The sequence below is a fragment of the Patiria miniata genome, unplaced genomic scaffold (genome assembly GCF_015706575.1).
Source record: "Patiria miniata isolate m_02_andy unplaced genomic scaffold, ASM1570657v1 HiC_scaffold_3, whole genome shotgun sequence".
In the NCBI taxonomy this organism is placed as follows: domain Eukaryota; kingdom Metazoa; phylum Echinodermata; class Asteroidea; order Valvatida; family Asterinidae; genus Patiria; species Patiria miniata.
The window spans coordinates 1668141-2219660 of NW_024037069.1; the positions used below are offsets into that span (position 1 = coordinate 1668141).

The window sequence follows — 551520 nt, forward strand, 5'->3', positions numbered from 1 at the left end:
AATAAAGATACGTTGTTTTTTTTCTGCAAGTACCTTTGAGAGAGAGGGCTTAAGCATTAGATGAGGAATTTCACATGGACCGTAGGCATGTAATCCATTATGTTGTTGTGTTGTCAGTTTATGAATCAAGAAGGCAATCTTGTAATGGACAACATGGAGTAAAAAACATTAAATTAGCAGAATTGAAAGATGTGAAGGATGGTAAAGATAATGCTGAATACAAAAAAAACCCAATCAACCGTGGGAAAATAAAGTACCGTCGTAATGCTAACTATGGAGAAAAGCTAATCCATTGGGGAAAACAAAGTACCGTCGTAACTGAAGATAATCACATGCAGATAAGAATGGAAACTATCAATCACATGTTGCAAATGGAGATACATTCAATGGTTTTCTACGACAAGTTTTTTTAACATGGAGGAATATGTCATGAGGCAAAAACAAAATGTTTGGCTCTGGAAAGTGGACTGCAGAGGTTGAAATCATGGCGATGGCACACATGCTGCTAACAGACATACTTATATACATTTGAAGATGGAAACAACTAGTATGTGTGTGTGTTTGTGCACGAACCTTCAGAGAGGCTGTAATATTAGATAGGGCAGTTTACGTGTACCGTAGACATGAAATTCACTATTTTGTTGTGTTATCAGTTCATGAATAAAAAAGTCAATCTCGTTATGGATAACAAGTAGTAAAAAGCAATAATCAAGCAGAATTAAAATATGTGAAGGATGGTAATCGATAATGCTGAATACCAAGAAAAACCTAATCAGCAGCTGAAAAAAAGTCATTGCGTAATGTTCAATGGGTGGGGTGTGGGGGGGGGGGCAGAGTACCGTCGTAATGCTGAACATAACATAAATAGGGGGAAACAAAGTATTACTTGTAATAATCCCGCAAACAAATAGGTGCAAAAAAGAGATGAAATATCATTGTACTGTTAACTATAGGCGACAGCCCCCCCCCCCATGAAACCTTATCGCCCCCAGTCGCCCCCCCCCATGAGATTTTGAGTTTCTAAAAAAAATATCATTGATCTACATGACGCCCCCTTGAAATGTTCCAGCCCCCCCCCCCCCAGCGCCCCCGCACCCCCCCCCCCCCCCCCCCCCCCCCACTGAAAAATTCCTGGCTACGCCACTGGAACTGGAAAAGACCAGATTTTACCAAGCGATAATATTCTTCCCATTTCACAATTTAAAGCCACTCAATATTTGTTTCATATAACTGACATGTAGATCCTTGTCATTTGATATATTTGAACTTTTTTTTTCAATACTAAACTGGAGGAAAATGTATTTCTCTCCTCCAAACCACCCTTTCACAAAAATGTTTGAACCCAACGCTGTAGCGCTGGCTCTTTTGGAACAATACGCGCTACGCGCAACGCTGAACGTGCACACCAGCAAGCATTTGCACACAAATACCGCAACATGATCCTAACTGTTGAATAGTATTTCCCATTTCCCATGGGCGGATAGTATACAAATAATGAATGTTTGTTAGTGCAATGGTAAGAATAATTTCATGAGGTGACAGATGAAATGTTCCATTCCACGAGGCGAAGCCGAGTGGAATGGAACATTTCATCTGTCACTCAATGAAATTATTCTTTCTATTGCACGAACGTGAAACATTCAATAGTTGTTTTATATAGCACCTGAATAAATCATTGTCATCTGATTGGTTGACTTGTAATAGCCAATTTATTCAAGTTAAAAATTGTTTACAAGTTTGACTAGTTCAGAGTTTATGCAAACTCTTCAACAGGTTGAGAACTATCATATTCAATTTATCTCAATTTTTATCAAAAACTTTTCCATAAGTTTAGAACTTAAACAGTTCAATAAGTCCAGAACTTTTATGGCAAATTTAAACACCACAGCGCCACCTTCAGCAACATGTGCAGTGACAGTGCAATGGTACTCCTAATAGTGGAATAGTACTTCCATTGCGAGAGCGCTGCACGCCACGCGCGCGCCGTGCATTGGTAGGAATAATTCAATGACATGTGATCAACGATCCACCAATCAGTTGACGGGGATTTATTCAGGTGGTGTATAATATACAAATATAACATGGTTTGAGGGTGGACAGTCGATATCCCCCCCCCCCCCCAGTTTGTCAACTTCCAATACCGAGGGGAGCTAATATCGACTGTCCACCCGAAATAAACCATGTTATACTTGTTTTACTATACTTCATACATATTCAGTTTGCCGATTTTGCTTTGTATATGCACCTAAAACAAAATTCGGGAAACTTGTCTTGTACAGCTCACCACAAGAATGTTGTTATTCAACTTTAATTACTAGTTCGGTTCGTTTGCAATATAATACAATAACTACAGTTGTAAATACAGTTGTTTGTGTACAACTTTCCTTTTCTACATGAGACATTTTTACTCGGTCCAAAAATTTCTCCAGTACGGCATCATTAAGCTCTGCAAATCCACATTTACGCGAACCGTGCAACCATGCATCTCTCTTGGGCAATGTTCGCGCGTGCGTACTGCACCCGTGTGACAGTTCCTCGATTGCTCCGTAAAGCGCATGCGTAGTAGACTGTCGCACGGGAAACTCATGCGACAGTTTACTACGCATGCGTATTTACCCTGTGCGTGAACAGCAAGAATAACATCTGGCACGTGGCACGTGATGGTGAATTGACAAGTGAGGGTTCGGCTCTCGATCATGAATATGAATGAGGGGGGTCCGCTCATAAGTCCGACGCCTCATAGGTCCGACGCCTCATAGTCCGACGCCTCATTAGTCCAATTAGTCCGGACTTATGAGGCGTCGGACCATGAGGCGTCGGACGTATGATACGGCCACGTATGAGGTATAGTAATACTTTTCGAGCCGCGGCATGAATGGGAGCAATAACGAATGCCACGTGATGTGAGTTTCTCCAATTAAATGACAAGAATCTGTATGTCGGTTATATAATTTAAACCTTTACTCTTTGCTACCTGGGTGTAACTACGACGATAATAAGACGATCGTAATTAGTCGCGCTCCAAAAAAGTGAACAGTCGCAAGAGTAGAACAATTTAAACTTCTACTACGCGTCGACAAGTGCCGACGACATCGCTATCGTGCACGCATCAAGACATCCTTTTTCAATTGTGTAGCCAATCAGCACACTACATACCAGCGCTCTGCGTTCCGCGAAACATCACGCAGTACGCACCACGCGCACGTCAATCACCATATAAGGAGATTGTTTACTACTACTTGAGAGAGGATATTCGATATTATATAACCGACATACAGATCCTTGTCATTTGATTGGTGGAACTCACATCACGTGGCATTTGTTATTGCTCCCATTCATGCCGCGGCTCAAAAAGTACTATCCGCCCATGGGGAATGGGAAATACTATTCAACAGTTAGGATCATGACGCGGTATTTGTGTGCAAGTGCATGCAGGTGTGCGCGTTCAGCGCGTTGCACGTAGCGCGTGTTGTTCCAAAGAGCCAGCGCTACAGCGTTGGGTTCAAACATTTTCGTGAAAGGGTGGTTTGGAAGAGAGAAATACATTTTCCTCCAGTTTTGTATTGAAAAAAGTTCAAATATATCACATGACAAGGATCTTTATGTCAGTTATATAAAACAAATATTGAGTGGCTTTAAATTGTGAAATGGGAGGAATATTATCGCTCGGTAAAATCTTGACTTTTCCAGTTCACTCGGCTTCGCCTCGTGATATGGAAAAGTCCAGATTTTACCTTGCGATAATATTCCTCCCGTTCAACGGTAAGCCACTCAATATTTGTAAACCATAACTAGAGGGGTGTTTATAAAGGCAATGAAGTAAAACTGTTCAACAAAATCATTGGAAATGTATATTTTTTGACTTGTGTCAACTTTTGAACTCAAAAAGTATTTGTGATGAGAATACAAGCGCATTTAAGACCGTATCAGAGGAATGCACGCTGATAGTGGCTCGAGTAAAAAAGGCCAAGCACATAATTATTCCCTTGATGTCAAAGAAGCCAAATGGCTGTCGATGTTGGGGAATCGTGGTGGATCGTCGCGTCTTGGGTGACTAAAGCATGGTTGAGGATATATTTTGCATCGGGATGCCGCTTGTTTCAAGAGAATCACACGATTTCTCAGTTTTGTGACCTTAGTATCATTTTTCTGCTTGCTGCCGACGGTTCCGTCGTGGCGCAAGCAAATCCCAGGTCGACCTGAGGCCGGCTTAAGTGCCATGTTTTAAAGCAAAGTAGTGAAAGAAAACTCGACATAAAAAATGGTAAGTTTTGTCAATTTCCTTAATCAATTGGTTTAAGTCATACCTAAGTGGCGGTCGTCTACATTCCGAGCCCGTACTAGCACTTTTCTGCCGACTGTAAATGGTATCTTCTTTTGAACAAATCATGTGGGAATTGTTTTTTTTTTGGGGGGGGGGAATTTGGGGAGTTGGGTTGTTTTTAATGTTTAACAGAAGCATTTGCTATCGTTCTTCTCTTATGGAGCAAAGCCAGATTGTTCCGTCTTTTAAGCTTTTTGTTAAATGATCCCCGCTTTATTTCGCTCATTGGAGCAGGAGCGTTAATCTGCCTGTTTTTTTACACTAGATCTCCTCCCAAATGTCATTTAGTTTTTTTCATAAATACATGCCAGATCTTTCTGCTACGGTGCCCAGCTTGTTTCTAATAATTACGCAATACACAGTTAAAATGTAGTCTTACGCAAATTAATTTCAAATAAATCAGATCAGAATCTAAATTGCGGAACGGAAACATCGCGAGCGGCCTTTCTAATACCTGCCAGTCGTGCTACACTTGCTGCGTCATAAGCAGGAACAAAAGTACTAAGTTGTGCACATTCTCTTGTCTCAAGCAACGTCTTGTATTTTTAAAAACCATCACATTTGATTTTACATCTCAACAGAATTTCAAGTGGTAACCAGACAAATAAGGGAAGTCGGCGGTACATGAGCTCCGACATCGGACATTATTTTAACATCGATATCTTGAATCTTGAGTCTTGACATCGTTAGAGTTTGTAAAAAGCGACCTGCGTCGTTCTGAAGTAAATGGTCAACTCCGTTCGACTATCCATCGTCTCAAAAACATGAGCATTGAAAAGCAATTGAGGCCGGCTACACTTACCTGGTTTTGTTTTCTTTTCCTGCCACTTCTGTCCCCGTTAATTGGGTAAATCTCTCAGCCTCGTGGTTGGTGGAGAGAACAAACAGTAATGACTCCTTAATACTTACAGGAATCAGCGACGAAATGTGATAACGTGGCACAGCGGCCGTCCCCGATATCCGAAGCTCAATGCGGCAATGCGCTAAGTGAACTGAGTGAGAAAGGACTCAGATTAGTTTTTTTTAATCGTTACACAAGTTGTTGCCCGTTTCCATGGTGCCATGACGCAGATGACGAAGTCAAGTTGGTACGTGCCATGAAATATTACACTCGTGAATCGATCGGCTGATTCAAACTTTGTTTCCCTCTTTTTTAAAGGTCGATTTAGTAGTCAGTCGGGGAAGTACATGAAACTGAATTATTCTCAAACCAGAAACACTTCATAATAACAAACATAAATGTTTAGAATAGAAACAGAAATGGCCGGTTTAATTCTGACAGGTACCGAGTGTATTTTCTGAGGCACTGCTCTTAACCTTACGCAGTTCGTTTGACATTGCACCAGAATGCACTTTTTCTCAAAGTTTTCTTGAGAAAATATCATGTTATGGACATCGAAACACCAACTCTAAATGAACATAATCAGAAAGGTTTACCAAATGCAACAAGTGGAACGGATTGTATCATTGCAATATGAAGATAAGTGTTTTTTTGAAAATGGGGAAAAAAAGCGAAACCAAAAAGTATCTTAGGCTTAAAAAAAAAGGTGTGTGGTGTATCTGTATAACATGTGACCATGCTATGACAATATGAGATACACGAATATAAAGCCACTTTGTAATAAAGAATAGACAACTGGACGCATATAAGGCCAAAAATAAAAGTCTCCGGTTTCTGGTATGCGCGCGCGTCGCCGTAGCCATGCGCGTCGGCAAAATGAAAACGTTTTTTTTTTCAATGAAAGATGATGTCTCAAAACCGCCAAACTCACTGGTTTGACTGGAATCCTGCTGCTTCACAATTTTAACGTGTATTTAGATGGAGTTATGATCGAGAATAAGCTTTTTGTGGCCTCTCTGGACTCCCATATATTTGCACTAAGTCTAGTCGGGCACTATTTGCAGTCATCAGCCTACATTTTGAGGCAAAAAAATCAGGTAAAAAAAAAAAAAGCGCGTTGCCGCACCACTTTTTGGGCAAGCTCCATACCAGAAACCGGAGACTTTTTTTTTGGACTATAGGTTTTCCCGGCCAATTTCCTAAAATGTTCATTCACTTCTGAAAATCAGTCATTCGTTTTCGTCTGAATTTGAATGCACGTCTTTAATCCCATTTCAATTCAACAAAAGTTCAATCGTTTTCATTGTCCATGCATTCGGTTTTGAGAAACAGACGGCCTATTACATTACCTGTGCATTCATTTACGCGAGCATACCTTTTCGCGCAGAGTTCTGGAATACAATTTGGTGAATGTGCAATATCATGGTCGAGAATAAGCTTGATGTGGCTTCTCTGGACTCCTAATCCCATATAGGCCTATTTGTACTATAGGCCTATTTGTCATCAGCCGACATTTGAAGCAAAAAAGTCGGGTACAAAAAAAAAGCCGCGTCGCCGCACCACTTTTTGGGCAAGCTCCATACCAGAAACCGGAGACTTTTTTTGGCCTAAAAAGAGCAAGAATGTTGGATTAATAGTAAAAATACACATGTACATGGAGTAGCATCTATTGTTTTTTGAGATGAATTAATACAAATTGTATGATCTGTCTCTTGTATACTCTTTTTTTCATAAGTGGTGGGAACTATTTGAGTTGAAATGACAAGACTGGAAAGCAAACTGGCATGCAATAGAATGAATATTCCTTTGGGGTAAAGAATATAATATATTTCCATTTCCAACAAATATGTTCACCTCGTAGTCAAGAGAAACATCCGGGAAAAAAACGGTTTCGTCAGACCATACAGCGACATTGTGAATGTGCTGCCCGGCTGGTCATTACCCTTACATATTGCCATTAAGCGTCCTCCCCACTCTTTCGGTTAATTTCTATTTCAGACTCTTAATTTGCGTAATTTGCGTTTCAAAAATATTGTTCGTAGTCATTTCAAAACAACGAAGCAATCTACATAATTGAAGAGGCATATTAAAGAAAGAATCCGCAATGTCAAAAAAACTTACATTTTTGTGCAATGTATTGGCATGTGTAAGGACGGCAGTTCAACCGGTGTTAAGATTCATGCGTGGAACACAGCTCTGACGCATGTTCTTTTATATGGGTGTCAGTGTGTGAATTTCAATGCAAGATATTTTCAAAATCTTTAAAAAAGCACAGGGAAAGCTTGCAAAAGCTACCATGGGTTTTCAAAAGTACTCTTAGGCTACGCCTCTCTTACATGGTTTGAATTTATGTAAGATCGATGATATTATGTCAACATTTCAATTTAATTTGGTTTGTCAGATTTTTAACAACAACAAGGTATTTCCATGCTCACCTCCTGAATTGTGAAGCCAATGATAGTTTTGCATACAAGAACACTTTCATTGACAGAGTAAAAAATAGTTTCAGCATGCATGATGATTTCTCACTATTAAATTGCATTGTTAGTCCATCATTCAGACGAAAATACATTTCTTCCATTTAGAATATAGCCTGTATCAAGCATGGTATTTGTGATAGTGTCAAGGCAGTTTTGTATCGTAACCAATTTCTTGATTATGATGATCTTGGCACTCTTGGCGGACTGCTCAGGTAGTTTTGACAATCTTTAATTTCTGACGTTGTCTGGATTATCTTGGGGTCGTCCTTGAGTGTCGGGGTTATCCTGTTTGTGAACATGTTGTTATGTATATAATAAATTTGTATTTATTGTAGGTTTTGTTGGAACTAAAAAAACATTATATAACAGAATAACATGAAACCATCAAAAGCGAGATAAGCGTCTATTTCTAAACATCGATTACATTTATTGAATACCATGCACTAACATTAATCGATCGAAAGGCAAATATCAATACATAGTTTAATATGTGTACAAACTGTAAGTGTATCAATTGTTGTACCCACCCCTCCCACCTCTGGCTGCCTGAGGTCTCATGTAGAGATTTAGTCAAATATTCGCACATTGGAGGTAGGAATCATGGTCCCACTCTCTTAAGAAATGCACCTGCAAGATGCCAGTTGAGGGCGGATCAACCTTTTGCAAGGGTTAGGGTAAGCTGTCTGGGGTGGGGGAGAGGTTCAAGACGGCCTATTACTTCTGCCCCCCCCCCCCTCCACAAATCTGCTCATGCAGTGAATGAATATGTATTGTCCCTGGACTATTGTGGATATGATTCTGCTGCTTTGAAATGTATTTCGGCTCAAGAACTAGCAGGGTGGTTGCAATATTCTGGTTAACTTTAAAAAAATAATATAATAATAATTGCTTGAAAAAGCGTCATCAGTGAGTTTAAATAAAATGTTTGGACCCTATCCTTTATTGCCATGGGGTGTAGCAGTGTGCCTCAAGAGGAGAGATGGTCAACTGGAATGTGACGATCACCGGTTCTGATAGGGGGGTGCCTGGGTAGGAGAGTGGGGAACAACAATCGATAGAAAACAGGCGCACCAATATTGAACAGTTCAACGAACTGTAGCCTTGGTTAAGGCGTTCATCGTTATCCGTTCGTACGGCATTCGGCGGCGTATCCTCGCCGCGCGCTGACTGCTGACAGCTGGCGCTGTTTTGCAGCAGTGCATGTTGGTAGGCCAGCCGAACGTGGTAAAGTATCCTGGAGAATAATTTCAGGGCATTTTTTGGTAATAGTTGGCATCCATGCTAGATTATTTCTTTGAACCATAACGAACAACATGTGGGTGGATGCCACCGTTAATTGTGACCCTAAATATACCTAATTTGCATAAATCTTTAATACCTACCATGAAGTATATTTTTGCCCTTGTTTGGGTATATCTTTTATTTTTTGATTTTTTGAAATGTTTTAATGATTCTACTTAACATCCTTACTTCAATAATATTTTCTAACGCATGTAAGCGACTGAATAATTATTAGTACATAGTAACGATCCAAAATGGCTCCTATTATACTCGACAGCTGGGCGCATTTCACCTTGGCTCCAGATGTCTTCAAGGAGTCTTGCCAAACATCAGTATTGACGAGCTTCAAATTCACCAAGTTGCTTACTGGCACAGTGACCCTATTAAAACCCTACAGAAAATCATGTGAACAATGATATCATGGTGACATTAAGCCCAGCAAACAAACACGGGAAAACGAGGTGTCTGTTAATTAGCCTAATTAGTGAAGGGTAACCTAACGTGAGAGACTTGAAAAAGTTCAAGGACATTCTCTTTATGATTAGACAGAAAATTAATGGGAAAGAAAACATTTTGACACTGACATAATCATTACAAACATTTTTTTTTTTTTTTTTGGTGGGGTGTTTCCTTTGGGGGTGTTTCCTTATTCAAGGATCCAACGTTAGGCGACCCTTCTCCTAATTTAAGCGCAGTTTACGAACAGCAAGCTCCTTTTCCCCTGTTTTTGTTTGCCGAGCTTAATACCACAATGTTATCGTGTTCACACGATTTCCCATCAGGGTTTTATTAGGAACTCTGTGCCAGTAAGCAACTTGGTGAATTTGAAGCTCATCAATACTGAGGTTTGCACTACTTGATGATATCTGGAGACAAAGTAAATGTGCGAATTTGTTGGTATAATAGTAGCCATTTTGGATCGTTACTATATCCTCGTGATTATTATGTCACTAACATGCTTAAGAAAATGTAAGTAAGGGGGTGTAACTAGAATCACCAAAATAAACTTTTCAAAAAAATTTAAAAAAACGAAGAATATACCCAAATATGAGAATAAATATAATACACTGCAGGGATTAACAATTTATGCAAATTAGGTATATTGTGGGTCAAAATTAATCCACCGACATTTTCTTCTCCATCCTTTCACTGATTGATCTGACGTGGTTGCCTGCTATTACCACAAAATGCCGTCGAAAATGTAATATTTCAATTTGGCTGGTCCAAAAACTACAGCACCAACAGCGACTGCATGTGAAAAGTAATTATAGCGACAACGTGAGCACACACGTTGTGTGTCTCACATTACAAACAGCACCGATAACACAAATATGTGGTTTCTGACACGTCCGCAAAAGGCGAATAGATGCAAATAATTGGATAATGTTGGGATTTGCCAAGTTGTGATTGCACATTCCCCATATTAGCCCCGCCTACAATAATTGTATTGAGGTCTTGCGCTAGAAATCTAAAATAAAGACAAACATTTAAGCTTTCGCCGCGGATTGGACCAAGGCGTTTGATCGGATCCAAACGATTTTCATATAAAAAGTGGCCGCACGAGGTCGCTGTTCGCGCTGCATTTTTACATGCATTGGCGAGGATATGCCGCCGCTTACCGTACGGACGGATAATAAATGACGAACGCCTTGACCAAGGCTAAGTGAACTGATGAAAACTGGCTAACTGGTTTTTGCATGACATCTTAAAAGGAAATGTTCATAAAACTGTATGCAAAACTACTCCTTATGTAGGACAATGTTCTTCCAATTTGTTAAAAACATAAATACTTCAGGATATAACAGAGGGTATCGTGCAGTTTTTGTCGTCATAGATGATGTATTTACCCGGAAAATAAACGTCAAATTTTGAGGAGAACACCGTTTATCCCAATTTCGTTTTTATTAGGCTTTTATTAAAAACGTTTTAGAGAGATAGGATGCCGAACCGATGAGACGAAAGCGACATTTCATTGTTCATCTTAAAGCTAAAGATATTGTGCTCGGCATTTTCATGGCCTTACCTGGAGTCAGTGTGATAAACTGACTTCCACATTTCTTTGTTTTTTATTGTCCCAGCCACGTGGTAGCCATGCCAAGGTCATCTGTCACTAGATCCTAGTATGACCATGGTACATCCACTAGAGGGGGTGTAAGTCTTGTGATCCTACTGGAAGGGTTGGAAATTGGCGGGAAAACCTAGTGTGCTTGTGCGCAATTACATAGGCTTGTGTACAAATGCATTGTTCACATAGGGATTACCTCGATCACCCCTGTGGCCAAAATGGAACTGTCAAATGGCATTGAGGAGGGTAGTGTCTGGTTTCATTGACTGTTTATAGGGCCGGAGTGATACCAGGGTTAATCTGGGTGAATGGTGGACTTTGAGGGGCCGGGTAGCTCAAATTACATTGTGTCAATGAATGGTTCCATGCAGCCGTCTAATATCACAGCGCCAAAAATTGCCCAGCCACGTGGTAGCCATGCCAAGGTCATCTGTCACTAGATCCTAGTATGGACCATGGTACATCCACTAGAGGGGGTGTAAGTCTTGTGATCCTACTGGAGGGGTTGGAAATTGGCGGGAAAACCTAGTGTGCTTGTGCGCAATTACATAGGCTTGTGTACAAATGCATTGTTCACATAGGGATTACCTCGATCACCCCTGTGGCCAAAATGGAACTGTCAAATGGCATTGAGGAGGGTAGTGTCTGGTTTCATTGACTGTTTATAGGGCCGGAGTGATACCAGGGGTTAATCTGGGTGAATGGTGGACTTTGAGGGGCCGGGTAGCTCAAATTACATTGTGTCAATGATTGGTTCCATGCAGCCGTCTAATATCACAGCGCCAAAAATTAGCACGCGAAGGGTAAGTAGTTATCACTTATCAGACTTCAATAATAAAGACCAAAAACATAGACTCAAGAATATTCAAAAATATAATTTGCTGGCTTGACAGACTTCGAGGCCAGATCGGGCGAAGAGCCTTGCAAATCTGAAAGGACCGCGCGCAATTGTTTTTGAATACCATGTATACTTTTCAACAAAGACCACTTGCCATTGACATTTGCAAGATATTGCCATTGTGCAAGATTTTTCAAAGGGCTTGTTTCCCAACGTAGCTCATGTGATTAACCTTGTGACTCGATTTGATGAGTAAGATACCATATATATAATGTGAATTTTACAATATATTATATACTTTATAGTGAAAACATTAAACACTGTGATAGTTTAAGAAGTATTACTACTATTAATCAAAACTTCAAATAACATTGTAAGCGTTGTACGCTACTGATTAGGATAATTTAGGACCTTGTAATCTACAGAGTGGTCCTACACACATTCTACTTTTCTATCAGGGGCAGTTTTACAAAAAAATGGGGACAGATATTGACACCATTTGTAAGATGATCAAGGTGAACATTTGCACGGTTATGAAACCTTAAGCAATAAAACAGTACAACAGCTCTTTTTAAACTTCAGTTGATGCTTTATTGTATTTGTCAGTTGCGTTGTAGTATATAATAACAGCCGTCGAAAGTGATGTTGGGCAGCAAGGAGAGAGAGATAAAGAAAAAATCTCTTCAGATATTCGACACTACAAGATATTGGTGCTCTCTTAATTCCAAAGAGTTTAAATTCACTCCATTCGAGTGAAAAATTCACCCCTACAGTCAAAAACTAGGGACTAGACGTTTTAGAGTGAAATTTCTTCACTCGTAAAGATATAGTTTTCACTCGAGCTTCGTCGGAAGTGGTTCTTTCTTTAGACTTTTTCAAGAAAACATGAGAGTGATGGGTTGAAAGTTGATATGTACTTAGACCGGAATGTCTTATAGGTGAAAATTAACTTGCCGTCATGATGACGTCATCACGTGACATATGATGTCATATAAAATGAACATATTTCGAAGGCCTATACTCCTGAACTACAGGTCCGATGGGGTTGAAAGTTGGTATGTCCCTGGACCGGGATGTCTTATACATGAAAATTAACTTGACGTAATGATGACGTCATCACGTGACATATGACTTCATATAGAATAAACATATTTTGAAGGCCCATATTTACAGACTACATGTCCGATTGGGTTTAAAGTTGGTATACACCTAGACCGGGATGTGTTATAGATGAAAAATAAAATGACGTCATCATGACATCATTATGAGTCACGTGACGTCACGTTAAATGTTATCTTTGAAAATCAATATAAAATCAACCATGAGAGACCTGAAATTGATGCTTGCGAAAATTGATAATAATCCAGGGTCTTCAATTTTTAAATAACGTGCGAAATAACGTGACCCTTTCTTCCGGTTGACACTGGAAGTGCCTTGTAATTTAAAATTGGTAAAAGATGCGAACTTGATTTCAACATTCTGGAAGGAACTTATACTTGAAATTTTACATGCGACATATGTCACAAAAAGTTACCGGAACGGCCTTGTGTTTGTCCACAAACATAAATCTAGTTGTTTCTTGCTTACAATACCGCAAACCCCCTTCCCCCGCCAACATTTTTCGGAATTATGTATTTTTTTTGCAGAAATACAAATGCTTGCAACCCTCTATTCGCCTGGTTTCAATGTTGTCTGTCAATATGAATCCTTTCCATCATAGTTACGCTTACTATTTGCGTCGTGTCATCATTTCACACCCTTTTAGAGAGACCTGTTTACCCTTCCAGGTGACCCACTGTATCCCCATGTAATCATCGACTGTTGCGTTGCTGTAGAACAAGCCGTTTAGGTTGCTCTGGAACCAGTTACTGATGACGTCACTACCGCAGTAATTGTACCACCAGCCTCCGTGGAATTTCTCAGCGCAGTTGTCCCCGTCAAAGTCATTGTCTTTATCTGGAGTTGAGAAGTACCAATGATTTTGAAGGCGGAGCGAATCATCTGTGTGCAATCAGAAAGGAAGGATCGTCAGACCTTGTATAAGTATATCAATAGATGGCGAATGCTGCACGGACATTTGCAGGAAGGGATCCAGACTACTTACAAAATGACATTTCTTTTTAGGTACGGTCTCCTTTCTTTAGTTTGTTTTCAACGCTGCTCGTAACCCGATTGGTGGGTTTTCAATTTTTGTTACGCTACTAATTTAAATATAATCCATTGCATGTTAATTTGTGTGTTATGTTTATGGGCAAGCAGCCGAAGGAAGCATTTATTTGGGATGTGAGCAGAAACATATTATCGCCTACATATTCAAACACTCAGTAAAATTAATGTTTTTATGTCAGTCTTTTTCTCTGTAACAATGTTAGGGCTCGCCTAGTTGTACGCTCCCTGGTGAAGTGTGAGCGTGTGATTACAAACTGGGGTACGGTGTGTACCCTAATGATTCATTGGCAGTCGGTTCCAAATAATGTGATCCGGTGACTCGATTATTGCAGCTCACATTTATTTATTGGTAATTATTCAGTTATGAGTGGAAATCCGTCGATGTCAAGAGGCTCTTTGATAATCCCAGTTAGAAATGTGATCTGGTAACTCGAATATTGCAGCTCACAATTTATTTATTGGTCATTAATCAGTTTTGAGTAAAAATCCGTCGATGTCAAGAGGCTCTTTGATAATCCCAGTTAGAAATAGAAATGATCAAATTATCACTCAAAATAGTTTCTTAATACAAATTGGATCCTGGCACAGTCGATATAAAATAATTGAAAATAATCCTAATCTCAAATCTAAAGATGATTCAAATCTCGAGATATATCTCTGCAGAAACTTCAGTATCAATCTTCGTTGAAATCCTGGAAACTCTCCCTGTAAAAATCTCTCTACAAATCCTAGAAGAAATCTCTAGATCCAAATCCTCAGTATAAACTCCCCAGACCGGATCAAAAACCATGCGTTACCCTCTCTCACTCTTAAATTCCACAATGCTAACGGACCAGCGGACCCTATATATCAACGGTACAACCTGAATCAAATGCGGACAGGTGACATTCACGAACGACGATCTTGGAAGGAGATAAACTTCTCAATAACGCTAATGTTGAGCTTGATCTTTCTCAACCTTAGTCCAAAAACAACGTGGAGAGAAAGAGAGAGATGGGGGGGGGGGGCAGAGAGGGGGTGGGGGAGGAGGGGCGGGAGAGAGGGAGAGAGAGAATTAACGCGCATGCGCGACTGGCGACATCAAAATACTTCAATATTATCATGCACGATAAACTCTCAAAAAGTGTCTATAATACATAACAACAATGCAGTCATGAATCCAATATCCACAATTTTATTAATACAATCAGATAGGACTCCAGGATTATGACATCTGATAAATCACATACCGCTACAAATAGATGAGAATAGCGCAGTAAAGCCAGAATTTTCTCGTAGACAACTGTGCATGAAGAGAGGTCCCAAAGGAAAAGTACGGAAAGCAAAAGGGTATTATGTACCTGCATCTCCACTCTCGGCATTAAAGTCACCGACATAGAGCTCATAATTGCGCTCAGATGATGGGTGTATCTTGAATTTCCCATAACGAACACGGGCTTCCTCCCCATCGTACGCCCTCAGAGTGATGACCAGCTCCCACCCCCAGTTACGAGTCAGACTATGCAGCTTCTGGTTGCCCAGCCAGAACTCTCCGGTCAGATCCCCGAATCCCTCGGCGTACCCCTGCCAGGTTCGATCGAAGCTCACCGAGCCGTCCAGGCGTCTCTGAAAAACCTGTGAGAAAAGATACAAACAAGGGTATTTAGCGGCGGCGGAACAGTTTTTCAAACTGGCGGCATCTCCAAACAGGGGCACTTGCTAATGCATCTTCCATGGATACAGCAGCGTACGAGCATTCCCCCCCCCCTTTTTTTTGGGGGGGGGTACATCCATGCTGAATGTGGACATATTTTTTTTTGTACTGGACACTACTTGGCCTCCGTAAAATCCAATAGTGTGGGGTCGGGATGGGGAACATCTTCCAAAATCGGGGCGCTCATCAAAGCGACCATTATTCAAACAACGCATTATCTGCCATTTTCCGGGCGCATCGTAAGGGCTCTGGGGCACGGACTTCCCACTATTGCTTAGTGGTTACATAGCTTATCTCAGAACTGCTATGACCAAAGAAAACCTATTTTTAAATGTTCTATTCCTCTCAGAGCTTAATTTACAATCCATCCACCACATTTGACATGTGGCATAGAGCATGGCTTTTAAATAAAATAAGGAACTGTTGACTCACTATGTATCCTTTCCCCGACTCCGGCTCCATGTGGCAGTAGACCTGCATATTCTGGCATGCGTGCTGGATGGTATACACACCACTAGTGTTCTGGCCAGCATCCAAGATCTCTTGACAATCTGCAGGTGGCTCCGTTATGGACCAATTGCTTGATATTAAAAAGAATGAAATGTACTAATGCATATCTAAAAAAAAGTGAAAAAGGGGACAGATTCCACTAAGCTGACGTATGGTGAATAATGATAATTGAAAGCACGCTGTTAAACCATCAGACACACTACAGAGGCAAATTGAAGGACTGTCCCCCAAAACCTTGTTTTGAGTAATCGACGACTGAAGTCGGATATAGTTGAAAAATCATGTCCAAATTGATATTGGTTGTTTTGTATTTTTGAGTAGTCAATGCATCCAAGATTCACACTTTGCATTTTTTTTTATGGGAAAACATACCCTTGAAGAACGTTACATCACTGCCGTTGCAATGGCGTCGCAATAGGTTTTTTGTTCAAAGCCGTTTTCTCAATGAGGTTGGCAAAGATTTATGAGACACTGTTGAAGTTCTTGCGGTATATCTTTGAAATAAACTCGGCTACAAAAATAAATTGGAAGGCCAATGATTTGCGCTTAAACATTATGTACTAAAAATAATCACCAAGATAACATTTTTCCCAACAAAATCAAGAAAAATTATACCAATTATACATGTTTATCGCTACATGGTGAAAAAAAAGCGTACGGAAGCCCTTTAGGGTCAGGCTCCTCTTTCTCTTCCACGGCGGTGTGTTTCTCTTTCACGGCGGTGCGTTTCTCTTTCACGGTGGTGCGTTTCTTTGTTATGGTAGCTGGCCTCGCTTTCATGAAGGGTTACTCGCGGCCTTGACTTATTTATCTCGCGGCTGCGACTCGCAGATCCATTGGAACCATGTAGATGCATCGGATTCTGTAATCCCTTAAGTTCTAAACGACACCTATGTGGAAGGATTCTAATATATGTATTGCTTATAATTACGGAAGACGGATAGTGCCATTCAATAAGGAATTTCCTGTGATCATCACAGAGCGGCTCATGTTTTGCCATGAACACTAATATTTGCATCGGTAAAATGGCGTTAAAAATGTATGTAGCATCGTTATTAATTATGGTGGTGGTAATTTGTTTTTTTCTTTTATTGATAATGGATCAAGGTATTATAGCCATGTATTTCCATTTAGGCTCAGCTAAGAGGACATTCTGTATGCACTTGCTGTAAACCATCTAATCGTCATAATGCGCCTATCAAATGTCCCCCCCCCCCCGCTGTTCCAGGTCCGATGTTAAGATTTTGTCACGTTTTTTGTATGTCCAAGGATGGGGATTTTGGTCACTCAAATTACATTGTTAACATTGGCGTAATCATAGAAAGGCTATCACTAGTGCGCCCCGCGTAAGTATGTCGGGACATGGTCGGTGATTGTCACTTAAATTTTGCCTGAGGGGTGGGGATTTTGTCACTTCAAAAATGACAATCCCCACGTCTTGGACGGGGCAGCCCAGGGGAGGGGTGGGGAAAACAATTGATAGGCGCATAAGTCTTAGGAAACTGAAAAGACGCTAGCGTCAGCAACGTCTGTTTCCACGCAAACACTTGACAGACAGTCTGGATGTCGCTGCCTTCACCTTTGATCCGGTTATGTGCCACTTCCTTAAAACTTTATAACTATTGTATTAAACCAAACGAGCAAATAAGAACAATATTTTTTTGGGGGGGGGGGGGTTGAAATCAACATTTTTGTATAACTCCGGTTGGTGATGCTTGAATATTTCATATTTTATATAAACTATATCATAATTTTTTTCTCATCTCCCTCCAACAATTTTTGGAATTATGTTTTTTTAATTTGCAGAAAAACACAAATACTTTAGGTTAATTTGTCTGTCAATATGAATCCCACCAATTACGGTTACGCTTACCATTTGGATCGTGTCATCATTTCACACCCTTTAAGAGAGACCTGTTTACCCTTCCAGGTGACCCACTGTATTCCCATGTAATCATCGACCGTTGCGTTGTTGTAGTACAAGCCGTTCAGATTGCTCAGGAACCAGTCACTGATGTCGCTACCGCAGCCGTCGTACCACCAGCCTCCGTGGAATTTCTCAGCGCAGTTTTCCCCGTCGTTGTCATGGTCTTCATCTCGAGTTGAGAAGCGTATAATTGTTCCACTCCCGAGTGAATCACCTGGGTGCAATCAGAAAGGGTAACAGATGCTGCATGAACATTGTCATGAAGGGACTGTTTATTAATATTACATTTGAATGGATTTCTTTCTTGTTATTTTAATGTTTGGACATGATCTGCTTTCTTTATTTATCATGGTTAGGCCAAAAAAAAATACTCGCTCTCTGGGCAGTTCGCGCGTCGATTTTAATCATGCGCGTGAACCTCCCCCCCCCCCCAAATTAACACGGAAGCTACAACAGCGCCCTCTCTTGCCGCGCCTCCTCAAATGTGTGTACCAAGGACCCCCAAGAATGGGAAAATTGTACCAAGGCAAATGATAAAGGTCACCAAGGCAAATTATGGAGGACAACAATGTATAATGAGGACACAAAAAACCAAAATAGTACACACCTTGTCTGTACAAATACAAGCTTGAATAAAAAAACACCAAAAAAACAAAACGCGTCGCCGCATCAATTCAGGAACTTCGGTCTGACCAGAGACTGACTCTTTTTTCTTGGCCTGATCTAGCTTCATCTGTTCATGATTCCAATACTGGTGAAATGCTGCATAGGCATCAAACAGACTAATCAACAATTTCAACGCTGCTTTCAGCCTGCTTTATGCTTTTTCTATCGGCCGGAAATTTTCAAAATCTTCCCGTAAACCTCCCTAACTTAAAGAACGTTATGGATTTGTAACATAATCCATTGCATGTACAGCCGTGTTTATATTTGTTTGTTTATAGACAAGTGGCCGGATGAAGTATTCATCTGATATTGACGCAGTCCTAGGAACAGATTATTGTCTACAGATTCAGACATTCGTAATAATGTTTTGGGATCATTTTGATTGTAATTGGATGAAAGAAGCGCAGTTCAACCAGAATTATATCGCAGACAACAGTGCAAGACATGATGTGTGAAAGAAGTCTGAAAGTGAAGGACAATGTAAGTAGTATACCTGCATCTCCACTCTCTTCACTAAAGCCATCGACAATAAGCTTGTATGTGTACTCAGATGCAAATACGTGAAAGTATTCATAACGAATACGGGCTTCTTCCCCAGCGAACGCCCTCAGAGTGATGACCAGCTCCCGTCCCCAGTTACGAGTCAGACTGCTCAGCTTCTGGTTGCCCAGCCAGAACTCTCCGGTCAGATTCCCAAATCCATCGGCGTACTCCTGCCAGGTTCGGTTGAAGCTCACCGAGCCGTCCAGGCGTCTCTGAAACACCTGTCAGAAACGATATGAGTTACGGTAAATTTGGGACACGTTTACCACCACCGCTTTATGATTGTTTTGTGGTTGAACGTTTATAGCGAGTCAACGCTGCGCTGAACAAAATCCAAAAGTTTTCTCAACTGACGTACCTGCAGTCCAGATACACGTCGAAGCATTTTTGTGGAGTATGAAAAAGACCCCCCAAAAAAAACCCACCAAAAATAAGTACACCTAAGAAAAATACTGGCCATTTCAGACATCAACCAGACTAACAGGTATCAGAGTCTTTCCGTAGTTAAATCTTTCATTTCTATTTTGGGAAGGACATCAGGGTGAACATTTTAGTTGCTTTAATCGCTTTGTTGTTCCGAAAAACCTATGGTTATGTTCAACTTACAGGAACGGATAAACCATTTTTAGTTTGTATGGTGCAACTTCCGGTTTCCCGTTAGCTTTAGCGCGTGTTTGTTAATTAATGTCACTGGCTCAGTATTCAACAGCACACGTATGCACGGGCGTTCCATTATTGTATAGCCATTGGATTGCTTTTCATGAGCACCAACCCCTTACAAAACAGTTCTATAGAATTCTTAAAAAAAAGTTTTATACAGTTCTATAGAATTCTACAGGCTCGCCAATTCTCTGTAGACTTTATATAGTCTATAGAAATTGTTAACTCTATAGAATTCTATAGATTTCTATAACATTTTTTTTTCTATAGACCCCAAATTTCTTTAGAAAGGTATAATTTTTATAGAGAAAAATAATTTCTATACGGAAGCATACATTTTATAGAGAAGTACATTTTTTTATGGAGAAGTACATGTATATCATTTAAGAGTCATTTCGTGTAAATACTTCATATAAGTGTCCACGCTCAAAAAATCGAATTTTTTTATACTTTGTGGGATGAAAGGACTTTAGGGGCAAGTAACCAAAAGAGATTTTTTATCCGATATTTTGCCCGTTGCCATGGTTACGGGCCATTATGTGTTTTGGCAATTTTTCGGCAATTTTGAGGCTGCAAAAACCCTCATTTTTTTGCATTATTTTCAAAGGTCATCAAGCCAAACTGCAAAGTAATGTCACAAAAGTAACTATATCACGACAAAGTATCAACCTTACCCTTACAAGAAAAAAATAAAAACACTTCTGAAAAATCTCCTTTATATTATTTTTAGGCCCTATAATACAGCATGTTTTTACAACTAGCAAAATTGCATTTCTTACCCCATTTTTATCCCTCCAAAATGGCACTTGCCAGGGCCATAATTTCCCTTCGGCTATGGTTAGTGCAGACATTGGTCTTTTCATATCTGGTGAGACAATTTTGGGTTATTGTATAGCCTTTGTGCAGTAGCGCTCCAAAATTGTAAATTTCACAAAAACCTTACAAAGTGTATTTTCAGTGTTTTCCTTTGTTTTGGGTATATAAACTTGTATAATTGGTATTGTTCATGAATCTAGCACATTTTCACAAACAGAATTAGACTGTGTATCATTTTTAGACCATTGGATGAATAGTAGGTAGTGTACTTCCCCCACACCTGGCTAGGCCCCGCCCACTCCCCATGTGCCACCGAATTTTGAACGTGTATGTTGCATAACGAAACAAATGTAAATAAATAATATGCAAGTGAACACTTTAGAAATAACATAGAGTTCCTTTTCACAGCCTCCCTTTCCCCTACCCCCGGGGGCATTGCTTGGGGTTGATGGTGGGGTGTGACCACCCACCAATAACTTTGCAATGCCGGTACAATCATTGTCACAAGGGCAAAACTCATGTGATTGCAAGCCGCAATGAATAATAATGGCCATATCCATTGTTCTCTGATTGAAGTGCACCATTATTCAAATAATGTCCAGTCCTTCCCCTCCCAGCTAGGCTCCGCCCTTACTTTGCCACCAAATTCAGATTGTGATTTCTGCATGTTTTTGCCTAAAGTAAATTGTAAATACCAGATATCAATTTGAAGTGAACTTTTTACGATCTACACCAACAGCCGTCTCACAGATATATAGCCCCTTCCCCTGCCACCCCCACTCCCAAAGCTCAAAGAGAACCACGCCCTCCCCAACAAGTCAACAAGTACAATTGTGTTGAGATTACATACATGCATATGGCCTTGGGGAAAGTGTAAATTGAGGAGAAGAAGGGGTGTGTATGTCGCAGGGGTGGGGGGGGGGTGGGAAGGGTGATTTGGACACATGCATGTACGCTGTACACATTTGTTTATATTGCAAGCTACTCTGGAATTACAGTAAAAGGTGTGGTGAACAAAATGACGTTTATTTTATAATTTTCAAAACGGAAAAGATCTGTCTATTTAGAGAGCAACTAACTCTTATTTGTTTATATTGAAATACATGTACTTTAGAACAACGATCACTCCAGTGAAAGCTCAGAGAGAACACAGCATCAATTTGATTGCATGAATTTCACTCTGACTTGACTTGGCTATATTACATGTAGTAAGGGTCTGAAGTATTGTTTTAGTGGGATTGTCCTCCAAATTTGTATTTGCCTGATCAACATGAAGTTTTGTGGCACCAAATACACCCCTGTAGTGTGCTTATTATTACCATGGCAACGGTTGTAAAGACATCAGTGCTCATAAACTAAAGTCAAACATACTTCCATTTTCAAGCCTATCACGGAAGTATTATTCTATGACTGTAATTCATGGCTATATAATTAACAACAATACATGCTCAGTATGTAACGTGGCCGCCATTGGTGCGAGAAGCGCATGTTATTTTCACCTTTCAATCTGTACCATTTTCTTTGTTTTGAAGTACGTTTTTGATAGTTGTTACATGAATGAAATGCAGAGCATTAAATAACATCACCACAATTTTGTATATTTACATTAGTTTTGCCAATTCGGGTTGAAAACCCACACATTTGTGGAATAAAATCAGTAATTATAAGTCCCTATGGCAGCAACAATGGATGCATACAGTTGCTTGACAGGAGATGAATGTTTACACAAAAATACAGAAATTATGCCCAAAATGTTATCTAGACAAGGGTTTGGAAAATATATAAAAAAGCTCCAGTGGTAACGGCAATAGAACCAAGAATGTCATATTATAGAGTAATTGTCAACCAATATTTTCCTGCCAAATCGGTTGTAGGAAAATCGGTCAAAGTATATGCAAATCAACATGGGATCACAGTGTGCTGTACCCCTCCCTTTCAGAAAAAAAACCCAAATACCTGCCAGAAAGGGTTAAAATCTGTAAGCACTTGTGGTTCGGTGGGGAAGTTGATTTTTTTTAAATTAACACATTAACAAGACATTCCATGCTTGAATACAAAAAAACCCTGTAATTAATAAGCACCAATACATTTAGATAGCTTGCCATGTAACAATGGATGCACCACAGATGTGGCCATGTTCACTGCTGATGACAGTTTGGAAGAGACTCAAAATGTCACGCTGATTACGAAATTACGATTTTAGAGGGCATAGCAGCACCCATAACGGTACTATATCCGACTTTATATGTGCTTGATCTGACCATATTTACACGTTCAATTCAATCAATCAATATAGAGGCCATTTTGAGTTTTCACTAGAGTGATAGTTGTTTTAAAGTACATGTATTTTAATATAAAAATATGAGTTATTTGCTCTCGTAATCGCAATATCACTTCTTTGTATTTAAAATAATAAGATAAATGCAATTTTGTTAAAACAAATTTCAGCATCATGTACATTTTCCATGTACATGTACCCATATTACACCCCCCCCCGCGCTTTCCAGATATTCCAAACCACTCCCACGTTGACAAAAAATAGCGAAACCTACATAGTGTATGTAAATATGTGGACTTTCCGGAAGGCAATATGTAACCCTTACAATAATACATAAGCTGTACAATTCTTTGGGAGGGGAGGGATAGTTGCTCATAATGAGCACTGGAGTAGGAAGAGGGATGGCAGGGGGTGGGCTGTAAGACGGGTACGCCAGTTGGTGTAGATTATGAAAGCTTCACTGGCAAATTGACATCTATTTACAATATTAATTTAGGCAAATACATGCAGAAATCAAAATCTGAATTTGGTGGCAAGGGAAGGGCGGGGCCTAGCTGGGAGGGGAGGACTGGACATCATTGGAATGATGGTGCACTTCAATCAGAGGACAGTGGACATGGCCATTATTCATTGCGGCTTGCAAACACATGAGTTTTGCCCATGTGACAATGATTGTACCGACAATGCCAAGTTATTGGTGGGTGGTCACACCCCACCCTCAACCCCAAGCAATGCTTCCGGGGTGGGGGAAGGGGAGGCTGTGAAAAGGAATTCTATGTTATTTCTAAAGTGTTCACTTGCATATTTACATTTGTTTCGTTGTGCAACATACACGCTCAAAATTCGGTGGCACAGGGGGAGTGGGCGGGGTCTAGCCTGGTGTGGGGGGAAGTACACTACCTACTATTCATCCAATGGTCTAAAAATGATACACAGTATTATTATGTTTGTAAAAATGTGCTAGATTCATGAACAATACCAATTATACAAGTTATTACTCAAAACAAAGGAAAACACTGAAAATACACTTTTAAGGTTTTTGCGAAATTTTAAATTTTTGGAGCACTACTGCACAAAGGCTTTACAATAACCCAAAATTTTCTCACCAAAGATGAAAATACGAATGTCTGAACTACCCATAAACGAAGTGAAATTATTCTGTGTGCCCTGGCAAGTGTCATATTGGAGGGTTAAAAATGGGGTAAACATGCAGATTTGCTAGTTGTAAAAACATACTGTATTATAGGGCCAAAAGATAGTATAAATGAGATTTTTCAGAAGTGTTTCTATTTTTTTCTTGCAAGGGTAAGGATGATACTTTGTCGTAATATAGTTACTTTAGTGACATTACTTTGCAGTTTGGCTGGATGACCTTTGAAAATAACGCGAAAATGAATTTTTGCAGCCTCAAAATTGCCGAAAAAGGGCCAAAACACAGTTACTACGCAGGGAATTTTTCTTTTCACAACTACAACTATTCATGCAAATATAACTATTTAGTTTGAGAATGTGGAAGGAGAAACGTGCAGTTATGTGCCATCTGCATTTTAATTGTAATTAGTCTTTCAAGAGAGACCATACATCATGATATAGTATGATATGTAATTAGATATCATACTTTATATACATATAGCAATACAATCATCAAATCAGGATACCCCTACCTATATGCAGCTCGCCCAACTCCCTGTTTATCTGGTGCTTCTAGAAGCACCAGATAAATAAGAAGTTAGAATAAACAAAAGGCTATACCGAATCCAATTAACCCCCAGCTTAGGCGTAGCCAGTTGGGGGGGGGGGGGGGGGGGGAGGGGGTAAGGTGGTATTTAACCCCCCCCCCACCCACCCACCCCCCGCCAATATTTTGTAAAGACTGCCTTTTCCATTCAAAGGGCCTTTTTCAACAGGCTTCCCCTCCCAATAATTTGAAAAGAGTGCCCTTTTTTATGAAGTGCCCTTTTCAAAAAGAACTTGGTGCCCTTCATCTGCCGTTTTGGGTGCCTTTTTTAGAATTTGGCACATGTAGCGCCCTGAAAAGCACACCATATTTTGGCCCTTTGTGTGCATAATTGTCGTTTTGAAAAGCGCCCACATCGACAGATACTATCTATCTTCCCCCCCCTCGCTTTTTAATTTTACGGAGGCCAAAAAAAACCTGTCTACATTTCACAACGGATGTGCAAGACCCTTTTCAAAAAGAAATACCCCCCCCAATAAAATGACCATGCTACGCCCCTGCCCATGCCTATGGCCAGCCCCATACAACCCGGATACAGAATGAGTAGTGACCACCAGCTAAGACAGGTCAGGCTACAACCACTTGTATTGCCTTCCGCTGATAACCCAGTCTCACCTAACATGTTTTATAGTTCCATGCATGTGGCATGTACACACAACCTTGCATACCAGTCAGTACCAGAAACTGCCTGTGTGGCAGATTCGAATTCAGTCAGTTGGACCATGAAGGTATGGCGAAAGGATCTAGGAATGGATTTACTGGAAACAATAAATTCATGAAGTTTGAGACCAAATTGCTCAAATCATGAATGATGGCAGTAACGTGCATGCCTATGAAACTTTCAAGAATTAATTGCTGTTCTTGCGAACACATATGATTGAGATTTTACTGTGTGTGCCTACATCTCGGGATGATCACAATTTTCACGATGCTGTACTACTCTGCTAGAAAGAATAACGGAGGACTTGATAAGGGTGAAAACGATGGTGACTGGTGAGTTGAGAAGATTTAATTTAAAACCAACTGATACCTATGTTGCAGAAAAGAATGGTGACATACATGTTATATTAATAAGGGAATAACAGTGTGAGGAGCCGGTCTTTACTGCGTGATAATGACCGGGATTTGGGGTGACTGCTGTTAATGGACCGATACCTTTTTAACGAAATAAACAGTTAAAATGCTCCAATTGTGTGACTTTTTACCGGCGATATTTTTTAGACTTTTTTGTGTTCATGTTCATGGACCATATTTTAGCTTATGCATGGTACCCTGTCTCGTCCATAAGCGTTGTTATATACACCACAGCCGGGCCCAGGCTGCGTTGGACAATTGCAACGTCTTCATTGCGTACGCGTATGACTTCTGCTGCCGTAGCCAAACAAATTACACCAATGTTTTCATATTTTACACATTCCTTGTGTCCAGAATTACAAAGATGCTTGATTTAGGAAAGGTAAATATGTCGATGGGCGAAGTATTTACAGAAAATAAATCGTAGATCTACGTTTTCGTCGTAACATCCTCAGTATAGTGCACTGCCACTGTACGATGTCGTTTCAAAACTTCCTTACGTGCGCGCACCCATAGCAACTGTGTTGCGTACGCGCGCGTCAGTCTCACGCGAAGGTGGTTGAGCGCATGTGCAGTGCTGTATTGTTACAAGCTGCCGTATGACTGTTGTAAATTTGGCCAATCATTGCTTTCCATGGGGCTGGATCAATGCTGGTTCAGGGGCCATTTATTCGCTTGTTCCTTGAAGACGGTCTTTCTATCACCGTTAATGCCCGGCCACGTGATCGAGTCTCGACCAATCAGAAACCATCAATGTGTGGTTTTACAAACTTGGCCTGGATCGTTCTCACCACAAATCTAATTCTTTCTTGCAATATCTTTCTCATGATGAAATTTGGGTTTTTTTCCCACCTGAATTTATACATGTGTTATTATGAGACATTTACAAGTTTCAAACATTTTCACTTGTACAACATTTTTAAAAATGTGTCGTTTATTTATCTGCCATTGTTTAACACAGGAACATTATTATCCGTGTAAGTTTTAAGTTACTACTTAGTTTTATTCATAATAAGCTAGGCGTCATGAACTTTTATGTGTCTTTCATTAAGTGAATATTTGTTTTCACCACATTATTCGTGTACAGACTGTATTCATTATTGGTGCCTTTGATTGTAATACACTGCCCAGGAAAGATATCTGCTCATCCTCTACATGCACAAATTTGTAACTTCAGAAGAAAAAACAAATAAAACGAAAAGAATATTATGTCTGTCCAACTATAATTGTGTCATATTTGTTTTCGTTATTCTTTTTAGTAAAGAGTAACACCATTGTAATGTCACATTTTAAAATTAATCGAAATCTTGATAAATTTTTAATCAACTTTTTTCTCTATAGAAATGTGTCAAAATTTCTGTAAGAAATGTATTGAATGTTTCTAAAGAATTCTATTAAGCGAAGCTTATAGAAAAGGGCCTAACTTCTATAGAATTGTATAGAGTTCTATAGTCTATACAATGCTGCAAAACAAGCTCCACATTTTCTATAGAGTTCTATAAAATGTATTTATAGAAATTTGAGAAACCCTCTATAAAATTCTTAAGAGTTTTATAAAATAGTTCTATAGAAAAGGCCTAATTTCTATAAAATTCTACACATCACTGTATAGAATTATTGCTCATTTTTTTTAATAAAATATCTATAAAATTCCTATAAAACCTTATGGAAGACTTCTAAACAAACTGTATGAAATGTCTATAGACAAAATTCTATAGAATGCTCTATAGAATTCTTTCTTATAGAATTTTAAAGAACAATATTCTACATTAAACTAGCTTAATTCTATACGATTTTGTTCATTGCTCTATAGAAAAGGCCTAATTTCTATACAATTCTACACACCGCTGTATAGAGTTATGGCCCATTTTTTTTAAATATAATATCTATAAAATCCCTATAAAGCCTTATAGAAGACTTCTTAACAAACTGTTTAAAATGTCCATAGACAAAATTCTATAGAATGCTCTATAGAATTCTTTCTTATAGAAAGGACAACAGTTCTCGGTACAAGTTGAAAACACAATTGCCACAAGAATATGTTTCTCAATGTCAAATACATCAGGGGGCCAAATTGGCAAAACACCTTCCAACCATGTTATTGTGAAATACAGCATTTTCGTCTGAGACAATAAGGAACTTTTCTCACCGTGTATCCTTTCCCCGACTCCATGCGACAGTAGACCTGCATATTCTGGTGTTTGTGTCGGATGGTATACACACCGCTAGTGTTCTGACCAGCATCCACGATGCCTTGACAATCTGCAGGCAGCATCGACGGCTCAGGGGTGGTGCTGACAACTGGTATTGTATCGGTAAGAGTCGATGTGACAGGTGTCGACCAGGGGGAAACTGTAGGAGTCAACTCTGGGGCAGTTTCAGTGACTCCGAGCGTCGACTCCTCCAGTTTGTTCTCAGTGCAGTTGAACCAACGGCTGATGACCTCAGCAGTCACCTCCGGCAGCATGTCCATATACAACGGTGGATCCTGTCCCTGCATCTCAGGTGCGTAGCGGTGGTAATGACCGCCCAGTCTGACCCCTGTACAAGTGCAAGGATCGCCCGGCGGCAGGACAAATCTCCCAATGCGCTGGCCGCAACCGCGTGAGTCTAGGTCGATCATCGGGGTACAGATTTGGGCTGAGACCGAGCTGACTACTGCATTATTTAGTGAGAAAAATAAAGTAAAAGTAAATGAATGAAAACGTCGTGTGGAACCACGGTTACAGCCCGATAGTCCGAAGGTTTGATAGGCCGAAGGTTTTGTAGTCCAAAGGGTCGTAAGTCCAAAGGTTCGCTAGTCGGGAGGTTCAATAGTCCGAATGTTCGATAGTCTGAAGGTTCGATACTCCGAAGAGCCCATTAGACAAAAAAATAGAATAAGGTTAATTAATCCGAAGGTTCATAGTCAGAAGAGACAATAGGGTGCCATAGTACGAATCGACAATAAGGTTCGATAGTCCGAATACAGTTCGTCAGTCTGATACTTCGGACTATCGGACCTCACTGTTGATTCGGGCTACTGGACCTTATTGTCGATTTGGACTATCGGACCTTATTGTCGATTGGGACTATTGGACCTTAAAGTCTTTCGGACTTTCCACCCTTGTTGTCAGTTCGGAATAATTCACCTTCTGACTACTGAGCCTCATTTTCGTTTCGGACTGTTAAACCTCCGGACTATATTGTTGATGTACCCTAACGTGGCGCGGCCCCTAACGTCGTGCACTTTTATTTTTCGCTTGTAGCGCCTAGCTAGAGCAAAAGTTTTAACTGAAATTTCTCAGAAAGTGAAATTTCATCACGTTCTAAACACTCCCGTTCATAAATCGCGAGTTTATTTACCCGTTACAAAGTTAAAGGGAAAATACAACATTTGCAAACATCAAAAAATAAAACTACCAAATCATTTTGAAATACCTTGCTGGACTTTTGGTGAATGACAGTGTAAAGCAGCCTGTAAAATCATGGCACCTGGTATACTGTCATTTTCAAGAAAAGTGGTATTTTTGTATCAATTTCCAACGCTGATCGGCCGATCAGCGTTGGAAAAAAAACTTGCTTTTTATTTCAAATACTGGCCCCAATTGACCATCGCACTTGTTTGCAATCGATTACAAACCTATGAACGGGAACGAGCCAGCTAGACTGTTTCCCTGACCTTACAATTCCCCAATGTATGTAAACTGCTCTGTTTCTTCTTATATGGAGTCAGGGAACCAGACTACAGGAAAATGATTGTTTTTCTTGGTTTTTATAGCATTTTCGAACCCAAAACCTCAAAAAAGTTGGTGTAACTATATTTGCTATATATTTCCAAACCCCCAATTCCATCCATTTCTTAAAATTACAGCAAAAGCAAATGATGTGTATTCCCTTTAAAAGAAAAAACATATTTTGGCGTGATTTTTCGATTTTATTTTTAAGTGCAAAGTAAACCCTTTGAAAATGCCCCGAAAAATAAGAAAATAATTTTCTGACAAACATATGGCTGGGTTTGTAAGTAAAGATAATAATGATTTATCAGAATTTGTCAAGTTTACAGAAATTCTTAAATGTTGATATAGAATTTTCTGAGATTTATTCAAGTGCGCCACGTTAGGGAACACCCCGCCAATTTGTGCCCAATTTCCGGACGCAACCGTTTTTTGCATTTCGGATTAAATTTTATGAAACCGAAATTGTTCACAGAGGTTAAATAGCAAGCAGTGAAAAGGTAAAAGTACCAGTATTTCACTGCATGAATTTGAGGTTTATCAACAAAGAGGTTTTGCAACACTACACGAGGAAAGTTGGGTAAGCTTCGAAGTGCGCCACATTAGGGAACACACTATATAACCTTATTTTAAATTCGGACTATCGAGCCTTCGGTCACCGTTACTACGAACTGATACTCACGAGCGCGTCAGTGCGCTGCACGCGCGCGTATTTACAGAACCGGGATATTTTGGGTTTCACGAACTGACATCCTCCACAGTGCTAGTGCTGCACTGTTAGAGCACACCTGCTACATTTTCTTTTTCACGAACTGGCACCCAAGCATGATGCGGCAATCCAGAACGAAAAAAAAACGGTTTAAAAGGTTCGACACGTATTTAATCTTTCCGTGTACTGGTGCGATTATACGCATTTTTTTCATTAATAAGCGTTTTAATTGGTAAAAATAAGCTCATTGTCAGTTTGTGAAACCGAAAATGCACGGGGGCGCTCTAAAAGTGACGCACTGTTGCGAAAACCCAAAATATCACGGTTCTGTAAATACGCGCGCGTGCAGCGCACTCACGCGCACAGTTCGTGATGACGGTGACAAAATGAACCCTTGGACTAATAACCCATCGGATTAATGAACCCTCGGACTATTGCATCAAATGTTCGGTATACGAACCTCATTTCATTTTAGGACTAACAAACCACCTCTTATGGGAATTTTGTGCATTCGGAGTATACCTCCGGACTAAAGAACCTTCGGACTATCTGACCTTTGGACTATCGGGCGGCCCCAAGAACGTTGAATGGTGTACCGTCAAGAAACGACTTTTTCTTGAGCAGTTTTATTCGTGTCGAACAGAATGACATATATGAACTACTGAGGCAAAATAAGGAATGTCCCCAAAAACCTTGTTTTGAGTAATCGACGTCTAAAGTTGGATATATACTGGACAAATCAAGTTAAAATCGAAATTGATTATTTTGTGCTTTTGAGTAGCCACCGTATTCAAGATTCACACTACGCATTTTAGTTGAGACGAAAATTACCCACAAAAGTGGAAAAATCTGAAGAACTCTTTTCACTGCCGTTGGAGGCGCAATGCGTGCTTTTTTTTTTAAAGCCGTTTTTTTTTTCGAAATGAGGTTACCGAAACTTGGCAGGACACTGTTAAAATTTCTGCGTCAAATTTTTGGAATAAATTAAGCTACACAAATATATTTGGTATCATTGGAAAGCAGATGATTTGTACTTTTACCTGATAAACATCACGTGAAAAGTCAACGTTGGGGGGTATTCCTCATTACGCTATGGCAGGTCACATTTACATTTTCACCGAAATTGTAAGATGAAAAAAAAAAGAATCTGGTTCAGTCAAACTGTGTCGTAAATCGTAAATAACCAAAATCCCAATATTGAACGCCGTGGAAATTCGAAAAGCTGGGGAAGGGGGGGGGGGTGGGCTGCCGGAGCTGTTCGCGAATTTGTTTCCCAAAACGACATAAGCAATTGAGAACAAAATTTCTCTTTAAAAAAAAAATGGAAAATGGGTTTCAAACTCACACCCTCCAAACTCAAAACCATGCCATTATCCAGCCGAGCCATCGCAGAGCGCGACAGCAAACCGCGTAATTCGTGGCATTATATACCTGCGTACGTATAATAAAAGTATCATAGAGGGCGCTCAACAACCATTCAAACGATGATGTTTGGAAAAAAAATAATTCGCGGCCTGGACACCACATTTCACTAGGTGGCGCTCTTCAGGATATATCAATATGTATGATCGCACTTACATGAAAAGAGAGCATTTCAAAAGCTATTGTACTTTGTTTCTCCATTTTTCGGTGCTAGAAAATAATTTGGGTTGTTTGGATGTTCGAAAATTACCTGTATAATCATCTGTTTTCCTCATCACGCACAAGTGGAGGTGAGATTCAACAGCCCATCCCCCGTCTAAACGTTGGAGGAGGGGGTTATATACCCCCTCCACCCCCTAACACACACACGCATAGAAGTGGGGTAGTTCCTTCCTTTCCTTTTTTCTCGTGTATTACAATTTTGCAACGTCGCACACTTAATGTCGAAATGCTCTTATTTTAACCATAGTTTTTTTTCCTGGGCTGAAACTCGGACTTAATATCCCTTTTCTAAAACTTTTCCATTTGCGACGGATCAACCAACCTTGGAAAGTCGTAGTTTTTGAGTAAAATCCATATATCTATTTCGCGAAAAACCACCTCTGCTCTCACAGTTACCCATTTATTCCTGCGCGGTGACAAGCAATAAGTGACAAAGTGCCTTGTTCAAGGACACACGCATCGCAAACCCAGGCTGGACTCGAACCCACAACCTGAACAGTTATTACCGTGCCCCATTTTGTTGGTTTGATGTTCCAGATTACGCCACTACGCTCATTAATTACCGGTACATGCCACAGACCCATTGTAGATACATGCAGAATATTGTAATCGAAAGAAGTTGATGGTTACTGACGTACCTATAGCAATTAGTGCTGTCAGCAATGCTGATGAAATCCAGCCAAATCCCATGGCCTGATGGCCCTTTCTCGTGGTAAACATCTGTGGGGAAAAAGTCAAACATGACAGGTCGTTGGATGCAAAAATAAATTCCAAATTGATCGAGGGTTGCAGAGGTCAAAATGACAATAAAGTATTGTCGTCGTTCAAATATGACCAAAAATCCCGCAGGGGATAGCAGTTTAATGAAGATATTAAGAATGTTCCGATTTTCAGAAAAGGTTTAACTTTTAAGACATTCAGGTAAAAATTCCAATATATTGTTAATCTCTTGTAGGATCTTCTACATGTCTCTTGGTGGTCGGTCGGTCAGACGGTCGGTAGGGCTGTCTGTCTGTCTGGCGGTCTGTCTGTCGGGCTGTCGGTCTGTCTGTCTATATGTCAGTTTATCCCGAACATTAACCAAAGGTTTGGTGTAAGTTCTATATGTGCCATCGGCATCGCATTTTTTCGGCATCGTGTTATAAACTCTAGCCGGGACCATTTCATGCAAGACTGTCATGCAAGACGTCTTGCAACACAGCCAGAGCTTATTGTGCACTCGCACTTTTGTCTATCCTTCTAGGGAATACAAATTGTCACTGCCTATATTCTATCAGCTTAGAGGTTCCTGATAACTATTTTCTATCTTTCTAAGGGGTTTCATGACACCTGTTTTTCATTCTCCTAGGGAGTTCTTCTCAACAGGGGATTTCAGGGGCTAACTACTTCCTATTTTTAAGCTCTGGCAGAAGTTTCTGCAAGTCGCGTGCTGGTCGGTCGCTCAATCGGTCGGATGGTCTGTCTTTCGGTCCAAACAATTGACCAAAAGTATGGTGATTCATTCTTGCAATCGGCGTCGCATTTTTGGGCATCGCATTTCAAAGGTCTGGCAGGGATCATTTTGTTTATCGAGTTCATGCAAGACTCTCATGCAAGACTTATTGTACCACGGCCAGAACTTATTGTCAATCGCACTTGTTTTTTAATCGTTCTGTTCGTTCTCTTTTTGAATCGTTCTTTTCTTTGTCCTATTGACATGCTTTTTAATAATATTAAAATGAACAATGTCTATGCAATTATCATTATTGATGAGGGTCAATTCATTCGTTACCGTCACAAAATCAATTGACATTTTTTGAGACCGCGAGGTCAGCAGCAGGCGGGTTTTGTTTTTATTTTTATTTTTATTTTATTTTTTCGTGCACATTCCAACGTAATAAACAATTAAGTAATACTAAATTGCTCATAACAATGATTTCTAAGGCAAAATGATTCGAATACGTAAATTAAAAACAACCAAGCCGAGAGCGAGCTCTGTGCACAAAACAAGTGGACATCGACTAAACGCTGACGCTTTTTCAGTAGAAATATGCGACAATTGTGTGCAAGCAAAAATTTGGATGAAAACTAAGATTTTAAATGTGCCCCAAAATGTTATTTGTTACGCCTTTTCGTGTTTTCATTCTTGACGAGATAAAAACAAACAGGCTCAATCGAACACTAATCTCAAATCTGAGCGGGTGTCTAGGGGGATCACACAATGTAAACATATCATATCTACATACTTGTACCAGGAAAGTTAAAGGAAAAAAAGAAAGGTAAGGTAAAACTCGACTTTCAGTACTCGAAAACTATTTGGACTTGGCCCGTACTCGATTCTCTGTATGCAAATTTTGCACGGACTCGATAATCGACCCCAGTAATCAGGAGTACATCCTTTTTTTAAATCGATTCTATACATGTAGCTCAACCTGGAACGCAACGCTCGCTCGCCTCGATGGCCAAGTTTATGCTTCCTATGTTCACTTGGCGCTTCACAGTTACCCAGTAAAGCCATTTTGGGACTGTCCATTTTATAATTTGTATATTGGACATTGGATATGCACATAGGCTCTACACCGCAAATCCATATGTGTTTAAGTCAAGGTACAGGAGGCGTATTTGAGACACAACGCGTCGACGACTCCCAAAAAAAACGAGCTGCTAATTTTCAAATAAGAAAGCACATATGTTTCAACTGCGAATGTACTTAGTTTTGGCAGTCCAGATGGAGGCGTGATTGAGATGCAGCCCTGCCGTAGATTGCGCCGATGACTCCCACGTGGAGCTGCTTAGCGAAACATCGTGAACTTTGTGAATAAAGCATCACATTTGGCATAAATATGGGGTCGAATTGGGCTAGAAACCATTTAAGGATCGGGACCAATCCTGGATCTTGCCATTATATTTTTGGTGGGGGGTAGAGCTGGATTATTAAACGCGTTACAAACAATAACAAAACCGTTTAACATCCATATTCTTTGGTTTTAAATTTTGGTTTTAAATGTTTTAAATTCACGACAGGTGTGCATCTAAATCACGTCTCCTCCCAGACATTAAAATTATGGCTGTAGAAACCTATGTGCATATCCAATGTGCAATATTCAAATAAATGGACATTCACTTTAAAAACCTATGTGCATTTTCACTGTCCGTGTATTACCAGACAACCTTATAGTGGGGCGTTTCGTTGGAACCGTTGGCGCGATTCACAGGGGGCATCTGTATGACGCCTCCCCCGGACTTTAAAATATAGATATTTGCTGCAGAAACCTATATGCATATCCAATGTTAACTATCCAAATAAAATATGGACATTTGCTGTTCAAACATATGTGCATATCCAATATCGAAAATATATGTAAAAATATGTAAAACGAAATGTGAATGTCCAATGTCGCATATCAAGTTCACTTTATTGCCTTAAGATCGGTCTTTTTGTCTAATTATCAGCAGCTTGAAAGTGTAGGTAAATGTGTGGTTAGATGATGAGGTAAAGCAAGGTGTTAATGGTAGTAGACAGAAGACGGAACATCTTGCTAGTGCGAAGGAGTGATTGTGGAAAGAGTGAAGGGTTGAAGTAGTAGTTTTGGTGTAGTTCCTGCGCTGTTGTGAATTGTCAAGTACATGAACATGATCTGGCAAATTATAAGAAGGGACATGGCAAACATAGTTTCCATTAAATGAGTTGCAATAGTTGATGATGGAAGTGATGCTGATATCAAGGAAGTGACACAACTACAAGGTTTGAAGTTTGGTTCACTGACATATGCTTGGAAGAATGGACTTTGCAGACAATATAGAATAAGCTCGAAATTGAAATATCTCTGGACTGTAATGAGATTTCAGATAAATGGGAAGAGACGGGTTAACCTGATTCAGTGAAGACATTAAAAGATGATGGTAAAGCTTTTTTTTTAACTGGGCGCTTCGATTTACTAAGGGAATAAATGTGTGCTCGAGAGGGTTTTATCACTCTGTTTAATACCGCTTAAAGTCTGGGTGCTGATAATTACCCGAGCCGGAGGCGAGGGTAATTATCAGCAAAAAATATCAAATAATTCGTTCAAAAAACCCCGATTTCGTTCAACAAGTTCACTTCATGCTTTTTGAAATATCCCTCTAGCAAAATAATGGAGTGTTCAGCTGGCGAGTAAGATGTAAACAACCCTTTTATGGAGATTGACGCGCGCGTAGCATGTTCTGCGCGATGTCACGCAGAACGCACCTGGGGCGTTGCGTTTTGAATTTAGAACTATAAAATTCTGACTCGCATGTAGTGTTGCGCATGCCTTCGTGAGGATTGTGAACGTTCAACCAATGAAACGGTAAGAGGTACTGAATTTTTAGGAGTCCACATTTTATTGTGACACTGGAAAAGTGTTTAAGACCAGCTAGCCATGTCTTTATCATCCGTTTAAGACCAGCCACGTGACGGGCTCTCGACCAATAGGAATAGCTAAACTGTCTGAGGTATTTATGAATGTGTAAGGAAATGAAGATAATCAGTCATCTGTTGAAGAATGGAGATAAATTCAATGGTTCTCTGCAACAAGGATTCGTTAATGTGGACAAACGTCATGAGGAAAAAATGTTTGACTCTGCAAAGTGGACTACAGAGGTTGAAATCATGGAGATGGCACACATGCTGCGTTCAGACACATATACACTTAAAGATGAAATAAAGATACGTTGTTTTTTTCTGCAAGTACCTTTGAGAGAGAGGCTTAAGCATTAGATGAGGAATTTCACATGGACCGTAGGCATGTAATCCATTATGTTGTTGTGTTGTCAGTTTATGAATCAAGAAGGCAATCTTGTAATGGACAACATGGAGTAAAAAACATTAAATTAGCAGAATTGAAAGATGTGAAGGATGGTAAAGATAATGCTGAATACAAAAAAAACCCAATCAACCGTGGGAAAATAAAGTACCGTCGTAATGCTAACTATGGAGAAAAGCTAATCCATTGGGGAAAACAAAGTACCGTCGTAACTGAAGATAATCACATGCAGATAAGAATGGAAACTATCAATCACATGTTGCAAATGGAGATACATTCAATGGTTTTCTACGACAAGGTTTTTTAACATGGAGGAATATGTCATGAGGCAAAAACAAAATGTTTGGCTCTGGAAAGTGGACTGCAGAGGTTGAAATCATGGCGATGGCACACATGCTGCTAACAGACATACTTATATACATTTGAAGATGGAAACAACTAGTATGTGTGTGTGTTTGTGCACGAACCTTCAGAGAGGCTGTAATATTAGATAGGGCAGTTTACGTGTACCGTAGACATGAAATTCACTATTTTGTTGTGTTATCAGTTCATGAATAAAAAAGTCAATCTCGTTATGGATAACAAGTAGTAAAAAGCAATAATCAAGCAGAATTAAAATATGTGAAGGATGGTAATCGATAATGCTGAATACCAAGAAAACCTAATCAGCAGCTGAAAAAAAGTCATTGCGTAATGTTCAATGGGTGGGGTGTGGGGGGGGGGGGGCAGAGTACCGTCGTAATGCTGAACATAACATAAATAGGGGGAAACAAAGTATTACTTGTAATAATCCCGCAAACAAATAGGTGCAAAAAAGAGATGAAATATCATTGTACTGTTAACTATAGGCGACAGCCCCCCCCCCATGAAACCTTATCGCCCCCAGTCGCCCCCCCCCATGAGATTTTGAGTTTCTAAAAAAAATATCATTGATCTACATGACGCCCCCTTGAAATGTTCCAGCCCCCCCCCCCCCAGCGCCCCCGCACCCCCCCCCCCCCCCCCCCCCCCCCCCCCCACTGAAAAATTCCTGGCTACGCCACTGGAACTGGAAAAGACCAGATTTTACCAAGCGATAATATTCTTCCCATTTCACAATTTAAAGCCACTCAATATTTGTTTCATATAACTGACATGTAGATCCTTGTCATTTGATATATTTGAACTTTTTTTTTCAATACTAAACTGGAGGAAAATGTATTTCTCTCCTCCAAACCACCCTTTCACAAAAATGTTTGAACCCAACGCTGTAGCGCTGGCTCTTTGGAACAATACGCGCTACGCGCAACGCTGAACGTGCACACCAGCAAGCATTTGCACACAAATACCGCAACATGATCCTAACTGTTGAATAGTATTTCCCATTTCCCATGGGCGGATAGTATACAAATAATGAATGTTTGTTAGTGCAATGGTAAGAATAATTTCATGAGGTGACAGATGAAATGTTCCATTCCACGAGGCGAAGCCGAGTGGAATGGAACATTTCATCTGTCACTCAATGAAATTATTCTTTCTATTGCACGAACGTGAAACATTCAATAGTTGTTTTATATAGCACCTGAATAAATCATTGTCATCTGATTGGTTGACTTGTAATAGCCAATTTATTCAAGTTAAAAATTGTTTACAAGTTTGACTAGTTCAGAGTTTATGCAAACTCTTCAACAGGTTGAGAACTATCATATTCAATTTATCTCAATTTTTATCAAAAACTTTTCCATAAGTTTAGAACTTAAACAGTTCAATAAGTCCAGAACTTTTATGGCAAATTTAAACACCACAGCGCCACCTTCAGCAACATGTGCAGTGACAGTGCAATGGTACTCCTAATAGTGGAATAGTACTTCCATTGCGAGAGCGCTGCACGCCACGCGCGCGCCGTGCATTGGTAGGAATAATTCAATGACATGTGATCAACGATCCACCAATCAGTTGACGGGGATTTATTCAGGTGGTGTATAATATACAAATATAACATGGTTTGAGGGTGGACAGTCGATATCCCCCCCCCCCCAGTTTGTCAACTTCCAATACCGAGGGGAGCTAATATCGACTGTCCACCCGAAATAAACCATGTTATACTTGTTTTACTATACTTCATACATATTCAGTTGCCGATTTTGCTTTGTATATGCACCTAAAACAAAATTCGGGAAACTTGTCTTGTACAGCTCACCACAAGAATGTTGTTATTCAACTTTAATTACTAGTTCGGTTCGTTTGCAATATAATACAATAACTACAGTTGTAAATACAGTTGTTTGTGTACAACTTTCCTTTTCTACATGAGACATTTTTACTCGGTCCAAAAATTTCTCCAGTACGGCATCATTAAGCTCTGCAAATCCACATTTACGCGAACCGTGCAACCATGCATCTCTCTTGGGCAATGTTCGCGCGTGCGTACTGCACCCGTGTGACAGTTCCTCGATTGCTCCGTAAAGCGCATGCGTAGTAGACTGTCGCACGGGAAACTCATGCGACAGTTTACTACGCATGCGTATTTACCCTGTGCGTGAACAGCAAGAATAACATCTGGCACGTGATGGTGAATTGACAAGTGAGGGTTCGGCTCTCGATCATGAATATGAATGAGGGGGGTCCGCTCATAAGTCCGACGCCTCATAGGTCCGACGCCTCATAAGTCCGACGCCTCATTAGTCCAATTAGTCCGGACTTATGAGGCGTCGGACCTATGAGGCGTCGGACGTATGATACGGCCACGTATGAGGTATAGTAATACTTTTCGAGCCGCGGCATGAATGGGAGCAATAACGAATGCCACGTGATGTGAGTTTCTCCAATTAAATGACAAGAATCTGTATGTCGGTTATATAATTTAAACCTTTACTCTTTGCTACCTGGGTGTAACTACGACGATAATAAGACGATCGTAATTAGTCGCGCTCCAAAAAAGTGAACAGTCGCAAGAGTAGAACAATTTAAACTTCTACTACGCGTCGACAAGTGCCGACGACATCGCTATCGTGCACGCATCAAGACATCCTTTTTCAATTGTGTAGCCAATCAGCACACTACATACCAGCGCTCTGCGTTCCGCGAAACATCACGCAGTACGCACCACGCGCACGTCAATCACCATATAAGGAGATTGTTTACTACTACTTGAGAGAGGATATTCGATATTATATAACCGACATACAGATCCTTGTCATTTGATTGGTGGAACTCACATCACGTGGCATTTGTTATTGCTCCCATTCATGCCGCGGCTCAAAAAGTACTATCCGCCCATGGGGAATGGGAAATACTATTCAACAGTTAGGATCATGACGCGGTATTTGTGTGCAAGTGCATGCAGGTGTGCGCGTTCAGCGCGTTGCACGTAGCGCGTGTTGTTCCAAAGAGCCAGCGCTACAGCGTTGGGTTCAAACATTTTCGTGAAAGGGTGGTTTGGAAGAGAGAAATACATTTTCCTCCAGTTTTGTATTGAAAAAAAGTTCAAATATATCACATGACAAGGATCTTTATGTCAGTTATATAAAACAAATATTGAGTGGCTTTAAATTGTGAAATGGGAGGAATATTATCGCTCGGTAAAATCTTGACTTTTCCAGTTCACTCGGCTTCGCCTCGTGATATGGAAAAGTCCAGATTTTACCTTGCGATAATATTCCTCCCGTTCAACGGTAAGCCACTCAATATTTGTAAACCATAACTAGAGGGGTGTTTATAAAGGCAATGAAGTAAAACTGTTCAACAAAATCATTGGAAATGTATATTTTTTGACTTGTGTCAACTTTTGAACTCAAAAAGTATTTGTGATGAGAATACAAGCGCATTTAAGACCGTATCAGAGGAATGCACGCTGATAGTGGCTCGAGTAAAAAAGGCCAAGCACATAATTATTCCCTTGATGTCAAAGAAGCCAAATGGCTGTCGATGTTGGGGAATCGTGGTGGATCGTCGCGTCTTGGGTGACTAAAGCATGGTTGAGGATATATTTTGCATCGGGATGCCGCTTGTTTCAAGAGAATCACACGATTTCTCAGTTTTGTGACCTTAGTATCATTTTTCTGCTTGCTGCCGACGGTTCCGTCGTGGCGCAAGCAAATCCCAGGTCGACCTGAGGCCGGCTTAAGTGCCATGTTTTAAAGCAAAGTAGTGAAAGAAAACTCGACATAAAAAATGGTAAGTTTTGTCAATTTCCTTAATCAATTGGTTTAAGTCATACCTAAGTGGCGGTCGTCTACATTCCGAGCCCGTACTAGCACTTTTCTGCCGACTGTAAATGGTATCTTCTTTTGAACAAATCATGTGGGAATTGTTTTTTTTTTTGGGGGGGGGGAATTTGGGGAGTTGGGTTGTTTTTAATGTTTAACAGAAGCATTTGCTATCGTTCTTCTCTTATGGAGCAAAGCCAGATTGTTCCGTCTTTTAAGCTTTTTGTTAAATGATCCCCGCTTTATTTCGCTCATTGGAGCAGGAGCGTTAATCTGCCTGTTTTTTTACACTAGATCTCCTCCCAAATGTCATTTAGTTTTTTTCATAAATACATGCCAGATCTTTCTGCTACGGTGCCCAGCTTGTTTCTAATAATTACGCAATACACAGTTAAAATGTAGTCTTACGCAAATTAATTTCAAATAAATCAGATCAGAATCTAAATTGCGGAACGGAAACATCGCGAGCGGCCTTTCTAATACCTGCCAGTCGTGCTACACTTGCTGCGTCATAAGCAGGAACAAAAGTACTAAGTTGTGCACATTCTCTTGTCTCAAGCAACGTCTTGTATTTTTAAAAACCATCACATTTGATTTTACATCTCAACAGAATTTCAAGTGGTAACCAGACAAATAAGGGAAGTCGGCGGTACATGAGCTCCGACATCGGACATTATTTTAACATCGATATCTTGAATCTTGAGTCTTGACATCGTTAGAGTTTGTAAAAAGCGACCTGCGTCGTTCTGAAGTAAATGGTCAACTCCGTTCGACTATCCATCGTCTCAAAAACATGAGCATTGAAAAGCAATTGAGGCCGGCTACACTTACCTGGTTTTGTTTTCTTTTCCTGCCACTTCTGTCCCCGTTAATTGGGTAAATCTCTCAGCCTCGTGGTTGGTGGAGAGAACAAACAGTAATGACTCCTTAATACTTACAGGAATCAGCGACGAAATGTGATAACGTGGCACAGCGGCCGTCCCCGATATCCGAAGCTCAATGCGGCAATGCGCTAAGTGAACTGAGTGAGAAAGGACTCAGATTAGTTTTTTTTAATCGTTACACAAGTTGTTGCCCGTTTCCATGGTGCCATGACGCAGATGACGAAGTCAAGTTGGTACGTGCCATGAAATATTACACTCGTGAATCGATCGGCTGATTCAAACTTTGTTTCCCTCTTTTTTAAAGGTCGATTTAGTAGTCAGTCGGGGAAGTACATGAAACTGAATTATTCTCAAACCAGAAACACTTCATAATAACAAACATAAATGTTTAGAATAGAAACAGAAATGGCCGGTTTAATTCTGACAGGTACCGAGTGTATTTTCTGAGGCACTGCTCTTAACCTTACGCAGTTCGTTTGACATTGCACCAGAATGCACTTTTTCTCAAAGTTTTCTTGAGAAAATATCATGTTATGGACATCGAAACACCAACTCTAAATGAACATAATCAGAAAGGTTTACCAAATGCAACAAGTGGAACGGATTGTATCATTGCAATATGAAGATAAGTGTTTTTTTTGAAAATGGGGAAAAAAAGCGAAACCAAAAAGTATCTTAGGCTTAAAAAAAAAGGTGTGTGGGTGTATCTGTATAACATGTGACCATGCTATGACAATATGAGATACACGAATATAAAGCCACTTTGTAATAAAGAATAGACAACTGGACGCATATAAGGCCAAAAATAAAAGTCTCCGGTTTCTGGTATGCGCGCGCGTCGCCGTAGCCATGCGCGTCGGCAAAATGAAAACGTTTTTTTTTTCAATGAAAGATGATGTCTCAAAACCGCCAAACTCACTGGTTTGACTGGAATCCTGCTGCTTCACAATTTTAACGTGTATTTAGATGGAGTTATGATCGAGAATAAGCTTTTTGTGGCCTCTCTGGACTCCCATATATTTGCACTAAGTCTAGTCGGGCACTATTTGCAGTCATCAGCCTACATTTTGAGGCAAAAAAATCAGGTAAAAAAAAAAAAGGCGCGTTGCCGCACCACTTTTTGGGCAAGCTCCATACCAGAAACCGGAGACTTTTTTTTTGGACTATAGGTTTTCCCGGCCAATTTCCTAAAATGTTCATTCACTTCTGAAAATCAGTCATTCGTTTTCGTCTGAATTTGAATGCACGTCTTTAATCCCATTTCAATTCAACAAAAGTTCAATCGTTTTCATTGTCCATGCATTCGGTTTTGAGAAACAGACGGCCTATTACATTACCTGTGCATTCATTTACGCGAGCATACCTTTTCGCGCAGAGTTCTGGAATACAATTTGGTGAATGTGCAATATCATGGTCGAGAATAAGCTTGATGTGGCTTCTCTGGACTCCTAATCCCATATAGGCCTATTTGTACTATAGGCCTATTTGTCATCAGCCGACATTTGAAGCAAAAAAGTCGGGTACAAAAAAAAAGCCGCGTCGCCGCACCACTTTTTGGGCAAGCTCCATACCAGAAACCGGAGACTTTTTTTGGCCTAAAAAGAGCAAGAATGTTGGATTAATAGTAAAAATACACATGTACATGGAGTAGCATCTATTGTTTTTTGAGATGAATTAATACAAATTGTATGATCTGTCTCTTGTATACTCTTTTTTTCATAAGTCAAAATGGGGAACTATTTGAGTTGAAATGACAAGACTGGAAAGCAAACTGGCATGCAATAGAATGAATATTCCTTTGGGGTAAAGAATATAATATATTTCCATTTCCAACAAATATGTTCACCTCGTAGTCAAGAGAAACATCCGGGAAAAAAACGGTTTCGTCAGACCATACAGCGACATTGTGAATGTGCTGCCCGGCTGGTCATTACCCTTACATATTGCCATTAAGCGTCCTCCCCACTCTTTCGGTTAATTTCTATTTCAGACTCTTAATTTGCGTAATTTGCGTTTCAAAAATATTGTTCGTAGTCATTTCAAAACAACGAAGCAATCTACATAATTGAAGAGGCATATTAAAGAAAGAATCCGCAATGTCAAAAAACCTTACATTTTTGTGCAATGTATTGGCATGTGTAAGGACGGCAGTTCAACCGGTGTTAAGATTCATGCGTGGAACACAGCTCTGACGCATGTTCTTTTATATGGGTGTCAGTGTGTGAATTTCAATGCAAGATATTTTCAAAATCTTTAAAAAAGCACAGGGAAAGCTTGCAAAAGCTACCATGGGTCTTCAAAAGTACTCTTAGGCTACGCCTCTCTTACATGGTTTGAATTTATGTAAGATCGATGATATTATGTCAACATTTCAATTTAATTTGGTTTGTCAGATTTTTAACAACAACAAGGTATTTCCATGCTCACCTCCTGAATTGTGAAGCCAATGATAGTTTTGCATACAAGAACACTTTCATTGACAGAGTAAAAAATAGTTTCAGCATGCATGATGATTTCTCACTATTAAATTGCATTGTTAGTCCATCATTCAGACGAAAATACATTTCTTCCATTTAGAATATAGCCTGTATCAAGCATGGTTTTTGTGATAGTGTCAAGGCAGTTTTGTATCGTAACCAATTTCTTGATTATGATGATCTTGGCACTCTTGGCGGACTGCTCAGGTAGTTTTGACAATCTTTAATTTCTGACGTTGTCTGGATTATCTTGGGGTCGTCCTTGAGTGTCGGGGTTATCCTGTTTGTGAACATGTTGTTATGTATATAATAAATTTGTATTTATTGTAGGTTTTGTTGGAACTAAAAAAACATTATATAACAGAATAACATGAAACCATCAAAAGCGAGATAAGCGTCTATTTCTAAACATCGATTACATTTATTGAATACCATGCACTAACATTAATCGATCGAAAGGCAAATATCAATACATAGTTTAATATGTGTACAAACTGTAAGTGTATCAATTGTTGTACCCACCCCTCCCACCTCTGGCTGCCTGAGGTCTCATGTAGAGATTTAGTCAAATATTCGCACATTGGAGGTAGGAATCATGGTCCCACTCTCTTAAGAAATGCACCTGCAAGATGCCAGTTGAGGGCGGATCAACCTTTTGCAAGGGTTAGGGTAAGCTGTCTGGGGTGGGGGAGAGGTTCAAGACGGCCTATTACTTCTGCCCCCCCCCCCCTCCACAAATCTGCTCATGCAGTGAATGAATATGTATTGTCCCTGGACTATTGTGGATATGATTCTGCTGCTTTGAAATGTATTTCGGCTCAAGAACTAGCAGGGCGGTTGCAATATTCTGGTTAACTTTAAAAAATAATAATAATAATAATTGCTTGAAAAAGCGTCATCAGTGAGTTTAAATAAAATGTTTGGACCCTATCCTTTATTGCCATGGGGTGTAGCAGTGTGCCTCAAGAGGAGAGATGGTCAACTGGAATGTGACGATCACCGGTTCTGATAGGGGGGTGCCTGGGTAGGAGAGTGGGGAACAACAATCGATAGAAAACAGGCGCACCAATATTGAACAGTTCAACGAACTGTAGCCTTGGTTAAGGCGTTCATCGTTATCCGTTCGTACGGCATTCGGCGGCGTATCCTCGCCGCGCGCTGACTGCTGACAGCTGGCGCTGTTTTGCAGCAGTGCATGTTGGTAGGCCAGCCGAACGTGGTAAAGTATCCTGGAGAATAATTTCAGGGCATTTTTTGGTAATAGTTGGCATCCATGCTAGATTATTTCTTTGAACCATAACGAACAACATGTGGGTGGATGCCACCGTTAATTGTGACCCTAAATATACCTAATTTGCATAAATCTTTAATACCTACCATGAAGTATATTTTTGCCCTTGTTTGGGTATATCTTTTATTTTTTGATTTTTTGAAATGTTTTAATGATTCTACTTAACATCCTTACTTCAATAATATTTTCTAACGCATGTAAGCGACTGAATAATTATTAGTACATAGTAACGATCCAAAATGGCTCCTATTATACTCGACAGCTGGGCGCATTTCACCTTGGCTCCAGATGTCTTCAAGGAGTCTTGCCAAACATCAGTATTGACGAGCTTCAAATTCACCAAGTTGCTTACTGGCACAGTGACCCTATTAAAACCCTACAGAAAATCATGTGAACAATGATATCATGGTGACATTAAGCCCAGCAAACAAACACGGGAAAACGAGGTGTCTGTTAATTAGCCTAATTAGTGAAGGGTAACCTAACGTGAGAGACTTGAAAAAGTTCAAGGACATTCTCTTTATGATTAGACAGAAAATTAATGGGAAAGAAAACATTTTGACACTGACATAATCATTACAAACATTTTTTTTTTTTTTTTTTGGTGGGGTGTTTCCTTTGGGGGTGTTTCCTTATTCAAGGATCCAACGTTAGGCGACCCTTCTCCTAATTTAAGCGCAGTTTACGAACAGCAAGCTCCTTTTCCCCTGTTTTTGTTTGCCGAGCTTAATACCACAATGTTATCGTGTTCACACGATTTCCCATCAGGGTTTTATTAGGAACTCTGTGCCAGTAAGCAACTTGGTGAATTTGAAGCTCATCAATACTGAGGTTTGCACTACTTGATGATATCTGGAGACAAAGTAAATGTGCGAATTTGTTGGTATAATAGTAGCCATTTTGGATCGTTACTATATCCTCGTGATTATTATGTCACTAACATGCTTAAGAAAATGTAAGTAAGGGGGTGTAACTAGAATCACCAAAATAAACTTTTCAAAAAAATTTAAAAAAACGAAGAATATACCCAAATATGAGAATAAATATAATACACTGCAGGGATTAACAATTTATGCAAATTAGGTATATTGTGGGTCAAAATTAATCCACCGACATTTTCTTCTCCATCCTTTCACTGATTGATCTGACGTGGTTGCCTGCTATTACCACAAAATGCCGTCGAAAATGTAATATTTCAATTTGGCTGGTCCAAAAACTACAGCACCAACAGCGACTGCATGTGAAAAGTAATTATAGCGACAACGTGAGCACACACGTTGTGTGTCTCACATTACAAACAGCACCGATAACACAAATATGTGGTTTCTGACACGTCCGCAAAAGGCGAATAGATGCAAATAATTGGATAATGTTGGGATTTGCCAAGTTGTGATTGCACATTCCCCATATTAGCCCCGCCTACAATAATTGTATTGAGGTCTTGCGCTAGAAATCTAAAATAAAGACAAACATTTAAGCTTTCGCCGCGGATTGGACCAAGGCGTTTGATCGGATCCAAACGATTTTCATATAAAAAGTGGCCGCACGAGGTCGCTGTTTTACATGCATTTTTACATGCATTGGCGAGGATATGCCGCCGCTTACCGTACGGACGGATAATAAATGACGAACGCCTTGACCAAGGCTAAGTGAACTGATGAAAACTGGCTAAAGGAATAATACCTACAATTATTGTTCACATATTTTTTTTCTAACCATTGGCTTTTGCCACCTTGAATCCACTTGAGCCACCACTTCACACGGCAAAATGAATACACGACCAGCTGCAGTATATACACAATTTTTCCCCCCTCAAACAAGATCGGACAATATAAAAAAGGCGCCCTTTCTGCGTAATGCATATTCATGATGTCCAGGCTTTGGAAAATAATTTATATAACAAGGAATGGTTGTGTTTAAATCACCGACGATTGGCAGCTCATACGTGGACTGGTTGGAACGCGGATCCTACAGACAAGGATAAATGACTATTCTGAGCTGAGTGGACATGCCTTAATTGGTTAGACGCGTGATAACGGGCATTAATACCCATTGGCTTGCAATCACGAATTTTCCAGGTGTGCCAATGCCATTGTGTCGGTTTTTGCATGACATCTTAAAAGGAAATGTTCATAAAACTGTATGCAAAACTACTCCTTATGTAGGACAATGTTCTTCCAATTTGTTAAAAACATAAATACTTCAGGATATAACAGATGGTATCGTGCAGTTTTTGTCGTCATAGATGATGTATTTACCCGGAAAATAAACGTCAAATTTTGAGGAGAACACCGTTTATCCCAATTTCGTTTTTAATTAGGCTTTTATTAAAAACGTTTTAGAGAGATAGGATGCCGAACCGATGAGACGAAAGCGACATTTCATTGTTCATCTTAAAGCTAAAGATATTGTGCTCGGCATTTTCATGGCCTTACCTGGAGTCAGTGTGAATAAACTGACTTCCACATTTCTTTGTTTTTTTATTGTCCCAGCCACGTGGTAGCCATGCCAAGGTCATCTGTCACTAGATCCTAGTATGGACCATGGTACATCCACTAGAGGGGGTGTAAGTCTTGTGATCCTACTGGAAGGGTTGGAAATTGGCGGGAAAACCTAGTGTGCTTGTGCGCAATTACATAGGCTTGTGTACAAATGCATTGTTCACATAGGGATTACCTCGATCACCCCTGTGGCCAAAATGGAACTGTCAAATGGCATTGAGGAGGGTAGTGTCTGGTTTCATTGACTGTTTATAGGGCCGGAGTGATACCAGGGGTTAATCTGGGTGAATGGTGGACTTTGAGGGGCCGGGTAGCTCAAATTACATTGTGTCAATGATTGGTTCCATGCAGCCGTCTAATATCACAGCGCCAAAAATTAGCACGCGAAGGGTTAAAAGTAGTTATCACTTATCAGACTTCAATAATAAAGACCAAAAACATAGACTCAAGAATATTCAAAAATATAATTTGCTGGCTTGACAGACTTCGAGGCCAGATCGGGCGAAGAGCCTTGCAAATCTGAAAGGACCGCGCGCAATTGTTTTTGAATACCATGTATACTTTTCAACAAAGACCACTTGCCATTGACATTTGCAAGATATTGCCATTGTGCAAGATTTTTCAAAGGGCTTGTTTCCCAACGTAGCTCATGTGATTAACCTTGTGACTCGATTTGATGAGTAAGATACCATATATATAATGTGAATTTTACAATATATTATATACTTTATATTGAAAACATTAAACACTGTGATAGTTTAAGAAGTATTACTACTATTAATCAAAACTTCAAATAACATTGTAAGCGTTGTACGCTACTGATTAGGATAATTTAGGACCTTGTAATCTACAGAGTGGTCCTACACACATTCTACTTTTCTATCAGGGGCAGTTTTACAAAAAAAATGGGGACAGATATTGACACCATTTGTAAGATGATCAAGGTGAACATTTGCACGGTTATGAAACCTTAAGCAATAAAACAGTACAACAGCTCTTTTTAAACTTCAGTTGATGCTTTATTGTATTTGTCAGTTGCGTTGTAGTATATAATAACAGCCGTCGAAAGTGATGTTGGGCAGCAAGGAGAGAGAGATAAAGAAAAAATCTCTTCAGATATTCGACACTACAAGATATTGGTGCTCTCTTAATTCCAAAGAGTTTAAATTCACTCCATTCGAGTGAAAAATTCACCCCTACAGTCAAAAACTAGGGACTAGACGTTTTAGAGTGAAATTTCTTCACTCGTAAAGATATAGTTTTCACTCGAGCTTCGTCGGAAGTGGTTCTTTCTTTAGACTTTTTCAAGAAAACATGAGAGTGATGGGTTGAAAGTTGATATGTACTTAGACCGGAATGTCTTATAGGTGAAAATTAACTTGCCGTCATGATGACGTCATCACGTGACATATGATGTCATATAAAATGAACATATTTCGAAGGCCTATACTCCTGAACTACAGGTCCGATGGGGTTGAAAGTTGGTATGTCCCTGGACCGGGATGTCTTATACATGAAAATTAACTTGACGTAATGATGACGTCATCACGTGACATATGACTTCATATAAAATAAACATATTTTGAAGGCCCATATTTACAGACTACATGTCCGATTGGGTTTAAAGTTGGTATACACCTAGACCGGGATGTGTTATAGATGAAAAATAAAATGACGTCATCATGACATCATTATGAGTCACGTGACGTCACGTTAAATGTTATCTTTGAAAATCAATATAAAATCAACCATGAGAGACCTGAAATTGATGCTTGCGAAAATTGATAATAATCCAGGGTCTTCAATTTTTAAATAACGTGCGAAATAACGTGACCCTTTCTTCCGGTTGACACCGGAAGTGCCTTGTAATTTAAAATTGGTAAAAGATGCGAACTTGATTTCAACATTCTGGAAGGAACTTATACTTGAAATTTTACATGCGACATATGTCACAAAAAGTTACCGGAACGGCCTTGTGTTTGTCCACAAACATAAATCTAGTTGTTTCTTGCTTACAATACCGCAAACCCCCTTCCCCCGCCAACATTTTTCGGAATTATGTATTTTTTTTGCAGAAATACAAATGCTTGCAACCCTCTATTCGCCTGGTTTCAATGTTGTCTGTCAATATGAATCCTTTCCATCATAGTTACGCTTACTATTTGCGTCGTGTCATCATTTCACACCCTTTTAGAGAGACCTGTTTACCCTTCCAGGTGACCCACTGTATCCCCATGTAATCATCGACTGTTGCGTTGCTGTAGTACAAGCCGTTTAGGTTGCTCTGGAACCAGTTACTGATGTCACTACCGCAGTAATTGTACCACCAGCCTCCGTGGAATTTCTCAGCGCAGTTGTCCCCGTCAAAGTCATTGTCTTTATCTGGAGTTGAGAAGTACCAATGATTTTGAAGGCGGAGCGAATCATCTGTGTGCAATCAGAAAGGAAGGATCGTCAGACCTTGTATAAGTATATCAATAGATGGCGAATGCTGCACGGACATTTGCAGGAAGGGATCCAGACTACTTACAAAATGACATTTCTTTTTAGGTACGGTCTCCTTTCTTTAGTTTGTTTTCAACGCTGCTTGTAACCCGATTGGTGGGTTTTCAATTTTTGTTACGCTACTAATTTAAATATAATCCATTGCATGTTAATTTGTGTGTTATGTTTATGGGCAAGCAGCCGAAGGAAGCATTTATTTGGGATGTGAGCAGAAACATATTATCGCCTACATATTCAAACACTCAGTAAAATTAATGTTTTTATGTCAGTCTTTTTCTCTGTAACAATGTTAGGGCTCGCCTAGTTGTACGCTCCCTGGTGAAGTGTGAGCGTGTGATTACAAACTGGGGTACGGTGTGTACCCTAATGATTCATTGGCAGTCGGTTCCAAATAATGTGATCCGGTGACTCGATTATTGCAGCTCACATTTATTTATTGGTAATTATTCAGTTATGAGTGGAAATCCGTCGATGTCAAGAGGCTCTTTGATAATCCCAGTTAGAAATGTGATCTGGTAACTCGAATATTGCAGCTCACAATTTATTTATTGGTCATTAATCAGTTTTGAGTAAAAATCCGTCGATGTCAAGAGGCTCTTTGATAATCCCAGTTAGAAATAGAAATGATCAAATTATCACTCAAAATAGTTTCTTAATACAAATTGGATCCTGGCACAGTCGATATAAAATAATTGAAAATAATCCTAATCTCAAATCTAAAGATGATTCAAATCTCGAGATATATCTCTGCAGAAACTTCAGTATCAATCTTCGTTGAAATCCTGGAAACTCTCCCTGTAAAAATCTCTCTACAAATCCTAGAAGAAATCTCTAGATCCAAATCCTCAGTATAAACTCCCCAGACCGGATCAAAAACCATGCGTTACCCTCTCTCACTCTTAAATTCCACAATGCTAACGGACCAGCGGACCCTATATATCAACGGTACAACCTGAATCAAATGCGGACAGGTGACATTCACGAACGACGATCTTGGAAGGAGATAAACTTCTCAATAACGCTAATGTTGAGCTTGATCTTTCTCAACCTTAGTCCAAAAACAACGTGGAGAGAAAGAGAGAGATGGGGGGGGGGGGCAGAGAGGGGGTGGGGGAGGAGGGGCGGGAGAGAGGGAGAGAGAGAATTAACGCGCATGCGCGACTGGCGACATCAAAATACTTCAATATTATCATGCACGATAAACTCTCAAAAAGTGTCTATAATACATAACAACAATGCAGTCATGAATCCAATATCCACAATTTTATTAATACAATCAGATAGGACTCCAGGATTATGACATCTGATAAATCACATACCGCTACAAATAGATGAGAATAGCGCAGTAAAGCCAGAATTTTCTCGTAGACAACTGTGCATGAAGAGAGGTCCCAAAGGAAAAGTACGGAAAGCAAAAGGGTATTATGTACCTGCATCTCCACTCTTGGCATTAAAGTCACCGACATAGAGCTCATAATTGCGCTCAGATGATGGGTGTATCTTGAATTTCCCATAACGAACACGGGCTTCCTCCCCATCGTACGCCCTCAGAGTGATGACCAGCTCCCACCCCCAGTTACGAGTCAGACTATGCAGCTTCTGGTTGCCCAGCCAGAACTCTCCGGTCAGATCCCCGAATCCCTCGGCGTACCCCTGCCAGGTTCGATCGAAGCTCACCGAGCCGTCCAGGCGTCTCTGAAAAACCTGTGAGAAAAGATACAAACAAGGGTATTTAGCGGCGGCGGAACAGTTTTTCAAACTGGCGGCATCTCCAAACAGGGGCATTTGCTAATGCATCTTCCATGGATACAGCAGCGTACGAGCATTCCCCCCCCCCCTTTTTTAGGGGGGGGGGGGTACATTTATGCTGAATGTGGACATATTTTTTTTTGTACTGGACACTACTTGGCCTCCGTAAAATCCAATAGTGTGGGGTCGGAATGGGGAACATCTTCCAAAATCGGGGCGCTCATCAAAGCGACCATTATTCAAACAACGCATTATCTGCCATTTTCCGGGCGCATCGTAAGGGCTCTGGGGCACGGACTTCCTACTATTGCTTAGTGGTTACATAGCTTATCTCAGAACTGCTATGATCAAAGAAAACCTATTTTTAAATGTTCTATTCCTCTCAGAGCTTAATTTACAATCCATCCACCACATTTGACATGTGGCATAGAGCATGGCTTTTAAATAAAATTAGGAACTGTTGACTCACTATGTATCCTTTCCCCGACTCCGGCTCCATGTGGCAGTAGACCTGCATATTCTGGCATGCGTGCTGGATGGTATACACACCACTAGTGTTCTGACCAGCATCCAAGATCTCTTGACAATCTGCAGGTGGCTCCGTTATGGACCAATTGCTTGATATTAAAAAGAATGAAATGAACTAATGCATATCTAAAAAAAAGTGAAAAAGGGGACAGATTCCACTAAGCTGACGTATGGTGAATAATGATAATTGAAAGCACGCTGTTAAACCATCAGACACACTACAGAGGCAAATTGAAGGACTGTCCCCCAAAACCTTGTTTTGAGTAATCGACGACTGAAGTCGGATATAGTTGAAAAATCATGTCCAAATTGATATTGGTTGTTTTGTATTTTTGAGTAGTCAATGCATCCAAGATTCACACTTTGCATTTTTTTTTATGGGAAAACATACCCTTGAAGAACGTTACATCACTGCCGTTGCAATGGCGTCGCAATAGATTTTTTTGTTCAAAATAAATTCGGTATCATTGGAAGGCCAATGATTTGCGCTTAAACATTATGTACTAAAAATAATCACCAAGATAACATTTTTCCCAACAAAATCAAGAAAAATTATACCAATTATACATGTTTTTCGCTACATGGTGAAAAAAAAGCGTACGGAAGCCCTTTAGGGTCAGGCTCCTCTTTCTCTTCCACGGCGGTGTGTTTCTCTTTCACGGCGGTGCGTTTCTCTTTCACGGTGGTGCGTTTCTTTGTTATGGTAGCTGGCCTCGCTTTCATGAAGGGTTACTCGCGGCCTTGACTTATTTATCTCGCGGCTGCGACTCGCAGATCCATTGGAACCATGTAGATGCATCGGATTCTGTAATCCCTTAAGTTCTAAACGACACCTATGTGGAAGGATTCTAATATATGTATTGCTTATAATTACGGAAGACGGATAGTGCCATTCAATAAGGAATTTCCTGTGATCATCACAGAGCGGCTCATGTTTTGCCATGAACACTAATATTTGCATCGGTAAAATGGCGTTAAAAATGTATGTAGCATCGTTATTAATTATGGTGGTGGTAATTTGTTTTTTTCTTTTATTGATAATGGATCAAGGTATTATAGCCATGTATTTCCATTTAGGCTCAGCTAAGAGGACATTCTGTATGCACTTGCTGTAAACCATCTAATCGTCATAATGCGCCTATCAAATGTCCCCCCCCCCCGCTGTTCCTGGTCCGATGTTAAGATTTTGTCACGTTTTTTGTATGTCCAAGGAAGGGGAATTTTGGTCACTCAAATTACATTGTTAACATTGGCGTAATCATAGAAAGGCTATCACTAGTGCGCCCCGCGTAAGTATGTCGGGACATGGTCGGTGATTGTCACTTAAATTTTGCCTGAGGGGTGGGGATTTTGTCACTTCAAAAATGACAATCCCCACGTCTTGGACGGGGCAGCCCAGGGGAGGGGTGGGGAAAACAATTGATAGGCGCATAAGTCTTAGGAAACTGAAAAGACGCTAGCGTCAGCAACGTCTGTTTCCACGCAAACACTTGACAGACAGTCTGGATGTCGCTGCCTTCACCTTTGATCCGGTTTGTGCCACTTCCTTAAAACTTTATAACTATTGTATTAAACCAAACGAGCAAATAAGAACAATATTTTTTTGGGGGGGGGGGGTTGAAATCAACATTTTTGTATAACTCCGGTTGGTGATGCTTGAATATTTCATATTTTATATAAACTATATCATAATTTTTTTCTCATCTCCCTCCAACAATTTTTGGAATTATGTTTTTTTAATTTGCAGAAAAACACAAATACTTTAGGTTAATTTGTCTGTCAATATGAATCCCACCAATTACGGTTACGCTTACCATTTGGATCGTGTCATCATTTCACACCCTTTAAGAGAGACCTGTTTACCCTTCCAGGTGACCCACTGTATTCCCATGTAATCATCGACCGTTGCGTTGTTGTAGTACAAGCCGTTCAGATTGCTCAGGAACCAGTCACTGATGTCGCTACCGCAGCCGTCGTACCACCAGCCTCCGTGGAATTTCTCAGCGCAGTTTTCCCCGTCGTTGTCATGGTCTTCATCTCGAGTTGAGAAGCGTATAATTGTTCCACTCCCGAGTGAATCACCTGGGTGCAATCAGAAAGGGTAACAGATGCTGCATGAACATTGTCATGAAGGGACTGTTTATTAATATTACATTTGAATGGATTTCTTTCTTGTTATTTTAATGTTTGGACATGATCTGCTTTCTTTATTTATCATGGTTAGGCCAAAAAAAAATACTCGCTCTCTGGGCAGTTCGCGCGTCGATTTTAATCATGCGCGTGAACCTCCCCCCCCCCCCAAATTAACACGGAAGCTACAACAGCGCCCTCTCTTGCCGCGCCTTCTCAAATGTGTGTACCAAGGACCCCCAAGAATGGGAAAATTGTACCAAGGCAAATGATAAAGGTCACCAAGGCAAATTATGGAGGACAACAATGTATAATGAGGACACAAAAAACCAAAATAGTACACACCTTGTCTGTACAAATACAAGCTTGAATAAAAAAACACCAAAAAAACAAAACGCGTCGCCGCATCAATTCAGGAACTTCGGTCTGACCAGAGACTGACTCTTTTTTCTTGGCCTGATCTAGCTTCATCTGTTCATGATTCCAATACTGGTGAAATGCTGCATAGGCATCAAACAGACTAATCAACAATTTCAACGCTGCTTTCAGCCTGCTTTATGCTTTTTCTATCGGCCGGAAATTTTCAAAATCTTCCCGTAAACCTCCCTAACTTAAAGAACGTTATGGATTTGTAACATAATCCATTGCATGTACAGCCGTGTTTATATTTGTTTGTTTATAGACAAGTGGCCGGATGAAGTATTCATCTGATATTGACGCAGTCCTAGGAACAGATTATTGTCTACAGATTCAGACATTCGTAATAATGTTTTGGGATCATTTTGATTGTAATTGGATGAAAGAAGCGCAGTTCAACCAGAATTATATCGCAGACAACAGTGCAAGACATGATGTGTGAAAGAAGTCTGAAAGTGAAGGACAATGTAAGTAGTATACCTGCATCTCCACTCTCTTCACTAAAGCCATCGACAATAAGCTTGTATGTGTACTCAGATGCAAATACGTGAAAGTATTCATAACGAATACGGGCTTCTTCCCCAGCGAACGCCCTCAGAGTGATGACCAGCTCCCGCCCCCAGTTACGAGTCAGACTGCTCAGCTTCTGGTTGCCCAGCCAGAACTCTCCGGTCAGATTCCCAAATCCATCGGCGTACTCCTGCCAGGTTCGGTTGAAGCTCACCGAGCCGTCCAGGCGTCTCTGAAACACCTGTCAGAAACGATATGAGTTACGGTAAATTTGGGACACGTTTACCACCACCGCTTTATGATTGTTTTGTGGTTGAACGTTTATAGCGAGTCAACGCTGCGCTGAACAAAATCCAAAAGTTTTCTCAACTGACGTACCTGCAGTCCAGATACACGTCGAAGCATTTTTGTGGAGTATGAAAAAGACCCAAAAAAAAACCCACCAAAAATAAGTACACCTAAGAAAAATACTGGCCATTTCAGACATCAACCAGACTAACAGGTATCAGAGTCGTTCCGTAGTTAAATCTTTCATTTCTATTTTGGGAAGGACATCAGGGTGAACATTTTAGTTGCTTTAATCGCTTTGTTGTTCCGAAAAACCTATGGTTATGTTCAACTTACAGGAACGGATAAACCATTTTTAGTTTGTATGGTGCAACTTCCGGTTTCCCGTTAGCTTTAGCGCGTGTTTGTTAATTAATGTCACTGGCTCAGTATTCAACAGCACACGTATGCACGGGCGTTCCATTATTGTATAGCCATTGGATTGCTTTTCATGAGCACCAACCCCTTACAAAACAGTTCTATAGAATTCTTAAAAAAAAGTTTTATACAGTTCTATAGAATTCTACAGGCTCGCCAATTCTCTGTAGACTTTATATAGTCTATAGAAATTGTTAACTCTATAGAATTCTATAGATTTCTATAACATTTTTTTTTCTATAGACCCCAAATTTCTTTAGAAAGGTATAATTTTTATAGAGAAAAATAATTTCTATACGGAAGCATACATTTTATAGAGAAGTACATTTTTTATGGAGAAGTACATGTATATCATTTAAGAGTCATTTCGTGTAAATACTTCATATAAGTGTCCACGCTCAAAAAATCGAATTTTTTTATACTTTGTGGGATGAAAGGACTTTAGGGGCAAGTAACCAAAAGAGATTTTTTATCCGATATTTTGCCCGTTGCCATGGTTACGGGCCATTATGTGTTTTGGCAATTTTTCGGCAATTTTGAGGCTGCAAAAACCCTCATTTTTTTGCATTATTTTCAAAGGTCATCAAGCCAAACTGCAAAGTAATGTCACAAAAGTAACTATATCACGACAAAGTATCAACCTTACCCTTACAAGAAAAAAATAAAAACACTTCTGAAAAATCTCCTTTATATTATTTTTAGGCCCTATAATACAGCATGTTTTTACAACTAGCAAAATTGCATTTCTTACCCCATTTTTATCCCTCCAAAATGGCACTTGCCAGGGCCATAATTTCCCTTCGGCTATGGTTAGTGCAGACATTGGTCTTTTCATATCTGGTGAGACAATTTTGGGTTATTGTATAGCCTTTGTGCAGTAGCGCTCCAAAATTGTAAATTTCACAAAAACCTTACAAAGTGTATTTTCAGTGTTTTCCTTTGTTTTGGGTATATAAACTTGTATAATTGGTATTGTTCATGAATCTAGCACATTTTCACAAACAGAATTAGACTGTGTATCATTTTTAGACCATTGGATGAATAGTAGGTAGTGTACTTCCCCACACCTGGCTAGGCCCCGCCCACTCCCCATGTGCCACCGAATTTTGAACGTGTATGTTGCATAACGAAACAAATGTAAATAAATAATATGCAAGTGAACACTTTAGAAATAACATAGAGTTCCTTTTCACAGCCTCCCTTTCCCCTACCCCGGGGGCATTGCTTGGGGTTGATGGTGGGGTGTGACCACCCACCAATAACTTTGCAATGCCGGTACAATCATTGTCACAAGGGCAAAACTCATGTGATTGCAAGCCGCAATGAATAATAATGGCCATATCCATTGTCCTCTGATTGAAGTGCACCATTATTCAAATAATGTCCAGTCCTTCCCCTCCCAGCTAGGCTCCGCCCTTACTTTGCCACCAAATTCAGATTGTGATTTCTGCATGTTTTTGCCTAAAGTAAATTGTAAATACCAGATATCAATTTGAAGTGAACTTTTTACGATCTACACCAACAGCCGTCTCACAGATATATAGCCCCTTCCCCTGCCACCCCCACTCCCAAAGCTCAAAGAGAACCACGCCCTCCCCAACAAGTCAACAAGTACAATTGTGTTGAGATTACATACATGCATATGGCCTTGGGGAAAGTGTAAATTGAGGAGAAGAAGGGGTGTGTATGTCGCAGGGGTGGGGGGGGGGGTGGGTGGGAAGGGTGATTTGGACACATGCATGTACGCTGTACACATTTGTTTATATTGCAAGCTACTCTGGAATTACAGTAAAAGGTGTGGTGAACAAAATGACGTTTATTTTATAATTTTCAAAACGGAAAAGATCTGTCTATTTAGAGAGCAACTAACTCTTATTTGTTTATATTGAAATACATGTACTTTAGAACAACGATCACTCCAGTGAAAGCTCAGAGAGAACACAGCATCAATTTGATTGCATGAATTTCACTCTGACTTGACTTGGCTATATTACATGTAGTAAGGGTCTGAAGTATTGTTTTAGTGGGATTGTCCTCCAAATTTGTATTTGCCTGATCAACATGAAGTTTTGTGGCACCAAATACACCCCTGTAGTGTGCTTATTATTACCATGGCAACGGTTGTAAAGACATCAGTGCTCATAAACTAAAGTCAAACATACTTCCATTTTCAAGCCTATCACGGAAGTATTATTCTATGACTGTAATTCATGGCTATATAATTAACAACAATACATGCTCAGTATGTAACGTGGCCGCCATTGGTGCGAGAAGCGCATGTTATTTTCACCTTTCAATCTGTACCATTTTCTTTGTTTTGAAGTACGTTTTTGATAGTTGTTACATGAATGAAATGCAGAGCATTAAATAACATCACCACAATTTTGTATATTTACATTAGTTTTGCCAATTCGGGTTGAAAACCCACACATTTGTGGAATAAAATCAGTAATTATAAGTCCCTATGGCAGCAACAATGGATGCATACAGTTGCTTGACAGGAGATGAATGTTTACACAAAAATACAGAAATTATGCCCAAAATGTTATCTAGACAAGGGTTTGGAAAATATATAAAAAAGCTCCAGTGGTAACGGCAATAGAACCAAGAATGTCATATTATAGAGTAATTGTCAACCAATATTTTCCTGCCAAATCGGTTGTAGGAAAATCGGTCAAAGTATATGCAAATCAACATGGGATCACAGTGTGCTGTACCCCTCCCTTTCAGAAAAAAAACCCAAATACCTGCCAGAAAGGGTTAAAATCTGTAAGCACTTGTGGTTCGGTGGGGAAGTTGATTTTTTTTAAATTAACACATTAACAAGACATTCCATGCTTGAATACAAAAAAACCCTGTAATTAATAAGCACCAATACATTTAGATAGCTTGCCATGTAACAATGGATGCACCACAGATGTGGCCATGTTCACTGCTGATGACAGTTTGGAAGAGACTCAAAATGTCACGCTGATTACGAAATTACGATTTTAGAGGGCATAGCAGCACCCATAACGGTACTATATCCGACTTTATATGTGCTTGATCTGACCATATTTACACGTTCAATTCAATCAATCAATATAGAGGCCATTTTGAGTTTTCACTAGAGTGATAGTTGTTTTAAAGTACATGTATTTTAATATAAACATATGAGTTATTTGCTCTCGTAATCGCAATATCACTTCTTTGTATTTAAAATAATAAGATAAATGCAATTTTGTTAAAACAAATTTCAGCATCATGTACATTTTCCATGTACATGTACCCATATTACACCCCCCCCCCCGCGCTTTCCAGATATTCCAAACCACTCCCACGTTGACAAAAAATAGCGAAACCTACATAGTGTATGTAAATATGTGGACTTTCCGGAAGGCAATATGTAACCCTTACAATAATACATAAGCTGTAAATTCTTTGGGAGGGGAGGGATAGTTGCTCATAATGAGCACTGGAGTAGGAAGAGGGATGGCAGGGGGTGGGCTGTAAGACGGGTACGCCAGTTGGTGTAGATTATGAAAGCTTCACTGGCAAATTGACATCTATTTACAATATTAATTTAGGCAAATACATGCAGAAATCAAAATCTGAATTTGGTGGCAAGGGAAGGGCGGGGCCTAGCTGGGAGGGGAGGACTGGACATCATTGGAATGATGGTGCACTTCAATCAGAGGACAGTGGACATGGCCATTATTCATTGCGGCTTGCAAACACATGAGTTTTGCCCATGTGACAATGATTGTACCGACAATGCCAAGTTATTGGTGGGTGGTCACACCCCACCCTCAACCCCAAGCAATGCTTCCGGGGTGGGGGAAGGGGAGGCTGTGAAAAGGAATTCTATGTTATTTCTAAAGTGTTCACTTGCATATTTACATTTGTTTCGTTGTGCAACATACACGCTCAAAATTCGGTGGCACAGGGGGAGTGGGCGGGGCCTAGCCTGGTGTGGGGGGAAGTACACTACCTACTATTCATCCAATGGTCTAAAAATGATACACAGTATTATTATGTTTGTAAAAATGTGCTAGATTCATGAACAATACCAATTATACAAGTTATTACTCAAAACAAAGGAAAACACTGAAAATACACTTTTAAGGTTTTTGCGAAATTTTAAATTTTTGGAGCACTACTGCACAAAGGCTTTACAATAACCCAAAATTTTCTCACCAAAGATGAAAATACCAATGTCTGAACTACCCATAAACGAAGTGAAATTATTCTGTGTGCCCTGGCAAGTGTCATATTGGAGGGTTAAAAATGGGGTAAACATGCAGATTTGCTAGTTGTAAAAACATACTGTATTATAGGGCCAAAAAATAGTATAAATGAGATTTTTCAGAAGTGTTTCTATTTTTTTCTTGCAAGGGTAAGGATGATACTTTGTCGTAATATAGTTACTTTAGTGACATTACTTTGCAGTTTGGCTGGATGACCTTTGAAAATAACGCGAAAATGAATTTTTGCAGCCTCAAAATTGCCGAAAAAGGGCCAAAACACAGTTACTACGCAGGGAATGTTTCTTTTCACAACTACAACTATTCATGCAAATATAACTATTTAGTTTGAGAATGTGGAAGGAGAAACGTGCAGTTATGTGCCATCTGCATTTTAATTGTAATTAGTCTTTCAAGAGAGACCATACATCATGATATAGTATGATATGTAATTAGATATCATACTTTATATACATATAGCAATACAATCATCAAATCAGGATACCCCTACCTATATGCAGCTCGCCCAACTCCCTGTTTATCTGGTGCTTCTAGAAGCACCAGATAAATAAGAAGTTAGAATAAACAAAAGGCTATACCGAATCCAATTAACCCCCAGCTTAGGCGTAGCCAGTTGGGGGGGGGGGGGGGGAGGGGGTAAGGTGGTATTTAACCCCCCCCCACCCACCCACCCCCCGCCAATATTTTGTAAAGACTGCCTTTTCCATTCAAAGGGCCTTTTTTAACAGGCTTCCCCTCCCAATAATTTGAAAAGAGTGCCCTTTTTTATGAAGTGCCCTTTTCAAAAAGAACTTGGTGCCCTTCATCTGCCGTTTTGGGTGCCTTTTTTAGAATTTGGCACATGTAGCGCCCTGAAAAGCACACCATATTTTGGCCCTTTGTGTGCATAATTGTCGTTTTGAAAAGCGCCCACATCGACAGATACTATCTATCTCCCCCCCCTCGCTTTTTAATTTTACGGAGGCCAAAAAAAACCTGTCTACATTCCACAACGGATGTGCAAGACCCTTTTCAAAAAGAAATACCCCCCCCCCCAATAAAATGACCATGCTACGCCCCTGCCCATGCCTATGGCCAGCCCCATACAACCCGGATACAGAATGAGTAGTGACCACCAGCTAAGACAGGTCAGGCTACAACCACTTGTATTGCCTTCCGCTGATAACCCAGTCTCACCTAACATGTTTTATAGTTCCATGCATGTGGCATGTACACACAACCTTGCATACCAGTCAGTACCAGAAACTGCCTGTGTGGCAGATTCGAATTCAGTCAGTTGGACCATGGAGGTATGGCGAAAGGATCTAGGAATGGATTTACTGGAAACAATAAATTCATGAAGTTTGAGACCAAATTGCTCAAATCATGAATGATGGCAGTAACGTGCATGCCTATGAAACTTTCAAGAATTAATTGCTGTTCTTGCGAACACATATGATTGAGATTTTACTGTGTGTGCCTACATCTCGGGATGATCACAATTTTCACGATGCTGTACTACTCTGCTAGAAAGAATAACGGAGGACTTGATAAGGGTGAAAACGATGGTGACTGGTGAGTTGAGAAGATTTAATTTAAAACCAACTGATACCTATGTTGCAGAAAAGAATGGTGACATACATGTTATATTAATAAGGGAATAACAGTGTGAGGAGCCGGTCTTTACTGCGTGATAATGACCGGGATTTGGGGTGACTGCTGTTAATGGACCGATACCTTTTTAACGAAATAAACAGTTAAAATGCTCCAATTGTGTGACTTTTTTCCGGCGATATTTTCAGACTTTTTTGTGTTCATGTTCATGGGCCATATTTTAGCTTATGCATGGTACCCTGTCTCGTCCATAAGCGTTGTTATATACACCACAGCCGGGCCCAGGCTGCGTTGGACAATTGCAACGTCTTCATTGCGTACGCGTATGACTTCTGCTGCCGTAGCCAAACAAATTACACAATGTTTTCATATTTTACACATTCCTTGTGTCCAGAATTACAAAGATGCTTGATTTAGGAAAGGTAAATATGTCGATGGGCGAAGTATTTACAGAAAATAAATCGTAGATCTACGTTTTCGTCGTAACATCCTCAGTATAGTGCACTGCCACTGTACGATGTCGTTTCAAAACTTCCTTACGTGCGCGCACCCATAGCAACTGTGTTGCGTACGCGCGCGTCAGTCTCACGCGAAGGTGGTTGAGCGCATGTGCAGTGCTGTATTGTTACAAGCTGCCGTATGACTGTTGTAAATTTGGCCAATCATTGCCTTCCATGGGGCTGGATCAATGCTGGTTCAGAGGCCATTTATTCGCTTGTTCCTTGAAGACGGTCTTTCTATCACCGTTAATGCCCGGCCACGTGATCGAGTCTCGACCAATCAGAAACCATCAATGTGTGGTTTTACAAACTTGGCCTGGATCGTTCTCACCACAAATCTAATTCTTTCTTGCAATATCTTTCTCATGATGAAATTTGGGTTTTTTTCCCACCTGAATTTATACATGTGTTATTATGAGACATTTACAAGTTTCAAACATTTTCACTTGTACAACATTTTTAAAAATGTGTCGTTTATTTATCTGCCATTGTTTAACACAGGAACATTATTATCCGTGTAAGTTTTAAGTTACTACTTAGTTTTATTCATAATAAGCTAGGCGTCATGAATTTTTATGTGTCTTTCATTAAGTGAATATTTTTTTCACCACATTCATCGTGTACAGACTGTATTCATTATTGGTGCCTTTGATTGTAATACACTGCCCAGGAAAGATATCTGCTCATCCTCTACTTGCACAAATTTGTAACTTCAGAAGGAAAAACAAATAAAACGAAAAGAATATTATGTCTGTCCAACTATAATTGTGTCATATTTGTTTTCATTATTCTTTTTAGTAAAGAGTAACACCATTGTAATGTCACATTTTGAAATTAATCGAGATCTTGATAAGTTTTCAATAAACTTTTTTCTCTATAGAAATGTGTCAAAATTTCTGTAAGAATTGTATTGAATATTTCTAAAGAATTCTATTCAGCAAAGCTTATAGAAAAGGGCCAAACTTCTATAGAATTTTATAGAGTTCTATAGTCTATACAATGTTGCAAAACAAGCTCCACATTTTCTATAGAGTTCTATAAAATGTATTTATAGAAATTTGAGAAAACCTCTACAAAATTCTAAAGAGTTCTATAAAATAGTTCTATCGAAAAGGCCTAATTTCTATAAAATTATACACATCACTGTATAGAATTATTGCTCATTTTTTTTTATAGAATATCTATAAAATTCCTTTAAAACCTTATGGAAGACTTCTAAACAAACTGTATGAAATGTCTATAGACAAAATTCTAAAGAATGCTCTATAGAATTCTTTCTTATAGAATTTTAAAGAACAATATTCTACATTAAACTAGCTTAATTCTATACGATTTTGTTCATTGCTCTATAGAAAAGGCCTAATTTCTATACAATTCTACACACCGCTGTATAGAGTTATGGCCCATTTTTTTTTATATGATATCTATAAAATCCCTATGAAGCCTTATAGAAGACTTCTTAACAAACTGTTTGAAATTTCCATAGACAAAATTCTTTAGAATGCTCTATAGAATTCTTTCTTATAGAATGTTATAGAATTTTTTTTTGCAAAGGACAACAGTTCTCGGTACAAGTTGAAAACACAATTGCTACAAGAATATGTTTCTCAATGTCAAACACATCTGGGGGTCAAATTGGCAAAACACCTTCCAAGCATGTTATTGTGAAATACAGCATTTTCGTCTGAGAAAATAAGGAACTTTCCTCACCGTGTATCCTTTCCCCGACTCCATGCGACAGTAGACCTGCATATTCTGGTGTTTGTGCCGGATGGTATACACACCGCTAGTGTTCTGACCAACATCCAAGATGCTTTGACAATCTGCTGGCAGCATCGACGGCTCAGGGGTGGTGCTGACAACTGGTATCGTATCGGTAAGAGTCGATGCGACAGGTGTCGACCAGGGGGAAACTGTAGGAGTCAACTCTGGGGCAGTTTCAGTGACTCCGAGCGTCGACTCCTCCAGTTTGTTCTCAGTGCAGTTGAACCAACGGCCGATAACCTCAGCAGTCACCTCCGGCAGCATGTCCATATACAACGGTGGATCCTGTCCCTGCATCTCAGGCGCGTAGCGGTGGTAATGACCGCCTAGTCTTACCCCTGTACGGGTGCAAGGATCGCCCGGCGGCAGGACAAATCTCCCCATGCGCTGGCCGCAACCGCGTGAGTCTAGGTCGATCATCAGGGTACAGATTTGGGCTGAGACCGAACTGACTACTGTATTATTCAGTGAGAAAAATAAGGAAAAAGTAAATGAGTGAAAACGTCGTGTGAAACCACGGTTACAGCCCGATAGTCAGAAGGTTCAAAAGTCCGAATGTCGATAGTCCGAAGGTTCGATAGTCCGAAGAGCCCATTAGACACAAAATAGAATAAGGTTAATTAATCCGAAGGTTCATGGTCAGAATAGACGATACGGTGCCATAGTACGAATGGACAATACGGTTCGATAGTCCGAATGGACAATACAGTTCGTCAGTCTGATACTTAGGATTATCGGACCTCACTGTTGATTCGGACTATTGGACCTTATTGTTGATTTGGACTATCAGACCTTATTGTTGATTTGGACTATCAGACCTTATTGTCGATTCTGACTATCGGACCTTATTGTCGATTCGGACACTTGGACCTTATAGTCTTTTTGGACTTCCCACCCCTGTTGTCAGTTCGGAAAAATACACCTTCTGACTATTGAGCCTCATTTTCGTTTCGAACTGTTAAACCTCCGGACTATTCGCTCTGTTCACAAGCACCCCCTCACCGGCAAAGGAAGTACAGTTGGGGTGACAGACCGACGCCATTGCCTGACTGCAATGCGTTTGAGCCGAAGCGCGGCCACTGCGGGCGTGTAAATAGAACAAATCCCCCGTTGTGCGTGCGTTATACAAAAGGAACGCGTTCAAACGGTGCGAGTCAACAAGCGAAATGTCCCGCCCATGGGAGTCGTTGCTAAGGTGAAAGGGCGCCCTCCTTTGGTATCGCACGGAGCTCATATAACCTTATTCTAAATTCGGACTGTCACTGCAGCAGCTGTGCAGTGAGTTTGTCTTAAGTTTATTAATTTTCTGAACAGTTTTTATAGTTTAAATTTAGAATTCCATTTTTAGAGTATTACTTCATATTTAGTGAAAGAGCCTACTGTTAACTTTCACCTCATAAAAGTGAAAGAGCCTACTTATGTGTTGCATTAAGAAGCCTCCTTCCCACCACCAGAGTGACCTTGTGCACTTGCTGTGTGCATACAGAGACCCTGTGTGGGTACAAGTACCACATAATCTTGCCACATAAACAATAGGCAGCCATATTTACTGACACTGTGATTTCAGAGACGAGTGTTTTCATACTCATTGCGATTTAGTTCTTCAAGTTTCATCACTTTATTCACTCTTTGTGGACCTTGAAAGACCCCATTTTGGTAAGAAGCATTTTCCTTGATTTTATGAGTTACTTTTAATAAGTTTAGAGACAGAATTCAGTGGATTTTCTGAGATTTTACAGTTGATTTTTCATTCAGCAAAAAACAGATTGAACTGCAAATAGTGTTTAGATTTGACAAATCAGACTTCACATTTTTGGACTCAACTTGCCATGTTTAATAGATTAGACTTTTCCATGTACATTTATTATAGTTTTCTTATTAGTGTTTTTTCTGCTTTATTAAATTGCAGATTGTTATCTCAATCTCAATCTACTATCAGCAATCACCACCGTGTTGTCAAGTGGCTTCATTGTGTTTAGTGTGTGGTTCCTGGATTGATTGCGAATACCAGTCACTTGGGAGTCCTTTTCTCATAAGTTTGAGAACTATAGTCCGAAACTCCTCTGGGCACAAGTGAGCCCCGAGGCAGCCACAATAACAATCAAAGGACAATCAAAGTCACAACCAAAGTCCAGTCGTTCCAGAGCATGCAGAGTGAATAAACCCACGTCATGTCGTTACCAATCCAGTCGTCTTCTAGTCATAAGTTTGACAAGTCAAAGAAGAGTAACGCCGGTCGAGCAGCAAGTCACGCTGGTCATGTGTCTTCTTACAAGTCAAGTAAAGGTTCCAGTCGAGCCAGTCATGCCGTGTCCGTTACATCATCAGATGCACGGCATCAGGAAGAAAAGCTGGAACTAGCGAAAACAGCGGCTGCTCTGCAGGTCCAGCTAGACTTTGCAGAGAAAGAAAAACAGCTGAAACTCCTGGAGTTGGTGGCGGCAAAGAAAGTGGGAAAATGAAAACGAGAGAGACAAAAAGTTAGAACAACTTGAGATAGAGAGGAAATTGGCCGAAACCCGAGCTGTGATGCAGGTGTACTCATCGCTGGAGCGGGATGACAACAGTTCAATATCATCAGAGCTGTCCGGCATCCCCGCCGACAAACATGAACATATGCAGAGATTCCTCAACTCGCATCAAAGTGATTACCCCCCTCCATTGTGTCCATCTGTGCCCCAAAGTGAAAGCGCATATGTGGACAATGCGTCACTCCAACCAGTTGCCATGGTTACATCAGCCAATCAGAACAGATCTGATGAACAGTCCAGTGTACATCATTCTCATCACCAAAGTGAAGGAGGACGGATGACGATGTCGTCGGCACTTGAGAAGTGCATTACACAGTTGGCCGAGTCCAGTAGACAACAGCATGATGTAAACAAACGCCTTGTTGCATCTAGTCAGCTACCAAAGATAGCCGTCCCCCAATTCAATGGTGATCCACTCCAGTACCCCCTGTGGCGGAACTCCTTCAATTCCCTTATCGACAGCCAACCCCTTGACGCCGACACCAAGCTTAACTACCTCAATCAATATGTGACGGGGAAACCAAAGCACCTAGTGGAGCACTACATGCTCATCGGCACTGAAGAGGCCTACACGCAGGCAAGAAAAGTATTGAACGAGAGGTACGGAAACAGTAGTGTAGTGAGCACTGCTTTCATAAGCAAACTCCGTCAGTGGCCGAGGTTAACGCCGAGGGATGCAGCAGGCTTGAGAGATTTCTCTGATTTTCTGGGGAAAGTAGAGGCAGCACGAGCAACCACAGCAAGCCTTGGAGTGCTGGACTACGCCAGTGAGAATGCTCGTCTAGTCGAGAAACTGCCATTCAACCTTGAGACAAAGTGGCGGGACAAGATTGACTATTGGAGACAGATCCGTGGTCAGGATTCCTTCCCCCCATTCAGCGAGTTTGTCAAACTTGTGAAGATTGCAGCAGACAGGGCAAACATTCCTGAGTTGCAGAGCGTGGTTCGAAGTCAGGACAAACAACGTTCAAATGCAGGAAGTGCTCCGAAAAAGAACACCAGTGTTTTTGCGACTAGTACCAGTCGAGGTGAACCAACAAGCAGAGTGCAGTTGTCCAGTGACAAGAGTTGTCTCTTCTGCAATAAGCGTCATCTCCTGGACGACTGTGAGCGCTTTCTGCGCAAGCCTTTCGCTGAGCGAAAGGGCTGTGCACGTTCCAGTGATCATCAAGTGAGAGAGTGTAATGACAAAACAGTTTGTCGGATCTGCGCTGGTGCCCATTTGACCTGCCTCCATCGCAACTTCCAACAGAGACGGCCAGAAGAAACTGCTTCAAGTAACCCCCAGTCAGCAGCGGCAAGTAAACAACCAGCTGACAAAGTCCCAAACAATTCATCCCCACCCAAAGAAGTCATTGCTGTGCACCCCAAACGAGATGAGGGAATGTCCAACTGTATTCAAGTGTGTTCCCAACCAGACCAAGAAGGAGAAGGTGACCACTCCATGATTATACCAGTGTTGGTTCGTAGTGAGAGTGATCCAGCGAGGGAGTTCCTCGAATACGCCATCTTGGACGAACAATCCAACAGTTGCTTCGTGTCAAAGAGTTTGTGTGAAAGGATGAACCTGCAGGGACCAGAGACGCAGTTACTACTCAGCACAATGCAAGAGCAAACTGTGCAAATCACCAGCAGTCGCATATCCGGGCTTGAAGTGCTTGATGTCAATAGAGAGCACACTGTTAAACTTCCAGTCTGCTTCAAGCGGGACAGCGTTCCAGCCAAGAAATCCCAGATACCGAAACCTGCTGTCGTGCATCATTGGCCCCACCTGAAGTCTCTGGCAGATAAACTCATGCCCTATGATCCAACCCTGCACATCTCTCTTCTCATCGGAAGCAATTGCCCAAGAGTGGTTAGACCCAGAGAAATCATCGCCGGTGGAGAGGATGACCCCTACGGCCAGAGGTCACTACTAGGCTGGGGAGTAATGGGAACGTTTGCAAGGCTGCACGACAAACCGATGACCAACCTGCAGTATGCAACAAAGTGGTTGCTGCTGAACCACAAAGCTACCAACACTTCGTCTATGGTACGAGGGTGAAAGAAGTCTTAAACCCAGAGAAAGTTCTCAAGGTGTTGGAGTCCGACTTTGTCCAGAATCATCAGGGGAAACCATACTCAGTAGAAGACGAGAAGTTCCTGAGCGTGATGGAAAAAGGAATAAAGAAAGCATCCGATGGCCACTACGAAATGCCACTACCACTGAAGTCTGACGCTGCGACCCTGCCTAACAACCGCCAACTTGCAGTCAAGAGATGGAATTAGCTGTCCGCCAGATTCCGAAAGAATGTGAAGTTTCGTGAAGACTAAAGGGAGTTCATGAAAGATGTAATCCCAAAGTGTGCAGAGAGAGTCCCCCTAGACCAACTGGAAGTTGATGAGGGAAAGGTAAACTATGTGCCGCACACCGGAGTCTATCACCCCAAAAAGCCGGACAAGATAAGAGTGGTGTTCGACTGTTCAGCCAAATATGGAGGCGTTTCACTCAACGACCATCTCCTTCAAGGTCCTGACTTGACTAATGGTCTTCTCGGTGTTCTGTGTAGATTCAGGAAAGAGGAAGTGGCCTTTATGGTTGACGTGAAGAGCATGTTCCATCAGTTCTATGTAGAAGAGAAGTACCGTGACCTGCTGCGATTCCTATGGTGGGAAAATGGTGATCCAGAGAAGCCAGTGGTCGAATACAGAATGAAAGTTCACGTGTTTGGGGCCGCTAGCTCACCAGGCTGTGCCAACTTCGGGCTGAAGAGAGCAGCAGATGATGGAGAGGATGAGTTTGGAGCAGAGGCAGCTCACTTCATTCGTAATGATTTCTACGTAGACGATGGACTGAAGTCACTACCCACAGTGGAAAGAGCATCATTACTGATCAAAGCCAGTCAGAATCTGTGTGGAAAAGCTGGGTTGAAACTGCACAAAATCATCTCCAACAAAAGAGAGCTGTTGGAAAAATTCCCTGCAGAAGAGCGAGCCAGTGGTACAAGGGAACTAGATCTGAAGGTTGATGTACTACCAATGGAAAGAGCCCTGGGCGTCACTTGGTGTGTCGAGAGTGACACCTTTCAGTTCCATATTGAGTTGAAAGATAGACCATTCACAAGACGAGGCATACTTTCAACTGTAAGTTCGATCTATGACCCAAATGGCTTTGTGGCTCCAGTAACCCTCAGAGGGAAGAGAATTTTGCAGCAGATGTGTCGCGACAAACTTGATTGGGACAATCCAGTGCCAGAGATGCTACAACCTGAGTGGGAGAAGTGGCGTTTAGAGGTTCTCGGCTTAGAGAAGATCCAAATCCAGCGATGTTTTAAGCCCAAGGATTTTGGAACTGTGACAGCAGTTGAATTGCATCATTTTTCCGATGCAAGCCAAGATGGTTATGGTCAGTGTTCCTACCTACGACTAGTCGATGAGAACAATAAGGCACATTGTTCCTTTGTAGTCGGTAAGTCCAGAGTGGCCCCTCTGAAGCTTGTCACCATCCCCCGGCTAGAACTTGCAGCAGCAACTGTCTCAGCAACTGTGAGTGAATTCCTGCGACGAGAGCTATGTTACGAGATGCTCCACGAATATTACTGGACAGACAGCAAGATTGTTTTGGGATACATAAACAATGAAGCAAGACGATTCCATGTCTATGTTGCTAACAGAGTGCAGCAAATCAGAAGTCTGACTAACCCAGAGAGATGGATGTACGTAGACACCAAAGAAAATCCTGCTGACGAAGCATCACGTGGTCTGACAGCAAAGGAACTTATAGAGAAGTCCTGCTGGTTATCCGGTCCAGATTTCTTGCAGAAGGATGGCCCCTTTCAACCCCAGCCAGCCGTAGTTGCACCACTGAGTGAATCAGACCCAGATGTGAAAAGAGTCTCAGCTTTCGTGACAACAGCTGAGAACAACGCACGACATCATCACTTCGAAGTGAGCCGACTTGATTGCTTTTCATCCTGGAATAGAGCTTGCAGGGCAGTCGCTCTTTGTCTGAGGTTGAAGACAAAGTTGAGGAACAGAGTAGTGAAGAGACCTTGTGAAGGGAAAGTTTGTTCCACTCCTGCGAAGCAAGCAATCACTGTGGCAGAACTACAGAATGGAGAGATGGAAATCATCAAAAATGTTCAGCATGAACATTTCAGTGTCGAGTTACAGGCCCTAGAAGAACTTGGTGTAATCGGGCAAGTCACCGATGGAAAGACTGCAAGAGTGAGAAATGACTACCTGAAGAAGACGAGTTGTCTGTACCGGCTAGATCCCTTTCTAGATGTCGATGGCATCATCCGAGTGGGTGGCCGTATTGCCAGATCTGATCTTCCAATTGAAGCTAAGCATCCAGCCGTTCTCCCTTACAAAGGTCATGTCACCCAGTTGTTGATTCGCCATATTCATGAGAAGGTGAATCACATGGGCAGAGGAATGACACACAACGAGCTACGTCAGAGAGGGTACTGGGTGATTGGTGGTTCATCAGCTGTGTCCAACTACATCTCAAGATGTGTGACCTGCCGCAAACTGCGTGGATCGCTGCAGCGACAGAAGATGTCTGACCTACCCGTAGATCGACTAGAGCCAGCGCTCCCATTTTCCTATTGTGCTGTGGACTACTTCGGTCCATTTTTGGTGAAAGAGCGTAGGAGTCAAGTCTAGAGGTGTTCATCTAGAGACAGCAAATTCCTTAACGGCAAGTTCTTTCATCAATGCCCTTACAAGATTCCAGAGCAGGAGAGGACCTGTACGTCAACTGCGTTCAGACCTAGGTACAACATTCATCGGTGCTCGGAGTGAGCTGAGAGAGGCGCTAGCTGAGATGGAGCAGGACAGAGTCCACCAGTACCTGTTAGAGAGCAACTGTGACTGGATTCCCTTCAAGCTGAACACACCGCATGCCAGTCACATGGGAGGCGTGTGGGAGAGACAGATAGGTACAGTACGCCGTGCACTAGAGGGTCTTCTTCTTAAAACCACAACACAATTGGATGATGAATGTTTCAGGACCTTCATGACTGAGGTAGAAGGCATCATCAATTCACGACCTCTCACGACAGACTATCTCTGCTCATCAGACGCACCAGAGCCATTGACACCCAATCATCTGTTCACCATGAAACCCAAGGTGGTTCTGCCTCCGCCTGGAAAGTTCCAGAAGGAAGAAGTCTATGCCCGCAAATGGTGGAGACGTGTCCAGTTCTTGACCAATGAGTTTTGGGTGAGATGGAGAAAGGAGTTTCTGCACCATCTTCAAGAGCGCAAGAAGTGGGTCAATCCAGTAAGAGATCTACAAGTAGGTGATGTCGTGATCTCAAAGGAAGATGAGCAGACCAGGAACCAGTGGCCACTAGGACGCGTAGTGGAGACCTACCCGAGCAATGACGGAAGAGTCAGGTCAGTGAAGCTCTTGATGGCCGATGGCACACGAGACAACCTTGGCAGACGGCAACACTCTCCATCACTCCTTGACAGACCAGTACACAAGCTTGTCCTGTTGGTACCCGCAGAGAAGCCTGAAGCTCAAGAGACCAGAGAAGTCCCCACCGAAGAGCCAAACTGAAGATCCTGCCAGAAGAGACCCACTGCTGACGACAATCTATTTAGTTTATGAACTTTACATTTTAACTGTTCTTGTTACTCATTAGTAGGTAGATACCAATTTAACGAGCCAACACTAGTCTGCATCTGAGGAGCAGTGCGTGCGAGACAAGATGACCACCAAGATGAAGGAACATTTTCATGGACATTAATCTTTGAAGTTCAGGTTTGATTTTAGTTTGTTAACTGCGAGATGCAGTTAGAGGAGCCATGTCACTGCAGCAGCTGTGCAGTGAGTTTGTCTTAAGTTTATTAATTTTCTGAACAGTTTTTATAGTTTAAATTTAGAATTCCATTTTTAGAGTATTACTTCATATTTAGTGAAAGAGCCTACTGTTAACTTTCACCTCATAAAAGTGAAAGAGCCTACTTATGTGTTGCATTAAGAAGCCTCCTTCCCACCACCAGAGTGACCTTGTGCACTTGCTGTGTGCATACAGAGACCCTGTGTGGGTACAAGTACCACATAATCTTGCCACATAAACAATAGGCAGCCATATTTACTGACCATGTGATTTCAGAGACGAGTGTTTTCATACTCATTGCGATTTAGTTCTTCAAGTTTCATCACTTTATTCACTCTTTGTGGACCTTGAAAGACCCCATTTTGGTAAGAAGCATTTTCCTTGATTTTATGAGTTACTTTTAATAAGTTTAGAGACAGAATTCAGTGGATTTTCTGAGATTTTACAGTTGATTTTTCATTCAGCAAAAAACAGATTGAACTGCAAATAGTGTTTAGATTTGACAAATCAGACTTCACATTTTTGGACTCAACTTGCCATGTTTAATAGATTAGACTTTTCCATGTACATTTATTATAGTTTTCTTATTAGTGTTTTTTCTGCTTTATTAAATTGCAGATTGTTATCTCAATCTCAATCTACTATCAGCAATCACCACCATGTTGTCAAGTGGCTTCATTGTGTTTAGTGTGTGGTTCCTGGATTGATTGCGAATACCAGTCACTTGGGAGTCCTTTTCTCATAAGTTTGAGAACTATAGTCCGAAACTCCTCTGGGCACAAGTGAGCCCCGAGGCAGCCACACGGACTATTGAACCTTCGGTCACCGTTACCACTAACTGATACTCAAGCGCGCTGCACGTGCGCGTATTTACAGAACCAGGATATTTTGGGTTTCACGAACTGACATCCTCCACAGTTTTAGTGCCGCACTAAATGTGTGAGATAAACATGTATACATCGCATTGTAGACGCGTGCGGATTGTTCAAGATGGAGGACGTACGCGAATTTTTGACGTCGTGGGGATTGGCAGAACTCGTCCCCATTTTGAAGGAAAATTTGAACTACGAGAGTTTTAGCTCACGACATGCAGCCTTCTACACAATGTCGACTATTTTGATGTGGTAAACGTGCGATCATCAATTTTTTTTCATGCTAATTACGGTTTTCATTTTCTCATTAGTCCATGCTCTCACAGAGTCGGGGTGCGTGCGTGTGTGTTTGCATTATATGTATGTAACACAGGTACCGAAGGCATCCAACGTCGTACACGTACAGCGACACCGATGTGTTGTGGAGTCGCGTATATTATTATACCATTCATCAATCAAATTTTGTGTGGAAAACAAATCTTTACGGCAATAAACTGGCTATAGTCTTTGCAAACAGAAGGATAACAGCGCGACTCCACGACACAACGGTTTCGCTGTACGTGTTGGATGCCTTCGGTACCTGAGTTGCATTATGCACAGTACCGACAGACTGACTCTGTGAGAGCATGAACAAGAGCATGCAATGAAAATGAAAACATGGGTAATTAGCATGAAAAATACATGATGGTCACAGGTTTACCACACTAGAATAGTCTACGTAGTCTGTAGAAGGCTGCATGTAGTGAGCTAAAACTCTCGAAGTTCCAACTTTCCTTCAAAAATGGGGACGAGTTCTGCCAATCCCCACGACGTCAAAGTCTATTTTTGTCCCTCAGCAAAATTAGAAATAGCAGCGAAAAAACATAAACAGTAAAGGGGAAAATATTGTTTTGCTTAATTTGAGAAACATTTGAGTAAAATGTAACGCAACATATGTTTGAAGTTTTACTCCATATGGAGTGGGCAAGGCTTAATCAACATGATGGGTAAACGAAAATATTACTCATTTTGGGTGTACTTTTTTTAAACATGTTTTTGGAGTAAAAGTTAACGTCTTTTCTGCGTAAAATTGTTACACAGTGCAGAATTACAATTTGACACAACAGAAGCTGTGTGAAGTTTACCCCCATAACGACCATGTTCCCTTTTTACTGACATAAAGAGTACGATTTTACACAATATTGCCTATTTTTTTCTTAGAGTGTGTACTTTGTTTCTCCATTTTTCAGTGCTAGTAAATAATTTGGGTTGTTTGGATGTTCGAAAATTACCTTTTAATTATCTGTTTTCGTCATTACAAACAAGTGGAGGGGAGATTCAACAGCCCATCCCCGTCTAAAACGTTGGAGGAGGGGGTTATATACACCCTCCACCCCCCCCCCCCCACACACACGCAACGTCGCACACTTATAAGAAATGCTCTTATTTTAACCATAGTTTTTTTCCTGGGCTGAAATTCGGACTTAATATCCCTTTTCTCAATTTTTTTTTAGACGAATCAACCCGCCAAGGAAATAACTAGTTTTTGAGTAAAATCCATATTTCTATTTCGTGAAAAACTTGTGGGGTACCAAAACGGTACCCCGCAAGTCGGTGGGCATTCCTTGTGGGGTACCTCCCATTGTTTGTACACGCACCCCGATTTATGCCGATTTATTATAAAATCGTAGTACGATTTGAATTGAACGACGGCCACGACGGCCAGTGCCGTCGTTGCCTTTTTACTGGCCGAGGTGCCCCACAAAAAATCCCTGTCTTCACGGCCAGTTTTGCCTTGCCCCATAATTACCTTGGCCGCCGTGCCCTTTTTGCAAAAACATGCATCAGCCTATTAAAACCACTACAATCCTTGATTCCAGTTGTTTTTTCCACAAATTGACAATGTATTTCGATGCCATGCCAGCCCAATCAGTTGTCTTAATATCTCGCTGAATCAATCACACGCGTGCAGTACGGCCGTGGCCGTCCCGCCGTCGATTCCCCACTGTACGATGTACACACACGTACAGTTGTACGTTCAACACAGCGTCAACACACCGTCAACACATCCAAAATGCATAAAATTGACAAAAGCAGTATGTAACCCATACAGTATGGACAGAAACAAGATTTTGGCTTAAAATTAATAGGTTAAACGTCTGAAAATTGCGATTTTCAGTTCAAGAAAATTGGCTCTCCGTGCCGCTCCGAAATCGGCTGCCATGTTGCCTCAGTGGCAGTGCGGACCATACCATTATGCTAAAGGGTGATAGCGTTGTACAATAAACCAACAGAGAGGGCGCGGCCGGCCAATACCAAAAGATGTCCATTTCAATAAAGTAAATGACACATAAACACAACTCACAAAATAATGATCCACTCCGATACTCAGTCCTCAAAGATCTGGTATCCCTCTGTTGTTTATGACAAGCTAATGTCATTACCTACACACCCCTACTTGAAATGGTGTAGTCCAAGCTTTGTGCGAAGTCAAGATGGCGGACAACGGCCGTGCGAGTGAAAGGTCATTTTTTTCGCGTGAAAATACGATATTTTTAACAATGAAATGGAAACTCAATCCAATGGAAATTCTCTTTTATTGTATGTTTCACAATTATATGCCCTTTTTGTCAATTCAGAATGTGTTTTGGATGTGTTGACGGTGTGTTGACGCTTCTGTCATGTGTTGACGCTTTGTTGACGCTGTTTAGTGCGACCCGTACATGTACACTGCACTGACAACTGAATCTCCAGTTCCTGTATGTGCCGATACTTCAAGTAGCGACACCCCCGCCGCAAAAATATATGTCAGTATTCGCACACACACATACCAGCAGGAGTACGTACGGCAGATCTTACGTGCAGTCAACCGACTTTCTTTTTCCCAGTGCTTGCATTCGCGGGTACAGAACGCATTGATGTTCGTGTACGAGGCAAACGAGCTTGGGGCATAGTCAAAACACGCGTGCACATGGCGTTCCGAATTCCGATTGTCAAAAGCGGACATTGTAAATGGCGATCGTGTATTAATTATGGGCCTGATTCCCGTAAGAGAACAAAATCAACTTTTAATCCACTTTAAGAACATGCAGGTAGGTTATAGATAGAGGGAAGGGTTTCGAATTTTGAGGGGAATTTGGAGGGAAAACGACAACGAAAAAACGCAACACGAAAATAGAGATGGCGATCGCACGTCACCAACCATAAACTGCTTTAAAAAACGTAATTTCTATCCCCAAAAAGTGTTCAAAATTACAAAACAGGTGCAATATAAGCTGAGAGAAGTCTGCTTTAGGTTGAAAAGGTACTTTTTTGAATGATAAAAATACCTTTGGCTCAAATTTGATCGAAACTAAACCTAAACTACATGATCGCTAATATAAATGCGCATTTCTTTTACTTTTTTTTTTAGCCAGCCTCTGTGCCCCTTCTGCAGATATTAGTTTGGCCTTGGTGCCCTCCCGACTGGCCGTGGTGCCCTCTATAATTTTGCTCCATTCAAGGCCAAAGTGGCCTTGCCCTAAAAATTCCCAAATTCAATGCCTGTCGTACGATGTCGTGAAATAATATATTTGTTGGTAGCGCAACCAGATGGACTCTCAAAGCGCTTAACATGATATTACCCATGCTCGTAGTATCATACAACATCCATCTCAGCTCCAGCCCTCTGACTGTATACAATTCAATGCTGCCAGGGTGCAAAAGCAACCAAAATCAATCACCAAAACCACCTCTGCTCTCACAGTTACCCATTTATTCCTGCGCGGTGACAAGCAATAAGTGACAAAGTGCCTTGTTCAAGGACACACGCATCGCAAACCCAGGCTGGACTCGAACCCACAAGCTGAACAGTTATTACCGTGCCCCATTATGTTGGTTTGATGTTCCAGATTACGCCACTACGCTCATTAATTACCGGTACATGCCACAGACCCATTATAGATACATGAAGAATATTGTAATTGAAAAAGTTGCTGACGTACCTATAGCAATTAGTGCTGTCAGGAATGCCGATGAAATCCAGCCAAATCCCATGGCTTGATGGCCCTTTCTCGTGTCAAACATCTGTGGAAAAAAAAGTCACAGATGACAGGTCGTTGGATGCAAAAATAAATTCCAAATTGATCGAGGGTTGCAGACGCCAAAATGACAATACATTATTGTCGTCGTTCAAATAAGACTAAAAACGCAGGGAATAGCAGTTTATTGAAGATATTGTGGATGTTCCGATTTTAAGAAAAGGTTTTACTTTTAAGACATTGTGGTAAAATTCCAATGTATATTTTTAATCTCTTGTAGGAGCTTCTACATGTCTCTTGGTGGTCGGACGGTTGGTAGGTCTTTCTGTCTGTCTGTCGGTCAGTTGGTCTGTTTGCCTGCATGTCAGTTTATCCCGAACATCGACCAACGATTTGGTGTAAGCTCTATATGTGCCATCGGCGTCGCATATTTCGGCGTCGTATTATAAACTCTATAGCCGGGACCATTTTGATCGATTTCATGCGAGACTGTCATGCAAGACGTCTTGCAACACAGCCAGAGCTTATTGTGCACTCGCACGTTTGTCTACCCTTCTAGGGAATACAAATTGTCACTGCCTATTTTCTATCAGCTTAGAGGTTCCTGATAACTATTTTCTATCTTTCTAAGGGGTTTCATGACACCTGTTTTTCATTCTCTTAGGGAGTTCTTCTCAACAGGGGATTTCAGGGGCTAACCACTTCCTATTTTTAAGCTGTGGCAGAGGTTTCTGCAAGTCGCTTGCTGGTCGGTCGCTCAATCGGTCGGATGGTCTGTTTGTCGGTCCAAACAATTGACCAAAAGTATGTTGATTCATTCTTGCAATCGGAGTCGCAGTTTAGGGCATCGCATTTCAAAGGTCTGGCAGGGATCATTTCGTTTATCGAGTTCATGCAAGACTCTAATGCAAGACTTATTGTACCACGGCCAGAACTTATTGTCAATCGCATTTGTTTTTTAATCGTTCTGTTCCTTTCGTGTGTCCTGTTGACATGCTTTTTAATAATATGAAATTGAACAATGTCTATGCAGTTATCATTATTGATGAGGATCAATTCATTCGTTACTGTCACAAAATCAATTGACATTTTTTGAGACCGCGAGGTCAGCAACAGGCAGGTTTTGTTTTTGTTTTTATTTTATTTTTATTTCTTCGTGCATATTCCCACGTAATAAACAATTTGGTAATACTAAATTGCTTATTACAATGATTTTCTAAGGTAAAATGATTCGAATACGTAAATTACAAACAACAAAGCCGCGAGCGAGCTCTGTGCGCAAAACAAGTGGACATCGACTAAACGCTGACGCTTTGTCAGTATAAATATGCGACAGTTGTGTACAAGCAAACATTTGGATAAAAACTATGATTTTAAATGTGCCCCAAAATGTTATTTGTTACGCTTTTTCGTTTTTCCATTCTTGATGAGATACAAACAAACAGGTTCAATTGAATACTAATCTCAAATCTGAGCGGGTGTCTATGGGAATCACACAATGTGAACATATCATATCTACATACTTATACCAGGAAAGTTGCAGAAAAAAAATGAAAGGTAAGGTAAAACTCGACTTTCAGTACTCGAAAACTATTTGGACTTGGCCCGTACTCGATTCTCTGTATGCAAATTTTGCATGGACTCGATACTCGAACCGAGGTAATCAGGAGTACATACTGTTTTTTAATCGATTCTATACAATGTAGCTCAACCTGGAACGCAACGCTCGCTCGCCTCGATGGCCAAGTTTATGCTTCCTATGTTCGCTTGGCGCTTCACAGTTACCCAGTAAAGCCATTTTGGGATTGTCCATTTTATAATTTGGATATTGGACATTAGATGTGCACATATGTTGCTACACAGAAAGTCCGTATGTGTTTAAGTCAAGGTACAGGAGGCGTATTTGAGACGCAACGCGTCGACGACTCCCAAAAAAACGAGCTGCTAAATTTCAAATAAGAAGGCACATAATGTTTCAACTGCGGATGTACTTAGTTTTGACAGTCCAGATGGAGGCGTGATTGAGATGCAGCCCTGCCGTAGATAGCACCGATGACTCCCACGTGGAGCTGCTTAGCGAAACATCGTGAACTTTGTGAATAAAGCATCACATTTGGCATAAATATGGGGTCGAAATTGGCTAGAAACAATTTAAGGATCGGGACCAATCCTGGATCTTGCCATTTTATTTTTGGTGGGGGTGGAGCTGGATTATTAAACGCGTTACAAACAATAACAAAACCGTTTAACATCGGTTTTCTTTGTTTTTTTATGTTTTAAATTCACGACAGGTGTGCATCTCAATCACGTCTCCTCCCAGGCTTTAAAAATATGGTTGTAGAAACCTATGTGCATACCCAATGTGCAATATTCAAATAAATGGAAATTCACTTTAAAAACCTATGTGCATTTCCACTGTCCGTGTATTACCGGACAACCTTATAGTGGGGCGTTTCCTTAGAATCGTTGGCGCGATTCACGGCAGGGGGCATCTGAATGACGCCTCCCCCGGACATTAAAATATAGAAATTTGCTGTAGAAACCTATATGCATATCCAATGTCAACTATCCAAATAAAATGTGGACATTTGCTTTGAAAACATATGTGCATATCCAATATCGAAACAACGAAATCGACCTTCCCTGTAAAAAGAAATGTGAATGTCGAATATCAAGTTCATTTTATTGTCTTATCAGCAGCTTGAAAGTGTAGGTAAATGTGTGTGGTTAGATGATGAGGTAAGGCAAGATGTAATGGTAGTAGACATGCAGGAGACGGAACATCTTGCTAGTGCGAAGGCGTGATGAAGGGTTGAAGAAGTGGTTCTGGTGTAGTTCCTGCGCTGTTGTGAATTGTCAAGTACATGAACATGATCCGGCAAATTATGAGAAGGGCCATGGCAATTATAGTTTCCATTAAATGAGTTGCAATAGTTGATGATGGAAGTGATGTTGAAATCAAGGAAGTGAGACAACTACAAGGTTTGAAGTTTGACATATGCTTGGAAGAATTTATTTTTGCAGACAATAAGGAATAAGCTCGAAATCGAAATATCTCTGGACTGTTATGAGGTTTCAGATAAATGTGAAGAGACGGGATAACCTTATTCAGTGAAGACAATAAAAGATGATGGTAAAGCTTTTTTTTTAACTGGGCGCTTTGATTTACTGTGTAATGAAATGAAGATAATCAAATGCAGATAAGAATGGAAAATGTCAGTCATCTGTTGAAGAATGGAGATAAATTCAATGGTTTTTCTGCGACAAGGGTTGGTTAATGTGGACAAACGTCATGAGGAAAAGAATGTTTGACTCTGCAAAGTGGACTACAGAGGTTGAAATCATGGTGATGGCACACATGCTACGTTCAGACATATATACATCTAAAGATGAAATAAAGAAACGTTTTTTTTCTGCAAGTACCTTTGAGAGAGAGGCTTTAGCATTAGATGAGGAATTTTACATGGACCGTAGACATGTAATCCATTATGTTGTTATGTTGTCAGTTTATGTTTTAGAAGGCAATCTCGTAATGGACAACATAAAGTAAAAAGCAATAAATAAACAGAATTGAAAGATGTGAAGGATGGTAAAGATAATGCTGAATACAAAAAAACCCAATCAACCGTGGGAAAATAAAGTACCGTCGTAATGCTAACTATGGAGAAAAGCTAATCCATTGGGGAAAAGAAAGTACCGTCGTAACTGAAGATAATCACATGCCGATAAGAATGGAAACTATCAATCACATGTTCAAAATGGAGATAAATTCAATGGTTTTCTACGACAAGGTTTGTTAACATGGAGGAATATGTCATGAGGCAAAAACAAAATGTTTGGCTCTGGAAAGTGGACTGCAGAGGTTGAAATCATGGCGATGGCACACATGCTGCTAACAGACATACTTATATACATTTGAAGATGGAAACAACTAATAAGTATTTGAGTGTGTTTTTGCACGAACCTTCAGAGAGGCTGTAACATTAGATAGGGCAGTTTACTTGTACACTAGTGTAACGGCAGTGCCGGGTCGCCGGCAGAGGGCGCCAGCACGGACCCACGGTACAACCGTAGCGTTGGGACCCCTGCTGTTGGGCCAGGGAGACCCGTTGCCAGACTGCGCCGACTCAGTAGTGTGACTTTTGTATAGCGTTCCTTTTTGTTGTGAGTTGTATAAAGAGAGAGCCTCGTGTAAAGAAAGTGGCAAGAATAAATGGCCATAGAGCACCAAAACCCTGAAGAATAGTGTCTGTGGTTTTCTTCGTCTGGCGTGTGAGAGCCCCAGATTCGTTTTACGTTACAATAGGCATGAAATTCACTATTTTGTTGTGTTATCAGTTCATGAATAAAAAAGTCAATCTCGAAATGGATAACAAGAAGTAAAAGGCAATAATCAAGCAAAATTAAAATATGTGAAGGATGGTAATGATAATGCTGAATACCAAGAAAACCTAATCAGCAGCTGAAAAAAAAAGTAATTGCGTAATGTTCAATGGGTGGGGGGGGGGCAGATACCGTCGTAAAGCTGAACATAACATTAATAGGGGAAAACAAAGTATTACTTGTAATAATTCTGCAAACAGAGAGATGAAAAAACAGAGAGTGCAAAAAAGAGATGAAATATCTTTGTACTGTTAACTATAGGCGACAGCCCCCCCCCCCGAAGAAAACTTGTCGCACCCCCAGTCGCCCCCCCCCCCCGCCCAACTGAGATTCTGAGTTTCTAAAAAAAATATCATTGATCTACATGATGCCCCCTTGAAATGTTCCAGCCCCCCCCCCCAGCCCCCCCCCCCCCCCCCACTGAAAAATTCCTGGCTACGCCACTGGAACTGGAAAAGACCAGATTTTACCGCGCGATAATATTCCTCCCATTTCCCATTTCACAATTTAAGGCACTCAATTTTTGTTTTATATAACTGACATATAGATCCTTGTCATTTGATATATTTGAACTTTTTTTCCATACAAAACTTGAGGAAAATGTATTTCTCTCTTCCAAACCACCCTTTCACGAAAATGTTTGAACCCAACGCTGTAGCGCTGGCTCTTAGGAACAATACACGCTACGCGCAACGCTGAACGCGCACACCAGCAAGCATTTGCACACAAATACCGCGTCATGATCCTAACTGTTGAATAGTATTTCCCATTCCCCATGGGCGGATAGTATACAAATATATCATGGTTTGAGGGTGGACAGTCGATATTCGCTCCCCTAGGTATTGGAAATTGACAAACTAGCTTCCGTCGAGAAGCCGAAGGAACTAGGTTGTCAACTTCCAATACCGAGGGGGGCTAATATCGACTGCCCACCCGAAATAAACCATGTTATATTTGTTTTACTATACTTCATACATATTCAGTTGCCGATTTTGTTTTGTATATGCACCTAAAACAAAATTCGGGGATACTTGTCTTGTACAGCTCACCACAAGAATATTGTTGCTCAACTTCAATTACTAGTTCAGTTCGTTTGCAATATAATTCAGTAACTACAGTTGTAAATACAGTTGATGTGTACAACTTTCCTTTTGTACAGGAGACATCTTTACTCGGTCCATAAATTTCCCCAATACGGCATCATTGAGCTCTGGAAATTTAGTTTTATTCGGTCGATTGAATTCAATGCAATTGCAACATTCCCTGGGCCAGAAGACTTCTGGCTTCGATATGCAAGGAATTCTTTCAATGATTCGGAATGAGAAAAGGCATTCAACCGTAGACCCTTAAACGCACGCAGTGCCACGCCTTTCTTCACTTCAGGCATACGTATCACTGCTGAACACGTTGCTTAGATCTCTGTGTATCACGTTATATTCCAGTTGCTTTGGTTTTTTCCTTATATTTCTTTCTTTCCAGGCATGCCAAATGATATGTGCTTCACATGCAAAATGGTCGGACACTGGTCCAGAGACTGTCCTTTCAACGTCGGACTCGCGCCCTCTTCCCGAGTCAAACCAAGAGCCCAAGCGGCTATGCCGGTCGGATATCACACTTTCCACTCATGAAATGCACTCATCCCCTGGCAAGCTCCACAGCTACCCCGAGCCATCACAGCATTCCCCTCGTCTGCCATCGGACAAGCCTCCACTAGCGCAGCAATCCCATCCGGAGCCTCAGTTGGAAACCCTACAGTCTAATACGCAGGCTTCACCACAGGTGTTCAATCTCTCTCGCAAATTTAGCGACGTTATAGAGGTTATTTCCGGCCAGCAATTCTGGTCAGAATTTCCCCCCAGTCTTCAAGCATATCGAGATCGCATATTTCATGATGTTTTAAAGGCCAAAGCAGAAGGTACCACGCAATCTTACCTGTATAAGTGCAGAGTGTTTTTCGCCTGGCTGAGAAAGCATAACATTCCACTCCAATTTCCAGTTACCGATAAAATTATTGCATCCTTTTTGTCTGATAGAGGTCAATTCGTCAATTCAGATAGCTCCATAATAACACTAGCATCTGCCATCAAATGGCTGCATTCCTTACTCAATATTCGTCCGAATCCCGTTGATTCGCCAGTAGTGCAACAGGTATTTACTAGTTTACGGAGAACCTTGCATCATCCTCCACAACAGAAAGAACCATTGTCAATTCAGCAAGTACATGATATTATTGATCATTTTGGCAATCAGAATTGTAGTTTGCTGCAGTTGCGAACCGCTTGTTATGTATCATTAAAGTTTTCGCTTCTCTTCAGGCACGACGAGATGGTACAGTTAAAGGCAAGCCACATTACTGAGCTTTTCCAGATTATTCACATTCCCAGATCAAAAACAGACGTTTATCGTGAAGGTAATTTCACCTTCTTATCTCAAATTGATAGTCAGTATTGCCCAGCAAAGATACTCAGACGATATTTGACACAATGTAACATTCACATAGGAGATGATGTTTATATATTCACAGCCTTGTCTTTTCTATCCAGTTCGAATTCGTATAGACCATTACAAAACAAACCCCTGAGTTATTCTAGGTGCCGAGAGCTCTTTTTAGAAGCACTAAAGCAAGTTGGCGTAGAAAACCCTAAAAAATACGGCCTACATAGCATGCGTTCAGGAGGGGCCTCTCATTTGGCAAATAAGGATATATCTGAAGAGCTTATCATGGAGCATGGGCGATGGAAAACACCTCAAGCCAAAAACAGATACATTAAACGAGACATAGATCGTCGTCTCAGTCTTACAGTTACGTTAAGTAAACAGTAATTAAAATTAGATAACCAATTTTCTAGGGTCTTCTACTTAATTTTGTATAAACATAAACTTGATCTAATGCGAGTTTTCATGTAGTATAATTATATATGTATCTTCAGATACCGGACAAATAATCCGAGGAGCTGAGATTATTGATGTGTTATATAAAACATTTCACGCAACTGTAAAGATAGAATATTTTGTTTAGTTTTGATTATAGACAGTAGTAGATTCCGGACAGATAATCCGAAGAGCCAAAAGGGCTGAGGCTCCAAGGTGGAGCTGGGATTAATTGATGTATTATATAAATTTCATTCTAAATTGACGATGTAATATATTTAAGAAATTGTTTTGTTTTTGGTAAAAAAAAAAAAAAAAAAAAAAAAATATATATATATATTCCGGACAGATAATCCGAAGAGCCAAAAGGGCTGAGGCTCCAAAGTGGAGCCGAGATTGTTTTTGATGTTTAAATTACATCGTATTGTGAAGACGAAAATGAAATGATGATGCTATTTTATGTAACGATTCGTATATTTTGTGACGCGTAAAGAATAATTACCACATGCAAAACACCTGATATATATGTTTTTTCCCTCAATATTTTTCCCTGTACGTATTCAGCAACTGACACTAGGCACGCCCCATGCTTTACAATAAAATATCTGAATTGATATGCTGTTTCAGTGTAATTTATTGAAGTCTTCGTTAGAGTGAAACTGTTTTTCATGCGTATGAGCGAAGCGAAGGAGCATGAAAATTAACATTTACGCGAACTTTGCAACCATGCATCTCTCTTGGGCGATGTTCGAGCGTACATACTGCACCCGTGTGACAGTTCTCGATTGCTCTGTAAAGCGCATGCGTAGTGGACTGTCGCACGGGTAACCCATGCGACAGTCTACTACGCCTGCGTATTTACACTGTGCGTGAATCCTCGTGCGCGTTTGGTGAACAGCAAGAATAACATCTGGCACGTGATGGTGAATTGACCAGTGAGGGTTCGGCTCTCGATCATGAGTATGTATGAGGTATAGTGATCCTTTTTGAGCCGCGGCATGAATGGGAGCAATAACGAATGCCATGTGATGTGAGTTCCTCCAATTATTGACAAGGATCTGTATGTCGGTTATATAATTTAAACCTTTACTCAGTGCAACCTGGGTGTAACTACGACGATAATAAGACGATCGTAATTAGTCGGCGCTCAAAAAAGTCAACAGTCGCAAGAGTAGAAAAAAATTCAACTTCTACTACGCGTCGACAAGTGCCGACGACATTGTTATCGTGCACGCATCAAGACATCATTTTTCAATTCCGTAGCCAATCAGCACCTACATACCGGCGCTCCGCGTTCCGCGCAACATCACGCAGTACGCACCACGTGCACGTCAATCACCATATAAGGAGATTGTTTACTACTAATTGAGAGAGGCGCTCCGCGTTCCGCGCAACATTACGCGGTACGCACCACGCGCACGTCAATCACCATATAAGGAAATTGTTAAAGGGAAAATACAACATTTGCAAACATCAAAAAATAAAACTACCAAATCATTTTGAAATACCTGGCTGGACTGTTGGTGAATGACAGTGTAAAGCATCCTGTAAAATCATGGCACCTGGTATACTGTCATTTTCAAGAAAAGTGGTATTTTTGTATCAATTTCCAACGCTGATCGGCCGATCAGCGTTGGAAAAAAACTTGGTTTTTGTTCAAATACTGGCCCCAGTTGGCCATCGTACTTGTTTGCAATCGATTACACACCTATGAACGGGTACAAGCCAGCTAGACTGGTTCCCTGACCTTACAATTCCCCAATATATGTAAACTGCTCTGTTTCTTCTTAAAAGGAGTCAGGGAACCAGACTACAGGAAAATGATTGTTTTTCTTGGTTTTTATAGCATTTTCGAACCCAAAACCTAAAAAAAAAGTCAGTGTAACTATATTTGCTACATATTTCCAACCCCCTAATTCCATCCATTTCTGAAAATTACAGCAAAAGCAAATGATGTATATTCCCTTTAACTACTACTTGAGAGAGGATATTCCATATTATATAACCGACATACAGATTCTTGTCATTTGATGGTGGAACTCACATCACGTGGCATTTGTTATTGCTCCCATTTATGCCGCGGCTCAAAAAGTACTATCCGCCCATGGGGAATGGGAAATATTATAACACCTCACTCGCAGATTCTGTGTCTTGATTGGCCGAGAGCGAGTCACAGGATACTTTCTATTTTTGCTATCTTTCTGTGCACGGCCAAAAGTACTATACCCGTAGCAACCAAAGTACTATACCATTAGCAACCGAAGTACTATTTCCACTGCGCGGCATTTGTTTGCAAATGCATGCTGGTGTGCACATTGCGCGTTGCACGCAGCGCGTTTTGTTCCAAAGAGAGCGAGCCACAGAGTTGGGTTCAAACATTTCGTGAAGGGGTAGTTTGTAAGAGAGAAATACATTTTCCACCAATATATAAAACATTACAACCAAGCAGAATCTGTGGGTGAAGTATTATAAAACAAATATTGAATGCTTTATCTCGTGGTGAAGTAAAACTAGCCTCCCTCGGTAATCCATGGAGCATTCTATTTTCCCTTGGCTTCGCCTCGGGAAAAAGAATGTCCATGGATCCCCTCGGGAGGCTAGTTTTACTACACCACTCGAAGCATTCAATATTTGTATATTATATAACTGACATACAGACCCTAGTCATTTGATTGGTGGAACTCCCATCACATGATATTTGTTATTGCTCCCATTCACGCCGCGGCTCAAAAAGTACCATCCGCCCATGGGGAATGGGAAATACTATTCAACAGTTAGGATCATGACGCTTTATTTGTGTGCAAATGAATGCTGGTGTGCGCGTTCAGCGTTGCGCGTAGCGCGTATTGTTCCACGAGCCGGCGCTACAGCGTTAGGTTCAAACATCTTCGTGATGGGGTGGTTTTGAAGAGAGAAATAGCCTTTCCTTCAGTTTTGTATTGAAAAAAAGTGCAAATATATCAAATGACAAGGATCTTTATGTCAGTTATATAAAACAAATATTGAGTGGCTTTAAATTGTGAAATGGGAGGAATATTATCGCTCGGTAAAATCTGGACTTTTCCAGTTCACTCGGCTTCGCCTCGTGAAATGGAAAAGTCCAGATTTTACCTCGCTATAATATTTCTCCCATTCCACGCTGAGCCACTCAATATTTGTATACTATTCAACAGTTAGGATCATGACGCGGTATTTGTGTGCAAATGCATGCAGGTGTGCGCGTTCAGCGCGTTGTGCGTAGCGCGTATTGTTCCAAAGAGCCGGTGCTACAGCGTTGGGTTCAAACATTTTCGTGAAAGAGTGGTTTGGAAGAGCGAAATACATTTTCCTCCAGTTTTGTATTGAAAAAAAGTTCAAATATATCAAATAACAAGGATCTATTATATAAAACAAATATTGAGTTGCTTTTAATTATGAAATGGAAGGAATGTTATCGCTCGGTAAAAACTGGACTTTTCCAGTTCACTCGGCTTCGCCTCTTGAAATGGAAAAGTCCAGATTTAACCTTTCCACGCTGAGCCACTCAATATTTGTATACCATAGCTAGAGGGGTGTTTAAAAAGGCAATGAAGTAAAACGTTCAACAAAATCATTGGAAATAGTTGGTATAGTTTTTGACTTGTACGTGTCAACTTTTGAACTAAAAAGAGTATTTGTGATGGGACACAAGCGTATTTAAGACCGTATCAGAGGAATGCACGCTAATAGTGGCTCGAGCAGAAACGGCCAAGCACATATTCATTCCCTTGATGTCAAAGAAGCCACATGATTGTATATGTTGTGGAATCGTGGTGGATCGTCGCATTTGCTATCGTTCTTCTCTTATGTAGCAAAGCCGGATTGTTCCGTCTTTTAAGCTTGCTGTTAAATGATCCCAGCTTTATTTCGCTCATTGGAGCAGAATCGTTAATCTGCCTTTTTTCACGCTAGATCTTCTCCCAAATGTCATTTAGTTTTTTCATAAATACCTGCCAGATCTTTCTGCTACGGTGCCCAGCTTGTTTCCAATAATTACGTAATACACAGTAAAAATGTAGTCTTACGCAAATTAATTTCAAATTAATCAGATCAGAATTTGAATGGCGGAACGGAAACATCGCGAGCGGCCTTTCTAATACCAGTCCTGCTACACGTGCTGCGTCATCAGCAGGAACAAAGTTGTGCACATTCTCTTGTCTCAAGTAACGTCTTGCATTTTTAAAAACCATCACATTTGATTCTACATCTCAACAGAACTTCAAGTGGTAACCAGACACATGAGGGAAGTCGGTGGTACATGAGCTCCGACATCGGACATTATTTTAACACCGATATCTTGAATCTTGAGTCTTGACATCGGTAGAGTTTGTAAAAAGCGACCTGCGTCGTTCTGAAGTAAATGGTCAACTCCGTTCGACTATCCATCGTCTCAAAAACATAAGCATTGAAAAGCAATTGAAGCCGGCTACACTTACCCGGTTTTGTTTTCTTTTCCTGCCACTTCTGTTCCCGTTAATTGGGTAAATCTCTCAGCCTCGTGGTTGGTGGAAAGAACAAACAGTAATGGCTCAGTGATAACGTGGCACAGCGGCCGTCCCCGATATCCGAAGCTCAATGCGGCAATGCGCTAAGTGAACTGAGTGAGAAAGGACTCAGATTTTTGATTTTTATTCCTCTCACAAGATGTTGCCCGTTTCCATGGTGCCATGACGCAGATGACGAAGTCAAGTTGGTACGTGCGGGCTTTCAGAGTATGCAGCCATGAAATACTACATTTGTGAATCGAGTGGCTGATTCAAACTTTGTTTCGCTCTTTTTCAAAGGTCGATTTAGTAGTCAGTTGGGGAAATAAATTAAACTGAATTATTCTTTTTCAAATGTCGATTTAAAAGGTTTAAAACTGATTTAAACTGATTTAAAACTTAATTATTCTTTTTCAAAGGTTGATTAAGTAGTCAGTCGGGAAAAACATTAAGCTGAATTATTCTCAACCAGAAACACTTCATAATAACAAATATAAATGTTTAGAATAGAAACTAAAATTGCCGGTTTAATTCTGACAGGTACCGAGTGTATTTTCGGAGGCACTGCTCTTAACCTTACGCAGTTCGTTTGACATTGCACCGGAATGCACTTTTTCCCTAAAGTTGTCTTGAGAAAATATTATTTTATGGACATCGAAACACCAACTCTAAATGAACATGATCAGTCAGGTTTACCAAATGCAACAAGTGGAACGGATTGTATCATTGCAATATGAAGATAAGGGTTGTTTGAAAATGGGGGAAAAAAACGAAATAAAAAAGTATCTTAGGCTTAAAAAAAAAGGTGTGTGGGTGCATCTATATTACATGTGACCTTGCTATGACAGTATAAGATACACGAATAAGCCACTTTGTAATAATGAATAGACAACTGGACGCATATAAAAAGAGCAATAACGTTGGATTAATAGTGAAAATACACATGTAAATGGAGTAGCATCTATTGTTTGTTGACATGGACTAATACAAATTGCCAAAGTATGATCTGTCTCTTGTATACTCTTTATTTCATGAGTCAAAATGGGGAACTATTTGAGTTGAAATGACAAGACTGGAAAGCAAACTGGCATGCAATAGAAGGAATATTCCTATGGGGTAAAGAATATAATATATTTCCATTTCCAACAAATTGTTCACCTCGTAGTCAAGAGAAACATCCGAAAAAACAAACGGTTTCGTCAGACCATACAGCGACATCGTGAATGTGCTGCCATGCTGGTCGTTACCCTTACATATTGCCCTTAAGCGTCCTCCCCACTCTTTCGGTTAATTTCTATTTCAGACTCTTACTTTGTGTAATTTGCGTTTGAAAGATATTGTTCGTAGTCATTTCGGAACAACGAAGCAATCTTCATAATTGAAGAGGCATATTAAAGCAAGAATCCGTAATGTCAAAAAACCTTACATTCTTTGCAATGTATTGGCATGTGTAAGGACGGCAGTTCAACCGTTGTTAAGATTCATGCGTGGAAAAAAGCACAGGGAAGGCTTGCAAAAGCTACCATGGGTCTTCATAAGTACTGTAAAACTACGCCTCTCTTACATGGTTTGAATGTATGTATGATCAATGATATTTTGTCCACATTTGAACTTAATTTGGTTTGTCAGATTTTTAACAACAGCAAGGTATTTCCATGCTCACCTCCTGAATTGTGAAGCCAATGATAGTTTTGCATACAAGAACACTTTCATTGACAGAGTAAAACATAGTTTTAGCATGCATGATGATTTCTCATTACTAAATTGCATTGTTAGTCCATCATTCAGACGAAAATACATTTCTTCCATTAAGAATGTAGACTGTATCAAGCATGGTATTTGTGATAGTGTCAAGGCAGTTTTGTATCGTAACCAATTTCTTGATTATGATGATCTTGGCACTCTTGGCGGACTGCTCAGGTCGTGTTGACAATCTTTAATTTCTGACGTTGTCTGGATTATCTTGGGGTCGTCCTTGAGTGTCGGGGGTTATCCTGTTTGTGAACACGCTGTATATATATATAATTGTATGTATTTATTGTATTTTTTATCTTCTTCTTTGATGGAGGCTTTGTTGGAAATAAAAAAAAAACACATTATATATATAAAATAACATGAAACCATTACGAGAGATAAGTGTATATTTCTAAACATAGATTTCATTTATTGAATTCAACGCACTAACATTAATCGATCAAAAGGCAAATATCAGTACATAGTTTAATATGTGTACAAACTGTAAGTGTATCAATTGTTGTACCCACCCATCCCAGCCCTGGCTTCCTGAGGGCTCATGTAGAGATTTAGTCACATATTCGCACATAGGAGGTAGGAATCATGGTCCCATTCGTTCAAGAAATGCACCTACAAGATGCCAGTGGAGGGCGGATCAACCTTTTGCAAGGGTTAAAGCTGTCTTGGGGTGGGGGAGAGGCTCAAGACGGCCTACCACTTCTGCCCCCGCTCTTCACAGATCCGCTCATGCGGTGAATATGTAATGTCCCTGGACTATTGTGGATATGATTCTGCTGCTTTGACATGTATTTCGGCTAAAGAACTAGCAGGGCGGTTGCAATATTCTGGTTAACTTTTAAACATAAATAATAATAGTTGTTTGAAAATCGTCATCGGTGAGTGTAAATAAAATGTTTGGACCCCATCCTTTATTGCCATGGGGTGTAGCAGTGTGCCTCAAGGGTGGAGAGATGGTCAAGTGGAATGTGACAATCACCGGTTCTGATAGGGGGGTGCCTGGGTGGGAGAGTGGGGAACAACAATAAATAGAATACAGGCGCACTGTTATTGAACTGTTCAATGAACTGTAGCCTTGGTCAAGGCGTTCGTCTTTATCCGTTCGTACGGCATTCGGCGGCGCATCCTCGCCGCGCGCTGACTGCGGAAAGCTGGCGCTGTTTTGGAGCAGTGCATGTAAAAATAAAGCGCCAACAGCGACTGCATGCGGCCACTGCTTTTATGCAAATAACTTGGATTTACACCTAACGCCATGCTCCAATCGCCCGCGTGAGGTTTTGGCGGTGGTGCTCGTAATGCTAATAAGGCGTTTTCTTCTTGGTCGATTGTTGCATGGAAATTCGCCTAATAATTAGCGCGCCGTGAAAGGTCATATAGCGACAACGTGTGCACACACGTTGTGTGTCTCACATTACACAAAGCACCGATTACACAAATATGTGGTTTCTGACACGTCCGCAAAAGGCAAATGGCTGCAAATAATTGGATGATGTCAGGATTTACTAAGTTGTGATTGGACATTCCCCATATTGACCCCGCCTACATGTATTGAGGTCGTGGGCTAGAAATCTAGCGCAAAATAAAGACAATCATTTAAGCTTTCGCCGCGCGTAGGACCAAGGCGTTTGATCGGATCCAAATGATTTTCATATCAAAAGTGGCCGCATGAGGTCGCTGTTCGCGCTGCATTTTTACATGCATTGGCGAGGATATGCCGCCGCTACCCACATGGACGGATAATAAATGACGAACGCCTTGACCAAGGCTAAGTAAACTGATGAAGACTGGCTTAAGGAATAATATTGCTAAAGGAATAATACCTACAATTATTGTTCACATATTTTTTTTTAACCATTGGCTTATGCCACCTTGAATCCACTTAGAGCCACTACTTTACACGGTGAAATGAATACACGACCAGCTGCAGCATATACACACGCCATGGGGCAGAACAGACTAATCGGGGCCTCGATTTTTTTTCCCTAAAACAAGATCGAATAATATCAAAAAAGGGCGCCCTTTCTGCGTGCGTGATGCATATTCATGATGTTCAGGCTTTGGAAAATAAGTTATATAACAAGGAATGATTGTGTTTAAATCACCAACGATTGGCAGCTCATACGTGGACTGGTTGGAACACGGATCCTACAGACAAGGATAAATGACTGTTCTGAGCTGAGCGGATTTGCCTTAATTGATTAGACGCGTGATAACGGGCATTAATACCCTTGCAATTGGCCTGCAATCGCGAATTTTCCAGATGTGCCATTGTGTCGTTTTTTTGCATGACATCTTAAACGAAAGTTTTCATAAAACTGTATGCAAAACTACTCCTTATGTAGGACAATGTTCTTCCAATTTGTTAAAAACATAAATACTTCAGGATATAACAGATGGTATCGTGCAGTTTTTGTCGTCATAGATGAAGTATTTACCCGGGAAATGAACGTCAAATTTCGAGGAAAACACCGTTTACCCAAATTTTGTTTTTAATTAGGCTTTTTTTAAAAAGTTTTAGAGAGATAGGATGCCGAACCGATGACAAAAATCGACATTTCATTGTTCATCTTAAAGCTAAAGATATTGTGCTCGGCATTACCATGGTTATATGTAGTTATCACTTTTCAGACTTCAATAATAAAGACCAAAAACGTAGACTTATGAATATTCGAAAATATAATTCGCTGGCTTGACAGACTTCGAGGCAAGATCGGGCGAAGAGCCTTGCAAATCTGAAAGCACCGCGCGCAATTGTCTTTGAATACCATGAATACTTTTCAACAAAGACCACTTCATAATAATTATAATGAAGGTAAAACAAGTATGTAACTAATTTAAAAGTGCATAACTTCTGAAAGCGGGTGAAGCTACAAAAAAAATGTTTTGGAAACCTCACTGTATTGATTCTGATCACATAAATGCATATGGAATATCTAACATTATATATTATACCATGGGTATATCAAATGTGCTGTCTACTATTTGTTTAATTACTACCAATACAATTATTTCACAATATCCAATAAAATTTCATATATTGCTACAAAATACAAGTTCAGACCATTGATGATTTGACAATTAATTTACGTATATTGTGACCATATCAAAAAAGAAGAGTCTCTTGGACTTTGTGTCCCACTACATTTTAGTGTCCCCATCAGAAAGCAAAAAACCGCAGCGCTCATTTTGATATATCTCGACATCACAGTGCCATAACGAGGCTAGAAGCGCTGAAAGTAATTGTTCAAGTGCAAGTTACTCAAATAAATATCTCTGGCAACGTCATACTGTTTTTAAATATTTACAATGAAAAATTAACACGCTGTCCATTATGCCGTATAGTTACCAATCATACTAGTATTATCACAATATCAAATAACTTTTAATACATTGCTAAGAAATAGCAATATTTTTGGTCGATATTTTTACAAATCCGTTTCAAATGATGGCCGTAGCAGAGCCCACGTGATTGATATGATAGCACGTTTGTTTTAAAGATCACTCAGTTAAACATTTGGAGTGAATTTCGAAATTGAAGCCATTGACATTTGCAAGATATTGCCATTGTGCAAGATTTTTCAAAGGGCTTGTTTCCCAACGTAGCTCGTGTGATTAATCTTGTGACTCGATTTGATGAGTAAGATCCCATATATAATGTGAATTTTACAATATATTATATACTTTATAGTATTACTACTATTACTCACAACTTCAAATAACATTTTAAGCGTTGTACGCTACTGATTAGGATAATTTAGGACCTTGTAATCTACAGAGTGGTCCTACACACATTCTACTTTTTTTATCAGAGGCAGTTTTACAAAAAAAATGGGGACAGATATTGACACCATTTGTAAGATTAAAAAGGTGAACATTTTGCACGGTTATGAAACCTTAAGCAATAAAACAGTACAACAGCAGTTTTTAAACTTCAATTGATGCTTTATTGTATTTGTCAGTTGCGTTGTAGTATATAATAACAGCCATCGAAAGTGATGTTGGGCAGCAAGGAGAGAGAGATAAAGAAAGAATCTCTTCAGATATTCGACACTACAAGATATTGGTGCTCTCTTAATTCCAAAGAGTTTACATTTACTCCATTCGAGTGAAAAATTCCTTCAATCGTAAAGATGTAGTTTTCACTCGAGCTTTGTCGGAAGTGGTTCTTTCTTTAGACTTTTTCAAGCAAACATGAGAATGATTTTCAACCTATTTCACACCTTGGAATTTAAACAGTGATGCATGGTGAAAATGGCGTTGAAAATACAGCTCAAGTTAATAATTATAGGGCATTTTTATTCAAAAAGGAGTTAGTTCAAACATACGTCTACTGAAGATTAGTGGACCAAATTCCATTATTTAGTCAGACAGCTTAGTTCAGATTTCGGAATGGATGTGGACATTCCGGAAAAAGGCGACAGCTTTTTCCCAAATGCTAATCATTACCTTCAGGGTTAATGTTTGGTAGGAACCACTTCATCAAAATATATATATATTGTTACTGTTGTAATTAATAAGGGACGAGAGCCAGCATTGTTTTCTTCAATTTACGGTTACTGCTAAACATCAAGGTTTGCCCGAACACACTCGGCAAAAAACGCAGTTTTTTTTACATAATGGCAAGGTCTTTAAGTTCAAATTGCAATATTTGGCAATACTTTTCTACTCTATAAATACATATTTTTCTAGTCTCCCTTTTCTGAAGTAACATTTTTTATTTTGCTATTAAAGTATTGAGAACGAGACGATTCCATACATAGAAACCTAACTTCGACCTCGCAGACCAACCTCCGAGGGACGACAGTCGAGAAAACTACTGTCGGCACTGGCAAATCTTGAGGAAGTTCGTCTCAGCCAAACGCATCAGTCGAAATTGTGTAAAGGTAATGATTGTTTTGATCAAATCTCGGTGCTTATACTGTTGAGCAATCAGTGGACCATACCATGAATCGTCGGGTGCAAGGCAGAAGTGCATAATAAAGGTATGAGCTTTACGACGCCAAAAATATAATCACTTTTTAATTGCATAAAACGGCTACAATGTTGTCCCGTGCGTATTATAAATCGTAGAAATTGTAAATTTGACTCGCGTATAAATCATAATTTGTGGAACAACTTGTGTGAATTTCCGATGAAAGTTATGTAATTTTCATAAAACACTAGCAGTTTTCTGCATATGCTATTTTGCCGGAAAGAGTTTGGTGATTATTCGTTCTTGCGTATAAGGGGGTAAGTGCCCGTACACCCTTCGGACAGGGAATTGTATTGTTCGATAAGTAATAGTCTATTTCCAATTTTACCAAAATATTTCCAAACCGTATTGCGTAAGTCCAGACTTGTTTGTCTTTGATAAAACCGTATATTAAATTAGTGGTACATTGCCCGGTTCGTAAGTAAAATCGTCAAACACGCGCGCTCACCACGGATTACTAGCGCCCATTGGATAAACGCTTGGGGTGCGTTAACTTCCGGTTCCATTCGTGCTATGCTATACACCGTGTGAAGTACACATGGTTGAAATGAGATGACGCCACACCAACGAACAGGAATTTGGACTAGAGGTTCCAAAGAGCTTAACAATACACTTATACACTATTGTAGATATTTTCTTTTACCTGAAAATGTCCGAGTTTTTTGGTCAGTGCCACTGAAACCAAAAGTATTTCTGAAGTCGAACCAGTTTGTGCCACTTCTTTAAAACTTCAGAATATTTTTTTTTATTTGGGGTTGATTTCAACAGTTCATCATTTTTTTGTATCACTCCCATTGCTGATGCTGGAATATGTTATATTTGTTTTTTGCTTTCAATACCGCAAACCCTCTTCCCCCACCAACAATTTTCGGAATTATGTATTATTTTTTTGTAGAAATACAAATACTTGCGACCCTCTATTCGCCTGGTTTCACTGTTGTCTGTCAATGTGAATCCTTTCCATCACAGTTACGCTTACCATTCGGGTCGTGTCATCATTTCACACCCTTTTAGAGAGACCTGTTTACCCTTCCAGGTGACCCACTGTATCCCCATGTAATCATCGACTGTTGCGTTGTTGTAGTAAAAGCCGTTCAGGTTGCTCTTGAAGTAATCGCCGATGGTGCTACCGCAGTAGCTGTACCACCAGCCTCCCTGGAATTTCTCAGCGCAGTTTTCCCCGTCGCGGTCATTGTCTTTATCTGGAGTTGAGAAGTACCTATAATTATGAAGGCGGAGTGAATCACCTGTGTGCATAAGAAAGGAAGGATCGTCAGACCTTGTGTAAGTATATTAATGGATGGCGAATGCTGCACGGACATTTGCAGGAAGGGATCCAGACTACTAACAAAATGACATTTCTTTTTAGGTATGGTCTCCTTTCTTTATTTTGTTTTCAACGCTGCTTGTAACCCGATTTGTGGGTTTTCTATTTTTGTTACGCTACTTATTTAAATATAGTCCATTGCATGTTAATTTGTGTGTTATGTTAATGGGCAAGCAGCCGAAGGAAGCATTTATTTGGGATGTGAGCAGAAATATATTATTGCCTACATATTCAAACAATCAGTAAAATTAATATCTTTTTTGTGTCAGTCTTTTTCTCTGTAACAATGTTAGGGCACGCCTAGTTGTACGCTCCCTGGGGAAGTTTGAGCGTGTGATTACAAACTGGGGTACGGGTGTGTAGCCTGATGATTAATTGGCAATTGGTTCCAAATAAAGTGATCCAGGGACTCGAATGCTGCAGCTCACGATTTATTTATTGGTAATTAATCGGTTATGAGTGGAAATCCGTCGATGTCAAGAGGCTCTTTGATAATCCCAGTTAGAAATAGAAATGATCAAATTATCACTCAAAATAGTATCTAAATACAAATTGGATACTGGCACAGTCAATATAAAATAATTGAAAATAATCCTGATCTCAAATCTTGAGATGATTCAAATCTCGATATATATATCTCTGTAGAAACTTCAGCATCAATCTTTGTAGTAATCATGGAAACTCTCCCTGTAAAAACTCCTCTTCAAATCCCAGAAGAAATCTCTCCAAAAATGCAGATCCAAATCCTCAGTATAAATCCCCCAGACCGGATCAAAAACCATGCGCTGCCCTCTCTCACTCTTAAAGTCCGCAATGCTAACGGACCAGCGGACCCTATATATCAACGGTACAACCTGAATCAAATGCGGACAGTTGACATTCACGAACGACGATTTTGGAAGGAGATAAACTTCTCAACAACGCTAACTTTGAGCTCGAACTTTCTCAACTTGAGTCCAAAAACAACGTGGAGAAGGAGAGAGAGAGGGGGAATTAACGCGCATGCGCGACTGGCCACATCAAAATACTGCAATGTTATCATGCACGATGAACTCTCAAAAAGTGTCTATAATACATAACAACATTGCAGTCATGAATCCAATATCCTCAATACTATTAATACAATCTTATATAGGACTCCAGGATTATGACATCTGATAAATCACATACCGCTACAAATAGATGAGAATAGCGCAGTAAAGCCAGAATTTTCTCGTAGACAACTGTGCCAGAAGAGAGGTTCAAAAGGAAAAATTCTGAATGCAAAAGGGTATTATGTACCTGCATCTCGACTCTCCGCATTAAAGTCGCTGACATATAGCTCGTACTTGCGCTCAGATGATGGGTGTATCTTAAATTTCCCATAACGAACACGGGCTTCATCCCCATCGAACGCCCTCAGAGTAATGACCAGCTCCCATCCCCAGTTATGAGTCAGACTATACAGCTTCTGGTTGCCTAGCCAGAACTCTCTGGTCATATCCCCGAACCCTTCGGCGTACTCCTGCCAGGTTCGATTGAAGCTCACCGAGCCGTCCAGGCGTCTCTGAAAAACCTGTAAAAAAAGATACAAACAAATATAATTAGCGGCGGCGGAACGGTTTTCAAACTGGGGGCATCAGCAAACGTATATAGCATTTTTTCTCTTTTCGCTTTTCCGCTTGGAAAAGCATTTTTTCTGTTCTGTTTTTTTTTCTATTGTTTCTGTTCTCAATGTTTTTCCTTTTTCTTTTTTTTGTTGCTTTTTTGCCATCAGCGAAAAAGCCATTGTTTTTGTTCTGATTTTTGGCTTTTCCGCATAGTTGCGGAAAGCCTTTCTTTTTGTTCTGGTTTTCTTTTGGCTTTCCCGCAAAAGCGGAAAAGCCTTTCTTTTTGTTCTAATTTATTCTCTTTTTTCCTCTTCTTCCTCTTCTCTTCTTCTCCTTCTGCTTCTTCTGCTTCTTCTTCTTCTTCGTCTTTTTGTCGCCTAAATCCCATAGACTTTGTACACGTTTTTCTCAGTGCCACTTTTGACATTTATCTTTGTCATACATCATTCAAAGTTAGCATAGTCAAAGTCCTTATAGCAGAGATGTGCCCCGAAGAGTGACGTTATGATGACGTCATCATGAGTCACGTGACGTCATCACAAACGTGCATATTTTGAAGTCATATATCTACAGAACTGTAAGTCCGATTGGGTTGAAACTCGGTATGTTGATAGACCGGGATGTGATATAGATAAACATTGAGGTGACGTCATCATGACGTCATGGTGCGATTCTATAAGATTTTTTGAATTGTTGGACCTTTAAGCCATATCTCACGAACGCAACATGCAAAATTCAAAATTCTTTTTGTATTTTGTTTGTAAGGTAATATGTTTTCGCACAAAATTTTGAAAAACGTGTGATGTCATGATGTCGCTATCAAAATTGCGATTTTTGAAAACACAAATAAGGGATAGTCCGATCGTCATAAAACTTGGTGGATAGCTACATAATGGTACTGGTAAGCAAAATCTAAAATGACGTCACCATGACGTCATCGCATTTTTTTAATGATTTGTTTTAATATCTACAATTTCATTCCGCTTCCATATTTTAACACTTCCTTTCATTGGATTAACTTTAAGCTTGGTACAAACCAAGACCACAATGCAAAAATGTGCATTGACAAGTGTTATTAAGATGACGTCATCATAAGGCGTGTGGCGTTATCATAAAGATGCATTTTTTTAAGTCTCTTATTTATTAAGCTATCAGTCCATATGGGTCAAAATTGCGTACGAAAGTAGCTCGACACGTCTGATTTAATGTGGATTTATTTCCTTTTGACGATAATATATATCTTACAGGCACTACATGCTAAATTTAAAAATTCTTGTACCGTATACTTTAAAACGTTGTACATGTATAGTCTGTGGCGTGTTATAGATAAAAAATAATCATAATGCGCAAAAGCCCTATGTTCTGTTGCAAACAGACATAGATCTCTAGTTGGCTGTTTAAACGGCCTTTGTTTCGTTAACATTTTTATTTTTGGCTTTTTCGCGATTTTGCGAAAAAGCCTTTCTTTCTGTTCTCATTTTTTTTTTCATCTTTCTTCTTTTTGTCGCCTAAACCCCATAGACTTTGTGCACTTTTTTTTCTGGCCTCCACTTTTGGCATTAATCTTTGTCATACATCGTTCTAAGTTTGTTTAAGCAGAGTCATCATCTACCAATGACGTCATGCAATCTTCGAGCGCCCTCTAGCGACAGGTTGAACATTTGCAAAAATGTATTTTGAATAGATGTCTGTGGCGAAGTTTGTCGGAATCGCCTAAATATTGGTGTATATGATGACCTTGACCCACTTAAGATGTGTGCGAAGTTTTAGGCCATGACGTCATCAGACCGGAAGTTCCGTTGAAAAGACCTTTTCTTTTTCAAAAATTGCTAACAAATCAATCCGTACAGATATAATATTGAATTGCCCATTAAATGATACCGTAAACATTTGCCAAGACATTGCCAAGTTCCAAGCTTGTAAAATTGTCCACACAGTTGACGCGACGTCGGCAAAAATACCCTTACGCAAGTTGCGATAGAGAGCTGTAAAACATGCACAGGACTTCCACAATATGTATAGCACCTGCACGGACGTTGTACATACGCACATACATCGTATGTCAGTCAGCCCGCAGCGAACGTGTTGCTGAGGTCAAATCCTGTCCACAGTGACCGTTTTAGCCGATTTTCGGCTAACTTTGACAGATTTTATGTTCATGCATAGTCAGGGACGTATTACTGATAAAAAAATCATAATGCAGATAAGCCCTATGTTCTGTTGCAAAAAGACATAGATCTCTAGTTTTTTTTCTTCTTTTTCAGCCATTCCCCATAGCATTTGTACACGTTTTTACAGTGGAAGGCACTTTTGGCATAAAAAACAATCCGATTGACTTTATACTCGGAACACACTTATACCAGCATCTGAAGATGTGCCCCAAACATTGACGCAATTATGACGTCATCACGAGTCACGTGATGTAACTTTATATGCGATTTTTCTATTTTGACCATTTTCTAGCAGAATTTGGCTAGATCTGACAGATTGGGCTATATCTCCAGAACTACAGGTCCGATTCGGTTGAAAGTTGGTATATACCTAGACCGGGATGTCTAATAGATGAACATTAATTTGACGTCATGATGACGTCATCACGTGACATATGACGTCATATTAAATAAACATATTGTGAAGGCGTATATCTCCAGAACTGCAAGTCAGATTGGGTTGAAACTTAGCATGTACCTAAACCGGGAAGTTTTACAGATGAAAAATAAAGTGACGTCACGATGACGTCATCACGTGACATGTGACGTTATATTGAAAGAGCGTATTTTGAAGGCATATATGTACAGAACTGCAGGTCTGATTGGGTTGAAACTTGGTATGTACCTAAACCGGTATGTGTTATAGATGAACATTTAAGTGACGTCACGATGACGTAATCACATGACATGTGACGTCATATTAAATGTTGATATTTTAAAGCCCAATATCTTCAGAACCACAGGTCTGATTGGGTTGAAACTTGGTATGTACGTATTAGGTTCGACAGGCCATAGATATATGCACAAAATTTCGAAAAAGTGTGACGTCATAATGACGTCATAAAAAGTCCTTCATGACAGTTCTTGATAAAACTGTTGCCGAAACAGCTACGGGATTGTCCACAATCACAGGTATAGTTTTTCTTTCTTCTTCTTCTTCTTTTTGTTCCACTTCAAATGCCATTGACTTTGTGCACGTCTTTTCTGGCCTCCACTTTTGGCATTAATCTTTGTCACACATCATTCAAAGCTAGCATAATCATAGAATGTATAGCAAAGATGTGTCCCAAAGATTGACGTCATAGTGACGCCATCGACTTATTTATTATACATTTTTGAATATTTAATTTTTCCCACAGACTTTGTACACAGAATTTTTTTTAAAAATGTCGATTTTCAAATGGCATTTTTGACTCTTTGCCAGTAATTCATTTACACAAATCTTTGTCCAAGCAAAGACCCTAATTCAAACAACATTGTGTAATGATGACGTCATGATGACGTCATCCGGTGTTTATTGATGGGCAATTAAATTGTGACACTTTTAATATTTAAAAATGCATACGAAAAACAATCGTACGCGTCCGCAGCATTCTGTTGCTGACAAGTGGGAGAATAGGTTGAGGTCTTTATTTCATTCAGTGTGCGTGAAATCACGTGACCCTTGCCCCCGGTCCCAAAGCCAAAACCGGAAGTGGCTTATTATTTAAAAGTGGTAATAGATATTAACTTGCTTTTAACGGTGTTAGTCACTTGGCTAATAGTATTCTTCAAATCATTTACCGATGACGTCATGCAATCTTCGAGCGCCCTCTATCGACAGGTTGAAAATTTTCAAAAATGTATTTTGAATAGATGTCTATGGCGAAGTTTGTCGGAATCGCCTAAATATTAGTGAATATGATGACCTTGACCCCCTTAAAACGTGCGCAAAGTTTTAGGCGTAGGACGTCATCAGACCGGAAGTTATAATGAAAAGGTCCTTTTTCCTTTGAAAATTCCTGAAAAATCAACCATGGCAGTTTTTATATTAGTTTTTACTTTAATTGTCGACTTAAGGGTAGGTCTAAAACATTTCAAAGCTTCGAGGCAATAAGCGAACTCGGACATGCAATGCGCACGCTTAACACTTCAGGTTGACAATACCTCTGGTTTAAAACATGCACAGGACATCCTAAATGTACATGTACATACACGTAAGTTGTACATATCGTATGTCAGTCAGCCCGCAGCGCACGTGTTGCCAAGGTCAAATCCTCCCCACAGTGACCGTTTCAGCCGATTTTCGGCTAACTTTGACATATTTTATGTTCATGCATAGTCAGGGACGTATTATTGATAAAAAACAAATCATAATGCGGAAAAGCCCAATATTCTGTTGCAAACAGACATAGATCTCTGGTTTTTCTTACCTCTTGTTCTTGTCCTTCTATCTCAAATCCCCTTCTTTGCACATGTTTCATTTTAGACCCCACTTTTGACCCTTAACATACTTCGATCTTTATGAAACTTGGCACAGAGTCAGAATTTACAGTGAACTCGTGCATCGAAAGGTGACGTCATCATGACGTTATTATCGGTCACGTGATGTCATCTTAAATGTGCAAATGTTAAGACCCTAAATCTAAAGAACTATGAGTTGGATTGGGTTGAAACTCGGTATGTTGGTAGGCCGTGGAGTGTTATAGATAAAAAATTGAGGTGACGACATCATGACGTCATCGTGTGATTTTATATATTTATTTTTAAAGTTTTTGACATTTAAGCCATTTCTCACGAACGCAAATGCTAAATTCGATATTCTTTATGTTTGTTAAGCGATAGGTATATGCACAAAATTTTGAGAATGTGTGAGGTCACGATGACGTCATCAAAAATTCGATTTTGTAAAACACATATAAGGGAATGTCCGATCGTACTGAAACTTAGTGGGTTGGTAGATAAATGAACCAGTGCACATAGTCTGAAATGACGTCATCGACATTTTTTTTTACGATTTTTAAAATATTCACAATTTTATTTTGCTTGCAAAATTTAACACTTTTATTCTATTCGCTTCAAACTTGGCACAGACTAAATCCACAAAAGAATAATGAGCACCGCCGAGTACTGTTTTAATGACGTCATCATGGGTCACATGACTTCATCTTAAAAATTCAGCACGGTAAGTCTGATTGGGTTGAAACTCGGTATGTAGGTAGACCGGGATGTGTTATAGGAAAACATTGAAATGACGTTGAAATGACGTCATAATGACGTCATCATACGATTTTATATGAATTTCGAATTGTTGGACCTTTAAGCCATATCTTACGAACGCAACATGCAAAATTCAAAATTATTCTCGTATTTGGTTTGTTAGGAAATAGGTATCGACACACAATTTTGAAAGCTTGTGACGTCATCATGACGTCATCAAAAATTTTCGCAAATCCCGATAATCATAACAACAATCACCATCAGCTAATCAAGTAATCAACAATCAACATAAAAAATCAACATCTACAACAACATCAACAATCACAGTCAACTAATCATTAATCAACATCAGCATCAACATCAACAATTAACAATCAAAATCAACAATCAACATCAAGCAACATCATTAATAATCGAATCAATAATCAACATCAACAATCAACGTCAAAAATCAACAATCAACAATAAATATCAACAATAAACAACAATAATCATCAATCAACAATGCGAAAAAGCCATATGTTCTGTTAATTAAACAGACATAAACCTCTAGTTTCTTTTTGTTCTTGCCCAAATTCAATAGACTATGTACACGTTGTGTTCCCCGGGCATTTTGGACCTAAAACAAAGTTGTATTCTTATGAACTTGTCCAATGTAAAGACCCCATAGTGACATTGTGTAGCAAAGAGTGACATCACGATGACGTCATCATGGATCACGTGACGATATCTTCAATTTGCAAATTTTAACACCCTATATCTAGAGAACTGTGAGTCCGATTGGGTTGAATCTCGGTAGATATGTAGACCGGGATGTGTTATAGACAAAAAATGAAGTGACGTCATAATGACGTCATCGTATTATTTGATAACGATTTTTGAGCCATATCTCACGAACGCAATATGCTAAATTCAAAATTCTGTCGGTATTGTCTTTGCTAGTCAACAGGTACATAACAGAAAATTTTGAAAATTGTGTGACGTCATTAAGTTTCACCAAAAATGCGATTTTATTAAACACATATAAGGGAATGTCCGATCGTACTGAATCTTGGTGGGTGGGTAGATGATTCTACTTGTTAACAAATCTGAAATAACGTCACGATGATGTCATAGGTAGATTTTTACGATTTTTTTTATATTGAACATTCTATTCTGCTTCCAAATTTAACACTTTAAATCATCCGACTGGCTTCAAACTACAGACTAAAACCACAATAAAATAATGAGCAATGCCAAGTATTGTTACGATGACTATCAATTTGAATTATAATGAACCTTAAATGAAATCTAGTTGTGGCTTTTTGAAATTCAAATGGAGAATTAAGCTTGGCTATGTTCGGGACGAAATTTAAGTATCGCTGTAGGGAATTCGTGTGATTCAAGTGTTAAAACAGCCGTGAAAACCTATATTAACAAAAAATTCGGAAAAGCATATGTCCTTTGCATCGAACAGGCATAGCTCTAGTTTTGTTTTTTATCTTTTTTGGGGGGGGGGGGAGGGAGCACATCTATGCTGAAATGTCGACATATTTTTTTTTTTTTTCACTAGACACTTGGCCTCCGTAAAATCCAATAGTGTTGGGTGGGGAGTGGGGACCATCTTCCAAAATCGGGGCGCTCATCAAAACGACATAATGAAAACTGCGCATTAAATGCCCATTTTTCCGGGTGCATCGTAAGGGCTCTGAGGCACGGACTTCCCACTATTGCTTAGTGGTTACATTGCTTATCTCAGAACCCCTGTGACAAACCTTGGCCTCAAAAACCTATTTCTAAATTGTCCATTCCTCTGAGAGTTTAATTTACAATTCATCCACCACATTTGACATGTGACATAGAGCATGGTTTTAAAATAAAATAAGGAGCTTTACGCACTATGTATCCTTTCCCCGACTCCGGCTCCATGCGGCAGTAGACCTGCATATTCTGGCAGGCGTGCTGGATGGTATACACACCGCTAGTGTTATGACCAGCATCCAATATCTCTTGACAATCTCCAGGTGGCTCCGTTATGGACCAATTGCTTGATATAAAAAGAACGAAATGTACTGATGTATATCTCCAAAAAAAAAATGAAAAGGGGACAGATTCCGTTAAGCTGTCTTATGGTGAATAATGATAATTGAAAGCACAATGTTAAACCATCAGACACACTACTGAGGCAAATTGAAGGACTGTCCCCCTAAACCTTGCTTTGAGTAATGGACGACTGAAGTCGGATGCAGTTGAAAAATCATGTCAAAATTGATAGTAGTTGTTTTGTATTTTGGAGTAGTCAGGGTATCCAAGATTCACACTAAACATTTTTGTTAGGAAAAAATACCCCCAAAGTGGAAAACTGAAGAACGTTATATCACTGCCGTTGGTGGCGCAATGTGTATTTTTTTTTTCAAAGCCATGTTTTTTTCCGAAATGAGGTTTGCAAAGATTGGTAGGACACTGTTGGAGTTCTTGCGGCATATCTTTGGAATACACCCAGCTACTGAAATACATTTGGTATCATTGGAAGGCCTATGATTTGCGCTTTAACTAGAAATAATCACCAAGACAACATTTTCCCCCACAAAATCAAGAAACATTGTACCAATTATAAATGTTTATCGCTACGAAGCGTACGGAAGCCCTTTAGGGCCAGGTTCCTCTTTCTCTTTCACGGCGGTGTGTTTCTCTTTCACGGCGTTGTGTTTCTCTTTCACGACGGTGTGTTTCTCTTTCACGGCAGTGCGTTTCTCTTTCACGGTGGTGCGTTTCTTTTTCATGGTAGCTGGCCTCGTTTTCATAACGGGTAACTCGCGGCCACTACTTATTTATTTTGTAGATCCATCAAATTGTGTAATCCCTTTAGTTCTAAACGACACCTATGTGAAAGGATTCTTAATGTATTGCTTATAATTACGGAAGACGGGGAGTGTCATTCAATAAGGGATGCATATATATTTTTTTTAAAAGCGCCAACATTATTGTGTACAATAATCTGGCTGGCGGTCGCCACATAACATGTGGCAGCCGCCACTTAATATCTTGCGGCCGCCACTTTATATATGCTTGTTGGTGTATGCTGCGTAAATAATGTACACAATACTGGATGGGTGCTCTGACATTGAAGGATGTTGGCGATTACACAGGAGACCCTCTAGACAGGCCAGTTTTCTGTAGATTCCTTGTTTTTGTCAGTTACTTGCCGCGGAAACCTAAACTATTTCTGAAGTCAAACCGGTTTGTGCCACTTCTTTAAAACATAATACCTATGTATTAAACAAAACGCGCAATTATAAGAACAAAATTTTTTTTCGGGGGGGGGGGGTGATTTGTTTGCAGAAAACACAAATACCTTAAGTTCATTTGTCTGTCAATGTGAATTACCTCCATTACGGTTACGCTTACCATTTGGATCGTGTCATCATTTCACACCCTTTTAGAGAGACCTGTTTACCCTTCCATGTGACCCACTGTATGCCCATGTAATCATCGACTGTTGCGTTGTTGTAGTACAAGCCGTTCAGGTTGCTCTGGAACCAGTCACTGATGTCGCTACCGCAGCCGTCGAGCCACCAGCCTCCGTGGAATTTCTCAGCGCAGTTTTCCCGATCGTTGTCATGGTCTTTATCTCGAGTTGAGAAGCGTTTAAATGTTTGACGCCCGAGTGAGTCACCTGTGTGCAATCAGAAAGGGTGACGGATGCTGCATGAACATTGTCATGAAGGGACTGCTTATCAATATCGCATTTAAATGGATTCCTTTCTTCTTATTTAAAATTAATGTTCAGACATGGTCTGCTTTCCTTATTTATCATGGTTATCTAGCTATATCTGTTCATAATTCCAATACTGGTGAAATGCTGCATGGGCATCGAACAAACTAATCGACAGCTTCAACGCTGCTTCTAGCCTGTCTTGTGCTTTTCTATCGGCCGGGTATTTTCAAAATCTTCCCGTAAACCTCCCCAACTAAAAGATTGCTACGGATCTTTAACATATTCCATTGAATGTACAGTCGTCTTAGACAAGCGGCCGGATTAATTTGAGTATTAATTTGAGATGGACGCAGGAACAGATTATTGTCTGCAGATTCAGACATGCATAATCATTTTTATTTTTTTTGTTTGGGGGGGGGATCATTTTGATAGTAATTGGATGAGAGCAGCGCAGTTAAACCAGAATTGTATCAAAGACAGCAGTGCAAGACATGATGTGTGAAAGGAGAAGTCTCAAAGTGAAGGATAATGAAATTAGGATGATTCTGCATACCTGCATCTCCACTCTCTTCACTAAAGCCATCGACAATAAGCGTGTATGTGTACTCCGGTGCGAATACGTGGAAGTATTTATAACGAATATGGGCTTCTTCCCCACTGAACGCCCTGAGAGTGATGACCAACTCCCGCCCTCCGTTACGAGTCAGACTGCGCAGCTTCTGGTTACCCAGCCAGAACTCTCCGGTCAGATTCCCGAATCCCTCAGCGTACTCCTGCCAGGTTCGGTTGAAGCTCACCGAGCCGTCCAGGCGTCTCTGAAACACCTGTCAGAAACGATATGAGTGACGGTAAAACTGGGACACGTTTACCACCACCGCGTTACCATGGCAATGTTTGGGTCGAACATTTGTAGCGAATCAACGCTGTGCTCAGCAAAACCCAAAAGGTTTTCTTTACTGACGTACCTGTGTTTCAGAACACACGTCCAAGAATTTTGGTGGAGTACATACTGGCCATTTCAGACATCAACGAGACAAACAGGTATCAGAGTCTTTCCGTAGTGAAATCTTTCATTTTTATTTTTTGGAAGGATATCAGGATGAACATTCTAGTTGCTTTAATCGCTTTGTCGTTTAGTAAAACTTATGGTTATGTTCAACTTACAGGAACGGATAAACCATTTAGGGGCGGATCAAGGAATTTTCGCGGGGGGGGGTCATCAGCAAAAAAATCAGAAAATGTACACAGGTATTTTTCCTCCTGACACTTGGCGGGGGGGGGGGGGGGGGGGCTGGTAACATATTTCAATAGGGGGCGCTGTTCAAATTCGACGATAATTAGCACTAGATTACAGAATGGTGTACTGTATTTTGAACAGGCAGACATTATACCAGTATAAATGTTTTTTTTGGGTGTCACAGAGGGGGGGGGGGTTCGACTTATTTTTTTGAAATTTGTATGGAAAAAAAAATTGACGGATCAGGGGGGGGTTAACCCCCCCCCCCCCCCCCCCCCTCTGGATCCGCGCACGCCATTTTTAGTTTGTACGGTGCAACTTCCGGTTTCCCGTCAGCTTAAGCGCGTGTTGGTTAATTAATCTCACTGGTTCAGTAATCATCAGTACGCGTATGCACGGTGGTTCCATTATTTTATAGCGATTGGATTGTTTTTCATTAGCACCAACAACATGACTCGGTACAATTTGGAAACACAACTGCCACAAGAATATGTTTCTTAACGTCAAATACATCTGGGGGCCAAATTGGCAAAACACCTTCCAACCATGTTTTTGTGAAATACAGCATTTTCGTCTGAGAAAAAAAAGAACTGACTTTACTCACTGTGTATCCTTTCCCCGACTCCATGCGACAGTAGACTTGCATATTCTGGCGTTTGTGCTGAATGGTATAAACACCGCTAGTGTTCTGACCAGCATCCAGGATGCCTTGACAATCTGCAGGCAGCATCGACGGCTCAGGAATGGTGCTGGCAACAAGTATCGTAGCGGTAGGAGTAGATGCGACAGGTGTCGACCAGGGATGAACTGTAGGAGTCAACTCTGGGGCGGTTTCAGTGGCTCGGAGCGTTGACTCCTCCAGTTTGCTCTCAGTGCAGTTGAACCAACCGCCGATGACCTCAGCAGTCACCTCCGGCAGCATGTCCATATACAACGGTGGATCCTGTCCCTGCATCTCAGGTGCGTAGCGGTGGTAATGACCGCCCAGTCTGACCCCTGTACAGGTGCAAGGATCACCCGGCGGCAGGACAAATCTCCCCATGCGCTGGCCGCAACCGCGTGAGTCTAGGTCGATCATTAGGGTACAGATTTGGGCTGAAACCGAACTGACTACTGCATTATTCAGTGAGAAAAATGAAGACAAAATAAACGAGTGAAAACGTCACGTGAAACCATGGTTACAGCATGGTTATTGTAGTCAGAAGGCTCATAAGTCCGAAGGCTCTTCAGTCCGAAGGTTCGAAAGTCCGAAGAGCCCATTAGTCCAAAAATAGAATAAGACTTATTAATCCAAAGGTTCGATATTCCAAATAGACGATAGGATGCGATAGTCCGAATCGACCATAAGGTTCGATAGTCCGAATGGACAATACGGTTCGTCAGTCTGACACTTCGGATTATCGGACCTCACTGTTAATTCGGACTATCGGACCTTATTGTCGATTCGGACTATTGGACCTTATAGTCTTTTCGGACTTTCCACCCTTATTGTCAGTTCGGAATGTGAGTGCGCTGCACGCGCGTATTAACCGGGATATTTTGGATTTCACGAACTGACATCCTCCAAAGTGCCGCACTTTTTAGAGCACACCCCGTACATTTTCGTTTTTACGAATTGACACCCAAGCATAATGCCGCACCGCGAAAGGGTGTCAGTTCGCGAAACACAACATATCACGGTTCTGTAAATACGCGCGCGGGAGTGTCAGTTCGTGGTGACGGTGACAAAATGAGCCCTCGGACTAATAAACCATCGGATTAATAAACCTTAGGACTATTGCATCAAATGTTCGGATTAACGAACCTTATTTCATTTTAGGACTAACGAACCCTCCTCTTAATGGAGTTTATTTGTGCATTCGGACTTTCGAACCTTCGGATTAAAGAACCTTTGGACTAATGGACCTTCGGACTATCGGGCGGCCCCGAGACCGCATACAGGGCAAGACGTGTGAGCAAGAAGTGTGAGCGGAACATGGCGGATAAGGTGCACCCAAGCCTGCTAGGAAATAGAGTTGTTGCCATGCCAAGTTTGTTTACATGTATGAGGCACAAACGTTAAAAGAAATAGTAGTCAAAGTCTGAAAACCATGCGGTAATTGAGCGTTTACGAATGCAAATTCATGACAAAAATGGGTAGATGTAGTGAAGAATGTTGCCCTTGTGAAATACTGACTCAATGGTTGTACTGCGCGTCTCTTTCCACCTAAAGAGATCTTCACGTACATCATGTGGTCGGACGTACGTTGGATTTTACGGAGTTGCCAAACAATCAAAATCTGATATTACAAGGGCATAACACACACGGCAGTAAAGCACATGTCTGCCAATACATTAGAATTATAATACTTCACCATGTCGTGAAATATTATCGTTCTTTGTTTTTAGCGCAACCAGATGGACTCTGAAAGCGCTTAACAATTAAGCTTGCTGCAATTAAGGTGCAAAGCAAACAAAATTAATCACAAGAACCACCTGTACTCTCACAGTTACCAATTTATTCCTGCTTGGTGACAAGCAATCAGGACAAAATGTCTTGCCCAAGGACACACGCATCACAAATCCAGCCCTGACTCGAACCCACAACCTGAACAATAATTACCGTGCGCCATTATGTTGGTTTGATGTTCCAGACCACGCTACTCCGCTAATTACTTACATGCCACAGACCGATATAAATACGAAATTTTATCTCGTAAATGATAAAATCCATTATACTCAACGGAAAACATTGGTTTGGTGCCGTGTTCACCAATTCAATTATTATTATCATTGAGTCCTTTGTGAGTTTGGCTGTAACGTTTTTGTTTCCGGTTTGCCCTACCTTTCGGGGTATTCCGGTAATCTTGTATTGGTATCACTACCGGAACACATGTACATGTAGCCTGTATATATCATTATTCATTGATGATTTAAAATGGTCAGGAACATCAAGCCGCCTAATGCTTCCGGTTTGCCCAACGTTTCGATATTCAGGTGAATTTTCTTAAATTAAACTTGAAGCTGTGGCACACACACACACACACACACACATACTTGTTTCACATGACTAGTGTGGACTTTCCATTGCTTTCGTGTAGTTAAGAAAAACCAGTGAAAAAACTCATTTTTCTCAAACTGTGAAAACTCTTTCAACCCAATTTTTTTTCTATGATTCCCTTTAGTGTTTCTCTTCATTCTGCTACCGATAAACCTAACCCAAAAATGCCTCTAAACCTGTTTTCCAGAAATGGGGAAACACTGTGTGGACGTGGGCAAGTCCACACAACGTCGGTGCTACCTACATTATGTGGACGTCTTTTGTTCGGAAGTCCACACTGCGTATGTAAGACAAGCTCACCCCCACCCACACCCACACCCATTCTCAAATTTGTATCCTTGTGGAGACATTCCTTTGTTCTCGTGTAGTGAAGTGTTCAATTTTTAAAGTGAAGTTTCAAAATGCTCTTATTTTAACCAGAATTAGTTTCCTTGGCTGAAATTTGGACTTAATATCCCTTTTCTAAAACTCTTCCATTTGCGACGGATCAACCCACCTTGGAAATTCCTAGTTTTTGAGTAAAACCCATATATCTATCTCGTGAAATCCTTGTGGAGACGTATTCATCTATAGAAATTGCCCTGTGGATACCTTTACAATGTTTTGTTCCCTATTGTGTGTGTGTCTCCACAAGGATACGAATTTGTAGTCACGCTTACATAGGCGTAGAAGTGGGATACTTCCTTTGTTCTCGTGTACTAAAATTTTGCAACGTCGCACACTTATGTCGAAATGCTGTTATTTTAACCATCGTTAATTTCGTGGGCTGTAATTCGGACTTAATATCCCTTTTCTAAAACTCTTCCATTTGCGACGAATCAACCCACCTTAGAAATTCCTAGTTTTTGAGTAAAATCCGTATATCTATTTCGTGAAAAACTTGTGGGATACCAAACCGGTACCCGCAAGTCGGTGGACATTCCTTGTGGGGTACTTCCCATTGTTCCGGTGCCCCACAAGGCAGTGTCTGTACACGCACACACACAACGTGGGTGTCTGTCTAGTTTTTATTATTGGACTCTGAGTATAAATGTAGAATATTGTAAATGAACGAATTTGATGGTTACTTACGTACCTATTGCAATTAGTGCTGTCGGCAATGCAGATAAAATCCAGCTTAATCTCATGGCTCGATGGCCCTTACTCATGTTAAACATCTGTGGGAAAATGTGGAAAACATGACAGTTGGTTGGATGCAGAAACATTTCCTAAGTGATAGACGGTTGCAGACGCCGAATGACAATAAATCAATGTTGTTCAAATAAGACAAACTTTGTTTGTTAATAAAAGAAGCAGGAGGTAGCGGCTTAATCAAGATTTTGTGGATGTTCCAATTTTCACAAAAAGGTTTTACGTTTAAGATATTGACAGAAATTCCAATATATGTTAAGCTCTTGCATGAGCTTCTACATGCCTCGTGGTGGTCGGTCGGTCTGTCTGTCTGTCTATATGACAGTCTATCCTGAAAATTAACCAAAGACTTCTGCAAGTCGTTTGCTGGTTGGTCGCATTTTTGGGCGTCGCATTTTAAAGGTCTGGCAGTGATAATTTTTGTTATCGAGTACATCCACGACTTTTATGCAAGACTTATTTTACCACGGCCAGAGCTTAGTGTGAACGCGCATTTGTTTTTGAATCGTTCCTTCTTTTGTCTCTTGACATGCTCTTTAATAATGTCCTCGCCACTCTAAAAACAAAAATAGTCGATTTGTTTACCAGATTTCATTGCTTTATCTGTAAAGTTCTTGTAATATGAAATAAAAAAATATCTATGCTGTCATCGTCATTGATGAGAGTCAATTCATTCGTTGCCGTAACAAAAATCAATTGACATTTGTTTAGACTGCGAGGTCACCAGCAGGCGTGTACCGGTATTTTTTGCCACACGTGACATTTTTCGTTCTCACGAAGTAACACTTACGTTCTATATACCATTGCAATGCATGGCGTGCACTTTGCTCAAATATGAGCAAAAACCTTTTTCACGAGGTAACACTCTCCTTAGTGGTCCGGCAAAGGGACAGAATTGTGCATTTTGTGATAAAAGCATAAAACCTGGTTTGTGATGACTTCATACCATTACAAAAAATTCAGATATGGAGGCATTTCATATCTGCCTCTTGGTGACCTTTTGAGGGGTCGATGATCGTTGAATACTCTATTAATTCCTTTTGTTCTTAAAAGCATCACTTTCCTATGACCTTAGTCAATGTTCAGTCTTCATACAGTGTAAATAACGTCTAAATGCAAAAAAAAATCACATTGACCTTAAATGACCTTCCAGAGGTCAATGACCTTTGTAATAACTGCACTATACTATTCATAGTTATTTAAACGATATACCCTTTAAACCCCATTTTTGTTTTACTAAAGTCATAATGTTAAGTGGTTCATGCTATGAAAAGAATTTCGTATGAAGGGAATCTCATATTGGACCTCTGATGGCCTTCAATGGGTCAAGGAACTTTGCGTATCCAATTTATAGATAATAAGAGGATTAACTATTCAAAACACCACTTGTTATTACCCATATCTAAATATTGGGTATTCTTGCCATGATATGAATTTTCAGATATATAGACATTTCATATTAGACCTCTGATGACCTTTACGAGGTCAATGAACTTTGTATACTCTGATTGCCGATATTTATCATGTCTTATCTTCCAAATGCCATGTATTCATGACCGACGTCTAATCAGAGCAAAAGGAGTGTATTTTAATAATTATTCTACAACATGTCATAAAGTTAGACCCAAAGAATTGTTTTTCATGACCTCTGATCTCAATTTTCATATTTCTAAGGGCAGACGCAAACGTGAAAGAATAAGCGACACATCAGACAAGCATTACTCTCTTACAGTGACCATTGGTCTCGGTAAAAAGGTTAAAAACGTGGCTATCCAAGTCCAACTGGATACAGCAGGGTGTAATAAGTACACAAGAGTGAATATTGCTTGACATAATTATGTACATTGTCCATTACAAAACAGACCCACAGATTTATATTCCAATCTCATCATATTGCGTCTGCCAATAAAACATGAAGAAACGAGGTCAGAGGTAACTTCAACATTGTTTGTGGGTCACTTATACCGTTCTTTGGCACTATTGACGCTTGGGTCACAAAATATGGCGTTTTAGCGAATAAATGAGATAAATAACGACAACTAAGATGTGCAAAGTCCATTGACCCCTTCAAGGGTATCTATACGTCAAATATGATGTACCAACATCTGAAAATTCGTTTCATGGCATCAAGAGTCACGCTTTGTACTTTGGTCATGAAAATAGTGGCATTTACAATTATGAAAATATTATTAATATCCATAAGTAGGCTATTATTTTACAAAGGTCATGACCTCTCGTAAGGTGACCAGATGTTGAATATGTATTAAATGACCTATATATGAACATTCTCTATATAGCATGAACACCTTTCATTTAGACATGGAATCGTGAAAAGGAGATGCAGTTTAGAGAATAAATCTTATAAATAGTTATAACCAGGTTTTCAAAAGTCATTTACCTCTCAAAGGTCACCAGAGGTCAGATATGAATTTTTCCACATCTGATCATTATTTTCATTGTATAAAGACATATGGCATAGACTTGGGTCATAGGCAAGTGCACTTTTGAAGAACAAAAGTTATAAACAGAATATGCAAAGTTCATTGACCTATAAAGGTCACCAGAGGTCAAATATGAAATGCCTTTATATCTGAAAATGTTTTTCATGGCATGAAAACCAAAATGCGAAGTATATACTTAAGCATATTGGGGCTATGCCGCACCACTATTGAGCGCGCGCGCGCTGACCTGAGTTGCGCGTTATTATACATTGAAGCATGGATCCTACACACAAGGATTAACGACTCGGCCCAACTCCTGGTTAGACGCGTGATAACGGCCAGTACTGGTGGCAAATACCATGAATACTTTTCAACAAAGACCACTGCGCGCGGTTGCTTTCAGATTTGCAAGGCTCTTCGCCCGATCTGGCCTCGAAGTCTGTCAAGCCAGCGAATTATATTTTTGAATATACATGAGTCTACGTTTTGGGTCTTTATTATTGAATTCTGATAAGTGATAACTACAAAACCATGGTAATGCCGAGCACAATATCTTTAGCTTTAAGATGAACAATGAAATGTCGCTTTTGTTTCATCGGTTCGGCATCCTCTCTCTCTAAAACTTTTTAATAAAAGCCTAATTAAAAACGAAATTTGTCTCTACGGAGCAAACATGCTCCGTAGAGACATATGTACATTTGAAGAACGAAACATCTGGTTTATTTGATTCTGCAAGAGATCTCCCCCCTCTCCCCCCCCCCTCTCTCTCTCTCTCTCTCTCTCTCTCTCTCTCTCTATCTGGAGAGAAGGGGAGAGAGAGGCTGTAATATTAGATAGGGCAATTTACTTAAAATGCAATAGGCATACAATTCACAGTGACGTTGTTTTGTCGGTTTATGGATCTAGAAGGCAATATCTTAATGGACAACAAGAAGTAAAAGGGTAAAAGGCAGTAAACGAGCAGGATTAACAGATGTGAAGTACAGTAATAATGCTGAATTCAAGAAGACCTTATCAACAGTGGACAAACAGCGGACATAGTACCATCGTTATTCTGAATATAGAGAGAAGTTGATCATAAGGGGTAACAAAGTATATGTACTGTGATAATCGTGCATACGGATAAAATGCAAAATAAGAGAGAAAATCATTGTAATGTTTATTATAGACAAAATAAAATTAACAGAGTTAAATGTTATTACCATGTCATTGCTTCATATAGAAGTAAGCTCATTCCAAGAATCAAAAAGAAATACCAATGTCGTACAGTATGGAAGGGGAAACTATAAGACGGATCGTGACCGGATATCTGGGGGGGGGGGATTTCAAAGATGAATTACAAACGTGTTCTTATTAACAGAACATCAGGAATGACGTAACATGTGTTTTGTTGCAAAATCTTGCACTAGAGAACACTCTTCATCAATACTTTTGCATGTTTCATAACTTTCCGTGAAAATGTATTTGTTGTAATTGCTCAAGATAATTTATATGTCTTGTATATCTGTGATTCTCACTCTAGACACCAGCAAGGTTGCCAGGTCAGTGGAGAACTAAGCCTTTTGAAACGAGTGGTTGCATGAGAAGATACTGATGTGACAAGATTGATGTGCTTGTCTAATAATGAGAAGTTTGAAATTACAGGTGTGTCTGTGTGGTTAGATGACGATGTAAGGCTGGATGGTAATGGTAGTACACAGGAGACAGAACACTTACTATTGCGAAGGAGCGATCACAGTAATACGGTTTCAGATAAATGTGAAAGGCTGGATCAACCTGATTCATTGAAGACAATTAAAGGTTATGGAAACTGACATAGGAGTGTCGGAATTTAGAGCAGTCACCCAATGACACACATGCTGTGTACAGACATGACGCCCACATGATATACATTGTAAAGCGTCAGTTGTTGAAATCAAACATTTGAGAGACCCTATTTATTTTTAAACTTTTGTAAAAACTGTTCTTTGCGTGAGTGTGTGTTGGTAGACCTATAGTGTGCTCAACACACGCTGTGCTATTTTCTTAGGCCCCTAAGTTTTCGGAGGCCCCGAATTTTCTGTAGGACCAAGGCACACAGTGCTTATTGGGTAATTATTGGGTAATTCTTACTGTGCTTATTGGGTAATTCAGGCCTGACTAGATAAGGAAATGTACGTGTACAATATGCATAGCATTCACTATGGCATTGTGTTGTCAGTTTAGGAATCAAGAAGGCAATCTCGTAATGGACAATTTTTAAAGCTTTCGCAGAAAAAGTTGAGGGGGGGGCCGGATTCCTCCCCTACCCTTTTAGGTTTAAAAGGAAATAAACTTGCAGAATTAAAAGATGAAAATGATGGTAATGCTGAATACAAGGTAACCATAATCAGCGTAGACAAACAAAGTACCGTCGTAATGTTGAATATAGAAGAAAGCTGTCACTGCTATCTCAATGTCATTGTACAATTTGTTGTTATCCGTAGTGATTATTATCCATATTAATACTGACAGTAGCCGTTTTACGACAATTTCCTCTTCAACTAGACTCGGACCATCTGATTATCATTTTCAGGCCTTGGTACTGCTTTTACTGTGTCTGCTATATTTGAAGGTGCACATGTAACTAGACCTCCTTGCTGTCTTCCATAGGCTATCCAGCATTTTCATAAATGACACATTCGTTTTAATTATAGGGAAGTCGAAAACAGTTAACACAAGTTAAACAATTAACACTTGCTGCAGCAGTTACAATGTTAACAAGTAATGTCGTCACATCACATACATCGACATACTGAAACAGAACACGGGGCTTAAAGCTCAGGTCTGGTGACTGCCATGCAGGACAGAGGATACTGGTGCAATGTCGTGACTCAGGAGGACTACCCGAAATAAGCAATGCCCTGTGACATTTATAACATATCCTTAAACATGACCTGCTTGACTTTGAAATGAGCACGCTGTCCTTCATAGGTAATGCAATCATTTTCATAAATGGCACTTTTTTGCAATTCGATGTTTTTTTCCAACGTATTTAAACAGGCTTATTCCTCAGAGATGTCAAGTAGAGTTAAATAAAGCAGGTACTTTAATAACGAATAATTTTATTTGACAGGTATAGCATATCCATTAACATGAACTTCTTGACTACTAAATAATACAATTGGTTGCACACAATTAACTACAAGTATGGAGATTTGGAGATTAACTTCATACTTCAGCCAGAATCACACAATTTCATGTTGAAATGATGATTCAGGAGATGTAACTCATTTGGCAATTCAGTCACCAACATAATGTAGAACTCTGAGATAAATTACTATTTAACTCATTTCCAGTATTCAGTGCAGCATCCATGTCATAAGAGGTCCAGTTTTTTTGTATTTCTCCAACTTACTCAAGATAACAGCTTGCAGGAACAGAGGATGATCTTTTACGTGCCATTGCAAGAGACACTACTCCTCATCAGTCAAGGAATATGGGACAGGAAATTCTAGAACAGTATTTTGATGATGCGATATATGTTGCTCCTTGTGAAAGAAACAGTCCCAGTCAAGGTGTTAATGGAAAATGACGAAAGTTGACACTTTGTAGATATTTGCATGTATGTTGTTAATGGACATGCCCTCCCTTCTTGAAAACGATAACGATATATACAATATCCGGGGTCCGGGGTTCGAATCCAGCCGCTGGCCATATATTCTGTCCTTGGGCAAGCAAGGGCAGATCCAGAACACAATTTTTGGGGGGCCAAAAAAAGTTTTGGTCCCCCCAAAAAGTGGGTCAAAAAATTACGGCGTGGGGTTCGGGGCCCGCTTAAAGGCCCCGAACATTTTTGAGATTCTAGATGCTCTGTGGTGCGATCTGAGGCAATTTCTGACCACTTTAACCAATGTTTTTTGAGGAAAAGATGGTGGTGTACTCATTGCCTGCCTTTATTGCGACGTCACATAAAAACAAAAATTGGTTTCGTTTTTTTTTTTTTGGGGGGGGGGGGGGCCATGGCCCCCTTTGCCCCCCCCCCGATCCGCCCTTGTGGGCAAGGCACTTCACCCCCACTTGCCCCTCTCCACCTAGGAGTATAAATGGGTACCGGCATTAGCTCGGGAGTAATCCTGCGATGGACTGGCATCCCAATCAGGGGGAGTAGAAATATTCTCAGTCGTTTCATGCCAAGTAAACCGGAGATAAACACCGGTCTGATGAGCCACATTGGCTCGGGACAGACTTTACTTTACTTTTCTACCATAATCAGTTCATTTAAGTCATACTTAAATGGCGGTCGTCTACATTCCGAGCCCGTATCAGCACTAGTCTGCCAACTGTAAATGGTATCTTCTTTTAGACGAATCAAGTGGGATGTTGGTAATTTTTTAGGGGTATTTTTTGTTGTTAAAATGTTCTACAAAATCATTTGCTGTTGCTCTTTTGATATTGATCAAAGCGGGATTGCTCCGTATTTTAAACTTGTTCTTAAATTATTCAAGCTTTATTCCTGTCATTGGAGCAAGATCATTGATTTTCCTGTTCTGTTTATGTTTGTGTGTGTGTTTTTTTATGCTAGATCTACTCCGAAACGTCATTTGGTTTTTCGAAAAGAGCTGCTAGATTGTTCTGCTACGGTGCCCAACTTGTTTCTGTCAATTACCTAATACCCAGTGAAAATGTAATTTTTATGCAATTTCATTTCAAATAAATCTGAACGGAATCAAAAAGCAGAAAAGAAACATAACGAACGGCCTTTCTAATACCAGTCCTGCTACACGTGCTACGTCACAAGCAGGAACATTTCTGCTAAATTGTGCACATTCCCTTGTCTCAAGTCACATTTTGCAGAAGGGAAGTCGGCGGTACATGAGCTCCGACATCGGACATTATTTTACCACCCACATCTCGAGTCTTGGGTGTTGACATGGCAAACTCTGTTAGTCTATCTGTCAATCGTCTAAAAAAACATGACCATTGAAAAGCAATTTAGATAATCTTTACTTACCTCGTTTTGTTTTCTTTTCCCGCCACTTCTGTCCCCGTCACTTGGGTAAATCGCTTAGCCTTGTGGTTGGTGGAGAGAACAAACAGTAATGGTTCCTTGGTACCAGAAAGAATCGGCGACGAAATCCTCGATATCCGCCGCTCAGTGCGGCAATGCGCTAAGTGAACTGAGCAAGAAAGGACTCAGATGGTTTGTTTTTATTCGTTTCATTTGTTGTCCGTTCCCAGGGTGACATGGCGCAGATGACGAAATCACGTTGGACATATAATTTTATGGACATCAGTCAGGTTTACCCAATGCAACAAGTGGAACGGATTGTATCATTGCAATATGAAGATAAATGATGATTGAAAGTGGAGAAAAAAGATCAAAAAGTATCTAAAGCCAAAAAATAAATGTCCTGTTTCTGGTATGGAGCTTTCCCCAATTATTGTGCGGAGACGCTTTTTTGTCTGTTTTTTTTTTCTTCTTCAGTCTATATAACATGTGACCCTGCTATGACAGTATGAGAGGCGCGAATAAGCTACTTTGCGATAATGAATAGACAACTGGGGGCATATAAAACGAGCAAGAAAGTGGAATTAATAGTGAAAATACACAGGTACATGTAATGGCATCTATTGTTTGTTGAGATGAATAAAACAAATTGCCAAAGTATGATCTGTCTCTTGTATACTCTTTATTTCAAAAGTCAAAATGAGAAACTTTTCGAGTTGAAATGCCAAGACTGGCAAACAAACAGACATGCAATAGAACGGATATTGCTATAGGGTAAAGAATAAAATATATTTCCATTTCCAACGATTTTTCACCTCATAATAATTTGGATAGTCAAGAGAAAAAAAAGGGAAAAGCCGGTAACATCAGATCATACAGCGACGTTGGGAATATTCCGCCAGGCTGGTCATTAGTATGCTCCCTTTATTGCGCTTATTAAAACAACGTTTACAGATTCCAGATTTATGACCATTGCTCCCTCAGTCTGGCTAATTCCAGAAGCTGAATTCAAAACTTAAAACCGTCGTGCAAATAGTACAAAATATATGGGAGCCATGAGAGGCCACATAAAGCGTTACCCCCTGGAAAACACGTTAAAATTGTGCAGCAGCAGGATTCCAGTAAAACCAGGGAGTTGTACGGTTTTGAGACATCATCTAACATTGAAAAAAAAAATGAAATTCTTCCGACGCGCATGGCTGGGCTACGGCGACGCTCGCGCAGGCCATAAACCGGAGACTGTGTTAAGCCTAATGTACATTAATCTAGTGACATGAGGCGATGGAAACAAAACATATATTTGTATTTACAGGGGACGAGGAAGGCAACACGATAACGTACGCATTTTGCGCTTTTTCCTTCCAGTGTGTACGGTTTACTTTATACATAAAATGGGTGTTGGAAAGCAATATCTTAGCGCTGTTCCGTGGTAGGAATAATAATATGGTGAATATTTGTACATTTTTAAAAAATGTATATGTAATGGGATAAAAGAAATTATGCGTCCTCCCCACTCTTTTTGTTAATTTCTATTTCAAACTCTTACTTTGCGCTTCACATACAGTATAACTTTATATTACAAAATGACATGAAACCATCACAGGTGAGATAGGCGTCTATTTCTAAACATACACATATATTTATTGAATTTCATGCACTAAAAATATCGACCAAAAGGCAGGTATATTACATAGATTAATACGTGTACAAACTGTAGTACATGTATCAATTGTTGTACCCACTCCTCCTCATTAAATTTAGTCTTGAATGACCATAAATGTTGGTAAAATTTAGCAGGAATTTTAACCCAAATAATTGGTTATAGAACAACCCCCAAGTTTGGGTAGTTGCAGTTTTCATCCTTTCCGAGTCTTGGGTAAAATTAACCCAGGCTCTTGTTGAAGTCCAGACCAATCCGGGCACTCTATTACTTCTATCATAGAAGCCCCCATCAATGGCCAAAGCATTGTGTTTATTGTTCAGATATTCCACAACAGGGTATATCATTCGTACAAAAGAATGAACGATGGTTCATCCACTGTTCATGTATACAGTAAAATCAGGCACGGGATTTTTTCTCTCAATCTTATCTTTTCATCAAATTTATTATAGACGGTTTTCTTCGTTTGGTATAATATAAGGATACTTTCAGATTTCATCAGATAAAAGTAGTGGTAGCAGTGCATTAAAAATACAGCGTATTTTGAGTGCGTTCGATTACGTCCCCCAGCTTACTCGCCTCTGGATCCTCGCGTGATGACAGACATGCGTAGCGGAGCTAAATAAACGAACGGTTTCGGGTAAAGTTTCGTGCAAGAGGTGGAAAGTTGAACTTTGACATGACACTGAGGCGCCCGCCAGACGTCACGTTGGCAGCCCTGTTTAGTGCATGGCCTTTTTGGGATACTTTCGCAAGTAACCGGCTAGGCGAGTCGGTTACCCAGGCTCAAGTAAGCGCGAGAAGTCACGTAAATCGAACGCTGTCTCGCTTGCACGAGTAAGCGCGGTTTAAGTAATCGAACGCAATATTAGTGGCCTCATGCGGCCACTATTTTATGCAAATCATTTGGATCCCGATGAACGCCTTGGTCCAATCGTCCTTGAAACTTTTTTTTTTTTCTTTCTTTTTTCCGCTAGATTTCCAGCGCACGACCTCATATGCAAATACTGATAAGTGTAGGCGGGGCTTATGTGTGGAGTGTCCAATTACACCTTGGTAAATCTTGACTTCATCGAATCATTTGCCGCTATTCGCCCTTTGCGGACGTGTCAGACACCACATTTTTTTGTAAAACGGTGATGTTTGTATTGTGTGAGACATCCATACAAAACGTGTGTGTATTATGTACAGTCATGTCTCGCCGTCGGTGCCGCTCGCTAACTATATGTAAAATTCCACTCAACGATCGACCAATAAGAAAACGAGTTTTAATTAAGGTCAGCTTAGGCTATTAGCACAATGAGCACCAACCCCGAAACCTCACATGGACGATTGGACCAAGGCGTTAGTCGGGATCCAAATGGAAATTTTAAAAAGTGTAACAATTTTAAAAGTGTAACATACCTGACAGGGGGATAAAGCTCCAGATTAGCTTTGGAAACTCATTGTATTGGCTCACATTGAATTTTAATGGAAATATATAACATCGATATTATACTATGAAAATATCAAACACGTTGGCTACATTTTGTTTAATCACCACAATACTAAAATTCACAATACCCGATACAATTTAATTTCATTTTTGCTACAAAGTACAATAGTTCTGCCTATTAATGTTTTGACAATTGTAATACGTTAAATGTGACCACATCCTAAAAAGAAGTCTCTGGGAGTTCTTGTCCAATAATTTGTCCTATTTTTTTTATTTTAACAAAAAACGCAGCGCTTCATTTTGATGTATCACAACATCACAGTGATAATAATGAGGGTAAAAATCATTTAAAATTCCATGTAAAATGTTTCAAGTACATATCAACTTGAGACTGTTTTTATTGGAGCTGATCACATTTTAAAAAAGAAATGGATATATGAACAAATTGAACACGCTGTCCAATACGCAGTAAAAATTAACAACAATACTATTTTTCACAATATCCAAAAACATTTAACATATTGATACCAACTACGACTTTCTCAAGCGAACACAAAACCGAAACTGAGCGGCCTCTCAAGCGCCTTGAGTGGCAATGCTTGCGCGCTCCAGAAACCTGAACAAACAACTCATTTTTCCTGATCGCGCGAAAAATGACGCAGACCAGACCTCCGAAAATACTTAATTGCCGTCAAGCGCTCGGGATTGCCTCACCCTCATATAAAACCTTTTCCGTATGAAATGGCCGCGTTGTGACCTTTCACAAAAGGGCCTGCGCTCTTTTTGAGCGCAAACCGTCATTTCTGGATATTTTTCACATCAGTCTCGAATGATGGCAGTAGCAAAGCACGACGTCTATGATATGGGAGTCTTTGTATCATTATTTCACTCTGTCATGTTCTGTTCCCTTCCATGTAACGTACGCTACCATATCCTCTGATGTCATCTATCCACCTTCTGTTTTGTCTGCCCATCCCTCTGGTATATGCTCTAGGGATCCAGAGCGTCAGCTTATAGGTCCACCTCATAGGCGTAGACAGCGGCGGGGGCAAGGGGGGGGGGGTCCCCCAGTATTTTGTGAAGATTGCCCTCTTCCATTCATATGCCTTTTTCACCATTACTTACCGCCTCAATATTTGTAAAGAATGCCCTTCTTGTGTAAACAAGTGCCCAAAAGAATTATTTACCGTTTTGTGCAAATGGCCGTTAGGCCACAAAAAAAGTCTCCGGTTTCTGGTATGCGCGCGCGTCGCCGTAGCCATGTGCGTCGGCAAAATGAAAACGTTTTTTTTTTCAATACAAGATGTTGTCTAAAAACCGCCAAACTCACTGGTTTGACTGGAATCCTGCTGCTGCACAATTTAAACGTGTTTTTAGATGATCGAGAATAAGCTTTATGTGGCCTCTCTGGACTCTCATATATTTGCACTAAGTTTAGTCGGGCACCAGTTGCAGTCATCAGCCGACATTTGAAGCAAAAAAATAAAATAAAACAGGTCAAAAAAAAAAAGCCGCGTCGCCGCACCACTTTTGGGGCAAGCTCCATACCAGAAACCGGAGACTTTTTTGTTTGGCCTTACGGGTGCCTTTTTGTGAATATCGCGCATGCATCGCCCTGAAAAGCATCATATATTTTCCGTTAGTGTTCATAATAGTCGGTTTTGAACAGCGCCCCCATTGGCAGATGGTACCCCCCCCCCCCCCTCACACTATTTGATTTTACGGAGGCTTAGTGTCGGGGGAAAAAACAAAACCTGTATACATTTCAGCACGAATGTGAAGGGCCCTTTTCAAGAAATTGTAACCCTTATAAAAATGACCTTACTAAGCCCCTGCACCTGTCATCTGGTCTCCTAGCTAGATGACCAGCCCACCTCCACTTCTTTGATTGTATTTCTCCGTTTATATCTTTCACTTCTGTTGAAAATACTTGTCACTTAAAAACTTGTAAATTAATTGTAACACTTGATAATAAGGCTATTTTAGATAAGGCAGACACAATATGAGGGCGCTGTTTGATATGGGTAAAGTCCTTATATACCCAAATCAAATAGCGCCCTCCTATTGTGTCCGCCATATCTCAAATGGGTTAATACCGCCACTATATGACTTATGCAACCACTATACATGTATATAATACATGTATACTATACATGTATATAATATATTATAGTATTGCCATCTTCAGATATCCAATGGCAATTGAATTCTGTCATGACCGTGTTGAGCTCGGGACATCATGGGAAATGCAAGACCATTCGGTCAACACGGTCATGATGTCAATATACCCCGCGACTGTTGCCGTTTTACGATCGAAATCAGTAGATGAAGAGGCCATTTTTAAAACATCGATATTCGATAGTTTAGGTAGACAGAATTTTGAAACAATGATTTAAGGGTAAACCCGTGGATTATGGTTTGCCACAATGGTTTGCGATGTTTATGGTTTAATTGCCACGATTTTTGTGTATGCCTTAAAGCCTTATACAGGGTGTATCAAAAAAATACAAACAAAATATAACGGAAAGCCAGACTTAGATTGTGTAACCAAAATCGATAACATAGGTATGGTTTGTAAGATATGCCTTTTCTCCTTAAAAATTAGACACCAAACGTCCAAATCCGATAATGTTTGACAGATTTATGAGTAATTTTCCAAGGGAGGTCAAATTGACCTTGGGACCAAGTTTTCAATTTTTGGCATTGGGACAAAGATATAGCTTAATATCCTTGTGAGGAAATTACCTGGCCTACAAGAATATGTGTTTAAAGAATAAACACAATTCTGAACACTGTCTTGCTATCAGTGTGTAAACATGATGACATGCTAAACATGTTTTTATATGAGGTGATAGCAAGAAAGTGTTTAGAATTGTGCTTACTCGCTAAAGACATTTGTGTAGGCCAGTCAAATATCCACACAGAGGCAATTAGGCTACCTTTGTCCCAATGCCTGAAATTAAAAACTTGGTCCCATGGTCAATTGGACCTCTCTTGAAAAGTTACTAACTCCGTCAATAATTATCGGATTGGATGTTTGATGTGTCATCGTTAAGTGAAAAGACGTATCTTTCAAACCATTTATAATATCTATGTTGGTTACACAAACTTCGTCTGGCATTCACTTATATTCGGTTTGAATTTTTTTTATACACACTGTATCAAGTGCATGTTTTTGCTATCAAAAATACTCCGAACTGGGACTCCTCTATCCCCCGCGTTGCTCTATTTTCTGTCAATATGTTGTGTCACCGGTTATTGTATGCGTCGCGTCATCATTTCGCAGCCTTTGAGAGAGACCTGTTTACCCTTCCAGGTGACCCACTGTATCCCCATGTAATCATCGACTGCTGCGTTGTTGTAGTACAAGCCGTTCAGGTTGCTCTTGAAGTGGTAGCTGATGTCGCTTCCGCAGCGGTAGTACCACCAGCCTCCGTGGAATTTCTCAGCGCAGTTTTCCCCGGAGGATATATCGTTGTCAGCATCTCGAGTTGAGAAATCTGCGCGTGAGTGATCGCTTAGTGAATCACCTGCAGGCACTAGAGAGGAAAAATCGTGAGAGGTGAGTGAATCACCTGTTTGCATAAGAAAGGAAGGATCATCAGACCTTGCACACAAGTTCATTAATGGGTGACGAATGCTGCATTAACACTTTCACGAAGGGACCACTAAAAATGACATTTGAACTTATTTCTTTCTTTTTGATTTATTTCTTTAGACATGGTCTGCCAGCTTTCCCCCCTTTTTTTTGACTGGGTATTTTGAATCTGTTCATGGTGACATTACTGATTAAATGCTGCATGAATAACGAAAAAAAATGATGAACAGTTTCAATGCCGCTTCCAATCCACTTTATGAGTTTCCATCGTCTGTTTTTGAAGAGTTTCACGTTTCCCTGATTTTCTTTTTCTTACGCTACATATTTTTTAACGTGTTCCGTTGTATGTTAACTCGTGTGTTATGGTATTAGACAAGCGGTGGAATGAAGCATTCATTGGGGATAGGGAAGCAATGTACCTACTTTTGCCTGCAGATAAAAAATAAATGAGGGTTTTTGTCTCCTTTTGGAATGATTAGATGAGAACAGCTCAGTTGAATTATCTCGTAGAAAACAGTGCAAGACATGATGTGTGATAGGAGAGGTTCTACAGGGAAGGATACTGAATGTACCTTCATCTTCGCAGCTCTCCTCGCTGAAGCTAAAGACATTAAGCGGGTAATTGTACTCCAATTGGAATAGGTTGAATTCCCCATAACGAACACGTGCCTCATCCCCATCAAACGCCCTCAGAGTGATGACCAGCTCCCATCTCAGTTGTCCGGGGATATACGTCAGACTTTGCAGCTTTTTGTTGCCCAGCCAGAACTCTCCAGGCAGATCCCCGAATCCCTCGGCGTACTCCTGCCAGGTTCGGTTGAAGCTCACCGAGCCGTCCAGGCGTCTCTGAAACACCTGTGAGATATGATATCAGTGACGATAAAACTGGGGCATGTTTTCCACCTCCGCTTATACCTTTGTTCGGGTTTAACAATTAGTTTGGAAAAGACTTTTTAAACTATTGAAAACCTACATTTCAGAATACAAGTCGAACACCAATAAATGACGGGCATTTCATACATCGACTAGAAAAACAAATTAACCGGACATATTTCATGTTATTCATAAGACGAATTTGCTCCGGGGTGATGTAAATCAAAATAAAGTTGGTTGCCTTTCACCGATGTATAAACACCGTATACTCAGTATGTTACCGCTCAAATGAAATTTGGAAAACAAAACTCGGGTGGGACTCGAATCCACCACCTCTTGCTTTCTAGTGTAGACGTCTTTACCACTCGACCACCGAGCTTGCGGGAACGGTTGCCTGATTCGAATCTGATGTGCATGTAGCAGCGGGTACCGCAATTAGACTATTTATAGTGGGAATATTTCATGTTATTTTGGCTGGAGAGAATGTGAAGCTGGAAAGCGCTTAATTCCCGTCGTTAGAATCGTATTTGGGGGAGGGGGATTTTAATGACAATTTACGACTGACAAGAACAGATGAAACATTTGCCTTGTACAGCTTCCCACTTCCCGTTCACTCAGTTCCATACTGTAGTGGTTAGATCGTTTTTCTTTCGCAAAACACCTGACACAGTACTCGATATTGGAAGGTTTGCCTCGGAAAATTCTCACTTTAGATATACCTCTGGGTGCGAAATTGGGAATACACCCTCAAACCATTTTACACTTCTAAAATACAGCATGGTCACATGAATATTACTCACTATGTATCCTTTCCCCGGCTCCATGCGGCAGTAGACCTGCATATTCTGGCCTCCGTGCTGGATAGTATACACACCGCTAGTGCTCTGACCAGCATCCAAGATCTCTTGACAATCTGCTGGATGCTCGGTCGGCTCTGTGGTGGCGCCGTTAACTGGTGTCGTGTCAACAGGAGTCGATACGACAGGTGTCGATCCTGGGACAGCTTTGGAAGTCGACTCTGGGGCGGTTTCAGTGACTCCGTGCGTCGACTCCTCCTGTTTGCTCGAGGTGCAGTTGAACCAACAGTGAATGACCTCAGCAGTCACCTCCGGCAGCATGTCCATATACAACGGTGGATCCTGCCCCTGCATCTCAGGTGCGAAGCGGTGGTAATGACCGCCCAGTCTGACCCCTGTACAGGTGCAAGGATCGCCCGGTGGCAGAACAAATCTCCCCATGCGCTGTCCGCAACTGCGGGAGTCTAGGTCAATCATCAGAGTGCAGACTCGGGCCGAGACCGAACTGACCACTTCAAAATCAAGACATGAGAAACAATTTGAACTGAACTTCATGACGAGTTAAAACAATTAAGTGCAGCGCAAGACGGCAGGCGTACACTCTGGAATCGAATATTTATCATGCTGCCCAGCAATGAAGCGACTTATGTTGTAAGCGGTTTTACCGTCGAACCTTTATTATTGTATATAACAAAACTCTAAAATGCTGCAGGCTTTAAAATTGAACATATCTAGACCTTTTTTGCTTAAGAAAATAACATTAATGGGTGGCGTAAATTCGAATGCGATAAAAGGAGGGCATTTAAAACGGTGACCCGTGTACGTTAGCGGGCAAGAATCGTGGAATCGCTACCGGTACCAAATTCACGTTTGGCACAGTACTATAGTGCCGCAAACGTCATATTGCCTTCACATACTTCAGGAACATGTTGACGTAAAGATGGATCATTTTGAAGCTAACACGAACAAAATTGTTTTCTACGGCCGTTTGCTTCAGGGTCGACGGAAACATCTTGCAAAATCATCATAACCACTACACCTTAAACATTGCAATTCATTCAGTATTAAAGTCTCCTCTCCGCTGTCATTTGTCATTCAAAATAATACGAATGCGTGAGATATTCAATAATTATAAAATAGCTGGCGGAAGAACCAACAACTGTGGTCAACGGCAACAAGTTGAATGACATGTGTGTGGTACACCAGGGGCGCAGCAAGGCGTGTATAATGCGAAGCGGCCAACCACCGTGGAAGAGCTTGGGACCTCACCACGTATCAATCCATAGTTTGCAATGGACCAAGAATTAAAAGAAACACGAGATGCAGGTGAAGTTGGGACCCCTGCAATAGAACTTGCTGTAAATAACCACAGGGAAGAGGTGTATCATCTGGAGAATAGGGTAGACCTTGATGACGATAGACCCCTATCCGACGGCATCTACCTGAAAACCAGACAGAAGCACCTGCGAATCGCGACTTGGAATGTGAGAAGTCTTTACAAACCAGGTAAACTTGATAATTTGATTCAAGAAGCAAAGGATATGAACATTGATGTGCTTGGAGTCTGTGAAACCAGATGGATAGAAGCAGGTTACGTCGACAAAGACAGTCACAGTTTTATCTACTCTGGTGGATCCAAACACATGCATGGAGTTGGAATGCTTCTCAAGAAGAATATCACTGAATCCCTCATGGGAAATTGGACAGTCGACGAAAGAATAATGCTGGTAAAGATACGGGCAAAACCTTTCAACATAACCATCTTACAGGCGTACGCACCAACACAAGATTATTCTGACGACGAGATCGAAGACTTCTATGGAATAATAGAGAACACCATCAGACAAGTTAAATCAAGTGATGTACTTATAGTCATGGGAGATTTCAACGCCAAAGTTGGCAGATCACACCAACCACCCACAACAGGCAAATATGGCCTAGGAGAACAAAACGACAGGGGAGAAAGACTAATACAATTCTGCGAGGAGCACAATCTAGTTATTGGGAATACCTTTTTCCAACACCCACAAAGAAGATTATACACCTGGTCAAGTCCAGGAGACATGTACCGGAACCAGATAGACTTCATCAGATCAGAGGCAGATTTAAAAACAGCTTCAAACAGGTAAAGACATACCCTGGAGCAGACATCTACTCAGACCACAACCCAGTAGTGGCGACAATTGCATTGAAAGTGAAGAAAACACAAAATCCAAGCTACGGCACAAAGAAATATGATCTATCTACTCTTCAACAACCAGACATGCGGCATTCATACGCAGTTGAGGTACAGAACAGATTTGAGACACTGCTAAAGGAAGACACCGAACAACATGAAAGCGACGTAGGCAGGATAGAGGCACAATGGAAAAACATAAAAGAAAGTATACAACATGCCAATGAGGAAACTCTTCACCGGAAGGAAAGAAAGGCCAAGCAACCGTGGATGACGGATCATATCCTAAAACTCATGACCGAAAGGAAAAAGAAGAAAAACACAGCGGAATATCACTCAATTAACAAACAGATTCAGAAAGAGTGCCGAAAGAGAAAGGAGGCATGGCTACAAAGGAAATGCAAGGAGATCGAAACCCTGGATAGAAAACATCAAACAAAAGAAATGTATGACAGGATCAAAGAGCTGACAAACACAAAACCAACAAACAAAGGAACTGGCTGCATAAGAAGTAAAGAGGGAAGCATCATCTTTGACCAACAAGAAATATCAAGCAGATGGGTTGAATATGTGACTGAGCTGTTCGGTGATGAGAGAGAACCAAAACCCACCATCAATAATAAGGATGGCTCACCGATCCTCCTACAGGAGGTCAAATATGCCATAAATCAACTCAGATGTGGAAAAGCTCCTGGACCTGACAGCATCACTGCTGAGATGCTAAAAGCACTTGAGAAAGAAAGTCTAGAAACACTTACAGAACTGTGTAATAACATCTACAATACGGGCCATATCCCTGAAGACTTTAGACAATCAATTTTTGTGACGATCCCGAAGAAAATGAAAGCCATGAATTGCACAGACTTCAGAACCATCAGTCTGATGAGTCACGTGGTCAAAATGTTACTCCGGATCATCTTGGAGCGTATTAAAAACAAGATCAACAGAGAAGTTGGGAAGGAGCAATGTGGATTTAGACATTCTAGCGGAACAAGGGAAGCAATCATCAATATGAGATCAATAAGCGAAAGACACATAGAACTAGACACTGAGGTTCATGTATGCTTCATTGACTATGCAAAAGCATTTGACAAAGTTCAACACAAAGCAATGATCGACTGCTTGCAAGCAATCGGTTTAGACGGCAAAGACGTCCGACTGATTGAAAACCTGTACTGGGATCAAGTAGCAGCAATACAGATTGGCAACACACTCTCCCCCACTGTTGAAATCAAGAACGGCGTGAGACAAGGATGTGTACTCTCACCCAGCTTATTCAATATCTACACAGAAGTGATCTTCAGAGAAATTGAAGATTACAGAGGGGTTAATGTGGGAGGATTCAATGTGAATAACCTACGATATGCAGATGACACAGTCCTCATGGCAAAAACAGAAAGGGATCTACAAAACATTGTGGACAAAATCAAAGAAGAAAGCGAAAAACTCGGGCTTAAAATGAACGTCAAGAAGACAAAAACAATGGTCATCAGTAAGAGGAAGTCTAAAACCAGCATCCAGGTTGACGGGAAAGAACTGGAACAGGTCGACTCCTTCATCTACTTAGGACAAATGATAACGGAAGATGGGCGATGCCAAGATGAAATCAAACGAAGGATAGCTATTGGCAAATCTGTGTTTAATAAAAGGAAACACATCTTCACATCAAGAAACATCAACATCAAAACACGGCTAAGACTAATCAAATGCTACATCTGATCAACAGTACTATATGGAGCAGAAACATGGACATTGACGAAAGATTCAATCAACCGACTCGAAGCATTCGAAATGTGGACATACAGAAGAATGCTGAGCATCCCCTGGATAGTTAAAATGACCAACAAACAAGTCCTTCAAATAGCACTGACAAAGAAATCCCTCATAAAAACAGTAAAATACAGGAAGACAAACTACTTTGGACACATGATGAGAAACCAAATGCTGCAGAAGACTCTTTTGGAAGGCAAAATAGAGGGGAAAAGACCAAGAGGAAGAAGAAGAACATCGTGGTTTGATAATGTGAGAGACTGGACTGGCCTTAGCTACATGGAATGTGCAAGGGCATCTCAGGACAGAGACAGATGGAAATCCATTGCAGCCAACCTTCTGCGAGAAGACGGCACCTGATTGATTGTACCAATCGCGCATAATCATTGCACAAACGCAGAGCACAAGTAACCCTACTTCCTCTCTGCACGCTGTCCGCAGCTCAACTCCCCTACAATCGTCACGTGCGTGTCGATTGGTAATCATGCACACCGTAGAGAACGCATGCATGCACTGTACCTATGGGGCTTTGTTAACCAATGTCATGCACGCAGCAGCTCACTGGCGCTAAGCTCCGCCCAGTCACGCACCCATACACAGTCTTGTGCACTAACACTACTGCAAAGCAAATGCATAGGCAATAAACTGGCCTCAAGTCCACACACTTTCCGTTACAATATTATTTTGCATTAATGTTGTGTCCTGACTGGGCCCATCCAACCCAGGGCAATAAAAGGGTATTTCGAAAAAATAAAAAAAGTATAACAATTTATAACATTGAAATTATCGTCGCAGAGCTGACATACCGGCGAATCGACCATTTTGGCGATTTCGAGATTTTGTTATTTTTTTTAGGGTTTATGAAGGTTGCTCTTTCAAGTATTTATGCCAAACTTCTTAATTTTTTGTCTAGATTTTGAGATTCGGAGCCCCCCCCCCCCCCCCGTGGCGAATCAGTCACAAAAACAAATCCTAATATGACAGAGTGACGAAAACGAAATTTTGCTGGTAACCAGCTTATGTAAGGTGTGCGTTTAAAGCACCAACGAATGTTATTCGTCAGTTTGTCGGATTGCGCGCGCGTGCGCGCGCGATCTGACAAACTGACGAACAGTATACAAACAATTCGCTGGTAAGCAGCTTGTTTAAGGTGTGCGTTCTAAGTACCAACGAATGATATTCGTCAGTTTGTCAGATTGTGCGCGCGTGAACGCGCGATCCGACAAACTGACGAATAGCATACAAACATTGTGAAGAACAACCGGCTATTGGAGATTAATGTAATTTGACAAACTGACGAGTACGTTTACGATCAAATAAAATCATATCGCACAAACTTCTCCGATTAAATAAGTGACCTGATGGATACTACGTTTCCTATTTTATTCCGAGTGTACACTAAAAGGGTTATTATTGAAACAATGAGGGTAAAATACGGCGCTTAGACAAAATGTCCAACTTCAAACGCGAATTACGCGAAACAAGGTTTTTGCTTTAATATTCGTCGGTATGTCAGCTCTGCGACGATATTGTGAATTGATGACTATCATACAATTAAAATTGTTGATCTCAACTTCTGTTTAATCGATCACATGGATAACAAGTGGGTAAATTCAAACACCTGAGTCTGTAACTAGACTAGTCACATAAAAAGTGAACGTGGACTGGTGGGACTTACAAGCTCTATCTCGGGATGAAAAACATTTGAACTGAAAGAATTTGATGATTCCGACTTACCTATAGCAATTAATGTTGTCAGCAATGCAGATAAGATCCAGCCCGATACCATGGCTTGATGGCCACTTCTAAATTGAAACATCTGAAAATGATGGGGAAAAATGCAAAATCGTTATCAAAATTATTACAAACTTGTTTTTCCTCTCTAACATTAAACTGTTGATGTCATCAACAGTCCGGAAGTTACGCCATAGATTTATCCAACAAATGCGTTTCACGGCTTGTATGTCTTCTTTCCAATGATTTCACGAAACGTGTCCTATAGCTGCTGCACGTGAATGTTTTTAACTTTTTGGCCGAGGATTTTCGTATCCTTTTCATCAGTTATTAGAGAATGATATCGTCTTAATCATTAAACAGTCAATAAACTATCTCACCATGCATTATAATAGACTTTTAATTTAGATTTCTAAATTGAGTGATGGCGGGCTTTACGACAAATGATTTAAAAACTGGCCATTTAAGATTTGTACACCAACTATGACACCAGCTGCAAAAGACGGGTAGAATATGCCAATACTATTTCTGTTTTGTGAAATCGTCTTTTTACAACTCGAGAACATTTGATAATGCAGCTGCTTATCCACACTGAGCCCAGCAAAAGGAGAATAACATTTGTTTTCATGGGGACCATTACAGTGATACTGAGCGTGTTTTGAGAGTATCGGAAGTAATGATGTGCATCGGGTCTGGTCGACCAGGCCAAACCGACCCGAAACATTAGAGATATAAACCGAATCCAAACCGAAACCGATCTTAACTTCCTCAAACCGACCCGACCCAACCCGACAAAAAATAAGGTAAAACTGACCCGAACCGACCCGACCCGAAAAAAAAACCCGGAAAAAAACGAATACCTGGCTTGGACAAAGTAATCACTTTTTTTTGTGCCTGCCCTTACCCACGTGGCATGAATTCTTTTGCAAAACCATCATCTTTCTCTGTCATACTCAGTGAGTTGATCGAGATTAACTCCGCTTATTAAACAAATGCATGGTCACCGCGCGGTATCATGAAAACTGTTACAATCTATCTATTTCACTGTCAGTCCCGATCCCACTGGAGAAATTAATACCGTGGGAACTTGATAGTGCGCTCGGTGGCCACACCATACAATGGGCTGCAGTCACAGTGACTGTCAATAACATTGCATCACCTGAATTTCTTAACTGTTTCGGTTTATTTCGGTTTATTTTGGTGGGTTTTTTTTTTCAAAAGATGGCTAAACCGACCCGACCCGACCCGAAAATGTAAATGCAAAACCGAAACCGACCCGACTTGACTGAAAAGATGGACAAACCGACCCGACCCGACCCGAAGTCGGTTTCGGGTCGAGTCGGTTTCGGTTTCGGGTCGGGTTTGCACATCATTAATCGGAACCCCCCCCCCCCCAAAAAAAAAACTCTTCAAATTGATGGCTGATTTTCGATAATATTGGCTTAATTTTGAAACCCCCTCCCATTTCGGGGGGTTGCGACTCCGAACCAGTATTAACCGATCTGGATTTTAAATCCGATTCTGGTTCGCTTGACATGACAATGGCCTTGTCTTCTCCGCCTATTACTCAACACACTTTCTTGACAAAGATGAATCCAGTTTTGTATTTCTATTTTCCCCGACTGAATCGTTTCAAACCAGACACAATACAATAATTCCTCCGCTGTCGATTAAAATATGTCTGTGCAATAGACGATTATGGACGTTAGCAATTCGCAATATAGACGGTTCATGAAAAATGATGCAGTTTGAAAAGTTGCAAATCTAAAGAGTACGCGAATGGAAATTGACACTTGTGACACTGCCCGAAACCAACGGCAGGGAATATCGATCGCACAGTGCTTGCATGCGTGGAGGCATGCGAATTGAATTACCCGCGCGTTGTTCGGGCACTTATGCAGTCGATAGGGAGGCCAATAATTACGGGCAGTGTGGCTACGCTTTTCAGCAATTTCTCCTCGCATAATCTTTAAATTTGCAACTTTTCAAACTGCATCAGTTTTCACAAACCGTTGTCAGTCTTTGACGATCTACAGTCTTTGGTAGCAAACGGGTACCAAAATAAGTGTTGATTTTCTTGTTTTGCGGTATACATTTATTATTGGTTTTCCCGGTTAGTTTAGCACTTGTATCACACAAATTCCTTGTATCGATACTTTAATTTCGTCGCCGAACATCGCCAAGCTCAATTCTGAATTTGAATTTCAGAAAATCACCACTAGATTTCATTTAAGATTCGGTATAATTCAAGTTTTTAGCATTCCGATTCGTCCTAAATTTGTAAAATTCGGCTCGTGTAGCAATCGGCGTTGAATTGCATAAGCAAATTCGTGTTTTTTTGTCATTCGTATATATGTTTTTGTCATAACATTTCGTCGATGGTGACTTGAAACGTAACAATTAAAAATGTGTCCAATCTTTTGACTTATTTAAAGAATTGTACGCATTAATTCAATTTTAGGTTTTAACAAATGTTTCCTTATGAATGAAATTAGTTAGCTGTAAGTTTTGATTTTCTTTGACAATTAACATTAGATTTTAAATCAGAAATAAACATTTAAGATCAAACACCATCGTAACGATGTTCTTTGATATATGTATATGAATAAAACAACAGAAATAAGGTATGTCTATAAAGGAGCAACATTAAGAAGGTGTTTGACCTTAATACTTAGTGCCCATGTCATTTCTTGGATGGCTATAGGCTATTCCATACACTCTAAAAAAGAAGTGTAAATTTATGTTGTGTAAAACTGTTGTGTAAAAAAATTGCGTAATTTCTGCCCAATATTGAGCAAAATGAAAATTTCGCTTGTACCTTCTACTTGTGTCAAATGTGCTACACATGAAAAGGGTAAAATAGTACCCAACATTGACTACAAGTCCCTGCAGCACAGGCAAAGAGTTCAAATCATGGTGTTATTACCCAAGTGATGGGTTAAAGAAACTGGAATTACCCCACCGCTGTGTAACAATTATTTCATTGTACACGTTGAAGAGTAGAATTTACCACGACATTAGTAAAATGTTACCACTGTGTGGGGTAAACTGACGCACGTGACAACGTTTACCCAATATTGTGCACTCGTAATCACTCATGTACAAAATGGCCGCCGCTTGTGAGACCTTCAACAATTTGGGGATTTTGATGACGTGATTTCTTTGTTCCCGGTAAGTCAGTGAAATTAATTTCAGTGTTGTTTCCTCCAAATGGGATGCTGATGTATGAGGATTAATATCGGGGAGATTGGAGAAGTGACATGCTTATTATTTAGACATTTATTTGCAACTTGGACGTCACGGCTCTGCCAACCACGATTCCATGCACATGATGCATGCGTTTCATGAACCGTATAGTGAGTGTTCTCAGATCTAGAAACACGGAGCAAACTGACCGACATTTGGGAAATTGTTTTTGAGTGAGTTGATTGAGGGAAATTCTAGCACCCCTGCCCATCATTTAGCCCACGTTCCTTGTAATAGTCCTCATGCATCAGCACCATATTTGGGGAAATATCATCTTATTCAGTTTACTGACTTTCCAACCCAGGACTCAGTTATTGAAATCCCTCGCGATTGCTGTCTCTAGCATGCAATTCACATTGCAGAGATACAAGTTGAATAAAACCGCAAGGGTCAATAACAAAGGTACACAACAACTAATTCAAAAACAACCCAAGTGATGGGTAAATTTAGAACCCAATAGTGCAGGGTAAAAATTAGAACCCAATATCTGGGTAAGAAACTGACACAACACTTGGGTAAAAGGAGGGTTGGGTAAAGTTTACCCAATAATTGAGTAAAAAGGGAACATGGTCATCACATGGGTAAACTTTTTTACCCAACTTTGTTGTGCAAACACGTAACACAATGATGGGTAAAAGTTACACTAAAATGGGTACTTTTCTGAACTTTAGCTGTTGTGTAAAAAAAAGTACACAAGTTGACGACCTTGTTCCCTTTTTACTCTCGAAAAGGTAGTAATTTTACCCAATATTGAGCAACTATTTTTTAGAGTGTAAGTAGGGGCGGCATGCAGAGAACGCCCTGTCAAATAAAATCACAGGAGAACGCCCTGTCACCAGCCTGTTTACGTGATTTGGGGATAAAAAGGGTCTCTCCCGCAGAAGAACGAAGGGAGTAAGGACGGGTGAGAAGAGAGGAGATATAATCTGGTGCAGAGTGTTTCAGTGATTTGTAAGTGTGTACCAATGTGCGGAACTGAATGCGTTGGGCGACATGGAGCTAGTGTAATTGTTTGAGCAGAGGAGAGGTGTGGGAGTGTTAGGCCGTCTGAAAGATAAGTCTAGCACATCTGTTTTGAAGTCTCTGAAGACGAGATATGTCTTTCTTAGAAACTCCGTTTAGCAGACAGCAGCAAAAGCCAGCAATAGTCGAGCTTCGATAGAATCAGGGCACGGACAGCACTTTGACAAGCATTCAGTTGAAGTCAAGAAATTTCCTGTTGCGACTAAGGTTGCGAATATGCCAGTTGAGAGAGCGACAAAGTTGTGTAATATCATCAGACATTTCCGTGTCATGGTCAAACACAACACGTAAGTTCCTGACCGAGGGGGAAGGGTGAATTTTAACACCACCAAGGTTAAAAGTGTAGTTCTGGAGATGTTTGAAGTGAGTAGGAGAAAGTTTGTCTTATCTGGATTTATCCGGAGTTTATTAGAGATCCTCCAAGATTGAAGTTCTTTGACACATTGAGAAAATCGAAACAGAGCACAGACAGCATCTCCTATCATCACCTCGATAACTCTGCACTAGTAAAAACATTCATCGGGGCCTCGCCGGACCGCGAAGATACAAAAACACACTCCTCATGAAAACACACCAGAATGTAACTTTTCTTTTGACGAGCAACTAAAAACTCAGATTTCATGGTTTTTAATCGTGCCGTGCTTAAATCATTACGAATTCACGCAAACGTCCCTTATATAAGTTGATAATGGTACGAGTGCATGCCTTTATCTCCACTCAACTCAACAGTTCGTGACAATGCTTCTTTGGACGCAATGTTTTAAGTCAGAGAATGCACTTGCGAGTGTGGATTCTTAATTTTACGAATTAACTCGTGAATTCTTACGAATCCACATGCACTTTCTCGTGTATTCTCCTGATTCTTAAAAGCTGCATTGTGACTGAAAACAGCTCCTTTGGGCGTGTTTCAAAGACAATATATGATGACTTTAACATTTGGCAAAACCGGAGACAATCAGCAAGCCAAACAATTATGATATTAGCTTCTTTGTTTAGAATTCCCGCGAATATTGCAAATTTGACGACAGACGCTGTTTGTTTGCGACATTTATCATTTAACATATAAATTGCAGGTTTCACAGCATCTGTTTTTTTTCCTTAAAAAAATAATTACTAAAATGTATTTCTTAAGTTATAATTCAATAACTAAACGTGGGCCCATTATTTCGGTGTCTCATTCAAAGGTAAATACGTTGTATTACAAGGAAATTTGACCAAAAAAACCCAGCTTTTTGGAGGGAACCAGTCGAAAATAGCATGGACAATGCATCTGTAATAAAAAAAACGCACTGGCGACAAAGTGCACGCACTTACCTTTCTTATTTGCTTTCCCGTCATCAAAGTGTCAGTCGCTCTGCCTTGAAGCTCGTGACCGGAGGACAGACGAAACAGTCTTGTTACTCACCCGAAGAAATTCAGATGAAGAGTGATACCACGGCGCCAGTGTTCACAGACCTATCGCCCTGCTAAACGCGATAAGTGAACAAAAAGCTGAAGTGGTTTGGTGCTACGACTGACTTGTCTATTCTATTAACAGTTGTTGTTCGTCGCAATGATACATTCAGTAATTATCTTAACAAAAACAAAAATCGTCACTTAGAACGCGTCATGCATCAATAGAGTGTGGAAGGGGTCCATCACAGTGTATCCATTTGTCACATCCTTCTAAAGCAAATTGTCACGATCCTCTTAAAGCAATCACATAAACAACCACGATGTCAGAGTGATACAAAGGAACGTACGATTATTTGCTGGACGTGCATTGTTTTTCGTTTGAAGCAACGAATTGCTCAAAGTAGTCGCGTTGGTTGCTGGGAAAAAAAAGCAGTTTGGGGAAAAAAACCTCTATTTCAGGAAGGGGGCGAATGAATGGCCAAAATAGCACGAAAATAGGCGTAGCAAGTGGGGGTGGGGGTAATTACCCCCCCCCCCCCCCCCAATGTGTAGAAAGACTGCCCTTTTCCTTTCAAATGCCCTTTTTTTCACCAGCGCTTACCCCCCAGTATTTGTAAAGAGTGCTCTTCTTTTGTTAACTAGTGCCCTTTATAAGAACAAGTGCCCTTTAAAAAAAAACTGTGCTCTCTTTTGTGTCATCAGCCGTTACGGGTGCCTTTTTTAAAATTTCGCGCATGTATCGCCATGAAACTCTCCATTATATTGTCCGTTAGTGAGCATTAGCGTCCGTTTTTAACAGCGCCCCCATCGACAGACGGTACTCCCCCTCCCCCAACACACTCACTATTTGATTTTATGGAGGTCAAGTGTCCGGAGAAAATAACAAACACGTGTCTACATTTCAGTACGAATGTGCAAGTGCCCTTTTTAAGAAATGTGTAACCCCACCCCAACCCCAATAAAAAAAATGACCTCGCTACGCCCATAAGCACAAAGAAAGCTTGCATCTGTAATAAAAAAAAACACACAGTAACTGTGTTGACACATTGCACACACTTACCTTGCCTTTTTGCAATAGATATGCTATATGAGCGATCCCTTCCCCGTTTTATTGATTCATGGTGCGTTCGATAAGCGACGACTCAGCTCTTCTTTAGAGATAATTACTAAATTTGTCATTGCGACAAATAACCACGTTGTCAGAGTAAGATAAAAGATGAAGGAACGGAGGATTATTTTCCTTTTGTGCATTGTTTTTCGTTTGGAGCAACTCATTGCTCAAATATTAAGTAGTTGCGTTTCAGCTCAGTGGCGTCAAGCGCTATAGCCTATACAATTTGAGAAAACATAAATAACAGGCACGGTTTTCGGCTCATTACTAGAATCTATCCCAAAACGAGGGTAGAAATACGTGACAACGCCGGCGGTATCCATTATATACTTTTATTTTAAGCCCCCTTAAATGATATTTTGTTCCAATTTAATTAAGGCGTAGGCCTATACTTTCACAAGGTAGTTGGTACCAGCCCTGTCTTCACTTCGGTCAGGGTGTTTTTCTAAAATCGGTACGGTAGGTTCGTTGCCAAGTAATTACCAATGTTCCGACGTGCCTTCCAGTTTTACAAAAATACTGATGGCTATAGACAAGGATTAGAAAAAAAACCCAAATATTGTAGAATGACATACAGTTCTAAAACATACAAGGAATTACATTGTGTCACCTTTATGTTTTTGTGGAAAAAGAAACAAATAATCCGTCGACCTTTTCGTTTTTACAAAATTACAAAAATGACCATATTTCATATTTACCTGGTAATTCCGTTTTAAGAGTACACCATTCACCATGTCCAAGAAAAATACTCCAAATATTCGAAGAAAGACGCGGCAAAACCACGACTTCGCAAACACCCGAACAACTTCAAATAGAGCAAAATTACAAAAAGTGCACACGCGCATATAGACAGACGCACAATTTTAATTTGGGAATTTACTTTTGTTAAATGCATGTTAATGCAATCAAAAGAACTCGACATACTATAGTCGAAATATAGCCCAAAGACTCAAATGTAGTGCTTCTTTCGTGTTTCAAGACCAAACAACATTTTGTTTTTTTAGTTGTTATATTTTCAAGCAATACAACAGTTATTCATGTTTGATTAAGACATCGACCGAAACAAAAAACGGTAAATGAGTTGTTATGCAATTAGTGCTTCATAAAGTTGGAATTATCTGCAGCCCGACATCAATTTCTCCTTTCTATGGTATCATCTCGTCTTGTCCCGTATATTTTAGGACATATCCACTTGTCTGTAGGAGTTATTTGTGGGGACCGAAAATTGCTGCGAGGACAGCTGAAAGTCCCCACAACTGGGTCCTAATTTGCCTAACAATAAAGCAAGTCCCCATAACGCGGTGAAGGCTAGGGCAAATAATCTATGTCTGAGTTCATTGTGTACATTGCAATATGTCCAGAAAGCTTTCATCTTAAACAAAGTTAGTCGGGACCTCCTTAATCCCAACCCCTTGCTTTCCCCCCCCCCCCCTTATTTTGTATATTTGTTTTGAAAAAATCTTAAGTCACTATTTTACAAATGAAAATACAAAATCCGAATGTAGGCTTCCTGTGTAAAGCCGAAGACAGAAGAGATAGAGATAGTTCAAGACGTTATTTGGGCTAAATGTTCACATTAGGCACCGCCGGTTGCGTTGCGCTGACATACGGACTTCTTATTGGAGGCAAAACATTGCCAATACATTTCACAGCATATGCTAGACATTATCTGTGCAGGCTTCGTGTGAAATGTTAGTTTCTTGGGGTTCAATTTCTAATATAAAAATTGGAGAATTTTGGTCTTCTGTCTCGGTACCATTTTCTCCAAATTTTTATCAAAATTACTTTGTATACTGCTCGTCATAAATTCATTAATTGCATTCCGCTAAGAGTTTAACAGCCTTTTTAGGGATTCGATGCTATTTTTAATGTAAATGACAACTGAGCCCTACCCACAAAAGGTGATTGCAATGGAAAGAGTTCATCCAGTGAAGATTGACAAATCGGTATACCTCCTTGAGCAATTTGCCATGACGGGGGAACTTGGGGTCTTCTATCGGAAACATTTTGCGGGAGGAAAAGAAGCCGGGGCAACCTTTCTTGTTCAGAGTTGGGGGAAACCGTACACCAAAAGCCGTTGGAAACCACCATCCTCGATCATTAAACGCTCCTCTCTGGCGATGGTATTTCCAGAAACATTTTTTTTTAAAATGATAATCTTGTCAATGAAAACAAATCTCCATATTTCATGGCGTGCGTTGCTACTCTTAAAATAAGGAAAGTAACGTAGTTCGCGGAAACCGTAGAAAAAAATCACCCAACCAAACTAAAAATGTATATTACAACATGCAATGAAACTATCAAAATACGAAGCAGGCGTCTGTTTCTGCACATACACATACATTTATTAAATTACATGCCTAAACAATAATCAATCACAGTACATTAATCATTGCTTCGATACATTTACAATCTGTGGGTTTATCAATTGTTGCACCCAACCCTCCAACCCTTGGCTGCCTGAGATCTTTTGTCAATACTCAGTCAATTTTTAGAACATTGGAGGTAAGAGTTTTGGTCAAATTTGCTTTAGGATAGCACCTACAAGATGTCAATGTATTAGTTCCTGTCCTCGGACTATTGTGGGTATCATTATTCTGCTTTGAGAATCATGGATTTTGGTTCCAGAACTAAACGGCCTACTGCAATAGTCGGGTTAAGAGGGGTGTTAAGAAATGTCAGTTAAACAGTTAAAGTGTGCCTCAGGTGCGGAGGAAATGGTCAACTAAACTGTGACAATCCCCGGGTCTGGTTCGTGGGTGACTAGATGGGAGAGTTGGAAACACCGATTGATAAGATACAGATCAAATGCAAGGCTGACTAAAGACCGCAGGCTTATAGAATAAAGCATTATTAATTAATCATTATCATCAGTTCGTCTGTGAAACATGTTTTAAAGATTTTTTTAAAGGGTATACAACTTTAACCACCACCACTTTACAAATCACAAAAGGAATGCGCAGGTAGATGCATCATAATGGTTACACCTCTATGTTCCGACACCCCTATGTTCCGACTGCACATATTCCTATTCCTATTCCTATTCCTAACCCTAACCCTAACCCTAACCGGGAGTAACACAATCTAGGTTGTCGGAACATAGGGGTGTCGGAACATAGAGCAGTCACCCATCATAATAGATATACACACGCCATATGCATTACAAACCAATCCGGGCACGCTGTCAATTCTATCACGGAGGCCCCATTCAATGGCGAAAGGATTCTGCCAGCTATCGTTTGGATAATCATTCACGGGCCAGTTACTTTATACTATAGTGTGCACACTGACTTAATAATAATAATAATAATAATAATCCCAATATCCTTGGGAGTGTGCAGTGATCACGTGCCCGGATTCGTCTATACCGTGCTATTTATGTTTAACGCCAAAAAAATGTTTCCCTTGAAAAAAAGCAATGCTATATTAAAGTGTTACTTCTGCATTCTCTGAATTGTCGCAATGTTTTTCTCTTCCTTTTTTTTCTAGTTCCTTAGATTGTCTGCATGGTTTTCTACCGTTCTTTTTTTTTTCAAACACCATTTCCATGTTCAACTACATTTTTGCAAATGATCGTCAAAGGAAAATGTCAGATGTTAACAGAGGCAAATGGTGAAAAAGCTAAGAATGTGAAACAGGACTTAAAACCAATTAGAAAACTCAAATAATAACAAAAACCCAGCTGGTATAATTATTATGGATCGTGTACATCCACACCGGGTCGTTTGATGTGCATTTTTCAATCGGCTAAATGACCGCCAGAGACTATCATGAAAAACTGCCATGGTGGGCCGAGATGTCTGTGATGAAAATTATAGAGAAATGTCAGCGACCATAATGCTATGCAACAACAACCAAATATTTCTGTCATGTTTGCTCTTATTTCTGTCATGTCAACATTGATTCGTGATACTGAATGGTTTTCTTTTCGATTGCGATTGATATAAGTGATTGCTGATAAATGTCAACACATTGTTCAAAAGAGGAAAAATATTTGATTTCGTGTAATGTGACTCAATCCAAAACAATGAGTCTCCTTGACACTTTTTTTTTCACTTATTTTAGTTGTTCATACGTACAAGAAATAATTGTCATTATTTATGAGGGGAACTAATTTTGTCACAATTGTTAAAATGCATAATATCTCAAAGGGGTTGAAGCTCAAAATTAGCTTTGGTAACTTAAAACTCATTGGATTGGTTCTAATCACATTCAATGTAAAAAGGAATATATATAACATAGATATTATAATCTGAACGTATCAAATACCTTTTTGTAATCAATATCAATACTATTATTCACAATATCCAATAACATTTAATATATTGCTACAGAATGCAATATCTATGTCCATTAACATTACTCCAATACTTATATCCATTGGTGTTTTGACATTAGAATATACATGTATATATGACCGCATCCTAAAAAGAGTCTCTTTGACTTGTTTCAACTTCATTTTAGTTTCTCCATTAGAAAGCGAAAACGCAGCGCTTCATTTTGATATATCTCGACATCACGGTGGCAAGGTGACTGCTCTATGTTCCGACACATCTATGTTCCGACAACCCGCATATAATATTGTGTTACTCCCTGGTAGGGTTAGGGTTAGGAAAAGAAATATGTGCTGTCTGAACATAGGTGTGTCGGAACATAGGTGTGTCGGAACATAGGTGTGTCGGAACACAGGTGTGTCGGAACATAGGTGTGTCGGAACATATGGGTAAACACGCTGAAAGTATTTTGTTCTAGTGCCACTAACTCTAAAATTATCTCTGGCAACTTCCTTTTTTGTTGTTGATCTGATCACATTGAATGTAAATGTTTACTATGACAAATTAACACGCTGTCCATTATGCAGTACAATTACCAACAATACTATTATTCACAATTTCCAATAACATTTAACATATTGCTATATACAAACCACAATAGTTTTTTTTTCTCGCTTTTAACATATGCATGGCCCAGTAGGAGAGCCCACGTGTATGATATTACAGCATGTTGATTATTATAGATCACGCTCGGTTTAACATTTCTAGTCAACTTATAGACAGTTCCAAATCATTACAATTGCGCAAGACTTTTTATCAAAGGGCTTGTAGCTTCACAATAGCTCATGTGTTTCCTCATGTGATTCGTTTTGATGAGTCGGATCCCATATAATGTAAATTAATTATCATATTATTAAATATATCCTTGAACGTTAAAACATTAAACACAATGTATGTTAAAGTAGCATTACTACTGTTACTCACAAATTACATCAAATAACTGTTTAAGCGTTATTACTGATTACTAACCTACAACCTTTTTCAAAATGATACACGCACTGTCACAACATCAAATAACCGTTTAAGCGTTATTACTGATTAATAACCTACAACTTTTTCAAAATGATTCACGCACTATCACAACATCAAATAACCATATAAGCGTTATAACTGTTTAATAACCTACAACCTTTTTCAAAATGATACACGCACTGTCACAACATCAAATAACCATATAAGCGTTGTAACTGATTACTAACCTACAACCTTATCAAAATGATACACGCACTGTCACAACATCAAATGACCATATAAGCGTTATTACTGATTAATAACCTACAACCTTTTTTTTCAAAATGATACACGCACTGTCTCATGTGTATGGTGACCGTCAGCCAAATATTCGTTTATTTGAAGAATGTCAAAGGCATGACTTGTATATCATTATCATTATCATTATCAATAAAGAGTTCCCTTCGAGAGACTTATATTCTTGCACACATTGGGAAAATGTAGAATTTTGGGATTTGAAATCACAAGCCAACTTTATTTTGTCCAAATCACCACCAAACGACGGTCCACTACACATGACAAAATTATAATGTAAATAAACTAAACTACGATGTATGTCAATACGAACAGCAAAATATTGATTTCATATCGAATGATCAACTTCATATTATAATATAGTGACACTGATAAAACTATCCTGCGCAATTTAATCCTAAAAGAGCAGTTGGGGCGAGTATTCTGTTTCAGATGCAGATTTCAGCTGTGCAATTGCAGATTTCAGTAAAATTCAATGATAGAAAAGAAGTAAAACATGTTTTTAACTATAACGTTCCTCATGTTCTACCTCAATCAAAATGATATTCTGTTATTTGTATTGTAATTTTTTTTCTTCAATGTGAGGTTACTGACTTCACCTATAAGCGGCACTCGGGCTGCGTCGACAATTTGACACTTTGCTAGAACAATGTGACCAAATTTTAAAAAGTGCTTAGCCATTCGCAAGGCTTAAAACTAGTATTGCTTGAAATGTGGAAATGCACTCTGAAATAAAATGAACAGCTGATAGATCCGTCAAGCTCTCTTCGGGTTAATGTTGATAATTGGTATTTTGCTATTAAAACATGGCAATACAGTGAATCTATGCACTGAAATCACCAAAATCACAATTTACACACAATCGAGTAACATTATTTTGTCAAATTGCTACAAAGTTTAACATGAGCTTCATGCTCTTTAAATATTTCTTACTTAACTTTAGGCGTAATCCCGAGCGGGGGGGGGGGGGGGGGGGGCTTGAGAGGATATATCCCCCCCCCCCATTTTTGGACGAGGTGGGGGATGGATCATTGGATCAGTGAACCGGTTTAAATGTATTCAATATATTCGAAAAAGGGAGAAATATCAGCACATAATGCTTTCAGTAAACTGTTTCTTTTGTGTATGGTTAAGTGTTTATATGGTCAAGGGGAGTGACTCATGATCAGAGGGTCCGGGGTTCGAATCCAGCCGCTGGCCATACATTGTGTCCTTGGGCAAGGCACTTCACCCCCACTTGCCCCTCTCCACCCAGGAGTATAAATGGGCACCAGCATTAGCTGGGGAGTAACCTGCGATGGACTGGCATCCCATCCAGGGGGAGTAGAAATATTCTCAGTCGTTTCATGCCAAGGAAACCGGAGATAAACGCCGGCCTGATGAGCCACATTGGCTCGGGACAGACTTTACTTTACTTTTAAGTGTTTAAGTGGGCCTATGAGGGCAAGTTTGCATTAGATGTATATTGTATTATGAACAGCGCCCCTTCTTGTCGTGTGGTGTCCAGCCCCCATCCCCCTTCCACAATTAGATTTTACCGTATGAACATCTTTCAGCTTAATTCTCAATTTCAATTTCAAAAAGCCATCATATTTCATTTAGGATGCAGTACAATTCACATTTCGTTGCATCCTAAGTCGTCCTAATTTCGGTACATTGATCTCATGTAGCGATCGGCTTTGAATTGAATAAGCAAATTCGCATACTAGTAACATCATAAATCTTTGTCACGTTTCTGCACTTTCGAAAACAGTTCACAAAAAAAATAAAAAAAATAATTGACTTTCATTGTTTATTCGTAATAATTTCACAGGGACATTTTATAAAGGAAAAAAAATGGTATCGCAACCAGATATAAAATAATACAAATCTGTACAAAGTTGATCGTCCAAAGTGTGATTTCAACATTGCTTTGTCTTTCCTCCAAATCTGACCCTATAATTATATCAACATCTCCGTCTGAAAATCAGAGGGCAAATCATCAAAAATTTCGAGGGCTTTCTCTGGATGAAAAATAAAAAACGAATTAATAATTCCCGTAACATTGAAACGAAATCCCGACACTTATAAGGCATTTTGCATTAAGCACTTCGAACGTTTAAATACGTTTGCTAACGGTGACCCTTACTAAAAAAAAAAGTCGAAATAGCGCCAGCAATAGTCCTCTTTCCGATTGTGAAATAATTATTGCCGTGTAGATTTTGTCCTCAATTTTCTTTATGGAATACTGTTAAACCAGTCGCTCGCGATTGCTCGGCGCACGAAAAGGCTACTTGTTTATTATTCGTGGTTAATGTAATGGGTAACCACGGTGGTTAAAACTACACTGTTAAAAATGTCCGTAAATTTACGGACTCCGTAAAGTGAAATATTCCGTATTTTCTCCTTAATTTTACAGACTTACGGAAAATGCAAATATTAATTATGCTAATTAAGGTGATTACAATCAACCACATCGGCCAAAACACCTACACTCTAAAAAAGAAGTGTAAATTTATGTTGTGTAAAACTGTTGGGTAAAAAAATTGTGTCATTTCTACTCAATATTGAGCAAAATGAAAATTTCGCTTGTACCTCCTACTTGTGTCAAAATGTTACACATGAAAAGGGTAAAATAGTACCCAACATTGACTACAAGTCCTAGCAGCACAGGCAAAAAGTTAAAATCATGGTATTATTACCCAAGTGATGGGTAAAAGAAACTGGATTTACCCCATCTCTGTGTAACAATTCTTTCATTGTTCACGTCGAAGAGTAGAATTTACCACGACATTAGTAAAATGTTACCACGGTGCGGAGTAAACTGACGCACGTGACAACGTTTACTCAATATTGTGCACGCGTCATCACTCATGTACAAGATGGCCGCCGCTTTTGAGACCTTCAACAATTTGGGGATTTTGAAGACGTGATTTCTTTGTTCCAGGTAGGTCAGTGAAATGAATTTCAGTGTTGTTTCCTCCAAATGGGATGCTGATGTATGAGGATTAATACCGGAGAGATTGGAGAAGTGACATGCTTATTATTTAGACATTATTTGCAACTTGGCCGTCACGGCTCTGCCAACCACGATTCCATGCACATGATGCATGCGTTTCATGTACCGTATAGTGAGTGTTCTCATATCTAGAAACACCGAGTAAAGTGACCGACATTTGGGGAATTGTTTTTGAATGAGTTGATTGAGGGAAATTCTAACACCCCTGCCCATCACATAGCCCACGTTCCTCGTAATAGTCCTCATGCATCAGCACCATATTTGGGGAAATATCATCTTATTCATTTTACTGACTTTCCAACCCAGGACTCAGTTATTGAAATCCCTCGAGATTGCTGTCTCTAGCATGCCATTCACATTGCAGAGTTCAAAGTTGAATAAAACCGCAAGGGTCAATAACAAAGGTACACAACAACTAATTTAAAAACAACCCAAGTGATGGGTAAATTTAGAACCCAACAATGCAGGGTAAAAATTAGAACCCAATATCTGGGTAAGAAACTGACTCAACACTTGGGTAAAAGGAGGGTTGGGTAAAGTTTACCCAACAATTGAGTAAAAAGGGAACATGGTCGTCACATGGGTAAACTTTCTTACCCAACTTTGTTGTGCAAACACGTAACACAATTATGGGTAAAAGTTACACAGAAATGGGTACTTTTCTACACTTAAGCTGTTGTGTAAAAAAAAGTACACAAGTTGACGACCATGTTCCCTTTTTACTCTCGAAAAGGTAGTAATTTTACCCAATATTGAGCAACTGTTTTTTAGAGTGTACACATAATATAGTACATATAAGTACATATTGTTATTTCACCCCCAACCGTGTACACATGTCCAAACTCATGTTAAGAGTCTGTTTATTTAATGGAATGAAATAACTTTTCCGAACATTTTGCTACCAGCAAGAAAATAGCGTTCCGTTTTCCTGCAGCAAAATTTCCGGAACATTTTTTTTTCATTCCGTAAAATAAACAGACCCTTAATATGGGTTGTGACACTGTACTATATTACGTGTAGGTGTTTGGGCCGATGTGGTTAATTGTAATTACGCTGATTAGCATAATTAATATTTGCATTTACGGAAAGTCCGTAAAATTACGGAGAAAAAAACGGAATATTTCACTTTACGGAGTCCGTAAATTTACGGGCATTTTCAACAGTGTACGTTAACGGTTCGATCAGAGTTCGTTAAACAGAGAAAACTCGATTTGTACTTGTATCAGCTACGTAGCAGTTCCGTACCAATTGAAACGTTGATTTCCCATCAAGGTTAGACATACTCTCTGCGCTCTAACAGATCGTTTTTGTTCTTCTGATTAATTTTCGAATGTTTGAATTTTACGGCAAAAGGGTCTTATTTGCGAGTAGCTTTGTACCTAGTCACATTATCGTTTCTAAAAATTTTACCAAAAAAATAAGAGCATAAAGCCCCCCCCCCCCCCCCCCCAAAAAAAAAACCCAAATAAATTCATTCAGGGTGAACTCAAGAACAGCATGGCGCATGGACAGGATCATCGTTAATTAATTTTGTTTTGAATAAGTAGAAGGAGAATTGATCAGCCCCTTTTTCTGATACTGGTAATAATTATTTTTTTATGTAGATTTTTTTTTTCAAACCAGCTTTCTTCCTACCTCTCCACTTCACGTAATTTCAAACTTTGTTGGCACCAAAACCTTATACAAAGTGCTTAGCAATCAAAACCTTATCGATCAAAAATACTCCAAGCTTTGGTCTGTGCCGGCATCTTACCACCCTCGTTCTACTGTTGTCCCATGGATCCTTTCTATTACAAGTTACGTGTACCATTTGCGTCGTGTCATCATTTCACACCCTTTAAGAGAGACACTTTTACCCTTCCAGGTGACCCACTGTATGCCCATGTAATCATCGACTGCTGCGTTGTTGTAGTACAAGCCGTTCAGGTTGCTAGTGAAGTAGTCGCTGATGTCACTACCGCAGCAGTCGTACCACCAGCCTCCGTGGAATTTCTCAGCGCAGTTTTCCCCGTCGGTGTTGTCATTGTCTTTATCTGGAGTTGAGAAGTCCTGGCGACGTTGACTCCCGAGTGAATCACCTGTGCGCATTAGAAAGTAAGGATCGTCAGACCTTGTATACGCACATTAATGAATGACCAATGTGCATAGACAATTGCAAGGACTATTCTTGTATAGTGACATTTCAACGGATTTCTCTCTCTTTTCGAATAGTCTCCTGATTTGTTTTAGACCTGGTCCTCTGCATCTATTCATGCTGACATTACTGATGAAAGTGCTGTATTGCCATTACACAATCTATTCAACATTTTCAACCGTGTCTTCATCCCATGGGCGTCGCCAGGATTTTTTCTAGAGGGGGCAAAACATATTTTTCCCCAAAATGCCTGTATTTCTCAATACATTCTAGATTGATCAGTTTTAGAGGGGGGGGGGGGGGGCAGGGACATTTTGCCCCCCCCCCCATTAAATTTACACCACTATGACTTCGTGCCTCTTTTTTTCCTTTTTTCTCTTCCCCCCCTTTTTTTTTTTTTTTTTTGCTTTTCCCCCCTCGCGACGCCCATGCTTCATCCGCTTTACGAGTTGAAGTTTTGAGGATTTTCCCGTAAACCTCCCTATTAAGAAAAATGCATTTCCATTGTGTATTACTTGGTGTGTTTGATTAACGATGTGTAGCCGAATCAACCGTTCATTGGGGATGGCGGAAGGAATGGAATATTGCCTGCAGATTAAAACAAACCGCAGTAAATAAGGTAACTGGCTCATTTTTGAGTGATTAGATGAGAGCAGCTCGGTAAACCTGAATTATCTCGTTAAAAAAATGTGCAAGACATGCATTGCGATACTTGGGTATAATGTACCTGCATCACCACTGATGTAATTGACACGAAGCTTGTAATTGTTCTCAGATGAGTCAACTTTGACGACCCCATAACGAATACGGGCTTACAATAGATGAGCAGCAAAGTTTAAACCATGCTGGGCGATAGTAGAGGTTCTACAGGAAAGGATACTCAAAACAAAAACCGAGGTATTATGTACCTGCATCTCCAAGCTCATTAGTGAAGTCACTGACGATAAGCCAGTAATTGTACGGACGTAATTCGAATTCCTCATAACGAACACGGGCCTCTTTCCCATCGAACGCCTTCAGAGTGATGACCAGCTCCCATCCCCAGTTACGAGTCAGAGTACGCAGCTTCTGGTTGCCCAGCCAGAACTCTCCGGTCAGATTCCCAAATCCCTCGGCGTACTCCTGCCAGGTTCGGTCGAAGCTCACCGAGCCGTCCAGGCGTCTCTGAAACACCTGTCAGAAACGATTTATAATTTATAATCAAACACACGAATACTGGACCCACTTTCCAAGCAATACGTTATAGACTCGTTGGGATTAAAGTTAATTAAACGTTTTGCAAAGCACAGTTCAAAACATATGTATACGACGAGAGACCTAATTTGTTCCAGAACAGTTTAAATATAATTATAGACATTTGAGAAAATATCTTTAGCAAAATGTTTTAGAAATATTTGTAAATGCCGCTGGAGAGAATATGGAGTTTGGGAGCCCATATAACTCATTTCAATAGAAACGCAGTTTTGCACAACATATAGGACTTTGCAGATGCAACGGACAAGTATACATGCAGTTTGTATGGTGCAAATTTCCAATCTCCGGGTGATTTTGTTACTCTAACAATTACTGGTTCAATATTTAACGGTACCCGTATGCACGGACTTACTACTACAAATGCAGAGTTGTAATGACTCAAGTCAATGACTCGACTCGAGTCCGACTCGAGTCACGATTTTTGGTGACTCAACTCGACTCGAGTCCTTATAAGGGCACATGACTCGACTCGACTCGAGTCACTGCGAGTAAATGACTCGACTCGACTCGAGTCCCTCATCAGAATGACTCGACTCGACTCGATGAAGGCTAGTGAGACTCGAGTCCCAAAAATAAAAGCAAAACTTTGCGAAAAAATATTTGCGAAAAATATTTGTTTTTGTTCACGTCACGTTAGAATGTTCGCGAATAATGTATACATTATACATACGTGGTTTGATCAGTGTCCCCATTAAGCCCGGTTTATACTTCATGCGAAAGCGAATGCGAAGCGAATTTGACGTCATAAAACATTCGCTGCGAAATTCGCCCGAGTTGAAATATGTTTAACTTTTACGAATTCGCAGCGCGAATACTTGCCATGACGTCACAAATTCGCGTTCGCTTTCGCTTTCGCGCAGAGTATGAACCGGACTTAAGTTGAATGACGATCAGCTGGCACCCCCTTTTTATTTTCATTAAGAGTCAAATGTGGTGTCGCCACATGTAGTAGCACGAATGTAAAATTTAAAAAAAGCCAAAAAATGACTTTCTCTTTTGTGTTTAATTATTGTATAGTGCTCAAATATTTGTGACTGAAATTGACGCGCGCCTATGGAAATACACGTTGAACAGAAAGGGCCAATATGTCGGAAACCTGAATTTGCGTTTTCACGAAGAGCTACATATCTTTACTAATTAATTTAACGAATTAACTGCTGTATTAAGCCTTATTACCGGGTTCGTGTAAAAATTCAGCTCTCGTAGAATTGTGTGATGGTTTCCTTGCTGCACAAAGTTGTTGCAAAGTTGTATTTCTTGCAGTTTTAAAATATGAGAATGCGATTATCTCGAAAACACTTTTTTTCAAAATCAACATAAAAAATATAGTATGTGGCTGTTCGTGAAAACGGTGACGACTTGTACAACGTGCTGCGCCATCAGCATCACTGGTAACTTGGCAGTACTTCGGGGATTCGTAGATGTATTTGGGAACCAGCTGAGTTCGTGTCACATCGCCTGCATTTTATCACAACTGCTAAACGACCTGCTCAGCTCTCACCGCGTACACAGTGGTCCCGGATTGGTGCACAGGCAAGCCGTCCGCCATGAATTACGCAACTCAAAACCGACATTGCATTGTATGCCATGGATAATGTATGTACGTGTATGTATTTATGCACGATTTTCTGTATGCCCCACTGCCAACGGGCCAGGCTACCTCGTACGTGCGTACTGCGTGCGGTGACATCTCTAGATCGAAACTTCAAGTGAGTGTTGTGTGTGATCGTGGTGTTGTTGTTTTTAAGAAACCCGAAGAAAACGGAATTTCCAAATTTAAGAAAACGCAAATTGATTTTAGAAAACGGCAAAATTTGGACTTTATTTAAACCCTGAGGAGGATGTCTGCGTTTTCCCACTACAATGCGTAGCCTGGGGTTCGGCCGTTAACTCCGAGACTTCACTCATAAACCCTGGTTGCTGGCAGGGTTTACGAACCCCGAAGTAACGACCGATTATTTTGTCTTAACCCGGGACAGAAAAAGAGCAGTGGAAACGCTCGCGCCGCCCCGGGGGATCTCGGGGTTTAGGTTCGCCGTTACCCCCAAGATAACCCGGAGATTCGGTAGTGGGAAAAGGGTATAACTTTACTCACTATGTATCCTTTCCCCGACTCCGGCTCCATGCGGCAGTAGACCTGCATATTCTGGCGTGCGTGCTGGATGGTATACACACCGCTAGTGTTCTGACCAGCATCCAAGATCTCTTGACAATCTGCAGGCGGTTCAGTTATCGGATAATCGCTGGATACAACGAAAGAAAATAGTGTGGTGCTGTAATACACAAAAATTAAAAAGGGAACAGATTCCACCAAGTTATCTTGGGGTTAAAATTGACAACTGATATCATGCTGCTAAGACATCAAATACACTGAATCTACTTGTCCTAAAAATTATCACAACAATCATAATTTTCGTTCACAAAATCAAGAAATATACTGCACGAAATAAAGTACCGCACATTGCTGATCAATTGCAGATCTACCCTTTCCACTTTTCAGACTTTTTTTCCACCAAAACGTTATACGAAGTAAACAGTCTGAATTTAAAGCACTCCAAGCTTAATTCTAGGCCCCCGTTATAATACCCCCTTATTGCACTGCTGTCTCGTTAAGGATCCTCTCTGTCACCGGTTACGCTTACATTTTGGGTCGCGTCATCATTTCCGATCCTTTGAGAGAGACCTGTTTACCCTTCCAGGTGGTCCACTGTATTCCCATGTAATCACCAACTGTTGCGTTGTTGTAGTACAAGCCGTTCAGGTTGCTCTGGAACCGATCATTGATGTCGCTACCGCAGCCGTCGTACCACCAGCCTCCGTGGAACTTCTCAGCGCAGTTTTCCCTGTCGTTGTTTTGGTCTTTATCTCGAGTTAAGAACCGGCTAAATTTTTGACGCCCGAGTGAATCACCTGTGTGCATAATAAAGGAAGATCGTCAGACCTGTATAGCTTAGGTAATGGATGACTAATGTGCGCGTGGATATGTTCACCCACGCTTACACAGGCATAGAAGTCCTTTGTTCTCGTGTACAAAAATTGTGCAATGTCGCACACTAATTTCAAAATGCTCTTATTTTAACCAGAATTAATTTCCTGGGATGAAATTTGGACTTAAAATCCCTTTTCTAAAACTCTTCCGTTTGCGACGGATCAACCCACCTTGAAAATTCCTAGTTTTTGCGTAAAACCCATATATCTATTTCGTGAAAGAACTTGTGGGGTACCAGGACGGTACGCCGCAAGTCGAAGGGCATTCCTTGTGGGATACCTCCCATTGCTCCGGTACCATAAGGCAGTGTTTACAAAGTCACGTACACTGACACACTACGTTTCAACTGATTTCCAAATTTGTATTCACTTTTTTAGACATATATAATCTCCTTTTTCTTTTTTTTTCAAACATGGTTAAATGAATTTGTTCAAACTTGAAATGATGCATGGTCATCAAACAAAATTAGTTACAACGGTACATTCAGCCCACTTAATAAGTTTCCATCGGCCGGACATTTTGATGATATTCTCGTGAATCTCCCCTACACTACTGATTTTAGACATATTTCATTGTACGCTATTTATTTGTGTTCGATTAATAGACAAGGGGCCGAATAGAGCATTAATTCGGGATGAAGGCAGAAATAGACTATCGCCTGCAGATTAACAAAAAATAAAGTAAATGGGGATTTTCCGCTCTTTTTTGGTTGTTGATGATTAGAATTCGATGAGCAGCTTAGTTTAAACCATGCTGGGTGATAGAAGAGGTTCTACAGGAAAGGACACTAAAAACAAAAACCGAGGTATTATGTACCTGCATCTCCAGCCTCATTAGTGAAGCCACTGACGCTAAGCCAGTAATTGTACCAATGTAATCCGAATTTCTCATAACGAACACGGGCTTCATCCCCATCGAACGCCCTCAGAGTGATGACCAGCTCCCACCCCTCGTTACGAGTCAGACTATTCAGCTTCTGGTTGCCCAGCCAGAACTCTCCGGTCAGATTCCCGAATCCCTCGGCGTACTCCTGCCAGGTTCGGTTGAAGCTCTCCGAGCCGTCCAGGCGTCTCTGAAACACCTGTCAGAAACAATATGATTGACAGTACAACAGTGACACGTTTTCCATCTCGCTTTAATATCCTCGTTAGGTTTCAATGTTTGTTTGGGATACAATAGCGAATCCAACACTTTTTTAAAGGATTTTGGGAACAGTGTTAAAAAAAAAATTACCGACATATCAGACATCAACTTGCAAAACAAATTAATCAGTGATTGTCTGTGGCAAGCTTTTATTTTATTTTGGGTGCAGCAAATGGAGCTGGAAAACCCACAAATAATTGTCTTTGCTAGAATCGCAGATATATACTTGTTAAATGAAAAGAAGGAATAAAGACAGATGCAAACATTTGCAGATGCATGGTGCAGCTTCTCATACTCAAGCGCGTTTGTAAAATGCTAGTGGTTCAGCAATTAACAGTATCAGTAGTCACATTGCTCCGTACTGGAAGTTGACAGGTTTGCCTCAGGATTTTTTTTCATTTTATACACCTTTATGAGCTAAACCGGAAACAAACTCTCAAATCTTGTTGTTCTCATGAGAAAATATGGAAATATATACTCACTATGTATCCTTTCCCTGAATCCATGCGGCAGTAGACCTGCATATCCTGGTCTTCGTGAAGGATGGTATACACACCGCTAGTTGTCTGACCATCATCATAGATCTCTTGACAATCTGCAGGAGGTTCTGTCGGCTCAGGGATGGTGCTGACAACTGGTGCCTCGTCGGCAGGAGTCGATACGACGAATGTCGATCCCGAGGAAGTCGACCCTTTGGCATTTGTGGTGCCGCTGGGAGTTGGTTCTGGGGTATCCTTGGAGACTTCAGGAGTCGACCCGGTGACATCCGTGGTGTTTTTAGGGTTCGATTTGAGAACAACTGTGGTCACCTCTTGCGTCAACACTGTTCAGGAAAATCACACGAAGCAGCTGAATGTTGGTGACCCTTTCAGCAGAATGCGCTTCAACTACACTCTTCATGATTTAAACAAAAAGTTAAAGATATGCTTTGGGGACCTGCAGGGGCCAATTTTACAGCGCTGCTAAGCAAAAAAAAGTGCTTAGCACAAACAAAGTCTGGTTTATAAAAGAAGGTTACCAGCCAAAACTCCATGTGATGAAAATCACCTGGAGTTTTGGCTGGTAAACTGCTTTTATAAGCTAGGTTTTTTTATGCTAAGCAACGTCAGGTGGTCGTGAAATTAGGCCCCGCTCTTGTCATATCCGTTAAAATTGTGATAGTAAGGCCAAAAAAGTCGGTCTCTGGTCAGACCGAAGTTCTGGAATTGATGCGGCGACGCAACATTTTTTGGGCTTGTTTTAAGCTTGAATTGTACAGACAAGGTGGGTACTATTTTGCTTTTTTGTGTCCTCATTATACATTGGTGTCCTCCATAATTTGCCTTGGTGCCCTTTATCATTTGCCTTGGTGCAATTTCCTCATTCCTTGGTGCTCCTTGGTACAAAAAATGAGGAGGTGCAGCAATAGAGGGCGCTGTTGTAGATTCCGTGTAATTTGAAGAGAAAAAAAGGCTGACGAGCATGATTAAAATCGACGCGCGCGCTTACCAGAGACCGAGTATTTTTTTGTTTGCCTAAGTAAAACAGGCCTACTTCAGAAATCTTAATTCGTCGGGAAGATTTGTTGCCCGCTCTCTAGGCCAATTAGATTCCCACCTCTCGCTAATTTTAAAACCTGACCAGCCCATATCCTCTAAATCCGAATGCCTCAATCTATTTTGGCAGAGTTTGAATTGAAGGATCAATGCCGTTAAGCTCAGACACATTTTTACCCTGCCCTTTTTTTTAAAAGTCTATCGGAAATTTCATGGTGAAATTACTTTCTTCCATATTTGTCGGAAGAGCACGCGGAACAAGACAGGTTATACCCAAACCAGTGGCGCACCAGAGGGGGGGGGGGGGGCCTCGAGGTCCCCCCAAGAGGTTGTCTTTTTTTAAATTTATTTTTAAATCCCACGATTTGACCATGGTGATATGTATGTGGCATATTTTTTTTTAGTAGTATAATGGGGGTGTAAGTGGCGCCACCACCTTCGAAATAGCTCCCCCCCCCCGGAAAAAAACTCGGCCAAAATGTAAGGTAACTTTAATGAATTTTTTTTAACCCCCACCCAATCCCAAATCCTGGGTACGCCACTTGAGTATTTGTGACTCGAATTGACTCGAGCTAAATACGTGACTCGACTCGACTCGACTCGACTACACTCTGTGACTCGACTCGACCTCTTTCACCTAATGACTCGACTCGACTTGAGTCACTTCTTTAAAATGACTCGACACGATTCGAGTCGCAGAAATCAGTGACTCGTTACAACTCTGGACAATAGGATTAAATGATTGAGTGTAAATCACCTCTCGGATTATCAGTTGAGACTCCGTCTTTCTTCGTTGCCACGCAATTGTAGAACCTGGCAAGTCCGTTTGCGATGATGTCCTTCAGGTGACAGATGTCGATGTACAGCGAGCCGTCTGGCCTCGGCGGCGCATAGGCGTTGTGACCGCCCAGTCTGACTTCCGTGCACGTACAGGGATCTATAGCCGGCAGGACGAGCTTGATCCTGCCGCCATCGGCTGGGTCTGGTTCCGTGCCGAGAACACAGACCCTGGCAGACACAGCGGTGCATGCTGGAAGACATTAAATTAAAAAAATATATAGACCCATATATGGTGCGGCATATCCCCAACATTCGAAAGGATTGTGCAAATTGTGATAAAAGCATGAAACACCGCATGTTGGTTCTTCATGCTATGAAGACAATGTTCAGATATAGAAGCATTTCACACTTGACCTCTGGTGACCTTTAGAGTTCAATTCACTTTACATACACTATTCATAACTTTTGTTCTTCAAAACCTCTTTTTTCTTATGCCCCAAGTCCATGTGATAGGTCTTCATACGATAAAAAATAATGATCAGATGTGAGAACAAATGATATCCGACCTCTGGTGACCTTTAAGAGGTCAATGACCTTTGTAAACCTGTTTATAGCTATTTGTTAAATTTATTCTTTAAACTCGGTCCATCATTTTTCACGATTCATGTTTTAATGAAAGGCGTTCATGCTGCAAAGAGAATTTTCATATATAGGCCGTTTCATATCTAACCTCTGGTGACCTTATGAGAGGTCATGACCTTTGCAAAACCATAGCCTTCCGATGGATATTAATAAGATTTACACAATTGTAAATGCCATTGTTTTCATTACCCAAGTCTTAAAATGTACTCTTTGTGCCATAAACATTGTTTTTTCTGATGTGGGTACATCATATTTGACGTACTGATACCCTTGGATAGGTCAGTGAACTTTGTATATGTTAGTTGCCGTTATTTATCATATGTATTCATCAAAACACCATTTTTTGTGACCCAAGCCTCAATATTGCCATAGAACGGTATTGCACCTTTAAGTGTACATTCATGTTATTAATTCAGACCCCACAAACAATTTGAGGTGACCTCTGATCTCGTTTCTCCTTGTTTTATTGGCAGACGCAATATGATGAGATAGGAATAGAAATCTGTTGGTCTGTTTTTTTAATGGAAAATGTACAAATATCAAGCAATATTCACTCTTGTGTACTTATTACACCCTTCTGTATCCAGTTGGACTTGAATAGGCACGTTTTTAACCTTTTTACCAAGCCCAATGGTCACTGTTAGATAGTGATGCTTGTCCGATGTGCCGCTTATATTATTTCAAGTCTGCGTCTGCCCTTATAAAATTGAAAATTGAGATCAGACGTCATGCCAAAAAAAATATCTTGGGGTCTGACTTCATGACATGTTGTAGAATAATTATTAAAAACACACTCTTTTTGCTCTTATTCGACTTCGGGTATGAACAAAAATGGCATTTGGAAGATTTAACATGATTAATAACGGCAATCAGAGTATACAAAGTCCATTGACCTCGTAAAGGTTATCAGAGGTCAATTATGAACTGTCTACATATCTGAAAATTTATATCATGACAAGAATACCCTAAATGTAGGTATGGGTAATAAAAAAGTGGTGTTTTGATTAACTAATGCTTTTATTATCTATAAATGAGATACGCTAAATTGACCTCTTGAATGCCATCAGAGGTCAGATATGAGATTCCCTACTAATGAAATTCTTTTTGTAGCATGAGCCACTTAATATTAAGACTTGGGTCTTGATGTCAATGGGGTTTAAAGGGTATAATCTTGTAAATAACTATAAATAGATTTAGTGCAGTTACTATACAAAGGTCATTGACCTCTGAAAGGTCATTAGAGGTCAAGCGTGATTTTTTTTTCGTCATTTACATTGTATGAAGACTTTATATAGACTAAATTCACATGAAATGCCTCCATATCTGAATTTTATTTGTCATGGTATGAAGACCTCACAAGTCAAGTTTCATGATTAAATTATCACAAAATGCACAATTCTGTCCCTATGCCGCACCACTAGAACTGAATTTCCTGCCAATTCATTATCAAAAGGTCCACTGGTTATCCTTCCGAAAAACAAGTTCATTGCCGTTAATTGCATTCAGATTCGGCAAAGTATGTACATAGCAGCGCATTTTAATAGTTAAAACTATTTCAACATTCACTTCGGAAAGTAACTCGCTGAGTATAAGGTGTTTATACGTCGGTGAAGGGCAATACCTAATTTGATATACATCACCCCGGCACAAAATTCCATCTTATGAAAGATGACATGTTGATCATTTTTTGTGTGTGCAGCTTTAATACATTCTGAGTTCTGAGTATTTGTAAAAAAACCAAATCAAATTATATGCATTTGCCACTAGTGTCTATGGGAATTTGAATACAAGGTTGCACCCTGAAACCCCGAAGAGACACTGTGGTCCGTCCATTCACGAGATGTACATGTATGATAGAGTCTCATAAATCCGGTTGTAAAGGGTGCTAATTCGGGGACAAATGAACCCCGTTTTCAACTTCAAATCAGTTTAAGTTTTTGCAAAATTCCAACTGCAATTACATGTACATTTGTAATTTCATTCAGTTTCGTCAGAGAGAGAAGCATGTGTTTGATCAATAAAACGTTTCGTTAGTTAAGAAACATCGTCATATTTCTGCATTCAAAGTCATGGTTCTAGCTTGGCGTACATAGACATAGATCCAATCAAAGCGGCTCAAGATGGGTCACGATGTACATCTAACAATTACAATATGTGCCTACATACCAACAACGATGACAGCTAACGCTAAGGTTGATGGATTCCATCCAGGCGGCATAATGATCGCGCCCACTTCAACTCTGAAAAGAAAATTTGAAATAAATTAAATAGGGACCATTATTTCAATTAACAAATCTGTCTACTGATAGAAAAGTGAACTCGAAGACAACCGTCATCCCAAGGCTGAATTTGACCCAGTCTAGCAAAGCCTGTAGTCTATGTAATTTCGCGTGAGCAGATTAGCTGATTAATTGGGCAAGACCCGCCTCTTGACCTCCTAGATTTTGACCAATCAGCGGGCGCTTTCTATAGCCCCAACAGTCCTGAATCTTCCAATTTGTATACGATTTTGCACACACCCTAGGGAGTTAGGGATATCGAGTCTTCGGTCATTCACCCGTTGCACGTCACATAGGCAATGGTTTAAAAAATAAACGTGTATCATGTTACGCGAGATGCGGCCGGTTGTTGTTGTATAACAAAGCACTGCATTCGATCAAACCATTAAGTCCTGATTTGGGAATGAAATGACATTATGATTTAATAAAATCGACTCCGATTGGCTGGCGCGCGGCTTGCAAACATTCGCATGTCAGCTAGGAGATGTCAGACGCAGTGTGTTGTAGTCGAGTACCCGGTACTTTTTTTTAAGAGTACCGAGTACTGCCGAGTACTTAGGTTGCCGAGTACGAGTACAAGTACGATTACATGTACTCTGAGTACAAGAACGGGTCTCCGAGTACGAGTTCTTGTACTTCCAAGTACGAGTACGAGTACGAGTACTCACATTTCCGAATACGGCCATACGGCAAATCATGGTGCATAATCGACCCAGGACCAGTCAGACTGATATACATACCCACTCACGGCTGTTAAATGTGTCTGTCCGGACGTGCACAAAGGAAAATCAGGAAATCTCGATTTCTCCGCAAACCAATCAACAATTTCAAACTGAAAGTGTCGATAAAATAAGGCCATGGTAAGTGAAGCTATATACCCCCCCCCCCCCGAGTACTGCTACTTGAGTACGAGTACTTTAATGATCGAGTACAATTTCGACATGTCGAGTACGAGTATTTTGCTGCCCGAGTACGAGTACCGTCATTTCGGGTACGAGTACTAAAAAAAAAGAACTCGTGTACGAGTACGAGTACCGAGTATTAGTACTACAACACTGGTCAGACGTTGTCCAGAATGGGGTCTACCCGATGTTCCCCAATACCGATGTTTCCACTACCGATGTTCCCCGAAATCCTTAGGATTAGAGTTAGGATTAGGGTTAGGGTTAGGATAAGGGTTAGGATTAGGGTTATAGGGTAGGGATTTCGGGGAACATCGGTATTGGTAAACATTGGTATGCAACCGTCCAAAAATTGGCTCCGTGGATAACAGGTGATACTCAGACTACCTGACGTGATGGTCAGCCGTTTTATTTTGAAATGAAATTTGAATCTGTACCAATTTGATGACGGAATTAAGCAGGAATTTTTTTGCTGAAAAACCTTAACAACGAAAACACATGTACCCTGGACGAATTTTGGGTTCTTCGTTCGACAACCATCCCCTATATTGCTATGGGCTTGTAAATTCACTTTGAAATCGTGCAATTGTCTTATTTTGGTCCTCAGTAAATCTACTTACATGTATTTTCGTCCTGCTGTAAGTGGTGTTGCTGAAAGTGATTATGCGATAAATAAACCCAGGCCGAAATTTTGGTGGATGCTCCATTCAAAAGTTCATAACTTTACAAAAAGGAATTTATTTTTGTGAAGAAGCACCAAAATAGCTCAGGAGATGCATCTGTAACATTTCTGATTCTCTTAGGAACCGACTCTCTGTAACATTCGCCTCAAAAACGTTTCTCAAGTTGACAATTTGCAAACACCAGAGCCAATAATGTCAATCATTCTTTACGTTTCCTTTTTTGATATTCAATGGTTAAGAAAATAATAACAACATTACACTGTTAAACACAGCTACAGTCGTGCCATCAGGCCTTGAATTCAGTATGAATTTGAACTTCAATTTAAACCACATTGCTTGTTTTTCTTCATGTTGTTTTTATTAAATAACATATGAAAGTAATCGTTTTAAACAAATTGACCCATACAAGATATAACTTTTATAAAGCACGATTTTCGAATTGACAAGCAACTCGGTTATTCAGACCCGAAAAAAGACTACCAACTTTATCATTGTTTGGCCATTCACGTGTTGAATACTGAGAGACAACAGAATAAATGAACCAATTGTCAGTAACTGCGTCTTGAAACAATAATCAATTCCTTGTAATTAGCCAGTAAAGCATGTGAACTAGACTCTCTGGCTGATAGGAGAAGAGAGCACTGTGTGAATTTTGCCCAAGGCTTGGTACATAACATCCGTACAGATTCAATTATGCCTCCTACCAGACAGGAGAGTCATGGGAGACCCCTTCGTAAGGCCAAACAAAAATAAGTCGGTCTCTGGTCAGCGCGCGCGTCGATTTTAATCATACCGTCAATCTTTTTTTTCCCTAAAATGTTCCGCGGTAGCTCCAACAGCGCCCTCTATTGCTGCACCTCCTCAATTTTTTTTACCAAAGAGCACCAAGGAATGGGAAATTGCACCAAGGCAAATGATCGAGAGCACCAAGGCAAATTATGGAGGACACCAGTGTACATGAGGACACCAAAAAAAAGCAAAATAGTACCCCACCTTGTCTGTACAATCCAAGCTTGAAGAAAAAAAAAAGGGGGGGGGGGGGAAGCCGCGTCCCGCGTCAATTCCGGAACTTTGGTCTGACCAGAGACCGAATATTTTTTTTTTGGCCTAATAGCCATAATTTGTCATCCTTGCCAACTCGAACTAGTCGCTTTCATAACAGCCCCATCCTCTTTTTTACTAGAATTTTAAACAATTAAGCCAGATGGATTTCACCTGTTTGGGAGGGGGGGGTGGTGGTATTTAACCTAATAATGTCTGTGTCTTCGGTTTGTATGAGTTTTGTGAATGAGTATTTCTTTACTCTTATTCTTTTTTCTTTTGTGTTACAGTTTTTTTAATGTACATGTACACTCTTAAGTTACATTTTATAGTTTTAATTGTTATGATCACATGCAATTCGACATTTGGGTCACGGTTTGTGGTTTTTAATAAAATAATAATAATAATTATTATTATTATAATTACCGGTAATTGGGTAATAGTGAGACTTTCCCATAGACTTGTGCACAAAATTTTTCCGATTTAAATGTGTCCTAACCCAATATTCCCTTGTCCCTTTTCCACAAATGTCGGTAGTTTTACTAATTAGACCACGAGCAACAAATATAACCTAATTTTGACGGCAAAATTTTGCCTCTAAAGGGGGGGGGGGGCTGCACCAGTAGGGAGACACCTAGGTTTCTCCCTATTAAGCCCGTTTTTCCCTACTATCGAAATTTCTACGCTAACGTGTCTCCCTAATAGTACATTTGTAGGAATAAAGCTTCAACTATGAAAGGTATGATGCCACGTAACCATGACAAACAAACAAAACGTAACAAATGCATCGTTAATCCATCTGCCCGGCTGCTTTCGATCATCATTCATTATTTATATTGTTTATAATAACGGTTTCCCTTCTCCAATTTCATCCAGTTTGCATTCAATTTAACGCCCGGCTCATACGATTTTGATTGAAATTGAAAGATCACGTAGATCATTTTTCGACAATCAAAAAGAATCATTCAATTTCACTATCCGAGCAATCTATCGTCTCTTAGCTTCATTCGTCCCAGTAAAAGGTGCATTCAAGTTAAAAGTTCGCGTTGATCATTCCATTTTGTCTGAACCAGCAGTACGGGGTTGATCAGACACTTGTTTGCATCAATGGGCAAACATATTTCACATTTTGTCAAGCATAAGTGTTTATAACTGTGTTTACTTGCTAAAGACATTTTGTGTGGGGTTCTACATGTAATGTTCTAACGTTCTTTTTTTAAATTTTTCCTGGTGTTCCATTTTTGCTCAACATGGGGAGCTAATAAAAGCATTAATTTGGTGATGCAATTTTTGTGACGTAAAGCACAATTCCATTCAATGATGTATAGACCGTGGTCTAGGCACAACCGTGGTTTTCATTATTGCCTGGAAATATTTATTTAAAAAAGGTGTTAGTTCCTTTATTAAATATGTTATTGCAAACTGACCCTAAAAAAGTCAAGAATAATTATGTAATTCACTAGCAGGCTTTACTAAATGTGACTTCCAAAATGTAAGCATTTTTTACTCACCAATTTGGGCCAACGAAAATCCAACGAGCTCTCCCCGGGTTGAATCCGCGTTCGTCCGGCAGTGATTCGCTCGCACTAAGCGACGCTCCGGAGATAAAAGATCGGCCCTTGAATTCGCAATGGAGATACGTACCGCCCAGCGCCTATTGTCTGAATTACCCGGATAAACACTGAAGAAGAAGGCTGGGCCTTAATTACGGCGACTCGCTTCGTATGATTCTAGTTGTTACCGCTCTGTTTATTTACAGTAATATATAAAAGAAAATTGTTTAGGATGGTTTCCATGGTTTCGAAGCAATAGTTCTATAACGAAATTAGTAATAATAATGGTAAATGAATCGTAGGGTTGGTCTTTTGTGATTGGTTTCCTGTTGCGATGCAGCTCTTTTGTGCTAAATGAATCGTCAAGCTCGCATAGACTTGGTCCAAGGTCGATAAACGCCTGAGATTTATCAGTGCATCGACGAATGCACAGCATTAAACCAAGTACCGACTTGAAATCGCTCTAACTCCTCTCTGTCTGGAGCTTACCGGAAATAGCAGAAGTCGACGCTGACAAAAAGTCAAGGTCAGGATTTTTTTCTCTGTAAATTTCTTATTTAAAATTTTTAAAAATATAAAGAACAATCCAAAGACGGTGGGGACGAAGGGGTGGGTATCGGGGAGTCCCAACCTCCTTTGTTACAATCCATGAGAATTCTGATACAACTTTTGCTCCGAAAATATTTCAATTTAATAGTCCAGAGGGCTTATCTATAAGGCACCACGACACAATTAATCAGCTAAAATTCACATATAAAGTGTAAATCATTGAATATTTTTTCATAGTATTCTTTTTGCTAGTGTTGTTTCATTACTATGCGTTTTTGACATGGATCGCTTCAATAGCATGACGAGTCTGCTTGACCTGTTGCCTGCTCATTTTTCCCCTTCTTTATTACTGAGTTTTATTACTGCACTGCTGCAGATTGCCTGCATTTCATTTATGTTACAGTTCACTTCCATGCAGTACACGTACAGGCATGTACATTGTACATTACTTGTATGGACGATCCATGATTGATGCCAGTGGTTAGAAAAAAACTGCTGGAAACGAGGCTCCTGATAATAATGAGAATATGTATTGAGTTTGGATAACCTCCAATGTGGCGAGCTATAACAATATTGCACGAGTTGTAGACGGATGCAATTTGTTGATAGCGAGAGCAATATATTCTTGTATCCCCGAAAACAAGCCATTCAATATTACTATTACAGTCAGAGAGCCCAGAGAGCTTCAACTAGAGCACCGAGCACAACAGGTTTAATGGTGGCAGTGAGTTTGTGCACGGTGTAAAAAGTAAAATCAAAATGTTATTGGGGAAAATATGCAATACATATTCTAAATAACGTCTTTGTCGGAAAATGACGCAATAGTCTTGCGAAACACTCAGGAAATTAGCAAAATTTTGCAATACGGTATACGGTGAAATAACGCAATAATATACCTACATTTTGGAAATATCACACTATCATTGTTTTGCGAATTAATGCAATAATAACAAATAACACATTATCATTACGACGTTATTGTCAGTATTATGTGCACATGTCTCAAGAGGATACCGTATAACATATCACCAATAATACCTGAAGGGAAGAATTTGTATACACGTTAAACGGCGATTTATCATAATGTCATCATTGGGGAGCGGGAGCCGGGAATGAGACGGGGCATAACAGCTTGGACAATTGGAAAAGCAGAATGGGGGAGGGGGAGGGGGGCTGGAGGGGGGGGGGGTGTTGGACACCATACGACTCCAGGAGCGCTGTTCATACATCCTGCAAGTAGTGAGGGGGAAGGGGAGAGGGAAGGGGGACGGGGGTTGTCCCCACGCACCCCCTCCCCCGGATTAACGCCGCCTGCGGTACATAGGCATTGTTGCATAATATCAGCAACATTGAATCGATAACTTCTTCATCTGACATTAACAGACATCTGGGGAAAAGATTTCAAGATTTCGTAACATTTATTGAATTGAATGAATACAATTTAATAAAACCGAACCGATTAAATTGAATGATTAAAATGATTGAATGAACAAGCACATACACATTTTATTATCACACACAATTTTTGTTAAAGCTATAGTCCATCATTTGCAGCCATCCGAAAAAGTAACTGGCGTATTATTGTTGAAAAACATACTTGTTTGAAAGATAGTAAGTGGACTAAACTCCCTTTGAAATTAATCTTTCAGGCAAGCTTTCGTTTTGAAGTAATCAACGAAAGAAGGCCTTTACCAGTGGTGTGTCTTAAGACGCACCGTAGGAAAATTTAAATTAGTAGTTCGTTTTGTTATTCGGCGCAGCGCGCACAAGCATTGGCACGACGCACAGGCGCGCGCAGTTGCTATAATTCGTCGGATCAGTGCGCGAATAACGTATAGCTGCAATTCAAAACAATTCAAAACATGATTCCGCAGCTTTTGATTTGAAAGTGAGATCCTAGAATGCTGTTTTTCTCGAAATATACAGCTGAAGCTGAGCTGAAACTTCATCAGGTTAGTTGTTCAGTATCCTTCATTAGATTTTGATCACTTTTGTTGCTTCAAACGAACAAAATGCACAAATGATGGACTTTATCTTTAAACATTCAAGAAATATATATATAATCTGAAAGATAATACCAATGCCGCATAGGCTTCTGTTCCATCGTGCTTTTCAAAGGGTTCATGAAATGATTTTTCCAAGAAACACATTTTTGGCTACTTCTTACTCTTCTTAAATGTATGAAACTATTTGACATCCCTTTTTGGTTTATTGTATTCAAAAGTGCATTTCTTCAAACATCTAAAGTTTTCTAAGCTTTTGGAACAACTGAGGGCGCTGTTGCCGTAAAGTCATTTCATGGAGACACCGTTCAGTCTAAGGGTGTTGTTTACAAATGTGAACCCCAACATCTGCTCATTGATGACATTTATGAGAAAGGTTTGCTCATTGGCTTACTGCCATGTACTAACACAACAACGAATTACCGAAGAAAAGAACATTTTCAACAGCGAAATATCCAAAATTCTGGCAACTTTGTGTGCACAAACCAATTGCAACATTAAGGGTTCTGACTGATATGACATCACGCATTTGCTCATTAAAATTTGCACTAGCATAAAAAAACAATAAGGCACCAAAATACCCTTGAAAAATGGCAAAATGAAAATTGAAAATAAGGTATAATGGGACACAAAGGTGCATTTTTAAGAGTTACATTAAACAAAAACATACATTTCATGGGCCCTTTAAAAGAGAAACAAATATTTAATTTTCGATCTTGCTTTTCACTGTATCGTAGTTAAGGGGATTTTCAAGTAAATCCAACGTGTAAATTTGATCAAAGTAACTTTGTGAAACGGGGTTTGAGCCTGCGGCCCCCAGATTACCGTTCCAGTGCTCTACCAACTGAGCTATCCAGCTCTATGTTGGCGGCTCCCAATTGTGTCACTGTCCGTGTGCAATACCCCATTTTACAAAGCCAGCAACATTAGCAATACTGCAAACCCAGAAAATAGAAAATTGGGATGACTCAGAGATGATACGGCTTTGAATTACAAAATTGATGTTCAAATAATCAACATAGCGAAACTGACTGGGTGCATTTTAATTACTTTACATTTGAACAAGAAATTAACCGAAGAGGGCTTTCAAGCTTCGACCAGTGGATTGCCATTAAGCGGATTTCGTTTTACTCCCAAAGTATGTTTTCAACACTGACAACGCATTACAACAAGTTCCGTATAAAGTGCGGTACAACTTCAAAACGGTATTTACATATTGATCGAATTCAGTCACTTATGAAAAACCCATCATCCATAAGCCAATGACAAATATAAATCCTTTCTAAATTAAACATGTAACTTAAAGGCCAACAGTGAATACTTTCTTAATAATATTGCGCTCTGAATGATTATTATTGTTAACATGATTAATACAACACTTAAAAGCAGATTAAAATCTCTTGTTCTACTCGACAATAGTCACATTTTTACGACGTCACACTTATTATGAATAAGGCTTTACTTTTTTTGCAAGACTTTGCTAACTATTTTTTTAACATTTAATATGAAATGGTAAATGTGAAAGGTAATGTACAACTTTGAATTTGGCTGTAATTTTGGGGTAAGTATTTTATAGCAAGTATCGTTCCACTGACCTGTTTAAAGATTTGTGTTTATAGATACCGGAGAAAACAAAAACAAATAAACAAAATGCTGTTCTTTCAGTCGGATTCCCTAACCCTACGCTTCAACTGAATCGGGACATATTATAGACGTCAGGGAATTATCAGGTCAAAGAACTACACTAGCTAGCATATGTCCATGAAAAGGTATCTTACTTGTGTCCGTTGCAATTGGGGTGGTGTTTAAAGAAAGTGTTTTTTTTCAACGATGGTTGGCCTAACCATTGTTGGAAAGTAATGAACAATTCCACTTTTCTTAAAAATGACAGCGTACCAGGTGCAATGATTTATTATTTACTTACAGCCTACTACGGTGATTCATAATAAATTGGTAGTTTCACTCTTTCGATGTTTGCAAATGTTGTACATTACCTTAGAATGCACGTCAACAGAAACAGCTTTACATCTCAACTAGTCGTATTTAAAGAGCTACGTGACACGATATTTAATTAATTTCATATCTATCATGAATTCAACCCTATCAGAAGCCGGGCCACATCGGCCTGTTTTCGGTCACTTGATCAACTGCGGCGCATTTGGGAATTCAAATTTATGTCCCCTATCGTTGCAAAAGCATTGTTTCATTTTCATTTTTTTTTCGCATGATTATCTTACTTTTGGGAGCTCGTTTGTTAAAGTCGTGTATTAGGAAAGCTAAATAAGTATAAATCCTCGCATCAATTTGCAATTGGAGCCACACAAATTCAGGGTCGGTTACTGACTGAGCAGATGGCGCAAGTACACAAAATGTTACTTTTTCAAAATATGTTTGACAACAAATGAGACTACCACCTTTAGTGGTAGCCACAGTTTAGCCAAATGATGCCATTCATGAGTCGCCTTAACTATTTTTTGGGGGACACTTGGGCCTACCAGCCCCAAATGTTGTCTGATGTTGTACACCCGTGTGTTTAAAGTTTGGTTATTATAGGCTTCCCGGCTATTTTAACAAATATTTTCCATTCAAATTCAACATCCCTGTCATTCAATTTCGTCCACGAAAATTTCACACGCTTTCAAAAAATCAATTTAGTCATTTTCTGTTCAATTTTAGAGTTTGGTCACCCTCTTTAGTCAACGGCTCGACAATATTCGTCATTAGATATCAAATTCGTCTAAGCTGTTACCGAATGGCAGCATGCAGAGATCAAAGTCGTCATACATAAATCAATAAGACGAATTTGATTTGTCACTAACAAGGTTTAGCGTAGACGAGACGCAATCGAAAACAAAAACTCGAGCACCTTGTTTGAATTTGCTTGAACTGAATTCAAAAGTGTCTGAAAAAAGACGAAATTAAACATCTGAAGTGCACTAAAATCGATGTTGATGGACGAATTTGAATATAAGTAACGTTGAATTTGAATGATAACGTTTTAAATAGCCAGGAAAATCTATGTATGTACTTTACACGCGCGAAATATACATGCTCTGATGGATTTCGTGAAACCTAGATGCATTGACCCAAAGGTGGGACGACACACTTTTTACTTCAAATAGTGGAGAGCAAAGCTCATGTGGGGGCCATCAAAGGTCAACTACAAATTCACCGGAAAAGTTCTTGAGTTATCCTTTGGTTGGGGTTGGGAGAATCATGATGAGAACAAAATAAAAATCCAGAATCTCTAGAAATCGTTTGGAAAATCGGCCCAGGAATGTGTTAATTACCATTCATAAATAACCAAAATAAACTGGTTCTGACAGGGCTGATAACATGTAAATGCACACAATACAATCTACAACAATTACACTCGATTAAACTAAATTAATTATATATAAGTATGTACAATGAGCGATGCTTCAAAACCCCAGGGGCGGATCCAGGAATTTTCGCGGGGGGAGGGTTCATCAGCAACAAAATCTGAAAATGTACACAGTTTTTTTTTTCCGGGCACTTGGCCTCCGTAAATTCAACAACTGGGGGGGGGGGGGGGGGGGGGGGGGGGGGGGGGGGGGGGGGGGGGGGGGGGGGGGTATCATATTTCAATAGCGGACACTGTTCAAATTCGACGATTATTAACACTAGATTACATAATGGTGTACCGTATTTTGAACAGACAGACATTATATAACTGTTGGGGAGTGTCGGGGGGGGGGGGGTTCGACTTATATTTTAGGAATTTGTATTTTATATTTTTTTTCTTTTGGACAGAGCTGGGGGATCCGCGCCTGAACCCTGGGTTTTTTTGTTCTGCAACCGTGTATTGTTCTTATCGCAAACAAACGTGTGATGAAGCAGATATAAACATGTGGTGTAAGGCCCCCCAAAAAATACTCGGTCTCTGGTCAGACCAAAGTTCCGGAATTGATGCGGCGACGCGGCTTCTTTTTTTTTTTCAAGCTTCGATTGTGCAGACAAGGTGGGGTACTATTTTTGCTTTTTTTGGTGTACTCATGTACATTGGTGTCCTCCATAATTTGCCTTGGTGCAATTTCCCATTCCTTGTTGCTCTTTGGTAAAAACATTTGAGGAGGTGCGGCAGTAGAGGGCGCTGTAGTGCGGCAGTAGAGGGCGCGAAGGTTGTCGCGCATGATTAAAATCGACGTGTGCGCTGACCAGAGACCGACTATTTTTTTTTGGCCTGAAAGGCATTGCTGAGGAAACATGACCTAAACCGAAGGCGAGGGCTATTATAGCCGCCTAATCGGGTTTAAACATCATTACTTTTTAAACCTTTTCGGTCAAAATGTACCAAAGGTTAACAAAATTGATAACTTTTCTATGGCGTGCATTCTTGACATTTAATCAAAATAGAGAGATATCTCTATTAGGAATAGAGATATCTCTGTTTCGGACGTATACAAAGTTAACATTTAATCTCTCTAATGGAGATATTTCTAAAGAGATATCTATATTTTTGGATTAAATGTCAAGAATGCTCGCCATACTCTTGAAAACAGCACGGGTATGACAGGATGCCGTTTGACAGGATGGACGTGTGACAGGATGCCGTTCGTGATCGTCACGCCTCCCCCTTATCGGTTAACAGTGCAACCCGGCCTCTTACGTTTTCTTCATTTCACTGGGCATTCACTTATGCACTACTTACGTAAGAATCTGCCGATTCTTGACGATTGAATACAATTTATATTATATTCGTTTACTTTATTTTTATTCTCACTCTGATTTTGATTGACTTTGAATCATAATAAAAGGTCGTGCACTTTCGTTTTTATGAATTGAAATCATTGTTTCCCCGCCTCTTTAAATGCTGATTGTTAACCTCCTTTTTGGCCTATCGTTTGTTCTTCCCATTTCATTCGTATTTGCTGCCGTTTGTGACGTACTGACTTTAAGTTTGGAGTGTCCACAGGTAACGACAAGTGCTTAAAGTTATTATTGCTTGATAAAAACAAGAATATATGATTTCAGAAGATTATTGCTCGCTACAATCAAGGATACCATGATGAAATCAGAAACAAAAAAATAACAGTGTAGGATTCCGCTAAGCTCTTTTTAGGGTTAATATTGATGTTATGATAGACATCAAATACATTATATATAGCCCATGCCATTAGGTACTTGTCGGTTTTTGTTTGTTCACATCTGTAAGTTAAACTTAGCTTTTGTAAGCAACATGTGCACTGAGCCCTGTTGGTATTTTTGTCTCCCAATCTCATGCCCTCTCTTTTATCTTCTTTCTGTAGGCTCAATGCACGTGTTTGCTTAATAGGGACCATTGCATACAAGCTTTGCTTCTTAATGGATCCCACTGCAGTATCACTTGTTCGTTAATTGCATCTTTATATATCCATTTATTTATTTATTTATATAATACCTTCTATGATTAATTTTTGTTGGATTAATACTGTGGAAATAAATAAACCTGAAACCTGAAAGATGAAAACACTGAATCAACATGCACCGAAAACACAATATTATTATTCACAAATTCAGGTGGAGCTATTAAGAGTCGCTACGAAGCTAAAATCCCCATTTTTAAAGTACATTTCCCGCAAAGTCGTTTAAAATAATATAGGCCTACTCCTGTTCAGCCTATATTAATATGACTGTCGGTCAGAAACTGCGCTTCATGATTTCTGTATTTTTTGCAACACTTACAAATTACTGACTTCGAATCAAAGGTTGACTGATTAACCCGTGGTTAGTGGTTAACCACAGCGATTAACGGACTTAATTTACGTTTACTTCTCTATCAGAGTTCAGCTACACAGAAAAGTTAAGCTGGATGTGAGCCTGTAACCTCGGGAAACCGTACCAGTGCCGTACCGGGTACCGATTGAAATGTTGGCTTCCCTTTCAGGTTTTATGTACTCTGCGTTCTCTCCAACAAATCTATTGCTTTCTGCTGGCAAATGTTCACCTTTGTATGTATATTCAGGGAAAATTGCCTCTTTTTTGCAAGAAGACTGGTACCCGATCCCTACATTATTATCGTTAATATAATGAAAACTAAATAAGTGTCAGCCTGCAAATATTTTGAACTTTGTGGAAAACTTATACTAGAACTGAAGTGGCTGATTTGTTTTTCAATCGATATTTTAACTCAAGTGGTTAATTATATCTATTGTAATACCCCCCCCCAAAAAAAAAATGTACTACCCCCACCCAAGCGATCGAGTTAAAGACGCAATTTATTATTAAGCGTTTAACAAAAATATCATGATATTATCTTCGTTAATTAGTGGGTTTTGGAAAAAGTTAGAAAAAATGAGCTTTCCCTATGCTGATATACTAGTACTTTTTCTTAATGTTGCACTAATGCATTTTTTAAAAACATCCTTTATCTTTCACTTTTTCATTTTTTTTGTTTGCCAAGAAAACTTTAAAGTGCATTTTCTCTATCGAAAAACTCTGAGATGAGTCCCGGCGACCCCTCTGTCCCCTTAGCTTTTTGCCTTTGTCTTTGAATGTGACTGATTTTTTTGGATCACCGGTTAATGTCCGCGGATGCGTCGTGTCATCATTTCGGTCCCTTTAAGAGAGACCTGTTTACCCTTCCAGGTGACCCACTGTATCCCCATGTAATCAGCGACTGTTGCGTCGTTGTAGTACAAGCCGTTCAGGTTGCTCTTGAATGAGTCGCCATGGCACCCCTTGTACCACCAGCCTCCGTGGAATTTCTGAGCGCAATTTTCCAGGGAGACATCGTCGTTGTCAGCATCGCGGGTTGAGAAGTGTTGGCGATAGTGAACGCTTAGTGAATCACCTGCACGCACAGTGAGGAAGAACCATTGAGAGATGAGTGAATCACCTGTGTGCATAAGAACAGCCCGTTCAATGTGGTCCATGTATGTGTGTTTTTACGGTTTTACTGTATTTGGAGAAACACTTTCATTATTTAATTTAGTGCCTTTTCATTCAATTGTTTAACACTTATACCACTGTATGTTTATATGCTCAATTTTCTGTATCATTGGTGTTTAAATTTGTATGTGTAAACCAAGAAGTAGAATTTCATGCTGGCATCATGAATGAATAAATGGAGTTGAATTGAATTGAATTGAATTGAATGCTTCATGACGAATGCTGAATGGACATTTTCACTAAGGGACTTCTTATAACAACAACATTTGAACGGGTTCCTTTGTTTATTTTTTTTTTTTTTGACTTGGGCTCCTCTCGTCATGTTATATTTTGTAAGACATGTTATCTGCATTGAATCACGACGAAATTACTGATGAGATGCTACATCGACATCAAAAACACTATTCAACAGGCCAACGGTGCTTCCAATCCGCTTCATGAGCATCCATGGGCGGAAAAATTGTAACGAGTTTCCCGTGAACCTCCCTGAATACATTTTTGTTTTACGCTACTGATGTTGGTCATTGTGTTAATTGAACACACGAGTTAACGTACAATCGATTGAATGGTTGGTTAAAGCGGGATGGGGGAGCCACAGACTATTATAAAACAATCAGTAATAAGGTAGTACGGTTTTTGTTTTGTTTTGAGTAACTGGATGAAAGCAGCGCAATTAAATTACAATTAAATCGTAGGCAACAATACAAGACATGTTGTGTTAAAGGAGAGGGCTTTAATGAAACTGAACGTGCAGCGTATGTACCTGCATGTCCGCTCTCCTCACGGAAGCCATCGACATGATTTTTATTACTTGTGTGTATTTTGTTGTGATTTACCTTTTTAATGTATCTTTCACACGATGTAATTCTCTGTAATTTCAATATATAACGATTTTTAATGTGTGTAAATTAGACTGCAATTCAGCCCTATAGCCGTGAAAGGTAATAAAATAAACCATTAATAATAATAATAATAATTGGCATCAAACAATCTATTCAACGATTTTTTGTCTTCGACAGGCTTTATGACTTTATGGATTTTTTTTCTGGGATTTTCCGGCAATCTCCATTTTATAAAAATGCGTTTCCATTGTATATTAATTGGTGTGTTCGATCAAATACATGCAGCTGAATGAAGCGAACATTCGAAATGAGGGCAGAAATAGACTGTTGCCTGCGGATACAAAAAAAAATGTGCAAGACATGCATTGCGATAGGAAAAGTCATATACTAGTAAGGATACTGGGGTATTATCTACCTGCATCTCCACCCTCCGCAATGAAGCCACTGACATCGAGCCTGTAATTGTACTCAGATGAGTCTACGAGGAAGAACCCATAACGAACACGGGCTTCATCCCCATTGAACGCCCTCAGGGTGATGACCAGCTCCCACCCCCGGTTACGAGTCAGACTATGCAGCTTCTGGTTGCCCAGCCAGAACTCTCCGGTCAGATCCCCGAATCCTTCTGTGTACTCCCGCCAGATCCGGTTGAAGCTCACCGAGCCGTCCTGGCGTCTCTGAAACACCTGATCAAAAAAATATATATTATAAACGGTAATAATTTTCCCCGCGAATAGGCCAGTTATTAGCAGAAATGGTATTATTAAGCGTGTTATATTCCGTTGTATGTAGTATACAACAGCCGGTATTTGTGCCTTTCAGCACAAAAACTGTCATTTTGTTATTCTAATTTTGTGAAAACCAAATAAAAATCATATTTGGGCTAATGCTCACACTAAAACATGGCTTCTTCTTTCTTCTTTATAATCTTGATAGGATGGGTTTAACAACGAAAAATATGATTGGACAAATTGTATCCGCACCTGTGGTTTCCGAGGGCATATTTTGCCCGAGGACACCCCAAATCTCCGCATAATTATTCTTAAGACACACACTTTCTTTGTTATTGAAAAACAAATACCTGAGACAATGTGAGTGGTTGATGAGCTTTGTGTAGTGAAAAATGGGCTCGCTTTAATGCCAAATTTGGCACAGAGATAGACCAATATTAAATAAACCAATGTAGATATTGGGGCATCGCAGATATGGCCCTTGCCGGCTGTGGGAGCCATCATTATGAAGTACTGAGTCATGCTGAGTCCGCACTATTTTGTAATTCTTTTTCTCGTGCAGGATGGAGGGGAAAAACACCTTTTGTCCCTCCCCTTTTCTACGTGCTTGGATGAAAAAGGCATAAATAATTCATTTTTTTTTCAATACCCCATTACAAAAAAATCATCTAAAATCAATGTCAGCTGTTGTTATGTTCTTCCTGTATGTACTAAACTGTACTGTATACAGATGTACATAAACACGAAGTAAAATTGGTCTTATAAATTCAAGTTCTGACTCGCCAAAAATAACGTACTGGCAATGTCTGAGACGTTCCACTAGCATAGCAGAAAAGACTCTTGCTAAAACCTTGCCCCACTTTCAAATGATACGAGTTGAGCCACAATAAATGCTAAGTCAGCTCTTTTTAAATGCAATTATGTTGCCAGATTCGGAAAAAAAAGTCATTTTTTGTAAACTTTTTGTAAACAGAATCAAACGCTGTGCTAAGCGATGTCCAACACGTATTAAAATGGATTTGTGAAACACCTTTGAACAAGTTGGACATTTCAGACATCAATTTGAAGAACAGATTGACCAGGTGTCAGGATTTTTCTGTATATAGCTATTTTTAATTTTATTTTTGGCTGGGGAGAGTACGGAACTGGAAAACCCAAATAAATCTCTTCGCTAGAAAGAATAGTTATATAAATAGTAGGAAACAGGGACAGATAATAATATTTGCAGTTGCATGGTGCATCTTCCCACTTCTCGTTAGCTCCAGCGCGTGTTTGTTAATGTTACTGGTTCACTAATTAGCAGTATACACGTTTGCACGGACGTTCAATTATTTTACAGTAGTTGCATTGCTTTTCTTTCAACACCGTGCTCCACGCTGGAAGTTGACAGAAGATTTCATTCAACAACTTTTTTGTCACTTCATATACCTGTGCGAGTTAAATTGGCAATGCACCAACGAGCCATGTTATAAATACAGCATGGTTTAGAGAAAATAAGGAACTGTACTCACTATGAATCCTTTCCCCGACTCCGGCTCCATGCGGCAGTAGACCTGCATATCCTGGTCTCCGTGCTGGATGGTATACACACCGCTAGTTGTCTGACCAGCATCCAAGATCTCTTGACAATCTGCTCGCGGCTCCATCGGCTCATGGGTAGTGCTGACAACTGGTGTCATGTCGGCAGGAGTCGATGCAACAGGTGTCGACCCCGGGGCAACTTTAGAAGTCGACTCTGGGCCGGTGTCAGTGACTCCGATCGTCGACTCCTCCGGTTTGCTCGCGGTGCAGTTGAACCAACGGCCGATAACCTCAGCAGTCACCTCCGGTAGCATGTCCATATACAACGGAGGATCCTGCCCCTGCATCTCAGGCGCGTAGCGGTGGTAATGACCGCCTAGTCTTACCCCTGTACAGGTGCAAGGATCGCCCGGTGGCAGGACAAATCTCCCCATGCGCTGGCCGCAACTGCGTGAGCCTAGATCAATCATCAGGGTACAGACTCGGGCCGAGACCGTACTGACCACTGCATTATCAGTGAGAACAATAAAGAAACTAGATTATGTTTGTGGAAAAACACATGGCTGTTTCGGCATGTCATTTTATAGACTAATGGGATGTACATGTGCAGTAGAATGTTGCAGAAATGTTAAGGACCAATAGTTCCGTAGATATCGGTATTAGAAAAATGTAACTCCAATGTGACGACATTTTTAAGGTGATGACGTCATTATGATGTCATTTCAATTTTCATCTATAACACACCGTGGCTTAGGTACATTCCCACAACCAAATTGGACAGTAGTTCTGCAGGTACATGCATAGAAAAATGAACCTGTAATGCGGCGTCACATTGCAAGGGATGACGTCATCATGAGTCACTTAACAATTTATCTGTAACACATCCCTGACTTGTACATCCCAAGTTACAACCAAATCGGACTTATAGTTCTATTGATCTAAGCCTTAGAAAAAAGCTTTTTAATGTGACGTCACATCAGATATGATGACGTCACATGACGTCACGTAAATGTCCATTTAAAACACATTCGGTTTGGGTACACACCAAGTTACAAACAAATCAGACCTATAGTTCTGCAGAAAATGCACATACATTGTGACGTCACATAAAACATGATGACGTCATCGTGACGTATTTTCAATTTTAATCTATAACGCATCCCGGTCTACACTCCTGGCCGAATCCCACTGGGCCCCCACCCTCCCCGGCCCCCGTTCAATGTTGTCTGTCATTGCGCGGTGTGTGCTCCATTAGCTGGAGAGAACAACATTGACCGGGGGAGCGGGGGAGTGGGTGACTGTTGCTAGGCTCAGGAAGTGTCCCAATCATTTTGGCCGGGATTGTAGACTGTTTCCCGGTCCCACCTAAAGATATTTTCAAGTCAATGGGGTCAGGGAACCAGACTAGCCTGTACCCTTTAAAAGCTACAGTAGCTTTAATTATGTCTTTATATATATAGGGCATGATAGGGCAGAATGCCATCCCTACTTCCTTCACAAGATTCTGTGAAGCTCATCGGCCTAGCCCTTCCCGCTATCATAAAGGAGGCACATCGGTATCGTGAACAGCTCTCCTGGTGCAATATGGTGTTCTTGTGTAATGCTGTTTTCGTGTATATTTAAGGTGTTTTTTTTCTTCTTAGAATTAAGGATGAGAACGTTTTCTTTACTTTTTTTTCCATTAAAATAATGTTTGATTACAGCCTGGTGAAGGACTGTTTGGAACAGCGAACGGAATAGGCCTAGAGGCCTGATTAACAGTGTTACCAACCAAATCTGTAAAAAGAAATTATCGTTTCCTTTTTTTTTCAAAACGTCCGTATTTTGTTGAAATAGTAGTGATTGAGTTGAGAATCTGTATCTCTCCATATACAAACAGTAAAAGTCAGGTGCGGATCCACAGGGGATTTGAACCCCCTCCCCAACCCCACCCAGCTGGACCCCCCCACCCCCCGCTGTGACACATACAAAATAGGCTAAACAATTACAAACATGATAAGATCGGATATAGAAATCAAACGGGTCTGAACCCCCCCCCCCACCCCGCCAAATTTCAAAATAGCCTACATAATAATAGTGTTCATTGTTGCGTAACGATAAGTATGTTTAGCGCACGTGTAGGCCTACTACTAACGAGACTGCCGTATACAATTGTCCAAACAAATAAAAACGGTTGACTCATTACTGCCCGAAACATCGACTTCAATTTTGCTCGTCCATGAAGCCAAAACAGATGCACACAGCAATGTTTCAGGTTTCTTCGCCTATTATTAAGACAAATTGTTTTTGAGGAGAAATTGTTCGATCAATATGACTATTCCATTATTAGTGTCGCAATTTTCAGTAGAAGTAAGAAACGCAGTATGCAATACCAGGCAAAAATAAAAATGTACATTGTAATGTGTTTATTACGTTTCAAAATAATAGCACTGTAAAACGCGAGAACATGTGGCACGTTTATAAAATAAACGCAGTGTTTTAGATTTAAACACTATGTGACAAAATTAAACGCATCATGTGTTTTTAAACAAAATAGTTAGCGTTTAATGTCAACAGTGCTATAGGGTGTTTATTATGAGATCGGTTTTAGAAAATGGTTTACCTGTTCAATTTCACTAGTTAGCATTTTGTTTATTCCCAAAGAATAACACTTTGTTTAAAAAAAGGCTTATTAACTAATTAGGACACTAATAATAACTCAAGTTATTAATTTAGCTGTTTGTGTTCAACACCTAATAAACACGGTACACGTCACGATGTTTAAATATGACCACGTGATGTTAGGTCTTAACCAATAGGATTAAATCTGATTGCGTGCTGGCGCGGCATAATCGGGCCAGTTAATTACGCGGCACTAAGACAACCGCCATTTTTCTGACAATAATCTGGGCACACTAATATAATAATGTAATGGCGAGAATTATTATCGTCATTCGTGGTAACAAAATTTGCACGGGTAATGAAACAATATACATGTATGATGTAGTCTCACAGAAGGCACTAACAGTTGGTCATGACCTAGGCTAGAGGTCAAGTTTGGTATGCATATTGCCAAGTCAGCAAGAGTACATGTACTCAGATGCAACGTATTCTGTGCATGCAGTACGACGGTTGTAGTTTGTGTAGCGATTCCCATCTAATCGATGCATTGTAGCAAGTCTAATCCATGTATCCCAGCATGCATCACTCCTAACATGGCCGCTTACATGTTCGTATGTGAACTCGTGTTGTCGTCTAATAAACCTGGAATAGTTCCCAACATATCGGAGTCTATAACTTTCTTCATGGTGTCAGTAAGTACAGGATTCGTTTCTTAATACATCATGGCTACTTTCGGCAATATTGGAGAGTTTTGTGAAAAGAAAGAGACATGGGAAATGTACACTGATCGTCTCGGCGAATATTTCGCGGCGAACAATATCTCCGACGCAGCACGCAAAAGGGCCATACTCAACTCTGTCGTTGGTTCACAAACATATAAGCTGATTAGCGATCTTCTTGCCCCTAAGAAACCAAACGAAGCTACATATCAAGAACTAGTGGACAGACTTGAGAAGCATTTCAAACCCACAAAGTCTAGCATCATTGCTCGCTTTCAATTCAACAGCCGCTGTCGGCGATCTGGTGAATCAATCGCCGAATATTTAGCAGCACTACGTGCACTGGCCAGTGACTGCAAGTTTGGCCAAAACCTTGATGAAATGCTGAGAGACAGACTTGTGTGTGGCGTGCAGAATGAACGCATCCAGAAATCCCTGCTTGCCCAACCAGAGGACAAACTTGACCTCAAGCGCACAGTGGAACTTGCACAATCAATGCAGCTCGCAGGGATCAGGCAAAGATGTTGTCAGCCTCTACCAGCACAATGGCTGAATCAAATACCACTGTCAATGCTTTCAGAAAGAAACAAGCTCAACGCCCAAACAGACCAACATGGTCAAATCAACGGCAGACATCTGCACGCAGTAGTTCTACACAGCAGCAAAAGCCCAGAAAACCTTGTGGAAATTGTGGAACTTTTCACAAGAGGCGCGAATGCCCAGCCTACGGCAAGACTTGCCACAAATGTAACAAAAAGAATCACTATGCTGATTACTGCAGAAGCAGCCGCCACGTCTACACAGTAAACCCCGATTCATACTCGGAGGAAGACGAACCTGCCGTGGATGAGCAAGAATTATTTTACGTTCGAGCCGTGGACAACACCAACTTGCACTTGAAACATGACATCCACGCTACGCTTGTGGTGAATAACACACACGTTCCTGTCCAACTTGACACTGGTGCACGTTGTAACGTCCTGCCCATGCATGTTTACAATGTCATCGCACCACCTAAGTCCATCGATAATTCAAAGTCAACCAAGCTCATCGCTTATGGAGGAACCGAGCTCCACACAGTTGGACTAGCTACACTGCCATGTCGCATTGACTCATCGCAGACTGACCATAATATTGACTTTCACATTGTTGACACACAAGTGAAAGCTATCCTCGGCTTAACCGATTGCCTCCGTCTAGGCCTGCTGTCTGTCAATAACTTAGTTTACCATGTCTCCAATGACACCACATCGCCTCAAGTCTTCAAAGACTACGAAGACCTGTTTGACAGCTCGCTCGGGTCACTACCAGTCATCTACACCATGACCATAGACCCCAATGCTACGCCGGTTGTCCGACCCCCACGTCGCATCCCTGCTGCAATGCAAGACAAGGACAAGTCCGAACTGCAGCGGATGACTACCCTAGGCGTGATCACTCCAGTCTCCGAACCGACAGACTGGGTTTCCTCCATGGTCGCGACTCATAAGAAAAACAGCGAAGAAATCCGCTTATGCATCGACCCTCGTGACCTTAACGAAGCACTGAAACGCCCACACCACCCTACCCGAACAGTAGAGGAAGTCGCTGCCAAGATGGATGGTGCGACAGTTTTCTCAGTGCTTGATGCTAAATGCTCGTTCTGGCAGATCCCCTTGGATTACGAATCATCACTGCTGACTACATTCAGCACGCCATATGGCAGATACCGCTATCTTCGCATGCCCTACGGCCTCTGTTCTGCCTCCGATGTGTACCAGAGAACCATGGAGCAGATATTCGCCGATCTGCCATGCTCCATCATCGTAGATGACATACTAGTTGGTGGACGCACTAAAGAGGAACATGATCGAAACCTCAAAACTGTCCTTGATCGGATACGCAAAATCAACATGCGCCTCAACCCCACAAAGTGCCGCTTCGGTCTTGAACAAGTCTCATATGTCGGTCACGTCTTCACCGCCAGTGGTCTTAAGCCTGACCCAGCCAAAGTCAGTGCTATCACCGACATGCCTCCACCCAACGACGTTACTGCCCTACAACGCTTTCTTGGCATGGTGACATACCTGGCCAAGTTTGTACCCAACTTGAGCGACTTAACAGCCCCACTACGCGAGCTCACACATAGTGACATCCATTGGTGCTGGCTAGAGCAACACAATGCCGCATTTCTAGCAATCAAGGACAAGATTGCTAATGCGCCGACACTCACGTACTTTGATGTCCGCAAGCCAGTCACGTTGACCTGCGATGCCTCCAAGTTTGGCCTTGGCACAGCCTGCCTACAAGAGGGTGCCCCTGTCGCGTATGCTTCACGTACCATGAGTGACACTGAACAACGCTACGCACAGATTGAAAAAGAACTGCTTGCAGTTGTGTTTGCCTGCACCAAGTTCCACGACTACATATACGGTAAAGACATCGTAGTCGAAACTGACCACCAACCATTGGTCACCATCGTCAAAAAGCCTCTGCTGAGTGCCCCTGCGCGGCTCCAACGCATGCTTCTCCGGTTACAGAGGTATAACATCACCCTTGTGTACAAGAAAGGAAAAGAATTGTTCCTTGCCGACACTTTGTCACGTGCACCCTTGACAACGACCGGTACTGAAACTGATGACCTGCAAGTCATGACTCTCCTGTCAATCTCTGACATGCGACTTGAACAGCTCAAGAAAGCAACTGCCTGTGACTCTGCCATGCAACAGCTCACTGATGTCATCAGTCGCGGATGGCCTTCGCATATCAACAATGCCCCACCAAAGGCCCACCCCTACTTCGCGTTCAGAGATGAACTGGTTCTCGACCGCGGTATCATCTTAAAGGGACATAAGGCCATCATTCCCAAGTCACTACGCGCAGAATACATCCAAATACTGCATGAAGGTCACCCAGGCATCGAGGCTACCAAACGCAGAGCCAGAGATGTAGTCTACTGGCCATCAATGTGCCTTGATATCGAGCAGTCCGTCTCTGGATGCACAGTTTGCAACGCTACCAAAGCCCATCAACAGAAAGAACCACTGAAAAGCTACCCCCCACCCAGCCTACCATGGGAACACATTGGAGTTGACCTTTTCCATTGGAACGGTATGGATTACCTAGCCCTTGGTGACTCATACTCCGGCTGGTTTGACTTCGCTTCACTCGACAACACCTGTGCCTCTACAGTCATTGAGGTACTCAAGAGACAATTTTCCATCCATGGAATCCCCCCGCATCGTTATCAGTGACAACGCACGACAATTTGATTGCTTCGCCTTCAAACAATTCGCACAGTCATGGGGCTTCCAGCATACAACCAGCAGTCCCCATTTTCCCCAGTCCAATGGCCTTGCAGAAAGCTCTGTCAAGCGCGCCAAACAACTCCTCGAGAAGACAAAACGCGACGGTTCAGACCTCTACCGAAACCTGCTGAACATTCGCAATGTCCCAACCAACCCCCAGCTTGGCTCACCTTCCCAACGTCTCATGTCACGGCGTCTTCGCACAACCATCCCTACCCCGACGCCACTCCTTAAACCCGCCATTTACACACGCGTCACAGCACAGTTACGCAAGAGGCAACAGCAACAGAAGTCTTCATACGACAAATCTGACAAGCCCCTCCGACCACTGACACCAGGGCAAGTTGTCCGTCTACAATCACCCAAAGGGCACGATCAGCTTGGAATTGTCCGAAAGCATTCCAGAAACCCCAGATCGTACATCGTCAATGCCCAAGGTACACTCTACCGCCGCAATCGGAGACACTTATTGCCAGTCCCTGAACCACCTCCACAGCAACAACACTCACCTGACTTCTACTTACCGCCACAGGATCCACTGCCTCAGCCTGCCATCCCCCACGCACCTCCACCACAGCCAGTTCTCACTCGTTCCGGTCGCATCTCGAAGCCAAATCCTAAATACACTTAACAGTTTTGTGTGACTGTTATTGCTTTGACCACACTGGATTTGTGTTGTTGATCCAAATTTCATGCTGATAACTTTGGACTGTCCTCGACTACTGGACTGTTAGTAACTACATTTGCCTACTCAACATGTGTTATGTGTTGTACACTCCAAAGATGAGGGCAGAATAATCCCTTGTACACACATCGAGTACTGAGACAGTCTATCTCAGTACTCAAGGCATTTGAGTTTTGTTTGTTGTTTTTTTACTATATTATTGGTTTAACCCTCTGTTTGTTTTTCAGAGGAAAGGATAGTAATTGTTTATCTTGGTACATTTACATAACCAGTGTGTTTTTTAAATATTCATTAAGTGTTTTCAAATCAGTGAAATACTCGGACTTTAAATTACCACACTCCAGTTTACAAATTCACTGATCAAACAAATGTTTATTACATAAAGCTGTTTTATTCAAAATGTTAAAACTAAACTTAGAAGAGAGGATGTAGCGATTCCCATCTAATCGATGCATTGTAGCAAGTCTAATCCATGTATCCCAGCATGCATCACTCCTAACATGGCCGCTTACATGTTCGTATGTGAACTCGTGTTGTCGTCTAATAAACCTGGAATAGTTCCCAACATATCGGAGTCTATAACTTTCTTCAGTTTGAACCAGTTCTGGAAGCTCCCACACAGGTGGTAAGTTTTGTCTTTTGTGTTGTTTGATTTAATTAATCCCTATATACAATATGATAGATTTAGAAATACGAGATGAGATGAATTAGTGGGAGCAATTATTGGCCAAAGGATCGTGTGATAAAACATGAATATGAAGGGGAAAAAACAACCCTGATTTTGATTTCCTCATATTATTTTTCTTGGATGACGATGTTGTTATACAGTATAACTGCTGTGCAGCTCACAATATTATGAAGGAAGTTCTGTATTTGAGCCACATTATGGGGTGGTCTATGTTGAGTGTATACTTAATATGAGGCTATAAGCCTATGGGGCGAATTACAATTGCAAACACGCAGTGTCAAAATGTTTGTAATCTTGGAAAATTCAGTGAAGTGGATTTTTGTTTTTTGAAATCGTGATTTAACTATTCAATAAAAGCATGCTAGTGTTATCACCACTGCCTAAGTTATGTAAGCTGAAGGGGACCAGCATGAATGATTTTGAAAAGAAAATTCTAGTATTTGTAAGGTCAGGTACAAATTGTTTAACCATCATTTCCATTTCACATGATGTTATGGGCGTATATTGTTTTGATATTTTCTTTCTGTATATTTTCAGGGTGTGTCTCATCCCTTGCAGATGAAGGAAGCTATTGACTTTTAAAATAAAGTAAGTGTCTTTTGGCATTGATCGTCATTTGGCAGTGCAGTGTGTGATTGTAAAGATCAGCTGTGTATACAACTTTTGAAAAACCCGCAGTGCGTGTACATAAAAGATGATCCCCAAAATTTTGGTACAATGCAGTATTTCACAGGGATTCAAAACCATTCGTTTTACAGAACATGTTTGTTTTGAATATAGGGTCCTCTGTAGACGCTCGATGTAATTGCATACATGTACGTTCAGCAGAACACCAAGTTTGAACGTGGCGAGGGTACGAAGACGAGGAGAGTGCTAACTATTCATGAGGTAATTTTGTATTGTAAAATATATTATTCAAATCTTCAATTTAATTGAATGATGATGTTTGGCTGAGATTCTATCTTGCATAAGAACCTTTCAACTTCCACTGTAAATTTACTCTGGCGGTAAAACATCATGAAATGAAAAAGTATAACACTTCTAGGTGAATACAATTTTGAAATACAATTTTAAATAGAAAGTCTCCGTAAATACCTACATGACTGCAAAGTTATTGGTACGAAACTGTGCAAAGCTTGCCTATTTTCTTCAGATTTTATTTTTAATATTTGATCCACGATCAAGCTCAAGCTGTAACTTTACAGTCTTTGTGCACATTATCTCTGATAACAAAGGTTAATATTGACGTGAGTCCCAAAAAGGCCGACAATTGTGCAATTTACTTTTGAACCCAATTTTGTAATCAGTTTTCATATTCTTCCTGGAGTAAACTTTATTAATGACTTGTCATTTTAGGGTCTCCATTATTTTTTTTTTTACTGTGAGTTTGGTTTCACTTTCAAAGTTGATCAGTTTTTGTATGGCTCACTCAGAAATCTTGTTTATGTCCACAGAATGCTGCTGAACCAGACAGAGTATCTGCATCAAAACTACAGTTTACATTACATGTGGAGACACCATCAAGAAAGTCTCGAACTACAACACGTACAATGATGCGCTTCTTCTCCAGCTTGGGGAACTATGCCTTTGATTTGGATTGTCCAAAGTATTTTCACGTGCTTTGAGTTCTCTTCAAAAAATCATAATTAGAGAAAGTTTTCCTGGCAGATTCCAGCAAATTGATGCAGTTCACTACAAGGTATTTGTGTATAAATTAATTAGATATATTGTTGAAATCTCAGCTAAAGATCAATACTTATTTTACCACTTCAAACTATAACGCAAACCTTCATAGGTTTTAAAAAACAAGTATAATTCATTTGCAGTTTTACTTCTAACTCTCATTGAATTGGAAAATAATTGATTTTAGCCCTATTTCCAGATATATTCATTTACTTTTAATTCACCCTTTTTGTGTTTGTTTATGTTTTTGTTTCTTTGTTTTGATACTTGTGAAAAATGTAATTGGCCTTAATGTTGGGGTCTTAAAAAAAGGATTGTTGGAAACATACTGATAGGCATGTGGCATATTCACATAAATGTCACATTATTTTTGCTGTCGTGATGTACAATATTCTCTAGGGGTGACCATAAAAATGCATTTGTATTTTATTGTCATTTTCATGATTCGATAGAACTGAATAGGCCTTTCACCACAATCCTATAGGTGAAAATGAAGACAGCTTTGTGAAGTGCCCTAAATGCGTTTATTTCAATGTTGTTAATATTGTGACTGAAGTTTTACTTGCAATTTTGAATACTGTTCGAAAACTAAACACACACTGTGAATATAAACACTTGAAAATAATAATAAATGGCGTCACATGTTTAAAATCTGTCACAGGCAATAAACGTGTCACATGTTTAAAATTACAACAGATTGACGTGTTTTCTTTTTGACTGTGTGTTTACTTTTTAAACGTCAGTAGTATTTAAATGTTAAACGCCTTTGATGTATATATTTTAAACACTGTTCCGTTTAAAGATTAAACACCGTCAGTGTGCTGATTTTAAACACCAAATATGTTTTCAAATTAAACATGTTCATTGGATAAACTGCGTCACATGTTTAAAAACTGTCACAGATTAGTGTTTATTTAGGTGTTCTAAACCTAAACACATGGTTTACAGTGAGGGTTTCTTTAACTGTGAACATTCCCCAAATATAAAGTTATTCGCAAAATAGGAAAACGCAAGAAAACAAAGCCCCTCACCCTTAAAAATGGAAATACAAAATAGAATAAAAACAAAGTCAAGTGGAAAACCCCAATGTACCTTAAGGATTGAATTAGAAAATTCCATAACTGCCGATGATGATGAATATAAATGACCCGCCAAAAGCTTGGAACCCAATAGGCGGCCGGGGCGGAACCAGACATTTTGGCAGGGGGAGTTCATCAGCCAGGGTGTCAGAGCGGGAGGGGGGGGGGGGGAAGTTCACATATTTTTTATATAATTTCTATGAAAACAATTGTTTCACAGAGCTGGGGGACCCCCCCCCCCTTTATAGGGGCCTGGGCGACTCTTGTACAGTGCTAGAATTTGAAGAGTATCTGCCGGCGCGACGTCTTTCCATACCTCCTGTCAAAGAAAGTCTTACTTATGATCGTAAATAACTATGTTGTTTACAATTACAAATGGAATTTAATCCCCCAAATCGACAATTTCAATGAGCTTTCAAATGAAACATTGCACGAAAAAAATCGGCCCATACCAAGCAATCAATTAATTAATTTCAACTTTCGAATGAAGAGCGGAACGCTCTTAATTCGTTTTGAATAGTGTGCGCAATTTCAGAACTGGAGCGCGTCAGTTAAAGCCAACTTTCAAATCTGAGTAAAGGCCTGCAAACTCAAACAAACAAATTTATTTGTTACAGGACATAACAGTCCTTCATATTTCGTTCGGAAAAAAAAATTCAAAATTGTTAAAAGGCACGTGGGCTCTATACACCATCTTTTAAAAATGTCATACTTTATAAAAAAAAATGTGTGTGTGACGATGCAGTATTTCGAAGATCTCTAAAAATGGATGCCGCTACTTGATATTTGTTGTTCTTCCTTTTAACGACATTCTTAGCGCCGATAATACCCACCTCAGGGCAGTGTCATAGCGGGGGGAGGGGGTGCACAGTTGCAAATTGCAACCGGCTACAGATTTTAAAAGCGAGCCGGGAGGGGGGAGCGCGAAGGGGCCGGCGACATCATCGGAAAAAGCGAGTCACATCAGTCGGCAGCGATGAAGAGCGCCACTTACTGTCCGAGGGCGTCCATATAAGGGCCCGCTTTTAACAGTGTCCCTATGGGTGCAATAAAGCCCCCAATGATAAATGGCTCCACTTCAGAAAGTCTGAAAATATACTCACAATTTACTCTCCAAGGTGTTTGAGACACCATCAAATTTATAGCTTATTTCATGGTTTTTCTTTAACTTGATGAATTTTGGGAGAAATTTCCACCCGAATATAAATCATCCCTTAAAATACAGTCCTGAAGCCCATCGCCATTTTGAAAAACGGTGCCTATACTCCATTGCAAAGGAGAGCGCTTTTAGGGCCCCAATTTTAGGGCCCCAAATTGTACAGAAATACATGTTCACGTTCCAGTGCACGCGGCTTCCATCCTTATTTTTTACGAATCCTCAAGTTCATGTCCCACAATGTGCTCAAATACTGAATAATTATAGGGGCATGTAAATCGTGATTTGGCCGGCATAGGGAATTTCGGACCGATTTACTGGCCTGCACCTACAATCCTTGCCAAATATCGCTGGGTCCCCCACCCTCTCCCGGCCCCCGTTCAATTTTGTCTCTCATTGCGTGGTGTGTACTCCGTCAGCTGGGAACAACATTGACCGGAGGAGCGGGGGAGTGGGTGACCGTGGCAGGCTCAAGAAGTGTCCCAACCATTTTGGCCGGGATTGTAGGTACAACCAACTTCAACCCAATCGTACTGCGTTTCCGTAGATACAGGCCTTCAAAATATGTACCTTGAATGTGACGTCACGTGACACGTGATGACGTCATGATGACGTAAATGTTCGGCACATATCTGCAGGTGTGTGCCAAGTATAAAGGCAATGGGATAGACTTTAGTGCCCAAAGTGCCGGGGGAAAAATCCTGTACAAATGTTAAGGGCAAAATTACTGAAAAGCAAAATAATACCCGAAGCATGACAAGCAGGGAAATATACGCTGTTGTGTAGTTTAGGATTTCTGTATAAACTGTGCTGATATTACTGTCTGGAGTATTGGATGATTTCAAAATGCCTTTTGCGACCAAAAGTTGACTTCTCTGAATCCGAATGCCACGTACTGCTTTTGTAATTTTGGAAAGTTTTTCAAAGTGGAAAATGCGATATTTTAACGCGGGTTACGTTTGGGCTGGGTCAAAACTACCCCAACCTCTATCCCGCAACCAGAAGGCAATAAAGTTAGTTTTATATTGGACATTGGACATTCACATTCGTTTGTACAGGGAATGTCCATCTTGCCGTTTGTATATTGGACATTGGATATGCACATTGGTTTGTACAGCGAAAGTCCATTTTTTTTAACTCCAGGAGGATCGCCCCCTGTCGTGAATCGCGCCGTCGGTTCCCTCGAGACGCCCTGACAAGTTTTTCCTGATAAAACACGGACATTGCAAATTTACGTATGTTTGTATGACGAATGTCCATATTTTACTTGGACATTGGACATTGGACATTGCAATATGTCCATATTTTTAAAGTCCATGAGAAGGCGTGATTGTGATGCCCCCTACCGTAAATTGCGCTGACTTTTCCCACGAGACGCCCTGACAAGTTTGTCTGGAAAGACACGGACATTGCAAATGTACGTAGGTTTGTATGGCGAATGTCCATTCCTGAACAAGGGCGGATCCGGGGGGGGGCCAAAGGGGGCCATGCCCCCCCCCCCCAAAAAAAAAACGAAACCAATTTTTTTTTTTTTTATGTGACATCGCAATAAAGGCAGGCAATGAGTACACCACCATCTTTTCCTCAAAAAAACATTGGTTAAAGTGGTCAGAAGTTGCCTCAGATCGCACCACAGAGCATCTAGAATCCAAATTTTTTTTCGGGGCCCTTAAGCGGGCCCAGAACCCCACGCCGTAATTTTTTTTGACCCACTTTTTGGAGTCCAAATTTTTTTTTGGCCCCCCCGAAAATTGTGTTCTGGATCCGCCCTTGTTCCTGAATATACTTTGTCCAGCTAAACTTTGCATATTTACCTTTTATTTGGATCAAACCTTTCATATTCATGAACATGTTTTAAGCATATCACGTTATCAAAAACGATCATCCCATTGCAAAGATTTATTTGGTGCTGAATTTGCCAGCATAACATAGTGTGAAATAAAAAAACACGCATATTAAAATTTGAATTACGATTAGTATGAATGATAATAATTACGGGAAAGGGTGCCCAAGGGAAACATTCCCCTAGTTTTGTATAGGCCTAAACGTAATTTTTTCCAACTTTTATGACCCTGACCCCGATTTTTCTTCATCCTAACCCCACGAATGTTGATATACGTTTTGGACCAAGAGCAATCGATCTAGACCAGCCAATTGGCGACGAAAATATTTTGCATCTAAATAGGAGCTGTCACATAATGTCCGGTGTCTCCTAAGGTATGACCGGCTATTTTAAAACATTTTCATTCAGATTCTAACTCTAACATTCAGTTCCGTCGGAGAAAAGTTTGGTAACCCTTTTTAGTCACCGGGTCGAGAGTATTCGTCATTACAGATCAAATCTGTCTTAGCTGTTGCCGAATGGCAGCATTCAGAGATCAAATTCGTCTTATATTACATGTAAATCAATTAGACGAAGTTGATGTCTGAATAACACGTTTCGTCGTAGACGAGACGAAATTGAATACACCGGGTAAAAAGCGTGTGCTCATTGTTTGAATTTGTTTGGACTAAATTTGAAATTGTCTGACAAAAGACGAAATTAAACATTGAAAGTGCACTAAATCGATGTTGCTGGACGAAATTGAATGTAAGAATCGGTGAATGAATTCGAACCAAAATGTTTTAAAATAGCCGGGAAAACCTGTATCATTCATGCGCCAAAACCCATGTGTTTATGTTAATATGCGAACAATTTGAGAATATTATTTTGAACTTCAGTTTTTGTTTCCACATAAACTGTGCGTACTTTGTAATGTATACATTAAATGGCAAATTGTGCCACCTTTGAGCCGTTTAATATAGGTTTTCCCGGCTATTTAAAAACATATTTCATTCAAATTCACAAACTCTAACATTCAAATTCGTCCTAGAAACATTTCACACGCTTTTAACAAATTAGTCATTTACCATTCAATTTTAAAGTTTGGTCACCCTCTTTAGTCACAGGTTTTCCCGGCTATTTTAAAACATTTTTCATTCAGATTCACCAACTCTAACATTCAGTTCCGTCCGAGAAAAAAAATTCACATGCTCTTAACAAAACCAATTTAGTCATTAGCGTCTTAGCTGTTGCCGATGGCAGCATTCAGAGATCGAATTCGTCTTGTATAAATCAATTAGACGAATTTGATGTCTGAATAACACGATTCGTCGTAGACCAGACGAAATCGAATACTCGCGGACGAAAGCGTGTGCTCATTGTTTGAAATTGCTTGACCTGATTTTAAAATTGTCAAAAGCCGAAATTAAACATTGGAAGTACTCAAAACCCGATGTTGATTGACGAATTTGATGATAGGTTTTCCTGGCCAATTTCCTGAAATGTTCATTCACTTCTGGAAATCGGACGTTCAGTTTCCATTTAACGAAACTTCAATCGTTTTCATTGTCCGTGCATTCGGTTTTGAGATACAGACGGCCAATTACGTTACCGGTGCATTCATTTACGCAAGCATACCTTTTCTAAATTGATTTCAGGTACAGCTAATTTGATTGACGGTTAATGAAAAAGAAACCCCTAACTGTATCTCATGCCTATGGCAATAAACTAAACGTGAAATAGAATGGTGAATGTTTGAAATCCCCCTCTAAAAGCGAAAAAGAAGTCTTATCAGCGAATCTGAATGGACATAAACGAAAGGTGCTGCTCAATCACTTAATTGAATGAACTGAAATGGAATCGAATGCTCTGGTAGCGAAAATGAAACGCGTGTTCAGGGGAGAGATTCTCAAATTAAGACGAAATTTAATGACCAATTTTCAGAAGTGAAATGAACATTTTAAGAAATTGGCCGGAAAAACTATATTAGAAACGGTGAATTCGAAAGATAAACTTTTAAAATAGCCGGAAAACCTATAATAAATAAAAATTAGTCAATTGTTAGTTGTTGGCTGTGAGATAAATATCTAGATAGAGCAAATATTAATAACAATAAATAATACCAGGGATTTATAAAGCGCCTTTGCCGAAGGATTCAAAGCGCTGAAAACAAATTAACAGAAGTGCCTACATACCCACAACAACGACAGCTAACGCTATAAAGGTTGATGGATTCCACCCAGGCGGCATAATGATCGCGCCCACTTCAACTCTGAAAAGAAAAATAATAAATAAAATAATTAGGGACCATTATTTCAATTAACAAATCTGTCTACAAGAACAACCGTCATCCTAAGGCCGGATTGCGCCCAAACAGGACCGTAGCCAGCCTACTGCGAGAATAGATCTTTGTTTTCTTAATGAAACGTGAACCTTTTCAACCGTGTGTCAATAATGCGGGACTTGTTCAGTGCGTGTTATATATAGGTTTCCCCAGCTATTTTAAAAAATTTCATTCAAATTCACCAACTTTAACATTCAATTTCGTTCAAGAAAATTATATATGCTTTTGCCAAACCCCGTTTAATCATTTACATTAAATTTCGAATGTTGGTCACTCTCTTAAAGCAACGGGTCGGGCATATTCGTCACTACCGATCAAATTGCTGTTTGCCGAATTGCAGCTTGCAGAGATCGAATTCGTCTGATACCAATCGAAATGTAAATTAGTCTGGTGACGGCAGTGTGCTGGAGCAGTTTCCATCTGTCATTAAGCACAGTTCGGCACATTTACTCGCACGATTTTATCGGACCAAGTATAGAGTACTGAACTCAAATAAGAGTTACCAAAACAGTGTTAAGATTACCAAGGTCGACAAAACAAAATAAACTCAATAAACAAACGAAAAGAATAAGTGTTAATATGAAAGAGAAAAATGCCAAACAAATAATATTGAGTCTAACCATTTTAAGCAGATAAAATCAATATAAACAAACGTTTAATTTGTTAAGAAACACAGAAAGAAAATAATGTAAGCATTTTTCTGAATAGCGGCTTTAATATTATCTGCCATCTTTAAGATATTGTTGCGTTCCCTAATAGCAGTTCATGAAACATTTATTAGAGTCAACAATATTAAATAAGGTGGAGGGAAACAGAGCTTTGGGGTGACAGTCACACATGACAATACACTGCTTTATTCATCACTTGCTTCACATAGCTTTGTATACATTCATCAATCTATAGGGTTTCTCCTTTTGGTAGTTTGGTAGCGTTATAGAGTTAATAGGTTGGTGTCTACAAAGTCTATACATGTACTATGGCAAAACCATGTCGACCAATACGAACCGAGTAGGCACCGGCAGGGTACGGGTTATCGACGGTCAGACCATGGTCAGACCGAAGCGGGAGCGGTCCGCTACGGTGACCAGGGAGGCAACGGCAGCTGGACGGGGGCACCGAGTGTACCAGGCCGCACTACAGTTGAAGCAACTAGTGCATGTGGCGTATCGGGTATCCAAGGTCAACCAAGGCACTAAATGCACCAAGGATAGTGTTTACGACAAGACCGGGCTAGCTTAGCTGAACTACGGGGGAAATGGATACGGGGAGCCGGCTGACCACAGTTGTGGTGACGGGGATGAACTAGCTCTGGCTGGGTTAGAACATGGAGGAATAAGATTCCTCCATGGTTAGAACACGAGACAACCGCACATGTTCAAGCTAAGACTAGCAGTCCAATGGCCATTCGAAACCGCACGGCACCATTGGGACTACACTCTAAAAAATAGTTGCTCAATATTGGGTAAAATTACTACCTTTTCGAGAGTAAAAAGGGAACATGGTCGTCAACTTGTGTACTTTTTTTTACACAACAGCTAAAGTGTAGAAAAGTACCCATTTCTGTGTAACTTTTACCCATAATTGTGTTACGTGTTTGCAAAACAAAGTTGGGTAAGAAAGTTTACCCATGTGACGACCATGTTCCCTTTTTACTCAATTATTGGGTAAACTTTACCCAACCCTCCTTTTACCCAAGTGTTGTGTCAGTTTCTTACCCAGATATTGGGTTCTAATTTTTACCCTGCATTGTTGGGTTCTAAATTTACCCATCACTTGGGTTGTTTTTAAATTAGTTGTTGTGTACCTTTGTTATTGACCCTTGCGGTTTTATTCAACTTTGAACTCTGCAATGTGAATGGCATGCTAGAGACAGCAATCTCGAGGGATTTCAATAACTGAGTCCTGGTTTGGAAAGTCAGTAAAATGAATAAGATGATATTTCCCCAAGTATGGTGCTGATGCATGAGGACTATTACGAGGAACGTGGGCTATGTGATGGGCAGGGGTGTTAGAATTTCCCTCAATCAACTCATTCAAAAACAATTCCCCCAATGTCGGTCACTTTACTCCGTGTTTCTAGATATGAGAACACTCACTATACGGTACATGAAACGCATGCATCATGTGCATGGAATCGTGGTTAGCAGAGCCGTGACGTCCAAGTTGCAAATAATGTCTAAATAATTAGCATGTCACTTCTCCAATCTCTCCGATATTAATCCTCATACATCAGCATCCCATTTGGAGGAAACAACACTGAAATTCATTTCACTGACCTACCTGGAACAAAGAAATCACGTCTTCAAAATCCCCAAATTGTTGAAGGTCTCACAAGCGGCGGCCATCTTGTACATGAGTGATGACGCGTGCACAATATTGGGTAAACGTTGTCACGTGCGTCAGTTTACCCCGCACCGTGGTAACAGTTTACTAGTGTCGTGGTAAATTCTACTCTTCGACGTGAACAATGAAAGAATTGTTACACAGTGATGGGGTAAATCCAGTTTCTTTAACCCATCACTTGGGTAATAATACCATGATTTTAACTTTTTGCCTGTGCTGCTAGGACTTGTAGTCAATGTTGGGTACTACTTTACCCTTTTCATGTTTAACATTTTGACACAAGTAGGAGGTACAAGCGAAATTTTCATTTTGCTCAATATTGAGTAGAAATGACACAATTTTTTTACACAACAGTTTTACACAACATAAATTTACACTTCATTTTTAGAGTGTAGTGTATTACTATTTCACCAGCTTCTACACACTCCTCGAGGGATCTAGGAGAAGGATGCTTCATAATAACACTAGTACTAGTGATTGCACTATTACTTCACCGCGCCTCAACCACCGAGGGAGGCCGATGCCTCGTAGTGACAAGAGTCGCACAACAATCGGTCTGTCAGAGTCGAGTTCGTCGCACATCATACGAGTTAGGCCACACACAAAATATTCGGTCTCTGGTCAGACCAAAGTTCCGGAATTGACGCGGCCACGCGGCTTTTTTTTTTCTTTCTTTCTTTTTTTTTTCTTCAAGCTTGGATTGTACAGACAAGGTGGGGTACTGTTTTGCTTTTTTTGTGTGTCCTCATGTACATTGGTGTCCTCCATAATTTGCCTTGGTGCTTTCGATCATTTGCCTTGGTGCAATTTCCCATTCCCTGGTGCTTTTTGGTAAAAAAAAATTGAGGAGGTGCGGAAATAGAGGGCGCTGTTGGAGCTACCGCAGAACATTTTGGAAAAAAAAAAGATCGACGCGCATGATTAAAATCGACGCGCGCGCTGACCAGAGACCGACTTATAATTTTTTTTGGGCCTTACAGCTCCACGTATAAGTTCGCCGCAAAACCTTGGGTTAGGGTTCATTCGCACTACATTGGTTTCGTGGTTCGCCGCACTGCCGAAAGTGAGGAAAACCTCCGGTATTTATAGACAGTAGAAGTCTCGGGATTAAATAATGCATGAGCACTGATTTAGGAATTAACCAATAGTAATCTTCCATGTCGAAGGATCACATGACTAGTCACATGGTTTACTAAGAGTGCCTAGTGCAAAAGACTAGAAACGTGTGCATTTACATAAGGGAAAACATGGAGAGAGAAGTGTGCAAATACAGAGAGAGATGTGTGCAAATAGTTTGATCAGAGTGCAAAAGTGCTTACACAACATCTCGAGCAACTTGATGGAGCGAGTGAAAAGCTAAAAGGTTACTGGGTCACAGGTTATTGACACCACAGGATGTCTTACCACGCCCAGCTACGCGACCACGCAAGGGTAACATTCTATTCCTCAAGCTAAGTACGGGACTGGAAAACTGGACCGAGAACTCCCGTTAGAGTTCATGGGTAACACACGGGGGAGAGAAATGCTCCGTGTCGCTGAGCAGTCTCTCGGAGAACGCCAAAGCACACATGCTACGGGGAAAGGAATTAGCTCGCTGGGGCGAAGGGCGGTGTGGTCAGTCGCGCACATGTACATTGCTACATGACTAATGATTGCAGTAGCGTGCGTGGTATTCAATGGGAATAGGCTACACACATTAATTCTGCTCATTTTTTTCTCAGTTCTCCTGGACTTGTCGCTATATTTCTTGAGAGAAGCCTCTAAAATCTTCACAGGTAACATAGGTTTTCCCGGCTATTTTAAAACGTTTATCATTCGAATTCACCGTTTTAATATTCAAATTCGTCCATCAACATGGATGTGGTGCACTTCCAATGTTTAATTTCGTCTTTTGTAGGACAATTTCAACTTCAGTTCAAGTAAATTCAAACAATGAGCACACGTTTTCGTCCCGGGGTATTCAATTTCGTCTCGTCTGCGCCAAACCTTGTCATTCAGAAATTATATTCGTCTAATTGAATTATAGCAGACAAATTCTATCTCTGAATGCTGCCATTCAGCAACAGCATAGACGAATTTGATCTGTAATGACGAATATTCTCGACCCGGTGACTAAAGAGGGTGACCAAACTTTAAAATTGAATGGTAAATGACTAAATTGGTTTTGTTATAAGCGTGCGATTTTTTTTTCTCGGACGAAACGAATGTTAGAATTGATGAATTTGAATGAAAAATGTTTTTAAATAGCCGGGAAAACCTATACGATCCAGCGCCGACACAATCGATGTTACCGGGCACGGACGGTAGACGTCGACCGGGTACTGGGCGTACAGGCCCGGCGGGCGCCACGCGGAAAATCACGTTGCCGCAACAATTTGCAAAATTATCGTCAATCACTACCTTTGACTTTCGATGGTATTTCAAATCCGACGTTTTAAAAAATGATCACTAGTATAGTTGTGCCGGGAATCCTTTAAACTGTTTGAAAAATTGGACTCCCTTTAGGAATAATCGTAAGTGTCAAAAAACGGGGTGTACAGGGTAAGTAAAAACAAAAACGAAACACAAAATGGCAGGACCAATATTTGAAAAAAAAAGTTTTGCCTGTAGCAATTTCAAGATCTAGGATATGAAAGCCCAGTCATTAAGCTTACAAGAACCATACAAATCGCTCATATACTTTTTCAGTTACGGAATTTTGAACACAAATACCGTTTTCAAGTTCTGTCCATGGATCACAAAAAAGTAAGTGTTCTTTCAGCAAAACGAAAACAATTCTCACAGAGATGCATGTGAATCGTGAATTGTTTTCGTTTTGCTGAATGAACACTTACCTTTTGAAAACATGAACATATAAGGGCATAGCAAGGTCAGTTTTAGCGAGACGCTCCTAATTTAAAAGTTGAAAATAATTACTTGGTTATTTATCTTGGGCCAATATTTTCGTTCAAAGTCTCCTTGGAAAGGCCAATACCAATGTACTACTAAACAATTATCAAATTCTAAAGTGAGGGCTGCCATATTAAAAAAAAACACAAATATATACCAACTTGAAATACTAGATCATCTTTGTGAGTTAGTGAGTTAGAATTAATTGACGCATAAAAGTTCTTTAACGTGTGAAAAATTATTACGACACACTAAAGCTTTAATTAGAATATATATGCAATTCGACAATGTAGATCCGGAAAAAAAACTGTATTATTATTTGAACCATTAACGTGAGGAATATCGAGAAACAACAATATATTTGAACAAATTGTCAGCAACTTTGCCATGACACAAAGTTAAACTCTTGTTATAAGCAGTAAAGCTTAACTACAAAAAAAAAGTATACAAAGGAACGATTCCTCTAATGATTTTCAATGATGTCCCGTAACCATGACAATCAAACAAATAATAACAAAAAACATCATTTACCTTTATCTGCCCGATTGCTTTGGATCATCCGGCATGAACTATAGGTTTTTCCGGCTATTTTAAAGCATTTGACGTTCGAATTCACCGTTTCTTATATTCAAATTCGTCCAGCAACATCAAGTTAGTGCACTTCCAATGTTTAATTTCGTCCTTTGTCACACAATTTCAAATTTAGTCCAAGCAAATTCAAACAATGAGCACACGTTCAATATTTTGTTTAAGGAAAATTACACGGGGATTTATTTCCTTTTTTTATTGTAAGACTTTTCTTTCATTTTGTTTATTTTAAATAACGTTGTATTGTTGATCTTGGTAATCTTTACTCGTCTTTGAGTTCAGTACTCTACTTTGGTCCAAAGATCATGAGATCAAATGTGCCAAACTGTGCTTGGGATACCAGGAAAATTCTTTAAACCACACTAGACTAATTTACTTTATACAAGTTTTAAACTGATAAAAGACGAATTTGATCTCTGAATGCGGCCAGTAATGACGAACATTTTCGACCCGGTGACTAAATAGGGTGACTAACATTTGAAATGGAATGGTACATGACTAAATTGGTTTTGGTAAAAGCGTGTGATTTTCTTTCTCGGACGAAATTGAGAGTTGCTGAATTTGAATGAAAACTGTTTTAAAATAGCCGGGAAAACCTTTATTAACTAGAGCTATCTGTAAAATGTACATTTTTCCCAAAACCACATTTTCTCTAAAAAGCTCCATGTTCTTTACTTTCAACATTGATCAACGTATTTATATATTTTTTTTTAATCAAAATCCTTTTACCATGAGAAACTTTCCACAAATCGAAGGCTTGTTTATGAATTGAATTATTTAGCATTTATCCCAAAAGGAACCTACCAAATTGTTATTAAAAAGTCCACTTGGATTAAAGATTAATCACCCCGTAAAATTATTCTCTCTGGCTTGATGTTCTTTAGGTGATTTCCAATGATCAGTCAATCGACATTTTTTTTAGTAAAGAATTATATGGAATTATATAGGTTTTCCCGGCTAGTTTATCATTCGAATTCACCGTTATTAATATTCAAATTCGTCCATCACCATCGATTTAGTGCACTTCCAATATTTAATTTTGTCTTCTGTCAGACAATTTCAAATTCAGTTTAAGCAAATTCAAACAATTTTAGAATTAGCACACATTTTAGTTCCGGAGTATTCGATTTCGTCTCGTCTACGCCAAACCTTGTTATTCAGGAATAAGATGAATTCGATCTCTGAATGCTTTCATTCGGCAACAGCTTTGACGAATTTGATCTGTGATGACGATTATCGTCGAACCGGTGACTAAAGAGAGTTACCAAACTTTGAAATTGAATGGTAAATGACTTAATTGGTTTTGTTAAAAGTGTGTGAATTTTTTCTCAGGCGAAATCAAATGTTAGAGTTGGTAAATTTGAATGAAAAAATATTTTAAAATAGCCGGGAAAACCTATATTATAATTATATTACAGTGTTTCGTGATAAAAATTTGTGCATGGTTTTCACTTTTGCTCGAAAAGAGTAATACCCGCTGAGCTGAAACTTCAACAGGTTAGGTATCGAACAGTTAATTTTTATCATTTTGTCTGGTGCAATCATTAAAAAAATATATATATATATATATATATATATATATATATATATATATATATATATTTGCCTTTAAACACTACTGTCATTTCGATCAAAACAACTCAACTGCACCTCAACATGGAGGCGCAGAGATACAGCACTGGGGAAGGGGATGGGCAGGGCTACGTTGTTGCAATCAACGCATTCAAAAACCGAACGCCCATGCAGGTTACGAACCGAGATTTGCAAAGTATGATTGGTGAAGTGATGAATAAATAGTTATCATTGGTCACCCCCCCCCCCCCCTCACACACACGCACAAAAGTCGGTCTTCAAAATACCTTTTCCTTAGCAATTTTGACGGAGCTGGCAGTCTTCCTGGCGATTCAGAACGCCAACAGAAATATGAAATATTTTTATAACTAACAATTGGCCGATTTCGTTTCGTTTAATGTCTTATGCAAAAGAGAATACATTCTTTTTACATCCAGCAAAATGACAATTGGCAATTGTAAGGCAGAAAAATGTTCCGGACGAACATTCAAGAAGTACGGACAGTACATATTTTAATCGGGGACAAAGTTCACCTAAATTTATAGTTATTTTCATTATTGCCCAGAAATATATGAAAATTAGTTCCTTTTCATGTCATTGCCAACCTATGCCCTGGAAATAGTCCAGAATAATTATGGAATTCATCAGCAGTCTTTTTACCAAAAGTGACTGCCAAAATATAAGCTTCTTGACTCACCGATTTAGTTCAGCGTGAATCCAGCGAGTCCTCCCCGGGTTGAATCCGTTTTCGACCGGCAGAGATCTGCTGACACTAACCACTAGGCTCCAGAGATAAAAGATCGGTTCTAGAATTCGCAATGGAGCTTTAACACCAATCGCCACGTTCCTCCCGCTGTCTGACTTCCCCGGATGAACGCAGAAGAATAGAAGGATGGGCATCTGCGCTTTGCTATACATGTATATGATTTCCAGCTTGCTCTTTCTGCTGATTGTATTAACTTGTTTTAGGTGGTTTCCATGGTAAAATGCCATTCACGGCAAAAAAAAATGATTCTATTATGAAAGTAATGATAATGTTAATTGAATCACATGGTGGCCCTAATAAGATTGGTTTTCTGGTGCGACGTAGCTATTTTGTGCTAAATGAATCAACATGCTCGCATAGACTTGTTCTGAAGTCGATAAACGGCTGGGGTTTGTCCGTATCAGTCGGCGCAACGCACCGCGGAGCCAAATGTACAGACTTATTAACCAAGTACCGACTTGAAATCACTCCAACTCCGCTGTAGGCCCTACTGTCTCTGGTTTACCGGAAATGGCAGAATGATTTTCATCTTTTCTAACCAATTTATACTTTGGAATATATTATTTTCAACTACCATGCAAGGGCTTTTCTTTTCGTTACTTATGCGTAGCGGCCTAGCCAGTATTGTGACGCACGCCTCCCATAAAAAAAATCGTTGATGCCCTCTCCCTTTCTCTGCATGTGTTAGTCCCTTAAATGACCATGGTTAACGGGTTTAACAGGAATTGGGAGCCCCCCCCCCCCATAACACTCCCCCCTCCCCCCCCCCCCCCCCCCCCCCCCCCACACACACACACACACACACACACACACACATGTTTACGTTACATACAAGTTTGGACATTGGTCCCTTGGTTTCGTGTATTTAAGAAAAACCAGTGAAAAAAAACCCTCATTTTCCTCAAACTGTGAAAACTCTTTCAACACAATTTATTTCTATGATCCCCCTTAGTGTTTCTCTTCATCTTGCCACAGATAAAGCTAAACCCAAAAATGCCTCTGAACCTGTTTTCCAGAAATGGGGAAACACTGTGTGGACTTGGGCAAGTCTCCTCTACCTGGTTTATGTGGATCTCTTTTGTTCGGAAGTCCACACAGTCAATGTAATGCCTACCCACACACCCACATACACCCCAACTCCCCATCCCTATCCCATTCCCTCACCCCCTCCCCATGGTGGCAACCCTGGCTCTGCCGCTGATTATGTGCACAAACAGATCCGCCCTGCGAGTAGACTATAGATCCCAATACCGATTGCGATAGGAGGCAGGAACCAGTCTGCCATGCGAAAAACTGAATGCAGCCATATGTCCAATTACTGGGCTACGGCTTTAATTACACATGTGTCTATGGCAGCTGCTGCAGCCACTGCTCATAGACATGTGTGTAATTTCAAGATGTAGCCAAGTCATTCGGACACGGCCTTATTGTTTGAATTACTGAATTCTAATTCGAAAGTCTTTGAACGCAGCCTTTTTTCACTCGGTGTCTCATTTAAAAGAATTTCTTTTTTGTATTTTACAAAAATAAGCAATTTTACAAAAATAAAAATTATTTTTTTCGGATAAAGTCCATCTCTTATTATACTGAACGTGCATTCCTTACATGGTCGGGGAAGACCGTTGATTGATGATGTACGAACAGGTTACATCTGTTTGTCCCCTTTTTCTATTTACAAGTTGCAAACGCTTACTGACAAATGTAACCTTTTGTTCAATGTTCCTGCCTAATTTCCGTCCTCATCCACATGAGAAGTGAACAAAATATGTGTCTTCCCTCTAAGAAGAAGTTAATCAATGTTAAGAAGTGAGTTGTTGTAATAAGTGATTCGATATAAGAAAAAAGAGTTCGGAGAAAAAAAGAGGTCAAATCTTCCCAACCTGCTAAATAAATGCAATGACCAAATGGTTTAGATTAAATATAAATAGAGAAAAGAGCAACCAATAATATTTGCTTTAATACAAAGCCAACCTTAACATGAGAAGAAACTGCTGAAGTTCGAGAAAATTAGAATGATACATTCTTGAATAACAGTACACTGCATATTAGGTGCAAATATAAAATTGAATTTGTCCCCCCCCCCAAAAAAAAAACACCCAACAACAACAACAACAACAACAAAAATTGGTAAAAAATTAAACTTTGATGACACATTATATTTAAACAGTGATGTAACACTTTTCAGAAGAGTAAAATGATGCCCAGAAATGTCTCTTACAGTTACAATTCATTACACCTACATGGATATTGTCATTAAAATAACACCTATGATGAAGCCGTCACAGAAACATCGCTCAGCATGCGATACGCGCGAATCATATATAGTGCAGATAGTCAAAACTATTAACTTTTGGCTTGATGACTGGTCTTCAGTAGTGACAAATGTTCATTGACATCAAATGGTTTGTTATAACCTAAAAAACATCGCCTGCTATCATATATTATGCAATGGAACTGCGGAATCTACACAAAGACAGAAAACCATTAACTGCTAGCTTGCTCAGTCATTTTTGCTACCGCTCGTTAATAGTCGTCACAGCAATATATCATGTTTGCCTCCCCCCCCCAAAAAAAGTGCAGAATTAGGAAAGGAAAAGATAGAATTCGGATCAAGTCTCTTCGCTCAAATCAAAATCCCTTGGACTATCTGTGGGAGAAAACTGTAGAAATTCTGACGTAATGAGAATGCTGAATCAGGCTTACAATTGAAACCCCTTCAAAAAAACTAATTTAATAAAGAAACATCATTTCCAAATATTTGGTTTTCACGTTAAGCAGTTTGTAATTATAAAAAAGTGGTTATGGCTGATATGATAAGCAACAATTTGAGCTGGGCTATCATACATAATGGAGTAACTGCGGGAATCTACACAAAGAAACAAAACAATTATCTGTCTGCTTGTGGCCTCATTTTCACTCTCACCAAATGTCAATGATTTTTTTTTTATGGAAACAGTGAAAAATTTCAATTAATCCATAGTGATGTCACCTTTTTCGAGTATCATTATTATTATTTTTATGTACTTTAGCCTTTCGGGTAGGTAGTTGAAAGGTGTTGAATTTTTATTGCATTTTCAATCTCTAATTAAACACAACTGTTTACACTTACAAAGGAGGGCTATTCAGGTAGATTATCGATTTTTAGATTAAATGCCCGGGCAATATGCAATGAAGTAAACATTATAAAAGAAGGGAGGGATAAATTATAGACATTATTTTTCATTAAACGGACCTGTTCGTAATTCGCATATCCGAAATTTGTTTAAAATTAAGAAGTCTCCGTGATACAAACAACTGTTGGTAAATAGTGCTCTCAATAATTACCGTAACTATGGAAGGAGCTTTTTTTGGCACGCGATGCCCACGACTTTCAATAGCGTTCCTTTACACTTAGTTTTGATATTGACTGCAAAACTGGTCTCATATCACACACGTGCGTGTAATGAAATAACTAATAAGACATTTCAAAACAAAATGTGTTGAGTGATCAGTGGTGGAATGTTGAGATGAACACTGAAAAGGTTTTAAAATCCAACTGAGGTTTAAACTTTATCTCTTTTTGCTGTTCTCGTACAAAAGTAATTACATGTGTTCTCGGTTTGATTGTTCTGGTGGGAAGGGTCCGAAGAACCACCTCGAGTTCAGCATGGAACCGTTATTGAGCTGTCCATTTTTAATCTGAAGAAATGTCCACTTTTTTGAATAGAAAAGATCAACCCCTCACACCAGGTTTGCTATGAGCTTTGGTATTTCGCCATTTTGACAGTCGATTTGCCTGATGTGAACACACCATTAAAGCACCCATCATACATAATGTAGAAACTGCAGTAATCGACACAAAGAAACAAAACAATTATCCGTCTGCTTGTGGCCTCGTTTTCAGTCTCTCCAAAAGTTAATAGCTTTCTGATGAAAACAGACCGATTAATCATTGGTGATGTCTTTTCTTTTTTTTTTTTGATTTTTTTTTTTAACCCATCTGAAGGTTTTTAATTTGCCCTTTTCTTTTTAATTCGATATTATTGTTTTTCTAAAAACACAAACTGTTTACTGCCTTTTAAAAAATGGTAAAGGATTTACCTAAACATTTATTTTGTATCATTTTTGTTAAAACAGTTGCCTGTACTATCGGTTACACTTCTATGTTCTGACACCCCTGTGTTCCGACCGCACATATTCCTAGTCCTAACCCTAACCCTAACCCTAACCGGGCGTAACACAATCTTATGTTTGGGTTGCCCAAACATGGGGATGTCGGAAGATAGGGGTGTTGGAAAATAGAACAGTCATCGTTCTATCACATTCAAGGCAAAAACAGAAGACAGGGTACATTTTTGAGGGATTATTTTCTCCTCAACTTTTAATACGTTTATCTGGAATTTAGAACATGCATTTTATTATAAATGTGTTCTTTGTAACAACGGTTTAAATTACTCATGAAGCCCGGTTCATTCATCAAAGTTAAACATATTTCAACTCGGGCGAATTTCTCAGCGAATGTTTCATGACGTCAAATTCGCTTTGCAATCGCTTTCACATGAAGTATGAACCGGGCTTTAGATGGAATTTTCGTCGGGGTGATTTTTATTATGTTAAATGTTATTAACTGTTTGGAATAACATAGGTGTTACCGGCCAATTTCCCGAAATTTTCATTCACTTTTGAAAATCTGTCATTCGTTTTCGTCTGAATTTGACTGCACGTCTTTAATCCCATTTTAATTCATCCTAAGTACAATCGTTTTTATTGTCCGTACATTCGGTCTTGAGAAACAGACGGCCAATTACGTTACCTGTGCATTCATATACGCAAGCATACATTTTTTTTGGCAGAGTTCTGGAAAACAATTTCGTGAATGTGCAATCAAAAGTACGTTTTTCTCATTTAAAATAGCAGATTTCATCACAGAACATCAATCTAAAAGTGAAATAGAATGGTCAATGTTTAAAATCGCCCTCTTAAGGCAAAAAAGAAGTATTGTAAACGAATCTGAATGAACATAAACGAAATGTGCTGCTCAATCACTTAATTGATTGAACTGAAATGGAATTGAATGCTCTGATAGCGAAAATGAAACGCGTGTTCAGAGCGATTCTCAAATCAGACGAATAGGAGTGCGATTTTCAGAAGTGAATGAACATTTTAGGAAATTGGCCAGGAAAACCTTCAATATTGTTTGGTGAGTATACTACATTAACAGGGAGCGCGTAAAGTGATAGCTAATACGAATGTTATATACAAATATAATTACATGTAAAGCAATGTGATTGGACCCAAGACGATCAGTCCGAAGTCATCAAAGCTATTTGAGTTACCTGCCAAATGTATTATTACCATGAATCTGTGATATATTGCAATAAAGAGCAGTGTTTTCTCTTTCAAGACATATCAAAAACTAAAACTAGTGAAACATAGTGTCCCGGTGATAAGTTTATTTGGATCTGATCACATTCTATGAATTTGCTTTGACTTCTTTACAGCGTGTAAGTTGTACAGTCCATCATTTGTAATTTGTGTATTTTGTTCGTTTAAAGCAACAAACGTGCTCAAAATCTAAAGAAGGGTGCTGAACAACTATGAAGTTCAGCTCAGCTTCAGCTGTATATTTCGAGAAAGACAGCATTCTAGGATCTCGATTTCAAATCAAAAGTTGCTGAATCAGGTTTTCAATTGAGCCTGAATTCAGCGTCCGAGACACGTTCTCACTGAGCTGACTGCAGCTACGCAATGTCGCGCAATGATCCGACGAATTATAGCCATCGCCGAATAAAAAAAACCGAACTACTAACGGAAATTTCCAACGGTGCGTCTCAAGACGCACAATTGAAAAAGCCTTCTTTCGTTGATTTCTTCAAAATGACAGCTTTCCAGAAAGAATGATTTCACAGGGAGTTTATTCTTTTACTATCTTTCAACCAAGTTTGTTTTTCAAACAATAATTACGTCAGTTACTTTTTGGATAGCTGCAAATGATGGACTGTAGCTTTAATAAGGGAATAAATGTACGTGCTTGGCCGGTTTTAAACAGGTACGTGTAAAGCTGACGTTAAACGTCCTTTAATATCGGCCAATTCATTAGAATATACGTCGGGGTGCATGTAAATACAATATTGGGTTTTGGCCTTGCCCTTTTTTTTTATAAACACTGTATCCTCAGTGTTGTCCCGAGTGATTGTGAGAAGCAATTAACAAACTACTTGTGCGTGACTCGAATCCACATCCTCTGGCGTACTAGTGCAGACGTTTTACCACTCGACCACCCAGCTTCCCGGGATCAATTGGCTGGTTCGAATCTAATGTAGCAGCAGGTACCGCAATGAAAGTATTCATAAGATGGAATTTGCATCGGGGTGATGTAAGTTCAATGTTAGTTGTGCCCTTCACCGACGTGTCTTTATACACTGAGTATACAGTGTTTAAGAACCTGCACTCTTAGACCTGCACCTCCCCCTTCCAACTCCCCCCCCCCCCCCCTCACATTCATGATTTTTTTTTTAATTTCTTTAAAAGCCTTCGTGGAGATATAATCACGCCTGCGTAATATTTTTTTCTAATCACAAAGTCGTTACCATGAAACCCATTACTTTTCCAATAATGCCTTTCTACCTTCGATGGTTGATTACATAATCGGATGTCTTGAAATAAGCTAAGTATATAATTGTAAGCTATTCCGAGAAAACACTTCAGTATTCTACAAACTAGTTAAAATTTTAACACATTTCCATTTTTATTGAATATTGATTTGCATGCATAAAGACACTTATGACGAATTCAAAAGTAATACATATCCATACACTCTAATTAACTGCAAATGCATGCATGGAACTTTTAAAAAGTGATAATTGATTGGTAAAATAAGACCATTATCCGCTTTGAACAACTGTTTATTCACGGTAATAAATACAATTCAAGATGTACTCTTCATGATTATATTTCTACTTTTGTCCCGAAAAATATTTACATTATAATTATTAAGTTGCTTTTTAAAATATTGCAAAGGTCATTCACTTTTAGCTTTCATTCACGAAAAAAGAGCAAAAAAAAAAGGGTGAGAGGGCAGGTAATAATAATATAATAATAATAATACTTACCGGCAATGGGGTAATAGGGAGACTTTCCCATAGACTTGTGCAAAAACAATTTCCGAATTAAATGTGCCCTAACCCAATATTCCCTTGTCCTTTTTCCACGAATTTCGGTATTTTTACTAATTAGGCCACGAACAACAAATATAACCTAATTTCGACAGCAAATTTTTCCTCTAAAGGGGGGCTGCGCCAATAGGTGTCTCCCTATTAAGCCCGTGTCTCCCTACTATCGAAGTTTCTACGCTAACGTGTCTCCCTAATGGTACATTTGTAGGGATAATAATAATAAAAATAATGATAATTTAAAATTAACATTGAGCTGTTTCCATTGATCAAATGATCAAAAGCACATAACATTAAACTGCTTAAACAAAAGAGAAGAAGTGGGAGCGTACTGCTCGGTACCCTGAAAAGGGTGTATTAAGAAAACCATTTTTTTGGGGGGGGCCAAAAACAAATTTGGTTCCCCAAAAAGTGGGTCAAAACAATTACGGCGTGTGGTTCCGAAAAGGGCCCCCGACAAAAAATCGATTCTAGATGCTTGGTGGTGCGATCTGAGGCAATTTTTGACCACTTTAACCTCTGGTGGTTTTTTTTAGGAAAAGATGGTGGTGTACCCATTGCCTGAGTTTATTGCGATTGGGTTTAGGTGTGGGGTTTTTTTTTTTTTGGTGGTTTTTTTTTTTGGGGGGGGATGGCCCCCTTTGGGTCCCCCCCCCCCGATCCGCCCTTGCACCCTGGGAACGAGGTTGGGGCTAATGACCATGAATTTGCAAGCTATTTGCTACTGTTTAGTGGTTTGCAAAGGATGCCCCTTTTTCTGAGTGCCCTACTTGTATTGTAAACATGGAGATAATTATTAAGTCACACATGCATTCCTATGGGAGTTGAAGCCCCATGCAAAAAAAAAAAAAAATCGAAAAACACGACCAAACATTCTATACATCGAGCAGGCGTTCTTGTGAGGCAATAAATCTTATCAATCGGGAGATTCAGGGCCCTGGAATGTTGTTAGAGGCGGTCTTTGGAATAGAAAAAAAGTTTTATATGTACTATAATCATTATATGCATATGAACTAATTAACTACATGGTAAATATTTTAATAAACAACTCAGCTTCACACTCATGCAAATTAGTTTAAAAAGAAGTCAGTTAATATAATGTCTCAAGAATGTATCAGAAAATGTATCGACATTGTTTGCTCTTTAATTAACTAATTAAAAGTCGAACCCGCAAATTGAATCACAGATTGGACACAATGAGCATAAAGAACAACTGAACCATCTGAGTTTTTAAAAAGGCTATTTCAGGGCATTGAGTGAGTTTTCGATCTTCGCTTAAACGAATCGCAAAAGTTGAAAATTTGGCAGAGGAACGAAATTGATTTATTGAAGAGGACGGTCAGCGTAGGCCTACTATATCTCTAATATGAGTAACATCATTTTGATAACTTGAGTTTCTTTATCACAGAGTACTATTACTAAACATGTACTTTTATTCCCCTCGAACAAAAATCAGCCTCCAATTTTTGTTTTAATCCAATGTCCTCGATATCAAATAACTAAAACAAAAATTGAAAAAAAAAGGTTCACAAAAAAATCGATATGAAGAAAACTGTTGGTGGTTTATATAATTGTATTACACCACAGAAAGTTTGAAAATAGTTCCGGGATACAGAACAAGTTGGAGCCATTCCTGAAGCCGAGACCTCAAAGAATATCCAACATGATCGTAAGGCGTCGGTCTTGGCCACTATGGCACTCTACGGCGAATAGCCGTAGCTGTTTGCCGTTTCGTTAACCCCCAACATGACCAGACAAAGTGGGATTGCGTCGCATTTTCATTTCACACGATTTGAGTGAGTATGTTTCACCCTTCCAGGAAACCCACTGGATCCCGAAATATTCACCGACTGACGGACTGCTGTAGTACAAGCCGTTCAGGTTGCTGCCGAGTGCTTTGCATTTCTTGTACCACCACCCTCCCTTAAATGTTTCGGCACAGTTGAGTCCTCCCGAGTCGTCGTTGTCTTGGTCGCGCGTCGTGAAGAACCTCTGATGCGAGTCGGTTAGCGAATCTCCTGCCAGAAACAAAACAACAATACGTGGACAAATTAAAAACTGCCTTGGTTTGAAATTTGCCTCCGCAAACTACCATGGTATTTTAGGTCTGCTCAAGATCGGGCTAGAGGGCAACCAATCGTAATGATAAGTCCGAGTTTTGGCAGACATCTTGAATGGCCGTCAGAATGATGTGGCTAACGCAAGAGGACGCTTTACCTGTTTGCTTTTAATTTGGCCAAACTTCTTGTCATACAATGCTTTCAAATCTGATGTAAATATTATTTGTCAAGTTTCAAAATTAAGCATTACTTAAAGCTACTAATTTTGTCATTCAATACAATATAATACAATACAATATATGTTTTTCATCACAATTAACAGACTTTAAAAGTGAAATTCTTTTTCCCAATGTGCACATAAAACAATAAACATATATTAGACACGTAAAAATTTACATAAGTTGAAAACTTCAGTTTATGAAAAGGTAATAAGTATAAAACCACCAGCAAAAGTCCCTACTTAAAAAAAAAGGGAAGCTTGAAAACAAAAACCTTATTGTTGTAAAAAAGTATTCAAATCTGCATGCTGATAAGCTAGGTTATTTATTTAAAAAGGTCTAATCTGAATTGTAAAAACATTGCAAACAGACAGTATTTATCTGATAAAATTAGAATTATAGAGATGGATGGCACTAGGTAAAAAAGAGAATCTGAACCGGTTTGTGTGTGTGGGGAGCGCTCGTAATCGTCCTGTGGGGAGTGACTGTATAGATGAATGCAGAGGATGAGTTGGGTCCTGAGTTATGGTCTGCAGTTTCGTGAGATTTCACTTCCGCCTGTTTCACTTCCAGAGCAATTATTTTTCTTGCAGTTTTTGTGATCCGCTCAATTTTTTTCCGGTCATTCAACTTTTATTCCTCTGCGAGATTAACATCATTTGGGTGATTTTCACCAAGTTGCCTAAAAAAGTGAAAGTTAGTCAAAGTGAACGAGCATACGAGTCTGCCTTATTACTCTATTTCGGTGTCTGTGTGTTGGTCACGATGACCATAGCCCATGGACTCGGTCTTCTTTTACACTGACAAAACAAACGAGTTGTACACGTTGGAGAAAAGACACCTGGGCTAACGTTTCCACTTACCCGCTTGTCCACTGCTGTCATAGTCGTCCACGTCCAGGGCGTACCTGTCCCCGCTTATACTGAAGTCGCCATAATGAACATGCTCCTCTTCGTTACTGAATGATGTCAGCGTGATCAGCAGTTCCCAGGTCTCCGAGGGAGGTTCTGTCAGGGCGCGTAGGTTCTGGTTGCCCAGCCAGAACTCACCGGTCAGATTCCCGAAACCCTCGGTGTACTCCTGCCAGTTTCGGTCGAAGCTCTCCGAACCGTCCAGGCGTCTCTGAAACACCTGTCAGAGTGATGGGATCAATAACTTAGAAGCCTATTTGGGCAAACAACAGTGCTAAGTAAGCATAGTGCTAAGCAAACAACAGTGGTAAGTAAGCAAGCAAATTGTAGTAATGCAAGTGTAAGTGGAGAGGCCTGTATGTGTCCTAGTGGTTAGGGCTTAGGACTTATGGTCAGAGGGTCAGAGGTTCGATTCCTGCTACTGACCATTATGTGTATCCTTATTAAAATGCCCCTGCGTGCCTCGCTCCACCCAGGAGTATGAATACATTAGCTGGGGAGTAACTTGCGATGGAACTGCATCCTTTTCGGGGGAATAGAAATATTCTCAGGAATTTCCCTCTCGTAGCTTTGAAGAATCAATATTGTTGGTAAATTTCAGAAGAAATTAGGTACGACTTTTCATCGTGGTCATTCAGAAACAGATAAACGACTTTGCGGACAGGGCTAAGATTTTGCCGCTACTATAATAGCTACTTTACGTAGCGATGGTGGAGTCCTGCGCTTTGTTTTCCTCAAAATAAAATACGCAAAATGGGGATACGCCATGTACCGGTAGTTTGAACAAACACCATGTTGAGTCATAGTTTTGGAAATTTAAACTGAGTCCGGTCTGGTTGCCTGACCTGACGATCATCGTATGTCTCTGAATAGATCATTGATTCGTCAGATCAGTCAGACTCTGTCGGTCTGGAAACCGGACCATGTTTACACTTTAACATTAACACCCGCAGGCGCATGGTACGTCGCGAATCATACGCAAGTTAAAGCTATAGTCCATCATTTGCAGCCATCCGAAAAGTAACTGGCGTAATTATTACTGTTGAAAAACAAACTTGGTTGAAGATAGTAAGGGAACTAAACTCCCTGTGAAATTATTCTTTCTGGGAAGCTGTCATTTTGAAGTAATCAACGAAAGAAGGCATTTCCAACGGTGATTCTTAAGAAGCACCGTAGGAAAATTTAAATTAGTAGTTCGTTTTGTTATTCAGCGCAGCGCGCACAAGTATTGGAACGACGCACACGCGCGCGTGGTTGTTATAATTCGTCGGATCAGTGCGCGACGCCGCGTATAGCTGCAATTCAAAACAATTCAAAACATGATTCAGTAACTTTTGATTTGAAATTGAGATCTTAGAATGCTGCTTTTCTCGGAATGTACAGCTGAAGCTTAGCTGAAACTTCATCAGGTTAGTTGCTCAGTATCCTTCATTAGATTTTGAACACTTTTGTTGCTTCAAACGAACAAAATGCACTAACTACAAATGATGGACTATAGCTTTAAGGCCGAAAAAAAAAAATACTCGGTCTCTGGTCAGCGCGCGCGTCGATTTTAATCATGATCGTCAACCTTTTTTCAAAATTAACACAGAAGCTACAACAGCGCCCTCTATTGCCGCGCCTGCTCAAATGTTTGTACCAAGGAGCACCAAGGAATGGGGAAATTGCACCAAGGCAAATGATAAAGGGCACCAAGGCAAATTATGGAGGACACCAATGTATAATGAGGACACACACAAAAGCAAAATAGTACCCACCTTGTCTGTACAATACAAGCTTGAAAAAAAAAAAACGCGTCGCCGCATCAATTCCGGAACTTCGGTCTGACCAGAGACCGACTAATTTTTTTTTGGCCTAACCAAAGATCCTTGATCGAACTCTGCCTGGCTTTCTGACATGAGGTTAAAAAGAAATATCCCTTGCTAACTCACTATGTATCCTTTCCCCGACCTCATCTGGCAGTAGACCTGCATTTTCTGGCCTGCGTGCTGGATGGTATACACACCGCTGGTTGTCTGACCAGCATCCAAAAATTCTTGGCAATCTGCTCGCGGCGGCTGTGGCGCACTCGTGCTGAATACCGGGGTGGACTCCGGGTCAGACGGTGTCCCTGCTTGTGTCTGATCAGGGCCTGATGTGGCGATTGCCGGTACCGCTGTCGGCTCTTCGAGTAAGAAGAAAACAAAACAAGGTGAAGGTGGTAAGGCTGGACCAAGACAATTGCATGTCACAGCCTCGCACAGAATTATGTTCAGCTGATTCAGAATGGTTATTTTATGCCATGCAGCTTGTCTACACCATGAATTGAGCAAATTCATTGGTGCTGCGTGGCAAACCCAGTGGCACCCCCAAGGGGTCCTTGGGGCTTGAGGCCCCCCCCCCCCTCAAGAAGTTGTCATTTTTGGGGGGTCAATTTTTTTTCTAGTTTCACTATTTGCCCGTGGTAATATGTACCATGTGGTAATACCGTGATAATATGTTTTCGAGTAGTATAATGTGGCTGTAAATGGCGCCACCAACGTCAACATAGTCCGCCCCCCATTTTTTTTCTGCTGATTAAAGGAATCAAACTTAAAAAAAAAATCATTGGTGAACCCGCCCCCCCCCCCCACCTGCAAAATTCTGGGTGCGCCACTGGGTAATCCCATTCGACAGCACTGCCCGGCTCGCTTATTCTATAGATAAAGGGGGGAAAAAGAACACTGGGTTGGCATCGTAAATGTGTCTTTCCACCCATGCCGTATAAATGGGTACAGCATTTTAGCTGGGAAGTAACCAGCGATGAACAGGTAAAGGTAGAATAGGAATATTCTTAGTCGTTTCATGACACGGAACTAGAGATAAACGCCAGCCTGATGCGCCATACTGGTTCGAAACAAATTGTTAATATTTTGTTCCATAGTACGGCACATACCCTCAGGAGAGCCAGTCAAAGGGCTGTCAATAGAGCGGCCTGAAAGTACGCCATTTTGTCTCTGAGCTTCCGGACCCCTTCGCGACCCTTCTATGGGCATTTTAGGCGGGGTTGCCCTTGCTCTTGCTATAATTTTTGGCAGATTAATTTCTAACCGAAGTCACCCCACAAACATTGATGTTATTTTATCTTGCCTGACACAAGAAAAAAAATGATGAGAAATCAGTTAGAGTTGAGTAAAAAAAACTAATTTTATTTACGATCTGTCACATCCAGATTTTCGTACCTAGGTCTGCGTGTTCGGTCACGTTTGTTTCCACATCGCATACTTGCGTGAGAACGAAAATGATAACGACGCGAATATTTATCTACCTACATCCGATGGATTTTAGATTTAGTCGGGCTTGCTTGAATACAGTTCCTATCAACGGTCATTTAAGATGTGTTTGTAAATGAGAATTAGTCCTTCAAGTTTATTATTGTATGTCCCCAAAAAGCGCTCTAGTCTCCTATTCAAGTTTCAGTTTTTACCCTATGTCCGCCACAAAATTATGAATTTTGATCTTTGTATATACGAGTACGCCGAGTTCCACTATAGTGCACATGTATTTTGAACAGGTTTTTATCGGAAGTGAGAAGTCAATGTTTGGCATGATGTTTCCCTTTCACGTCGTGTGATTTTTCAGTTTCCATAAATTGAGTTGTTTGTAACAATTTAACAAAAGGCATTATCCGAGGGTGATTTTCGTAAGAATTCAATGTTGCAAAAGTAATTTTAAAAAACTACGACTATTAAACACTAATCGTCCAAGGGGTACGGAGTAGCGCCACCAGGGGTCAACTTTCAGGCTCAATTTCAGGCGTTTTACCTCTCATCGCACATCCCTGCGAGCTCCGGACTCCGTCGACGCTGACAGCCGACAGGTTGTCCAGGTAGACCGGCGGGTTGCTTCTGGGTATCGGGTGGGTGACATGGCCGCCCAAACGGACCTCGGTGCAGGTGCAGGGATCGCCCGTCGACAGGACGAAGCGAGTCCTACCCCCGTCGGCCGGGTTCGGTTCCGTTGATAGGTAGCATACTCGGGCCGATGCGGTGGCGACTTCCACAGAAACTGACGTTGGGAAAATGTTAAAATTGCAAAATGAAGTCCATAATATTAGACCTATTTCTGTAATGTGCTCTTTAGTACCACTTATCACATTCAATGCTCACATTTTTTTCCGGACTACGTTTTTGATACACCCAGCACAATCGCAAGTAAAATTCAGAGTTAAGATATGTCCCAGTTCAAAAGTCAAAACTCGTATATTAAGCCTTTAATGCCGGTTTATATTTCACGAGGATTTTGGGTATGCAGCTAATTGAGGTATTATCAAGCCAAACATTGTTGTTGCTATCGTAGAATTCGCTTCGCTATTGCCCTCTTGTGTGGTTTCATCCGACCCTGATTGACCGGAATCGAATTCAAATCCTTTAGGCCAAAAAAAAGTCTCTGGTTTCTGGTATGCGTCGTAGCCATGCGCGTCGGCAAAATGAAAACGTTTTTTTTTTCAATGAAAGATGATGTCTCAAAACCGCCAAACTCACTGGTTTGACTGGAATCCTGCTGCTGCACAATTTTAACGTGTTTTTAGATTGGGTTATGGTCGCGAATAAGCTTTATGTGGCCTCTCTGGACTCCCATATATTTGCACTAAGTTTAGTCGGGCACCATTTACAGTCATTAGCCGACATTTGAAGCAAAAAAAATCAGGTAAAAAAAAAGAAACCGGTACAGTTAGTGATCACTGAAAACGAGTTCATTGAAACTTGAGATCATTGAGGAGAATATCGAGAATGACTCATAGGTCTATTTCCATTTCTGTTCTTTTCTCTTCGATTTTTAGTTTGAACACTTACTTATAAAAAGTAGAACCGCACCGACAGCTAATGTGGTCCATCCGACCATCATGTTTGACCTCCAAAGTTTTCGTATCGTCAGCTTAGATTCTGAAAAATATTCAAAAAGAGTAATAATCACATCAGACACATGGCAGGGGTGGTTAAGGAGGTTTAACAAAAATCTTACAGAATTTTTTTGTTGAAGAAGGAGAATGTTCTAAACCAAATCTGAGATGCACAGACATGAAAAAAATACTTGATTTTAATCATTTGATTGATTTAAATCAAAACTCAAGTAAAATCCAACGTCATGTAAAGGTTAAAAGCAAAAATCGGATGACGGATGCGCTCAAACAGGGTGAGTAAAAAAAGCGGAACCCAAACCCCCCAAAAAATAGTTCATATTTGAAAAAAAAATATGTAGCACCACAAGTAATAAGGACTGGAAAGCCAATTTCATAAGCTAGTTTTAAATGAAAAAAATACTGATTGCTCAATCCGTTTAAAAACAATATCACCATTTAAAGGCAATTACCCTAAAACCTTGTTTCGTAAAAAAAAAGCAGCTTATTGTGTGTTTTGACTGTTTGGGACAACAAAGAAAATGACACAGAATACTTGTTTCAACAACTGTCAACAACTGTGTACACAATATCTTTATTAACAACCATGCTTAGGCAAACAATATGATTTATAAAATCATTTTTTTTTATAGTTTTAACTTTTCAACTGAGGTTTTATCGCTGGTGTATGTTTGAAGACAATTGTGACGACGATTCTTGATATCGCATTTTTGGATGAAAAAGGCTTTAGGGTCATTGTGTTTGAATGGTGCATATTCTTTGAACGGATTGAGCAATTTCAGTAATTTTATTCAATCTAATAGTAGCTTATGTAATTGGCTTGCCCAGTCATTATTATTTTTGGTACGACATATTTTTTAAATGTGAAATATAGTTTTTTAGGGTTGGGTTCCGCTTTTTTGATTCAGCCCGTGAGCTTTTAAGAATGTTAACCCTATTTTCATACACTGATGTCATCTTTTGCATCCAGTAGTTCTCCTGGCAGTTGATATATTCTGGTTGGCTACACTGTTATCAACTTCCCCATGAGTGTTGTGTGCAAAATTGTCGATTCGTGCATGGATGCAAGACACATTACATAATCCTAAAGAGGATTTCTGTAAGTAGGCCTGCATTTATGTCCAGCCAAGTACATCACTACAATGTATAGTTATGTACAAGCAGCAAATGTCCTTGTTTAACCCTGCGCAGCGTTTACAAAAAAAACTATACAACAACTCGTCAACGGCGGCCCTCTGGGCAGCAGGTTCATGTACTTTCCCGCACTACGCAAGACCCTATTCATAACAATACAACAAAAAAGCCACGTGCCAGACAGTGTCCAGACAGTTGCCAGACAGCGCTGGAAAGATAATTGACTGGTAATATACATAGGCCCCTGGTCACGTGCTCTCCACGTGTGAGAACATCAGACTTAATTCGTAATGACGAATTAAATAATCCGTAATAACGAATTAATAATCCGTAATAACGAATTAAATAATCCGTAATAACGAATTAATAATCCGTAATAACGAATTAATAATCCGTAATAACGAATTAAATAATCCGTTATAACGAATTAGTAATCCGTAATAACGAATTAAATAATCCGTAATAACGAATTAATAATCCGTTATAACGAATTAGTAATCCGTAATAACGAATTAATAATCCGTAATATTGAATTAAATAATCCGCAACATATATACTTGCAGTGGCGCTAATGGGCTTTCGTAGTATGCAGTTATGAAGGGAGATGGCTGTGTCAAGTTACAGGTCTTTGTTGATGTTTCAATGAGACTTGGCAGGTCTGGAGGCCTGGTCGAAAGTTTGTTGACACGGCCTGGGTGTAGCCCTGGCTGCAAAGTTCATTGAACCAGCTGATTTGGCAAGGGTTGAATGGGGATTAGATAGGAGGTGACCGTCGTTTGCCCTCAATTTTTTTTTTATTCAGGGATTTTATTAAAGGGAATGTACAACATGTGTTTTTGATGCAATTTTCCGAAATAAATGGATTTGGAGGATGAGTATTTCATAGAAAATACTGTTAAACTGACTTGTTTCACGTTTTAGGCTTTTAGATGCTGGAAAAACCAAGAAAACCAAACATGTTCTTGTAGTCTGTTCCCTGACCCCATTTAAGATGAAACGAAGCAATTTATAGACCTTTGGGAATTGTTAGGTCAGAGAATCAGTCTAGCAAGCTTATACTCCTTCACAGGTGTGAAATCAATCCCAAAGAAAATGCGGAATAGCAAAATATGAAAATTTAGGAACAGTTTTTGACTAAAAAAAAAAAAAAAAATTCTCCAATGCTGGTCGGCCGACCAGCGTTGAAATTTTTTTTTTTTAAATTCTTGAAAATGTCAGCCTACCAGGAATTACGATTGTACAGGATGTTTTATGTGTCATTTCCTAACAATCCAGTAAGGTATTTCGTGATAATTTGATCAGCACGTTTTTTTGAAGTGTGCAAATGTTGGATGTTCCCTATAAACAGAAATAACAGTTAAACAGATATCAAAATTGTCTTCCATAGCGGGTCCTTCACTCATGTTCAGTGTTCCATAATTTCATTAATTCCTGAAACATAGTGAAGCTAGTTAAATGGTTTATTTCTCTCATTTTTTTAGAAACAGACGGGGCCTAGGCTTAACTAAAACAAAACAAAACTGTTGGGAGATTTAGTAGGTAATTAATGCAATGCAAATACATGCACACCGAGTTTTCCAGATAGGTCTGGAATAATAGATTGTGTGTTGAATATAACGAACAAACCATGATAAGACAAAAAATATCTAATTTTTTTTTTTTTTATCTGATTATTTTTTTTATGCACGAAATCAAAAAATCAATCGCCAAAATTTGTTGTCTGATAAGTTGCTATTTCTTTCTAGTTATTCACATTAAGATGAGACTAGTTTGCAAAATTTGAATGAATTGCCGCCAGACAAAATAAAAGGTGTTTAATGGTGCAAAAACCGACCCAGAATAACAAAAATAAAATGGAGGGTTGCAAAAAGCCCAGAATAGACTGCCAGCAAATATTGTTTAACTAATAAGACACATAGATTCAAAATTTGTCAGAAGGAAAATTTCACTTCGAGAAGAGCACGCGTAAGGACGGAGAGTAGTTTTAGCATAAGTTACCAATCAGAGCTAAATCTAAAAAGAACCTTTGTTACAACTGATAATGTAGTAACCAACGGATAATGCATCACCAACCGATAATGTCACACAAATTGACCGATACTGTATCACTAACCGTTAATGTAACAGAAATTGACCGATAGTGTAGTAAATGTTACTACACTATCGGTCAATATTTGTTACATTATCGGTTAAGACAGATAATGTAACAACAATCGACTGATAGTGTAATACATTTTTACTACACTATCGGTCAATTTCTGTTACATTATCGGTTAGTGATACAGTATCGGTCAATTTGTGTGACATTATCGGTTGGTGATACATTATCCGTTGGTTACTACATTATCAGTTGTAACAACCTTCCATATTGGCTTATGCACACAGCAAAGATTTAAGTTTAAGTTTGGAAGTTGAAGCATATTATGAAAGTGTTCTCTTTTCACTAGTGTTGCATATAGACAAGTGTTGATGTCCAACCAAAGCGATCATTAAAAAACAAAATGGACGATTAACATAAATGTCACGAACATCAATCAACATTGAAAACATCAATGATTCCAAAAACCAACCATGGAAAATACTCTCTTCTCTCCGAAGAGTGAAACTATATAGGGAACCGTTCGATTTAGAGTGAATTCATTTTAATTTCAGATTAGAATAATTTAGTGAAAAAATGTAGAATGAAACTCGGACTTATTCGATTGACTCTAGATTTATTCGCGTGAGTGAATCTTCATTTTTTTTTTAATGAGAGAGTACTTACACCGAAATCTGTCTTTAATACCGATGGTGTAAAACGGTATCTTTGCAACATGTTTTTGCAAACCACCAATATAACTTGAAGATTTGATGACCCCATACAACCCCCACCCCACCCCACTCTCGTTCGCTACGGCCCTGGCAACTGTTGTGTACAAAATAAATAAAAGAAACTGTAGTGCGTATATAGCGCTTTCCACCGTATCAACAATCTCAAAGCACTTTGCAATTATTCCCCTATTCATCAGGCCACGAGCTAGACCACGCGTCAGCCGATATCAGCGCATATTCGGTCCTCTACCCTCACAGGTACCCATTCATATTCCTAGGTGAAGAGAGGCAATTGTAGATGAGTGTCTTGCCCAAGGGCACAAACACCACGTTCCTGGCCGGGTTCAAACCCACGCACCATCGTACATGAGTCAAATACTGTAACCACAGGACTACTTATATCACGTCGGTGTTCCAACATTAGATTGTCGTTCATCCCACTAAGATGATAACACAAGGAGAGAAAACGTTCCTTTCATTTCCTTGAGTCATCACCATGGCAGTTTACTGACGGTGTTTCATTGCTCACTGTGGGCCGAGAATTCCATTAGTTACGATTATTAGGTTGCCATGGCGACTGTATTGTAAGCATAAACGGCCGTAAGTGGAGGCGGATGGGTTGTCGCGACAACGCGTTCTATAAATGGATGTATGATCTTGGATTATAGTGGTTCCGCACAATTTATGAATATAGATGTTCATTGAAATGTCCGTAAACGTGGCAAACATTAACGACAAATTTTGAAGATTAACTATTTGTGTAACAATCTACTACAACGAAAACTGAATGAGGGCAATTTTAGCCGTAAAACGATGTTAAAAGCCAGACTTTATTCGTGTCAATAAAAGTCGAGTCCAAATCCGAATTCCGAATCAATAAGATCGAAGCCGAGTCCAAGTCACGAGTCACATTTAGTATAGGCCTATATTGGAAATTAGATTTTCAGATACCTCTAAAACCTCAAAGTGTAATGTTTATTTTTTTTCCCACAAATTTCCTCTAATTTAATGAAGTGAAAATACATTGATAGTGTTGAAATAAATAAGTGATTTGTGGTAATTTCGGTCGAGTACCGAGTCTCGCAAGTCGAGTCCGAGACCAAGTCCGAGTCCGCAGGGCTAGGGACGAATCCGAGTCCGAGTCATTTTGTCATCGTGACTCGAGAGTCCGAGTCCAAGTCACGGAAAATGGAACTCGAGTCCGAGGCCGAGTCAAGAGTCATACGAGTCTGTAAAAAGCAACCCTCTGCTAAAAGCCAGAGTGCTCTGTGAATAAAAACATAAAGGGTCTGTTTGCAAACCTATTTTGGTACCCCTCCAAAATCATAGCTGCAGGTTAGTCTGTGTTGGCTAAACATACACGATACGTTGATGATGTGTTGCGTGTTGTAGTACTCGTACTCGGTACTCGTACTCGCGAGTACTACTCGAGTACTTTTACGAGTATCATACTCGTACTGGTACTCGAATGTCAATCACTCGTACTCGAAATGGCAGAACTCGTACTCGATCATCAAAGTACTCGTACTCGAATAGCTGTACTCGGGGGTGGTATAGCTTGACTTACCACGGCCTTATTTTATCGATACTTTCAGTTTGAAATGGTTGATTGACTTGTGGAGAAATCGAAGTTTCCCAGTTTTCCTCTGTGAACGTCCGGTCAAACACATTTGACAGCTAGCCTAGTCGTGAGTGGGTCTGATTATCGGTCGGACTGGGCCTGGGCCAATTACGCACAATGTACCATTTGCCGTATGGCCGTATACGGAAATACAAGTACATGTACTCGTACTCGTACAAGTACTCGTACTCGAAATCGGACGAACAAGTACTCGTACTCGGAGACCTGTACTTTACTCGGAGGTACAAGTACTCGTACTTGGCAACCTAAGTACTCGGCAGTAGTCGGTACTCGGAAAACAGTACTCGACTACAACACTGATCTTCTGTGGTTAAATTCTCAACCTTCCCAAAATTTTCATTAATTCTGCTAGGGAGAATATCTTTGTAAAAACTGTGCCTCTAGCTCTCCTCTATTGTGAAATCTTCGAAATCAGAGGCGCTGTCAGACAATAGGCCTACATTGTTTCAATTCGCGAGCGAATCGTATATCGAAATGTGTGAACTGCATCATCACTGAAGCCCGCCGAACACAAGAGCTACGCGTGCTGACATGGCTGAGCAAAAAAAAAAGTCATTCGGGGGCCGTTTGCTCAGCACGTACGTAAAGCTCACAAAATATCCCCCTGTGCGGTGAATTTTTGCTGAGTTTTCTGCCTCACGAGGCTGTGAGGCAAATATCTTCCCTGTTTGATTTCTTCTTGCCTCCCGAGGCGAAAAACTCACTGTGTACGGACAGTCAACTTACGTGGCGGTACGTGCCGAGCTAAAAAGATTAACTAACCAATGAAAGCACATACTCTGTACAGCCACGTGATTTTAAAATATGTTGGTGCAAATCTTCTAACGCCTGCTGGCCTTTGCCCCATTTTCTTAACCATACGACCGACAAACAAGAATAATATGCTTTCATTGGCTTGTTATCTGTTTAGCTCAGGTTGACCGTACACAGTGAGTTTTTTCGCCTCGAGAGGCCAAAGAAATCAAACAGGGGAGATATTTGCCTCACGGCCTAGCGAGACAGAAAACTTAGCAAAAATTCACCGTACACGGTAAGCTATTCGTGCTGAGCAAACGGCCTCGAATGACCATTTCCTCAGCACGTACATTGTAGCTCTCGCCGTGCGCCGGATGTGCAGGTACGAGTACGGCACAAAACAGTCGTTTGATTGTAGAGCCGTATCTTAATGTCATCAAAAGGGTCTTTGTAGGTTGTAGCAAATGCTCCAAACTGTTTCTGAATTGCCACTAGCTTGGCATTTGCGTTACGATCTCCCTTTTTTTTGCGACAAGGGAATTTAGACTAGTAACCTTGCCTCAATTGATTGCACAGATAATTGGAAATACCAATCCAAAATGATCGTAGGGGCCTGTCCAGTACAACGTCAGATGACGACCGTTTCTATCGACTCGTATTTATGAGATTTTCAAGGACATGGGTATATTGTATACAGGGAGTCCATTGTGATTGATACAAATTCAACTGTTCGTGTCTTTTCTTTTCTAGGGTCAGTCAGGTTCTTTTAGTAATTAATTTTCGTTCAGTACGAATCGCCAAAAATTATCTAGCATTCCTGAAATGCAGCAAATTTCGTTCTCCTCCCGAAGGCGTTGATCTCGACTTTTATTTATCTACATTTTTTTGGGAAAACACTTCTGGCCGGATTTATTGATATTTGTAATGTTTGTTATGTCTATTAGCTTCACATATTTTAAAGAGATTGTACATGTATAACAGTTGTGGAACAAAATGATTTTTAAGGTAAAACAAGCAATTGGCGTCTTTCATTTTCACGACCTACTTCAACACCGTCAAAATCTTAAAGGTTTTTTTTTCTCAATATTTTCCTTTTTTTGCCATAAAATAATGTGAACCTTAACAGCCATAACTTCAACGGAATATATAGAAGTGCAACCAATAGTATTGTAAGAAGAATTTTATTCTTTTTCCTAATATATACCTGCAAAACCCTCATTTAAACCTCTGCCCAGGTCTTTCGATTTTGCCAGAATGTATAGCATGTCTGTCAGTGGCGAACCCAGGATTTGGCTGGGGGGGGGGGGGGGCTCACAATTTTTTTTTCAATTTCTTTTAGGAAGTTAAAAGTGTTTCCCAATTTTTTTTTCAAACTTGTTGGCCGGGGGGGGGGGGGACTATTTTGACGATGGTGGTGCCACTTACACCCCTATTATACTTTTTTCCCCAAATTTTTCAGTTGTTAAAATTTGTCACATTATTTTTTCTAAAAAATGTTTAGCCGCAGAAATTTTTGTTACGGTGGGGGGACGGACTATTTTGACAATGGTGGTGTCACTTGCACACCTACACCTCGAAAAAAAGGCCACATACATATCATCGTGGGGACTAAGAAAGATAGGAACGGTGTAACAATTTCTTTTTTTCCACTGACCGTGTACAGAGTCAACGGCAGAACTAAGCCCTAGTTCAAACTGGATTAATATACAAATTTTACTAGGCATGGATGTCTTTTTACACGAATAACCAGTTTCTTTAAAGTATATGATTTCAATGAACAAAGAATTTCCGAAAAGAGGTACATCCGGTTCTTTCAGCATCAGCAATTCTTCGGAATTGAAAATTACCCAAGTTCGTGTCTTCCGGGTATTCATGCCATGTACCAAGCAAAGCCCAAATCATACTTTTTCAGACTCATTTCTTCTTCACAGACGACAGCGGTAATATTTTTTTTTTTTAAATGTCATCCCCAGTATTTCCTTTTTTTTTTTTTTTTTAAAGTTTGTTTATATCACGCAAAACTAGGGCGAGATTAAAGGGGTACTTTTGAGCAACGCGCTCTTAAGGAAAGATCGTTAACATATGAAATGTTGCGCTACTGATACTATTTTCGAGTTTCATCCCAAAAGAATAAATTTCTCTTTTAAGTTGCTATGTTTCGAGCAATACTACAGTAGGCCTTTGTCCCCAAAACAGTGTCTGTTTGACTGTTTTTGAGAAAAAAAACCTACAAAACCATGAAGTCAACTTTGAAATGTTTTAATTGTGCAGATACTCCTAATCCTACACAATTGTCAATAATTTGATGACAATAACATTTTTGGATACTGTGACCAAGTTCCTTGCCATAATCAATTTCAGTGCTTTACGGGGTAAGCTGTAGAATCCTTCATGTTGTGAAAAAGGGTTGCAGTTGGCAGCGGCGAAGCTACGGAGCGGGGGGGGGGGGGGGGGGGGCTGGGGGGGGGGGGGAGTGGCGCACGTCCTCCATAAAAAGTTCGCCCAGACCTCGTCCCAGAGTGTCGAACAGTACGCGCCCACCACTAGCTACTCTCTCACCCTGGTATTGGATCATTGCAAGTGTCGCGGTCCTTTTCACTAGTCCGCGGGCCATTTTTCACTCGTCCGTGGGCATTTTCACTAGTCCGCGGGCTTTTTTTCACTAGTCCGCGGTCCTTTTCACTAGTCCGCGGTCCTTTTCACTAGTCCTCCGGGGACCTTTTCACTTGTCCGCGGGCCTTTTTCAATAGCCGCATGTGTTTTAATCCGTTCAACAGAAGTTTTAAATATTTGCACCAGAATCCATGAACAATAATGGGCACATGTATAACTTTGATCTTTGATCTTGTCAGTGTTTGCAACAAACAGATCTAATGGCAGCGAATAAAAACAGGCACAAATTGATTAGTAACAAATGAAATATATTTTGTATTAATAAATTAAATAAACTTATTCAAATCGTAAATCAAATAACTTAAGGTACTTTTCATTTCGTTTGATTTTTTTAAAGGTGATTAGAACAGATGTATCGCATCGCAGTTTTCGGCCCCAATCTTTTTCATTTGCGACACAAAATCCATCAAAACTGGCCCCACAAAAAAGAGATAAAAATTTGGAATACCACGAAGCGCACACTTTGTCACGACGAGAAACTGACCAGCACTGTCCGTACCGCGCAGTATCAGCGCGCATGGACTGCCATGAAAACCGGTCAAATTCATACACGGAAAAGGAAGATGTGGTTATGTGAATTAGGTCGCAAAATATTCTTTCTCCGCCGATGTTTTCGCGACATGTCTACGATGTCGAATTCGACCAGTTTACACTACGCACATATATGCTTTGATTTCCAACGAGTTCCGCAGTCCGCACGTGAAGTGAATCGAGCCCTGAAGTAAACATATACAAAAAACACTATTATTATTTTTGCGAAATCTGAACATAATTGTATACACCTTTAAGAACTTTAATTTAATCAGTGCCATTCGTTTAAATGTATGTTGCAGTACTCCGGTAATACCAATTGACGCTGATCATTAAAGGGAAATGCGATCGCTTCACTCAGTCAAGTCGATAGATCAAAGCATGCAACACGTAGGCCAAACTCTTAATTACTTCTAACACACATTCACCAAAAGATTTCCACATTGAGACACGTTGTGTGGAGTTGCTTATGTCCACACAAGGTTTCCCCCCTCTCTGGAAAACAGGTTTAGAGGCATTTTGGGTTAAAGGGAATATACATCATTTGCTTTTGCTGTAATTTTCAGAAATGGATGGAATTGGGGGGTTGGAAATATAAAGCAAATATAGTTGCACTGACTTTTTGGAGGTTTTGGGTTCGAAAATGCTATAAAAACCAAGAAAAACGATCATTTTCCTGTAGTCTGGTTCCCTGACTCCATATAAGAAGAAACAGAGCAGTTTACATACATTGGGGATTGTAAGGTCAGGGAACCAGTCTAGCTGGCTCGTACCCGTTCATAGGTTTGTAATCGATTGCAAACAAGTGCAATGGTCAATTGGGGCCAGTATTTGAAAAAAAGCCAGTTGTTTCCAACGCTGATCGGCCGATCAGCGTTGGAAATTGATACAAAAATACCACTTTTCTTGAAAATGACAGTATACCAGGTGCCATAATTTTACAGGATGCTTCAGGCTGTCATTTACCAACATCCTATTAAGGTATTTCGCAAAAACTTGGTAGTTTTTTTTTCCCGATGTTTGCAAATGTTGTATATTCCCTTTAAGTTATGTGTCGCAAAATGAAGAGAAACACTCAATACTTTTCACAATGTGAGTAAATTGATGTTTATCACAGGTTTTTCTTAACTACACGAAAACAAAGGACTGTCCACACTTTTCGTAAGTAACGTAAACATTGGTGCGTAAACGCGTGGATAAGACTCACGCAAACCTAGCAGGGGATTTGAAACTTATAGACAACTACAGATTTCGGGCTAAGGCCTACCTACCTTTTTTTTCTTCTGCAGTTAGTCTGTACATTCATCAGCATCACCCAGCATTCCCAGTGTGGTACAACTCTGACCAGCAACACGAGCCAACACTGACGAACTCCTTTCACAGTGCAGTAGCTCTCTACTTGTCTTGTAGGTCTTAGTCAATTCAAGCATTAACGATGCTGCTAATGGCAGATGAGATTACCGTTTTAAGAATTCAGCGAAGCCCATTACTATTTCATTGCGATGTTATGCACCCAAGGTCTTGCGGCGCATGCGCAACGGCAAGTGCCAGGCAAATAAAGCAACACGTAAGCCAACCCACCGTATAGCTTGCAATATTTAGCGGGTCGTGTGATGAGAGTTTCCATGGTGATTTATTCCTGTAAAAAGAAGGGGGGCTGATGAAGAGGCTCTCGTGTAGCTGATCACTGGTCCTCAATGCAAAATACTGCATAGAGCACTACATTTGCTGCAAATTTCTTATTCGCGACCTACGTAATGCTGTTTGGCAAATATAAACAAATTAAACCACATGGTTTCTCAGCTCAAAACGATTGATCTCCAACTAGCACACAACTCACATAATGGGATGACCATTTACTGGTAGCAGGTTTTGCCATACGATAGCACTGCCCGACCATCTTCACTAGTCTGCAACAAGTTCAAGTCACAAGTTACAGTCAGTCAGTCAATCAGTCGGGGAGTCAGTCGGGGGGGGGGGGTTGGGTCAGACAGTCAGTCGGTCGGTCGGTCAGTCGGGGGGGGGGGTTGAGTCGGGGAGTCAGTCAGTCAGTCGGTCGGTCAGTCGGTTGGTCGGTCAGTCGGTTGGTCGGTCAGTCAGTCAGTCGGTCGGTCGGTCGGTCGGTCGGTCGGTCGGTCGGTCAGTCAGTCAATCAGTCAGTCAGGGAGTCGGTTGGTCAGTCAGTCGGGGAGTCGGTCAGTCAGTAAGTCCGTCGGTTGGTCAGTCAGTCGGTCTGTCAGTCGGTCAGTCGGGGAGTCAGTCAGTCAGTCCTTCTCTCAGTCAGTCCAAAGCGGACACAAGATATGGCCCTCTTGAGCCATTGAAAATTACACCTAATTCATTTTATATGTTTCCACTGAGCCTAGTGTGCAAATAGACCAGCAGTGTATATGTATTTGTTTAAAAAAAATCAAACAACCAGTAGATCGAGTACCCTTACATGGGGATGAAACTATCTAAAGTAAAACAAACTTGATAAAACAGATAACACTCGGTTAACTACAATGAGGAAGGTCTGTACCGAACCCCGGTGGAAAAAAGAGCCAATTACACCGCCTCCGTTAACTTCACGCACGAGTTGTTTTTATAGACAACCAGAGGTCAACGGACAAAGACAGTATAAACACCACAGAACAACAGACGCTCGTCCTCCTTTGTTAATGACTAAGTGCAGGATGCCTCTGAGTGGCATAATTGTGCTTAAAACCTTGGGCGCATTGGTGACATTTTGAAAGTGATTCAGAAAAAAATGGTTTCGAGATACGTTGTCTATAATTTTATTTCAAAACATCTTGAATTGGGTTTCCAGATATCTTATTTGGATTTCGAGTCTATCTTGAAATGGATTTCGAGATATCTTGAAATGGAGTTCAAGCTATTCTAAAATGGATTTCGAGTTATTTTGAAATGGATTTCGAGATATTTTGAAATATATTCCGAGATATCTCGCAATAGTCTTGATTTTGAATTCAAGACATCTTGAAATTGACTCCGGGATATCTTAAAACAAACATTGACATATATATTTGACTGGCATCTTTATAACATAATGAGTAAAAGTAGGCTAAATGTAGCTGTGAAAATATCACGTGATTTGCGTTCTCTGTTCACAAGTTATTTCTATTCTAACAGAAATACAACAAAATTCAGCAGTCAACTCGCTTACCGATACGCATTGATGAATAGCCTTTAAATACATGAACCATGGAGGTTTTCCCACCTCCATGAATGAGCGAACACTTGAATAAAGGAAAACAAATAAAAATCACCATCCTTGTTTCAGAAAAAGACTTGATTTGTTCCTCATAATACACAAAAATCGAGTAGAAATAATGTTTCAGCCTTGACTCAAATTTAATATCATTTGAATTTGAACTTGTGTAGCAATCTCTGGTTTTCACTCAGCTAAATAGCTTCGAAGCATTAAGTGTATTCCACTGGACAGCTGTAAAAATGGGTTCTTTTAGTAAAAAAAAACATGCATAACTTCTGATAGCAATTTCTGTATTTGTTTTTCACGAGTGAAAGAACATGCTTGTTTAGTACATGCTTCATTGGCGTATCAAATTTAGTTGCTTTTTAAAGGGGTGGACCATTAATCGAGGTCACTTTCTTTTGGACTCACCCTGCAAAGAAAAATGCCAATTCGTTGTGATGAACATGACGCAACTCAGACAGAATTAAACCAATTCGATCCAAAGAACAAACCTTGCGAGAAACGATGAAATGAAAAAAAAAAAATCTTTGTTGCACTTCACCTTCACGGTAACTAAAATCAATGGGGACTTTTTTTTAGCGAAACCATACGCCTATGTATTTGGGTCATGTTACACATGTACAATTAGTGTCAAATTAAGCGTGACATGTAAATTTCCCGCCATTGCATATTAGCCTACCTCTGAAATTTGTAATTCGCCATTTAAAGGGAATGTACAACATTTGCTTTTGCTGCAATTTTCAGAAATAAATGGATTTGGATGATTAGTATGTTATAGCAAATATTGTAACACTGACTTGTTTCACGTTTTGGGTTCGTCAGAAGCTGGAAAAACCCAGAAAATCAATCATATTTTTGTAGTCTGGTTCCCTGACGCCACTTAAGATATAACGGAGCAATTTATAGACTTTGGGGAATTGTAAGGTCTGAGAATCAGTCTAGCAGGCTTGTAGTCTTCACAGGTGTGTAATCAATTGCAAAGAAACTACAGATGAAAATTCGGAGCACTTTTTGGAAAAAAAGCCAGTTTTCTCCAATGCTGGTCGGCCGACCAGTGTTGGAAAAAAAAATCAGTTTTTCTTGAATATGTCAGCACACCAGGAGCCCCAACTTTACAGGATGCTTTAGACTGTCACTCCCTAACAATCCAGTAAGATAATTCGTGATGATTTGATCATTTCGTTTGTTGAAGTTTGCAAATGTTGTATCTTCCCTTTAAGTATACCATTAAAAATGACTTCAATTTTTGTATTAGGTGGCTTACATAATCACTACTGCTCCAGAATGTACAAAATCATACATGGCAGATTGAACACGGGCAGGACTTAAAAATAAGTAGACACCACATTCTGGAGAGGATTTCAGGGAAAAGGGAAGGCTGGGGTGTTTATCTACGATGCTTTTTTCTCTCCTGCATTATAAGGCTTGGCAATTTGAGAATACACTTAGGAACGTAACGATTCGGTTTGTCATATTTGGCCTCATTTTACTAGTTTCAGAACATTTGTCAGCAACTGAACGGTGGGGTGGGGTGGTGGAGGGGGGGGGGGGGCGACCGACCACCTCACACATGCAAAGGGGGGGGGGGGTTACCCATCTCAATCATACATTGAATCCAACCTTATTTTTTTTAATAACTCCTCCATTCAAACAGGCATACAAAATGAAAAATCACTGCACTGCCACATATTGGTTAAACAAGCAAACAAACGCCTCTTCATGTCGAGATCACTGGAACGATTTGGCTTTGATCACGAGGAACTGTTTACAACAGTTATGTCAGACCTATGGTTGAGTACGCGGATATGATATGGCATTCTAGTTAAACAAAAAAGAGAAAACCGATGATCCTAAAAGGATACAGAAACGAGCTCGTAGGACCATCATGCGTATGGGGAATCAGTGCACTTCATTCTTCGATGCGCTCAACCTTTGTAACTTTAATAGATACACTACAGGGCGAGTAAAAAAACGAAACCCAACTGTCGGGACCATTGTTTTAGTAAAGTTCTGCATGTAGCACTTTGAAAATCTAGCATATGAAAGCTAAATTCATGAGCTTTTTTTAGTACAAGAATCATTCAAATCACTCGTGTACTTTTTATGTTACGGACTTTTAAACACAACCACCGTTTTCAAGTTCTGTCCACGGATCACACAAACGTATTGTTCTTTCAGCAAAACGAAAACAAATGACGCAGGTACGTGTGTGAATTCTTTTCGGTTTGCTGAAAGAACGCACACCTTTTGTGTGATCCGTGCACTGGACAGAACTTTAAAACGGTGGTTGTATTTAAAATTCTGTTACTTGAAAAGTACGTAAGTGATTTGAATGATTCTTGTACTAAAAGAAAGCTTATGAATTGGGCTTTCATATCCTAGATTTTGAAAGTGCTACATGCAGAACTTCAATAAAACAATAGGTCCCGACACTTGGATTTCGTGTTTTTTTACTCACCCCTGTAGATAGAAGAAGTGTAGGACATTGCATAAGATTTGCTAATGCACTTGGCTCTAATGCAAGAACAACTCACTTACTCCCCCCCCCCCCCCCCCCCCCCCCCCCCCCCACGGGGCCAGCAAGTCATGGTAGGAATCTTAGGCACAGTATCCCAATAAGGCAACTCCCTATTAGTATTAGAACCAAGCGCTTCCAACAAAGTCCCATCCCTTACTTCATAAACATTTTAAATGCTGGCTCTGTGATATTTTGTTGTGCACCTTTTCTTTTCTAGGTGCATGTTGTCTCATCTTTCCTGTATTCTTCCTGTTTTCTTGGTTTTACCTGCCTTTTTTTACTCATGTAATATATATTTTTTGGGTATTATGCAAGTTTTTAACGCTTTTAAAATTAATTGCTTTTAATGTTATTGTCTTTTGAAATTTGGCACTCTGGCCGGGCCACGATTATTTTGAGACAAATAAAAGAAATGCAACGAAATGAAATATTGTCTGCACTGCAGACTGAATATATTCAGAGCCAAGTAATTTTCATAATTTTCCAAGGCCGGAAAAACCACCAGACTATGGGTTTTAACTCCATTAAAGTATAAACCAGACGAGGCAATTAGAGCTGGTCCGTGTCACAAATAAACATCAGCCAATTGCTATGACGACGATACGGCGTCCGGCGTCTCCGAGTGACGTCACCATGGGAAAGATGACAGTGGCCTGTTGCACCAAGACTACTAGAGCTTTTGGGCGTATCAATAGATGATGATTGTTCGGGAATACATGTACAATGAAAGGATACACATTTCTTAACACCTTGATGTTTCGGCTGCGCTTGCTTCGGCCGTTTATATTTCTCCCACCATTTTCACATTGGTTAAGTATTACACATAGTATCCACAATTCATTCACTGAAATTTAAATTTGAAGTTGAACAATTAAAAACAAATAACGGTAACATGAACATTAAACAAATGAATTTTATGTGAGCCCTATATCTTCAATATCAATATTCCAAAGGACGGATTTAATCAGAGGAACTGGAAGCTAGGATAACATTTCTGATAAAATATAAAATATTTACAACTGATTTTTTTTATGTACATTATAAAGTCCCATATAATAACAGGTTCTTTTTAGAACCATGTAAAAGTCGATGAATCACATTAAAATAACGCAATTGTAAAGCCGTTAGGTAGTGCAGTGCTTAATTTGCACATTTTTCCTCAACTGGACGGATGAAAGAAGTCAGTTTTAAAGGCCATCATTCAAATGGAGGGGAAATAGGGTTCTTTACTCCATCTCTTTGAATCACTATATAATGTATACATGTTAATATTTACAAATACAAAATACAGTTTACCAATTCCTATTGGTCGAGAGCCCGTCACTTGGGTGGTTTTAAATGGTTGATACAACACCAACTGGTTTTAAGCATTTTTCTGCCCCGGCACCGATATGTTCTGCGCCACATTGTGATTGTTGCAACAGGAGGAGCTTTAACAATCAATACTTGGAAGGTAACAGATCGCATGGCGGGGCTGATATTTGAGTGAAGGCGTGCCCCTGCTATAGGGGGTCCGGGGTAGCCCCTCCCGCATTCTAAGGCAAATTGAGAATAAATTTGGGTACTTTTTAGTCAAAGTTTATTACTTTTGGCCCCATTTTTCTAGTATCAAAAAAAAATTGCATATACCAAGCCTCACCCCACATTCGCTACTGTGCTGAACAATTGTAAGAAATTGGCCGTCTTTTGCAAAAATATTTGAACCTCATTAGAAAATTCAGATTATGGCCATTTAGAAATCTGTCCAGGAAGAGCAGTGAATATCAATATTGCTGGCTACGGCCGCCTTTCTCTACACAAAATAATGCACTATTGGTTCTACAATCACTCTTTTCATAACCCATTTTAACTTCTATTTTTGTGATTAAACTGTAATCACGTGTCGATGACTAACAAAAACAAACAGGGCTGGAGCACTTTGGGGCAGTATTAGGGAGTAACACACAGGGCGCTTTAGGGCAGTACACAAACACATGGGTTATTGAGACACGACATCAATTTTCAAACCAATCCCTCTACCCCTCTGTCTGTCCCATAAATCCGATACAATTCTCATCATCAGATCTCGATGGGTTTGACGACGGGCTTGCGGATGTGTCTCATGTTTGCACCCGGCTCCTGCGGCTTGAAGGGGGCGTGGACGCCGTACGGGCGGGGTACCGGCAGCTCGCTGTCGTCATCCGGGATGTAAGCGTTGGGGCGGGGCTCGGCCGTCGTGGTGGTCCCGCCCGCTGTGATGTATTGCTCCTCTTCCTCCTCCGCCTGTGTCATCATAATAAAAAATTTAAAAATCGGTATTAGGCCGTGGACGAATAAGTTGGCTGTGGCTTTCAATTGACCCATCGCGGTAGAATCGCGTTAGAATTGCATCAACGCAGCTGGGTGAAATATTGTCCAATTAACATGATAAACAAATGGACACGGAATGCGCAAAATCTGAGACAACCAACTCAGTGTACAAAAACTCCATAGGGTTGTCTAAGGTGCGTGGCTAACTCGCAAACAGCGATAGGTCAATTACGCATGCACCTATGGATGTGGCTTACTCCATGTCCCATAGAAGTGTGTGCTACTGATAACCGTAGCCGAGACTTCGGATTGGGCAAGCAAACTACAAACCTATGTTGTTCAAATAAAACTGAAGGTTGACAATGCTAGCCGTTACTGGCTGCTGTGGCTTCTGGACCCGTGTTGTCTAGTCAAGTTCCTTGTGAACATCACAAGTGAATCACCAAGTCAATTCTCAAGTCACATGCAGTAATACAATATTAACAAGGGAACACCTCTGTCATTGCTGATTTGTCTTGGCCGGATGACTTGTGATGAACTTGTGATGATTTGTGTGATCCATCTCAAGTTCCTGGACTACAACACTGCGAAACCCCATACTGGCTTGAATACAGCGTGCACGAGGTATGCTCGGAATTTCAGGGGTAGGGTCGCCGAGTTGTAAGGAGTCACTGAATTTTGTGACTCGAGTCGAGTCAAGACCTGATAAGGAAGTGACTCGAGCCAAGTCGAATCATTAAATCAAGAAGGTCCAGTCGAGTCAAGTCATAGTGTGTAGTTGAGTTGAGTCGAATCGAGCCAAATTTATGCTCAATAACAGTCATTTGAACACCAAGAATGGAAGAAGGAACACAAGGCACTAGTTTATTATGAAGACCCAAAGATTTAAAATATGCTACATGGTACCCATAGACAGCTTCTGCAGGACATTTCTACCAAAGATCTACGTAACAGTTGACAAAAAGGGAAACTTCGGTTTGATCTCTGGTTTGACTATGGGTCTGGCATAATGTTTTATGCCGATAACGTCAAAACCAATTGGCAATGTGAGAAACTGTTTCTGATTATGTGGAAATATATCTAATTGTGTTTTTAAAGTAGGACATAAAGGTAGCCATAGTTCCTTCAATGGCTTAGGAAATCGCCCGAAGCTGATGATTAAACCACGAATTGGGAAATGCATTACAGTAGTTTGTGCACTACATTATAAAACTGCGATGTGGGAGTCCTCGATACCGTGTATAATTATGTGTACGCCATAACTTGACGTTAACGTGAAGTACGTGAACATTAAGAACTTCGTGCTGTATGTCACCGCAAATATACTTTCGCAGTTTTGGGACTCGAGTGTTATTAGCCTTAAGCTCCTGTCGAGTCGAGTCTCCTGATGAGGGACTTGTGTCGAGTCTTGTCCAGTCATTCACTCCAGTCGAGTCCACTCAGTTACCCGTTGCGACTCGAGCCGAGTCAAGTCACCAAAAATAGTGACTCGAGTTGGACTCGAGTTGACGTCATTGGCTAGAGCCATTACAACTCTGCAGGGTTGCAAAAGTTCCTATGATTTTACCCTGTACTGCCGCGACGACTTGACCATGCTTGAAACCTTTAAAAATTAGGTGCATTAGGTAGCTGCATTAGGCAAACACAATCCAAATCCACTCTTTTAAGTCAATGGCCAACAAGTATCTAAGGCCAAAAAAAAAAGTCTCTGGTTTCTGGTATGGAGCTTGCCCCAAAAGTGGTGCGGCGACGCGGCTTTTTTTTTTTTTTTACCTGTTTTTTTTTTTTTTTGGCTTCAAATGTCGGCTGATGACTGCAAATGGTGCCCGACTAAACTTAGTGCAAATATGTGGGAGTCCAGAGAGGCCACATAAATCTTATTCTCGATCATAACCCCATCTAAAAACACGTTAAAATTGTGCAGCAGCAGAATTCCAGTCAAACCAGTGAGTTTGGCGGTTTTGAAACATCATCTTGTATTGAAAAAAAAACTTGTTCATTTTGCCGACGCGCATGGCTACGGCGACGCGCGCGCAAACCAGAAACCGGAGACTTTTTTTTGGGGGGCCTAAGGTCCATTTTTTTTTTTTTTAGTGTTGCTTGTTATTGTCCAGTTTTTTTCGATCACACGTGATCTTGTTTTCTCGATTTTTTTTTTTTATTGTTGTCTCTTGATTTTGTTTTCTTCGTTGACGCTTCAGGTGTGTGGGGGGTTGCTGTAAAGCAACTTATAGTGCTTGCACTTTTCCCACTCTACCTGATTCGTTTTGTTTAATAATAATAATAATAATTGGACCAATACTGACCATTTTCCTCATGGTGGCGTCGTCCTTGCGCCGATTCTCGTCCCGCACCATGCGCTCCCAGGTGCGTGCGGCCTCCTCTGAGGGCGCTTCGCCTTGCTCCATGCGCAGGTAGGCCTGGTCCAGCTCGGCCTCCTGGCTGCGGACCCGCTGCTGGAGGCCTAAGGCCGCGGCCTGCTGCATGGACAGCTCCGAGACCGCCGCCATCATCTTGCGGGTCACGTCCTTGATCTTAGCCTGAATCTCGTTAACCTGGAGAGAGGTAGAGTGGAGAATGAAGATTGGAGTATTCAGAACTCAAGTTTTTATTGTTGAAATGATAATCCTCAAACAGTTCACAAATTCCTCTCTCAAGACAGCTTTTTTTTTAAGTGTATGAAATGTACAACAATAACTTGCCATTACACACAAATTTGGCAAAAGCTAAGGACAGTTTCAGACTGGTGTTCCAGACTAGTGCCAACCCAAAGCATTCTGAAGATTTAAGAAAGGTTGACTGTTGCAGTAATTCTAAGCGACAGGAAAAATTTGAGGTTTGAGACACTCCTATAGTACATTGAATATTAATATCCCCAATTTGCCTGCCTGAACCAAACCAAAAGTCTAAACCAATCACTGAACGTCCACGAAGCGCATTTTGTTTTGGTGGATCCTACGATATTGTCTATTGCAATATTCCACTCCAAACTAGATTTTCTGGCAAGTATTTTGACATCTCTCAGCTCCAAACTACAAAAACTGCATGACGTTTCCCGTTTTGAAACTCCATGGGATTTAGGTGAAGACCTAAACCTTTTGTTTCGATCCAACTCAATTTTGATCTATTTGAGAACCATGTATTAAAAGGGAAGAATGCAAATTTGAACAAGAGGTTACTCGAGGTTTACCATAAGGTTTATATAAGGTTTCATAAAGTTTACAGGGTACCTCAGGGTTCAACCTCGAGTTACCTCTGGTTAAATTTTGCATTCTCTCCTTAAGCAAAATGTAAATCAAACAAATCGTTGTTGTTGGTCATTCGCTTCTTTTCTGTTTTCCTTGAAAAGTTTTGTAAAACAAATTTTGTCAACTGCGGGGCTACTGAAACAGACTCTTAACTAGCCAGCAGGCATTTTCACTCGCCCGCATGTTGTTTTTTGGGTTTTTTTTTATAGCTCAAATACAAAATGGCATGCTTTCAGGCTCAACTCTGTCGCAATTTTGTCAGTGTTTCTAATAAACAGATCTTATTTAAAATAAGTTAACCCTTTAAAACAGTTGATAACATTTTACACAAATTGATACAGGTTTGCTTTCTGAATATAATGATATATTTTTTCCTGTCCTTTCATCTTTGCCCAATATTTGTTTGACTTGCCAGCCGGGCTACTTAAGGCATAGTTTGACTAGCCCGACACTGTTTTGACTAGCATTTGGCTAGCGAGCTACCGCTAATTTCGAACCCTGCTGCATGACGATACCTTCTTAGCCAGCTGTAGCGTGTCTTCCTTGCCGCTTTCTACTTTGCTCTGGACGGTCTGGGCTAGTCTCTGCACCTGCTCATGAACCAGATCCTTCTCCAGGAGTTGCTCCTCTTTCTCGGCCAAACGAACCTCCAGCTTCACGTGAAAAAAAAAATCAAAAACTGATGAGAATAAACTACTTCTAATAATGTGGTGTTACATTGAGTAACCCGCGCTTTACCAAAGTCTCAAAGAGCTTCACAAATATTGCCCTGCTTAGCAGGCAACAAGATAAGTCTTCTGCTTGAGAAGAGTGCACTTTGGTCTCTACCCTCAAAGGTATCAATTTACACACCTTGGTGGAAAAAGGCAATTGTAGTAAAGTGTCTTGCCCAAGAACACAAGCACCTTGTTCCCCTTCAGGGGTGGAACTTACATAACATCGCCTGCGAGTCGAATACCATAACCAGTGAAACACTGTGCTCTGATGGTTTAATAGTTGACTACATCGTTCTAGCAGAGTTCATTGCAAGTCCATCACAAGTCCATCACAAGTCCTCCAGGCCAGAGTTAAGTCACAAGTTATTCAAATGATTGATATTAGCCTGTTACTTGTGAAAAAAAACTTGTGATTGATATTAGCCTGTTACTTGTGAAAAAAACCTGTGAAAGGACATCAGCTTTATCTCCCAAACGAGGAAAAGTCTGGCTCAGAGAATTTCCATTATGTCCAAAAGAATTTCCCACATTTGGTCAGAGAATTTACATTTTGTTCGGACATAAACCCTTGATGTACCTGATCCTCCAAATAAGTTCAGTATTTGCAGGCATGCAACTGGGAAGTTAGATAGAACAAGGAAACTCCAAATCACACAAGACTTTGTACAGTGTTTTTCAATTTGTAATGGCATTCATGAGAAGTAAATAACGAGGAAATCAGCGGATCCGAGAAAAAGTTGCATGCCTGTATTTGAGAAAAAAAAGTGATTGCCCATGTTTTTTTTGCCCACTACCCTCCACTATCTGCTACTGTGCTTTGAGGTGAACCACAGTACACTGCAAAAACTGCCAAAGGGTACTGACAGAAAGCTAGGCCATGCTGTGAGGAAACTCTTTGGTCAGCAATAAACAAATGAGACCAAAGTAAACAAGTCTGTCGATCATGTCTGTGAGTCAAAGAATCCTCCAATATGCGCGCTTCTGCTAGAGTGCAGCACTGGCATGCACACCTGACTTGCAACAAACTACACCAAAAGTACAAGGGTTGAAGGCTTGTATTGGAGTCTGAGATATACAGCCTAATCCAAAACGAAGCCGGTGCTTGACAAGCACACTTATTTATAATAATAATAATACTAATAATTTGGGAGGCTAATCATCCTTACTCGCAGCTGGTATGCTGAATTGCGAAGGACGCGGCTACAACGTGGTCGGGCCGCTGGCACGTAAAGGCGCCTATGGCTGCCGGCCACATCGACCCATATATGACCACGGAGCACAGCCTGAGATCGAAAGTGTTTGATTTTTATACCTCGGCTCTTTTAAGTGCACAGAGCCATCTACTTTCCGTGCACATGGAGTTCATAAAATGTCAGTTCTTCAGTCTCTATAATTCTGTTACTGATTTCCCTACTTCAAGCAAGATCGCTCTCACCTGTTCAATCTTCTTGTTGAGGTCCGCAGGGCTCAGGTCCTTCCCTTCCAGGAATCGGACCCGGTTCTCGTCGTAGGGATTCTCCAGTTCCTTCTCCAGTTCTCCCATACGGTCCTGACACTGGGAAAGCTACCGAGAAAAATTAACATGAAAAACATTATTTACAACAGAACACAACTTTACAAGTCCAATGTTTTCTCTCTCTCTTATGAAAAATAACTAATCAATGACTGAAGTATACTGCTTTTTTTAGTTCAAGTACGCTGGTTGTAACTTCTGAAAAATTGTCTTGTCACACGTTTTTTTTCAAAGCGTTGTGTACTATTCAATTCTGGTCTTGCACGGAGTCTGTTCAGGTTTTTGTTTGTTTTTTTGTTTTTTTGTTTTGTTTGTTTTGGTTATTTATTTATTGTCGTTAATTAATGGGGCAGGGGAAAGAGAAGAAGGCAGTTGCGCACCGTACTGCTGGCCGGCAGTTGTAAGCAATGTAGGACCTTATTTCAAGCAAGGGTTACTCTTGTTTTACTTGTTCTTTTCTTTCTTTTTATTAAGGGAATAAATGTGTGCTTGGTCGGTATTAAACACTCTGTTTATTAGACCGGGTAGAGTCTGGATGCTGATTAATTACCCGAGCTGAAGGCTCAGGTAATTATCAGCATCCAGCATCCAGTCTTAAACATAATTACCCGAGACAAACGAGGGTAATTATCAGCATCCAGCATCCAGTCTTAAACATAATTACCCCAGACAAACGAGGGTAATTATCAGCATCCAGCATTAAACATAATTACCCGAGCCAAATATCAGCATCCAGAATCCAGTCTTAAAGGGAATATACATCATTTGCTTTTGCTGTAATTTTCAGAAATGGATGGAATTGGGGGGTTGGAAATATAAAGCAAATATAGTTACACTGACTTTTTGGAGGTTTTGGGTTCGAAAATGCTATAAAAACCAAGAAAAACGATCATTTCCTGTAGTCTGGTTCCCTGACTCCATATAAGAAGAAACAGAGCAGTTTACATACATTGGGGAATTGTAAGGTCAGGGAACCAGTCTAGCTGGCTCGTACCCGTTCATAGGTTTGTAATCGATTGCAAACAAGTGCAATGGTCAATTGGGGCCAGTATTTGAAAAAAAAGCCAGTTGTTTCCAACGCTGATCGGCCGATCAGCGTTGGAAATTGATACAAAAATACCACTTTTCTTGAAAATGACAGTATACCAGGTGCCATAATTTTACAGGATGCTTTAGACTGTCATTTACCAACATCCTATTAAGGTATTTCGCAAAAACTTGGTAGTTTTATTTTTCGATGTTTGCAAATGTTGTATATTCCCTTTAAACATAGTGTTTAATACCGACCAAGCACATATTTATTCCCATTCATAAATACCTTTTCATTCAAAAATTAAACATTTCCAATGATTTTGTTCAACAAACTTTTATAGAAACACCCCTCTAGCTATATAATGGAGTGTTCAGCTCACGAGTAAGACGTAAACAACTCCTTTTATGGAGATAAAAGGCAGATGCAGCTGTGGCGAGTGCATTGTGAATTTAGGACTATGAATTACTGACTTACTGGTAGTATTGCGCATGCCAAAGTGAGGATTGTGAATAACATTCAACCAATAAAAGGATAAAAGGCACTGGATTGATAGGAGTCAAAATTTCATGTGACACTGGAAAAGTTTTTAAGACCAGCCAGCTGGTCTTTATCAACTGCTTAAGACAGGCCACATGAGAGGCTCTCGACAAATGGGAATGGGTAATTTTTGGTATTTAAGAATAAAATTTAATTGTTTTGTGGAGGGAAAGGGATCAAGAGAATAAAACAGTTTAAAAACAGTCTTCTACCTCTCTCTCTGATATAATTCTTAAAAAAGAACAAAAATGCCAGAATGGTAAGCCCACTAAAACAGTACCTGTATCTGTAACGTGACCAGCTCCTGTTCCAGGGCCCTCTTGTTGGGCAGCGTCTGTCTCTTCAGTCCGATGGTTCTCTTCTCTTCGCTGACTTGCATCTTGAGGAAGCGGATTTCCTCCTCTCTCATCTGAAGCTCCACGTCCCCCTTGCGTATCATGTCTTCCTGAATGTTCACCTTCTCGTAGAAGATGCAGACCTCCTCGTTTCTCTCAATCAGCTGCACGCCCCTGCAGGTTCAAAATCAAATTTTGTAAAGTCTTGTGAAAAAACACCCAAAGCAGTACAATATACAAGGTGAGCTCCTCGACTCATGGTAAAATGCCTTGCCCAAGAACACAAGCACCATATCCCCTGGCAGGTTCAAACCCTACCTTGCGCAAGAATGATATACAATAACCATTGGGCCATGACACTCCGCTCTCCATACCTCATGCATACAGTAAACTCAGGCTAAACCGACATCGTAAAACTCGTCAAATCGCTCAAGTCGGCCGTCTGACTTAAGTCCGGATTGTCTTTAATGCATTTCCATTGAATTTTTTTATTTCTAAGTCGCCATTTTGCTGAAGTCGTCGTGTTACTTTCGGTCCCTTTTCCATAAAAAGCATTACAAAATCCTTTGTGTAAGTCGGCATTCAACAAATCACGCATTGGCATCGACTTCCTGTACTGCGGTTGGCAAAGTGTCGAGTGAAAAGTGGTTTCGCACGGCCCGTGATCGCTGCATGCATTGGTGTCCAGAAAGGGTATCCTACTGCATACATCGCATATGCATTGTGAGCATATCAATACCAGTACCACTAGGCTGTACGCATGCGCTCTGTCCATTTTGGGGGTTGTCTTATTGAATGACTAGTGCTATAGTGCTGCAGTCAATGCGTGCGTGGTATATACCGGACCACACACGCATTTAATTCGTTACTGTGCTCGTACATATGTATCGTGGTCTCCACTATCAATACCCCAAACGTTATGATACAATTCGAGGATTAATTTGCTGGATTCAACTCAAGCATTAAGGAGATAATCCAGGGTAAATCGAAGCCAATTAGTGCAATGAACCGTGTGTGCAAAAGACCATTCATGTAAGTCGCCAAAATGACGATTTACAGCAGATGTCGGCATTCGCGTAAGTCGTCACAAATTCTCCGGTCCCGAGAGTGCCGACTTAGCTGGAGTTTACTGTATGTACTCCTTACCTGTCGTTGCGGTGTTGCACGGCCGTCTCGTATCGCTTCCTGAGCCTGACCATCTGTTCCTCAGCCTGGTTGATCATCAGGTTCAGCTTGGCGATGTCCAGCCGCTGCTGCTCTCGCTTCTCCCGCATCTCCTCCTCGATGCGCTGCTGCTTGGCCAGCTCGTTGCGCAGCTGGTCTCGCAGCACCACGGCGTTGACGTGCTTCAGCCGTGCCTTCTGCAGTTGCCTGTTAAACATCACATACAACCGAGATCAGTTGGGGAACCTGCTGCTAATGCTAAAGTGGATTTGAACCACCCAACGAACCCCGATAAGCTCAGTGGTCAAGTGGCAGGACATCTTCACTAGTAAGCAGGAGGTCGGGGGTTCGAGCCCCACCACGGAAGCTTGTGAATTATTTCTCCCAAGCCCTTGGACAGTACTGAGTTACAGTGCTTACAAAGTTCTGAAGGTGAAGTTATGTAGATGAAGTTATGTAGGTGATGTTATGTAGTTGAAGTTATGTAGGTGAAGTTATGTAGGTAATGTTATGTAGGTGATGTTATGTAGTTGAAGTTATGTAGGTGAAGTTATGTAGATAATGTTATGTAGGTGATGTTATGTAGTTGAAGTTATGTAGGTGAAGTTATGTAGGTAATGTTATGTAGGTGATGTTATGTAGGTGAAGCTATGTAGGTGAAGTTATGTACATGAAGTTACATAGGTGAAGTTTGGAAAAAGGTCAGAACTTTAATAGCCTGTGGGTTGGGTGGGGGGTGTTCCCAGTGTCCACCCCGAACCCACCGCCACTGGTATTTCATTTAAACTTTAGTATGTTCTCAATAGGAAAACAGATGCTAACAGTGAGCATTTAGGGATGTGCTCTCTCAGGAGGCCACTTATTGGAACCGCCTCTGATTGAGCTTACATGCATTTTCTTAGCACTCGGATTGGAACGGAGGGGAACAAAACGCCATAACCTGAGCACACCTTGACCGATCTTAATCAAACTTGGCATAATTAATCTTCATAGACAGCACTTTCAAAAAAAAATCTAATGAGATGATGCCTTGCTTACGGGCAGACGGAACAGATGCACTAAACTGCTCTTTCAACCCGATAGGTGAGTCAATATTGATGCTTTGATCAATATGCCCCGATCTTATTTGCAATACCGTAAAATTGAAATGAAGGCCCCCTCAAACCTAGTCTGAGTATCACCCGTTATCCACGGAGCCATCTCCGGTCTAACGTCTGATATGTCAAAGCATGCAGATTTATGCAAGCCGCGCGCCAGCCAGTCGGAGTCGACGTAACTAAATCGTGACGTAATTTCATCCCAAAATCAGGACTAACGCTGTGATTGGTCGATTCGTATGCAACATTTTGTAATACAACAACAGCCGGGAGCGCATTCGCGTAACATGATACCGAGCACCGCGCGCCGTGATTGGTCAATTCGAATGCAGTGTTTTGTAATACGACAACAGCCGGGAGCGCATTCACGTAACATGATATCGAGCGCCGCGCGCTGTGACATTTTTTGTTTAAATCCATGTCTATGACGCGCAACGGGTGAATGACCGAAGACCCGATAGACCTATAAAAAGCACCTGCTGATTGGTGAAAATCTAGGAAGTCAAGAGGCGGGGTCTTGCCTAATTAATCAGCAAATCAGTTTGCGCATAATAGACCACGGCATTACATAGACTACCTCAAACCCCCCCCCCCAAAAAAAAAAAAAAACCCAAAAAACAAACTTAAAACAGTTGAATTCAAAAAATAGACAGCAATGTTCAATATATAAGTAATGCGATTTTCTTACATCACACAAACTGACAACAAAAATATTTTTTTTCTTCAGGACTGAAAAATCAATGAAAATGTATTTGTCAAAAGTCTGTAACTGCTGCTCCTATTTTCTTTTCTTTTTCAACCCATTTACTTTTAATTTTCTGAAGACCGGTTTCATTTCAAGATATTGCAAAAAAACCTTCAAATACGTATAACACTGGCATTAAAATTGCATCTCCAACAAACTTTGACAACTTGTTCCCTCCTAGAAAATTTTCACAAGTCGTACAATCTTTGTTTTTACCTTTCTTTAGTCTGGCATGAGGTCCTGAGTATCTCAATCTCATTCTGCAGGATCTTGATCTTCTCTCGCATCTCGGCCGCCTTCTGGGTGCTGGCCTGGATCAGGTTCACGCACTTGTTGCGCTCGTTCTTGATCACGTCGTACATCTTGGCAAAGTCGCGCAACCTGAAGACAATGAGTAATAATCTGCTGATCAAGTTTTACATGTGCAAAACCTAAACCGGCTGCTGATCCGAATTTCCGTGGGCCTGCGCTTGTCAACAATTGAACGTAGTAAAAGAATAAAAAGAACATCATGTACGTATAAATATACTTTTTCGTGGTAGCGGCAGGGCTGATATTTGGCGAGATTTTAAATACAAACATTTCAGCCACAAGTCCAAACCAAAGCTCCTAAAATGGCTTTCTTCAAAAGTTTGTCATTTGACAAAAAGACCCTACAACTTTTATGATTAAAATAACAACTTGGACGCGTTTCATCATCTCCTCAAGAGACCACTCACATTTTTCAAGTATGAATAAAAAATGGTGTTTGGATATTTTCGGTGGATGATTGAATATGCGGTATATTGAGCACAACCCTACATTGGCTCTGGCCTATATCAGTGACCAGGCCCCTAACTAGTTTTAAACCACACATGTACAGAGAGTGCCAAAACAGTGCAACATTCAGAAACAAAATAACTAAAACTGTTTAATGTTTTTTGTCTTCAATGAAATGATATATTACATTAAAGCATGACTATTTCTCAATCCACTCCTTTTTACCCCATTCCATTTGGGTCCCTAGATCCAGAAATAAAATCCATTACTGTGAGAGGGTGTAAATTTGACTTGGGCCACTTTCACCTGGACATGCTGAATCTGGGTTAAGCATTGAATAGACATTGAAGTTGGTGACATCACAGGTGAGAGTGGCCCAAGTAAAATGTACACCCTTTCACTTCATTGATTGTATTTCTGGATCTAGGGACCCAAATGGAATGGAGTCAAAAGGAGTGGATTGAGAAATAGTCAGGCTTTACTGTAATATATATTTTATTTGGGGGGGGGCACTCTGTATAACTGCTGCATCACACTTTTATCCTCTTTCTTTTGTTTTTAATTGCTTTTACCTGATCATCATCTCCTGGTACTTCTTCTTGTTGTCAATAATCGACAGGTCCTTGGCCTTGAGGTCGTCCAGCGCCCGGTGGTAGCGCAGCTCGGCGCGCATGAAGTCCCGCGCCTTCTGCTCGCGCTCGTCACCCTTGATGGCTGCGAGGCGCGTCAGCTCCACCACCTCGATGCGCAGGTCGCTCTGCTCGTACAGGAGCCGTTCCTCCTCCGCGATGCTCTGTTCAACTTTGACCTGCTCCACAGCTGTCAACGAATTCTGGTAGTGGGGCAGATGTACATGTATTGTTACTTGCATTACTTTATTGCTATCTTTAAAGTGGGCAGCAGTCCTGCTTTTTTTTTAAATGTAACAGTTAGAGCTTTCAAACTGAACTTGTGCTTCTTAACTCTTTCAGTGCCAAAGTCGTACATGTGCGAGGTATATTTGTTAGTTCGAAATTGCCAACCTCGTACATGTACAAGGTAATGTTCGTACTTAAAACCGCCAAACCTAGTACCTGTACGAGGTAGAGTATTAAGCATGTTATCACAAGGGGGTGCTCTCGCTCTTTCTAATAATATCATTTTCATTCAGGTACGATTTGTATTTATTTGTTTCATTCGAGTTCTTGCGAGAGGGCGCAGCACTGACACTAGTATTTTCTGCAAAAGTGCGGAATTCCCCTGTGTGCAGGACAGTGTTTCAGGGTGTAGCACTATGTATGTGACAACTATTGACTTTCTAATGTACCAAGGATATACCAGAGAGCCAACAACAAAAAATTTAGTGAGTACAACTTATTTAATTTATTTTTTATAGAATTTTGAACAATTAAAAAAAAGGCTCGAAGTTGGGCACTTTAGGGTTAAACTTTTCAAATTTCGCAGGCACTGAAAGTGTTAATACTATTTCAAAAATAACAAATAAAACATGTCAAAAATTGTCAAATTCTCTAGAAGCGTATTCAAAAGATTACCGAATATCATAATAATTGTGCAATGTCAATTTATGTTTAAACTTGCATTTTGTAAGAAAGGTCATCATTAAAACAGTTGAAATTGGCCCCTAACAACCTGAATCAAATTTAAGATTTTTCAAAAAATGCATTTTCTCTTCAATTAGCACTAAGAAACAACTTGAAACACTTCAATGATGTTTTTTACTGAGAAATCCAGAAAGTCTGGTACCCATCGCCTACCTGATTGCCTAGCATGCGTTTGGTCTGTTCCACCTCTCTCTGTAGCTCTTTGCGTTTCTCTAGTAATGAGCCATCGTCTTTGGGGCCACCGTCAGCCTGAGATTTCACCTTGTCGAATACGGACTGCAAGAACCAAAAAAATACAGTGACACCAATGAAATAATTTAGAACCAGAAAGTGTAGGGCAAACGAATGGAGTATGCGCGCGTGTTGGTTCACACAGTGTGAAATGTTGCACAACTTGCACAATAAATTGTGGCGCAAGTGGACTTATGCCATTGTGTAAAGTTTCGTAAAATCGGATGCTGTTGACCACCAAATACTAAATACCTGAAATGGGAATCTTAGTATTTGGATCTGAAAAATTGAGCCTCACGGATGCTATACATTCATGCTTATGCACACACATGAGGTATGCTCAAAATTCTCAGTTCTGGGTGCCAACATTCCCAAGATTATATTTGATTTATCCAAAAAGCGCCCTCTACCGCCACAGCGGCTTGCCTGCGTTCGTCCATGGACCCAGATCAAGTGTTACGCCAAGATTAGGAAAATACGCACGCTTTCTCTTCGCCTTACCTGTGTGTGCGCCAGGCCTTCGTTGGCCACCTTCAGTTGCAACTCGGTCTTTTTCAGGTTGCGCAAGTCTCGTTCTTTCTCTCTCAGCTTGCGCGCGTAGATGTCGTGTTGGTTCTTCTTCTCCATCTGCACGTGGCGCAGTCCAAGATCCAATGTTGCTCTTTATTTTCCAAAAAATAAAAAAAAACATGAAAAGATAGGGGCATGTGAGGTTTATGAAAAAGGTTATACCCGATTGCATAACTATTTAACCACATGGGAGTTTTGAAGCAAACCTAAAATGGTATATAGCAAAGATAGACTTTCTTTTCTTCATTTTTCAATAACTATTAAGGAGGAACTTGTTTAAGGCCCAAAAAAAGTCTCTGGTTTCTGGTATGGAGCTTGCCCAAAAAGTGGTGCGGCGAAGTGTTTGCTATTTTTTTTTTTACCCTAATTTTTTTCTTCTCCAAATGTTGGCTGATGTTGCAGATGACACTTCAATCCCCTTAAAACTCTCAAAAATATCCTTCAGAGTGGAGCTTGAGGCTTGAGAATTCTGCACCCACTTGCGATCTCGACTGACACAAATTTTCTTCGGGAAATTTGGATAATCAAGGGAAAATGGTAACGTCAGACCATACAGCGACATTGACATGAGCTGCCAGGCTGGTCATTAGTCTGCTCCCTTACTTATTGCGCTAATTAAAACGCGTTTACAGGTTCCAGATACCAACCATCGCTCCCTTAGTCTGGCTTCCAGATGCACAATTACAAAATTACAACATCGTCTGCAAATGGTGCCAGACTAAAATTTGCATAAAATATATGGGAGCCCAGAGAGGCTACATAAAGCTTATACTCAATCGTAACCCCATCTAAAAACAAGCTACAATTGTGCAGCAGCAGGATTCCAGTCAAACCAGTGAGTTTGGGGGTTTTGAAACATCATCTTACATTGAAAAACTGTTTAATTTTCCCGATGCGCATGGCTACGGCAACAGGCACGCAGACCAGAAACTGAAGACTTTTTTGGGGCCCAACTGTTAAGCCTAATTTCCATATCGACATAAGAAAAACAGACAGCAACACAAACAAGACCTAAACTGCAACGCAGACATATGAAAACATTTCATCTGCACATGTCACCGACAACCCAGACAGATGCAAACTATCTCGCGGACGATCGTCAAAGTTGAACTGGGTCAACTTTGCTGACCTTTCAACGCACTGTCTGTGCAGTCTGCATGAGCTTAATGTCGATATGGAATCTAGGCTTCCTGGAGCTATACCCCTTGAATCTACTCATATCCGACAACTGCGTGGTATGCTTTTTAACCACTATGTAATTTGAGCCACCCGGCCCTCAAACCCAGCCCATTCACCCCTGGTATCCTTCAGACCCCAAACAGCCATTAATTAAAGCCACAGACCTGCCCTGTTAATACCAACACTGTTCCATTTTGGTCAGCAGGGGTGATTCAGGCAATCCCTATGTGAACAGTACAATTGTACACAATACTAGGTCTTCCCGTCAATTTTAACCCCTCCACTAGGGTCAGCCACGTGACACCCCCTCTGGTGGATGTACCATGGGCCATACTAAGGATCTAGTCATAGGTGACTGCAGGCATGGTTACCACGTGGCTGGGACAATATTAAACATAGAAATGTGGGAAAGATTAATGGCACGCTGGCTCCGGGGGAGGTTTTCAGGGGTACTTGTGCACAGAGTCACATTCTCATGGACATTCAATTTCTAGTCCCTATCCTCACCTGTCGCCCAGGTAGACGGCCTCCTTCTCCTTCTCGTACTCAAAGTCCTTCATCCTCTGGTCAAACTTCATCTGCATCTCCTCCAGGGCCCCCTGGCTCTTCTGCTTCTCTCGCTCCAGCTGGAACTTGTCGTCGGTCAGCTGCTGCTGGCGGGACAGCAGCCGCTGCAGCTCGCTGGTGTAGTCGCTGCAGGTCTGGTCCACCTCCGCCCGCTTCTTGTCCACCTCGCTGCGTAGTTTGTGGGGAGTGGAACACGTCATTACAGCATAACAAATCTCAGAGGTTTTTGAAACATTGACTGAGGTTTATTTGAAGCTGTATCAACTTCTTTTCGCTGAACCTGATGTTACATACATGTTTTGTAAATCATAAACAACGATTCTTATAATTTTCTTAACATTCCTCATTTGTTTTTCTGAGTCGGTGGGAACTGGTACAGAACAGCAAAAGCGAAGTGAAAAACAAATGACTGCATACAATTATTACTTTTTCTGAAAGTCTCTAGAAAAGCGATATTCAGAGGTACCAATGTTGCGTTGTTTAGCAAGGATTTATATTAAATTTACGTACTTTTGTCTGTCCTCCCTTTACAACACAAGATACATTTTTTTGTGGCGAAAAACAAGGCAACCAAAATCTGTATCGTACAGTCTTAAAAAAAATGTTTGTACTTGACGTGACGAGTAAGAGAGAGCGCGAGTGCATGCAGTCCACGAGATGTGCCTACAGTACACTCTGAATAGTCAATCCGCATCGTTTACGTATTCTACAAGGCCAGGGGTTTAAGGGTGAAGGAACGCACACACAGCCCATGGAGTCGAGGCTGGGGTGGGCTTATGACCCACTGCAGAATGGATGGCATTACTGAAAAGGCCGGACTCACTTTTTCTGCTTGTTCATCTTGTCCATGTCCTTGATCAGCTGGCCCGGCAGGGAGTGGACCTGCACCAGGTCCTCCTTGAGCTTCTCCTGCTGCTCCAGCTCCCGCTCAACCTCCTTCCTCTCCAGCTCCACCTGCCTCTCCCGGGCCGTCAGCTCCTCACGCAGGTTCTTGGCCTCCAGCTGCCGCTGGCCGATCTCCAGCCGCAGCTCCTCGATGTGCTTGGTCAGCTCCTTGGTCTGCTTGTCGATCTCTTCTTTCTTGGGGAGGCGGCTGTACTCCCGCTCCAGCATGCGCTTCTCCTCTTGCAAGCTGGTGAAGATGAGGGGCGAGGAAAAGTCAATGAGATGGTGAGGCAGGATTGCAAGACATCACGGTTTAATAATAACAATAAAGACAAGCATTTATAGAGTGCTCTTACACATAAGGTATCACAGCGCTTAACAGCAAAGTAAGTTACAGAAACTAAGACTCAAAATTAGTGAAAACCGTGAAAGCAGTTAACGATTGAACAGAAAAGTCTTGAGACATTTCTTGAACCCTTGAAGTGTTTGTGTTGAGTGGATTTCCCTCGGAAAGACTATTCCAAAGACGTGGGGCATGTGCATAGAACCCACGTTCCCCTATCCAAGAATGCACTTTAGGAACTACATGTACAAGCAGTGTGTTGTTTGAACTGGACCGAAGGCCAGGTCGTCTGGGGTGATACACGTCAATGAGAGTGGTGAAATATGAGGGGGCATGGTTATGGAGACATTTGTAGACTGTGGTGAGCATCTTGAAGACGATTCGGCGGTGGACTGGGAGCCAGTGAAGTTGATGGAGGAGAGGTGTAACGTGTTCACACTTCCCACATTTGTGGATTAATTTGGCAGCACGGTTTTGAACCGTGGGGCATGTGCATAGAACGTGTGCACATGCCCCACGCCTTTTTAAAAAAGGAATGGTCATGAACAAAATGGCATTGCATTTTTATGGTGAATTTCAATTTTTTTTCCCCCAATTTTTGCTTCAAGTATTATACAACATTTGCTTTTGCTGTATTTTTCAGAAATGGATGGATTTGGGAGTTGGTATTTTACAGGAAGTATTGATTTTTTACACTGAACTGTTAAAGTTTTGTGTAGATGCAAACAAGAAGAACAAAATGTTGTTCTTTCAGTCTGATCCCTGACCCTTCTTCAGATGAAATGAAGCAATTTAAAGACACAAGGGAATTGTCAGGTCTGGGAACCAGATTGGTTGGCTGGCACCCCTTTACGGATGTGTAACCAACTGCAAACAAAATGTGGACTAACTAAATTTGGTACATTGTGGGCAGTATTTGAAAACAAAAGTCAGTTTTTTTCCAATGATGGTTGGCCAACCATCGTTGGAAATTGATACAAAAATTCCACTTTTCTTGAAACTGACAGCACACCAGTTGCCATTTTACAAACAAACAAACAATCAAACAACCATGATAGCTTGCAGTGTTCTACACAGAGTAAAAATTGAGTTTGCGGCATGGTGAGCAAAATCCGTGATCGCATGTGTAATGGTCAAAAGTCAATAGGTACATGTAGTTCCTATAAGTTCCCATACATTTCCCAATAGTATAGCTGTCAAAATTAAAAACCAGCTAGAAAAAACACGAAGTCAAAACTGATGGTTCCGAGACCTAAACATAAAAATGGAACGGAGACTTCAACAAGCACGAAATCAATTTTAACCAGTCCAACAACCTTCATGAGAAACATGCAACGACGACAAAACCACTGGAAAAGCTGATCAAACTAAATAACAATCTGCGATTAAACATTCTTGCATTTATCGGAATTCCCCAAAATGAGCACGAAGCTACATTTGTCTTGCTTAAAACTAACCCGACACGTCTGCGCAACAGATAACTGGGTACGAGCGTCCAAAACATCGCATCCATGAAAAAGATGATTACAGCCATACCTCTCAATCTTGAAGTCATTCTGGTAGTTCCTCTCGGAAGACTGGTCAATCTCGTTGGTGTGCTTGAGGAACTGGGTCCTCATCTTGGTCACCTCGGTGTTGGAGCTCTCGGGGAAGTTGTCGGCCTTCTCCAGCTCCCCGCGCTGCTTCTCCAAGACCACCGTGCACTTCTTGGCTTCCTGGAGGTGGGAGGTCTCCGAATCGCGGGTCCTGAAAGTGAGGAACTTACTCAAATTAGCATTTTCTCTAGGGTTTTCTCTTGAGTCCAATGGCACATTCTCTGTACATAAACAGTATGGCCAGGCTCTATCTTGAATATCCTCCAAAACAACCTAAAAGACAGAGGTCCCAAAATCTCTGTCTTGCAAGGCATGAGATTGTGGAAAATGGATTATTAGTTTCATATTTTCTTCATGAATCCATTTCATCCAACATAGTGTTGAAACCCAACTGAACATTATCTACACCCTAAATTTCAAAGTAAGGGAAAGGAACATTTGCTCAAATTTGCACAATCGTTCAAGATTTCCAAATGGATTTTGAAATAACCTGGTTGCAGTTAATCCAAGAGTCTAATTTCTGTGGACTTCTTGCAAAAGCATCCTGGCAATTGTGAAAATGACAAAGGTACCCATACTGAAAGACACTTAGGTGCGTTATCTCATGCACAGATGCTACATGGTTCTTACACATTACACTTAAAGAGTGGTTGAGCACACTACTAATATGTAGGCGTAGGCGCAAGTCAGTGCAAACTTGAGATGTATCCTTTCCAGGCTACCTTCTACATTTCTGAGTAAGTCCCCAATGAATTTGTTCATATTTAAAGGGGTACTAGGTCCTGAAATCCCCGAAAACTTCATGGTTTGGATTGTTTACTTATCCTATTTCAAGCATCTGGTTGAAAGGAAACCAACCTAATGTCTTACCGTTCCCCAAAAAAAGAGGAAAAAAAACCACTTGTTTATATCGGACAAGACAGGGTACGAATGCTTTTTTCATGTCATTCTCAGTGTACGAAACACACGTTGTGTGTCTCTGGAACAGCAGTGACAAGTCACCAATGCAAAAAAATGTGGTTTCTTCAATGTCCACAAGAAGGAAAATTCTTTATGAATGAAATCACAACTAGCATCCAAACAGCTCGAATTTATGGGGTCGGAAAAGTGGACCCCGAAATTTGTTCTTGGATAGTTGTGTGGATGTTTATATCCTAATTTTAAATGTTCTTTCCGATTAAAGGGAATATACATCATTTGCTTTTGCTGTAATTTTCAGAAATGGATGGAATAGGGGGGTTGGAAATATAAAGCAAATATAGTTACACTGACTTTTTGGAGGTTTTGGGTTCAAAAATGCTATAAAAACCAAGAAAAACGATCATTTTCCTGTAGTCTGGTTCCCTGACTCCATATAAGAAGAAACAGAGCAGTTTACATACATTGGGGAATTGTAAGGTCAGGGAACCAGTCTAGCTGGCTCGTACCCGTTCATAGGTTTGTAATCGATTGCAAACAAGTGTAATGGTCAATTGGGGCCAGTATTTGAAAAAAAGCCAGTTGTTTCCAACGCTGATCGGCCGATCAGCGTTGGAAATTGATACAAAAATACCACTTTTCTTGAAAATGACAGTATACCAGGTGCCATAATTTTACAGGATGCTTTAGACTGTCATTTACCAACATCCTGTTAAGGTATTTCGCAAAAACTTGGTAGTTTTATTTTTCGATGTTTGCAAATGTTGTATATTCCCTTTAAATCATCTCGTTCAAAGCGCGTTTTGTAGCCCGATTGGGCTGTTCCAGGACCCAGTGTCCCTTATAAGCACCCTACCTGGCCAGTGTTCTGTGTAGTTCTGTGTATTTGGCCTTCAGCTGTGCCACCTTAGTCCCTGTCAGCTTACCCTGCTGAAACAACTGAAAAGTCAACAAGAAACACATACAAATTATATGGCATGCACAAAAATGCAAAGTGTTCTGCTCCTTGCCTAAAGCTGATGGTGTGATATTAATTATCATTTCTGTTGACCAAATGTGACCTGCCAGAGCATAATGAGAAATAACCCCCACATTTGACTTTTCAAGTTATATACATCATGTTAAAGTGCAAATCATTGGCTTTCCAATGATACCTAATTTATTTATGTAGCTAAATTTATTCCAAAGATATGTCGCAGGAACTTCAACAGTGTCCTGCAATCTTCAACGACCTCATTTCGAAAAAAAAAACGGCTTTGAAAAAAGATATACGCGTTGCGCTGCCAGCGGCAGAGGTTAACCTTCTTCAGTTTTTCCTCTTTTTGGGATATTTTTGGCCCAACAAAAATGCAAAGTGTGAATCTTGGATACCTTGACTACTCAAAAATACAAAACAATCAATAACAATTTTGACATTGTTTTTTTTTTACTATATCCGACTTCAGGCGTCAATTTCTCAAAACAAGGTTTTGGGGGACATTCCTCATCTTGCCTCAGTAGGTCACAAATCATGTGAGCACTGACTGAGTGACTTGTATCGTAGAAAATGATAAAATGAAAAGGACATCAAAGTTTTGAAGCATCTAGCATGCCACGAATGAATTCACTCAATACACACCAAGCACCAAACCGAGCAAGCAATTAATGGAGTGGTCTCCCGTCCAAGTACTGCCAGCAGTCAAAGAAGCTTAAAGGGAATGTACATCATTGGCATTTGCTTTAATTTTCAGAAATGAACTATTTGATGGGTTAGTATATATATCAAATTATTGTTACACTGACATGTTTGAAGTTTTGTGTTGGAAAATGCTGGAAAAACTAAGAAAAACAAAAATGTTCGAGTAGTCTGGTTCCCCTGACTCCACTGAAGATTAATTGGATTGATTTATAGATGCCGGAAAATTGTATGATAAGGGAACCAGTCTAGCTGACCTGCACCCATTCAGAACATGCAACCAATAGCAAACAAAATTTGGACTGAAAAAAAATGGTACATTTGGAGCAGTAGTTGAAAAATAGTTAGGTTTTTCCAACGGTGGTCGGCCGACCACCGTTGGAAATGTATACAAAATTACCATTTTCTTTAAAGTGACTTCACACCAGGTGCCATAATTTTACAGGATGCTTTAGACTGTCATTTACCAACATCCTGTTGTGTATTTCGTAAAAACTCGGTAGTTTTATTTTTCGATGTTTGCAAATGTTGTATTTTCCCTTTAACTTGACATTGTTGCCGATTGTAACAAATCCTGGTTCGCCTCAATACCCCCCTCCTAAAAAAAAGTGTTGACGCCAGCATCGCATACCTCATCTAGACACTGGAAGGCAGGACTGGCTGAGACCTCCACTTGGCTCTCCTCTTGCAAGATGACCTTGGGAGCCAGAGGAGCGATAGCTGGCTCATACTTCTCATCGTCACTGCTGCCGTCTTTACTCATGATGACTACTGGGAAAACAAATTGGTTAACATCTTAGTAACCCTCCTATGGAAACATGCATTGTCTGCCTGGTTATTACTTGGGTCAATATTGGTCAAGACCCCCATTGGTTTGTACACAGTAGGCCAGGAGGCGAGGAAGAAAATGTTGACCATTGGTGACCTCTTATTAGCAAGAGGAGGGTTAAAGAACATTTCAGACAAGAATTTGTTTTTATTAATTGCCCCCCCCCCCCCAAATTTACCAATCTGCTGTTTTAGCAACGAATATATTGCATTATCTACATGTATACTATAATTCCAGGAATCTGTGTGTATGTTTATGGTATAAATCGAGGACACACATGTGTAACATCATCGGTGAATCTAGGTCAGCAACCAAGTCGAGGACGACCTCGATTAGAAAATGTGTACAAAACCAATGAGAGCTGTTAGAGCACAAACAATGGAAAAGGGAAGAGGAACAAAAGAAATCCTTGATTTACACCATACCCTGTAGGCCTAGTCCCACTAACTGGGGTGCTAGAAGTAGAACTCCTTTTTTGACATTTGGGAAGTTGGTCTGTTGTACTAGCGTCCCACTAAGGAAGTATTGTCAGTGTTACAATTTCAAAGTTCACCACAAAAATCACGCAAAATACTTGACAAAAATACCTTTGAAAGCACCTACTGGCTTCTCCACATGTCAAAGACGAAGTAATTGGGCTTCAATGATACTCACGATTATTTTTTGGGTTGCAAATCCGTGAAAATCAACCACTATAGCACAGACATCATACAGCGATCATTCAATAATGTTGTGGCTGTTTTTTTTTTGCAACGTATTGTCTATGCACGTAGCGCAGGAGACATGACCGTGACTCGAGTCAAAAAACAAACTCCGCGTGTAGATCGGGAAATGCACCAACGACTGTTATATGACAAGGCAATTGAACCATTGACAATGCTTCTGTAGTGGGACGCTAGCATGACAGAAAAAGGAGTTCTAGCGCCCCAGTTTATAGTGGGACTATTGATTGCACTATTAACTTTTACAAGTAACCCCAAAGATATCAGGAATAAGGACGGGTTAATTAATTGTTTGTAACTACATAGCCAAGAAGTTGGCTGTCATGTCGGTTTACCATCGGCATCGTGTCTTTGACTCAAGTTGTCCACAGGAAAAAATCACCTATCTTTAATTAACCGACAAAAGAGTCAAATGCAATGCAATCATTTCCAATTCATTGCCACTGTTTACAATTACAGTTTGTTTTTTAAGTTAAAATCCGCCCATACATGTGGTCCATTTGATGAATTAAAAGTAAGGCAGTGTATATTTTGCCGGAGACGGCAAACCTTTAGTAAACGTTAGTTTGCCAGATATGCACTGAACATGCGCAGTTACTGTTTTTTTGTACTTAAACATTTTGCGGTGACAAGTTTTAGTCTGGCTCCATGCCAAAATTATCGTTGTTACCTCGTATTCACAAGATGGGATTCAGACCATTTTATAATTTCGGACTTTATTTCCCTTTTAAAAAAAATCCTCCAGAGCCACAAATCTGAAAAAGAAAATGTAATACTCTGCAAAAAATGTTTGAGACATGTTAAAATAATAAAAGAAGAATATTTTTATTTATTTGGGGATGAGAAAAAAAAACCTTAAAAATGTGGTGTGGTCGGAATCGAACGCGAGTCATCCCGCTTACTAGAGCCTTTGCTTAAGGCATTACACCAAACGTGCTACATAACTTTTGGTGGGAATTTTAATACATGTTATAATTCAGCCCTATTTTAAAGAGTACAGCGCCCTCTGTTGATATGGATTGCCGCCGGCAAACCTTTAGTAATCGTTAGTTTGCCGTCATTACCTCCGGCAAAATATCCACTAGGCCCTACCTAAAAGTAACAAAAACTAAAGTAAGTCAAAATATGTTAACTCACTAGAGGGCGCCCTCGTCCAGTAAAAGGGCGCTAGCCTAGGGCCCTAACAAATGTGCAGAGAAAAATCCGACAAAACAAACAGACAACAAAATCTTAACTTACCAGTTTTATTCTTTAAGCAGACATTAACTTTTTAAAATATTCAATATACCTATCAAACTTTAATACTGTTGCAAATTAGTCCAAAATACAATCATAACAAACACTTATTCGATCACGCTGTGCCGATCATCGCTGTGGTACACATCCAGTTTCCAAGGAGTCAGGCCGAAACTCTGTATCAACTTATTGACCATTGGCTGAATAATAAAGTGTGTCAGCTAAATAACCAATCAAAACATTTGAAAGAAAATAGACACTTCAGGAGCACCACTTTCAAACTTTATCTTTGAATATTGCATAAGTATTCAGTTTAAAGTATAAAGTTTAGGACAGTGAATACATATTATTTTTTTCTTTAAAATCATATTTAAAACAGGCATTAAATTAATTTATTTTGTCTATTTTAGTCATAATTATTCCTTTTATTATTTTTGTATTTTGTCCAAAGAAGGTCTGGTGAAAAAAATACTCAATGCAGAATGCAACATAATCGTAAAGGTTACCAGACAACACATCGCTGCAACGATTTCAATGGTAACTCACCACTTGAGTTACCGTAACACTAGCGCAGAAATTGTCAGGGTACCAAGGAAACTTGACAGTGTACACGGCGCGGCAATCGTGAAATAGCGAACAGAAATTATTTTACTTTTCTCTAGATTTCGGCCTACAACAAGCACCATGAAGATCGAAGAAGTAAAAAGTACAACCAAAACTCAAAGAATAGCTAGTCACAGCCACGTCAAAGGACTTGGGCTAGATGATGCTGGAAATGCCATTACAGCAGCTGCCGGTTTGGTCGGTCAAGAACTTGCACGTGAGGTATGCCATGGCCACCGAATGTTGGACAACTCGTACCCGAGACAACTCGTACCCGGGACAACTCGTACCCGGGACAACTCGTACCCGGGACAACTCGTACCCGGGACAACTCGTACCCGGGACAACTCGTACCCGGGACAACTCGTACCCGTCTGAAAATAAAACACTGTGCAGCGTACTCGTATCTGTGCCTTACTTGTGCCGACTGTTATCATACTTATTTTCAACCAATTATTATTCAATTATTTTATTTCCGTTTTTCATTTTCAAATAGAGAAGAAGTTTTTCATTTAAATAGGTCTCTCTGTTGTTGGCCTGAAGATTTTTTTTTTTTTAATACTGTTTTATTTTCATTCCGTTTCATTCAGAAACTCTGATGCAATCTCTTTTTGGGAATTATGTGGATAGAGACTAGAATAAACCGATGAAGACTTTGCAGGCTTCTGCAGCGATGGAGAAGAATAGCATACCTGAAAATTAATGTCATAAAAAGTGTAGAAGGTGACATATGTAACATTTTTATAATTTTAATGAATCAGTCCACTTATTTTAGAAATAAGTTTTCGCAATAAATGAAGATCAAATAAGTTACGAAGCTCATGATTGCTATAGCTCCTTCCGCGAATTCCGCGAACTCCGCGATCATCGGCCAGCTGCCAGAATCTCTCCAGAACAATCTCTTGCTTGTCACCACTGGCAATTCCCCAAAACTCAACGGCTTTTGGTTTTCCACATCTTCGGATTTGTCAATTACATCTAACTAAAAAGGAACAGAAAAGTAAATGGTAAGAAAAGTACAAGGTACGAGTCGTCCCGGGTACGAGTTGTCCCGGGTACGAGTCGTCTCGGGTACGAGTTGTCCCGGGTCACAAATTTGGGGTGCGAGTCGTCCCGGGTACGAGTTGTCCCGGGTACGAGTTGTCCCGATACCTGGCCACCGGCCACACATGACACACAGCCTGCTTCTGGTCAACTCGCCCCTGACCAACTCGCCCCCTAGCCAACTTTCCCCCTGGCCAGAGCCCCTGCCTTACAAATACAATGTTTAATGGAAAAATTCGGCTATCCGATCACCACTTTTTTCAATTTATTTTCTAGCGCCAAAAGTTACCTCTTTAAGTTTTATGGTTATTCCCTCCACTTTCCCTCCTCTACTCTCACCCCCCCTTTCCTTAATTTCTATTTATCAATCAGTCGCTCACTTCATCGAGATTCGAACCTCGGACGCTTGCTTGATACACGAGTCTCTTAACCGCTAGGCCGCGCACGATCGCTGTTGCAATGATCAATCTTTGGACGTATTTGAAGTATCCATTGAAATAAACTAAATATTCATGAGAAAATAAATATTCATACTCATGATAATGACGTAGTGCACTATCATTGGCCGGCTCATGCGACGTCATGGTTATCGATGTCATGCGTATAACGTACCGCTGTTCCAGACACTTCAATCAGTTTTGACCGGCTGCTTCAACTCAGATCTGCACTACATGTGCATCCAAAATGTGCTCTAAAAACACATTTTAACTAATTTTTTTCTCGCATGTCCGCTGTTTCCTGGATTCCTCTTGGTTGAAATCACAAGGTGATGTGAAAATGTATTTGTTTGGCGGCAGGTAAGTGGTGATCGGGTATGGATTTTTTCCCCTATTCTGATTTGTGGCTTAAGTTTGAGGATTGTTTTAAGGCAAATAAAGTCCGAAATTTTTACCGAATTTATTCATGTTTTAACCAATTCTATTCCTGTTTAATTCATTAATAGGCAGCAGGAGTCATCGTGGAGTTGATCAGGTCTAAGAAGATGGCAGGTCGGGCTGTTCTTCTCGCTGGTCCCCCAGGCACGGGCAAGACAGCCCTCGCCTTAGCCATAGCCCAGGAGCTAGGCAGCAAAGTGCCTTTCTGTCCCATGGTGGGTAGCGAGGTCTTCTCCACTGAGATCAAGAAGACGGAGGTGCTGATGGAGAACTTCAGGCGAGCCATCGGTAAGAGACACAGGCCCTAACCCCCTAGTAGTTCCCCAGGACTGCCCCGGTAAATCCAACAGAGTCGACGGTTACTCATATGAGTTTCCTGCTCAATCCAACACAGTCCTACACAACCCAACTTGCCAAGTTGTTGGGTACCTGAACATATAAAATGACTGGCATGCACAATTCAAGAGCCTTATTTTTCTGTTGTCTGCTGGATCAAACAGAGTCCAACTTGGCGTAACTTACCAGTACCCAACAGAACCCAACTCTGGGTGTTTTCAGTTGCCTGCTGAATCCAACAGATTTCAATAGGAAGGGGTTTACTGCTCAATCCAACAGGAACCAGCGGTTATCTAAAATAGTTGGATCCTGTTGGATTGAGCAGGGTTAGTGTTAATAGTCCATGGCTGCATTTTGGCATTTTTCCCCCCAAATGCAGTCGGTCCATGGTAAATGTCAAGCCCTTGTGGCAGTAGAAGGCAATATCAACAAGATGAATCAAACCTAGCTGTCCGTTGGCACCCAGAGCAGGGCAAATCTTATAATGCATCACGTGTACTTACATGTATTAGCTTGAGTATATTAGCTCGAGTATATTGTGGGTGCCAACATTCCCACTGCTGGACTTGATCCAGACAGGGCTCTGGAGTGCTCTGAAACGTGCAGAACTAAATCAGGCCCACTTTACTCACAGTTTAGCCAGCAAATTTCTCCAAAAATTGCACTGGGGCAAAGAACATGTCCTCAGTATTTCACCAACCAAGTTTGCAGACTCAATTCAATTTTTAAAGGAGACTTTTCTTCAACATTTTGCACATGAGAGGGAAGTCAAGTGATTCCAAAATGGGACTAAAGACTAGACTGGCACATGTCCAATCATGGTCCAACTATTTGGAAAGACTGACCTCTTCATTCAGTCTCAATAGTCTGGTGGCTTTACTATGGAGAAATGTGTAGTACATTGAGACTAGTTCCCGCTTCATGCCACATGTTTCTTAAATTCTGTTAGCATGGTTGACTGATGCAGTACTGAAAGACTGGTTGTTTTAGGTGCGAGTCTATTTTCTTGTTTTGCATGTTTTCAATACCTTATGTTTTGGTACTCTCATACACAGTATTGAGAGTCCCAAATTTTCGGACTAGACTTGATTCATCTTCAAATTAGGTTTTTATAAACACTTGTGTACTCAGTGTGTTACCTCCCGAGTGAAAGTTGGAAAAATCACACGGGTGGGACTCGAACCCACGACCTCCTGCTTTCTAGTGCAGATGTCTTACCACTCGACCACCAAGCTAACGTGATCGGTTGGCCGGTTCAAATCTGATGTACATTGTACATAGCGACGGGTACCGCATTAACTTCATATGAATCGATTCATCTTGGTAATTCAGTACAAACAAATCCACTTTTCTTGGGAAATCACAGCACACCGGGTGCCACGATTTCACAGAAATGCTTGAGACTATTATTCACTTACAATCAAGTCAGGTATTTCATTATAATATGGTAACTTTATTTTGTTATGTTTGCAAAATGTTGTGTATTGCCTGTAATAGGTACATTTGTTTTCAGTGGTTTTCTTTTTAAATTGCCTCCAGGTCTTCGGATCAAAGAGGTGAAGGAAGTGTATGAAGGAGAGGTGACTGAGTTGACACCATGCGAGACAGAGAACCCAATGGGAGGTAGGGAACCCAGGATATTCATTATTTATTAACACTAGTACAGGGCCCGTCAAAATGTGCCTGTTCGGAAGGGGCAGAGAACTGCTCATACAAACAACGCACCCGATTCAATGGTGTTGTTTACACAGGTTGAACGCACACTCACAGGTTAAACGCACATTTTTTACATGTGGACAGACACAAAGAGATTCCTCGAATCATAGTAGGAAAACATGAGGAAGAAAAGTGTGCTATTGCTTATTTACCCATTGTTGGTGATGGAATAGCCCAATAATCGACGTACAGACAGACAGACACACAGAGATTCCTGTAATTATAGTATAGATAATATAAAAATAATTTGTCTAGTTTAAAGTCAAAACTTCCGCGGAACAAAGTTTTTATTTTGGATAGCTTTGCACCTCTCGCACCTCAAAAAGATCCACTTGAATAATTGTTGGGAATAATAGTTTTTGTTTAAAGTTGAACAGTATTTGTTCCATTTCATAATTAAACATTGGCACATTTTTGTGTATGTGTGATACCTATAGGACTTTAACCCTAACTCCCTAAGCCTTTTTGCTAGGATGTAGCCTCAATCCTGCAAAATCTTCCAATTGGCCTCATTGAAAAATAGCATATAGCCTCAATCCTGCAAATTCCTCCATAATTTCTTGAATATGGTCCATGGAGAGGTGACCACTGCCTGAATCCTGCAAAATCCTGCGGCAGTGACTGTCAATATGTTGAGGCTTGGCCAGTGACATCCTGGAGCAGTACGGAGGATTTCAAGCATTATCCAGGCCTATATTTTATTCAGCCTGAGCAAAAACAACACAAGGTTCAGCCCAAGACCTCGACAAAGTGCATCCTATGAAATCAGTAACGCACTTTTGCTATGTAACCTCAATCCTCCAAATTCTTCCACTTTGGCAAAGAGGATTTTTTAAGGACTCAGTGCGGTTAGGGTTAAAAATAAAAACTTTTGTAATTTTAAACAATATATTAATTTAAAACAGTAGCAATTTCAAAGAGCTACTTTGGGGGTGAAGTTAGATTATAAGCATGTTCAGAGCGTCTTTCAAATACAGAAATAGCATTTGGAGAGCAGCTTGAACTGAATATCTTGCATACATTGGCTCTTCCGCTCCGCATTTACAGGCTATGGCAAGACGGTCAGTCACGTCGTCATCGGCCTGAAGACAGCCAAAGGCACCAAGCAGCTGAAGCTGGACCCGTCCATCTATGAGAGTCTACAGAAGGAGAAGGCTGAAGTGGGCGACGTCATCTACATCGAGGCAAACAGTGGCGCAGTCAAGGTAAAGTCAAGTCTCTCTCATTAATTTGGCCAAACTGACAAGCTTTCAACTTGGCTGTTTGGCCTGTAACTGCCAGTGACATTCTGTTTAGTTCAGTGATGCGACTGTAGGCTAACAACATAATAACACCCACACAATGACCAACTCAAACCCTCTTGTGGATCGTGTAAGAACTCGGCACCTCAAAGTCCTTGGGAACATACTCCGCATGCCAGACTATGAGCCTGCAAAGGTGTACGCCCTTTATACCTTACCCCAGGGAAGAAAGAGACCAGGAAGACAACGCACATCATACCTAACTTACATTCAATTCTTGCCTGGAGATAGTGATGGCATGCTGCGACCAGACCAAATTGCAACACTTGCCCATGATCGCAGTACAGTGGAACGTAGCTATACCGAACACCGCTATACCGAACATTTGGCTATGCTGAACATCATCCTTGGCTCATGATTTCAGTGTACAAAATGTAACGAATATTGTTGTTGAAAAATTTCAACAGAAGAGCAAAAAGTGGCTATTATTTCCCCAAGGAATAGAAGGGGAAAGCCACCCATTGCTGTAGGTAGTAAGCTCAAATCTGTGTAATTTCATTATTCAATAGTCAACACATTTCCAAGTCATTTTTCAGTAACTAGCAGTACCAGGGCGTGCAGGGTGAAGTTATGAAGGGCGCTATTTATTGAAAAATGAGTACCGGAGCACCAGCAACTTAAAATCGCTATACCGAACAATCACTATTACGAACAATTTTTGTGGATCCCGCGATGCTCGTTATAGCGGCGTTCCACTGTAAATGAAAGAAGCTTGTAGTTGACTGCTCCGCAGCCGAAGGATGATGATGAATAACATGAAATAAAATTTGTTGTCGTGGGTTTTAGAATGTGCTTTTATGGGCATTTTTGAAACCAGTTACTCAGTTTGTATGATTGGCTTGAGATTCTGCTTGCATTTACTCTTGCACTTTCTCAAAGGAAACAATCTGTTTCAAAAAGTATTTTGTTATTTAAAGCTACAGTTCATCATTTGCAGCTATCCAAAAAGTAACTGACGTAATTATTGTTGAAAAAACATACTTGGTTGAAAGATAGAAAGGGGATTAAACTCCCTGTGAAAGAATTCTTTCTGGCATGATGTCATTTTGAAGAAATCAACGAAAGAAGGCCTTTCCAATGATGCGTCTAAGGACGCATTGTTGGAAATTTCCTTTAGTAGTTCGTTCTTTTATTCGGCGAAGTACGCAAGAGTTGACACGACGCACACGTGCACGCTTTGGCTATAATTCATCGGATCAGTGCGTGACATCGAGTAGCTGCAATCGGCTCAGTGAGAACATGTCTCAGACGCTGAATTCAGGCCCAATTTAAAACATGATTCAGCAACTTATGATTTGAAATCGAGATCTTAGAATATTGTTTTTCGCGGAATCTACAGCTGAAGCTGAGCTGAAACTTCATCAGGTTAGTTGTTCACCCTTCTTTATATTTTTAGCACGTTTGTTGCTTCAAATGAACAAAATGCACAAACTACAAATGATGGACTGTACCTTTAATTGTCAAACTGAAAAAAAAGGTAACTAAATACTAATGCAGTAATTGTTGCAGGCTTATTTTTTTTGACCGAGTCTCCTATTTGAATAATGTATTGGCCACTTGCCCTTTCTGTTCTGCAGAGGCAAGGGCGTTCAGACACCTACGCCACAGAGTTTGACCTTGAAGCCGAGGAATACGTACCCCTTCCCAAAGGAGATGTCCACAAGAAGAAGGAGATCATCCAAGACGTGACCTTACATGACCTGGATGTGGCCAATGCTAGACCGCAGGTATGATAATGAGTCTTGGAAAAAGTTTCCCGTGGATCGTCCATAAGTACGGCAGTAAAAATATCTGCGCGTACATGTATTTACAACCTTGAGTGATTCTATGCCGATTTGGAAGTCAGCTGCCACGCTGTCAACTTGTCAAGTGGTCAAACCCCAAACGAGGGATAATCTGTATTCTCTTCCGTCAGCTTCTTTTAAAGGACCCTACTTCTGTTTTGTCTCTTTGTTGTCGTTAGGGAGGGCAAGACATCATGTCCATGATGGGCCAGCTCATGAAACCCAAGAAGACAGAAATTACAGACAAGCTGCGGAAAGAGATCAACAAGGTCGTCAACAAGTACATTGATCAGGTAAGAATCTAGTGAATAGTGTACAAATATTGGCTGCATCAAGTGGTGTATAGTACACATATATTGACTGCTTCAGTGGTGTATAATACACATATATTGACTGCTTCAGTGGTGTATAGTACACAAATAGTGACTGCTTCTGTGGTGTATAGTACACATTTATTGACTGCTTCAGTGTTGTATAATACACATATATTGACTGCATCAGTGGTGTATAGTACACATATATTGACTGCATCAGTGGTGTATAGTTCACATATATTGACTGCTTCAGTGGTGTATAGTACACAAATATTGACTGCTTCAGTGGTGTATAGTACACAAATATTGACTGCTTCAGTGGTGTATAGTACACAAATATTGACTGCTTCAATGTATATACTCGGTATCGTCCGAGGGGTTGTGAGCTAATTCACAAACTAACTTCCGTTAAACGCAAAATATAATTAATTTACATCTTTGATATGCAAAATTCAATCACACAAAAGATGGTTTGAAGAGTTAAAGGAATTGTATCCCATTTGCACTTGTAATTTTATATTCCGGTCTGATGTAGAGGGCTACGTAACTAAAGTATTAAACCAAGCATATGCACAAACTCAATAGCTGGCTCGCACCCGTTAATAGATTTTTCCGACGATCCCCTTTTCTTGAAGATGTCAGCACACCAGGTGCAACGATCTCACAGAATGCTTCATACTATTATTAACTTTTAACCACTTGACGACAGGTTATTTTCTGCTGAAACACACCATTTTTGAAAAAAGACAATATGCACAGTCAAAGACCACAAATACTGACTCTTAGGAGTCATTTATACAATATACTTCTCACTGTAACTCATATTTTGCAACACACTGAGACCCCGCCAAGGAGCGATATTTGCTACGACGGCAGGCCATGTACAGCGGCCAAGTTCAACACATAGTGTGTAAAAACAATGGGAACCACTACCGTGTTTACACGTCCACTGCCTGAGACTCGGGCAAAAACTTGACGATTTAACCTGGCACCCGCCCCTGTGAATATACATTGCCAAATCATTAACACATCCTCCAGTGTTACTGGTTAATTAAGTAGATGATTTCAAAATAGTTTGGCAGTTTCGTTTTTGAATGTTTGCATATGATATACAATACCTATAAAGACAAGGAGGTTTAATTCGTTTGCTACCAGGGTGTGGCTGAGCTTGTCCCAGGTGTACTGTTCATCGACGAGGTTCACATGTTGGACATTGAGACCTTCACCTACCTACACAGAGCCCTGGAGTCTTCCCTCTCACCCATCGTCATCTTTGCCACCAACAGAGGCAAATGCACAATCAGGTATTAAACACACTATTCAGAGCTACATCTTTATCTATTGTTAGCTTGTTCCCACATGGTTGTAATAAGCCAGTTTGGTATTCCAAAATATCTGGTGCACAGCAAGATTCGATGATTTTTTTTTTGGGGGGGGGGGATAACTGCGACAGACAAATGCACACAAGGCTATGGGGGACGTGGTAACCAAACCTGCATTCTGTGAAAGTTTTGTGTAATCGAAAAAGATGGAAATTTCGTTCCCACAAAAGTTTTTGACACACGAGACACCTAAAAACACTTTGCTGTCCAAAGGTTTTTTGCAAAATGTTAAACTTTAGAACACGATGATCTCTTCAATTTTGCTGGTACCCCGCTATGCTTTTGCATGCATACGATGAGATTTTTACCCGAAAGAGAAATTCGGCAAATCTTGATGTGCACATGCGCAGTTGGAATACCGAAGTCGCTTATTGTCGAAGACTTCGGGCATGCAACTTTTCCTCAGACCAGCAGGTTTCCCACTTTTTCACTTCACACTTTGCCTTTAAACACTAAAATTTTACGTCTCAAAAGTGCTTCATGAGACCACTTCTCTGAAGCCGAAATTAACGCAATCTGGTCTCTACCCTCCCAGCTGCCCATTTATACACACGGGTGGAGCCAGGCGATTGTAGTGAAGTGTCTTGCCCAAGAACACAAGCACCATGTTCACCGTCATAGTTTTAGCCCACGTACCATGACACATGGGTCAAACACTTTATCTATTAGACCACGGCGCGTGTCCATGGCAGTACTATTAACCTCAATCTCGCATTCAGGGATTGAATATTACTGAAGCAGAGGGTGAACCTAAATTGAACCAGGGGCCTTAAAAAATTCCCAAATCTAAAGCCTGCGACACAGCCAAGGGTTGGAACCTCCAAAGCCTTCAGTGATAATGGACCGTTGCAGAATTGGCCATAAGCCCCGCCTTCCAGTGATTTGTGTACATGCTTGTGCTCAGTTTGACAGAGGTACTGTGGTCACCTGACCAGAAGTCGCTGTCTTATTGGTCAATGCACTGTTTGAGTGACAGGCAGGAATGGACTGTTTGTAATCCCGCCCACATTTTGTTACTATCTTTGCAGAGGTACTGAGGATGTGATCGCACCGCATGGTATTCCCCTGGATCTGTTAGATAGAGTCATGATCATCAGAACCCTGCCTTACACACAGGATGAAATGATGCAGGTAGGATACACACCTAGTCAACCAACAATTGATGCTTCACGTGGTACAGTAAAACAACATCCGCAGGAAACTTGTGGAGTTTTCTAGAATGCCCCACAGATCACACTCTCGGGAAGAATGTAGTATCCTAACACCACTTCTTTGGTCGTGTGCTCGCACACCAATACACTTAGCTTTCAAAGATGTGAATGCGGTACAGCCGTGCGGAACTCTTAAAGAGGTTGTGGAATGCTCGAAGACGTTTCCGTCATTTTTCGGGTATATGTAGCCTAAGGTGTGATGAAATAAAAACGACTATTGTGTCTGTCGTGAAATGAGTACAAAAGGTACTTATGAGAGCTGTTTTTCAGGTCCTGTTTCGACCCGAACGTGCAATTTGTGTAAAAGTCATCGTTAAGGGCAGCAAACAAAACATAGTAAATCGTGACGTAATAAACAGGACTCGTTTATACTACGCTGCATCGGGAGTCCTGTTTATTACGTCACGATTTACTATGTTTTGTTTGATGCCCCCTGCGAGGACTTTTACACAAATTGCACGTTCGGGTCAAAACAGGACCTGAAAAACAGCTCTCAATTTCATGACAGACACAATAGTCGTTTTTATTTCATCACACCTTTAGGCTACATATACCCGAAAAATGACGGAAATGTCTTCGAGCATTCCACAACCTCTTTAAGTTTGATCGAGTGAACGTAGTACGAGTCGAGCACAATGACAACTAGTAATACGTAACCATTGGCTCATGAGCAACAATCAAACCCGTGGAAACAGATTTCCTACTACTGGCCAGGAATTTTTCTTTTCTCTCCGTGCGCACAACACAAGTATTGTTCTGGCCTGCGAAATAATGGAACGCTGGAGTTTATTTCCCAAAATTGAAAAAGCCGGAATTCCAGCCAAAGGCAAAAGATTGGCATCCCAGCTTTGTGTATGTGTTTTCTGAATGGAAGCAAACGGATTAGATACTGTAGAACTAACGAATCAGTCTCGTAACTTTTGGTGTGTTTTTGTCTGTAGATTCTGAAGATCAGGGCTGAGACGGAGGGCCTGCTCATTGAAGACGAATCACTCAACAAACTGGCTGAAATTGGCAGCAAGACGACGTTAAGGTACCATTCAAATTCAGTCTTTTCTCTGGCCTTTAACCGCCTATTGCACAATTATGGAGGTTGGCTAACTTCTCCTGAAGCACTGTTTAACAAGAGCGCGGTTTTTCGAGGAACAAACTTGTAAATTCACCGTTGGGTAAAAGGTAGTCACTTTTCTATCATTCAAAAAGTACATGTTAACAATGAACAAATTGTTGGATTAACCCTAACTCCCTAGAGTCTTGTACTAAGCACTGGACCAAGTCCGCCAAAATCCATCACTGACCCTGCTTCACTTAATGCCTTAGGACCAAATCCGCTGAAATCCACCACAAGACCAGCGCTACTATAGGTGGATTTTGATGGACTTGGTACAGATGGCTTGTCTGCCAAAATGCCCCCCCCCCCCCCCAATTGGGGGGTTGGATTTTGATAGAGTTGGGAAGGTTAGGGGTAATAAAATAGTTGCTAAATCTAAATATTTTGAAAGGTAGCTTCAATATGTGGAACTCTGCACAGCATCGTTACAACACCTTATTTTTTTCCCCCAAATATGGCCCTATTCAAATGCTTATGTTTATTCATGATGTCTCTTGTCTTTAGGTACGCCGCCCAGCTGCTGACGCCCAGCAGCATCTTGGCCCGCATCAACGGCAAAGACGCCATCAACACGGAGGAGATTGAGGAGATCAGCGGTCTGTTCTACGACGCCAAGTCCTCCGCCAAGATCCTCGCTGAGGGCGGGGACAAGTTTATGAAATGATTGCGCCCATTAGACCGCCACCCGTTTCTGACTACCGTTCCCGAATTGCACCAACCCAAATTACTTCCTGGGGAGTCGGGTTGGCGCCATGGTTCTATCCTAGCCTTCCACCTCTATGGCCCGGGTTCGATTCCTGCCCTGGTCCACATGTGAATTCGGTTTTCAGTCCCAACCGGATTCTGTGGATTTTCCCCAAAAATACTCTTCTGGGGTTTTCCTCCCAACTCTAAAATTGTAATTTCTTCTCATTGTCTTCTCTCTACCAGTTTTTTTTTTTTTTCAGGCTTGCGAGCTACAGTACCTAGGGCGCTTTTGAGTAATCCTTGGTTTCATTACCAGAAGTAAAACATAAAATTTGCCCGCCTGAAACCAAAATATTTAGGGTCGACCCGAGTCTCTTCTCATGCTATTTCGTTTGATGCATCTTTTGGAGGCCAGTCTAAAATGGTAAAGATGACTTTCATGTCCTGACAGCTGGTTTTTGGTTGGCTCTTGGGCAATTTCCAAAATGACCCTTGAAGAAATGTTTCTGTGGAGAAAGTATTCACGTGATTTGGCCTCCCCACCCCTCTTATAACAGTGTATAAGATGCCACACTGGTCTTACTTGCTCTAATTTTCCTTTTGCAACAATGAGCTACAGTTATTTATAGGATGAAATAAGCTAAGTTTTGTTAAAATCCTGACTCCATATATGTTACAGGTGATGTACAATATGGAGTTGTCTGTAATTGAACGATGGACTGAAATCATTGCATTTCCAATGGGCCTTATTCACAAGTCGGCCATGTTGAATTGAAAGTGAGGTAAAATGTTCATTTTTGGAACTCACAAAGAGAAATAAAAGCAAGTACTTTACTAAATAATTCAAGTCTGCTTAAACGAATAATTTAAAATTTGTAATTAAACATTACCTAATGTTTTAAGCCAGATTTTAAAGAAAACAAAAGTAAAATAAGGCTGCCTAAATAGTCTGGCGCCATCCCATTCAACAGTTAACAATTTATGAAATACATTCAGGGAACATGACAATAATGGCTGCCTAGTGAATAAGGTCAATTAAATTCTTACCTGGAGAGCAATTTGTGTGCAGCACTCTTGTAGTGTAATCCGACAAACAAAAGTAGAAGCCATTTTTGAGGTGGCACCACATTGGCGCACATGCCACATGCGTTCTTAAAGACGAGGCGCACATGCATTTCAGTAAACCTATTTGTCGAAGGAGCCCGGAGTGCGTGCATACTACCCGAGCCTGACTCGCGCGGGGCTAGTGCCACTGAAGAAAATGGATGCCGTCGCTGTACACCAATCCGAGCACACTGTCATTGTTCATTCATTTCATGGAGGCCCCCTCCAATGGCGACAGCATTGTGCTAGCTATTGTACAAAGCTACTGCCCCGTGATGGATTATCTGAACAATAGCTGGCACAATGCTTTCGCCATTGAAGGGGGCCCCGTGAATGGACATTGATAGTGTGCTCTGATTGGTCCATGCATGTTTCATACTCGTGTACCCTTGAATGTAAAAGTACTTGTTTGCGTAAGGGCACAGTGGTTCATGTTGTGTATAAAGTCATGAATTTCTTAGCTTTCAAGTGTTGTTTTTTGCTATGATTCTTTTAATAAAACAAGTGTTTGGAAACCAAAATGTGTAAAGAGTTTTACTACTGATAGATTTCTTCATTGATGTAGGTAGCATGGGTGCGCATTGGAACCAGGTACCCGAGTACCTGACCGCTGATGTCAGGAACCGGTTCCAGATAATAGGATCGGGTGCCCGTAACCAACTTTACAAATTACTTAATAACTTCTCAGACAATGAAAAAGTATGATTTTGAATGCCATTTGTGGGGAGTTTCGATAAATGAAAACCAGGCTACATGGAAAACCAATACAGATTCCATGTTAATGTGCATTTTAGTGCGCGACAGATGAAGCTCGTGAAAGTTGCAGTTTACACCGTAAAGCTATAAAACCCTTCAGACAACTTCCGGGATTGAAATTTTGGGGTTGGGTTGGGTTTCTTTTACGGGTACCTGGGTACCCGTGGTTTACTACAGTAGGGTTCCCAGTTCCCGTACTACCCGCAAATGCGCACCACTACTAGGAAGTATCAATTGTGGATACAAAAGGGAGATTACAATGACGTATTTTTCTGTTCGAAGAACTCAATTAATTTTTTTTTTATTTTGACAACTGATATGTTGCAGCTATATTGCAGGGCAATCAAAATTGCCGAGTGCAACAACTGATGCAAGGTTACCTAAAAAAGAAAAGTGAAATCTTTCAACCCATTTTGTACTGCCCCGATTATTACTCCTTGTGGCCCCCCCCCCTCCCAAAAAACTGACAAGCCTGAGCACTGAATGATTTTATGGATTTTTCAGTGAATAAACATTAACCCTAACTCCCTCGGCCTTTTTGCTAGGATGTAGCCACAATCCTGCAAAATCCTCCAATTCGTGTCATGGAAAAATAGCATATAGCCTCAATCCTGCAAGTTCCTCCATTATTTCTTTAATATGGTCCTTGAAGAGGTGACCACTGCCTGAGTCCTGCAAAATCCTGCAGTAGTGACTCAATATGTTGAGGCTTGGCCGGTGACATCCTGGAGCAGTACGGAGGATTTCAAGCATAATCCAGGGCTACATTTATGCATGGCTGAGCAAACACAACACAAGGTCTTGCCCAAGACCGTGACAAAGTGTCTCCTAAGAAATCAGCAACGCACTTTTGCCATGTAACCTCAATCCTCCAAATTCCTCCACTTTGGCAAAGAGGATTTTGAAGGATTCAGGGCGGTTGGGCTTAATAATGTAATACAATGTGGTACAGGTGCTAATGTGTTTAGGGAATAATTGTGTGTTTGGGAGGTATTAAACACAAGGTTTAAGACGGTTGGAGTCTGGAATGCTGATAATGACCTGAGCTGAAGGCAAGGGTAATTATAGTCGGGCAGATTGGTGCACAATGTGAAGGAATTGTTCATTTGACGATTAAAGCATGAAATTTAGCACACAGTCAGAGTGCACAGTAAGACATGGAAAAGATATTTGGCTATAGGGCCTTCGAAGAGTTATCCTTGGAAAAAAATATAGAGTAACATGCAATGGCCGCCATTTTGAAAACTCTGAAGATGTCTTGTTATCCTTTTTGAAAAAGCAAAAAAATTAACTTTCCATCAACAGTTTTACTTCATGTTTTTCGAAACACCCCTCTGGTTGCATAACGGATGTGTCCAGTATTAAACAACTCCTTTTACGGAAATTGGCGCGTGTGACACGGTTACTGCGCGATGTCGCGCAGATGCAACTATGGCGAGTGCGTTGTGAATTTAGGACATGTACATGTATGAAATACTGACTCACTGGTAGTATTGTGCATGCCTACGAGAGGATTGTGAATGTTTGATCAATGAAACGGTAAAAGGCACTGGATTTCATACATGTACTAGGAGTCCAAATTTTATGTGATGCTTGAAAAGTGTTAAAGACCAGCCAGCCATGTCTTTATCATTTTAAGACTGGCCACGTGACGGGCTCTCAGCCAATGGGAATGGGTAAACTGTCTTCGGCATTTATGAATGGTGATTGAAATGCACCAATAAATAGCAAACACTAGAGATATCTATCATTTGAGACCATTTTTTGCAACACTCCACCCTGTGATAATAAGCACACTATGTACACGGTACAGAAGTTTCAACAAGTAACATTTATTTGTATTCTGCAAGATGATTTTTAAAAATGAAAATTACACATCTTGTCCGACCTAATTGCGTGTAATCGTGCTATAAACTTGAACCCAATAAAGAAAATTCATTTCCCCCCCCAAGGTCTTGACCTAAAATACAAATACATGACATAAAACACTGAAGATGTACAAATAAATAACGGTTATTTCAAAGTCTGGATATAAACAAGCACAGTAATGGACACGCAACTAGGGAAGTCCCATCGTGTGATCTTTCAAACTTAACAATTTCAAAAGGCAGATTTGATTGTTTTAAAAATAATAATCATAAAATTTCAAGACAATCTCACTTGTGTTCAGAAAATAACAAGTCGGTTTTAGGGCACACATTTTTGATCAATCGTTCACTTTTAGCTAATTTATCTATACTTGCCCCCAATATTCCTTGTTTTGACTATAAATACTTGTACTGGACAAGTTCCCACTTAATTCCTGCGTCTTCCATGTTTCCCTTGACTTTTGCTTCAGTCAACAAGAACATGTAACCCCTCGGATCTCAAAAACATGACCAACATCACAATAATTACATGTAACCCTCTCATTAATAACCAATTTCATTTAAAAACAAAAAAGGAGTAACACGATCTAAAAACAAAACTGCAGTGCAGCCATGATCCGACTTAAATATTTCTGGCCCGATTTCATAGCGTTATTAAGCAAACAATTTTTTGCTAACAGAGCTGTTGTGTACTCCAGAGAGACCATAAAGCAGTAAGCACACAAAAGGCATGCTTACTTCAATGGATAAAGTTGCTTAAATCAGTGACGTAACAACAGAAATCTCAGGAAAAAAAAACAGAAAAGAGTGGAATCCCCCTCCCTGCTTACTGTTCAGCAGTGCTATGAAATTGGGCCCAAAATGGTCCAAAGATGTCATTACTTCATCATGTTAATCCCACAAGTACACCGTGCATGTACCTCACCACAGGTTTCTTATGACTTTCAATAAGTTCAACTATTGCCCTTATCAAAAACATAATACGGCCAGTCAACGTCCTCATACAGGAATTTCATATAAAACAATTAAAACAAATGAATGCATCTGTCAGACATCGGGGTCGTACATTAGCAAATCAGTCGAGTACAATCATTTGCAGTGCACATTAGTACTACTTTGTCCAAAAGTCGGTTCATAATTTGGAACTATAGACTCCGTGCATAAGTACTCCTTCAATGGTAACAAAGTTACAGGAGACCACTGGAAGGGACGCTTGAACGAATCATGGAAAACGCCCGATGCTCACATGAAGACAGGTTTGTGCAGATACCAAAAAATTGACACGCTGGAACCGCACAGCCGATTTGAAGGTTTGAATTGGATATGTGGAGTACTGCACGGCACAGTCCTGTCGATACACACCTTGCCAACTCATCCCTGTTTGGTCTCTAAAACAAAACCACAGTGCAATCGGCCGAAGTGCCCATTCCATCTGCTCAACGTTGATTCCCATTTACGACTACTTGAAATTCGTCTCATTCGTCCGATTCCACAGTCACAATTGCACTTTGCTCCGAAGCTGGATCGTTAACCTGTGTTTCCTCTTCACTGGCCATCCTGACCGGATCGCCGTCTAGTAGGCTGTTCAGCGTCAATGGAATGTTCGCGTCTGTGACTGCCTTTTGTGGCAAGGAGAGACTTGAAGACGGTGCGACAGACATAGCGGTAGAGGGAAGGGTAGACAGGTTGGTGGGTGGCCTGGGTGCAAACATGCCTATGGCAGCTAGCGGGACAGTTCCACCCGCCAAAGGATTCCTGTGTAAAGGCAGTCTGTTGTTCGTGGGAGCGATGGAGGCGAGACGGCCAGTCGAGGAGAGAATAGATGCTGTTGTCGGTATGTTAATCATGCCAGAATTGTTGACAAGACTTGCTGGGAGATTTGGAGAGGGTCCCCCAAGGGACACGTTTTGTGTGCCCTGTGGGATCTCCTGCAATCCCAGGTTGTTCAAGGACTGCAGACTCTGTGGGTACCCTAAGTGATGTGCTTGGCCCATGGTACTGCCAGATGAGGTGAACTGGGGCAAACTACCCAAGTCAGTGATATCGCTCTTGTCCAGCAGGTGCTGCAAGTCCAGATTGTTTGAGTTGGCACCATCGCTGCCGTTTGACAGATTGCCGCTGCCCGATTCTGCAGAAACAGATCCTGCACTGCTTCCAATCCCGCTGCTGCCACCAACACTGTTCTTGCTGATCCCGCTGCTGCCACCAACACTTGGAAGCCCGCCCGCACTAGTCGTGATGCCCCACTTGGCCTGGCTCTTTGCAGATGCCAGCGTGGTAAACTGGTTGAAGGGCGGCATTCCTGGATGGGCCTTGCTGGTCTCAGTCCCACTCGGGCCTCGGACGGCCAGGATCCGCCCGTCTGTGGTACGCAGGTACAGGCCCTTCTGAGTCCTGATGAAAGTGACTGTCTGGCCAGCTTTGATGACAGGACCTGAAGTGTGGGTGTTGACACCGGGTAGCACAATATCTGTCATGCAAAGAAAATATTGTCAGTATTAAATTTTCAAAAACTGGTTGCCATTAAGCATTTTGCATATAAATCAGTGCAGTGATACTTACCTCGCCTTCCACCTCTGTGTCCGAGGTTCAAACCCTACCACGCCCAACATGTTGATTGGTTTTCATTTCCTGCCCGATCATGTGTAATTTTCTCCAAATTTCATTCTCAATTTTTCACCCTGCTTCAAAAAATTTGAAAAAATCTCCTTTTTTTCTCTCCATTTCTCCAGAATGCTTAGTATTTTCCGTGCAATTTCGAGAGACCCTTGGTTTTATTACCAATAAAGAACAAAAATAGCTCGTTTTTTACTGAAGGGCAAAAACAAACTGGAACAGGTTAGAAGACTTTTCAATGAAAGAGTCTCTTACCGGTGGTTGCGACAATCTTCTGCATGGAGACTCCTGCTTGCTGGAGTTCGGCCAGTCTCTGCTGGTGACCGGAAGAGACCAATCCGGGGTGGAACCGCGGGACGGGTGTGGACTGGACCGGGTGCATGCCCGCGATTGGACGGGTGTAGAACTGTGGTGCACCCCGGCCGGGCATACTGGGTATGTGGGGAAAAAAAGGGAGGGTGAAAAATCAATGTTTGGTCTAACTGTTAGTGCTTAGCATCAACACAGCAGTTTCCTGTTCTCACCGATGTGAGGAGAAGCTACTCATGACAAAGTGTGCTGCCTAAGGACACAACTTTAAAAATGAAACTCACCCGTACGTCGACTGCATAACACTGCCCCCTCTTGACTGGACATTGGTCATTGGAGGGTTGCCGTCTTTAGGGTAGAAGGCCTGGTAGGAGGGGCGGGCGTAAGACACCCGGAGTTTCTTCTCTTCCTCGTAGCTTTTCTTGGCCATGCGTTTCTCGGCTCTGGTCAGCCGCCGGTCTTTCCTGTCCCAGATGAGGGATTCGGTGCTGAAGGGTGCCTGGGTGAACAAAGCAAACCGTAATCAATACTTGTCTGGTGGAATTTCTGCATCAGGGAACTGTGAATTCAATCTTGGGTTTTGCCCATCACTGACGTAATTTCGTAAACACAATCGAGTATAAAGCTCACAACTCCTTGGACAACACAGAGTATTCACTGTTAACCCTAACTCCCTAGCATCTTTTACTAGGAACTGCACCAAGTCCATCAAAATCCAGCAATCACTGTGCGTCCAATGCAAAACTGTACATGACGTAATGGAATACACCGCTGACGCACTGGTTGACATTCATGGACTTGCTACACATGGCTTTTATCACAATACATGTACTAGGCAAATCAATTAGATACCCCTAGCACAGCTTCGGGCTATTAGGCCCAAGTCCATCATACTCTATCAATATTTAGTCATGCCAGGCCTTCTGGACCAAGTCCCCCAAAATCCACCCAAATGGGGGGATGGATTTTGACGGAGTTGGGGTGGTTAGGGTTAATGAAATTACAAATCGCTGAACGGCAAAACCGATACTGAAATAATATCAACTTGTATAACAACATATGGTTAATTCATAATCAAAACAGAACGATGCGTATTTGTTTGTGAACAAGAAAAATGTATCACAGTGGGATGTGAGTAAATATGCATGTATACCTGATTTTGTGACGTCCACTTTGAGTGGTGTTCAGCGCATGCCTGTGCACGCACTCGTGTTTTACTGTACTCTCGAGGACAAGACTTTGTGTTTCCGTTTGTCCCTACAATGTAATACTCTCCCGTAGAGTAGGCACACATGATCGAGGACAAAGAATCTGTTGTTCTCCCTTTGTCTGTCTGTCCTTGGTGTGTATGTAATACATGTATACACAATGTATACAAGTGTTTTACTTTACGCACACTGCGCTGACACCCAAACGTGACATAACAAAAGATACATGTCCTGAATACTCTGTTAATAACTCCACATTATGGCACAAGTACTTATTTGCACAAGTACAAAGGAAGCTACATTGTACATGTTCCTCAATGAGGGCCTGTCTCAATTCTTATCAGGGACGACTTCCTGAAAAGATGAGGACGTTGTATCGGGTATAAGTTGCAGGATTCTTGGTCAATCAAGAAGTTGCTGATGAAAATTTCATCGGAACATGTCTGGGACAAACGCAGAGCTTCTTCTGGACAAAGTGAATGATTCTACCCAAAACTTGTCTGGAACTCTTCCCTAATAGGAATTGAGACGGGCCCTATTCTACAAGCCTGAGGCACATGTAAACATTCTTCGAAATCCTGAAAATTATTTACAAAATACCAAATCAAACTACTGAACAACCCACCTTACTGAGGAAGTTGCTGTACTCGTTGCAGATGTTGACCAGCATGGCGTCAGTGTACTTGACGGCCACATTGCTGAAGTCCTCATAAGGCGTGTCGTCAGCGTCGGCGTCAAACTCCAGCAAGGATTCAACTTCCTTCTTGGTCAGGTTCATCTCTGGGTTCAGCTCGTCAACGACCCGGTCTGGAACGATCATTCACAAAGAAAATATGGTTTCTATTTTGTTTTTTTCAATTCAAGGAAAGACTCGGGTTGATGCAAAGAAAATACAGTTACGCAGTTGAACAATGAGGATGTAATCGATACACACTACTGCAAAAAGTTTAAGGGTGGTATGCATGGAATTCACTGGAGACTGTAAACTATAACTCAAATTATGTGCTTTGCATAAAAAACAACTAAGTGCCGAGTTCTTGCCTTCAAGTGCCAAATGAGTAGCAAATGGAATATCTACAAATTGTTTCCCATAATGCCTTGTAAGTAAAGCAAGATTTATGCCTCTACTAGCAGTGTTGATGTTGAGATCTCTTTATTGCATTCACAATCCCCATGTAGGCATGCGCAACACTACCAGGGAGTCAGTATTTCACAGTCCTAAATTCACAATGGACCGGCACAGCTGCGTTCTGCGCCACATCCCGCAGTATGTGCAACATCGCACAGTGTGCGTGACGCGCGGGCCCATCTCCATATAAGGAGAGGGGACATACCATAATTTAGCTAGACTTTTGGACCGAAAAGTTTTGATTTTTGAGATGAGGGTCATAATCAACATCCAGAATCCAACCGGTCTTAAACATAGTGTTTAATACTGTCGAACACACGTTTATTCCCTTATCAAAAGAACTTGGCGACTAGTATTTTCAATAACAAAGTAGAGTTATATTTTGATTGAAAACTGATACGGGCTTCGTGCGTGAACAAGATAGCACTTTTTTGACCGATTGCAACAGTCCTGTTGACGGGACACACCGATTGTGCGTACTGTTTACGCGCGAAGTAGGCACGACTTATTTTATTCTGATTGTGGACAAAGTCATGTCATCTTCACACGAACATCAGTGGTCTCTCCCCCCCCCCCCACCCCCCCCCCCCCCCCCCCCCCCCCCCCCCCCACCCTACAGTGGGTACTTGTGCACAGAACCCATTACAGTCAGCATTCTGTTTCTGGTAAAATACCTTATTTCAGAATCAGGTCTTTCAGATCTTACAGAGTTATTCCAGATCCAGTTGTCTTACGAAATGTGTATTTAAACATGTTCAAAGGTACTTTTTATTCAGGGCAAATCAATTTGTACTCCATTAAAAAACTAAGCCTCCGAGATTTTGAACTCCTTCAAATTGGTCTTGACTCTCAAATCTGATACTTTTTTAGTGACAACTAAGAAAAAGGTCTAGTGCACAACACTGTGACAATGGGCCTTATTCACAAGTTGGCCATTTTTGTTGAGTTCCCTGAATGTATTTCACTAATTGTTCACTGTTGAATGGGATGGCGCCAGACTATTTATGCAGGCACAATGCAGCCTTATTTTACTGTAATTTTTTTTTAAATATGGCTTGAAACATTAGGGAATGTTTAATTACAAATTTTAAATTATTCGTTGAAGCAGACTGGAATATATTATACATTAACATGCTTTCATTTCTCTTCGCAAGTTCCAAAATTTAAGATTTTACCTTACTTCCAATTTAATATGGCCAACTTGTGAATAAGGCCCATTGGTAACTATTCTTTAGCGTGAAAATATCAAATGATTAAAAGGAATTTTTTTCCAGTTTTACCTGACATTCCTTTCTTAGAGATCTGTCTGTCGTAGATCTTTTTCTCCAGCGTGTTGTCGGTCACCATCCGGTAGACATGGCATTTCTTCTTCTGGCCGTAGCGGTAGACACGGCAGACGGCCTGCGCGTCGTGGCAGGGGTTCCAGGAGGCGTCCAAGACGATGACGCGATTAGCACCGATCAGGTTGATTCCTAGACAACCGGCCCTGAGAGTGAAAAACAACACAGATTGCTATGCAGTGACCAAGTCAAGGCACTTGTGGTGGATTGTATTTAAGCGCATTACATGTCTGTCCAGTCACAAGTCCGGTCACAAGTAAATCACAAGTCAATTCACAGGTACATCACAAGTCCAGTCACAAGTCCAGTCACAAGTACAGCCACAAGTCCAGTCACAAGTACATCACAAGTCAATTCACAAGTCCAGTCACAAGTACATCACAAGTCAATTCACAGGTACATCACAAGTCCAGTCACAAGTCCAGTCACAAGTACAGCCACAAGTCCAGTCACAAGTACATCACAAGTCAATTCACAGGTACATCACAAGTCCAGTCACAAGTCCAGTCACAAGTACAGCCACAAGTCCAGTCACAAGTACATCACAAGTCAATTCACAAGTCCAGTCACAAGTACATCACAAGTCAATTCACAGGTACATCACAAGTCCAGTCACAAGTCCAGTCACAAGTACAGCCACAAGTCCAGTCACAAGTACATCACAAGTCAATTCACAAGTCTAGTCACAAGTACATCACAAGTACAGCCACAAGTCCAGTCACAAGTACATCACAAGTCAATTCACAGGTACAGTCACAAGTACATCACAAGTACATCACAAGTCGAATCACAAGTACATCACAAGTCAAATCACAAGTACATCACAAGTCCAGTCACAAGTACATCACAAGTCCAGTCACAAGTACATCACAGGTCCAGTCACAAGTCCAGTCACCATCACAAGTACAACACAAATCCTGTCACAAGTACGTCACAAGTCCAGTCACAAGTCCAGTCACAAGTCCAGTCATAGTCCATCACAAGTTCAGTCACAAGTCCAGTCACCGTCACAAGTACAACACAAGTCCTGTCACAAGTACGTCACAAGTCCAGTCACAAGTCCAGTCACAAGTCCAGTCATAGTCCATCACAAGTTCAGTCACAGGTTAATCACAAGTAAATTCGCAAGTCCACTTGTGATGGACTTGCAGGCACTTGTGATGGAATCGCAGGGACTTGCAGGGACTTGTGATGGACTTGCAGGCGCTTGTGATGGACTTGTAGGGACTTGTGATGGAATTGCAGGGACTTGCAGGGACTTGTGATGGACTTGCAGGGACTTGTGATGGACTTGCAGGCACTTGTGATGGAATCGCAGGGACTTGTGATGGACTTGCAGGCGCTTGTGATGGACTTGCAGGGACTTGTGATGGAATCGCAGGGACTTGCAGGGACTTGTGATGGACTTGCAGGGACTTGTGATGGACTTGCAGGCACTTGTGATGGAATCGCAGGGACTTGCAGGGAATTGTGATGGACTTGCAGGGACTTGTGATGGAATCGCAGGGACTTGCAGGGACTTGTGATGGACTTGCAGGGACTTGCAGGGACTTTTGATGGAATTGCAGGGACTTTCAGGGACTTGTGATGGAATTGCAGGGACTTGCAGGGACTTGTGATGGCCTTGCAGGGACTTGTGATGGCCTTGCAGGGACTTTTGATGGATCTCTCTAGGATTAAATTTGCTTAACAGCTCCGCGTAGCAATGACACCTTACCGTGTGGAGAGCAGGAAGAGCCAGAAGTGTTTGTTGTTCTCATGGTTGAACTGATTGATCATCTTCTCCCGATCAGAGGCCGGTGTGCTGCCATCCAGGCCTGAATCAAGAAATCAATGACATTTCTGTTCGTGTTAATACTGCAGTAAATTTCCCCCTTATTAGTGGTTTGTCACACTTTCCTTAATCCTGCATAATCCTCAAAAACCTCCCAGAGGACTGTTGAAGAATCTTGGATAAATGGGATTGTTGCACAATAACCCTTTATAAGGGACGTTCTTGCTTACATCAAAATACTAGCTTTTTGTGTATTTTTGAGGCGTGGACTTGCAAACAGGGGCCAATTTCAAAGAGCTGCTTAAGCACAAAATTTGCTTAAGCACAAAAACGTCTTGCTTAATAAAATCAGGTTACCGGCCAAAACTTCATGCAATTGTTATGCTAAGTAAACAACAGCTAAATACCAGTCACAAGCAATGTACATCACATGAAGTTTTGGCCGGTAACCTAATTTTACTAAGCAATGTTTTTCGTGCTTTAGCAAATTTTCTGCTTAAGCAGCTCTATGAAATTGGGCCCAGTATGTCACAGTCAGGCACATGCGCTCATCCAAGTGAACACAAAATGCCATAAGGGTTCATTAAATACAGAGTTTATAAACAAATCTCAGTTGGACCATGATGGTAAAAAAAAACCAGACAAATCACTACGGCAAATAACCCGTTATCACCAACACCACACACTAAACTTTCTTCTACTCACGGAAGTACGTCTTATTCCGGACCCATTTCCCATCAAAGTCCGATGGGGGATCCGGCGGTTCCGGCATGGTCCTCTCGGCCAGGAACTTCTCGATCAGGGACAGGGTGCTCAGGCTCTGACTGAAGACCAGGAGACGGTCCCCCACCTTGATGGAGGCCTCCAGGATCTCAAAGAGCAGCATCATCTTGCCGCCGTTGTACAGCTTGTTGGGCTGGTAGTTCTTCATGATGTCTCGTGCCTGGGAAAGCAGGAATTTGACATGCCTCAAGTTATTTCACCTTAACCTTAAAGCCCCACTCACACACATTCACGGTTTGGAGCTACGGATCTCCAAGGTTTAAAATTTGTGATAAATCATGGGAGTACCGTGTTCATCCTTAGTACCTCCGCAGTGTTCTCCAACTTGAAAATTAAAGGTCGGTGCGCTGTCAAAAAGCGCAGGGTGGGGGGGGGGGGGGCACTAGAACTATGTTAGGGGCGCTATTTACAGTCACACATTTCTTTATGCTAGGGGGCGCTATTTGCAGATGAACATGCAATTTATGTACGGATAACAGCTTTAGGCCATTTCTATTTAACACAGTAACTGTTAAGTACAATACTGGCTCAGCATCATCTTTTTTAACACATCAGTGACCAGGGACTCTGAGGCAGTTTAGCCTTGAGACTTCTGATCTGATGGATTGCTACAATGAGCAGGCTTGTCAGTTTGACAACAGTTTGACAAGTGTTGCATGTTATTACTTTTGGCAGAATTTCTGGCCAAATATACCCTGGAGGGTAAGGGTAGTCCCACTTGTTTGTCTTTTTTATTAGTTTTTCCTTTTTTTTAAGCATGGCGGACAACTTTTGAAGCTTGGCAGCAGCTTTTGAAGCTTGGCGGGTGCCTCAGAAAGCTTGGCGGGGCACCAGGTTATATTTACAGGTTGGAGAACACTGCCTCCGTGGTTATCCAATCAATTTCCTTGGGTATTTGTAGAGGGTCTACGGAAATTTTAAACTGTTCCAAACTTCCATGGTGAATCGTCATGAAAATCAATTTGTAGTGTAAAAGTGGGACATCTGTAGGACAACCGTACCGATTCGTAGTGTTTATTCGTGGCGATTCGTACATATTCTTAGAGATTCGTAGCTCATTCATGGTAGAAATCTCTACGAATTTGCTACGAATGTCCTACGGATATGCCCAGACATGCTAGGATTCTGCGAAGGTTGTACTACGAATATGTATGCTTTATTCGTAGGAGAACCTTGGTCATCTGTGGCCCAATCGCAGACAACCGTGGCATTAACGTCATCATTCTTAGTAATACCGGTACAGTCAATATTCTTCAACAATCTGTCCATATTCTTGACAAACTGTGGTGTATTCGTAGAGAAACCTTATAGGACAGTTGTGGCTATCCGTCCTGAAACCGTAGTGCATTCTTAGAAAGTCGATTTCTCCACGAGTCTTTGCGGTTCATCGTGATTGTTTGATTCTTGGTAAGCCGTGGATATCCGTAGCTCCAACCGTCAATGTGTGACTGGGGCCTAACCCTACAGGGTATGTTTGCTCGAACCCTGCCGAACGTAGCAAGATGCAACACTTGACTATTAAAGTGACAAGCCTGCCAAATGTAGCAAGATCCATCAGGGGAAAAGTCTCAAAGGCCACACTGCCTCAGAGTCCGTGGTCACCGCACACAGCAGGATACAACTGTGGCATTGTTAAATGGGACTAGCTCTCATTTGTTACAGAGCTGGCCGTTCATGCACTGGTGTTGGTAGCTGAATGCATCAAAGTGCATCAGTTCTTTTCCACCTGATGCACTGAGTTGCGTCTGGCAGGGTTAGATTTAAGATATTAACCCATTTGGTGTAAAGATACATGCCAATAAACTAATGTCTTCAAACTGTGTGCACTATTGTTGCTGATTTCTGTGAACTACCTAGCAAATGGAAATTTGACACTGGCACAGCCCAGGCACGAGTCTAGATTTTTCGGTCTCAAAATCTCATTATTTTTGGGTCAATCTCATTGTTCTCACCGGTCAATCTTCATATAATAAGATGTTTCAAACTTGTCAACTTTTTTCACTTCTTTTCACTTCTTCTTTTTTTATTCCATTAAAAAGAAGAAGACCATCCTGCTATTCGAACATTCACAGACGGTCAAAAAAAATCAATCCTCTTCCTCTGCCATGTCTTTTACACAGCCTAGTCACCGACAGTCAGATCATGTTTCAAGCAAGCACCATGACTAGTCAAATTCAGTCAACAGACAAAAACAGGCAAGTGGTAGGCGCAGGTGGTTTATCAATCACCTACAGTCACAGCATAGCTGTATCAGTCACAGCCAGTCAATCCTGCTTTATGTAGGCTGGGAGCTCTTGACTGTTGAAAACAGTCACTTGACTGATTTTGACTGCAAAGACAACTTGGCAGAGAATGTGAAAAGTGCTACGTGCAGAACTTCTGCAAAAAAAAATAGGAGGCGCCATTTGGGTTTCCTCATTTTTGACTCGCCCTGTACTAAGCAAATATTTTCTTAAGCTTAGCAGACTTCTTGTGCTTAGTGGCTTCATGCAAATGCTTGAAGACTCACCCATTCGAACGAGATGATCTGATTGACCTTCTCCTGGTAGGACTGCTCGATGGCCGGTCCCATCGCTACATCTGCCTCCTCCTTCTTAGCTTCACAAGCAGGCTTGGCGGCGGCCTTCTTGCTGGACTTGGCACCGTCCTTCTTGCCTTTCTTGGAACACCTGTCAGGAAAACATAGTGCAGATAAGTATTCAATGAACAACAATCTTCAGAAACATTTAACTTTCAAATTTGGTTAAACTCAAGGAGTTTTGAAAACAAGTACCCAAAACTCATTTATAAAGAGAGAGAGCTAGACAGGACTCGCGTGTATCACTTTTGTATATCTGATGTGCGTGCAAAGACGAGACGGGTTTGTCCACAAATTAATGGTGCATACTTTGCACCAAATATCCACAAACAATCTGCATCTACAGAGCTCTTGAGAGTGGTTGTGAAGTGCCCTCTACGCTTATGCACATAATCCAATGCGAGGCCAAACATTTAATTTCATGACTACTAGAGACAAAATCACTAACTGGCATGAATGGCAGCATCCAAGTCCTGTGCTAGCTTTATAAACCCTTAACCTGCTACATGCAACAGAAATCTACGGTGGTAAAAAAAAAAATTGTCTGGTTTCATTTCATTTTTTCCTCACCTTGCCGATGTTTCAGGGAGATCCAAGTCCGTGTCCAGGTCGGCCATTTCATCTCGCTTTTGAAGAACATCGCAGAGGATATCCGGGTGATTCCAAATCTAGTATGGGAGGGAAATAAAATAGTTGAATATTCCACTTCAATGAATGCAGATGTACATGTATGAAGGGTACTTGAAGTAAGGGGGGGGGGTGTGGGGAGCAAAAACTCCAAATCCTCCAAACACTTGATTTCAATCTTCATCCAACACATGAAATTATCGGAAATGAAAACTCTACATATTTACATGGGATTGCTATTGGTGTCAATCAAACAATGTTCATTGGCCAATTAGATAATGACTTTTTGTCAGGTGACCACAATAGCTCGGTCAATTTGATCACTAGCACTGACAGAATTGTACACAAACCAAAGATGGGCGGGGCTTATGGCCAAATCAGAAAAGGTTCATCATACCACTTCTGGTTGTAAACCAAAAGTAAAACAAAAGGACAAGGATAAAGAGTCAGGGAGCAGATTCAACAAAGTATTTGTTAGAAAAAGGAAACAAAATTTAACGTTGAACAAAGAAACTGACTGTAGCAGAGTTTGAACCTGTGACCTCCGGATTGCCATTCCGGGGCTCCACCAACTGAGCTATCCAGCCCTTTGTTGGCGGTTCCCAATTTTGTCAATGTCTTTGTTCAAGGGGCGCTAGTCAAAAGCCATAAACCACTAAGTCTATGCCATGTAGCCAGGGATGACGCCCAAAATCACAACGTCAGCAACAATAGCAATGCTGCGAAGCTGGGAAACAGCAATTAAGGATCAGTCAAAGAAAAACAAAAAAAGAGGATCATAAGTGACAATGCCAGGAAAACAGCCGTACTCACCTTGCAACCAACCGAGAAAGCCTTGAGTGGGTTGGCCGAGCACCATCCCCCAGCGCCCATCTCGGTGAAGGACTGCATGAACTTGATGTACAGTCCGCGCTGGAAGGGGGTCAGCCGCACAAGCAGCACGCTCTCCTCCTTGGGCGGCAGGGTGCTGTGGAGGACAGAGAAGCCGCGGCGCTGGACGAAACCTTCCAGGAGGCTGAACAGGACGTGGGCTCGGAAACGCATCAACTGCATGTCCTGTGGAGGAAGGAGGGAAACGGTGGCATACAATCTTTGGCACCAAACTATTTTTTTTTAAATATCTGGATGTATACTTTAATACTACATGAAAGTTATATTTAGTACAGTTATGTAATCTTTAGTGTAGATGGTGTTATGTTGAATTTTGTTTTTAATAATAATAAAAATAATATCGGAGTCTTATATAGCGCATGTATCTACCAACTATTAGGTACTCAAGGCGCTGGAGATATGTCTATTATTAAAGAAAGGTAAATAAAGTTTATGAGAAATATGAGACCCATTATTTAGCACCTTATAAGGGTTTACAAGGTGCTGCGGCGCATATTGCAGCCACTGCCAGAAACACCGGGCAAACCCCTTCTCTTAGCGATAAGTGTTACTGGGTTCTTTAACGTGCATTACACAACACACGGGACCTACGGCTTTACGTCCCATCCGAAGGACGAAGTAATAATGGTAAAGTGCCTTGCTCAAGAGCACAAGCACCGTGTTTCCACGGTCAGGATTCGAACTCATGTACCACGGCACACGAGTCGAACACTGTAACCATTGGACCACAGCACCCCACTGTGTAGATGATTTTTGTTTTTTACAGTGTAGATGGAAACGTGACGCTTTTGTTTTTCACTGTTTGGAAGGCAATGACTTTTTCTAACCATGTACATGGTGATATGATATTTGGGGTTTTTTTTCACCGTGTAGACTGTGATCGAGCTTTTCTAGCAAACCCTTAGAGGGCACTGAGTATACAGTCTTAAAAGTGGGGTAGATCGTTTGTCATTTGTGCATTTTTTTCGTTTGAAGCAACAAAAGCTATTAAAATCTTAAGACGGGTGTTTAACGAAGTTTTAGCTCTGTGAATGTTGTACATTCCAGGAAAACAATATTCTAGGATCTCAATTTCAATTCAAAAGATGCCGCGTCATGTTTTGAATTGCGCCTCAAATCGGCATCCGGAACACATTCTCATATGAGCCACTTGCAGCTACGTGATGTCACACACTGATCCGACGAATAACAGCAATCTCGCGTCGTGTTTATGCTTGCGCGCACCCATTCATGGATTCGCCAAAATGCTAACCGTCACCTGACGCATCTTTGGAAATGGCCTTCTTGTATTGTTTTCTTCAAAACGACAGCATGCCAGAAAGAAAGATTTCACAACGAGTTTAGTGCCTCCACCTTCTTTTAAACCAAGTAAGCTTTTCATCAATAATTTTGTCAGTTACTTTTTGGATAGCTGCAAATGATCTACTCTACCTTTAATGAATAACGTCCATGAAGAGAGAAACTTAAAGCTATAGTCCATCATTTGCAGCTATCCGAAAAGTAACTGGCGTAATTATTGTTGAAAAACATACTTGGTTAAACTCCCTGTGAAATTATTCTTTCTGGCAAGCTGTCATTTTGAAGTAATCAACGAAAGAAGGCCTTTCCAATGGTGCTTCTTAAGACGCACCGTAGGAAATTCAAATTAGTAGTTGGTTTTGTTATTCGGCGAAGCGCGCGCAAGCATTGGCACGATGCACACGCGGTTGCTATAATTCGTCGGATCAGTGCGCGACATCACGTAGCTGCAATCGGCTTAGTGAGAACGTGTCTCGGACGCTGAATTCAGGCCCAATTCAAAACATGATTCAGCAACTTTTGATTTGAAATTGAGATCCTAGAATGCTGTTTTTCTCGGAATATACAGCTGAAGCTGAGCTGAAACTTCTTCAGGTTAGTTGTTCAGTACCCTTCTTTTAGATTTTGAGCACTTTTGTTGCTTCAAACGAACAAAATGCACAAACTACAAATGATGGACTGTACCTTAAATAGTGAATGTAGATCTCCCCGATACAACATTCCATCTCACAGACTTTACCTTTTGCGTGCTGTCTATGCATTGACCATTCTGGATGGGCCTCTCGAACAGGTTGGCAAACTCGTGCCGGGTACCGAGGAAGTTTGGTCGGACGAAGTCCACCATGCACCAGTACTCCTGCAGGTTGTTCTGCAGCGGGTATCCCGTCAAAACAACTCGTCGTCTGTGGTAAAGGAAAGATTTGTTTAATAAGTTTTTGGCTCATTTTTGGCACATGTGCAAAAGAATATATAGACTAAAAATAGACTACTTTTGGAATTCCATAAAGTTTTTAGACAGCATTTGACAAACCATTTTCAGCTCATGTTATATAGTAATTAGCGCCTTGAGTACCTAAATGTTGGTAGATACATGCGCTATATAAGACTCCGGTGTTATTACAAGAACTGTTGCATCTTTTGATAATTCAACTCCAGAAATACACGCTTGAAGAGCATGGCCAGTACATTTTTAAATGCAATGTAAATGTTGTTATGCTATCCTTGAAAATGCACCTTTGTGTCCCATTTAACCTCATTTTCAAGTTTCATTTTGCCATTTTGAAGGGTGTTCTGGTGCCTCTTTGGTTTTTATGCTAATGCTAATTTCCATATTCATGAGCAAAAGTGTGATGTCATTCCGGGCAGAAATCTCAATGTTACAGCTATTTCAGCACAAAAAGTTGCTAGAATTTGGGATATTTTACTGTCATAAATGTTTTTTCTTTGGTGATTCGTTGCTGTGCTAGTATGGCAGTAAGCCAATGGACACAGTTTTCTCAAAAAAAATTTCAATTAGCAAATTTTGGGTTGAGTCACAATTTGAACAGAAAACCCCTGAACTAAACAAAAAAAGGAATGTCAAATAGTTTTCCTACATTTAATAGGAATAGAAAGTTGCATCATCACGTGACCTTTAATATTGGGCTGGATTCCTCATAATATTACATTTTTCTCAATTTCTTTTTATTATGGACCTCTACAAAAGTTGAAAGTGAGAAGTTTTACACAAATTGATTGAGTACAATTATTGATTTTCTCACTGATTTTATCAATGGTGTGTAAACTAAAAGAATGACAAAAATTCCCTTTCAATTTGGGCAATTCACAATGCAGTGCGCCACCAAGAGTTTGCCATGGAGAGTTCATTTTTCCCAGTGCATTGCGGGTGATAGTAAACAAAGTCGCAGCGCCGGATATTTGAAATTGTTAGTTTGTCCAGTCAGTAGTTTACTTAGCCTATAATTCCAATAATCTGTTTGCCCTTTTCATTTTTTTTTTTTCAATAAGGTGTTTTTTTGTAGGGCAGCAGAACGCTACACTCCAATAAGCTTCAGTTGTCCACTGACAATTGTTGAAACTGGCCATGTTTTGTCGACTATAAACATGAAAAATGGACTCTCCGTAGCAAACACTTGGTGGCGCACTGCATTGTGAATCGCCCAAATTATATCAAAATGGAATGAAAGTTCATATATTTAACCAGTGAGTTATTCATTTTCAAATATACCAAAATGAAAAAAAAAGTCAATTCATCAACCAGATTCAGCCTTCCTTGACAAGGATAACGACGGCCAGTACCTTGTCCTGATGTTCTTGAGCGCCTGGGAGATGCCCGCGTGGATGTTCTTGATCCGGTGCCCCTCGTCGCAGACCACCAGGTCTGGGCCCGGCCTACACAGCGCCTTGTGCAGCCCTTCGGCCATGATGGTATTCTTGTCTTCCTCCTCCAGGTCGATAATCTCCGGCTCGTCGGCGCCGTCGGACGCCTTTTTCTTCTTCTTCTTCTTTCGGTTGGCGAGGTGTTTGGATAAGGAGAACGAGGTCCTGGTGGAAGAGGCGGAGGCTCCACGGAGACTGAGGAGGCGGTACATCTCGTAGCCCATCAGGAGGACGCCCCCTGTCTTGTGCCATGTGGCTGGGATGAATCACGACCAAAAGAAAAAATTTGAATATATGCCACTAAGGCCAAAAAAAAAAAGTCTCCGGTTTCTGGTATGCGCGCGCATCGCCGTAGCCATGCGCGTCGGCAAAATGAAAAAGTTTTTTTTTCAATGAAAGATGATGCACAATTTTAACGTGTTTTTAGATTGGGTTATGGTCGAGAATAAGCTTTATGTGGCCTCTCTGGACTCCCATATATTTGCACTAAGTTTAGTCGGGCACCATTTGCAGTCATCAGCCGACATTTGAAGCAAAAAAATCAGGTAAAAAAAAAAAAAAAAGCCGCGTCGCCGCACCACTTTTTGGGCAAGCTCCATACCAGAAACCGGAGACTTTTGGGGGGGGGGGGGCCAAACGGATTGCTGAGAATGCATTTTCATTTTGTAGTCATGTGCATAATGGACGGTGCGTGAATGGTAATTCATATTCAAGTTCAACTTTATTTTCCACACTAAAAAGTATAGAGATTCAGCTTCCACTGGCATTTCTGAACAATGACATGACATGAAACCACATAACCAGTATACAGGGTGGATGGAAAAAACCGAAGCCAAGATATTATTGCTAATTGGAACAGAAGTAGGGCACATGTGAATCCAAGGAAGATATCTTCTGTTAGGGTTGAATCTCCTCTTTAAAATGACACCCTGGTCATGTCCTTACATTCACGGTTGACTGAGCAGTGACCAATTTTATGAAAGGGTCTATTTAGAGAATTGCTCCACTTTTCAATTGTGGTTTTTGTTGTGTCATTTGTCACAGAGTGAAAGGCTATGGTTGCCAATCAAGGCAGGTGGGGGAAAAAAGAGATTTCACCATGAAAAGTGGCGCAAGTCTCTAAATAGACCCTTTCATAAAACTGGTCACTGCTCAGTCAACTGTGAATGTGATGACATGACCAGGGTGTCATTTTAAAGAGGAGATTCAACCCTAACAGAGGATATCTCCGTTTGATTCACATGTGCCCTACTTCTGTTCCAATTAGCAATAATATCTCGGTTTCTGGGTTTTTTTTATCCACTCTGTATAGTACAATATACACAGATCACTAGAGAGGAGACAACACCAACAAATGGAGGGCGACAAATCCAACACATGGAGTCAGATTATCGTTTCAGACTTGTGTTCCTGTGTTAGAATCAACCCAAATTATTCCTAAGATTTGCAACATGGTAAAAAGTACATGAGAAACTTCTAAGTTTGAAACGGGATGACTGCATCGAAAGCTTGACTGATGAAGTCATTCCAAATGAATATTGAGTCTGGTCAGTTGAAACTCTGTGCATGAAGTTTGCTTGTCTGAAATGCAACATCAATTTGGGTGGACCCAAGTCATTCCTTAGTACTATTCTGTTCAGCGCGATTCTAGAACACATGTCTGAAATGGGTGTCAGGAACATTTTTTTCACTAATCACTATCAGTTTTCTTAAGCATTCACCAAAAGTTACTCTTCACTTTTGCGTGTATTAAACTTTTGTGTAGAGAATGATGTCCAAGCCTACCCCAGAAAACAATGTCATGAAATCGAAACATTTTTAAAGGGCCCATGAAATGAATTTTTTTCACAGGAACATATTTTGTGCAACTTTCTACTGCTCTCAATCCCTTTTTGATTTATTTGATTGAAAAGTGCACTTCTTTAAACAAATTCTCCATGCTTTTCTGCACAGCTGAGGGCGCTGTTGCCGCGATGTCTTTTCAGGAAGACACTGTTCAGTTCAGGGGTTTTCTGTTCAAATTGTGAACCCACAAAAATTTGCTTATTGAAAACATCTGTCATGTCTGTGAGAAAAGTTTGCTCATACATGTAGGCTTACTGCCATGTACTGACACAACGACGAATCATCACAGAAAAGGATTTATACGACAGCTCACTATCCAAAATTCTTGCTAAACTATTGGTGCTGAAAAAAGTGTAACATTGAGGTTTCTGCCTGAAATGACATCACACTTTTGCTCACGAATATGGAAATTTGCATTAGCATAAAAACCAAAAAGGCACTAAACTAACGTTGAAAATGGCAAACAAAAATTGAAAATAAGGCCAAATGGGGCACAAAACTGCATTTTCTAGGACGGCATTAAAAAATTACATTTCATAGTCCTCTAAATTGCTGCATTGATATCGCTAGCAATAAACCAGCATTTTCCTTCTTTCAACTCAAAGAACCTCAATCATGGCCCTATGAAAATACTGACAACTTTGGGATCTTGCTTGGTAACTTCTCAACTTACTGATAACCTGATGGCGTGCAGCCATGTTCCTGTAAGTGTCGTTCATGACATAGAGCGGAAACTGCCTGTACACGATCTCCTCGGGAAAGTCCTCCCCGTCAGCCTTCGGTGACGACTTCGTTGACGTTGACGATGAGGCTTGACCGTCGCAGGACGACATGGATGCATCTTCGTTTCCCGGCAACCTCTCCATCGTAGGGGTTGCTGTATCCCCTCGACTGTCAGAGTCCCCCGGGAGCGACATGCTCTCGCCTGACTCAGTGTTATCAAGCGGTTTTGTTTCACTGTTTGTCACATCGGGTTTTGCCTTTCGGCTGGAGCCCTTCTTTTTGTTCCGGGTTTCGTTCTCCGTCAGGACACCGTTTGATCGACGTTCCGGCAACCAAATGTTGAACTCCGCAACCCAGTTTTGAATCGTGTTGATTGGGACAATGCAGAGAACCTTTGGAGAGAGGGAATTTTTTATGAATTCAGATTACTTTTGTTGAAATTTTTTAATCATCTTCATTGCTGCTATCTTGGTGAAGTTCCCCACATGCATCCTGAATATGGCAATGCTACTGGCAAACAGTAATCAGGCACCAGTCTATTACGCACAGGATCATCAGATTGTATCCACACTTTTGGAACCACCATGACAAGGCGATTGGGCTACGCCGGTGCCAGCAATGCCTGGTATGTCTTTTAGTGTGCAAGTTTAAGAAACATCACAAATCAATCACTAGTTGACTAAACAGCAACCTTTAACAAACTCGCTCTAAATGTCTCCTGCACCAATATCATGGCAGCATTTATCTCTGGTTTGGTTTCCATGGCATGAAACGACTGAGAAAAATTCTAATCCCCCTGGATGATATGCCAGACCTTCGCAGTTACTCCCCAGCTAATGCCGGTACCCATTTCTATCATGACCCTGCTCTGTGATAGATCGCCGTTAACCCTAACCTTCCCAATTCCTCCAAAATCCTCTTTGCAAAATGGAGGATTTTGCCGGATTGAGGCTATATGGCAACAGTGTGTGGCTGATTTTGGAGGATGCACTGTGTCAAGGTCTCAGGCCGGACCTTGAGTTGTTTATGCTCAGCCGTGCATAAATTTAGTCCTACATTATACTTGAAATCCGTCACACTGCTCCAAGATGCCACTGGCTCTGCCTCAACATACTGAACAGTGATTGCGGGATGATTTTGCAGGATTGAGGCAGTGGTCACCCCTCCAAGGACCACATTCAAGAAATAACGGATGATTTTGGAGGATTGAAGCTGTATGCAATTTTTACATGGAGGCAGTTGGAGGATTTTGCAGGATTGAGGTTGCATCTTAGCAAGTTAGGGTCAAGGGACTAATACTGAGGCTTTGCAAATTTGTTTCTGTGCAGCTTTGTGGATTTCACTCACCGTTTTGGCCTCGGTGTGTCTAAGGAAGATGTCGATGAAGGAGATCATCTGGAGCGTCTTGCCCAGGCCCATGCTGTGAGCCAGGATGCAACCAAAGCCGAGCGTTACTCGAAATCTGGACAGCGACTCTACCAGGTTATCGTACAGGAAACGGATACCTCCAATCTGCATTGAGATAAAAATATTGTTTGCCTAACCAGGGTTGTTAGTAAAGACACTGTGTACTACAGTGGTTGACAGTTGTCGAAACAAGTATTCTCTGTCATTTTCTTTGTTGCTCCAAACAGTCAGAATACACAATAAATTGCTTTTCTTTGGATGAAACAGGTTTTAGGGTCATTGGGTTTAAATGGTAATATTGTTTGAACAGTTTGAGCAATTTGAGTATTTTTTCATCTAAAAGTAGCTTATGAAATTGGCTTTCCGGTCATTTTTATTTTTGGTGCTACATATTTTTTAAAATATGAAATATAATTTGGGGGTTTGGGTTCCGCTTTTTCTTACTCACCCTGTAAAACATTACAACTGACAATGTGTTCCCCTCAGAAACATATTAAACACCTTCATGCTATAGTAGCAGTGTCAAATCAGACACTGACTTGACATCTAAACTGATGAGACACTATCAACAAGATAAAGCAATTCCAGTCTTGGGAACATTGGCGGCAGGACTCGAGAAATTCCGAGCATATTTCAAGTATCTTCAAGCTAATACACTTGTGCAAGGCACATGTATGGTCCAATGTTCCTTGGTTGAGCTACCAAAACTCCCAAGACTTGATGTGATTTGTTGTGTTATTTTAAAGTGCCCTCTACCAAAGCAGCGACATGCCCGCACTTACCAGTGACCACCTACATATACATAAGGGAAACAAACTCCAAAAATACAGTGTTAGGCCAAGACTACGCAAGTGGTCGCGTAGTGCTCTACGCTATAGCAACGAGGGCGCTCTTTCCATGGACTACACCCTACCTGGTGGGGCTTGACACTCCGGGCAATCTGCGGCGGGAGGAAGATGTCCTCTTCATCTTGCGGCCGGGTGACGTTGACCAGGACCCTGCCGAAGATGTCGGGCTGGTTCAAGGCATCGTTGGTGTGCATCCCGCTGACTTCCTCCTCCTCCCCGCCACCTTCAGCTAACTCTTCATCATCGTCCTCGTCGCTCAGGATGGTCACACCGTCCTCGTCGCTGGAAATCTCAATCACGTCTGCACAGAAATATACGCCATGTCCAAGTTACTGAGTCTGAGTATCATCCGTTATCCACGGAGACAATCTCCTGTATAACGTCTGATACATGTGTGAGGGATGTCGGACGTACTTGTAAGTTACGATGCACTTGTAAGTTTAACGGTGTGCGGCAACAGCGCCACCTTGCGTCGGCCTTGGCATTCCTCACGTTGCCATCGCCTCCGCTGTTGGCCTGTCCGCTGCACACCAACTTCAGGTAAATTTCTCTATTTTGTTAACTGTAAATTCCATTTAATTTAGATAATCATACTTTTGGTGGAATATAGCAATGGTGGGACAACTTTGGTAACGTTTAAAGGGATATTTAAATGGGTAATTTAGGTCAAACTTTTCTGTAACTTTTCGATCGATGAACAAATAGAGGCCCTCTTGCGGTACGTTCAGAATAGTTCGTATACATGTACATGTATCTCATGCCCAAATTGACGATGCCATGACTGAAAACTATCGTTGTTATTCTTGTATTAAAGTTGTTGAAATCATATGGATCTTCAGTGAAGTTAGTACTAAGGTTTATTCATTTTGACTTGACACATATAAACAAGCTTTTCTGTTCTTTTAGTCACATGAAATTGTACATGTAAATGCACATGTAGGAAGATTTATCACATGTAAACAAACATGTACTTGGGGAATTTATAACATGAGTGCCCTACTTATAAATATGATTGGAACTTGGATTTGTGTAGAATATGTGGACTTTAATTAAGATGGATTTTATCTCTAAGGTAACACAGTAATTAGAGAGTAATCCGAGAGTACTTGTGAAATATTGATTCACAGTCTTTATTTCAATTTACATGTTAATTAATGACTCAAGTGACAACCAGAGTCAACTCTTAGTCATTGCAGTCAGTAAAGTAAGTCCATATACGGTAACTAAATTAGGCTTTCATTAAATTCCAGTAGGAAAACTGACCAGGGTAATTAATTTCCTGACGGTTCCTAAATTTAATCTGTCGTTATCTTGCATCAAAGTTCTGGTCTGATGATTTTCAAACTATACATGTATACATTTTGTCTTAAGTTAACTTTCAGGGAATACTTGATTTATTTTGTTTTCTCTTTCTTTTTATTTTGATTCCTCACGTTGCCATCGCCTCCGCTGTTGGCCTGTCCGCTGCACACCAACTTCAGTGGCTGAAATAAAACATCACATATAGAGATCCGAATCCTGGGTGTTTGCTGTGTTCTTTACCAAATCACCACAGCTGACCAAACAGCCCCCCCCCCCACAAGTGTCAGAAGTGGGATCTCTATTTTCAGCCAGTCTGCCAGCAGCGGGGGATTGAGGATCCGTCACTGAATTCAGAGTCGTCGAGATGGCAACCCACGTCAGCGTACGGTCACTAACAGAAGAAAAGGCGAGGAAATTTTGCCTGGTTGAAGGGCGTCTGCCTCTCCAAAGCCTGAAAGGGTGTTACCCTGATGCAACCGGACTGATTCACAAAATTGACCAGGACAATGAACTGATTCTGCCAATTGTGAATGGGGCCATTCTCCCGCCAGAGGGGGGATGGGAAGTAGTAGAGTACACACCGCTTACCAGAGCCGAGATCAAAACAGAACTGCCCCATACCGAGTCCCCATCAGAGGAGCTCCTGCGTGCGCTCGTAGCCAAACCATCCCAAGTCGTGATGGCACCCGAGCGCAAACTACCGGTATTCGAGGGACGAGATGATGAAAAGTCGGTGCCCGTTGATGACTTTGTGACAGCAATGAACCACGCTTATGATAGATACCACATCCCGGAAGACCAGCGGGGCCAATTTCTACTGGATTCACTCCGGGGTGGTCCGAAAGTTGAAGTGCGGTCACTGTTGTCATCCGGTAAAACCGCAAAGGAGGCCTTGAAGTACCTAACGACGTCATATGGGGAGACCCTAACAAGTGGAGAGTTGCAGCGGCGGTGTTTGGAACGACGACAGCAGCGTGGTGAGTCCATTCGTCAGTTTGGCGTGGAGCTACAACGACTGTTCCAACGACTATTTAAGCGAGACCCCGGACTATACAAAGATCCAGACACCATCATCCGAGAGCAATTCGTAGACGGCATCGAGCAAGAGGGGCTGAGGCACTCCTGCAGAGACTTTGTCGATCGCAATCCATCAATCTCCTTCGGAGAAGTGAAGGACTGGGCCATAAAGCGGGAGGAACGAGAACGGGCCCGAGCGCAGACTACAGCCTTTCAAAGTACCTCATCGGCTATGGAGGCTGGGATGAAACCTGATGCAATCCAGCGACTGGAGAAACAGATGCAAGAAATCATGGTATCTGTGAAATCCCTCGCCGAGAGGATTCCACCTGCTGAAAGACTGCCTACTCCGATTTCCCCCCAAGCCCTTTTGGCACAGCCTGGGGGCCGACCACCCAGACCTTGGTGGCACCAGACAGACTACCCCAACTTCCCAAAGCCGAGAGCCGTCGACAACCCGTATACTGCACCAGTTCAGTCCACTCCAAGATGCTTCAGGTGTGGCCAACCCGGACATTTTGCGAGGAATTGCCTCAACTCTGCTCGGCCGCGCCCAAACCCCCCACCCCCTTCACCATTAGGAGCCATGGGTCCTTCGGGAAACTAGTACATCCTACTGTTGGGAGCCAAACAGTGGGGAACGGAATAACTGGCTCAACTCATCATGACTTACCTGGTTTTCAAGCACGTGCTGCCTCAGATTGTTATGCAGTTGATGTGAAGTTTGGAAACCAGACTGTTTCTTGCTTATTGGACACAGGATCCATGGTCACTACCATCACCAAGGGCTACTTTGACAGCGTCCTGGCACCAGAGGGTGTGAAACTTGAGAGTATTCCAGAGAAATTCAGACTCATCTCAGCTAATGGCGCAAACATCCCCTATGTAGGATGTTTTGAGACTGATGTGCATTTGCTGGGAGTGACTGTTCCATCCCGACTCGTTTTAGTCATACAAGAGGCAGGGTCTAATGCTAGTCCCTCTAATGCCCCAGGCATTGTGGGGATGAACATTTTGTCTGACTGTTGGTCTAAACTAATTGACAGTCATGGACAGGGATACCTCCGCAAACTTCAAGTGGACGGCGTTGAACCGGTGTGGGAGAAGACGCTGCAGGCCATTAGGAAGCGTCGAGCTTTTAACGAGGTCCAAGCTGCCATTGGGAAGGTGCACTTGAAAAGAGGACCCCCTCTGCTAGTCCCTGCCCAGCACGCTGTTGTTGCAGAGGCGTCCGCACGGAGAGCACCAGGAGATGTTGACTACAAAGCAGTTCTCGAACCGTTTGAAGGTACCAACCTCCCGCGGGGTGTTCAGGTGGTGAGAGGATTGGTGACTGTTTCCTTGGGAAAACTGGCTGTGGTGCTGATGAATGACAGTGAGCAAGATGTTCTTCTGCCAGAACGCAGTTGTTTGGGTACCCTTTATCATGGAGACGTTGTAGAGGAGGTCCCGATGAACAAATCCGGAGAGACCCCAATGAGTCCCGTCTGCCACGATGCCACCCCAGCATGTAGGCAATCCAACTCAGACCCGCCAACAACTGAAGTAAAGATTGATGCAGAATTGACGGGGCAGCAACTCAACAAATTTCGTACCCTTCTGTATAGATTTGATGATGTGTTCGCCAGAGGGGAGGGAGACTTAGGGTACACAGATGCTGTTCGACACCGAATAGAGACAGGGGATGCTCCCCCGATCCATCAACGCTACCGATCACTTCCTCCTTCCCAATATCAAGAAGTACGGGCTCATATACAGAAATTGATGGAGGCTGGCATTGTTCGTGAGAGTTCCAGTCCTTGGTCCGCTCCAATAGTGGTTGTGCGGAAGAAGGATCAGTCAATAAGACTCTGCGTCGACTATCGTCAGTTGAATACTGTCACCGTGAAGAACTCCTTCCCACTCCCGAGGATTGATGAGACCCTGCAGACGCTGGGCGGGGCTAAATTCCTGAGTGTGCTCGATCTTGCTTCAGGTTACCATCAGGTGGCAATGGAGGAGCGAGACATTGAAAAGACGGCCTTCACAACCCCCTTTGGCTTGTTCGAGTACACAAGAATGCCTTTTGGTCTTTGCAACAGTCCTGCAACGTTCCAACGGCTGATGCAGAGATGTCTGGGAGACCAAGCATTGGAGTCTGTTCTCATCTACCTAGACGATATAATAGTGTTCTCGACTACTTTCGACGAGCATATCATACACCTGGAGACAGTATTCGCCAGGCTGCGCCACTATGGGTTGAAAGTCAAACCCCAGAAGTGCAGTTTTTTCAAGAAGGAGGTCAAATATCTCGGGCACCTGGTCGTGGCAGATGAAGGTATTAGGCCGGATCCTGATAAGGTCTCCGTCGTACAGGACTGGCCAGAGCCGACAACTGTGACTGAGCTCAGAAGCTTTCTGGGGTTCACCGGGTACTTTCGTAAGTTCATCCAGGGCTATTCCAGTATAGCGGCACCCTTACTGTCTCACCTTAGGGGTTTGAACACCAGGGAGAAGAATCGGGCTGGTTGCAAAAAATTGAATCTTGGCGATGAAGCGTCGAAGGCCTTTTCGTCCCTAAAGTCATCACTCCTTCAAGCACCCATACTTACCTTTGCAGACTTCAGTCGTCCCTTCATCGTTGAAACAGATGCTAGCTCACTAGGTCTGGGGGCAATACTTTCACAGCAGCAGGATGATGGGTCTAGACGAGTCATTGCCTACGCTTCTAGATCACTCCGGCCAGCCGAAAGGAATGACAAAAACTACTCTGCCTTCAAGTTGGAACTGCTGGGTGTCCGGTGGGCAGTGTGCCAAGCTTTCAGAGACTACCTTATGGGGAACAAAAGCACTGTCTATACTGATCACAACCCTCTGAAGTTCTTGGACTCTGCTAATCTTAGCTGTACCGAGCTCCGATGGGTGCAACAGCTAGCAGCTTTTGACTTCCAGTTAGAGTATCGACCAGGCAAGAAGAACCAAGCCCCAGATGCCCTGTCTAGGTTGAAACGGAGTTCTTCAGAAGTTCCAGATGGCCAGGTCACTGAGCTATCATCACAAGCCATACGAGCCTACTCAGGTGGTGATGTCGGGGCTGCGACAGAGATGCCCCCAAATCTAGCGCACCAAATTCGAGTTACCAGTGAAGAAGGAAGTCAGTGTCTTCCTGGATACAAACCAGGAGACCTCCGGAATCTTCAGGAAGAAGATGTCCTTCTCCGGCGCATTCTGTTGTATGTGGAAAGAGGGAGGAGACCCTCCCGGGCTGAGAGAGAGGAAGACCCAAGGGATGTGATGTTGCTTCTGAAGCACTGGGGTCAACTCCACTTGAAGCAGGGTGTCCTCTTCCGTCGTGGAGTACGTCCTGAGGGAGGAAGTGTCGAGAGGCTTGTCACCCCAGCTGCTCTGATAGACACAGTGCTGAGATCTTTCCATGATGACTGCGGGCATTTTGGAGCGAGAAGGACACTGCGTCTGGTTCAGCCGTTGTTCTTTTGGCTGCGAATGGAGGTCTCAGTACGCACCTGGTGCCAACAGTGTGAACGATGTGCGGTTGGGAAGAAACCTGTCAGGCAAACCCGTCCACCATTAGGGACCCTCCGAGCTACGGCACCCTTGGAAGTCGTGGCGATGGACTTCACTGTGTTGGAGGCATCCTCTGATGGCTATGAGAACGTCCTCGTCCTCACAGACATATTCACCAGGTTTGTTTGGGCTATACCTACCAAGGATCAGAAAGCACACACCGTGGCCAAGGCATTGATAAAATATGTCATCACACCCTTCGGAGCCCCTTTGAGATTACACTCCGATAATGGGCGGTGTTTTGAGGCACAAGTCATCACTGAACTTTGTCAACTGTATGGAATAGGTCGCTCCCACACTACCCCTTATCACCCCCAAGGGAACGGGATGTGTGAGCGATTTAATCGCACTCTCCACAACCTCCTTGTAACCTTGCCCTCCTCCAAAAAGTCAAGATGGACCGAACAACTTCCTCTGCTTGTTATGGCGTACAACAACAGCAAACATGCAACAACTGGCTATGAACCTTTCTTCCTCCTGTTTGGAAGGACGGCGCGGTTGCCCCAGCATCTTCTCTTGAGTGTTGATCATGACCAGATTGGTGGCGCGACTCAAGATGTCTACGTCAAAAAGCACCAGGAAGGGCTAGAGAGGGCCAGGCGGTTGGCAGTCAGCAACCAGGATAAAGGAGCAGAAGCCAGGCGTACATTGCATGACCAAGTTGTGTATGAGAGACCGATTAACACAGGGGAGTATGTCTTGGTACGAGATCGCTCGCATCGGGGACGGTCCAAAATCCAAGATTATTGGGAGCCAGAGCTATACATGGTCGTAGAGCGACCGTATGAGGGTCAGCCGGTGTACATTGTCCAGAACCCTCGTGGCCAGCGTAAGATTCTGCATCGTTGTGAAATCAAGCATTGTCCTTGGGATCTCCCCGAACCCAAGATGGTGGCGGTTGACGAGACTACTTCCCCCTCTACTTCAGACGAGACGTCCCCCTCTACTTCACCCACCAGTGATTCAGCTGAGTGGGGTAGGTTACTCACCTGGGTCCCCAGGGTGGACGACCAGAGCTCGCAGGAGAAAGCAAGGCAGCTCAGTACTGGGTGTGAAGCAGCCGCCCACCCCATTACTGAAGTGCCAGCGGTATCAGCCAGTGACTCCGAGCCACCCCAGACCAGACCAGAGAACCAGACAGCACCCACAGGAGGCAAGAGCTCTACCAGAGAACCAGTTGAAGATCCCGGCTCCACAAGTGGTGCCAGCTCCCTCGCGGGGAGGACAGATGAAGCTCACCTACTAGGGGTCTCTACTGAGGAACCCACCGAGCCAGATCACTCCACGGGAGGCGTCAGGCGCTCCAAGCGTTCGACCAAAGGCAAGCCACCTAATAGGTTCCAATTCTCAAATGTAGTCAGATTATTTAACCGAGTCAAGCATATGGTTGCTCCAGAGGACACAATAGACACTGATGAATCTGGGGACTAATTTTTGAGATGTTTTTCCATTTCAACCATGTTCTAGACAGTTGACACACAAAACTACTTGTATGTGCATCACACTTAGCAAGGGAACCCCCAGTGCCCTATTAGTCCTGGTAAGCCAATTCTTAGGCCTGTCAAATTTTGACATTTATTTGACTTCATTGTTTCATGTTTAACAAGAGTTCCACTTTATATAGGAAGTCAATCAAAAGCTGTTGTTTATGATGTTTTGATTGTTGATGATTGTTTGCATGCATTTAAATCATTGTTAAGTAGTTATATAGTTTCAGTCTTAGAAGGCCACATACTTGTCGTCGAGGGCGACGACCTCTTAGCAAGGGAAGATTGTGAGGGATGTCGGACGTACTTGTAAGTTACGATGCACTTGTAAGTTTAACGGTGTGCGGCAACAGCGCCACCTTGCGTCGGCCTTGGCATTCCTCACGTTGCCATCGCCTCCGCTGTTGGCCTGTCCGCTGCACACCAACTTCAGGTAAATTTCTCTATTTTGTTAACTGTAAATTCCATTTAATTTAGATAATCATACTTTTGGTGGAATATAGCAATGGTGGGACAACTTTGGTAACGTTTAAAGGGATATTTAAATGGGTAATTTAGGTCAAACTTTTCTGTAACTTTTCGATCGATGAACAAATAGAGGCCCTCTTGCGGTACGTTCAGAATAGTTCGTATACATGTACATGTATCTCATGCCCAAATTGACGATGCCATGACTGAAAACTATCGTTGTTATTCTTGTATTAAAGTTGTTGAAATCATATGGATCTTCAGTGAAGTTAGTACTAAGGTTTATTCATTTTGACTTGACACATATAAACAAGCTTTTCTGTTCTTTTAGTCACATGAAATTGTACATGTAAATGCACATGTAGGAAGATTTATCACATGTAAACAAACATGTACTTGGGGAATTTATAACATGAGTGCCCTACTTATAAATATGATTGGAACTTGGATTTGTGTAGAATATGTGGACTTTAATTAAGATGGATTTTATCTCTAAGGTAACACAGTAATTAGAGAGTAATCCGAGAGTACTTGTGAAATATTGATTCACAGTCTTTATTTCAATTTACATGTTAATTAATGACTCAAGTGACAACCAGAGTCAACTCTTAGTCATTGCAGTCAGTAAAGTAAGTCCATATACGGTAACTAAATTAGGCTTTCATTAAATTCCAGTAGGAAAACTGACCAGGGTAATTAATTTCCTGACGGTTCCTAAATTTAATCTGTCGTTATCTTGCATCAAAGTTCTGGTCTGATGATTTTCAAACTATACATGTATACATTTTGTCTTAAGTTAACTTTCAGGGAATACTTGATTTATTTTGTTTTCTCTTTCTTTTTATTTTGATTCCTCACGTTGCCATCGCCTCCGCTGTTGGCCTGTCCGCTGCACACCAACTTCAGTGGCTGAAATAAAACATCACATATAGAGATCCGAATCCTGGGTGTTTGCTGTGTTCTTTACCAAATCACCACAGCTGACCAAACAGCCCCCCCCCCCACACATGTATGTCTAGACATATGCAAGCCGCTCGCCAGCCAATCCGAGTTGACGTTTGTACATCATGACGTCATTTCGTTCCCAAATCAGGACTAAATGGTTTGACTGGTCAATTCGAATGCAGTGTTTTGTAATACAACAGCCGGGCGCATTACCCCGTATCATGATACAGAGCGTGTGACACAGGTTTTTTTTTATCCATTGTCTATGACGCGCAACGGGTGAATGACACAAGACCCGACTTGAGAGCGCCCACTGATTTGTCAATATCTAGAGGTCAAGAGGCGGTTGTCTTGCCTAATGAATCAGCAGATCTGCTCACACATCTATTACATAGACTAAAATTACTAGGGTACAGTTAGGAATTACACTTGTGCCAAAATGTAGCTGGAACAACTCCCCATAGACACATGGCTTTCTGCAAGCACAGCCAAAGAATTCGGAAAATGGCTACATTAACAACATAAAACATGGCGAGGGTGCCATTTATACAGCGCTTTTAACAAAAATGAATATTATTTTCTCTGCCTTATCAGGATAATAACACATTCCCTTTTTATTTGACAGAAACAGCCGATTCAAATACAGATTGCCTGTTCTATAACATGGGTTCCATGTAAACTCTCTCCGCTGATCGATTGTGCTCTCAAATAAAGTCCGGTCTGCTGAATTTTTTAACTACATGTACTTCTATAGTCTCAATCAGAACATGTCATATTTCATAAGTTCCTCATTCACACACAGCTAAATAACATTGTGAGTGCTCCTTTAAAGTGGGTTGAACTATTGACCCTGATAAATCCTTAATGAATTAATCCTTATAGTGAGTCTTGCCGGCTTCGCCACAAGGCATAGATAATCAATCATCCTTACAACAAGACTAGTCAGCAACCTCAAGAGATTGCTGTTTGCAGTCGTCTGACCACTATACAACCCGAACTTGATAGACAGCAAATGGTTGATTGGATTTGGACGCTATCCAAACGAGGACTGCAGTTTACAGTATGACCGTTGGACCATGGGAGTAAAAAGTGATATCCTCGATCCTCCTATTTCTGCACAGATAAGGCTTTGCAACCCAGTAGCTTAAAAAATAGCAAAGCAAACACTCTTTTCCTCAACAAAACCTATATTGTTGGCTTACGATCATCCACCGTACCGATTAAAAAAGCAAAATCTCTTTACTTGTGGCAGCAAGCAGGGAATTCCAAAGCATGCAGTTTTGGCGTTGTAGAAAAGAATCCTGCCTAAATCTGCGCAGGGGACACTTCATGAAAAATATGTGCTGTCCGGGCCATGCAACTCAATATAAACATTTTATTTTTTTAAAAATAACTTAGACTTGTTGGCTTTAGGAAAATATATTTCCTGAGCTTTTCAAACATATTTTCTTTCTTTTCCCTTTCTTTTTTCAATGCCAATACACTTTTTGTAATTTCAAGATTATTTTCAATATATCCTATTTTGGAGATTTATACAAAGGCCTTATTTACATATTTACATAAATACATTTTATACATAATACCTATTAAATGTAGATCCCAATGATATTGTTATTCTGATCATCCCAATCAACAAAGAAAATTTTTAAGATGTCATATTTTAAAACTTATTACCAAAATAATTCAAAAATAATATGTGTCTTTTTAGTTGCACCGTAAGTTTTCCACCCTTGTAGAAACTGCAAATTCTTATCAATGACATCTTAACTATAATACTGACGATATTGTGAGACCAAGAAAGGTCACCTTTCGGTCATATTTTCGACTTCTGCAGGCCTGGAAGCATCTGCCTGCATTTGTACTTAGTAATTAGCTGTAAAAAGCCGATGTTTTTCATTTTTTGCCAGAATTCCCGGTAAAGCCTTCAATTTCCACATTTTTTTCGGCTGCTGGTTAAAGTTCATGCATTAAAGGATACGATCCCAGCGAAAGTATGTCATTTTTTAGGATGTACGCCTTGCAAAATAAACTTAAAGGCGAGTGCGCAGAAATAGGAGCGCGTAGCTTTAGGAGGTCTGACGATACTGTTGTTACGACATCCTTAACCATCTCACCTTTCTTCTGGGCTGCCGCTGCCACGTCTCGGCTCTTCCTTCTAGACGCTTCCTCCTCCCCTTCGCTGCTGCTGCTGCCCAGGACGATGCACTCCTCCTCACTCTGCTCGGCTGCTGCTGTCGGAGCAGCGGCGGGCGTCGGGGTGAGATCGGTGGCGATGTCGACTGTCGCTGCGACGGATGTCGGCAACCCTTGGCTGCCGCTGTCTAGGGGTGGCTGGGGGCCTAGGATTTCCATCAACTCAGGAGGAATGGCAAATGCTAAAAACAAAAAATTGAACATATTTTCATTTGAAATTGGTATAAAGTACTCTACAGAAACTATTGTTAATAGTATACATGCAATCAAGTCCATGTTAGAACAATCAAATACAAAAGTATTCAACAATGCACAGCACTAATAGCCTTCTTCTAAAACAGTTTCGTCATAAGCCAAGCAACTACACGTAAATTTCTGTGACTGTAAGGGAATATCTAACATCTTGAATCCCTACAACATATCGTCACCGTTTTGCAAAGTGACAAATCTGTGCACACAGCTGTACATGTAAAGCTGAGTTTCGAGAAAGCATTTAAAGTTGCCCGATTTTTCAAAACGTATTTTTCTGTACAAAATTTTAAAATATACAAATGTTGCGATAGCCCAGTAGTTAAATAGCCAAAAACAATTCTCTGTTGTCATAAGATCATGTTTAATTAGGAGACGTTATTTGTCACTTTGTCAAAACAGAAATTCTACGTCACAAAAATGTAGCACATGTTTGTACACAGAGCACGCCTATATAACATGTATACATGTTGGAAAGCAGATTTGTCACCTCATCAAAACGCAAATCGCAGAGGCTACTTAAATCTAATAATAGCGGACAAGTAAAATCAATGGGTAAGTGACGAAAACAGATTCGTCACTTTGTCAAAACGAAAAACTGAGTGTGTCGCACTTTTCTTACTTTGTGTGATCAGCGTACTTAACGAACAATGGAATTTTGTGTCTTGAAATTTGGTAATCATGTAGAGGACATCATAAATTGTTAGAATATTAAAAATCTCGAACTGCTTAAAAGCTTGTTTTTTGACGGATTTAAAACGGTGACGGTATTTGCAACTTGGACATGACAAATTTCCGACATGTTTTCAACACGAGCGGGCCACTGCAAGTGATAGTCCAGGAATACAAACAAGTGCTCCTAATAACTTTTCTGACTGGCAATATGAGGACATATTGATGCCGAGTGATTTCATACCTCCGTTCAGAGCGGCGGCATTTTTCTGTTCCTCCAACCGCTTGCGTCTTTCTTCTTCCTCTTGCTGGGCTGTCAAGGTGTCTGCGGTCAACTCCCCGTGGGTCAGAAACTTCCTGCAAATACATGAATGCAATGCAATTACCTCCGGCAGCCACATTCATGAAACTTTCAGCAAGTTCTACACTTACACTGCGTCTTAAAGGGAATATACATCATTTGCTTTTGCTGAAATTTTCAGAAATGGATGGAATTGGGGGGTTGGAAATATATAGCAAATATAGTTACACTGACTTTTTTGAGGTTTTGGGTTCGAAAATGCTATAAAAACCAAGAAAAACAATCATTTTCCTGTAGTCTGGTTCCCTGACTCCATATAAGAAGAAACAGAGCAGTTTACATACATTGGGGAATTGTAAGGTCAGGGAACCAGTCTAGGTGGCTCGTATCCATTCATAGGTGTGTAATCGATTGCAAACAAGTGCGATGGTCAATTGGGGCCAGTATTTGAAAAAAAGCCAGTTTTTTCCAACGCTGGTCGGCCGACCAGCGTTGGAAATTGATACAAACATACCACTTTTCTTGAAAATGACAATATACCAGGTGACATGATTTTACAGGATGCTTTACACTGTCATTCACTAACAGTCCAGCAAGGTATTTCAAAATGATTTGGTTGCTTTATATAGTTTTTATAAGAACAATAAACCCTAGCCTAAGCTGTGAACATCCTCATCCGAAGAGGTTTAAAATGAAATATCTAAAACACTGCCACAGCTGTGAAATATCTAAAACACTGCCACAGCATTGCCAAGTTTTGTGAATGACAATCGTAGCTGTGTGCAACATGTTCTTTGTAACACGAATCCTACACATATCATAAGTTACGCATTGAATCATGAAAATGGCAGGGGAAGCCGAAGCAGGCAAAAAATCTCAACACCCCACAGCCGACTTACTTAATGTTCCTCCTCCTTTGTGGCGGTTTGTTTTTCTTCTTCTTTTTCACTTCCACGCCTTCCGCCTCGTCTCCGCCATTGCTCTCTTCCTCGTCTTCATTCTGCCCTTTCTTCCTTCGTTTCTTCTTCGGCCCTGCCAGGGCTTTACTCTTGGCCCTGGGCGCACTTTTCCGTTTCCCCTTCGGTTGCGAGCCGCTTGGCTAAAGAGGAAGAAAATTGCAATTTGGTTATACCTTGTGAAATCAGAGATTGCTGAGTTTTGTTACAGGCCACTGAATTTGAAAAAATGCAGTGCAATATTAGAACTGTTTTAACATTCCTCTAGTTCTAACATCTTTTTAAAGGGTTCATGAGATGATTTTTTTTTCTAGGGAACACATTTTGTGCAACTTGCTACTCCTCTTAAATGTAAGAAAACTATTTGACATCCCTATTGGCTTATTTATTGGAAAGTGCACTTCTTTAACCCTTACGTACCTGAATCCATCAAAATCCACACCCCTGTTTCGAGGAATTTTCGGCGTATTCAGGATACCTCCATATTGAAAAAGTTTGGGGATTTTTATGGATTCAGGACATGAAGCCTAGTAGTACTGCAGGATTTTGATGGATTCAGGATACCTCCATATTGAGCAGTTGGGGGACTCTGATGGATTCAGGATCTCAACAGATTTACTCCCGGCTAACTGGTTGATTTTGATGGACTCACTGGCCACCAAATTGGTTTTTTTGCATGGCGAAATTGATGGATTTTGGCAGATTCAGGATACTTTCTAGTAAATATACCCAAGTGGTTAGGGTTTAACATTTAAAATTGTCCATGCTTTTTCAGACAACTGAGGGCGCTGTTGTTGTGATGTCATTTCAGGGAGACACTGTTCAGATTAGGGGTTTTCTGTATAAATTGTGAGCCCAAACATTTGCTCATTGAAAATTGACTTACTGCCATGTCCTGACACAAAAACAAATCACCCAAGAAATTTCATGATGGCAAAATATCGAAAGTTCTGGCAACGTTTCGTGCTGAAATAGCTGTAACATTTAGGTTTCTGCCTGAAATTACATCTCACTTTTTCTCATGAATATGGAAATTTCCATTAGCCAAAAATTCCAAAAAAGGCACCAAAATACCCTTGAAAATGGCAAAACAATAATTGAAACTAAGGTTAAAGGGAACACAAATGTGCATTTTCAAGCTGTACCCACCAGCAACTTGCTGTTGGAACTTGACTTAAAGGGAAAATACAACATTTGCAAACATCAAAAAATAAAACTACCAAATCATTTTGAAATACCTTGCTGGACTGTGAATGACAGTGTAAAGCATCCTGTAAAATCATGGCACCTGGTATACTGTCATTTTCAAGAAAAGTGGTATTTTTGTATCAATTTCCAACGCTGGTCGGCCGACCAGCGTTGGAAAAAACTGGCTTTTTTTCAAATACTGGCCCCAATTGACCATCGCACTTGTTTGCAATCGATAACACACCTATGAACGGGTACAAGCCAGCTAGACTGGTTCCCTGACCTTACAATTCCCCAATGTATGTAAACTGCTCTGTTTCTTCTTATATGGAGTCAGGGAACCAGACCACAGGAAAATGATTGTTTTTCTTGGTTTTTATAGCATTTTCAAACCCAAAACCTCAAAAAAGTCAGTGTACATGTAACTATATTTGCTATATATTTCCAACCTCCCAATTCCATCCATTTCTAAAAATTACAGCAAAAGCAAATGATGTATATTCCCTTTAAAGGAAATATACAACAATTGCAAACATCACAACATGAAGTGATCAAATGATCACGAAATACCTTACTGGATGACAGTCTAAAGCATCCTGTAAAATCATGGCTCCTGGTGTGCTGTCATTTTCAAGAAAAATGGTATTTTTCCAACGCTGGTCAGCCAACCAGCGTTGGAGAAACCGGGCTTTTTTTTGCAAACACTGCTCCTTATTGTTCATTTAGTTATTCCACATTTTCCTTGCAATTGATTACACACATGTGAAGAGGTACAAGCCTGCAAGACTGATTCTCGGACCTTACACTTCACCAAAGTCTATAACTTGCTCTGTTTCATCTTAAGTGGGGTCAGGGAACCAGACTACAAGAATATGATTGGTTTTCTTGGTTTTTCCAACATCTACAAGCCCAAAACATGAAACAAGTCATTTTAACAATATTTTCTATAGAACATACTAACCCTCCAAATCCATTTATTTCTGAAAATTGCAGCAAAAGCAAATATTGTATATTCCCTTTGAACAACAGTCAAAGTGCGTACCAGAAATGGGATCCGACTGTTGGTGACCAGGGCCCAATTTCATAGCGCTTCTTAACCAGTTAACAGCCGACTTTGTGCTTACCGAGCCTCCATCTATTTCATAGGAACCGTTAAGCAGTAAGCACAGCAAAAGCACGCTCAACCCCAGAAGAAAACTTTGCTTAAATCAGGGACGTAACAATAGAAATCTCCATGCACGCGCAACCGTTAGCCTGAAATAGTGCTTAAGCAGCAGCATGATTTTCTGCTATAGTAAGCACAACTGTTCTGGTTACTGTTAAGCAGCGCTATGAAATTGGGCCCAGCCTTTGTATAAAACCATGGAAGGGAAGATGATATTTTTTCCCCCTGTGACTTTTCAGACAGCAGGAGGGGTAAAGGTGACGTACACACCTTCATGTCGTCCGGAACACTCAGGAAAGACAGGGTCAGGTTGGCGTCTGCCTCAGCACTGGGGTCCACTGGAGTACTGCTGGGATCGGTGGACGGGCCTTGGGTCGTGTCATTTGTGTCATTGTCATCCATGGCATTGTCATCGCCATCGTCATCTTTGTCATCGCTGCCACTGTCCGATGACATGCGGTCGTCATCATCGTCTGGCAAGTCTGACAAATTGTAGGGAGAGATACATGAATATATTTAACCGCTATCGACTTTAACATGTTCAAGAAGAAAAAAGTTGAAATCCAAAAAAAAAAGAAGCTGAAATCAGCTTTAAAGCTGAGATATCACACCCCTGAAAAGAAACGTGTGTTCAGAGCGCTTCTCAAATTCAGACGAAAAGGAAAGACCAATTTTCAGAACGGAATGAACATTTTAGGAAATTGGCCGGGAAAAGCTATATAATGTACATGTGGATGTATAATGTACGATGTACATACCTTCTGGGGTGGAGTTGCTGTCATCCAAGTTGCAGTCAGGCAGACTACTTGATGCCGAGGGTGAGGAGAATGAGGCATCACTACCGATGCCTTCTGGTAGGAAATCGTTGATGTTGGAGGACTCGTTGTCATCACTGATGAGCACATCCGAGTCCATCTTGGGGGGGGGGTTGAATATTCCCTTTTTTGGAGTTCGTTCTGGGGACAGACACAAGGAGATATTCAAGACGTAGGCCATAAATCTGGGAGATCAAGGAAGGGATGCTGAGGAGGCAATAGGGTCAGTAAGGCCAAGAACAAATTTATTCCAGTTACATGTACATGTACACACTGTCCATGTATAGTCGTCCCGCCTGCTTCCTTTTTTTCCAATTTTCCAATTTCCAATTTTTTTTATCATTTTCCAGCAAAGTTGTGCTAGGCCTACCGTAGCCCCATAAATGTGGCCTATTTACTGGACTGCCTCCGTAAACATAGGCCACACATCCACATGTACAAAAATCGTGTCGACTTTGCCAAATTTTGATTTTCACATTTAGGCTTAGTTTGTAGGATTTTTTTGCTTTAGAAGCATACTCACCCTCTTTATAGGCTAATCAGAAAGTGCTGCCTTTTTCAGATGTCTAATTTTTGTGAAATTTCATGTTGAAATTTTGATACGCAAACGTGTAAAAATGAATCTGGAAATTTCACGAAAAATATACATCTGAAAAAGGCAGCACTTTCTGATTAGCCTATAAAGAGGGTGAGTATGCTTCTAAAGCAAAAAAACCCTACAAACTAAGCCTAAATGTGAAAATCAAAATTTGGCAAAGTCGACACGATTTTTGTACATGTGGATGTGTGGCCTATGTTTACAGAGGCAGTCCAGTAAATAGGCCACATTTATGGGGCTAGGCCTACCGGTACGTACATGCATGCAAGTTCAAAAGTAGGAAGGGTTATGGCTGTTTTGGAAACAAAAAGTATCGGCAAAAGAGTTGACAAAAAGGAAGAATCTGTCTTGGGAAATCCGCCATCTTGAAAGCAAAAAGGCCGATTCCTCCATTTTGTTTTGCAAAAGTCCTGTATGAGAAACTTTTTTTTTTACTTGGCCTAAAATAAGTTTGGTAAGTACATTGTACGGCATTAGAATTTTAAAATAAGTAAAAGAAACTACATTGGTCTAAGTACAACTGTATACGTTTCAAGCAAGTTGAGCTGGGGCAGAGAAACGGCTTTTATATCATTTTTTATTGTAAACCAAGATTAATATATAATACAATGTACATGTTATAAATGCCAGATTGTTCAGTCCCAGCTTGGACTTGGAGCATCGAATCACACGCCTAGAAAAATCGCACGCCTAGAAAATTCCAGGTGTGCCTTTTTCAACACGCCTGTGATTTTCAAATCAGGAGTAAAAAAGGTGTCATTACATTGAGAGAAGTCAGCTTTAGGTAGCAAGGTCATTTTTTTTAAATATAAAAAATCTCGATTCTAATTTGATTGAAACATTTTGTTTTACATAAAAAAAAGTCATGAAACAAACTTGGAATTGGATTTTATTTTATTAAATCTGAACATTTAGCAGATCCATGTAGGCCTATCTTAACAGAAAAAAAGGTGTCCTATAACTACACAAACGCCATGTTCTTGAGGTAACTAAATATTTACAGTTGTTTTGTCCATGCCTAGTAGTAGTAGTATTAACAAATACATAACATAGGCTTACAATTACAACTGCAGTCGCAGTGCTATTGACATCACTGAGTAAATTAGCCAAATTGAATTCAATTTCACTTTCAATTCGAAAAAAATAATTTCAACGTAAAATACAGACTTCCCATCTTCCCAACTCACCAGAAACAGAAGCCTGAGATGTGCTGTCTCACGCAGTCACATGAATTTCAGTCATCTCCGACACATTTCTTTTTGATGGGCGGCGATTTACGTAAACGAAAGGTCATAATATTCGGCCACGAATTGAAACACTAACTTTTCCATCTCGTAAACGATGCACGTCCTTTGTGTTGCCTGTTATGCAAGGGGGAAACCCAAGTAGGAATCCCAACAAATTGAGAACCTCGCCCGTTCTGAATTAAACTTTCACAAGTCCTTTTGCAATGTAGTACACGTACTTCCGATAGTTGTTCACGCACACAACTTGAATGACAGGGTGTTAGACTTTAAACCGCCGCCCAAATCATGGAGGGCGTGGCCCCTAAAATGGCCGGCGCACTTTGATTTTTCGCCTCTGCTTTGAATAAAAGTTTAACCTCAAATTTAATACTGAGTGAAATTTCATGAATCTCCAAACCTTCCCGTTCATAAATAAAATCTTGAGTCTACCCGTTACATTACAGAGCAATTTATTTTGTAATGCATTTCTTTTTAAAGGCGCCCAAAAATAAGAAAGTAATTTTGATTAACTTTTTAATTGTTGGGTATGTGGGTGGAGTAATAATGGTTAATCAGAATTTGTCAACTTTAAAGAAATTCCTAAATGCTAACCCTCTGATTTTCTGAGATTTTTTCAAGTGCGCCAGCGCAAGGTTCCGGATCGCGGAAACGACTTGGCCGATTTTGTTTGTGTTTTGTTTCTGGAATTTCGGGCTCGATTTTACTATGACACTCAACAAAAGTTCAACAGTATGTATAGTAAGCATTATGTAGATAAAAGTACCAGTATCAGAATTTGAAGTTTGTCAACAAGTTACAAAGAGGTTTGGCCGCAACAGCATTGTGACGAAAGTCGAGTGGAATGTCCAAGTGCGTCACGCTCGCGCTAGAGTGACTAGCATTAAGTTTACACTTAGGATCCGCATTCGTTACAAGCATTGGAGCGCCAAATTGCGAATACAGTCGAAACAAGAAACAGCGGAATTGCTATGGAGGCCCGTAGAAGACATTGTATTTGACGATGGTTTTCCGATATTAGCCCCAGTGCAGTACAGCCCACGTCGTGGGTATACGCGCTCAGCATAACAAAGACCAGTACGCAAGCCTTAAGTTCAAGGTGGAGAAAACACGTCTGAAATTTCCCTCGTAAAGCAGAATACGACTTCTGCTTCTGCCAATATAACCAATACAACAATTAGCACAGCACAATTTGCACAGCAAAGATATACATTACGGGCACACTCTCGCAAAATGTGGTGCGGCAGCTTTCTATACAAAAACCTCGTTGGCTCGGGTTTTGTGCGTAAATCTGATCAGTCAGCCGATCAGTCGGCCAAACCGCAAGTCCCATCATAATAAGAGTGTGTCTCTAATGGTGTTTGACGTTTTAGGCGAACCGGATTAATGGACCGATCCAGTAAACCCATAGAGTTATATTATAAAAACTAGAGCGCGCATTCACTATACCGCACGCACAATGCAGACGTGCCACCCTGTAGACCTCGCCGCCATTTTGTAAGTGGGCAAAACATACTCGGATGTGCACACTTCAGGATTGACTGCAATGCGTATCTTGTTGTTTTACTGTTGGTTCCACTTATAAATCCCCCTATGCCTTGTTTTACCGTGCTGTTTTGCCTAACATTATGTGTTGTGCGCATGTGCTTTGCCCACTTACAAAATGTCCTTGCCAGCACGGGGTCACGTGATGAGTGCGCTCTCTAGTTTTTTTAATATAACTCTATGAGTAAACCCCGCCCACTGCGCACTGGGCAAATTAACACGTGCTCCTACCAATGCCACACTGCATTTTCCTGCCGCGCGCATCATACGCGCGTGACTTTTGTGCGAGCACGTCGGACATATAAGTCACGGCTGTGATTGGTCAGAACACCATGGGGCGGTGCTTACTGGATCAGTCAATCATAGTCCACCCACACACCGTATACCTTTATTAGAAAAAAAACTCCGTTTATTTCGTTGCATTCCCGATGATCATTATCGTACACCGCCATACATTTCATCGTGAATTTCATGTCGCGAAAAAAAACGATGTTGTAGAAAAAAATTGCGATTATCGACAGTGTCGTGAAATAAATTATTTAGTACGTCTTAGTTGTCCCTAGTTTGGGCCCAGGAGCGGCGAAACCGGGGTGGCACTCCCCCCCCCCCCCCCCCCCCCCTTTAGATTTTCCACGGCCGTTTCAACCCCATAGACCGTGCGTAAATAAACTCTCTACTGTTTGTTTGTTTTTGTTTCGCTACCCCAATAATGAAGCGTGACGTCACGCAGCCAGTCAAGAAAAACATGGCGGCGCGCCGCCAGGAATTCCGTCGCTCATAAAATCAAATAATGACAAGATATCAACCCTCAGTGTCCTAAACTATTATATCCTCCATCAAATATCAATGTACAAATACAATTTCTATAAGTTGCGATTATCAAATAAAAAAATGTAAATAAAATAAGGGTCTGTGTCATGATTTTTTGATGAAAAATTATGACGGAACTATAATGTCCGTCATGTTTCCATCTCGAAGTAAAATTCCTGTTTATTGTTTTTTTTTTAATTTTTATCTCTACAAGAAGTCAATTATTTTGAGAAAAACTAAATGTTTCGTACTTTTAACTTACTTTTGTGTGTGGGCAATGGCTCAAATTCCCAATATAATCGAGTTTTGGGGGAACTAAATATGGGTCGTCTGCTTTTGAGAGCGTACGCAAAGCCCGCGAAATACGAGTTGTCAGATAGCCAGTATATTCGTGCAGGATGTCAGACAACTCGACCGTTTATCAACTCGACTCGGGACAACTCGACCGTTGAGAACTCGATCGTTGAGACAACGGACCGCTGAGACAAGTCGACTTTGACATGGAATCAACTCGAATATATGCGAGATGTTGTACACGTACATGTACTTGTACTTGAATGTGGGTAACGGATCGGAGTGCGTAGTATTTGCGTGTGCTGCGTTGAGGGTATGTCATCTTTATGATGACCGTGCGTGGGGCCGGGGTCGTGGGGCCGGAGCTGCCCGCGACGGCGCGGCTAGGCTCGGTGGCGCGACGTCGCGCGCGGCACAAAGCACACGGACATCGATGATGTCTCAACGGTCGAGTTGTCCCGAGTCTAGTTGGCAAACGGTCGAGTTGTCCAAACCCCCAAATATTTTATCAACACAAGATACAGAAGCAAAATGATGATCGACGCACAGTTCGCACTTGGTTGATCAGGTATTTTATTTATTATATAACTTAGCTACAGTACAATGTTCCGAGCTTTAACTTTTGACTATCACAAAAACGTACTTACAAAATTATGTAGAGTTTGTGGTGCAAGAACAGACATAAACAAAGGCTATAGATTGCCAACCTTGTCTGCAGACAATCGTAAGGAAATACTGGCTGTATTTGACATTAACACTTGGAGCGATAACTGTGATCAACATCCTAAAGCACTTTGTGAAAAGTGTGCAAGAAAGATAAGGCACTACAAGGCACAAACACAGGATTACAAAAGTGACAGTGTTGCATATGAACATATTGACTGGATAAAGCACCAGAGATCTGGAAACTGTACAATTTGTGAGAGATTTCTACTGTCTTCAAGGCCAGGTCGTCCAAAAAAGTGTCAACGAGTCATTGGAAAATCATCCTCTTCTTCTGAAGTTTTGCCTTTTGCCATAACCCCTGAGACCAGCAATATTTTCACCAACATTGTTAATACTACAATTGAGTCAGATCCCCACCTGGAGATACTTGGAAGAGAGGATGAACACTCCTTATTTACCTGTCCACTCTGTCTCTGTTTATTGGCTTCACCATGTGTACAGTCTCCATGTGAACATAACTTTTGTGTCAGCTGTTTAACAAAGTACTTTCAGTTCAAGAACTTGTCTCAGGTACCATGTCCAGTGTGTAAAGCAAGTTTCAATTTCAGAGAAGTATCTCTTAGCTCGCGTATTCTTACAGTGCAGCTGAACAATTTGAATTTGATTTGTTCCAAGTGTAGTAAAATAGGAAAACTCCGTCAACTCACAGCACATGATTGTGTACTTTGTTCTACTCCATCAACAAAGGGAAGAGGCACTTGTTTTTCAAGTACGAATAGGCCTATTGTAGATAATAGTACAAATCAACAAAAGTCATCCATATCAAATGCTGCTAGGATCCTACGACAAGAGGCCCTCAAACACCCAAAGGGACAGCCAATCCCTTATGAAATAGAAAGAGCGACAGACAGATGGACATGGTTGAAATTACAACAGTCAAACAGAGCAGCTACTCTAAACACAGGCGGACGGGTAAGATTAGTAAGATCATAATAAACAAGTGAAAAATAATGGTATCAATATCCCTCTAGCTCAATCCATTAAATAAATAATATTAGAACTGAAACTATTCTAAATGACCATCTTACAATTAAAACCTAAATTGCACTGTTCCTGACAAATCAAGTTTAACCTTTGTATTGTAACATTAAAATGATAAAATACATATCATGTGCCTTAACTCTACACAATAAAAAACGATCTGATTGTTACAAGTTCATTGATTTTGCCGCACATCCCCTCTCTAATATTTACAGTGACATGGGCCCAATTTCTTGGCACTGTTAACTGTTGGCTACAAATCGGTGCTTACGGCAGCAGAAAATTCCAAGTTTAAGCGTATTTTATGGGTTAAAAAGGAAATGTTGCTGATGAGCATGCAGTAAGCAGTGCCATGAAATTGGGCCAAGATACTTGTTTAACTTAATATTTACTTATTTACATACATGTATATACATTATATACAATACAATCAATATAGCTCATTGTACTTTTTTTTACAATTATGGTGTATTTTCTATGTTGAATTTTAGCCAGCACATGTTCATCAAGTCTCATCCCCTGCCCCGCAAAGTACAAAGGAACAATGCTCAGCACCAAAAAAACCTGAAAGTACACCGAGTCCCCCGTCATGTAAACCAACTGTGCCACCAGTGAACCGGTCTCTGGCGATGATGCGGGACTGCAATCTTGCATGGGAGCAATTGAGAAAACTGCGCAGGTATTTTAGTTAAATACATTTTTGAAAATTATTAACGCTTTCGATTAAAACATTTTATGAGATGAATTCAATGTTCATGATAATTTATAACCAAAACAGATATGTAGGTCCCGCCATCGCATCAGAACGATCAATGAGGACACAGCAGAAACGTCTTCTGAAAGACTACCTTGAGGGAGAACTCGTAGAGCTCATGTTCCCAAGTGCCAAGTCTGATGGGTCTCATGGGTTTGAGGGTAGAATGGTGCCATATGTCACTGTGAACAACCTCAGCATGATGGTGCTGGATTATCTGGACGGACTTGAGGAGTAAGTACTTCACCTGTAAATCAAAAAATATGTTATAAATTTCAATTTAAATGGACAAAATGTGGCATTTACAAATATATACATGTTTTTTTATAGGTGCAATTCACTGACCTGGCATAGTGGTGTCATCCCACCAAACGAAATTTGGGTCAAAATTGGAGGTGACAAAGGTGGCTCTTCGTTTAAGATGGCTTATCAAATAGTTAACGTGAACCATCCAAACAGCCTCCAAAACACGGTGGTATTCGCGTGCTTTGAAGGGAGCGACACATCTCAAAATTTGAAGAGAACACTTCCCAAAATCATAAGCCAGATCACCACGCTTTCTAAACAACAATGGAGGTGAGCAAAAATTTAAAAAGGAAAACGTATATGTTACTTAATCTTAAACATAAACAAATTAAAATTACCACGTTTATTGCTCAAAAGCTTGTATATGCATATTATTTGTGAAACTCTTATTCTCTGCTGTTTCTTTCTTCCCTGAACATGATGAACAGAGGACGAACGATTCGCTTGCTCTGCTTCGGTGATTATGAACTCCTGTCCAAGTTGTATGGCACAAATGGACCCAATGGTACTTATGTCTTTTTTGGTTAGGTTTATAATAATGTTGTCCTAGTTATGCATAGCTTTGCAAAGTTACAAGCACTGTGTACTCAGTACTCTATGAGGTTTGCAGAAAAAATCTAGGTGAGGGGCAACATTAGATAATTGATTGGCTTTGTCAATTCTTTCCTAGCACGATACTGCTGTATTTACTGCTTAGCCAGTAAGGATACAATGCAGGTGCCCATAGCTGAGAGGGGTTCTTCCACCAAGAGAACACTCGACCAAATCCAGCATCACTACAACAAATTTGTAGATGATGGAAGCAGACGAAAGAAGGCCAAAGACGTTTCCTTTAGCATTGTCGACACTCCAAAACTGCCAATCGAAATTGACCACGTAAGTAATCTTTTGCATGTGTGGTACATATACATGTATATGTGCTTATGTGTACATGTACATGACTCGTATACAATACATAACGTGTCTCGTACCATGTGTTTTGAAGGTAATCCTGCCAAGTCTCCACATTTCGCTCGGCATCTTCAAGAAGATCTATGACCTCCTGGAGTCCGATTGCCACAGCCTAGACGTCAGGTTGTTCAAGCTACGAGTAGAGGGAGCAGATGAAGATGATGATGATGATGAATTTAACTTCGACCAAGCAGTAGTTGCAGAAGTAAGGAGGCAGCAGGAACTACAACACCAACTTCTACAGAAAAGAGAAAGCCTTGAAGAATTAGAAGAGGAACTGCCCCTTTTTCAACTGCAAAGTCATCCACAGGCACAACAGGCACAACAAATACATGGCGAATACAGGGAGATGATATGTAAAGCTGGGCAGCTACACACTGATATCACCGAATTGGTAAAGAGTCTGATAACATGTACGACTGTTGCAGTGCTTGCATGCTTAGATGACTAACATAGCTCATACTTAAACAAAAAAATTAACATAAAATCTCTCTATTTTCTTCTCCTCTTAAGGAATCTCGTGCTGCAGCTGTCGACCTTCCCTTTGGTACGGGACCAGTAGCCTGTGGTCTTGACACAGTACTGCAAAAGCACAACGTTTGCAGACAAGCGTACCATGGTAAATCATTCGTGGGGAATCACGTGCATAAGTGTTGCCAGGTAAATCACATGAACATGTTGCCAGCTGTAGATATATACATTGTAGTACAATGTCACTATATTTTGTTAATTACTAATTCAAATCTTTTGACTCAATGGTTTGGTTTTCCCCCCCAACAGGTGAAAGTCATAACTGACTTGACGTCAGTTCCACGATCAGTGATTGCTAATGCCAAATCAGAAGACATTTCCATAGCTGCTTTGAATAGGTTAGAGCGAGAGGCAGCAGTAATCAGCAAGAAATTTGAAGAGGTGTTGCTGCAATTTGCCGACGTTCATCATGGCATCAACCATTCCAATCCCCTGACAGATGATGGAATCCAGCAAATCGGTACTGTACACATTCCCATATTATGAAACATTGTTTTCCAATATGTTTAATGAATTGGATTGATTAATTTACAATAAATTTACTTACATCTGCAGACATCAGCATCAAAAACTTCATGCGGTGTTTCAGGGCCCACTTCCCCAAGGCAAACATCAGTCCCAAAATGCATCTTTTGGAAGACCATGCCGTAGATCAGCTCCGAATGTTCAAGGTTGGGTTTGGTCTTTTAAATGAGCAGGGAGGTGAATTGGTGCATACAGAGTTCAACCGGTCAGGGAGGGTAGTTCAAGGGATGCAGGATCCACTGCAGAAACTTCTCAGCGTCATGAGACGTCACCATACAACCACCACTCCAGAAATTCGAGCAGCTTGTGTCAAGAAGACCTGCAAAGAAGAGTGATTTTTATATGTATCATTTGATTACTAGGCAACGGTTTGTAAATAATTAAACGGAAACTATAGGCTTAGGAAAAATATGTACACAAGATTTTTTTCAGGTACAGAAAATCAGGGTCAACAGCTACAAAAATGTAGACCTTGAAATGTGTTTAAGGCGTGTGTTGAAATCTCATTTGTGGCATTGAAAAACAAAAAATTCCCATGCATGTAAGGTTCTAATGTTACTCTATCAACTCATGGAGGAGTAAGAAGACAGGGCCCAATTTCATGGCGCTGCTTACCGCAAGCAAAAAATGGGCGCTTACGGTAGCAAAAAATTCTGTGTTTACGGCAAATCCTATTTCACAGGTAAACAAGGAATTTTGGCTTACATGTATGCACATGCACACATCCCATAACTAAGGATTCTTTGTTACGGGGTTAGCGCATAATTTTTCCGCTAGCACGGTTAGCACAGAATGGTGATGGTCAGCGCGGAATTCTGTGGTTGGCAGCGCCATGAAATTGGGCCCTGTTCGTGTAAATATTAGATCATGTTTGTGTACATGTATATTATTAAAATGGCCTTTGGAATGAGAAGGTTAGAAAGTTTTTAATGAGTATATATATTTATTTAATACTTAAGTTTGTACCCACAATTTTACATAACAGATTGTCTTCAAATTAATTCAAGAAATTTAACTAATGACAGTCAACAAGCTATGTATGGTACTAGGCCTACTCCTGGTAGCTTAGCTAGCTATGCGTGTAAACATACATTTTTCAGGTACAAAATATCAGGGTCAACAGCTACAAAAATGTAGACCTTGAAATGTGTTTAAGGTGTGTGTTAAAATCTCATTTGTGGCATTGAAAACAAAATAAAATGCACATGCATGTAATTGTAAGGTTCTAATGTTACTCTATCAGTATCAACTCATGCCATGGAGTAGCTCTACTGAGTGGAGCGTTGAATTACGGGTACTCCTCCATACAAACGAGGGTACCCGTAATTCAACGCTCCACTCAGTAGAGCTAGCCATGGAGGAGTAAGAAGGCAGGGCCAATTTCATGGCTCTGCTTACCGCAAGCGAAAATGGGCGCTTAAAAAAAAGTAGCAAAAAATTCTGTGCTTACGTTAAATCGTATTTCACGGGTTAGCGAGGAATTTTGGCTTATGCGCATGCGTACATCTCGTAACTAAGGATTCTGTGCTTACGGGGTTAGCGCATAATTTTTCCACTAGCACGGTTAGCACAGAATGGTGATCGTAAGCGCAGGATTCTGCTGTAAGCAGCGCCATGAAATCGGGCCCTGTTCATGTAAATATTAGATCATGTTTGTGTACTGTACATGTAGCGTATCGATATATTATTAAAAAGGCCTATTACCTTTGAAATGAGAAGTTTGGAAAGTTTTTAATGAGTAGGGCCTGTCGGCCCTATGTCTTTATTTAATACTTATGTTGTACCCACAATTGTACAAGTCATTACAGAATGTCTTTAAATTAATTCAAGAAATGAAACCAAGGAAAACAGTCGACAGCCTATGTAGTACTAGCTAGGCCTACTACTAGTACTAGTATCACCCTATGCGTGTAAAACATGCATGTAATTTAAACATTGTACATGTATACATACATGTACATGTACTTTCGCACGCACGCATGGGTGCGTATGCCTGCGACGTATACGTACATGTACATGTACATGTACATCAACGTACACACATTTGTACGTGTACATGTACAATGTACACAATGCACGGTACACGTGCAGCGCACAAGTGGTTAGGAACAATCGAGTTTTTTTAACCGAAATTTTCTCAAAAACTGTTCATTGCCCACACTTACTTTCTCTTGTAAGTCACGATGATGTCTTGGTTTACCACTGCACTCGCTCTGGGGATTTGTGAAAAATCCAGAAACCTGTTTAAAACTCGTATTTCTGGGACAGATTTCTGTCCGGAGTTATTCGTTTCTGGAAACCGCCACATTGAGGAATTTGTACCCATGTGACCACGCTTCGTTTATGTAAACTAGATTGACCCCAAAAATTCATTAAACATGAGTATATTTAAATGTTGCATATTCAATTAGGTTCTCTCAACCAATCAGGCAGCCAGAAATCGCGTAGGTCAAAATTTGCATCCCGACGAAAAAAGTACCGACGCGGTAACAGCAAAGAGCCGTCGGCTCCATAACTGCCGTTTTCTCAGTTGGAGCGTTTCAACCAACAGAGGGCGCACTTTTTCTGTAAGCGCTGCGTTTGAAACGGCCGTGTTTCCCAAGTGCCCCTCCTGCGGACATAATGTGCCCCCCTTGAGCATAAAATGTGCCGGCCCCCTCGAGATATATAAAAACAAAACTGGCTCTAAAGTCTCGGATAATTTGTTTTCCCAAAATGGTATAGCCTGAGAGTTCTGATATAAGCGGGGAATATGAAAACCCGAGCCCTAAAACCTCTACAATGGGCCTTGAAAATGGGCATATTATAAAATTTCAACCGGAAATACGTCAAGCACCAAGCATTGGAATTTTCAAGTCAGAATTTCTGTATCAGGGGGCCCACTTTGTTGGGGAATGGATAGGTCGATACACAATTTGGTTGAGGACTGTGTTTACCGTGACTGTTTATTCCACAACAATATTGATTGAACTGGTTACAGTGAACTGAGACAAAGAGAACTGGGTGAACTGAAAAAAGACTAGAATAGAAATGGAACAGAATTGGAATTGAAACAGAATGAAACAGAATGAGATACTGCTGGTGGAGCAGCACTTATATACTGGTGGAAACAGGAAGTTTTGAGAATAATAAGAAATACTTAAGAATGGGGAAACTTAGTCATATCGTGGTTTCCTTGAGTCTCAGAAAATGACGAGGAATGAGTAATATACTTTCTTAAAACAATGATCTTGAAAGTAACTTGGTTTAGTGACCAAAGACTTGTGTGTGGGCAGTGAAGGTCATTTGCTCTGTATAAAAGTATAGGGACTACACATTGCATAGGTACTGTGTGGGTGTATGTGTATACAAGGAGAACAATGAGTAATGCATTCAAGAGAATTAATCATTAAAAAGTTCAAAAGGAACATTGATAATTAAAGTGTGATAATTAACTAAAACTTAAGACGAATTGATAATTGAGCATTGATAATCTGAAAACGCTACAACTTCATGTAAATATCTGCTCGGTCACCATGGCGTCTGCATATTACATCCCTACTGATGAGATTATGCATGTAGTATATTCCACCAGATACAGAACCAGAATAAAATGGCCGGTTTCGAAGAGCGCTCCAATTTTTGTAAACTTGGTACCAGCCCAGCCCCCCCCCCTCCCCCCATTTGATTTTACGGAGGCCAAGTGTCCGGTGAAAAAAAACATGTCGACATCAAGTTCAGCACGGATGTGCCCCCCCCCCCAAAAAAAAGCTGGATATGCTGCTACACCAACAGAAGATGCCTTTTATTGAGCAAGTGCCCCGGTGACGCGACTGTAACCGGTCAGTCCAAAAATTCAACCCCCAAAAGTGGGTGCAGTACATTTTGTTTTCGTCCTTCACAGATTTATTTAAACAGGCAATTGTTTCAACTCAAGTTGATCAGTATGAAACTGTGCCACCCCTCTAAGTAAGTCTCGTGACCAAAATGTAATCGCCCATCGGGATTACGTCATTAGCATTCTATCCGTCATTATTTCTAACCCAGGCTTGTGCTGAATGCACATTATGCAAATAACGTGTTTAGAAGATTTCCACTCGCAGACTCCAGCTCTATTGTTACATTCATGCCTCGCTGATCACCATGGTACAGCGACCTAGCGTGCACGGGCTTTATCTTAAAGGGAATATACAACATTTGCAAACATCGAAAAATAAAACTACCAAGTTTTTGCGAAATACCTTAATAGGATGTTGGTAAATGACAGTCTAAAGCATCCTGTAAAATTATGGCACCTGGTATACTGTCATTTTCAAGAAAAGTGGTATTTTTGTATCAGTTTCCAACGCTGATCGGCCGATCAGCGTTGGAAACAACTGGCTTTTTTTCAAATACTGGCCCCAATTGACCATTGTACTTGTTTGCAATCGATTACAAACCTATGAACGGGTACGAGCCAGCTAGACTGGTTCCCTGACCTTACAATTCCCCAATGTATGTAAACTGCTCTGTTTCTTCTTATATGGAGTCAGGGAACCAGACTACAGGAAAATGATCGTTTTTCTTGGTTTTTATAGCATTTTCGAACCCAAAACCTCCAAAAAGTCAGTGTAACTATATTTGCTTTATATTTCCAACCCCCCAATTCCATCCATTTCTGAAAATTACAGCAAAAGCAAATGATGTATATTCCCTTTAAGCTGTTGTTTCGGTGCTGGGCTAGGCCTTCATTACTGTCGTTGTGCTCCTCACGCTCACTGCATGCAACTCATTACACTGCTCAAAATTATCATTTTGGCTCTGTACAAAATTGTTTATTCTAATTGAACGTGCACATTGTGTCTAATTTATATTGTATTAACGAAGACATCGTTACCATTTACTCCGATCAACACCAAGAGGGGCAATGTCTTCAAGAGTAGAAAGAGGTACGTTACATGTCTCTGATTAATGTACATGTGTATAAGGTTCTCCTACAAAATCTAGGGCCACTTTAAGTAAGTGTAAGGCCTTTATTTGTGTATAAAGTATAACTTGGGGATAAGCAATAATAAGCGATTAGGGATTCGTCTCACGCGTGCAGTGACATTGTGTTCGCACGAATGATAATTTTTTTTTGTAGGATTTGGTACGTGCAGTGACATTGTGTTCGCACGTTTAATTTGCATAGAAATTCGACTAGCAGACGCGTGCAGTGACATTGCGTTCGCACGTTTGTAAATAAAATGGGGCGTGGCTATAGGCTCCGTTAATCCGAAGCAGTTTAGATATAAAGTTTGAGACTGCAAACAAGAAGCCCCTGGCCGGCCAGGAATTGTTTCCTGGCTGAGCGGATAAATTACTTCATTTCAAGGCAGTAAAATGCTTTAAAAATTTTTTAGGAAGCTCTGGTAAAAGTAGAGAGTTTTGTCACCTGAAACAGATAACTCCTTAAAATTTCATTGGATGTTAAAAAAAAGTTTACATGGAAGATAAATTACAGCAGAATTAAGGTTGAACGAAAATTATTATTTTATTCAATAATAATGCAATGCCAATAGGAATTTGTCACATGCAGTGACATTGTGTTCCCACGTGTGTAAATTTGCATATAGGAATTTATAAAATACGTGCAGTGACATTGCGTTCGCACGTTGAGTATAACATTTGCATAGAAATTCGTCTGAAATGTGCAGTGACATTGTGTTCGCACGTGGGGAGAAAATACAATTTCGAAAGAATTCGTCAGACACGTCCAGTGACATTGTGTTCGCACGTGAGTTAATTTGCATAGGAATTTGATACGTGCAGTGACATTGCGTTCGCACGTGGAACAGTTGAAGGGTAGCATTCCAGTGGAAGTTTTTTTTTCAAATTGCTGTCCCTGAATAATTAAACTCGCCAATTTACACCAGTATTTTCAATGATAAACCTGTGACAGTGTCTCCTTCATTGTCTCATTGACTTGCAGGTTTTATTTAACTCCCTTTCTGGTTAAAAGACGTTCTCCACCTCAGTCTCAGAAACTAAAAAATAAATTGAAACAATATAAAACCTAATCAACATTCTGGGCAAAACGTTGGTGCAAGTGATGCAAACAATTAATTAGGTTTTTGTGTAGGTCAAGTTGGGAGGAGTGCAGACGCTGCAGGCGTGCATTATGCAGCATCCGCAAAGCAAAGCAGCTGTAGGATCTGTAGGAGTGTTAGGATAATGTTATAGGCATTTAAATTCGGCGAAATATTCTCATACGCGTTTAGAAACCGCCGCACCGCGTTCTATCGCTTTTCCGTTCGACAATAAGGCATATTCATACGTAATGTTCGGCAAGCTCGTGTGTGTTTTTTTGGCTAGACCGGAGACGGTTTGGTACGAAGACCGTGAAGGGACATGGGAGTTATTTGGGTTTTTTCCCATAATACTATTACGTATTGTCACGTACGTACGTACGTACGTAACTCACGCACGTACTTGAATATTATCACGTACGTAGGTAATATTATCACGTAGGGCCCACGTGATAATTATTACGTACGTAGGGCCCACGTGATAATTATTAAGTACGTATACACAATGTATACTCGTTTAAGGATACACGTGTTATCACTTATATATGCAATACACGTACGTACGTAATATGTACTTATTTATCGGGTACTAATATTGCGTTAGTACGTAATATTATATTATCACGTACGTATGTGATAAATTAAATGTATCACGTACGTACGTTGCGATTGTCATATGCATAGTAGTAGGCCCTAAATAAGAACAATTATGTTCATCTCCTCTTGGTCTTCGTACCCACGTACCCGGCCTTGTATCCGCATATCCGCATATCCGCGTACCTGCGTAATCGCGCGATTTCGTGTACCATACTTCGGAGTGATAAAATCTAGGGAACTGTTTAGCAAAGTGAAATTAAGCAGTGTAAGGGAAAATGAAGCAAACGAAAATTAGGGAGCAAGCATAGCCCGCTGCGAGCATGCGCACATTGAGCCTGCAGGCAGTGCGATGGGGAGTTTTAGAAGTTTTCTATAAAAAAAAAAAAAAAAGTATAAAAATAACATTAAAGGGAATATACAACATTTGCAAACATCGAAAAATAAAACTACCAAAATTTTACGAAATACCTTACTAGGATGTTGGTAAATGACAGTCTCAAGCATCTTGTAAAATTATGGCACCTGGTGTGAAGTCATTTTCAAGAGAATGGTATTTTTGTACACATTTCCAACGGTGGTCGGCCGACCAGCGTTGGAAAAACCTAACCATTTTTCAACTACTGTTCCAAATTTACCATTTTTTCAGTCCAAATTTTGTTTGCTATTGGTTACATGTTCATGAACGGGTGCAGGCCAGCTAGACTGGTTCCCTTGCCTTACAATTTTCCATCATCTATAAATTGATCCATTTTATCTTTTGTGGAGTCAGGGAACCAGACTACTTGAACATTTTTGTTTTTCTTGGTTTTTTCCAACCTTTTCGAGCACAAAACTTCAAAAATTTCAGTGTAAACAATATTCGATCTATTATATTAACCCCTCAAATAGTTCATTTCTGAAAATTACAGCAAAAGCCAATGATGTACATTCCCTTTAACTTAATGCAAACGAAAATCTGTCTAATGAATAACACTGTCCCCCTAAACTTGAAAGTACTGGTGTATTTTATTTTATTTTTGCTATTAAGAAACTTCACTCGCAAATTTAAAGTCGCTTTTGTAATTGATTGAGAGTCATTTTGTGATGTTTTATCGATCATCAACTGGAATGCTGCCCTCTATACGGACATTGGCTGGTACTTTGCCCAACTCAAAACAATAATTAAACAAAGTTAGTAAAACAACTACAGAAAGTGGCAATGCCTGGTGCGTTGTCCACCAACGACGATATAATTTCTTAAAATGTAATTTTCTAAAATGTTAAAGAGCAAACAAGATTCATAAAATCTAGGCCATCGGCAATTGACAGTGACCATGCCTGGTGCAGTGTCACTTGTAAGGGATACCCTCTTCGGTGCATTTTAGCGCCGATTTCCAAGAGGCCCCTTCCTTCAGAAGAACTTGAACATTAAAACTTAAACCATTTAACAAAAACACGGAAGGACGTTACTATACTTAAATAGCCATACAGAGAAAACTGTTGGTTAATAAATAACACTAATTCCTAAATGAGCTCTCTGTTAAGGTGACAAATACGCTCTTATAGTAACACTAAAAGGTCAAAAAATCTGGGATTAACAGCGTCTGTAAAAGCGCCGCATTGTCTATACTTCGCTAGTCTGTGAGCAGTGAGGGCACAGTTGACAGTTGACCACATTTTAATAATCGTAGTAAAATCAAAAGTCATAACTTTGGTTAATTATACTTTGCATAACTTTATATAAAAGACATTTTTATTCTGTGAAGAGCTTTTAAGCTCGGTTCATTATTAAGTATTTAAAGATAAACTTATCTGTGAGTTAAAAAAAATGCTTACAGAGAGAATGACTTTTGGGGGAAAAAACTCAAAAGTAGATTGTATTTTGTTTCATTGTAAATGTTGCATGTTTGATTTTTTGCCTTTGTGTGCATTGCTCTCTGTGTGGTGCGATTTTTTTGTAATGGTATCCGTCTGTTGTCTTTGACAATAGACAAAAATACAAGTTTTTAAATTAAATTAATCGTTGCGACTACGAAAATGTCAAATCGTTAAGTAAAATCGAAGCAAATGTTGAAAGGAATAATACTTGAAATCAGTGTGTTTTTTTCTCAACTGCAATACGTCGGGCAAAAAATGTTACGGTTTTGAAGCGGCAAACCTCAAATTAACGAAAATACGAAATCAACTTTAAAATGTTAGGCAGTATTGGAATAAATAATACCTGAAATCGGTGTTATTTTTTACCTTTACTGCAATACCTACCCGGATATTTACTTGACTACGCGTCTGACGAAAACTGAAAACAAAATTCAAATCGGTCCAAAATAAATTGTAGCGAAAATCACCGTCGTAAGCGATTTTTTTTCCCGAAAATAAAATAAAACTCACTCCGCTTTCTACGTGTAGGCCTACACGCTAGGAAAATGATGAAAATAACGCGATGAAAACATCAGTCGGAAAGCGAATTTTGGCAAACGGTGGGAAAATGACGGCAGCAAAAGAAAATGAAATTGACGAAATTACGAGGGAAAAAAAACACCATTATGAACAAAATATCTGTCTAGAAAGTGACTGAATTTCAGTTATATACAGCGGCATTTAAAAAAACATCAAAATTGTTGGCATTGTCGAGAAGTGCCTTCAAAAAGACCTAATTGCCCCCCCCCCACCAAAAAAAGTACATTGTGAAAGGCTACAACTTATTGGCAACCTACAAATTATTATCGGCGTCGGCACATGTTCGTGTGCATTATGACAAAAAAGATCATGTCTGTTTTTAAAAGTAAATAGTGGAAACATGGGTAGAATCGTTTAGTTTCTATTTGGTAACAAGTGGCCTTATTACAGGTAGGCTTAGACATAATGCTTTGGAATGTTTCACTTCAGTAACAAATGGGCTAGGCCCAGTGTTTTCGTACCACTGTCCACTTAGGAAAGAGTTGCAGCTTCCATCAAAGAAACTGATGATCTAAAAGTTGAGACTGCATGGATGAGCTAGGCTGCTTTGTCTGGACAAAAATCAACCCTCCAAGGCTCCAACAGCCTCATCACACAGAAACTCGAGGAACTGGAAGTAGGGAGGAGGACCGACAGATGAACGGATGACCTGCTTGCTGGGCTACCTATTACTGATTCTTGAGGTTAGTTTACATGTTGGCCTCCTGTTCGCAGGATCAATCAAGTCCCAGAACTCATCATAATGGGCGATCTGACTCTGTTATAATGTTCTTCCACAAACAAAGAGTTCTGGTATCCTTTCAGAAAAATGAGGACCACTGACTGATGAGGGAATTGCTTTACTGAGATTGATGAGCCTGCCTCAAGACATCATCAGGGCTCCAACAGCCTTATCACACAGAAACTCGAGGAACTGGAAGCAGGGAGGAGGACCGACAGATGAACGGATGACCTGCTTGCTGGGCTACCCATTACTGACTATCAGGTTTGTGTACATGTAGCCTGCTTAAACAGAAACAATCAAGAACTATAATCAAAATGGGCCATCTGGCGCTCTTCTATGTTCGTCCACTAACAACGAGTTCTGGTAGCGGGGCTTTGCTTTGTGGGGTTATTCAATGTTGTCTTTTCCCCTTTCTAGCCCCGGCACGGTTACAGCTCAATAAATCAAATGTTTTCTTTCGTCATTTGAATCCTTTCAGAAAAATGAGGACCACTGACTGATGAGGGAATTGCTCTACTGGGATTGATGAGCCTGCCTCAAGACATCGTCATGGCTCCAACAGCCTTATTACACAGAAACTCGAGGAACCGGAAGTAGGGAGGAGGACCGACAGATGAACGGATGACCTGCTTGCTGGGCTTCCCATTACTGATTCTTGTGGTTAGTTTACATGTAGGCCTCCTCTTAACAGGAACAATCAAGTCACAGAACTAATTTAAATGGGCGATCTGACTCTGTTATTATGTTCGTCCACAAACGAGTTCTGGTAGCAGGGCTTTGCTTTGTGGGGTTATTCAATGTTGTCTTTCCCCTTTCGAGCCCTGGCACGAATACAGCTCAATAATTCTAATGTTTCCTTTCGTTATTTGAATCCTTTCACCAAAGTGAGGACCACTGACTGATGAGGGAATTGCTCTACTGAGATGAGGATGAGCCTGCCTCAAGACATCTTCAGGGCTCCGACAGCCTCATCAAACAGAAACCCAAGGAACCGGAAGTAGGGAGGAGGACCGACAGATGAACGGATGACCTGCTTGCTGGGCTTCCCATTACTAATTCTTGAGGTTAGTTTTTAGTTACATGTACCTAAAGAATAAGCAGAAACAAGTAATCAAAATGGGTGATCTGGCGCTCTTCTATGTTCTCCCACAAATAAAGAGTGCTGGTAGTGGGGCACTGCTTTGTGGGGTTAATTCGAACATTTCTTCCCCCCCCCCCCTCTTGCTCTACCTTTCAGATAATTTCTTAATAATAATTCGGATATTTTCTTTCGTCATTTGAATCTTTTTACAGACATGAGGATCACTGACTGATAAGGGAATTGTCTTACTGAGATGGATGCGCCTGCCTCAAGCTACCATAAGATGGGAGGACCGACGGTTGACTGACTCTGCGTGCTTGGTTGGCCATTAGGTCAGGTATGTTTACTTGAAAAGAGACCAGGGATAGGCCTACACTTAAATTTGTTATTTCTTTAATACTATGTCACCTCTTACGATGCTTGATTTCCTCTTTAAATATTAATTCTAAATTTTGCTAGTTTACTCTTTTGTCATGTTTTAGAAGATGAGGACCGCCAAGCTTGGATGAGACTGGAAAATTACGAAGCTGCTCTATCTGGACAAAGATGCCCTCGTCAGACACTTTTCAATTTGCGGAATATTGGATCAAAACAAAATCAAATCGGTCCAAATTAAATAACAACGAAAATCACGTAGTACGTGGAGTTTCTTCTCGCAGCACGGCACTTTGTTTCTACAGGTAGCTACAGGAAAATTACGAAAATTACACCGAAAATCAACGCGGCAAATAAGTAAAGTGACGAAACATAGTTTACACGGCTAAAAAATCACAGGGTTAGTTAGAGAAATAATACTTGATATCAGTGTTATTTTTCTTACCTACAAAGTAAAATAAATCGATTGCGGAAGAACGAAATTAAAGAGACGAAAATTACAGAAAAAAAATTAACAGCGGCAGCGAAAGAAATAAATATTTGAAAATCGGTAATTTTCTAAACTTCTAGGCCCTATGCCATGCAAAAAATTGCTAATGAAAAATGACCGAAATAAAACAAAAAAAAATCAAATTATAATCGGCAGCCACTTCCGGTACGGTACTACACTGCTTTAAAAAGTCGTAAAGCGATAACGTACGAGGCCGACAGTGCTGTTTTATTGAAGGGGAGAACACGAAAACCATAACGAAAAAAAGCGTTGCAGTAGTTAAAAAGATCGGTCTAATATAGACTTTCACGATCAAATCTTTGTGGGCTACGAGTATACCGTACTTAACGTAAATTTCAAAAGAAAGCATTTCAAGATATGCGACAGGTTTAGAGTAACATAGAAAACTGCTATTTCCTTGTTGATTTTAGCCTACGTGTATAACCCTCCTTCCGTATAGCACTATGTTCAATGTAAGTCCGATTTGGAAGGGATCGGCAAGGAATAAGATGGCATTTTGTCATCTTAATGTCACGTGAATTTCTTTTAATGGTTGTTTATAGTGTGCGAGTTATATGCAGTTTCCAAAGCAACCTGCCATTATCAGCGTCGGCACATTATGAGTAATCGTGTCTGTTTTAAAAAGGAAATAATGGAAACATGGCTAGAATCGTTTGGTTTCCATTGGGTCCTACCCATGACCTGGTTATAGGTAGGCTTAGACATAATTATATTGGCTATATTTGCAATGTTTCACTTCAGTAACAAATGGGCTAGGCCCAGTGGTTTCGTAACCCTGTCCACTTAGGAAAGAGTTGCAGCTTTCATCAAAAAACTGATAATCTAAATGTTGAGACTGCATGGATGAGCTAGGCTGCTTTGTCTGGACGAAAATCAACCCTCCAAGGCTCCAACAGCCTCATCACACGGAAACTCCAGGAACCGGAAGCAGGAAGGAGGACCGACAGATGGACGGATGACCTGTTTGCTGGGCTTCCATTACTGATTCTTGAAGTTAGTTTACATGTAGTCTTCCTCTTCGTCACAGAACTCAAAATTGGTGATTGGCGCTTTTCTGTGTTCTTCCACAACGAGTGCTGGTATAGCGTAGTGTTGCTTTGTGGGGTAAAAATCGAAGTTTTCTTTCTCCTTGCACATATTTCTTAATAATATTTCAGATTTTTTTTCGTCATTTGAATCCTTGTAGAGAAATGAGGACCACTGACTGATGAGGGAATTGGCTTACTGAGATGAGGATGAGCCTGCCTCAAGCCATCGTAAGCTGGGAGGACCGACGATGGACTGACACCGTCTGCTGGCCTGGCCATTACTGATTTTTGAGGTGAGTTTACTTTAAAAACGAAAAAAGACCAGGGTATAAGGGTTATCATTTGTTATTTCTCTGATTGTAGTTTGTCCCTCCTACAAAATCCACAGTGCTTGATTTCCTATTGTGTTTTTATTTTAATTTGCTTGCTTATTTTGTCATGTTTAGGACATGAGGACCACTAAGCTTGGACAAGACTGGACAATGACGAAGCTGCTCTACTGGACAAGGATGCCCTCATCGGAAACTTGAGTTAAAAAAACTAGCTTGCACAATATGAAATGATAAATCAGACTGCATAATGCAACGTCATTAATGTTATACACTAAAGCAACAACACTAAAATAAAATGAAAAGTAATTTTGATTTCATTAAATTATTTATGCCTCTAAAATAATCTTAAACCGGATACTGCAACAGACAGTTAACAATGGACAATAATGGAAACTTGCTGAAATATTATTGTAAGAGTAATAATTTGTCACTGGCTTTTTAGCAGTGAGATGTCTGGGAGAAGGGATGTTCCTTTGATCTGTCCTGGGTCATCCAAAATTTAAAGAATAAACTGTTCAGGAACTTCTATCCATTGCATTGCAACAGGTATAAGTGACACTCAAATTTCATTTGTGTTTGTCCTTTTGTGATTTATTTCATTGCACTTTTTTTTCACTTGTTATATTTTTTACTTCGTATGCACAATTGTTTTTCTTTGTGGTTTTGCATGTCTTTTCATTTTCTTATTAATAATTAACTAACCTCACAAAAGGATAAACGAAATATATATCGAGTGTTGAACTTGCCTCGCATCAATTATTGTTTTCACATAATAGCTAAATTAGACAAAATATAGTCCTGAAATGTTTCAAAATAATCTAGGATATTTTTTTTTGTAGGGGGGGGGCATTCCCAGTTTTATCTTCCCTTTTAAAAATCTTATTCACAAAATGGCGAAATACAAAAACCTGGCTTTACCGTGCACAGTCATGTAGGCCTAGTCGTTGCTTATGTAATAATCATCTATGATATAAAGTTATTATTAATTTCTCAAATTTATTGGCCTTCTGCCCAACTTTTTTTCTCATTTGGAATCTTTTGTATTTGTTTGTATGAATTGGTTTAAATATTTGTATGTCAATAAGACTAAGGAATTAAACAAAATAAATATGTGAGACAAAATAAAGATGTGAGACACTTGATATCCTTGGAAGGTTGTCAGTATTTTGCCTATTTTGTTTTAGTTGTTGGCGGGGGAAGTGAAGCTACTACAAAAGTAACAAAACCCAGCTGAAATGATGTTTTATTAGTGGCGCAATGAAACCGACAGCGGGCGCAATAATTTTGTTTAGGGTTTCAAAAATTTACGTGAATTTTGCATAAAAAGTGCCCCCACAATTTTGTGGAAAAAACGAGACCGTCTAGTTTAAAAATCGGTGGAATCGTGCGAGTATTACCGAGGATCATCTCCCTAGCTTTTGGGCTATTATCTACAGCGTGTGTCAATAAAAACGCAGGATTAGAAACAAAAATATTAAGAATATAAACCACCCCTATTCATCATAATGTTAACCCTCTTTACAAAGTACCTTTCCTTCTCTTCACTATGCTTTTTATCTCATCTCATTTGGACAACCCTGTCCAGAGATAGAGTACATTGAAGAAGGGTTATAAATTCCAAGCTGGTCTGATTTGTGAAATCACACATACCTAATGAAAGGTTTGAATTCAGTACAGGTGAAAGTATTTGTGGATCACAAAGAAGGACATGTGTGGCAGGATTAGGCTTACATAATCCTTTAGTCCACAATCAATGTTATTAGTCAATAATTCATGATGCTTTGAAACAATGATAGTCCACTTATTAAATTTAAGTGATACTTATCATCAGTTGTTTCAAAGAAAGTTTTGTTCTGGTTTAATTGTCTTTAATGCATACCTGTATTGTACATAACTGGTCGTTGTGTTAAGGTCATTGAATCAGACCAACCCGCTTCAGAAGGGCTTCACAAAACGTGTCATAACTTTTGAACCAAAAGTCCAAATTCCACCAAACAAAAATCTTGTCAAAGATGAAATTATGGACAATCAAATCTTTATCAAATTAGACACACCAGTAGCATAATTTTCTCAGAAAAAAATCGCTTTGAATCCTGGGTTTTTATTGACACACGCTGTATGAGCAGATTTGATAAAAAGTTGGGGTCCAAAAATGGGTCCTATATGCACGAGAAAATGTAGGGATGCCATTGGTAACTTTGGTAGTATGGCTCAGCATTACTAGTGTAGTGTAGGTCCGACACGCGCACGTGTAACGCTCTTACATAATTATATTGTCACTTAATGGTACCTCTCGCTTTTTTTTCAGCGGACTGTCGAAGTCCGATCTTCCCATACGGGTACAACGGCCCAGTAACTAGGCCAATTAATGTCCGTCCGCTGAACTCGTGAACAAAGTTATACACTCAAATTATAATTATTAGAGAGTTCTGAAAGCAGGAAATTGAGGAATTGATGGCACTGCGCCTTTGGCCTGGACTCGAGCTCTGAGCATTTCGGATGCAATTGGGTCCGAAAGTGGCGCTATATTTAGCCATGTTGTGGAGGGATCCTTTTTCAAAATGGCTACTCTCTAATAACCGATAAGTTAAAATAACCAATATTGGTTAAAATCTGCCCATACAACAAACCCGATTGGTTGGACACATATTAACCAATTTTTGATTATTTCAACCAATGATTGGTTGTTATCATTCGTTTTAGGGGTGGTCCTATCTTTACATGTATGTGAGAATTTCTCATAAGTCATCGGTCAACCAACCAAAATTTGAAAGGAAAATGAAAGACACCACGTACGTTGACCATCATTTCTCTGTAGAGCTTGTAAATACATCTGTGAGAGTTTGAATATTTTAAAAAGTATTGCGAAGAATTGACATTTATCACTGATATATGGGAATTGTTTATTCTATATGGTGCACCCATAAACTGAGGATCCACATCGGGACGGCTAAACTAAAAAAAAAATGGCTGATTTGTTTTCGTTCGATGTCTCATTTAAAAGCGAGTAACCTTTGTATTTCTCGAGAAAAAAAACAAGCTAGCGAACAAAGTATTTATTTCGTGTGTGCGCATTATTCGTGCTCACCAGAGAATTATTTCGTGCGCACAAAATATATATATTTAATTGTCGGTTTAGGAGCTCCGTAGAATCTTAATTCCTTGACGAGTATTTTTTTTGTCTTCCATATATAGGTCGTACAATATACCACGAGAGGGCTCACTTGCCTGTTCGTTCATTCATGTCGTTGGTCACGTTCACGGTAACTCACGAGAGGAAATCTTCCTGAACTGTGCATGGTAAGTTGAATTAATGTGACAAGGAAGTGAGATCATTTCCCCAATGCGTTAAGATATTTGCTTAGTTATATTGGGTGTTTTAGCTTTGGGCGAGTGTGAATAAAGAGTATTAAAGGACGGGGTCAGGCGATATGGGCTACGCCCATTCATCGACATTTCACCTATTTCGTGAAGAATTGTACATTGTTTCATTTTGTTGGGGGATGTTGGTAAGTTGTGTGCAAGGAAAGAATGTTGCATCCTGACCCCAGTTTTTCATTATATATTATCTCAATAGGGCCTAAAGGTCAGTCATAGCAAAAATGTAGAAATGACATAAAATGATGAATCTGGGTTTGAGAAACATTTCCAACATGCCCAATTTTGTTGTTAGGAAATACGTGTACTTAGTTAGGACTCTACGAATCGCCTTTATTATGACATGGTCGGCGATAGTAGAGTCATCACGTGATGCATACATTTACATAATTAGGAAAATAAAATGGACGACAGCTGTTGGAACTGGCTGACTGGCGGGTTTTTTTTGGTCAAGCCACCGAAATCGTCAAGAATTTTCACATTTTTTTGTGGTCTGTTTCAAGTTGATCATTAAAGGCTTCATAAATGACTGCTGAATGTATGAGGTATGTAAATGAAATCTGGGGTGGGATATTAGAGGTGAAAATTAACAATTTTTGAGAGGCCATTTTTTTAGGGTCTCTTGCTACCACATTCTAACGAACAGGTTATGCCTCCAGCGCTACATGTGAATGAATATGAGCATGTCAGCTGGAGTTACTCAAGATACGACCCTGTAGGCTTCAGTGGGAATTGGAAATACAGATGGTGGTGGTTAGGTTTACATACCTTTTGGAAGAATTTTGAAGAAGACAATTAGAGAAATGTCACCTTCAATTTGGGAAACATCCTTGCCACAAACGCCTTGTTTGAGGTAGACCCGTGAACGTATACAATGCCACGTTCACGGGTCTATGTTTGAGGCTGCCATTTTGAATTCAGGAAAAGCATCAGACAGACCAATCACAGGGCACTTTGATTGGTCACCTGGATTGGTGACCAATCAAAGTGCCCCGCTGAAGCCAACAGGGTCGCATATGGCAGTTTGAAGGCTGTTTTGGCGTGAAATCTGAAGATTTGGATTGGGGGTACAAGTGAAAATGGTCAAAAAAAAGTTATAAATCACGATTTTCCTGAACGGTTTGTGCCTTGCGATTCAGCGCACCGTGCGTGCTCACGGTACATCGCACTGTGATTGCCACCTTTATTTTCGGGTTGCGTGTTGTCGCCGCGCTGTCATCGTCATTTTAAATTTTATCCCCGAATTCCCCTAAAAAAATCAAAAGCCTGCCCTTTATACATGTACCCGTTTATTGAGAATGTCACCAACTAAACTAGTTTGGTCGGTCTAATAATTTTAAAGTGGACTTTGTTCCCTTATACTATAGGAACCGGCCCCTACACTACATGATTGCCCCTAAGTCATGTAGGGCAACAGATCCATGAAATACCAAAGATCTGGCACTCACTCTCTTGCGTTTTTCCTTTCCAGTGTAAAATGACTCGGTGTCAGTGAGTCCGTGCACAGACCAACCATGAGCTACAAAGCGTTATACAGATACAATTCCAGCGAACCAGGCACGTTGTGCTTTGAGGAAGGCGATAGGTTCACCCTGCTGGACGGCAGCGCTGACCCCAACTGGTGGCAAGTAGCGGACGTCCATGGACATGTTGGCTTTGTGCCACACAATTACATTGAGGAAATAAAAGACCATGTAGGTTTGAGAATACTTGTGAATTCTGTAGACTCACTATTATTTACTATAGGTTTTCCTGGCCAATTTTGCAAAAATAGCATTCGAATTCATCTTGATAGTGGCCAATTTGAAGCGACGTAGCGTCCTGCTGGCATTACTCTGGTTCGTATTAGTTTTCAGGCATTCAAATTCGTTTCAAGACCTGACATTTCCATGTTTTACACATCCTAAATTGAAGTTATGTCATTTGGTTTAAGTGATTATTCAATTTAGCAGTCGCTTTGGTTTAGGGTTATTTGCATGAGATTCTTGTTTTCGTTTTCATTTCTGTGCATTCTATTTAGCACTTTTTGCATTCAAAATGAAAGTAAACGAAAGTAGACGATGTGAGTCTTTCCATTTCTTTCACCCTTTCAATTTTTTTCCAGCTTCAAGTCGTGGTCCATTTTTTTTTTTTTTGGCCCCTCCTCTTGGCAGGTTTTTCTGTCTGCCAGATCTGAGATACGTTGCTACAATTGACCTGTCAGTAGATCTGTTTATGGCAAGCTTGTCAAGATAGTCTTGGGCATTGCCATCGAAAGCTTCGATCAAATGACCAGGGTCTACATTAATTTTCAATTCTCATGTAACGCCCATAAGCCGACATATTGATATTTCTAGTGCTTCAATCTAACAGTTTGCATGGTGATCAGAGTAGTCACAGAGTCTTGTTGGAGGTTTTTATATCTATTTCCAAACATGGGCGTCCCCAGGATTTTTTTCTAGAGGGGGGGCAAAACATATTCCCCCCCCCCAAATGATTTCCCATCATATTCTCGATTTATCAGTTTAGAGGGGCACAGACATTCCCCCAACCCATTAGATTTACAGCAATATGACTTTGTGCCTCTTTTTTTTTTTTTTTTTTTTTTTCTTCTTTTTTTTTCTTTTCAGGAGGAGGATTAATATATCTTGCCTAAGAATGCTTTATAATAATAACGATTATAATTGTTATTGATATTTTTCTGTTTCTTTTTTCTTTTGAAAACCAGAAACTAGATGACGTCATTTCATCCATCGACAGGGCGATCGAGTTCGTTCACCTGTCAGCGACTCAGAAAGGCGGCACATTCACCCACGAGCAGAGGAAAACACTACAGTAAGTGAAATCTACTCATAGCGTGTGCACCCACTCTTGTTTTACTATACTCAGGCATGCAACTTTTCCTCGGATCAGCTGATTTCCTCTTTTTTCACTTCCAATGTGTGCCATTGAAAATAGAAAAACACTGTACAAAATCTTGGAAAGATTTAAATTTCCTCTTTTTTTGTGACTTCCCAGTTGCATGTCTGTATACTCCCGAAGACAATGCTTTGTGTTTCCCTTTGTCCCTGTAATACAGCACTCTCCCATAGATTAAGCACACAAACTGACTACAAAGGACCGTTTTGAACAAAAGACCCAACGCTGGAGGACTGAAAGGATCTGTTGTTCTCCCTTTGTGTGTCTGTTCTTGGGGGTTATGTAGAACACGTACACACGTCTCAGAAGTTGTGCATGTAAGACATCTAAAACCCTCCTTCTCTGGCTGATGAATTCAGCTACATGTTACAGCAGCCAAAATCAATCAAGTGACTGTGTTTTTAACAGTTAAGAGTTCCCTTGTTTATTTGATATAGCCATGCTTTGACTGGAGGTGATTGATATGCCAGCTGTACCTTCTAGTTACCTCTGTTGTCTGTTGATGGAATTTGACTATTAACAGTGTTTAGAGTGATCCCTTCTTTTTTTTTACCAGCCTTTATACAAATGCATGGCAGATAGAGGAAGTGGAAGAATTTTCTGAGTGTCTTTGACTGATCAAACAAAAGGAGGGTTAGGGTTACATCATGGGCATGGCTTATTGCAAATCCTGTGCATACCTGCATTTTTGAGAGACATACATGTACCTGTGCATAGGTGTTGTTTATGCCGTCTCAAATCATGAAAACGATACAATGTAGTACAACGCAGTACAGGTGCTACTTAAAAGTCTTAACAATTTCCTCTTGTTTATATCAAGGAAGCTAATCGAGCATCGACAGACAGTATTAAAAAACCAGTCTGCGTCTGCAGACAGCCCGGTCAAAAAGCAAGCTCCAACTCGCTCCAAGTCACGGTCATCAGGGAAACACCGATCAGCCCCACCCCCGCCCATCCGAGCCAGTGACACACAGACGACTTCAAAGAGCCCACCACCCTCCTCAACGCAACCGGAGACAGAGTCAAACCCGCCCAATGACAGACTTTCATCGCCGGTGCTAAATAACGACACCGAACGGCAGCCGAGCGCAACGCATGCAGAGCCCACGTCTCCTCTTCGGAGTCCATCTTCGGAGTCCGTGCCAGGCAAACTCGGCCAAGATTTGCTGGAGCTCGTGCGCATAAACACTGGGCTGAGTTATGCCAAATGCACAACGGCTTTAAACGCTGTCTTCAGTCATGTCAGGGAGTCTGTCCCGTCAGTGGCTGGGACTATGGACAAGATCCTTCAGTCTCTACAGCAGACAGCAGTAAGTGTTTTTTGTTTTTACCGCTTCATGTAACTTGTCGGTTGCACCTGGGATTGAGGTATCATGGATCGTTGCTCCATTGATGGTCCGTCACTTCCAGTGGTGTAAGCAAGATTTTGCTGGGGGGGGGGGGGGGAGGGAAGTATGTTGGCCAAGCAAACTCTCCACGCACAAAGGTAGCCATATTTTTGTTTTCCAGTCATGAAGACATTGCATAATCAACAAGTCGGGGGTAGGGGGTTGACACCATCTGACCATTGGAGGCGCTGTTCAAAGCAGACGATAGTGAACCAAGTCAGACAATATATACATGCAGGGTTCGAAATTAGCGGTAGCCCGCTAGCCAAATGCTAGTTGAAACAGTGGCAGGCTAGTCAAACTATTCCTTAAGTAGCCCGGCTGGCGAGTCAAATTATTATTAATTATAGAAATAAATCATTTAATTCAGGAAGTAAACCTCATCAATTGTTGTCTAGTTTTTTCAACTGTTTTAAAAGGTTAAATTATTAGATCTGTTTATTAAAAACACTGACAAAATTCCCTCAGAATAGAGCCTGAAAATGCGCCATTTTGTATTTGAGCTAAAAAAAAAAATACGGGCTAGTGAAAATGCCCGCGGGCTAGTTAAGAGTCTGTTTCAGTAGCCCGGCTGGCTAGCTAAAAAAAAGTTAAGGTCGAACCCTGTATGTAAACATGTATGGCTCGTTTTGTTGCAGCAAGTCAACAAAACTTTGATATTTTTTCCCTTTTTTTTGTTTACTTTTTCCACAGCTTATCCTGGAAATGTAATTGAGATGAATTTTTACTAGATTTTGTGCGAGATGAATTTGTAGTAGATTTGGTGTTTAAGTTGCATTCCCCCGTCCTTGCTTTTTTTCAAGTTTCATCCAAAAAATTGCATGCCTTTTTTTTATATTGCTAACATTCAAGCAGTACAAAAGTTATTCACTTTCGGACGAGAAATAAATCGGAAAAAAACTTTGCCCAGGTACGTCAAGTTATTGAATGATTAATTTAAATTTCAAATGATTGGCTGCCAGACAATAATTCCGTTCTCGCGGAGTAGGCTGGTTCCCGCCGAACAATCAGTATTAATTATATTATGTACAGACTGGGAGCCAGTCTGCTTGCTAAGCGGATCTGTTTGTTCCCGAAACAAAAACCTCTTAATTTTACAGAGAATTGCAGAAGTCCAAAAAAGGAAAAAAAGGAGGTTTTTTTGAAACAAAATTGAAGAGCACAGCAAGATGCAACTTTAAAGCTACAGTCCATCATTTGCAGCCATCCAAAAAGGAACTCGCATAATTATTGTTGAAAAACAAACATGGTTTAAAGATAGTATGGGGACTAAACTCCCGTGAAATGATTCTTTCTGGCAAGCTGTCATTTTGAAGAACACGATGAAAGAAGGCCTTTCCAACGATGCGTCTAAAGATGCATCATTGGAAATTTCCGTTATAAGTTCGTTTTTTTTAAATCAGCGAAGCGCTTGTAACCGTTGACGCGCACGCGTGCGCGCGGTTGCTATAATTTGTCGTGACATCGTACGTGACATCGCGTAGCTGCGATCAGCTCAGTGAGAACATGTCTCGGACGCTGAATTCAGGCCCAATTCAAAACAGGATTCAGCAACTTTTGATTTAGAATCAACATGATCAAGATCCTAGAATATTGCTTTTTCGGAATATACAGCATTCACTGAGCTAAAACTCTATCGGGATAGTTGTTAAGCACCCTTCTTTAGATTTTCAGTACTTTCGTTGCTTCAAACGCACATAATGTACAAATTACAAATGATGGACTGTACCTGTAAGAAAAAGGTACAAGGTACTCATTGCCAACACAAGAACTGGCACAGATCTTTTTCCCATGACAAGCAGAATGCTTCAGTGTCTGACGGCAAGTTGTCCCTGGAGGGCAGTATGGACAAGGAAAGGTTAGAGGTCATCTTTGCGGAGCTGACAGATTGCAAGAACGACTCCCAGCAGAGGAGCTGGGCCTTGCACGAAGATGAGGCAGTCATCAGCGAATACTTGGAGGAACTCACGACAATCTTGGTAAGTAGATCATCGATGTGATTCACCCTAACCTTCCCAAAGGTGTGGCTGGTTTTGGAGGATGCACTGTGTCAAGGTCTTGGGCCGGACCTTGTGTTGTTAATGCTCAGCAGTGCATAATATTAGGCCTACAAAATCCTCGGCACTGCTCCAGGATGTCACTGGCTCTGCCTCAACATATTGACAGTGATTGCTGAAGGATTTTGAGATTTGAATGCAAAACGCCTTATTAACCCAACTCTCGTGGCAGCACACGGTAATTGAGGCAGTGGTCACCCTTCCAAGGACCACATTCAAGAAATAAAGGAGCATTTAGCAGGTTGAGGCTGTATGCCATTTTTACATGAAAGCAGTTGGAGGATTTTGCAAGATTGAGGTTGCATCCTAGCAAAAATGCCCATAGAGTTGGGGTTAATAAAGCGTTTTACATTAAAATCTCAAAATGCTTTACCAGACATCAAAACAACACGAAGAGTAAGCCGGTTAGATAGAAAAGAGTTAAAAGTACACAAAGAAACGTCTTGTAACGGAGTCTACCGTCACTTCAGGTTCGTATGGTCAATGCGGGAACAGCAGACAATCACGGACAGTTGGCATTCACGATCGACAAACAATCACATTTTAATCATACATGCATCAACCAACAGGAGCCATCTTGACAAGCAATGTATCTCTTTTCCCATCATGCAGCAATCCTAGTATGGAGAGCCTAAGTGTACAATATTCTAAAACACATTAACATCCCGTTACAGTTTGAAGCTGTGATTTAAAGATCCAGATGCATAAATAATTCTCAAATATCATGGAAGTCTGTTCCATAGAGTTGGTGCATAGGTGGCAAAAGCATGATCACGGTATGTCTAACTAGGCTTTGGACGTGGAACTGTAGGATGGTTGAGCTTAACCCTATCACAACTTTTAGTGCGAATGTAAGACTCATGAACTGATATGAACTCTGTGAGGCTCTGTGACACTGGTAAAAAGTAAAGGGTAAAGGGGACGAACCTGTGTTAACGGGAACGGAGTGCCCATCTCTCTTTCATTAGCGATTGGGCCAGACTCATATGCTGCTGTGGGGGGATCGCCACACCTCCTCCACAGCGAGTCTGTTACCTTCCCAGCATTGAATAATGCCGGTACCCATTTAACACCTGGGTTGAGAGGAGTAATTGAGGTAAAGCGCCTTACTCAAGGGCACAACACGCATGGCCACAGCGATCATGTGACACTGACTCACATCAATATCCCCTCCTTTCAGAGCGACGCCAATCCTGATGTGTGCAAAGCTGTCATATACAGAGACAACTACGAAGTCATCAACTCACTGGTCTTGTACTACCAAATGGTAAGAACAAAGTGGTGTAGGGCTGTACAATTTTCGAATAATTTAGTGTTCGATTATTCCAACTGGACTTTTTATTTTGAATGTTTGAATTTGAAATGTAGTGATTAAGTTAAACAAGTCCGAGTCACGAGTCAGAATTGGACAAAGGTTGAGTCCGAGGCACCAGCCACCATTAATACATATACTGGGAATAAATATTGAGGTACTGCTAAAACATCAAATGTTTCCATTTTTCACAGCTTTTCTCTAATTTATTGACTGGAAGTCCATTTATACCATGTCAAATAAGGCAAGGGAAGATGGTTAATGATTAATTGTGTGAACAACTGAACTTAATCCTCCTATCTAGTCTTCTGCCCTTCACAACTCCCTCAAGTTTGGCAAAACCGCTTTTGCCCATTGAGCTAGCAACCACACTTCAAGTTTTGTTAAAGAGAATACACGAGAAAGTGTGGATTCGTAATTTAAGAATTCACGAGGTGCGAAGTGCCGAGTGAATTCGTAAAATGGTTGAAAGATTAGGGGACTAAAGTCCCTGTGAAATTATTCTTTCTGGCAAGCTATCATTTTGAAGATATCAACAAAAGAAGGCCTTTCCAACGGTGCGTCTAAAGACGCACTGTTGGAAATTTCCGTAAGTAGTTCCTTTTTTTTATTTGGCGAAGCACGCGCAAGTGTTGGCACGACGCACACGCGCGCGCGGCTGCTATAATTCGTCGGATCAGTGCGCGACAGCGCGTATCTGCAATCAGCTCAGTGAGAACATGTTTTGGACGCTGAATGCAGGCCCAATTGAAAACATGATTCAGCAATTTTTGATTTGAAACTGAGATCTTAGAATACTGTTCTTCTCGAAATATACAGCTGAAGCTGAGCTGAAACTTCATCAGGTTAGTTGTTCAGCACCCTTCTTTAGATTTTGAGCATGTTTGTTGCTTGAAACAAACAAAATGCACAAATTACAAATGATGGACTGTACCTTTGACTGGTCTAGTTGGGTCATAGATAGCATTATAACACACCTCTTGCTGGTTCTTCATCCTGGTTGGCTGAAACACGGTCACGTATGGTTCACTAATATAGGCTAGTGCATGAAATTGGCATCAATGTGAACTAGACGCCCGTCAAGACATAACGCGCGTAATTTCCGGATTATAGTGTCCGATCGGGCACTATACTCGAAAATTTTTGACTGGTTACATCGCCCTCTCAAAAACTCAAACTCAAAAACTGAATCAAGGGAAACTAAAAGCGTTCCTTTAATTGTTGAATTGCTTATAGTTTAATCGCTTATGAGTTAATTGTTGAATTAAAACAGTTCAACTATAAAACCCTGAAAAGTTTCTTTCCTTATTGTGAGTTATAAAACGTGGACTGGCAGAATTCGGTCACTAGTGCACGTCTAAAAGAAGAGGGCCCTATTTCCTTCGGCCTCGGGAAATAGGACCCTCCTCTGGTCACTCACAGTCCCTTGGAGCACATAGACGTGCACTAGTGACCTCACTGCCAGTCTATATGTGTATACTATGTCATACTACGTTCACCCCTCAGGAGCACCGCACCTCCCTGCGTCTCCTCCTCCTCAAGGCCTTCGGTGTCCTGTGCGGTCTGGAGTCACTCATCCTCTCCCAACTACTCAGCTCGGTCCTCCTGGTTGAACTCGCCCGGGACATGCAGGCGGACGCCCGGAGCCTACAGAAGCTCTGCTTCTCCTCACTAGTAGCCACAATGTTACTGTCCAGCGGCCAGCCACTGCCTTACACGCACTACGGTATGCTCAGGGTTTAGGTTAAAGCCAGAGTCCATCATTTGCACCTATCCAAAAACTAACTGGCGTAATTATTGTTAAAAAACATACTTGGTTGAAAGATAGTAAGGAGACTAAACTCCCTGTGAAACTATTCTTTCTGGCAAGCTGTCATTTTGAAGAAATCAACGAAAGAAGGCCTTTCCAACGGTGCGTCTCAAGAAGCACTGGTGGAAATTTCTGTATTAAGTAGTTCGTTTTTTTTATTTCGGTGTAACGTGTGCAAGCGTTGGCATGATGCACACGCGCGCGTGGTTGCTATAATTTGTCGGATCGGTGCGCGACATCGCGTAGCTGCAATCGGCTCAGTGAGAACGTGTCTCGAACGCTGAATTCAGGGCCGATTCAAAACATGATTCAGCAACTTTTGATTTGAAATTGAGATCCTAGAATGTTGTTTTTCTCGAAGCGTACAGCTGAAGCTGAGCTGAAACTTCATCAGGTTTAGTTGTTCAGCACCCTTCTTTAGATTTTGAGCACTTTGTTGCTTCAAACGAAAAAAATGCACAAATTACAAATGATGGACTGTAGCTTTAAGGTTGTCAGGGTTCCAGCCACTCTGGAAATCAGGGAAAACATTGTAAATGAGATTCCATTTTCTTCAGTCAGTGAAAACTCTGTGAATTTGGGAAAAACACCAAAATCAGGGAAAACTCAGGGAATTTGACAGTGTTCACCCAGAAGGGAAAGGTTTTCGCCAGTTTGGCATATGTGCGTCTTGTGCCCTGTGTCCAAGTTGTGTCCGTTGACTGACTGGCTTTGGTGGCTTGTTAGTGTTTATGCAGTGTGAATATTACACACCTCTCCAGACAATAACAGTTGGCTGTGCTGTCACCACCTCTAGACTTCCCAGCAACCTCGTTAAAGTGAAAATATTTCTCATGGAATGTTAGAAATTTCTCACTACAGGCAAATATCAGGGGAAAGTCAGTGAATTCTGTTGTCATAAAATGCTCGAAACCATGTTTATTTTCCACTCCCTATCTATAAGTTTGAGAAATACATGTTACATTCAAAGGTAGTCCAGTCATTTTCCTAGTTCCGGTTAGCAAACATCATTCAGGCAGCTTTCAGCTCAACTACTCCATGAATTCAAGAGACGTTGATTAAAAAGTTTACCTTGAGTGATGGAGAGACCAAATAATTTTCAAAATTTAAGCTCTTTTTATTTCGATTTTACGACGTCAAAAGTACCGATGTCACTTTTCCTATTTCCGGATCAGTTCAATCAGTTCTGAATCGATCAGAACTGCTTCACGCGAAAAAAAAATCACACGAGAAAATCTTCTTTTTTTTCATCCAGAACCAACCGAATCAACCATATTTTCTGATAAAGTATTATTTCATTTTCCAAACATAGTTCATTCAAGAGAATTCCAGCAAATTTTAGTGCCTGACATGCCTGAGTGCGGGCTGTGCCATGAAAAAAAATTAATTGAAAAGTAAAAGTTAAACATTAGTCTAAAACTAAAATAAGATGTCTTTCGTTTCTGTCACATGGAAATCTAGATCAGCTGAACGAAGAGTTTGTCAGCTTCTTACTCAACAACATTGAGGATCCGCCGCCTGAGGACGAATCAGAGCAAATCCCGGATCTGTTTGTCAATCTTGTGCTGGCCTTCAATCTTCACTTTACAGGTTGGTTTATTCAACAACGCAACGTTTTAAATAATCTAAACATCTTAGACGAGATTAATAACAGTATTTACGGCGGCTGTTTGTGTATGATTTTGTTCGTTCATGAAACAATCGTGAAATCACCTCCGCCCACAAGTTTTGAAAACATTTTTTTCCCGCTTTCTTTTGAATCGTGCGGAAACTCTAAAGACTCTATCATGAGTAAAATAGCAATTCTTTTACTTTCAAACAGAAAGCTGTGAGTGTCTTGTATCAACCTTGTTAAGTTGTGCAATAATAGGCTTCACGGCGATCATGATTTGCTGGTAAAAAAAAAGTAATTTTTAGTGGCTATGCCACAAGTTACGCCACTTAAAATGATTGCGCAAGTTGCACCACAATTTGTTGCGCAAGTCTCGGACTTACGCACTATGACACTTTCGTGAAATTGTCATATTACTGAAATGTTGTGCAGTGTGACATGTTGCGCATCTTGCACAATAAATTGTAGTTTGAGTATCACCCGTTGTCTAGCGGAGCCTTCTCTGTCTCGGGTCCAAAGTATGATATATCTAAGCATGCAAAGAAATTTGTGACGTCATTTCATTCCGAAATCTGGACACAGATTTTGATTGGTCAATTTTGATGCCACGTTTTTGTAATACAACAACCTGTACCTTGACGTGACTCTGGCTCTCAAAACTGTTAGCAAAATGCTGCTCATTGTTGGCGTAATGTTTACCAGTGCGGGGAGTTTGCATTATGCGCGTATAGAGGGTGCCCACTGATTGGTCAGTTTCTGGAGGTCATAATTATACGCAGTCTAGTTGCATAGTTAATTGCCTAATCTGCTCTCACATGCGCAAGGGTCCATTAGTAGACTAAATAAATTGTGGCGCAAGTGGATGTATCCCATAGAGCTATATTAAATTACTAGAGCGCTAACTCCTCATTCTGCGCGCGGAGACGCTTTGAAGCCGTCCTGGGTGCAGACATTTTGAATTCATGTGCGTGTTTTTGAAACATAATGAAATTAGATGGATTGAATTTTGAAAGTGTACTCTACATGCAACGCGCAAGTAGAACATATGCAAACAACTTAAGCGCGTCATTGACGGTTCACAAAAATGTTACGGCAAAAAGCATCTGCAGGGAATAGAGCAAAATGACACGCTCATTTCCTGATCGTGCGTTTCAGTTTTGGGCGTATTGGCTTCGATAACGCACCGGTATGGAATACAAACGCAGATATGCAAATAGTCTTACAAAAGCCGTACAAAATTTCTAGGTCTCCATAGGTTTGTGCACAAACATGGATGCGCCCAGCAGGCATTACTTTGTACACGAGTACAAAGTAATTTAATATAGCTCTATGATTTATCCATTGCGTAAAGTTTGGTGTAAATAGGATGCTGATCATACCAGTACTTTGTAGTTGCTCATGGTCTTCTTTGGCCTCCCCTGATTGTCCTGAGCTTGCTTCAATCCTCGGGTTGGCTGTAAACTTCCAAGTTTCGAGAGGAATGTTAAGTTCTATTTTCAGTTTTTCTTGAGAACTAACTCATCCTTTCATTTCTCTTGTAGCCCTGTGCATTGAGGCTTTTAGCCTTGCTTGGGACAAATATGCATAAAAATATAAAAAAATAAAGATGATATAAAGTAGTGAGACTTTTCTTGCAATTCTCTTTCAAAGATCTATCTGCAAATTTGGTGATGACGGTCTTGGCCAGGCGGAAGACGTCAAGAACATTCAGCGAGAAGATAATGATCCTGGTTAACCGTGAAGGTGCAGATAATAAAAAATAACAAATTTAGTAGAATTCATTTGATTTGGGATGTGTGTAATACTTTTTAGGATCCAACTGTTTTACATACCCGCTGGGTCCTGTTGGATTGAGCAGTAAACCCTTTATCTATTCCTGTTGAAATCAGTTGGATTCAGCAGACAACTGAAAACATTCAGAGTCGGATTCAGTTGGGTACTGGTAAATAACGCCAAGTTGGACTCTGTTGGATCCAGCAGCAAACAGTAAAATAACGCACAGTTGGATTCTGTTGGATTGAGCAGGCCAGTCATTTTACATTTTCAGGCACCCAACAACTTGGCAAGTTGGGTTGTGTGGGACTGTGTTGGATTGAGCAGGAACTCATGTATGAGTTACCGTCGGACTCTGTTGGGTCTAGCAGGATAGCTCTGGGCAACTACTAAGGGGTTAGGTTTAAAGGGAAGATACAACATTTGCAAACATCAAAAAACGAAATGATCAAATTATCACGAAATACCTTACTGGATTGTTAGGGAATGACAGTCTAAAGCATCCTGTAAAATCGTGGCTCCTGATGTGCTGACATTTTCAAGAAAAGTTGTATTTTTCCAACGCCGGTCGGCCGACCAGCGTTGGAGAAAACTTGCTTTTTTCAAAAACTGCTCCTAATTTTTCATATTTAGTTATTCAGCATTTTCTTTGCAATTGACTAACACTTGTGAAGAGGTACAAGCCTGCTAGACTGATTCTCTGACCTTACAATTCCCTGAAGTCTATAAATTGCTCCGTTTCATCTTAAGTGGGGTCAGAGAGTCAGACTACAAGAACATGATCGTCTTTCTTGGTTTTTCCAGCGTCTGCAAACCCAAAACGTGAAGCAAGTCAGTTGAACAATATTTGCTATCACATACTTATCCTCCAAATCCATTTATTTTTGAAAATTGCAGCAAAAGCAAATGTTGTACATTCCCTTTAATATGAAATGAAGTCTGTTTAGTAATTTCATTCTGTTTTTCCATTGATCATTGTGACCAGTTGACCCAGTGCGGATGTTTGAGTATGAGCCCAAGCCGCCCAACTCACTGCTCAAGATCCTCTGTGACATCTTCGCCAGCGCCGACACCTCTTCCCTGTTCTACACCAATGACATGAACGTTCTGATTGATATCATCATCAGGCAGCTGACGGACAGATGTCCAGGAGATAAGGTAGATTTTGATTCTGTCTCAAAATAAAAAAGAAAGTAAACAAGTCAATAGTAATCCTGAGTCAATATGGCTCATCAGGCCAGCATTTGTCTCCAGTTTCCTTAGCACGAAACGACTTTCTATTCTTTTGGATGGAATGCCAGTTCATTGTAGGTTACTAAAGAGCTTGCCCAAGGACACAATATACGACCAGCAGCAGGATTTGAACCCCTGACCCTCTGATCATGAGTCACAAACCCTAACCACTAGGCCACACTCCCCCTCTATTTTACGTGGTTATGACATCTAACGACAGGGGAAGGCGTCACAAAAATTAAAAGGGACTAAATAAAAATCAAACAAGTAAAATAATAAATAATAATTAGTTCTTATATAGCGCATTACATACGAAATCTCAATGCGCTTTACAAAGAAATTACTTCAATACTTCTAAAAAGGAGATAGAATTGGTAACATCACTCATCTTAAAGTTTTTTAAGGAGATTTTGATCAGAGATTGGTGAACAAAGATAAACGTTTATCAAAGGAGGAAAAAGATGGTGTCAAAGACTGTTTCCCTTCTCCGAGGCTGTATCTGCTACTTCAATGTGACCTTATTAACCTTAACCGAATTCAACCCATCAAAGTTCAACAGCAGGTTTTGTTTAAATCTGCTGGTATAGGTATAGTACCCCTAAACTGATGGTCTTTTACACTGGGTTTGGCATACCTCCAGAAACTAAGTCCAACAGTGTGTGTGTACAATTTCCCATGTGGGTGTTGGAATATGCCAGAATGGGTACGGTTCCTAGTAAATTAGGCTGGGGAGTTGGGGTTAATTACCCAGAACAGATACTGATTTATAGTTCCGTTTGTGGGGCCAGGTTTGCATCAGTTGCAATTTTTCTTTAAGAGTGCTTGTAGAAGACAACAGACAGTCAAAATTGAGAAATCAGTTATATTTTGTGATTTTTTTTTGGGTGCCCTCTGCCGTATTAAATTCAAACCAGCCAGCCGGCCCCGGCAAGCTCGGTGGTTGAGTGGTAAGACCGCTGCAATAGTTAGCAGGAGGTCGTTGGTTCGAGTCCCACAGAGCGAGCTTGTGAAGGTTTTCTTGCAAGACCTCAAGACAACACTTGAGTATACAGTATTTATGAATTACATTGGTGAATGTCAAAACCCAAGCAAGCAAATTTAGTTGTTTACTTTCCGGACTATTTTTTGCAGCTGAGGACAGAGTACCTGTCCCTGATTCACAGCATCCTCAAGATGCCTGTCTACTGGGAGCACAAGCACCGTCTGGCCGACCTGAAGAGAACCCTGGAGAAGATCGCCAAGGAGCAGGAAGCGGAGAGCAAACCAGACAAGCAGATACTCATGGACATCCGCAAGGAATGCAAGTTCAACTTCACAATTACGTTCTGAGAGGCGAGATTATGGCCTCCATGCATGGGCGTCGTCAATCTAATTTCGATGAAGGGGGGGGGGGGGGTGTTGTGACAACAAATTCCTAACAAACCCTCAACAAACCTTCCATGTTTAAAGTAGGCGGACTGGGAAGTAAGAGGGGGGGGGGGGGTTGGACACTATCTGACTAATAGTGACGCTGTTCAAAGTGGAAATTTTTGTACACTATTAGACAATAGGTGGCACTATTTATTGCGGTATATTTGCCAAATAACACATGATTTTGAATAAGGGAATAACAGTGTGAGGATCCGGTCTTCACTGCGTGATAACCGGGTTTGGGGGTGACCGCTGTTAATGGACCGAGACGCGAGGTCCATTAACAGCGGTCACCCCCAAACCCGGTTATCACGCAGTGAAGACCGGATCCTCACACTGTTATTCCCATTAATAAATACCTTTTTAACGAAATAAACAGTTAAAATGCTCCAATTTTGTGACTTTCTTTCGGCGATATTTCCAGACTTTTTAGTGTTCATGTTCATGGGCCATATTTTAACTTATGCGTGGTACCCTGTCTCTTCGATAAGCGTACTTATATACACCAACAGCCGGGCCCAGGCTGTGCTGGACATTGCTGGACAACGTCTTCATTGCGTATGCGTACGACGTCCAGGGTTTAAACTTCTGCTGCCGTAGTGAAACAAAATATTTACAACAATGTTTTCATATTTTTACCTGATGGGGGAAGCTGAAATTTCGTCTACACACTCCTCGTGTTCAGAATTACAAAGATGCTTGGTTTAGGAAAGGTAAATATGTCGTTGGGCGAAGTGTTTAAAGAAAATAAATCGTAGATCTACGCTTTCGTCGTAAACATCCTCAGTATATCAGATACTGCACTGCTTTATGTACATGTACGATGTCCAGTCGTTTTAAAACTTCCGTGTACGCGCGCGCACACCCATAGCAACTGTGTTGCGTACGCGCGCGTCAGTGTCACGCGAAGGTGGTTGAGCGCATGTGCAGTGCTGTATTGTTACCAGCTACCGTATGACCTTCCATGGGGCTGGATCAATGCTGGTTCAGGGGCCATTTTTTTCGCTTGTTCTTTGAAGCCGGTCATTATCACCGTTAATGCCCGGCCACGTGATCGAGTTTCGACCAATCAGAAACCATCAACTCTCCAAGGTATTTATTAATACAAATTATGGGGGTTGTGACATCCACGTTTCCTGCAAGGCGTTCGCTTTTCCTGCTCGGTTGTCATCGCCTCAAACAGACTGTGCTGTATTTTCAATGCCATTTGTACTTCCAATTTTAGTGTGATGAATTTTATGTGAGGCTGTTATCCCCATTTATAACATAATTTGTCAGATTTGAACAGTGTATTATTTTGTGCAATAACGTGACCGACTTAGAAAGGCAGCCATTATGCAAGATGAGTCAAGGACGGATCCAGAACACAATTTTTGGGGGGGGGGGGGCAAAAGAAAATTGGTTCCCCAAAAAGTGGGTCCAAAAAATTACGGCAAGGGGTTGGGGGCCCACTTAAGGGCCAGGAAAAATATTTTTGATTCTAGATGCTGTGTGGTGCGATCTGAGACAATTTCTGACAACTTTAACCAATTTTTTTGAGGAAAAGAGAGTGCCTGCCTTTAATGCGACGTCACTTACAAAAACAAACAATTGGGTTCGTTTTTTTTGGGGGGGGGGGGGGGGGAGGGGGGCATGGCCCCGTTGCCCCCTCCCCTCCCGGATTCGCCCTTGAGATGAGAAGAGATTAGGTTTTGTCTTTGGTCGAGTCTGATGATGTTGTGCAAATGAAATATGACATTTTTTTTAATACAGGGTGTGTAAGTATACCAAACTGACTCACTGAAATGACTTTGCGACATTATATTGGTATATTGTAACTTTACTGCATGTAACCGCTTTATATCAAATACCTAGTATACACATGTTATGGATGTTAAACCCATTTGACTATTAAGCCAAGATCTACTGTAAAATTAGATATTTTGATTATTTATTATTTGTGATACATGTAGCAATTATCATAATACAAATACAAAGTATTTTCCTCAAATTTTTCTAGAATTGTAATGTATATACTCCATATTGCATCATTATCATTGATATAAGCTACTTGCAGTCAGTAGTATGTTAATTCTGTGATATTGCTATTAAGTCATATTTATATCCGTACTCATTCTCATTCTTTTATATTTCTCATTGTTCTAAAGGAAACTCATAGGCTATGCATGGTGGGCATACATATATCGCAAACTAAAGGCATTGAAACATTCAGCGGTAATATTAGTTGTATCTGTATCTGTATCCGTATCATAATAGTCGGCAAAGCATCCCAGAAGAAACATCAGGCCAACTATAGAGAGAAGACAATGAGAAGAAATGACAGTTTTAGAGGTGGGAGGAAAAGCCCAGAAGAATATTCTGGGGGAAAACCCACGGAATCAGGCAGGGACTGAAAACCCAATCCACATGTTGGCCCAGGCAGGATTTGAACCCAGGTCACAGCGGTGGAAGGCAAGGAAAGTACCGCTACGCCAACCTGACTGCCCTAGTTTATTTTATCGTCTAAAATATAACTGCAAAATGAAGCTGAACTTGGGCAAATAAAAAGAACCAAATCAAACTACAAAAAGACACATCTGCAATACATTCTTACCTGATTATCAGCAACTGCTAATAATGGAAACATTAACATTATAAGGAAAATATTGAAAGAAATTAAACACTTTGTATTTTGTGTTAAAATATCCACGCATCTAAATTGTATGAAAATAATATTGAGTTTCTTTTTTCATTTTATTTGGTGCACATTTTCCAGTATTTGTGTGGACGCTACACAATTTTATCATGAAATTGGGTGTAAAATTATGTTGAACATATGCAAGTAACACATGGATACGGACTCCAAGCAAGAAATGTTGGTTAAAATCGTTCAGATATAACGTGTGCTTATTTTACAGTACCGGTAACTCAATTACTGTTAATACCGGATAATAATGTGAATAACATGTACCGTTGTAACGGCACTGCAACTTGAGTTGCCTTCAGATCAGTGGAATGCTTTAATGTATAAATAAATGAAACTATATGCATAAATGTCAATTGCTTGCACCTGTCCCTTCTGATTTTGGTTCAACAAAGCATATTAACACAGTTATACTTTGAATTTCATATTGGGCCGCACTTTGACATTCAGGGAGATATGCGTGCATTTTCTTCTATTCTAACTGCTTAATTAGTAGTTTTTGTAAATAGACCACGGCGAATGCCATGGTCTATATGAACATATTCGCTGATTAATTAGGCCACGGATCCTAGACACCGGGATAAACGACTGTTCCGAGCTCTAAAATGCACTCAGTGTATTTGCCTTAATTGGTTAGACGCGTGATAACGGGCATTAATATCCGTTGGCGCGTAATCGCAACATCTAAAACGGAAATATTCATAAAACTGTAAGTAAACCTACTTATTTAAGGTACAATTGTTCCAAATTATTTAAAAAAATAAAAACTTCAGGATATAACAGATGGTATTGTGCAGTTTTTGTCGTCATAGATGAAGTATTTGCCCCAGTACAGGCCGTTATCACGCGACTAACCAGGAGTTGGGCTGAGTCGTTAATCCGTGATTAGGCAAGACCCCGCCTCTTGACCTCCTAGATTTTGACTGATCAGCAAGCGCTTTCTATATCGGGTCTTCGGTCAATCACCCGTTGCCCGCCATAGACAATGGATACAAAAATATGTGTCAGCCGCTCTGTATCCAACCTCGTCCCCAGCTTACTTTATTTCCAACCTGGTTTCCAATAGTAAACCCTGGATAGTAAACTTTCTTCCTGTATCCTGATTCGATATCGCAATTGGCTTATCGTGTACTTGGTGGTGTTATTCACAACGTGCAGTACGTGTTTTCACGATCATTCGTCCACGCCTTCTCAAAAACATTCCTTTCCAGTTCCAATTTGTTCATATTAATATGAAATGTGATACTGCATGTTGTCTCGATAAGATCGTAACAGTTTCATTAAATAAATCGTGTTTTCGTAACTCACGCTGTGCTCGCGCTGCGACGAATTGACACTTTTTTACCCCAGACACCGCATACAAAAACGAACGATAATGTAACGCACATGCAGGCACCAGACTATTCCTCATTTGCATACGTGTTCAAAAATCTTGCACTACCAGGGTGAGAGAGCAGGTAGTGATAGGCGCGTACTGCTCGACACCCTGGGGTCGAGGTTGCTCTGTATCATGTTACCCGATATCGCGCCCGGCGGCTGTTGTATTACAATACAGCATTGTTGTATGTCAAATTCGAATTGACCAATCAAACCATGTAGTCCTGATTTAGGAATGAAATGACGTCACGGTTTAGTAAGGTCGACTCCGATTGGTTGGGGCCCGACTTGCATATCGATTTGTCTAGACTTATCAGACGTTATACAGGAGTCTTGCTTATGAAGATCAGTTAGTGATCATAGTCATAAGTACAGTGGACGGGGAGGATATCCTACCCCCAACCCCCCCCCCCCCGCCCCTCCCAATCTCCATACAAGGAGTTGTTTACCAGAAGGCCTTACCATTGTATAGCTAGAGGGGTGTTTTCTTGAACAAAATAGTTGGAAATGTATAATTTTTGACTTACTCTTGTGGACCGATTTTTAAAAAAAAAATTTAAACAGAAAAGGTATTTAGGTAGGCATATGTCCTTGATAGGTATTACATTCTGTTTAAGACTGGTTGGAGTCTAGATGCTGATAATTACAATATACCCATCAGAATCCAGACTCCAACCGGTCTTAAACAGAGTGTTTAATATAGGTTTTCCCCACCAATTTCCTAAAATTTTCATTGAGTTCTGAAAATCGGTCATTCATTTTCGTCTGAATTTGAGAATCGCTCTGAATACGTGGTTCGTTTTCGCTACCAGAGCATTATTTGATTCAATTTTAGTTCAATCAATCAAGTGATCGAGCAGCACTTTTCGTTTATGTTCATTCCGATTCGTTTACAAGAATTCTTTTTCGTTTTTTAGATGGCGATTTCAAACATTCACCATTCTATTTCACTTTTAGTTTAATGCATCGGCACCATAGGGATTTCTTTTTCATTAACCACCAATCAAATTAGCTGCAGTACCTGAAATCAATTTAGAAAAGGTGATGTGCTTGCGTATAAATGAATGCACAGGTAACGTAATTGGCCGTCTGTTTCTCAAAACCGAATGTACCGTCAATGAAAACGATTGAACTTTCGTTGAATTGTAATGGGCTTAAAGACGTGCATTCAAATTCAGACAAAAACAAATGACCAATTTTCAGAAGTGAATGAACATTTCAGGAAATTAGCCAGGAAAACCTATACCTCCCAATGGCACATTGATTATTCCTTAATAATTATGTACACTGTTTGTAGAGTGTGGCTACGACCGGCGATAATTAACATGGCTGGCCAGCTGCAGCGGCTGAAGCCGGCCGCAGGCTGTATTTTAATTTTCCAAGTACATGTACTTGTATCTCATTAGAATGCAGTAAAGCCACAATTGCAAGTGTATTTCACCAATTCACAGTGCTCCTGTCAAAAGGAATTTCCAAACAGCCAGAAACGTGGAAGTCGTGCATAACACAAAGCTATAAGGCAAAATGGCTCATTTGAAATATTGCAAACGCTGAATAGGCCTACTGGTCTCTATTCGAAAGTATTGAAGGCTGTCTTCCCGCGGTTTAGCCCAGGTGGCGCGCTTGCGGAATCCTTTAATAGGAACACTAACGTGCAAACATTCTAGAATTTGCAATATTTTTTGGTAAATTGATTCAAAAAAAATACCCCTGAAAAAAGGCCTTTGTATAAAGTTGTTGCATATCAATTGATGGAAACCGATAAATCGCCTGACGTGAAAGAGAAATCAAATTGTGCCAAAATTAAACTCTCACTTCCGAACGTCTATAGGTGCAGACTCAACGTCGTCTCCAGGGTGTCGATCATGCAGTACGCGCCCACCACTGCCTGCTCTCTCACCCTGGATCAGGTGCATCTTCAAAACGGAAAGTTAAATAGGAGACCAAGATGGGTTTTTTTAAGGGTTTTTCTTAATCGAAAAAAAACCCCGACAAAGTGATAGATATAAAGCTGATGTCATTTCCTGAGTCCAAGTGGCAGCCATTTAGAAAAAAAAACAGGCGGCCATCTTGAAAAATAGCCCGGTCGGGCGGCATTTTGGTGGGAAAAGGGGCCTCCTTCTTCCTTTTTTTCTCAAAAAAGCAGCATGCTAAACATGTTTAAAAAAAAAAAAAATATTTAGCCTACCCAGTGTAAAATGCCCAAGTGCGGGCCGCGCGAGGGTTCCGGAAACTTGCCGCGTGACCTTTTTACTTTCAGGTTCTCAGGGTCGGACGGTCTGTAGTATTATCGGGTCGGTGGTCCGGGAGTAGCTTCGGGTCGGTCCTAAATCGGGGCAAATACCATAATATGCTCGATCCGGGTCAAGAGATACCGGCGCTTTCAAAGTTTGGGGTAATAAAAGTTTTGTCCCCGGGTATTATCGATCGGAGCCTTGTCAGTGATGCATTTTGAGTTCAATCACGTACATGTATACGCGCGTCTTTGAACCCAACATTGACAATGCTTCGGTACTGCAGAATGCATGGCCCATGCACCGTGACGGAGTTGTAAAAACGTTCACTCGATCAAGCGCACATGTTACTATCTCTGCTGATCAGAGTACATGTACTTGCGTACATGGCGGCGTCCATGCAGAAATATTTAGGTTTGGTAAAACTGGCCGTGATGTGCGAGCTGATATCTGTGCAATCTCAAAGATCGGATCGATGGCGCTTGGCTAAATTTGTGGACGAGGACGACCGCGTCCTGGCTGCGCTGTAGACGCTTTCTCACAAGTCGCCCATTGTTTTATGTTGAATAAAACTCAAGTTGTGAAACCTGCCCATCCGGTTGCTAATGGAGGTAAGGCAATGTTTATGTGCTTTGTTGATACCCCGTTTCATTAAAATCAAACGATTGAAACAAATATACTGAACAATGGAATTTATGTATTCTTCAAAACCGATTTTTTTTTCTTATATATCTTACATGTGTTCTGATAAACGGAATGCATGTTCCAAAAGGGATCAATGCATTTTAATAAATCGTACGTGCATCTTTACAAATCCAATGCATTTTTAAAACGGAACGTATTTCGAAACATATAACGTGTATTTTTACCGGCCGAATGCACTTCCCCAAACTGAATGAGATTCTATAAACCGAACATATTTACGATTCGAATGCAATTCCCAATTCGAACAGAAAATCCCGAACTAAAATAGTGTCTAATTCCTGAAATGACATCACTTAAACAGCGCCCTCAGTTGTCCGGGAAAGCATGGAAAATGTTTTAAATGATTGTTTAAAAAGTGCACCTTTTAATAAAACTAACCCAATAAAGGCGGTCATTGTTTCCATACATTTTAACCCTCCGGCGCAGAATCTAGCCCTTTTGGGGACCCAATTTGGTTAATTACCTTAATTAAAAAAAAAAATTTCAAACCAATTCTGGTGATCTTCCATCTAATCCTAGCAAGAGACACCCTCTACGGATATATGCAGTCACCTTTAGTGTGTGACCCCGGGTCAGGCATATCTGAGCATGACAACCTGGGCTAAGGACCGGCGCAATTTCTGCCCATCCGGGGACCCACCATATGCACGCGCACAAAACAACTCCGACGCAATTTCTGCCCACCCGGGGACCCACCATATACACGTGCACAAACAAGGTCACTTGCGAGTAGACAGTGCACGGCTTGACCACAGACTATGTATACAAATACACCTCCTTAGTCTACAGACATGGCAAGATTGTGTTCATGTGGATACAGTGTTGTGTAGCCTCAAACCGTGGCGCTAAATATTTGGGTCCCCGTGGGACCCCTTACTGTAAGTGTGTTACTAAATGGGCTTTCTGCGTCGGAGGGTTAAGAGGAGTAGAAAGTTGCCCAAAATGTGTTAAAAAGAGAAATTCATTTCATGGATCCTTTAACGATCGATAATGAGTAGATGCGAGACAGCTGCATGGGTGACATACAAATTAATAACCGTCAATAACTTCAGGTTGCCTCAGTGACTATCGATTTGAGAACAAAATTTACTCTGGTCAAAGTCTATACTATACGTCATGTGTGCTGTTACACAAGTGGGTTCACCCAGTCCCGGTTCAGTTGGTAACCCACCACTGTGACACAAGCTAAATATAAAAGCTAGTCACAATTTCACCTTTTGTGAAATCTAGTGTATTGTGAATGCTGCGATTGAATGAACGAGAAAACGGACGTACTGCCTGCCGACCTCGACCGCGTTGTCAAGCTCACAAAAAGGTCATTCATTTTGTTTAAAAATTGGCTTTAATCCCAACTCAAAGGTATGTATTTATATAATATACAACTTCGTGTACTTGACTGGTACGACAGGGTCATCTTTTTGAAATGGTTAAATAATGTCTTCTTTCTTCCTCCCCCCCAACAACCACTCCGCACGACTTTTCATAAACCTAAGACTTTTCCATGGAGCCTATATCAGACCTGCATGACCCCGTGCGCATATTACTCTGACGTTATGATGACGTCATCAGGTATCAAATTGCAATCGATTTTTGTTCAAAGTATTACATTTGTTCCCCTTTATAACTTCTCATGAACAGACTGAACTATAACGTTCATACTTTGCGATCCGATAGACCATACCTTGATGAACATTTTTGATTACCGGATTCAAAGTCGTTTGACCTTTCCTTCCGGGGTTACCGGAAGGTCAAAGTCAGATGAATTAAAAATATATAAAATGAGCCTCAAATCAAAACAAACCAAGATTTCTTCCAAACGGTTGCCGTGGTGATCATAAAACCTGGTACGAACTTGGACCTCGGTTCGAAGATGTTATAATTTTTTTCCGACGTCACCATGACGTCATCAAGTATCAAATTATAAGCGATGACGTCATCAAGTATCAAATTATAAGCGATGACGTCATCAAGTATCTAATTATAAGCGATTTAAAGTCAATAAGGGAATACTTACTTTGAATCATAAATGAATGGAGTACCGTTGTTGAAGATCAGTTAGTCAACTTTCTTTCCTGTATCCTGATTCGATACCGCAATTGGCTAGTAATGGATTTGTATCGTGTACTTGGTGTTGTTATTCACAACGTGCAGTACGTGTTTTCGCGATCATTCGTCCATGCCTTCTCGAAAATACTCATTTCCTATCCAATTTGTTCATATTAATGTTGTCTCGATAAGATCGTAACAGTTTGATTAAATAAATCGTGTTTTCGTAACTCACGCCACGCTCGCGCTGCGACGAATTGACCCTGTTTTACCCCAGACACCGCATACACAAACAAACACTAACGTAACGCACATGCAGGCACCAGACTATTCCCCATTTGCATACGTGTTCAAAAATCTTGCACATGCAAATGATCCAATACCAGGCTGAGAGAGCAGGTAGTGGTGGGCGCGTACTGCTCGCCACCCTGGGGACGAGGTTGGGGTGATATTTTACGCCAAGTGTACGTTCGTTTAGTATTTCCTACTGTAATTGGGTTAATGGCTTTGCCCCAATTACCTTTTATGTACATTTTATGCAAATCTAGGTGTGGTCTTCTTTTGTTAACACATATGTGTGGTATATGGCGAGGACATTTCTAGGGTTGTAATTTGCATTCAATGCTGGCGTGCTGAAGTATTCACACACTTTTGATTCTGTTGGGCGGTGTTTAAGAGAAAAGTATATACTATAGTCTGCTTCTCAAGAGGCTGCAATAGCCAGCGTATTTACACCTGTACCCCCTTGACGGTGTTCCTGGTCTTTAATAGAAGCCAGTATATACTGTAAGTTTTGTGTAAATATTTGTTTCATTAGTTTAATTAATGTAATTATTTCATTTCAAACACCAGTGAGTGCATCAAGTTGGTGGTATTGTATAGCTCCTGCATAATTTGAATGTGGCAACATGTTAAATCTGCTTTTTGAGACACGCCCCTTGGGGAGGATAGACGTCATTTGTATGGTCCAGTTACCAGTTGATTTACTTAAAGCTTAGCCTGAAAAGGCTAGGATAGGTGTTTATTATTGTAGTTAATATTTTCAGCTTTTTGCCATAGCATAATGAGGAATATCCCCCACCTTCGACTGTTCATGTTACAAACGTGATGTTAAAGCGCAAATTATTGGCTTTCCAATGAGACCAAATTTATTTCTTTATCGTAATTAAGATACGCTGCAGGAGCGTCAACAGTGTCCTGCCGAATTTCCCCAGACCATTTTTTTGAGTAACCGACGCCTAAAGTCGGATATACTAGAAAAATAATGTCAAAAAAATTTACATTGTTCGTTTTTGAATGTTTGAGTACACAAGGTATCCATGATTCATACTATGCATTTTTGGTGGAAAAAAAAAACCCAAAAAGTGGATAAAAAGGGGGGGGGGGCAAGGGGGGCACTTGCCCCCCCCCCCCCCCCAGAAAAGCAAAAAAAAAAAAAAGCGCGAAGACAAAGTGGTGTAAATTTAATGAGGGGGGGGGGGGCAAAATGTCCCTGCCCCCCTCTAAAACTGATAAATCGAGAATGTGCTGAGAAATACAAGCATTTTTTGGCAAAACATTTTTTTGCCCCCCCTCTAGAAAAAATCCTGGCGACGCCCGTGTCTGGGGGGCATTCCTCATTTTGCCTTAGTAGGTCACAAACGTATATGCCTAATGAAATGTATCGTACCCCAAAAGATGCAATTTTTTTTCATAAGAAACCAAACGGTCATACTTGAAACTAAAGGTTACATTTCGTGATCTGTTTTCTTTTCTGCCAAAACTATGCACATTTTTACTGGGCAGCGTCTATAGTTGTCTGCCCTATCACTCTGCGTTTGTAACTCAACAAACGCGAATATCTCTAGCGTTTGTTTATGGTGTAAATCGAAGACACGCACTTGCAACATCATCGTTGATCGATTAGAAACGTGTACAAAACCAATGAGAGCTGTTTCGAAAAAGTTATAAACAACGGAAAAGGGAAGAGGAACATACAACAATCCTCGGTTTACACCATAAACAAACGGGTGTGTGTTTTGTGTGTGTGTATTTTCTATTAAGAGAGAAATTTGCCATTTTGTGAACGAAATGGGCATCAATTTCCACAGTGAATAAAGGAGGTGCGGAAGTCATGAGGACAATCAGTCTGAGCTAATTAAGAGCTGACCAGGAACCTTGACCGTTTGCATTTATTCTGTTACTTTTATGATATTATATATATATTTTGTAACTTTATGTCATTTTATTTCGAAAATTACTCTAACCCTATTCCTAAGTATTTTGTGGAACATCGGTACTGGGGAACATAGGCAGGCCCGTCGCCAAGGGAGGGGGGGGGGGTGTTGGGGCCGGGCCTCCATGGCCTCCAACGGCAAAAACCACACACGTGTATTTTTGTATTTGTATGGCAGTGGGCCCCTTACTTGGTAGTATCCCCCCCCCCCCCCCCGACGCTCAGGGCTGGCGACGGGCCTTAACATAGGTATTGGGGAGCATCGGGTAGACCCCCCACCCACCCACCTACAAAATTGAATGACTATTCCCTATAATCTATCATATTGCAAAGTATAAACTCAATTGATCATTTACTTCAATAGCTACAAGTTAAAGAAATTGGTCCTGAAATTGGTTCTGAAAAGAACCAGAGGTATAAACTCGACGTTCCGGTCAGTATGCTCTGACCGTCTTCAGGAGAGTGCCTATAAACTCTAAGAATGTAAACACTGAAGAAGCAAGGCGAAATCGATGAAGTGTGAAGCTCCTGTGTGGTTCATGTTAAAATTAATAATAACAACCGTACCCTCTCCCAGTGATCCCCGTTTGCTATTCACCAGATATGTATCGTGATTTTGGGAATCCTGATTTCTGGCTAGCTGTATATGCAGGACCGGATTAAGTGTTTCGTAGGCCCTAGGCACAGGTGTTCCGTAGGCCCTACTCCCCCCTAGCTATTGGCCCGCTTAAGGGAAAAAATATATGGTAGACGCTCTGTGGTGTGATCTGAGGCAAGTTTTGGCTGATAAAGTTCTAGCAAAAGATCCTCAGTTAAACATCATTTTAGAGTTTGGAGTCATTGAATCAGCTGTTCTGACCTACAGACTGAAAATACAGGCCACAATCATTTGTTCAGGGACGAAAATAGCTAGGGGGAATGATCATGTCCCCCCCCCCGGCCACCACCGATCGAAGCCCATTGTTGGCACCGTGCGTCAATTGGTTGGCACCGTGCGTCAGGTGTGGTGAAATCAAAAATTCTGAGAGAGACCCTAGAAGTTTATAAAAAAAACTTTTCTGTGCGCGTGTATGGGTGTGGTCTGGGTAGGCCTCTCTGCGGCATTTTCGTAGGCCCGCGAATTTTTCGTAGGCCCTAGGTACAGTGCCTATTAGGTAATCCGGGCCTGGCTGTATGGCATACTGGTTTATGGCTTCTGACTAGTGCCACAAGAACACAGATATTGACTGATTGGGGACCCGCCAACATAGGGCTGGATAGCTCAGTTGGTAAAAGCACCAGAATGGTAATCCGGAGGTCGCAGGTTCAAACCCTGCTCCAGTCAATTTCTGTGTTCAACTTTTAAAGTGTTCCGATAAAGAAAATACAAATACAATTTTCTGCTCAGGCATATTGTAAGGACGTAATTTCTTTGCACAGGAGATCTATACCGGCGGTCAAGGGCGGGAAAGTTGCATCCGTGAGAGATAGGTAGCCTACTTTAGACAGGCCCCAATCTCCCTCCCCTTCGCAAAATCACTAATGACTAATGACAATCATCATATCCTCCATACTTCAGATCGCCTTGCCCGCGCCATCCCCAACGGCCCCACATTGGCTTACAGGCGTCCTCGAAATCTACGGGACTTGATTGTTCGAGCTGAAGTCCCTTCTTTAGATGCATCCCCTCCCACCCAGCATGGTACTTTCAAGTGCAGTTCCAGATGTGTTGTCGGCCAGATTCATATCCAGGAGTCTGACTCCTTTTCTGGCCACTCTTCTGTCACTACCCACAGAACCATTGGTAACATCACTTGTAACACCTCTAATGTCATATATCTCATATCTTGCAGGGTCTGTGGAGTGCAGTATGTAGGTGAGACTAAGAATACGCTCAAGAAGCGTTTCTATGCCCACCGGTCAACGGTCAACACCAAGAAACTAGACACCCCTGTTGGTCATCACTTCAACCTGCCTAACCACTCCATTTCTGATATGATTTTGCAGGGCATTGAATCTCTTGGCCATCGCAAGGACTCAGTTCGCCTCAGCAGAGAGAAAGTGTGGATGAATCGTCTTCGAACTATTCAACCACATGGTCTCAACATCCAACTTGGAAATGATTAATCCTTTTCTTCCTCCATTGTCTTCTATTACAGATAATCCATCTGGTCTTCCTTGTTTGTGTTTACCCATCTTCCCCCATCTTTCATCCCTCTCCACCTCAATACTGTTCCCCCCCCCCCACATCGTCCATTCACTCTCACACTCTTTTGTCCGTTCCCACTCCCTGTGACCTTTGATCCCTCCCTTTCTGGTCCCTCCCCTGTTTACACAAGACCCCTTGTGGTTTGCCATCTCCCTTTGTTTCTTTGTTCTCTCATTCACCCTCCCCTGCATCTTTCCACACCTTTCCCACCTAATCCTCCTTTTGTGTTTCTTCTTTCATCCCTGCATGTTTGTGTGCACCCCCTTGTTAATGTATGTACATGTACCTCTGTCATTTCTGTTTTAGCCTCTGAAGAAGAACTTGCTAAGTTCGCAACGTCAGGCCACATTAATTTTAAGATTTATATATTTCAGGTCCATCCAGTCAGTAAGCAGTTTGCAGCAGTTTTACTTTTTTCATTTTTTTTCATGTTAGACAGATTTCGACAGTTCTGTATGTCAAGCTGCATCAAGTCCATTTCTATGGCTTCACGTGGTAGTCAGCACGTTCATCAGCACGACCACGACAAGTGGGGATGGGTCATGGTGGCGGTCGTGTTCCTCAGTATGGTTGTCATCATGGGTAACCTCAGTGCCCTGGGCGTCCTGCTCATGCCCATGACCAGCGACCTCGACAGCGAGTTGTGGCTCATCGGCTGGATTGCAGTCTGGTCCAACGTTATGAAGAACTGTACCGGTATGTTTTATTACTTAATGAATGCTAATTTTTGTTTCATTTCGTTGTTGTTGGTGTTGTAACTTATGTGTGCGGATACACCATTATTTAGGGACCGCGTACGGGATACGTACGCGTACGGGATACGAATGTGGCTCAGATATACTATAGCTGGTCAAATTATCATTTTTTTTGTTGATTATTACATCTGGCACCATGTAGGCAATGTCTAAAAGTAGTTTATGAAATTGGCTTTCCAGTCATTTTTGGTGCTACATATTTTTTTTTTTTTTAAATATGAAAGACATTTTGTTCGGGTTTGGGTTCCGCTTTTTGACTCACCCTGTAGCTGCTTTTCCTCCCACTGCATTTAGGCCTTCCAAGTATAGCTCGCTAATCGACATACCCACACTCTTTATATATTAATTCATGTTCACCACACCAACCGTGAATAAATGTGTGCTCTTTGCCCTCACAGGGCCAGTTGTTGGCGCCCTCTCTCGTCTGTTTGGCAGCCGTCCCGTGATGATATTTGGTGGAATTCTTCTTGGCCTGGGATTTATCCTGACCTCGATATCACATAACATTTTCGCAACGACCTTTTTCATAGTTGGACTCACAGGTAAAGAGTTATGGGCATTCAGTCGAGTGTACTTTATGTGGTGCACATTTAATATCTTAAAGCGTTAATTTATTTTTGCTATCCTATATTAAGGGAATAAATGTGTGCTTTGGGGGTTTTAATCACTCTGTTTAAGACTGCTTGTAGTCTGGGTGCTGAAATTTAAACACAACCACCGTTTTTAAGTTCTGTCCACGGATCACAAAAAAAGGTGTGCGTTCTTTCAGCAAAACGAAAACAGTTCACACACATCCCTATGTGATTCGTTTTCGTTTTGCTGAAAGAACACTTACCTTCTTATGATCCATGGACAGAACTTTAAAACAGTGGTTGTGTTTAAAACCGTAACTTGAAAACTATGAGTGATTTAAATAATTCTTGTACAAAAAGAAAGCTGATGAATTGGGCTTTATGATATCTTAGATTCTGAAAGTGCTACATGCAGAACTTCACTAATACAATAGTCCCTACATTTGGGTTTCGCTTTGTTTGACTCGCCCTGTATAACCGTACACAAAAATTGGACAAAAGTGTACATTTTAACTATGGTCATTCACCTTTCAATAACGAGTTCACGCTAAACTGTCGCGACAAGCTGGCCGTCTCAATGTATTATCTTGTGTTCGTTCGTTCGTGCGTGTGGTAACAGTTTTCCAGGTTGACAGAGAAATCTTCTTAGCGAGAACTCTCCTCTTAACAGGATAACCACGAGAAGTAGCTGTCATGATCCCAATTTTCTGTAACGGTGCAACAAAAAAATGACAATGAAAACACTTTGCTCTAAATCATAAACAGTTTCCTATGATGCCCGACACTGCCGTTCACAAATTCCTTTTAGCTCTCAGATTGATATCAAAATAGGATCTCCCTATTATAAGAAATGTAATTCCACCTCTCCGCAGGAAAGAATCGGGCTTTCCTATTTGTATTTGTATTCAGGACTGCACTGCAAAACAACCAAAATCCCGGCCAAATCTCGCTTCCCCCTCCCTTTCTCCCTCCCTCGGCCCGGTCAGTGCTGCCTCTCATCGCGAGGTCTGTGCTCCAGCTGCAGGTAACAATATTGCCCGGGGAGTTGGGGGGGGGGCGGAGAGGGGATATGCTTATTATCACGTGTCCCAACCATTTTGGCTGAGATTGCAGTTGTATTTCTAAACTTCTCATTTTCTGATATTCATTTCGCAGGTCTAGGGTCTGCGTTCCTATTCATCAACAGTTTTGTCGTGTTGGCCCCATACTTCAAGGAGAGATATCCGTTAGCCATTGGCCTATCGATGATGGGCACTCCCATTGGTGTGATAGTCTATGCCCCTGTCACTCAGATTCTCCTGGACACCTACGGCTGGAGAGGAACTATGCTATTGCTGGGTGGTATCTCGTTCCATCTTGTGGCGTTTGGTATGTTAGTGCGACGGGATCCGTCTTCGTCTCCGTCGGATACTGAACAATACCAAAAGGTTGCAAATAGTGACCGTGAGGGCGAAAGTAGCCAGGAGGAAGGATCTTATCCAGCCGGGGACGAAACCAGCACCTCAGAGAAGAGACATCATCCGAGCCCGGATCTTCACAAAAGTTCGGCAAGAAAGTATTTCCGACACTTCATCAGGACAATTGACTTCCGAGTGCTAGCTGACGTGCGGTTCATCCTCCTGGCTTTTGGCAGGTTTGCAGTCACTTTTGTCTACAATGCTTTCGTGATGTACATGGTGTCGCACGGTCAGTTAAGTGGCCTGAACCACACACAGGCATCGTTTCTGCCCACAGCTTTTGGGGTGGGCAACGTCATCGGCAGGTTGGTGGCGCCCTTCCTGCAGCAGGTTGGCGCCAAACTGTCCGTGACATTCTGGGCGTGTCTCGGCGCAGCCCTCATGAGTGTATCATTTCTGGCAGACGCTCTCACAGGAGCGTTTCTCTGGCAGTTGGCCGTTTCGGGTCTTATTGGTGTCGGTTACGGGACGGTGGTCCAAGCGGTTGACGTCATGATGCGGTTCTTAGCGACCGATGACCGGTTGGTTAGTGTACTGGGCTGGCTGGGATTGTTCAAAGGCGTCGCTGGCATGCTCGGTGCATTGATAGCAGGTTTGCTGTATTTTGTATTGCAATAGTTTTGAATCCTACATACCAATACCACGCTTCTCGGCTCATGTCGCGTATTTCAAAAGGGGACAAAATATTGAAAAGCATGTTCCGGTTGTAGTCTCTAAAAACCCGACTTTCGTTAATGCCGCTAGTTTAAATAGTTGTGAATTACATTGAAATCTTGATAAGTCAGACCTCAAGGAAACAGGTTCAAAATTTTGACCTAAGCAAAGTTTTGAGTTAAGCAGGGTTGTATATCATTGTTAAACTACTAAAGGGAATGGGTTCTTTGTTTGACTTAAACAGTTGGTTAAAGTTATCAGAGTTTGAATTATCGAGATTTCACTGTATATTTTATTTGAAGTGACTATAACTTCTTTTCCTTTTATAGGTTTGATTTTTAAGTGGACGGGGAGTTTTACCATCACTTTCTACATGTACAGCGGAATGATGTTGCTGTCCATTCCATTGTTTATCATCGAGGCCGTGTACGGTAAAAGTCTGGTACAATAGACATGAAGGTACAGATTGTCAACGTAAAACCACGCCACCAGCGGTGATAGAGGACACTTATGGTCGTGCGCCTGCGATGAACTTCGGTGTAATAGTGATTGTTTCCAATTTAGGCAGTGGCGTAAATCGGGTAGTTGGAGGAGGGGGGGGGGGGGAGGGGGGGGGCAATGGGGATGATCAAAGTGCACTTGATTAACAAATCGGGCACTCTCAACAAATATGGGGGGGGGGGGGGTAAACGCTGGTGAAAACGGGCACTTGAATAGAAAAGGGCAGTCTTTACAGCCCCCAGCTTTTTGAAATGTCTCCCGTGCTTTCTCACTCTTAATTTTTTTGTTGGTTACTTTCGTTATTTTTGTGTATATATTCTTTTCCTAATCACTATAATTGTGTTTTTATCCAATTTAAATATTATTTATAATTGTATATTTATCCAATTCAAATATCATTAATTTGTATTTAATATTAACTTGTATTTAAGTGTGCGTTTATGAGAAGACCATGCAAAATCCTGAAAAATCGACAAGGTGGGGGGTCAGCGAATTAAGTTCAAATCTTGGCCATTTGATCCCCACCTGAGACGATACCACTCGGTGGAGTAGCTCGATAAATAATCACACGGTGGCCGAGTACGGGGCACCAACAATTTTGAGCAAAAAGGGTGACTTCCGGGGAGTAAATTTGTGTTGTATCTGGTGTAAAGTTATAGCCTCGTTTATACCCTTAATTAAACTAAATCGTTTACTGTCGACCTACATATCAAAAGAAAGGGTTTAATCTCCTCTAAACGATGAAATATAAATCTTTGATATGCAAGCATTCACTGCGGAGATATAGGCGTAAGAAAAACACGTATCAGCTCTATTACGAAATGAAGTCCTTTACGCGGTAAACCATAACTTAATTAATGCAGGGCTGAGAGTCAACAAACTTGGAGGAAATATAGTTCAGATATCCGACTACAATAATAAAAAAAAAAAAAACTGTCAGCTCTTCTTGTTTTTGTTTGCTCACGGTCAACAAAGTTGAAAAATTCCTAATTTTCAAGACCAAACCTACATAGCCCCCTAGACAGTTCCGAGTGCAATTGGTTGCCCTTAATTGACATTTTGCAGGAATTGTTGTAAGAGCGTAACAAAATGTACATTTTGCAGACTTCACCTATTGGGTGGGTGGGTGAGTGGGCTACCTTTGGTGGTGCGCACTGATCCGGTAGGAGGGGAACGTCCTGTTGCCGCCCACCCAGTTAGCGCGCGGTATCGAAAGAGGGCGCCCTCGCATTACATTACCGTCAAAATGGCAGCCATGGACATGCCGTCTGTGCGGCTGCAATGTGATTTTAGTAATTTTGAGTATAGCAAAGCCATCGAATGTGGTGTAAATCCCTCTTATCTGCGCGAACTAAATACAGTGCAACTTAATCGATGCACAAAAGACATACGGAGCCATTTGCAGAAGTGGAAAGTCGCTGCATATGATGTGAATGTCGAGTGGAAACTGATCCTCCTGCGATGTGGTTTGTTCGACGTCGATGCATACACTGATAAGACAATACGTCCAGTGCATAGATACAAGTTAGGGTTGAGTTGGACATCATCAAGGAAATGTTGTCATCCACTCCATAAAGGGAAAGGCAAACCATTCCGTGGTGTGAATAAAGCAACTAGCCGTGAGATCATAGATGTTTGATCTATGGGGTACCCTGATCACTGTTGGAACAGGTAAGAAGACAGAAATCAAACAAAAATACATTTCTGAAATGAATTAATCATGGTAAAGGTCCATTTCTGATCAACTGACTTTGTTCCTGGGTAGGTTATATCAATTAAATCCCTTATCATGCAGTTGACTTGGGACCAGTGAAATTTATTATTGTGTGAAAAATTAATACTGGTTGTCACAGCTCTGGACCACACACATGGTTTTAGGCAGTGGACACACATGGTGGATATTTAGCCGGAGCTGGATTCTGAATTTATTTTTTTTTATATAAAGAAAGTTGGAACTGCACTGAACATGCGCAGTTTGGGGAATAAAACATATATATTTTTTTTGCACTTACATTGTTTTTTTTTTACTTTTATTCACGAGATGTGACTCATCAGACCATTTACAACTTAAAGAACAATTTCAGATTTGTTTCGGTTCCCCTTTTATACAAATCCTCCAGAGCCAGCCACATCAGAAAAAGAATTAAATACATTTAAGTGCAATTAAATACAGGCAATTTAAAATAATAAAAGAAGATTTCTTATTTTTTATTTATTTATTTATTTTTTTTGGGGGGGGAATTTATGACATGGGTTTTGTTCAAGGCATCTATTGCTCAATATTGTTGGCTACATACGCCCCGCTTTATATCTTTTACTTTAAAAAAATATTAAGCCTGCTTCGGCCTTAACACTTTGTTAATTCTCACTGTTCATATGACTTTCAGGTATCTGTAGAGGTTGTCTATCAAAGCACAAACAAGCAGTTACGCACCAGACAGCGGAACAATTACCTAGCGATGTGCGCTGTAAGGAACAAGAAGAGCAGCAGTGTACAATCAGAGATTTCACATCGCCGGCTGGTGTACAAGCTCTCCAACCCACCGACACAGCGTGCACTTCAGTTCATGAGGTAATGAGAGTGAACTAAGAATGGACCTTGACATATTGCATCTCATTTATCACAGATGAATTGTAAGTACTCTTCTTTGAGTACATCAATTTGTATTTCAACCCTATATGTAGCATGCATCTCACTGTTTTTATTTTCTTATGATTATTTCTAGCATACATCTGAGTCCTCATCAACTGATGGAGATATTACACAGGATGTAGGTGCACTTGACTCTTCTTGGGCTCCAACCCCCTGACCAAAGAATGTGGAGCTGCAATCCCTGAACACTTTCCTTACTCAGGGGGGAATGTCTGCTGTTGATGGGCAGCTTCTTCTGTCATTAGAATAAGCATCTGATAGCACCATCCATTATTAAAGAAGGAAGGCAAAGGAAGCCTTTGGTTTAGTTCTTCATTGTTTAGCACCACGTCAAGAAGATGGGCTCATGAAGATTACAATCGGTGAAACAACTGCTGAATCATCACAAAGTGGTCACAATTTTGATAGTAGTGCCCATTTTCATTTTTTTTTATTGCATCCTTTTTTACCAACATTTTTGCATTAGTGGTTCCATGTTCTCTTTCTTTACGTATTTTGTGTTTAAACAAAGGGTTATCATGGTTTGTTATTGGAAGACAGTGACTGTTCTTGTTTTTTAATGTTAATTTAAGAAGGAAAATAATTTCTTGATTTATATTCAATTGTTTTTTCGAGTTTGATCGTTAGGTTGTTCCATGTGTCATTCTATTTTGATACTGTGTTGGTTCAGTTTTCTTCTTTCAACTTCCTTTTAAGTTTAAAGTTCAATTTAGTTTTGTACAGTTGACTCTCGTTATAGCAAGGTCGGTGAGACTGCCCAAACTACCTCTTTAAACAGAAAAGTTGCTTTAAAAGGACAGCGAAACAAAGAGACACAAAGAGAACTAGAGATTCGAGACCTCAGAATGTGCTCTATATAAGCAGCAGTAGGACATCTTTGTAAAAGTGTTCTTTATAACAAAAGTCGACTGTAGTACTACCATTTTACTTATTTGGTGGGGTGGATAACAGGTTTAAGGTTTGGATAAAAGTTAATTTGAATCCTTTTTGATTATTGGTTTTTTGAAAGGTTTTCTTCAAATTTTGGTTGGTAAAATAAATCATTCTTTTTTGGTCTTTCTAAAAATTTGTGTGTCATTGTTTCTATTTATTCAAATTCCTCTCTACTTGTTCCTACCCGATCTAGGTGTATCTCATTTTTGACAACGAGTACCCCAACATTTAGCGTTTTTCTCATTCAATTTATTATTTTCCAAGTTTATTAATTTTCCGGGTTACATTAACATGCCAAAAAATAACAGAATTGTCATCCAAGCCTCATCATTCCCACATTTGGTGCGCGATATGTGGCAGGGTGTACCCCCCCCACCCCCATTGTGTATTCATTGTGTTCTGGTAATCTCAGGAATTCTTTAGATGATTATTGGGGGATACTTCTGTTAACAAAAAGACAAGTGTGTGTTGAGTATAGGAACATTTGTGGGGACTCCCTCTGCCACAAATCGGGCAGGGTATACATTCCATCCTGGACTCTGAAAGGTTGCGGCCATATTGATTTAAAGTGAACCCCCCTACCCTAAAAATGGGATAAATTAAGGAATTATATCACCCCTTATGGCGTCTCCGGTATTAAAATATGTTTTAATTTTTTTGATCATGAAAAAAATATACACGTTTGCCAATTTTCATAACATTCAAGCAAAAAAGAAAAAAATTATGTGAAAAATACACTTTTTGACCAAAAGGTGCAAAAAAAGCCCTATGTTAAAGATTTTTAAAATATTTTTGACGTCATTATTTACAAATTGGAAATATAAAACTTGGTAGCAAATTTCATGAAAATTGGTTGTCGACTTTTGAAATACAGAAAAGGGGGGCACTGTATGCCCTCCCCCGTCCCTTTATTAGCGAAAAATAGGGGTAAAACAGACTCCTGCCATTTTATACTAAAAACTGCTGACAATGTTTTTATTCTTGATACTTAAGGACCATGATAAGAACTCTCTTTCACCTGAGTGTCATTGTTCAAAGACCTGCACTAATGACGCTACGGCGACTTAAAGATCGCTATTTCTATGACTCAACTTTGGGGGTACCCTTAGTGCCGTTGCCTCCTAAGAGCAATTTTGTTCTAAATTTTGAGTACCTGGTTTTAGGTCAGGATACAACCTCAGGACCCTGCAAATTTCATTTCTCTGCTGCTTTCCCCTGTTGAGCAGCAAGCGTTTAAACTTTTGTACCCCCAAATCATAAAAATCACCATTTTTCACTAATAAAAACACATTTTTGGCTCTTTTTCTGCTACGGAGGTCAGATTGGCCAAATATTTTGTACAACCTCAAGGCTACCTATGACCCACCTACCCCCCAAATTTTAACCAAATCCGCCGACCCCCACCTTGTCACGGTCTGCATGGTCCTCTCGTGGACATACTCTTAATACTAATTGACGGCATGGCAATAAATACTAATTGACGGCATGGCAATAAAAACCTATCGATCTATCTACATTACCAACGAGTAGTACGTGTGTTCACGTTCGAGTTCAGACAAATGAGGGCGTTCTGTAGACCCCAAGCCACGAGTTTGGTTGCCGTTGTTCCATGCATGTTCTGGAGTCGAAGTAAACAATAATTACCTCGCTGTTTGCTCATGCCTTTGTCATTAACTAAAACTCATTATAACACCTCACTCGCAGATTCTGTGTCTTGAATGGCCGAGAGCGAGTCACATTATACTTTCTGTTTTTGCTATCTTTCTGTGCACGGCCAAAAGTACTATACCCGTAGCAACCAAAGTACTATTTCCACGGATCGGCATTTATGTGCAAATGCATGCTGGTGTGCGCGTTGCACGTTGCACGCAGCGCGTTTTGTTCCAAAGAGAGCGCGCCACAGAGTTGGGTTCAAACATTTCGTGAAGGGGTAGTTCGGAAGAGAGAAATACATTTTCCACTAATTTGTATTGAAATTGAAGTTTATTTCAACTGTGTTTAGATTTAAATAATTAAAAATATTATAACCAAGCAGAATCTGTTGGTGAAGTGTTATAAAACAAATATTGAATGCTTTATCTCGTGGTGAAGTAAAACTAGCCTCCCTCGGTGATCCGTGGAGCATTCTATTTTCCCTCGGCTTCGCCTCGGGAAAATAGAATGTCCATGGATCACCTCGGGAGGCTAGTTTTACTACACCACTCGAAGCATTCAATATTTGTATACTGTACAGTGCAATGCCATGCACTGGTACCTGCAGTATTTGTACAGTGACGCCCATCGGTATTTTGTGCACCAATGTATAACATTTGAATTACAGATATTTTCCTCGCACACAGAGTACAATCAGGTAAAAAAAGCTCCATAGGTTCCTCGTTATTTATTATAATATTCTCAATCTCATTGTGTATACATGTTTAAGGTTATCAAGAAAGGTATACAAATGCAGGCCGATAGGCGTATGTCATTCCCCACGGCGGGGATCTCTTTGATAAAGTTAATATAAATTGATGAAACAAATCTGCACGCATCACATACAGCGTAATTAATCGTAAACCCCAATCGTTGAACTTAACAATAATCACTGAACTGGCTAGATTTCTTTCTCAGTTTTTTTCGTCTCTTCCGTTATGTCTTTGAAACGAGTCTTTTCACGATTCATTTTTTTTATCAAAGGAAGACTGTTTCTTTAAAGTACCCAAGTCCCAATGCATTGTAGTTCTAATGGCATCCTTGAACCTGCCTTTCTGATCCCTGTCTTTGTATTGCGTTTTCTGTTTAATGCAATATGAAAGCTGTTTCGTGCCCATGGCACATCCAAACCAAGCCATTGCCTCTTTTATTTTCAACTCAATAGCAGTTCCTGCTCTCTTTCATTGCTTGCACTCGCTGCCATCAATCCATGACTGGATGAATGCGACCTCGATTCGGCAAAATGACAAAACTAATCATCAAAATACTCAGGTTCGCGGTGTTTAAGGGAATGTACATCATTTGCTTTTGCTGCATTTTTTCAGGAATTAATGGATTAAAGGATTAATATGTTTAATACAGCAAATATTGTTAAACCGACTTGTATACACTTTTTCACGTAAGATGAAACAGAGCAATTTGTAGACTTTGGGGAATTGTAAGGTCAGAGAATCTGTCTAGCAGGCTTGTACCCCTTCACAGGTGTGTGATCAATTGCAAAGAAAATGCGGAATAACTAAATTTATAAAATTAGGAGCAGTTTTTGAGAGAAAAAAAGTTTTCTCCAACGCTGTTTGGCCGGCCAGCGTTGGAAAAAAAAAATGTCTTGAAAATGTCACCACACCAGGAGCTACGATTTTACAGGATGCTTTAGACTGAGACTCTCATCCCCTAACGATGAGTAGGTATTTCGTGAATAATAATTTCGGTTTTGATGTTTGCAAATGTTGTAGTTTCCCTTTAATTTTAACAATGAAACATGCAAAACGTCCTACGGACTACGCAATACTTCATGAAGATTCGGGGAAGTTGTTTTTATGGCAATGAAGGGAGTTTGGTCTAAATGGAGACCGTATTTTAAGCGCCATCGATCTGTATACGCCATCTCGTCTTACCCAAACAACATTCCTTTATGTCTACGCACAAGATATAAACTCGCAATAACTACAAATATTATGATCCTGAAATAAAAAACGGAAGAAGAAATTGTGTAGGTCAAAGACCTTGAGGCTATACTGCATGCCATTACCCATGATTTCTATCGGAGTCAATGTCAGGCACTCGTAGGTTGAAAACTACACATCAAAAGACCGGCTAAGGGAGGCACCTGCGTGCGGGACGTCAAGGTATCGGCGGGTGGCCCGGAGCGCTGCACGCCCGGGGATCGGATGCCACTGTGCCGCGCAAGTGCACTCGTGTCACGTCCAAAACCTCGTCACTGTTCGGTATTACAGTTTTCCGGCCGTATAGAGGTAAACTACCTCTCTGGTTGTGTGCAGTCATTGTGTCTCTTCGGTTTATCGTTGTTTACTTTGACAGTTAATTGAACCTGCAATATTTTGTTTGTCGGTTGGACTCAAGGTCATTCGCCAGTATGACGTACATCGATTTTTCTTGTTTCCTAATTCGTATACTTTCTTTTGTCTTGGGTCGAAGCTGTGCCAAAATACACCGCCCGCGTGCGTTCTTAAAGTGTTTTACCGAAATTCAAGACAAATTTTTTTTTTTTTTTAATGCAGCTTTAGGAACATCTGCTTGCGATTTCCAGATTTTTTTTTCAGGCACAGTTGGAAATCAATGCGAACTTGAACTCTCTCGCATACAAAAAAACCCACATATTAAACCTCGGAGGCTAAATGTTACATTCAAATGCATGTACTCTAGCTTGTTCATCAAAGCCTTGTGTATTAAAAGACAACAAAATTCACTTAACCAATCTCTAAAAAGAAAACGGTTAATCCCGGTCACAGAGCACACAAAATGATATTCGATATTGAGTCAGAACGGCTATTCGCTGGGAAGTTTTTCATGCATCTGGTCTTCACAATGGGCCGGTTTTAGCCCATTCATTAGCATTAGGGGGTAATCCTATACGATAGCACGGCCCGGATCACAGGTGGCAGTCAGTCAGTGAGTCAGTCAGCAAGTCAGTCAGTGTGTTAGGCACAAAGGGGATGGCTGGCACTTTGGGACCAGCAAGGAAGTCGAATTCATATTGTTAAATAAAAAAATCAGAGTTGTAATGACTCGAGTCCATGACTCGACTTGAGTCCGACTCGAGTCACAATTTTTGGTGACTTGACTCGACTCGAGTCCCTTAGGGCAAATGACTCGACTCGACTCGAGTCACTGCGAGCAAATGACTCGACTCGACTCAAGTCCCTCATCAGAATGACTCGACCCGACTCGAGGAAGGCTAATGAGACTCGAGTCCCAAAAAGTAAAAGCAAAACTTTGCGAAAAATATTTACAATGACTTACGCCGGTGCCGGTTTTTGTTTACGTCACGTTAGAATTTTCGCGAATATTGTATACATATACATATGTGGTTTGATCAGTGTCCCCATTAGCTGAATGACGATCAGCTGGCACCCCCTTTTTATTTTCACTAAGAGTCAAATTTGGTGTCGCCACATGTAATAGCCCGAATGTAATATTTAAAAAGCCAAAAAATGACTTCGCTTTTGTGTTTTTTTATTGTATAGTGCTCAAATATTTGTGACTCAAATTGACTCGAGCTAAATACTTGACTCGACACGACTCGACTCGACCTTCTTGACCTAATGACTCGACTCGACTCGAGTCACTTCTTTAAAATGACTCGACTCGACTCGAGTCACAAAAATCAGTGACTCGTTACAACTCTGAAAGACATCAACTTAAAACAAGTGCGAGTGCACAATAGGCTGTGACTGTCTCGCATGAAAGTCTTGCATGAAATCGGGTGCGTACCTATGGTCGCCAATACCTATGTGGCTCAATACCGATGTTCCCCGAAATCCTTACCCTGTAACCCTAAACCTAACCCTAACCTTAATCCTAAGGATTTCGGGGAACATCGGTATTGGAGAACATAGATATTGGGGAACATCGGGTAGACCCCCTTGAAATCTATCAAAATGATCCCTGCCAGAGCTTAAACATGCGACGCCGATGTCACATATGGAACACCATTCCTTAGATTTATACCTGGATTATAGCGATTTGTGACAAATACCACGTGACTATAACATTACTGCGCATATTTTGCCTCCATTTACAAACTTTTCATAAACATCTTTCGTAATTGTTACAAACAATTTTTGTTAAGTATTTAATTTTGTTTTGTTAGCTTATTTTTAATTAAAGTTTGGTAGTTTTATGGGAAAGTGATACGTATATACATGTAATCTCTTGCCAGAGCTTAAAAAAAGTATTTCTAAAAGATTATGTATTTGTTTACAATCATCTTTTTGGATGCGTGCGTGTTCATCTAATAATTAACACTGTACAATTTCATTTTCTTTTTATCTCTCTGAATTTGAGTGAGTGTAATTAAAATAATCGAACTTGAAGAAGGTTTGCTTTCCTCTGTACAAAAATCAAGGTGGAAAAAGAGCACGATTTATATTCGGTATTTTGCAGTGCGAGCTACAATAAGATACAGCGGCAGATAATATTTGTTCGCCGACCGTTGACCCCAGTATTTTGTGCATGCACTTCCGCGCACGTATACGCATCGACCAAATCCATAATTCTGACGAAATTCTTCAAAATAATAATCATCTCCAGTAATATTCGGTTAGCTTCGCGGCCAAACAGATCGCAAAATATTGATTGAAAGTTAAACCCTTGAATCGGGAGACTTCCGGCGTTAAGATTTTGCATAGATGAACGGCCAAAGAGAAAGAAGTGATCTGTTCATAATTATTACTATAAATAAAGCTCTTGTGTTTAACAAATAATATGCGCAGGTTTTGCAGCTGTGTATTATTCTTTCGTTGAATGCAAAATTAAGCGAAAGAAACGAAAAGGAAAAAAAAAGTCGGCATTCCTTTTGATGTATGATCACTGCCAGAGAATTTCGTTGAGTTTTTTTATTAGTTTCTTTGGATTACAGCCATTTCAATTAGCGATAGTGCTTCATTGTACTTCGATGCAGCCGTACATACTACACAAAGCTCAGCCAACCATTTGCGATCATTTTGCTTGAAAGGTTTTGCCTTTGTGTGGAAGAGCATTTTACTTATGCTCGAAAATGGACTGTGATGGTTTTCACGACGAGTTGTCTTGAAATAAGCGCTGATGTTTTTGCGAAGCTGAATCCATAACGCATATTATAGTGTGTTTTTTTTACGAGACGGTCATTTTAGATCAGGTTCCCCGGACCTATCTTATGTGAAAGGTGCCAGACTAATTTATTAAGATAACAGTGCTTGAATTGCTTTCGGAGTTATATATTTTGCGCTTAAAGGTAGAGTATACCATTTGTAGCTATCCAAAAAGTAACCGACCAAATTATCGTTAAAAAGCTTACTTGGTTTAAATCTACAAATTAATGTGGCCTGACGTTGCGAACTTAGCAAGTTCTTCTTCAGAGGCTAAAACAGCCTCTGAAGAAGAACTTGCTAAGTTCGCAACGTCAGGCCACATTAATTTTTAGATTTATATATTTCAGGTCCATCCAGTCAGCAAGCAGTTTGCAGCAGTCTTACTTTTTTTCATACTTGGTTTAAAGATAGTAATGACACTAAACTCCCTGTGAAATTATTCATTCTGGCATGCTGTTATTTTGAGGAAAGCAATAAAAGAAAGTCATTCCCAATGATGCTTCAAGTGACTATTTTAAACAAAAATTTTTAAGGAAATGTCCGTTGGCAGTTGGTTTGTAGTTGGGTGAATCTATATCCGAGAATGAGTGCAAGCGCGTTGACACGATGCAAACGCGCGCACGCTTACTATATTGTCAGCGAAAAGAGTCGTCGGTTCAGATGTGTGACCTCGCGTAGCAACAATCGGCCGAATGAGAACCATGTCCGGAATGCTGATGTCGGGGTCGTGTCATACGGTGGCCCACAACTGTCACGGCAAGCGCAAAAGCGCCGCGGCAAGCGCAAAAGCGCCGCGGCAAGCGCAACAGCGCCGCGGCAAGCGCAACAGCGCCGCGGCAAGCGCAACAGCGCCGCGGCAAGCGCAAAAGCGCCACGGCAAAAGAAAAAGCGCCGCGGCAAAACAAAAAGCGCCGCGGCAAAAGAAAAGCGCCACGGCAAAACAAAAAGCGCCACGGCAAAAGAAAAGCGCCACGGCAAAACAAAAAGCGCCGTGGCAAGCGCAAAAGCGCCACGGCAAGCAAAAAAGCGCCACGGCAAGCGCAAAAGCGCCACGGCGAAAGCAAAAGCGCCACGGCGAAGGCAAAAGTGCCACGGGTTTATTGGGAAGGGGCGTAATCATACATGCCGCTACTACATCAAAAAATAAAATGGGAAGGAGAATGGCCGCCACCAGGAATTCTTATTAAGCACAGAATTTAATTCTTTGAGAAGTGATTTTATGGCTGAGAAAATAGCAAAGCCAAGGAAAACCGGTCAGGAAATAAATCGTCGATATTAATTTGTTGTAGGATAATTATTATTCCAAGAGAGTTGCTGCCGTGAATCAGAGTTTATCAAGGAGTGGGACTCGCTATCGGCACCATCAAGGCCGTTCCTCATTTCTTTACATTTCGTGGATGCAAACAATTACAAGGACGGGAGGCTCTGTGAGCTGATGCATTTTTTAAAACATTTTTTTCCCCTTCCGACTAGCATGCAGAGAAGAGTTCCGTTAATTTGAGCCTTTTTTCACAGTGTGTATACCAGTGTAGGCACGAAAGTGAGCTGCCCAGAGTGTATGAGTTAATTTTTTTTTCTTTTTCAGTATATCATACACATCTATAGGAAGTCGATTAAGGCTCTCCTGCAGGGCTGCGGCAGTGGGTGGGTAAGGCTTGTCAACACGTAACTCGCCCGCGGGCCCATTAGGTTAGAAATTCCCAGAGAGCGGGAATTTCAAAACTCTTCGCTGAACGTTGATTGCACTGACCGGTTTTCCTTGCTATTTTCTCAGCCATAAAATCACTTCTCAATTCATGGTGGCGGCCATACTCCTTTCCATTTAATTTTAGATGTAGTGGCGGCATGTATGATTACGCCCCTTCCCAATAAACACGACTGAGTTGAAGATAACTCACAAATCGAGAAATGGATCGTTCTATTAGACAGTTGCAACGCTTTCGACAGAGGAGGTTAGGTCGTGGATTTCATGTAAGGAACGTAACACAGGCGAAGACTTTGGATATAGAATAAGAAAGAAAGAAATTAACTTTAAAAAGGGGGGGGGGGTAAGGGAGAGACACTAAACAAAGGAGAAGTGTTATCGTTGAGATGCACAGTTCTAAGCTCTTCTATGAAAATTTGGTGGCTCTGAAAAGAGCCGTTTGCTTTGTTTCGAGTGAATACGGAACTATTTGATGCCGGAAACAAGCCCTCTTTCTGCCCTGCAGGCTGATTCTGCGATGATGTGGAAGACTGTCCACATGGCAACTCATCATCGCTATCGCTAAGCATCATGAGGTCTTGTTCGGCTTGTTGGTTTCTTGAGCCGGGGGTGGGTGGGCCAATGAGTTCTAGGTTCTGAGTTAATTTCTTTCTTTCTTATTGTATATCCAAACTCTGGGCAGCTCAATTGTGTGCCTACACTGGTGAGCTTGTCTTACATACGCAGTGTGGACTTCCGAACAAAAGACGTCCACATAATGTAGGTAGCAGCGACGAAGTGTGGACTTGCCCACGTCCACACAGTGTTTCCCCATTTCTGGAAAACAGGTTTAGAGGCATTTTTGGGTTAGGTTTATCTGTAGCAGAATGAAGAGAAACACTAAAGGGAATCATTGAAAAAAATTGGGTTGTAAGAGTTTTCACAGTTTGAGAAAAATGAGTTTTTCCACTGGTGTTCCTTAACTACACGAAAGAAAGGAAAGTCCACACTAGGTATGTGAAACAATTCTGTGTGTACACACCGGTGAACTCATGGGCGTCGCCAGAATTTTTTCTAAAGGGGGCAAAACATATTTTTCCCAAAAATTCTTGTATTTCTGAACAAATTCTCGATTTCTCAGTTTTAGACGGGGGCAGGGACATTTTGCCCCCCCCCAACTCATTCAATTTATACCACTATGACTTCGCGCCTCTTTTTCTTTTCTTATTTTTCTCTCAGTTTTTTCCCCTTCCTTTTTTGTGTGCTATTCCAGGGGGGGGGGGAGCGCCCCCTTGCCCCCCCTCGCGACGCCCATGGGTGAACTAAGTCTCAAATTAACGGAACTCTTCTCTGCATGCTAGTAGGAAGGAAAAACTCTTCAAAAAATGCATCAGCTCACAGAGCCTCCCGTCCTCGTAATTGTTTGCAGAAATGAGGAACGGCCCTGATGGTGCTGATAGCGAGTCCCACTCCTTGATAAACTCTGATTCACGGCAGCAACTCTCTTGGAATAATAATTATCCTACAACAAATTAATATCGACGATTTATTTCCTGACCGGTTTTCCTTGGCCTTGCTATTTTCTCAGCCATAAAATCACTTCTCAAAGAATTAAATTCTGTGCTTAATAAGAATTCCTGGTGGCGGCCATTCTCCTTCCCATTTTATTTTTTGATGTAGTAGCGGCATGTATGATTACGCGCCGCGGCAAGCGCAACAGCGCCACGGCAAGCGCAAAAGCGCCACGGCAAAAGAAAAAGCGCCACGGCAAAACAAAAAGCGCCGCGGCAAAGGAACAAGCGCCACGGCAAAACAAAAAGCGCCACGGCAAAAGAAAAAGCGCCACGGCAAAACAAAAAGCGCCGCGGCAAGCGCACAAGCGCCACGGCAAGCGCAAAAGCGCCACGGCAAGCGCAAAAGCGCCACGGCGAAAGCAAAAGCGCCACGGCGAAGGCAAAAGTGCCACGGGTTTATTGGGAAGGGGCTTTTGCGCTTGCCGTGGCGCTTTTGCTTTTGCCGTGACAGTTGTGGGCCACCGTAGTGTCAAGACTCCGCAACTTTCGAATTGAAATCGAGATCCCGAATGATGTGTTTTCTCGAAATATACAGCATTCACAGAGCTAACGCTTCATCAGGTTAATAGTTGGTAAACACCCGTCTTTAGAATTTGAGCACTTTTGTTGCTCCAAACGAAAAAAAGGGCACCAATGACAAAATTAATTCCTATAGGCATCCCTTTAGGCCAAAATATGAGATGAATTTCCACCCATAATAAGTATCGGAACACAGTGATGCTAACTGTACGCCTCTACAGCACCAGACAATGTTGAATCCTAGTTGTTTTAGGGGCCATTCAGAATTTTCAATGTTTTAAAATTTCGACTTTTTTTCCAAATTATTTTGACCCACCCACCCACCCCTAATTTCGATTAACAAAAAACTGATTTGTTACCCAGTATTAAAAAACAAAACATGTACAATGTACATGTATATGTACATGCACTTGCATGTACATTGTACATCATTACATCCCGTGCGGGTTGCGTGTCCTTTCGGGAAAAAAATCCATTGCTGCAGAGTGCTGGGCGGAGGCAAAAGCTGTCTCTTTGCAACTTTTCGACAAAAAACAAAAGTCAAAAGATCTTTGTTTTTTTTGTGTGTGCTCTTTTTTTCCATGAAAAGTGAATTTCGATTTTCAATTATTTAGCTTGACCCACCCACCCACAATTTGGAAAAAAGTCGAAATTTTAAAACATTGAAAATTCTGAATGGCCCCTTACCTTGCAAAAAAAAAGCCGCCAGATTGGCCGAACTCGTGAAACGGGTCAACTACCAATCTTATAGTACGCGTACGGGACTCTCCGGATCAGCACTGTAATGAAATTTGTTACGAAATAACCACAAAGGAATGTCACCTGATAAGATTGGGCGAACCAGCGAACATTGTTTTGGACTTGGATCAAAACAGACGTCAGACAGATAACCGTACCAGGACATGTTGATATAAAAAAACAAGGACTGATCTGTTGACGTCAATAACGTTTACAATCAAGTCTTATCTTTATCGTTTGTTCAAAAACACAGGTATGCGCTCACTGCAACAAGATAAGTTTCGATCTACACATCTTTTCAATCCGCTTTAGCGTTACGAACATGAGATCTTTAAACAATTCACCTGACACACATATAGACCTTGATCATGCTGCCACCATTTTTGTCATGTTCCCTGTATGCAATAACAATACTGGAAGATAAATGTTTTTGTGCAAAAAGGAACCAGACTATTTTTCCTTCCAGCCTCGCTTTGGTTTATTGATTTAAATGGGAAAAACAAACGGCTGCAAAATGATAATGGTCTATTTCAATCCTAAAGTTATTGAGCATGACAAGAAATCCATGTGAAGTATACTGGCAAATTTAAGACTAAACAGTCAAAATGTATTGTTATAAGCCATTAATAATTTACTGACACTTTCATTCGTGAATCTTTGTACGCTTACGATCTTGCATTTTACGGAGAGTACAAGTGTCTTCAATTTGACATTTTACGAGAAGCTTCTTCCCTATTTTTTTAATCACAAATGTTAAATTATTCATCATAGCAGACTGGTATTAATTTGAAACGAGCTTTCATCTCATTGCTTTCATTTCTACTCGCAAGTTCCAAAAGTGAAGATTTTACCTCGCCTTCAATTTAATATGGCCGACTCGTGAGTAAAGTCTATTGCCGTCAGCGCGTTGGATTTCCTGTACTTATAGGCAGAAGAGAACTCGGCGGTCAAAGTTGATTTAATGAAGGACTATGTGCCATATCAAGAAATACAAATTAACAAATTTTAAAGTACAGTATGTCCCCCCAAAAATGGCCGTGTAACTGTTTCTAAAATAACGACAAAACGATGAGGTCAATTTTGAAAATGTAGGCCTATGGATATTATGTGCAGATACTCTAGGCCTTGAGCTCTGTGCAGATAAGCCTTGGCCTCAACCCCTATAAGTGTAAAATCCTGCATGTTGTGAAACTGTGGTCTTGCCATGGTGACTGATTTGGCAAAATTTGATTTCAATCCCAACTACAGCCCTTTTCACAACATGAAGGATTTTACACAGCTTACTTAAAACCCTAACCCCCTAGTACTTCCTCAGGATTACCCTGCTAAATCCAACAGAGTCCAACCGGACTTTCCTGCTCAATCCACTGTGCCTCATTTTCAGTTGTCTGCTGAATCCAACGGAGTCCAACATGGCGTTATAATGCGGTTCAGTTGCCTGCTGAATCCTACATTTTGCATGAGGAATGTACACAAGGGGTTAACTGCTCAATCCAACAGGCTCCATCGGGTATGTGACAAAGTTGGATCCTGTTGGATTCAGCAGCCGGGGTTAGGGTTTTAACACAGTACTGACATTAAATAAGGCAAGGATCTTGGTCACAGTGTCCAAAAATCTTGTTGTGATCATATCAAATGATAATTGTGCAGTGATGCGTGACTGAAATTAAATGAAACTCATTGGGGTTGAGGCCAAGGCTTATGATCTGCAAAACAAATAGTTTTCAAAGTTGACTTCATGGTTTTGTAGTTATTTAAAAGTAGTTAGACAGACACTTTTGGGACATATATTTGTATATTCGGTAAGATAAATCTTTGGTTTCCAGTCTGTCTCTGGTTTCCTGTCGCCTACGAGGGCAATCAAAATCAAGCGAAGTTTTAGTGTGCCATTTGCTGAATATACCGAAAAGAGAACTCATCAAACTGCTGTCGAGTTTTTCTGTAACCAGCTCATAAATTGGCTCATTGAATATCCAAACAGCTTGTAATCGACATCGTAGAGTTTTGCTAATTTCACGATGTCTTCGGGAGCAAGTTTAGGGAACTCTGTCTGTGCGACCCCGAGCGAGTCTGACCGGCGGATGGGGAAATCGACGCTGCCGCCCCCAGCGCTCCAGCGGTTCAAAACAGGCAGAATAGCCGCAGCATCGGGGCCCAAGGTTTCGTAATGCCCAACGAAATCGTAGCGGACGAGGCAGGGGCGACAGCGGGAACGGTAGGGCTCCCAGTGCATGTCTCGCATCAAGGGGGACCGGGGTGGCCCTGCAGTCAGGTACTTCACAAATTCAGGGAAACTGATCTCGACATCTTCAACTGACGCTGAAGGTTGATGCCCGGTGTCTTGGGATGCCGATGAGTGTCTAGTGAGCTGTGAGTTGTAGTAGCGTCTGATCCTAGGCCCCCAAGAGCTCCGGTAGTCGCGCCTCTGCGGCCCGGCAACGAACTTGTCACGCCATCCGGAGACGAGTCGCAACATGGGCTCCCTCACGAACAGGAACTTTGTGTATTCGCGCAGCCGGCGTTCCCGTTCCTCTGCCGAGTACGTGCCCAGTCGCCGCAGCCCGCCCGTGCGCGATCTGCGGTGACCACCACCGGTCGCGCTCGAGTTGTTGACCGAGGACACAGCGTCTAGGACCCGACGCCAGGCGATCGAAGACACCTTCCGTATCTCGCAGAACAGGAAACGATTCCGGTCGTCCACCAGTAGATGACCTGGTGCCGAGGACGACGTTTCTAGGTCCACCAGACTGTCGCAGGTTTCGCGCAGGACCTTCCTCCGTAGTGTCTGCGTCCACCAGACATCGTAAGTCTCGTTGACAGTTTCTGGGTGATGCAGGTACCGGTAGCTCTCAGTCTCTAATGCGGCTCGATCATCAGTGTGCCATTCGGAATCTTCCTTCTTGGCATTTGTCCAAAAGGTGTCGCCATCTTTTGTCAGCTGAAACGATCAAACACAAGGTATATGTTATTTATTGTATATATTTTATTTCTATTTCTAAATAAACCGGGGCCATAAAATTATCACAATTAATTTATCTAATGCTCTATAAGCAAATCCTTATTATCAATGAACATTTTTATTACTATACTTGGGGAGGGCTATGGTTTTTGGATTGGTAATAACTATGAAGAAAGATGATCCAAGGAACAGGAATATTTTAAATATTTGTTTGTTTTCAAAACTGTTTGACATCACTGCACTATACAGTACATGCGGATGACGTAGAAAGACCGCCATGGAGCATATGGCTCTCTTTATGCAAATACAAGCCTATTCTGTTGCCGCTTTATCAGCCGCCGACGTCATCAAAATATAATCAGGGCAGTCAATACATTGGCATCGATTGTCAAAACAGTGGAATACAATGGAAAATGGAAACACGGCTGTTGTTATGTAGATCACATGTCAGATCTGTCAGTATAACAGTATTTTTCCGTTGGATACCGGACGAGTTCACACAAAATCTGGGGCAAGCCAATATTCAGTGCATGCCAAAAATTGTACATCGCTAGATTTGAAATTATCAGAAACCATCAAACTCGCGTAAAAATCACAAGGGTGCTCCAATTCAAAAGTGAACTTGATACCCCAACCATTGATGGAACTTGTCATACAGTATTCCTTTTATTTTATATAGCTTAAATTGAATTTAAAAATTCATTATTTTTTTCACACTTTAGCTAGGTTAAAACCGATAGGCCATGGGCCAAAATCTGTATCATGGCTAGGATTAAGTTGAGGTTCGTCTTACTATAGCTTTCTGGTGTCAACTTGCGATAAAGTCAACTTTACTAATTCGATAGTGCTGAATCTGAACCTGGTTGTTCACATTGGCCCAGATTGCACATTAACCTGATGACCATTTTTCTCCTTCGTTTGCCCATTTTTTGGTCAAAAATAGCATTTTTGCCATAACTGCTATGTTTGAAGTTCCTGCTTTCAAATTTGACACGATTCAGCCATGGAGTCGAGGCTATAGTAGTAGAACGCGATGGCGGCGATGCATCGCGATCGCCCTCATGTGGTATGGGTAACAGTCCCCCTGTTATTTCTAATTTATGTGCAAACGATGTGGCGTGCACATGTAAACTATCAATTAACATGTTACAAGCTGCTTATAACTGAGAAATAAAGTTGCCACTAAAAAGTTTAGACGAGATTGCATGCTACAGGCTTTGGCCAGTTTCCAACACGTTAACCTTCTACCAAAACAAGTCGGTGTAATTAAAGAGAAAATAGTTTTAAACGACTGCTTTAAAACTGGTTACTAAGGTCCTGCTCACCGATAATGGCCCCAACCGAACGCCAACTAGTCTATGGAATATCCCTTTGCACAGCCAGGGTCTTTGATGTGTGAGGACATTTGGCGATTAATTATGCAAAACAAGACTTGAACTCGAGATTCTGACCATGCAGTGGGCGCATTCTATCTATCGTGTCTAGGGTAACCCGTTGTTGCTTTACCAAAAAAGGAAACCAAATCGACCAATCAATAGCTTAGTCCACATTTCTGATCGATATGACGGCGCAATTGCTAAAATCGATTCCGATTACCTGGAGCGCGGGGTCGCATAAAATTTGCATTGCTCATAATTATATCAGACGTTGGTTATACAGAGTGGGCTCCGACAGACGAGTGATGCTCAGACTTAACGGATATGCGAATTATACATTCAATGTTCTGAACTAAGAAGCATTAACTTTGTTCAATTTTCCAAGCAGCACTATCTTTGTAAGAGAAAGTAAAAATGAAATATGAATTTCTCCCTGATGTTTTGAAGGGCGACCTATGCGATGCGTTATAAACAACCTTGAAACACTGCTTGTCTATTTCATTTAGTTAAATTCTTTCACACTGTGAGTGGAATATTATTATGTCATGCAAAATTATACACATCGGTGATCGTGACGGAGTTAGAAAAAAAAAGTGCACCCTTATGCTCATCGAATTCCACACGGTCATTCTGATGCTCGTGTTACGACCCAACTAAAGCATCGATCCTGACTGCAGTTGGGACTACCCCAACTACAGTTGGAACGATCCCAACTTCAGTTAAGATGTCCCTAACTGCAGTTGGGCCATTGCTGTAGTAACAGGCCGTAACACTCTCATACAACCTTGAATTAATGGAGCCTCAAACAGCCGTTGAGCCTAGCGGGGCTCTCAACCTATAAAAGGTGCGCGTACTTGACGGAGCTCCTGCGAAGGACGAGTGCGGTTGAAGATCCCAAGTGGACAACACACACAAATCTGTCCTGCGAGTGTGAGCTCTCTGAAGTCACATAGGCCTACTGCAATTCGAGAAACAATTTAATCTCTGCGAAGTATTTTGGGCGCATCCAGCTGATGCAGTGCAGGCCCATACGGGACTGGGGATTGAGATTAACCAAGGAATATAACAGATCGACTCGTCTTCTTCTTGTGCCCGTACAGGACAGATACGTTCTTGACAACAATCCTCTATACCTTCGGCAGTTCTGTTCGGCTCGACAGATAAAACGCCCGAGGGCGGACCCCAACCGCCGATTCGTACTATTGGTGAGTATACTACATTGCAACTGAATTCAAATAAATCCAGAATTTCAACTTCAACTTTTCAACAAGAACTTCATGAAGAAACAATCTTTTTTGTACTCATTTTGATGTCAGGAATTACCGGCATTTTGCAGATCATTATTCAAGGTGCGGTGGTGAGTCTTAGTGTACAGTCTCTATGTTATTGTTTATACATGTCTCTATGTTATTGTTTATACATGACGCAAAAAAGACACAGCAAACAGCAAACGAACGAGCAGTTCAACCAAATGACCCTTTTCTAACGTGAATCGTTAAGGCGTATGCCGTTTGAAAGTTTTGTTAAATTGGGTTTGTGTGTTTGGTTATAGCAGAGTAGCATTACCGAGTGTACTTTAAATTCACCCTCTCATGGAGGATTTCCCGAAGGTGACAAGTGTATATCTTGGTATTAGAGTAAGGCCTCTGCAAATAAAGTGCCGGCAGTTAAAATGGACTTCTGAGTTGTTAAGTGTTTGTACGGAAGATTTTGGGGGGTTTCGTAAGCCCAATACCCGGTGCTAAGTATCTCAGCTTGCGGCCCGCTCCCATTGTTTCACGTCGTTCTTCACAAGATAGCGGTCGATGTTTGGCAAAGGTGTGGGCTCGACAGCTGCATTTTTGTGGGGACCGTGTCGACTGATGCGAGTTCAAAGGATCAGCTCCTTTATCATATAGAGTGGCTGAAACTTGGCCTGAACAAAACAAAAATCTCCTTTAACGTGCATAACCCATAACTTTGGTTGTAAACGGGAATGATTTTTTTTTTGCTGAACGCAAAAAGTCAGTCTATTTTTTTTCTGTTGCAACCCCTATGTTTTTTTACCCACTTACGGATCCAAGCACAAATTTATTGAAGATCACTTCCGCAATAAAATAATGTAGTCACTATTAAACCATAATAGAAGTGCACCGTTCTGAAGACATGAACCACCGTCTGGCGCCGTAGTGACCGATCAAAAGTTGTACAAGTTATTCATCTGCTTATTATGTTCAATGGACGAGTGTTGTGTATACTTCCGTCTCTGTCGTAATATTTTGGGGAAATGGGAGCATTAGGCGGGGATGATGGAAAGATTGGCCCAGGGTGGTTGTGCGATAGTTTCTAAAGAGCATTTAATTTGGGGAAAAGACAACATTTCTTTTTTAAGAAACAGGACTACTAGGAAAGTCTAATAAAGCTGGTCCCAAATGCGCACAAAATCATACTCAATTGGTTAAGAACGGTTCACTGGAAGTCAAACGGGGCGATTCTATACGATAGCACTGCCCGGGTCTCTGCATCAACCTATCCGGTTCGTTAGTAAAAACGTCATACACGCGCGCGCACCACTGATTACCAGCTCCCATTGGATAAACGCTCGAAGAGTGTTCGTGCTATGCTACACCGTACGCATGGTTGAATTGAGATGACGTCACACTAACGAAGCGAATACAACCAATATAAGTCACACGTGACGGGGAGTCAGTCAGTCAGTCAGTGAGATAGGTACAGAGCTAGCTGGGTGTCTGTGCACAGCAGAAATGTTAATAATAGTTGTATCACATGATTTTGCAGTTCAGGAGTATTGAATGAACTAGATACTGCAAAGGTTCAGCGACGGTGTTGAATTTCAATCGAAAAGATTCCAAAATAAACAATACAGGACCGTTTTTAAAGCAAACTTTTGTAGAACTAAAAAATACCTGTGCTGCTGGGTTACTTAAATATTTGCCATTTCCCCGTGTTCTCGTTCATTGTGCTTGCTTGTAATCGCGGTTGGTACCTCAGGGTTTAAAAATCAGGAAATGCCCAGTCTTCTGAAGAAAGTACATGTTATAAAATCAATCAACAGACAAAACAACTGTAATAAAGACTGCCTTATACATAATATTTAATATAGCTATATCTATAGCATGTTTATAGCTATTACATGTACCATCTTATTCAGGCATCCCAAACGATAACCATCCCGCGTGCTCGAGAAGAGTCCCTATAACAACCCCGAGCTGTTGTCCCCGAAGTTTGACAACGATCGGTAGAGGAATGTTCAACAAAATTGGTTATCAACTGTAGGAGATACGGAGTGGAAGTCTCAGGAGATGTACCGAAGCAAACACAAAGAGGCCGCTTGCAACTCCGTGTTTACCGCCAGAACGGAAGGTTAAGTTCATAGTTTCACACGCCGCCGGAAAAGTTCGTTTGCCCGGGATATAAACACCATCTTGTGATGATAATCGTCGCTGCCTGCTTTCTGAAACAGGTGTCCGCGAAGAAAGTAAAACGAAACCACTGCCGTCGTTTCTTTCCTTTTTTTTTTTAAATGTGTTTTCACAACGATGCTCTTGGGAGCTTCCACATAGTAGAGTGCCAAGCAGTATAACGGATATAGTTCAGCTGCTGACTAATGTCATGATATTAGTAAAATGGTGCCAAATACAATCAATGGAATGCAATATTTTCCGGGGGATGTCTTCAACACGCCTTCATCCAATCCCCTCCCCCTTCATATCACCCCCCCCCCCCCCGATTCCTGAAAGCTAGATCCGCCCTCGCAGAGGTGTGATGATGGGCTTTTTTTCAATGCTACACTTTATCTATCCACTGATGAAGCGTCTAGGTAATCAAAGTAATAATGTGCAGGTTTTAGCGCCTTAATTATGCTGCTCCCAGGGCCAGCCTATCTTCTTTGTACCTACAGTATCTGACTGACTGACTGAACGACTGACTGTCCCTTGTGGGCCGGGCAGTGTTATCGTATAGGATGACCCCGTACTGCCAATGAGTGTGCTAAATCCGATCCATTGTGTAAACCAGATGCACGAAAAGACAGTGAATGGCCATTCCGAATCAATTGAATGGAATCTCATGGGCTATGTGATCAGCTTTGCTGGGCTTGCCTTAATATACCGTTATCATGTTGCGGCCATCTTGATTTTGTACCATTCAAATCAACGTAACAAAAGCGAGGCTAGAAGGAAAACTAGTCTGGTTCCTTTTTGCCATAAAAACAACAACGACATTATCATTCAGTACTGTTATTTGAAAACAGGGAACATTGACTGAAATGGTGGCAGCATGACAAAGGTCTATAGAGCCTGGAAGTCCATTTTTGTCTTTGAGCTTCGGGACCCCTCCGCGACCCTTCTATGGGCATTTTACACGGGGTTGCCCCATTTCTCTGGCAAGAATTTTCTGACAGAATGTAATCACCGCCGGTAAACATTCATGCTGGAATTTATCTTGGCATTCTACAAGAAACTCATGATGAGAAATCAGTTGGAAATGGGGAAAAACGAATTTTATTTGCTACCTTTCACAACCGGATTTTCGCACTTAGGGATCCGCCTTCGATCACGCTTGTTTCCACATCGCATACTTGCGTGAGAACGAAAATGATAACGACGCCAAGATTTACCTAACTACATCCGATGGATTTTAGATTTAGTCGTGCTTGCTTGAATATAGTTCGTATCACCGGTCATTTTAGATTTGTTTGTAATTGCTAATGAGTCCTTCAAGTTTATTCAAAAAATTGTGTGTTCAAAAATACATTTACAGTCTCCTATTTTAGTTCCAGTTTTTACCCAATTCCCGCCACAAAATTATTTCATACAGTTTCATCTTTGTACGAGTGCTCCGAGTTCCACTAGTCCACACGTAGTTTAGATTCTCGGAAGTGAGAGGTCAATTTTTGGCACGATTTTTCTCTCTCACGATTTGACAAAGGGTGATTTCTGAAGAAATCAATGAACCAAAAATAATCTTAGAAACTCCGACTTTTACACGCTAATTTTCCTATTCAGGGGTCCGCATGCGCGCCACTAGGGGCCTACTTTTAGGCGCTGTTGTCTTGTTTAAACGATACCCTATCTGCGCAATACGGGATATCGGAATCATATTAATGTTTTGAGGTTTTGTGTGAGTGTTCATTTCCTTCACAGTGACACATGACAGTAATATCGTCCCTTTTTTAAACATCATGTTGGTGTCCAGTTTGTCTAGTGGAAAAACGAATGCATGAATTAATTAGGAGGGTTTCGTTTAAACGTTTAAACGTATTAAACCTTGCAAGCATAAGTGGCAAATGGTCACACTTATATATCCAGCTTACTTTAGTCAGCCTGGTTCAAGTTTGACAGTTATATACTTCTATAAAAGGGTGTAATATGGCATTGTTTACTGTCTGCCAATGTGGTTTTTTTTTTATAAATATTGTATACTTCTGGAACTTAATACCCACAGCTGAGCGTCAAAGGGAATACATATATATAAACAAAAAATCGAATACCTCTAAACCCCATTACTTTGTAGTAATCACAGCGGCGAATAACAAGGGTTCTCATGTAAGCATATAAAAAAACCGAAACCCAAATGTCGGGACCATTGTTTTAGTGAAGTTGTGCATGTTACACTTTCAAAATCTAGGATATGAAAGCCCCATTCATAAGCTTTCTTTTAGTACAAAATCATTCATATCACTTATGTACTTTTCAAGTTACATAATTTGAAACACAACCACCGTTTTAAAGTTCTGTCCACAAATCACAAGAAGGTAAGTGTTCTTTCAGCAAAACGAAAACAAATCACATAGGGATGTGTGTGAATTGTTTCGTTTTGCTGAAAGAACGCATACCTTTTGTGTAATCCGTGGACAGAACTTTAAAACGGTGGTTGTGTTTAAAATTCAGTAACTTAAAAAGTACATAAGTGATATGAATGATTCATGTACTAAAAAAAACCTTATGAATTGGTCTTTCATATACTAGATTTTAAAAGTGCTACATGCGAGTGGGGGCTAGATGTTACAGTAGAAAGGGCGTGGGGGCGCCCAATTTATGTTAAACCCGTTATCCATAGTAGGACAAACACATTTTAAGTGGGGGCGACTGCCCCTGGGGAGCAATGATTTTTTTCCCGGGGGAAGTGGGGGGGGGGGGGCACGCCCCCAGCCCATGTCCCCTTCGCTATGCCGCTGGTTTTTTTTTTTTTAGAGAGAATCCCAGCCACAGAAGAAAACGATTAAGAGATTTGTTGATTAAGGCCTCTGAATGCTAGTCATGGTCGATATACAGACCTTAATTAGTACAAACAAATTCAATTGAAAGACACGAGTGATGGTTTAACGCAATACACATACAAACGGTGACGATTAACAATAACGACCCGTATAAATACAACAGCTGGTAAACGGCCCATGGAATCGATATCGACTGATGTGGGGGCGGGGAATACCCAGCGCAGGTTTGTTTGGTGGTCCAGACAATTATATTAACTGTTTTCCTTCCAAAATCACACGAAAATAATATTGACCTGGACTTGAAGGTGTCTTGGCCGGTATTTTCCGTTCACCAGCTTTCACCGTGTTGACCGAGCGACTATGATTGAACCATTGGGAAGTCTTCAATCAATTTTGAAATGTAATCCTTTCTTTCTTTTCTACCTAATTATATACTTTACCTACGTCGCTCTTGTGCCACCGCGGCTGTATATAGACAGGCAAATTTGAAGAGCCTTTCCGTGATAATGATCATCGTGGGAACCGGATATGCTGGTTGGTTCATTCATTGCGTCTTATTGAATTTTCTTGTTTTCAATATAATAATTCCCTTCTCGAACATTGCATTCCTTTAGTTCATCCACTTACATTAAACATACATCATAAGATGTTCAACATATTGGTTAGGTCGCCCGACTTTTTTGTACTTATTTATTTATTTATCTATTGGTTTTTTTCTTGTGATTTCTTTTAGCCGTAGACTTTTTTCACCGTCTGTGTTGAACTAAAATTCAAATAACCTGTCTACAATTTTGGGGAAAATATCCCCCTCCCTTTTTTTTTTCAACAAGACTGTTTTTTTTAAGACATCCTATACATAGATGTGTCTGTCTTATACTTACTGCTTGTGAATCTCCGATTTTTGCACTTGTGTTTTCCATGTAACTGCCTGTTATGGAAGAAAAAAAGGGAAAAAAAAATAAATAAATATTTTTAAATAAACATTTTAAGCATAATCATCTACACGAACAATTCGTCTATTGTAGACAACTTGAATTTTTTTTTTTTAGAGTTAATGACGTGAGTTTCTATGTGGTATATATTATGGATAACTTTAATGGTAATGTACACAATTTTGCAAACATTCAAAAATAAAACTGAAATATTCCACCTGACTGCAAGTAAATAAGATGATCATGCATTCTTTGAAATCGTTGCGACTAGTATGCTGTCATTTGTTTTTTAGGAAAAAGTAATACCATCATTTCTCGCGATGGTTTGCCAGTGGGGCAAACCAATCGCGCTCTCAACGTAAACCTATATGCTTTGCGTCGACAAACAAAACTAGATGCATTTATTTTTTCTCAAAAAGTATATGAACTGAGCAGAAATTTCGATGGGTTAGTATTTTAATAACCTGCTTCAGATTTATGTTGTTGTTGTTCCTTCAATCGACAAAACATTTTTTTGTGGCAAATGGTGTCATTACCTTTTAAGGTATCCATCGCACTTTTAATATTCTTACCATTTTTTGAGTGGCTGAAAAAGTCAAATTTGAAAATACCACTTTGAAAAATGACCAAATAGACAACAAAAATCTAGAAAAATCACAAAACTTGATTCAGTCATTCCTGAATTGGTTGGTATGCAGTTTCAAATTTCAGACATTCGACCATCAGTAAAAAAAAAAATCCAAGTTTTAATGAATTTTCACTTCAGACACTTTTAAAAGAGAGTAGGCCCCGTTTGTTTCAAATTATGAGGCATATTGAGACTAATTAATTTATTGCAAGCTGGACTGCAAGTATTATAGCAGACCAAGACAGAATGATTACCTCAATAAATATGCAATTTGCCATTGACATGATTTGGATTTTTCAACCCCCTTCGTCGCGCACCTAGCTTTGAATTGAATACGTTGGTCGTGTGCACACTCGCATGTACACCCAGTCAAAATTAAGCAACAATGTGGAGTTCACGATGTCAACGATCTTTCAAATATGTGACGTGCCCAGGCATGGGTCGGAGGCAGGCCCCATGCTGGCCGCTCGCCTTGAGATGGAGGTGGCCCGACCGTGCCAGAAATTCAAAGTGATTACTGTCAACCTCTAGCGCAATTTAAATTTAATTTCAGGATTGTTTGCTGACCGAAGTTTATGAGCGCTTGTAGTGGATCGATCCACAAACGATTTTCAGTTTTTTTTTCTTATTCGAAAATATTGAATTCCAAGGCATTCTAATGGAATGGGGAAACTGTAACGGTGAAATTAGAGAGGGAACGCGAACAGATCGGAAGTATGAAATGAGGGTGTATGCACTGTAAAAAGGTTGGGTAAAATACTGTTGGGCAATGTAATTTACCCGACATTGGTATGAAATTACCTCATATATCGGGTAAAAACTGTCAAACTATTGGGAAGAATTTGCTCAAGAGTGTAGCACTGGTCGAATTATCAACCCATTTTGCCCAAACTTTTTTACAGTGTGGGTGTATGCTCAATTGCGTCTTGTAAGGGGCGTAAATCCCGGTGTTTTTTTTTTTTAGGGGGGGTGGTATATTTATCACCCCCTGCATGTGTGTTTAAATAACTTTGATACATTATTTATTGTGATGTATGCAAGTAACACAATACCAATACCAATAACCCCCACTTTTTGACCAGGGGGATGGGCTATTGGATCCTACCCCCCTTTTTTTGTGATGAGAAAAGAAACATGCGGATTTTGAGTCATTTTTCGAACTCCCCAACAACCTGAATGAATCCAAAAGCACTGAAAAATGGGGAACTTTTTTTAAGCTTTAGATGCGCTGTTTTGAAGTAAGTTATAAGGCTTGTAAGTATGCGAACGTGTAATCACCAAAATGTTCCCAGCAAAAGGACAAATAGGCAGAAAATTACAGCCTCTATTTTAATGAATTTTTAAAGATTTCCGTCGGAAATGAACAAAAGTTGTTCCAAAAATTGTGAGAAAAATTAAATATTCGTACAGTTTCTTATTCTCTTAGGAGAACATTGGTTTCATATGAAGCCCGGGAAGGGACAGGCTGGATTTTTTTTTTGGCATTTGCTAATTCGTTCGCACGAATTACTAATTCTAACACATTACTAAATACTAACATGTTCAGTTTTACGCCACTGCGTCTTGGGACGGCTCGCATTGCATCCTAGTAGGACAGTTTGCGCTACAGATGGAGATTGTGTCCGTAAATTATGCCCAACATAACATTGCAGCGCAACATAAAACCTTTTTTTTTGGGGGGGGGGGTTCTTTGCGCCTCACCTTATAAATGAGTATAGGCCCACATCGGTTTGGCAATAAAAATAAGATAATGTGATGTCGTTTCGGAAGTCATGCTTGAAGTATCGGTTTGATGCTTGTTAACTTCAGCAACGTTTCAAGGTTGTGGATTGTTGATTGGAAAAGACTATCTCAACAACACGTTCGTCTGTCATTTTTCAATCGAGAATGAACCATGTAATCACATTAATTCCTATCATTTCAAAACTCTATGTACACAAACTCATTATTTCCACATGAAATAAGACGTTGCAAGTATTTAACTCAATTAAATGTTAGAGCGTGGTTGATGCCAATGTTATGTGTTGTATTGCATTTTATCATGATAAGGATGCAACAACAATTGTGTCCTTTAACGATTTTGGCAGAATCAATCATTCTTGTCGTATTTAGGCTACTTACCCACGGTCTTTGACATAGGCCTAGGCTTACTCCAGACTTTGCTTTTGGATACGGTGGTTTCATACTCTCGAAGTACACTGGATACCGTGGCAAATGTAGCGAGGAACGGTACGAATATTAAGACGAGGAGCACTGTTATCAAAATCAGCCAGCAGAGAACGCACTTGAAAGAAAGCGACATCATGACAGTTGGTTCCCAATGTACTGATGCACGAATGGGCACGGAAAGGCAGTAGTTAGTTGTGCTTGTTATGTCCGTTGTATGCAATCCGTAAACGTACATGTGTATACATGCAAGGCGTACTGATGCGCGACGTGCGCGTACGCGTCGATGTCGCGCATTTTGGGAGCGCGCACGCGCAAGTGCATTCACACAGTTCCCATCAAGGTGCGCGTGAAAAAAAAAAATCGCGTTTGTGACACGCGCGCATCCGGCTTCAGCGCGCTCAACGGGCCGTTTCTCAAACCTCGGCTCAGTTCCAGACTCGGCACCAGGATTCGGGCTTTGTGATCTTGGATTTGGCCCCGGATTTTGATTTGAATGAATTGGCTCATGATGAAACTCTTTTCTGCTTCAATCCATAAAAAGAGAGATGTTGGAGTCTTTTCATTTCGTTCTTAAAAATCGGTTCTTGGGATGGAGACAAAGCCAAAGCTTGAGAGGACTCCGATGTTTTGGAAAGGCCCACGGAAGAAAACACGGGCTTATGGAGCCTGGTGTCATCCAGAAGATCCTTATTTGAAACAAAGCTCTATTAATATTGTTTTCCCCGTCACTTTACCGATGGACCCTTAGCTTCCAGTCTGTCAATTAAAAGTGGTGTGCATAGACCAACTTGATCACTGATTTAGGTCAGGTGACCTCAGCACGGTACGTGACACTCAATGATAAAGCACTGAAGGGAATAGTAACAACTGAGGCTGTAGTAAACCAAACATGGCAGGCGCGGATCCAGGGGGGGGGGGGGGACCCAGCTCTGTCAAAACAATTGTTTTCACAGAAATTCATTAAAATTAATGCGAACCACACCCCCACCCCGCTCTTACATGCTGGTAATAATGTCCGCCCTTGCAAAAAAAAATTCGGACAGAGCCAGCTTGGTTAGGAGGGTATTTGTACACTAGTCAGTAAAGTGTTAATAATCGTCGGATATGAATAGCGCTCCAAATTGAAAGTATGGTAAGAGCCCCCCCCCCCCCCCCCCCCCCCACACACACACCTATTGATATTATGGAGGCCAAGTGTCCGGACAAAAATCCTGTTCACATTTTAGCAATGATTTTCTGATGAAATCACCCCCCCCTCCTGCAAACATTCCATGATCCGCCCCTGCATGGGCGGGGCTGGTGGCTTAACTGGAACAGTTCATGTTTTTAAGCTCAATACGTTTGTATTTGCAAATAAAACGCCTGAAAGATTAACCCCTGAAAGCCAGTTATAGTGCAATGCACGTAGGCCTAAAATAATTAAACAAGGACACTTATGGTTTATTCACTGGTTGTACCATGAACAATTGTTTGCATTTAGTTCTCTGGCTCTTCAATCCCACTCGAATCGAAGGTTCTTTTCATTAGTATATTTGGCCATGCAATGCAACCGCTATCGATAGTTGAATATGGCGTCATCACCACCAGCCTCTCGATCAATCAGAGGGAAAAATGTTGTCCCACGTGACACCTCATTTGCATAAAGTCAGGCAGTCACTGCACAATGAACAGTGATTAAAAAGGCGGCATGCAGACAACTTTATACTTTCGGTAAAACGGGAGTCGAAACGAAGATCGGCCGGCTATTCCTCGAATGACCGAATGAAGAATCTAGAGCTTATCAAATAATATCAGTCTTTTTAATGTAAGTATTATTATCAAGATGCATTGTTTACGGCTACGTTGTACGTGAAAGGACTTACTGAATTATGATTCAGTTAGTGACTCGGAGGAATATATGAGTCTGGTCCCTTTGACCCAGTGAATCTATACTACAGTTTTAAAAGATTGTAAAGAAAATATTCCTCCAGTACATTTTCAAATGCGAGTCTTTCTAATTTTAAGCATCATGTTATCATCTCTTAATCTGTTTTGTTTGTTCCTTCAGAACACCGGCCTCCCGAATCCATTGACCACCAACTTCCGACTGCCGTCCCGCCATGAAGACGCTAGACGAAACTTACTACGTCCAGGCGCTGGAGGCGTTCATCGAGCGATGCGACCAGGAGCAAGTGACCTTAGCCTGGATCCGGGCCAAGATGCCGTCCTTGCTCAAGGCCGTCCGGTGGCCCGTCAGCACGGCCGAGGTGGTCAGCGTCGTCGGGGTCGGCTCCGGGAAAGGTGAGTTCCAGCCTTGAAGCTGGTATTTCGTGCTCTGCTGAAAATTTAAATTCCATTGCCCATGCTGTTGGATATAATCTATCATTGAACCGAAAAAAAACCTCCAGCAACTCTAAATTATATTCTAAAAAGAAAAAAAAACTCCCGAGTCAGCTTGACCGGTAATCCGAGTAGGGCTGCGCATCGGAACCGGATACCCGAATATCCGACTGTGACAGGAACCGGTTCTAGATGAAGGGATTTGTACCCGTAACCAACTCTTCAAATTTACTTAGTCACTTCTCAGACAATGAAAAGCAAAGGGTTTGAATGTCATTTGTGGGAAATGTTCAAAGTGAAAATCAAACTGTACATGGAAACACAAAACAGATTCACGTTATGACGCTTATGAAAATGCAATTTACACAGTAACAATAAACTGTACACACTTACTTGTATCTTACCGTATTGCCTTACTATGAAGCCCGGGAAGGATCAGGGTGGCATTTTTTTTTTTGGGGGGGGGGAATTTGCTAATTCGTTCGCACGAATTCCTAATTCGTTCGCACGAATTACTAATTCGTTCGCACGAATTCTTATTTCGTTCGCACGAATTCCTAATTCATTCCCACGAATTCCTAATTCGTTCGCACGAATTGCTAACTCGTTCGCACGAATTGCTTTTTCGTTCGCACGGATTGCTATTTCGTTTGCACGATTTTCCTAATATCGTGGGAACGAATTGCTAACCCGTGCATCCGGGAACGCGTTAGTAATGCGTGGGAACGAGTTGGTAATTCGTGCGAACGAATTAGCAATTCGTGCGAACGAATTAGCAATTCGTGCGAACGAATTAGCAATTCGTGCGAACGAATTAGCAAATCCCCCCCCCAAAAAAAAATTCTACCCTGTCCCTTCCCGGGCTTCATACCTCACCGATGTGGCAGTATTGTCGAGCGGACCTTTATGAACACTCTGTACAGCAACTTTCAAGATTTAAATGATGGGGTTGCGTTTCTTTATCGGGTACCCGGGTAACCGTGTGTTTTTCCCCTTCAATCGGGTACCCGATTCCCGTACATGCACCGTCCTAAACCCGGGTTCCATTTGGCGTAACCCTTATCCGAGTAAAAAAAAAAAAAAAACCGGGCCAACAATGAAATTTTTCTAAAAGTTATCATTGTGTAACAGGTGCGATGAAGCATTTTCCTTGATATATCACAAATGTGTCCCTTTCTTTAATCTCCAAACCCATTTTCCAACTCGTACGAGTTAATATGTCATTTTTAGTTATGCATGTTTGGCTTTTACAACCATTTTGGTTGCTTTTACGCAAAAACAGATACGCCTGCTCGTACACATGGTTCCAGGTCTCAATATTGTTTATTATTGTGGTTTTTTTTTTTTTTTTTTTTTTTTTACAAAGTCAGGGTTATATGACACAGACCATACGGTCCATTTAAAATTCACTCGCCGGAAAAAAAATGTATGATAAAAAAGGACTAATTATAAAATTAAAACAAAACAAAACAAATTTAAAGCGGAAAAAACTTGAAACAACGAGATATAAAAACCAATATCGGTCAAAACAAGAAAGGTTAATAGGGCTGTAAAAAAATAAAAATAAACATATAAAATATAGAAATACAAAAATATATATAAAAATATGATCGATTCCCATAGGCGGTCTAACCTGCACGCTAGCATAACCTGCATAAATTCTAGCAATTAAAAAATCATGGTTTTCCGGTATATGAAAACAGGACAGACTGAAACAATACATCTTTAAATACGGACAGTCAATTCACGTATTAGTGCTAATGCAGTTTGACGCTTAGAACTTTGAATCTTTTTTACATCAACATTTTTGGAAGGCCCATTCTTTTGCGATTCCTTTTATTTGAGAGCTGTAATTCATCCGATGCTTCAAAATTAGGAATCAAGTCATTTTACCCATGGCATAATCCAAAAAGCATCGATAGCATGCAAAGTTGGATTCAACCAAATGCATGCATTTTCAAGGCAACAGAATTTCAAATTAAGTTGGGTGCGTTAACATCGTACAGCCTTTTGAATTTTCAGCTCAGTGGATACCATAATAGTTTTAGGAAACTGAAGAAAAAAAAAAGTCACACAATTTTTCCGGTCTTCAAGTGGTTTCACGGTTTACACTAGCGCTTCAAACTAGTAGGTTGGCGTTTCATATTATTTTGAATTCGGGCGATTCACAATGCAGTGCGCCACCAAGAGTTTGTCACGGAGAGTTCGTTTTTCAAGTTTACGGTCGACAAAACATGGCCCATTTGAACGAGTGTCAGTAGAAAACTTGAGCTAACTTTGTATAGATTGGGGCATTACGTTCTGCCGCCTTTCAAAATAACTCCATATTGATAAAACGAAAAGAAACGGGCAAACACTGGATACTCGAATCATACGCTTACGAACTTTCTGGCCGGAAAAACTAACAATTTCAAATGTCCCGCGCTGTGAATTTGTCGACCATCTCCCACAATGCACTGGGAAAAATGAACTCTCCGTGGCAAACGCTTGGTGGCGCACTGCATTGTGAATCGCCCGAATTGCTCCCACTCGTGTACAATCCCATAAAATAACACTCCCTCAATTCAGCTGATGACTGTATGTCAAACTTTAAAACTGCGCAAAAAAAATTGCAAACCACCTTCAATGATTAGTTTTTTTCAAGTGATACCATTTCGGGCGGAAGAATTTCACAGGGTATTTGGTAACAGTCAAGGGCTGATCCAGAACACTTTTTTTGAGGGGGGGGGGGGGAAACAAAATTTGGTTCCCCAAAAAGTGGGTCCAAAAATTACGGCGAGGGGTTCGGGGCCCGCTCAAGGGGCCGTAACATTTTTTAGATTCTAAATGCTCTGTGGTGCGATCTGAGGCAATTTGTGACCACTTCAACAATTTTCTTTTTAGGAAAAGATGGTGGATGCAGTGCCTGCCTTTATTGCGAACAAAAAAGTGGGTTCTTTTTTATGGGGGGGGGGATGACCTCCGTTGCCCCCCCCCCCCCCGCCCCCGATCCGCCCTTGGTGCCAGTACTGTCTTCACTTCGAACACGGTTTTTCTCATTAAATTGGTACCTTCATTTCTTGGTAATTATCAAAATGTTATACGTGCATTTGAAGATCACAGGAGGAGTTCAGCAGTATATGGCAGATAATCGCTATTAACTAAACTGTGTGGTGCATAAAGGATTAACTCATTCTAAGAAAGGCACACCAAAGAAAACAAGTACGTGTCACTTGATGTCACCACATCTTTCTGTATAAAATCAGTTGCTTACACAAAATTAAAGACCTTTGGGGTTTGGAAGTAGCAGAGACGCCCTCAACTTCGAATTTATTAACTTAATTTGGCCTTGCATGCAGGCATAATGGACGTGGACGTACTCAAACTGGTGCAACAAGAGTGCCCTGAGAATCCCCTTCACTGTATCGGAATCGAGCCCAATCCGGACGAGCTGGCGCGGTACAAGAAGACAGCGGCCGGGGAGAAAGACTTTGCCCTGGGAAGCACCACCTTCGAGTGGCACGAAAAAATCTCAGAAGAATTTGAGGTGGGTATCGTTTCGGTTTGCAGTAATACCATGTGGTAATAACTACTGCTTAGAAGATATTTAGTTCTGAAAAGAACTTGTCCTGCTTATTATCAACTTTCGCTGAGTAGTTTGTGTTCTGATAAGAACAGTCATGCTTTAAGTTCTAAAAGAACTTGTCTTTTAGAATTTGAGGTGGGCCTATATAGAATTTGTTTTTCTCTCAGCAATATCTGTAATGGTAAACTGACGAGTTTACTCCCTTATGTTTACATTGTATTTTATTTTGTCAGACCTGCACTGGATATCCGCTCGATTAAACATTGAACCATTCACTTATAGTGTGTCGCAAGCAAAACTGTCATCAAGCGTTTACTTTGACAAACGTTATATGAACCATTGGAATGTAATTTATTTTGGTGCAATCCTTGAAATGCACCATTGTATCCCGTTCAACCTTACTTTCAGTTATCCTTTTGCAAGTTTCAAGGTTATATCGGTGCTTTTTCGTGGGTTTTTTTTATGCTAATGCGAATTTTCATGTTCATGAGGAGTAGTATGATTTTCAGGCAGAAACCTCAATGTTACAGCTACTTCATTTTCTGTCGTACATTTTCTTTTCTGTGGCGATTCGTTGTTGTGTCAGCACATGGCAGGAAGCCAATGAGCAAACTTTTCTCAAAAATATTGTCAAGTTGCATTTTTTTGTTGTTCACAATTTAAATAGAAAACCTCTGTACAGTTTCTTCCTAAAATGATATCACAGCAACAGCGCCCTCAGTTGCCCGGAAAATGATGGACAATGAAGGTTTTAAGAAGTGCACTGTTCAATAAGATTAACCAAAAAGGGATGTGAAATAGTAGAGGATTAGAAAGTTGCACAAAATGTGTTCCTAGGAAAAAAAATCATCTCATGAACCCTATAATCATAAATAAGTCGTAAACAGTGTGACTAGTGAACTCAAGGTTACTTCTGTACATGAGGAGGGGTGGGGGGGGGGGGGTGACAACAAATGTGCCTACTGACCATCCGAGCTAAACGGTAGGCAGGATTGTTCTCCCGGTCATCTGGCCTCCGTAAAATCCAAGGGGGGGGGGGAACAAACAATCTTCCAATGGACTTCATTTACGAGTCGGCCATATTTAAATTGAAAACGAGGTAAACTCATCAATTTTGGAGCTTGCGAGTAGAAATGAAAGCAACTAATTAACAGTGCATTACAAATTAATACCAGTCTGCTCTGATGAAAAAGTCTGCTCTGAAAAAAAAATGGAAAGTGACTATTCTATTAAAGTGACTAACTATTCTAGTTATAAAATAGTCTGCCATCATCCTATTCAACAATCTACAATTTATAAAATAGATTCCGGGAACACGATCGAAATGGCTTCCTTGTGAATGAGATCTATAGGGGTGCAGACCAGTAAATCGGTCCGAAATTGCCTACGCCGGCCAAATCATGATTTGCATGCCCTCAAAATCTTCAGTATTTGAGCATACTGTGGGCCATGAACTAGAGGGTTTGTAAAAAAAACATGGGTGGAAGCCGTGCACAGGACTGTGAGCTTGTAGTTCCGTTCAAATTGGATGAAATTAGGGCCCTAAAAGCGCTCTATTTTGCAATCGAGTGTAGGCATCGTTTTTCAAAATGGCGATGGGCTTCAGGACTATTTTAAGGGGTAATCATCTTCGGATGGACATTTCTCCTAAAAGTCATCAGTTGACCCCCCGTAAATTGAAACGAAAATGACAGATGATGAAATAAGCTTTATTTTGATATGTGTCTCGAATACATTGGAGAGTTGTGAGTATTTTCCCCGAATTTCTGAAATAAGCGCATTTATCATTGGGGTCAATGGAAGTTTATTTACTGGTCTGCAACCATAGGGTGTGCTGTTCAAAGCGGACAATTATGGGCACTATCGGAATATAGGTGGCGGTCTTCATCCCGGCACATTTGCCGATCCGTGTCTTTTAACAAGACACTGGGTTAAAAAATAGGTATTACAAATCCGAACGTATTTCTTGAAAGAAAAACGTTGAATATAGGGTTTAAAAAAATGGAAACGTATTTTCTCAAAATAAAAAGGCAAACATATAGGCCTAGCTATATTGGACTTTTTTTTAGAAACCTTCTTTAAGTGGCTTCATGATATATTTTCTGTCATTTCCCCTCTTCGTTTGTTCATTATAGAGTTTGTTACCAAGTCGACCTGACAGCCGATATCACGTGATCCACATGTTCCAGATGCTGTATCACGTGCGTGACATGGAGGAGACCATTCAGAATTACTACAACAAGCTGACAGAGGGCGGTCTTATGGTCATCACCATTGCTTCCAAAGGTACACCGATCTTTGGAGTGAAGTTAAGAAAACTGTCAATAAAATAAATAAAATTGGAAAACATTGAATGATTAGTAATGAAAGGGACTATGCTTGAACGATTTGTTCTGAATGACGCTGTATTTCAGCTACATTGTGCATTTGGAATCTGTTCCGTATTTAACTCTTAAAAAAAGCCAATACTTACTCTTGTTGTCGTGTGTAAAAATACGAGGATAATTGGTGTGATGTTTCCTGATGGATATCAGGCGCGGATTCGGGGGGGGGGGGGCGAACCCTCTCCCAGCTCTGACTTAATTGTTTTTGAATAGAAATACATACAAGATTATGTGAACCCCCAGCTCTGACACCTCCAAAATGTTGGTAATAATACCTGCCTGTGCACAAAATTCGGACAACGTCAGCAGGGTCACGAGGGTATTTCTTCGCTATTCTGTATTATAGTGTTAATGTGTTAATGATCGTCAGAGTTGAACAGTGCCCCCATTAAAAGTATGGATCGAGTCCCCTCCCCCAAGGCCCCCCCCCCCCCCACCTATTGATTTTACGGAGGCCTAGTGTCCGGAGAGTAAAAACCTGTCTACATTTCAGCATTGACTTCCTGATGACCCCCCCCCTGCAAACATTCCTGGATCCGCCCCTGGATATCTCACGATCTCAACTATTCAGATGAGTCTAGTTTTTGTGCTACAACTTTCACGGTACTTTGAACTGCATTCTGCAATTAAATTTGTTCTATGTGATCACGGCCAAAGGACTGATTATTCAAAGAAAAGCGCTCAGGAAAATATTATTGAAGCATGACACAAAAACAAAGGACAAAGACACTAACAGCGTGATTTGACCCTTGAGTGGCCACACTTTTTGTTACAGGGCAGTTTTCATAGAGAATTTCCCGAACGAGGCACATTTTATCAGTGGCGGGGGGGGGGGGGGGGCTTGACCTACATTTTGTCTAGCCCCCCCCCCCCAAAAAAAAAAATCCATAAAAAAATTGCACTACCCAAATGTAACAATGTGACGTACATGCGAACGGTTTACCCCTAAATAAATAGTCGTGAGAAGGGTGCATTTGTACACTTTGTAGCATGATTGTAGGATTTGATCAGCACTCCCCATTGAAAATATGGCACGAGCCCCCTCCCCCCGGAGGCCTAAGTGTCCGGAGAAAATAACCGGTCTACATTTCAGCACGCCTCCCTGAAACAAAAAATCTGGATCCACCCTGCTAGTCCCCCCCCCCAACCCCCCCCCCCCCCCCCAAAAAAAAAATTGCTCTAGAGCCGCGCCTGGACTCTGTCTGTGTACATAAACTGTTACATCAAAAAGACTCTGATGTTGATTTGGCATATATTTTTAAAACTTTAAACTTGTCATGCGCATTTGTGGTCTAGAGCTGTCCATGGATTTTACGGCTGCTGTGGGAATATCTGTAGGGTGTCGCTTCTGGTTGCTTTGTTCACTAAGGGTCTTCAAAATATGTCTTGCAAACAGCAACAAGGCCCTTTTTTTTTTTCTCACCCCAAGACGGAAACGACCTCTTGAAGGCATTCGACGACTACGAGTCCACCATCCCAAACCTCCACGACCTTCCCGCGCAGAACATGAAGCGGTACAGCGACGACGTCTTGCCGATCCTGCGTCGCATGGCTATCCTCCACCATTCGGAGACAGTGTCTTATCAGGTAACACCCATGGCATGCCACAAAAACCCACTATATTAGGTCGCATCAGAGGGCAACAAGCAGTAGAAATAGCAAGCTACCAAAGGCAATGTAGTAGTAAATATTTTACATTGTTTAAAAGGCATTTTTTTTTAATTACATAGGGACGTATATGCCACCGATTCATGTGCATGTGTTTGTCCCCCCCCCCCGAAAAGATTTGTTTCAAGGCCGTCATTCGCTCAAATATGGATTATTCTGGCCAACTTCACGAAGTTTTCAATCAAAATTAATGCCTGTCTCGCACCGGCTCAAAGCTATGATAATTACAGGAAATATACAAAACATCAAAAAATGAAATGATAAAATTATCACGAAATACCGAACTTGATTGCTAGAAAATGACAGTCTAAAGCATCCTGTAGAATCGTGGCTCCTGGTGTGCTGACATTTTCAAGAAAACTTGTATTTTTCCAACGCTGGTCGGCCGACCGGCGTTGGAGAAAACCTGCTTTTTCAAAAACTGTTCTTAATTTTACATATTTAGTTATACCGCATTTTCTTTGCAATTGATTACACACCTGTTAAGGGGTACAAGCCTGCTAGCCTGATCCTCTGACTTTACAATTCCCCAGAGTCTATTAATTGCTCCGTTTCATCTTAAGTGGGGTCAGGGAGCCAGACTACAACAACATGATAGGTTTTCTTGGTTTTTCCAGCATCTGCAAGCCCAGTTTAACAATAAAGTCAGTTTAATAATATTTGCTATAACATACTAATCCTCCAAATCCATTTATTTCTGAAAATTGCAGCAAAAGCAAATGTTTTACATTCCCTTTAAAGTACAAAACGCTGTACAAATCAAGCCAGGGCAAACTTATATAGGTCTGAGCTCTAAACGCCCAGTTGGCACCAAGGTGTCTGATCGCTTCTCAAAAGAGAGAATAGTACATACATGTGTATCTTGATCAGAACTAATGCCAGTAGCGTATACGTATCCAGCTTTTGATGTCAGGGGTGCATCCGCACATCAGCGCCGAAATGTAGACATGTTTTTGTTTGCCTCGAGACACCTTGCCTCCGTCAAATCTAAGAGTGTGGGGGGTTGGGGCGTGGGGGGGGGGGGGGGGAGGGGGGGTGGTACCCATCTTCCCAATGGGGGCGCTCTTCAACACTGACTGTTATTAGGCCAAACAAATATTCGGTCTCTGGTCAGACCAAAGTTCCAGAATTGACGCGGGGACGCGGCTTTTTTTTTTTTTTTTTTTCTTTATTTTTCTTCAAGCTTGGATTGTACAGACAAGGTGGGGTACTGTTTTGCTTTTTTGGTGTCCTCATGTACATTGGTGTCTAGCTCCATAATTTGCCTTGGTGCTCTCGATCATTTGCCTTGGTGCAATTTTCCCATTCCTTGGTGCTGTTTGATAAAAAAAAATTGAGGTGGTGTGGCAATAGAGGGCGCTGTTGGAGCAACCGCGGAACATTTTGGAAAAAAAAAAAAGATTGACGCGCATGATTAAATTCGACGCGCGCGCTGACCAGAGACCGACTTATTTATTTGTTTTTGGCCTTATGCATTCTGCAAATTATTATGCCCATTTTCACGGCGCATTGTAATGTTTTTTGTGCGGGTTTTCCTTTTGGGATTGATGTCAGAACTCTCTCACCATTTATTGATAAGTGCTGAAAATAGTTCCCCCCCCCCCGCAGGTTATTTTTTTTTTTCGGAAAGGTTTTCCATTCCCCCTCCCCCCCCCCCCCGCCCCCCCCCAAAAAAATCTGCTAGTTTGCAGGATCGTCCCAAGCAAGGATATAAAAACCACTCTTGGCAAAGGGATAGAAATAAGAAAATATGACGAAAAAAAAGGAAAGCTGGAAGTAGCAATTGGAAATCAGGCTAGATTATAGAATGGAGGGAAACACGCACTAGGCAAGAAGTTCCAAAGAGACGCAACACGTGGGATAAAGCAATTAGAGTAGCTCTTCGTTCTACATCTCGGCGCAGCTAGAGTGTATGGATGAGAGGAAGCAGAGAGCCTGGTTGCACGCTCAAACATCCCGACAGGAGGAACCAAGTCAAACAAACTGATGGAACAACTTGCATGCCTGATTATAGTAACTCTTGGTTCTACATCTCGGCGCAGCTAGAGTGTATGGGTGAGAGGAAGCAGAGAGCCTGGTTGCACCCTCAAACACCCTGACAGGAGGAACCAAGTCAAACAAACTGATGGAACAACTTGCATGCCTGATTATAGTAACTCTTGGTTCTACATCTCGGCGCAGCTAGAGTGTATGGGTGAGAGGAAGCAGAGAGCCTGGTTGCAACCTCAAACACCCTGACAGGAGGAACCAAGTCAAACAAACTGATGGAACAACTTGCATGCCTGATTATAGTAACTCTTGGTTCTACATCTCAGCGCAGCTAGAGTGTATGGGTGAGAGGAAGCAGAGAGCCTGGTTGCACCCTCAAACACCCTGACAGGAGGAACCAAGTCAAACAAACTGATGGAACAACTTGCATGCCTGATTATAGTAACTCTTGGTTCTACATCTCGGCGCAGCTAGAGTGTATGGGTGAGAGGAAGCAGAGAGCCTGGTTGCACCCTCAAACACCCTGACAGGAGGAACCAAGTCAAACAAACTGATGGAACAACTTGCATGCCTGATTATAGTAACTCTTGGTTCTACATCTCGGCGCAGCTAGAGTGTATGGGTGAGAGGAAGCAGAGAGCCTGGTTGCACCCTCAAACACCCTGACAGGAGGAACCAAGTCAAACAAACTGATGGAACAACTTGCATGCCTGATTATAGTAGCTCTTGGTTCTACATCTCGGCGCAGCTAGAGTGTATGGGTGAGAGGAAGCAGAGAGCCTGGTTGCACGCTCAAACACCCTGACAGGAGCAACCAAGTCAAACAAACTGCTGGAACAACTTGCATGCCTGATTATAGTAGCTCTTGGTTCTACATCTCGGCGCAGCTAGAGTGTATGGGTGAGAGGAAGCAGAGAGCCTGGTTGCACCCTCAAACACCCTGACAGGGGGAACCAAGTCAAACAAACTGATGGAACAACTTGCATGCCTGATTATAGTAGCTCTTGGTTCTACATCTCGGCGCAGCTAGAGTGTATGGGTGAGAGGAAGCAGAGAGCCTGGTTGCACGCTCAAACACCCTGACAGGAGCAACCAAGTCAAACAAACTGCTGGAACAACTTGCATGCCTGATTATAGTAGCTCTTGGTTCTACATCTCGGCGCAGCTAAAGTGTATGGGTGAGAGGAAGCAGAGAGCCTGGTTGCACCCTCAAACACCCTGACAGGGGGAACCAAGTCAAACAAACTGATGGAACAACTTGCATGCCTGATTATAGTAGCTCTTGGTTCTACATCTCGGCGCAGCTAGAGTGTATGGGTGAGAGGAAGCAGAGAGCCTGGTTGCACCCTCAAACACCCTGACAGGAGGAACCAATTCAAACAAACTGATGGAACAACTTGCATGCCTGATTATAGTAGCTCTTTGTTCTACATCTCGGCGCAGCTAGAGTGTATGGGTGAGAGGAAGCAGAGAGCCTGGTTCCACGCTCAAACACCCTGACAGGGGGAACCAAGTCAAACAAACTGATGGAACAACTTGCATGCCTGATTATAGTAGCTCTTGGTTCTACATCTCGGCACAGCTAGAGTGTATGGGTGAGAGGAAGCAAAGGGCCTGGTTGCACGCTCAAACACCCTGACAGGAGGAACCAAGTCAAACAAACTGATGGAACAACTTGCATGCCTGATTATAGTAGCTCTTTGTTCTACATCTCGGCACAGCTAGAGTGTGTGGGTGAGAGGAAGCAGAGAGCCTGGTTGCACGCTCAAACACCCTGACAGGAGGAACCAAGTCAAACAAACTGATGGAACACTTGCAAAGGAAATAAACTGTAGAGCCAGCCTGAGTTATCTCGTTTCAAAGTTTTTTAGTTGTTAGTAGTGATTTGCAATTGCACTCAACATTGGCTGAGTATCAATTTTCATCAATTTGGAGGTGTTTTCTAGCTTAATTGCCGCGCCTGGAAGTTCTGTTTCATTGCTGTTATTATTGTATTATCATTATTACCAGGTGGATGTCTCCGAGTGTTTTGTGGACGGCTCACTGGCTGGCAAGATGCTCCTGGATTTCATCTGCCTGACCAACGCCACCTGCGTCTATCAGAGCCTGGCCGAGAGCGACCGGTCCGCCCTGCTGAACAGCATGAGCAAGTACTGCAAGGCTGGCATCGGGGAGGACGACAGAGGGCGCCGTATGCTCACCCTGACCTTTGACTGTATCACCTTCTACAAGGGCAAGCATGCGCAGTCGGTTTGTAATGGCGTGGCGTAGAGGTGGGGTCTAACTTTGTCCGGGGTGAAAAACATTTCACCAGCAAAAACAATATGGTTTTACTCTTCCATTCTGATACAACTGCCTGACAAAAATACTATGTGATCGAAATGCTGTTTATTTTGAAAGGGTATGCATAGGCCTATACAAAGGTGCAGGGACGGACATAGGATTTGGGAAGGGGAAGCGGCATCCAAACTTTAGTGTTTCTACCCCTATCGAGTATATATAAGTGTAAGATGTTTAAAACTATATTTCTGAATTCTTGATGTCGTTTTCTAGATTGTACCTCAAAGCCTCCATTTTTAAACTTGTTGAGGACTACTGTATGGTGAAAATGAAGATATTTTATATTTTGAACCACATGCCGCCAATTTATTAACAGAATATATTGGGTTGTTGTGAGGGAAATTATTAGTGAGCAATCGAGTCGCGTTGACCCACAGTATGGGCCTTATGCACTCTAGTTGGCCATTTTTGTCGAGTTCCCTGAATGTATTTCATTAATTGTTAACTGTTGAATGGGATGGCGCCAGACTAGGCATAATACAGCCTTATTTTACTGTCATTTTTGTTTGGTATGGCTTTAAACATTGGGAAAATGTTTAATTACACATTTGAAATTATTATTTGAAGCAGACTGCATGGAATCAATAAGTAATTAACTTGCTTTCATTTCTCTGCGCAAGTTCCAAAAATTAAGATTTTACCTTACTCTCAATCCAATATGGCCGACTCGTGCCTAAGGCCCATATGTCTTCAATATCGTACCGATAGGCCAAATGTCACAGGGCTTATATCATGTGCCTTTCCGTCTACTGATTTCAATGGTTGAGAATGATGCAGACTTTCATGGTAAACGTTAATGTTGGTATAATGGTTATGGACTTAATTCCCTTTGAGCGCCATTGTATAGGTCGGACATGTTGCTTTCAACCGTACTGGTTGCCAAGTTGAACAAGCTTCCACGTTGCACGGCAGTGGAACGGGGAGTATCATTTTATGAAAGTTTATTGGAAGCGTCTGTAATTATCTCCGCCAGGAAGTTATGCTTTCATCGGATTTGGTTAGTTTGTTTGTTGGTTGGTTGGTTTGTCTGTTAACAAGATAACTCAAAACGATATGGTCAGATTTTCGTGAAAATTATTGTAGGGGTGGCCCTTCGTACAAATTGATTAGATTTTGGAAGTGATCCGGATCTGGGTCTGGATCCAGGATTTGATTTAAGAATCTTCACCATTTTATGCGAGTATTTCTTTTGGGTGCACTGACAATATGGCGGGAAATAGTTTAGCCTTGGCGGAGGTTTGCGCTCTCTGAGTGCTTACTAGGTTCTTTATTGTTGTTTTGGTGACGTGAATTTATTTCGGTTACTTGTTTCTGAATTCTCCTTGCAACGACGACAGCCCAAACACCGTAAACCGCCGGTTGGCTTAAAAGATCATTACAATGGTTAGAGCGCCCCCATGAGATTTAAGGGTCAAACGAGGTGCTTGAGATACCATACCCACCCATTATTGATGTTTTATTTTTTATTTTCAAATGTATTAATTTTATTCCTATGTTCTGCAGTTTGCGCCTCACGTCTTGTATCCTATAAAACATTCAAATTGTTATCAAAGATACTGGACAAAATCAATTTTGGGTGGACAGTATTATTGTGTGTCATTGTTTGAGTTTATTATTATAATTGTTATTACGTTGTGACTTATACTTGTATTCTGACAGCGATTTGTAAAAACGTAGGCCTAAAAATAGAATTAAGTAGACTAACATTTGTGACCGGCTCCACAAATAAGGGTATTATGTCGCGAAAAGGTGAAATGGAGTTATATACATGGTTTGAAAGCACACAATGTAAGCTTTCATTTATAGCAGAGCTCCATAGATCCCGTTCTGGGGATATGACTCATTTGCATATTAATTACTTCCTTGGAGTTCAAATTGCACAACTGTGAAAACAGGCATAAAATGAAAATTACATTTTGACGAAATTTTCACCCTTTCAATGTTGAGCGGTCCATAATAATGACAATGCTCAATAATAATAACAATAATGCTCAGCGCGACTTAATACCCTTTTTGTAGAGCCGGTCACAATTATGTAATTTTTTGCATACTTTTATCTTGCATGCTTATTCAAAAGTTACTTTTCTTTCGCCCCATATGCCTACACATACAGTAAGTAGTCTGGTTCCCCGACATAAAGAGTCTTAACTATCTTGACGAATCTAAGGTCAGGTAGGGGGCGGTATATAGTTAGTGCAAGATTCCTTCTGTTTTGAGAAGATTTCCGAAGTTTTCCGAACACGTTTTATTCCGACAATCGTATATGCTCGCGATTGTATTTGTTGCCAGTCATGGTCATGCTTTTTATCAAACAAAACTCGTCAAATGAAAACTCATAGAAATTATAAGCGCCCTGGAGCAGGGCGGTGGGTACAAGCGAAACTCGGCCTTCTATCTATTAAGAGACGTCAGGGGGTAACGGTCAGGGAACCAGACTATCGTATGATTATAAAAGGTCACATGCCTTTTTGTTGGTCAACACCTGTACACAAAATATTTGTATGGCTTTTTTGTTTACTACATCAGTGTTGTCAACTTTTCCATACACTTCTCCCACATAATAGAAGCTATGATTTGGATATTTGTTGATTGTATTATGTAAATAATCAAATGGAACGATAACCGTAATGAATTTTTCCTCTTATTATTATTTCATCAGCGTTTTTATTAAGATTTAGGAACCGGAAAATCTCGAAATGAAGAATTCAAAGGTTTCATGAATGCAAATGATCAGAACATTAGAGAGTTGCATGTGTTGTTTTGATGTCGAATCGTTCCTTTGTCGAAGTGGTGAAGGGAATCCTTTTGTTTTTAGCGGTGCAGAAATTACCGTACGGTGACAGATTTTATTGATAGAGAGGTCTGCGTAATGGGGAATAAAGGCTATTATTTCATTGAACACTGTCTTCTGTATAACCTGACGTTATTTTTATAATCTTTTACAAAGACCTATAATCCTAGTAGTTATGACTTCCGAGTTCAACAATTGTCATCGACCCTCGATTAGCAGTATTTATCCATGCCGACTTACGAGCTGTCTGTGAAATAGTCACATGCACGTAAACCGCGTGGTAGTTTGGCTAATAATCCATTTCCATTGTGAATAAAATTGTCTTCTTTGATGCAAATTGTATGGGCATAGCAGCAACCAGTAACATGAAATCACGAGCCGGAAATCACTTTCCTCTTCCGTGAATAACGCCGCCAAATATAACTCTACAATAGTACGGTCAATTATTAGTAGTCACATGCCAGATAAGAGGCCTATTTCACGGAACAACTAAGCACACTTAAATCATCATGAACGCACTTTGTAGCTTTGGTACGAAATACCAGCAGATAGTGCATTAACAATTCTGATCGCAGTACTTTGTGCAAAGTAGGCACAGTTTATTGCCCAGCAATGCCCAGCAAATATTTGCGTGTTATTGCATGAGGTCTATTATGCGTTTTATCGATTAGTTTGTATTCTTTCGTGTCTATCGTCGCGAGTCGGGCGCGGACTGAATGGTCATTTGCAGACCGGAACCAGACTCAGCTATTGCATAGCTCATACAATCACGTGTCACAGTTACTGGTACACCTGTTTGTTCTCGTTCCCCGTTCTTACTGGACTATCGGCAGAAACAGGCAAAAACAAAATCCCGCATATTGATTAACTAAATTTCACCGTATACTTCACGCATCCGGCTCTCACAATTCGTATAGACGTAGGTTTGACGTTGGAATCTGCTGCACGGGTTTACTAAGTAAACGACAAAGAAAGAGACAGCGAATACAGCCATAAATCACGATGCATTACATACAATATGTCCATATCAGAAAATAAAATAACACTGGTACTTACCATTTATTTAATCCTCCAGGTGTAATGCTTCAAAGCCCTTGAACAAAAACAAATAAGTGTTTGGTCCTTGATCAAAACTTTTGAAGGATTACAATTGTAGGATTCAGGACTGTTTAATTGCATCGTGATAACGTCATGACAAACTAAAATGTTCTAAAATAATAGGACTGAAATGTCCTAGAATTAGTTTCTCAGCATTGCGGGCAGAAACAGTTCACTGCAGGGTGTCCCAAATACAAGTTGTGCAAGCAGATATCCTGTAATTTCGCAAAAACTACTTTACATGAGTATTTCATCTTGATGGAGCATATGAATTATTCGCTTGTGTATAATCAGTGAAAATGCCATGGAAATCCGTTCATGCAAACCAGTGATTTAACAGTTTGTAAAAGGCTGAGTTTTTTTTTCACTCATTCCAATGGGATTTACACAGTTAGTGATATCAGCGCATCGGATTGCCTTTTCACTCTGATGTGAATTAAGTTAACTGTGTAAATTCCATCCCATTGGAATGGGTGAAAAACCTAAAGCCTTAATTAGTACAAAAAACCAAGTTTTTGAAGTGGCAATACATTATTTTGTAGTGATATGTTACAATAAAAATGAATACGTACAACACCTTGACAAAATTAAAACACATATGAATTTTTTTTCATGATTTTTGTTACAACAAAACAACAAAACCTATCCTTTAATTTAGTGTCTTCAATGTAAAAGATTTAACAGAAACATGACATGTGACTTTACTGTGACTTGGTGAAAAAGCGACTTAAGACCCGACTGAGTGACTTGAGATTCTATATGACTCGAGAATTTATTATTTTTTTATAGTCTAAAAATTTCCAGATATCGACCTTTGTAAGCAAAGTAAACAAATGAAGGTGATAGTTCACGAACGCCACCATGTGAACCCGCAACTTTAAAATCAATGTACTTCGCGATGTGAGCAAACCCATTGTTTGGAAATGAACAACGTATAGCCTCATTCAAATCAGTGCAACAAGATGCGGGTTGTCTATCTACAATGACCGCATACAGCCTGCATGCAAGTCAGAGATGCATGACGCAGATTGTAGGCCTACGTGTTCTGCTTGGATAGGTTTTCTCGCAAAAGATGCTGGTTGAAGACATAACGCCAGAGAGGAATCACGACGGTTACGGGGCATACATTTCTAACCAAACCACGATTGGAGATAGCAGAAAATGGATTGACGATACAACATTTCCTCAAATTTGGACAATTTGCTGAAACACTTTGATTCCCTGTTTTGGAGTACAACAGTAACTTAAAAGAACGCTGAGGTAAGTTCGTCGCATATTTTTTAAAATGATTTGTTTATTACGCACGACTACACTTTTTTTCCACGGATTGAACGACTTTCATTGCGCATTATGTCTTTGGTTAAGAAATACACATCTCACGTATGCAGATACAGTCAGTATATAATGAATCACCATAATTTTCTTCAAACAATGCGTCCCCGTGCTGTTTAATTAGTTTCACCTCGAATAAATATGATATTTTTTTTGATTTGCTATTTCCTAGAAAAATATACTTTTTTTTCACTTTTTAAAAGAGACATCGATAGAAAAAAAACACTGATGTTAAGTTATTACATTATTTCTTCACAACAATTGCATTATTGGCTGCCAGAAAAAATAATTCGGCTCTCGCAGGGCGGGTTCATTAATTTGTCCGCAACATGAAAACCCCTTTTCAGAGGGTAACAGAGACCTAAAATAGGGGGAGTTTTTTTCGTTAAAACAAAACATACAAATTGAAACAAGAATTGGGAGAAAAAAAACCTTCTGTGAAAAGCACGGGGTTTGCATCATTAAAATCCTATTTAGATCCTATCAGTGTCAAATACAGATGTTTTTTCCACCTAAGCTTCTTTTTCTTTTTCTTCGAAAAAAAGTGTATGCAAATTGCTACTGATCGAGATATACATGATGAGCAAACATACACAAAAAATTAAAGAAACTTGGCGTTGAGGTTTGAGATTTATCTTTATCACACTGGATTTCTTTTTTATGGATGGGATGCTATATATCAAAGATGACTCGATAAATTATTAAGTCAGCCCGTTCAGCAGAAATCTGTAAATAACTGCAGCTACAAGCAATAATACTTGCGTCATACAACAGGGGCGGCTCCAGATTGAGATCAAGACGGGAGGTTTAGCTGTTGAGAAAGGGCTAAGCAGGCATTTGCTATGCGTTCTGTGTGACTTTTCCTCTTTTTTTTGCGGCCATGCGGGGGGCTTAGATCAGCCAATGCCCAAATTCGACATTTCGATGCGCTGGTTCCATTTTCATTTGACACAATTTCTTACTACCCAAGGGGGTGGGGTGAAAATGGATCCCCTACATGGAGATTACGCAGTGGCTGATCTACGGATTGGAGGGGGGGGGGGGGGCTACGTAGATCAGCCACTGCGCACTCTGTAACGTCCCCATATTTATATCACACTCGATTTGTGTGCAATTTGTTCGCAATCAGTGCCCTTCTCCGGGCCTTCACACACTGTAAATAAAGTTGTGTAAAACTTTGCTGGGCAAAGTGATTTTTCAAACATTTGTATGAATTTGCCTTATTGTTGGTTATTCGGGTAACAATAATGGCCAACTTATTGGGAAGAATTTGCCCAAGAGTTTGGGCAGTTGGTATAATTTTATACCAACCTATTTGCCAAATTTTCTTTAGTGTATACATCATGGTTAGGACACGTTTTTAGGGAAACACAATATTTGGACTTCTCCCCACAGGGCTGGACGCATTTGTCATATAGAAACACCGGCCCTTCATCGACCCCAAGCCCCTTCCGAAACGGACGGCGCTGCCATGGCCGAAACTGCCAACTTCACATCCCCGTGGTTCTGCGGCGCGGGTCCCGCCAACGACATCCGCATCCAATCGGTAGACTACCTCCTGCAATCCTGCGTGCTGAACGGCCTGTACTGCCTCCCCCACGCCGCTCTGGTCAGCCTAGCCACCGTGATCCTCATCTACAAGCGGTTCCACGTCCAGGAGGTTACCTCTCTATACTCCCCAATCGCCGGGGCCCTGCTCCGGCTCCGCTATCCGTTCCACGACATCCGCTGGATTTTCCTGTAAGTGTAACCAGTTGCCTTCTTTCCCTATTATTTGGACCTTATTACTGCGCAATAGTCGTAGCCCTGTTGCCATTTTGTTGGTCAATTCATCATGTTACATCAATGCACAAATGTCCAACGAATTTTTGATGATAGCTTGCAATGTTCCTTGGATAAAATCCCTCCTGTTTGAAATGTCAACACCTACACGTATGGGATAAGTGAGATGATCACAGGTTTTCCGCTTATCCGGTGCTCGTAACTTATACCTCTAATTCTGCCTCTGTGCTTATACGAACGATTTATGTGCATACTAGGGCTGTGCACATCCAAAATACGTACGAACAACCGAACTTCTCCAATCACACAAAATGGCAACAAGGCTACTACTATTGCGCAGGCTTATTCACGAATGCATTGAATTGAAAGTGAGGTAAAATCTACATTTTTGGATTTTGCGAAGAGAAATGAAGGCAATGACATAAATTTAATTACACATTATACCAGTCTGCTCTAATGAATAATTTTAATGAATACATTTGTATCAATAGTCTGGCACCATCCCGTTCAACACTTCACAATTAATAAAATACGTTTAGAAAACACGACCAAAATGGCTTTCTGGTGAATAAGGCTCACTAATTAATAAGGCTTATCCTCGACCAATGAGGAGCGCTTTAAGAACGTAAAAATAGATGCGTATACAAAGGTTATCGTCGTTAAATGATATGTTGTAACAATGCAGAAAAAAATCAAACGTGTACAATTTGTATTTTTCAGATTTTAGTGAAGGAATTAAACTGCTTTAAAAGAACGCGATATTTTTTTAGTTATTTATCCAGAAAATGGCGTCATTGCAGCGCACTCACTAGCTAAAAAATATTGTCGATTTTTTTAAATATTCCATGCAGTTTTGCTGGTCCTAGTTCTAATAATTGTAAATAATTTCAAAAAAATAAATCCATCTTGTCCAGAATCGTTTATTAGACAAGAAATTCTTGTTCGTCCAACTGCAGGTGACATCTATCTGCAAGTGTCATTTATGTTTTGTATATCGGAATAAAAAAATATGTTTTCTATATAGGAATAAAAAAAAAAAATCCTTTGGAATTGTCTCAGATTGGCCCTGGCCCTGATGGCCTTCATACAGATCGGGGAGGGAGTTCTGACGGACACGCTGGTCTTGGACGGGAGCGCCCACCCTCAGCTCTTCCTGCCCGGGATACTGGCCCTGGTCGCGTCGATTGTCGCCATGGTGTTCTACAACTACACAGAGCTATGGGACCGGCCAATTATGCTTTTGGTTCAGGTAGGCCTACGCCCAAAAACCAAAATATCCCCATACTACACCTGTTTCCCCTCAGAACCACACCCCTCTGTTAGTTTCAGTCACTTCGCATCGGTGCCGAATTACTTATTCTCATAAAACGTTATCGTGAGATTCTATTCAGTGTGAAGGTTTTTTTTTGTTAGCTGCGGGATAGCAGCTGAACGAATCATCATGTCTCCATAGGCGTAGCCAGCGGGGGGGGGGGGGGGGGGGGGGGGGTTAAAGACTGCATTTTCCATTCAAATGCCCTTTTTTCAACGGGCTTACCCCCACCCCCTCCCCTCTCAATAATTTGTAACGAGTGCCTTTTTTTTACGAAGTGCCCTTTTTTTTAACAAGTGCCCTTTTCAAAAAAGAAGTAGTGTCCTTTTATGTGGCATCTGCAGTTTTGGGTACCTTTTCCAGAATTGCGCACATGTATCTCCCTGAAAAGCACCATATATTGGCCCTTTGTGTGCATCATTGTCGGTTTCGAACAGCGCCCCCATCGACAGATGGTACCAGTCCCCCCATCTTTTATCTCCAAAAAATAATGGTTAAAGTTGTCAGGAATTGCCTCAGATCGCACCACGGAACATCTAGAATCCCATCAATTTGTGGAGCCCTTAATCGGGCCCGGAACTCCTCGCTGAATTGTTGGGACCCACTTTTGGGGGGACTAAAAATTTTGTTGGCCCCCCAAAAATTGTGTTCTGGATCCAACCTTGTCGTATGCTAGTTTGTTTGTAAGGTTCCTTCTTCAGGAAACAAAGAACACACATAAACACACAAGAACTTAGGTATACATGTGTATTGATATTTCTTCCACTCAGTTTGTGTACTGGTTGGCCGCTATCATCATGGAGAAGCTACGGTTTCACGATCTGAGGAAAATCCCCGAGATGAACTTGCTGGTACTGAAGTATGACATCACGCTGGTCATGCTCATGATATACGTCGTGTTTGCCATCATGGACGGCTATCTCATCATCAACCGGGTAAGTCATGTATTTGCTGTTACAACCCCATACACTTGATGCTTGTGACCTGTTTATGAGCCTTCTATAGATACCGGTTCTGAGGTATCATGTTCTCGGGTGTATGATGCACGCAACTCCCATGGAAAACCCTACGTATACTGGTCCTGCCTTCACACACACGCACGCCCCTGTATCACCTGTGGAAAACATGGGAAAGATTATGACTGTGGTACTCACGTGATATAATAAAAATCGTGTCATATCATTGAGCCTTAATGAAAGTGTGTAATTTTTACGTGCATTCACAGATTCTCCTTAGAGGTAAACTCAAGCTGTTGACCTACGGCGGGCGCGATTTTAACGCCGATGCCATGAACCCGGACGTGAAGTACCGTCACCATTACACAAACTACGCCTCCTCGCTGTCCCTCTGGTGGCTCAACCCGCTCTTCAAGAAGGGGTACGAGCGCCCCCTGGAGGTGGCCGACCTGGGCGAGCTGCCCACCCGCTTTAAATCCGAAGTGGTCGTGGACGAATTTCAAGAGGAGATTTCGAAAGATTTGGTGGGTGATTTTAAAAGACGCTAACAATTCTATCACCAATGCCTCTCTTTAATGGAGGTAGCAGTGCGCCAGCTCTTGTGCAGATAATCCATGACAGGGAAGATGTTTTGAATAATAGCGTGCGCAATAGTTTCTCCATTGAAGGGGGCCACCTGAACGTACAGTGATCACAACCGGAGTCGGCTGCAGTTATAGTATACGGTAGGAGGTGGACGTGAGGGTCATCAGACTCCCAAGGGCAGCGGTATAGCCGGGGGTTGCACGCCCCCACCTAAAAATCGTCGCCCCCTATAGGGTTGACGGGTTTAACAGAAATTGGACGCCCCCGATGTAACATTCAGCCCCCTTCTCCTTCCCCACCGCACCCAACCCCGCCCCACCGCTCTCCACTCTCTCTTGTTCGGAGGAGGGGAGTAGTGATAATAGATTGAATTTCTCAATGTTTAAAAGGAGTAGCTCAGTGGCCTTGGCCTTGGCCATATTTGCCAAACTTTCAAATTTCAAAGCCGTTTATGCCTCTTCACATTCTGTATTTTATCACAAGTTAAATAAAATGTTGATATTTTGACGGAATGTATAATAAAAAAAATATAAAGATGAAAATCCCACTGAACTTACACAACTGAAAAGACAATTTGGTCTTCAGTCAATCTCTTCCATTTTCAGTTGATGACCGCCACAATTTCCAGTTATTCTCTTGGTAGCATACCCTTTGCAACATTCAATTCGACCCGACGAAGAAAAAAAATAACGCCGGTCAACACATAGGCCAATGCCTAATCTTACTATTGCGATCAAGGCCAAAATGAACAATTATTCATTTAAGTGGTAGCCGTCTTACTGTGAATAGTTGGCCAAAGTTGAACCCAAATTATTTGTTAGCATGAATCTTGCGAGTTTCACGTTTATATTTTTCTTTGCACAGATAAGAGTGTGTTTTGCTACTAGCCCCCTCTATCTAAATATAATGTGCCCTATCAGAGCGGCGTTGATTTTTGTCAAAGAGTCTTTAAAAACCAGCTACGATAGACTTTTAGCAGTTTTGTTATTATGATTGGTTTCTGTCGTATTTTGCGGTCTCTGGTTTTAACAGATGAGCAAGGACTCAGTCGATATTCACGATGCTAATTTCGTGAAGATCTACGCTAAACTTCACGGTGGTGACAGCGCCGTGGCGGGGGCCCAACGGTTCGCGGCAAACTCGCTTCTACTCACCAGCCCACTTCTACTGCAGAAAATCATCGATCAGATAACACTCGTGTTTACCGATGACCAACAACCGATAGACAAGGTAAGACATTGCCGTCAAAATTCAGCGATAGAGGACCATGTTTTCTTCTCCAGGGTTTGGGCTGATTTCAAAAATCCGTTCCCTGTGCTCGTTTCGGGTTTCAGCCCGAAACAAAGAAATTCCTTTTCCAAATTGCTATTTTTTCTAACAATTCAAATTCATTCACTTTTGAGTGAGATATCGACCGTAAAAAAAAGAAAAAAATCGGCCCATGTTTAGTTATTGATTTATTTCTTTACAATTTCGAATAATGGCTGCCAGACAATATTTCCGTTCCTGTGGGGTAGGCTGGTTTCCGCCCAATAATAAGTATCGATACCGTAAGGACCGGGAACCAGACTGCTTGCAGATCGGATCTGTCTGTTCCAAAAACAAGAGCATTTTTAAGCAGGTTGCAGACGTCGGCTTAAAATAAATAATACAATAACACAAATTGAACATCTATTAACGGAAAGAATCAAATTTGTTGAACAACAAGTGAAACTCAACTTTAGAAGAGTTTTTCTAATCACGAATGCTATCGGCGAAGTTCCGAAATGCCAGCTTGGTTTATTTTAAAATGCAATGCATTATTTTTTTGGTACTTAGGCAACTGGATACATCTCGGTGTCTGACGCCGTTCAGAACGTCTTTGCTCTCGTCCTCTTGCTCTTCATCATCAACTTCATCTCCGTCATTCTTAATCAGAAGCACTCCCAGACGATGTTCCACGTCAGCGCTAAGGTGCGCTCTGCTTTACAGGTGCGTTTTCAGAAAAGAGAGAGAAAAAACACAGACCAGGCAAGAAAAGCTTGAGGCAGAGCGGTAAAAAAAATATTTTCAATTGGTTCAGAGTGGCTATATATTCATAAGCATTTTGGTGTGCACAATGAACCGGATTAAGCCCATTGTGTGGCACGCCTATACAATAGCACTGCCCAGATCTCTTTACCAGCCAACAACCAGGCCAACTCACGCATGACAATGAGTCAGCGAGTCAAACAGTCTGACAGTCAGTGAGATAGATACAAAGAGAACCAAATTCTTTTGGGAGGTTTAAAATTATTCCGGGTACCCAATTGAAAAAAACAACCGGGTACCCAGGTACCCGTTAAAGAAACCCAACCCCAAAATTGAATTCTCGGAAGTTGCTTTTCAGATGGTACATGAAGGTCCACACGATACGTGTATAGCTCCATATGCTACTGTACATCGGTGCGCCAATGAAGCAAACAATGTGTGTAGGCCTACAGTGAGCTTTATAGGTTTTTGGTGAAAACCGCAACTTTCGCAAGCGTCATAAACGTGACATCTGTTTTGTCTTCCCATGTAGCCTGGTTGTCATTTTGAAAATTCCTCACAAATTCCCTTTTTTCATTGCCTGAGATGCACAGCCCTACCTACACCCCCTCCCCAACCCATTTCTCATCTGCTAAAACAAACACATCAAACCAAGAGTCACGTAGGCCTATGTATAATTCAAACATCATTCAGCTTCACTAGTTCTAAAAAAAAAATGGTAAAAATTTTGCTGTCACCTTTACGTGATAGTTTCTCACGTCTTATTTCACTGAGCCTTCCCGGTACCCATAGGGTAAAGTCTCGAACTTGAAACTTGAATAGGTTTAGAATACCCGGCCCTAACTTTTTTTTTCTATCGCCAGGGAACGGTCTACTTGAAAGCACAACAGCTTTCCCCGACGGCGCTGAACAGCAAGGACATGAGCACCGGCAAAATCACCAATCACATCGGCGCGGACCCCATGAACATGCAGCTCTTCTTCATGTTCGTTCATTTCTTATGGACCTCACCGATTCAGGTTAGTTCAGTGAGCTGGGAGCACATTTAGTACGGCTGATAGGTGATAGGATTGTGCCTTTTATGATGGAGTAAAGCAAACAAGCATGGAATTCTGGCACACAGTCAGAGTATGTCACGAGAAAGATATTTGACTATAGGGACATCGCAGATTTGTGCTTTGAAAAAAATATAGGTAGAATAACAAGCAATGGCAGCCATTTTGAATACTATTTTTAAAATGTCTTGTAATTCTACCTATATTTCTTTTCAAAAGACACATCTGCAATGGCCCTATAGCCAAATATATTTTCTTACGACATACTCTGACCGTGTACCAAATGAAATACTTGGATTGCCAAAGGCACAAACTTGTGGAGATTCAGGCCAAAATAGGGCCGCTTCATCTCATCACTTCATCACATCTCTTGCTGTTCCGACTTCCATTATATTTGAAGTAAAGATGGTATCAGCATGTGGTTTTCACAGCAGTAATGCTAAGATTGTACAAAAAAAGTCACCGGGGTCGACGAACGACTCATTACGCTTGATCGCATCACATATTCCCCGAAATATTTCCCATATATATCTGCCCCACTAGTTCCTCTGCAAGCAAGGATAGTCATTTGCAATGAAACATATTCACGTGATATGAGATGAGCGAGGTATTTTTTGAAACGAGTCATAAACTGTACTTTTTTAATGGACGCCGTAGGATTCAATTCCAAGCTTGCACTTCTTTTTTTAATTGTCTTATAATCAGTTCCTGCCATTCAATCAAATAAGATTGTCCTTTTATTTCCAATTCATGGCTTTAAAACACTGTTTTGATGAGAACTGAAGTCCGACAGCCTAAACATGCCAAAAACTTACGCATGCGCAATATCACTTGGTTGCAATTTTAGGATATCCGTCTATTTTTGGGCAGCTTAATAACGAACGGAAATATACATGTATATACTTTTACTTCGGCCCTATTATCTTCGGGTGTCATTTATGACTCCAATTTCACATTTGCGTCCTGCAGATTTTATTTTGGATGCATCTGATTAATATATCGGGTGTATATAATTTAACTGTTGAAGGAAAACCTGTTGGACACTGCTTAATATGGATATTGAAAATCATGTACAATTTGTAATTGTGCCCAGTAGGAATTCCTGTATACAAATAATGAATATTTCGTTGTGCAATGGTAAGAATAATTTTATGAAGTGACAGATGGATGGTTTCTTTCCATTGTGTGATACAAATAGTCGAACGAATGTTTACGAGTGTAATGGTAAAAGTAATTTTGTAAGGTGAGGTCACCGAGTGATTTTTTTCTTTACAATCTACTTAATGTGAAACATTCATTATTTGTTTTATTCAACACCTGGATAAATCCTTGTCGTGTGATTGGTCAGAGCCACCAATCGTGTGACCGTTGAATGGAACTTCTATTCGGTGTGGCAGTGGGTTGAGATAAATAATTCAATGCCACGTGATTGCAGACCCACCAATCAGATGACCGAGATATAACAGGTGTTGTATAATAGATGCTAATACTTAACTTCCCTCCCTGTTACACCCTGTAACGCTCCAAACCACCAGGGCCCATTGTAGTCTGATAGCTTCTGTAACACAATGCAGAACATGTGCTAATGGAACATTTATTGTTTATAGAGAGTTTCGAAAATCACAGTATTTTTTCACTTCTAATTGGCAGCTGATAATAATGTTGTGCCTGTTGGCCAACATCCTGGGGCCGTCCGCGGTCCTTGGTGCATTCAGCTTTTTCATCGCCATAGTACTGCAAGGAATCGTCGCCAAACGGATCGGCAAACACCAAGCAAAAGTCATGGTAGGTCTTAGTCGCGATGTATGGTTTATGTCCAGACTTGAAATTCATGCGTTATACAAGTGAATCACAAGTCCCTTCACAAGTGCATGCACACGTAATACTTTGGTCACAGTTCAGTTAGGTAGCTTGAGACAATAATGGGCGATTGACGGCTCTCGTCCCAACCTGACTACCGTAATAAAGCGCACAAGTAGGGCCTATTACTGTGGTGGAACCTCACTTGCGCACCAGCATAGCGTATCGAGTGGGGATAGGCGGACTAGCCTCCCTGTGACATTTTGCATTTTTAACATTTATTTATTTGCTTAAAAAAATATGAAATGTAAGCGCTGGCATGTAGCAACTGCTTATACCCCTGCCCACTTTTAACTATTTTCTACGAAAACAAAATTGTGCACTTATTTTTCTAGTTTAAAAATCGCGCCTTGACTTGCAAGCGAGCCTGTGGTCAATTTCATGGCGCTGCTTAACAGTTAGCAGAAAAGTTGTGCTAACTATAGCAAAAAAATGAGAACTGTTTCATGGCGTTGGTGTGCTAACGGTTGCGCGCGCATGGAGAGTTTTATTGTTACGTCATTGATTTAAGGCATTTTGTCCTCTGAGGTAAGCGTGCCTTTGCTGTGCTTACTGCTTACTGTCTCCATGAAATAGAGGAAGGCTCTGTGAAATTGGGCCCTGCTTCCACTATATTAAGGCGTCTTATTTTGTTCGCCGGAGTTGTCTTCACTATTCTCCTGACATAGAATATACAGGGTGAGTAAAGGAAGTTTGCATGTAGCGCTTTCCGGATCTAAGATATAAAAGCCTAATTTAATAAGCCTTCCTTTACCGAAAGAATCATTCAAAACGCTCATGTATCGATTGATTGATTGATTGATTGATTGATTGATTGATTGATTGATTGATTGATAAATGGTTTATAAAATCAGCTTTCTCGCCACCTGTAGCGGAATTGTGTGAAGCTGTAACAATATTTAAGAATGCATTAATTTAAAAATACTAAAAAGTAATCATTACAATTATACTATTAAGAAATGATAAAGCAAAATTTAAGGACCCCAACATTGGTAAAATAGCAACTCAACAATTACATGTTTAACCATTAAGATGCAGTAATAACCCCAAAATTGATAACCCAAAAATTTATAAAATAGCAAATCAACAATTACATGATTAACACATTAAGATGCAGTAAGAAATTAGGTGAGTGGTAGGGCGAAAAGACATATGGTGGGTAGGGAAAGGCTACATTATTCGGGAAGGGAATGGGAATCCACAATAAAGTTTGGAATATAGTTTTAACTCATGTACTTTTCCAGTTATGGATTTTTTAAATCACAACACCGTTTTTTTTAACCTTTCTCATGGATCACAATAAGTGATATTTCAGCAAAACGAAAGCATTTCACATATCAAAATAAAACGCATTAGAATACTCTCAAAACCGTGATAAGTGGCACTTATCAAAACATTTATTTAAAAAGCTGCTGCTTCCAATGCTAAAATAGCATGCTTTAACATATATGCAATAACACGTCAAGTTATAGTTTCGCCCTGCCTTCTACTTGGCTACCCCGGAGACTTATCATGGGATTATTCTGATATCATTTTCACTAGATACGACTGGTTTCTATTTCAATGAAATATCACGTACGTGTGGTCCGTTGACAAGGTTAAAAACGGTGTTTGTATTCAAAAATTTATACAAGGAAAGAAAGTACATGAGCGATTTGAGTGATTCTTTCACTAAAAGAATGCTTGTTTATTGAGGTTTTATATTCTAGATATGGAAAGCGCTACATGTAACTTCTTTAAAAAATAAAAAAAATAGGGGCCCATATTAGTTTCCTTTTATGACTCGCCCTGTATTGATCATGCGACTGTTTTGTCACCACATATAGGGTCACTCGGACAGTCGTCTGAAGGAAACCCATGAGCTTCTGCAGGGCATCAAGCTGGTCAAACTGAACGGATGGGAGCAGACATTCCAAGATCGCATCAACCAGTCCAGGGATAGTGAGGTCAATGAGCTGTACAAGGTCGCTGGATTGTCCAGTACCATGAGTAAGGTTTATGGCTTTATTTATTTTATTGTGTTTATTTCTGGTAATTAAGAAACCGCCGAGTTTGGAAAAGATTTGTCCTTGTACTGTTAGCTCTGAAGTCCAAGGGAGAAGACGGCTCGGGTTCATAGGTGGGGAGGAACACCAGAAAGCTAAGACAAGTGAACCCACAGGATCAGGAAGGGACTGGAAGCAAAATCCGCGTGCTCGGTTTCGGCGGGACTCGAACCCGGGCCACGGAGGTGGAAGGCGAGGAAAGAACCGCTGCGCTAGCCTTACCTGCCCCCCCCCCCCTCAGCGGAGATCCGTGCCCCCTCGTCCCCTTTGTGTTGCCCCCCCCCCCCCCTTTAAAATCTTGATTTGCACAAAGACAACAAATAATTTGCCCCTTGAAACATATGTGCGACCCCTAGAAATTTAACCCTAGTCTCGATGCTGACTGTAAATACGCGTTACATGTGCGCAGGTGTGGCGTAACGGGGGGGGGGGGGGGGGGGGGAACTCCACCCCCACCCCCCAGATTTTCTCAGGCAAACAGAAGTGCACATCTCGCGGTTAAAATTGTACCCCCTCGAGATAAACAAAACTGCCCCTGAAACGCACATGTAGGAAAACATTATGATCGTGCTACAAATAAAATTGTCTACTCTCTTGTAATGCAAAACTGCCCCTCAAAAACACAAATACCCCTCTCGCATTAACAAGATTGTGCACCATCTCAAGATGGAAAACTACCCCTCGAAAACACAATTAGTACCCCGCTCGCAACAATAAAATTGTGCCCTCTCTCAAGATGGAAAACTTGCCTCAGTGCTCTTCACGCGAGTAAAATGGTCATAGAACTGGTCATCAAAGGCAACAGTGACCCTCTCGCGGTAAAAAAAAAGTCTCTCTTCATAACTAGGTTAAGGACAACACAATAGCAAGATGGACAACGTATTTATAATTTGTTCCTCGCCATATAGGTTTACAGCGACATGAACGAGACCAATTCTTTCCTCCACTTTCACACCGACCGAAGCCCGTTTTTCTTAGCAAGTGCCCCTTTTTGATGTTGCCCCCCCCCCCCCCGTTTTAAAAGCGTTCCCGCCGCCCCTGCGTGTGCATATATTCAGGGACCACCGGGTGTCAGTTCGTGGTGTCAATACAAAAAAGGCCATTATAATAAGTTGAAATTCAAAATAGTTACGTAAAATGTCCAAACGGTGAGCCGATTGCGCCTTCTTTTTTATGTTGTCTCCTCTCTTTTTCCTCCCTGCAGCTCCATTTGCTGTCGCTGCCGGATGCTTTGCCCTCGTTTTGGTAAGAATGAACCCTTCACAGTGATTATGTAAATACACAAAGTAAGCACTGTTTTAGTGAAATTGGTATCCGAGTCGCAACTAGGTATAAAATGTAAGTGCAGGAGTACTTAGTCCTGTGATCATTTTGTTCAAAGACTTAGACTTCATTGACTTAGACAACATGCTTTCTTTTCTGTTATTTTACCATAATGGTCCGCATTGTGACGGGGTTCGAACCCACTGTATTCCGAGCGACAGCCAGTTTTATAGTCGACTTCATCCCAAGTCTTCCGGTAACAATAAACCTTTTACAAGTCAAGTCACAATTAACAGAGCATGGGCGGCTTTTGTCATAGTGGAATAGCTTGTAACGTGACACGGGAGTAGTGGAATGCGTGTCGACTTGTGAGTTGTTGTGAGGACCTGTGATATACTAGTGAGGACTGATGATGATGGACTTGTGAGGACTCATGATCGATTCGACTATACAACACTGGCGAAACCAAAAATATCAAGGCTTAAACTAATTAACGGTCCTCGGCAGATTGGACCCGCAATCGAGTCATACTTGACCTGATACACTTCGGGGTCACACTGGCACCTTTGGGACGATGGTGACTCTTCTCGGGTTCTGTTTTTTTACCCGGAAATCTTGAAGGAAGTGTCACTTTCACCATGTAAAGTATCGGGTCAAACATGACCCGGATTCGAGTCAAATCTGATCAGGGACTTTTGAAAGACCTTTACAATGTAATATTTTAGTTCAATCCTTGGAAATACACCCTTGTGTCCCATTTAATCCTGTTTTGATTTTCGCTTTGCCATTTCCAAGGGTATTTTCCTGCCTTATTATTTGTTATGCTTGTATGAATTTCCATATTCATGAGCAAAAATTGATGCCATTTCAGGCAGAAACTGCCATGTTCATTTTACAGCTATTTCGGCAGCAGAAAAAGTTGACAGAATTTTGGATATTTCGCTGTCGTAAAATTTCCTTTCTTTGGTGATTCGTTAGTGTCAGTACATGGCAGTAAGCCAATGAGCAAACTTTTGTCACAAATATTTTCAATACACATATTTTTGAGTTCACAATTTGAACAGAAACTCCTAAACTGAACAGTGTCTTCCGGACATGACATCACAGCGGCAGCGCTCTCAGTTATCTAAAAATTGTTTTGAAGCGCACTTTTCAATACAATCAACCAAAAAGGGATGTCAATTAGTTTTCATACATTTAAGAGAAGTAGAAGGTTGCACAAAATATGTTCGTAAAAAAACATTCATTTCATGAGCCCTTTAAGAGTGTACTTATAATTACTTTCTTTTGTCACCCTCTCCCTCCCCCTACCGCAGTCCCTTGGTTTCTACTACGTGTTCGAAGACAAGCCCCTGACCCCTCAGATTCTCTTCCCGGCGGTCTCCCTCTTCAATGCGATGGCTGGCCCGCTCATGACCCTTCCCGCGGCGATTATGTTCACCATCAACGCCTTCATCAGCCACAAGCGGCTCAAGAAGTTCCTGCAGGCGCCGGAGATCGAGGACAAGATCAAGGGGAAGTTCAACTTCGCCACGGTGTCGGCCAAGGACACCTGTCACGGCGGGGAGGTAGGAGACGATTATTTTGAAACGGCCTTCTCATGAAATGTCTTTGATAGGTTGCGGATTCGTTTATCCGCAACAGGCCTATCGTATTAGGTATAAGTTACTCAATTCAAGGGCGGATGGGGGGGGGGGGGCAACGGGGGCCATGCCCCGCCCCCAAAAAGAACAATAAAAGCAGGCACTGCGTACACATTCGCCATCTTTCCTTGAAAAGATTTGGTAAAAGAGTTCGGAAATTGCCTCAGATCGCACCACGAAGCATCTAGAATCCCCCAAAAATGGGGGCTCTCAAGCGGGACCCGAACCCTACGCCGTAATTTTTTGGACCCAATTTTTTGGGGCCAAACAATTTTGCCCCCCCCCCCCTCGAAAAGAAAAAAATATGTTCTGGGTCCGCCCTTGTAATTGGCTCAATTCTGTACAACTTCCCTGGAATTTTCTCGATACGTTTTACTAGCATTCTTTTGCATATCTTTCAGCATATTGCAGATAAACTTGTTCGCAACTTCCTCCTGAAATATTAACAACATAACGTCTTATTCGAATCCAGATCTATTTCTTTTAAATCCAAATAGAGGTAGAAAAATGCTTCTTCAGAGTCTAAGATATTCGGAATAAGATGAGCTTTCGAGGGAAATCCTGGCCCCTTTATAGTATAGGGTTCAGTTTAGGATTGGGTTAATGTAAGGGGCGGTCGAGGTTTTGAGTTGGGGTCGGGTTGGGATGAGGTAGGAGTAAGGGTTAGGGGTTAGGGTATAAGGGTAAGGTTATGGTAAGGGTTATGGTAGGGGTAGGCTTAGGGGGTAGGGGTTGGGCTAGGGGAAGGGGTACATAATAATTACATTGTTTTACCTAAAGACGGTTCAAACGTTACTGATTGATCGTTTGAAGAGACCGTTGGAGTCAAAGTATGCTAGCTTATGATTTCAAAATTGCCCTAAAACACGTTTAAATGTTCGGTTTCCAAAATGTTATATTTTCGGAATAATTTTTTTAAGCAATCTCTGACTTATTTGCAAGAATGTTGTTTTTAGTCTTTACAAAACCTTTCCTCAGAAACATTACTCCGGTGCCTCGTGTCTTTCTTAAACACTCAGAAGGAACCTCACATATTAAAAAAAAGGCAAATTTCTCTTACAGAAGTCAGTGCCATGACGTATTCTATTCCAACAGACAAGAAATTGCAATAATTACAAAGGGTTTTCTCATTTTTTTTCGCCTTCGTATTAGCATCGGCACGATGAGCTGATGGACCGTTTAAAAAAAGCTGGAGGCTCGTACGGTACGTTCGACAGTGATGCACCGTTACTAAAGGCCATTCCGGAGCCGGACAGGCTTCCTGAAAATGTGGCCATGAAGGTGAGTAGTCACTGGTAGATGCATTAGACTGGTACACGTTGGAGTGGGTTATTTCTTCACAATGTTCCCACTCCAAATAGCGACTTCTCATTTTGGCCACCATCATTATCTCAAATAGCGCCCTCGTATACAAACAAAGGCTGTCATGTACCAGTTGTAAACATCGCTATAGCCGGCCACCAAGGACACTGCAATCAGTTTTTCTATCTTTCTCCAACAAGAGTTGGGATTTTTTTCAAGTTCTGTCACTTCGATGCAGGATGAAATTAGTTTATTGCCTGTTTTTCAATGAACACATCAAACTGGATCGCACGCGCCATTAGTGTAATACGGTAAATGCCCTCATAATGCGAAGGTAAAAACAGCATTAATACCATCGTAAAAGTAGCTCTCAGTAGAGCAATACTCGGCTTGGAGTTTTCCAAGCCACGGCTTCATTTCGGCTCCGTGCATCTCTTAAACTTGAGTCACAAAGAAGCCTTTGAGTACCTAGTGGCGCACCCAGGATTTGGCTGGGGAGGGGGCTCACCATTTTTTTTTAAATTGTTAGAAGATACATTTTTTTCAAAATATTTTGCCCACAATTTTTGGCCTTTTTTTTTGGGGGGGGGGGTGGGGGTGGGTGGGGGGGGGGACTATTTTGACGTTGGCGCCACTTACACCCGTATTATACTTGTCGAAAATAGGTCACATACACATCACCAAGGTCAAACCGTGGAACTAAAAAACTATTCCCCCCCCCTAACAATAATTCTTCAACCTGAAGCCGGACACAAAGTCGAAATTTGAGAAATCCCTTCATTGACCAGAATAAGTTTCAGATATGAATAGTGTTTTACCTTTTCCGTGTTATTGCGTTTATCTCCAGATAACACACGGAAGTTTTGCGTGGGAAGGTTCGACCGCGCCCATCCTAACAGATATCAACATAGAAATACAAGCAGGTAAAGATTACCCCCTTATTGGCGACGTAATTTTGGGCAGGATTCTTGATTGAAGGATGTGGCGGATAGTTTTTTCTCCATCCTGGAAGCCACTCCTCCCTTCTTTTCTATCCAACCACAATTGCTCTTCATTGAACACGATCTGCAATGAATCCTCGGTGGATGCTTTCTGATTGAACAACAGGTGCAAGCGACCCATGTGCCCATCTTAGTTCCTGATTTCGTAACCGCGTTTACCTCAAATAACCTTAAACTTTAAAACAAGACAGGGCAAGCCTGGTCTTGAGCCCATCAATTGTATTCAATCGATTCAGAATGGCTAGTCACTGGAAATTTTACATGTGGCCTTCGCAATGGGCCGGAGTTAACGCATTAATTAGCGTTACAGGATAATTCTCTTTCAAACATTTGGTCAAGTTGAGATGTATAAGCAAGTCTAATTCATAAGTGACAGTCAGTGAGTCAGTGCAGTTTCGGGGGCAAAGAAGACTATATTCTGGCCATCTTTGACCAGCAAAGAAGGCATTACATTCGTATGTTAGCTCAATATTTGAGCAGAGATTTGACATGGCCAGTGCCCTTCCTATAGCTTTAATGAGGGAATACAATGCTTAGGAGGTTTTAAACACTCTTGTTTTAGACCGGTTGGAGTCTAGATGCTGATGATTACCCGAGCCGAAGGCGAGTGTAATGATCAGCATCCAGACCCCAATCGGTCTTGAACATTGTGTTTAATACCGACCAAGCACATAGTTATTCCCATTCATAAATACATTTTTGGTCAAAAAAAAAAATCAAAACTTTTCGCTCCAAAAGTCAAAACAAGTCAAAAATTAAAAATGTCCAACGATTTTGTTCAACGGTTTTCACGTCGTGTTCCCGAAACAACCCTCTAGCTATATAATGGAGTTTTAAGGACTCCATTTACGGAGATTGGCGCTTGTCGCACTTATTGCGCTTTTCGCGCAAAATGCAACTGTTGCGGTGCGTTGTGAGTTTTGGGACTAGGAAATACTGACTCACTGGTAGTGTAGCGCATGCCTCTGTGAGGATTGTGAAGGTTCAACCAATAAAACGGTAAAACACACTGGGAAAGTGTTTAAGACCATGCAGCCATGTCTTTATCATCCGTTTCAGACCGGCCACGTTACGGGCTCTCGACCAACAGGAATGGGTAAACTGTCGTAGGTATTTATGAATATATAATATAACATCTTGCTCTCTCTACTTCTTGCACCAGGCAAGTTGACAGCTGTGGTGGGAGAAGTAGGCAGCGGCAAGTCGTCGCTCTGCTCAGCTCTGCTGGGAGAAATGAAGACAGTGTCTGGAGAAGTCATTTGGAACAGGTGAAATCTACATTATAATTCAGCCAGTTTGTGGAAGATAATCATCAAAAAATCAAAAAACACCAGGAACGTAACTCAGAAAAAAAGAGATTCGCATAATTATATTCCTTTCATCACTCCAAACAGGTTTAACTTGCCGTTTTCCCGACCAATTTAACACCCGACAAAACAATTTAAAACTGACTAATTTTTTGGAAATTGAAAACGAATCTTCCTTCATGTCAGCATTAATTTAATTGTCAAGAGTCGATTTTATCAGCTAGACATTCACTCGAAAAGTGTCGTTGAAAACCAATTTCATAGAAGCAGCAGGAAGAGGATGAATAAAAAAACGTGGAGAAAGGCAGGTATACATGTTTAGACTTTGTCAAAGTGTCCCGATTCAGTTAACACTTAATGCGTAGTTTTACCATAAAAAAGGAGAAAAGGGCATACTTTGAACCGCAGTCGTCCTGTTGCAATGTCTTTCATTATGCGTCCACATTTGCTGCTGTGCATGACTAGGGAAAGGCATGGCTTATCTCTTGACATTTTCATGCAATTTTGGTACTTCTTGTCTACAGTGAGAGGCACTCCATTGCCTACGCCAACCAGAAACCATGGCTAGTCAACGCATCTTTAAAAGACAACATCATCTTCGGGGCGCCGCTCGATGAACGGAGGTAAAAACACTAATAGCCAAACCGTTATCAAAACAAAACAGATTGGCACTACTTCATGTAGTCGTGGGTGTTACGAGGGAGCAAGGGGCACTTTCACCGAAGCGCTTGAGAGAGGAAGATCGTCCAAGTCTGTATTGTTCGGTGATATTTAACAACAAAAATGCTGCAAAAAGGATCCATGAAAGGAACATCTGCATAACGTTTGTAACACCGCCTCAACCATGAAAGTGATCCCCAACTTTTCCAATGGGCCGTGATTTCCGGAGAAGTTAAGGGACTAGTGAGTGCCCCTCTCCTCCCGAATAAAATCCTGGCCACGCCCATGGGTGCGGTTTATACCTCTGCTTGACATTACTGGAGACTGCACGCCTCGCCTGTAAGGAGATTCATTTTAAGACTACATGAACATAAAAACAATCATGGTCACTTGATGTATAAGCCTCTGTACTGATGACATCACACTTTGTTTACGTGTGTGCTTTCCTATGGTGCTCAGTGGACCGTGGGTCCCCACTGGCTCCATAGGAAAGTGCACATGTAAACAGTGTGCACATGTAAACAGTGTGACGTCATCAGTACAGAGGCTTATTGACCATGCAAATATAGGACAGTGATGTTCCTGAATTTCAATTGCGGATCTCAGGGGATGGTTGGGGTGGCTAACCAACCCCACTTTTTGGACCGACCAGTGTTTATTACTAACCTGAAAATGGAAGAAAGTCATTGCTTCTTTTTTCCCATTAACTGCAACATTAACGCCTCAATCTAACCCCCCCCCCTCTAAAAAATGGACTTCAACATGGCAGCCCCGCCCCTTTCTCACAATTCATCCTTTAAGTTATAATGTTTTCTACTACGACAGATACAACACAGTGATTGAGGTCTGCGGTCTGCGTCAAGACATCGATATGCTCCCCGCTGGAGACAGGACGGAGATTGGCGAGAAGGGAATCAACCTGAGCGGTGGACAGAAGCAACGAGTCAGCATAGCCAGGGCGGTTTACAGTCATTCAGACATCGTCCTTTTGGTGAGACACTGGTCTTTGCTCTTTACTTGTAGTTATTCATTTCATCTCTTCGAAACGAGCTTGATGACACTCCTTTCTTAGAGCCAATCCGAAGGCTCTCGTTAGACACGCCTCTGCACGCCGCCCTCAATTTATCGTGAACGTACGTCGCGGAGCCCACTCTATTGCGCCCTTTAAATGGTCCAGAGGCGATCCAAGGCAACACCTGGGTCATCCATCTCGAGGCAGATCATGAGGCACGGCCGCAACTGTAACATTCTGCATCCCATTGCTAGGCTTGCGTGGCTCAACGTCCAACCGACGGATATTAATATTTATGATGATGATAATGATGATGTTGAAACGGACATGGGGTTGAACGATTGGTAGAGTTTTCATCATTATGGTTTAGGTGCTTTCTCTTTTAAGTACAACGTCAATGGGATTATTGAGAAAGCTAAACTTCACTGGTTCGTATAACCATAATTATATTACGTCTTGCTTCAATTCTAATAACGGCGATTTGCCCTTCACATGTAAATGTACAAGCACAGCAGACTCGATCGGTTCTATCTGAAAGTGTGTCAGAAAAAGCACAAGCTTCCTCGAGTGAAACACGACCTCCTACTGTAGTACCATTTGTCTTTCCATTCTCCTATCAAGCCTTTCTAGGAACAATCGCAATCTCCTGATTCAAACTTTGATCAAAAGGTATGTCTTATTTAAATTAGTGATTTTGATGATCATAAATGTGTTTTTTTTTGTTAATGTGTTATGGGCCAATAATACTACGAAACTATGATGGGCCTACGGATCACTTACCCATGTACCTCAAAAGCACACCTGACAACTGCGGTAGAGGTAAGTGATATATGCATCACCTAATGTGAAAGCATTCACAAGGGACTCACAGCAGATGGTGTTCAACAAGTTACAAATTAAGGTCACAGATGAAATGATCACCACAGATGTTGTTATTATACATGTATCTCTCGTTGTTTTTTTTTTTTTTTACCAGGATGACCCACTTTCTGCCCTGGATGCTCACGTGGGCTCACACGTCTTCAAGGAGGCACTGAAGAAGTTTCTTATCGGAGAAGGCAGGTCCATTATTCTCATCACCCACCAGACCCAGTTCCTGCCCGAAGTGGCCTACGTCATCATCATGAAGAACGGGAAGGTGGCGCAGCAGGGCACACCGGAAGAGATCAAAGCAGCCGACCCGGACCTCTACGAGAGCTGGGCGACCGCTGCCACGGCTACCAAGGCTGCGGCGACTGCAGAGCAGTCAGATAAGGACCAGGGAATCGATAAGGACATCAAAGCTCTGAGGGAGCAGATCGAAGAACGAGAGAAGGAGAAGAAGTTCCGCAAGGCCTCGCGGCTGAGCAGGGCAAGCAGTTTCCTGGAGGAGGAAGAACCTATGGATGAACAAACGGGTAGGCGACTTTATCAGTGGGCCTTCCACTGGCCTTCAGCAGTCTGGTGTGAACAAATGTTTTTGTTTTAACAAGTTTACAAAAAAGATGGACGGCGAAAAAGTTCGATCATGTCCAATTTGGATTTTGTCTTTCAAGTCACTCACCTTTGGGCAATTTCCTTTGCTAAAGAAGAACATAACATAAATAGTGATATGATAGTTTTGTAATCGAGTCCATCACCAGTCCATTCGAAAGTACACCACAAGTACACCGTTCTCTCAACGGGTAATGGACAATTAGAACAACCTCCCAGCCTACGTCGTAAATGCCATGAATGTCTATCAGTTCAAGAATACATTTGACAATTACTTGAAAGAACCTGGATATAGAGTCTTAAAAGGCTTAAGCCTATAATTGATAATCCCATCAAATCTTAAGTGTAAGCGTTAGTGTAAGTCTGGTCGCAAGTAACAGGGTTTTGAACAATAACAAAGGAATATTTCTGTAAGGGTCAAAGAATAGTTTGTGATTTAACTCAAGACTTCTGAGGACTCATGACGGCGTATGATGACGACTACAATATAGGTGAAGAGATATCAAACAGTTAAGACCACAATCACCTCTACAATTTTCCATAACACAGGCTTGTTCACCGCCGATGAACCAGGCACGGAAGAAGACGATGGCAGTACCCTGATTAAAGCCGAGGAGCGCAGCAAAGGCTCAGTCTCCTGGAAGGTCTACTACTATTACCTGAAGGCCGTGGGGCTCAAGACTGTGCTGCTGGTGTGCTTTCTTTACCTCGGCTCGTTCCTGTTAACCACTGCCAACCAGCTCTGGTTGTCTAACTGGTCCGAGGCAGGGCTGGACACGAATCTGACAACGGTAGGTTCGGAATATTCTAAATGTTGACCAACACCTTGTGAGGTGAGCAGCAATGAATGTTGAAACTTGATTCACGATAATTAAATCTTCACCCTCTTCTTGTCCGTTTCAGTCGGAGATGCAGCAAGTCAGCAGGCATTACATGGTTGGATATATCCTCCTCAGTCTGTCAGTGAGCGCCTTCTCCTACCTGACAAGTGCCGGAACCTTCTTCTCCTCGCTGAAGGCCGGCAAGACCATCCACAAGAAAGTGCTGCAGAACATCACGCAGTCACCAATGAGGTATGCCGACATGTTCGACTACTATTTCATACTGACTGAAATCCTGCAGTTTAGTTTTGCTCCAAGGGCGCTGTTATCGTTAATTCGACGTTTCATGTCTCAAACTTTGGATTTTAGTTCTTGGCTTGTCAATTTCCTCTGTGTGCTTCCATACTTCCCTCAAACATTCAACGTTCGTCTCTGGATGCCTTCTTGTTCAAGCCTTTCATGTTCCTCCCTGTCTGTCTACTTTTGTCGTTTAAATGTTTTCGTTCTATGTGTGTGTGCGTGTACATACACAAATATTTTCGTATTTATATTTTCGCATTTGTTTGTGTTTACGATACGTCACCGGAATCTCAATTGAATTCCTTATTATGAAGTAAAACAAAATTCTATTGTTGACAGCTTATGAAATTATTCACTATTTATTTGCCCACAATAAACGTGAACAGAAAATCATTCAAATTGGTTAAAAAGTACACAGATTATAATCTAACACGTTTAATTGTAAGTGATTTTTATTTATGGTTTTGTTTTGTTCACTTATTCATTTGGTTTTGTTAGGGTCAAATAAATAAAAACTAAAGGTAATTTGGGGTACGCATACAGGCTAACAGAAGCTCGTCGTCCTATGAAAGTCCAATAACATCAGAGGTCAACAGCACTCGAGAAAAGCGGGTACAAACGAAAGTTTGATGAAGTGCCACTGGCGTTTTTCTTTTTCCCATAATAGGTTCTTTGACACAACTCCCATTGGCAGAATCTTGAACAGATTCTCTGTGGACACAAAGATGGTTGATCAGGTAAGAAAGTCGAAAAAAAACCCTAATACAAAAGTAATAATATAAATGTCAGTTATGCCATTGGCCCTCAAAGTGAACATGGCAGTCATTCCTGTATGCTTGCTGCAACAAGCGTGGATTGCACTTAGTTTTAGAATACGTAGGAATCTTATGAGAAGAGACATTTCCAAACAAGCTTGAAACATGCCAATCGTTTACCTGAGCAGAACATGCTGTAAGGTGTACTGGAAATCACAGACCAAAGACCTAACAAGTTATAATTCAAGTTATTCCGAATTATATCAAAACGATCATTTTGTTTCTAATTTAATTGTATCACTTGACCCCTGTCTTATGACTGTGTTCGTATCCCAAATATTGATATCCATTACCATGTAGTAGCGTTCTAATTTTTGCTATGTTTGAGACATTGTCTCACGCAATATAATATATTTGATTCCCAGGCGCCAGGCCATTTGAACTTTACTTCCGGTGTAACTGGGAATGCAATGATAATTGAATGTAACTTGAAAAGGGAAGCATTTTTCTACAGTTATATAAATTATGCAAATAATTAATGAGGAATGTTTAACACAAAAATTGGCATGATGACGTCATTACTTGAAACGGCACCCTCTAACGGTACGTCATAAGAAAGATTACATTTTTTTTATATAAAAACCATTTGTTACAATTTTACAAAATTGGCCATGTTTATTATTTGTACAACTTTGAAGAATTTGCCAAGGTTCAGAATCGTGACATCGATCCTCCGACCAGAAGATATTGTAGGGAGAATTTAAAAATTATCAGTTTTTCTGTCTTTTAAATTCAAATTAGTCATTTGATCCGTGTCCAGTGACTACGTTCGTACTTCGTAGCATAAATAATTACATCCGGTACAATTCTGACCTTGGGCTTCAAATACTATTGTGACGACATCAGACCGCTAGTAATATTCATTATAATTTCAATAATTTCAAAGGGTCTTTTCACTGCATGATGAACGTTTATCCTGTCTGAACTAATCAATATTCAACATGACGTCATCAAACCGGAAATGATGTTCACCTGTAAATAAAATGTATACTGAAATTTAAACAACACGAAAGGATGCATTTTTGTTCAAATTAAGATAAATGTTTTCCCCTGAAAAGGATCTGTTTCGTGATGTTTGTTGTTGTGACAATAATAATTCACAATTAACTTAAGTGTGCAAAGTCCCACGAAATGGTTGCATTCCCGATCAGCCATCGTTTGCGACTCAACAAACGCAAATCTCTAGTTATTGAATTTGTTTTGTTTTGGTAGACCATTGGCAGTTCGTTATCGCTGGTGATGCAGTTTGCCCTGGCGACCTTTGTTGGTCTTGTAATCAACGTGATCTCCGCCCCTTTCTTCCTCGTGGGCATCATACCCATTGGCATACTGTATTGGTTTGTCACGTCCTACTACATCTCCACAACACGGTAAGAAGACAAGCTTTCTTCAAAATAGCAACCTCAAATCTGAAGGTGTATATTGTGTCCTTTCCATGTTACTGTGCTGTGCTAGATGTTAAATAATGTCCTCTTTATTAATGAGAAGGGTGCAGAAACCAGTCTAGAAATAATATCGTTTTAAGGTTTACAGACAAAGTAATAACACAGATCCACATTCGGTTTTTGAACCAACGATGAATGCATGAGATCTGTTACAACTGATAATGTGTCATCAACGGATAACGTATCACCAACAGATAATGTAACAACAATTGACCAATTAATGTATCACTAACCGATAACGTAACAAAATTTGACCGATAGTGTAGTAGAAAGTACTATATACACCTTTATATAATTTTGTTTCACAAAACCTGGTGATTTCTGATGTGCAAACCCACGTTAATTTTTTTGTTGGTCTTCTTTCAGAGAGCTGAAACGTCTGGAAAGTATCTCACTATCTCCCGTCTACTCTCACTTCACTGAGACTATATCAGGGCTGTCGACTATTAGAGCTTACAAGTACGTCTAAATTAATTTTTAGATCATTTTGTTTTTCTTATAACAGGCAGACTATGGACAATAATTATGTTTTTTTTACAAACTGAACAAACTATCGATTGTGGATTTACTGACAAGTCGTGTTAGGCTGACACATGATGCGGTTGGTTCTTTTCTTAGCAGATTCGAGATGGATGTCGCAATAGTCATTATCGAGTACTGCTTTTAGTTTAAGAGCATCCTAGCGGCTATTTTGTTTAATAGTCTTCTTTCATGTTTTTCTATTCCAAAAGACATCAGAAAGGACAAACTTCTACCACTATTTAAGTGGAGATCATACACAAAAGTCAGGAGAGTTTATATCTCAGCCGTGGTCACACCTTCTTCAGTAACTTAGTAAATGTCATCCGATGAAACTTTTATTCTTGATTTAATATGTCGCCATGTAATTTCATTTGCTTTTATTCTTAACGAATTGTCACCCTTTATCTGATCAATAATCAATTACCAGACTTGATTTGAAGGTAATTACATAATTTGTTAATTTGTGGACAGTATGCAAGCATGTTTTGCGGGTAGATCCCTCGATAAGATCAACACGAGCACGGTGACCAGCCTCTACCGGCAAGGCTCCAACTTCTGGCTACAGTTTCGTCTGGTACGTAGAACTCTTCGATGGTTTAGTTGTGAGAGTTGTGCCACCTTTTCATGCGCGTTTGAGTATTTGTATCAGTTTCACGTTTAGGACCACTGTAGGTCTAACAGCGGACGCAAAACAGACTGAAAACACGTTAAATCAAAAATGGCTATCGTCAAAGCAAGATTTTTTTCCTTTTCGTGTGCGCATATGTCATCAGTCGACTTTGTGTAACTCTTTTATTACTGTATTCTGCATCCCCTCAGCGCAGTATTTTTGTACTGATACCAAACGGCAGAATTGCATACGGCCAAATCGAGAATTTTAACTTTAATTCTCGCAAATGGCCCGTTACGGAGACACACTTTCCCAAATTTTTTAGATTAGGTAGACACCTCGACGGCCTCCTTAAAGGGAATGTACATCATTGGCTTTTGCTGTAATTTTTCAGAGATGAACTATTTGAGGGGTTACTATAATAGATCAAATATTGTTACACTGACATGTTTGAAGTTTTGTGTTCGAAAATGCTGAAAAACCAAGAAAAACACAAATAGTGGAGTAGTCTGGTTCTCTGACTCCACTAAAGATAAAATGGATCAATTTATAGATGCCGGAAAATTGTAAGGTAAGGGAACCAGTCTACCTGGCCTGCACCCGTTCATAAACATGTAACCAAAAGCAAACAAAAATTTGGACTGAAAAATGGTGAATTTGGAGGAGAAATTGAAAAATAGTTAGGTTTTTCAATTTGAAAAGAAAATGGTATTTTTGTATAAATTTCCAACAGTGGTCGGCCGACCACCGTTGGAAATTTATACAAAAATACCATTTTCTTGAAAATGACTTTACAGGATGCTTTAGACTGTCATTTACCAACATCCTAGTAAGGTATTTCGTAAAAACTTGGTAGTTCAATATTTTGATGTTTGCAAATGTTGTATATTCCCTTTAATGTTTAAAGTCCTATATTTTTAGGCATTACTTTAATGGCACAAATAGCCATCAGCGATTCCTCTTGATGCAAAACCCAAATTTACAGAGTTTCTCGAGGGAAGGTTCAGTTTAGGTAAGGGTTAAGCGTCCTTAACGTGAGGGGTTTTGTGCACAAGTCTATGAGAATGTCTCTCAAAGGTACAATTTCTCGTAGCTATTCTTATTATATTTCTTTATTCATTGAAAATTTCAATTTTAAATTTAAAGTATTTTCTTTGGATTCTTTTTGTAAAATGATTTTTAGATTGAATTTTAATTATTGTTTGCAGTGTTTTTCGGCACTGCCATTTTCAGTGAGTCATACGGCTGCGAGAGTGCCTTCAATAAACCAGAAATAATTATAATATTGATATTAATAATAATGTTTTCTTGGTTTCATTTTTACAGGGCTTTATCGGTGCCAGTATTATCGTGCTCAGCGGTATCGTCACCATTTCCACATTTTTCCTGGGCGGTTTGGACCCGAGTCTGGTTGGCCTGGCAATAACAGTGTCGCTCTTTGTAAGTGGACATGTCCTATAAGGAAGATTCAATCGGCTGTGTCATCGCACTTTCTTATGTTCAGTGGAAAAATGTTCTGTAGGGATCATTTTACTGGCAAGATGCCACGAAAATGCCTATGACCGACTTCAACATAAAACATGGCATTTGAAATCTCGTTATTTTGGAGGTTAGAAATATTCCTTTTCCAAAATGTTATTTTTCTGTAGCAAAACAAAAGTTATTATTCTCTTTTGTGTGATACTTCAACTGAAAAACCGGCTCATGTTTAGTTACTGAATTATTACTTTACAATTTCAAATTATTGGCTGCTTGACAATAATTTCCGTTTTCACCGGGTTGGCTGGTTCCAGCCTCACCATCAGTATCGATAATAATAATAATAATCATAATTTAAATTTATAATGCGCCTTTTGCATATAAATGATCAAAAGCGCATTACAGAATCAATAATAAATGATAATGTTTCGACCGGGAGCCAGTCTGTTCGCAAAGCGGATTTGTGCCCCAAAACAAAACGTTTTCATTGGTTTGCAGACGTCAACCCCCCCCCCCCTCCAAAAAAAAGGACGAACAAATTAGGTTTTTGTTTTAATAATTCATACAAGTTGAACATGTACAAATAAATAAAAGATCGAATTGAAGAACCAGGAACACAACTTTAAACTAAAACAAAATCAGAGCTCTACTCATTTTACACTATCAGGAAATATGCTTGTGTCGCTTGAATAATTTGCAGTCTAAATTATTTCAAACAATTGCAAACTTACTTGGTACTTATACGACGGTTGTTTCTGAGATTCAATTCAACCTGTCGTACAACTCGTATCATTAGTCTCACTCCAATTGTCTTTGTTCAACAGTCATCCCAGCAGTTGATGCAGCTGGTGACCCAGTCATCTGAGCTGGAGATGCAGATGAATGCCATAGAGCGACTGCAGTACTTTGCTGAACTCGACACAGAGAAACAAGAAGGTAGAAAGACATAGATAATCCTCCTATAACTGTCTGTCTGATATCTGTTCGTCTAATGTCAATCTGTCTTATGTCTGTCTGTGAGTCCGTCTGTCTGATGTTTGTGTGTCACTTTTTTTTGGTAAAAGGCCTAAAGACTGTGCCGAAGCAAAACATCCTATATAATATCAACAGTTCCTCTTATATGCGGTAATCCAGTGTAAAGGGTAACATATATATGCTCCGATTTCACTGTCCTCTGACGTCACGGTTTGCGCTTGAAACAAAATTATTCATTTGTTTTGTTGTGCTTTTGTTTTGGCGGATTTGCTTCTTTCAGACTTTGCATAGTTAAATATTACTACATTATCTCTGCGACAACACTCCAAAACGTATCGCTATTACGGAAAACAATGTTCATGATGAAACAAGTGGCGAAATTGCTTCACCAAGGCTTACCACGCCCAGTTGGGATCAACATGCAAATTGAGGTCAAAGTAATACATTAGTATATGACTCCACGCAGCATCCTACGGAGCCACGTCCTGAGTATGACATTACACTTGTTGTGTTATTCGTTTTAACTAATGGGTAAGGCGGATTCGGGATCCTTTTTTTTTGGTAGCCGCTGTAATTCATAGTTAGCAGAAAAATCATGCTAACGTGAATTGTATTTTTTTCACGGCTGATCTGCGATTGAATTGTAAAGCAAATTCCGCATCGAAAGAAAACTAGCTCTAATTGCTTACGGTGTTTTTGAAACGGACAAATGATGTTCCTTTATAGCTGCAAACTGCTATCGAGTGTTCAAGGGCTCCGAAACTAGGTAATATGGTGCATCAGATGTCTGAGTGTCAATGTCGTCTAGGGTCACCGCCTAATCAACTCTATTTTTATTTATATTCTATTCACATTTCATATATCTTTACAGTCTGGTTTGTTTACGCAAACGAGGACAAACAACATCATTTTTGCTGGGCAGCCATGCAGAATATTACAAAGCAGAAAGGAAAAAAAGTAACTTGAATCTTTGAAGTTAAAACAAGATCTCAATAACGACATCTCTAATTGTTTTGGTTTCAAAGGAGTGTTCGATCCACCCGATGACTGGCCCTTCCTCGGCGACATCACGGTCAAGAATGTGGAGATGCGCTATGCCAAAGAGCTGGAGCCAGTGCTACAGGGGGTAAACCTGCGTATCAAGGGCGGCGAGAAGGTAGGGAAACAGACCAAGTAATAGGCCATGAAGTGCATGTAAACCTGGAATACCCATTGGGAATGAAGTCACTCCGTCCGCCATATTACTTCTACCACAACTATGGAATTGTCAACAAAATAAATTGTCCTATTAGACTGAATGTTTGTCTTGTTTACTTCAGAAATGAAGTTATGACTGACGTATTATAATTATTAAGTTTATTTGTGACAAAATAACTATTGTTTTGTATATTTTAAAACGAGTTCAGTTTCTTTTACGAGTACACGATTGGTACTGCACATACTTTTCCCTACCAGAGGAAACCAAGACGGAGCCTCAATTCTTTGTACCAATGAGCTTTCTAGGTTGAGTAATGTAGAGATTGAGAATGCAGCGCGCCACCAAGAGGTTTAAAAAGGCCTCTTAACAAATCTTTGCAAAAAAGAAAAAAGAAAAATGAACATTCACGCAGTTGTACCAAAATACTCTCACTATACTGTCACTGTGACACCATATTCATTTGTTTTACTTGAGGTCAGTTCTGAACTATATTCTGCACCAAATAATATTTCACAGGTTGGTATCTGCGGACGGACCGGAAGTGGGAAGTCCTCCATGATGTTAGCCTTCTTCCGCATCATTGAAAAGACCACGGGTAAACAAAACCTCGAGAAAGATTTGGTTGATAACGGGTGTCCATTTTGCAACGGGTGTCCGTTTTTGTTTTTAACATTAAACATGATATTAAAAATACTACTATTGTTTAAGCAACATGTATTGGTCTATGGCTAGGTATAGCCACGACCCCCGGTTATTACGTAACTCAGTAAAGATAAGCAAGGCTATCACTATATATTTTCTGTAGTCTCGAGGGAGGTAGATCACAAGTCCATTAAGAACTCCATTCACAACTCTGCCACACGCACCAGATCATGCACCAGATGATGAACAACAAAGGAATGTTTTGTCATCCACAGTTCATCTGGATATCTTGTGATTTAGTACGTCTACGTGTGAGGGCTTGTGATAGACTCGTGGTTGACTCGTAACGGATTTGTGATGGACTTGTGATGGACTTGTGACGGACTTATGATGGACTTGCGATAGACTTGTGATGGATTTGTGCTGGACATGTGATGGACTTGTGATGGACTTGCGACGGACTTGTGATGGACCTGTAACAGACTCATGCCTAATGCTTTACACTTTGATATAGGCCTACCTGGAGCGAATATAGGCTGTACTTAGGCTGTCTACACAGCCTTGGATGGATGCAAGGTTTTAAGGGGAAACAGTGTGAGGTGGTATATCCTATAGGTGCAGGATTAAAATAATACTGATTACCCCTGTTGTTATTGTAGGTGATATCTACATCGATGGTGTCAACATTGACCACGTGCCGCTCGCAACCCTTCGTCAGAGACTCTCCATTGTGCCTCAGGATCCTACACTCTTTACCGGCACCGTACGGTACGCCCTATAGTTTGTCTACTTCCTAAACTCATAACCCCATTTTTTGGTTCCATTAATAAAAAACAAAATGTTCCTCTTTGACTTACGGTAAGTGCATATTAATTTCTTCTTAAGGACCAGGTATTTTGGGATCTGTTGCGGGAAAAGTTTTGCAAAGTAAAGAATGGTTTGTATCGAGAAAAATAATCCAGGGGTGATCCGTGCCAGGCTGTGGGACTCTCGCTTAAATATATGCCAACTGCAGGTCACATATTAGGTTGCCCCACAAAATCACCTAACAGTCGAAAGCCAATTTATACAGGCATATCGCATGTGGGTTTCGCAATATTTTCAAATTACCTCTTAAAGTCAGATAACCAATCTTCCATACAAACTTTATTTCATTCAAATCAATGCATAGGAACAAACGCCAACTCAAGGGTTAAAAATCGTCTTGGGCCACTTTCCTTGAAAGTGAGAAAGCGCAGTTAGCGAAACACACAAAGGATTTATTTCCTTTGTTCAAAAGTAACGTGTGACTTATTCCGTCGGCTTCGATCTGTAAACTTGGTAAAAATTATAAGCAAAAATGGGTCCAAATGGTTTTTCAAGTCCCGTATTGTGATTGTTATCTTTTGAACAAAACATCCTAATGAAACCAACTAAAAAGCATTTGGAAGACCAATATTATTCTACTCAGCCATACACTGAATACGATTTTGAATATTATCCTCACTTTTCTGAAAACATGCCCGATTCGACTGTTTTTGTGGGACAACCTGCATGCCCCGAAACTGTCCCGCACCACAGCCTATAAAAACTTGTTTGGGTGGAGTTTTACCCAAGAACGGGATTACCAAGAAAGAATGTCCCAATGTCCTAAAATGCACTTATTGATTCATGTACCAAGCCAAAAAGTGGTAAATGTCTACCTGGTTATGTTTCAGGTTCAATTTGGATCCGTTCGATAAATGCACAGAAGACGCAATCTGGGAGGCGCTAGGTATCGCCCAGCTGAAGGGAACAGTCGCCAATCTTCCGAAGGGTCTAGGTAAGCCTCAACAATTATTGCAAATGCTTGACGTTTGTATCTACAGTTTGCATTACTCCGACAACTATGTTTGACTTGGTTGGAAGAGCTTTGTGACATTAATTTGTTCGACTATTTGGTACGAGCCACCGATGTCGGTAGAATGGTTCGTTATCAACGGCCGCGAAATAGGAAGACAGGGAACGATGTAATTGCATGATGTCTTTTAATGTAGTTCCGCAGGAGACATTCGCACTCAAACATCACGGACCGTTCGAAATGCCAGGTATGGGGTCATGTGCCGCTCCAAAAAGTCTCCGATTTTAACATCATGTGGTTTGTACACGGATTCCATCAGTACATACGGCAATATGCATTTCGCATCGTAAATGCCGATGTGGGATTTCCACAAAAACGAGGAAGAAGATGATATCGGGAACAATTCCGGGCCATGTACGTCTCCAATACACCATCATTTTCAAATGTTCCTATATAAGCATATATACACGGTGAGTAAAAAAAAAACCCGAAACCTAACATGTCGGGACTATTGTTTTATTGAAGTTCTACATGTAGCACTTTTAAAGTCAAGGTTATGAAAGCCCAATTCATAAGCCTTTTTTTTAGTACAAGAATAGTTCAAATCACTTATGTACTTTTCAAGTTACGGAATTTTAAACACAACCAATACCGTTTTAAAGTTCTGTCCACGGATCACAAAAAAGGTGTGCGTTCCTTCAGCAAAACGAAAACAATTCACACACATCCCTATGTGATTTGTTTTCGTCTCGCTGAAAGAACACTGATTTTTTTTGTGATCCGTGGACAGAACCTTAAAACGGTGGTTGTGTTTAAAAAGTACTGTGTTTAAAAAAAACTTAAAAAGTACATGAGTGATTTGAATGATTCTTGTACTAAAAGAAAGCTGACGATTTCATATACTAGATTTTGAAAATGCTACATGCAGAACTTCACTAAAACAATGGTCCCAACATTTGGGTTTCGGGTTTTTTTTTTACTCACCCTGTATAGGCGTAAGTGACATCAGGGGTCAACCACTATAAATGCAATTCATAGTTTCAAATTAAGTTATCGTATCCTTAAGCAGGATACTTTACCCCAAGATATTTTTCCAGTCTTAACATTTGAAAATCATATTCGTTTCTGAAATAATCCAATGGAACAAAAACATCACACGAGTTTTAATATTTGTTTGTCTAGGCTTATGATAATGTATTTTTTTCTTTTCACATAGATTCTGAGGTGAGTGAGGGCGGTGAGAATTTCAGCGTTGGTCAGCGGCAGCTGTTCTGTCTGGCTCGTGCCTTCCTGCGCAAGTCCCGTATCCTCATCATGGACGAAGCCACCGCCTCCATCGACAAAGAAATGGTGAGATGTATTGCCAAGTTGGTGCATAGGCTTGAAAAACTTCAGAACGTGAGGTGTCATTACAGTTCCTTATGGAATTGTGCGTTTGAAATACGGATATGAAAACACCCGTGATGCCGAACTTGCTGTAATGTTTTGTCGACACTTCCTCTTCGAATCTAACCGCAGCGTCCTCACTATAGTAAGGCAGATCGGTGACGGATTATGCCTCTGATGATACAAGCATGGCATTTGGCACAAAGTCAGAGAATGTCATGAAAAAGATATTTGGCTATAGGGCCGTCGCAACTTTGTCCTTTGACAAAAATATAGGTTAGAATAACAAGCAATGGTAGCCATTTTAAAAAAAATGAACATTGCTTGTTTTTCTAGCTCTATTCGTTCAAAAGACAAATCTGCGATGGCCCTATAACCAAATATCTTTCTTAGGACGTATTCTGACTGTGTGCCAAATGCCACGCTTGTATCATCAAAGGCACAATTTTTCTCAATTATTTCCCCTATCTGCCCCGTTTTCTCGACTGTCTGCATGTGTTTATGACGAGAAATTGTCAAACTGTTTTTGTCCATTTTTTTCAGGATGCCGTTCTGCAAGATGTGTTGTTCACTGCATTTGCCGACAAAACCGTGTTAACAATAGCAGTAAGTTGAACTTAACTACACGTAGGAAACTAAATGTAATTTGATGACACAAAAAGGATTGGAAATCTGAAGAGAAGGAATAAGTCGAAAAAAAGTGCGTGTCATTTAACCAATATGGCAGACCTTCAGAACAAAATGACTGTGTAAAATATATAAAAAATAATTAATCATTCTAAATAATCATAAATAATCCCTCTTTCAGCATCGGGTATCGACTATCCTGAACTACGACACCATCATCGTTCTGAGCGAGGGTAAGGTGGCCGAGTGGGACAGTCCCAAGGCCCTCCTGGACAAACCGGATAGTATCTTCTCTTCGCTCGTCAACAAGGACAAGTAGCAGCGTTCACATGACCTATAACGAGCACCATACAGTTGCTTTCAACAGACTATAATGTTGACGAATGAGGAGGATATATAAAGACGCCGTTTTCCGTAAGGCGTCGTTAGAGCTGTTTAGTATGGTCAAAGCACGTTATTGGGAGTCTGTCTTCACTCAAATTGACCTAAACTTATACAGGCCTATAATATCTGACGCTCCATGTAGAAACATATTTGTGCGATGTCAAAATTGGTCTCGACTATACAGCACTGATTAAGACAAAAATAGTGCATCGGCAAATTTTAAGACCAAACAAATGGTGTTACAATTATTACCGTTTTTTTACATATCACACTTTGGTCCGTGAACGAGTAGGTGAAATGAATGTTTAATGCCTCCTTGCCTTTGAAACTTTGACTTTCGAAATAAATTCTGCCATGGGTTTTAATCCTCAATGTTACGAATGAGATGAGAGGTAATGAACAACGAAAGTTAGTCCTTATTAGTTTATTATTTTGTGAAAAGAACATAATCATGTGCATAATTAGTCGTATTTATTTATTTATTTATTTCAAGATCTACAAAATCTCAGCTCAAAGGTTGTTTACATTAACGTTAGAAAATAGTATAAAAAAAACAGTTATTAAAATGGTAAAAGAGTAAAATAAACAATTCAGATAATTTAGAAATAGGCCTATTTTCTAAATTCATAAATACCTATAAAAAAATAGTGTACATATTCCTATTAGTAGAGAGCCCGTCACATGGACGGTCTTAAACAGTTGATGAAACATATTCTTACAAAAATTAGTTGTATTTATGCAACTTAATTGTAAAAGTATTACAGTAGTTCAGGTATTCCAAAGAGTCTATTGTACGTTACATATTAACTCGCTGCCCGATCTAATATTGTAATTTTTAATCTATTTTAAATTATTATCGAAGTTTATATGAAGGTATTGTGGGGACTTTTTTTCGTATAGGCTGCTCAATTTCTTGAAAAAGGCCGCAGAGTCGTCAAACCAGATCCTGTATACGTATGAGGACTGGCCGGCAGGGGTAACTCTGCAGAACGCGAGTAATGGCTGTGGATGACAGTACAGACGATCCGTTCGTGTTGTTTACTGTTTTTGAGGAGATCAGACTAAATAAAAGAACTATTCCCCAACATTGAATCCAGCTGTGTGTGTGTGTGGAATCCCTTGTCTTTGTTCCTTTAGATGAGATTAAATAAGCCTTTGGTAGGGCAAGATGTAATAGTTTCTAAATTCATGAATACCTCTTACAATTTACCTATTACTATTGGTCGAGAGCCCGTCGCGTGGTCGGTCTTAAACGGTCGATAAAACACCGGCTGGCTGGTATTTAACACTTTTCTGGTGTCGCATGAAATTTAGGCTCCGATGCAATCTGGTCCCTTTTACCCTTTTTATTGGTTGAACGTTCACAATCTTCACCTAGGCATATGTGCAATACTACCAATGAGTCCGCATTTCTCGAGTCCTAATTCACACTACACCGGCACTGGCGCGTTCTGCGCCACATCGAGTAGTACGCACCACGCGCGCACCATTTTGCAGAGGAGTCGTCTGCGACTACTCGCGAGAGTAACATACCATTACATAGCTAGAGGGGCGTCTCGAAAAACATTAAGGACATTTGTTGAACAAAATTGTTGAAATTTGACATTTTGAAATACATTTTTTTTTCTACTTGTGTTGAAGTTTGGACCGAAAAGTTTTGACTTTTAAAAGGCATTTGTAATGGGTTTAAATTGGCCGGTATTATACACTATTTTTTAAGACCGGTAAAGAGTCTGGATGCTGATATGACCCGAGCCGAAGGCGAGGGTGATTATCAGCATGCAGACTCCAAACCAGTCTTAAACATAGTTTTAAAAACCGGCCAAGCACACGTTTATTCCCTTATTATAAAACGCCTGAATAATGGCCGTCATTATTATGTTGATTGGTTGGTCTTTGATCACGTGTCATATTGAATTATTTTGTCCCAAAACAGGGCGCGGCCGCAGAAATAGAGCTTCCATCGCACGGTGACGCTGTCACACAGCTCTGATAGCTCTGTTGCTGTACATTCATAGTACCGGTTCACAAGTTACCAACCTGATGACGAGGATCTATTTAGGTGTTGTCTAAAACAAATAATGAATGTTCTTCAATCGTGCAATGGACAGAATGATTTCATTCGGTAACAGATGGAATATTTCATTCCGCACGGCTTTGCCTTGTGCAACATTCCATCTGCCACGGAATGAATTTATTCTTACGATTTAACGTATAAACATTCATTAGGAACATAGAAGACAAGATCCACAAGATCGACGACATACACAATCGCAGCCGACGCAACAATGTCGTCATTCAAGGCGTCCCTGAAGGCTCCGAGGCGGAGTCTGAATCCTATGTGGAATTTATTGCCGAGTTCCTCTCCAACCATATGAAGCTCCAGGCTGTGGAAGATATCAATATCGACCGGGCACACCGCACAGGACCTCCACCAAGGACTGGCCCATCGGCCGAACTCACCAACCTGCGACCACGGCCAATCCACTGTCACCTTCTCCGCTACAGCGATCGCCAGTACATACTGAAAAATGCAGCCAAGCACCTCAACAACAATAAGTTCAAGGGCTAAAACATATTCGTCACAGATTATGTCACACCAAAAGTCAGAGCACAACGGAAGGAGCTAAGAGAAACCCATCTACGGCGCTTCCAGAACCAAGAGAGGGTCCACTTCGCATATATCCCGTGGTCTGTTCCAGCAATGATCCGATACAAGACACGCGATGGGCCCTTCAGATCATACCGTCTTGGGGGAGAAGCCTGAAACCCACGCCTCATTTGGTGATTCATATTATAATGCAGTTCCGTTACTTGTGTGTTTTTCTGTGTTTGTGCTTTGTGTACTGGTATGAGACAAGCCACTTAGAATATATTTGGTTCATTCAACTGGCTATGATGGGTTCTCCAAATATTGGTCAGTGAATAAGGTATTGTTAATCAGCAATTAAGTAACAACTTGTTTACGAATTCCGACATAGATCCGGATGTTAATTTTGATATTCCTTACAATAACTGTAATTATTATAGTGAAGATGAGTTTTTAGATAATTTTAGCAATAGCAATGATATTAAGCTGCTGCATTTCAATGCTCGTAGTCTACCAAGAAACATATCAAGCATTATTTAATATTTAAATATATTACAAAAGAGTTTTGCAGTTATTGGAATATCTGAAACCTGGTTTAAAGGACATACATGACCCCTTAATACAAATACCTAATTACACTATTGAAGGTAACTGTAGACAAAACAAAAGAGGTGGTGGTGTTGCACTTTATATGAAACGTGACCTATAGCTTATACAAATCGCACTGACTTATGTCTTACTAATTCTGATATTGAATCATGTTTTATTGAACTTGTTAACGCAGGTAAAGCGAATATCATCGTTGGAATTGTTTATAAACCTCCTTGCGTGACATGTAATGACTTTATTGAAAGTATTGATACAATATTATCACAAATAGATAATGAAAACAAATCGTGTTACATTATGGGCGGTTATAATATCAACTTAATGGAATGTGATACTGATAATAGCGTTCAAAGCTTCATGACTACCTTATTATCTCATTCTTTCTATCCTACTATAGACAAACCAACCAGGATTACTACGGAAAGTGCAACTCTTATTGATAATGTTTTTACCAATGTTTATCAAACTCATCCTGCCGGTGTTTTGGTGACCGATTTCAGTGACCATCTTCCTGTATTTTTAGTAATTGAAAACCTTAAAGAAAGAGAGCAACCTGATCGCAAATGTAAAAAGCGTGACTTTAACCACAATAATATTGACAATTTTATTCATGACTTGAATGATACTGAATGGGATGAAATAACGTCATCAAATGATATTCATAGTATGTACAATACATTTCGGTTACATGTTAAACACATTTATAACAAAAAAAATTCCCTTACACGAGGTAAAATGCCGTTGTGATAAACTCAAATCCCCTTGGCTAACTGACGGGATTTACCTTTCAATTAGGCGTAACAATTATTTGTATAGAAAATTCAGGAAAAAAACCTACTTCGCACAATAAATATGTATATACCTGCTACAAAAATAAACTTAACACTCTTATTAAATAATCCAAAAAAAAGTTATCTTTTATAAAAAATTCAATGAAGTAAAAAGCAATATTAAAGGTACTTGGAATGTTATTAATTCTCTACTAAATAAGTGCAAGCAAAATGCTAACCCTTCTTTTTTTTAACCAAGATGGTACTAATCTTGAAGGTAACATGGAGATTGCTGAGGCATTTAATAATTATTTTGTCAATATTGGCAAACTACCGTCACGTAACACTTCTTTTCGTTCATTTCTAAAGACCCCATTCTCGAACTCAGTCTCTCTGTCACCTGTTACCCCAGAAGAGATTGTGGATAATCTTAACAAACTTCCTTCTGGCAAGGCTCCTGGATTTGATTGCCTAAATTCTTTTGTTATTAAACAAGCACGGTATTCCATAGCGAAGCCTTTGGCTGACATATTTAATAAGTGCTTGACAGCTGGAGTATTTCCTGATGATTTAAAAACAGCACAGGCTACACCAATCTACAAAAAAGGTTGTAAGCATGATATTGGTAATTATAGACCCATATCGGTATTGTCCACATTTTCCAAATTATTGGAAAAGTTAATTTACACACGATTAATATCTTTTATGAACAAGCATGATATCGTGTCTGATGCACAATTTGGTTTTAAACATAAAAGGTCAACTGATCTGGCGACATCCTATGTTCTAAGTAAAATATGTACCGCGATTGAACATAATATTTTCTCGATTGGCATATTTCTAGACTTGTCAAAAGCTTTTGATACAGTCAATCATGGTATCTTAATAAGTAAGTTGGAACACTACGGTGTGGAACAGCACTTGACTTGACTTGACTTAAAAGTTATTTGAGGAATAGAAAGCAGTACGTGTCATATAATTCTGTAAATTCTCCCTATCGAGATATTACTTGTGGAGTACCACAGGGTTCTGTATTAGGCCCAATACTTTTTATCATTTATATTAACGATATCATTAACACCTCTGACATTATTTCATTTTGTTTATTTGCCGATGATACTAGTTTATTATATACTCATAAAAATGTTGATACTGCTATTAGAAACCTTAATGTTAAATTGAAAATGATTAGTACGTGGTTCTTAGCTAACAAACTTTGCATTAATTTGTTGAAATCGAACTATATGATTTTGTGTGCCCATCAGTATAAATACACTCAATCGGTTCCCTTAATTTTAAACGATTCCAATCTAAGTCCAGCAAAAAGCACTAAATTCTTTGGCATAACTATTGACGAGAATCTCACTTGGAAAAAAACACATCAATGATATATAGTGACAAAAATATCAAAAAATGTTGGCATAATGAATCGTTTAAAATATTACCTCCCAAGTAGAATCTTACTAACTTTGTACAATTCCTTTATTTTGCCATATCTAAATTATTCAATTTTGACTTGGGGTGGTTCACCATCCAAATGCAACAAATTGCTCATGTTACAGAAGCGAGCGGTCCGATTAATATCGCATGCTGGTTATCGTGATCATACCCTTCCTTTATTTGCGAATTTGAGACTCTTACAATTCAATGACTTATACTACTTTAACCTGGGTAAATTTATGTATAGCTTTACACACAATGCATTACCTACCTATTTCAACCCCTTCGTTGTGCTCACATCTGATATTCATTTGTATAATACCCGAAGCACTAGTAGGAGAAATTTATATGTCCAATTCAACAGAACAACATTGTCTAAAAATAGCGTTATTCAACGTGGTACATCATACTGGAATAGTCTAGATGACTTCTTAAAATCAGCACCTTCCTTCTCTGTCTTTGTTAAAGGGAAAATACAACATTTGCAAACATCAAAAAATAAACTACCAAATCATTTTGAAATACCTTGCTGGACTGTTAGTGAATGACAGTGTAAAGCATCCTGTAAAATCATGGCACCTGGCATATTGTCATTTTCAAGAAAAGTGGTATTTTTGTATCAATTTCCAACGCTGGTCGGCCGACCAGCGTTGGAAAAAAACTGGCTTTTTTCAACTACTGGCCCCAATTGACCATCGCACTTGTTTGCAATCGATTACACACCTATGAACGGGTACAAGCCAGCTAGACTGGTTCCCTGACCTTACAATTCCCCAATGTATGTAAACTGATCTGTTTCTTCTTATATGGAGTCAGGGAACCAGACTACAGGAAAATGATTGTTTTTCTTGGTTTTTATAGCATATTCGAACCCAAAACCTCAAAAAAGTCGGTGTAACTTTATTTGTTATATATTTCCAACGCCCCAATTCCATCCATTTCTGAACATTACAGCAAAAGCAAATGATGTATATTCCCTTTAAAAACCTTAGATCGTATCTACTCCATTCTTATTCGAACAACTAGTTAAAATATATGAATCTAGATGTATGCTCTCGTCTCATACCAGTTTGTGTTTTTCTACGTTTATTCGAATAAGTAGTTATAATTGATGAATCTAGATGTATGCCCTCGTCTCACACCTAGGTTGTGTCTTTGTGTGTCTCATTGTTGTCCATTTTGTCCTTTGTCACTGTCTCTGTTTTTCTCGGTCATGTCCACTTGTCTGTCGATAGGTTAGGGTACAAAAGTGTGACGCTTCACCTTATACCTTAATGTTGTCGTAAATTTGTTTTAGTATTGATCCATGTACAGTATTGTACACAATAACATAATTCATAGCATTTTGCTCTGTATAACATGTTTACACGGCATTGTAACATTTTATTGTGTGGAAATGGCAACATTGAAATCAATATTTCTACTACTACTTTTTGTATACCACTATGTGCTATCACTTGGCTTTATTTCTTACACCTTTACTCATGCTATTCCAAGTAAATATTTGCTTCACAATTTGGTTAAACGAAAACGTCATGAAACATCCTTAGAAATAGTCAGACTGAAAGGCAAGTGTAAATAGGCACTTGAAGCTTTTAATAAATAGTATTTATCAGAATTATGGTACCTTTGACATTGTAGGATTAAAACTGTAGAATTTTTTTTTATTTGTAATAGTAAAGTAGAAGTTGGCCGTTTGCATTCGGCTCTGATTTAAATACATGTACGAAATATTAAACACCGAATGCAATATCGCCTGCCTGCGTGATATAAAATGCAACAATAAACAAAAGGTCGAGCGTAGCATCAAAATACAGGTTTAATAGAGCGTAAGTTTTTGTGATAGTAAAGACAGCCAATATTGAAGCCAATATTACGGTTCGACCAATCAAACTGTTCAATTCTAACGAATAGCCCCGGAACAGAAATTAAGTCACCGCGGACATAATAAGCGAAGGCTAAGGTCCACCAACCTATTCTCTCCGCAAAGCCTTACCGTGGAGGAGTAGTGTTTTGATAAACACCCTGTCTGAAAACAGTTGGCAGTCTTACATGCGAGTTTTACTTTACCAATCATACCAGTCACGGAACAAGAAACAAATTTTGAATAGGACGAGCCGACTTTTCACTATAATAACACCAGTATTAACATCTCTTAATTTGTTATTCGTTGAACTCGCAAAATGGTATCGACCATCTGTGTTTAATCTCTGAGTAACCAACACTTGACGACCGATCATAACAGACATGGAAACACAAATGTTTCACATGGTCTATGTCATATCTTTGGGGGCGTTAACGGCTGCCTTTGGATTTGAACATTCATGTGCTGCCGGCCTAGAAACGCGCACGTTTTACGCTGCACGTTTTACGACTTGTCTGTCGATAGGTTAGGGTACAAAAGTGTGACGCTTCACCTTATACCTAAATGTTGTCGTAAAATTGTTTTAGTATTGATCCATGTACATTATTATACACAATTACATAATTCATTGTATTTTGCTCTGTATAACATGTTTACACTGCATTGTAACATTTTATTGTGTGGAAATGGCAACATTGAAATAAATATTTCTACTACGACTTTTTGTATACCACTATGTGCTATCACTTGGCTTTATTTCTTACACCTTTACTCATGCTATTCCAAGTAAATATTTGCTTCACAATTTGGTTAAACGAAAACGTCATGAAACATCCTTAGAAATAGTCAGACTGAAAGGCAAGTGTAAATAGGCACTTGAAGCTTTTAATAAATAGTATTTATCAGAATTATGGTACCTTTGACATTGTAGGATTAAAACTGTAGAATTTTTTTTTATTTGTAATAGTAAAGTAGAAGTTGGCCGTTTGCATTCGGCTCTGATTTAAATACATGTACGAAATATTAAACACCGAATGCAATATCGCCTGCCTGCGTGATATAAAATGCAACAATAAACAAAAGGTCGAGCGTAGCATCAAAATACAGGTTTAATAGAGCGTAAGTTTTTGTGATAGTAAAGACAGCCAATATTGAAGCCAATATTACGGTTCGACCAATCAAACTGTTCAATTCTAACGAATAGCCCCGGAACAGAAATTAAGTCACCGCGGACATAATAAGCGAAGGCTAAGGTCCACCAACCTATTCTCTCCGCAAAGCCTTACCGTGGAGGAGTAGTGTTTTGGTAAACACCCTGTCTGAAAACAGTTGGCAGTCTTGCATGCGAGTTTTACTTTACCGATCATACCAGTCACGGAACAAGAAACAACTTTTGAATAGGACGAGCCGACTTTTCACTATAATAACACCTGTATGAACATCTCTAAATTTGTTATTTGTTAAACTCGCAAATGGTATTGACAATCTGTGTTCAATCTCTGAGTAACTAACACTGGACGACCGATCATAACAGACAATATGGAAACACAAATGTTTCACATGGTCTATGTCATATCTTTGGGGGCGTTAACGGCTGCCTTCGGATTTGAACATTCATGTGCTGCCGGCCTAGAAACGCGCACGTTTTACGCTGCAGAAAACCGCGCCCTAAGAGGCTTTACATACCTGAACAAAACTGCGCGATCTGCCATCATCTGCGGACGGGAATGCAGCATGGATCTGCACTGCAGGTCTTTTAACTTTGACGAAGGCACTAAACTGTGCGAGATAAACCAGGCTACAAGGAATGAGCATCCAGGAAACTTCAGTGCAACTCTGGGGAGTTTGTACTATGATGGAGATGAGGACACACCGCTCTACTCACTGAGTGATTGCTCCTTGAGTCGCTACAGAAGTTGCAAGATGCTCTTAGATGCCGGGTATCGTTCAAGCGGTGTCTACACTATCAACCCAGAGGGATTCGGTAATGGCGGTCTTCGCGTCTACTGTGACATGGAAACCGACGGCGGGGGATGGATTGTGTTCCAGAGGCGACAAGATGGAGGCGTGGACTTCTACCGTAACTGGGCCGCCTACCAGTCTGGCTTTGGCGAACTGTCCGGGGAGTTCTGGTTGGGCAACGACAACTTGGTGACTCTGACGTCTGATGATTCACAAGGAACATGGGAGCTACGAGTGGATCTGGAGGACTGGGATAACAAGACAGCATGGGCAAGGTACACAGATTTCAAACTCTCCCCGGGTAAGTATAATCTGATCTACGATAAGTACGATAACAAGAGCACTGCAGGTGACTCTCTGGAGTACAGCAAGGGGTTCCCTTTTACAGCTTTGGACGCGGATAATGACAACTGGCAATACAACTGCGCGCATTATCACAGAGGGGCCTGGTGGTTCAACTCCTGTCTGAGGTCACACCTTAACGGTAAATATTATCCCAGTCAGCATGCTAATGACGACTGGGGTATTTCTTGGCGCACATCGCACAACCGTCCTTATTCCATGAAAAGATGCGGCATGAAAATACGGGAAGCGGGCCTGAATTGATTTCTAGTTTCCCCCATGTTTTTCTCAAACAAGATAATACAATGTAAAAACACCTAGTTAGATTTGATCTCAGAAAACGGTCAAACTTGCAACCAGCTGACCGAAAGCTAGGGTCAACTGTGCGCGAGCTTTGACTGTTATAAGCAATTAACATATACAGAAAGGAAAAAAATCAAAACAAGGACCAAAAAAAGATCTCACGGAATAGATTATTACAGAAACTTACAGATGAACTACAACTTGTCTTAAAATAAAAAAAATTAACAGCATTTTGTGTCTGAATGTACATTCTAAAACAGAATACTTTGCTTTTTAACTTAAGAATGCGATGAAATAGGAATTTGTATCAATCCTAATTCATAAATACCTAAGACAGTTTACCCATTCCCATTGGTCAAGAGCACGTCACGTGGTTGGTTTTAAAGGGTTGATAGAGACCGACTGGCTGGTCTTAAACACTTTGACAGTGTCACATGAAATTCGGACTACTTTGAAATCTGGTGCCTTTTACGGTCTGATTGGTTGAACGTTCACAATCCTCACGTAGGCATGCGCAATAATATCAGTGTGTCATTATTTCATAGTCCCAAATTCACAATACACCGCCACAGCTGCGTTCTCCGCCACATCGTTCACTACGCGCCACGCGCACGCAAATCTCCATATCAGGAGTTATTTACGACGTACTTGCGCAAGGGAGGGGTGTCCCGAAAAACATGAAGTTCAGTGTTGAAAAAAATAGTTGGAAATTTATAATTTAAAACTTTTTTTGACTGTTGAACCAAAACATTTTGTTTGACCGAAAAGGTATCTATGGATGGGAATAAATATGTGCTTTGCCGGTATTAAACACTATATTTTAATACCGGTAGGAGTCTGGATGCTGATTATTACCATAGTTTTTAATACCGGCCACGCACATATTTATTCCCTTATATATTATAGGGGAATATGTGCCTTGCCGGTTTGAAACACTATGTTTAAGACCGACTGGAGTCTGGATGTTGATAATAATCCGAGTATCAAGGGTATAAATTATCAGCATCCAGACTCCAAGATATCTTAAAAACAGTGTTTAATACCGGCCAAGCACATATTGATTTCCATTCATAAACACCGTTTCGGTCATTTTATTGAACAATGTTACTTCATGTTGTTTCTGAAACACCTCTGTAGCTATTTTATGGAATATCCATCTCGCGAAAAGTCGTAAACGACTCATTATATGGAGATCAGCCCGCGCGTTGCGCGTGCTGCGCGAAATAGCGGTGTCACGTATGTTCGTCCCAATGTACTTCTGCAACACTTAGTTAGTCTGGTTACCAGACTATTCTGAAATTTCAGGATCGGCGTATTGCACCATTGCGCACCCGCTGATCAGCAGAGAAAATGTAGCAAGTTACAGACCGGCTAAACTCATACAAATTGATGACAACTAGAAGTATGAAGTTTTTAATCATATGATGAGCTGAGATTCTCCAAATTTGAAAACCGTTTTTGAAAAAAAAAAGAGATTTTAAGGGAAAATAATCTTTTCCACAGAAAATTTTCAAAGCCCTTGTAAATCAATCAAATTTTTAAGAAAGAACGACTCATCCACCGACGTTTGCTGACAGTGCAACTGCGCATACGCCCAAAAACTTAATGCACACACCTGCCTTATGACATTCAGACAACGAATAAAGTGAAAGGTCAATTTGTACCCGAGTCAAATCGCACTCATCAAATTCGTACCAAGGTTAACTCGAACCGTGTCATGTCGTACATAGTCATTTCGTCACTTCTTAAGACCGGCCACGTGCCTTTCTCCCGACAAATAGGAATGGGTAAACTGTCTAAGGTATTTATGAATAAGTCTTAATTAATAAGTAAGTAGATTAAATCATCATTGTAGATGGAATTATCCACGAGTATATATTATAGGTTTTCCCGAAATGTTCATTCACGTCTGAAAATCTGTCATTCATTTTCCTCTTAATTTGAATGCACTACTTTAATCCATTTCAATTCAACGAAAGTTTAATTCTTTTTTATTGTCCGTGCATTCGGTTTTGAGAAACAGACGGCCAATAAAGTTACGTGTGCATTCATTTACGCAGAGTTCTGGAATAACATTTCGTGAATGTGCATTCAAAAGTACGGGTTTTTTTTTTCATTCAAAATAGAAGATTGCATCACAGAACACTAAATTCAAAGTGAAATAGAATGGTCAATGTTTAAAATCGCCCTCTACAGGCGAAACAGAAGTCTTGTTAACGAATCTGAATGAACATAAACGAAAGGTGCTGCTCAATCACTTAATTGATTGAACTTAAATGGAATCAAATGCTCTGGTAGCGAAAATAAAACGCGTGTTCAGAGCGATTCTCAAATTCAGACGAAAAAGAATGACTGATTTTCAGAAGTGAATGAACATTTGAGGAAATTGGCCGGGAAAATCTATATTATTTAAGTTAAGTACATTGTCATCGATTATCTTACTTTGAATATTCGAAAATTAGAAATGCATTAGCCATGTTTACAAGCACCAACCTTATTAATGACCGCCCATCAGGTTTTGCACGCACTTGTCGAAAGTATTATGTTTCCCAGTAGCGAATAGCTTGATAGTTGACATTTCAAAAGGAGAAATCATAGCAAATACTCCCTACAGAAGCTCTCACATCATGCATGCAAAAGTCGATCTCTACAAAAAGTGGGGCATATCGACGAACAATGAAACCACGCATCTTCTACAATTAAAATATTCAACATCGTGGACGTTTTTCATCACCTCCGCAAGAACACCTACAATTTTCGAATATTTGCATGAAAAAGAAATACTTTTCGGATATTCGGCAAATGGTCGACTATTCGAATATTTGGTATATTCGGCAGAGTTGATGTAATGATTTGTATTCGGTCGACCTTTATTGATTTTGCACTGACTTAATTTATTTTGTAAAGATTTGGGGTGAAAAATTACTCGAATGTAAGAATGAAATCCTTAGTTCGGAAAGGACATTTCTTACTAAGTGAAAACTCTATCTGATCGATGGAAAGTTTGAAACATCTTTCTCTACTTTCAGTAGAATGGTCTTTGGGAATAAAGGTAGGAATAAACAATAATTGATGATATTTAACTATGATATTTATCGCTTAATGCACTACATTGTGCGATTAAACTCTGAAAAGTAAAACGGAAAAATCCGCTTTATTTGACCTCTTTAACGACTTGTTCCTAGACAAGTCGGTAACAGCGACTAGTCTAGGCACAAGTAGAAAGAGCAGACATTACCGGCAGTCGGACTAATTGTCTTTTGTGTGATCAAATTGAGTCCACGTTGATCGAAGTGTACATATTTGAATTTCGTTGATGTATGTAAATTTAGTGGGAAGCTATGTGGGAATGTGGGAAGCTATGTTTAAATAGAAATGAATAGTGGTGCGAATTTTTGATTCTCCGAGTTCATTTTGCCACATCGAATAGATTGTGAGATTGTTTGTTAAGTGAACAAGAATGAACTGGCTAGCGCCGTTTTGCTTTTGAAGTAAATCAATCAATGAAATGAGTACTTTTGTTGTTCTTATATTTTAGTCGTATGCAAGTCTGTTTGCTTCTAAAACAAAAATATCACTCACGTTTTGACACCACTCGTATAAAATTAGGTTTATTAGCAGTGGTGAATCCAGCGGGGGGGGGGGGGGATCTTGCCCCCGGCGGTTTTTTTTGGACAATTTTTTGACAACCAAGTATTTCAATAATTGGTTAGAGAGTTTTGACATCAACCCCCAAAAAAGAATCCGAAAAAATGATAAATTGTAAACAGTGACATCAGTTTGGCCTCTTTGTCTGTTGCATCTAGCCCATAAAAAGCTGGTATGTCATTTCCTGAGTCCGATGGCGGCCATTTAAAAAAAAAGCTTGCGGCAATCTCAAAAAATAGCCGGGTTTGGCGGCCATTTTTGGGTTACAAAGGGGACTCCTACTTCTTCTTCTTTTTTCAAAAAGGCTGGACGCTACACATGTTTTTTTTTTATTTGCCTTAAAAAGCGCCGTGAAAATCGGCATTATGTACCAGTATGCATAATAATGGTCAGTTTTTAAGAGCGCCCCAAAAATGTGTACCAGCCCCCCCCCCCCCCCTCCGCTTTCTGATTTTACGGAGGCCAAATGTCCAAAAAATAAAAACCAAAACAATTTCTACATTTTGGCGCGGACATTAACAGCTGGATACGCTACTGTGTATTAGTTCACACTAAAATGCATTTTTCGAACATAAATTATAGGAAAACGTAACATTACGAGTACGAAGAAGTTCTCAATCACGGAGCGTAATGTGAAATGACGATGGCGATCGTTAGAAACCTTGTCTGATACAGATGTACTATGGGCCTTATTCACGAGTCGGCCATATTGAAAGTGAGATAAAATCTTAATTTTTGGAACTTGTGAAGAGAAATGAAAGTAACTTAGTTTCTAATTAGTTTCAGTCTGCTTCAATCAATAATGTTAAATTTGAAATTAAATATTCCCCAAGGTTTAAAGCCAGATTTTAAAAAACAATGACAGTAAAATAAGGCTAAGTTGTGCCTGCATAAATAGTCTGGCGCCATCCCATTCAACAGTTAACAATTAATGAAATGCATTCAGGGAACTCGACAAAAATAGCCAACCCGTGAATAAAGGTTCATTAACCGTGTACATAATGACAAATCGTGCATGCCTCGTGTTAAACCCGGACCCGAATTCACGGAGCTGTTCAGCAGGAGAAAAAAAAGGTTTCTCAGCAAATTTGGACGCTAAGCATGAATGAGCTGAGTACCAGTCCCAAGCAATTTGCATAAGTTGCAACAGGTTACCAGTGAACTTAGCAGCGTCACGAATTTGGGCTCTGGTTTAAAGCAAAATGACTTAGGTTTGGCATTTATTTCCTGAACCTTATTATTTTCGAGTATGGATTTATTGTGTTAAACGTCAGAAAAGTGTCACAGTTAAAAAGACACATTGAAAATAAAGTTGACTTTTAGGTTGAAGAAGTTTTTTGTTCATCCCTTGCTTAATGTCTTTGTACTGTGTCGGTTTATATTGATAGCAGATTACTGCAAGCCTGTAATCTCAATGTAAGGTTTCCATGAAACATAATTATTATGGCATTTACTACGAACTACGGCTCAAATTAACCATTTCGTTCAGCAAATCAACTTTATGCGACGCACCCGACATTCTCCAAGCCCAGCAGTGGGGAAAAAAACTAAACCGGCCGAAAGGTAGATGTGCATTTTTTTACTTTTTTTACTTTTTTTTCCATTTTTTTTTTGAAAACACACCTTCCGGGCCGGCCGCGCCACCAAAGTACATCATGAAAGTTGTATTTATGTGCAGTCTTCCAAGAGCATTCCCTATCACAGTTCTTTCGTTTTAAAAGAGTTCTGTTTATCGCTGATGCGTTATTTTTTTATAAATTCTTGTCGGCAGGCGCATCAGTTAAAACAAATTTAGCATGGAAAAACAAATGATGTGAGTATCCTTGCTTTGTAAAGAAAAAAATAAGGAGATTTGCAGGTATTATCAGCCACATTGCAGAAAGTCTCGACGACTGTTTATACAGCTTGTGAACTGTGACCCGCTTCGACTGTTGCTTGAATTGTTATGAAAGTCACTTCCTGGACAATGCTATGAATATTGATTTGCACTGACACATCAATCCGTGCTTCAATGCAGTGCATTGTTAACGTTCGCTGTACGATAGGTTGAACAGGGTGATGTAAGAAACGCGGAACTCAGACCCCAAAAATTATATTTCATATTTAAAAAAAAAACCATGTAGCACCAAACACATTAATGACTGGATAGCCAATTTCAAAAGCTATTTTTAGATGAAAAAAACAATACTGAAATTGCTCTATCTGTGTAAAGAATATCATCATTTAAACGCAATGGCCCTAAAACCTGTTTCGTCCAAAAACACAAACGATTTATTGTGTATTCTTACTGTTTGGAACAACACAGATAAAGAATGCTTGTTTCAACAACTGTCAACAACTGTAGTGCACAATATCTTTATAAACAACCTTGGTTAGGCAAACAATATGATTTATAAAATCTACCTTTTTGAAAACAGGCTTTCCAAAGAACTTTGTTGAATGTTTTTAACTTTTAAATTGAGGTTTTTTCGCTAGTGATGTTTAAAGACAATTATTGTGACGACACATGGTGTATATTTTTTGAACGGTATGAGCAATTTCAGTACTTTTTTGTCACCTAAAAATAGCTTATGATATGGGCTTTTCGGTCATTGTTATTTTTGGTGCTACTTATTTTTTTTTAAATATGAAAACTAAGTTTTGGGGTTGGGGCTCCGCTTTTTTCCTTCTTTTTTTGACTCACCCATATATTTGTAGGAGTAAAAACCAATGTCATGACGCATCAACCGCACACTGACTGCCGGTGGAGCGTGAATTTACGTTTCTATGAAATTCGGACTCATTGGTAATAACGCGCATGCATAAGTATGGTAATTAGGAAAGTGACCGGTCACGTGAGAGGGATTAACCAATAATAGGGAAAAGGGGTCCGATTTTCATAGGAGTCAGATTTTCATGTGACACCGTAACTAGTTGAAATGTACGGCTATGAATTGCGCCAATATCCCGCTGTAAGATGTAAGTAGCCTGAGGAAAATGATGTCGTTGGTATTAACCATTATTCAAATTTGGTACTGATGCTCCCGACAAAAACAAATTATCAAAAATAAAGAGGAATAAAACGGTTTAAAGGGAAAATACAACATTTGCAAACATCAAACAATAAAACTACCAAATCATTTTGAAATACCTTGCTGGACTGTTAGTAAATGACAGTGTAAAGCATCCTGTTAAATCATGGCAACTGGTATACTGCTATTTTCAAGAAAAGTGGTATTTTTGTATCAATTTCCAACGCTGGTCGGCCGACCAGCGTTGGAAAAAAACTGGCTTTTTTCAAATACTGGCCCCAATCGACCATCGCGCTTGTTTGCAATCGATTACACACCTATGAACGGGTACAAGCCAGCTAGACTGGTTCCCTGACCTTACAATTCCCCAATGTACGTAAACTGCTCTGTTTCTTACAATTCCCCAATGTACGTAAACTGCTCTGTTTCTTCCTTTATGGAGTCAGGGAACCAGACTACAGGAAAATGATTGTTTTTCTTGGTTTTTATAGCATTTTCGAACCCAAAATCTCAAAAAAGTCAGTGTAACTATATTTGCTATATATTTCCAACCCCCCAATTCCATCCATTTCTGAAAATTACAGCAAAAGCAAATGATGTGTATTTCCTTTAACAGCAAATTAAATGAAATGCGCTGTGCTGAGGAACATCCTTAGAAACTGTACATCAATGCAAATTGTCCGCATGACTTACCGGTCGACTGGGAGGTCGAGGGTTCAATAAAATTTAACCCAAACAATTGGTTATACGATGTGTATCAAAACAAATGCAAACAAACTATAACGGAATGCCAGACGTATAGTGTGTATTAACCAACATAAATAAAATAGGCATGATTTGAAAGATACGCCTTTCCACTTTAAAATGAGACATCAAACGTCCAAACCTGATAATGTTTGACAGAGTTATGAGTGATTTTCCAAGAGAGGTCAAATTGACCACGGGACTGAGTTTTGCCTGACCTACAAAAAAAATTGTTTAGCGAGTAAACACAATACTAAACGCTTTCTTGCTATCAGTTTGTAAACATGTTTACATGACAAAAAAAATTAACACGAGGTGATAGCAAGAAAGTGTTCAGAATTGTGTTTATTCGCTAAACACTATGTTGGTAACACATTCTATGTCTGGCATTCAGTCATATTTTGTTTGCATTTTTGATACACACTGTAGAACAACGCAATTTTGGGTAGTTGCAGTTGTTACCCTTGCTTGGGTAAAATTAACCCAGGCAATAGTTTTTTAGTGTAGTCATGTGACACCGGCAAGTTACGTGACACTATCAAGTACCCACGCGAATGTAACGCAACCATTCGCACACCTACCTTTAAATTGTGAACATTGTGTATCGGGTGTCTTGCGGCTTTTAATAAATAGAATTTATCACAACCATTGTACCTGTGACCTTCCAGAATTGAAAAATGCAGCATGCTCGACAATTGATTTTGTGTGACTAACACGGCTGCCCACCAATTTGAGTTTAATAATGAAGTACATGTACAATGTAAGAGGTGCATTGGCGGCCCTCATTTTATACCAAACTGTCAGACCGAATAGAGTATTGCCTGCTTGCTTTATATCATAAACAGCAACAAGTAACGGAAGTCGTGCGTGGTATCAAAGGCAGGTTAAATCGAGCATAAGTTTGATGGGTGAAAGTAAAGACGGCGAAAATGGAAGCGTGCGGCCAATCTACCTAATGGTTCAATTCAGACCTAAAAAGCCACGAAATATCACGCGTCCCATGTTACAAGTTACCGTCGACATATTTTTATTATAAGCGTTGACCAAGGTCTAGAAGCCTATTCTCTTCGTATAGCCTTGCTGTGGAGAAGTAGTGGTTTTGATAGACACCCTGTCTGACAACAGTTGGCAGTCTTACGTGCGAGCTTTGCTCAATTTTATTGGAGCCGTTTTGACGATCATACCAGTCGCACAGCAACAGTCTTCAAAACAAAATTGGAATAAGAATTGACACCTTTAATCTAACCGTGTTAAACTTCGTCTCTGAATTGGTTATTTGTTGAACTCGCATAATATACTCTTTTCTTGTATCCACCATCAGTGTTTAATCTCTGAACAGCTAACACTGGACGACTTATCATAAAAAAATATGGAAACACAAATCAATGTTTTTCCAATATTTCACATTGTCTTTGTCATATCGTTGGGAGCGTTAATGGCTGCCTCCAGATGTAAACATTCATGTGCTGCCGGCCTAGAAACGCGCACGTTTTACGCGGCAGAAAACCGCGCCCTAAGAGGCTTTACGTACCTGAACAAAACTGCGCGATCTGCTATCATCTGTGGACGGGAATGCAGCATGGATATGCACTGCATGTCTTTTAACTTTGACGAAGGCACTAAACTGTGCGAGAAAAACCAGGCTACAAGGAATGAGCATCCAGGAAACTTCAGTGCAACTCTGGGAAGTTTGTACTATGATGCAGATGAGGACACACTTCTCTACTCACTGAGCGACTGCTCCCTGAGTCGCAACCTTAGTTGCAAGTTGCGATTAGATGCCGGGTGTCGTTTAAGCGGTGTCTACACAATCTACCCAGAGGGATTCGGTAATGGCGGTCTTCGCGTCTACTGTGACATGGAAACCGACGGCGGGGGATGGATCGTGTTTCAGAGGCGACAAAATGGCAGCGCGGACTTCTACCGTAACTGGGCCGCCTACCAGTCTGGCTTTGGCGATCTGTCTGGTGAGTTCTGGTTAGGCAACGACAACTTGGTGACTCTGACGGCTGATGATTCACAAGGAACATGGGAGCTACGAGTGGATCTGGAGGACTGGGATAACAAGACAGCATGGGCGAGGTATACAGATTTCAAACTCTCCCCGGGTAAGTATAATCTGATCTACGATAAGTACGATACCAAGAGCACTGCAGGTGACTCTCTGGAGTACAGCAAGGGGTTCCCCTTTACAGCCATGGGCGCGGACAATGACGAGTGGAAATGGAATTGCGCTAAGTATCACAAAGGAGCCTGGTGGTTCAATGCTTGTATGATGTCTCACCTTAACGGTCAATATTATCCCAGTCAGCATGCTAATGACGACTGGGGTATTTCATGGCGTACATGGCACCCCTATCCTTATTCCCTGAAAACTTGCGCCATGAAAATACGGGAAACGGGCCTGAATTGATTTCTTGTCGTCCCACATTTCTTCTCTAACAAAAAGAAGGAGGTTTTTGGAAAACAATTAAAAAAAGATAATATTTCAGAAAGGATGCAATACACTGTAAAACATCTAATCAGATTTGATTGCAGAAAATGGTCAAAGTGCACCCAGCTGACTAAAGCTAGGGTCAGCTGGGCGCGAGGTTGGACTGTTAATCTGTTATAAGCAATTAACATATGTTAACAAAAACATAAAAAAATATTGACATATATAAAAAACAATCTTACGGAATACATTATTTCAACAACTTACGGATAAAGTACAACTTGTCTATAAAATAAAATAATAAAGAGCATTTTTTTTGTCTGAATGTACATTCTAAAACAGAATACTTTGCTTTGTAACTAACAAATGCGATTAAATAGGAATGTGTATAAATCCTAATTCTTAATAACAAAGACAGTTTACCCATTCATATTGGTCGAGAGCCCGTCGCGTGGCCGGTTTTAAACAGTTGATAAAGACCGGCTGGCGGGTCTTGAACACTTTTCCAGCGTCACATGAAATCTGGACTCCTTTGAAAAACCGGTGCCTTTTACCGTCGTATTGGTTGAACGTTCACAATCCTCACGTAGGCATGCACAAAACTATCAGTGGGTCAGTATTTCTTAGTATTTCGTAGTCACACTACACTGGCACAGCTGCGTTCTGCGTCACATCGCGCAGTACGTGCGACGTGCGCGCCAATCTTCATGAAATGAGTTGTTCTCCACTACTGGCGCGAGGGCAGGTAAACCAAATCGTACCGGTAGTTAAAGGGGTTTTAAAAAACATGAAGGACACTTATTGAACAAAATCGTTGGAAATGTATATAATTTTTGAGTTGTTTTGGCTGTTTGACCGAAAAGGCATTTATGACTGAAAAGGTATTTATGACGCTCCTTGGCTCGGGTCATTATCAGCGACCAGACTAAAAACCGGTCTTAAACACAGTGTGTAAAACCGGCTCAGAACACATATATTCCCTGTTAATAAGTGTTAATTAATATGTTAGTAGATGTATCATCATTTTAAGTAGAATTATCCACGAATATTTAATTTAAGTACATTAATCGATTGTTCTAACTGTGAATATTCGAAAATTCGAAATGCATTAATCAAGTTTTACAAGCACCAGCCTCATTAATGCTGCCCATCTGGTTTTGTGTGCACTTGTTGAAAAAAATATATAAATATTTCCGATTATAAATGGATATGTTGATATTTGACAAATTTTAAAGAAGACATTTGAACTAATACCCTATAACAAAAGATCTCAAATCATGCATGGAAAGTGGGACATAAAGACAAATAATAAAACCACGCAACTTCTACAATTAAAATATATAACATCGTGGACGTTTTTCATCACCTCCTCAAGACCACTCACAATTTTGGAATGTTTGAATGAAAATGTACTATTCCGATATTCGGTGGATGGTCGAGTATTTGAATATTTGGTTTATTTGGTCCAATACTGTATGACAGCTTTTGTGTCTCTGCGTTGATTCACATTCTGATTCAACATGTATGTGTAAATATATTACACTTGTAATGATTCGCACTCAGTTAACCATAATGATTTTAGCATTGTGGTCTTGAAATTTAGAACCATTATGTCCAAAGAGTAATTTGGGATTCTTTCACTGACCGAAGTTGGGGACCAGGATATTTGGAGTTAAAAGAAATACTCGAATGTAAGAATAAAAGCCTTAATTCGGAAAATACAGTTCCAATTTTAAGCAATGTCATACTTCCAGTGGAATGGACTGATTGTAACTCTTTCGGAATTAGAGTCATACTCAACATTAATCGTTTTATTTAAATACGATATTCATCACTTTTTTTCCATCACGTTTTTCATCACCTCCTCAAGAACACGTTTGAATGAAAAATATACTATTCGGATATTCTGTGGATGATCGAGTATTCGAATATCGGTATAATCGGCACAGCCCTATTATCAGACAGCTTTGAGATCTGCTTCGATTCACATTCTGATTCAACATCTAGGCCTACTTGTAAACATTAGACTTGTAATGATTTGCAGTCGGTCGATCGTAATTGATTTTGCATTGACTTAATGGTGGTCTTGAATTTCGAGCCATTATTTTCAAAGAGTCATTTTGTATTCAATCACACACTGAAAGCGGGTAACAAAATATTTTGAATGAAAAAAAAATACTGGAATGTAAAACTGAAGGCCTGAGATAGAAAGAGACATTTCTTAAGTGAAAAAAATCGATCGGATCGATGGTAAATTTGAAACATCTTTCTCTACTTTCAGTGGCATGGATTGGATTCTAACTCTTTGGGAATAAAAGTAGCAATAAACTGTAATCGTTGGTATTTAAGTATGATATGTATCGCTTAATGTACTGCACTGTACGATCAAACTCTAAAAGGTAAAAAGGAAAAACCGTTTACGCTTTAACGACTTTTTCCTAGACTAGTCGTTACTGGTAACAGCGACTAGTCTAGGCACAAGTATAAAGAGGAGACAGTACCGGCAGTACAAAACTGGGAAGATATGTTTAAATACAAATGAATGGTTGTGTGTATGTTTGATTGAGGTTTTTGTGAAAATTACCATAGCCAAAGGAAAATTATTATGAGTGCCCTAGCAAGTGGCATTTTGGAGGGTTAACAATTTGGCAAAAAATTGCAATTTTGCTAGTTGTAAAAACATGCTGAATTGTAGTGCCAAAAAATAATACAAATGTGATATTTAAAAAGTGTTCAAAATTTTTCTTAGGATGATACTTTGTGGTGATATAGTTACTTTTGTGAAATTACTTCGCATTTTGGCTTGATGATCTTTCAAAAAAAGCTCAAAATGAATTTTTGCAGCCTTTTTTGTTACTTACTTCCCAAGTCCTTTCATCCCACAAAGTATAAAAAAAATTCGCTTTTTGAGCGTGGACACTTATATGAAGTTTTTACACGAAATGACTCTTAAATGTTTATTGTGCTGCGCTGCCTCTGCCCTGCTCTGTAGCCTCTTTCACGGATGCAAGTTTTGGCCCGTTTTCTTAATGCGGCAATCAAACAATCAGTCGCCGTGGACAAAAATGGAAATAGTTTAAATATGTATAGGCCTAGATATTTGCGATATATTTTGTTAAAGCTGTGAAAAAGAGGGCTCGTGTTTTTATTTTATTATTGAAAGTCGTGCGTTGTATCAAAGACAGATTTAATCGAGCATAAGTTAGACGGTTGAAAGTAAAAGACGGTGAATATGGAAGCGTGCGGCCAATTTACCTCATTGTTCAATTCAGACTAACAACCATGGTATAGAGTTTAATATCACGCGTCCGATTTGACTACGCGACACTGTCGACATATTAAGCGTAGACCATGGTCTACAAGCCCATTCTCTTCGTATAGCCTTGCCGTGGAGAAGTTGGCTTTTTTTGGTAAACACCCTGTCTGGTAGCAGTTGACAGTCTTACATGCGAGTTTTGCGAAATTTTCCACTTTTCCACTTTAATCTCATCGTGTTAAAGTTCGTCTCTAAAATTGTTATCTGTTAAACTCGCATATATTATCCACCATCAGTGTTTAATCACTGAACAGTCAACATTGGGCAACCGATCATAACAACAATATGGAAAAACAAATCACTGTTTTCAAATGTTTCACATGGTCTACGTCATATATATGGGGGCGTTAACGGCTGTCTCTGGATTTGAGCATTCATTTCCTACCGGCCAAGGTGCGCGCACGTTTCACGCTGCAGATAACCGCGCCCTAAGAGGCTTTAAGTACCTGAACAAAACTGCGCGATCTGCCATCATCTGCGGACGGGAATGCAGCATGGATATGCACTGCGTGTCTTTTAACTTTGACGAAGGCACTCAACTGTGCGGGATAAACCAGGCTACAAGGAATGAACATCCAGGAAACTTCAGTGCAACTCTGGGGAGTTTGTACTACGCAATCTCTTATGCAATCTCATGCGCGTGTTAAAATCTTATTGTACACCGTATTATAGTTTTATTCTCGAGAAAAGAAAAATGTTTAGAAAATTGTGATTCAATAATCACTTTTGAATAAAAAATAACTTTCAGGTCGAAGTATTTTTCATTCATTCCCTGCTTTATTTCTGTTGTGTTGTCGGTTTATATTTTAGATAATTCTGATTATACCGCATGACTATAGTCACAATTTTATCTCTGATATATGGAGTCATGAACGGTTCGAAATCACCCTTGGTAATCTTCAAACTTTAAAAGTTCCAAATCTTGTCCGTGCGCCATTTCTATAAGGCTCTCCAGTCCGAGCGCAGAAATATGAAAAACCTAGACCGGCTGGAAGGAAGATGTACGAATGTTTGCTGGGCACAGAACATTGTGATTGTGATCGTCATTTTTATAGAACACATTCCGGGCCGGCCAACAAAGAATGTCATGAAAGTTGTATTGATATGCAGTTTTCTAAGTGTATTCTCTGGCACAGGCGATTTAATAAAACAACTTGACCATTGAAAACATAACCTTAGTGATTATCCTTGCTATGTAGAGAATCATAGGGAAATCACGTATGTTCTAAGCCACAGTTTGATATATACGTCTTGACAGTCCCGTTGTGTTGTTGTGAATGGCATTTCTTAGCAAGGGCGGATCCAGAACACAATTTTGGGAGGGGCCAAAACAATTTTGGTCCCCCCAAAAAGTGGGTCAAAAAATTACGGCGCGGGGTTTGGGGCCCGCTTAAGGGCCCCGAACATTTGTGGATTCTAGATGCTCTGTGGTGCGATCTGAGGCAATTTCTGACCACTTTAACCAATGTTTTTTTAGGAACAGATGGTGGTGTACTCATTGCCTGCCTTTATTGCGATGTCACATAAAAAATTTTTAAAAATTTGTTTCGTTTTTTTTTTCGGGGGGGGGGGCATGGCCCCCTTTGCCCCCCCCCTGGATCCGCCCTTGTTTCTTAGACAATGCCATGAATATTTATATTGACACTCGACGATGTCCTGAATATTGAAATGCCATCGACACCCAACAATGTCATGGACATTATGCCAGTGTCACTAGACATTGCAGGCAATTTTTTTAAGGGGTGAAAAAGAGGCGCTTTAATTCTTCGTGCTATTAGAGATACGTGCATTCAGTGACGTCTCCAGTTTTTGATGTCGGGGGGGGGGGGGGTTGGAACCGCACTCGCACATCCGCTCAAAAATGTAGACATACTTTTCTCTGGACACTTGACCTCCACACAATCAAAAAAAGGGGGGGAGCTAATATTGCCTGCTCGACGTGCACGCTATAAAATCGATATACCGCAACAAAAGGAACGTATTAGCCTTGTGCTGCATCAAAGGGATGTTTAATCGAGCATAAAATTGATGGGTGATAGTCAAGACGACCGGAAAATCGTTGCCAGAACGACTACAGAAACTCAATGACAGAACTGCAGGTATTGTTCGGAAAATTAACCAGCTCAATTCTGACAGCAGCCCTGGAATAGATATTAACATCACGGTCCGCTTTAATTACGACTTACCGCAGATAAAAAGCGAAGACACCGCCGGGACGGACAATCATTTCTCTGCATAAATCCTTGCGGTCGTACGTGCGATTTGGTATATCTGTTTTCACGTTGTAACCAGTTGCTCAGCAACAGACTTGGAGAAACAGATTTTGGAATAAGAATTGCCATATTTACCCTAAACGTCTTTAAACCGTTTCTAGCTTCGTCTCTAAATTGGTTATTTGTTGAAATCGCATTATAGAATCCAACATTAGTGTTTAATCTCTGAATATCCAACACTGGGCGGCCGATCATAACAAAAATATGGAAAATCAAATCTCTGTTTTTCAAATGTTTTCTTATGTCATATCATTGGGGGCGTTAACAGCTGCCTTCGGATTTGAACATTCATGCGATGCCGGCCTAGAAACGCGCACGTTTCACGCTGCAGATAACCGCGCCCTAAGAGGCTTTACATACCTGAACAAAACTGCGCGATCTGCCATCATCTGCGGACGGGAATGCAGCATAGATATGCACTGCATGTCTTTTAACTTTGACGAAGGCACTAAACTGTGCGAGATAAACCAGGCTACAAGGAATGAGCATCCAGGAAACTTCAGTGCAACTCTGGGGAGTTTGTACTATGATGCAGATGAGGACACACCTCTCTACTCACTGAGTGATTGCTCTTTGAATCGCTACAGAAGTTGCAAGATGCTCTTAGATGCCGGGTATCGTTCAAGCGATGTCTACACTATCAACCCAGAGGGATTCGGCAATGGCAGCCTTCGCGTCTACTGTGACATGGAAACCGACGGCGGGGGATGGGTCGTGTTTCAGAGGCGACAAGATGGCAGCGTGGACTTTTGGCGTAACTGGGCCGCCTACCAGTCTGGCTTTGGCAATCTGTCCGGTGAGTTCTGGTTGGGCAACGACAACTTGGTGACTCTGACGTCTGATGATTCACAAGGAACATGGGAGCTACGAGTGGATCTGGAGGACTGGGATAGGAAGACAGCATGGGCAAGGTACACAGATTTCAAACTCTTCCCGGGTAAGTATAATCTCAGCTACGATAAGTACGATAACAAGAGCACTGCAGGTGACTCTCTGGAGTACAGCAAGGGGTTTCCCTTCACAGCTTTGGGCGCGGATAATGACAACTGGAAATGGAATTGCGCATATCAACACAGAGGGGCCTGGTGGTTCAACTCCTGTCTGAGGTCACACCTTAACGGTATATATTATCCCAGTCAGCATGCTATTGCAGACTGGGGTATTTCGTGGCGCACCTGGCACCCCGCTCCATATTCCCTGAAAACATGCGGCATGAAAATACGCGAAACGGGCCCAAATTAATCTCTCGGATTTCCGCCCTTTTCCCCCTCAAATAACATGAAGAATGTTTTTTTTAAGACAATTAAAGAAGGGTATAACTTGAGTTTAAAAAAACACATGTAAAAAGACCTAGCTAGATTTGATTGCAAAAAAAAAGGGTCAAACTTGTACCGAGCTGACTACAGTTTGGGTTAACTGGGTGCATACTTGGACAGTTATAGTCAAAGTTAACTAGGCCTAATTATTTTTTTTGGCAAGTCTTCATTGTCAAAAAGTTGCATTATGCATAAACATCTAATATAGGTTTTCCCGGCTGGTTTTAAACATTTCTATTCATTAAAGTCACCAAGTTGAACTCTAACATTCGATTTCGTCTTTGAAAAAAACCCACACACTTTTACCAAAATTAAAGTTACCACTCCATTTCAAAGTTTGGTCACCCTCTTTACTCACCGGGTCCAGAATATTTGTCATTAATAATGATCAAATTCGTCGATGCTGTTGCAGAATGGCAGCAGTCACAGATCAAATTCGTCTTTTATCAATCTAAAAGTCGTGCAAAGTAAATTAGTCTGGTGTGTTTCAAAGAATTTTCCTTATATCCCCAAGAACAATACAATTTGGCACATTTGCTCGCTTGATTTTTCAGACCAAAGCAGAGTACTTAACTCACAGAAGAGTTACCAAAAAGTAATCAACAATACAACGTTATTTAAAATATACAGGAGAAAAAAAGTCTTACAATGAAAAAAATGTCAAAAGCCACGAATCGATAACCCATAAAACCCGTGTAATTTGCTTAAACTATTGAGTCTAAATTTTAAAATGATCAAATCAAAATAAATGACACATTTTTGAAGAAATAAGGAAAGAAAGACTTATTGTTATTTGGGGCCTATATGTCCCTGGAGATATCACTACGAAGCATAATGTTAATTATGTTAAACTTGTGTGGCATCAGATGTATTTGATTTCTGAACCACACGATTCGGCGTCGACTAGACAAAATCGAATACTCCGATTCGAAAACGTGTACTCATTGTTTGACTTTGTTTGAACTGAATTCGAAATTGTCTGACAAAAGACGAAATTAAACATTGCAAGTGCATCGATGTTGCTGGACAGATTTGAATAATTATTAGAATCTGCGAATTCGAACAAAAATGTTTTAAATAGCATGGAAAACCCATTATTGCTTAACTATGGAAGATAAGTAAAATAAATCTCCCGGAATATATTATTTCAGCAAACTACGAGCAAAGTACTATGTCTTTAAAGTAAAAAAAAGAACATTTTGTTGTCAGAATGTTTATTCTCTCAAAAAAATGCTGAACTGTTCTATAATTGAAAAATGCAAGAAAATAAGAATTTGTATAAATCTGTCGAAGTCTTAATGAACAAGTTAGTAGATTTGTCGTCATTTTAGGTGGAATTATCTGAGAGTAGGTACATTGCATTTGGTAATTCTAACTTATAATATTCGAAAACTCGAAAGGCATTGATCAAGTTTCCTATGCGCCCGCCAGCCTTATTAATGGCCACCATTCGGGTTCTGCATGCGCGTGTCGAATTATATATTTTCGAGTTGCAGATAGGTCGCTAGATGACTGATCTGAAAGAAGAAATTGGAGCTAATACTTCTCACAGAAGCGTTTCAATCATGAAAGCTGGGCATATCGACAACCAATAAAACCACGCAACTGCTACAATTTAAATAAATGACATCGTTGATTTTTTTTTCATCACCTCCTCAAAGCCGCTCTAAGATTTCGAATATTTGAATAAAACATATACTATTCGGATATTTGGTGAATGGATATACTATTCGGAATATTCGGTACAGCCCTAATCTGCTTCGATTCACATTCTGATTAAACATTTACTTGTAAAAATTAACACTTGTAATGATTTGTAGTCGGTCATTCGTTATTGATTTTGCATTGACTTCATTGTGACCTAGAATTTCGAATCAGTATTTCTAAAGAGGAATTTTGTATTTGATCACTCACTGAAAGCGGGTTACAAAATATTTGGAGAGAAAAAAATACTGCAATGTAAAATTAAGGCTAACTTTGGAGGGGAAAAAAACATTTTTAAAGTGAAGACTCTATCAGATCGATGATAAATCCATCGGATCGATGGTAATCTTTTTCTTCGTTTTCTACTTTCAGTGGAATGGATTGGATTCTAACTCTTTGGGAATAAAAGTAGCAATAAACTAAAGTCGTTGATATTGAACTTTAATATTTATCGCTTAATGTACTGCACTGTCAATGAAACTATGACAGGTAAAAATGATAAATCATTATTCCTTTTTTAACGACTTGTTCCTAGACTAGTAAATACTCGGAAAGTAAGCACAAGTATAAAGAGGAGACATTACTGGCAGTCGGACTAACGTCTTTAGAGTGATCAAATATAGTCCACGTTGATCGAAGTGTAAATATTTGAATTTTGTTTATGTAAGTTAATTTAGAAAGATAGTCATATCAAAGCTAGAAAGCTATGTTTAAATACAAAGGAATGGTTGTGTGTATGTTCGATTCTCCGAGTTTATTTTGCTACATCGAATAGATTGTCAGATTGTTTCTTTAGTGAACAAATAAGAGTGAACTTGATTGCACCGTTTTGCTTTAGATGTAAATCAATCAGAATAATAAGTATTATTATTTTTCTTTCAATTATTCGTACACGAGTCTGTTTGAATTTAAAAAAAAATTAGCACGCACGTTTTCACACCACTCTTATACCATTAGGTTTATTTTGATCACACTAAAATAAATATATTTTAGACGGCATTATGAGTAAGAAGAAGTTTTCATTGACGGAGCCAATGTAAAATGAAACTGACGATCGCTAGAAACCTCATCTCATCAGTAATAACTTGCAGATGTACTATTAACCGTGCACATATTTACATATAAACGCATGTCTCGAAACCAGGATCCGAGTTCATTGAGCTTTTTTTAGAAAATTTTGCTCGGCAAGTTTGTGTGCTAAGCATGAATGAGCTGAATACCAGTCCCAAGCAATTTGCATTGCATGACACTTTAGAGTAGAAACAGGTTACCAGCTGTTTCTACCAAGCAAATAATTGTTTACCAAATTCATTTCCTGTTTCTTGATGTGGCGATAAAAACCTCCTTATTTCTATAGTATGGATGTATTGTGTTTAACTTGTTTATTTATTATCTTTTTTTTTTGAAGATCATTGTGACGGTATAATGTTTAAACACACACTCTTCAATAAATATAACTTTCAATTTGAAGAATAGCTTCCTTCCTTTTTTTTCTGGTTATTATTTTAGTTTATAAACTATTACATTCTGATAATACTGCATTATTGCAATCAAATGTAGGTTTCTTTGCCAAAGGAAAGAAAGAAACTTGAGGAATTTTTTTGATCAATAATCGTTGAAATTTTACAATTTGTTTGACTTCGTTGGACTTTGTGACAGAACAGTTTTGATTTTTTGACTGAAAAGGTATTTATGATAGAGAATAAATATGTGTTTGGCCGATATTTAACACTATGTGTAAGACCACTCTTCAACATAATACCGGACTTAAACATAGTGTCAGATATCGGCCAAGCACATATTATTATTCCCTTCTTATAAAATGCCTGAATGGATGCCCCTAATTATTATTCTAATTGGTTGGCCGTTGATCACGTGTCGTTGAACCTCTCGTCCCAAAGCAGGGCGCGGCCACACAAATAGAGCTTCCATCGCCCGGTGGCGCTGTCACACAGCTCTGATAGCTCTGTTGCTGTACATTCACAGCACCAGATTACAGGTTACCAACCCGATGACGAGGATTGATTGAGGAGTTGTCTAAACAAATAATGAAAGTTCTTCATTCGTATAATGGACATAATAATTTCATTCGGTGACAGATGGAATATTCTATTCCTCTCGGCATCGCCTCGTGGAATGGAACATTCCATCCTCACCTAATGAATTTGTTTTTACCATTGAACTTATAACATTCACTATTTGTATGTGCTAGGCCTATCATCATGAGCGTCGCGATGGGGGGGGGGGGGGGCAAGGGGGCGCTTACCCCCCCCCCCCCCAGGAAAAACAAGGAGAGAAAAAGAGAAAAGTTACGACATGCTGTTGTACTTTAAAGGTTGGGGGGGGAGGAAATGTCCCTGCCCCCCCCCCCCCCCCCCCCCCCCCCCCACACTCAAAAAATGATAAATCGAAAACATGCTGGGAGAAGTACAGGGATTTCGGGGGGAAATGTGCTTTGCCCCAACTACAAAAAATCCTGGCGACGCCCATGCCTATCACTTGTTGGCTTTATTTCTTACTCCTTTAATTATGCTTTTCCAAGCAAATATTTGCTTCGAAGTTTGGTTTAACAAAAACGCCATGAAACATCTTTTGAAATAGTAGGCTATAATTGTAAATAGGCACGTAAAACAATCTTCTGGCTTTTAATGAAAAGTGTTTATCAGAATCATTGTACCTTTGACATTCTAGAATTACAGCTACAGCAGTTTTATTTTTAATATTAAAGAAGAAGGCAGCCATTATTTTACATTAAATCTGCAAGACCAAAATATTGAGCGATATTGCCTAGCAGTATGATACAAAAAGCAACAATAAAACGTAGCTCGAGAATGGTATCAAAACACTAGAAGTTGCATTGAGCATGTATGTAAACGATAGAGAAGGCAGCAAAAATCGATCGCGCGCGGTCTGATAAAATTATGGTTACGGTTGGGCCAACGAAACCGTAGAACAGCCCAGGAACAGAAACGAAAGCCAAGCGTCTACTTTAATTAAGAGTTACCGTGGACATAATAAGCGACGGCGGCGGTCCACCAACCTATTATCTTCGTATAAAAGACTTTTTACCGAGTAGCAGTGATTTCGGTTAAAACACTCTTTCTGAAAACATTTGGCGGTCTTACATGTGAGTTTTGCTTAATAGTATTACATCTGTTTCGACGATCATACCAGTCACCAGTCACACTGAAACAGTCTTAAGAACCAACTTTGGAATGAGACGAGCCCCTTATCACTATAGGCGAGCGCGGACATCCGGGATTTTCTGTTTTACATTGCATCTTCTGCACCCAGACGTATGTTCTTGAAACTCAATGATTCTTGAGTCTGGGGTGCTGAATGGTATCACACAGCAACCGATAAAAACTGGTGTGCACACGGATAGATGTTTGACGGCTGTCGTAGTCCCCGACATCTATAAGAAAGACTGGGTTAAAATCTCTAAATTCGTTGATTGTTGAACTCTCACGTAGTATCTACCATCAGTGTTCAATCGCTGAATAGCCAACACTGCAAGACCGATCAGTTTTAAACATAAGACCGGTCTGAAACATAATGTTAGATACCGGCGTAGCACATATTTATTCCCTTCTTATAAAATGCCTGAATGGTTGCCCTAATTATTATTCTAATTGGTTCGCCGTTGATCACGTGTCGTTGAACTACTCGTCCCAAAGCAGGGCGCGGCCGCACAAATAGAGCTTCCATCGCCCGGTGGCGCTGTCACACAGCTCTGATAGATCTGATGCTGTACATTCATGGTACCAGCTTACAGGTTACCAACCCGATGACGAGGATTGATTTAGGAGTTGTCTAAACAAATAATGAAAGTTCTTCATTCGTGCAATGACATGATAATTTCACTCGGTGACAGATGGAATATTCTATTCCTCTCGGCATCGCCTCGTGGAATGGAACTTTTCATTTGTCACCTAATGAATATATTCTTACCATTGAACTTATTAACTTTCACTATTTGTATTTGCCAGGCCTATCACTATGGGCGTCACGAGGGGGTCAAGGGGGGCCCTTGCCCCCTCCCCCTGGAAGAGCACCAACAAAGGGAGAGGAAAAAAAAGAGACGCGACGACATATTGCTGTAATTTAATGGGGTGGGGGGAGGCAAATGTCCCTGCCCCCTCGATAAATGTTAAATCGAATATAAGCTAGAAAAGTACAGGGATTTTGGGGGAACATGTGCTTTGCCCCTGTGGCAGGTAATTCTGTCCCCCCTGGTAAATGTGTCCCCCCGGACAGATTTACCGGGTCGTGACCCGATAAATCTGTCCGGGGGGACACTTTTACCTAGGTAAACCTGTCCCCCTCTAGGTAAATCTGTCCCCCTGCACGACGTTAAATGTGTCCCCCCTGGTAAATGTGTCCCCGTGCAACGTCACAAGTCTAGCACCCAGACTGTATATTAGTAAAGTTATTAACTGTTTTTGCGCGGCGCCTTGCTAAATTCCGGGAATGGTGCTTACGTCAAAGCACAACTCCCGTTTTGATGACGACTTCGGGAGCGAGCGATTTGCATGGTGGGCGTGTGCGCAAGTGTACCGCTGTCACGGTCTCACTTCTCCGGCGTGCTAGCTTCTCCGAAAGGGAAATTTCGCTTCAACACGCATGCACAAAATTGCGCAGTGGTGTACATTTTCGTCAGCTTTATTTGTGTGCTGAGTTCTTCGGGGTTGTACTGGTGCACGTAATATCATAGGATATTTGTATGCATGGTTACAGGGTACCAGTCGAATCCAGAATATTCGTGGCGCGCACAACTCCCAATAACCAAAAAAAACTTGAAATGCACATTTATTTTAAGCAGCATGGTTGTAAAAATAAAGACAAAATGGAACTCGAACGAGCAAGGAACACGGACCAAGGAGTTCGTTCTTAATTGTTCCTCCACGAACACACACACATGCATGACGCTGCATGGGAACACAAATCAGAATGCTTGCAAGACCATGCGGAATGTGTTACATAACACATTCTTGGATGTCCCTCACTGTGTTATTAATAGGCTTGGTAATACAGCCCGAGGAAAAGTAAGCTCAGCGGACACATCACATCAGCATGTATCGTGCTCATGTAACGTGCACTGTAACGTGCTCAACGGTCCGTCGAATCCACCCGGAGAAGCTAGCACGCCGGAGAAGTGAGACCGTGACACCGCACCTACGGAGGGCGTGCGCGCTAGCGATAGGTTGAGTATTACTACGCGCGCCTTTTCTGCTTTCTTGCAGAAACATAGATCGGTTGATAAGCATCTGAACGTTAATTTCATATTGATAATCATTGATGAAGGGTGGAAAAATCTAAAAATGTATACCCTGTGGGCTGAATTCATTATAATAACATCAATATAACAACTTATGCGTGCAAAACCAGGGGGGACAGAATTAACTGGAGGGGACAGAATTACCTGGAGGGGGACAGAATTAACGGGACAGGGGGGACACTTTTACCTAGGTAATTCTGTCCCCCCGGACACTTTTACCGGGGGACAGAATTACCGTCCACACCCCCTCTACAAAAAAATCCTGGCGACGCCCATGCCTATCACTTGTTGTCTTTATTCCTTACTCCTTTACTTATGCTTTTCCAAGTAAATATTTGCTTCGAAGGTTGGTTTAATCAAAACGTCATGAAACATCCTTTGAAATAGTAGGCTATAATTGTAAATAGGCATGTAAAAAAAAATCTTCTAGCTTTTAATGAAAAGTAGTTATCAGGATCATTGTACCTTAGACATTCTAGAATTACAGCTACAGCAGTTTTATTTTTAATATTAAAGAAGAAGGCAGCCATTATTTTACACCAAATCTGCAATTACAAAAAGCAACAACAAAACGTAGCTCGAGAATGGTATCAAAACACTCGAAGTTGAATTGAACTTGTTTGTGAACGATAGAGAAGGCAGCAAAAATCGATCGCGCTCGGTCTGATAAAATTATGGTTACGGTTGAACCAACGAAACCGTAGAACAGCCCAGGAACAGAAATTAAAGCCAAGCGTCTACTTTAATTAAGAGTTACCGTGGACATAATGAGCGAAGGCGGCGGTCCACCAACCTATTATCTTCGTATGAAAGACTTGTTACGGAGAAGCAGTGATTTTGGTAAACACTCTTTCTGAAAACATTTAGCAGTCTTACATGTGAGTTTTGCTTAATTGTATTACATCTGTTTCGACGATCATACCAGTCTCACTGAAACAGTCTTAAGAACCAACTTTTGAATGAGACGAGCCCCTTACCACTATAGGCGAGCGCGGACATCCGGGATTTTCTGTTTTACTTTGCATCTTATGCACCCAGACGTATGTTCTTGAAACTCAATGATTCTTGAGTCTGGGGTGCTGAATGGTATCACACAGCAACCGATCAAAACTGGTGTGCACACGGATAGATGTTTGACGGCTGACGTAGTCCCCGACATTTATAAGAAGAACTGTGTTAACATCTCTAAATTCGTTAATTGATGAACTCGCACGTAGTATCTACCATCAGTGTTTAATCGCTGAATAGCCAACACTGCAAGACCGATCAGTTTTAAACATAAGACAGGTCTTAAACATAATGTAAGATACCAGCCAAGCGCATATTTTTTCCCTTCTTATAAAATGCCTGAATGAATGCCCGTCATTATTATTCTAATTGGTTGGCCGTTGATCACGTGTCGTTGAAATACTCGTCCCAAAGCAGGGCGCGGCCGCACAAATAGAGCTTCCATCGCACGGTGGCGCTGTCACACAGCTCTGATAGCTCTGATGCTGTACATTCATTGTACCAGTTTACAGATTACCAACCCAATGACGAGGATCCATTTAGGAGTTGTCTAAACAAATAATGAAAGTTCTTCATTCGTGCAATGATATGATAATTTCACTCGGTGACAGATGGAATATTCTATTCCTCTCGGCATCGCCTCGTGAAATGGAACATTCCATTTGTCACATAATGAATTTGTTTTTACCATTGAACTAATAAACATTCATTATTTGTATGTGCTAGGCCTATCAACAGGGCGTCGCGATGGGGGGGGGAGGTCAATGGGGCGCTTGCCCCCCCCCCCCCCTCCCCCCGGAAGAACAAAAAAAAAGGGGGGGGGGAAAGAAAGAAATAGAGACACGACGACATATTGCTGTAATTTAATGGGGTGGGGTGGGGGTGGGGGGAAATGTCCCTGCCCCCCCCCCTCCCCCTCGAAAAATGATGAATCGAATATATGCTAGAAAAGTACAGGGATTTCGGGGGAAAATGTGCTTGGCCCCCTCTACAAAAAATTCTAGCGACGCCCATGCCTATCACTTGTTGGCTTTATTTCTGACTCCTTTACTTATGCTACTCCTAGTAAATATTTGCTTCACAGTTTGGTTTTACAAAAACTCCATGAAACATCCTTTGAAATAATAGGCTATATTTGTAAATAGGCACGTAAAAAATATCTTCTAGCTTTTAATGAAAAGTATTTATCAGAATCATTGTACCTTTTGACATTCTAGAATTACAGCTACAGCAGTTTTATTTTTAATATTAAAGAAGAAGGCAGCCATTATTTTACACCAAATCTGCAAGACCAAAATATTGTGCATTATTGCCTAGCAGCATGATACAAAAAGCAACAACAAAACGTAGATGGAGAATGGTATCAAAACACTAGCAGTTGAATTGAGCATGTTTGTGAACGATAGAGAAGGCAGCAAAAATCGATCGTACGCGGTCTGGTAAAATTATGGTTACGTTTGGGCCAATGAAACCGTAGAACAGCCCTGGAACAAAAATGAAAGCCAAGCGTCTACTTTAATTAAGAGTTACCGTGGACATAATAAGCGAAGGCGGCGGTCCACCAACCTATTATCTTCGTATAAAAGACTTGTTACCAAGAAGCAGTGATTTTGGTAAACACTCTTTTCTGAAAACATTTGGCAGTCTTACATGTGAGTTTTGCTTAATTGTATTACATCTGTTTCGACGATCATACCAGTCACCAGTCACACTTTAACAGTCTTAAGAACCAACTTTTGAATAAGACGAGCCCCTTATTACTATAGGCGAGCGCGGACATCCGAAATTTTCTGTTTTACATTGCATCTTCTGCACTCAGACGTTTGTTCTTGAAACTCAATGATTCTTGAGTCTGGGGTGCCGAATGGTATCACACAGCAACCGATAAAAACTGGTGTGCACACACCAGAACTGTGTTAACATCTCTAAATTCGTTAATTGTTGAACTCGCACGTGGTATCTACCATCAGTGTTCAATCGCTGAATAGCCAACACTACAAGACCGATCACAACAAAAACATGGAAAATCAAATCACTGTTTTTGAATTTTTTTCTTATGTCATATCATTGGGAGCGTTAACGGCCGTTGCCTTCAGATTTGAACATTCATGTGCTGTCGGCCTTGAAACTCGCACGTTTTACGCTGCAGAAAATCGCGCCCTAAGAGGCTTTACACACCTGAACAAAACTGCGCGATCTGCCATCATGTGCGGACGGGAATGCAGCATGGATATGCACTGCATGTCTTTTAACTTTGACGAAGGCACTAACCTGTGCGAGATAAACCAGGCTACAAGGAATGAGCATCCTGGAAACTTCAGTGCAACTCTGGGGAGTTTGTACTATGATGGAGATGAGGAGACACCTCTCTACTCACTGAGTGATTGCTGCTTGAATCGCTACAGAAGTTGCAAGATGCTCTTAGATGCCGGGTGTCGTTCAAGCGGTGTCTACACTATCAACCCAGAGGGATTCGGTAATGGCGGTCTTCGCGTCTACTGTGACATGGAAACCGACGGCGGGGGATGGATCGTGTTTCAGAGGCGACAAGATGGCAGCTTGGACTTTTGGCGTAACTGGGCCGCCTACCAGTCTGGCTTTGGCAATCTGTCCGGGGAGTTCTGGTTGGGCAACGACAACTTGGCGACTCTGACGGCTGATGATTCACAAGGAACATGGGAGCTACGAGTGGATCTGGAGGACTGGGATAACAAAACAGCATGGGCAAGGTACACAGATTTCAAGCTCTCCCTGGGTAAGTATAATCTGAGCTACGATAAGTACGATTCCAAGAGCACTGCAGGTGACTCTCTGGAGTACAGCAAGGGGTTCCCCTTTTCAGCTTTGGACGCGGATAATGACAACTGGCCATACAACTGCGCGCGTTATCACAGAGGGGCCTGGTGGTTCAACTCCTGTTTTATGTCTCACCTTAACGGTCAATATTATCCCAGTCAGCATGCTAATGACGACATGGGTATTTCATGGTACACATGGCACCTCTTTCCTTATTCCCTGAAAACATGCGGCATGAAAATACGAGAAACGGGCCTCAATTAATCTCTCGGATTTCCGCCCATTTCCCTCCTCAAATAACATGAATAACGTTTTTTAAAGACAATTACCGAATGGTATAACTTGAGTTTAAAAAACACATGTACAAAGACCTAGCTAGATTTGATTGCAAAAAAAGGTCAAACTTGTACCGAGCTGACTACAGTTTGGGTCAGCCGGGTGCATACTTGGACTGTTATAGTCAAAGTTAACTAGGCCTAGATTTTTTTTTTTTTTTTTGGCAATTTTTCATTGTCAAAAAGTTGCATCATGCGTAAACATCTAATATAGGTTTTCCCGGCTGGTTTAAAACATTTTTATTCAAAGTCACCAAGTTGAACACTAACATTCAATTTCGTCCTTGAAAAAAAAATACGCTTTTACCAAAACGTATTTAGTAATTTATCACTCCATTTCAAAGTTTGGTCACCCTCTTTAGTCACCGGGTCCAGAATATTCGTCATTAATAATGATCAAATTCGTCGAGGCTGTTGCAGAATGGCAGCAGTCAGAGTTCAAAGTCGTCTTTTATCAATCAAATTAAAAGTCGTATAAAGTAAATTCGTCTGGTGTGTTTCGAAGAATTTTCCTTGTATCCCCAAGCACAATACATTTTCGCACATTTCAGAAGAAATAAGGAAAGAAAGACTTATTGTTATTTGAGGCCTATATGTCCCTGGAGATATCACTACAAAGCATAATGATAATTATGTTAAACTTGTGTGGCATTAGACGTTTTTGATTTCTGAACCACACGATTCGGCGTCGACGAGACGAAATCGAATACTCCGGGTCGAAAACTTTTATTTATTTATTTATTTATTATCCACATCCAACAGCAGAACAAACTGCCAATTACAGGACTGGTTAAAAAATATTATACAATTAAAAAAAAAAAAATATATATATATATATATATATATATATATACACATATATGATCAAAAAGAAACATTATAAAAAATATATATTGATGATATAAAAACAAACTAAAAACAAATTATATGTATATAGGGATGAAACGAGCACTGTGAATTATGTGATAGGAGATGATTTCATTGGATATATGCATATATAGATATATAAAATGCTAAAAAGTAATGGATAAAAAAAAAAAATTAAAAAAAATTAAAAAATTTAAAAAAAACCAGAAGACACAACGCACATATACTTGAGACAAACACAAAGACAACAACAAAACAAACAAAACAAAATAACAAAAAGAAGAGAAAAAAAGGAGAGTAAAACAAAACAACAAACGTAACTAAACAAAACAAAAACAAGACAAGACAAGGAAAACAAAGTAAAACAAAAACAAACAGAGCAAGACAGAACAAAACAAAACAAAAATCCAAACCAAGCAGAACAGAACAAAACTGACCAAAGGAAAACAGAACAAAAAAGTAAGAAAAAAATACACTATCTAAGAAAAAACAAGATAGCAAGAGTGTATTCATTGTTTGACTTTGTTTGAACTGAATTCGAAATTGTCTGACAAAAGACGAAATGAAACATTGGAAGTGCATCAATGTTGCTGGACGGATTTGACTATAAGATCTGCGAATCCGAATAAAAAATGTGTTTGAGCAGCATGAAAACCCATTATAAGCAATTAGATACGTAAAATAAATCTCATGGAAAATATTATTTAAGCAAACTACGAACGAAGAACAACATGTCTTTAAAGTTAGATAAAAGAGCATTTTGTGTCTGGATGTACATTTTCTCAACGAGTACTTTACTTTCTATATTTGAAAATGCGATGAAAAAAGAATTTGTATGAATCTTTTGAAGTCTTAATTGACAATTTAGTAGATTGATTATCATTTTAGGCGGAATTATCCGCAAGTAAGACTTCTTTTAGTACATTGCATTCAATTATTCCAGCTTTTAACATTCCAAAATTCGAAAGGTATTGATCAAGTCTTACATTAATTCATGGCCGCCATTTGGGTTTTGCATGCGCCTGCGCTTGTCCAAATTACATATTTTAGAGTAGTAGATAGGTTGATAATTATTAGATGTACAAGATGAAATTTGAGCTAGAACTTCTCAAAGAATCTCTCCAATCATGAAAGTGGGGCATGAACAAACAACAAAACCACGCAATTTCTGCAATTCAAACATGTAACATCTGTTTTTTATTGATTTTTTTAATCACCTCCTCAATGCCACAAACAGTTTTTGGATTATTTGATTGAAAAATATGTTATTCGGATATGCTGCGAATGATCGAGTATAGCAAAGCCCTGTCAGCTTTGACTCGTAATGATTTGCTGTCGGTCGATCGTTATTCATGTTGAATTGACTTAAACGTGGTTTTGCAGTTTGAATCATTATTTGTTTATAGTGATTGTGTATTCTATCACTCACTGAAAGCGGAAAACAAAATATTTTGAGTGAAAAAAATACTGGAATGTAAAAGTGAAAACCTGAAATTGAAAAAGACATTTGGGAAGTGAAAACTCTATTGGATCGATGGTACAGTTTAAACATATTTCTCTACTTTCAGTGAAATATTACTCTTTTTGTGAGTAGCAATAAAAAATAATCGTTGATATTCAACTTTGATATTTATCGCTTAATGCACTACACTCTGCGATAATCGCTAAAAGGTAAAAAAGGTAAAATTTACCTCTTTTACAACTTGTTCCTAGACTAGTTGATACTCGGTAACTGCGACTAGTCTAGGCACAAGTATAAAGATCAGACATTACTGGCAATCGGACTTAAGTCTTTTCGAGTTATAAAAATGTAGTCCTCATTAAACGTGTACTTTTGTTATGTATGTTAATTTACAAAGGTATATAAATACGGGGAGCTATATGTTAAACTACAAATGAATGGTTGTATGAAATTTCGATTCTCCGCTTATATTTTGCCACTAGATACGATTGTCAGATTGTTTGCTTAGTGGATTGCACTTTATTCCCTCAGAAATTAGCTTTGATTACACAATTTTTGCAATATTTGATTGAAAAATGCTATTCGGATATTCTGTGAATGATCAAGCATTTGAATATCGGTATATTCGATTCACATTTTGATTCTATATCTATTTGTAAATATTAGACTTGTAATGCTTTGTAGTCGGTCGATCGTTATTGATGTTGAATTGAAATAATTGTGGTCTTGAATTTCGAATCATTTTTTTCTAAAGAGTGATTGTGTTTTCTATCACTCACTGAAAGGGGGAAGCAAAATATTTTAAGCAAAACAAATACCGGAATGTAAAAATGAAAACCTGAGTTCGGACAAAGACATTACTTCAGCGTAAACTCCATCGGGTTGATGGTAAATTTGAAACATCTTTCTTAGTCAGGTGGCTTAGATCTAATTTTCGTCAAGATCGTGACCGACTGGTCCAAAGCACCAAACTTGGCAGATAGATTCTTACAGACCTAGAGAAGATATTTAGAAGGGGTGACACCTGAAATTCTTTTGGGAAGGGTGCCTAATTTGCATAAATCGTTAATCCCTGTCGTGTAATATATTTATTCCCATATTTGGGTATATTTTTATTTTTTTATTTTTTGAAAAGTGTATTTTGGGGATTCTACTTACATATCCTTACTTAAATAACATTTTCCAAAGCATATAAGTGACTGAATAATTATGAGGACATAGTAACGATCCAAAATGGCTACTATTATGCCCTAAAATTGCGCGCATTTACCTTGTCTCCAGATATCATCAATTAGTCTTGCCAAACATCAGCATTGATGAACTTCAAATTCACCAAGTAGCTTACTGGTACAGTTACCATATTAAAACCTTATGCAAAATCATGTGAACAATGATAACATTGTGATATTTAGCCCAGAAAACAAAAACTGGGAAAAACGAGGTGTCCATAAATTGGGCTAACAAGTAGGTGAAGGGTTCCCTAACAAGGAACACTGTAACAAGTTCAAGGAAATTCCCAAAATTATGGTTGAGAAAACGTTTTGGCGTAGACAAAATGATTGTAAACAACAATAATCTCTTTTTTAGGGGGATTTCGTTGAACTTGTTCAAGTCCCCACGTTACCCTTCCCGTACTAGCCCAATTTACGGACACCACATTTTCTCCCCTTTTTTTGGTCTTTTGGGCTAAACATTAAGATGTTATCAATTTTCACTTGATTTCCCACTTATTTTTGTTAGGGTAACTATGCCAGTAAGTAACTTTGTGAAGCTCATCAATTTGAAGCTCATCAATACTCACGTTTGGCGAGACTAGTTGATTATATCTGAAGAAAAGGTAAATGCGCGTAACTTTAGGGTAAAATAGTAGCAATTTTGGTTCTTTACTATGTCCTCCTAATTATTCAGTCACTTATATGTTTTACAAAATGTTATTGAGGTAAGAATATGCAAGTAGAATCACCAAAATACACTTTTCAAAAAAATAAAAAAATAGAAATATACCCAAATATGGGAATAAATATATTACACGGCAGGGATTAACGATTTATGCAAATTAGGCACCCTTCCCAAAAGAATTTCAGGTGTCACCCCTTTTAAATATCTTCTCTAGGGCTATAAGAATCTATCTGCCAAGTTTGGTGCTTTGGACCAGTCGGTCACGATTCCGACCATATGCCACCTGACTATCTCTGCTTTTAGTGAAATGGATTGAATTCTAACTATTTGGGAATAAAAGTAGCAATAAACACCAATCGTTGATATTTAACTATGATGTTTATCTCTATAATTAATGCACTACAATGTCGATACTCGGTAACAGACATTACCGGCAATCGGACGAACTGCTTTTGAGTTATCAAATTTAGTCAACGTTGATCGAAGTGTAAATATTTGAATTTCGTTTGTGTGTATTACTTCAGAAATGGGAAGCTATGTTGAAATACAAATGAATGGTTGTGTGTATGTTTCGATTATCCGAGTTTATTTTGCCACTAGAAAAGATTGTCAGATTGTTTGCTTGGTAGATTGCACTGTATTCCTTCAGAGATTAACTTAATCACTTTGAATATTAATCAGCTTCTTAAAAATTCGAAATGTGTGGATCAAGTTTTACATGCTCCCGCCAGCTTTATTAATGACCGCCATTCGGGTTTTGCATGCACCTGTGCTTGTCGAAATTACATATTTCCGAGTAGTGGATACGTTGATAGTTGACAGATGTTAAGAAATTTGAGGTAATACTTCTTACAGAAGCTCTCAAATCATTAATGTGTGGCATATCGACAAACATAAAACCACGCAACTTCTACAATTCAAATAAATGACATCATTGCTTTTCATCACCTCCTCAAGGCCACACACAAGTTTTGAATATTTGAATGAAAAAAATATATGCTATTCGGATATTTGGTGAATGATCGAGTATTCAAATATCGGTATATTCGGCACAGCCCTATTATGAGACAGCTTAGAGCTGTGCTTCGATTCACATTCTGATTCTCAATCTATTGTAAATATTAGACTTGTAATCCTTTGCAGTCGGTCGATCGTTATTGATGTTGCATTGACGTAATTGTGGTCTTGAATTTCGAATCATTATTTCTAAAGAGTAATTTTGTATTCTTTCACTCACTGAAAATCGGGTAACAACATTTTTGGAGTGAAAAAAATACTGGAATGTAAAAATGAGAGCCTGAGTTCTTAAAAACATCTCTCTCTACTCTCAGTGGAATGGATTGGATTCTAACTCTATGGGAATAAAAGTAGTAGTTAACAATAATCGTTGATATTTTAGCTATGATAATTATCGCTTGATTTGTTTGGCACTACACTGTGCGATGAAACTCAGAAAGGTAAAAAGTAAAACTCCTTATACCTCTTTAACGACTTGTTCCTAGACTAGTCGATGCTCGATAATTGCGACTAGTGGGCACAAGTATAAAGAGCAGACACTACCGGCAATCGGACTGACTTCTTTTGAGTTATCAAATTAAGTCCACGTTCATCGAAGTGTACATATTTGAATTTCGTTTCTGTATGTTAATTTAGAAAGGTATATAAATATTGGAAGCTTTGTTAAAATACAAATAAAAGGTTGTGGGAAATTTCTATTTTCCGATTTTATTTTGCCACTACAATAGATTGTCGGATTGTTTGCTTGGTAGATTGCACTGTATTCCTTCAGAGATTAACTTAATTACTTTTAATATTAATCAGCTTGTTAAATACTATTTTACCCTTTTGTTTTAAACTTACGCAATTAGTCTGATAACTTGTCTGATAACGTATACTTTGCAGATATATAGGTTTGCCCGGTTAGTTTAACATTTGTTTTACACGAATTCCCTATATCGATATTTTAATTTCGTCCTCGCACATCGCCAAGCTCAATTCCTCAATTTGAATTTCAGAAAGCTACCACTAGATTTCATTTAAGGTTCAGTATAATTCAAAGTTTTGGCATAACGATTCGTCCTAAATTTGTGAAATTCGTCTAATGTAGCAATCGGCGTTGAATTGAAAAAGCAAATTCGTTCTTTGTCATTCGTTTTAATGTTGTTGTCATTACATTTTGTTTCTGGTGACTTAAATTGCATACGATTAGAAAATGCGCCCAATCTTTAGACTTATGTGAAGAATAATTTTGTTCGCATTAAAACAATGATAATTTCAACATATATTTCCTTATATGTATTAATAAAAGTAGTTAGCTGTAATGTTTGAATTTTATTTTTGTGTTTCACAATCAGTAACATTACAGTCAGGAATAGACATTTCACAATCTGCACTTTACTTATGGCATGGACACTAAGCATTAAGGTCATACACCTTCGTAATGTTTCTCTTTGATTGAAATACCTTATTTCTGTTATTTTATTCATTATATCAAAGAGCAACATGACGAAAGTGTTTGATCTTAATGCTTCATTTCCATGTGCTAAGCAAAGAGCATATTGTGAAACTTCTATTCCTGATTCTAATGTTAAAATTATTGTCAAAAAGAGCAAAACTTACAGCTAACTACTTTCATTTAGAAGTAAATATTTACTATAATACTGAAGCTTAAATGAAATCTAGTGGTGTTTTTTTGACATTCAAATTGAGAATTGAGCTGGGCAATGATCGGGGACGAAATTAGAGTATCGATATATTGGGAATTTGTGTGAAACAAGTGTTAAATTAACCGGGAAAACCTTTATTATAAGAATTTGCGAATCTTTGGGAATACAAGTAGCAATAAACAATGATCGTTGATATTAAACAATGAGATTTATCGCTTAATGCACTGCACTGTACGATCAAACTCTGAAGGGTAAAAAGGAAAAATCGTTTACCTCTTTAACGACTTGTTCCTAGACTAGTCGTTTCTCGGTTAGAGCGACTAGTCTAGGCACAAGTATAAAGAGGAGACATTACCAGCAGTCGGACTAACGGCTTTTGAGTGATCAAATTTAGTCCACGTTGATCGAAGTGTAAATATTTGAATTTGATTTATCTAAATTAATTTAGAAAGATAGTCATATCAACCTGGGAAGCTATGTTTAAATACAAATTAATGGTTGAGTGAATTTTCAATTCTCCGATTGTATTTTGCCACGTCGAATAAATTGCCAAACTGTTTGCTTAGTGAACAAATCACTAGATTTCACTGTATTTCTTGAAAATTTATTTATAGGTCACTGTCACTCGATATTGTCATGAGTATTGATGTGCTATTAATCAGAAACTCTGCAGTGCCATGTACACTCCACAATGTCACGAAAATGGTGTGGTTATGTTATTGTCACTCGATATTGACATGAATATTGATATGTTATTAAAACTCATCAACCCGGTACGTTAGTGACTTCGTCATACAAGCGAGCGCACCAACGAGATATGAGCCTTATTCACGAGTCGGCCATAATGGATTGAGAGTGAGGTAAAATCTTTATTTTTGGAACTTGTGAAGAGAAATGGGAGCAACTTAATTACTAATTAATTCCAGTCAGCTTCCCTTATGTTCCCTAATGTTTAAAGCCAGATTAAAAAAAAAATGACAGTAAAATAAGCCTGCATACATTGTCTTGCGCCATCCCATTCAACAGTTAACAATTAAAGATATAGTCTATCATTTGTAATTTGTGCATTTTGTTCGTTTGAAGCAACAAAAGTGTTCAACTAACCTGATGAAGTTTCAGTACAGCTTCAGCTGTATATTCCGAGAAAAACACCATTCTAGGATCTCAATTTCAAATCAAAAGTTGCTGAATCATGTTTTGAATTATTTTGAATTGCAGCTATACGCGATGTCGCGCACTGATCCGACCACTGATCTCTATATAAAGACTGGATAGCTAATAAAGAGCCGCACAATGTACGAATTCGACGCCATATTGGTGAGACCGGCTGGTGATCTATAAAGGACAAGTTGCCGTCTTTATAGACAGCTTGATTTCTTTTGTAACGTCGCGGCTCACTTGACTTATATTTTGGCCACCACCACTGACCAACTGACCAAGGTTCACTACAATTTTTCTAACGTAGTGGTTACTTTTATAATGCCGCAAATCACTTTTTCGGCGTTTTTGAAATAATAATCACTACGAAAATGTGTTCCTTTTAGAACATCATAATACGTGTACGTGACCAAAATGCGCGTCAACTGTTGATACAACGCGCGCGTATATACGCGTAGAACGTTCGTATTATACGCGGCCACCTTCGTGAGACCGGGGGCGAATTGGTCAATATGCAAAGTCTACTGTGTGAATGTTGTATGCATATCCGCTATCCAGTCTTTATATAGAGATCAGTGGATCCGACGAATTATAGCAACCGCGCGCGCCTAGCCTGTGCGTCGAGCCAATGCTTGCGCGCGCTGCGCCGAATAACAAAACGAACTACTACTTTAAAATTTCCTACGGTGCATCTTAAGACGCACCGTTGGAAAGGCCTTCTTTCATTGATTACTTCAAAATGATAGCTTGCCAGAAAGATTAATTTCACAGGGAGTTTAGTCCACTTACTATCTTTCAACCAAGTATGTTTTTCAACAATAATACGCCAGTTACTTTTTCGGATGGCTGCAAATGATGGACTATAGCTCAATAATGAAATACATTCAGGGAACTCGAAAAAAAATGGCCAACTCGTGAATACGGCCCATAGCGCCCATTGGATAAACACTCAAGTTGCGTTCATTTCCGGTTCCAATGCCCCATAGCTGCTTAACGAGCAGTGGGCGTGGTTTAAACTGACGTGACGTCAAACATACAAACCGGATACAGAGCGTGCACGATGAGAATGCCACAAGTTGATGAGGAAAACGTACACATCAGGCGTACATGTATTGAATCAAGATCAAAATTAATGTTTTTTAGACCACTATACAAGTCATTATTACTTTTTGGTTTTATATCTTGCTTCCTTTACTCAGGCTTTATTTCAGTAATTGTTTTGCTTTACAGCCTTAAGTTTATCACAAAAAAAACATGAAATACCCTTCAAATAATAAGACTGAAAACAAGTGTAGCCTAATGGGCAAAGGCGCAACATTACATTTTATTTAAAAGAACGAAAAAAAAACCCGCGAAATTTTCTGATTTGTTTTCTTTTTCTGAAAATCTTTGGTTCTGGCGATCCTGAAGCATTAATTCATTAGCAATATCATATTTACTGTAGGCCGACTCTTGACATTGCAGAATCGACACTACAGCTGTTGCCATTCTTTAAATACAAAGTACCTCAATAAAACCGAAACCTATCAGCTCCCTCTTTTTCACAGCATTTAGCAAACAATACCTCGCAATTATCGATACATATTTAAAGAGTACAACTTATTTGCTTTGCAACAACGAAAAAATATATCTCCCATCGGGTAAATATTGATTGAGCTATGGCCATTTAAAAAAGTGCCGATTTTTTTTCAGTCTGTCCACGGTCTCAATTGTCATTTGTCAGGAATGGAATGGATTTGGGGTGAGGGTAGTTTTAATTCCTTTAATGTTTTAATAATTTTTTTATCTCTATCTGGGTTTTTTTTTTTGGGGGGGGAGGGGTTTGCTGCTTATTTATGAAACAATGGTCATCTATCCCTTTCGGTATTGGTCCAGAAAAGGACTGTTTGTTTAACTTCTTAGATGTTTACTGTGCTGCTCTGCTCTGTCTCTGCCCTCTTGGTAGCCTTTTTCACGAATGCAAGTTTCGGCCCGTGTTCTTATTGTGGCAGTCAAACAATCAGTCGCTGTGGACAAAACGAAAAAGCGGCGCTTATTAACTCAATAAAGATTCACCCGCTTGGAATAGCTATAGATATTAGCGGTATAATTTTTAAGCGTTGAAAAGGGGGGTTCGTGTTTTTATTTTATTAATAAAAGACGTACATACTGACCGGAACGTCGAGTTTATACCTCTGGTTCTTTTTCAGAACCATTCTCTTAGTTGAGAAATTATTCTCACATGGTGTTTCCACAAACCTTTCATTATTTAGTCTCCACTATGCAAAGCCTCAAATGTTACTTAAAAGACGTGCGTTGTATCAAAGACAGGTTTAATCGAGCATAAGGTTGATGGGTGAGAGTAAAGACGGCTATTTACGGTGGCCCACAACTGTCACGGCAAAAGCAAAAGCGCCACGGCAAGCGCAAAAGCGCCGCGGCAAGCGCAACAGCGCCGCGGCAAGCGCAACAGCGCCACGGCAAGCGCAAAAGCGCCACGGCAAAAGAAAAAGCGCCACGGCAAAACAAAAAGCGCCGCGGCAAAAGAAAAAGCGCCACGGCAAAACAAAAAGCGCCGCGGCAAGCGCAAAAGCGTCACGGCAAGCGCAAAAGCGCCACGGCAAGCGCAAAAGCGCCACGGCGAAAGCAAAAGCGCCACGGCGAAAGCAAAAGCGCCACGGCGAAAGCAAACTAGCGCCACGGGTTTATTGGGAAGGGGCGTAATCATACATGCCGCTACTACACCAAAAATAAAATGGGAAGGAGAATGGCCGCCACCAGGAATTCTTATTAAGCACAGAATTTAATTCTTTGAGAAGTGATTTTATGGCTGAGAAAATAGCAAGGAAAACCGGTCAGTGAAGCAACGTTCAGGGACTGATAAATCCAAGATTATTCCAAGAGAGTTCCTGCCGTGAATCAGAGTTTATAAAGGAGAGGGAAAGTAGGACTCGCTATATCAGCACCATCAGAGCCGTTCCTCATTTCTTTACATTTCGTGGGATGCAAACAATTACGAGGACGGGAGGCTCTATGAGCTGATGCATTTTTGAAGACATTTTTTCCCCTTCCAACTAGCATGCAGAGAAGAGTTCCGTTAATTTAAGCCTTTTTTTCACAGGTGTGTATACCAGTGTAGGCATGCAAGTGAGCTGCCCAGAGTGTATGAGTTAATTTTTTTTCTTTTTCAGTATATCATACACATCTAGGAAGTCGATTAAAGCTCTCCTGCAGGGCTGCGGCAGTGGGTGGGTAAGGCTTGTCAACACGTAACTCGCCCGCGGGCCCATTAGGTTAGAAATTCCCAGAGAGCGGGAATTTCAAAACTCTTCGCTGAACGTTGCTTGCACTGACCGGTTTTCCTTGCTATTTTCTCAGCCATAAAATCACTTCTCAATTCATGGTGGCGGCCATACTCCTTTCCATTTAATTTTAGATGTAGTGGCGGCATGTATGATTACGCCCCTTCCCAATAAACATGACTGAGTTGAAGATAACTCACAAATCGAGAAATGGATCGTTCTATTAGACAGTTGCAACGCTTTCGACAGAGGAGGTTAGGTGGTGGATTTCATGTAAGGAACGTAACACAGGCGAAGACTTTGGATATAGAATAAGAAAGAAATAAATTAACTTAAAAAGGGGGGGGGTAAGGGAGAGACACTAAACAAAGGAGAAGTGTTATCGTTGAGATGCACAGTTCTAAGCTCTTCTATGAAAATTTGGTGGCTCTGAAAAGAGCCGTTTGCTTTGTTTCGAGTGAATACGGAACTCTTTGATGCCGGAAACAAGCCCTCTTTTTGCCCTGCAGGCTGATTCTGCGAGGATGTGGAAGACTGTCCACAGGGCAACTCATCATCGCTATCGCTAAGCATCATGAGGTCTTGTTCGGCTTCTTGGTTTCTTGAGCCGGGGGTGGGTGGGCCAATGAGTTCTAGGTTCTGAGTTAATTTCTTTCTTTCTTATTCTATATCCAAACTCTGGGCAGCTCAATTGTGTGCCTACACTGGTATACACACCGGTGAACTCATGGGCGTCGCCAGGATTTTTTTCTAGAGGGGGCAAAACATATTTTTCCCAAAAAATTGTTGTATTTCTGAACAAATTCTCGATTTCTCAGTTTTAAACGGGGGCAGGGACATTTTGCTCCCCCCCCCCCCAACTCATTCAATTTACACCACTATGACTTCGCGCCTCTTTTTCTTTTCTTTTTTTCTCTTTTTTTCCCCTTCCTTTTTTGTGTGCTATTCGGGGGGGGGGGAGCGCCCCCTTGCCCCCCTCGCGACGCCCATGGGTGAACTAAGTCTCAAATTAACGGAACTCTTCTCTGCATGCTAGTCGGAAGGAAAAAAAACTCTTCAAAACAATGCATCAGCTCACAGAGCCTCCCGTCCTCGTAATTGTTTGCATCCCACGAAATGTAAAGAAATGAGGAACGGCCCTGATGGTGCTGATAGTGAGTCCCACTCCTTTATAAACTCTGATTCACGGCAGCAACTCTCTTGGAATAATAATTATCCTACAACAAATTAATATCGACGATTTATTTCCTGACCGGTTTTCCTTGGCCTTGCTATTTTCTCAGCCATAAAATCACTTCTTAAAGAATTAAATTCTGTGCTTAATAAGAATTCCTGGTGGCGGCCATTCTCCTTCCCATTTTATTTTTGATGTTGTAGCGGCATGTTTGATTACGCCCCTTCCCAATAAACCCGTGGCGCTTTTGCTTTCGCCGTGGCGCTTTTGCTTTCGCCGTGGCGCTTTTGCGCTTGCCGTGGCGCTTTTGCGCTTGCCGTGACGCTTTTGCGCTTGCCGCGGCGCTTTTTGTTTTGCCGTGGCGCTTTTTCTTTTGCCGCGGCGCTTTTTGTTTTGCCGTGGCGCTTTTTCTTTTGCCGCGGCGCTTTTTCTTTTGCCGTGGCGCTTTTTCTTTTGCCGTGGCGCTTTTGCGCTTGCCGTGGCGCTGTTGCGCTTGCCGCGGCGCTGTTGCACTTGCCGCGGCGCTTTTGCTTTTGCCGTGACAGTTGTGGGCCACCGTAGCTATTTAATGGAAGCGTGCGGCCAATCTACCTCATTGTTCAATTCAGACTAACAGCCATGGTATAGAGTTTAATATCACGCGTCCGATTTAATTACAAGATACCGTCGACATATAAGCGTAGACCAGGGTCTGCAAGTCCATTCTCTTCGTATAGCCTTGCTGTGGAGAAGTAGTGTTTTTGGTAAACACCCCGTCTGAGAGCGGTTGGCAGTCTTACATGCGAGTTTTTGCGAAATTTGGAATAAGATTGCTACTTTAATCGCATCGTGTTTTAACACTTTAAAAAGTTCGTCTCTAAAATTGTTAAACTCTGTTAAACTCGCATATAGTATCCACTATCAATGTTTTTAATCACTGAACAGTCAACACTGGGCAACTGATCACAACAAAAGTATGGAAAAACAAATCACTGTTTCTCAAATGTTTCACATGATCTACGTCATATATATGGGGGCGTTAACGGCTGTCTTCGGATTTGAGCATTCTTTTCCTACCGGCCAAGGTGTGCGCACGTTTCACGCTGCAGAAAATGAATGTCAAAGGTACTAATGTCAAAGAATAATGAGTAAATCAATGTAAAAGGACTGAAATTGTTGTTTAAAATACCTCATAAAGCTACCTAGTATATGAAATATGACCAAAATCAATGCGAATTAAAGTCCTAAAATATGCGGCCATTTTGGATTTATGCAAATTAGGCATACTTCCACCACCTGGATTTCTTAAGACTTTTAGTATGTCATTTTAGGGATCTTATAGAAATGCACTGTCGTGAAAAAAATTCTGTTGCAATTTGTTTGAGGTTCACTCAAAAGTATTTTGCCTGTACTACGAGGCTCGAGGCTTAAAAGTCAGAACAACTCGGGACACGAAAAAAAATCAAAGCTATCGCGGAAAAAGTTGGGGGCGGATTCGGCCCCGGCCCCTTGAGGGTTAAAACGGTGAAAAAAGGGCGCTTTAATAAAACCCTGTATCGTTATAGTGTACTGTGTAAAAAGCAAATTTATTGGTCGTCATTTTATACCGAAGCTGTCACACAGAATGCAATATTGCATGCCCGCTATAACATCGTTTACAGCAACAAAATTAACGTAAGCCGTACGTTGTATCAAAGACAGGTTTAATCCAGCATAAAATTGATGGGTGCTAAATTAAAACGACGAAAATCAAGGCCAGACTGACTACAGTAAAACTGGATGACAGAACAACAGGTATTGTTCGGCATATAAACCAGCTCAATTCTGACAGCAGCCCTAGAATAGATATTCATAAATACCTCAGACAGTTTAGCTATTCCTATTGGTCGAGAGTCCGTCACGTGGCCGGTCTTAAACGGATGATAAAGACATGGCTAGCTGGTCTTAAACACTTTTCCAGTGTAACAATAAAATGTGGACTCCTAAAAATCCAGTGCCTCTTACCGTTTCATTGGTTGAACGTTCACAATCCTCACGTAGGCATGCGCAACACTACAAGCGAGTCAGAATTTCATAGTTCTAAATTCAAAACGCAACGCCCCAGGTGCGTTCTGCGTGACATCGCGCAGAACATGTTACGCGCGCGTCAATCTCCATAAAAGGGTTGTTTACATCTTACTCGCCAGCTGAACACTCCATTATTTTGCTAAAGGGATGTTTCAAAAAGCATGAAGTGAACTTGTTGAACAAAATCGGGATTTTTTGAACGAATTATTTGATATTGTTTTACGGATAAGGTATTTATGAATGGGAATAAATATGTGCTCGGTCGGTATTTATCACTCTGTTTAATACCGCTTAGAGTCTGGGTGCTGATAATTACCCTCGCCTCCGGCTCGGGTAATTATCAGCACCCAGACTCTAAGCGGTATTAAACGAGTGATAAAAACCTCCGGAGCACACATTTATTCCCTTATTAACATCACGGTCCGATTTGATTACGACTAACCGCAGATAAAAAGCGAAGACACCGCCGGGACGGACAATCAGTTCTCTTCGTAAAGCCTTGCTGTGAAGAAGTAGTGTTTTTGGACTCACAGCAACCCGACTGATTTGGTATTTGTTTGGACGATGATTACAAGTCGCTCAGCAGCAATTTTAGGGAAACAAGTTTGAAATAAGAATTGCCAATTGGACGCTAACCGTCTCTAGCTTCGTCTCTAAATTGGTTATTTTGTTTAACTCGCAATGTAGCATTAAACATCAGTGTTTAATCTCTGATAAGCCAACACTTGGCGACCGACTACAAAAATATGGAAAAACAAATCACTGTTTTTCAAATGTTTCACATTGCCTACGTCATATCTTTGGGGGCGTTAACGGCTGTCTCCGGATTTGAACATGCATGCGATACCGGCAAAGGTGCGCGCACGTTTCACGCTGCAGAAAACCGTGCCCTAAGAGGCTTTACATACCTGAACAAAACTGTGCGATCTGCCATCATCTGCGGACGGGAATGCAGCATGGATATGCACTTCATGTCTTTTAACTTTGACAAAAGCACTAAACTGTGCGAGATAAACCAGGCTACAAGGAATGAGCATCCAGGAAACTTCAGTGCAACTCTGGGGAGTTTGTACTATGATGCAGATGAGGACACACCTATCTACTCACTGAGTGATTGCTCCCTGAGTCGCAACCTTAGTTGCAAGTTGCGATTAGATGCCGGGTGTCTTTTAAGCGGTGTCTACACAATCTACCCAGAGGGATTCGACAATGGCAGTCTTCGTGTCTACTGTGACATGGAAACCGATGGCGGGGGATGGATCGTGTTCCAGAGGCGACAAGATGGCAGCGTGGTTTTTTGGCGCAACAGGGCCGAGTACCAGTCTGGTTTTGGCGATCTGTCCGGTGAGTTCTGGTTGGGCAACGACAACTTGATGACTCTGACGTCTGATAATTCACAAGGAACATGGGAGCTACGAGTGGATCTGGAGGACTGGGATAACAAGACAGCATGGGCAAGGTATACAGATTTCAAACTCTCCCCAGGTAAGTATAATCTGATCTAAGATAAGTACGATACCAAGAGCACTGCAGGTGACTCTCTGTCGTACAGCAAGGGGTTCCCCTTTACAGCCATGGGCGCGGACAATGACAACTGCCATGGAATTGCGCAGAGTATCACAGAGGGGCCTGGTGGTTCAATCCTGTCTGATGTCTCACCTTAACGGTAAATATTATACCAGTCAGCATGCTAATGAAGATTGGGGTGTTTCATGGCGTACATGGCACCCGTATCCTTATTCCCTGAAAACTTGCGCAATGAAAATACGGGAAACGGGCCTGAATTGATTTCTTGTCGTCCCACATTTCTTCTCTAACAAAAAGAAGGAGGTTTTTTTGGAAAACAATTAACAAAAGATAATATTTCAGAAAGGATGAAATACACTGTAAAACATGTATCAGATTTGATTGCAGAAAACGGTCAAAGATGCACCCAGCTGATTAGTAGGGTCAGCTAGGCGCGAGCTTTGACTGTTAATCTGTTATAAGTAATTAATATATGTTCACAAAAACATTAAAAACATTGACATATATAAAAAAAAAAAAACAATTTCACGGAATAGATTATTTCAGCAACTTACGGATTAAGTACAACTTGTCTTTAAAATAAAATAATAAAGAGCATTTTGTGTCTGAATGTACATTCTAAAACAGAATACTTTGCTTTGTAACTAAACAATGTGATTAAATAGGAATTATTTTGTATGAATCCTAATTCTTAATAACTAAGACAGTTTACCAATTCACATTGGTCGAGAGCCCATCGCGTGGCCGGTTTTAAACAGTTGATAAAGACCGGCTGGCGGGTCTTGAACACGTTTCCAGCGTCACATGAAATCTGGACTCCTATGAAATCTGGTGTCTTTTATCGTCGTATTGGTTGAACGTTCACAGTCCTCACGTAGGCATGCCCAAAACTATCAGGGAGGGTCAGTATTTCAAAGTCTTAAATTCACACTACACTGGCACAGCTGGGTTCTGCGTCACATCGCGCAGTACGCGCGACGCGAGCGCCAATCTCCATGTAAGGAGTTGTTCTCCACTTCTGGCGCCAGGGCACGTAAACCAAATTGTACTGGTAGCTAAAGGGGTTATAAAAAATATGAAGGACACTTGTTGAACAAAATCGTTGGAAATATATAATTTTTTTGTTGTTTTTGGCTGTTTGACCGAAGTGGTATTTATGACTGAAAAGGTCATGAATATTGATATGCCATCGACACTCAACAGAGTCATGGACTTTATGCCATGCAGTGACATTGCAGGCAATGTATTTTTAAGCGGTGAAAAAGAGGCGCTTTAATACTTCGTGTTATTAGAGATATCCTGCATTCATGTATCCAGTTTTTTATGTCGGGGGCGGGGGGTGGAACCGCACTCGCACATCCGCTCCAAAATGAAGACATATTTTTCTCTGGACCCTTGGCCTCCGCACAATCAAAGGGGGGGGGGGCTGGTTAGGTACCCATGTTCCAAAAATGGGGCTCTCTTCAAAACTACGCTCTTCAACACTGACCATTGTTATGCAGACTGGCAACTATATGCCAATTTTCACGTAGCAATGAGATGGTATTGGAACTTAGAACTAGGGCCCCACTTTTTTTTCTGAATACGCCACTGCCTGTAATATTAAAGTGTTCCGTGTAATAACCCAATTGCAATAGGTATTCAATTACACCAAAGCTGTCACATATAATACAATATTGCCTGCCGGCGTGCCCGCTATAAAATCGTTATACCGCAACAAAAGGAACGTATTAGCCGCGCACTGCATCAAAGGGATGTTTAATGGAGCATACAATTGATGGGTGATAGTCAAGATGACTGGAAAATCGAGGCCAGAACGACTACAGAAACTCAATGACAGATTTGTAGGTATTGTTCGGCAAATTAAAATAAAATAATAAAGAGCATTTTGTGTCTGAATGTACATTCTAAAACAGAATACTTTGCTTTGTAACTAAACAATGTGATTAAATAGGAATTATTTTGTATGAATCCTAATTCTTAATAACTAAGACAGTTTACCAATTCGCATTGGTCGAGAGCCCATCGCGTGGCCGGTTTTAAACAGTTGATAAAGACCGGCTGGCGGGTCTTGAACACGTTTCCAGCGTCACATGAAATCTGGACTCCTATGAAATCTGGTGTCTTTTATCGTCGTATTGGTTGAACGTTCACAGTCCTCACGTAGGCATGCCCAAAACTATCAGGGAGGGTCAGTATTTCAAAGTCTTAAATTCACACTACACTGGCACAGCTGGGTTCTGCGTCACATCGCGCAGTACGCGCGACGCGAGCGCCAATCTCCATGTAAGGAGTTGTTCTCCACTTCTGGCGCCAGGGCACGTAAACCAAATTGTACTGGTAGCTAAAGGGGTTATAAAAAATATGAAGGACACTTGTTGAACAAAATCGTTGGAAATATATAATTTTTTTGTTGTTTTTGGCTGTTTGACCGAAGAGGTATTTATGACTGAAAAGGTCATGAATATTGATATGCCATCGACACTCAACAGAGTCATGGACTTTATGCCATGCAGTGACATTGCAGGCAATGTATTTTTAAGCGGTGAAAAAGAGGCGCTTTAATACTTCGTGTTATTAGAGATATCCTGCATTCATGTATCCAGTTTTTTATGTCGGGGGCGGGGGGTGGAACCGCACTCGCACATCCGCTCCAAAATGAAGACATATTTTTCTCTGGACCCTTGGCCTCCGCACAATCAAAGGGGGGGGGGGCTGGTTAGGTACCCATGTTCCAAAAATGGGGCTCTCTTCAAAACTACGCTCTTCAACACTGACCATTGTTATGCAGACTGGCAACTATATGCCAATTTTCACGTAGCAATGAGATGGTATTGGAACTTAGAACTAGGGCCCCACTTTTTTTTCTGAATACGCCACTGCCTGTAATATTAAAGTGTTCCGTGTAATAACCCAATTGCAATAGGTATTCAATTACACCAAAGCTGTCACATATAATACAATATTGCCTGCCGGCGTGCCCGCTATAAAATCGTTATACCGCAACAAAAGGAACGTATTAGCCGCGCACTGCATCAAAGGGATGTTTAATGGAGCATACAATTGATGGGTGATAGTCAAGATGACTGGAAAATCGAGGCCAGAACGACTACAGAAACTCAATGACAGATTTGTAGGTATTGTTCGGCAAATTAACCAGCTCAATTCTGACAGCAGCCCTAGAATAGATATTAACATCACGGTCCGCTTTAATTACGACTTACCGCAGATAAAAAGCGAAGACACCGCCGGGACGGACAATCATTTCTCTGCATAAATCCTTGCAGTCATACGTGCGATTTGGTATATCTGTTTTCACGTTGTAACCAGTCGCTCAGCAACAGACTTGGAGAAACAACTTTGGAATCAGAATTGCCATATTTACCCTCAACGTCTTTAAATCGTCTCTAGCTTCGTCTCTAAACTGGTTATTTGTTGAAATCGCATTATAGAATCTAACATTAGTGTTTAATCTCTGAATATCCAACACTGGGCGGCCGATCATAAAAAAAATATGGAAAATCAAATCACTGTTTTTCAAATGTTTTCTTATGTCATATCATTGGGGGCGTTAACAGCTGCCTTCGGATTTGAACATTCATGCGATGCCGGCCTAGAAACGCGCACGTTTCACGCTGCAGATAACCGCGGCCTAAGAGGCTTTACATACCTGAACAAAACTGCGCGATCAGCCATCATCTGCGGACGGGAATGCAGCATGGATATGCACTGTATGTCTTTTAACTTTGACGAAGGCACTAAACTGTGCGAGATAAACCAGGCTACAAGAAACTTCAGTGCAACTCTGGGGAGTTTGTACTATGATGCAGATGAGGACACACCTCTCTACTCACTGAGTGATTGCTCCTTGAGTCGCTACAGAAGTTGCAAGATGCTCTTAGATGCCGGGTGTCGTTTAAGCGGTGCCTACACTATCAACCCAGAGGAATTCGATAATGGTGGTCTTCGCGTCTACTGTGACATGGAAACCGACGGCGGGGGATGGATTGTGTTCCAGAGGCGACAAGATGGAGGCGTGGACTTCTACCGTAACTGGGCCGCCTACCAGTCTGGCTTTGGCGAACTGTCCGGGGAGTTCTGGTTGGGCAACGACAACTTGGTGACTCTGACGTCTGATGATTCACAAGGAACATGGGAGCTACGAGTGGATCTGGAGGACTGGGATAACAAGACAGCATGGGCAAGGTACACAGATTTCAAGCTCTCCCCGGGTAAGTATAATCTGATCTACGATAAGTACGATACCAAGAGCACTGCAGGTGACTCTCGGAGTACAGCAAGGGGTTCCCCTTTACAGCCATGGGCGCGGACAATGACAACTGGCAATGGAATTGCGCGAAGTATCACAGAGGGGCCTGGTGGTTCAACTCCTGTTTGATGTCTCACCTTAACGGTAAATATTATCCCAGTAAGCATGCTAATGAAGACTGGGGTATTTCATGGCGTACATGGCACCCCTATCCTTATTCCCTGAAAACTTGCGCCATGAAAATACGGGAAACGGGCCTCAATTAATTTCTCGTTGTCCCACAATTCTTCTCTAACAAAAAGAAGGAGGTTTTTGGAAAACAATTAAAAAAAGATAATATTTCAGAAAGGATGAAATACACTGTAAAACATCTAATCAGATTTGATTGCAGAAAATCAGAAAATGGTGAAAGTGCACCCAGCTGACTAAAGCTAGGGTCAGCTGGGCGCGAATCTGTAAATCTGTTATAAGCAATAACATATGTTAACAAAAACATTAAAAATATTAACATATATAAAAAACAATCTTACGGAATAGATTATTTCAGCAACTTACGGATTAAGTACAACTTGTCTTAAAAATAAAATATAAAGAGTATTTTTTTGTCTGAATGTACATTCTAAAACAGAATACTTTGCTTTGTAACTAACAAATGCGATTAAATAGGAATTTGTATAAATCCTAATTCTTAATAACTAAGACAGTTTACCCATTCATATTGGTCGAGAGCCCGTCGCGTGGCCGGTTTTAAACAGTTGATAAAGACCGGCTGGCGGGTCTTGAACACTTTTCCAGCGTCACATGAAATCTGGACTCCTTTGAAAATCCGGTGCCTTTTACCGTCGTATTGGTTGAACGTTCACAATCCTCACGTAGGCATGCGCAAAACTATCAGTGGGTCAGTATTTCTTAGTATTTCGTAGTCACACTACACTGGCACAGCTGCGTTCTGCGTCACATCGCGCAGTACGTGCGACGTGCGCGCCAATCTTCATGAAAGAAGTTGTTCTCCACTACTGGCGCGAGGGCAGGTAGACCAAATCGTACCGGTAGTTAAAGGGGTTTTAAAAAACATGAAGGACACTTATTGAACAAAATCGTTGGAAATGTATAATTTTTGAGTTGTTTTGGGCTGTTTGACCGAAAAGGCATTTATGACTGAAAAGGTATTTATGACGCTCCTTGGCTCGGGTCATTATCAGCGACCAGACTCAAAACCGGTCTTAAACATAGTGTGTAAAACCGGCCCAGAACACATGTATTCCCTGTTAATAAGTGTTAATTAATATGTTAGTAGATGTATCATCATTTTAAGTAGAATTATCCACGAATATTTAATTTAAGTATATTAATCGATTGTTCTAACTGTGAATATTAGAAATTCGAAATGCATTAATCAAGTTTTACAAGCACCAGCCTCATTAATACTGCCCATCTGGTTTTGTGTGCACTTAATATATATTTCCGATTATAAATGGATATGTTGATATTTGACAGATTTTAAAGAAGACATTTGAACTAATACCCTTTAACAAAAGATCTCAAATCATGCATGGAAAGTGGGACATAACGACAAATAATAAAACCACGCAACTTCTACAATTAAAATATATAACATCGTGGACGTTTTTCATCACCTCCTCAAAACCGCTCACAATTTTGGAATGTTTGAATGAAAATGTACTATTCTGATATTCGGTGGCTGGTCGAGTATTCGAATACTTGGTATATTTGGCACAGCTCCAATACTGTATGACAGCTTTTGTGTCTATGCGTTGATTCACATTCTGATTCAACATGTATGTGTAAATATATTATACACTTGTAATGATTCGCACTCAGTTAACCATAATGATTTTAGCATTGTGGTCTTGAATTTAGAACCATTATGTCCAAAGAGTAATTTGGGATTCTTTCACTGACCGAAGTTGTGGACCAGAATATTAGTTAAAAGAAATACTCGAATGTAAGAATAAAAGCCTTCATTCGGAAAATACAATTCTTGAGTGAAAACTCAATCGTATCATGGAATAAATTTTAAGCAATGTCATACTTCCAGTGGAATTGACTGATTGTAACTCTTTCGGAATTAGAGTCATACTCAACATTAATCGTTTTATTTAAATACGATATTCATCACTTTTTTTCCATCACGTTTTTCATCACCTCCTCAAGAACACGTTTCAATGAAAAATAATTTATTCGGATATTCTGTGGATGATCGAGTATTCGAATATCGGTATATTCGGCAAAGCCCTATTATCAGACAGCTTTGAGATGTGCTTCAATTCACATTCCGATCCAACATCTAGACCTACTTATAAACATTAGACTTGTAATGATTTGCAGTCGGTCGATCGTAATTGATTTTTCATTGACTTAATGGTGGTCTTGAATTTTTGATACATTATTTCTAAAGAGTCATTTTGTATTCAATCACTTACTGAAAGCGGGTAACAAAATATTTTGAGTGAAAAAAAAATAATGGAATGTAAAACTGAAGGCCTTAGATAGGAAAAGACATTTCTTAAGTGAAAAAATCGATAGGGTCGATGGTAAATTTGAAACATCTTTCTCTACTTTCAGTGGCATGGATTGGATTCTAACTCTTTGGGAATAAAAGTAGCAATAAACTATAATCGTTGGTATTTAAGTATAATATGTATCGCTTAATGTACTGCACTGTACGATCAAACTCTGAAAGGTAAAAAGGAAAAACCGTTTAAGCTTTAACGACTTGTTCCTAGACTAGTCGTTACTGGTAACAGCGACTAGTCTAGGCACAAGTATAAAGAGGAGACAGTACCGGCAGTACAAAACTGGGAAGATATGTTTAAATACAAATGAATGGCTGTGTGTATGTTTGATTGAGGTTTTTGTGAAAAATTACCATAGCCAAAGGAACATTATTCTGAGTGCCCTAGCAAGTGGCATTTTGGAGGGTTAACAATTTGGCAAAAAATTGCAATTTTGCTAGTTGTAAAAACATGCTGAATTGTAGTGCCAAAAAATAATACAAATGTGATATTTAAAAAGTGTTCAAAAATTTCCTTTTAGGGTAAGGATGATACTTTGTGGTGATATAGTTACTTTTGTGAAATTACTTCGCATTTTGGCATTTTGATCTTTCAAAATAACGCACAAAATGAATTTGTGCAGCCTTTTTTGTTACTTACTCCCCAAGTCCTTTCATCCCACAAAGTATAACAAAAAATTCGATTGTTGAGCTTGGACACTTATATGAAGTATTTACACGAAATGACTCTTAAATGTTTACAGTGCTGCGCTGTCTCTGCCCTGCTCTGTAGCCTCTTTCACGGATGCAAGTTTTGGCCCGTTTTCTCAATGCGGCAATCAAACAATCAGTTACTTAGTGATTACTTTGACTTATGTGCGACGCACATCTAGCGAACAAGTAACGAATTCAGCGCATCCACTGCGTATGAGATGCGTATGAGTTGCGTATGCAGTGCGCAAGTTCGCTATTTGTGCGTTTCTCATAAGTTACGAATAAGTACAATGCGCTGCCCGTTCGCAGGACGAGCGGTACTAATTCGTGCAATACGTCGGCATTCGATATGAGTTCGTTCAGCGGGCATAGAGGTCAGCGTATTACCGCGTATGAACAGTTTATCCCACTTGAACACATAGCGTACTCGTACCGCGCTCGACCGATGCGGGACCGATACGCTGCGTATTTATAACTTATCACCTGCGTAACAGCGTACGCAGCGTAGTTTTGTGCATGCCCAAAACTATCCAGCGTACTGGGCCGTACCATGCGTATGCCTGCGTACATAAAACTTACACAAAACGATAGAGAGGCATATGAGGTGCGTTTTGTGCGTACGACTGCGTACGAAAAAAATGTCAATGCGCACCTCATAAGGAATTAGGATACGCAGAAGTGTGACAGGGCCCTTAGTGATTATCCTTGCTATGTAGAGAATCATAGGGAAATCACGTATGTTCTAAGCCACAGTTTGATATATACGTCTTGACAGTCCGTTGTGTTGTTGTGAATGGCGTTTCTTAGACAATGCCATGAATATTTATGTTGACACTCGACGATGTGCTGAATTTTGAAATGCCATCGACACTCGACAATGTCATGGACATTATGTCAGTGTCACTAGACATTGCAGGCAATTTTTTTTAAGCGGTGAAAAAGAGGCACTTTAATTCTTCGTGCTATTAGAGATACCTGCATTCAGTGACGTATCCAGTTTTTGATGTCGGGGCGGGGAGAGGGGGTGGAACCGCACTCGCACATCCGCTCAAAACTGTAGACATCATTTTCTCTGGACACTTGACCTCCGCACAATCAAAAGGGGAGGGGGGGGGCTGGTTTGGTACCTATGGTCCAAAAATGTAGTTCTCTTCAAAACTACGCTCTTCAGCACTGACCATTGTTATGCAGACTGGCAAATATTTGCCGATTTTTACGGTGCATTGTAATATATTGCAACATGGAACTAGACCCCCCCCCCTTTCTCTGAATACGCCACTGACTGTAATATTAAAGTGTGCCGTGTAATAATTCAATTGCAATAGGTATTCAATTATACCAAAGCTGTAACATAGAATATATTATTGCCTGCTCCACGTGCACGCTATGAAATCGATACACCGCAACAAAAGGAACGTATTAGCCGTGTGCTGCATCAAAAGGATGTTTAATGGAGCATAAAATTGATGGGTGATAGTCAAGACGACCGGAAAATCGAGGCTAGAGCGACTACAGAAACTCAATGACAGAACTGTAGGTATTGTTCGGCGAATTAAACAGCTCAATTCTGACAGCAGCCCTAGAATAGATATTAACATCACGGTCCGCTTTAATTACAACTTACCGCAGATAAAAAGCGAAGACACCGCGGGGACGGACAATCATTTCTCTTCGTAAAGCCTTGCAGTCATACGTGCGATCTGGTATATCTGTTTTCACGTTGTAACCAGTCGCTCAGCAATAGACTTGGAGAAACAACTTTGGAATAAGAAATGCCATATTGACCCTAAACGTCTTTAAATCGTCTCTAGCTTCGTCTCTAAATTGGTTATTTGTTGAAATCGCATTATAGAATCTAACATTAGTGTTAAATCTCTGAATATCCAACACTGCGCGACCGATCAAATCAAACAAAAATATGGAAAATCAAATCACTGTTCTTCAAATGTTTTCTTATGTCATATCTTTGGGGGCATTAACAGCTGCCTTCGGATTTGAACATTCATGCGATGCCGGCCTAGAAACGCGCACGTTTTACGCTGCAGAAAACCGCGCCCTTAGAGGCTTTACATACCTGAACAAAACTGCGCGATCTGCCATCATCTGCGGACGGGAATGCAGCATGGATATGCATTGCATGTCGTTTAACTTTGACGAAGGCACTAAATTGTGCGAGATAAACCAGGCTACAAGGAATGAGCATCCTGGAAACTTCAGTGCAACTCTGGGGAGTTTGTACTATGATGCAGATGAGGACACACCTATCTACTCACTGAGTGATTGCTCCTTGAATCGCTACAGAAGTTGCAAGATGCTCTTAGATGCCGGGTGTCGTTTAAGCGGTGTCTACACTATCAACCCAGAGGGATTCGGTAATGGCGGTCTTCGCGTCTACTGTGACATGGAAACCGACGGCGGGGGATGGGTCGTGTTCCAGAGGCGACAAGATGGCAGCGTGGACTTCTACCGTAACTGGGCCGCCTACCAGTCTGGCTTTGGCGATCTGTCCGAGGAGTTTTGGTTGGGCAACGACAACTTGGTGACTCTGACGTCTGATGATTCACAAGGAACATGGGAGCTACGAGTGGATCTGGAGGACTGGGATAACAAGACAGCATGGGCAAGGTACACAGATTTCAAGCTCTCCCCGGGTAAGTATAACTTGATCTACGATAAGTACGATAACAGGAGCACTGCAGGTGACTCTCTGGAGTACAGCAAGGGGTTCCCTTTTACAGCTTTGGACGCGGATAATGACGAATGGCGATGGAATTGCGCGCAGCATCACAGAGGGGCCTGGTGGTTCAACTCCTGTCTGAGGTCACACCTTAACGGTAAATATTATTCCAGTCAGCATGCTAATGACGACTGGGGTATTTCGTGGCGCACATCGCACAACCGTCCTTATTCCATGAAAAGATGCGGCATGAAAATACGGGAAGCGGGCCTGAATTGATTTCTAGTTTCCCCATGTTTTTCTCAAACAAGATAATACAATGTGAAAACACCTAGGTAGATTTGATCTCAGAAAACGGTCAAACTTGCAACCAGCTGACAGAAAGCTAGGGTCAACTGTGCGCGAGCTTTGACTGTTATAAGCAATTAACATATATAGAAAAGAAAAAAAATCAAAACAAGGACCAAAAAATCTGGTGCCTTTTACGGTCTGATTGGTTGAACGTTCACAATCCTCACGTAGGCATGCGCAATAATATCAGTGTGTCATTATTTTATAGTCCCAAATTCACAGCTGCGTTCTAGGCCACATCGCGCACTACGCGCCACGCGCACGCAAATCTCCATATCAGGAGTTATTTACGACGTACTTGCGCGAGGGAGGGGTGTCCCCAAAACGTGAAGTTCAGTGTTGACAAAAATAGTTAGAAATTTATAATTTGAAACTTGTTTTGACTGTTGGACCAAAACATTTTGTTTGACCGAAAAGGTATCTATGGATGGGAATAAATATGTGCTTTGCCGGTATTAAACACTATATTTTAATTCCGGTTGGAGTCTGGATGCTGATTATTACCATAGTTTTTAATATCGGCCACTCACATATTTATTCCCTTATATATTATAGGGGAATATGTGCCTTGCCGGTTTGAAACACTATGTTTAAGACCGGCTGGAGTCTGGATGCTGATAATTATCCGAGTTGACGGCGATCAAGGGTATAATTATCAGCATCTAGACTCCAAGATATCTTAAAAACGGTGTTTAATACCGGCCAAGCACATATTGATTCCCATTCATGAACACCGGTTCGGTCAAAAAAATCCAAACTCCTTTTCGTAAATTCCATCGATTTTATTGAACAATGTTACTTCATGTTGTTTCCGAAACACCTCTGTTTAGCTATTTTATGAAATATCCATCTCGCGAAAAGTCGTAAACGACTCATTAAATGGAGATCAGCACGCGCGTTGCGCGTACTGCGCGAAATGGCGCAAAACGCAGCTGTGCCGGTGTCACGTATGTTCGTCCCAATGTACTTCTGCACCACTAATAGTTATTCTGACTATTCTGAAATTTCAGCATTGGCGTATTGCACCATTGCGCACCCGCTGATCAGCAGAGAAAATGTAGCAAGTTACAGACCGGCTAAACTCATACAAATTGATGACAACTAAAAGTATGAAGTTTTTAATCATATGATGAGCTGAGATTCTCCAAATTTGAAAACCGTTTTTGAAAAAAAAAAGAGATTTTAAGGGAAAATAATCTTTTCCACAGAAAATTTTCAAAGCCCTTGTAAATCAATCAAATTTTTAAGAAAGAACGACTCATCCACCGACGTTTGCTGACAGTGCAACTGCGCATACGCCCAAAAACTTAATGCACACACCTGCCTTATGACATTCAGACAACGAATAAAGTGAAAGGTCAATTTGTACCCGAGTCAAATCGCACTCATCAAATTCGTACCAAGGTTAACTCGAACCGTGTCATGTCGTACATAGTCATTTCGTCACTTCTTAAGACCGGCCACGTGCCTTTCTCCCGACAAATAGGAATGGGTAAACTGTCTAAGGTATTTATGAATAAGTCTTAATTAATAAGTAAGTAGATTAAATCATCATTGTAGATGGAATTATCCACGAGTATATATTATAGGTTTTCCCGGCCAATTTCCCGAAATGTTCATTCACGTCTGAAAATCTGTCATTCATTTTCCTCTTAATTTGAATGCACTACTTTAATCCATTTCAATTCAACGAAAGTTTAATTCTTTTTTATTGTCCGTGCATTCGGTTTTGAGAAACAGACGGCCAATAAAGTTACGTGTGCATTCATTTACGCAGAGTTCTGGAATAACATTTCGTGAATGTGCATTCAAAAGTACGGGGTTTTTTTTCATTCAAAATAGAAGATTGCATCACAGAACACTAAATTCAAAGTGAAATAGAATGGTCAATGTTTAAAATCGCCCTCTACAGGCGAAAAAGAAGTCTTGTTAACGAATCTGAATGAACATAAACGAAAGGTGCTGCTCAATCACTTAATTGATTGAACTTAAATGGAATCAAATGTTCTGGTAGCGAAAATAAAACGCGTGTTCAGAGCGATTCTCAAATTCAGACGAAAAAGAATGACTGATTTTCAGAAGTGAATGAACATTTGAGGAAATTGGCCGGGAAAATCTATATTATTTAAGTTAAGTACATTGTCATCGATTATCTTACTTTGAATATTCGAAAATTAGAAATGCATTAGCCATGTTTACAAGCACCAACCTTATTAATGACCGCCCATCAGGTTTTGCACGCACTTGTCGAAAGTATTATGTTTCCCAGTAGCGAATAGCTTGATAGTTGACATTTCAAAAGGAGAAATCATAGCAAATACTCCCTACAGAAGCTCTCACATCATGCATGCAAAAGTCGATCTCTACAAAAAGTGGGGCATATCGACGAACAATGAAACCACGCATCTTCTACAATTAAAATATTCAACATCGTGGACGTTTTTCATCACCTCCGCAAGAACACCTACAATTTTCGAATATTTGCATGAAAAAGAAATACTTTTCGGATATTCGGCAAATGGTCGACTATTCGAATATTCGGTATATTCGGCAGAGTTGATGTAATGATTTGTATTCGGTCGACCTTTATTGATTTTGCACTGACTTAATTTATTTTGTAAAGATTTGGGGTGAAAAATTACTCGAATGTAAGAATGAAATCCTTAGTTCGGAAAGGACATTTCTTACTAAGTGAAAACTCTATCTGATCGATGGAAAGTTTGAAACATCTTTCTCTACTTTCAGTAGAATGGTCTTTGGGAATAAAGGTAGGAATAAACAATAATTGATGATATTTAACTATGATATTTATCGCTTAATGCACTACATTGTGCGATTAAACTCTGAAAAGTAAAACGGAAAAATCCGCTTTATTTGACCTCTTTAACGACTTGTTCCTAGACAAGTCGGTAACAGCGACTAGTCTAGGCACAAGTAGAAAGAGCAGACATTACCGGCAGTCGGACTAATTGTCTTTTGTGTGATCAAATTGAGTCCACGTTGATCGAAGTGTACATATTTGAATTTCGTTGATGTATGTAAATTTAGTGGGAAGCTATGTGGGAATGTGGGAAGCTATGTTTAAATAGAAATGAATAGTGGTGCGAATTTTTGATTCTCCGAGTTCATTTTGCCACATCGAATAGATTGTGAGATTGTTTGTTAAGTGAACAAGAATGAACTGGCTAGCGCCGTTTTGCTTTTGAAGTAAATCAATCAATGAAATGAGTACTTTTGTTGTTCTTATATTTTAGTCGTATGCAAGTCTGTTTGCTTCTAAAACAAAAATATCACTCACGTTTTGACACCACTCGTATAAAATTAGGTTTATTAGCAGTGGTGAATCCAGCGGGGGGGGGGGGGGGATCTTGCCCCCGGCGGTTTTTTTGGACAATTTTTTGACAACCAAGTATTTCAATAATTGGTTAGAGAGTTTTGACATCAACCCCCAAAAAAGAATCCGAAAAAATGATAAATTGTAAACAGTGACATCAGTTTGGCCTCTTTGTCTGTTGCATCTAGCCCATAAAAAGCTGGTATGTCATTTCCTGAGTCCGATGGCGGCCATTTAAAAAAAAAGCTTGCGGCAATCTCAAAAAATAGCCGGGTTTGGCGGCCATTTTTGGGTTACAAAGGGGACTCCTACTTCTTCTTCTTTTTTCAAAAAGGCTGGACGCTACACATGTTTTTTTTTTATTTGCCTTAAAAAGCGCCGTGAAAATCGGCATTATGTACCAGTATGCATAATAATGGTCAGTTTTTAAGAGCGCCCCAAAAATGTGTACCAGCCCCCCCCCCTCCGCTTTCTGATTTTACGGAGGCCAAATGTCCAAAAAATAAAAACCAAAACAATTTCTACATTTTGGCGCGGACATTAACAGCTGGATACGCTACTGTGTATTAGTTCACACTAAAATGCATTTTTCGAACATAAATTATAGGAAAACGTAACATTACGAGTACGAAGAAGTTCTCAATCACGGAGCGTAATGTGAAATGACGATGGCGATCGTTAGAAACCTTGTCTGATACAGATGTACTATGGGCCTTATTCACGAGTCGGCCATATTGAAAGTGAGATAAAATCTTAATTTTTGGAACTTGTGAAGAGAAATGAAAGTAACTTAGTTTCTAATTAGTTTCAGTCTGCTTCAATCAATAATGTTAAATTTGAAATTAAATATTCCCCAAGGTTTAAAGCCAGATTTTAAAAAACAATGACAGTAAAATAAGGCTAAGTTGTGCCTGCATAAATAGTCTGGCGCCATCCCATTCAACAGTTAACAATTAATGAAATGCATTCAGGGAACTCGACAAAAATAGCCAACCCGTGAATAAAGGTTCATTAACCGTGTACATAATGACAAATCGTGCATGCCTCGTGTTAAACCCGGACCCGAATTCACGGAGCTGTTCAGCAGGAGAAAAAAAAGGTTTCTCAGCAAATTTGGACGCTAAGCATGAATGAGCTGAGTACCAGTCCCAAGCAATTTGCATAAGTTGCAACAGGTTACCAGTGAACTTAGCAGCGTCACGAATTTGGGCTCTGGTTTAAAGCAAAATGACTTAGGTTTGGCATTTATTTCCTGAACCTTATTATTTTCGAGTATGGATTTATTGTGTTAAACGTCAGAAAAGTGTCACAGTTAAAAAGACACATTGAAAATAAAGTTGACTTTTAGGTTGAAGAAGTTTTTTGTTCATCCCTTGCTTAATGTCTTTGTACTGTGTCGGTTTATATTGATAGCAGATTACTGCAAGCCTGTAATCTCAATGTAAGGTTTCCATGAAACATAATTATTATGGCATTTACTACGAACTACGGCTCAAATTAACCATTTCGTTCAGCAAATCAACTTTATGCGACGCACCCGACATTCTCCAAGCCCAGCAGTGGGGAAAAAAACAAAACCGGCCGAAAGGTAGATGTGCATTTTTTTACTTTTTTTACTTTTTTTTCCATTTTTTTTTTGAAAACACACCTTCCGGGCCGGCCGCGCCACCAAAGTACATCATGAAAGTTGTATTTATGTGCAGTCTTCCAAGAGCATTCCCTATCACAGTTCTTTCGTTTTAAAAGAGTTCTGTTTATCGCTGATGCGTTATTTTTTTATAAATTCTTGTCGGCAGGCGCATCAGTTAAAACAAATTTAGCATGGAAAAACAAATGATGTGAGTATCCTTGCTTTGTAAAGAAAAAAATAAGGAGATTTGCAGGTATTATCAGCCACATTGCAGAAAGTCTCGACGACTGTTTATACAGCTTGTGAACTGTGACCCGCTTCGACTGCGGCTTGAATTGTTATGAACGTCACTTCCTGGACAATGCTATGAATATTGATTTGCACTGACACATCAATCCGTGCTTCAATGCAGTGCATTGTTAACGTTCGCTGTACGATAGGTTGAACAGGGTGATGTAAGAAACGCGGAACTCAAACCCCAAAAATTATATTTCATATTTAAAAAAAAAACCATGTAGCACCAAACACATTAATAACTGGATAGCCAATTTCAAAAGCTATTTTTAGATGAAAAAAACAATACTGAAATTGCTATATCTGTGTAAAGATATCATCATTTAAACGCAATGACCCTAAAACCTGTTTCGTCCAAAAAACACAAACGATTTATTGTGTATTCTTACTGTTTGGAACAACACAGATAAAGAATGCTTGTTTCAACAACTGTCAACAACCTTGGTTAGGCAAACAATATGATTTATAAAATCTACCTTTTTGAAAACAGGCTTTCCAAAGAACTTTGTTGAATGTTTTTAACTTTTAAATTGAGGTTTTTTCGCTAGTGATGTTTAAAGACAATTATTGTGACGACACATGGTGTATATTTTTTGAACGGTATGAGCAATTTCAGTATTTTTTTGTCAACTAAAAATAGCTTATGATATGGGCTTTTCGGTCATTGTTATTTTTGGTGCTACTTATTTTTTGTTAAATATGAAAACTAAGTTTTGGGGTTGGGGCTCCGCTTTTTTTCTTTTCTTTTTTGACTCACCCATATATTTGTAGGAGTAAAAACCAATGTCATGACGCATCAACCGCACACTGACTGCCGTAACTAGTTGAAATGTACGGCTATGAATTGCGCCAATATCCCGCTGTAAGATGTAAGTAGTCTGAGGAAAATGATGTCGTTGGTATTAACTATTATTCAAATTTGGTACTGATGCTCCCGAAAAAAAAAAAATATCAAAAATGAAGAGGAATAAAACGGTTTAAAGGGAAAATACAACATTTGCAAACATCAAACAATAAAACTACCAAATCATTTTGAAATACCTTGCTGGACTGCTAGTAAATGACAGTGTAAAGCATCCTGTTAAATCATGGCAACTGGTATACTGCTATTTTCAAGAAAAGTGGTATTTTTGTATCAATTTCCAACGCTGGTCGGCCGACCAGCGTTGGAAAAAAAAACTGGCTTTTTTTCAAATACTGGCCCCAATTGACCATCGCACTTGTTTGCAATCGATTACACACCTATGAACGGGTACAAGCCAGCTAGACTGGTTCCCTGACCTTACAATTCCCCAATGTACGTAAACTGCTCTGTTTCTTACAATTCCCCAATGTACGTAAACTGCTCTGTTTCTTCCTTTATGGAGTCAGGGAACCAGACTACAGGAAAATGATTGTTTTTCTTGGTTTTTATAGCATTTTCGAACCCAAAATCTCAAAAAAGTCAGTGTAACTATATTTGCTATATATTTCCAACCCCCCAATTCCATCCATTTCTGAAAATTACAGCAAAAGCAAATGATGTGTATTCCCTTTAACAGCAAATTAAATGAAATGCGCTGTGCTGAGGAACATCCTTAGAAAACTGTACATCAATGCAAATTGTCCGCATGACTTACCGGTCGACTGGGAGGTCGTGGGTTCAATAAATATCAAAAACTCCACGTATAATCCGCCAAGTTATGTTACTTCACCGTCCGGTTACGTGACACTGCGAACTTTACCCAGAAACAGGGTGAAAACTGCAACAACCCAAATTGTAGTCAAACAAGACCAAATTATGTATGACCACAAGTTTTGGTTCAATTTAGCAGAAATTTTAACCCAAACAATTGGTTATACGATGTGTATCAAAACAAATGCAAACAAACTATAACGGAATGCCAGACGTATAGTGTGTATTAACCAACATAAATAATATAAGTATGATTTGAAAGATACGCCTTTTCACTTTAAAATGAGACATCAAACGTCCAAACCTGATATTGTTTGACAGAGTTATGAGTGATTTTCCAAGAGGGGTCAAATTGACCACGGCACCACGTTTTCGATTCTAGGCATTGGGATGAAGGTAGCCTAATTGCTTCTGTGTGGATATTTGCCTGGCCTACAAAAAAAAATTGTATAGCGAGTAAACACAATTCTAAACACTTTCTTGCAATCAGTTTATAAACATGATAAAGGATTTTTAGCGCGAGGTGATAGAAAGAAAGTGTTCAGAATTGTGTTTACTCGCTAAACGCTATGTTGGTAACACATTCTATGTCTGGCATTCAGTCATATTTTGTTTGCATTTTTGATACACACTGTAGAACAACGCAATTTGGGTAGTTGCAGTTTTTACCCTTGCTTGGGTAAAATTAATCCAGGCAATAGTTTCTTAGTGTAGTCATGTGACACCGGCAAGTTACGTGACACCACCAAGTAGCCACACCAGTGTAACGCAACCGTTCGCACACCTACCTTTAAATAATTGTGAACATTGTGTATCAGTTGTCTTGCAGCTTTTAATCAATAGTATCACAATCATTGTACCTTTGACCTTCCAGAATTGAAAAATGCAGCATGCTCAACAACTGATTTTGTGTGACTTACACGGCTGCCCACCAATTTGAGTTTAATAATGAAATGCATGTACAATATAAGAGGTGTATAATTGGCGGCCCTCATTTTATACCAAACTGTCAGACCGAATAGAGTATTGCCTGCTTGCCTTATATCATAAACAGCAACAAGTAACGGAAGTCGTGCGTGGTATCAAAGGCAGGTTAAATCAAGCATAAGTTTGATGGGTGAAAGTAAAGACGGCGAAAATGGAAGCGTGCGGCCAATCTACCTAATGGTTCAATTCAGACCTAAAAAGCCATGGAATATCACGCGTCCCATGTTACGAGTTACCATCGACATATTATAAGCGTTGACCAAGGTCTACAAGCCTATTCTCTTCGTATAGCCTTACTGTGGAGAAGTAGTGGTTTTGATAGACACCCTGTCTGAAAACAGTTGGCAGTCTTACTTGCGAGTTTTGCTCAATTTTATTGGAGCCGTTTCGACGATCATACCAGTCGCACAGCAACAGTCCTCAAAACAAAATTGGAATAAGAATTGATACCTTTAATCTAACCGTGTTAAACTTCGTCTCTAAATTAGTTATTTGTTGAACTCGCATAATATACTCTATTATTGTATCCACCCATCAGTGTTTAATCTCTGAACATCCAAAACTGGACGACTTATCATAAAAAATATGGAAACACAAAGCAATGTTTTTCCAATATTTCACATTGTCTTTGTCATATCGTTGGGAGCGTTAATGGCTGCCTCCAGATGTAAACATTCATGTGATGCCGGCCTAGACGCGTGCACGTTTTACGCGGCAGAAAACCGCGCTCTTAGAGGCTTTACATACCTGAACAAAACTGCGCGATCTGCCATCATCTGCGGACGGGAATGCAGCATGGATATGCACTGTATGTCTTTTAACTTTGACGAAGGCACTAAACTTTGTGAGATAAACCAGGCTACAAGGAATGAGCATCCAGGAAACTTCAGTGCAACTCTGGGGAGTTTGTACTATGATGCAGATGAGGACACACCTATCTACTCACTGAGTGATTGCTCCTTGAATCGCTACAGAAGTTGCAAGATGCTCTTAGATGCCGGGTGTCGTTTAAGCGGTGTCTACACTATCAACCCAGAGGGATTCGGTAATGGCGGTCTTCGCGTCTACTGTGACATGGAAACCGACGGCGGGGGATGGATCGTGTTCCAGAGGCGACAAGATGGCAGCGTGGACTTCTACCGTAACTGGGCCGCCTACCAGTCTGGCTTTGGCGATCTGTCCGGGGAGTTCTGGTTGGGCAACGACAACTTGGTGACTCTGACGTCTGATGATTCACAAGGAACATGGGAGCTACGAGTGGATCTGATGGACTGGGATAACGAGACAGCATGGGCAAGGTACACAGATTTCAAACTCTCCTTGGGTAAGTATAATCTGAGCTACGATAAGTACGATACCAAGAGCACTGCAGGTGACTCTCTGGAGTACAGCAAGGGGTTCCCCTTCACAGCTTTGGGCGCGGATAATGACAACTGGCCATGGAATTGCGCGCATTATCACAAAGGAGCCTGGTGGTTCAATTCTTGTATGAGGTCCCACCTTAACGGTAAATATTATCCCAGTCAGCATGCCGATGATGACTGGGGTATTAATTGGCACACTGCATTGGGACATATCCATCCTTATTCCCTGAAAACATGTAGCATGAAAATACGGGAAGCGGGCGTGAATTAATCTATTGTGTCTCTCCCCCCCCCCTCCCCCATTTTTTAACAAAAATAAAGGAGGCTTTTGAAAGACAATTAACAATGATATATTTCAAACAGGATCAAATTCACTGTGAAAACACAACAGTAAGATTCGATTCCAGAACACGGCCAGACTTTTACCCAGCTGACTGCAGTTAAGAACAGGTGGGTGCAATTTTGACTTGCTACGGCATGTCCCCCTAAAAGTGTCCGTGAGCCTGTTAATAAAAAAACTACAAAACCATCAGGTGAATTTTGAAATTGTTGGTTATGCAGAAACTCCTAAGCCCTGGCCTCAAACCTCATGAGTTTCATTTAATTGCAGTCTCGCATTACTGCGCAATTGTCAATTGATCACAATAACATTTTTGGACACCATGACCAAGTTCCCTGCCTTAATCAATTTTAGTGCTGTTTTATGTAAGCTGTATAAAATCCTGGATGTTGTAAAAAAAAAAGGCTGATGTGGTCTGGGATTGGAATGATTTACACTTGAGCATTAAACTGAGGTCTTGCCATGATGACTGATAGCCAGGCAAAATTTGATTCCAATCCCGACTGCAGCTCTTTTCACAACGTGAGGATTTTACACAGCTTAGGCAAGGAACTTGGTCACGGTGTCCAAATATGTTGTTGTGATCAATTGATAATGGTGTAGTGGTGCGTGACTGAAATTAAATAAGACTAATAGGGGTTGAGGCCAAGGCTTTGGAGTATCTGCATAACCAACAATTTTCAAAATTGACTTCATGGTTTTGTAGTACATTTTTTGGGGTACATACTGTAGGTTGTTTTCATAGTTTACAATTTCAAAGTACAACTGAGAATTCATAGGCCTAATAATTATTGTCAAAAATTATCATCAATCTTACAAAGTTAACATTAGCAATTAAGATAAGTAAATACAAATCTCACAGTATAGATTTGTTTTCAGCAAAAAGATATTTTGTGTCTAAATGTGTAATTAAATAATGTGATTAGATAAAAATGTGTATAAATCTATCGACGATTAGATATCTATTTTTCAACATTTTAGTTGGAATTATCCACGCATAATGCCAGTGTAGTTAGGTACATTGTATTCGATTATTTTAACATTGACTATTCGAAATTTCGAAATGCATTGATCAAGTTTTACATGGGCCCGCTAGCTTTATTAATGGCCGCCATTCGGGTTTTGCATGCGCCTGCGCTTGTCGAAATTATAATATGATTTTCGAGTTGTGGATAGGATGATAGTTGACATATTTTAAGGAAGAAATTACTCCCCACAGAAGATCTCTAATCATGCATGTAAAGTGGATTCCGACAAAAGTGGAGCATATCGACAACAAACCACGCAACTTCTACAATTTAAGTAAGTGATATCGTGGACGTTTTTCATCACCTCCTCAAGACCACGCACAATTTTCGAATATTTATATAAAAACAATTCTCTTCGGATATTCGATGGCTGATCGAGTATTCGAATATTCGGTATATGCGGCACAGCCCTAATATCGGACAGCTTCGTGCCTCTGCTTCGATTCAACATTTATTTGTAAATATGAGCTTTGTAATGATTCGCAATCGGTCGACCTTTATTGATTTGGCATTGTGATCTTGAATTTCGAATCATTATTTCAAAAGAGTAACTGTGTATTCTGACACTCACTGAAATTTGAGACCAGACAATTTGGAGTAAAAATCAATAATCAAAATAATGTAGGAATAAAATCTTAATTCGGAAAATACACTACTTATTAGTGGGAACTCGATCGCTTCGGTTGAATAAATTTCACTTTTAATCTTCTTTCCCTCTTTTCTGTGGAATTTTAGTGAAATGTTTCTTGTTGGGGATAAGGGTCGCAATAAACAATACTTATCGCTTTGTATCCATAATATTTATCGCGTAATGCACTGCACTGCACTGCACGATAAAACCTTGAAAGGTTATAAAGAAAAAGAAATATTCTCATTTCTTTTGGATAATAATGTTAAGTCCACTTTGATCAAACTGTGAAAATTTGCGAACGTTTTAATGTGGGTAAATTGAGATAGATACATGGCTATGTCTAAACTAGGAGGCTGTATAAAAAAAATGAATTGTGGTGTGAAATTTCAAAATTCTCCGATTTAGTATTTCACATCGAATGAACAAAATATGAGTGAACTGGATTTCACCGTATAGTACTTAGAGATAAAGGTGCGAAATTTTGTTTGTTTCATTTTAAACTTACGCACGTGTTTGTTGGGACATCTTACTCCCCTTTTTACACCAATTGTAACGGTTCACTTTCTAATTTTGCACACACGGGAAGACGTAAAACTAGGCACGAGAAAGTATCCTTTACGAGAAAGTATCCTTCATATAATGTGAAATGAAAACGATGATCGTTATACCAAACTTGTCTGTTATCTAATATACTGTAGAGTATTATTATTAAACCTGCATAATTATAGGCATGTAATGCATGCCTCGTATTACCCGGACCCGACTTCACAGACCTATTTTCAGAAAATGTTACTCGGCACATTTGGTGAACTAACCGCTAAGTATGAATGAGCTGAATACCAGTCCCAAGCAATTTACATTGCATGACCCTATTGGAATTAATTGCTAAGTAGAACAGGTTACCAGTTGTGTCTAGCAAGAAAATAATATCTGTGCTTACCAAAGCAGCGCCATGGCACTGGCCCCTGGTTATATGCAAATGAGTTTAGGTCTTGGCTTTTGTTTCTTGATGTGGAGATCAAAACCCCACTATTTTCTATAGTATGGATTTAGTGACAGTGTCAAACTTATTACTTTTTTTTCTAAATATTTAGAAAATTGTGACAGTATAATGTTTAAAACACACTTTTGAATAAAGATAACTTGCAGGTTGAAATACACTTTGTATTCATCCCTTGCCTTATTTTTAGTTAATTTTGTCGGTTTATATAATAGGAAATTCTGATAATACTGCAGGATTGTAATCTCAAGTTAGGTTTTCCGACTAAATTGAGACATTGGCGGTTCAAATTTACAATTTCTAATATCCTAATTCATCCAGCAAATCAACTTTTACGCGACACTCCTTCTTTTCTCCGATCTCAGAAGTATACAAAAACATGAACCGGCCGAAAGGTAGGTGTGCGAATTTTTGCTGAGTACAGAAGATTGTGATTGCGATTTAGATTTTTATTGAACACACACCTTCCGGGCCGGCCAACAAACCTTCATATGGAAGTTGTATTTATGTGCAGTCTTTCTAGAGCATTCCCTATCACAGTTTCTTTCGCTTTAAAAGACTTCCGTAGATCACTGGCGTGTACGTGTTTATTATTTCTTTTCGGCAGGCGCATCGGTTGAAAAATGTTCACATGGAAAACAAACGATGTGATTATGCTTACCGTGTGAAGAACAAAAGATGGAGATTTGCGTTTCATCGGCCACAGTTGCAGCTACACAACTCTCAACAGCCATGCATACATGCTCGTGAACTGTGACCCGACGGTCGCTTGTATTGTGATGAATATCATTTCCTCGACATTGAATATTGATATGACACACTTCAATTCATGCTTCAATGCAGTGCATAGGCACGAACTTTGCAAGCATTGACGTATACATAAAGGCTTGCATATGCATGTGTACTAGCACATATGCTTGTGTACCACTACATGTACATGCACACCCATACATGCGTATAAGTACATAATGTGTGTACACGTACATATGTATATGCAGTCCAATACATAGTCTTATAGACTATTAATTAACAATTACATGTACACTAACCAATACAATGCATTTGCACATTATATACATTCTACATGTTCGTTCACATCCAAGGTCTCCTTATAAAGCTGATGAGTTATATATTTACTAGGGTTGACTTGAGCAGATCGTAGGTACATAGTCAATCAATTTTAGATTTTTTTTTGTAAATATGATCGAGTCCTTCAAGTTTCTTCACACCATTTGAAACCCCTGAAAAAAATGCTTGTTCTTCTATTTCACTTTCAGTGTTCACCTAATGACCACCACCAATTTCAGAAAGTCTCATCTATACACTGATTTAGGGCTATATGCATCCGTATCAAAATTTACACTAGTGCGCATGTTTAGGTTTTCAGAAGTGAGAGGCCTTTTTTTCTGACACGACATGATTATTTTTCTTACATGTCAGTTGATTATCAGTTTCTTTAAATTGATAGGCTTACAATTAGCCTTTTCGAGGGTGAATTTCTAAAGATACAAATTGCACCCTTTTGAAATTTTGTTCACTCGTTGTTTGATGTAGGCTGAATTTATACTTGAAGGGGTCAGTGAACCGATTTCATGGCACGTGACCTTGTTGCGGAAACCACCGTTCATTCACAAAATATACAAACGATCCGCCTCGTTGCGTGGCGAAGTTCAAGTGCGTAATGCACCAGGACTCAGTATTTTTGGCTATAAATTTCGCCCAATTTCCTGCTGTCAGATGTTAGTAGCCTGACAAAAATCACGTCGTTGATGTTAACCGTGTTAACTTTTGAAGGATGCTTCTGACTAGAAATAATTATCAAAAATAAAGCCCAAATAATGGTTTAACAGCAATTAAGATGAAACGCACTTATCCTTAGAAAACTGTACATAAATTCAACTTAGGCTGGCCCGGAGGGTACCCAATAAAAATAAAAATGACAAATCGCTATAGCTATGGGACGTCTCGTTGTTTGACGGACACAGTCAAGACAAGCGTTGGGACGAAAGACGCAGTGCAAGCAGTCGAAGTTACAATACAATGTTACGCGACACGAGTATCCGCAACACCCATCTCAGACAGTGTATATACCGAGTGGCTCATTGAGGATTTTGCGTTGAAGGTGCTGGTTGATGGGTGGTGCAGTGAAAAGCGGGTAACCGGTTCATTGTGGATAACCGGTTCATTGAGGATTTTGCTTTAATAGGTGTTGGTGCTGCAGTGAACATAGGGATGGTGATGCGTCAACACGTTCATTACCAAATGGCTTAAACAATGAACTGGGATTTAGGAAAGGGTGTTTCAAGCGAACAATATCATAAATGTTGCGTAGCCTACGTAAACCATTTCTTCATCGACTGAAATATATTTCTTGGGACAAACATGCACCACTCAACAGCACGAATACATGCATTTATGCCAATCGACCCCAAACGATATGTGAACGCAAATTGAACTTGCAAACACGGACATTTCTCATGCGAACTTAAGCACTATATACTTACCTTGCGCCGATCTTGGCATCATTTGACTCGATGCATGCACATGCAGTATACGGATACATTCACAGTGCACCACACAACATGAGCAGTATGTTCATCCATGATTCATCTTGCATACTCCTTCCTCCACATGTGGCTCATGTTTGGACGCAGCATGTAGGCTGCATATATACGCGTGCTTGGTTGAGGGAGTTCTGGCATCATCAGTATGCATGACCTTGTCTAGATGTGGAATAAAGTTCAAGAGCACAATGACTGTTAAGAATGGTCGCACATTTCGACTGAAAGAACTCGCCAATCTTCTGCTGTGAGATATAAATAGCATGGAAAAATCATATCGTTTGTAATTTTCGGTCTTGAATTTTAAGCTAATGCATTTCCTTCCAATAAATATTCAAAGAATAAAACCAACGTTCTACCGATTTTTTTTTTTACATGAAGGACACTGTGATAGAGAAAGCCATCAGAAAACTGCATATAAATACAAACTTGTTGCAGATATTATTGGCCGGCCCGGAGGGTGTGTGTTCAACACACATGCAGGCCTAAAGAAACAATCACAGTCACAATCTAACTCTGCAAACGCAGCAAATATTCGCACACCTACCTTTCGGCCGGTTCAAGTGTTTTGCTGTTCTCAGCAGAGGGCGCCGTACTGTAGAATGGTTTGAGGTGTTATGAAATACGAACTCATTGGTGGTATTGCGCATGCTCATGCATATATAATTAGAAGAGGCCGGGACCAGTCACGTAAGAGGATTTAATTTCAATAACAGGGAAACGAGTCCGATTTTCATAGGAGTCCGATTTTCATATGACACCGGCCTTGTGTCTTTGCACGTGACTGACTGACTGACTCCCCCACGGATTCACGTACTCACTGACTGGCATAAAGCTTGTTAATTAAACATGCTCATAAGTCCCTCAGCCACTAATTGCATGTACCCACTGACTGACTTACCGTCTGCACAAACTACAAGTTTGACTCAGATGTTTACCTGGACCCATTGTAAACACTAGCAATTAGTCTTGGACCAGCTTTTCCCGATTTGTGATTTCTAAAAAAAAATCTGTTGCAATCCAAGCATGATTTCAGGGTTTTTTCAGGGGAAGGGTGGATGGCTAAGGTCATATTGCACAACCGAAACCGAAGGCCGGGATAGCAATGCCATTTGCAAAATTAATTCATTTAAGCACACCCTCCGCCCCCGGCAGTAACCTCTCTGGGTCCGCCCATGAATTTGACTATAGTTATATAGAGAGACCATTTTTTTTAGAGCGAGAGGGGCACTGTTGCTTTCGATAGCCAGCTCAGTCACCATTTTATTCGCGTGAGGAGGAGCACTATTAATTTTAAAGGCCAGTTTTCCATGAGAGGGGCACAATTGTAATGCTGGGAGCGGGGCAATAAGAAAATTGCGCTTTCGAGGGGCAGTTTTACATCTCGAGAAGTTATCGCGAGAGGAGCACTATTGTTTTTGATGGCCAATTTTTCCATCTCGAGAGGGGCACAATTTTATTATTGCGAGAGTGATATTTGTGCTTGGGTAGTTTTCCATCTCAAGAAGCTGCACAATCTTGTTAATGCGAGAGAGGCATTTGTGTTTTTGAGGGGCAGTTTTCCATTACAAGAGAGGAGACAATTTTATTGGTAGCGCGATCATATGCTTTCATTGTGGACGTTTGAGGGGCAGTTTTGTTTTCCTCTCGAGGGGTCACATTTTTATAACCACGAGAGGGGCACTTTTGTTGGCCTAGGAAAATCTGGGAGGGGAGGGGCACTTGCCCCCCTCCTTCCCCACCCCCACCCCGGTTCCGCCGCCCCTGCTCCACCCGTTGCCAATGTTTTTGAGTTTGTTTCTGCATTCAAATAGGGGGCGTTGAACAATACAGGACAGTAGGGTCCACAACTCCCGAACGTCCACAGTTGACGATCGTGTACAAGACATATGGGAGGTCATCCTAGAAGGTTAAAGTACAAACAAAAGAGAGACAATACATGGTCCACGATTGCCTGTGGTTATCTGGGTGTTAGTGAGTGTGTGTGGAGGTGTGAGTGCGTTTGTTTATGGTATAAATCGAGGACACTTAAACTTCCATTGAACGGGGAATGGAACGTCTATGTTTGCCGTGCGGCTGCGCTGTGCGTTTGGATGAATAATTCAATTACACGTGATCACCAACCCACCGATCAGATGACGGGATTTATTCAGGCGTTGCAGTGTAAAGAATCACAGTAGGGAAACTGCGTATATTTTAAGACACAGTTAGTTGGAGACGAGTCACGACAGACAGTTGTACCGTTGTGAATATCTCATTTCCTCCACAATGTCATTAATATTGATATGCCATTAGCACTCAGCAATGTCATGAATATTGATATGCCATCGACACTCGGCAATGTCATGAATATTGATATGCCATTAGCACTCAGCAATGTCATGAATATTGATATGACATCGACACTCGGCAATGTCATGAATATTGATATGCCATCGACACTCGGAAATAACATGAATATTGATATGCCACTGACACTCGGCAAAGTGCCATCGACACTCCTAAATACAGCGCACGAGTGTTGCAGAGAATGACGTACAGAACATAATACTGCCACACATGTACACGTAAATAAGTAAGTCGGTCTACACGTATATTAACATAAGTTATGCACACGTGCATTATGCATTATGCATAACTATGTATATATGCATGTGAATATGACATAATGCTTATGCACATGCAAGCAAATACAATTCTCATCACAATTCACGATCGTACAATAATTCTGAAATTATTATACCGTTGGGACCAGCCTATATATATATGCTTTGCACCGCACGGACCGCACAGACACATCGACGCACTCATTCAATGTTATCACTGGTGAATTAAACTTGCATAAACGTCATCTTGAACCATATTACTCAAATACGTACACACATGGATGTGTGTATGCACAATAATAGGCTGCAGTATTTATTTCTGCAGGGGTTGAGGTAGCGTCATGGCACATCGGTATGCATGAACTCGTTGTGGGCATGTCGTTCATATACAAATGACGATGCGTGTCAATCGCATAATGCCCGCCAAGATTAGCTGCACTATTTGGCTAAAAATTACGCACATTTCGTGCAGTAAGATTCAGGTATTAGAGGAAAATCAAATTGTTCATGTTTTCCGTGTTCAGATTTTTGAACTGATACGCCTGACATCAAATGAAAAATGAATACCAAGAAGCGGTTTTACCTCAATTTAGATTTTAAAAAAATGCACTGTGCTAAGGAATGTCCTTAAAAAAATCCACATAAATACATTTTTTGCTGTAGAATAATATTGGCCGGCCCGGAAGGTGTGTGTTCAACAAAATCACAAAAAAATCTAAAATCGCAAATCGCAAATCTCTGTTTACTGTGGAGCTTGCAAGCTTGGAGCATGGCCAGCCCAATAGCGACACGGTAAACGCAACAACTCGCACACCTACCTTTCGGCCGGTTGAGCTTTTCCTGCGCCTCTCGGATAGTGAGTGCTGCATCGCGGACTTTGTTGTCTGATGAGGTGTTGCAGGATCAGGGATTAATTTATACTGGCAAGTGGGTGTGGTGATGTGGGATTGTGGTAATATCTACAGAGATAGGTCTGAAATAACTGAGAATTACATTAATACTCAAATAAAGTTATTTTAGGAACTGATATTGTTTCTAGTGAACAGGGCATATCATAAATTGTGTTTTAATCTCTCTTTTTTTAATGCTCCCCAAACGATGTGAACTCGACGATAGCATATGCACACAGTTGTAATTCGTCAAGCCTTATAGTTGTGCTGCCGATCTTTTCCATCAATTTCATGTCAATTTGCCTCGATCATCAGATTGGGAACGGCATGGATGCATGCACACTTCATTAATTAACACTGTGTTCATCATACATCTATAACCTATTTTAATTCGGCGATTGTAATTGGGCGAAGTGTAGACCTACATGTACATGTATAAGATGTAGGCTGTACGTCCACATAATGGTTTGCTGTGGTTGAGAGTTCAGCACTGATTGTGGCATATCAATCATATTCATGACCTCGTCGAGGAAATACAAGCGCCGATGCGAGTCTAAGTTCAAGAGCACAATAACTGTTGGGAATGGTTGCAGATTTCGGCTGAAAATATACGCGAATCTTCTCCCGACAGACTAGTAGCACGGCAAACTCACATCGTTGACGATTTTCCATGTTGGAAATTTGAAACTGATGCGTTTGACTACAATAAATATTCAAAGTATAATACCTACGTTCTAGCGACATTTTTGTTCCATGAAAGGCACTGTGATAGGGATTGTCCTCAGAAAAACTGCACATAAATACAAGTTGCACACCTACAAGTAATTGGCTGGCCCGGATGGTGTGTGTTCAATAACAAACGATTTAACTCAAAAAAAACTCTGAAACTGCATAATTCTAAACTCAGCAAAAATTCGCACACCTACCTTTCGGCCGGTTTAAGTGTTTTGCTGTTTCCAATGGGCCAGCCTTCGTGTCTTCTCACCCGACTGACTGACTGACCCATGGACTGACTCACTGAGTGGCCCTAATCGTGATTTAAACTTGCTCAAGGCTCTCCTTACCACTTTGCTGTTTCCAGATGCCTGACTAACTGGCTGACGGATCGGGTGACTGACAATAAGTTCTGCGCTTGGTTGGCAAACGGCATTTTTGCCAACCACGGCCTGCAAAGCTATGGAAGGTCCAACACTACAAAAATGAAGAAGAGTTATTACAGATCACCAACATATTATTTGATACTTGAAAATACAACATTTTCAACAAAGCTACAAAATAATTCCTACATATGCCTTTTTACTATGTGTTGATGGCGTTATGAGGACGTTTTTGGAAAAAAATGTGTTGCCAACCACGGCTTCAATTTATGCGCTTAAGGCAGCCCATAAAAAATGGCGCCAATGTTTACAAACAAAAGAAAGGCCTATAATGTTAAGTTGATAAATTCACAACTGTGAATAAGGAATGAGACTTTTAAAAAAAATGACTCAGATGTAAACCTACAAGGACTCCATTAAATTAGACCAAATTGGCCTCGGACTAGCTTTGCCAGATTGGTGCCTTCTACCAATGATGTATGAGATGTTGCAGTCCATGCATGATTTTTTTTAAGGGGAAGGGTGGCTGAGGTTTTTGAGGCCAAAACCTTTATAGAGACCAAAGACCTATAACAATTAACTATGCAATATGCAATGCTCATTATTCAAATTTGGTTATTTCAGGCAAGTTTGTTTGTATTTTTCTCAAACTCCCCCCCCCCACCCCCCCCCCAAAGAAATAATGGAAGGGATAGGGGTTAGCCACCTCACAACCCTCTCACCCCATCCAGTGGCATATCCAGCGGAGGGGGGGGGTGAGACATTTCACAATTTCCCCCCTTTATTTTAGGAAATAGAAGCACTTACACTTCACAGTCAATCCTAAAGGAGTATTACCCCCCCCCCCCTCGCTTTCAACCATTTTTACAATGAAAGGAATTAGGCGAAGTAGAAAAACAAACATGTTTCTCATCCCAACCCGCTTCCTTTTTGGAGGCCGCCTGGATTTTTTTATTTTATTTATTTTTGAAAAATGCAGTGAAAAAAACATCGAAAAGTCCACAAATTCATCGGAAAATGAATTGTAGACAAATACAAGTCTAAATGACACTGTAGATATGTTCAGTTCTCTTGTCCAACCTATCTTTCATTTTAAAAGTGTCTTTGAACAGTGGAAACACCAACGGTTGCAGGAAATTTTTAAATGGCGGCCATCTTGAAACAAATAAAAAAAATTAAAAAAAGCCCCGCTTCCTCCTTTTTTTCAAAAACCCGAACGAGAAACATGTTTTTTTTTTATTTGGCCTTATAGCAACAACTTTTTTGCGGTAAAAAAACCCATCTTTTTTGCTGCCCCCGCCTCTACCCGAAGCACAACCTGGATATGTTGCTGATCACATTCAGTCGTAAACTACAATTGATACTAAAGAAAGTCCCCTGTTTAAAAGATAATAACTAATAGGTCTACAGCAAAAAAGATTGTAAACTTTTAGGACACTGCAGATATTTTATCTTGTATTACTAGTGAACTATACGTTGTATCCCGGTGCACGGGAACTGAACTCCACCCTTTGTGAAATGTAATGTATGTTTTTTAATTTTTCTTTTATTCCCAAATGAATAGAATAGAGATTTGAAACAAACTGCATCTCTACAACGTTGTGTGTTTTGATTTAAAATGCTTCAACCATCGCTACCAATCATCAACTTATATTTAACAGCTCTTAAAAGATTATTGAGTTTTATAGTCGGGATTCAGGAAATGTTTTAATTAATTGGCCTGCATACGCATGCATTATATTCTATCAATTGAGGGGGTCCTAATAAATGCAGAACATGGTGCTTAATGCCAGTCGGTTTTCCATATATTTGTCACACACAATAAAAACATAACAAATTTTCATGAATAGTCATAGCCCTTACGCTCTAACCCTCGTAAACATGAATAAACATGTTTTATTCAACAATATTTACGACCTCTTTCATGTTTTGTGGGCACGAACAATACAAACAGTGGTTCATGACGCGGTCACAGTCACGAGGACTGTTGCTGAAAATGATCATTTTGGTGCAAAAGTATGCCCTATATCCATCAAAACAAGGGTTCTGAATGCAAAGTTTAGTCATCCTAATTCAATTTCATGTACAATTTTGTGCACATTACTTGATTCCAATCAACAATTTTGACAACAATTTAGAACGATGAAACCACAGTACTATCTTCGCAAAAAACATTAAAACTGTGATTATGTTTGTCCCAGGAAAAGCGGCACATAAATACTGTGGCGAATCCCGTCCGGGTCAAGTTTGACTCGGTACTGCACAGGCGAGCGGCAGCCCTACAGCACTGTGGGGGAGGTCGTTTGGCAACCATATATCGCCGCGCGCAACACTTTTTCCCGGGGACCCTATGGAGCGGAGATAAATACCAGGCAGAGCAGCGCAGGAACCCAATAATCTGACAAAGAGAGATCACTCAAGCGCCGCGGGGTTTTCCCTTTATTATAACTAAGACGCCTTAATCACTTCAGTTAAGTTGCAGATTCCTTAAGGGATTGCTGTTCCTTAAGGTATAGCCTTGAGGTTCCTTAAGGGTTTCCTGTATCCTTAAGGGATATAATCGAGTTTCCTACTGAGCCTTAGAATTACTGATAGAGAGGTTTATTACTGAAGGCACTTAATAGAAATTATTACTGAATGTGATAACTAGTGGGGAGGTTCAACAATATCGGTCCTGAACTGTGCTCGTCACTAACTTTATCAAATACGTCAGCTTGACATACCCCGCACTATGAGCTGCTGCAACTAGATTCGGCAAACCGCCGCCGCCACGGACTCTCTGACACGGCTCCAACAGTCCCGCTGTCTCGGACACTCCGATCAGCCTCTCTCACGCTGCTCTGGGATCCGGCGGTCGGTCGCTATACCGCTCCGCCTCGCTGCTACCAGCTCCCACTACACACCAACAGCAACGCTGACGCACACAAGCCTAGCGCCCTACAACAACTCTCTTAGAGCTCCGCCGTCACACGTCTCTTCAGTCCGCTAGCTCCACAGCCACTCCCGCCACGTACACACACGAGGCACAGCGCGCGCAAACAGCTCAAGGTCACCTAAGCAGCCCACTGCGCATGCTCAGCAAGTATGGCACGCCTCAGCGCTATGACGCGCGAAAGCTACAAGCACTCAGGCCAATTTCGTTACACAGCCCCAACCTTAAGTTCGGACCGTCCCGGTCCGTTAAACTGAAAAACAACCAAAACGAAATTAACTGAGGTGCCATCTTATACAATGAAAATATAGAGTTCACTTATACACAAATAAGAACCTTTACCTTTAAGGCTACTGTGGTCTCCTTAAGGGAAATTTAAAGAAAGGTAAGATTCTGAGGTTCCTTAAGGGAGCTCCTTAAGGGAGTGTCCAAAACAATCACACCTGATACGGCTTTATCAAAAATAGACAAGGATCCACTTTCTCCTTCAGGGAGTTTATACACATGAAATACAATCACAACATACCTCAAGGACGTCTATATAATCAAAAGTAATTACCCTGCTCCTTGAGGGAGTTTACACAAAGATCATCAATAAATACAGTATTCCTTAAGGGAATGCGGTAGCTAATGAAGGCAAGATCGGTCTCTTTTTTAACAAATATACTCTCTTATAAAACTTTTACACTGTTCCAAAACTAAGTTAGAAACAAGTAATGCTTTAAGTTAAAAACAACAATGTAAACCTTAAGAAAACCTAGACTCTACTTGAGGATGAAACCGGCCGTAAACTCCACATCGTAGGTCCTCTCTACGACCTCTTCAGATACCTTCAACCCATTCTGAAACTGGCTCCTGGTGCTGACCTCCTTCACTTGACGAACATTCCCGGCCATCATCACTTCCAGATCAGCAGTATCGATCGGAGTCGCCCGTCGCCACCCAGGGTTGCCACTACTGACCCTGCATACTCTGGCTCGTGGTGGTTCCTCCAGTGCTGACGTCTTGGCCTGCCCGTGCTGAATATCTGTGGCAGGTGGAAAGGTGCGTTTCCGAAGATCCCCCTCCTGATACCGTAGAGAGCTTCCCTGAAGTGCTCGCCCAAGGTTAACAGAAATAGAGGCGTCGTCGTTGAGGTCTGTTTCCTCCCCGTCGCTAGCTTCTGCCTGGACATCCTGCCTCATTGACATCATCCCTTGTGGTTTCCCTCCATATACCATCCTGCGTCGCGGCTCCACACTGTCGAGCAGAGACACGGAAGCTGGTGACAAGGATATCCCAGCCACATCATCTATCTCTAACTCCCTGCCAGGTGTCAAGGGGACCTGAGTTTCTTCCTCCTCGGCCTCCTTCTTCTGCGGTTCCCTCGGTGGCTTATCAACACTCTTAGCTTCCGTTCCCATCCCCTTTCCTCCCGAGGGGGCAGCAAAAAGACTCGTCTCTTCTTCAGGTTCACCTGACCTCATTGCTCGTTTCTCTTCCTTCTTCCGGCCCTCCTTCACGTCTGCCTGAGCGCCTCCATCACTTAAGGTGGTTTCTCCTCCCTTCAGTGATGTCAAAGGAGCTCTACCCCTTTCCTTCCATATGGTTTCCTCATCTCTACTGGTGTCCCACTCGCCCATCCCGCACTGGGAACAGGGTCGACGGGATAGACTGTCCGCGTTCTGATGAGCTTTCCCCGCTCGATGGATGACTTCGAAATCATACTCCCCGATTAACTGTAGCCATCGTGCTACTTGGCCTGCAGGCTCCCTGAAGTTAATGAGCCACCTTAAGGCTCCATGGTCTGTCCTCACTGTGATTCTTCGTCCATAGATATACGGTCGGAAGTGCCTTAAGAACGTCACCACCGCCAGCAATTCTCTCCTGGTGACGCAGTAATTTTGTTCTGCCTTTTTCAACACTTTACTAGCAAAGGCTATGACCCTCTCCTAGCCATCCTTTCTCTGTGCTAGGACCCCTCCTATCCCTGCGTCACTGGCATCTGTGTCAAGTATCAGCTCTCCATCTGGTTCCGGGTAAGTGAGGACAGGCGACTCCGTGAGGCGCCTCTTCAATTCCTCGAAGGATGCCTGACATTCATTGGTCCACTGGAAATCCCTGTGTTTTTCCGTAAGCCTGTGCAAAGGCTTCGCCACCGCTGAAAACCCCTCTATAAACCTCCTGTAGTAGGACGCTAGTCCTACAAAACTGCGAACTTCCTTTACTGTCTTGGGGACTGGCCAATCCCTGACCACCTTGATCTTATCAGGATCCGTGCTAATGCCCTCCGGAGTTACTACATGACCGAGGTAGCGAACTTTCTGTTTGAACAGATCACACTTAGCAGGCTTTAACTTTAATCCTGCGTCTCTCAAGCGCTGCAACACGACCTTCAGTCGACTGAGTTCCTCCAGTATAGTCTTGCCGAACACTATAACATCGTCCAGATACACTAAAAGTGTTTCCCAGTGAAGGCCACTTAATACTCGTTCCATAAGTCTCTCAAACGTCGAAGGCGCGTTGCTTAGCCCGAAAGGCATCACACGCCAACTGTAAAGGCCGCCCCTTACTACAAAGGCCGATTTCTCCTGTGCCTCCTCATCCAGGGCCACCTGCCAGTAGCCAGATGCGAGATCCAGCGTAGAAAACCACTGGGCCCCAGAAAGCGCATCAAGGGAATCATCAATCCTGGGGATTGGGTAGGCATCCTTGATCGTTATGGAATTAAGTCTCCGATAGTCAACGCAGAACCGCTTGCTTCCGTCCTTCTTTTTGACGAGCACTACGTTTGAAGCCCACGGGCTACTTGAGGGTACAATCCTTCCGTCCTTAAGCAAGTCCTGGACTTGCCGATTAATTTCCTCCTGTTCGACTGCAGGAAATCTCCTGGGTCTCTCTCGCATAGGCCTTTTTCCCTCTGTCTTTATATGGTGTTTTACGCATTCCGTGCGTCCAATATCCTCACTACCCTTCGAGAATACATCCTGAAACTCGGTAAGTAATCCTGCCACCTCCGCATGATACTCGGACTTCACTCCCTCGATGCTCCGGTTGAACAGGTCCTGCAGATGTTCAGGCAACCGGTCAGGTCGTCCTCCTTGTATGGGTTGATGTGGTTGCACGTCCTCTTCCGCCACCTGACTAAGCAAACCAGCCATACTGCCGGCCTTAACAACACATACTCTCCTTCCTGGGTTGAAAACCCTTATTGGCAAATTATCTTCCTCGGGCTTTACCAAAAGCCTAGCAACAATCAGCCCCTTAGCCGTCAACTCTGTACTCTCCGCAGGTTCCATTATCCCGAGCCCAGTGAACTTCCGAGTCACTCTCCCTGATACAAGTGCTTCGTGCCCTGGTGGCACTGATATGGTCTCTCCTACGACCACCCGGGCACAGAAATTATTGCCCTGTTTATTCACACACTTAATCTTTTGTCCATTCAGGGCAAGGACCAACTCCTGACAATCTAACCGTCCCCTTGTCGGTAGGAGGTAGTCCATCCCAAGGATTCCATCCATCTCCAATTTGGCAAAGATCGCCCGCACTGGGGAGGTAGTCTTCCCAACTTGAACCTCTAACCACGCTCCACCTATCGTCTCTATGGAGTGACCGTCAGCTCCATACAGTCCTACTCCCTCCGTGCTCAATGTTGGCCTCTGTTCCTTCGGTATCTTGTAGTATACCGCCGTCGAAATTATTGTGTCTGTCGCCCCTGTATCTATTAACATAAGTGTCTCTGCTCCCCTCACACGTGCACTCACATAAAGTCCTCCCTTCCTTTGGTCCCTTGAGGGAAGTGTAATCCCCTGAGGTATTCCTCCTATTGTTTGTGGTCCTTTCGAATCGTCAGCCCACCCTTGGACCCCAGGGAAGGCTGTTTGTCGTTTCCCGACTCTACGTTTTGTTCACGTTTGGGTGCTTTACAGTCCCGTGCAATATGTCCCTTTTCCTTGCAACTGTAACACTTGTCGTTCTTTGGTGCAGGACAGTTCCTAGCAAAATGTCCCGAGGCTTTGCAGTTGTAACACACGTCCTGTGTTCTGCCTTTCCATCCCTTTCCAGATCTCGGTCCAGAATCATAACCCACTTGTTTCTCCTGGCTACCCTTACTGATATCCTGTAGCATCGACTGGATTTTTCCAAAGGCTTGTCCCATGGACTCCTGTGTTTCTCTTATCTCTCCCTTCAGTTCCTTCATCGTAATTTCGTCCTTGCCTTCTAGTACTCTAGCAAACTTCCTAGCCTTATCGCTAGTCCTACGATCCTCTGTCTGCAGGAAACTCTGTGTTTGCAACGCCGCCTTGATCGAATCATCAAGGGTGGCAGGCTTTGAACGGAAAATACCCTCCCTGATTTCTCTGACTTTCACGGCGTCCATGAAATGTCCCTTCGCCAGTCTCTCTCTACTCTTGTCTGAGAACTCCGGGTACGCCAATGCTGCAAGTTCTCTCACACTGGCTCCGAGCTCTTGCAGGGTTTCAGTCTTGCCCTGACGACGATGACGAAGCTCCATTAGATGGAAATCTGCCTGTTGTCCTGGTCCAAAACGTTGATCTAGTCTGTCCAAAAGATCCTTAAGTGAAAGTTCCTTCCCCTCTGGTTGGCATCCCAGCACCTTCAACGCCTGTCCCTGAAGGCTGGCCGCTAAGAATACAGCAGCCTGGCTGTCCTTCCATCCATTTGCTACGCAACAAGCTTGAAAATGTGCCTTATAGTCCTTCCATGGCACTTTTCCACTGAACCGGTCAGGACAAATGTTCGGTTTCCTAATTCTGTCCTCACTTTTCTTAGTTTCCTTCGCGGTTACCAAGGATGTCTCCTCCGTTTGTCTAGTGTTTGCAGGTGTGCCTGGTATCCCTAGTATTGAACTAAAAGTGCTTGAGACAGCAGGAGTTGGGGTGAACAGTTCCGGTGTTTCAGTCCGGCTTATTTCCTTATCCTCGATGATTGATTTCATTTTCTGTACTTGTTCCTCAAGTTCCCGTTTTTCCTTGAGTGCATCCTCGTACATGTTTTCGGCCTGGTGTGCCTCCATCCTCAGAACATCCAGCTCCTCCTCCATCCATTTAGAATCCATCACTGCAGATGCAGTCTCCTGAAAGTGTCACGCCTTATCCCACTTCTGACACCAATGTGGCGAATCCCGTCCGGGTCAAGTTTGACTCGGTACTGCACAGGCGAGCGGCAGCCCTACAGCACTGTGGGGGAGGTCGTTTGGCAACCATATATCGCCGCGCGCAACACTTTTTCCCGGGGACCCTATGGAGCGGAGATAAATACCAGGCAGAGCAGCGCAGGAACCCAATAATCTGACAAAGAGAGATCACTCAAGAGCCGCGGGGTTTTCCCTTTATTATAACTAAGACGCCTTAATCACTTCAGTTAAGTTGCAGATTCCTTAAGGGATTGCTGTTCCTTAAGGTATAGCCTTGAGGTTCCTTAAGGGTTTCCTGTATCCTTAAGGGATATAATCGAGTTTCCTACTGAGCCTTAGAATTACTGATAGAGAGGTTTATTACTGAAGGCACTTAATAGAAATTATTACTGAATGTGATAACTTGTGGGGAGGTTCAACAATATCGGTCCTGAACTGTGCTCGTCACTAACTTTATCAAATACGTCAGCTTGACATACCCCGCACTATGAGCTGCTGCAACTAGATTCGGCAAACCGCCGCCGCCACGGACTCTCTGACACGGCTCCAACAGTCCCGCTGTCTCGGACACTCCGATCAGCCTCTCTCACGCTGCTCTGGGATCCGGCGGTCGGTCGCTATACCGCTCCGCCTCGCTGCTACCAGCTCCCACTACACACCAACAGCAACGCTGACGCACACAAGCCTAGCGCCCTACAACAACTCTCTTAGAGCTCCGCCGTCACACGTCTCTTCAGTCCGCTAGCTCCACAGCCACTCCCGCCACGTACACACACGAGGCACAGCGCGCGCAAACAGCTCAAGGTCACCTAAGCAGCCCACTGCGCATGCTCAGCAAGTATGGCACGCCTCAGCGCTATGACGCGCGAAAGCTACAAGCACTCAGGCCAATTTCGTTACAATACCAACCGTGTGCAACGTTAGTTGCCTCCGACCCGGAAGGTGTGTGTCAACTCAAAAACCAATAACAATCACAATTCTTGCCGCGACAATGCCAGTTGCGGGGCCGGCACTGGAGCACACGGCAGCACATACACACATACCTGATCTTCGGTTGTGGGGTCATTATTTTTTTTATTTGATTGGTTTTTTTTTAAATTAATAAACGATTATTTTATGCTGATTCTTTAATTTTTTTCGTAGTTGATATTTAAATTAGGCCTACGCATTTTAATCGTTGCAGGGTAAAGGCTATATAGTCTGTGTAATAGACCACGGCGAATGCAAGACCCCGCCTCTTGACCTCCTAGATTTTGACCAATCAGTGAGCGCTTTCTATATCGGGTCTTCGGTCATTCACCCGTTGCGCGTCATATCTTCAAGTGTCACGCGCTCTATAAAAAAATAGTGACACGCGCTCTGTATCATGTTACGCGATACCGCGCCCGGATGTTGTTGTTTTACAAAACACAGCATTCGAATTGAACAATCAAACCGTTTAGTCCAGATTTAGGAATGCAATGAAGTCACGATTTAGTAAAATCGACTCCGATTGGCTGGCGCACGGCTTGCATTATCTGCATGTCAAGACATATCAGATGTTATACAGGAGACCTGGCTCCGTGGATAACGGGTGATACACAGACTATAGGTAAAGGCACAGACCCATCTTCTACAGCGCTAATTAGAAAAATACATTTTCTTCACAGCAAATTGGCTTGCCAGACATTAGTTTAATCTACGAAACAATAATTGAAATGAAGACTAATTATTTTTAAAAGTTATCCACAACCCAACGGGCAAAAGCCATTAGTCATTTTCACTACACTCTAAAAACTGCATGTGTTTAGCAATTAAACGCAATCACTTTGTATTAGAATGTTTGGAAGCTTAACATTACGTGTGCAATTCCTACACATCAATATTCAATTGCCAACACTATCCATCCTTAGGCCTAACCGATGTTTAGTATTTAAACATGTTTACAAAGTGTTAGCAAGAAAGTGTTTAAAAAAAGTATTTAATTGCTGTGTATGATGTACAAAATTGGTTGGTAAAAAGAGAGTATGCTAATGAACTGATAATAATTATGCATACCTTAAGTTGAGTGACCTTAGCTCAATTCGGAACAATTTGTACAAGAATTATCATCATGTGGGAGTCTTCCAGAACGAAGCACGCAAGAACCGCATCGCATTTTGTCATATACATGTACATCGAAATGTAATTTGCCATTGTACATCGACAACACACTGAATAACTTACAAGATATAAACTTACACGATGTTTAATGCTTTATTGTCAAGTATTAAAAACAGTGAAATGCACACAAGCAGGGTTCGACTTTAAATAGCGTAGCCCGCTAGCCAAATGCTTATGTAGCCCTGCTGGCGAGTCAAACATTACTGGGATACGGCAAAGATGAAAGGACAAGAAGAAATATATCTTTATATTCAGAAAGCAAACATGTATCAGTTTGTGTCTTATTAGTTTGAATTATAAGATCTGTTTGTTAAAACCCATGCAAAGATTACCTCAGGATACACGTTTTATATGTATGCACATTGTTGTGTATGAGAAATTCTATAAAAGAAAAACATGCGGACTAAGTGTAAATGTCCGCGGGCTAGTTAAGAGTCCGTTCAGTAGTCCGACTGGCTAGTGAAAAATAAAGTTAAGGTCGAACCCTGAGACAAGTAGTTCACAATTGCCTACGCCCGCCAAATAGCGATTTGAATGCAAATTGATATCCGGGATAAGAGCGTTTTGAGGGCCGTAAACTTGAGGGTTTAAAAAAAAGTGGAAGCCCGTGCAGAGAACTACGAAATCGTATCAGTGAAATGTGGATGAAAGAAGGCCCTAAAAATGAGCGTATATAGGCGTCCTTTTTCGAAATGGCAATGGGCTCTAGGCCTGCTTGTTGGGGTGATCATCTTTGGACGAAATTCTCTACCAATTATCGTTGGACAACCCCTCATAAATTGAACAGAAATTGAAAGATGATAATTGGGAATAGAGTATGCAAATTACGAAAATGCTCACCGTTAAAAGTCAATAAAATATACTTTATCCCATGTTGTTTTTGTACGTGCAAAATGGAGCAAACGAAACATTTTAACAATATTTTTCAAATTGGGTACCTTTCTTTTTGACGCACCCTGTATAGATGCTTCCTGTTTTTTCTTTGCATTATAGTTTTTATTTTGAAAAAAATACGATGCTCCCTCACCGACTTGGTTTCTGTGAATTGTGTAATTAGAAAAACGGTGTCCTCGGGCCCCTCACCCATATAACTTCCACGTTTTTATATAATTTTAATATACATGTATATGTTCTCAATAATCAGGGTTTGTTTGTACTTTGATATTTACATCTTTTTCATACACATTTTAATATCACTTTAGTTTTCAAAAAAGGCCTAATCCAATTTTAATGCCACTATCCTCTCACGATGTTTAAGGTAAATTCTGAGTATTTTTTTTTTTAAATCCGATCAACGTTTTAATAATATATAATTCACGGTTTAAATTGTACTTCTGTAACGAGCCTT

The 551520-nt window shown here is 40.6% G+C and overlaps 25 protein-coding genes, 4 long non-coding RNA genes and 1 other non-coding gene across 36 annotated transcripts; 19 read left to right on the top strand and 11 right to left on the bottom strand.

Annotated features, from left to right (window-relative positions):
* Nucleotides 1–13367: 13367 nt before the first annotated feature.
* Nucleotides 13368–32025, bottom strand: LOC119738039. The gene is made up of 7 exons (XM_038212757.1): nucleotides 32001–32025; nucleotides 28053–28561; nucleotides 19288–19558; nucleotides 18075–18342; nucleotides 16124–16271; nucleotides 15339–15612; nucleotides 13368–13830 (listed from the first exon to the last, which is right to left on the bottom strand). Exons 1-7 carry the CDS (start codon nucleotides 32023–32025, stop codon nucleotides 13559–13561), a joined length of 1767 nt encoding a protein of 588 aa, XP_038068685.1. The 3' UTR covers nucleotides 13368–13558.
* Nucleotides 32026–45217: 13192 nt separating this feature from the next.
* Nucleotides 45218–65168, bottom strand: LOC119738042. Its single transcript, XM_038212762.1, has 7 exons — nucleotides 64667–65168; nucleotides 55885–56155; nucleotides 54672–54939; nucleotides 52799–52946; nucleotides 52011–52284; nucleotides 50284–50502; nucleotides 45218–45303 (listed from the first exon to the last, which is right to left on the bottom strand). The coding sequence occupies exons 1-7, from the start codon at nucleotides 65138–65140 to the stop codon at nucleotides 45218–45220; spliced, it is 1740 nt and encodes a 579-aa protein (XP_038068690.1). The 5' UTR covers nucleotides 65141–65168.
* Nucleotides 65169–66285: 1117 nt separating this feature from the next.
* On the top strand, nucleotides 66286–66666 carry LOC119737950. Its single transcript, XR_005272416.1, has 2 exons — nucleotides 66286–66376; nucleotides 66630–66666. It is a non-coding gene; the product is annotated as an uncharacterized LOC119737950 (long non-coding RNA).
* A 583-nt stretch (nucleotides 66667–67249) lies between these two features.
* LOC119738049 lies at nucleotides 67250–69295 on the top strand. The gene has a single exon (XM_038212769.1). It carries the CDS (start codon nucleotides 67250–67252, stop codon nucleotides 69293–69295), a length of 2046 nt encoding a protein of 681 aa, XP_038068697.1.
* A 278-nt stretch (nucleotides 69296–69573) lies between these two features.
* Nucleotides 69574–71898, top strand: LOC119738052. The gene has a single exon (XM_038212778.1). It carries the CDS (start codon nucleotides 69574–69576, stop codon nucleotides 71896–71898), a length of 2325 nt encoding a protein of 774 aa, XP_038068706.1.
* Nucleotides 71899–73160: 1262 nt separating this feature from the next.
* On the top strand, nucleotides 73161–73885 carry LOC119737951. The gene is made up of 2 exons (XR_005272417.1): nucleotides 73161–73447; nucleotides 73701–73885. It is a non-coding gene; the product is annotated as an uncharacterized LOC119737951 (long non-coding RNA).
* A 23522-nt stretch (nucleotides 73886–97407) lies between these two features.
* On the bottom strand, nucleotides 97408–107299 carry LOC119738058 (ficolin-1-like). The gene is made up of 4 exons (XM_038212784.1): nucleotides 107157–107299; nucleotides 106416–106563; nucleotides 99041–99314; nucleotides 97408–97679 (listed from the first exon to the last, which is right to left on the bottom strand). The coding sequence occupies exons 1-4, from the start codon at nucleotides 107297–107299 to the stop codon at nucleotides 97408–97410; spliced, it is 837 nt and encodes a 278-aa protein (XP_038068712.1).
* A 621-nt stretch (nucleotides 107300–107920) lies between these two features.
* LOC119738059 (ficolin-2-like) lies at nucleotides 107921–112083 on the bottom strand. Its single transcript, XM_038212785.1, has 4 exons — nucleotides 112074–112083; nucleotides 110076–110584; nucleotides 108788–109058; nucleotides 107921–108192 (listed from the first exon to the last, which is right to left on the bottom strand). Exons 1-4 carry the CDS (start codon nucleotides 112081–112083, stop codon nucleotides 107921–107923), a joined length of 1062 nt encoding a protein of 353 aa, XP_038068713.1.
* Nucleotides 112084–127402: 15319 nt separating this feature from the next.
* On the bottom strand, nucleotides 127403–135176 carry LOC119738060 (ficolin-3-like). Its single transcript, XM_038212786.1, has 4 exons — nucleotides 135099–135176; nucleotides 129419–129927; nucleotides 128318–128600; nucleotides 127403–127686 (listed from the first exon to the last, which is right to left on the bottom strand). Exons 1-4 carry the CDS (start codon nucleotides 135148–135150, stop codon nucleotides 127403–127405), a joined length of 1128 nt encoding a protein of 375 aa, XP_038068714.1. The 5' UTR covers nucleotides 135151–135176.
* A 16898-nt stretch (nucleotides 135177–152074) lies between these two features.
* Nucleotides 152075–156815, bottom strand: LOC119738360 (ficolin-2-like). The gene is made up of 4 exons (XM_038213225.1): nucleotides 156499–156815; nucleotides 155952–156099; nucleotides 153511–153775; nucleotides 152075–152546 (listed from the first exon to the last, which is right to left on the bottom strand). The coding sequence occupies exons 1-4, from the start codon at nucleotides 156774–156776 to the stop codon at nucleotides 152266–152268; spliced, it is 972 nt and encodes a 323-aa protein (XP_038069153.1). The 5' UTR covers nucleotides 156777–156815; the 3' UTR covers nucleotides 152075–152265.
* Nucleotides 156816–176147: 19332 nt separating this feature from the next.
* Nucleotides 176148–180473, bottom strand: LOC119738375 (ficolin-3-like). Its single transcript, XM_038213249.1, has 3 exons — nucleotides 179931–180473; nucleotides 178104–178374; nucleotides 176148–176748 (listed from the first exon to the last, which is right to left on the bottom strand). The coding sequence occupies exons 1-3, from the start codon at nucleotides 180408–180410 to the stop codon at nucleotides 176477–176479; spliced, it is 1023 nt and encodes a 340-aa protein (XP_038069177.1). The 5' UTR covers nucleotides 180411–180473; the 3' UTR covers nucleotides 176148–176476.
* Nucleotides 180474–183805: 3332 nt separating this feature from the next.
* On the top strand, nucleotides 183806–187178 carry LOC119738067 (uncharacterized protein K02A2.6-like). The gene is made up of 2 exons (XM_038212792.1): nucleotides 183806–186439; nucleotides 186540–187178. The coding sequence occupies exons 1-2, from the start codon at nucleotides 183806–183808 to the stop codon at nucleotides 187176–187178; spliced, it is 3273 nt and encodes a 1090-aa protein (XP_038068720.1).
* A 24802-nt stretch (nucleotides 187179–211980) lies between these two features.
* On the bottom strand, nucleotides 211981–230412 carry LOC119737012 (fibrinogen-like protein 1). Its single transcript, XM_038211072.1, has 6 exons — nucleotides 230179–230412; nucleotides 219317–219406; nucleotides 218286–218528; nucleotides 216434–216666; nucleotides 214455–214722; nucleotides 211981–213331 (listed from the first exon to the last, which is right to left on the bottom strand). Exons 1-6 carry the CDS (start codon nucleotides 230207–230209, stop codon nucleotides 213048–213050), a joined length of 1149 nt encoding a protein of 382 aa, XP_038067000.1. The 5' UTR covers nucleotides 230210–230412; the 3' UTR covers nucleotides 211981–213047.
* A 4980-nt stretch (nucleotides 230413–235392) lies between these two features.
* LOC119737596 (coiled-coil domain-containing protein 146-like) lies at nucleotides 235393–260604 on the bottom strand. Of its 2 annotated transcripts, none has more exons than XM_038212052.1 (16): nucleotides 260433–260604; nucleotides 258274–258410; nucleotides 256824–256906; nucleotides 254991–255200; nucleotides 253050–253358; nucleotides 252167–252394; nucleotides 250412–250571; nucleotides 249833–249955; nucleotides 248651–248910; nucleotides 247536–247700; nucleotides 245460–245684; nucleotides 244259–244487; nucleotides 242331–242459; nucleotides 240695–240832; nucleotides 239238–239486; nucleotides 235393–236904 (listed from the first exon to the last, which is right to left on the bottom strand). In XM_038212052.1, the coding sequence occupies exons 2-16, from the start codon at nucleotides 258403–258405 to the stop codon at nucleotides 236701–236703; spliced, it is 2844 nt and encodes a 947-aa protein (XP_038067980.1). In that variant the 5' UTR covers nucleotides 258406–258410; nucleotides 260433–260604; the 3' UTR covers nucleotides 235393–236700. The 2 variants fall into 2 exon arrangements, with proteins under 2 accessions (XP_038067980.1, XP_038067979.1); XM_038212051.1 differs by having other exon boundaries at nucleotides 258274–258413.
* A 387-nt stretch (nucleotides 260605–260991) lies between these two features.
* LOC119738062 (ruvB-like 1) lies at nucleotides 260992–273006 on the top strand. Its single transcript, XM_038212788.1, has 10 exons — nucleotides 260992–261254; nucleotides 263020–263239; nucleotides 264827–264910; nucleotides 266051–266208; nucleotides 267882–268031; nucleotides 268268–268381; nucleotides 269558–269706; nucleotides 270813–270915; nucleotides 271937–272028; nucleotides 272611–273006. Exons 1-10 carry the CDS (start codon nucleotides 261114–261116, stop codon nucleotides 272768–272770), a joined length of 1371 nt encoding a protein of 456 aa, XP_038068716.1. The 5' UTR covers nucleotides 260992–261113; the 3' UTR covers nucleotides 272771–273006.
* A 3798-nt stretch (nucleotides 273007–276804) lies between these two features.
* Nucleotides 276805–316575, bottom strand: LOC119738876 (helicase ARIP4-like). Its single transcript, XM_038213852.1, has 21 exons — nucleotides 316385–316575; nucleotides 314543–314740; nucleotides 314055–314266; nucleotides 311375–311574; nucleotides 310419–310531; nucleotides 309175–309435; nucleotides 298343–298578; nucleotides 297370–297534; nucleotides 295973–296414; nucleotides 293374–293710; nucleotides 291815–291977; nucleotides 289699–289941; nucleotides 288829–288926; nucleotides 288190–288349; nucleotides 285603–285840; nucleotides 284841–284940; nucleotides 283064–283269; nucleotides 281280–281461; nucleotides 279731–279945; nucleotides 279393–279568; nucleotides 276805–278991 (listed from the first exon to the last, which is right to left on the bottom strand). The coding sequence occupies exons 2-21, from the start codon at nucleotides 314697–314699 to the stop codon at nucleotides 277997–277999; spliced, it is 4899 nt and encodes a 1632-aa protein (XP_038069780.1). The 5' UTR covers nucleotides 314700–314740; nucleotides 316385–316575; the 3' UTR covers nucleotides 276805–277996.
* On the top strand, nucleotides 305534–307121 carry LOC119738877. The gene is made up of 2 exons (XR_005272519.1): nucleotides 305534–306080; nucleotides 307022–307121. It is a non-coding gene; the product is annotated as an uncharacterized LOC119738877 (long non-coding RNA).
* Nucleotides 316576–322794: 6219 nt separating the features above from the next.
* On the top strand, nucleotides 322795–324199 carry LOC119738070. The gene is made up of 4 exons (XM_038212796.1): nucleotides 322795–323202; nucleotides 323322–323468; nucleotides 323589–323799; nucleotides 323895–324199. Exons 1-4 carry the CDS (start codon nucleotides 322795–322797, stop codon nucleotides 324197–324199), a joined length of 1071 nt encoding a protein of 356 aa, XP_038068724.1.
* Nucleotides 324200–328542: 4343 nt separating this feature from the next.
* Nucleotides 328543–338123, top strand: LOC119738173. Of its 2 annotated transcripts, none has more exons than XR_005272434.1 (3): nucleotides 328543–328771; nucleotides 336801–336935; nucleotides 337089–338123. It is a non-coding gene; the product is annotated as an uncharacterized LOC119738173 (long non-coding RNA). The 2 variants fall into 2 exon arrangements; XR_005272435.1 differs by lacking the exon at nucleotides 328543–328771 and adding an exon at nucleotides 335075–336607.
* A 2040-nt stretch (nucleotides 338124–340163) lies between these two features.
* LOC119737971 (NCK-interacting protein with SH3 domain-like) lies at nucleotides 340164–356032 on the top strand. 4 transcript variants are annotated; one of them, XM_038212651.1, is made up of 11 exons: nucleotides 340164–340274; nucleotides 341824–342046; nucleotides 343060–343166; nucleotides 344071–344560; nucleotides 346441–346617; nucleotides 347876–347962; nucleotides 349514–349733; nucleotides 351279–351407; nucleotides 353080–353172; nucleotides 354188–354360; nucleotides 355567–356032. In XM_038212651.1, exons 2-11 carry the CDS (start codon nucleotides 341867–341869, stop codon nucleotides 355762–355764), a joined length of 1854 nt encoding a protein of 617 aa, XP_038068579.1. In that variant the 5' UTR covers nucleotides 340164–340274; nucleotides 341824–341866; the 3' UTR covers nucleotides 355765–356032. The 4 variants fall into 4 exon arrangements, with proteins under 4 accessions (XP_038068579.1, XP_038068583.1, XP_038068582.1 ...); XM_038212654.1 differs by lacking the exon at nucleotides 340164–340274 and adding an exon at nucleotides 340305–340483; XM_038212653.1 differs by lacking the exon at nucleotides 340164–340274 and adding an exon at nucleotides 341370–341419.
* A 9611-nt stretch (nucleotides 356033–365643) lies between these two features.
* On the top strand, nucleotides 365644–373656 carry LOC119738072 (monocarboxylate transporter 3-like). Its single transcript, XM_038212799.1, has 5 exons — nucleotides 365644–365676; nucleotides 369729–369989; nucleotides 370447–370590; nucleotides 371776–372669; nucleotides 373061–373656. The coding sequence occupies exons 2-5, from the start codon at nucleotides 369749–369751 to the stop codon at nucleotides 373180–373182; spliced, it is 1401 nt and encodes a 466-aa protein (XP_038068727.1). The 5' UTR covers nucleotides 365644–365676; nucleotides 369729–369748; the 3' UTR covers nucleotides 373183–373656.
* Trnat-ggu lies at nucleotides 368356–368429 on the top strand. Its single transcript has one exon. It is a non-coding gene; the product is annotated as a tRNA-Thr (tRNA).
* A 260-nt stretch (nucleotides 373657–373916) lies between the features above and the next one.
* LOC119738073 lies at nucleotides 373917–376858 on the top strand. Its single transcript, XM_038212800.1, has 3 exons — nucleotides 373917–374903; nucleotides 375620–375804; nucleotides 375959–376858. Exons 1-3 carry the CDS (start codon nucleotides 374864–374866, stop codon nucleotides 376040–376042), a joined length of 309 nt encoding a protein of 102 aa, XP_038068728.1. The 5' UTR covers nucleotides 373917–374863; the 3' UTR covers nucleotides 376043–376858.
* A 12746-nt stretch (nucleotides 376859–389604) lies between these two features.
* On the bottom strand, nucleotides 389605–399590 carry LOC119738543 (carbohydrate sulfotransferase 13-like). The gene is made up of 2 exons (XM_038213450.1): nucleotides 399552–399590; nucleotides 389605–391053 (listed from the first exon to the last, which is right to left on the bottom strand). Exons 1-2 carry the CDS (start codon nucleotides 399588–399590, stop codon nucleotides 390034–390036), a joined length of 1059 nt encoding a protein of 352 aa, XP_038069378.1. The 3' UTR covers nucleotides 389605–390033.
* On the top strand, nucleotides 390987–417115 carry LOC119738542 (histamine N-methyltransferase A-like). 2 transcript variants are annotated; one of them, XM_038213449.1, is made up of 7 exons: nucleotides 390987–391073; nucleotides 393551–393655; nucleotides 404447–404679; nucleotides 408057–408244; nucleotides 410419–410569; nucleotides 412097–412254; nucleotides 416335–417115. In XM_038213449.1, the coding sequence occupies exons 3-7, from the start codon at nucleotides 404499–404501 to the stop codon at nucleotides 416593–416595; spliced, it is 939 nt and encodes a 312-aa protein (XP_038069377.1). In that variant the 5' UTR covers nucleotides 390987–391073; nucleotides 393551–393655; nucleotides 404447–404498; the 3' UTR covers nucleotides 416596–417115. The 2 variants fall into 2 exon arrangements, with proteins under 2 accessions (XP_038069377.1, XP_038069376.1); XM_038213448.1 differs by lacking the exon at nucleotides 390987–391073 and having other exon boundaries at nucleotides 393303–393655.
* A 4547-nt stretch (nucleotides 417116–421662) lies between these two features.
* LOC119737490 (ATP-binding cassette sub-family C member 9-like) lies at nucleotides 421663–457270 on the top strand. Its single transcript, XM_038211888.1, has 33 exons — nucleotides 421663–421813; nucleotides 423281–423625; nucleotides 424727–424916; nucleotides 425750–425914; nucleotides 426205–426459; nucleotides 427553–427750; nucleotides 428339–428491; nucleotides 429394–429549; nucleotides 431236–431370; nucleotides 433272–433434; nucleotides 434695–434735; nucleotides 436070–436321; nucleotides 437549–437677; nucleotides 438546–438621; nucleotides 439862–439967; nucleotides 440531–440629; nucleotides 441492–441657; nucleotides 442655–443075; nucleotides 443701–443942; nucleotides 444055–444224; nucleotides 444940–445009; nucleotides 446300–446457; nucleotides 446899–446991; nucleotides 447526–447628; nucleotides 448991–449104; nucleotides 449968–450079; nucleotides 451144–451274; nucleotides 451833–451911; nucleotides 452618–452726; nucleotides 453656–453759; nucleotides 454994–455127; nucleotides 455707–455769; nucleotides 455972–457270. Exons 2-33 carry the CDS (start codon nucleotides 423357–423359, stop codon nucleotides 456107–456109), a joined length of 4794 nt encoding a protein of 1597 aa, XP_038067816.1. The 5' UTR covers nucleotides 421663–421813; nucleotides 423281–423356; the 3' UTR covers nucleotides 456110–457270.
* A 7716-nt stretch (nucleotides 457271–464986) lies between these two features.
* Nucleotides 464987–466015, top strand: LOC119738074 (ficolin-3-like). Its single transcript, XM_038212801.1, has one exon. The coding sequence runs from the start codon at nucleotides 464987–464989 to the stop codon at nucleotides 466013–466015; it is 1029 nt and encodes a 342-aa protein (XP_038068729.1).
* Nucleotides 466016–474892: 8877 nt separating this feature from the next.
* Nucleotides 474893–482722, top strand: LOC119738080. Its single transcript, XM_038212807.1, has 2 exons — nucleotides 474893–475727; nucleotides 481749–482722. The coding sequence occupies exons 1-2, from the start codon at nucleotides 474893–474895 to the stop codon at nucleotides 482720–482722; spliced, it is 1809 nt and encodes a 602-aa protein (XP_038068735.1).
* Nucleotides 482723–492991: 10269 nt separating this feature from the next.
* Nucleotides 492992–493846, top strand: LOC119738088 (fibrinogen C domain-containing protein 1-like). The gene has a single exon (XM_038212822.1). It carries the CDS (start codon nucleotides 492992–492994, stop codon nucleotides 493844–493846), a length of 855 nt encoding a protein of 284 aa, XP_038068750.1.
* Nucleotides 493847–529095: 35249 nt separating this feature from the next.
* On the top strand, nucleotides 529096–530079 carry LOC119738092 (ficolin-3-like). The gene has a single exon (XM_038212824.1). The coding sequence runs from the start codon at nucleotides 529096–529098 to the stop codon at nucleotides 530077–530079; it is 984 nt and encodes a 327-aa protein (XP_038068752.1).
* The last annotated feature ends 21441 nt before the right edge of the window (nucleotides 530080–551520 follow it).

Excerpts from the sequence above, each read along its gene's own strand:
- LOC119738360 (XM_038213225.1), bottom strand. The coding sequence starts at position 156,776 with ATGCACACAGGTGATTCACTCGGGCGTCAAAAATTTAGCCGGTTCTTA. Across the intron at positions 156,100-156,498 it reads ATGATGACGCGACCCAAAAT|CGATTATCCGATAACTGAAC; the intron begins GTAAGCGTAACC and ends CGTTGTATCCAG. Across the intron at positions 153,776-155,951 it reads AGTCGGGGAAAGGATACATA|GTGTTTCAGAGACGCCTGGA; the intron begins GTGAGTAAAGTT and ends CGTTTCTGACAG.
- LOC119738059 (XM_038212785.1), bottom strand. Across the intron at positions 109,059-110,075 it reads AGTCGGGGAAAGGATACACA|GTGTTTCAGAGACGCCTGGA; the intron begins GTGAGTAAAGTC and ends CGTTTCTGACAG. Across the intron at positions 108,193-108,787 it reads TGAAGAGAGTGGAGATGCAG|GTGACTCACTCGGGCGTCAA; the intron begins GTATGCAGAATC and ends GATTGCACACAG.
- LOC119738072 (XM_038212799.1), top strand. The coding sequence starts at position 369,749 with ATGTCAAGCTGCATCAAGTCCATTTCTATGGCTTCACGTGGTAGTCAG. Across the intron at positions 369,990-370,446 it reads CGTTATGAAGAACTGTACCG|GGCCAGTTGTTGGCGCCCTC; the intron begins GTATGTTTTATT and ends TTGCCCTCACAG. Across the intron at positions 372,670-373,060 it reads GCTCGGTGCATTGATAGCAG|GTTTGATTTTTAAGTGGACG; the intron begins GTTTGCTGTATT and ends TTCCTTTTATAG.
- LOC119738052 (XM_038212778.1), top strand. The coding sequence starts at position 69,574 with ATGAAAGATGTAATCCCAAAGTGTGCAGAGAGAGTCCCCCTAGACCAA.
- LOC119737490 (XM_038211888.1), top strand. The coding sequence starts at position 423,357 with ATGGCCGAAACTGCCAACTTCACATCCCCGTGGTTCTGCGGCGCGGGT. Across the intron at positions 427,751-428,338 it reads ACCAACAACCGATAGACAAG|GCAACTGGATACATCTCGGT; the intron begins GTAAGACATTGC and ends TTTGGTACTTAG. Across the intron at positions 447,629-448,990 it reads TCTGGCTACAGTTTCGTCTG|GGCTTTATCGGTGCCAGTAT; the intron begins GTACGTAGAACT and ends TCATTTTTACAG.
- LOC119738060 (XM_038212786.1), bottom strand. The coding sequence starts at position 135,150 with ATGGTATCGGGCTGGATCTTATCTGCATTGCTGACAACATTAATTGCT. Across the intron at positions 129,928-135,098 it reads GACAACATTAATTGCTATAG|TGGTCAGTTCGGTCTCGGCC; the intron begins GTAAGTCGGAAT and ends TTGATTTTGAAG. Across the intron at positions 128,601-129,418 it reads AGCCGGGGAAAGGATACATA|GTGTTTCAGAGACGCCTGGA; the intron begins GTGAGTAATATT and ends CATATCTCACAG.
- LOC119738042 (XM_038212762.1), bottom strand. The coding sequence starts at position 65,140 with ATGATCGACCTAGACTCACGCGGTTGCGGCCAGCGCATGGGGAGATTT. Across the intron at positions 52,947-54,671 it reads ATGATGACACGATCCAAATG|CAATTGGTCCATAACGGAGC; the intron begins GTAAGCGTAACC and ends TTTAATATCAAG. Across the intron at positions 50,503-52,010 it reads TGCCAAGAGTGGAGATGCAG|ATGATTCGCTCCGCCTTCAA; the intron begins GTACATAATACC and ends GATTGCACACAG.
- LOC119738062 (XM_038212788.1), top strand. The coding sequence starts at position 261,114 with ATGAAGATCGAAGAAGTAAAAAGTACAACCAAAACTCAAAGAATAGCT. Across the intron at positions 261,255-263,019 it reads GTCAAGAACTTGCACGTGAG|GCAGCAGGAGTCATCGTGGA; the intron begins GTATGCCATGGC and ends ATTCATTAATAG. Across the intron at positions 266,209-267,881 it reads CAAACAGTGGCGCAGTCAAG|AGGCAAGGGCGTTCAGACAC; the intron begins GTAAAGTCAAGT and ends TCTGTTCTGCAG.
- LOC119738080 (XM_038212807.1), top strand. The coding sequence starts at position 474,893 with ATGGCTGCCTCCAGATGTAAACATTCATGTGCTGCCGGCCTAGAAACG. Across the intron at positions 475,728-481,748 it reads AGCCTGGTGGTTCAATGCTT|CTGCCTTCGGATTTGAACAT; the intron begins GTATGATGTCTC and ends GGGCGTTAACAG.
- LOC119738049 (XM_038212769.1), top strand. The coding sequence starts at position 67,250 with ATGCAGGTGTACTCATCGCTGGAGCGGGATGACAACAGTTCAATATCA.
- LOC119738542 (XM_038213449.1), top strand. The coding sequence starts at position 404,499 with ATGAAGACGCTAGACGAAACTTACTACGTCCAGGCGCTGGAGGCGTTC. Across the intron at positions 410,570-412,096 it reads CATCACCATTGCTTCCAAAG|ACGGAAACGACCTCTTGAAG; the intron begins GTACACCGATCT and ends TCTCACCCCAAG. Across the intron at positions 412,255-416,334 it reads CGGAGACAGTGTCTTATCAG|GTGGATGTCTCCGAGTGTTT; the intron begins GTAACACCCATG and ends CATTATTACCAG.
- LOC119737971 (XM_038212651.1), top strand. The coding sequence starts at position 341,867 with ATGAGCTACAAAGCGTTATACAGATACAATTCCAGCGAACCAGGCACG. Across the intron at positions 353,173-354,187 it reads GATCCTGGTTAACCGTGAAG|TTGACCCAGTGCGGATGTTT; the intron begins GTGCAGATAATA and ends CATTGTGACCAG. Across the intron at positions 354,361-355,566 it reads ACAGATGTCCAGGAGATAAG|CTGAGGACAGAGTACCTGTC; the intron begins GTAGATTTTGAT and ends TATTTTTTGCAG.
- LOC119738058 (XM_038212784.1), bottom strand. The coding sequence starts at position 107,299 with ATGAAAAAGAAACGCACCACCGTGAAAGAGAAACGCACTGCCGTGAAA. Across the intron at positions 106,564-107,156 it reads CCTGGCCCTAAAGGGCTTCC|CAATTGGTCCATAACGGAGC; the intron begins GTACGCTTCGTA and ends TTTTATATCAAG. Across the intron at positions 97,680-99,040 it reads TGCGGAGAGTCGAGATGCAG|GTGATTCACTCCGCCTTCAT; the intron begins GTACATAATACC and ends TTATGCACACAG.
- LOC119738073 (XM_038212800.1), top strand. The coding sequence starts at position 374,864 with ATGTTTGATCTATGGGGTACCCTGATCACTGTTGGAACAG. Across the intron at positions 374,904-375,619 it reads CCTGATCACTGTTGGAACAG|GTATCTGTAGAGGTTGTCTA; the intron begins GTAAGAAGACAG and ends TATGACTTTCAG. Across the intron at positions 375,805-375,958 it reads CGTGCACTTCAGTTCATGAG|CATACATCTGAGTCCTCATC; the intron begins GTAATGAGAGTG and ends GATTATTTCTAG.
- LOC119738088 (XM_038212822.1), top strand. The coding sequence starts at position 492,992 with ATGTGCGGACGGGAATGCAGCATGGATATGCACTGCATGTCTTTTAAC.
- LOC119737012 (XM_038211072.1), bottom strand. The coding sequence starts at position 230,209 with ATGTACAGACTAACTGCAGAAGAAAAAAAAG. Across the intron at positions 219,407-230,178 it reads AACTGCAGAAGAAAAAAAAG|AATCTAAGCTGACGATACGA; the intron begins GTAGGTAGGCCT and ends AATATTTTTCAG. Across the intron at positions 218,529-219,316 it reads TGCGGTTCTACTTTTTATAA|TTTCTGTGGAAGTCGCCACC; the intron begins GTAAGTGTTCAA and ends TCCCAACGTCAG.
- LOC119738074 (XM_038212801.1), top strand. The coding sequence starts at position 464,987 with ATGGAAACACAAATGTTTCACATGGTCTATGTCATATCTTTGGGGGCG.
- LOC119738039 (XM_038212757.1), bottom strand. The coding sequence starts at position 32,025 with ATGAGGAAAACAGATGATTATACAG. Across the intron at positions 18,343-19,287 it reads TGAAGAGAGTGGAGATGCAG|GTGATTCACTCGGGAGTGGA; the intron begins GTATACTACTTA and ends GATTGCACCCAG. Across the intron at positions 13,831-15,338 it reads TGCCGAGAGTGGAGATGCAG|ATGATTCGCTCCGCCTTCAA; the intron begins GTACATAATACC and ends GATTGCACACAG.
- LOC119738876 (XM_038213852.1), bottom strand. The coding sequence starts at position 314,699 with ATGGACTCGGATGTGCTCATCAGTGATGACAACGAGTCCTCCAACATC. Across the intron at positions 285,841-288,189 it reads AGATCATCTCGTTCGAATGG|GCACGAGACATCATGAAGAA; the intron begins GTGAGTCTTCAA and ends CTGCTTTCCCAG. Across the intron at positions 284,941-285,602 it reads CCGGAATAAGACGTACTTCC|GCCTGGATGGCAGCACACCG; the intron begins GTGAGTAGAAGA and ends TTCTTGATTCAG.
- LOC119738070 (XM_038212796.1), top strand. The coding sequence starts at position 322,795 with ATGACTCGTATACAATACATAACGTGTCTCGTACCATGTGTTTTGAAG. Across the intron at positions 323,203-323,321 it reads ACACTGATATCACCGAATTG|GAATCTCGTGCTGCAGCTGT; the intron begins GTAAAGAGTCTG and ends TCTCCTCTTAAG. Across the intron at positions 323,800-323,894 it reads TGATGGAATCCAGCAAATCG|ACATCAGCATCAAAAACTTC; the intron begins GTACTGTACACA and ends TTACATCTGCAG.
- LOC119738543 (XM_038213450.1), bottom strand. The coding sequence starts at position 399,590 with ATGGAAAACACAAGTGCAAAAATCGGAGATTCACAAGCA. Across the intron at positions 391,054-399,551 it reads AAATCGGAGATTCACAAGCA|CTGACAAAAGATGGCGACAC; the intron begins GTAAGTATAAGA and ends TGATCGTTTCAG.
- LOC119738092 (XM_038212824.1), top strand. The coding sequence starts at position 529,096 with ATGGCTGCCTCCAGATGTAAACATTCATGTGATGCCGGCCTAGACGCG.
- LOC119737596 (XM_038212052.1), bottom strand. The coding sequence starts at position 258,405 with ATGAGTAAAGACGGCAGCAGTGACGATGAGAAGTATGAGCCAGCTATC. Across the intron at positions 253,359-254,990 it reads AATGACTTCAAGATTGAGAG|CTTGCAAGAGGAGAAGCGCA; the intron begins GTATGGCTGTAA and ends CATCTTCACCAG. Across the intron at positions 252,395-253,049 it reads AAGATGAACAAGCAGAAAAA|CGAGGTGGACAAGAAGCGGG; the intron begins GTGAGTCCGGCC and ends CAAACTACGCAG.
- LOC119738375 (XM_038213249.1), bottom strand. The coding sequence starts at position 180,410 with ATGATTGATCTAGGCTCACGCAGTTGCGGCCAGCGCATGGGGAGATTT. Across the intron at positions 178,375-179,930 it reads AGTCGGGGAAAGGATTCATA|GTGTTTCAGAGACGCCAGGA; the intron begins GTGAGTACAGTT and ends TTTTTTGATCAG. Across the intron at positions 176,749-178,103 it reads TGCGGAGGGTGGAGATGCAG|GTGATTCACTAAGCGTTCAC; the intron begins GTAGATAATACC and ends CTGTGCGTGCAG.
- LOC119738067 (XM_038212792.1), top strand. The coding sequence starts at position 183,806 with ATGGCTGAATCAAATACCACTGTCAATGCTTTCAGAAAGAAACAAGCT. Across the intron at positions 186,440-186,539 it reads GTGCCTCTACAGTCATTGAG|TCATGGGGCTTCCAGCATAC; the intron begins GTACTCAAGAGA and ends CAATTCGCACAG.